Source organism: Pararge aegeria, chromosome 13 (assembly GCF_905163445.1).
Source record: "Pararge aegeria chromosome 13, ilParAegt1.1, whole genome shotgun sequence".
NCBI classification, from domain to species: domain Eukaryota; kingdom Metazoa; phylum Arthropoda; class Insecta; order Lepidoptera; family Nymphalidae; genus Pararge; species Pararge aegeria.
The window spans coordinates 5,008,093-5,486,126 of NC_053192.1; the positions used below are offsets into that span (position 1 = coordinate 5,008,093).

Here is a 478,034-nt window from a genome sequence, read left to right on the forward strand (position 1 = left end):
AATTCAGAAATTATAAATTCCCAAATTGCCCCTGCTGGTAATCCTACCCGGGACCTCCTACTTAAATTCACACCGCTCACGGTTGCGCCAGGGAGGTCGTGAAAATTTTATTATAAAATGCATTTAATATAAAATGCATTGCATTCATAACTCGGTGGTAAATTTTGCGCATGGCTTATAGTTATCGCATGTTGTTCGAGTTGTTTGTTAATTGAAATGCGTGTAAATAGTTGTGGCGTTCACAAGGGGTTATGAAACAGGCATTGCGGACTTGTTGTCGCACGTGACTCTCTCTGACAGATTTAGGATCTATGTTTTATGCATGTTATGTCCGATCAGTATAAATTAATATTCCCATGTCAATGATACTGGTAGAGAGTTAGTTAGCACTATGTAATTAGATGTATTTTAATATTTATAGGTATAATTTATAGTTTTAATGTTCATATATTAATATATATAGGTCTTTACTTTGTGCACCATCCACTGTCCGATTTAATATCATCTGAAAAATTATTACTTATCTACGTTATTAGATATGTACTAGTACTTTAACATTTATAGGTATAATTTATAGTTTTAATATTCATATATGTTATATATGTTATATATTTTATTTGTATTTATATGTAATATATTTATATATATATATTATAGTTATATTTATATATATATATATATATATATATATATATATATATATTATTTATATTTATATATTTGTATAATTTTTAAATCTTATTTATTGCACCACCTACCTCTTTTCTATGTTTTTTCCTTTTACGCCATTGGTTGCCTGGAAGAAATCGCTATGTAGCGATAAGGCCACAAAATTGTACTCTCTTGATTGTATTTATATCTTTGTAACTACTTTTTGTTTCTTTGGTGTAAGTAAAAAGAAAGTACCTTATTATAAATACACAATCAGTCTTAGAAAATAATAGCTACATGGTTTACTGGGATAGAACTATAGTAACAGATAAAACTATACACAACAACAGACCAGACATAACAATTTTAGATAAAGAAAATAAATCAGTTTATTTGATAGACATTACAATCTGTAACACCCATAATTTAACCACCACCTACATCGATAAAATCTCAAAATACACAGATCTAGCCATAGAAATAAAAACACAGGGGAAAATCAATAGCTCCAAAACTATCCCTATAATTATTTCATCCACAGGAGTTATACCTCACACTCTCCACGTAGGGCTTTAAACGTTAAATATACACCAGTCTGCATATACACTCCTACAAAAAGCCGTTATATTAAACACATGTCGCCTGGTGCGAAAGTTTTTGACATGATTCCCCTGATTTTGCAGTTGGCTCCGGCCCGTGCTCTGTTAGTTATACCTTCGTAAAGAAGAGATTTGAATTTAATACAAAAAATATAATAATAATAATAATAATCTTTATTTCGGACATTTGTCCATATCGTGTTAGTAATACAATGTAGTTCAACCTATGTCAGTACTAAACAACTAAAAAAAAATAAAACAACCTTATTCTATACACAAAATTCCTTATAGTATAACTGAGCCCCCCCTATAGCGCGTGTGCACACCATCCCAGCACCCCCAGAGAGTGCTGTCCAGCCTGCATGCCAGTGTACTGAGGAGGGTGTTGGTGCTGCTCACGAGCCTGCTCATCATTTACGCAGCACGCTTGCGGATGATCGCGTAGAAATCATCTACCCGCGCATCCGCAAACATCTCAACACTTTAAAAAAAAACACTTGTTCTGATTACTGTTCGGTAATAATAACAAATTACCGATTGAAATCTATGATATGTCTCTCAATAAGTTCAAAGTTTATATAAAACGTAAGCTTACAGAAAAATTCTATTTTTATGTAAAGGATAACTAAAACGATAAAAAAGCTTGGGTATGAATTGCTCTAACTGCATAGCTTAGTATTAATTTACTGTGAGATGGTGATAACAAAAAAAAACACCAGAATAAGTTTGTTGAGGGCTCCTCTTAGACCGAGGTTGGCGAACGAAGTTATCACCATCCCCTTACAATAACGTAAACATATATGTATGAACGCTTGATAAGGCCTACATGAATAAAGAAATTTAGAATTTTAATTTGAATTCAATCCAACAAAATCCCTGTGAATTTAGTTCGTTATCACATATTTGAAATGTGGAGGAAACAAAAATAAATGACGAAACTGCAACAGTAGATAGATAGATAGAATATCTTTATTGCAAGAAATCACAAAGAAACAATACAAAAACAAATATATACGCATAGTGCTAGGGTGCAAAGGCGGCCTTATCACTTTAAGCGATTTTTTAAAGGCAATCTAAGCGTTAGAAGCTGTCGATGGTGCACAAAGGAAAGACTTTTGTAGGAGTGTATATGCAGACTGGTGTATGGAGAGTGTGAGGTATAACTCCTGTGGATGAAATAATTATAGGGATAGTTTTGGAGCTATTGATTTTCCACTGTGTTTTTATTTCTATGGCTAAATCTGTGTATTTTGAGATTTTATCGATGTAGGTGGTGGTTAAATTATGGGTGTTACAGATTGTAATGTCTATCAAATAAACTGATTTATTTTCTTTATCTAAAATTGTTATGTCTGGTCTGTTGTTGTGTATAGTTTTATCTGTTACTATAGTTCAATCCCAGTAAACCATGTAGCTATTATTTTCTAAGACTGATTGTGTATTTATAATAAGGTACTTTCTCTGATATTAATTTATATTGAAAAGCTAAATTCTGATGAATTATTGCAGCCAATTGATCATGGCGGTGCTTGTAGTCTTATTATTATTAACGTAAGGACACTTTCACTGAGTGACTGTTAGTTGATAACTTTTTAGTATAAGTAGAGCTTTTTTAAGACAGAGCTCGACCGGGGAATTTCTGGCGCTATTCCTATTTCTGTCGACGAGCAGTATTGCGTCTACCATCGAACTGCGAGGTACCGAAAGAATCTGCACCGTTACGTTGTTGAAATACCATCAACACGTACGAAGCGTTTTGCTTCTTCCTTTCTGATCCGCACAGCAAAGTCCTGGAATGCCCTCCCATCTTCCGTCTTCCCCGATACCTATAATTTGTGTACCTGCAAATCCAGAGTGAATGAAGCGCGCTTGCCTTGAAGATGCCTTCAAGGCAAGCGCGCTTCATCTTAGGCTGCATCATCACTGACCATCGGGTGTGATTATGAAGCACTTGTCTATATATAAAAAAAAAAACATGAAGTCAAAAATCTACGCTTCAGGTTGATGGACACAGGGCGGCATTTGATAAGACGTCTTTCTTATAACCCCTGCGACATGTTGCTCTGTTCAGAGACGATGGTTTTTATACATTTTAGATACTAGTGAGACTAAGTGTAACAAAAAAAATAATTAAAAACGTGTGTGTACTTATGTACACGCGTTAGAAGTTATAGAATATATATATATTCATTGTATTAAGGTAAAAATCTTTTTAAAATTTTTATTTTCCGCCTTAGAATACGTTTGTAAAAAAAACGACGGTATAAATAGAAAAAAGGTATTTAATACATTGCAAGTTTTATTATCACGCATTATCTAGTTATCGCATTATCGGACAACCGAGATACACTTAACATTAAAATTTCAGATTTTTGTACAATTGTAATCAATTAAATCACCGGAATGGGCCCGCAGACTTTAATAATTGGAAGTGTACACTGTCAAACCTTTTTTTGAAAAAAGGTTGACTTTAGCTAACTACATACCTTTTTTAAAAGAGTTCCTACATTTTCTGCGAGATTGCCAGGGGAGGCAACTTCCCTGTGCTCCTCTGGGTAAGCCCATGTCAAAGCTCTTATACCTGTCTCCCGTGAGACCTGTGTCTATAAGGCCTATTCCAGCAGTGGACAATAAATAGGCTAAGAATGATGATTAAGGTTAAAAAAACCCTTTGTCATTGATTTTATAGACAAACTAAAAGCTGATTGACATAATGTAACACTCATTAATGTATATTATAATTATTATCTGTTGACTAATAAATTATGTGGCAATAGATGAAATAGAGATGTAGGGAGTTTAAAAAAGTATCGATAATTTTTAATTGATATCAATTTCCATGTATCGAAACAATTTAGCGATATATAGCCCATATATCGATTCCGAAGATATGTTGTGGTTATCTGCAATTTTCTGTAAATTTAAAGATATATCGATAGCATGCTATTTTACAGCTGTAAGTGCAATCGACTTAGGTGAGTGGTATCTAACAACGGTTTTGCTACTAGAAAAATTTCGTGATATAAAATAATTTGAATGTATCGCAAAAATATCAATCATAATCATCGAAACTTTTTCAATATGCATGTTTAATACCCAGTTTAAACATCTCTAAACATAAAATAATGTATAATCAGATCTTGTCACGTAACCTGTTTCTTTTTACTATAGTTTTTTTAAAGGTAAGTATTATTTAATGGCGTCGACCTGTCAACAATGCAACGAATGGTGTCCAAACTAAAAACGTCAAAGCTGAACAAAAGAGACCCAATCAGCCACGGATTGCTTCGTATGGCCGATAATCAATCTAGTTTTACATCTGATTAGGTGCAAAATACAATACAAATAGATCGGTCACGACTAGTTTTCAACACATTACAAAACAACCGTAATATCAGATAGGGCCATTCAAAAACTGTTTTTAAATTCATCACATTAAAGTTACTTTTATTTCAGTATGCGTTCGAGCTAGGACGTTTATATATAAAACACACGGTTTCCGTAAAAGGTTCTACAGACTTGTTATCGGTTAGATGAATAAGGCCTTTAATATAGCGACAGGTGGGTTTAACATATTAAATGTTTTTATTGGCTTTTACGACGTTCTAGTTTAGAGTGCGGAATGACAAAGTCTTTGCACTTACGTCAAGGTGACATGGGATGTTAATACCTATTGTATTGGTGCTAAAAATCCGTGACCTTACACCGTATAAAGTTCACTAATGTGCAGATGGCACGATCTCACCCACACATGTGGAATAATGAGTGTGTTTATATGACGACTGTGGGTTGAAGCCGGAAAATTTGTATCGATTGCGTAATAGAGTTTTCAGTTTTTTTTTTTACAGTTTAGTGATGTACTGTGTTACTAATGCATTTATTTAACGTGTGTACATAATGTCGTATTACGTAACGTAGATACATACATTATGTTGCTACCGTAATCTACCATCCCTTCTTCACTACTTAGATCTTCTTTTACGCAGCAAAGGCTCAACGGATTACTTTGTTATCTTGCATAGATATTTTTCATGGACCGGAGAGTGTCATCTGCTTTTACTTTTATCCCTGTTAATTGCACGGTTCCCATAGGGATAAATCGGAATCGGAATCGCAATATTGTTATAACGTCTTTACGCGACTCTAAACATCCATTTGGCTAGACAAATTTAGATAACAACTTTATTTAGCCTCCTAAAATACCTACTGATAATATAAATGCGACACAGAGTTTTTTGGTTGTCCTGCTATCACGTAGTAGTAATAGAGAAATAGTAGTACAGTACAGTATAAAAACTAGAGATATACGCAAATATAGTACATTTACTCTGATAAATCTTGATTGCGCGTGGATCTAGTGATACCTACTACATTTAAATATTGATATTATAAGTTAGACTATTATTCTGGTTGAAAATAAAATAATTTGTAAAACAAAAAAATTTAAGTCACATAAAACAACGTATTTTTACCTAATCGAAATTATAACTAACTAGCACTAACTAGCTGTTGCCCGCGACTTCGTCTGCGTTTGATTTTGTTTTTTGATGTGGCATTAAATTTAGTTGTAGTTCTAAAAAAATTAAAGTATTCAGTATCGCTAAGCCTTACATGAGGGGTTTGCTGCTGTCCGCTGAGGAGTTCTGTTCTCTATCTCCAACAACAGTTTGGTCAAAATTAATCACATATTATAACCTCTATAGTACAAAAATAATTATTTAAATATGTTATAATTTGTCGGAGTTATGGCGTAAACACTTTCAACCCCAAAGAAACCGAGCTTAATGTCGGGATAAAAAGTATCCTATATTACTTCTAACACTTTCAAGAATATGTGTACAAAGTTTCATGAGGATCGGTTAAGTAGTTTTTGCGTGAAAGCGTAACAAACAAACTTACATTGACATTTATAATATTAGTAGGGATGTAATATTAGTCTGGTCTCGTCGTTGAATTTCAGTTTTCCCGCCTAACTAAAACATTATTCATAGATATAAGAGTACTATTTTAATCAACCCAGGTTATAATCTACCTGTAAGTCATTAATTTTTTTTCAACGGTTTATGTTAATTTATATAAACGTTTATATATATAACTATGCATCCACATGCGGGAAGCGGTGATAGTCCAATCGTTAAGACTTCAACTTCAAATTCGGGGGGCCGAGTTCGAATCCCAGCACGCACCTCTTACTTTTCCAAGTTATGTGTGTGTTTAAACCTGAGTGCCTGTGAGGGGAGACCTGTGCCCCATAATCCAAAATGCTCGTCTTCGGAACAGCTGATTCTTTATCTGGCTGAAATGTAATGGGACAGGACTTATGTAGGCATATTTAGTTAGTTTTAGTTAGTAGAGTTATGTGCGTGTGTGTATGCAATTAGGTTATTAAATACCACTTGCTTTAAGGGTGAAGAAAACATCGTAAGGTATACTGTATGCCTGTGAGTTCTCCATAATGTTCTCAAAGGTATATGGATTCCACCACTGGGCCAATGTGTGGTGTAATACTAATTGTTGGAGGAGAACTAGGCCGGTAATTTGTTGATATGATGATTTAATTGAAATTTCTTACATTATCCGATGTGGCATAATCCAAACTATGCTCGTGAATCTGATTCTTCATCTGGCTGAAATGTTATGGGACCGGCATAATTCAGGTATATTATAGTTAGTTTACGTTTACTGGCATGAACCACTAACTTCTTAGACTTATGTGCGTACGTATATGCTATGCGTTACTTTGCGGAAATCCGCAAAAATTTGCGGAAAATGAAAATTAAGCTTAATATGCTATAGTCCGCGAAAAGCAGGAGAATCTGTATGGTGTAATTTATAGTTACTTCAATCCGGAAGGATTTATACTCCTTTTTACAGAGGCAACCTCTTATAGAAAAGTTCGAGTTTAAAATAGCTAATTTATATTAATTAACGCTTAAAACTCCTACAAGTATCACATAGGTATCTATTGTTTGAATGCTGGCAAGAGCGTTGTTACTCTTAGGACGTTCCATTTTGTACATCTTGTTTACAGTCACCGCAACGACTACCGAACAAAACAATAACAAGCGAAATGTATGTATTTCAGGCTCATAAGATAAAGCGCTCCTCACACAACCCTAAAGGAACAAAAACATAATAAGTGGCGGGGGCACAACAGGTAGGCACACACGCGCGTCTGACTTGTGACCGTATTAATACAAAAGAGATCACCTGTAAATATCACAAACACACGCAAGCACCTAATAAATCTAAGGCGTACCACACGAGCATAATGGTTCACGCAAACATGCCCGAGTCACCTCCGCACGGGGTCGGCTACGAGTGACACCGCAGTCCACACTGTTGCATTCTCACCTGTTGAATGCTAGATGTGAGTGTGGATTGTGGATGTGAGTCAGCCACTCAGCCCCGGTTCAGTCGCGTTGACTATTTGGCGCGTTGAGGTCGTATGGTCCCGCTTTGCCGTGTAGCACGTGTGATAAGTGGCTGGAACATTGCGACGATAACGCGTGTGACGTTTGTGTGTAAACTGTGTTTTGGTGACATTCGAACAGTGTTTTCGGTATCTCGCACGCTGTATCTAAGGGAGAAACTGAATATTCCGGCGCCGGAGTACATTTGGAAACACCTGAAAGGTAGGCTTGTTGGTTTTTCCGCGGAATTCGGTCCAAGTTTCCACTCAAATGGTACGTGCGTCGATAATTGTAATAAGATCGGACGGCTGTAATACATAGGAATTGTAGTTATGTTCTACAATTCATTGAAGTACGTTCTCGCACAAAAATAAACACAACAGCGATAAAATGTCGAATTTTTTGTCGTTTTGTTAAAACAAATTTGTTTAGCAGGTGTTAATTATACAGCAGGTTATAAAACAATTTCATCATAACTTACGACATATTCATTAATTCACACTTGATTAGCTAGATTATACTACACAATATATTTTATTTACAAATATATGTTATGACACTTTAGATTTATAGATCATTAAATGGTCATAAACTCTGCTAAATTATTTTTAAGACGTTAGCAAACCCTCAAAATATAAGTAAGAATAGGAGTTGGGTTAATTACGAATATAAATTTTGAGATAGATAGTCGGATTGTTTTCATTTTTTTCAGTATAAGAACGTCGTGAAAGCGTTTAAGACGTTCTTACTGCAAACATGTAATTTACTGTGAAAATACTTAATATTTATTTTTAAAACTTACTTATTTTTACAAGAAAAACCAATGTTTTTGTATATTTTTGAATGACAAATATACTTAGTGCGATTTTTAATATTGATTTTACATACCTTTTAAGAATGTACCTACGGCTATTTTCACTGATACGTTTTATTACGACCATTGGAGGAGGTGGGTAAGTACTGTTTCGTGCTATTCGCAAACCTTAATGTACTTACCTTCCTCCATATCTCCGCACCGGACGAAGCACCTGTTGGCTAAATTTTTGAACCTCGTTTGGCATGTTGAAGCTTTGATTTATGTTTTGCTCTAAAAGCAAAATACGTCACTATTCTTAACTCAATCCAAGACCACAGAATTATGAACATACACAACCCTCATTCAGCCATTATTGTATGCCGTGATGGTCTGTCCAAAAAACGTTGCGGAATGATGCTAGCTCACAAACTTTTACCATTTTCCCCATTTTATGGTAAACGCTTAGCACATTAGAGGTAAAATAATTACCGTCAAGTGGTTTTTGATGCTTTAATATTTGTCGTGTACACGATTTCTGTATGTTGTGTATTCATTACCAAAGACTCGTTTTTTTGTAAAAAAAAATCCCAGTACCAACCTGAAGTTAGGAATATGCATATACAACCCCATGTCAATTTAACCCGCCCCAGTTATTATAACTAAAATGTGGTTGTTATTTTTAAAGCTAGCCAATTCTCATAAAAGCAGCGTGGTGGCTTTAAAACCCTCTATCCTCTGAGTTAAGGCCTGGCTAATGACGAACTCATCACTGGCACCAGCACTGCTCATTTATTTTTCGAATTTAGTTGCTTCTGAGTGACTCTGGCACTACCTTATCCTTAGCTCTGGCTTCTGGCACACTCCATCTTCGAAACGGTATTCATTTGGTCTTGAGTTACAATAACATCTTATTACAAGCAACTGCTATAGCAGGTAAACAAAAGTAGTACCTATTTGGAATAAATTTCACGCTAAAATGGACAAAATGACTACTTGAAGCTACTCGATACCTGTTACATCTGTAATAGTTTGTAATTGGGTGTTAGTGTCATGTGTTAGATAAATCGAACCCCATTAGTAATATAATTACAATTATATTTCCTAAATACAATTATTCAGTAAAATAACAGCGTTCATATAATTAAATTCCTTCACCAAATTAAATCAATTTGTCTATTCTTCTTTCAATTTTTCCATATATCCGAGAAACGTTCTGATTGGCTAAAGGGAAAGCGCGGGAAATGCAGAAATTTTGCATTGACCAATCGGATACGAGTCGGTATTGCTTCTATTATAGGTTAAAATTTATGCTTACGTCGTGCCACAGATTAAAATGATAGAAATTCATGACAAAGGTACGTGTGTTGCGTTAACACCTGTAATTATAGCTATCTACCTACTTATCTGCACTAATAATACAAAGTTAAAGATTTCGCAATGATGAATGAAGACGAGTTGGGCAATTGTAATGTCTTCACGGGGTTTTTTTTGCTAAATAAATAAATAAAATAATCTTCGGAGGTTTTTCTCGACTACTCTAGCGCAGTGGTCTTATACATGAGAGGTTCCGTGTTCGATCCCCGATAGAGGAATAATCTCTGGTCTGGTCTGGCGGAGGCTTCGGACGCGTCTCAGTCTCTCAGTCATACAGGTTTCCTCACTTTTATTTTCCGTCACCGTTGAAGTTATTTATATTTTAAAAGTAAATAACTCGCACAAAGTTAATGCCAACTGAGAATTTATTGAATCAGAAATTAATAATTATTGACTATCGGCACTTATGATTGTTATTAATTTTGAGTATTATTTAACATTTTTCGAATTATCTTAGAAGGCAAGTAATTGAAAATTGAAATACTTATGTTGGGCCGTACCTTCGGGTTATGGAGTGTCTTGAGTATTTCTAGGAGATAAAAGGCTCGCTCGTTTTTTGCTTAAAGCATCAGTCTGGAGTCAAGCCAGCATTCTTGGCAACATTCCACGCAAGTAAGACTTGTACAGTTATTAATTAAGTTAGCTGGCTTTTATTGTATCGGATCGTATCTGAAAATGAAGGGGCATGCTTTAACAATGGTCTCTTTGAATCCATTGGAAATAACTAAATAAGTTTTCTCTATTAGTTTTAGATTTTAGTTAGAAGTATAATAATTCGTTACCATCAAAACATTAGCTATCCGCTGAAAGGAACAGGGTCTCATAAAATTTAGAGAGAACATCCTCAACGGTACTCCAATGTATGTTGGAAGGCTTAGATAATTCATATCACAATATGTTAAAGATACATACAGCTCTGGATGAAACAACATCAATTGACTCACATCGGGTTGATGCTCAGTATTCTTTTGCCAACTTGCTTCTTGTAACTTTTAGCGCTATGTCAGAATCAAATCCTGGCCCTCGGCGTCTAAAGCCGAATATATTATCTGGCATTCAGGCAGTTAAAATGTATATTCCATCATATAAGTAAATAGCTATAAATTAAAAAAAATGTCTTTTAATATAGTGTACATTAGGTTAACAAGGAATATACATAGAAAGAATATAGTGTAGTGTACATTATTCTACTAATCAAGCCCTTTTATTTGATACCCATGTGTTGTGATAAAAAAGTAGGTAATTCACCATTTTATGTTCGCAGCCATCTTGTATTTGTCATAGTGTATATATAGTGTATTTCTATTAGCAAGCCCTTTAACTTGGTACCCATTTTGAGTGAGTTTCGATAAAATATGTAATTCGCCATTTTGTGGTGGCGGCCATCTTGCACCGACTATCTTCAAACATAGTTAAAAACACTTCCGACTCATTTACCATACCACGTGTTAACATACACACACACACACACGGACACGCATACGCATACACACACGCACACGCACACGCACACGCACACGCACACGCACACGCACACGCACACACACATACACCATCATACAACTAATGATGGCGTATCCAAAAAGTTATTCTTTGTTTACATAATTAAGTATAAAATGTATGCGTAATATTACCTACACACTCATCGACCTGTGCTTTCGAAGAGTGTCGGGTTACCGCGGTTGCTTGCTCCTAGCATTGCTACAAATTTTGATATTGATCAAGATTTTGCGAGTTTTATGCCTAGCACCTCAAACTTTGGGGTTTATAAGCGATTAAATATCACTTATAACGCCCCGTCGTTTTTGCGTCAGGGTTAATAAAATAATGTATACAAATGTAGTGTGGCAGAGTGCAAGCCATGTCGCCTAAGGTTATGCGGATGCCCGCGTCTGCACGTGCGTGGACTGACGAGTGGGTCCCCGAGGTCGCGTCTACGTCCTCCGCACCGCACCGTGGAATGTACCTCACTACCTACCTACCTTTACCGACAATCGTGGGTCCTCATACATAGAACTAAGTATATAAAGCTTATTGTAAGCGCTGATAGCCTAGTGGTTAAAACTTCAGCTTCCCTTTCGGAGTGACCGAGTGCGATCCCCGGCACGTGACTCTAACTTTTCCGAGTTACGTCATACGTGCGTTCTTAATTTAAAATATCTTATTGCAATGTAGACGAAAACATAAGAACTTCTTTACGTCGTCGTGCGGTCAAATAAAGTGTAGAGATTATTAAAATAAGGTAGTGTAGTTGACCAAGTAATATTGTGATATTATAATAATCTTGAGAGCGGCTTAAAGGAAACAGTTATTTTCTTAACCTCAAGTGACACGTCTTGCACTCTGCACAAAGTTACATTGTATAGCTTACTTTGTATTTAAATTAATAACAATCAAGATTTTAATGCCCTTTGACTGTGAATGTTTGGTCAAAGGTCGTTCATGTACTAAAACGGCCTAGGTCTTGGATAGGAAACCTACATTGAGATATTCTGTCTTCTTTACTTTGTTGGTATATATTTAGTATTCATAGCTAAATATTAATTGACTGTGAGATGGTGATACCAAAAAAAATATCTGGCATAGTTTGTTGTGGGCTCTTCTTAGACCAGGGCGCATTTGAAGCCTCGTAGTTTTAGGTTTAAGTTGGCGAACGTAGTTATAACAATTATGTAAACATGTATGTATGAACGCACCATAAGTGCCGGTGATAGGTCTACAAGATACATATAATACTAGCTATTGCCCGCGACTTCGTCTGCGTTTGATTTTGTTTTTTGATGTGGCATTCAATTTAGTTGTAGTTTAAAAAAAAATTTAAGTGTTCAGTATCGCTATGCTTAAATGAGGGGTTTGCTGCTGTCCGCTGAGGAGTTCTGTCCTCTATCTACAACAGTCTACACAGTTTGGACCAAATTAAAAACATATTATAACTTCTATAGTACAAAAATAATTATTTAAATCGTCAAATATTTTCATCCCCTCTCCCAAAGGAACCGAGCTTAATGTCGGGATAAAAAGTATCCTATATTACTTTTAACCCTTCCAAGAATATGTGTACAAAGTTTCATGAGGATCGGTTAAGAAATTTTTGCGTGAAAGCGTAACAAACAAACTTACATTCACATTTATAATATTAGTAGGGATAGGGATTTGAATAATATATTTGTTGTTTGCAACGAGTACAAAACTATTATCTATTATTATTATTTTCCCTAAACATTTTCTATCTATGTAATATTAAAAAAACCTTGCAATACGTGAACGTTGTAAAAACAATACAACATTGAAAATGGTTGGACAAATTTGAGTTTTTTTTTCGTCAACAAAGGGGGTACAGAGAAAAATCTTTTGTTTGAAAATTGCCCGACGAAGCAATTGAACTACCTAGTGGTAAATAAAAAATCGCCTTCGCCTTTACGTCTAAAGCCTGAAACAATCTACTGCTCGACAAAATTACTTGCAAAATTCTTCACACATTATAAAAGAAACCCCAATCCAATTGAAAAGCAAACATTTTCTTACTCTGTAAACCGAATAAAGCAACTCTAACTCGGTATCAATTAATCAAGTACTCGAATATTTGACGTAATTTTTTTTTGTTAATAGTTACTCCATTGATAAATTAAGGTTAATGCCTTTTACAGACGTTGATACGATTTGACAAGTTATAATTCTATATTTAACCGTTCAATTCGTTGGTTTTTTCTACGTAATACGACAGTAATTATATAGAATGAACATTGTATGAAATGAATGATTATTTACTCTCAATTCGCATGCAAAAAAAAAAAAACACACACACTAAAGAAAAATAGTTGAGCTTTACGAAAATGCATTATAATCTTAATATATATAAATCTCCTGTCACGATGTTTGTCCGCGACGGACTCCTAATCTACTTAACCGATTTTAAAATAAATTGGCATACCGTCAGCAGTCTGGTCCAACTTAAGAGATAGGATAGCTTAGATCTTTAATTATAGTCGCAATTTTATTTTATTGCAAATTATTTGTCTTTAATTAATTGACAGTCACATGTTATACATATATATATTACTATACTCATTTAAGGCTTAACGATACTGAATACTTTAAAAACAAAATCAAACGCAGACGAAGTCGCGGGCAACAGCTAGTTATCCATATATTTTTTTTATTATAAAATAAATATATGACAGCGATGCAGTGCGGTAACGGAAAATAGAACACAGTTGTCACCACCCCTCCTCTGTCCGCGGGTGTCGTACGAGGCGATTAAGGGAATATAACGGTGGCAGCGTCCTCTGTGCCACTACTACTCTACTATCTACTATTATCTATTATATATTATAGCAAAAATAAACTTGCAGTGCAGTACACTAGACTACACAAAATAAGCAATTCATTTAAAGGAAATTGTATACAATTTTACAATAAATTACCGGTTGATATCTTGGGGATGTCACTAAAGAAGTTCAAAGTTTGTATTAAACGAAAGCTTATAGAAAAGTCCTATTATAGTATAAAGGATTACGTAAACGATAAAAAAGCTTGGGTGTAAACAATTGCTCTAACCAGGTTGCTTCTTAAATATTTTCTAATGACAATGTGAGATGGTGATAACAAAAAGAACACCCGGCTAAGTTTGTTGTGGGCTTCTTCTTAGACCAGGGCGCGATTGGAACCCTCGTAGCTTTAGTTTTAAGTTACCGCCATCACACTCACTGCTATGTATACATTTTGTATATAATAACGCATCAAAAGTGCCATCTATGTGCCTATTTGAATAAAGAAATATTTGACTTTGACTTTGACTTTGACACAACACCGCCAAGGTGCACCAAGGTCTACCCTCCGCGGTGATTATGTGCAAACCCTCCTTTTGTAGGGTATTGATGATATTACAGTTTATTCCTACGTCGACGTTAAAACTTTGCTTTGAAGCTCTACGAAGTAGACCTGTAAGTAAGCAATATCACTAGTAAAAAGAAAAAAACTTTGACATTTGACACCATTAAAAAATAAAACTTTTTAATGGTGTCAACATGCTCGACAAAATCAACTCGACCGAATCACATCTTCTCTGTCCGCAAAGAGAGATAAGATGGTCGAACCGACGACTTCATGATCCAACCATTAGACCGATTGAACGAAACGAAACATAAACTAGGGTTTTAATTATTTGGTCTGGTTGGTGGCTTCGGCTGTCGCTGGTTACCACCCAACCGAAGAAGACTTAGACTTGGCATTAGCCAAGCGATAAAGCGTTCCAGCACGATATTCCTCAGAAATCAATTAGTACCCCTAACAGGTTAACCCATGGTTATCTTAGACTGCATCATTTGACGGCCGATATGCGCAGTTTGCAGCGACCCTGCTTTCTGAGTCCAAGGCCGTGGGTTCGATTCCCACAACTGGAAAATGTTTGTGTGAGGAGCATGCATGTTTTTCAGTGTCTGGGTGTTTATATGTATATTCTAAGTATTTATGTATATTATTCATAAAAATATTCAGTCATCTTAGTACTCATAACACAAGCTACGCTTTTTTTGGGGCTAGATGGCGATGTGTGCGTTGTGGTAATATATTTATTTATATATATTTATTTACACCAGGTGAGATTCAGTGGCGAGCATAGAGGGTATGCACAGGGTATGCAGATGATATAAAATGAAGAAAATCTTCAGTAAGAGTTATAATAAACTTTATAAAAACACCTACACTCAAGAATATCTCGAGATTTTCTGCATTTTATATCTACATACCCTGTGCATACCCTCTATGCACGCCGCTGGTAAGATTGCAGTCAAGGGCTAATTTAGTGGTATTAAAGCTTTTTGTGACAGCGCTAGTCCGGGAAAGTACTTCCACCGTGCTTATTTCAATGCTTATTTTGCAATGCTGTGTTCCGGTGCTGGGCACGTTGCAGGACGTGTTCCCCGCATGCCCTGGGAAATGCTGCTCTGTTTATGCGATGGTTTCCCACATACCATATGCTTGGTCAGCGAATTATAACTATATAAAATTAAAAAAATATCAATATACTATCAGGCAAAACGATCTCCAGTAGTAATTACGTAGCAATCCGAACAGGCAACAATCCATTCGTAGTTCGAACCTCACAGCTTGTTAGCATCTATCGCGCCATTACAAGACCTTGCTCATTAGGCAGCTTGAACCGGGAAGCCGTCAGCGACGTCTGTTCCCAGCAGTTTGTCACGTAGTGCGGTCTCCGTGGTCGCCACAGCCCGGTCGCGACCCTGCCTCGTCGCGTGGAACGACCAGTAAAAAAGGCGGTCAAGAAGAACTCGCTTCCTTACAGGGTTCCGTAACATATGAGATCTTCAATTACCAGCCTTTTATTTAAGTATAAGCTTTTCATATAATATAAATACAAGAGATTGGAAATTAATGAATATACGTCAATCTGCACTACATTAAGTTTTCAAGATATATTGGTCCCCTTTCTAACAATAAATGCAATATTCTAATTAATTGCAAACTATACTTTACGATGACAAGGAGAAAATTCTGGAAGTTCAATTGTAACTTATACTTGTTTATTTTATTATTCTTTACATATTATTTTTATTTATCTTGTTTTGACATTTTCCTTGCGAGAGGGGATCTATATTGACGAGATACAGTTGCTTAGGCTTGGTTAGGCTAGGCTTGGCTAGTTTAATAAATTTGTCTCCGTTATATTTAATATTTAAAGTAATATTTCTTCACTCTTTTTGATACAATAAATTGAAACGTAATTGTTGAGACAATTGGAAATCAAGAACTCCATAGTGTTTATTGACCAATCGGCAATTGGGACTTTGCTTTTTATTTTACAAACACAATTGAATAGGAAAAGAGTAGTTCTAAAAGTATTTTCCAAAAAAAGTAACGTGTTATCTTGCTTTTGAAACAAGTGAAGACGCCAGGGGGTACCTTCGCTGCCTGAGTCTCAACAGATATATATCCAAAGTGCACCTGTATTCGTACCCAAATACCCACCCGGACCGTATCACGTCATTAACTCTCGTAGAGGCAAATAATTAACCGTTTAAAGAAAATTACTTACATAACAAATGCATTTAGATTAAACGAAACTATTACTAAAAACAAACGAAATTGGAAATTAAATTTTTCGTTATTTGTTAGTGAAGTTACATGTGAAGATTCCGTTTACCATAACGAGGTACAGAACCCTAAAAAGCCATTCGTGATCTCAAATTACCGAGAGAGGGCTTTTATTTTTGTACCAACTGACCGTCATCGGGCTCATTGCTTTTTACCGATCTTATAGATTCAAGGCATCGGTTTTTCGATGACGACAAACAAAAAGCAAAACGGTTCTATTTTCATTCATCGTTTTTACTATTTATAAATTTTTACCTTGAGTTTGTTAAAGGGTTTTTAATCTAGACCGATACTTTACATAAGTATAATTATTATAAATGCAATTATATATGCACAATATTTAATTGTAATATATAAGTAGGTACATAATAAAAATTACAAACGAATATTAATATTTACAAAAAAAATATAAGCCGTCTAACTGTTTTTAGATCCGCAGGCGTTACTTTGCTTAAATCCATGATATATAATCCGCGAAAAGCAGGTGAATCTGCATGGTGTAATTTATAATTTCTTCAATAATCATACCAAGCCATTACCGGCCCACTACAGGGCACGAGTCTCCTCACACAATAAGAATGGGTTAAGGCCGTAGTCCAATCTTTATTTTAGGGATGTCAATATTATAAATGCGGAAGTGTGTTTGTTTTTTTTATTACTCATGTTTGCCTCAACCACTATTCCGACCTTGACGAAATTTTGCATACACATAGTTTGCATCCCAGAGACGTAGGATATTTTCTATCGCGCACGTAACGGTTCTCGAGGGAGCTTTAGCAATCGCGGCCGAACAGTGGGCATTCCTAGTATCATACAAAACTGTTTTTATAAAATAATACTGCTTTTAGTTATGGTAGTAAACCCTTTACGAACACTGCTTTAACGTTGACTTTGAAGTAAAGAGTTTTTTCAAGACACTTAATAACACGAATTAAAATTAAAATAAATATTATCAATCAAAGGCGTTCTGATTTAAAATTATGTTTACGAAAAAAAGGAAGGCCGACACGTCAGGCGATAAAGGTAAGGCCATGTTTTGAGCTCTATATGTTAGGCTGTCTACAGATATACCAACAATCTCAGCCAGTAAAATCTTCTTCTTAGTCGGTGCGCTCTTGTCATAGCGATCGTTTTCGGCAATCAATGGTGTGTCTATCCGTCGTCACTCTTACTTGACAGCTGACTTCCTTCTAAACTCAATTAAAGAACTGCTACTGCAGGCATTCTTGGGTACGTCAATCTTACCTCTGCCACGTGCTTTGGTACCCTGACGACGACGTACGACTGTTCCGTGAATAATTAGACGTTTGATGAAAACATTATCCGCCACTATTCCCAATAAAAAATATGGCATTTAACTAAATTAGGCCTAATTTTGATGTTGTACTTACTAAGATTTTGAACGAGGTTATTATAGAGGCGGGTAGAAAAATAGTTTTTGATTATTCATCAAAACCTTAGTTTGTAAAGAAGCAAAAATTAAAATATTCGTATCAATGTATTGTATGAAACGTACAACAGAGTGGTATCCAAAAATCGTAAGAGAAATAGGAAAAGACCATTACACAAGTTGGCAGATGATCTACGAGCTGCAAGAGGACAGAGAAGAATTAGAACTCATGATCGCGAAGCATAGAAGTACCTGGGGAAGCCAATGTTAAAAAACAAGACGATCTGGCGAAACTGACGGATATATATTCAATACTACTAAGTTAAAATGTAAGATTGTTGTAAACGCTATAAATAAATGGGACAGTTCATTAATGTTTAACGTAGAGACTTGAATTTCGGTGGCAAGACGTTGGCATATCTGTAGGTGCCTTATCTCGTGCGATCTACATGTTATAAGATTTTGAATTTTTGACAGCTGCACCACATTATTTATGTATTTATCAAGTGGATGCAAAGCACGGCGTCGGAGTCACGTCGCGCATAAAATTGACAGTGATCGCGATCTCGCATTACCATTGAGATGTGTCCGTTAAGCGCAAAGCTGACAGCTGTGCATTTCTGATGCTGTATTACCATGCCGTGGCGCGGCGTGTGATGGCGACATCTCTTCGGGGCTCTATGAATAACGTAAGAAGTTAATACTTGAGCATTGTTGGCATAATTATAAGAAGTTCCCGAGGCTTCAACTGCGATTGTATTGGTGTTTTGCGGGAACATTTGAATTTCCTGAAATAAGAAGTATTCTATGTCCCAATCCATGTAGCTCTGCGAGAAATTTAATCAAAAACGGTGCAGTTCACCAGTGCATCAGGGAGATCGTCAAATGTGTTATTTTCGTTGATAATATTAACATTCATTAGAAATGTATTAATAGAAATCAGCAGCTAGTCTTGATCTGAAAAAAACGTATCAATTCCAAATTCACGCCTTTTGATAAATCTACGGATTGTGACAGATTCACGCCGGCGCGACTAATCGAGCACGTCCAGATTAAGATTTACACGATTGAATGGTTTTTACTCACATTTTTCCATCGCGACAGGTGTGGGTCACGATCACCTGTCACGTACTTTGGTGTCATGATTGTCGAACAAGTGCATCGCCGGGATGGCCTCATGAAGTCCAAGGCCAGGATGACATTCTTTGTGAAGGAATTATCTGTGAAATTGAGATGTAAATGGAGTATTTTTATAGATATAGATTTAACCGATGGACGTTCACTGCTGGTCATGGTCTTTTGTAAGAATTTTAGCACCGTTTCGGTGGTCCCTTTTGGATGCCTCACCACTTATGTTACGATGTCCATCTAAGGCCACCACGAAATGGACGAACGAAATCGCAAATAAAAACAGGGTAGGGTAGTGGGATTTCTATGCACTTTGGGTGCCCAATGTCCCAATGGTCTTTCGAAATAGGTATCCCTAATCGTAAGTTCTTCTCATTACCTAATTATATTTATTAACTATACTAGTAATAAGAAATATTCTATAATACTATTATATAAATAATACTTTATTTTCAATATGTATTGATTATCAGTTCTTAGAGGTTAAACTCAATTTGCAACCGTGACAATTTCATTGACTAACTTATGTTCATGATATCAACTTCCTTTACGAACGTATCAATGCAAACCAGCTGGTGTCCAAAGAAAAAACATAATATTAAGTTAAAATTCACGCTTTTCGATTAATCTACGGCTTGTGACAGATGACAGAGTTGGTGACAACGCGACACCCAGATTACAATTTACACGATTGGTTGGTTTTCACTCACATTTTTTCATCGTGACAGGTCACGATCACTTCACACGTACTCTAGGTTCCTGATAATTTAAACAAGTGCATCGCCGGACTGACCTTATAAGGATTCTTAAGAAATTGAGATGTCAATGCAATATTGAATTTATTTTGTGTTATTGTATCAAATGAAAAATGAAATAGACATGTGATGTTTTCAGACATGGCATCACTGACACATTGTCAAGAATATTGCCCTTAGAGTTTAACATTCAAGTTGGTAGCTTAGTTTTGAAAATGGATTGGATTTTTGGTCACATCGTTTAATGTTAAAGTTAATAAAGAATACCCTTGATAATTTCATAGTGCTAAAGCCAGCATTGGGAGAAGTAAACCACTTTAAACTATTATTACTGTAACCGGGTATAAAATCTTGTTGAATTCAAAATTGCTCAAATTGATGTTGAATAAGTATTTCTATTGGCTCTTGCAATAACTAGATTCCAAATGCTAGTAAGTACATGAAACTGTCTATTTAAATATAGGGTATTGGATTAATTATCTCCTAAACTGACTTATTGTGAAGCGTTGTTTAGTTTCAAATGCTTACGGGCATTATTAAAATTCACTTTCCGTTTAAGTTGACTCGAAGGCTCTGGTTAGGCGTAACTCTTGAACTTTATCTTTTATCGACATCGATAACAGACCATTATTATGGTTGGGTAATATAGGGCTCTTGTTGTGACTAGCATTCAGAGATTTGGTTTAAGCAGGCGTGCTGAGTAGAAGGGACGTGACTGAGACACTTTTTTTCTTTATTTGTGTGTTGTGACGTGTTTCATCACCCTATCGTATATAACTAACATCATACACGGTCTAAAGTTAACTTGTTCAACATATCTGGAAATTGTAATATTTGTAATTAATAATAGGTTTAAAGGGAGTAATGTGTCTATTATCTTTGTTGTTTACCGATAGCTTCCCAATGAGTATACAAACATTACGTCATCATGTCGCTGCCGATCCGTGGCATCATATTGGGTCCCTACTGAAAATCAGCGCTGCAGTATTCCATTGCCATGGTGCTGCAACACAGAGTTGAGTAGGTGACCCATTAACCACAAGGACGCAACGTAGATTTTAACTGTTTCCTTTTTCCTCTTCTTTTCCGTAATTTTTTGTATGTTTATAATTGTGTTTGTTATTAATGAAGTATAGAATTATTATAATCGTTGTGAAAGTATTTGTAATGATCTGGTCTACCTCGTCCTTTAATTTTTTAGATCGTGTTCCTGGTAGAATCATTGGAAAGGGGCGTTTTGCATTCACTTTAATTGGTTGCTACTTTTGCATGATGAAAAATGGTCAGCCTATCGTGTTGGTCGTCAGCTTCTTAGTCTTTCACCTTAGTATTGCCTGTAAAGCTTTCTATATTCCTCTTAATTACGTGAATTAAATAATTTTTAGCGTTTTTAAAGTATTGACTCAGACTTTTACTTGAGAGTGCAGTTGGATTTTCGCCAGGTCACTGAATCAACAAATGACTGGACGAATACCCTTTTATTGCACACCAAAGAAAAGTACAGAAAAATAGGAACACAGCGTATAAACTTTAGCGGCTTCATCGCTACATACCGATCTCATTTAGGCAACCAATGGCGTAGAAATTACAAGTAAAGAAAAGAGATAGGATAGGAAAAAGTTCTTCCTTGTGTTTTTATCTTCTCTTAGTTTAAATTCTCTTAGCTAACAAGTGTACGTCACGTAAAAACAGGACCTTTTCAAGCGACATTCGTCTCAAACCGTTGTCCCGAGCGTAAAATTGTTTTCGGCTACAGGTGGACAGCAAGTGTTTAAAGTCCGTAAGTCACGAGCGTTAACTGAACTGTTGAAGGATAAAAACCTTTTTTTAGGAGTCAGATCTGCTCTCTAATCCACGACAAGATGTTCTGAGATTTTGCTTTGCGATACCAAACAAGAAATTAGAAGGCCCGTCGAAGGACCAGAGACACTGACATATCTCAACGATTTGCGAAGGTGACGTCGCAATGGGTGAGATAGCTCGGAAAACTGATGGACGTTGGGATCCTACGGTGCTTTAGCGGTGACCCTGCATCGGAAAACGCGGCGTTGGTAGTGGCTTTTTTTCTACTACAACTTTACTGCAATGCCGCCTGGTAAGTGATGATGCAGTCCAAGATGGTAAAGGGCTAAGCTGTTAGGGGTAAAGAAGTTGTGCAATGCTATTTTCCGGTCTGAACGGCGTGGTTTCCGGTGTAATTACAGGTACATGTGGCTTAACACGTACGCCTCAAATCGATGGACACAGCGCGGCATGTTGCAGGACGTGCTCCTTGCATGCCTAGCGAAGATTTGCTCTGTTTATTAGCGATAGTTTGCCGTCTGGTTGGTCCGTCACTTATTACTATAGTGAAAAACGTCTCATTGCATTCATATTTGAATAAAAAAATATACATAAATTTATTTAGATATATAATCTTTTCGAATGAAGTCAGAAAGCAATGGAGCAAATTTTTAATCGCAAATTTGTAATCGACACTTAAATATGCCGCCAAACAAAAATTACTCCAATTAAATCCATTATTATAAAAATGACATAAATTTTTAAAGGTACAGTAAAAAGAAATTCTTTTATATAATTTTAAGACACTTGAAATTGAAATATCCTTGGTAAAGTAAGTATAACGTAAATTTTGACCAATAATCGGTAGCGGTTTTATAAAAGCATAATAATTTAAGCTTAAAAGTATATTAAGGAAAGCTTGATATAAAAAGAGTATAAAAAAACATATTGATAAAGTAAAGAAAAAAATGATTTCCTGCATGTTACCCTTAGAATGAAATTGCACAACTCGAAAGAGTTGATGGTTTTCGAGTATCGAGGCAGTAAAATATCAAAGTAAGGATCCTCTTGTTTCTCGTTTCCAACTCATAGGTAATATCCGCACCAACGATATTTGCTTTATCTATTGCTTTGTTTATTGTGTAACAACTTTGCCTGTTAGCTTAGTTCCATGTTTGACATTTGTTCTGTTGGTTAAGCAGTTCCATATATACCGTACTAATATTTTACTTCATTAGGTAATGATTCCTATTATACTTATCAACATCATCATCATCATTTTCAACCCATTAACGGCCCACTATAGGGCGCGGATCTAAGTTCAGAATATCAGGATAGGATTTTTGGCCGTAGCCCACGGATTGGTAGACTTCACACCTTTGATAACGTTATGGACCACTCTCAGGCCTGCAGGTTTCCTTACGATGTTTTCCTTCAACGTTAAAGGATTTTAAAATATCATCTATATTTTAAAATCCTTATTTTAAATAATAAACTTGTTGATAACTTAAGTTAATCTATTTTTCGTCTCGTTATCGACCGCATTTTCATTGTTGACTCCGTTACCAGTTAAGTTTAAAGTGTATTGTTAATCTAAAACTACATGAATGTTAACGAGATGTAATCACGTGCTAAGGGTACAAGTTTTGTCACTCGATACGTACACCAAGTTGTGATGGGTGAAGCCTTCGTTACAATCACTCTTGACCGCCATGTTTTATTTTTTTTACACAACACTGCTCGAATTTCGTGTGCTCTTTGAACTGGTTTAATTAAAAATGCATAAGGCTCTGACCACACTAATTTCACTTCCGTTTCTTAAGCTGCACTTATAAGAACAACTCTAATCAAAATCTTACCTAATCTAAATGGATGATAAAGTAACAAAGCGTTATTGTAATGGAATTCATTTGTTTGAAACTTTTAGTGTAAACGCATCATCTAGTGTCAACGATCTTGGATTTTGGAACTCCCTACAAAAGGCGGACGACGCAGTGGACGTCAATCGGTTAAAGTCATGAAGGGATGTTTCATTCGTTTTCGCGGGATACCATATTGGGTCATGTAGGTTATGTTATGCCACACACGTGGAATCCCATTTGTCAGCGATATGTTTTTTGACAATATTAAAACATCTTTTATGCACTTATTTCTATCGTTATAATTTTTTCTGTCTTTTTATATTGCAATGATTTAATAAAAAAAATTGCTTTGTTTTTTTGCTTTGTAAAACCAAAGCAAAAAACAAAGCAATTCAATATAGTCACTTATATAGTATGCATTATTGCATGAAATTGTTCCGGAGTTTAAGGTTTACGTGATAGTTAACAGGGCACAGGTTGGCGATCAAAAGTTACAGATTAGAATAATTTTTTGTGAACTTTCTTAAAAAAAATACTGTCTTGAGATGGTTTTTGCAGCTTAGTTGATAACTTTATAAGCGCAAATATTCCGCTTGCATAGAATCCGGGCAAAGAGCGACCGTACTTCGTGTAGTCCGAGCCTTAATGGGAACGCGAACGGTGTAAAAAAACAGTCAGACATACCTACAGATCGCGTGTTCCGGATCAGTGCTTTATGCTCTATTTTATTTTATTACTTTTCGAATTCTTCGAGTACTCAAAGGCGTTAAATTTGGTAATGGTGGTTTAAAAAAGAAAAAAAAAAACAACTAATCTGCTTGTTAACTGTCTCTTATTTCACCGTTGCAATAACTTCAAAGTATTTCGGCAGACTGCTGTAATGTGTCCTTTTAGTCTTTACTCTATGCCTGGGTCATAGAGTAATGGTTCAAAAGGTACCGAGAGATGAGTGTTAATTGTATGGCGAAGAAGACACTAATAGACGCATGATTTTTAAATTTACTGGTTACACAGATCTGAGATCTGTGGTCCAGGGGACGATGATCTGGTGGACGCACTAGTTCTGGCAACTTTATGCTGTTATAAGGAGAGAGAAAAGAGAAAGAACAGCAAATAATAATATAGAGAGCGAACACTAAGGATAGCATGAAGTAATGCGAAACGAAAATTTCTTATTACATACACAATGCATGAAAGTAAATAAAGTGCCCAACAAAAAAAGGCAGTAAAAAAAACAAGTATAACGCATCGGTATTCTTAACTTAGGAAAGCAATAAATTTGTTTTAATAGATCACAAATATTTGTGCTAACATTAATTTTGTTTGCATTTCTTGTTCTCGACATAATTTATGAAGACCATGTCCTGTTATGTTTTATCAGTGATTTGTATAAATTTATACCACTTGATGCTGGCGACTTTACCTGCGTTGAAGAGTTAACTTTTACACGGATCATTAGGTAGCATACAAACGATACTTATTAAAGAAGCTAACCATATCGTGATCCCTAACGGACATTGAGTGATGACAGAAAGTCTATGTATTACTTTTCCAAATTAGGCCCTCAAATGCAAAAAAAAGAATTTTTTAAATGCCATTCGTAGTTTCAGACATTAGCGACTAAAAAAACAAACTGTGCTGAATTTGTTTTTTTAAAGATTAATGTATTTAAATTGCAACCCTCTGTCTGTCAGTAAGTCATTCAGTCTCTTAAATATAAAAAAAAAGATTTTTATAAATGATAAAATATGCTAATGCTTGGTGGTGCAAACCACTCCCGCAACAAATGGCCTCTGACCATACGCAGGTAGGATCACCATCATTCATCATATCAACCCATCATCGGCCCACTACAGGGCGAGAGTCTCCGCCAACAATGAGAAGGGGTTAAGGCCGTAGTCCACTACGCTGGCCCAGTGCGGATTGGTGGACTCCACACACCTTAGAAAACATTATGCTGACTCTTAGGCATGCAGGTTTCATCACGATGTTTTCCTTCACCGTTGAAGCAAGTGATATTTAAGTACTTAAAACGTAGTAATTAAAATATGACTTGCTAGCTAACTGAGAAAAAGTAGATGTGCGTTCTGGGACCCACTAGGCTATCAATGCTTCATCACCATCTTTAAAATAATGTTATTTCGTCTAATTTTACTTTAATTAATTTACGATTCTAATTTATTTACTCTCCAATCCGAATGTGCCAATTATTTTGCATGGAATTTCTAAACAACTAAATTGACTAATCTAAAAATAGTTCTGACCTTTAACATTGTCAATACTGAAGTTTACCCAAAAATATAAAAAATAAAATCTAAAAAATTATAGTCTGTAAGGCTAATTACATGATTAAAACTACATATCATTAACTTTAGCATACTACCATTATATCATACAATAATTAGCCCCTTTAAAGTCAAGCCAAGTTTAACATGTTATTAAAATAATTTAGACCATAAATGTCCATTAAATCATGGTCTTCCTAGTCCACTCACACGTAAGTCATTTTGCTTATAAGTCGGCGATGACCTAGGGTCATGAAAAACTGGAGCGAAAGTAAAAATCTCGAGTGACTGGCGGAACTGAGATATAAATCGAAGGTTGTAAACATCCAAAAATGGATGGAAACTCGCATTACGACTTCTGGAGCGGAGTTGCGTCAGTTCAGACAACCGTTCCAACGGCCAAGGCCCCATAACAAAATAATTATGCTTAAATGTATAATTTAATGCATGATCCAATTAATTTAAACTGGAGCACTGCGTTCGGTTCGTATTTTTTGCAAAATTATCGCCGCCATTTTCGGTTTCGAAGTTTCCGATTTGTAATGAGTTGTGTGGTGTTTTTACAATATGCAATACGATAAGTGCATCGGTTTTCACTAAAACAAAATTCTAAAAATTATAATTTTTAATTTTTGACTTCACGTTAAATCTGACCGTTTTAGGTCTCTGATCTAATTTCTGGTTCAATTTTGGAATTTGTATCAATTCCTGTGAAAGCTCAGTAATTTTCGTTGATAGTTTTGTTCATATTCGCATTATTGTTCACACAAACGTTATTAAGCAAGCATTTGATTTTCATCTTGCAAACTCTCTAATAGAAAATATGTGGTACCTAAGACGATTTGTTACTATTTGTTCACTGCTCATAAACAATTTTAGAATTACGAGCGTCAAATCTTAAACTTCCGAAATCATTTAGACATTATAGATGTCAACGCGTGATTTATACGCAATTCAATAAACCATTGTATTTCGCTCACACGAATTCATTATGTACGTGAAGAAAGTAATAAAATTATTTACACATGTAGCGATTATCTCCCATCTAACTGCACACATGTCGTATCGGGCATGTCGGATCGCAGAATGAAAAGACACCCTATTGTCGATGTTTTATTTACATTGATACAGTTTTTAAAAGGCTTTATATAGGTCTCGTTATTTCGAATCATGGAGGTTTTTGTGCAAATGTCAACGTATGTAATTGTCATGTTACGATCTTGGTTAAAGAGGTAAATACTGGGTGGGCCTTGATAACTTTATCAATAGATCGACTTTTCTTTAATTCGAGACATATGAGTCTTAACATCTACGCTTTAGTTGATTAGGGCGTGTTCCTTGCATGGCTTTCCTAGTTTTGCTTTGTTTATAGGCGATGGTTACTAACTATAAAAAAATCGAACATTCATGTGGTGTCTGTTTTTACTTTGGAACTAAAATTAATACGAGTTTGTTTTGATTTACTATTAAATTCAAATTCAAATTAAAACTTCTTTATTCATGTAGGCCTATCACATTGAAGCGTTCATACAGGTATGTTTACATAATTGTAAGGGGATGGTGATAACTTCGTTCGCCAACTTAAACCTAAAGGTAAGAGGTTTCCAAACGCGCCCTGGTCTAAGAAGACCCCATAACAAACTTAGCCGAATATTTATTTTTTATTGTTGACCATTTCACAGTAAATTTATATTAAGCTATGAAGCTAGAGCAATTCACACCCAAGCTTTTTTTATCGTTTAAGTAATCCTTAATATTATAAAAGGATTTTTCTTTTTAATCAGACAAGGTAACGCCTGTTTCTATCCCATGCAAGTACCACGCCTGTTTCTATCACGTGCGACTGATCGTAATTTGAAGTAATATGTTTTACCAATATCGGAGCAATGTAATGGTTGACTTCAAAATACGTAATCAACCGAATCGAAAACAACCGATGTACGTACATAACAACTCGTAAAATGTGGTCGCCCTTTAAAAATAGGTTTGTTTTTTGGGCTTTTAGCACAACAAGTTTGCTCCATTATTTGAAGCAAAGTTTTTTTAATCATTCAAGAAATTTCATAGAATCTATTCAAAAAAATCTTCTTTTGTGTCAAAATGTTAAAAAAGTATCAAAACACGCCGATATTCTAATGCATTTTAGTGGCCCGTACAAACATAAATGATTATTTTGTTGAATTTAGGTATTATTCACAAGTATATCGCCTTAAATAAACTAAAATATATTACATATATATAGTATATTTTAGTGAAGGCGAAATAGTCTTGTAAAAATTAGCATTTTCTATATTACTTGCTTTATTTATGTGCTATTAAGTAATAATTCAACTTAACATTAACATAAATATTTTCAACTTAAATTCATCCATTATTTTCTATTTAAAGTTTGCATTCATTAATTATTATGAATAAAAAAGACTCGAGACTTTTCAACTACCTCAAATGATAGGAATACGAAATTTGGATTAATTTCAACAAGTTTTCTTTAATTTTTTGGATGGATACTTACCGATAACCACCTGAGGGGTTGCTACGGCATCACCGGGGGAGTGGGGAGAGCGCGAGAGCTCGCCATGAGAAGAGCCCCAACACGGCTAGAAAATAATATCCAAATAATATACAGTCAAACCTGGATAAGCGAGAGTTAAAGGGAGCACAATCTCATTCTCGCTTATAGAGGTTTCTCACTAACCCGAGTTTCTCGCTAATGCAGGTACATGGGTAGCATTTCTCTCTTATACAGGTACGCAGCAATAACAAGACATATATTCATGCACTATGTAATTTTATTTTATTTAGAACTTATTTACATTTAAAAAAATCCGGGAATTTCGTTTGGGTTTCTGTTTTTGTATTTTGAATGTTTTTCTCTAACTCATAAATTTTGTCAAATATTGATTGCTCGACTGTCGTTTATAGAGGTATAGATAAGTAGCAGTCTCACTTATGGAGGTCCGTGAGGGAAAAACGTCTCTCTCTTACAAAGGTTTCTGTTTCTCGCTAATAGAGGTTTTGGGAGCTTAAAATGACGGGTCCTGGCTATTACTCTCACTTATAGAGTTTTCTCACTTATCCAGTTCTCACTTACCCAGGTTTGACTGTATATGTGTTTAAATAAACGAGGGTAAACTTCTCCCATTCCATGTTCCCGTGATAGCAGGCGGACACGTTAATTGTATCCCTTGACGGGGATATAATCGGGGTAAATAATTTTTTCTTCTGCCTGTGCTAGCCCTGCAGGGTTCGCCGACAACAGGGGGGAAATTGTTTTTAATTATTGTGAACTTACACATAACTCTCAAAAATGACAATTTTCTTAAACATATATTTTGAAGACTGTTGTGTACGAATGTTCGTACCGTTTAAGCCCGGCCGATTAAAAAATACGTGGTCAAAAATTCTGGCTGGTTCACCTTTCTTTCACGACGTGTTAAAAGGTAGATAAATACTATGTCAGCGACAATGCTCGCAACTTTACACTAAAGTGTACAAAAGAAACAGCTCCAGTGAGTCAGTATTGCTTCTAGAGTAGGTACCAGCTGACATCAATAGTGTCATCAAACTGCCTAAACTGTTTAATCTATGAGATGCGAGTCTGAATTTTTTAGCCTAGATTGGTGAAAGTTTCTTAAATCTTACTCCAATATAGCACAAGTAAATAAAAGTGGAAAACATTTAAATGCTCTATTTCTTTTAGTAAAGACCGTCCGCTTTTGAAAACCGCAAAACAATCTTTCAGCAAAACAATGAATTGCCATTTTACTTTTAAAACTGTTTGATAAACAGTTATTGAATCATATTTTAGTATTTTTTATAATTTTTAAAAGTTTTTGCACTACATTATTTGTAACTAATTAAACCATTAAATATTTGGGTATATTAAGAACCTGTTTCAAAACCTCCAGATGGGCACTGATGGACTAGCTTGGCGTTTTGGCAGTTTTTGTTAAGGAAATGTTTATTAGGCGATTTTAAATAAGTAATTAGTAAGAGATAAAGTTGCTATTTATATATTGGCTACACTCGAAAGGAAACTAAACCTACCAGGTCCTAATTACTACTCCAGCGCCCACTAAGGGTCGGAATCTTTGCTCTAGAGGAAATAACATCTCACCGGTATGGTCATTGAGAATGTCTGCTGACCGGAGCAAGGTTAAGTGTGCACCCAATTGAATTGAGTAAACAGATTATATTCAAACATTCGTGTCTCTCATGGTCACTCGAGTGGGCATTCCACGAGCCCTTATGCTACAATTACGCTAGCTATTTTTGGTTAAAAGCTGCTTGTATTAAAGACAACTTCCCTGAGCGCTGTGAAATAAAGTATCTAGCGGGTCCTGGGTTCGATGCCCGACAGGAGAAATTTGGGATTTTATAATTTCTGATTTTTCTCTGATCTGGCTTAGGGGTCTTTGTTTGTAGGGCCACACAAAATCGGGGGCTTTGCAAACCCCCGATTTTGTGTGGCCCTACAAACAAAGGCGTGCCGCTAAGCGATTTAGTGTTCCGTTGCGTTGTCACGTAGAAACCTATTAGGAGTATGACTACCATACTCCCTAACAGTTTACACCGCTACCATCTTAGACTCAGTGGCGTGCACAGGGTTTTTGACCAGGGTGTGCATAAAGAAGGATGATGGCATAAAATGAAAAAAAAACAATACCCTTTATGAGACACACATAAATTCTAGGGTAAGCAGTGCTTTTGTGCTTGTATGAAGTGCACGCCACTGCTTAGACTGTATGATCAAGTCAAGTCAAAGTCAGGTAAAATATTTCTTTTCAAATAGGCACATACATGGCTCTTTTGATGCGTTGATTATAAACAAAATGTGTTCATAGCAGTGAGTAGTGATGGCTATAACTACATTCGTAAACTTTAAACTAAAGCTACGAGGGTTCCAAACGCGCTCTGGTCTCCACACAAGAAGAATCCACTTACCACTAGGTCATATTGCAGTCAAGGGCTAACTTGTAGTAGAATAACAAAAAAAAATGCAAAAGTTTTTCCCCTAGTTATAATTAACGAACTGAGCAGATGCGTCTCCCAAAAGCCACCGCTCAGAGACAGGGCAACACTTTGCAGGGCATGTGAGGAACAAGTCCTACAAAAGGCCACCATGTGCACTCTAAAAAAAAATTGGTTATTCCTAACAAGATAGTGATTGTTGTGATCAAGCATCTGGATTCCATACGAGCCTAACAAGAACATAATTACATCAAATAAGATGATAATGATTGTTTATCATAATTCAATGGACTGGGCAACTGTATTGCTCCTATTATTGTTACTTAACTAAGGCATATTCTTAACTGATTCAATTTACGTACTTGTTTAAGCTAAATAATTAAAAATGATCTAATCATACAAAGAAGTAAATAATAATAGAAACAACGAATTTATTTGTTAGAATCAATGAACATACCTACATTGTTAGCTCAATCTATAATGAACTTGCTGCTATAACTAATCAGCTTTTTTTGTTATGTTTATTATCATAATTGTTATAATTTATATAACGTCAACTAAGAGAAAATCTCTCTTAGTTGGCTTTCTTTTTTTAGAGTGTGTAATTCAACCTGAAGCTTAGGTGTTAAGTCTTATGTGCCTGTTATTACAACAGCAGCCAAGTCCTTCAGGCTTTACGGAACAATTCTGCTAGGCGGTAAAATATAAAGTGCTTCACTTCCCTGGCCGAGCTCAGCAGGGCTAGCACGGGCAGGAGACAAAAATTATATCCCCGATTATATCCCCTTGCAAGGGATGTAACTAACGTGTCCACCTGCTTAAGCACGGGAACATGGAATAGGAGAAGTTTTGGATAGGAGCAGGCGTTACTTTGCGGAAATCCATAATATAGTATGGAAATTAAACTTATTTTGCTATACCCCGCGGACAGCAGGAGTATTTGTATGGTGTAAGTTATAAGTTTTTCAATCAATATACTCCACACCAAACAAATCCTTGGCAATGTACCCTCCCTCGGCAGTGTACCCTCTAGGCAAGTTTCGCTCCGAAACCGGTGCATCCTCAGGAGATGTTGACTTTACAATGTTATATTATCTTACAATGATTGTTAAGAAAGTAGAAGTTATTTGGATTTCATTTTATTTGGATTTTATTTCCACTTGTGCGCCAGTGTTCTGAGAGTTGATAAAGCTATGGGAGAAGATTAATTATTATCATTTCCCCGGGGTTATAATTGTCTCCTGTCCATGCTAGCCGTACTGGTGCAAAAATTTCGGCTACTTCGTCTGCACTATTATATACCAGCAATTAGTCAGATAATTTTATCAGTGTGTGCTTTTCCTTCATAAGCTTGTTCGCGTGACGCGACACAAAGGTAATAGGTACTACTTTATACAACAGATGTTCAAAGCTACTTAACAAAAACGTACTGCGTGAACTCAAGTGGCGGGCAATAGAAAGTATTAAAAAGTGCAATTTTCCGGAGGCCCGCGCCGCCGCCCAATTCTATTGTAGCCCGTAATGGCCGGCAATTATCCAAGTGCGCATGTCCGCACTGCTAGATATAACCTGTGAGTTGGTTACAATGTCGGTACTCGGTATACCCTATTTTTACACGCTTTATATTAGCTTCACTTTGTATGTTTGTAACAGACTTCTTTGGACGCTATTTTGACCCACTTTAAACGGTCAGATTTCGTTCACACATTGTAGACATATGTAGGACCGATGACAATACACTAATTTGAGAAGATTATTATTATTGAACTAGGAAAACTTACAGCTGATATATAATATGTCACTATAAGTCATTAGGCGATGGAGAGAGCTGTGTTAACTGGCGTGCACTGGGTTCTGACCAGGGTATGCATACAGCAGGAAAATTGCATAAAACGGCAAAAATCCTCCTCCGAGTTACATATCAATTTTAGGGTAGGCAGTGCTTTCGTGCATGTATGAAGTGCACACCACTGTTGTTAGGAGTATCTCTACGTGATCAGAAATGAGGAATTCCGTAGAAGAAGTAGAGTTATCGACATAGCTCAGCGAGTCGCGAAGCTGAAGTGGCAATAGGCTGGGCACTTAGCTCGGAGAACCAATGGACGTTGGGGTCTTAAGGTGCTGGAATGGCGACCCCGCGCCGGTAAACTCAGCGTACATCGGCCCCCAACTATGTGGACAGATGACATCAGGCGAGTCGCTGGGAGCCGCTGGAGGCAAGACCTATGTCCAGCAGTCGATGAGGTGATGATGATGATAAGACGTTTCGAGTAAATGATGATTTTTGTTTTAGTCTTAAGTTATTGCTCGGTAATATTTGTGTAACGACCCACTCATAAGAACATTTTCTCTTTAGCTGCATTTATTAAACTCTTTATTTGTATTTCCACGTACCACAACATTAACATTTATATAAAATAAAACAAAAACAGAAACATATCGAAAGAAGTTGTAATACAAAAGGCGGCCTTATCGCTTAATAGCGATCTCTGCCCGGCAACTTCTGAACTAGGAAAAAAAAAGAAGAGGAGAATAGACTGCTGGTGGAACAAATATTAAAATACATACATGCGAATATATTCAGTTCGTATAATTTAGTTAATGCTAATAGATAATTTAGTTTATAGATTAATATCTACCTTCTATAGTGTAGGATCACAACATGTTATTGTGGACCAATCTCCCATCTGGTGTGTTTCTTCAAAAATACAATCTAGGTTTATTCAAGGGTCCAAATTCCTTAAAAGCCGACAACGCATCGGTGGCTCCTCTGGCGGTGATCACTAAACATTAGGTAACCCACTTGGTTGTTTGCCCGCTATTAATATATATTAAAAAAATGTGACAGTTTTGAGTTTAATGTTGTCTCTACTAAGCGAATTATTGTAATTCTTCAGAGTAAATAAAGATCTTAAACCATTATATCACACTTTTTTATTGTTATAATAGCGGATGGCCCTTTTAATGGTAAATGGAAGAAGCATTGCTTTTATTAAGCTAAATATGCTTTGCAAAACTGACCCTTATTCGCACATTCCTAATTCAACAACTGCAAATCAAACATATAGTCCCAGATAAGATAAATTGCACCTTATAATATATTCTTTGTTATCTGACAGATAGTCGGCATAATATCGGTCGTTGACTCGGCAGGTCACATCGAGGTCGCGCGTGTCACCGTCCCAACTGATCAGAATGCTTAACTAATCATTTGCTTGCGTTGCACAAAAATTCGTGTTTTCAGGTCGGTGAACTGTACCTACACGCAATTTCCCATAGAGTCTATGCATTAAACATAACATGACCTTAGGGTCGATCAACCTGCGCTCAAAGGACGTGCATTTTAAACGATGTATTATATTGTTATATATATGTTTATTGTTCAAATTAAAAAAATATCTTTATTCAAATATATGTGGCACTTTCTTACATAAGAATGGCTTTTATTCGCAAGTTTTGACAGTCTCGAAGTGGGTCTACAATATTACATTAATATGTTTTTCCATTTTTTTGTTAGGAGTGTTTGTATTGTAACCTGTTGATTGTTCATTAAATAAATAAAATAAAAATACAAATAGAATTACACGGTAGTGAGATGATGGTGATGACCATATTCGTAAACATAAAACTAAAGCTATGAGGGTTCCAAAGACGTCCTGGTCTAAGAAGAAGCCCACAACAAACTTAGCCCGGTGTTTTTTTTTGTTTTTACCAGGGTTGTACAGGCTTAAATCTCAAGAGCAGCTAAAGTTAATCGAAAACTATACATTATATGTTAGGCTTCAAACCGATGACTTCAACGGCATTGCCATGCTTGGCCCATGCCCTGTTTTCCATAGAAGCGAAGGGATTTTTGGTAGAATATAATATTATCAAAATTAAGCTTAATTTGCTATGCTCCGCGAATGAATCATTGTAAAGTCAACATCTCCTGATGATGCTCCGGTTTCGGAGCGAAACGTGCGTAGAGGGTGTATTGCCGAGGATCTGTTTGGTGTGTAGTATAAGGATTGAAGAAATTATAAATTACACCACACAGATTCTCCTGCTATTCGCGGAGTATAGCAAATTAAGCTTAATTCTGATAATATATCATGGATTTCCGCAAAGTAACGCCTACTTCTATACAAGTAGAATATAATATTATTATATTATCTACGGGATATCTCATTACATAATTGATTACAAAAACAGTTACGGTATTTCTAAGTCGATACTAATTTCCATGATCAGATGTAATCATCACGAGTAGGTACATGGAAATAAAGCGTTCAATATAGTAAGTGTTAAAAAACAAGTGTTGATCAATAACACTCGTGTCATCGGTGGCATTAATACACCGCATAAATCACAGTAAATAAGACACTGACGCCTCATTTACTTACGTCAAACGTCACCGTCGGGTCCGAGTTGAGGCCATTATGTCGGGCAACGAAACCGGACCCGACGGCCCGGTCCGATTCGGCCCGGTCCTGTTATTTGTTGAGGCCGTGCGACAATGCGTCTAATTGACGTTTAATCGCGATGAAGCTAACGAACAGTCCGCTCTGCATGCTTATTCTTGAAAATCTTTTCTTCTGAAATTGCGTCGTATAGTAACAAAGCGTTAAAAAATGTGCTTCTGAAAACTTAAATTTTTATGGTAAAATAAAGATATTTGTTCATTTCCAACGCATACGCTATCATAGGTGACACACTATTTACAGACTATAATATATCTATAAAGTAGTGAGATTTCGGGATTTACTCGAGCTTCGTGGGACCTATTCGATTGTCAAGGTTACATGCTACTAAGAAAAAAAGTTTATATAAAAGTTTATCTGATACAGTTTTGCGATCGATTTTTTTTTACTCATCTGATCGACTACCCTAGATGTTTGACTCTATGTACAGGGCTCAGGTATGATGGCAATACTTCACAAGGTGCATGGGTTGCACCTTTATTTTATTCAGACGAGCTTGTCAGGCCATCATATTCATTGTTCCTATAATAAATTGGAGCGCTCATAGCTTCTACAGAAACGCTCTTATAAAGGGGGTATAACAAACTTTAAATGTTTACGAAGCTAATAGCAAGTTAAGACAACTTAACGAAACTCATAACGAATGAATGTATATACTTTTACTGTGCTCTAGTTAAAAATACATAAAAAGGAATACAGACAAGTCAACACAAAGCAGACAACTTGTCGTTAAAAATTCAAAATTCGAAATTCAAATACGTGTAAACGTGGATATCGGTATTTAGGAATTTTATCATTTCCATTTCTGTGTATTAAACATGGAATTGACAAAATATGGAACACCAAATGTTGTCCACGGCTTCGTACGTGGTTTTTTGGTTTTTCATGAATCCTGTGGGAACCGTAGATTTTCCCGGGATAAAAAGGCGCCTATGTGTTAATCCAGCATAAAATCTATGTCCATTCCAAAATTCATTCAAAAGAGTTACTCTTCCATCCGTCCATCCTTACAAACTTTCGCATTTAATATTAGTAGGATGAAATGGAATGGCATAGAACATACTCGTATATTCTAAAGCTGAAATCTTCTTATTTTTTAGCTTCTATCATTTCATACTTCGTCACATGGAAATTATTATTGACATTGAAACGAAATCGTAATCGGTATTCAAGAGTAAGCTCTGCACTGAGCGGTCATCGGATGTGAAGCAATCGGCAACGCTATGCAAATATGTGAACAGTAGCTCAACTTTCATTTATCAATCGAGATCGGATTATAAAATGACATTTCTGTAACAGGGGCTCCGGGATAATTGTCATACGTCAATCGGGATTGAGGTTACGTGGGTACTTGGTATGGAATTTGTTCGCCGTGATTGTTACGACTGGCCAATTGTTATATTATGTTGATACCTATATTCTAAAACCAAATAATTCATCTGCTGAACATCAGCAGTAGCTTATTAACCTTATCCATATGTCAAGTTTTAAGTACATTAAAGGTTTTTGCAACGGGTTTTGTTATTTACATTGTGCGTCGTGCGCTGAATATGCTCCGGTATCGAAACGAAACATACCTAAAGAGCGTATTTTTTAGGATGTTGTGTTGTGTTTCAAAATATTGAAAAAATATAACTACACAAGCACTGCCATCATGCACTAATAACAATAGACTGTAGCATGTGACGCTGTAAAACTGTTTGTTTAGTCTTGATACTATTATACATAATATCTAAAAGTACATTTAGAATCTTAAACCGGACGGTCTGGTCTGGTGGGAGGCTTCGGCCGTGGCTGGTTACCACAATACCGACAAAGACGTGGCGCGAAGCGATTTTGCGTTAGGATGCGATATGGCGTAGAAACCGATCAGGGTTCAATATAACTTTTGACGGCCGATTGGCGCAGTTTGCAGCTGCCCTGCTTTCTGAGTCCAAGGCCGTGGGTTCGATTCCCACAACTGGAAAATGTTTGCGTGATGAGCATGAATGTTTTTCAGTGTCTGGGTGTTTATATTGTATATTCTAAGTATTTATGTATATTATTTATAAAAATATTCAACAGTCATCTTAGTGCCCATAACACAAGCTACGCTTACTTTGGGGCTAGATGGCGGTGTGTGCGTTGTTGTTGTCATTTATTTATTATTATTATAACTGTTTAGAGATACCTAACAGGTTAGCCCGTTACCATCTTAGACTGCATCGTCACTTCCCAGCAGGTGAGATTACATTCAAGGGTTAACTTGTAGTGGAATTTTAAAAAACACGTTGGAATTCACCATGTAATGTTGGTACTCTGTCATTGGTTCAAGTAGAAGGTTTAATACAATTCTCACGACTCAATTTCGACAACGCATTTACTCAAAAGCATGCATTCCTCATTTTGCAATACATAATCTGATGCCACGTGGTTTGGTTTGACGCACCGACTGGCCACGTCGCGTCGGTCGGCATACCGATTTCCCAATGTTTGATGCAAAATTCTAATCGCCTCGTTGGTCTAATAAAACATGGATGCCGTTCCCAAAAAGTTTCACAAAAATAATATTTTGTAAAGGTATATCTTATAATGCTAATCATTGAAACCGCTTATTGGGTTTTCTGTAACCTATATTTAGTTATCGATGTTTGTAAAAATAACTCATAGTAAAAAAGTATTATATACTTATGTTGAAATCTGTAAGCTTCGAAATGAATCTTATTGTTAAAATAAGGAAAATTTAAATTGAAACCTTGTAAATAAAACCGTTTTACACTGACATATAATAAAAAATTCCGACATGCATGTTTAACATAATATTCACTCGATAAACATTGACTCTATAGGTGGTAAAGATATATGGATCTTTTCCTACTTCGCAGTTTGTTTCGATATTGATTTTAGCGTAATTTCATACATTTATACATTAAGGCCTCACCTTCGCTCTAGGTAGCGCTAAAGTTTATTATATTACTAGTAATTGAAACTATTAATTTATGTTGAGGTGCTCTCTTCCCGTGTTTTTCTTTATTGCTTCGTAAATACTACTCGAGTATCGACATAGATGCATAGAATTATATAACTTCAGTATCGTCTGAGCAGGATATTATAGAAATCATCTGAATAAGCGCGCTTATTAATTAATCGCATCGTACAGATTTATGTAGTTGTCGCGAAGTGTAGTAAATTAACTGTTCTTCGTGGTTTCACCCGTGTTTACTAAAGAAATGATGATTAAGAGTAAGGTATTACTTAAAGACGTAAACTCCCTCTCCCGATTGTTTAAAATTTTTATTATCTAGTAAAGTATACGTCCGAATAACATACTATAAAGTTCAAATTTCTTAATTAAAATGCCACTTGCTTCGACGGTGTAGGAAAACATCGTGGGGAAACCTGCATGCCAGAGAGTTACCTATATTGCTTTAAAATGCGTGTGGAGTCCACTAATCCGCACTGGGCCAGCGTCTAACCCACTACCGCCTAAACCCTTCTCATTGTGGAAGACCCGTGCCATGTATTGGGCTGGTGGTAGTAAGTATCAGATCAACCCATGATTTGATGATGATGATGATTTTAAATATTTTTTTTATTAGAGGTAAAATAGGGGTAAAAAAGGCCTGTTTTATTCAAGTTACATCGATAAAAGTTGGTAGCTAGGTGAATGAGGTATCTAGGTAGGGACCACCACAGCTCGTATCTACTACTGAAAAATATCCAACCAGAATTTCTCGACAAACGTAAGATGGAAGCACAAAACTACTTACTGCATCTCATACCATAGTGCGGCTGGCATGGGCAGGAGACAGTTATATCTCCTGGGAAAGGATAAAAAATTATCTTCTCCGGAGGTGTCTCCAATTCCGTGTTCCCGTGCTTTAGCAGGTGGACACGTTAATTATATCCCTTGTCTGGGTTTATAATCGGGGGATATATTTTTTGTCTCCTGTCTGTGCTGGCCCTGCTGCGCGTCATTTAAACAGAAGGTCTTCAGTGAGAGCGTCGCTATTTCGTAGCTTCGTGCCATTGACGTGATTATACGCTTTTGGGACCACCATGGATGGCTTTTACCAATAAAGGTACTACTAACTAACTAGGAAATTTTTAAAAAGGTAGGATATGGAAACAGCATTAAAGTCACTGTATCTCAAACATAATACTGCGCGTCATTTCAACAGAAGTGTCCAGTGTAGCGATAAGCGGTGCGAGTTCCCGCTAAGGTCACAAAGGCTGGCAGACTGTTTGGTAAACACCACACGCGCCGAGATGCCTGCGACCCGAGGAATGTGACGTTTTCACTTCACAATATGCGATGCGTGGAGCATGTTGCCCGTAGATGTCCGTTTGCAAACATCTTCGCATATAGGTACCTGTTGCTGTAGGTACATGATGTTTATTTATTTGAGCTATTTATGTGCTAGATAACTTCCTTGCTTGTCAAGTGGTAAGCATATTCGATTGCGGATTCTGAGGAGTCTGGTTTCGCTAAAATATTAGGTATAAGCTCATTCTGCTAAGACGTTATATGCAGTGGCTCGCATTTCATACATGCGCAAAAGCACTGCATACCCAAAGTATTTTATATAAGTCGTATTGGAGGGGAAAATTTCCATTTTATGCCATGTACCTGCTTTATATACTCATACTGCATTCTTTATATACTGCATACTCTGGTCAAAAATTCTGTGCACGCCACTGGTTATCTGTACCGGACCTGAAGAAATTTGAGCTATCCACACTAGTACCCTGGAACGCGTTATACCGTTGTTGTTGGTTATTTCGTTTCCACTACAAGTTAACTTGACTGCAATCTCACCTGGTGTTAAGTTATAATACAGTCTAAGAAAGAAATGGGCTAACCTGTTAGGGGTATGGCACTTATGTTAGATCTATTACCCTCATACCCGATCTCGTTTCTACCCGATTTCGTACCGGAAAGTTCAATCGCTTGGCAACATATCTTTATCAGTAGGGTGGTAAGTTGTCCACCATATTGTTGTACCGACCAGGGAAAATTCAGGAATTTTAAATTCCCAAGTATGCCATCCGTCGCTTTGCTTAAAGGCACCGTTTCCCACTGACCATGAACTTAAAAAGAAGGCCTATTTAAAAATAAATGAATTAAGAATTTTTTCATCCGCTTTGGTCTAATGTAGAGAGTCCAAGCTTACATTTCTTCTGACTTCTCTAATTGAAGAGTGCTGATATCTGCTACATCATATTTAATAATAAGACCAAGTATATGCCAATTCCGTAGCTTGCGCAGAGCGTAGGCACGTAGATCTACCGTCATAAAGCTATAATCGCACCTTTCCAACATTTCACTCAAATTAAAATTCCTATAGAAAGCGCTCCAATCAACGGCAGGATATTAGCTATTACACTGTCAATTCCAATGCGCTATATCTCCGTTTAATTACCACCGCGGCGCATACTTATTTATGTCATCGGTTGTTAGGATTGCCAGCTTGGAAATAATACTTTTCAGGACAAAGAATATAGTAAGACATAAGTGTACAAACAAGTCTTAAGTGAAAGCTCAATAAGGTCCGTTTTCACCAATGACGAACAAGGCAATTCCTAGGCCTACTTTTACCTTTCACTACGCAACTCATATAACCTAACTTGTCTATGAATCTTGCCACAAGGATTGGTTTTTTGAGTTTGTATTATCTTATTTTTCATTTCTCGAATAGATTTAAGGTAATAAAAAAAAGTATTTTATAGTTTTTTCATGTGTCAAGTGTCAGTTAACGAGTTCTCCGGACTTTACACGCCGCACATCGGCGATGTAACTTTAGATTGTGCCTTACGCCGTAGTCATCATCTAAGAGTTGGTGAAACGTTTTATTGTCTTCTCATTTCCCGTAGTTTCGTTTCGTAGTGTAGTGTTTGTATCTATTAAATAGATTCACATACATTGTCTCACGTACCTACATAAGCAGAGGGGGCAGCTGTCAATCGAGTAATCTTGTGACGGACAAAGTACGGATTGGAAGTGTGCCTGCACTCGTAACTGTGTTGTAGTTAGCCGGTGGATTGCAAAAACTTCCAGGCGTGTACCGGCATTACACCTAGGTTTAGTGAAGATGAGTGGCTATATATACCTACACTGCCGTTCGTCCATAAAGGAAACACGATAAATGATTTCTTACTATACTTTTCTTTATTACACACTTGTACAATATCTGGTTTTGAACTTACTTTTCATAAATCGACATGAAGTCGACATGGGTACTTTTATTCGGGGAAGAACACAACGATAGCGCGATCCCAGAAGGTGATCACGCCATCTGTCAGCAGAGAAGGTAAACTGCGCGAACAATGAGCATACAATGCATTTCACAGAAATCCTATAAGAGTGGTCGACCACTCAGGCAACTTTAAAAGTTTTCTTTATTATCTGTCCTTTTGTATTTTCTTATTTTAGCCCATGACTTTAATACAACCTGATTGTAAAAGATGATGCAGTCTGAGCTGCTAACGTGTTAACTGTTGGGGGTGTGGCAGTTTTATAAAACCCATTGTTATGAAACCTATATTGGTTTCTATAAACTTCTACTTACCGGAACGCTAAATTGTCTGTCGGAACATCCTTATCCGTAGGGCGGTAACTAGCCGCGACAAAGCCACCTGACAAATAACCAAAGCGACCGAACACGGGACCTCGACTCATAAGTCCACAGGAGTTCTTCAAAAGTCTCGGGAATTAAGAGACGTGTGGTAACCGTCCCATCAGGTGTATACCGACAGGTAATTATCAGTAGTTATGGCTGTAGTTACACTAGTACGTCGCCATGACAAATGACGCTGGCACCTTTGTATTTTGACCTTGTCCGACCGACCCCGCTCCGTGTGACTACTAAGTCGGGTCAGACCTGTATATTTATTATAGCTCGTAAAACAAACGACCGGCGACTGTTATCTGTGCCGCACGTGAAAAAATACTAAGTATGTAAATGTTGCTTAAACTACTTTTTAAAAGTAGGAGTCGCAATTGTAAAATTACTCTAATGCCCGTTTTCACTAAACCTAAGCATCGCCTTAATCGAATGCCTAATCAATTAGCCCCTGCCAGGAATCGAACCCTAAGTACACCTTTTTTTTTTTTGTTATCGGGGGGGAAATCTTCAAAGATACCCGACCTCAGGGGAATATCGGATTATGTGGGATTTTTACCCACTGAAACCCCCTCGGTGGCCATCCTCGGCACATATTTGGGAGGCTCCGGGATCTCTTAAGTACGCACCGGTGCCTCCCTCGTACAGCGCATGTAGAGCTCGTCCCGGGAGAAAATATTCCCCCGACCTCATTTGGCTCGCTATGGGCTAAGGCAAGAAGCTGTCCTACCCGGGTCGTGTAAATTGATGTTAAACGGCAAGAGCCCCAGCTTTTTTTTAAATGCTAATTTTTCTAATTAATTTATTTGGTCTCATTATTTTTTCGCGTCCTAGTAACGTCAAAAACATAGCTGTATACACACACCGATATAATTTAAGTTCTTCTTGAAATATTAGGTCTCTACTTGAAGACCGAAGTAATACAAAGTAAAAGTATATACAGCTGTGCAGAATAAACAGTAACGCATTTTCAGTCATTAGCTGAAGCTGCTGTAAGTAGGTATTCAAACATTTTTTTTTTTAATCTTTGAATTGCCAGACTACGATCGCACTGAACGTTATAAAGAAAATAATAATTATGATCATCTGATAATGATTTTTGGTACACCAATTTTAAGAGAAAATGGATAAAAAAATGTCGAATATCGTAAATGGTAATGCATATATATATATATATGGAAATTATTTATGTAAACTAACTTTTCGTCGCATACTTTAAGTTACTTTTTAACTACTAATTTCAAACCCCTATATTGTCCTTTTAGGAGATGAACTTTCAATAATTATTTCTCATTGATTGCAGTGGCGTTCACTTCATACATGCACGAAACAACTGCATACCCTAAAATTTATATATAACTCGTATAGTAGGTTTTTTTTTTTTTAAATATACTGCTGATTTACTGCTGTATGCATACCCTGGTAAGAAACCTAGTGCACGCCACTGATTGATTGATAGGTCAGTAAGTCAGTACCTTTTCCTTCTGTTTAAATAGATAATATATGTTGTTCTGTGGTTACTTTTAATAGATCCTTTTTGTTATTGTAAGTTAATAAACAATGTAAAATCAGTTAATGACGAGGCTAAGTCATAGAAGAAATGAATAATGTTACATTATATTTCAACATTCGTCGATCTCGGATTACAAAGTGTCAAATGTTCTCGTGACCTCCGCCGGACTCCACTGACCTTAATCTGACACGAAACGATCTTGAAGTCTTTGTTGTGCCGAAATTAATATTAATTTTTCACATACCTACTTATCTTACCAAATGATTTACGTAGGTATGTAGGTAATATGTTGACTTCTCATCATCTACATCGTCATCTGCTTATTTTAAGTCCGAAACGCATGACGTCTGTTGCCAACACATTGATTCAATGCATTATTAGTTCATATAGATTAAGTAATATTGCATCTTCAGGGCTGAAATGCATGTCATAATATAAAAAAGGTAAGGTTTATTTTATTACAAGTTAGCCATTGACTACAATCATACCTGATGGTAAGTTATGATGCAGTCTAAGATGGTAATGGGCTACGGGGAAGTTAAACAGTTAAGCGGCACGTCAACCTCGGTCGGGCATTAAATCAGCATCGATTTTTTGGGTTTAATATAACTGCCATACCCCAAGCCCATTTATTACCTTATACTACTTATGCATCTTCATTTACCAGCAGGTGAGGTTGCAGTCAAGGGCTAACTTGTAGTAGAAAAAAAAACCCTGCCAGAAATAATTAATTTCCAAATTTCCTCTGGTCGGGTTCAAACCCTCGACCTTCACTTATAAGACCACACAGCTCTCTCCACTGCGCCAGGGCGGTCGTCACAATCACTACTAAGTATGCTTGGTTGTATGGTTTGCTACTAAGTATCCTTTCCGAGTAAATGTACATACATTTGCGCCGAAAGGACAGACATTAGACGCATACTCATTATGAGCGTACTTAGTTTTAATATGTTTGAGATACACATACTAATAGTAAATGCGAATAAAAAACAATGTATTACAATTCAGAATGGTACCTTTTTATCAAACGTGCTAACTGTGTGCAACTAAATTGCAACTTCCCAAAATTAGCATGCTTTCGTGCATAATATGTTTTTCAGCCTTTACTCGCAGTAATAAGTGAGATGACTTTTTTACCGCTATGTACTGAAACTGAACTCTACGTTCACAGGAAACACTTGGCAATAATTGAGACCACCCAGAGAAATTCTAGCATTAGACTACGATTTTTTTTAAAAGGACTTTGTTAACATGTAAAAAAGCAAGAAATAAATATTTTCTGCAACATATACCTTGTATATTGTTCTCTTTTATATAGAAGCATAGTAAAATACTATATTTTTGAGTAGAAACCGATTTTAAAATGTTGAAGAAAAAAAAACTTGCTTTTTGTAAAAAAATCTGGGAATTTTTAACATCTAAAAAAGGTAAGAATTAAATATTTTCTGCAACATATACCTTGTAAATAGTTCTCTTTTATATAGTAGTCAGAAAAGTACCAAGTAATTTACTACATTTTCATAGGCACCAAATTTAAAATGTCGTAGAGAAAATGTATTTCTTGCTTTTGAGTTGTTTAACGAAGTCGTTTATTTTGTAAAAAAAAAAACTGTCAATCGAGTATTAGTGTACCCATTTTCCAAAAGACCTTGTGTACATCTGTGCAGAATAAACAGTCTCGCATTGTGTAAATAAACCAAATTAGTTAAAGCACCACGCAGTTGTCATGCAGAAGAATGATCCTTTCAAATAAGTACTACGCTCTTACTTTCCGTTATTTTTACGAGTCACACTTAACATTTATTTTATAGGATATGACTAAAAAGAGATGATGGTAAACATATAGAAATGGCTAATATGCGGACGGCTAATGGAAGTGAGAAGAGGAGAAGGTAATATATGTTGTGCTGATACTACTATAATTAAGTGTCTTGTTATTCTTTCATATTTTATGTGCCGTGTAGACACTGTGCCGTACAATATACTATACTTGTATATTTCTTAATTAAAAAAAAAAACTATTCAGTTATACTTGAAGAAAAAACTTTCTACCCCTTTTTACGAAAATTGTGCGGACGTACGTAATTTACTCACTTAAAGTTTATGTAAAGGAGGAGAATACTAATAATTTTCTTAAATTATGGATAATCAATACTAAAATAATAAAATAATTTTATGGATTATAATTTGTTTGAAAAAAAAAATTGGCTTATTCTGTAATTATAGAAGTATAGACTTTGACAATGGTTCCTTAATTAATAATGTTCAAACTTATTAGTTAAATTAATAATGGTCAAATTTTGACCACTGGGCGACCACAAGTATTAACAAAAACGCAACAAATTGTCTTAAAGAAACTTTCTTTAACTTTAATTATAATACAGCGTACAAGGCAAAAAGAAGATGACTTCTTTTTAAATCTAGTTTTATCATTTGTTTATGCAACTGGTGACACAACAACTTATATTATTAACAAGTGAAGAGTTAGCTCTATATTCCGACCTTGCGCCTACACTGAAGGCTGAGCACGCCTTAGCGGTCTTAAGAACCATACACATATCATTTTATCATAAAAAAACACACCTGTATAACGATATACATTCCGCGTGAATCCATATGGGGCGATAGACCACATACCAAACTTATGTTTAATTAATCGACCCCTAATGATATTTTATTATGGCAATATTTAGAGCATTTAAAACAACACTATTGACAGTGGTTATTTCTACTTTTGACTTTTAACTTTATATTACGTAGGTTGACTATGACTGACTGAAAACTTCATACATTTTTGCAATTTAAATAAAATGAAAAACACCCAATAATTGCCCTAATCGTACTTTTATTATATGTTTTAAATAATAATTTGATGCTGTTTAAAATAATATTGATTAAAATTAACAATTGATCAATTTAAATAAAACTGCTACACCACACTAGGCTAGCCTGTATAGTGGCTGCCTATTCAAGTTGTGTTCACTTTTCGCTGGGTTATCGTCAGTCTTTTTAAAATTAACGGCCGACGACTCGCGCAGTTTACAGCGACCCCGCGGTTCGATTCCCACTACTGGAAAATGTTTGTGTGATGAGTATGAATGTTTTTCAGTGTTTATACATGTATATCCTAAGTATTTATGTATATTATACATAAATACTTAGGATATTCATCATAAAAATATTCATCAGTCATCTCAGTACCTATAACACAAGCTACCCTTACTTTGAGGCTAGATGGCGATGGCGAAAATACAGTCGTAGTATATAATTAGTATATTTATTTATATTATTATTATTATTTATTAATTAACAATAATTGAGTGCTGATTTAAAACGATATTTTTTGCAACAACCAACCGATATCGTACTATTTATTGCACTTAATATTTGAATGTTAGTATATTTTTTCTCTTATTCGTAGTTATTATTATGGCATTTAACGACGCTGAGACAAAAAATATTGTAATACATTAATATTAATATGATTGTAATAAAATTATTGTAACAGAAGAGTTGCGGTTCAGACAAATGTACAAGCTCTCCTAGTCAAAACTCGTCTATGGAATGCAAACACATTCGCGCGTTTAAGACATAAGAACGAGTGGGTACGTGTTTTTATGTGTGGTATCTTACTAATCACTAGCTGTTACACCTGACTTACGTCCGTTTTCTATGTTCAATTTATCTGTAGTCTGTTGATAAGTTGCTAAGCCACGTTGTTATTTATTAAAAATTGCATAGATATTTTTTGACAATAAGAACGTTGCTACGTTAAAAATCTATAGATTACGGATAGATGGGATATAGAAAATGCCCATAAGTCCGCATCTACGCCAGGACTTACCGTTTATTTTATCGTATGTCTGGCCCCGGAATGCAAGCTTTTCCATTTTTTGTATACATTAAATTACTGCTACTTTTTATTATGCAGCAACCTTGACTCTTACTGGGTGTAATGTCTTTGTTTCATGTCTCCCTTCCTTTCATACCCGTTGGAATCCTGAAGATATAGAGCTGAAATAAGAGTTAAAGTAAAATTTCTTGTGTCCACTTTTTTTATTCAATGGATACATTGAATATAAACATTGACACAAAATATCGATACAATTTTCAACAAAATATAACAACTTTGCTTTGCAACTTATCAACTGATTGGAGATAGATTGAATATAGAAAACGGTACGTTAGTTAGTAACTAGGATGGAAGATATCACCATCTCTTTCATACCCGTTGGAATCCTGAAGATATAGAGCTGAAATAAGAGTTAAAGTAAAATTTCTTGTGTCCACTTTTTTTATTCAATGGATACATTGAATATAAACATTGACACAAAATATCGATACAATTTTCAACAAAATATAACAACTTTGCTTTGCAACTTATCAACTGATTGGAGATAGATTGAATATAGAAAACGGTACGTTAGTTAGTAACTAGGATGGAAGATATCACCATCTGTGCCAATTTGCATGAATGTGCAAAACGGCAAAATACTGTATAATGAGCAAAAAATAATGTGAAGGAATTCTTACGTCGTATTTTTATTCCACTAAAAGATAGCCCTTGACTCCAATCTCACCTGGTGGTAAGTGATGATGCAGTTTAAGATGTAACAGGCTAACTGTGTAACTTTGAGAGAGTATGTCCGTTATATTAAACCAATACCCCTTATCGGTGTCTACACGACATAATACCGGAATATATTATGAAAATTAAGCTTAATTTTAACTTTCAAAATTCATTGTTAAGTCAACATCTCCTGAGGATGCTCCGGTTTCGGAGCAAAACGTGCGTACATTGCCGAAGATCTATTTAGTGTGAAGTATAAGGATTGAAGAAATTATAAATTACACCATACAGATTCTCCTGCTTTTTGTGGAGTATAACAAATTAAGCTACATTTTTATAATATATCATGGATTTCCGCAAAGTAACGCCTGCTTCTATCCGATATCATACCGGAACGCTAAATCACTAAGCGACACTTCTTTATAAGATGTGGTAACAAGCGACAGCCACGCAGAAAATTTAAAAAATATAAATATATTCCCAAATTGACCCTGCCGGGGATAGAACCCGGGGCCTCCCACTTAAAAGCACACTCACCGCTGCGCTAGGGAGGTCCTCAAATATGTAAGCATTGTTATCTCTTGTCCTATGAGCGCTAATTGTCATTGCGGTGAGGCCAATGTCTGTGTGACCTTCGTCTAATGACCGCATCAAACCGGCTCGGATCTGAAAAATGGGTAACATAAATTTTCGCGAGTTTTCCATATGGATAAACATGACGTACGGTACGTCGGGTAAAGGTCACAAGATGTTTTGTATCACTCTTATTGTTCGCCCGCTCATTTTAATTGTACCTACCGGTATTAATGCGTGGGTTATTTCGGTTCGGTGTATCTTTTGGATTACATTTTTTTTTATGATATTTTACTTACGTACATTATTATTCAAAATAATAATATTACGACATATTCAGCTGCTTAAATAATAGCTACTGTTATACTAGATATGTTAATAATAACAAAATAAGCCGATGAAAATCGTCTGTCCTGGTAGTTATGTACCTACTGGGATATCTACAGGTTTGCGGCTGTGTGTGTGGTGTGTGTGTGTGTGTGTGTGTGTGTGTGTGTGTGTGTGTAGGTACGTGTGTGTAAGTATGAAGAGTAATATAACAAGTGTAATAATATTATAGTATAATTAATTGCGTCGTTGATCTAGTCGTTGACATGTTATACTACAGCTCACGAGGTTTCGATCCAACGACTTGGGTTTGTCCAAGAATTGTTAGGTATTGGATTATTCTTTTAAAAATTCTTAGTACCAGGCCCTAGTCAAGAAACCGGTCCATCTAAAGACAATATACGAGTAGTTCTCAGGCGTCTATTGAGGTAGCCAACGTTGGTTTTTATCACTATCATATTGTGGGTATACTCTCTAAGAACCGAGACAGGAGAGTACTTTTATAATTAATATATTTATCTGTAAAAATAACAGAAGCTTGTCAACTAAGTGTAACAATGTAATTGGAGCTAAACACGTTTTAAAAAAAGAACAGAAATTCTAAACGTTAAAATAACACTATAACCACGTGACCTCCGTTCAAAAACGATCCTCTTATCAAATGACCTCTTTACTAACCTTCGATTGGTTTAAAAATGTCATATTTATGAAACGTGTTTCAGAAAATTCAAGCCATATTTTCATTGACGGAAAGATTATTTTCCTTTGCCTACATGGCGTACAATACTTTGCGTTCTTATCATTTGGTTACGTTTAAAAACACCTCGACACGCGTTCGGTGAGTAAAATTTTAAAGGTTTCTATTTATATTTTCATGTTTTGTACGCTATGGTGAGGAGAACTATAATCTTTCAACGGACTTCATAAAAGGAGGAGGTTTTCAATTATTTGGACGTTTTTTACAATCTCAATAAAGTTACAGATGAATTCCTAAGTATGTACATACTTTGTATTACGTTTTCTTTTATATATCTAGTAGTGAAAGATACGATGATGAAGATATGATGATCAAGATATGATGATGATGATGATTATATTAAGTTAGCAAAGTAAACAAAGTTTTACCAATATTTGCAGGTGATATAGGTATGTATATCCTTCCTTCTAATATTATAAATGTGAATGAAAGTTTGTTTGTTACGCTTCCGCGCGAAAACTACTTAACCGATCATCATGAAACTTAGTAGTAGTACCTAATATAGGATACTTATTATTATAATAAAAAAATAAACATTTTTTACGTAAGATAAATTTTTTTTGTCGAAAATCTCATGTATGACTATAAGTGTAGACTATGTACGCTGCGTCCGGAAATTTACGCGGGCGAAGCCGCAGGGAATATCTAGTAAAGAATAAAAACATTACGCATATCCACCCAATAAACATAGGAGACTGAGATATAGTTCCTACATTTATAAAACACATTAAAGACTCTGTCTTGTTTGTCAGTCAGTTAAAATAAAACAACAGTCCGTACTCATAAACTACATTTAGCTGTTGGCACTCGTTTGTCACGGCCGTTACATTCAATATCTCTAAATAACACCTAAGTAAGTCCATTTAGATAGAAGACTCAAGTTTATTATTCAAATAGCTTAATTTTCTCCGCCACCAGCACAATACATTGGATCGGAATTTATTGTACCTAATAAATTTTATCATTTTAGTATAAAATAAAGATAGCGTAAGCTGTTCTAGAAGATTGTCTTAAATTTATTTAACACAAGTGAACATATCAATAAAATAATGGGATTTCGAAGAAGTAGAGCTTTTCTGCCGCCAAGCAGCAAGCGCCAAGTGCTTGCAATAATCATAGCACATGAGACTTAATAATAATAATAATAAAAATCCTTTATTGCCATACACCATTGTTAATACAAGATTATTAAATAAATGACTATCAATTAATATTAACAATATGGCAAATGGCCGCAAACTCAGCCTTATGCTGCAACAATGCTCAGCGCTGATTTTCAGTCTGAACCAGTATCAGACTGAGCAAACTACCGCGACGCCCGTTGCGTTATTACTATATAATTAAGAGTCAATTTTAATAAAAAAATTAAATAAAAAAATCCAAATAAACTGTAAAAGAGAACAAATAAAACTAAAACTAACACAAACAGTACATATTTTACAGTTTGAAGTAAACAAGTAAGTAAATATAATTGTAGAAAAAAATAAAAATAAAATAAAAAAAAGGTTAAAAAATAAACAAAACAACAAATATATTAATACTAATATATACTAATATACTTAACAAACCTTTTATTTATTTTTTCACTTTTTGGTCTGATTGGACACCGCGTGATCCGTTGCAAAACATATTAAACACTAGATCAACGAGACTGTAGCATAGGGACCCTTTAATATGAGGCAATTCCGTGGCACGAGCCTTGCGTGGGGCATAGTGGGCGTACAAATAAACATGTCGGGTTAACGAGTGGAGCCCGTAAACTGACCAGCCATTCGGCCGCGTGTTCATTGTTTGCCCACTTGATGTTGCAAGGTATAGTATTGAGTGTAAGTACAGCCTACAGGTAGGAATGTTTAAAAAAAAAAACTAATATCTCAAAGCAATGTCTGTTTCCACGATGCAAGCTATCATAATCATCATATCAACTTATGACTGGCCCACTACAGGGCACGGATCTCATTCCACATGAGTAGGGTTTATGTAGCCCACCACGCTAGCCCAGTGCGGAGTGGTGGTCTCCACACACCGTTGAGAACATTATTGAGAACTCTCAGGCATGCAGGTTTCCTCACGATGTTTTCTTTCACCGTTGAAGCAAGTCATATTTTAATAACCTAAAACGCACATAGCTTAGAAAAGTTAGAGGTGCGTGCTGGGATTCCAACTCGGCCCCGCGAAAGTAAAATCGAGCTACCACTGGGTCCGGCACAATATAGCATTTATAGTTAACTAGCTATTTCCTGCGTTCTTCGTCCGCGTTAATTACGGTTTTTTTACAAATCCTGTGGGAACCGTTTATTTTCCTGCGATTAAAAGTAGTACATGTTACTCTCCGTCCTTTCAACTAACTCTATGCCAAAAATCTAGTTGATTGGTAGCTTGGGAGGGGCGTAAGGGGAGGAAAAACAAACAAACACACTATCGCATTTATATTATTAGTATAGAAGTACTAAATCCATTGACGCCCTAAACGAAAGCACTCGCGAAGATTGCCATGTGATTCATTACACATAACTCTCCCGATCAAATACCGCAAGACAATACTTCTCTTGGTCACTTTAGCCTAGAACAATAGTTGACCTGCCGGATTGACCGATAATCACCATCCGATAGCAAGGACTAATGTCTGACGCATTCAATAAATCTAGCTCCAGCCGAGTACCTGTTATAGTAAACCGAGAGCTAGTGGTAAATTTCGAGGGGATGCTTGACAAACGCAGAAAAAAATATTCATAAAAGTACTTTGCAGAATAATTAAGAACAGCCAGCTAGTCAGTGGTGGATTTCTAATATTTCTTCCCGGAGTTATTCCGGTAAGTAGGGAAACCTTTGCCAGGAGGACACCAGCTATGAATATAGAACAGTGCACAATTTAAGGAGCTTGTGTAAACAACGTTGTGCGTACCCTTAACCTGTGTTACTCTCCGTCTCTTCAACTCTATGCAAAAATTCAAGTAGATTGGTCGCTTTTTTAAGGCGTGCAGGAAGGACAAATAAAAAACAAACATTTATAATATAAGTTAGGATTATCAAAATGAAACAAGCACTTTAACGTTTAAGATTGTATCATGTCACAAAGAGCTCATGAAAAGGAAACAAAATATGATTTCGTTATAACTGTTATAGTTTTTCTTGGTTGCTGATATTTATGTGCTTAAGGTTTTTGTATTTGTATACCTTAGGTGGCGAGTCTTTTAAATTCTACACTCTGGTATGAGAACCACTTTCCAAGTAAAAGTATAAATACAATCATACGGACCAACGTGACGCTTGAACTTCATACTAAGGTAAAGTATAAACATTTAGCTTTTTCCAAGCACCTCTAATATAAGTGCCCACCTACTTTCTGACTAAGAAGGAGATAGCTTATCTAACTTTAGTTATTGCCCATATAAAACGATCAGAGCTCTAGAAAGTGAGGAAAATGGTATCGCAATAAGGAAATGCTGTGGTACAGATTAGAGTGACCCATTAATGTCACAGCCACTGTCAGCGGAGGACTGCCTCCTTATCTTATTCTGCTGATCTCCTTGACTCCAACACGTTGTAATGGAAAGACAAATTATACTGTATTGACTGTAACTATTGGATAGAACCAGTCCTTACCATGCGAAAGTTCATGTCTTATGATGAAAATCAAGCTTAATTTGCGATTAACAAACCTCTTATTCCGTCAATCTAACCTACTTTTATGTGTGAGAAGGTTCTTGCCCAGCAGTGTGACACTATTAGGCTGGGATACTGAAACTATTGTGATCTATAAATAACGATACTTTAGTTATATTTATGCCCTAGTTAAAGTACGCGACCTTTAACTGGGGCATAAATATAACTCCAATCGAATTATTCAATTAGTTGAGTAGAAGATCACGGATTTTAATAAGGATTTAAAATTTCCAACATATCTATTCTAGTAATTGCTACAGCTACTTTCTACAGGTTTCAGTCAAATCTTATGGGATATAAATTAACTAGCTTCTAAGAAACTGAGAGCATAAAACTATCAAAGCACAGTTGAAGGACACTCAAGGTAATAAAGTGTGGTGGCAAACGATCAATAAATAAGGCGTTAGAAGTCATAACGGGTTAAGGTTACGATAGATTCAATGTCTTTGACACAATTACTTTATTACATAAAGGTGACACCGGTGTTCAGTCGGTGCATCAAGACTTTAATTATCGGGTGTCAATTTATAGGCGATTGTGTTACAATGTAATAGAATAATGAATGTGTTTGTTTGTGTTTTTTAAGTTACAATGACTGTTAAAGAAATTGTTAAAAATAGCACTGCAGGCAGTCGTGATCCAAGGTCTGACCAAGTATGACGTCTTTGCGGTTTGTTGCTGTCTGACGTCTCAGCAAGTAGGACCTTTGTCTAGTAATCGGAGTTAGAAGTTCCTAGGAATTTTGTATTAAGGATCTGTCTCTTGCTCTCTCTTTCTTTACAGAGCTCTGTTTGCTCTGTTTACAGGCGATTGCTTTCCATTTACCATAAGGGTGGCCATCTGCTTGGTCCATCAATTAAAACTATAAAAAAAAGCATGAACGAGCGCCTTAGAAGTCATCAGCTTATGTCTTAGAACCGTTCTCGTAACACGGCGAGCTGAGGATCGACCTTCGTCTGCAGGTCGCGGTGGGTCACGCGTGGGGCTGCACTCTTGTTTACAAATGCATAACTTCTTGGCGAAGCATACCTGCAGTATAGTTATTAAATGTTTCTGAAAAAAAAACAATTCATTTTAATATTGATAAAGGTTTTTTTTTCTGGTTATTGAATAAGACTAGTTGTATTGTCTTATTTATTTTTAAGCACAACATACAAAAACTGTTTTTACAAGAGACTTTTTAAAATAGGATGCTAAGCTGAGAAAAAGGAATGCACATGATATGCAATGAATCAAAAACTAAAGATGCATGGGTTTTTATTGAGATTACCGAGTGTTTGCATACTCATTGGTATTTCTCACTGCGTTCATCGAAATAAAATCATTAACTTTATACGCTACAACTGTGTTAAAATATTGGAAACAATAATATAGATGTTATAAATAATAACTACTTAAACACTTATTGGCGCACATTTACTTATGTATTTCAGTCCTTTTTCAAATTTAGTTTACATGGTGTTATGTGTAATTGTTGTGTGCGTTTTACCATCCAATAAGCCAATACTCAAAATGTTAACGGGCTAAACTGTTAGAGTGATGGCAGGTTGTTCGTTATATATAGGCTCTATTCGGTTTCTAAGCTAAAGGTATACCACCTTTAGCTTAGAAACCGAAACTTAGAAACCGGTGGTCCTAAAAAGTCACTTAGAAACAGACAAATATATAAGAATTAATAAGTTTACACATAAGCTAGTAGTTTTATATGGTTTTGTATAAAACCGAAATTAATACTTTTTTTCGGAAAAAAAATGCAAGAACAAACATTTTTCCATGTCTCAGTAGGTATGTATCCATTATTATCTTTCTGCAAGAAATTTGGAATGGACGAATACTCGTAAAGTTTTGCATGATAAGGGCGGCCGATTTAGGATGGGCGGCTAAAATTCCGCTCTAACCTATACAAGGGAGTTCAAATGAAAAGCTATAAAAATACTCTAATTTTATCGCTTTTCATTTAAACTCCTCGTAGTTTGATTAACGTAATTTAACCGCTACTTCATTTTATGTGACATAAAGTAAATTTCTGAAAACTTACGACAGTTTGGTCTTGAATGATTTAAACATAAGGTGGGCTAAGGGTGATAAAACAGAATTCAAAACGAATAATGACGATGATTTAAGGTCGAAATTAAAAATTTACCTAATAGAGTAGGTACAATAATCTACGCATAAACAAATTGTGAAACCAATGTGCATCAGCATTTCCTATTGAAAAAAAACCGCTTATATTTGCTGAATTTCAGTATTGGGCGGATACACAGATGTCTTAAAAGGCGGCAACACTTTAGGATGATTTTGATGCTTATAACATTTATAGGTTTGCCCGCTGTCCTAACTAATATTATAGATGCGAAAGTGTGTTTGTTTGTTTTTATGTCTTCCTTTCACGCCTTAAGTGAGCAATCAATCAACTTAATTTTTAGCGTGTACTTAGTTTAATGACCGATAAGTAACACTACTACTTTTTGTCCCAGGAATACTAACAATGCCTAGGTGATTTTTAAAAACCGTAATAAACGCGGTCAACATATAAAAATGCATGAGGCATTTTAGACGCCCTCGAATGTCGCACGTCAAGTAGTGTTTACTCGCCGCTTTGTCCGTATGCTAATGAGCGGTGGGCGGTCACCGCGGCGACCTGCCGGGAGCGAAGGTCGCTTGTAGGACGCGGTGTGTTGCGAGGCGAGCGGTACATTCGCGAGAATATTGCCTCAACGTTATTGTGGCTCCATCAGTTGAGGTAAAACACGCGTTCTGCACACATGCTTAGCGTGTTTCACCACCGATGGATCCACTGCTGGAAACGTCCATCCTTCAAGCAGCGGCGTGAATAGAGGGTATGCACAGGGTATATTAAATTTCAAAAAATCTCCATTATGAGTTATAAAAACCTTAAGGATAGGCTTTGTAAGAGTTAAATAAAGCCTACCCTTAAGTTTTTATAACTCGTACTGGACATGTCTTCATTTTATATCATCCGCATACCCTGTGTATACCCTCTATGCACGCCACTGCCTCCAAGGTTGTACTATAGTGGGAATCCACATACTAGACTGCCTTGTGCCGCTTGTGTCCAGCTTATGCTTGCGACTCGCTTGATGTTGTTTGCCAACTTGGTGGAGAGTCCCTGCTAGATGTAATCGCACCACCTACATTACTAGATTGAGTTAACCCTAACTGGAAGTAGTAACCAACCCTGCACTTTCCAATTTCGGGTCTTTCCTCTTTGCTATTGAAGTATAATGTAGCCTCTACATTATAGTGGCTCCATCGGTTGCGGTGAAACAAGCGTTCAGCACACGTTTAGTGTGTTTGTGTTTACCTTAAACAATGGATCCACTGCTGGATACATCCGCCTCTCGTGGTTGGTCTATAGCGGGAATTCACACACTCCACCTTCTTGGTGCGCTTGTGTCCAGCGCTTGCGAGTAGCTTGATAACAGTGGCGTGCATTTAGGGTATGCACAGGGTATGCAGATGATATAAAATGAAATAAACTTTTTTTTCATTATATATCATGTTATAAGTTTTGCCAACTGTCTATTATATCGTGTTATAACTCTTATCCTATAAGTTTTTTATAACTCGTATTGGAGATTTTTTTTTATTTTATATTATATGCCCGCTTAGTGTATACCCTGTGCATACCCTGTATGCTCGCCACTGCTTGATGATGTGCCAACGTGGGGGACACCCCCTACTAGGTGAAACCCCACCAACTATACTTCTTCTCACTTTCGGACCTTTGGTAAAACTAAAGTAAATCTTTGCAAATACAACGCTACTTATATTGACAGAATTCAATTCTGAACTCTTCCATTCATGAAAAACCGTGTGGTGACTGCAGATCAGAATAATGTTGTCACCGACCCTGCTCTTCATATGCGGGTGTCGTACGACTTTGACTTTGACCATCAACTGCGATCACACCCGCCTGCTCAGCGTGGTGATTATGGGTAAACCCCTCCCGTAGAGAGAGGCCTTTAATCCAGCAGGATCATGCATGAAAAGCCCACATTAAAGTCATGACCTACTTAAATGAGATCCACTATTGTTGACGACTTACATCTTACGGACCCCGAAATATTTATGCGCTGATTTCTATACACTACTTCGGATATCATTGCTATATGGCCTCGAAAAGACCATGACCAACAACTGACAATAAATGTATTTTGTGACAACATTTTTGACAACGCGGACTGTAATATTATGAGTCACAAACTCTGGTTAAGAGTGTGCTACGTTGAGAATGTAATAGAGAATCGGGGCCCTGGATAAGCTTTTAACTTCACACCTGTGGCCTTAGAGATGTACTTACATAACAAAGCTCGAAAACATTGATCGCGCTAAGTGCACTGTAGCCCATTGTAGAGTCACGTATTAAATAATTTTTAGTCGCGGACGTATGCCTAATATGCAGTGTTAACAGCAAATGCACACACATACACGTAACCAAACACATTAACGTCATTAGCACCTCGCTCGCAACAAATGTTACTAGGGTTGTCACCTCGAAAAAGATTAAGTAAAAAAAAGTTTAGCATATGTTGTTTGAGTTTTATTGTTACTTCGGTACTTGTATTAATATTCGTTAAAACCCACCAACCTGCATTGAACATAACATTCTTGCAAATAATTGATGCAGGCTTGCTTGTTGACGTTAATAGGCTAATATGATAAGGCTAGATCGACGTGAAAGTGTATGTATATAAGCGATCCTTTTTATTATTGAACGGTGACAGCGACCAATATTTTTTTCTCTAACCTTAGAGCTCTTCAGCCTCAAGCACAGCACAAGTAATTATTGAAAAAAAAGTCTTTCTCAGTGACGCTATTCTAGGCTAGTGTAATCATGACAATAAAACATGTGAGGCTATCCTCAATGCAATGGAGGTGTTGACTTAGCCGTCTCTACGTTGTTCTCCTATAGAAACTAGACCATCTTCAACTTGTTTTAGGCAATTCAATTTAATTGTATGCATAGTTTTTGCTACGGGAAGTTTGTCCATATGTTGGCAGTGCCTTATTTTTTTTTCATGGAAAATATAACAATTAGCGTGTGGCAGCCCTATATCATATCTGACCCCTGAGAACAGAGGTCAGGTATAAAGGTAGCTTTGCTTCGATTGATTTATGTCTTTGTCGGATTTATTTTGTTCGCATTTAGAAGCAGTTTTATATGACTCATTATTATCATTTATAACTCGTATTAAGTTATATTTTATTTTTAAGCAATTCATGTTGATTGACACATTTTCTACAGTTTACCTGTAAGTGTATTTATTATGTTTAAATTTAATTTTCTTGCATTCTATTTCTAATATGTAAACTGAATAAAACGCTCGAGTCAGTTATTATATAGACATATGCAGACTTCTGTTTGCTAGTTTATCCTTTTTATATTGTTTATATTTCTACCTATGCATAATAATATATTCTATGGATGTCAAATAACTTTACCCTCGCTACGCTCAATGTAATTTTTGTTCTAGTTCCTATATATTGGGTAAATTGAAAAAAAAATGTTTGTTGACACGTCGCAGGTACATTTATCCTCAAGAACATGTGTCAAAATATGTAAATATAAATAATGTAGCAAATGTAACCACTCCAATACAATGTAGGTGTAACTTTCTAAACTCATATAGATTCCCGTAAAGCTGAATCTATATGTTTGTAAGACGAGCATCATGCCTAAATACAGATAATTAAACTTAAATAAAAAACCACACCGTCAGTGATATAGTAAGCATCTTTACATTTTAGTTTAGTCAGTGCTGCTATTTCTAGACATATCAGAAAAGAAAACTTTAGATACAGTCATAAGTACTTCACCATCGGACTGCATCAGAGCCTTGGGCAAACTCTCTCCGGAGTGCAACGCTTAAATATTGCTGTATATACAGTGGCATGCATAGATGGTTTGCACAGGGTATGCAGAAGATATGAAATGAAGAAAATCACCAGTACGAGTTATAAAAATCTTAAGGATAGGCATTGTAAGAATTATAAAAAGCCTACTCCTAATTATAACTCATACTGGAGATTTTATTCAATTTTATAACATCTGCACACCCTGTGCGGTGTGCACGCCACTGTGTATAGATAAGATAAACCCTTAACTGAAATAATTTTTAACGCTGTTGGATAACTAATAAATAAATAAATAAATAAGTATTGACTGAATGACATCACAAAGTCATTAATTCTATATTTTCAAGGATAAACTAGAACTATCGTGCGCTAGTACTACAATCATTCTACAATACCTACTAGGAATTCAATAGTTCATAGCTAATTGCACGAGATGTAGACCTGTCATAACCTAGTTAGAGAACAAAAGGCATCACCCGGCGTCGAACCTTGGCCCGACCTCAACGCATCCTCGCTCCACATACACCATTGTTCCGGCGAAGATGAGTTAAACAAGTACTTAGTAAGTTGATCGTTATGTTGTTTAGGTTAAAAGTACTTGTGTTAAAGAAATAATAAGCAAATAAAATAAAGTTAAATACATATTTTTACTAAAGCGGTGATAGCCAATTGGTTAGGACTCCGGCCACCCTTTCTGGGAGACTGAGTTCCATCTCCGGCTCGCACCTCTTACTTTTGGAAATTGTGTGCGTTTTGAGAAATGAAATATCAAGCTTTGCCACTTTGACGCTGAAGGATTCAAGATCGTATTTTTAGTTTGCAGTTTTAATATAACTCGTTTTTGATAAATAACGTTCCCTTCCTCGTATCGTATCCTTCGACGCAAAAAAAAAATGTTTCCACCAGTGCTTACGAGTAAGCTAAGCTATAAAAATTTGAGGTTCTTATTTGTAGGACTAGCACTAGCTTAGCGCATTTCTGGTGCAAAAACTTATGTGAGTAAGTAACGTGGGCTATTTTTCCACTATTAACTTAGGTATATTTTATTATCCAAACCATTTTTTGCGTACAAGAGTTTTTTGTGATAGAGCTAGCAGCATTGTCACAATGCTATGACGTTCCAGTCTAGAGAGTATGGTTGCAGGTGTAATTACAAGCATAGAAGGATTAACACCTACGCCTTAGGTTGAGGGCACAGGATGGTGATTTGCAGGAATAAAGCAGGCGTCATTTTGCGGAAGTCCATGATAAATTATGACAATTAAGCCGAATTTGCTGTACATCGCGAAAAGCAGAAGAATATGCATTCTGTATGGTGTAATTGCAGAATGATGTGATAGCTCATTGGGTAGAAGCTAGACTTCACTTTCGGAGAGCCGACTTCGAATCCCAGCACGCACCTCCAACTTTTCTAAGTTTATTATCAAAATTAAGCTTAATTTGCTATACTCCGCGAAAAGCAGGAGAATCTGTGTGGTGAAATTTATAATTTCTTCAATCCTTATACCCCACACCAAACAGATCTTCGGCAATATACCCTCTACGCACTTTCGCTCCGAAAACGGAGCATCATCAGGAGATGTTGACTTTACAATGAATAATTGTTAAGTGAAGTGTCTATCCAATATTTTCTAAGTTTAGTGCGTTTTTAGTAATTAAAATATCACTTGCTTCAACGGTGACGGAAAACATCGTAAAGAAACCTGAGACTTTTACAAAGGTGTGTGGAGTACTGGGCTATCACTGCTTTAATTAATTTTCATACTAACTATAACTATAAAAATACAATGCCATCCTTACAAGTGTTTCTAAAACTCTTTGTTGCGTTATCTGAATAAATTGCTTATCTACTTTCGGCGAGCTACCCGTTTTTCACCTACCGATAACCATCTGACCTATGTGTTCTCTGAAGTGCAAAACAATAACACATTAGGTAACATAAATCAAGTAGCTGAGATTGAAATGATTAGAGTAACATGCTCACTTGAAGGTATATCTGATAATATCACTATAGAATAGCCAAAGTTAAGAAGACATTGAATTTTAACCGATCATGATCTTTGGTATAGATTCTTCGGCGTTCACAATGTATTTGTAAACAGATGTGACATTGGGGATCCTAGAAGAAGTACCTAAAGATTATACAACAGATTAAACAACAAATAGTACAACTTCTGTGTTACAAACATTAGGTAGGTACAGTGGCGTGCACAGGGTTCTCGACCAGGGTATGCATAAAGCCGTTACATGGCATGAAAAGGAAAAATTCCCCTCCAATACGAGTTAGATAAAATAATTTGGGTATGCAGTGCTTTCGTGCATGTATGAAGTGCACGCCACTGGGTAGGTATTGTTATTAATCTCGAGTTGTCAGTACTTTGTACCGAAAATCTCAAATTATAGTGATAATAGTGTGGCATTATATTATCGCTTGTATAAAGCGGTTATAGCCCAGTGTGTAGGACTCCGATATCAATTTCGGGGGGCCGAGTTCGAATCGATGCACGCCTCCAACTTTTCTAAGTCTTGTGCGTTCCAAGTAATAAAAATATCACTTGCTTCAACGGTGAAGGAAACGGTGAGGAAACCAGAATGCTTGAGAGTTTTCCGTAATGTTCTCAAAGGTTTATGAAGTCTACCAATTCGCATTTCGCATAGGATGCTGTTTCCTGTTCTCAGTTAGTGTCCTCTTACAACAGCTGCAGGAAGAGACGATTTCATTCCGTCCGTCGTCACCACTCGTCAATATATAATTTACTAAATATAATTTAATATATAAAAATGTTTAAAATATAATACACAACACCACTCAGATTTGTCTGTTTGTCATGGGATCTACAGAACAAATATAAATTCCCAGTATAACAAGCGTCAGACAGTACATGCCTAGTTAAACAAAACCCGGGAAAGTAATTATAGTCTTGCAGTGCAGGTGCTCGCGACCTTTGCCTTATCAGATTCTCAGTTGCATGTGTAGGCGCAGTATATAATAATAATCCTTATACTTAATATAAATTGCGAAAGTGTGTTTGTTTATTTATTTGTTTTTCCATGCTATAGGCATTAAATAAGCAACCATTCAAATTGATTTTGGCATTGATTTACTTGAAAAGACGTGGAGTAACATATGCTACTTTTTATCCCATGAAAACAAACGGGATTTCCACGGGATAGAGCACGGGTCTCGCACAATGAGATGGGCTGTAGTCCACCACGCTGGCCCAGTGTGGATTGGTGGACTCCACATACCTATGAGAACATTATGTAAAACTCTCAGGCATGCAGGTTTCCTCACGATGTTTTCCTTAAGAGCTTAAAGCAAGTGATATTTAATATGCTTATATAAAAAAATAGAGTTTTGTTAATATATTAAATCGATTTTCAAAACCATTATATTTATTTATTTAAGATTTTAAACTTTCTCACTACAGTTCACATTAATTGCGCTATCGTAATTCATTAAATACGAACTCCGACGAAAATTAGCAACGCATTTGTACTTTTGATGCGTACATTACATGTAAAATCCCTAATATCATCTAATATTATAAATGACAATGTAAGCTTGTTTGTTAGGCTTTCACGCAAAAACTTCTTAACCGATCCTCATGAAACTTTGTACACATATTCTTGGAAGTATTACAAGTAATAAAGGATACTTTTTATCCAGACATTAAGCTCAGTTTCTTTGGGAGAGGGGATGAGTGTTTGACGATTTTACAACATAAGTCCGACCAATTATAAACGATATAAATAATTATTTTTGTTCTATAGAGATTATGTGTTTAATTTTGCCCAAACTGTGGTTGGAGATAGAGGACAGAACTCTCCAGTGGACAGCAGCAATCCTATTTAAGGCTTAGCGTTACTTGACTTTTTAGAACTACAACTAAATTTAATGCCACATCAAAAACACACGCAGACGATGTCGCGGGCAACAGCTAGTATGACATAAAAGTGAGTTGATGGCGATAACTAAATTCGTCAACTTAAAACTAAAGCTACGAGGGTTCCAAGCTCTGGTCTAAGAAGAAGCTCACAACAAACTTAGCCGATTGTTTTTTTTTTTGTTATCTCCATCTCACATTGTCATTTAAAACTATTAAAGAAGCAAGCAACATGGTAGATATTAGTATTTATTCTACGGGAACGAATTTCCAAGCGAAACCTAGTTAGGTATAGCAAACATTAAATATAATAGATTTGTAAATTTACTATTAGTTAAGTATCATTACCTATCTAGTCTAGTAGAAAGTTGGTACTATAATGCTTAACGCAACTCATTACTATGCTATGTGAGGGGAGGCTTGAGAAAAGCCATAAATTCTAATGTTTACTGCTACAACTCAATTTCCAATCATTCCCAATAATTAATGATCTCGGATACGATCTTACTACATCGGATCGCAGGCACAAACGAAATAAACACGTGATTACTGATTACATAAATGATGAAGACGTTGGCGCTCTCGTAATTAAACATTAAGTGTAAAGTGTTAAGGGGAATCGCAATGACATAAAATCGAATTTTTCATCATCCCCCTATGAACATATTTATATCCCACTGCTGGTGGCTTTCTGGCTATAGGTACTGTGTTATCATGATAAGAGTCGTATTTCAAAAATTCAAAATTCATTTATTTCAAGTAGGCCCAGAAACGTCAAGTTAGTCTGTTTGAAGTGACTCTACCACCGGTTCGGAAGGCAGATTCCACCGAGAAGAGCCGGCAAGAAACTCAGCAGATTGCTCTTTTTCAACATCATTTTACAGTCTTTTAAATTTTGTGAGAGATGAGAGCGGAGCCTGCTTTCGAGCAACCTTGTCGTTACTAGAATGATTGGTTGATACGAAATTGAAATTGTACGAGGCGACTAATAGAATATAGCGGAGACCGGGCAGCAGTGTTCTCTATCACCAGATACAGCGATCACCAATCCGTTTGCCCAGCGTGGACGTTATGGGCTATCCCATTGGGAGAAGCCTTTAGACCAGCAATATAACGGTATTGGCTATTGACAACGAATTATTTGCATCCAACTTTTCAGTACTCCACAGGTGGGCATTTTCCCATATCATAAGAGAGATCCCATTAAGAGCTTGCCAGCCAAAATATAGACGAGCGTAGTTGTTCTATGTTAGACAGATACTAGCTGACCCGTGCAACTTCGTCTGCACCAAATCGGTTATTACCGGAAAACACAAATAAAATGACATTTTCTACAAATGAATCCTAGCAAGATCGATTTATTGCCCCCGAAAGCCCCTGTATACTAAATTTCATGAAAATCGTTGGAGCTGATTCTGAGATTCCAATTAAATACATAAAAGAATTGCTTCTTTAAAGATATAAGATAACTATGCCTGAATGCAATGGCTTACCGAGCTCTCCAATGCTCTACCCCCTTCTCTCAGGGAGCACGTTAAGTTATCGATTTTTACTGTGATACTAATGGGCGTAAGGAAGGCGTTAGAAGGGCATGAAGGCGTATGTAAGTATGCAGGTATGTATGTATCCTAAAGCGTGATTGTAGCAAGATATTATTGACGGATCGGAAAGTTTTGACTGCAAAGTTTTAGTAGCTGCAACTCAATCACTTATGAAAGTGGTTATAAAACCCATGCAGAATCTGTGCGCTAAGAAATATCGCGGCTTCTTGCACTTAAGATACTGCTCATCAACATTAAAAGCAATTGGGAGTTTAGAAAGTATCGCTACAGAACCCTAAGCTCCATTTTTATTAGTCGACAACGAAAATATAACAGACAACAATATAAAGTCCATTACACATTTCGCGCCTCTCAATCATTCCTAGGCGATTAAAAGCATGAGCGATGATGACATTAACAAAATTAATGATAGCTTATTTGATATCATTATTAATTACTTGAATAGTTGTAAGAAACTTTCGTTATTCCTATAAAAATTGCATAAGAGAGAGCATAGCGTTTTACATAAGTTATAATTGTTGCTTGATTTTGTATGCACGATTCAATTTTAACAATAAGATTGTTTAGTAGCGTGTTTTTAAACCTATGCCAATTTCGTTTAAGTATATACTTTATAGGTGATGTGAAAAAAAGCATCTTCAACCTCTTATGAATGATTCACTTAATATTTGTTAAATCGTTTAAAACAATTGAATGTCACTTGCTTTAACTGTGAAGGTAAACACCGAGAAAACCTGAATGCCTGAAAGTTATCCACAATGTTCTCAAAGGCGTCTGAAGTCCACCAATCCGCACTAGGCCAGCGTGGTGGACTGGGACCTAAACCCTCATCATTCCAGAGAAGACCTGTGCCCAGTAGTGGACAGGTGATTGATGTTGCTTAAAAATGCAGCAGGAGCAAAGAAAGTGCCACAAGGGTCTACAAATCATCCTAATAGAGACCATTCTAAACATGACAGTACATCAAAGCATGGAAAAGCATGGAATCGGAACATTTTATACATTTAAAGACATTAAATCTATCGATACTACATCGTGAGGTCGCCGCAAAGTAAATAGATGAATGTGAATCATTCGCCTCCCGTTCCCGTCACACTGGGACTAATAAATCATATCATTAACGGTCCTGGGACCACCACTTTGATCTACCGCTTACCTTCGACCCTATCATTAATACTGAACATGCAACGGACAACGCTAATGAATTGCTTGTAAGCGATTTTGTGTAACGCGTGCGTGTACTAAATGTACGTGTACTTGTACAGTTGACTTTTGTTAAGCTTTTGATAGTGTTCGCTATTGTTTTATCGATGATACGTTTGGCATTGATTATTATATAGTTGGAGTCCAATCCGTTAATTATGTCTGTTTATTAATAAACGTTATATAAAAATAAAAAATCATAATTGTAATATTTTATTTCCTGAAATTTCAAAACCTCTAATATCTCGCAATGTTGCGTGCTTTGGCCTCGCGGGTTAGCCTCTAGCTCCTTTGGTTAGCGGGACATGAGGGTTTTAAATCGGACTATACGTTTCTTTGGAAATGATTAATTGTATTACCCCGACTGATAATATCATTAGATATGTTTTACTGCTGTGACTGCAATACTGCACTGTACACAAACAGTTTTTTTGTTCACATTTTTCTGACAATTATACATGCATTTGGATTACATGTCTAGTATACATGGAATTCAAATTGTACATCTCTGACACGATAGAAAAATGAATGTTAAAATGTAAATAGTTGATGTTGGAACTGCCAAGTTTCTTGCCGGCCTCTTCTCGGTAGAATCTGCCTTCTGAACCGGTTGTAGTTTCACTACAAACATACAGACTTAAGGTTTCAAAAATGGTTATAGTAGGCCTACTTGAAATTTACTGGCTTCTTCTCGGTAGAATCTGCATTCCGAACCGGTAGTAGAGTCAATACAAACAGACAGACTTGACGTTTAAAAAGTACACTATTAGGCCTACTTGAAATAAATGAATTTTGAATTTGAATTATACAACCAAAAGGTACTGATAATACTGATAATTTTTTTCTAATTTAATCTATCATAGCCATTAAAAAAGGAAAAGGCTACTATGTATTTAATTATTTCTACAAGTGATTATCTACACGGGAGGTTCGTTAGTAAAGTGATATCGATGATATATGCAAATGCCTTTCAATAAATTATTGACACATTCACATTAATATTTGTTTGCGTGAATTGATGCCTTCGAATGTATGATGCTATAACGCCAGTAATTATGTTTACGAAGCGCCCTGACCGGTGTCAGAGGTGAATGTTTATTTTAAGTGGCCATTACTTGTGATAATTTGTATTCTTTGGCTACTTCTGGTTGAGAGATTTAACTTTACGTACATTTAGTAACCTTACATACAAAAAGGAATAGATCTTAAACTATATTTATCGATAACATAAAAAACTTTCAAATCTAGAGAGTTCTTAGTAATCAACTCGTACGTTAGAGAGACATGAAAGTGTGAATGAATGTATTTATGTATGTGTGTACATATAGCCTCCTTCGTCCTCTTCTCACGTATTTTCCCCATGTATATCTCTGAAAAATTCATCTATTTATATATGTATTATTTATTTATGTATGTATGTTTTTATTTTATATATAAAAACATACATACATAAATAAATATATATATTTATACATACGTACATATATAAATAAATACGAACATGTAAACGCTTTCTTGTAAATAACAGACAATAACATAAACTTAAAAAAAGGAAGGTACAAATAGGCGGACTTATCGCTTAAGAGCTATCTTTGCCAGGCAACGTTCAGGCTAGGGAGATATTTAAAAAATGTTTTTTTCAGAAATATATATGAGGAAAATGGGTGGAAAGAGGACCAAGAATGTAGTAGGTACATAAAGAGAGGTAAAAGAGACTAGAAAGGTTGGAGATGTCGTACAAGAGCATTAGCTCTACAGTTAACATAAAAAACACGTTCGTAAGTTTGTAACTCTTAGCCCCAATGGTATCTCCAACTTTGCCGAGGGTAACGAGCGTTGGGACCTTTGCTTGGGTTAAATACTAATGCTAAATTGATGAGGCTTCATTTTACCCCTAATACACAATTTAATATAATTTGACAGCCGGTTGCGCAGTTGGCAGCGACCCTGCTTTCTGAGTCCAAGGCCGTAAGTTTGATTCCCACAACTGGAAAGTGTTTGTGTGATGAACATGAATCTGTGTCAGTGTCTGGGTGGTTTTCTGTATATTATAAGTATTTATGTGTATTACATTCATAAAAATATTAATCAGCTATCTTAGTACCCATAACACAAGCTTCGCTTACTTTGGGGCTAGATGCCGATGTGTATTGCCGTAGTATATTTATTTTATTTATTTATAATAACATTTAGATTTGGACCCTTATTAAAACTACAGTGAAAAAAGGTCTTTTGGTAAGGCAAATGGAGCTAAAAGAACTCTTATCTTTAATCTCAAAGTGCTGGCCACGGGACATTTGCGTCACGCGAATTATCCTGCGAAGCGTCTAATAATAAAGATTAAATAAATAAATAAATATACTACGACAATACACACATCGCCATCTAGTCCCAAAGAAAGCGTAGCTTGTGTTATGGGTACTAAGATAACTGATGAATATTTTTTATAAATAATATACATAAATACTTATAACATATAGATAAACACCCAGGCACTGAAAAAGATCCAGTTTGACGGCCGATTGGCGCAGTTTGCAGCGACACTGCTTTCTGAGTCCAAGGCCGTGGGTTCGATTCCCACAACTGGAAAATGTTTGTGTGATGAGCATGAATGTTTTTCAGTGTCTGGATGTTTATATGTATATAATAAGTATTTATGTATTATGTTCATAAAAATATTCAACAGCTATCCTTAGTACCCATAACACAAGCTACGCTTACTTTGGGGCTAGATGGCGATATGTGTATTGTCGTAGTATATTTATTTATTTATTTATTTATTTATTTTCATCACACAAACACTAATGGCTGTAATAAATGGATGGAAATGTACCTAGCATGCCACAGGTTTGTAAACATCGCGCCAAAAAATTCTTGCTATGCGTTTTTTCCCGTGGACAGCACGTAAGGGCTACAGATCTAGAGATTTCAGCAATACAATGCTTTATGACATTTTTATAGTATTAATTGGCGGAGCAAGCAGATGGTCCTCATGGTAAGTGTAAACCATCGCCTATAAACACAGCCATATTGAGCAGGGTATGCCAGAAAAAATCCTGTAACGTGCTGCCTTGTGTCAATCTACGCGAGGAATAGGTGTTACACCGCATGTGCCTATAATCCCCTCAAGAACCACGCTCTTCAGACCGGAACACTGCATTCAACAATGCTGCTTTACGCCAGAAATAAACATGGTGGTGTAATACTTTTCCGCCTAGCTCTGTCACAAAAAGCTTTACCACTAGGTACTACTGAAGGTCTTGTGACCATCAAAATCTATAAACGTTTCCAATGGCACATTAAAAGTAAGTTGCTAGTTCAATAAGTATATTATTGGACTGTAAAGCAATTTTGTTTTATAACTCAATCCACCTCCGTGAAAATATCCGTACGGTCCGAAGTAACTGTAGGAACATGGCTTTATCTCCAATAGCGGCTATTTCCGTGATATATAATAGCATAAACTTCTATCGACTATCGATACCCTATTGTTTCGCTTCACTAATCATTTAAAATGTTAGGGGCACCTACCGCGGTCTCTGCACCATTCATAAATTTCAAGCCGGAGTCTGACCGTTACGTCACAGTTTACGTATCGTACAGTAGGCCATGAGGGGCTTGTGGTGCTTTTTTTATAGTTATTGATGGACCAGGGAAATTGCCTACCTTATTAACATTGCGTTGTGTTCCAAAACGAAGTTGAGTGGAATGTAATGAAGAATTTTCGAAATATGCCAAAAAGAATAATAGGAGTATAAATGAGACCATGAGGTGGAATTGTTCGTAAGTTTAATGAAATCTATTTTATGAAATCTATTGTTTCAAAAATTAAAATAGGTACGCAACTGTAAAGAATCATGAAGCACCATTCGTAGTTGATATTCCATTATATTATACAAAGCACTACATTATCTATTCTAAAACGCATCGCAACGATTCAAAACACCTTTTTCAGTTTCCATGTTTAAAAGATTCCAAAATTGAATAGTGACCTTATTGGCATGCACAATCCGTCAAAGGCTGCAGTATCACTGATTAGGTACTGCAATGAGCTAGTAGATATATATTTATGACTTTTTTTAATCTGTCGATGCTTTAAACTGAGTTAATATAGTCTGCCATTCGATCTTCGCAAACTCAGATCTCCAGTTAGCATTCTGCGTTTGCTCTATGGAAGTACATTAGCCGCCTAACTGAATGCTAGCTTATCTGTGGTTACGTCTGCAACCGTTATCGATGATCTTACGTCTATATCGAATTAATATAGATAATATCGAATTGCATTTGGTGCATCGAGAGCGGTGTCTCTAGTAATTACAACGCAAATAAACGGTTGCAATCGTAAGTTATTTTTCCACAATTTGTCATTATAAAAAAAACCTCTCAAAAAGTCTTTTTTTTTCTTTATCTCGCTTGCATTCGAATTTTGTTATTGTATTGCTGCGGGTGTATATTTTTTGTACTGTGGTTGTATTTCGGTTGATTAACTTAAAATCGTGACAAGACCGCATTTGATTTCAATATGCACCATTGCTATTTGCAATTTTCGATTCATAATAAGAATCGTTCAATAAAAACGACCAAAACTAGAACTAGAAACCTAAAAACTAGAAACCCTACAGAGAGTTTTACAACAATGTCTACTACTCTAAGTATTTATTATTAAATATAAACAGTTAAGTAGTTAAAAGACGTTAAAATCTCTTGCGTATTTTTTTTCTTAGCATGCTTATTTCTGCCGCAAAGCAGCATTGTTGCAATGCTGTTTTCTGGTCTGAAGGGCGTGGTTGCCGGTATAATTACAGATACATGAGGCTTAACCTACGCCTCAGCTTGATGGACACATGACGACTTCCTTGCATGCCCTACTTAGTATTGCTTATATACATAGCCGCTGGTTTTTCTCTTACCAACAGTTGGGCTATCGGGTTGGTCCGTCAACTATAACTATATTAGAAAAACAAACGTGCGTGTACTTATGTAGACGTGTTAGAAGTTATACTTTAGCGTAACAAGATAAAAATCTTTTCAAAAATTTTACCTTTCGCCTTATTCTGCGTTTGTAAAATAAACGACACTTACAATAGAAAAAAGATATTTCATACATTGAAAGTTTGTTATCACCATCTATTTAAATAAAGTATATTTTAATATCACAAAAAAAATTGTACATAGTTGAACAAATGGACATAATAAACAATTAAATTTGGAACGGTTAACGGAAAACCAAGTTCTACTCAATATTAAAATTTGAGATTTTTGAACAATTGACTTTGACAATTCAAAGTACACTGTCAAACCTTATAGCTAACTTCAGGTTTTTTGTGACGGTGTGCGAGCGCATCGTAAAAATTTACTCTCATAATTTTTCCCTAACGCGCCAAAATAAGTATTACCTCAAAAACTATTCTTCTAGAAGATAAATCTTAAATGTATTAAAGTTGTTTTGATAGGTACAACAACCTTACTAGTAAAAGTTCACCGCGAACTACTTGACACTCGCAAATTGAATACTTAATTTAGCACAGAGCAAGCCTTTAGAAAAGTTGTAAAACGGTACTAACGTGGTCTCCGCCTTTTGGGGAGATGCTATAAATGAAAATCAAGGTAATGGACCGCCGGATCCAAGAGTGCGTGCGTTATATCTTCCTATTTTCTATGTGTCGTTACTTTGGGATGGGGAATTATATTGTATCCCTATCAAGGAAAGTGCTGTTCTTTAATAGCTGGCTTTAACAGTGTATTCATTACCTAAAGGAAACATGTAAATGTTTCATAAGTGCCTATAAGGTCTAAACAACAGTAAGTAAGGGCAGAAAAATGATGAATTTTAAATTAAAAATTCAATGAAGAACATTTTTTTTGCATAGCCAGTTTTTTTTTTTTAAATATACAAGTCTTCTCTTATGCGTGTAACTCAGTGCGCTATACGGACTGCATTCTAAATGTCTATATAAATCGATCTAGAAAGTTTTATTTATTTTCATTAGTATTTTCTAAGGAATTTCATTACGGACTTTTTTCTTTGAAATCAGAACTACCTAAGTGGCTATTAATTATCTCTACAAATTATTGTCATTTTCTCGATAGCCGGTTTAAAATTATAAATTATATAGTTTTATAGTGTAAGAGTGGCAAGGAAACATAAAAAACTGGAAAATGTTTGTGTGATGAATGTTTTTCATGGATGCTTTTCAGTGCTGGGTGTTTATATGTATAATAGGTATTTATGGATATTGTTCATAAAAATATTCATTAGTCATCTTAGTACCCATAACACAAGCTACGCTTACTTTGGGGCTAGATGGCAATGTGTGTAGTATATTTATTTCTTATTATTTATTATATATTTATTAAAATTATTCCTTTACGCACTTAAATTTTCTTTACAAGTAACTATATTAGTATTTTTACTTATCGAGAAAATGTCAATTAATGGCTTAAGCCAACCATTTAGACAGAAATATGTTCAAGAGTGACATATATTTTTGTCGCTGTTAAGAACTACATAGATTAGTTATTGAGAGTTTATAATATGATTTCAACGTCATTTAATTTCATTTCACTTTCCCGCTATCCGTAGCATGATTTGATTTTTAAACATTATTGACGGTCGATTGGCACAGTGGGCAGTGATCCTGCTTTCTGAGTCCAAGGCCGTGGGTACTATTTAGTCAACTTTTTAGTGGCTGGGTGTTTATCTGTATATTATTAGTATTATTATTTATTTATTTTTATTTATACTCTTTATTTGTACACCACTCAGAAAAACAAGATAAAACAAAATAACAAACACATAAAGAATGAAGCAGGATACAAAAGATCTTAAAAAATATCTTATTAACTATTTTATAAATTAAAATTGGCCAAACAAATCTCCTAATTAAGGTAAATACCCCTTTGAGTATTTGCTGTATGAGTGTGTGTGTACCAACCCAGTGCTCCATAAAGCGATTTTCCCATTTATTACTTAATATTTAAAAAAAAAAAAAAAAAAACGTGTGTACTTATGTACACGCGTTAGAAGTTATAACTCTTTGGATAAAATTAAAAATAAAAAATTCTTCCTTTTCAAAAATTTCATCTTTCGCCTATAGAAAAAAGGTATTTAATACATCGAAAGTTTTATTATAACGCATTGTATAGTTATCTCATGATCCGTCAATTATTAATAAGAAAAAAGCTAAACAACAATTGTATTCAATAAGGTAGAGTGAGGTTATTATATAACAAAAATAATTTATTTACAATAATGTAGGTACCTACATTGAGATTTTGTATTATACCAGTCTGTGTATATTTCACATTATAAAAAATGTTATAATGTAATATTATAATATCTTTGTTTTTTTTTTTTATTTTAGCCTTATCGCTAAGTAGCGATCTCTGCCAGGCAACCTTAGGATAAGGAAAACTAAAAAGAAAACAAATAGGTGGGGTGTACTGTTTAATACATACATAGGAATATCTACATATTAATACATAAACCAGACTACACAAATACAAAAATACTATTGATAAATATAAAAAATAAATATACTAATATGTACATATCTTAACATACCGTAAATACTTAAATATGAGTTTGATTAGATAAATAAATAATAATAGTCGTCTTTACTGAGCGAGATAATGCGCCTTAACAGCATGTTTAAATATGCCCAATGACTTCGACTGTCTTATGTTCAATGGGAGTGCATTCCACAATTCAGTAGCTTATATAATTATAAGTAGATTTAGTTTTTTGAGTCCAAGGCCGTGGGTTCGATTCCCAAAACTGGAAAATGTTTGTGTAATGAACATGGAAGTTTTTCAGTGCTTGGGTGTTTATCAATATTTAATAAGTATTTATGTGTATTATATTCATAAAAATATTATCAGCTAGTACCCATAACACAAGCTTCGTTCACTACCTATATTAATCATAAAAATTCATCATTCATTTTAGTACCAACAACTACGCTTACTTTGCGGCTAGATGACCATGGTGTGAAATTGTATACAATTTTACAATAAATTACCGGTTGATATCTTGGGGATGTCACTAAAGAAGTTCAAAGTTTGTATTAAGCGAAAGCTTATAGAAAAGTCCTATTATAGTATAAAGGATTACGTAAATGATAAAAAAGCTTGGGTGTAAACAATTGCTCTAACCAGGTTGCTTCTTAAATTTTTTCTAATGACAATGTGAGATGGTGATAACAAAAAGAACACCCGGCTAAGTTTGTTGTGGGCTTCTTCTTAGACCAGGGCGCGATTGGAACCCTCGTAGCTTTAGTTTTAAGTTTACGATTGTAGTTATCGCCATCACTACTCACTGCTATGTACACATTTTGTATACAATAACGCATCAAAAGTGCCATCTATGTGCCTATTTGAATAAAGGAATATTTGACTTTGACTTTGACTTTGGTGTTCTGTCGAAAATGTATGTATTCATTGGTAGCTAGAAGTTCTTTAACGTAAGCAAATTTACGTTTAATAATCGTCGCTAGTCTATCGCATTAGTTAAGGCTAAATCATCCCAATTGTATCTAATCGCACGGCGGAGTTAGTTGAAGTCATCTGATTAGATGTGGAGCACGATTTCCAACCGCGGGCGGTGACTGCGCGGCGAGGTGGTCCGGTACTAGGTAGCGCGTAATTGGCACCGCTTTCTACACATCGCGGTCCGGCGTGATGCCGCTTTTTTTTATCCCGCTTTTAAATATTGGATTCTGCGGTATCCGAGCGAGACGTGCGTAGAGAGCTATTTTTCGGAGGATCTGCGAGGTGGAAGTCTAAAACAACATGCGGGGCAGTCTTTGAGGACTGCCGCTACAAGTGAAAACTAAATCTATTTACATTGTTTTCCTTGTTCATTGTAAAGTCAACATCTCTCAGCAGTGGCGTGCACTTCATTCGTAGCACTGCCTACCTTATAATTGATACATAAAGTGTATAGAAAGAAAACTTTTGCCCTTTTAATGCAATTGACCTGAATGCATACTCTGGTAAGCAACCCGATGCACGCCACTGTCTCTCAGGATGCTCCGGTGTCGCAGAGACTCGTGCGTGGGGAGTACTTTGCGGAAGTTCTATTTGGTGTCGAGTATAGATTGAAGAAATTGTAAATACACCGTAAGATTCTAGTGCTTTTCGCGGAGTAACTTGCGAAATTCCCCAAAGTAGCGTCTGCCTCTATCGATATTTAAATCTTACCTTTAAATTAAACTGAATTGCATAGCGACTTCTTAAACAGTATCACTCTATCAATTAACGTTTATATATATTGACTAGCGGACTACACAGTAAACATAGCATAGCTCATGGAAATGGTATAACATAGTATAGCTCATGGAAATGGTTCGGTGACGATAATATACAACGGTAATATACAACGTGTAACGGAATCACGAAATACCGTTGAAGCGAACATATATATATTTCACAAGGAATCACCCTGCGAAAATATTAAATGAAAAGAACCATATTTATTTTTCCATACAAACTAATTCAAAACATTCTCAGTATTTACTTATGACAACCCTATTGAAGATAAATGACCGACACGCGCATAGTAATAAAGTGACAGGAGCCACTTGATTTTACTTTTGCATGTAATTTTAGAGTTTCATCTGATTTCTTTCAGTAAAAACGTGGTGCCGTGGCCGTTTAAAAAATACTAATATAATTTATTTTTATAATTAGTCTGCAAACTGACAAATTAGACGGACGTAGCTAAGCTGAACTGAAAGGATTCAACCAATCCATTTCCTATATTATGTTCGTTGAACTTAATTTTGGAATTGTCAGTTAGGTTCTGGTAAATTAACTGAGCGGCCCCATTTGAGAGCGTACGTATTATAATCGTAGAAACTAAAAAGCCAATTTGGCGGTCGCCGTCGTGACTATCGTGACAACATAACTGTGGGCCAAATTAAAAACACACTGTTGAAGTGTTCACTACATCGCCTCGCGTGCTCACTGTTCTCTAATGGAGGTTCAGAAAAAGTTGAATTGCCTGCGATTGATAGCTCAGGAGGCGATGGTTATAAATGCATAGCAAAGAAGACGCGATAGCTCGCGGCCGACGCGTTTAAGGTAACAGCCTACCATCTCGCATTTGTATAAGCTAAATACTACCAAGCTTCTTTCTGTCGCACAGCGTTGCAATAATTCTGGGTTTTGGTCTGAAGTGCGTGGTTGTCAGTGTTATTACTGGCACATGAGGCTTAACGTCCGTTATATATCACTATTAAAAAAAACTCAGTAGCTCTGAGGTGGCTAATTTTTTTCATTTCCAGGAAGCAATAGTTGAAGAAGGGTATTTATTCTGAATCTCGCGAGAAAGTTTCTCCGCTGGTTTTCTGGTATTTAAAAAAAAATATCCTTTATCCGTCTCGAGGGCCATATATTCGACAAGTATACGTTACATGTACGTTATAAATTTTTTGCTAACTCCATCTTACAGTCAATTAATACTTATCTATGAAGTTAGAGCAATACTTACCTTAGCATTTTTTTAGTTTATGTAATATTTCAATATAGGATTTTTCTATTATATAAAAACTTTTAACCTATTGAGAGGTAATATAAGTAAGGTTAGGCAAATGGGAATAAGGCTCAGCGCAAACTGCGGTATCGAAGCCGATGTAGGACCACCAGCTCCTAGACTATGAAGAGTGCAGCCGAGTTTAGCGGATGTCATGCGCACGACCGCGGCACCTGGCGTTCGCGGGGAAAACGTCCGTAGCCCGCGGGCGTGAACGCGCGTGGCATAGCGGGGAAACTAGAACGTTCTAGGCAAAGAGCGGGTCATTGTTTTTTACTATAGATGTAGAAATAGCTTGCTTTTACCCGCGGCTCCGCTCGCTGGGTCATTTAAAAAACTTTGGTGAATGGTTGGTGTCTAAAGGATGCTTGTGTATACACTGTTGTGTGTCTTTCCATTAACCACCAAGCCACACTTATAGCTACGTAAGATCTGCAAACCACAGTCATTTAGAAATGATAAAGTGCTGATAGTAATGATGACCGTTTTAGAACCAAAATATAATCAAAAAAAAATCATATATGCTACGACAAAGGATTTCACAAAACAAAAGCAGAGCCAAGGTTTCAAACTTGATTGATTCATCACGTGCTATTTTTTTGCTCAAGGGAGCCCCCTCCCTTGAGCAAAAAAATAGCCATTGTCCCCTACTTTAAGGATGAGTTTGTCTGTTCGACTGTTTTTTTTTTTAAATATTTACTTCGTCCATTAATAACCGATTTTGATGATTTTATTTCTGCCAATAACGTTACTTAACTGCATCAAATAAATATTTAAAAACTTAGAGTAGTAGGTAAATTTAGAATTGATTCCCAAATCATGTTTTTTTCAAATAAAATTAAAATCCTGGTTTTTCTTTTCTATTAAATTAAAATTTAAAAATAAAACATTTTTCATACCTTATTACAGGCACTTATGAAGCGTTCATACATTTAACATGTAATATCAATGTTAGCGATGGTGATAACTGCATTAGTGATTAAAGTACAATTTAACAAGAGATTTATACAATAACTTGTTACTACGAATAATGCATTGTTTCTTAGTGTATAACATTTGAACAATGTCCCGGAATGCGGACATGAATTCGTAATACGCAATGATTTGAAACATTTGCTCCGGGCCTATTCTTATTTTAAATTTTTAATTTGTATTGATTGAAAGCTTGTCCACACATTTTATTTCATTTATATTGTTACTTGAGATCTGTGCTACTGGCTTCGGCTTCCTTTATAGAGGTACCAAGTCGATCCCTGGCAAGCAGCTCAAAGATTTCGCAGTTTTATGTATTTTGAGCAATTTAATATCACTGGTTTTGACGTTAAAAACCATCGTTAGACAACATCCTTTTTATTCAGTTAATCAAGGGCATTACTTTGAAAATTTAAGTAATCTAATACTAGCTGTACCCTGCGGCTACGCCCACGTCAATTACGGGACGCAGCGTACTGCTGCATAGACCTAAGATTTTGACAACCCCTCAAAAAAAACATTTCAATTTATTTTCAATCTACAGAACTGGACTCGTTACAGTTTTATATATAGATATTATAATTAGAGTTCAGAAGCTCACAATATAAGTTTTTAAATATGCCTACCGAGATAAGTACCATAAAAAGGATGTTAAATGGGAAAGAATTTATTCACGTTTCAAGATTTCCAGAAGTAGGTTTCTAATAATAACACAATATAGTGTAATAACCTCTGAAAACTCACCGCATCTGATCTGAACCGTAAATTATCGATTGTTACGCCTCGACCGCAGCTCCGATTATCCGCACCCACAACCTGTCGTCTCGACGAAAAACCGAGATATTACTCGTATTTTGAGATGGTGAAAAAAAAAACATTTTGAATCAATAGTTTTTCTCGCTCGGTAATCGAGTGACACGTCTAGGAATAGGTTTTGGCGACCTCTCCTTTTTTAATCTATGCAATTAAACATCACTTGCTTAAACGATGTGGTTTGTCGTTCACGAGGAAACCTGTATGTCTGAGAGTTCTCCATACAGTTGTCCGCACTTGGTCAGCGTGGTGGACTACGTGTTAAACCCTTCTTATTCTGTGAGGAGACTGTTGTTGCCCGGCAAAGGTTGATAACGATCATAATGGTAATGAACCTGTAGTTGATAGTGCTGTACCTACCTCGGGTTTAAAGCAGGAGCCAATTTAAGTAATTTATTTTAATATTAAAATGTAGTATCGTCTAGTGAGAGGCTGTAAACACGATGACACTTTAGCAGTAAAGCCGTACTACCAAATGTTTAAGCATACCGGTACCAAGATATTGACAAGCGACATGTGCTTAAACTTTTTCATACCTCTTTTACGTTAGCGCATTTCCATATTAACTTGCATCGGTCCTTAAATTTAATCGAAAGTACATTAATAAAGCAAGTGCTATATATGCATTTTAAAATACCAAATCTGAAATTACGAAATGAAATATGTATTTAATAAAATTAAATAACAGTATTTTATATGACCAGAAATTACTTACAATCCAAAAACATATCGTTTCACTACATTACCACACCCAATGAATGGGATATCCAATTGATTGTGGTACACTAACTACAAAAAAGTACGCAAATTTAAATTCTATTGATTAAATGCTTCAACAAAACATATCTTCTTATATTAAATTACACTTTATATATTTTTGGACCCATTGGGCTCATACTTTGGCAGAAAACGACGATGCCCTAAGAGTCTAAAATATATGTGGTAGGCCGTTTTGCTTTTGGCATTCGACATAGCAAGACTCGAATATTTCTGTGAAGATTTTTTTTTACTCTCGTCGCGGTTCAGTGGCTGTGCGCTTCGGAATTTGATTGAACTTGGACCGAATTCAGTGTAAGTAGATTTTGAGTTTTTGAGTTTTTATTTTGTGTTGCGTTATTTTCTTTTCCTGCCCCTTTATGCAGCTTGTGTTATAGAACCAGACTTTTAATTTTGAATGCGGTAAAAGGGTGTATTTGTAACGAAGGAATAATGTATGAACGACGACGTGCAGCAATACGCTTCTCTCTTACCAGTGAATATCTATCACATCTAGTTATTTTGTATTAACAATAGACTTGCTTGGTAGCAATAAAGTTTATTTCATCTTCTATATATCCTAATGAAAAAGAAAAATAATTAAGATATGGTGTTAAATTCTAAAATGTTGAAAGACCAACTGCTGAAAATCTTTTCGGCTCCCTCTCGATAGAATTTGCCTTTCGAACCGATGGTAGAGTCAGTACATCAGTTGCTATGAAGAGCGATAACAACCAAACGCTCGTCTATGCAGGGTTAAATAAAAATTACCAGAAAGCTCTCGGCCTGCAGTTGTTTACACTAAAACTAGTATTTATTTGGTTTCGCAGTGTAAGGTACTACAGAAATAACATGAGTAATCAATTTATTTGTATGAAATAAATTATTACTGAATTTAGAAAAGTCGTAGAACAAATGTTGTTAGCTTTAATGATAGGATCTACATGTTCCAGATATTTCTGGTATTTTTTATTTAACCGTGTATATATATACACGGTTAAAATAATTAAAAAAACACGAAAAGTTACATTAACACAACATTAACATTAACAAAACTAAAGAAAAACTATTTTATTTTAATTGAAATGCAGGTGTAAAATTTGTCTAGTGGGCGACTACTTAGTTGCGTTATGTTGGTCTCAGATCCTATTGACTGACGTAGTACTTCGTTTGTAGGGAAGGGCGATGTGAGCGCCCATGCTCCGAGGCTCTGATGCTGGCTTCACTGGCGCGACGAGACCTGGACGCCGAGACGCCGGTCGTTTGGCCCGCATGGTGTTACACAGGTATTGCATTCAATATCACTACGTTTAAACAGACAAATATAATTTCATTCAAGTAGGAATTTTTTCGCTTCTTTTTGGTAGAATCTGATTTCTTTAACGGCAGAGGGTCAATAAATTACTCAACCCCCTGGCGCAGTGGTTCCGGGTGATATCCATGGTATTAAAAACTAAGGAATTTCTCAGGAATGTGTGAAGATTTTCATATAAACCCGCTTTTATTTTTAACGTCATTGTCCTGCTTTATAACTGCTCTGATCAAAAGCACTGTGCAAACTAACTTTACAAGTGAATTAACCGATTACGCCGGTATGTACTAATGCGCGGGCAGCGCAACCTTAACGTACCGTCTAATTCGCATGCGCTTTATCTAACTTAATGTGTTAAATCAGCGTGCACGTCCAGCGCAGTGACAAACGTACAATCTGGAGAGTGGCTGGATCTAGAATTTTTATACTCATAAAAGGCATAAGTGCCCTAGACCGAACTAACCAAGTAATAACCTGATGTCGGTAAAATGTAATGCGCAGCTTTAACGTACCATCTAATTACCTTTATTTAGCTAGAGTGGGTTCAATCTGGATGCATGTCCTTTGCAGACAAAAACGTTCAATGCTGATAGCTATAGCATCGACAGTAAAATTCTAGGTCGATTCCAGATCTTACCTAAGCAAGTAATCAAACGATTACGCTGGTATGGAGAAAAGCGCGAGCAGCGAAACCTTAACGTAACGTCTAATTCGCATTCGCTTTATCTAGCTAAAGGGTGCTGAATCTGGGTGCACGTCCAGCGCAGTCACAAACGTTCAATCAAACGGTAGCGGGCGAAGAGTGCACGGGTGCACGTTAGTTACTCGTAAGTGCGCCCGTTTATCAGCGCAGTGGGTGGCGTGAGTGGCGTGAGTGGCGACTGGCAGGTGCATTTACATACTTCCGCGCTCGGAGCACGACTTTACGTTGACTGTTTTTTTGAGTTTGTAAGGGCGGCTTCCCACGGTATGACGTTCTAGGTCTTCTTACTTGGATCTTAAAACAGCCTAACTTTTAAATTCCCTTGTGATATGTTAATTATTGGTGCAAAATTTTATATGAACTAATGATGCTGTTAATTGCAGTATTGTCCAGATTTGACTGAAATATGAAAAACCATCGAAAATACCTGACGCATACTACTCCTTGGTATGCGTCAGGTATTTTCGGTGGTGTTGGCATTTTTCTGCATAAATATATAAATTTTAAATTTTAAAAACTTTCGGCTTATAATATAGACAGTATTCTACTTAACAAGCCCTTTCATTTGATACCCATACTGAGGGTGTTGTGTGTATCAAGTTTGTCATGGCAATTCCTAAAAGAGTAAACTGATACAGCAGAGCATTCTCAACTATCAATTTAGTCTAAAGATTTAAGTAAGAGTAGAAAACGAAGTCGCGAGGAACCGCTATTTACAAATGACTTTGCCCTAACAACTTTGACCGGTTGTAACTATCAAACTATCGCCAACAATGACAAGAGTAGGTACATTTCTGCGAAGACGTAAATTAAATTACTCGCTTTAGCCGTTCGCATTAATATTAAACAGATTTGCGAGACCCGTAAATCAAGGCAGGGATGACACGGCGGGATTTGTTCTGGAGTCAGCCAGACAGTCGAGCATGCACAATGCAAATAGGATTATGATGCTGTCACTTTTGTAATAGGCTTTATTGCTCAATGATTCTGCTATTCCTAAGGATTATGGGATTTAGTAAATAGCAATTAGCTTATTTATTGTTGAATATGTATGACTGGAGCAGTTGCTCGCGATTTCGTCCGCGTTTCTTTCAGTTTTTACACATTTCCGATTAATTATTTTCCCATGTTCATCATCGGAATGCAAGTCGTCGTCATAATAGGCTTATCAGTTAAAGCTTTAATAGGTAACTCAGTTATGTAATAAAGTTTAGTTTTTGAAGAGCCTGTGAGAGATGGGGTATCTTTTACTGGCACTACACAGTGCACAGGGTATGCACAGGGTATGAAGATAATATAAAATGAAGAAAATCTGCAGTACGAGTTATAAAAACTTAAGGGTAGGCATTTTATAATTTTCACAATACCAATCCTTATGTTTTTATGACTCGTACTGGAGATTTTTTTCATTGTATATCATCTATCTAAGTGCATACCTTTTGCATATCCTCAATGCACGCCACTGATATTACTTCCTCGGACGACCTTTGTCACAAAATGCTCTATTAGGTACTACGAAACTATGTAACCTATAACAGTAATAAAACGTAATAGGTTAGGTTATACTAGTAAATATTTTTACATAATGTACAGGAAACGCTACTTTATATATATAGTACCTATGTGTCATTAATGTTTTAATTATTATGGCGCCAAGTGACATTTACGCGTTACTCCAACCCGTTTCAAGAACGTATTGCATTATTATTACAGTTAAAAGATTTATTGAATTTAGAGTTTCTTGCTTGATTTAATTGCTCTAGTAAAGCGGTCGCGCCTCGCGTCTTTCATTCATTCTTTTTTTCTCTCTTTTATCTTTTATAGCAAATAAAATATAAAAAAAGAGAGACGGAAAGAATTGCTTGGTTAAGGAAGGTAAATTATGAAAATTTATATTTAAGTTTCTTAATCTATTTCTCCTACAAGCTAGCCATTTACTTTTTATATGCTGGTAAGTGATGATGCGGTCAAAGATGGTAACGGGTTACTGTTAGAGGTTTGGCAGTTATATTAAACCCACACCCTTAAGGTTTCTACGCGACATCGTACCGGAACGGTAAATCGCTTGGCGGCACATCATTATCAGTAGTGGCGTGCACAGGAATTTGGACCATGGTAAGCATAAAGAGGTGAACCGCCGAATCCAACTCGGATGGGCAGCGTTTGGGAAACTTCTAAACAACTCCTCGTCCTTCAGTGCCTGAAGACTAAAGTCTTCGAACAGTGCGTGTTGCCAGTGATAACTTACGGAACTGAGACCTGGTCGCTAACTATGGGCCTCATAAGAAGGCTCAGAGTCACTCAGCGGGCGATGGAGAGAGCTATGCTAAGAGTATCTCTACGTGATCAAATTAGAAATGAGGAGATCCGTAGAAGAGTTAGAGTTACCGACATAGCTCAGAGGGTCGCGAAGCTGAACTGGCAATGGGCAGGGCACATAGCTCGGAGAACCGATGGACGTTGGGGTCTTAAGGTGCTGGAATGGCGACCCCGCACTGGTAAGCGCATCGCAGGTCAGCCCCCAACGATGTGGACAGATGATATCAGGCGAGTCGCTGGGAGCCGCTGTAGGCAAGCGGCCCAAGACCGTGTATTGTGGAACTCCCTACAAAAAACCTATGTCCAGCAGTGGACGCCGATTGGTTGATATGATGATGATGATGAAGCATAAAGAAGTAGAACGGCATAAAATGACAAAACCCTCCTCCGTTGTCAGTTATGTGTAAATGTTAGGGTATGCAGTGCTTTTGTGCATGTGTGAAGTGCAAGCCACTGATCGGCGGTAATAACTAGCCACGGCCAAAGCCTCCCCCGAGACCAGACAAGAGACAATCCAGAAATAATATATTCCTAAAACCCTGCCTGCTGGGATTGAACCCGGGACATCCGACTTAAAAACCACTGCACCAAGAAGGTCTCCGAAAAATATTTCTGTCTCTCCTTTATTTCTTTCATTTGTTATGGAAAGTAAATTATTGAAGTTAAAACTACTTATAGTTTCTTTCAAACTATAAAAGCTATTTTTAAACGATTTTTGAATTCGTTCGAACGAAACCGAATGCACGGTAATGCAACTAAGGAAATTCTACGTCCATTTGTGAATATTACATAAATATTAAGTGATTTCGTGACTGAAGCTTAGCCGATCATTGGTTGTACGTTGACAAGTCGGTAACGGAAAATGGACCAATATTGTCACGACTCGATATTTACATATTGGACTCTCGTTATGCCAAATAGTAAGGTTGTGAATTAATCCAGAACCTATCTACATACACATAGTGGGCTAATTGACAGCCCGCTTTTCGATTTGATTTATTTTGCCAAAGGATAACAATTAATATGAGAGGCTCGTTAGATAAATGTATATAATCCACATGTACTTTACAAACGTGTGTTAAAAAAAGTAGGTACATAAATAGGTACCACTTTATTATCTCCAGAATGAAATCTCTCTCAACCGACTTTAAAAAAGGAGGAGGTTCTCAATTCGACTGTGTGTTTTCATTTATATATTTGTTACGTGATTCGCCAATACATACACCGACATCTATATTCACTTTTTTTTTAATTTTCTTCAAGTATGAGTATTAACAACTATAATACTTACACTGTTTCCTTATTATATGTTACTTTATTGGTACAATAAATAAATAATTAAAATCTACAGCATACCATGCTCGTTGAGGCATTGAGGTAAACAGCGCTAACTTCCTAAGTCCGAGTTTGTACTGACAATTTCCTAAAGAAAATCCTCAAATATACACCTCACAATTTATGACGCAATCTGGTAGTCGAACCACGTAGTCCAGAGTATCATTTTTCTCTATCTCTTCTCACATTTGAACTGAACACACCTTTCAAATGTCAGAGCGTGAAAAGCACTCCGTAACGATTCCGACCTTATGCCACGTTTATTACAGTCTTAGCGTGTCAAAACACTTTATACCTATTTCGACGTTATGCCACGTTTAATAATAAAACCTTAAAGGTTCTTTCCGGTATGCGAGAGTGCAGTAAATAATTGTTATTCATTGCACGTAAAATAAATTTTGTAACCAGCAAACCGAAGTTTCTAGTTATCCGATTTAATTATTAGTAAAACAATGTTTTCATGTTAATGTCTCGTACTTAGTTTAAATACCATGAGCCTAGTCTAATGAACTCTGGGCTAGGACGGGGCCGCATTAACATACGACCTTAGCGACTTATTAATACAGGCTGTCGGAAATAATGTAGCTGAAATCATTTACATAATAAAACGGTATTGTAGTGCAGATAACGAGCTGGTTGAAATTATTGTAAATGAATTCAATACGGAGATATTTTGTACTTTGCACTACTAGTTGTAGCGATTCTTTGAATTCTTGCAACGGAATTCACTCGTAGAATTTCGTGTTCTTATCAAATGAATTGGAATAAACCCTGTGTTTTTGGAGTGAAACCACTTGCGGTGAAACGATAGTTTTTTAATGTTAAACACACCTTCTTTATTATTAGGGACTAGCTATTTCCCGCGACGCATTTTCTTTTGGTTTTACGAAAGTCTCGCGGGAACGGGTTGTAGTCTATAATGTCTACGCCAAGATCCGTTTGACTGTGATGCCGTGCAAAGAAAGGTAACAGTCTAATAGAGGCTAGGTTTTGAAATCCCCCGGGGATGTTACTCTGGTATTTTTAAAAAGCAGGGTACATTTTAATTTATTGACATTGGGACCTATAGATTGTACAAAGTGCAGATGTACTTACAATGTACATGAAGAAAACTTTATACAAATATTCTCACCCTTATGCTGTCTGGTGACCCACTGCTGGGCAAATGCCTGCTCTCTCATAATAGAGACAGAGAGAGAGAGAGAGAGAGAGAATGAGAGGTTATTGTCGAGCCCACCACTAAAATAATGAAAACTTGTACTCTAGCGGTGCCTGGACAAACGACTGAATGACAGGTTTTCCGAAGTACGAGGTGGAAAACACCAATTTCCTAACTATGGAGAATTCATTGACAGAATTTCTCAGTACATATATGTATATTTTTCTGTAATCTTTACAAATACATAATGCATCATTATCATTATAATAAACCCACTATCTGCCCACTACAGGCAGGTCTCTTCTCAGAATGGGTCGTAGTCCGCCACGCTAGTGAAGTGATAACAATAATTGTTCCGAATTTCTCGTAATTCAACAATAGAAAAAATATTCTCAAAAAATTTTAAGATTATTGTATAATGTTTTTATTTGAATAAAGAAAATTTGGATTGTTAGGTATACTTTATATACATACGAGTTTATGCCTACGTTTTGTATTTTTAACAGAATTGTATTCAAAATCATATTAAAGGTATGTCGTTTGAATTTTTTTCACTCCGTTAGTACAGACAGCAATAAATCACACAGAGATTACCATAATAGTGATAATAGGAAGGCGTAAGTTAGTGTATCGGTATCAAGTTAGCCTGTGTAAATCCGTGTGCATTATACTTGCTAATGTGTGCGTGGGCTGCGCACGCGCCGCTCCTCTCGTCTTTTATCATAATATTATATTATGTCATCTATATGTAAGCTTAAGGCCGACCGCAGTTTGGGTGCGAATTAATGTCGTACATTAACGTATTCGAATACTTGTCGAACGAATTGAGTGCTTGAACCTTTCATAATTTAAAAGATATGTAGTCCCACAAAAAACTATGTTTTTTACTTCAATTCTGTTAATAGATTAAAATACAGTGATTTTACAAGAGGATATATATTATTATGCAACTCTACGTATGACATGTTCCTTGCATGCCTTTCGAAGTATCGCTCTGTATGTAGGCGAGGGTTTACACAAAAACTTGAAATCAAGAAATCACTAATCTAGTGTAACTTTTTTCTCGTTTATCGTCGTCTTTTTATATCATAACTATGTATTGTTATTCCTTTTCACGGGGAAACCAAATAATCCGTTTTGATTAATGATGTAGTGATACGAAATGTTTGATATAATATATCTCCGAATAAATTTGAAAACGGATATACTAACGGAACGGAACTATTGTTTGGCTTTTTTTATTGTTGTGGCAACTCTATCAGTCTTTTTGAAGTCTTAAGTTTTAAAAATTAATAATATCGTATACGGTGGCTGTGCTTAAGGTGACAATTTGTTTGTTTGTTTGTGTAAATCTTTCTCCATAGAATCTGATCATTATAATGTATTACGTAGGCATTATTTTATAGTAGATGGACAATCATATTTAGATGGGGAAAGACCACTTGTAACTTTAGCTGCTGTATATATATTTCTTTAAGTGATTTCTTGACCAGCGTTGTGCTCGTAAAAGCATCTGTAATATAATTTAAGCAGATACGTATCTTTTATTAAATACTAGCTGAACCCGAATATCCCGGAACCTGATTAATAAAGCCACAAACAGGATCGTGTGGTGACACGCTCTCGAAAAATGCTATTTTCAACAGTGGACTCAGACAGGCTGCTGAATGATTAACGATTTATTATGAAAATTAAGCTCTGCGAAAGCAGGATAATCTGTATGGTGTAATTTATAGTTCTTCAATCTCTATACTCCACACAAAACGGATCTTCGGCAATGTCACCTACGCACGTTTCGCTCCGACACCAGAGCATCCTCAGGAGATGTTGACTTTACAATGAATAATTGCTGAGATTGCTGTGAATAGTTGTTACTTTAAAATTGTTCATTGCAAAGTCGGCATCTCCTGAGCATGCTTCGGTGTCGGAGCGAAACGTGCATAGAGAGTACACTATCGAAGATCTGTTTGGCATGGAGTATAAAGATTGAAGAAATTATTCTACCCAATGATTTAAAATTTCATTGCCATAAAGAATTAGAGTCTAGGTATACAAGGTTTCGACTACAGTTAGTAGCTACGCCATAGGAAAATGTACCATCAAGCGATATATAATTCAGTATGATGCCGCATAAGTCATTGGAACAGATTACGTCATTAAATTGAAAAAAATATATATGTATTTTTATTAATTACTTAGAGTTAATTCGCCTTTAATTGCCAGTTCGTAGTATGATTGGACACGCTGCAGTAACACTGTAACGAAAGGTCAAATTAGAAATCTTTGATCTATATTACATACAATATGCACAGATTACATTTTAATGTTATCTTTTAGATATACCGAAATTTATAAATCATCAATAAGAAACTCGACAGTATGAGAACAGATTGAAATGTGAATAGCAATTAAAGCTCTTTATTTAAATAATCTCTTTCCGTTAGTGGAAAGCAAGTTCTACTTCTGATCACCAAGACCTGGATTCGTGTCTCAGGTCAGGTTGAGATTCGTAAGGTAGTTTAAACTTGAGCTTAGGAAATTTGCATAGCGTACCCAAAACGTATTTTGGAGATCACTTCCTTGCCTGAACCGATTGACGTCCACTGCTGGACACGTCTACGACTACGTCTTTTATGGGGGGATCCAAAACCCATAACCCTGGGCCGCTTGTTTCCAGAAGCTCCCAGTGACTTTGATTGCGTCTATCCACCTCGTTGGGGATCCACCGAAGCTGCTTATACCAATGCAGTATCACCATTCCAGCATCTTTTATATAATAGAATTATTATATAAACCAAGACAAAGCACTCCAAAATTAAAACAGGGTATTTTGTTGCAGTTTATATTAGGTTTTGTATTTTTAATCCACCTTAGAATTAAAGCAAATAGGTTATAAATAGGTCACAGCTTTGTAAAAGTAAAGCTTTTTGTAACACAGCTCGTCCGGGGAAGTACTATTTAAGTTTGACGGCCGACTGGCGCGATGTGCAGCGACCCTGCTTTCTGAGTCCAAGGTTCGTTTCCCACTACTGGTAAATGTTTGTGTGATGAGCATGAATGTTTTTCAGTGTCTGGGTGTTTATATGTATATTCTAAGTGTTTGTGTATATTATTCATAAAAATATTCATCAGTCATCTTAGTACCTATAACACAAGCTACTCTTACTTTGGGGCTAGATGGCGATGTGTGTATTGTCGTAGTATATTTATTTATTATTATTATTTACTAAAGCTTTTTCTGCCGTGAAGTAGCAATGTTGGAATGCTGTGTTTTTAGTCTAAAGGGTGTGGTTGCCGGTGGAATTATTGGTACATGAGGCTAAACAAATACGCTTCAAATTGATGGACACAGACATTTTGCAGGGCGTACTCTTTGCATGCCCTGTGAAAAGTTGCTTTGTTTATAGGCGATGATTTTTCCTTACCATCTGTTTGTTCCGTCAATTACAACTAATAAAAAAAGTGTGTGCACTTATATACACGCGTCAGAAGTTATATTTCTTTGGCGGAACAAGATAAAAATGTTTTCAAAAATTGTATCTAACGCCTTATTCTACGTTTATAGAGAAAACTACGCTAACAATAGAAAAAAGGTATTGTTCGAAGTACTGAAACTGTCAAACCTTTTTTTAGAAAAACTAAAATGTTGACTGTAGCTAACTTCGTGGTGTCTGTTTTTTGTGACGGAGTGCGCGCGCATCTTAATTTTTTTTCCCTAACGCGCCAAAAGAAGTATAACTTCAAAAAATCCTTTTATTAACATATTGCACATATATTACTTACGTCAAAACAGTTTAAGAAGTTCTTTTATGATAAGAAACACATGATTCGTGTTGCAGGTATCCGAATGTCTCTACAATCCAGTGGGATAAATTAACCGCGAATCGGTATTAAACATTACGACATTGATATTTAAAACAGTTGCTCTTAAAATGTTAATGCTTTGATACAGTTTGTTTCGATATGTTATCAGTGTAAGTGACCATTTTATAAATGTTTATTGCTACTGTATGAGGGTTAGGTATACAAAAATGTTATTAGTAAATTTTATTATTATAAGAACACTACTGACTTGGTTCATCTGAAGGTAGTGCAAAATTCTAAACACCATAATTTTATTCGAACACTGTTTTATTAAAAATCTATAAATAGTTATTCTAAGATTGAGAAAGTGTATGTCAGTTTGTTGGGCTCAACTGTCAATTATTAACCTGGCACCTTGGAGATGGATGGATGGGTGCAAAAGTTACCCGATGCACTAAATAAAATAGCATTTGCTATGTTAAAATTTTCATGGTGAAAGTTGCATAGTTCTACAATATATTTTAACTTGGAGAAGTGAAGAATTCCTGCGGGATTTTTTAAAACCCAAAATACACACGAGCAACAGCTATTTGTTTGTTCTGCTATACAATTCAGTATTCTTGTGTAAGAGTATTACGATATTGTTTATCGAAATATCGCTTTGATAAATTAGATCAGTCGATCTTATTTATATGACCTGACTAGACTACCGTGGTGTGGAAGTTACACACTGATACTCGAAGTTATATGACCTAATCTATAGTTAAGCTTTTTATTTCGCGGAACCGGTATCCTTCGTCCACCTCCAGGATGCAAGCTGTACACAAATGGCAAATTTGATCAAGCTCAGTAATCATATCATATTCGTATGGATAGGTATCCTGCGGAACCTATAGACGTAACATAAAGTTCACTTAAGCTGGTGATTATTATTTTGATACGCGGTAAAACCAGTCAAAAGTAACCCTAATGACCTCGGTCGAACTCGTTCACGGAATATGTCTCGATGTTTTTGCAAAAAAGTCGGTCTCAACAAAGTGATGACTTTGTTTGCTCTTTTTACGAGCGACGCATAAATTCAATATATTTACGATATAAAATTTAAAAACACTGCATTCGCGCGTTTTTCGATTATAACGTATTTGGAGTCTATGTCAACTTCCTTACTTTCTATTTTTCTTTACTTTCCAAAGTCGAAGCGAAACTCAAATAGCCATTCAAAGTACTAGCGCACATGAAATCTGAAAAAAAGTTGCAGGACATGCAAATAGGTCCAGTCAGCATTTCAACTAGATTCTATTTAAAAATGGGTCAACACTTGGACTGGTTTTTTTAAAAGTCTTATTTTCCTGACAACTTTGATATCAGAGTTTAGCACCCTATCTCTTTTTAGCTCTCTATTCCACACTCTTGTTCTCCTATTCACCTAACCTATGCGTTGTAAAGCCATCCGTCCATCGAATCTTTGGCCGATAAGTACTTCATTACTTAGGTAAGTAACTGGTCTAAATGAGTAACAGAGAAATAAAAAAAATCAGGTCACCCATAACCTTTAAAGTTCAGAAAACATAAGTGTAATGTCAAATAGTAACATTTGCAGTAGGTTAAGTGGTAATAATTTAATGAAACTTTTTGTTTAGTATTTATGGTCTTCTAATGCATACTTACTATTTCGTATGCTACGATCAATTATGTGGGATACACTTCAATTGTATGTTTATTATGTTAACATAAGTAACTCGCTATATAAATGCAAATTTAAATAAGCCGTTAAGCCGTGCGAAGTTCTTTTTTTTAAATAATAATTGACGGACAAAGCAAATGGATGACCTGAAGGTAAATGAAAATATGAACAAAGCAACACTTCGCAATTACTGCTACCCTGTGATATATATATATCGAATAACACCGGCGGACACGCCCCTTTATATAGGAACAACATCGCTATAGTACGTCCCCGACAAGCTCAACTGCTACTAAACACAAAGGCTATTGGGAATATAATCCTCGACTATACAAAGGCGGAATAAAAAGTATCCTATGTCTACCTCCAGAACTATATATCTTTATATATATAATTCTTCTGTGCGTGTGTATGTCACTGAACTCCTCCTAAACGGCTGGACCGATTTGAATGATTTTTTTTGTATGCGTTTGGGTGGCATCCTGGATGGTTTAGATTCACAAATCAGCCCGAAAGATGGCGCTGCCGTCGGTATCTAGGTTATTTACCTATACTGCAACTAAACGGCTGATTTATTCAGGTACGAGTCTGATTTGATAAACTCTTTCAGTGTTGGATAGCTGATCTATCGAGGAAGGCTATAGAGTATATACCATCACGCCAAGACTAAAAGGAGCATAGGACCAATGAAGAATGTTTCAAAATCGGCCACTTAGCTTACGCCACGTGCGCTGCGTAAACAGTTAAAGTTTCGATAAAATCACGCATAAAAAAGTTTCTCCCTTTATAAGTTCGAAAAAAGCCTGGTACAGGCGACAGCATGTCTATCTTTTAAGGTTGACTTTTACGCGGACGACGTCGCGAGGGACCACTAGTGCTATATATAAAGAAGACCGGAGTAGTGACTGAGCTGAAACAGACTTATAACCAACAAAAAACAGTAGAGTTAAGGTATTGATAGATGTAAAAAGTTAATAAAAAAGTGGAAGTTGTTGAAGATGACAATAAATTACAGATTCACAACTTAATTTATCTATTTTGGAGACGTTAAAGAATATTTTAAAGGTAGTCCTTTGACTATAAAATAATACATTAAGTAATGGTATATTTTTAATCGTTGTCAAAACACTGAACATATTATTGTTTCGATTGTACTGACACTAATGTTATAAAATGTCAAACTAAAGTTATCTGCAAGCATTGGCTTCGAAAATAATACTATCCAAAAAAGTCTTATTAGGTTTTAGTACAAAAATATTAAAACAATATATAAAATAGAAGAAAAATATTAATATTCGTTTAATATAGTCGGTATTCTTATAAACTTGTATAAAATATAGTAAACGCTAACTCTGTCAAGTGGTCCCCCGTGGCAACTTCTATCCTACGCAATATACTCCGATCCACCGACTCTTCTCGCCTTCCTGCGCTCCTTAAGAATTGGGATATTAAACACAAAAAAAAATATTCAAATCTGACTAGTAGTTTCAGAGATTAGCGCGTTCAAACAGTTTTAGTATAAGAAATAATAGATTAAAATATATAATTGTTGCTTTAATATTAGTATAACTGGATTAGCATATATAATTGTTTGCTCTGAAAGATATTAAGTATGTATCCGATAATAACATTAAAATTCTCATTATTTTGTATACTTTCTCTGCGCCTCAAAGTGTATTGATATGTAATTAGATTCATTAATAAATTTATGAGATAACGTAATTATGATCCTATGATAAACTATATATTTTCGGCTTCTGAGTCTATTAATTTCTCACTAGGCCATTATAACCTGGTTTTGTAACGAAAATTAATTGAATACAAATAAAACAAACTTATGTCTTAATGACTAATATCTCAATCTACATTACATTACTTAGGTATTATTTGTGTATGAAAAAGAGTTAATTATTCAACTAGAAGATACCAATAGATTTATACACCATTAAAAATCTAGTTTCTAAAATCTATTTCGTAGAGCGGTGATGGCCCAGTGGGTAAGACTTCGCCTTTAGTTTGGGGGGCCGAGTTCGAATCCCAGCACCTCTAACTTGTCTCAGTTATGCGTTTTAACCAATTAAATGTCACTTGCTTCAACGGTAAAGGAAAAGATCATGAGTGCCTGAGAGTTAATTTTCTCAAAGTTGTGAGTCCATAAATCCGCACTGGACCAGCGTGGTGGACTATGGCCTTGTATTGGGCCGGTAATGTGTTGATAAGATGATGATTATAATGATGATGATAAACAATCTATTGTTTTCTTAAGGGCTGATTTTCATCAAACATACTTAAGTACCCTCCAAACACTCTTATCTTTTCAAACACACACACACACAAACACACACACACACACACACACACACACACACACACACACACACACACACATAAACACACACAGACTCACGCGCGCGCGCGCACACAAACTCTAATTACTCCGAAACGTTAGAGGGGAATGCCGTTCTGCTAAATTCGTATTAAAACTCTAGATATATATATATATATATACCTAAGGTAAACCTTTCCCTTATATAATACTAGCTGTTGCTCCCGTTCTTCCGTTTCTTTTCCTGGAATTAAAGTAGCCTATGTAACTCTCCGTCCTTACAACTAACTCTATGCCAAAAATCAAGTCGAAAATTTGCTTAGTTAGGGCGTAAAGTAAGGACAAGCAAACAAATAAACGAACCCACTTTCGCATTTATAATACTAATATGTTTGTAAGGATAAATGAGAAGCCCGTTTCTAAGACCTGTGATTTATTTGGGTGATTTATTATTCAATTACACGTTAATAAAAATCTAATATCTAAATAATTTCGATATCCATACCATTAAACGGGACAGTAAACGACAAAATCGTAATTTATCATCGGTAAATAACGAACCAGATTTCGGTAATTACCCAAACACGACCCGGCTACTTTTATGCAAGAATTAAATAAAATAGGTCCAGACCGAGTTTAGCTCCCATTGTGAGGGTTCCGTACTAAAGAAGTGCATTATTTTGTCTATTTAATTATATAATTATCATCACTTCAACTGATTGAAGTACACTGCTGAACAAAGGTCTTTTGTAGAGAGTTCCAAAATCCACCGTCCTGGGCCGCTTGTTTCCAGCGGCTCCCAGCGACTCGTTTCATGTAGTCTGTCCACCTCGTAGGGGCCGACTAACACTGCATATAACTATGCGGGGTCGCCATTCCAACACCTCGGAACCTCAACGTCCATCGGTTTTCCGAGCTATGTGCCCCGCCCATTTCCACTTCAGCATTGCAACTCGCTGAGCTATGTCGGTAACTCTGGTTCTTCTACGGATCTCCTCGTTTCTGATTTGATCACGTAGAGATACTCCCAACATTGCTCTTTCCATCGCCCGCTGAGTGATTCTGAGCCTTCTTATGAGGCCCATTTAATTATATATGATAACAATGATTTCGACAGTAAATGTGAGTAATGATGAAGAGTTTATTTTCTCCATGTGCTTATGGGTTGGTGGGTTTTCCCACTACTATTACTATTTTATGTTATCTGTTCAGCACATTGAGCCATCGGTCCCAGTAATTGTCACATTACGTGGTCGGCGTAACGTGCTTAAAGCACGAATATTGCTGGACCTACAACGAGGGTTCCAGTAATTGTCGCATTATGTGGTTGGCGTAACGTGCTTAAAGCACGAATATTGCTGGACCTACAACGAGCATTAAGATCTTAGTCTTTGCTGCTTACAAACTGCTTCCATGCGGCTTTATGGTTACCACCTTATTGAACAGTTGATATTAAAATATCGATTTCATTTGATGAGTAGATCTCAACGGGCTATGTTCGAGTCATGCAAGGCTACCTACGTGCCTCCTCTGACTAATATTGGCAATCATCCAGAGAGTTTCACCAGAAATCTGGACACAGCAGCTTTGTACAGTGACCACCTGTATGAGATTTTCTACGTTATCTACGTGTAAAGTCAAAAATAACTTTATTCAGGTAGGTAGGTATACGTGGCACTTTTGATGAACACATTACATGAGAATTACACTGTAGTGAGATGATGGCGATAACCATGTTCGTAAACTTAAAAATAAAGTTACGATGTATTATCAAGCGGTGATAGTGTTTAGCACTTCTGCTTCGATTTCAGGGTTCTGATTTCGAATCCCAAATCCCCCATTTCTAACTTTTCTAAGTTATGTGCGTTCTATATATAAGTTATGTGCACTCAATATATCACTTGCTTTAACTGTGAAGGAAAACATCGTCACGTAACCTGCACGCTTGAGAGTTCTCCATAATGTTTTCAAAGACATGTGAAACCCAGCAATCCGCAGTGTATTGGACTGAGACCTAAAACCCTTCTCATTGTGGTAGGAGACCCTTGTTCTGTAGTGTACCGGTAAGATGATGATGAGGTGTAGTGTTGTCACTAGATAGCGCTCTCTCAATGCCATAAAAATCTTGGTTAACTGTCACGCGAGCGTAGAAAATCTCACTCTATGCACTCTGGTGATGTTATTAAACCATTAGCTCATGTTCTGCGTAACCCTAATATTTCAAAACTGGTTCACAGTTCGCGAGGTCTTGTTGGCGTATGAAAATAAAGAAATTATCGCGGCGGGTAACGAGCTGCGGAGTGTATCGATAAAAACATATCGACTTTTATGTCGGTGCCTAACGGTGGACGTAAATTCTACGTATTACGGCGTCCACTTCGCGTATGGCTTTATTACTGGACCGAGAGCCCACGATCCGGCATATGCTACTCAATGTATTATATACTAGGAAGTTTACACTCAATAGTATCAACATGTCACCTGCTTATTAGCAGGGGTAGTCTTTAGGTCGCCGAATGGTTAAAACTCGACTGCTTACACGTGAACAGAACGACGTTCTTTAGTCTACTCTGACCATGTTATTGAACCTTACCCATTCTCCGCATTGCAGAGAATGGGTAAGGTTGCATCATTGCAGAGGTACCCTTAACAATTAAAAGAAGAAAGTTACAATATTTTGGTCATGTGATGGGGAACACCAAAAAATATGAATTTTTTCAGCTTATCATACAAGGTAAAGTGGCAGGAAGAAGAAGGCCTGGCCGGAATAGAAAATCATGGCCAAAAATCTACGACAATGGTTTGGAAAGAGCACCAAATCATGATAGCCCTAATGATTGCCAACCTTCGTAAGGAGACGTCACCCTAAGAAGAAGAAGACCATTGGAAAAAAATTGAATTCAACATTATATATACAAGTATTTCGGTCAATGATTTATGAAAATATCCCAAATACGCCAGACGGAACTGATCAACTCATATTGAGGTGGCATAACGCTGGTCGATTACGTAACGATCTTAACGCGATAAGGAACTTCATTAAAAAAAAACACTCACTGTTTCCAAATAACACTATTGTAAAGCGATGGTGATTAATTACATTTATTACTTTAACTGAAGCTACGAGGACCCTAACGCGATTTATATGTATCATCATCATCATAAGTCTGATTAAAGTTTCTGCTAGGCTCAGACTTTAAAAAAGCTTAGATCCACCAATGTGGACCAATGCAGTTACATTTTTCATTATGTTATCAGGTACGAGCTGACCTGACGACGACCGATTTTGTACGACTGGTACCACATACAGAACGCCATGTAGTAAAAGTAATTTAACTTATTAAAGTTTTAGTTATAGTGGTCTGAGTCCTGTAGCATCCTGTAGCACTTAATGATTAGATAAAAGCACTGCTTACCCTTTTCTAGACCCATAACACAATGGATAAGAAAAATTCCTTTTTATATTATCTGCTCATTAAATGACCACCCTTTTTGCATCAATGATAATAATATTTAGGATTAATTATATAAAATTTCGTATATCTAATGTTTTAAATAGTAATGAAATAAATTTTAAAATTATTATGCGCTTGCGGGCTCTTGGTCTACCATCTTAGTGCCCCGGTATTGAACAGTTTGAGCACCTCAGATAACGTTTGTGATGGTATAGTAATTGTACTACGAGAGACGCTATCATCGTAAATTAAGTATAACGGACGCGTGCCTCACTCTTGTCACATGACAGAAGCTTTACTACAAGATTTGCTTGTACGTAATCGAGAAGGCCTCTTCGAGGATTAAACTCTGTATCTTCAAAGAAAAATGGACCTAATGTAATTTCTTTTAGAGTCGCAAATCCTATTCTTCTGGTTTTTGTTTTACAAACGTTACGTCAAAAGGCCGTGCTAAAGAATTGTAGACAAATTTATTTGTAAAAAAAAAAAACTCAAAACGACTCTTCGATCGCAAACTAGAAAATCTTGTATAAAGGCTCGGTCCGAATTCCGACGTCCAACGCAGCTGAGGTCCGGGTCTCGCAGGGCACGCCCCTGGGTGGACGTCAGCCCGATCTTCCTCGAGCCCTAGGGCTCAAAACCTTTTTATCGGGCAACGATAGGCCTTCGCTCCGACCGAACCCCGCGGTGACGCTGGTGAATCCCATAAGGTTATCAGCCGCTTACATTTCGAATCCATACAGTGAGTCGGTCAGTTTCACTCGCAGCTCTTATTTTGACATGCTCACTTAGAATAATAACCGTTTTACAACTTAATTTATAACACTTTTGTGAGGTAAGTGGGTACTTTAATAAATATTTTTTAATCGGCCTCATTTTCTAATTTGAAGTTAATTTATTATTTACCGTTTAAATAATATGTCCGTGTGAGAACATATCACAAAAATAGATAAAGGATTATTTTTATCTAAGGACAAGATTTATCAGAAAGACTTTGTACGATTTAATTTGCATGATTGAAATGGGTAAAAAATCCATGTTTCAATTAATTATGGCACAATAGTATTTCATATTCATGTAAATATATTTGCTTCCTTCTAAAGAGATATACGATTCTATATAAAAATTTATAACATAACCAAACAATCTATCTACGCCATTTCTTAAGCCAATCAGACTAAACTAATTATCCTCTACATTACATAATAGCTAAATCATCATCATCATCTTCATATGAACACATTTTACGTATCAACACATTTTACATATCAACACATTTTACATATCAACACATTTTACATATCAACACATTTTTTTTTGTTAAATTTTTTACTTATAATTTGTTATGTTTATGTGGTGTTCAATAAAAGTGTATTCATTCATTCATTCATTCATTCATTTTACCCGCCCTCTACAGGGCACGGGTCTCCACCAACAATGAGAAGGTGTTAGTCCGTACTCCACCACGCTGGACAAGTGCGGATTGGTGGACTACTATTAAATAAAATTAACGGTTTTTTAAAGTCCAGTAAGTAATACGTATGTTAATTTGCTCCACATAAGAGTATTTGACATTTTAACTCGTATTAATCTGTTGTCATGCATTTAATGGGCGTAATTATTTAGTAGATTATTTCCGGATTTCTTGCTATTTATAGTTTATACAACATCTAGATTGTTATCTTATTTGCTATTTTTTTATTGTGTACCTGTTCTGCTTATTGAACCATATCAATATAATATGGACATAATCTATGTTAAGTCTATTTTTATTACGTTACGTTACTTTTGAGTGCAAAGTTCATTAGAGATGAAAATTAAAAAAATTGAATGCCACAAAAATAAAGAAAATCTTTTTATTTTTATTTAGTACATCACACTTGTTTTTTTTTTATATTCTTAAAACATACTTTACATACATCCTCATCATCATATAAACCCATCACCGGCCAAATACAGGGCACGGGTGCCCGGGGTACCACTATGAGAAGGGGTTAAGGCTGTAGTCGACCACGCTGGCCCAGTGCGGATTTCTGGTAATTTATGGCAAACGTGCGGTGACGATGACGCGAGTTTCACGTTTTTTGTTCACTTAAAAAAAAAAACATATATACACAGTATACATCTCGTGGAAAGTTATCGGTTATGATGACGTGAGTTTAACGTTTTTTGTTCATTCAAAAATGGAGTACGATGAAGTGAGTTCCATGATTTTTGTTCAAAGTGAACCACGCCTAAGAAGTTTCACTTTAATAAATAGGTATACACAAAGGTTAAAACCTTATTGTCCTCTCCAATCGTGCAGTTAAGGTAATAGCGAATTATCAAAGATAATGTCTTCAGCGTCAATAACTTGCAACACATTATGGATGGTAACAACGGTCACATCGTGTGTGGAAGACACGCGTGTCCAAATTTTGATTATCTAGCATTATAAATGTCACACTTAAAACACAAAATGTGGCAGAGGATTATAATCTTAAAACACATCGTTGTAAACTATATATTTCTTTGTAACAAAATCTTAGATTAAATAAGTGATTATCGTACCATTATAATAATCGAATGTAAGCTGCAATTTGGTCCATTTTATTCGAAACTATGTGTCCCGCCAAGGCTTCGCTTAGTTGGCGCTAAAATTATCTTTTGATTAGATGGAAAATGTTGATATGACTTAGGTATTATATGAACAAAGTTTGACTTGTTTGTCGATGTTTGCATCGCCTCCTTGCCAGTGTTACAGTAAATTTATTAAGTGGGTAAATAATTAAACTTTTTATAACTATAAATTCATATTTGCCAGATATTTATGTTCATGACATTGAGTTGGTGGGTATTTTGATATAAATACGACTGCGTTATCGATGCACCGTAGTCCTACATGGACTCGAACGATGCAAAGATACCTCCCGGTGTCTTAGTCGTTTATCACAACTTAAGCCTTCAGTTTCAGTTTTTACAAATACTAAGACCTCGCCTGATCATCATAATCTCCATTACAGTCCGGGTGCTCCTCTCAGGATAAGAACCTTCTTAGGTTTAAGCGTACTAAGTCCACCACGCTGGCCAAGTGCTGATTGGTAGACTTCACATGCCTTTGAGAACATTATGGAAAACTCTCAGGCATACGAGTTCGCTCGCGGTAGTTTCCTTCATCGTCAAAGCAAGTGAAATTCAGTTCCTTAAAACGCACACTGTATGAAGTAAGAGATCCGTGCCGTGAAACAATCTCGGATAAATTTAGGTACTACATACGTAAATTCGAATACTACACGTCTTATTATATAATATAAGTATAGATAACTTTCAGATTCAGGCATGCAGGTTTCATTACGATGTTAACCCTCACTGTTAAAGTAAGGGATATTTCACTTGAAAACGTAAACAGAAACGTACTTGCCCCGCGATATGGCCCTACAGAGCCCTTTTTCTTAATTTATTAATTATTATATAATATAAGCATCATTATCGTTGTCTGCTTTTGTCTGTGTTGTCTTAGTGATGCATTAAATACGTTTTTATATTGTTTTAATTAAAAGTTGCTTCTTTTCTTAAGTATTGTTCAACGGGTAAGTATAGTTCACGATAATATTTTGGATTTGTCGATATTTCGACCCAGTTGCATCAGTTGCAGTCGTGGTCACGACGGGACTGCGTAGGTACGAGATGTCAAGTTGGATGTCACGGGCAGAATCTGACTACCCGCTTTCGTGTTCTTTTTTGTCGGTATTTCACGAACTGTTCAACACACTACACTGACAACGTCACTTTTAAATTTAGAAGCTGTACGATGCTTTCTTCTCAATTTAATGTAAAAGATATTTAATAAAATGGTATACATATTTCTATAATGCGTTCTATAATGTTACATAGATAAAAAACGGTTCAAACAAACTCTGAACATGCGTATACATACAGCATATACATTATGCAAAAGACGAAAAATCAAAGCGGAGTTATGCTAGTGTTTACGAGGGAATCCAGGCCGCGGTGGCGGAGCAGCTGCGAACAATTGCGCTGGCTAATGTGGAAAATTGTTGCACGTAATGGACGGTTATTAGAGGAGAGAGCTTAATGCAATTGTCAAAAATAACCAACACCGAATTACGTGGAACGTTCGTGGAGATTAGGTGACTTTCTTTAAGAAAATCCTAACTTATATTCTAAATGCGAAAGTGTGTTTGTTTGATTGTCCTTTATTTACTCCCTAACTGAGCAAACAATAAATAAAATAAATAAATATAAGATTAATGAATATACTACGACAGTCCACACATCGCCGTCTAGCCCCAGCTTCGCTTACTTTGGGTACTAAGATAGCTGATGAATAGTTTTATGAATATAATACACAAAAATACATATAATATGTATTTCTGTGTATTATATATACTACATATACAGATATGTTTATCTGTATATATAAGCCTTAAATGAAACGCCTCAGGGCGAAGTAACGCCGCATGAGTCATGTTTTTTCGTTGCTACTGCCGGCTCCACCGATTTATAAGATGTTGTCACGTCAAAACAATAAAAAAAAACGCTTGCAGGACGCAAATATTAACGCGACTAAGGAGTAGGTTTGACGCGGCGAAATAAACCTCGCTTTAGCCCTCTGTTCAAAACACACGTTTTAAATATACTGTAGCAATTGTTTAGTGTCACCTCATTACGTGCTGCATACATTGGAGCACTAAAGGCGCGTTCACATTAATGTGCCGCGGACGATGACGCCTCCGCTATACCTCGTTATGTGAATTAGCCACGCCTAATGCCGCGACGCATGCGTTGGAAATGCTTCAGATGATTTGATTATAAATAGCATTGAGACTTATAACCATTGCAGTCAAGTATACTGTTTTTGCTAAATATTCTATTAATAGGTAGTTAAATAATGCGCAGCAACACGAAACGAATTCTGAAGGAAATATAAATATCTATCGTTTAAACTATAAAAGGAATGATATTGATAGGTCTACTTGGGTTATACACGCCCTTGGTTACAGATAAAAGGCCAATAAATTGTATAAGCTGTCTTTATTGTTATTCAATTAGTAAATCTGTATTTTTAGTTTTGTGTGCAATTAAAATGTATAGATTATTTAATTCATTCATTAAAAATGAAATTAAACACCAAATCACTCAACATTTTTCATAAACGCATGTACATTGAGTCAAATAGTGAATCTGACATGGCGATTAAAGTTATTTGCTGACGATATGACATCTCATCGCTGATATTTTCAAAAACAGAGTGTAAGTTTCTAGAACTTATATTATAAAATGAAACATCGGTCTTTTTATGTAATAATTGCCCAAGCGGATGACCCGCATGATAGCAAGTGGGAAGCCATCGCCTCTATACAGAGCATCACGTCGCAGGGCGTGCAAGAAACATGGCGTAAAAAGTGCCGTCCTTCTGTGTACATTAATCTACGATGTAGGTGTTTAGAGTCTGGCACACCTGGCACGCTGCCAAAGCTGCCCTTCGACCACAACACAGCCATGCTGCTTGGCGGCCTAAGTAGCATGGTGGTAGTACTTCCACTGGTCTCAAAAAGCTCTATTACTATTCTCATCTTCTTTCATTTATACTACTACTGAATTTGTTTAATGCAATGATCTAACAAGCTCACAAGTTCTCTGTGTTTACAACATTTTTATCGATTGATAATATGGTGGGAGATTATATGCTTCTGAATCAAAACATGTTATTATTTATTTTGGATAGATAATATTTTTTAATCGCCTCTTTAAAGCAAAATACATCGGCGCAATAAAGGCGCGTCTACATTAATGTGCCGGGGGCGACGCCTCCACTGTACCTCGTTATGTGAATTAGCCACGCCTAATCGCACAGGGCATGCGCTGCTAATGCTTTAGATAATAATAAATAACATTTATGATGGCCTGGTCACTAGTGGTTAATAAGCGTGTTTCTTTTTCGTCGAGTAGGAATGTTGTCTAATTTTGCTAGAATAGGTTCACGAACATTAACGGGAGAGACACGGGACGGAGTTTGGAAATTCCTGCAAAATTCACTCATTTCTAGCACTGGACGCCCATCAAAAAAGTTGACAAGGAATGAAATCAAGATAAAATAAAGACTTAAATAATCTCTACGGACTATTTAAATATTGAATATTATTGAATATTATTGCCTATATTAAAAATAATTGTGATATTTTTAGGAGTGCTCGTTCCAAGTTGATAAAAAGAAGGTCATTAAATATAACAACTTACGACTTTTTTTATATAAACTGCTATCACGTTAAGTCGCGTGCGCGTCGGCTAATCGCGCGTGTCGAACCGCTAAACAAATCACTACGTTACTTGTTATTTGCGTGCGCCGAGTTTTTGTCTAGTGCTGTTAGTGATGGTAAATAAGGGAATATTATGATGATGAGTCGTGATATTGACATTAAAATTCTACAGTAAATGTAATTTAACGTACATTTTTTTTCGTTTAGTTATTTTTATGTGACAGAATCCTCTTCAGATTTCCTTTAGTCTGCGCAAGCCTTTATAATGAAAATCTAAAAATTTTGCATATATGAAGGTGAAGTGATAAAGTTTATTCCAAAAAAAAATCTCTTATCCTTTGTTTCTTCGTGATAATTTAGTTTTCTATTGTTAAAAATATTGTTAAAATCTGTTTAATAGTTAAACAAAATAAAAAAAAACTTTCCTCTTAACAATATTAGTATAGAAGTACCTATAAAAGTATAGACTACTAGTAGATATCATAGAGAGTGCTCGTGATGAAGTAATATGAGGTGTGTAACATTTCGTGGTGTTAATAAACTCAGTTGATGATCATTGCATACAAAAGCTAGAAAGTTTTTTAATTAAAGTTGCGAAAGCGGCCGTATACGTGTATATACGAGATATAAATCAATGTGTTGTATATTTAATTTCCATCGTAAAGTGCACTCGTAATTTTATTAATACATCTACTTCCATTTAAATGCTCGTATGATTTATGCTTGCCTTGCTTTGTGAGTTCATTCATTAGTATTGTTAACAACTCTACTAACTCTATCTACTAACTCTCTAGTAAAGATAGTATTTGGCCAACCTCCATAGTGTCATCATCATCATCGTCTCAACCAATTGACGTCCAGTGCCCGAATCCTGATAGGTCCTTTGTAGGGAGATCCACGGTCCTGGGACGCTTGCCTCCAGCGGCTCCCAGCGACTCGCCTGATGCCCAACGACTCGCCTGGTTCCCAGCGACACGCCTGATGAATCAATTTCAGGCTCGGCTTAGTTTTTTACTCGCATGATGCCCAGGGACTCGCCTGATGACTCAATTTTAGGCTCGGCTCAGTTTTTTAATTAATAATTTTATTATTTACCACTCTACCAGCATAGAGTTAGGGAATTTGTGTGGCCAGTATTTTTACCTTGTCGGATGTTACGTTCACTAATATGGGATGAGATATCATACGTTAAAGTCCGTTTTCCCACATCGAAGCAACCTTGAGGGTAGTAAGATGCAAACACAAAACTGCAAATAGGTGCGATTCGTATTACTGCGATGCAATTTTGTGCGGCAAGGTGTCCTGCAAGGTGCGGGTCTCATTCTCTTGAAGATCGTAAACCGGAGTGAACGTATTTGGTGGTGGTGATATATATATTGAGATACATTGCTCACTGCTTTTTCAAGATATAGGAGAATGGGAACAAAAAGATTTTGAGTGTATCTATTAGTTCCAATTATGTATACTGATGGGAATTATTTTGGTCTAAAAATTAACAGTCTAATAGTGGACCCAAAATGGCGTCAACAAGTTTTTCGTGAATCGTAAGAGCGCGGTACCCGATTCAATTCGCATGTCCCTGCGTCGTGCGAGCTCGTACAATTATTTCTACGATGCGATGCGACGTACCAGTTTTGTGTTGCGCCCTAAGCTGTCTCTTATAGACAAGAGGATCCATATGCTCAGCGGAGGGATACTAATAGGCAGAGGTTACTTCAATGTTAAAAATTACCCGTTGAAGGTTTCTCGGGAAAAATATATTGTTATGTTTAATTTCACATATTTTATTTATCTTTTTCAGGTAAAACAACGCAACCCACTGATATCGCAGTTAGTAAGTAAGTAATGTTTAGAATCATACAAAGATGCGGAAAATTTGACACCTTATTTTGCTGTTCACCATTATGGCTAAGGCAGGATTATTTGGGGTATGGTAGGTATATTCGTATATAGCGAACACTAAATAATGGACAGTTTTAATTCAGCCCCATTATATTAATGGGTACTAAATAAAAGGCTGGTTACTAAAAAACCGTTTTTTAAATGTTTTTTTTTGTAAATAAATGCTGATGATACCGCAGCTCTAAGCTTGTTGTAGATTTTATGATCTGTTTTATTTATAAACTGTCATAATTCCATAAAATGCACCCGCGACCGCCTTATTGCATATGACAAATATATGCGTCTTTAGTACGCATATTTTATGGCACAGTTGTAAATCAGTAAAGCTAATTTACATTTTAATATGTGAACGCGTAAAATTAAAATACACTCACTAAATACAAACCAGTAAACCACGCTAAAATAGGATCTATTCTACGAAATATCTTAGACATATAAACAAATCCATTGATAAGCTAATAATGGTGTGTGTGATCGGTACAAAATATCTAACATATGAGAGGCTTCAATTCTTTCAATCAGTTACTCATGTTGTAATGCACTACCCTAAAAGAGGGTCTGTCCGCCGAAAGATGTTTGACATAAAAATAAATCCTCGACTTCTTTAATAGAGATATCTAGAAACACCGCCAAAAAAACATGGCGTTTAAAAATAGTAGGTAGATTATACTAGTAAATGAATAATGCTAATTAATTGTTGACAAAGTGTGGTGTGGAGTGTAGAATGATTTGCATTTTATCTGCGCACCAATTAATTTTACACCATATTGCTATTAATTGCATCCGTTTTATGCATGACTTGATTTTCCACTTTAATTAAAGGCCTGTTTTAAGCTATTTTTTATTTGAACTATCTCTGTTAGCATAAGTACCGTTCGTTAAAGTTATACCACTAGGTTAACGTCAACTTTTAATCAGTGATCATGATGCAATTTAATTCAAAGCTTTTGCTTACATCACTTGTGATTAAATCATGTTTTACTATTTTAAGGGCCATTAAGCTGTCAAATGTATGCGCTTTTATTACACAATCGACTCTCCGGTTTAGCATCAACTAATTCATACAAAAGTGGCTAAGTTTTCCACTTTAATTATAGGCCTGTTTTACGCTATTTTTTATTTGAACTATCTCTGTTAGCATAAGTACCGTTCGTTAAAGTTATACCACTAGGTTAAAGTCAACTTTTAATCAGTGATCATGATGCAATTTAATTCAAAGCTTTTGCTTACTTCACTTGTGATTAAAACATGTTTTACTATTTTTTGGGCCATTAAGCTGTCTAATGTATACGTTTTTATTACACAATCGACTGTCCGGTTTAGCATCAACTAATTCATACTAAAGTGGCTAAGGTATGGTGTATCGTGTATCCACCTTTATAATTTTTATTTTTACAATTTTATGCTACTCGTGTATATTATAATACTATTTTATATATGACGGCCGATTGGCGCAGTGGGCAGCGACCCTGCCTGCTGAATCCAAGACCGATTCCCACAACTGGAAAATGTTTGTGTGATGAACATGAATGTTTTTCAGTGACTGGGTGTTTATCTATGCATTGCTAGCTGTCCCGGCGAACTTCGAAACCGCGGAACTTTTTTTTTATGATGAATGTTACATTTTATTACTTATTATCTTATTCCGGACTAAGAGATAAAAAAAAATCAAATAACATAAAAATTGGTCCAGCCGTTCTTGAGTTTTAAATGGTATAAGGTAGTGGTATAGGAAATTGTGTTAGATAAGTTTGTATGTACATTATTCATAAAAATATTTATCAGTCATCTTAGTACCCATAACACAAGCTACGCTTACTTTGTGGCTATCTATCTATCTTGTAATGAGGCCCGCTTCAGCGGATGCACTTCGACCCTCCAGGATCTTTTGTGCTCTACTTTGGGGCTAGATGGCGATGTGTATATGGTTTTAGTACATTTATTTTTTTAAATATTCTGGGAGTGTATTATGTTATAGAGGATATTATTTATGAATAGCCTATAAAAGTCTGCTGGACTAAAGTCCTCTCACAGCCAGTGGCGTGCACAGGGTTTTTCTACAATGTATAGAGCAGGAATAATACACGAACGGGAAAATCCTCCTAATATTTGAGTTATATAAAAAAAAGTGCCTTGTGGTGACGGCAGATCGGAATACAGTTGTCACCACCTCTCTTCTTCCCGCGGGTTTCGTACGAGGCGACTTAAGGAATATAACGGAGAGCGGGCAGCAGCATCCTCTGTACTACTACTACTATCTACTGCGATCACCTACCCGCCTGCCCAGCGTGGTGATTATGGGCAAGTCCTCCAGTCGGGAGAGTCCAGCAGTGGACTGCAACAGGCTGTTGATGATGATGATGATAAAAAAAATAGGGTAGGCAGTACTTTTGTGCATGTTTGAAGTGCACGCCACTGCTCACAGCGGAAGGGTTCACCCGTAAACACCAATAGATGATAGTAATAGCTGTAGTGGACGCTGCCCAGTCGTTCGGCTGAAGCCGTTAAATGTCTTGATTACAACTTTCTTTACAACTTAATCATAACAATGTTATGTCTTTTAATGTACATTAAAATTCTTAATGCATTCCTTAATTTACATTTTATTATCTATTCTAATAATTAATTATTATTAAAGAGGTTGGCGACAATGAAAAGGTATAATTTTATTGTTGTGGGTGAACATTAATTTTGTCGTTAAACAATTTTATAACCAGATTACCTATCCAGATAAGTTTCTCGAGTCGAAAGGGTTGCGCAGTGAGATACTGTAGTAATAACCTTCCGTTGCATTACCACCTGCTAGGATTCCGTCATAAACGTATGCCTTTATGTGGTATGGAAGTAATCTCAGGTGTTGTAAGAGCCAGTGATTACAAATCCCACCTTGCTTAAACAAACTTTATTTAGTAAGGCTGAAGGAGGTGCGTACATTCAGAGGAGCCAGCAGCGTTATGTGAAGGGGTAAACTTTAATTTGTGTTCGTAGCTCGAGTGTGGCGATTTTGAGAAATCTAAAACGGAGACATTGGGCACCATTTTTTTTTTTTAAACTACATTTGATATTAGGTATGCCCACCTAATTTGATAAATACGAAAGGGGTAATTATACCCCTTTCGTATTTATCACATTAGGTTATCTGCAGCACTTATTAGTGCTGCAGATTTCTCTCAGCTTGCGTAATGTCTTGACGATGATGACGCACACCATCGTCAAGACATTACCGGCCCACTACAGAGCATGGGTCTCCTCTCAGAATGACAAGGGTATAGGTCGTAGTCTACAACGCTGGCCAAGTGTGGATTGGACTTAGTTACTTATTGTTTACTTATTGTACTTGATAAATACTCGCCAAAATATTGGAGCAGCATGTTCGACTTAAGTTCCAAAAAATGAGACTGTCCCATGAAACTGAAGTGAGCTGTCGGTGCTTGTGTGTGAAAACAATGACTCTTATACTATAATGCTTCGGACATTGTACTAGAACAGAATAGAATAATACCAAGCACCTACTCGCCGCATAGTAAAATTAATTTCACTTTAATCTTTCGGTATGTATGAACGACCCACGCTAATGGCGCCATAACAGTTTGCACATAGTTACGCATATAATTAAAACGCTTATTTTATTCTTGCAGTGTCAGTACAAACTGCGTTTTATTGGACTTTGTTTAGAAATATGCTAAACATTATATATCTAATAGTTTTTTTTTGTACTTTTGAAGCGATACATCTTATGGCGGATAAGATCAGCTGTTTGTGTAGCGAGGCACAGTGTGCGTAAAATCGATACTTCTTATGTTATAATATGTGTAGATAAAATAAAAAGGAAAGAAGAAAGAGATTCATTTCTAGTTTCTTCTTTTTAACACCATATTTTTTTTTATTAGATATAAATTAAAAAAGGTAAAGGTGTTGCATGCAGTATGTATGTCTTAATAGATTTGATATTTTGTTAATATGTACTATTATGGATTGATTTCTTAAATTTTTTTTGCAATATTATTAAGTTTATCTAGCTATCTACCTATCTATTTAACCAGTTATTTTTCTAGAACGTGAACAGTTCAACGGAAGGAAAGGTAGTTGTTTCCAAGCGCATAAAACTAAACACTTGCGTCCGATTGCCGGCAATTTCCTCGTTTCTTGACATAGACTGGTTCAGTTCAGAATGGCAGGAAACCATTCAATTGATTGCCTCCTGGCTACGAAGTTTTTGTCTGTGGCATAGATTTTTGAAGGCTTAATGTCACAGAGTATGTAAGTGTACTTCCTCTATAATAACTGGGAAATATTAAACAAAGACTTTGTTAGGCATTAGTTTTCACTTAATTCACGTTTTCATCGAAGCAAAATTCCTATACAGCCTGTAACGGAATTACGAAATACTGTTTAAGGGTGCATAAGTATATTTCATAGGGAATAAAACCCTGTAAAAATAATAAATCAAAAATAGCATATCTTTCCATATAAACCAATTCAAAACATTCTAAGATAAAAGACCGTCACATGCATAGTGCCTACGCTAGGCGATGCGTGCCTAATAAAGAGACAGGGTCACACTTTGCACTGTAAGAAATCGGATACAGCCCCAACATCAGTTAGTGCTGTATCTGATTAGTTTCAGTAAAAATATGTCAATGGTTTACTCCAAAACTATTACCGTTTTGCTTTTACAGATACAGAGCCAGTAAATAATGTACCTCTAAAGCCTCTGAAGTACCATTTCGTTTTTCATTACACTTTGTATATTCATAAATGAATTAGGTGTGGAAGAATGAAATAACTGGTTGGCTTGATCGCTCGATACGAAGTGAAGGCATATATAAGCCAAATTAACTTATTATACAAGGAAGGTAATACGCCAGTGTCCTAGCACAATTGAAACATTACCGGAAGCAGATGGCGCTGTTTTATATATATTTTATATCTATAAAACATTATTTATATTAATTCCATTCCATTATATACATAAAATGAGATTAGTTTTTGTAATTAAATGTAACGTAATCCAACATATCATGACAATTATACTATATATTACAAACAGCGCCATCTCCTTCCGGCCATGTTTCAACTTTGCTAGGAGACTGACGTATAACCTTCCTTGTATAATAAGTTAATTAGGAATTCTAATAGTAGCGCTTGCTTCCATCCAAAAATAATAAACATAAATTACAAGGAGGCCTATTCGTATAACGAAATATTTGACTTTGACTTTGACTTTTATACAGCTAACCAGTAACCTGTAAACGCAGGCCATCGCACCTGCGGTAGCGGCCGTGTGATACTACATTAACGCGGCTTCTTTTATTTTTAAACCGATCGCCTCGAGCTAAAGGTTATGTACAGAGACGGACTCAGAGGTTGAGGTCGATTTATTCATTTATTTACTAAGCCACTTTCAGAATATACTTAATAATCATCATCATTTCAACCGATTGACATCCACTGCTGGGTATAGGTGTTTTATAAAGAATTCCGAATACCACAGTCTAGTGCCGCTTGTGTCTAGCGGCACCCTGCTAGTCGCCAGATGTCACCCATCCTCCTCATCGGGGGGTCTACGAACGCTGCGTTTACCGGTGCGAGGTTGCCATTTCAGCACCTTGGCACCCCAATATCTATCGGTTTTCTGATCTATGTGCACCGTCCCCACTTCAGCTTTGCAACTCGTTGAGCTATCGGGAGCTCATTGATATATTTGGGTTGTTATACGGATATCCTCATTCCCGATTTGATTACGTGGAAATACTCCTAACATTGCTCTCTCAACGCCCGCTGTGTGACTCTGAGCCTTTTCATGAGACCCATAGTCATCGACTACGTTTCGGAGCGATAAATTAATAATATCATGATGGTAGGTATAAACTTTATTATTATTTTAAATATTAAAGTATCATCATCATTATCAGGGTCTCCTCTCAGATTGATAAGGGTTTAGGCCGTAGTCCACCACGCTGGCCAAGTGCGTATTGGTAGACCTCACATGCCTTCGAGGTCATAATAGAGAACTTTCAGGCATGCAGGTTTCCTCACAAGTTTTACCTTCACAATTAAACTAAGTGATATTAATTTGCTTAAATTAAAAACGCAGAAAATTCGGTCTAATATATCGGTCTTCGATAATATTTTGATCTTGAAAAATTCCGAAAAGATAGTAGAGGTGAGTGCCCGGGATCGAACTCAATCCGAATGGAAAGCCGAGTACTATTTTATTCATTACATTTAAAAAAACAAAGTCGCAGGCAACAGTGACAAACAATAATTATTGTTATCGGTATTTATTCTGACGAATCCGCGCCTGTCTGACATCTTTCGGCATCTGGCCGGTCGGAGGCTGCGATCACAAGATAGCGGGGTCACTGTCCCCACACACACTACCCCGCCTGAATGGGGCGGCTCGACTTGTAAACTATCTCTCATATTGGTAGCTTTTTTAGTCCTTTTTATTTTTAGTCGCTTTAATTGTTAAATTAGCCTAGCTATTTGGCCATCGACTATAATCAAGTATATTTTATCCAAATCACTTGGGTTTGTACGTACAGCACGGCTAGCGTGGGTTGCACGAGGAAAGGATAAAAATGTATCTTCTACCACAGCTTAATCAACTCTCAGAGCACTGGTGCACAAGTGTTATTAATATCCAAGTAATGTTTCTATCATAATAAACGGGGGTAAACTTCTCCGACTCCCTGTTCCCCTGCTTTAGCAGGTAGACACGTTAATTATATACCCTGTACGGGGATATAATCGGGGTATATAAAGTTTGCCTCCTGCCTATGCTAGCCCTGCAGGAGCACAGCCAATTAAAATCCCGGACAAAAGATGAAAAAAAATATCTTCTCCCACAGCTTTATCAACTCTCAGAGCACTGGCCTACAAATGGAAATAATATCCAGATAATATATATGAGTAATAATAAATGGGGGTAAACTTCTCCAATTCCATGTTCACGTGCTTTAGCAAGTGGACACGTTGATTATATCTCTTGTTAGGGGTAAATCGGGGGATTTCATTTTTATCTCCTGCCCGTGCTAGCCCTTGCTGTTCGTGAACAGCAGCGGTGAGCAATGAGTACGGGGATGCCATCCCAGTACTTGCAAAACCAACACTCATACTGAAAAACGCAGTTTTGGTAGACAACTTGACACACAGACGTGACGTCTTAAAGGGAGTCGTAGGGAGCCGCTAGCCACATGCTAGCAGTTAAAATTATGATGATGTTGCGCCGCGACGGTCATCGTGTGCGCTAACCTTAAACTTGGGTGTATTGTGAGTACAAAGCGTGGGTGTATTGTACCTACGCTATGACAAAAACCAACTGACAGATTTAAAATTCGAGCAACAATGTATTATGACCGTAATATTTTGAATGTAATGCGAACAGAAGCTATAGCTGTCATAACTTGTGATAATGTTCATACGTTACTTGTTAAAATGTGAGTATCGAATTTTACAGATACGGCTACCGTATTATTTAAGTAATACATATAATAATAATATTATAATTCAATTATATCACCGGATGCACTATCCCGTTTTCCCTAACCTAATTCTCTACCATAAAGGGTTGTCTGGAGGAGATCGCTTAAAGCGATAAGACCGCCTTTGCGCATCTTATATATATATATATATATATATATATATTTATTGCTTTTGTTATTTCTTGTTTCCACTTTTAATTTGTGGAATAAAGACTTTATCTGTCTATCTATCTATCTATTATTTACTATTTTCTTCATTCTTTTGGTTCTCTTAAATATATATCGGTCTTCGATAATATTTTGATCTTGATTGATTACTTAAACTTAACACAAAGTAACTCCGTGCTACTACGAAAAACTCAACACCTAACAATTCTTGGGCCGACCCGGGAAACGAATAGTGGAACTCGTGTCACTTAAACTGGCTAACCAAAAGATTAACAAGGCAGCAAAATAAACAATACAGACTTACCTAAACTTATCTTCAAATCGCGGGTTTTTAACTCATTATCCTCTAACGTCCTACTGTTTCGTTTTGACCTTTAGAATGAGTAATTAAAAAGCAATATTTAGCAAAGATAACATCGGAACTAAAAAATCTATAAGAAAACAAAAGTCAAATGGCAGCGCGTTATATTGTAATTAATGATGACCTTTATGACCTTTTTCCTTTTTTGTGTGTTTTTCTTTTAGATGATTGTGTTACTTGTGAGTGTGTGAATAAACGAAGTTTTAACCACACCCACGCGTATATGTCGGAAGGATCATAGCTCCATCTTAAGATTACCGTTGGATGGTTACTAAATCAATCCTGTTGAAAGACTGCTCTGGCTGACACTGACAGAATGCAGCCAAAATGGCTGAACGTAGTTTCAAAATTGAAGAAATACATAAATTCTACTATCTTCTTTCCTAGATACGGGAATAGGCAACGCGGGAAAATTTCTCAATGTCATTGGATACCACAAATTGCTAGCATCCGCTAGTACATCGTTATAATCATCAACATAAACGGACCATTACAGAGCACGAGTCTCACCTAAAAATGAGAGCCGTCCACACTGGCCAAGTTCGGATTGGTAGACTACAGAAGCTTTTCGAGACCGTTATGAAGAATTGGCATGCAGGTTTCCTTCACCGTTAAAGCAATTGATATTTTGACGCCAATACATAAATAGAATTAATCTAGAGTCTAAATCTAAACGCATTGAGTTTTGACTTAAGATTGCACTAAGCCCTTCCATCTCCAACGAGGAAGGCTTTTTCTAATTAAATCACGACACGCTATATGACATTCACGACGTGTATTAAATCATTAAGGACAGGTTTCGATATCCATCACGAGCCAGCCCAGTTCAGGTATGCATTGACAGCCCACACCTTCTCTTATAAATAATTAGACAAGCCTGCAGAATGTCAAATGTCGAATAAATGTCAACGGTTGATACGATCGCCTATTCTTTAACTTCCTTATTTGTTCTTCATCGACACAGAAGGTAAGAGAATTTCCCTTCTGGAACGTCTGTTAGAATTCTATAAAGTGATGAACAGAATATTTCAGAATATTTCAGCCGGTTGACGCAGTGGGCAGCGACCCAGCCTTCTGCGTGGGTTCGATTCCCACAACTGGGAAATGTTTGTGTGATAAACATGAATGTTTTTCAGTGTCTGGGTGTTCATCTGTATATTATAAGTTTTTATGTGTGTATTATATTCATAAAAATATTCATCAGTCATCTTAGTACCCATAACACAACCTACGCTTACTTTTGGGCTAGATGGCGCTATGTGTATTGTCGTAGTATAAGTTAAGTCTTATATCTAGCTACAAAGCAAAGCACTCTTATATGCTTCATTGAGTTATAATAATAGAGAATACAGAACTCGTCACTCCTGTGTTTTTTCTACTGTTAGATACTTTGTTGCATGCTAGCTAGGTCTTCAGCGTGCGAGAACTTGTGATTGTTTAAAACGATAAAATGTTTAACATTATCATCTCTCCTCTCCAGTCTCCACGCTGATCAAGTGGGGCTTGGTAAACTTCATACGTCTTTGAAAACATTATAGCATTCAGGTCCTTACGTTTTTTTATTCATCGTTAATGCAAGTAATACTATATTAATTGGTGTGTGCCGGTTTTCAAGCTATATGACTACTAGGCTATCCAGGTTATAAGAGATAAAAACCACCACCTTCATTTTTATCCCGTGGTGTATATTACGGTATTGTTTTACCTTAAAAAAAACACGTACATCCCGCGGGTTATTCGCAGCCCCTGTGCAACCCCATATTATCTTTGGATTATCGCTTCTATATTTAAAATTTATTGACTTGATTAGTACAGCGTCTATTCTAACGAAGATAGCGGATCATTCTGGCAATCATAACTTTGTTAAGCATTAAGACTAACTAGGTGCTTTTATGTCTACTGGCGCATCCTTTTTGACACGATATTCTTCTCTTTTCAAACACTCGTTTACCTTGTACCGCAAATGAGCAACATCAAGCATTATTTCATTAAATCGCGATACACAATACGTCATTTGCATTGAGTAGTTAATCACTACGACAGGTTTCGATATCCATCAAGAGGCAGTACCCGGTTCAGGTATGCACTGACAGCCCGCACCCACGATAATAATTAGATGTATGACCACAGAATGTCAAATGTCGCGCAAATGTCAACAGTTGTTATGGTCGCCTACTCTTTTACTTCCGCGCTTTTTCTTACCCAACTGCTCAGACTAAGGAAAAAACCTGGAGTTGATTGAAAATTATAAAAGAGCCGCACGTTGCAAGAGGTACAAGATTGATAATTTTTTCGAAGTACTTACTATCATGCCTGATTTAAATCACAGCAGGAGTTGGAAACTACGTTCATTCTAATTTTACTGTACTGAAAAAAAAATTGCTTGTGTCACTTACAATATTCTGCTTATGAAACGAGCTAACAGTAGTCACTCAATGAAACGACCCCGTTGTAGTAATACTAAGTCTATGCGAATATGCGCGAAACTATCAAATTTGACTAAATATTTTATCGTAAGGTTAGGCTGTTTATTAATAAAGGCTATAATACAATCACACTAAGAACCACAGTTAACTCGGTCGGGCATGTGTGGCAACCGTTCCGTTTACCTGTTTCATTTAGTCTGTGATCAGTTATAGGATTGGTATTACTGATAAAAAAAACTCGATTGTGTCTTTATCTAAGTATGAATAATAGAACCTCGGCTATAACTACATATATGTATAAATTGTTATGCGAAAAATTAATTGTATGCTGTCAATGGATCACGGATTGTAGCAAAAAAAACTACTTGATATTATATTTTCTTAGAAGGAGTTTAAAAATGTGTAAAACCTCTCGCATATTGTAACTTAGACTAGACTGTATCATCAATTCGTAATCAAAAAAACTGCTAGCCAGGTAAAGAAGGTTGTGCATCTTTAATGCCTAGGAGAGAACAGCCGGTCTAGGTTAAAATAACGTGAGACCTCATTTATGAGGCCACCCTGTTGAACATTGATAGGATGAGGATCATAGGAAAACACTAACTTAGAAAAAAAACTGAGCAACCAAATAATTTATATTAAGAATACGATATAACCTTGAACAAAGCCTACAGTAATATCAGTCACATAGGCCATTCTGATATAGTTCAATTGCACCGAATAAAGGATCATTACAAGGGTATTACTAGGGCTGTCAACTTGTTACTTAAGTATTTTTTATGTTTACGGTAATATTCGGAACGTCTAAAAAATGCGATCATAAAAGTGTGTAAAAAAATTGCATCAATTTTGTAAATAAAACCAACACTCAATAATTAAAATATCGAAAAACTGACAGTGAGGCATTAAAATGTCAACCTGTATTTGGGTTAAAGATATTATCATCATTTAATCATAATATTATAAATTTAATGAAGTTACAGACAGACAGATTAAATATATTTGTTATATTGATCAATTGATAAAGTTCTTAACAAAACTGTTGAAGAAAAAAAAATAACCATAGTATAGTAGATAACTTAAAACATGCAATTAATTTGGCGGGCCGTGGCTTTAGTTTTAAGTTATCAAATTCTGAAAATCATCATCTTGGAACACTACAATGGAAACTATTGTATTAACGCATAAAAATCTTCTTTAGGTGACACTTGATTTCAGAAAACACGTTAATTTTCGTAATCGTGACAACCCTAACGATTCTGATCTGCTCTCGGCGGCGTTCGAGCAGGAAGTGACGCCGGTCGATTTCTCCGCAAGCGAGGCGATAAATAACTGCGGGTAGGTCTAATTCCGCCATATTTACGTGCCGGGTCGCGTCGATGCGTAGGCGGCATCGACGCCGTAGACCAGGGGTACTCAAACGTTCAAGCTTAATATAATATGGAAAAAACGACAGAATACTAAGGCATGAAATTAATCTAAATAAATAAACAGAGATAGGTATATCGCCCTCATATCATCCAAACAATCCAGCAAATTAAAAAAATAGTACAATATACGAGTGTTTGATTTGATTTTGATTGAAAATTTAATGATTGATGAATGATTGGTTATAAAAAACCGTCGTATGTAACATTTGGCGCTACAAATGTGACTTTCTTTATAGAAAAACAGACTTTTTTATTTATAAGCTTATTAACAAATTAGTTGCTGGTCTCTAAGTTAAAAAAAATTCTATTTATAAACAGCCAGTCCAGTGTGTTAATAAAAGAGGTTCGTGAAATAAGAAAACTCTTGTCGTATCGCATTCTTATTATTTTACATTGGATTACCGTTTTTACAAGTTTGACTACCCCTGACGGCAATCAAATAGTAGTCCTAACCTGATATCGCCTATTGAACCCTTTTACTGCCAATCTGTATCGCTATCCCTTCCGACTTGGTGCTACGCTCGCGTGACATTATCTCGCAACCGGTCTAAATGACCGCAATCACGCAAGTCTAAATTTTTAATTGCGGCATTTATTAACGCGTTTGTTTAAATATCGAAGTGATTTTGTTTAATCTGTGAGCGGACTTTTGTTGGTCAATCAGCATGGAGTACCTATTGAAAGTTTCCTTTGCAATATTAGGATTAAGAAAAAAAATTAAATCAACTGCTTCGCATGATCTAGAAAATATTGAAGTGTTTATTCTTTTATTACTCTTGCAATTATAGCACTTATTGTAATCGTTTTACTTTTCTTTAGTCATTCTTAACAGATCTGTTAATATTGAACTAAAAAAAAACGCCTTTTTATTCTTGCTTGTCCTCAGTAACTTTTTAAGCTGTGTTACTCATTTGGTGAAGGGCTGCCAAATTTGTTGCGCAAAGGATCAGTGCGTTATAGCAGTCAGTATTTGCCACTATTATACGCGGGCATGATTCTTACAGTAATTACTTTTGTAGATTAATAAATATAACAAATTATCAACATTTCACTAAAGTATATATTTTTAATCACCCTAATATTATAGAGGCGAAAGTTTGTATGTGTGTATGTTTGGTGTAACTACACCCCGCAATTCATGAATTTATTTGACTGAAATTCTAAATGTAGATATATTATACCCTGGATTAAGATATAGGCTACTTTTTACCCCGGAAAAGTTCATGCTTTCCGGGATATTTGCGAAAAACTATAGCTAGCTTAACATAAAAAAAATATAGCTAGCTTATTCACCGCGCGGCGCAGCAGGTTATATTTATTCACAACAAAATAATTAAATCGAATTCATACTCTTAGGAGTGCGTTAAATAATTTTCTTAATTTCCAGTTTTCTACAGTTGACAAGTAGGCGATGACAGTTAAGTATAAATTCATAATCGCCCCTTCCTGTGTAATATAATCCAACGTCCCGTTCCTGGGATACCTTTATCTATCAGACAGGACCAGCTATTGTGGACCCGAGTGCTAAATTACAATTGAAACGGGCAATGCTGATACGTCAATAGTAATTTGCGTTCTATAAAGCTGAGTTCACATCAATAACTATTAAAACTATCTTTGCTAGTAATATTTAGAGGAAAGATTTGATTGGTTTATGGTTTTATTTGTAAGTTTATATGTGCATACTTATCATTGTGTAGTCCCAGTGGGCATCCGTGGTCTTCATCATCAGTTTGACTCGAATAAATAGTACTTTTTGAAAGCAATTCTCAAGTTACTTTCAAAAATACTCAAATCTCTATTGGTGTCCCTATAATATTTGAAGAGTTCCCTCGATTTCTCCAAGATTCCTCAAATAGATCTAAACCAAATGAATATGGGATCACCTCTGAGGTCAGAACATACCAAACAAAAAATAATCATCAAAATCGGTTTATAATTTGCAGAGTAATCACGTAGCAAATATACAAAAAAAACATACAGTCGAGTTGAGATCCTGCTCCTTTTTTAAGTTGCTTCAAAACTGCTTGACTGATTTTAAAATTATTTCACCAATAGACACCTACGTTATTAGTGAGTAGCATAGGCATTTGTAGAGCAAGCCAGAACAAAAAGTTTTAACAAGCTTGTAAATACTGTGTTCTGTTAAACATCGGCCTCTAGTCAATCAAAACAAGAATTGCGGAGCAATATATGTATATCGCTCCGCATAAGTAACGAGCCTAGTTATAACATGTAAAGCAAATAAACAACTTTAAAGCCTACCCTAACCAACTTAAAATTATCTTCAGTAGAAAACGGAGCATGTTTTGTTAACTTTGTAGTTACAACAGTTTGTAACCTGGCGTGGCTTGGCTCGGTTTCATGATGTAGACCCGGCTTAAGTATCAGATACGCGGGTCATTTCTACTTTCGAGTTTCATTTGTGCGTAGGGTTCAGATAATAATCTTCACAGGTATTAATAGAATTAATACTTGTATCAGAAATCCGAAATGTCGACGGTATTCGCCGCGTGCAAATTATGTTTTCTTGTTATTACCGGCTGATACCCGCGGGACTCTTTCGAAATTCTATCGATGCGAACTTTCTAAATTGGTCTAATAGGTAGCTGCTCGTAGAGGTGGCAATTTCAATGTGTGATTATATCTTCGTTGGGGACTTTTCATCAAAAACCTATAACAGTCCACTGGTGGACTAAAGGCCTCTCCCAGGCAACGCGGTGGTTTGCCTGTAATCACCAGGCTGGGCAGACGGGTTGGTATTCGCAGTAAATGGCACAGAAGAACGGCTGCCGGGGGAGGCGGGGTGGCAACCTTATATTGATCTGCCGTCACCATATGTCATAGGGTGATTATTTGTATTGTGTAATTGATACAAGCAAAAAAAACTCTTATGTAAGATTTTCCATTTTATATCATACCTACCTTATGTAGGTACGCCTCTAAATTTTAGTTTTGACGACCTCCCTAGCAAAACGGTGGGTGCTGTGAATTTAAGTAGCAGGTCCCGGGCAATTGTGGAATTTATAATTTCTGAATTTCCTCTGGTATGGTTTGCGTGGAGGCTTTGGCCGTTGCTAGTTACCACCCTACTGACAAAGACGTGCCGGTAAGCGATTTAGTGTTCCGGTGCAATGTCGCGTAGAAACCTATTAGGGTATGACTACATACCCTAATAGGTATACATAGGGTATGCATAGAGCAGGAAAATTGCATAAAATGTAAAAAATCCTCCTCTTATACGGGCTATATTTCAATTTTAGGGTATGCAGTGCTTTTGTGCATGTATGAAGTGCACGCCACTGCATACTCCCTAATAGGTTAGCCCGCTACCATCTTAGACTGCATCATCACTTACTACCAGGTGAGATTGACGTCATGGGCTAACTTGTTGTGGAACAAAAAAAAACAAATATTTAACAACATTATTAGCATTTTTACTTCTTTTGCGAGGCACAGCCTGCTTTGTAGGAAAGAGAGATTCGGGGCATCGACCCGCAACGCTGCTCCATTGTGGGTCGGCGATCTTTACAGATTATTATCACATATAAGTCAGAATAACCAGGACACACAACTTGCTCTCCGACAAGCCACGGAGAAAAAAATTATGCCCTATTCAAACAATTTAGCTCTAAGCTGGTACTAGGTTTTTTTATAGAAACCGTACTACATTTTTTTACTTCGTGATGCATATTTGAATTTGCTAATTACTATACTGCAAAAAAACAATACCACGTATGTTCTGACACAACCCCGTAATAAAGCTAGTAATCCGTGATAACTAATCGAGCAATATGAAGCAGTTCAGTACACTATCAGTATCATATCAATACATTGAAACAGTACTCACTAAGTAGGTAAGCACTGTTCGGCCGGTAGAGCGTGTGTAGGCGTGTGCGGACAGGGTGATTTATTAGCCTCACAGTCCTCAATGAAACGTACTGTATACCTACATAACTCGCATGCATATCGGTTCATTGACAGATTGTATGAAAGAGTAAGGCAGTTTGAATAATCTTTTAAAACTTTTTGCGTTTAAAAACATTTATTCCCATAAAAAGACCTAAGTCACTTACATGGGAAACTTAATTTTCTATAATAAATTAATAAGTACACTTCGCCATTAGACTAAACTAAATTAAATTTAACTATTATCTACTAATTCAATGTATTCGTATTTAAATTTATGGGTATTACCTTATATATAAGAAGCTAAATATAAGTTGAAGGAGCCTATATCTCTTAGCACGTGCCCCAGATATGCAACTTTTCTGATCTTGATGGTGTGCAAAAGTTCACGCCGTTGGTTGTTAACTGTCAACTGCTAATTGAAGGAAGTGACAGGCCAGGCATTCGAGAAATACTACTAAAGTGGAGTGGTTCAAGAAGCCTCAATATTACTGGTGTACACGGTTTCTGTAGTTTCTTAATCATGTGGTTACATTGATATTTTAGCACTACAATCAATAAATAAACAAAGTGAGCAGTACTCACCAAAGTTTATTAATAAAAGCAATACGAAACTCATTATCACCTTTACCTTTTCGATTCAACTAAATATTAATAGGTGGGTACGTAGTTAATTAGATTATGAATATTTAAACTCGTCGCACTTTACATAATTGTGATGACCGCGGGCGTTTTATGCGCATACGTGGGTGCCGTATACTCAAATGGCGTCCCTTCTCGTGGTCACACACCTGCACGGCATGGGCAGGAGACCATTATCTCCCCGGGGAAAGGATGAACATTTATCTTCTCCACAGCTTTATGAACACTCAGAGCACTGGCGCACAAGTGGAAATAATATCCAAACAATAAATGTGTAGTAATAAACGGGGGTAAACTTCTCCATATTCCATGTTCCCGTGCTTATACGTGCCAGGATATATTGGGGTTTTTGTCACCTGCCTGTGTTAGCCCTTCTGTAAGGAAGTGTACAATATGTCCAAGCATAATGGAATTAATTATTTAATTATTTATTAAAGGTTCTCGAATTACTATTACAGATCCAAGCACTATGTTTATTAATTGGTTACTATTATTTTTGACTAGCGGTCCCTCGCGACTTCGTCCGCATATAAGTTAACCTTAAGGCATATACAGTGGAAAAGTATCCTAGAACGTAAATCCGTAACATCTATTGGTTAGCTATTTTAATACGCATATGGTCGAGAGTGGCTAGTTTTTTTTTTATTTTTTTTTATTTATCATAGGTAGGTAGGTACATGTACAAGTAAAGTAACGTAAAGTAATTATAATAATTATACAAACAAATGCGTTCCTCACAACTTATATTGGTGTGTATATAATAAAAATATGTATTTTATTGGATGTTGTTCTTATTAATAAAATATAATAAAAATACTACGACATTACACACATCGCCTCCTAGACCCAAAGTAAGCGTAGCTTGTGTTATGGGTACTAAGATAGCTGATGAATATTTCTATGAATATGATACTTTACTACTATTACTTATAATATACAGATAAACACCCAGACACTGAAAACATTAATGTTCCTCACACAAACATTTTCCAGTTGTGGGAATCGAACCCACGGCCAAGACTCAGAAAGCAGGTTCGCTGCCCACTGCGCCAGTCGGCTGTCTTATGTTTATGTTATGTAAATTAAATAAAAAGAAGAGCAACTTCTATCTAGGGAAGTACTACTGCCATACAGAACTGCTGCGTTCCTGTCTGAAAGACGTGGTTGCCGATGTTATATTTATAGGCACGTGGGGTTCATAGACATAGGGCGAAACTTTGAGAACGCGTCCCTTGCAGCCCCGCAAAGTGTGTATATATTCAATGGTTCTCCTCAAAAACAATTGCTAATAAATATCTTCATAATTTAACGATATAAACAGCGTTGAGAGATAGGAAAGCAATCGACCGATAGCATCGTTCGCCTTTCACCGCTTTGATCCAAATAAGTGAATGTGTTGAACTTTAATTATGGAGTGCACTCGAGTGAAGCACTTAGCAATTAAATATTAAAAAATACAAATCGACATTCCTTCTCACTACCATAAGCTCGCATGTCTTGCGGAAAAGTAGGTATTTTTTATACGTAACTATGAATTAAATGTACTCTCCTGGTAATAATCAAAATTATGAAAAGGTCCTTTTTGGAGTCAGGTTAGACAGTGACCTACTCTTCACAGATTCTGTTTTGGGAGTTGTGGTGTGCTAGCTACGTGTCAAGCCGATTTCAGTGATGAAACTTTTGTGTCACAAAGTCCCTTTTTTCCACCATAAGTTGGCCCTCGACTGCAATCCCACCTGCTGGTAAAAGAAGCTAAGATGATAACGTGCTAACCTGGTAGGGGGAATGGCAGTTATATTAAACCTAAACTCCTTATCGGTTTCTTCGCGACATCGTACCGGAACAATTAATTAATAAAACTGCAACTACATATCTTAATATATATAAATCTCCTGTCACTTAAGGCTTAGCGATACTGAATACTTTAAAAACAAAATCAAACGCAGACGAAGTCGCGGGCAACAGCTAGTATTTTATAAGAAACACCTACGTAATTAATGTGTGTTGCCAAAAAAAACATATATGCTTGTGCCAATGTCGAGGATTTTACGAATTCAGAACGGTTGAATAGTTTCGCAACTATTTTGCAACAAGGTGAAAAATTTATTTCATTTCTGTTCTGCTAAACTGCTAAACTGTCAAAACGATCTTATGGAACGATTAGACAAAGATCGGATATCGCTGACCCTTGCACAATGACATCTGGTCTAACTTTAAGTTACAATTACAAGCGAATTTCGTTCGCTACCGAAACTAGATTTTAAAACAAAGTTTGAAAAAAAATTTTAGTTCAATAGAAAATGGAAATTTAAAATTGCCCCTTTGGATGGCCAACGAATTAGTTTGGCCATCCAAAGGGGCAATGCTGCCAGCATCTTGGGAGCTGTGCCTCGCTGCGGTGGTTTCGAGGACGTTTTAGATTTTATTTAGTTTTTAAATAGTTTATTTTAGGTTATAGTTATGTATTAATAAAAATTATACTTCAATAGTGAATTTATTTAAAAACATGGAATAATATTTTAATGTAGGCCTCCTAGTGAATAACAAAATCAAACACAGTTAGGGTCCTACAATTTTGTTTAGCCTAATTGCATTTATTTTGAAATCTTTATATATAATACGGCAAATATTGAATAACCATAACTATTTTAATATAAACACCTTGAAAACTTTTTTTGCCCTATGTCCGTTTCCTGGGTGGCTTCTGTATATGTGTCAAATTTCATTATAATCGGTGCAGTGGTAGAGCCGAAAAAAGTTAACAAATAAACAAATTGACATATATACAATTTAAATATGGATCCGTATATTCTGTAGATAAGCGAATTAAAATTCAACCTCCTTTATTACTACACATTTAAGTCACTTAAAAGTAATTTTTAAAGCACATGCAATAATAATATGTTACGCCAATAATACCACTATATATAACGGCAAAAATCAAAACATCGGCTTGCATTGAACTTTATACTATCTGTAATATTTATGTCGTGCCAGCTACCAGAAAATAAAATATCTAATTGGTCCGATGCTATCTACGGTTTCATAACCGCCGAAATGTCGTCCAGAAATAAAAATGTCACAGCCATTGACATTTGGATCTTAATCCGAAGTGCGACGGGAAAGTGATCGGCTTTGGTCGAGACCTTCCCATTGTAGTTTGCCGACTTACGTGACACGCGGGGGCTGGCTACACTTTTTCGTGTTGAAATGGCTGTAAGGTTATGCGAGTCTGTACGAAATAGCTTACTTGTTAGAGAAAGAAATTGAAAGACTACTAAAAACAAAGACAAGGATTGAGTGGCAGGAACCATGGCTTTCAATACCAATCACTACTGCAAGCAACTGGTGTCTACTCCTGGCTACTTCTCCCAAAAAAATAAACTTAATTAAAATCGCAAACAAACGCTTGATCTCATTTTGTGATGCAACCCTACTTTATAAACCCGTTTGTGTTTTACGTCTTTGTAATTTTATTTAATGCACAAATCCTTACTAATATATATATCCCTATAAATGTTAAAGTCTTTGTCTGTTTGTTTGTTTGTCGTTTGTCGAGGACAGAGAGTAACATATGCTACTGCTTTTTATGCCGGGAAAACATACTGTTTTTAAATTTGGAATTTGTAATAAAACTGTAAAAAATATGGAAGAAGAATGCGGGCAACAGCTAGTACGATATTAATGGCATACTAAAGAAAATCAGGGCACTAAAAAAGTAAGAAAAATAATTTATTTGTTGTATTTCTGACTTAAATATTGCTGACTTTCGTTGTTTAGAATTACTCGTATATAAGTGAATAAAAACAGGTAAATTTTTAGATTATTATCCTATTCTAATTTAGATGTGTGCAAACAGTTGTGACGAGACCCCTAAGTGACATTTTGAGGTTAATCAGATCACTGTGTTTACAATTATGATCTCTCTCTCAAAGGTTGCTTTAAAGTAAGATAAAAGTCAGAGTTGATTTCAAATAGCATTTTTATATGTTTTAATAGATAGTTAAATTTTATTTCTATTTCCTGATAAATTAAAAGCCTTTCTTTAAATGTCACAAGTCCAAATAATTCATACGAGTCGATATATAATTTTCAGATTAAGAAATAAATATGAAAGTTACTTTTTTAATTCTACGTTTTTTTAATTGCGGTAACCTTGTCAGTAGTAAATGATGTTTTTATCCATTATATATTGAATATACTATTTTGCGGTTATACGAAGGTTTTTCCGCGTAAAATTTCTTAAACTAATATAAAATTTTCGTAAGCAAACTTTCATTTACTGTATCATTATATTATTATATCATTTAAAGCTTTTTGCAAATTTTTTCAGCCCACTCAGGGTAAAATCTCTTCAAAATTGTTTCAGGCGTTCTATAGATTACGTTATTTCATAATCACGGACAAACAATTTTATACATTTTTATAGAAACATATTTAACATTTTATCCTATATTTCAGCAATAATTAATTGTACAAGTGGTGATAGCCCAGTAACTTAGAAAGAAACAATCTTGTAGTAACTGCATACCCAAGAGTTCTAAGTAATGATTTCAAAGGACTATGAAGTCTACCAATCTGCATTTGGCAAGCCTGGTCGACTAGGGCCTAAAACTTTACCATTCTGCCCTTCAGTGGATTCTCCTTATTGTTTTCAAAGGCGTGGGAAGTCTACCAATCGGCACTTGGCCAGCGTGGTGGACTAGGGCCTAAACCCTTCTCATTCTCACCCGTGCCCTTCAGTGGATTTTCCTTATTGTTTTCAAAGGCGTGTCAAATTCACCAATCTGTACTTGGCCAGCGTGGTGGACTAGGGCCTAAACACCGCACAGGACCGCTTTCGTTATGGGGTAGCAGTTAACATTAACTCACAATCCACCTTCCAATCATAAGTAAACACTATTTGGAACATCAAAACTCACATGTAACACCCGTAGGCGTCGCTGACCTATTACAACACAATTTGTCAGCGCATTTCCTCACGAAAGACCAGGGTCACCACCCACGCCTGTTTAGGTCACTAGACCGCTCCCATGATGATTGAAACCGATACAAATGATGTATGGACTGCCGATATCGCGATTATTGTGACGGTAATTTATACCGGGCGATTTGCTCAACCGGTCTAAGTATGACGGCCGTGTCGCAAAGCTGTGTATGTTCTACCCCCTTTGTGCTTAACGATGGCTATCACTCGACTGGCTTTTATAGGCGCTTTGCAAACGTATTCAATTACTAATCGAAGGCCACGTCACGCATCCAACCTGCCACCAGTCACAGGTCTTGCTCAGACGGCACTGCCTTGTGATTGGTCGAACGAAAGACGCAAACATGAACGCCACAGTGTAGGCAAGTTAGTCTCTGAGGTTACCATTATCACCACCAAAGATTTCAATCCATTCTATTTACACAGTAAATCTATACCTAGCCCTCAACAATAAAGAAAATATAATTGACCGTAAAGATGAAAGGTTAAAGAGGGCAAGGTAAGATAAGATTTAAGGCTATCAGAAAAGTCAAAGAAAATAAAAGTTCAGTCTGCCACAAGTTCTCGTGCATTTTTTTTACCATGATTTTTGTACACTTCTTATACATATTAAAAAACCGAACTGCGTTACCGAAACCGAACCGAAAGAAATATCACGCACACACCCATACAACCGTTTTGTGTTGGATAAAAAGCATAGAAACACACTTACATGCTACAACTCATTACCATTATCTAGCCACATCAAGTACGTCTGAAATTCAACGCAGGCCATTGCGTAAAGTATATCAGACGCATTGAATCGGACCGTATAAAATACGTCAATCCCGCCGATAAGGAGAGCGCTCTATCCACTACAACATCTCCAACCTCACTCAACTGGTCTAAAAGAGGCACCGGGGATTAGTGGCGTGGGAAGAATAATGAAGACATTTTGTCGTGTGCTCGTAGATTAAGAGCTGGGGCTAAATTTGGGGCTTCGCTGTGACAGCCGTACCGTGAATCAAAGGCATGCAAAGCGCGCCGTACTCATTAATATGCGGCTAGCGAATTAATGCAGATGAGTTTTGACATACTTTGTGTGCGCTAGATGAGAAAAAACAATTCTAAAAACTTCTGACTTCACACCAGCGGAATGTTCCTTGCTTACATACTTTTAATCATTTTCATATTTTAGGTAGGTAAAATAATTACTGTCAACTGCTAAATGGAATGAAAAGACTAACCGCCTGTTCGAGAAACACTACTAAAGTGGAGTGGTTTTTAATGCTTCAATATTAGTCGTGTACACGATTTCTGTATTCTTAATTAATAAATAATAAATAAATAATTATACGACAATACACACATCGCCATCTAGCCCCAAAGTAAGCGTAGCTTGTGTTATGGCTACCAAGATAGCTGATGAATATTATTTTTTTATGAATATAATACACAAAATACTTATAATATAGAGATAAACACCCAGACGCTCAAAAACATCCATGTTCATCACACAAACATTTTCCAGTTATGGGAATCCAACCGCAGCCTTGGACTCAGAAAGCAGGGTCGCTGACAACCGGCTGTCAAATTCTATGTGAACTCTCTGTAATTGACACCAAGGACTACAATAAAATCCATGTAATTTTAGTAAAAGAATATTCTAGGGTTTCAATTGTTATGTAATGCGTATAACTTAAGAGACTTTAACACTAACGCGCTCTCAGACTAGTCTAAATTATCGGAATACAATGCAGCATACCTTGCCCTATCCCACATTTAAATCAGTGACGTTAATGGCATTTTTAGACCCAGCAGATGCGTTAATCTTATGTTTATTGATCTTTAGTAACGCATTAAAGCTATAAAGTATTGAAACTTATGCTCTTGCTCTGTTCTAGATCGTTTTACGGGTTCATATTGCATATTATGTAACCGGTCCCATTCATAAATAAAGGTTGACATAGATTATCTCAAAACTTAATGCTTTCCTATCATTATTTATCTTTTATTTTTATAACAGCTTTACACTAAATTTCTAGAAAAGCTGATGGCTAGTTAAATTCATGTATTTTAGATTACTCTTCAAGTGAACGCATTAATACTAACATATTAAAACTAGGGATCACGAGAACCTAGATTTGATAACCGAATCTTACCAATACTTTTAGGTAGATATTGACCTTTCAGAAGAAATTCTCAGTACTAGTTCGCAGTTAGAAAATAGGCGCTGTTCATCCTCGTTTATCGAGAGCACGTTAAGCCCTCGGTCCTGTATCATCTAATCATGTTATAATATTAGCTAAAGCATGCATCGGTAAAGCTTTGACAGCCTAACTATAAACTTTAAATTCCTATTAGAGCCCATTATAACCTCGAATTCAAAAAACAGCGGCCCTGGCCTGCCTGTCTGAACGCTTCATGACAGACCCTGGATAGGTTAGAAAACATAGTAGCAAGTAAAGACCAAAGACACATCAGTAAAACCAAACTACATCTTAATAAGGATCCAAAATGTTTATCCAGCAGCTGTTGTCATCTATTGTTGCATCACATCATTTTGTTTGTTATTTTACATATGGTCGCGTGTTTTGGCATCTCTTGACCACAGCAGTTATGTAAATATCATCGTCAAATCCAAACATCTCCGTGTTTACTCACAAGATGCCTGCCTCCGTTACTAGATTACTAGGGGAGCAGAATGTGACAGCATATTATCTCCAGCGGAATTTCATGATTCAATAGTCAATAACTTGCTATGCAATTTAACGGAGCATTTTCGGAATAATAAATACCGTAAAAACTGAAGTCCTCATCATCACAATCCCCAATCGTGTTTTCGATGTTCTATTTAACTTAAATAATGATATGCAATACTTCAAGAAGTGCTTGTTTAAAGTATAAAATTGCACATTTTTTAGATTAGACAATTTTTAGACAAACTAATAAATCAATTTTTAGAATACTTTTTAGACATTTTTCAGAACCAACGCCATTTAGATACTTAAATAAATTAGTCCTACTTTATCATAACTTTTGGGAACCCTACAGCCTACAGAAGCTTAGCGCTAAATCCTGGTCGTAGCAATCTAGCGTGTGTTATGCAAAGAGAATGATTTATTGCAAGTTTATTGAATACACATGTTTATAATAGATAATGCATCATTGAAGGTGGAATAGAAATTTTCTATAGTTTGTTATGAGGAGTGCTGTAATTAAGACTATTTAAATCAAGATTATTTTAAGAATGATATATAAGATTGTACCCTTCTTATAACACCGTACTGTAGGCAATTTTAAAAGAACCGTTAAACAAGATAAGCACTTTCTCGCCATTGTAGTTATTTCATCTTCATCATTACATTAGCTGATGGCGTCCACTGCTGGACATGGGTGTTTTATAGGAATTTCCAAATTTTACGGTCTTAGGTCGATTGTCTATCCGGCTCCCCGCGACTGTTATCTGTCCGACTCGTGGGGGTTTAATCAACTCCGCTGTCGCCATTCTAGCACCTTGGGAACCCAAAGTCCATCGGTTCTCAGAACGATTGCCCACCCATTGCCACTTCAGCTTTGCGATTCATATGTAGGGATACCTTTTTACTTCTAAGAAACTGAATAACTTCATCATATGAACCCGTTACCAGCCCACTACAGGGCACTGTTCCATCCCATAATGAGAAGGGTTTCGGGCCGTAATCCACCACGCTGGCCCAGTGCAGATTGGTGGGCATAACTTAGTATTTAATATTCTTCTAACTTTTAATTATCTAATGTTACAAATTTTCTTTGTGACACAATTTATAACTTCTGTGTGATTGTAATGTAACGATTACTGGCAATCGAGCAAAAAGCTGCAAAAGAGCTCTCTCATTTTGCCTCAAACATTCATCTATTTTGACTATATATAATTTGTACTGTGTGATGACAGCAGACAAGAATACGGATATCACCACCCCTCCGTTTCCCACAGGTGTCGTACGAGGCGATCTCCAACCCGTCTGCCTAGCATGGTGGTTGTTTATTTATGTAGGAAAGCCAACAGCTACTAGATATTGTCTTGTCTAAGTTTCTGCGGTGTGAGCTAAGTCAATATTCAACTTATTAGAGGTCTCCACAACGTTTGCAAATAATTTCTAAATATTATAGGCAAACCGTTTGAAGAGGTTAGTCCAGCATTGGACTGTTATAGACTGTAAATGATGGATAATGATAAATTAATTACAAATTAAACATTGCCATCTATATATTAGGAGAATCATTATTTAAATGTTACGAATTTATAATTTATTAATTAGTCAAACTACACGAGTGCATCCTATTTATTGGTCGATGACGTTATTCTATTTCTAATTAGGTTTAATTATATTATGATAATTGCTTTCATGTATGTTATAATTTATTAAATTAATTAATAGTAAGGCGGAGTTCAAATTGGATATCAGACCCATAAATCATAATAAATAAGTTTATTAATACAAATATCAAGTGATCGACTTCTTTTGATCACTTATTAGCTGGTTTTGTGCAGTTTGTAAAATGTCCTCTAGGTCAGCTGTGTGCTTTATGTATAAAAATGCTGCAAATAGACATTAATACCCCATTTGAATTTATTTATTTGTAAATTCATAGAGGATTTTTATCTTCAAAATACGGGATTTTCATATTATAATTTTTCTCTTTTTTTATTCTTATGATAACTACTAAAACCTCAGTAAGGCTAGCAACCACACCACGAGATAATTATCGGTACTGTCTACTCGTATTTTTTATATAGAGATAGACGAGATAGTGGGTAGACATAACTCTCTCGTGGTGCGCATATGAGGTATCTTTGCATCGTCTGAGTCTAAATACAAAACTAAATAATTAATGTACCAGTATTTATATCAAAGTGCCCACCGACACAATGTTATGAACATTCTTTGAGAATCAAATATACTTTTAACTTATTTACTGTAAGTGATCCTTAATTCAAAAAAAAAGGTCTATATAACTTCGTGATCATTTGCCTACTGCTAAATGGTTACAACTTACAGTAGTTCCGTCCAGTAGTTTCAGATATTATTGGGTGCAAACAAACCAATAAAATCTTTCCTTTTTATTATATGTAGTATTGATATAGATTGTATCAAGTAAGTATGTAAGTTACAGCCTTCCCGCTATCGCAACCGCCTTCGCAATGTCGGTTAATATTCAAATTGTAATGGCTGAGATAAACTAAAAACTGGTTCACCTTTATAAACAAAGTTCATTGCGTTATTTCCTAAATAATTTTAATGGCAATTTACTATCAAGTACCTACAATCTACGTGTATATTAAGTACGTATTATTAGCATACATATATGTAATATGTTACATTTTTGTGTATTTATAAATAATATAAGTATTTAATAAAACATTAACTCTTAACTGCTTAAACCTGTATTTAGAATTGCTTTAGATAAAAACTTAAAAAGTAATCCCAATTTATCTACTGAGTCAGGAATCGATCTCAGTGCTTTGTAATCCCTAGTATGACATGCTAACCACCAAAGACGGATTTTTTTTTACTGCAATAGCCCAACTACCAATTAGCCCTTGACTGCAATCTCGCCTGGTAGTTAGTGATGATGCAGTAAACGGCTAGCCTGTAAGGGGTATAAAAGTTATATTACAGTCATACCCCTAATCGTGACATTCTATCGGGATTCACAATCGCTTAACAAGTACGTTTTTGTTGGGAATTAGCTACGGCCGTTCAGAAATTATTAATATTGCCCTTTTTTTTTACTGTACAAACTACTAAAATTATTATTCTTCGCATCCTGAAACTCACCTGAGTTTATTTGAACGCTGCACATTGATTTATACTTGATAGAATTGCGCTTGACAACTATCATGCCCGATGTAAAGCAATGTTGCGGTCGAAGTTGGGGCGCGCTTGTCTAGAAAATGCCTATTCACTCTTGCCTTGAAGGCATTCAAGTATGAATCAGGAAACACCGAAGCCGGAACAGCGTTCCAAACTTAAGGCCCCTAGCCGCGAATCAAACCTGCACCTCTATTCATAAGACCGCAGGAGGTACTCACCACTGCGCAAGGCAAGTCTTCAGCTACAACTGAGTTACTGTTCCAGTCTTTTTTTTAAGACCCTGTATCCTTAGTAATGACCTTATGCACAAACGTGCCTAGATAAATGAAAAAATAAACTGGCCAAGTGCGAATCGGGCCACGTGCAGATTATGGTTCCGTAATAAATAAATAAATATACTACGACGATTCACACATTGCCTTCTAGCCCCAAAGTAAGCGTGGCTTGTGTTATGGGTACTAAGATGCCTGATGAATATTTTTTTGAATAAATTAATGTCATCTGCATATTGTCTACGAAAGGTACAAGAGTCATTTGTGGGATTGAGTATACGCTTTTATAATATGATTCCTAAAGTGATTTTGGACCTACCAATGTTAAATGGTACCTACCATATGTTTAAATAACAGAATATGTCAAAACACATTTATTACAGCGAGTTTACGATACAATTGATGAATTTCTTAATGACAAGGTTGCTTGGAAGCAGGCCCCGCTTTCATCTCTAACAAGATAGAAAAATTAATGTTAAAATGTAAAATGTAAATTGTTGATGTTGGAAAAGAGCAACTGCTGAGTTTCTTGCCGGTTTCTTCTCGGTAGAATCTGCCTTCCGAACCGGTGGTAGAGTCACTACAAACAGACAGACTTGATGTTACAAAAGTACTTATATTAGGCCTACTTGAAATAAATGAATTTTGAATTTTATTTATTACTGATGCTTTTGCGTGATCCCTAAAGCACGGGTGTTGACTAAGGAACTCTAAAAATAAACAAGTAGCCATATCTATGTTCTGCTATCAATACTCGTACCGGTCTTTCCATTTCGAAAGTTGTTCCCAGCCCTGAATAAGTGACCAAAACAAAACCCCACCACGACCACGCCGGGGTCGGTGACCACATGACATTTGACATGCGAATGTCAAGGCGCATGTTTGTCGGTACGCGTCACCTCACGAACATATTCCACGCATCTTCGGTAAGGTCGGGCGTGCAGTTGAAGCTATTCTATAAGATCTGTAGAGAAAAGAGCAACTACTGAGTTTCTTGCCGGCTCTTCTCGGTAGAATCTGCTTTCCGAACCGGTGCTAGAGTTACTAAAAACACATGTACTTAACATTTCAAAAGTGCTTATAAAGGAGGCCTACTTGAAATTAGAAGAAGAACAAGAAGAAGAAGCACTTTGTTGCACGTATAACATACAGGAACAAAAACAGTAAGGAGTATACAGTACACAATGTAGACATCCAAAGGCGGCCTTATTGCTGCAAGCAATCTCTTACAGGCAACCTTTGTAGATAAGACTAAGAAAACGGGATAGTGCCAAGAGTTTTGATAGATATACATAAATACTAAAATGTAAAGATACAAATACATATATAATTTAAATAAAAATACGTAATATATAAATATAAAATATAAATAATGTATATAAATACTAGCTATTGCCGGCGACTTCGTCTGCGTTTGATTTAGTTTTTTGATTTGGCATTAAATTTAGTTGTAGTTGTAAAAAAATTTAAAGTACTCAGTATTACTAAGCCTTGAATGAGGGGTTTACTGCTGTCCGCTGAGGAGTTTTGTCCTCTATCTCCAACCACATATTATAACCTCTATAAATCCTCATAAAATAATTATTTAAATCGGTTATAATTTGTCGGAGTTATGGTATAAATCGTCAAACACTTTCATCCCCTCTCCCAAGGGAACCGAGCTTAATGTCGGGATAAAATGTATTCTATATTACTTCTAACACTTCCAAGAATATGTTTGTACACATATTCTTGTTTCATGAGGCTCGGTTAAGTAGTTTTTGCGTGAAAGCGTAACAAACAAACCTACATTCACATTTATAATATTAGTAGGGATATAACAAACACAATATATATAAGTAAATTTTAAAAGAAAGAAATATAAAGAATCTGCTTCAAATTCCATCACTCAAAGAGAAGTAGTGGTCCTTGAGATGACTCTTAAATATCGGAAGGGGACTACTTCCACGGATGTCAGCAGGCAGATTGATGAATTTTGTTTTTTTATTAAAATTAAGCTCTTTTATTTTAATAGTTTTAATTGGCGGACCAACTGGTAGGTCCACCTGATGTTTAGTAGAACACACTCGCCTATAAACAGAGCAACACTTAACAGGTCATACCAGGGACACATCCTGCAAATTGCCGACCTGTGTCAATCAACCTGTTCTGTGTAAATCAACCAAAGACAATTTTTAAGCCTCATGTGCCTGGTATTTTACCGGCAAACACGCCCTTGAGACCGGAACACAGCATTGCAATAATGCCTCTTCGCGGCAGAAATAAGCATTGCGCCAGTACTTCCCCGGACGAGCTCTGTCACAATAAGCTTTACAACTGCGGCTGGCTTCTCTTAGATTCGATATTTTATTATTGAAATTGTAAAAAAATTGGATGTCTGTAAAGTCAGCTTACTGACGATAGTTGAACGTGACAACGTCGTAAGAAAATACTGATGGAATGGTTGCATTTTTCAAAAGAAAATTTTAATTTTATTTGTTTGTTAGATATTATCGTTGCTATAAACAATTGACACCACATTCACTTTTCACTGCACTTCATCCTTGCCGAAAACATGTAAATGTATTATTGTTTAGAAGCTGTCCACGCGGACGCATCGCTCACTCAAGTAGGAGAGAGACAGATGTAGAACGCGGAGGCCGACTGTGCCTCTTTGTCGCTCGTTCCGCGCTCTCGCTTGCACTTCATGCCTTGAATGGAACGCCTCAGAGCGAGGTAACGCCGCATACGTCATGTTTTTTCGTGCGTGCAGCCGGCTCCATCGAATTATAAGACGTTGTCACGTCAAAAATTACAGCAAAAATGCATTGAGTACACAATAATAACATGTTTATGAGGATCTACGTGAATGGACACAGGGCGGATCTTTACAGGACTAGTTCCTTGCCCTGCATATAGCTACTATGTTAATAGGCGAAGGTTTTAAATTTACTATCAGGTGGGCTTGCTTTCTCCGTCAATTATTACGATAAAAAATATATAGAAAAGTAAAATCGTACCTTAATTAAGTATATATATATATATATATATATATATTTTATCTTTATGTTTATGTATGTCTATTTATTTTCGAATATATTTCTCTCTCTCTCTTTAGTCGGTCCCTCATGACTGAGGATCGTGATGGCGAGTATAGTATCTTGTCTTATATGATCTCTCTCCATCGGGAGAATTCGAATATATATGTATATATAATTGCACTATCCCGCTCTCTTGCAGCTTTCTACTACCAGAGGTTGCCTGTAAGAGATTGCTTGCTATTGTTCTTTTGTTTATTTTTTATTTTATATATATTTTGATATTTGTGTGCAATAAAGTATTCCGTCTTCTTCTTTTACTTTAGTATATCCGTAGCTGAGCTTACTTTGTAGAGTTCAACCTTTATTTGATTGAGGCAAAATATACCTTTGCATTTCAACATTAATTTATCATCGACATAAAATAAACCGAACCACATTCGCGTACAGAATAAAGGCGTACTACTTATACCAGTAAGCAGTTATACTTGTAAATCACCTATGTAGCTGTCGAACTCAAATGTCAAACAAACCAACTTCCGTGTTTACGCCCGTGGGCCGAAGATATGCAAGGGCAGAAATAAGAGCAAAACAACGAAAAAGGTCATAATAATATTATTAAACATCGTTCCCAACGAGGTGACGTCAACAAACAATTTTGACGTCACCTAAATAATGTGTCCGGTATTATTACGGCAATTCAAATCATAGATATTATTAAATTTTATTATATATTATTTGGTAATAATAGTAAATAGGTGCACAAAAAAGGGGTACAAGGAAATAATTATTTAAACAACGTCACATCTACTTTAGCTTTAATCTGTAATTGTTTATGGAGTGTCAAAATTTGACATCTGCGTACAAATATAACGAACTAACTTCACTCCAAAGTTAAGTTTATAAACTTGATACGTAGCAATAAAGGCTCATTCAGTAACCCTTTTGAGGTCGAAAGGAAAGAAAAGTATTTTTTAACACCAATAAATATATTGTAGGAATTTGCTAAATGCTTAAACGTACTTGTTTTATAGCAAGAAATGTTATTGTACATTTTAGTACTTTAGATAAGTAAACTGTAGTCTATTTGTAATAATTTAAATTTTTTTTATCAACACATTATGTACCAGATTTGTTTGATGTTTTTCATTATTAACGTGAACTACATTTTCCAAGAGATTTTACTGAGGAAAAGATTTATATTTGCACTTCCTATAAATATAACCCAGAATGCTTTCGACTGCATATTGAAATTCTCCAAGAAATTCTAAACGCGTTTGGATATTTTTTGCGATACGAGAATACAAACTTGAGAGGCATAGATAAAAGGGCTCTAAGATCTTTAGTAAGGATCATCTCCAATATTTACAAACTCAGTTTTAACCAGTGTTGGTAGTGATGAAAATAAATGAATAAAAGATGATCAGCTGGGATAGCAAAGTGGGTAGGAGCTCGACTTCACTTTCGGGGGGCTGAGTTCGAATCCCAGCACGCACCTCTAACTTTAATTATGTACGTTTTAAGTACCTAATTAGAAGCATCACTTGCTTCTACGGTGTAGGAAAACAACGTGATGAACATTCATGACTGAGAGTTCTACATAATGTTCTCAAAGGAGTGTGGAGTACTAAACTGGACCAGCGCGGTGGACTACGGCCTTAACCCCTTTTTTACTGTGGGAGGAGACCTGTGCCCTGTAGTGGGCCGGTAATGGGTCGATATGCTGATGATCATGAAAAGATATTTCGCATTAATTTATACAAAAAAAATGTTGCTAGGCGTTCGCAAAATATCTTGGCCTATTATTAAAACTGATATTACTTCTGTCGTAAATTATTCCTACATAAAACACGTTTACCTTGGTTTTCCCGGCCTTTGACATTATTTTCTTTTTATTTGATCCAATACTGATAATTATCCTTAAAGCGGTTGCTTATAGAAACGAAGACAAGGTTATTTTATATTATCATAATTAAATTGAAGAAAGGAGTGATAAATAAATTTATTGTTTTCATTGAATTTTAAATATCTGTTGTCGTAACTAAATGTTATAGTACAGCAATAATGACGATTGAAAACCCACTATTTTTTTTTACAATGTACGACATAAAATACGTTTGTGTAGCTTATTTAATCGATATAGCGCAACGGCGTTTTTTATAGATATCAACTAAAATAATGAGCGTCGAATTATTATTAATAATAATTTATTGTATGCGCTTTGTTTTGTAAAGTTCCTATAAAATATACGATTTCAAAAAGGGTTGATTATGGCAAAATACTTAAGCGACCCCGGGAAAATATAATATCACAGGAAATTAGAAATTTCACGAGCGACGTTGAGGGCTACCGTTAGTAAATAGAGATAGTCGCTTCACAGCTTGGGTGAGCTTAGTTCACCCACGCATTGAATTAGAAGCTACTTGCTTGTTACTGCCGCTTTTCAGGACGTTTTCGAGATGCCTTACAGTCGAGGTGACATAAAAAAAAGTACCTGTATTGCTGGTTAATCAAAAACAAATGCCGAGCAAAGAAAGAAAAAAAATAATAGTCGGTACTCGGACCGGGGTCTTCTGGTTTCGGGACCGCCTGATTTCCCACATCTTTGTAGAAGGTGGCGCAAATAATTACCTTCGTATTCTAATAATTTTGTTGCAGTTTCTCATTGGCTCACAACACTGATAAAACGACGTTTTCTAAAAGTGAATCCTATATCGATTTATTGCTCCCTACATACTAAATTTCATGAAAATCGTTGAAACCGTTTCCGAGATTCAGATTATATAATATATACATGCGCAGATATATATATATATGATTTTATCAGTTATTTTGCATACTCTATTTTAATTAATACAATCAAAAGCTTTACTGATTGTTTAAAACTTTTTTTTTTTTTTTGAATATGATCTAGACATAGAGTCAGTCGGGAATAAAATATTTTTAATTCTTTATGAATACATACTTGATTATTGCTCGTTTAATGTTATTAGATAGATATAAGTCTGCCCTAACGCGTTCGTCGTTCGTTACTATACGCAACGCCGGGTTAACGTCATGTCTAGGTAATGTCCATGTCTGTCATAATGAGCTTATTGCGCCCACGTATTCAGCTCGCTGCGACATGGCGACTCGCCTATACCGATGTATATTCAATATACGGCATATTCATTTTGACGCATTAGATATCTGAGGTTGACAAACCTTGTTCTTCTTTATTTTTGACTTGGTGATAAAATCATCATCAGCCTAGTTTCGTCCCACGGTTGGGCACAGGTCTTCTCTCTCACGAGGGGGAATCAGATAATTGAGCAACCACGATAAACCAATAAGGGTCCCAAGGTGTTGGAGTGGTGTTGGGTGGAAAATGCGAATGCAGTGTTGGTAGATTTTTTTTCATTTCTCTACAGGTTAGAACTTGACTGCAATCTCACCTGCTGGTGGTGATGATGCAGTCTAAGATGGTAACGGCCAAACCTGTAAGGGGTAAAAACCAGTTCAGCAGTGGGCATTTTTCAGTAAAGTTGATGACTTCACGAAGATGTTTTCTAATTTGTATCATATGACTATCCTGTTCGACCACCCAATGTACTCCACGAATATCATAGAAACGAATAAATGAATATAAAATCTGTTCAAATTTTTTTTTGCCATACACTAAATCCAGCCAGTCTTTTCGATTTTCGGTTTAGATGTAGCTTATAGCCTACTGTCATAGTGTTTCATTGACTGCCCTTATTTGTTTTTAATTTTTTTTTTATTATTTATTTAACACACAAGACCGATCATGACATAACATACACATAAGAACAACAACCAGAGAGTTGTGAAAAAATATATAATGCGCATTTTTTTTTGGCCGCGGCCATCTTGGACCAATTTTCATTTAACATAGCTAAAAACACTTCCTACTACCGAACAAAAACAAGTCATACACTCACACACAAACACACCCACACACACACACATACATACGCACAGACAACTCAAACTTATAACACCCCGTCGTTTATGTCGGGGGTTAAAAATGCGAACAAAGTCGTCGGTCGGACGAAGCATGGTAATTAATACAACAAAGTTAGAGCAAGAATAACCTACGAGGTTAAATTTTAATAATGTAAAATTAACCCGGACAAATCAATGGTTAAAATCTTTTGACGGAGCTTGTTAAGTGTACCCACTTTAGGTATTTTGAACCCACGGAAAATAGGCTTGCTGATTCACTGAGTGACGTCACAGCGCAGGGCAAATGTCGCGTCCCACGTGCGCATGACACGCGCCAACTAACATTCCAAATACGAACACCGTGTAGGATTTCAACATGGAGATTTCGGTTATATATTCTCAGGATTACGTGTGGTAATATTATCCTTAAGGATACAAAGTATCTTCGAAGCAGACAAATAACAAACAATAAAACATTAAACTTAATTTGCAATAAATCACTTCAAGCAGACAAATCTGCACGATGACATTTATAATTTTTTTATTCTTATCACGGTTTTCGACGGATCTTTTAAAATACATACGATCGTTACACACGTCTTGCTCCAACGCCGGAGCATCCTAAGGAGTTCCTAGCTATATAAAACGCGATACATCCAGAGCTTCATCACACTACTTCATAATTCAAGAGTACTGAAAAAGGATGATTATACAATACTCTTATCCCATAATATTAGAGTGGGATTATGGGCTTAAATTAAATAATATCATTTATTTCAAGTAAGCTAGGTTCTACGGAGAATAAGTCGATATAAAACTTCGTAATATACAACTCTTTTCAAACATAATTTAACTTACTGTTTAACTTACTGTTCTTTGTCTTGGAAAGATGATAGCCAAGCGTCCGGTTTCCATGCAATCTGGCCATTAAACCCACCGGCTACTTTAATGCGGCTTGGCGGGCGTGGAGAATAGTTGCAGTTTATAAGAAAAACATACCTCTAGTCCATACCGTTTTGTCGCTTTGAGGTAGGTTAGCTCCGTCCGACAGTATACTACGGGTAGCCCGGGCATCTAGCAAAGATAACAACTGCGACATACATTGCTGGTTTTTAATTAGGATATAACCCTTTTATATTTCCTATGCCCTAAAGACGAGGCCTGTGGCCATTAGTAGAACATTAATATGCTGCGGATGATAGTAATGATGTTACCCACTTTAAAGAAGGGGGAGTCACACGTTACTGCCATTATTTCTCCGACATTATTGAGGTCACAGGTCTTCTTAGCCGGGTGGTTATCTCAATTCGTTTAATGCTCGGCCAATTATACGGTTCATCATATTCCACTGAAAGGTGGTTTTGCTTTAGTTTATTTAGAGCACTATTAACCGATTTAAGCGTAATACTGCAATCGTAAACAGCGTGTTAATAGTAATAATCCATAGGATATATGGCAGCTGCTTTCGTTACAGGCACGGAGAGCGTAATTTTACGGCTAATAAAACAGCAAATGGATGGTGCTGTCTTAGCTAAACGCTAAATTCCTAATGAGGATGAGTTAAATCCAGAAGTAGAATAGCTATTTTCTTAACTAATATTTTAAACAATATATTTTACTTAATATTTCAACTGACTTCCAAAAGGAGTTATTAAATTCAACGTTGATGACAAGAAGGTAACTACTTCATATTTTCGATATTAATTTAATCTCTTATTTCACTAATAAACTTACTGTTTCGTATGGTTTATCGAATCAAATCAAAAATACTTTATTGCACACAAGAAAAAACAAAAAATAATAGAGACAAAAACAACAAAGGTACAATTAAATATGTGTAACAAAGGCGGCGGTTTATTTACATATTATTCAGGTTGACTCTTCAGTGATCTTACGCAATCATTCAAAGGCAAAGTCAATATTTATTTATTCAAATCGGCACATAGATAAATAATAATAATAAATAAATATACTACGACAATACAGTCATCGCCAACTAGTCCCAAAGTAAGCGTTGCTTGTGTTATGGGTACTAAGATTAGTGATGAATATTTTTTATGAATAATATACATAAATACTTTTAATATATAGATAAACACCCAGACACTGAAAAACATTCATGTTCATCACACAAATATTGTCCAGTTGTGGGAATCGAACCCACGGCCTTGGACCTAGAAAGCAGGGTCGCTGCCCACTGCGCCAATCGGCCGTAAAATGATTGCACTTTTGATGCGTAAATTACATGTAAAATATTACATAGAAGTCAGTGAGATTCGTGGTTAGGATAGTAGTATTTTCTTATTATTTTCCCTCATTTAGCAAATACTATCTGTTTCTTTTCATCCGCATTTAATTTAATTGTTTTCTCGGGCTCTTAAGTATTCTCTTATGTTCTTCATGATATCATTTATTTCATACACTTCATTGTACACCGACGATGTAATCTATGTCCGCACCAAATTTTATTTAAATCTGATGTCGTGTAAGTTAGAAGTGAAAAAGTCAATAACAAAATTAGTTAATTTAGAATCTGGTTCCCGCGTTTTTCGTCCGCGTTTATTACGGTTTCTAATCAAAACCGTGGGTTTTCCAGGAATAAAAAGTAGCCCATGTTACTTCCTTATCAACTAACTCTTGGTTAACATTTCGTTGTTTAGTAACACAATTTCGCATTGATAATATTAGTAAGTATTATGCATATTATTCATTTAGGAAAAGTTGAGTTGAACTTTTTGATGCTTTGTCAATGCTATGTGCACTTGTAATTGACGTGAATATCAGTCCATGTTTGTGTGTGTGTGCTATATCTAAAAATGTGTAATATGCAAAGTATTAGTGCTCTTAATAAATAAATAAATAAATATTATCGTTAACAGATATTATTATACAATCGTAAGTAAAAATACAGATATACCTTTTCTTGTATATTAACATCGTGGATAATTCTACTGTTATGCGAACTTGGCTGGTAGTAAGCAATAATTGCCAAGTCACTGTAAGCATACAAATTACATGAAGTGTATCCGCACTTTGCCATTGGTATACGAACGCAAGCCTACACGGCGGGGTCCATTAGCGGCGAGATAATCAAAGGTCAGGTTTGGAGACCGACGGACGGTCAGTGGTATGTGACCTTTAGCTTACGGTTAAGTGCTTCTGTTGTTAGCTTCGACTCTTGCATCCAGATATAAAGATATCAAATTTGACGTCCGATTGGCGCAGTGGGCTGCGACCCTGCTTTCTGGGCTTAAGGCCGTGAGCTCGATTCCCACAACTGGAAAACGTCTGTGTATAAGTATTTATGTATATTATTCATAAAAATATTGATCAGTCATCTTAGTACCCATAATACAAGCTACGCTTTCTTTGGGGCTTGATGGCGATGTGTGTATTGCCTTAGTATATTTATTTATTTATATCAAAACACTCACCATAAATAAGCTGGTGGTAATATCTGTTTTTTTTATTATATCTCAACCGTAGTAATATGTAGTAGTACAGCTTTTTAGACAAACTCGTGAGCGACCGAATTCTGACCACACTTGCTACAGCAAAAACTGACGACCACTGAGGCATTCGCGAGGAAAACTGCATGACTGAGAGTTCTCCATAATGTTCTCAAAGGTGTATGGAGTCCCTTTTCATTGTGAGGGGACACCCGTGCCTTGTAGCGGGCCGTTGATGGGTTGATATGATGAACTAGACAAGTAGTGCAAATTGGTATTCATGATGAATACCAATTTGCACTACTTGTCCAGTTTCCCAATTCCCAATCCCCATGTCCCAATACGAAAGAATTATTTAAAAAACATTACTTCAGTTCAAATTAATGCTAAACGTAGCTATTTCACGATAGCCATTTTTACGGTTTTTTAATTAATACATTTTAGTTACCTATAACACTTTTAGGATATCCTTATTATTGGGTGTCCATTCCGAACGTGAGACAGTGGTTATAATATATCCGGGCTTACAAAATCCCGCGTAGTTTTTAATCAAACTCGCCTTGTGATAGTAACCTAGTCTTATATCCCCTTGCGAGATGTTGTGATATTGGCCGGCAAAGTAAAGGTCAACGTTACTGTAATATGGGAGCCTTTATACTACGTCATTAAATTAGTAGAAATTTATAATTTTTATCACATCAACTAAGTAATTACCACTTTATTATTTAACAATATGGCAATTTGCCGCAAACTCAGCCTTACGCTGTCCATTGGCAACAATGCTCAGCGCTGATTTTCATTCTGCTCCAGCATCAAACAATGAAAATAACCGCGTATTTTTATAATAATAAGAGTTAGAAATTTTAATAAAAAATTGTAAAAAAAAGGTAACAAAAAAAAGAACAAAAAAAACTAAAACAATTCGTACATATTTAACAGTAAAAAGTTGTGAAAGTAATTGTAGAATAAAAATATATAAAGCAAATAAATTTAGAAACTGAATTTATGAAATATACCAACTTATTATTTTATTTTATTATTACTATTATTTATTATTATTTTTTAATTACCAATTAATTATTTAAAACAAAACTTATTTGGCATAGCTACTAAAACTAGCTGCATCGATTTGTAAGCTAAGGTAGAATGTTTATAATTTTCACCTATTTGCAATAAGTTAAGGTTGTTTAGTTTTGCTTTATATTGCTTTCGTAATAAAAACCATAAATTTTCGAAACAAAATACGATCGTGTCGTCGTATATAATGGATGGACTATTTGAGCGGACAAACAATATCAATTTATAGAATTATATTTAGTAACTCGCGAATAATCTATCGTTAATTATAGTGATGTATTTAATTACATATTATTTATTGCACTATAAGAGATGTATTAAACACAATTTTTATTAAGAATCGCGAGCATTTATAAAATGTTATATTCGTAAAAATCCGTAGAAAAAGTTTAGGTACACTCGTAATAACTGTTTTAAGTACCTAAAATTAGCATGTTTTAATTGCAAAAATATGATATCAGTACACCGTTTATAGTTCAGGAAACGGTCGCCGGGGACCGGATTCTTAACCTTTATAATAATTTAATTACCAAATTGATTCTAACAAAGGAAACGAATAATTACACGCGTTTCTAATAGACCAATGTAACGAATCGATAAATGTGAAGTCATATTTGGTGTATGCTTTGTTTTTAGATAATCATATAGAAAATAAATATACGATTCTTTCTTTTATATGTATTTTTTTTCTTATCCTACTCGTAGCTTACAGTCTATGAGGTAACAGCGAGTCTGACATATGTTATTATCTAGCCACAAAAAAAAACGTGTTGACGTTTTTAGATGGGTACTAGAGTTTTATTGGGTTATGAATTCTATTTTATTTATGAATTTAATTTTATTAATTACTAGAAACTTTAAAATAATTTTAATATTATTTTATTTTATGAATCGTCGTTAACATTTTCAAAACTCTTGTATCATCATCATTATAATTAAAATTATTACAATTTAAAATAGAAACTATCGGTTCATGGCTACTGAAATAGGCAATAAGCAATTTTGATTTGAAGTTATTTAAATATCTCGTGAATAACGCATCAATTGTAAGTTTACTTTTATATCTCGTTGTGCTAATATTGCGTTAATTATCAATCGAGAAGAGGTTATAAATAAGATGTATTTGTTTTGTGGAACAAATTTGTAATGCTTTATCTTTTCATTACGCAATATCGGATTCCTGTCGTAATCTGTTCATATAACTTATACAAAACAATTTCGATGTTTCACATCTGCCAGTTTGTTATTAGGCTTATACTATACTTATATACATGCAGTATATAACCTATGTTCATTTCAATCTAATGTTGTATTTTGTTGTTTCAGGTAAACCTAAGCAAAGTCATCTAATCTACGGTGATTATAGTAAAGAAACGTCTTACTTCGGTATATCACTCAAATAAGTAATTATACGAGAACATGCCAGCTGATTTTAAAAGATTACTAATGCTTTAAATCCGAAACCTTAAGGGACTTAGTAAAAATGGCATTACGTCGGAATAGATTTGTCACACTCCAACTGGCAAACAGGCTGCCATTGGAAAAAGTGGCAAATGGCAGAGCGTGCAAAAACATTGCATAAATTGCAACGTTATGTCACGTTTTTTATAAAGGCCCCCGTAGCGCCAATTGCTTGCCCTTTATATATACACACCAGTGGCGTCCACAGAATTTTTGACTAGGGTATGCATAAAGCAGGTACATGGCATAAAATGGAAATTTCCCTCTCCAATGCGTCTTATATAAAATACTTTGGGTATGCAGTGCTTTTGCGCATGTATGATATGCACGCCACTGATACACACAAGTACTGCCTAACCATATATATATATAGTATAGAGATGAACGTAGTAGACCTTTGTGTCTACTTCGCACGCCACCAAGTTTACTGCGCCACCACGTCAGATATTCCAGTCGAATAAAAACTAATAAACTAGGTATTTTAATAGGGTAGCTAATAAATTATTGCATGGTCTGAAACGGGTGCTGATGAGCCACTAGTCTCGCATACCTATATAAGTTATGAGGCGGGCCGAGACCATTTTTCTTCCGCCATGCAATCGGGAGGAAGCCAGGGGCCAGTTTGACGGGTTTACATCGCCTTCACTTATATAGAGATACTGAGCTCTATATAGCAGTTTAAATTCCTCTAATTTGTATTAATGACGTCCGATAAGAACGACTCTCAATGTTCACGTTGGTTCTGCATCAGAAAAATGTATGCTCACTTTCTTAGTTTACATAATCTTTGTGGTTTCAGCGTTTCATAATTGAAAAAAAAATGACAATAAAACCGACTTTTTGAAACAACTAAAAAGCAAGAAATAAATATTTTCTACAACCCTTTTATATGGTATTAGTTCACTTTTATATAGTATTAATGAAAGTATCTAGTTATCTTCCACACTTTACCTGGTAATGACTTGAAAATGTTGTAGATAATGTCTTTATTTCTGGCTTTTTAGTTGTTTTAGAAAGTTTTTTTTTTTTGTCACAAATAATTTTTCCATACTTTAGTGGATAATTTTGCAATTATCTCAACCAAATGCCATAGTAGCCAAATGTCAACTGCTCATAAACTTTTACAAAATATTGCATTAAATTAAACTTTTGTATTAAAATCGGATGAAAAACATTAGCTTTCATTCTTTTATATATGACCTACGCCCACGCCGATTTAATTTTATCACAATCGGGCAATATATCGGAATGTAATAAAATTGGTAACACGGTAGCATTTATTTGTTATTCACGAATTATTCAAAACGATTTGATGATTGTCTCCGAATTGATTGATATACTTTGATTAGTGATTTTCTAATGTTATCTTGACATTTCAATAAAATTTAAATTAAATACCTATAATATACAGATAATACATTCATTAGTTCCTTGCATGTCTTTGATTTCCAACCTACCCGGTCATTTGTTAAACAAACCTTTACGCAGTATCGTATTAACTTTAAAACAGTAACAGTTTTTGGCTATTTTTTTCCCTAAGTAACTAATAGTGTCATATTTCGCAAGAGTGTTCTATATTTATTTATTTATTAAGAGCATTAACAACATCGAAGCGGTGATAGCTCAGTGGGTAGAACTTCGACTTCCCTTTAGGGGGGCCGAGTTCGAATCCCAGCTCGCTCGTCTAACTTTTCTAAGTAATGTGCGTTCTAAGCAATCATAATACCACTCGCTTCAACGGTGAAGGAAAACATCGTAAGAAAACCTGAGAGTCCTCCATACTGTTATTAAAGGTGTGTGGAGTTTTCCAATCCGCACTGGACCAGCACGGTGGATTACGGCCTTAACCCCTCCTTATTGTAGAAAGAGACAAGTGCCTTGTAGAGGGCCGCTAATGGGTTGATATGATGATGACAAACAACATGCTTTTAAATATAGCACACACACAATAACACGTCAATTACAAGTGCACAGAAGATTGACAAAGCGTCATATTGTAATTGTAATTTGGCATAAAATCGTTGGAAAAAAAAACAAAAAAAATAACACATAACGAAATTATAAGTATAATATCCTTAAAAGTTCCGCTACAGAATTATAAACTGTACAGAACATTTGCTAGATAAAATGTTCTCGCATCGCTCATGGCATCCCCAAAAGCAAGCAGGTCCCGCGGCGAAACTAAATAAAATTAAAATGATTATTAATAGAACAGTCGGCCTCTGCCCTACGGTGGGCATAAATAGCAATCGTATGCTAACTAAATTAACACTGATCAGTTACTTTTAACTAAAATGTTATTAGGCTCAACCATTTTCAAATACACCACGAAATATTCTAAAGAACATTATATGACATTTATTGAATTACTCTTTAAGTAAATGACGAGCTTTATACCTGTGTTACCGAAGTATAAAGGTGAACGAATGAGGTTCCGTAGAAATTAATGTTACCTATACAATATACGCTGCGGTAAACGCAGCGTAGGTCGCCCCCCAACGCGGTGGGCAGATGACATCAGTCGAGTCGCTGGGCGCCGCTGGAGGCAAGCGGCTCAGGACCGTGGATTGTGGAACTCCCTACAAAAGACAATTGGTTGAAATGATGAAGCAATAGTTTATTGTGTACCACAGAATATAGTTGTAAAAGAACAGATTAAAAAGAAGGAAAGTGACTGACATAGCCCTTAGGGTCATGTTTGTCGGAGGACCGATGGACGATGGAGTCGAAAGGTCCAAGGTCCAAAGACCGCGTATCGGTAAACGGAGTGTCGCACGTCTTCCAACTAGGTGAAGCGAAGCGACTAGGTGGATGCACTTGAGCTGATGGTGATGATAAGTAGGGATTTAAACGTGGCGGACGGATATTAGTTGTTTATTTATTTAAAAAACTTTATTACATAATAAAGGAAACACACACAGGAACACTTAATTTAACATAAATTATTATTACTATTATTAAATTCTTTATTGCACTCACAAAAACAAAGGTGTGCAAAGGCGGTTTTATCGCTAAAGCGATCTCTCCCAGACAACCTTTGGCGATTTGGCTTTGGGTTGGTGCGGCAATAAAAATTTCTACCTACATAAAAATATTGCAAACTAAACTACATACATGGTAAAAATTCTAATACTAAACAAATTATGTGCAAAAGGCACTATAATATCAAATGAAAAAAAACATGTGAAATTATAGTTGTCAACTATAATTCTCCCACGGATCCCCAAAAAACACTCCCCAGCCACCAGGTGGTCGCGTGAATAACAAAATGTATTTTTCAAAATTATTGGATAGCGCGTTGTAAGTAAATAGGTAAGGCTGAGTCCAAAAGAGTTAAAAGGTTTTTAAAGCGTTCTTATCATATTGAAATCTTCATAATGCTCGTGTACTACACAGGCTAGATACACTTTTATTTTGCTAGGAAATCTACGGGTGATAAGATCTAAAGCAAGCCATCACTCAAATCTTTAATTTCTTGTTTTCAATTAACCTTAGCACTTTTGCTTGCCACTGATGTACATCATTTTCTAGACAAACCTTTTTTATGAATTTAGGTAAAAAAAACGTCACAAGTTTCGTCAACCGATTTTTTATTATTATACATTATTATTTAGTGGAAAAAACTTACGACAAGAGGAATTTACGACAACATTACTGCGTCTTTTTCACGTTCTGTGACGGCTGACAAAATAACATACAGATATGTTTATAGGAATTGTTATCGTAATTATCAATATATTGTTAATATGTAAATGAATTGGTTACAATAATTCAAATCTCGATAAATAATTATACATGTAAATAAATATAAAATACTCAAAAGAAAAAATAACATCAAAACCACCTGTAGCCAAAAGCTTTAAATTTCTTTTTTTCAACACAAACTGCAAGTTGGTGTTATAATTTTGCTAACCGTTTTTGTATAGAAATCATCAACCTTAGAAATCGTTATAAATCTATTGTAAATAAACAGAATCAAACACAAGCAGCACGTTAAATATTTATTCTTGTAAATATAAGATATTTGACTTGCGTACTTTCACCGTCGTAAAATACGGCCCTTAATTGGCGTGATTTTGATAACTGTCACAAGACTCGTGCAAATATATTACAGGTTATAGCTTAATCCCGATACTCTGAATTGATTGATGACTATTAATTCATCGTAGGATAGATAGTTATAACTATTCAATAAACTATCTGGAAAGAACCCGAAAAAACTGTTGGAATATAGAAGAATTGCATTGAACTTATACAGGTGAGTTAGTTATAACACAGACATAAAGATAACCTCGCGTATGTGAACTAAACCTTATCCTGAGTGACCTCAGTTACCCCGTCGCGTGATAATTGATTGGAAACGACAACATCCAGCCAATGATAATTACTGACATGCAATAATCATTGAATATTTTAATTTAATTCCAACGAGCGCTCAATTGGGCCGTTATAACTGTTTAATACTTCGCATGAATATTGATCGCGACTGTTATTTTAATTTAATTTTCTTTAATAAGCATTCAGGAAAAGGAAATGCTTGGGCAGGTTATATTTTTACAACACCTACAATGAACTATTCGAAACCATGCAAAAAGTACGTCCTTACTGACACAAATTGTCGGGCTGAAAAAGTATTTACTGTTAACATGTTCTTATTATGTTTTTTTTTAATGTCAGTTTAGTAAAATAACTCGTAGTTTTACTACGACATCCAAAGTTTATAATTAATATACAAAAAAGAAAGCAAAATTATATCCACCCACTTGCAGTCTCTTTTTAAAACTAAACAAGAGCTTTTGGCTACAGATGATTTGATGTTTTTTATTTTTCTTGTTTATTTTATATTTTAAAAAAATAACTAATCTCCTCTCATATTTCGTACATGTATAATTATTTTCCTTTATTCTATTAAAGAAGATAGGTATTTATGAAGTACAGGAAACATTTGTTTCAGACGCATACTTCTACCATTTTTTAAGCTTATTTGAAAGGGCATAAAAGAGTTGAATGGAGTTATTTATCAATTACCAGATGTAATTGTTAAATCGCCCATAATTTTTTTTTCCAAAAATTAAGGCTACTGATGCAGTAAATAGTCTTTACATACGAGTAGGTATTACATTCTTGACTAAAACAATTCATATAGGTACTGTATTTGAAATACCATCCCACGATCTCATGTCATGCAACAACATTCTATAATCACCTGATCAAATCTCAATTCTTAATGGTATGCCTAATTATGGCAACTGATATAATATATATTCTATGATATTATCAAACTTTAAATTCCTAACTGTGAACACGATGCCCAAAGTTCACAAAAATACCACGTGTCGATGCAATATTACTAAAAAAAACATCCAAAATGACACCTCAAAGGTCCCAAGCAATCCCAAACATAATGAATATCAATTCGCCGGGAGGCAGCGTTAAGTCGCTCACTACCTGAAGTTTTTGTACTCTGTGATAACTCAGGTCGGCAGTGCGCCGGCGCAGCTTGCCACGGCCGCGCGTGTTTACTGTGTGGAAATTACACCTTACGGGTTATGTACCATGTGTATCGAGTTTACACTTTGAACCCGCGCGTTTGTCACTTTGTCGTGTCCTTTGCACCACTCGTGTTTTCCTAGTACGGTCACGTGTTTGTGTTTGGTTGTTGAAACAAATGTAGAACTATTTTTCGTTTATGTTTGCCTAGTGCTCCAATTAAAAGTGCATCTGACTCTGAAACTGTTTTTCTTAACTAACAAATGCCCTTACTGCATTTACTTTTTGTGTGTTAGTATTTAAAATAAACTTTAAAAACAAAGGATTTATCTGTGAACTTCTTAGTATACATTGATTTTTGTGGTGGAATTTATGTGGTTTTTAGACGCTGTTAAAAATAATATGTCTACTTTAGAATTTAATAAAATTGAACTCTGAAATATGAGATATTTTAAAGTTGAACTGTTAGTTGCTTAAAAGTGACAATATTAGATTATAGTTTTGTATGCGAAAGCATAACTTGAACAGTTTGGTTGAATATTGTGCAAAGTATTAGTGATGTACTTGAAGATGTATATAAAATCGGAGCGATTCTATCAGCAGCCTGACAACCAGCCGCTTAAAGAGGAGGACAGGTGTTTCTCGGATTATGACGAGGAGTTAGACGACCGTAAGTTAAACGTAATCTTTTTATTTATGTAATACAGTATATACAAAAATACGAGTAGCTTATCTATAGTTTGCCCAACAACCCTGATATACCTGCCACTTCACTTACGGTCTTTAAACCTATGTACTTGTTTACCGTAATAAAAATCATTAAGGCATCGATTGTGTACTTGGAACAATTATAGAAAAGATGAAAAAATTAAAAATCTCTTAAAGCCTTATACGGTTATAAATTTGATTTCACTTACTTTCAACGCATAAAATTTTTTCTTAGTTAATCAAGACGTTTTGATAGATATTTTTTTGTACTCAGGATGGATGAGAAGACAATTACAATTTTCTTTAGGTATGCCAGTTATCGAAAGTAAATTAAGGATACATTTAGGTAAAATCAATTTTAATTGAGTAAAAATATCTGTTCATATAATGCAGAAAACAATTATACACTGCACGCACTATTCGCATTTTACGCGTTGATGTCTTTAGTAGCGAGTGAGCTATGGGTTAAATGCTTTCTTTCGATAAACGTAATTTAATAAAACTAAATTAATCTGTCTAGTTTGTATAGTGGTTGGCATATCCAACGGTGGCTCATGTGGTCTTAGGTTCGATTCCGGGGTCGGCCAAAAATAAAACGTATTGGGTTTTTTTTTTTTGTTAAAATTCACCGTACCAGCCTAAAGCTGAGCCCGACCCCGTTTGCTTAGTATTTGGTTTTTGACATATAGCATGCTTTTAATAGCACACTATTCTGACTTTTGAAACTGCTTTTTATATCTTATCTTAAGATAGGTTTTACTCACGTTGGTTACCTACAATTTTCTTCGTTATGTAAAGACAGGCAAGATAGTTGAGCAAAATTATCAGGAAAATAATGCGAGTGTCAATTTCTATTATCGTTAAAAAAGATTTATCTTATATCTGTTAAATCTTTACCATTATGGGACTATTAGGCTGCGGGAGTACTAAAGAAGTTTATGAGTGGCAAATTTGAAGGGCATGGAGGCCAAGAACTATATAGGAGTTGGTGGAGGTACAGAGTTGAAAGAAAAATAAGGGTTTTCGAAGTTTGTACAAGAAGGAAGCTGCAGCCGACCGCCTCCGATTGAGAAATTTGAACGACCAATCTTAGGCCAACCCAGAGCTGTAGAACTTGTATGGTTATAACCAGAATATTAGAATTAGACGATCTTCCTGGCACAGTGGTGAGCGCTGTGATTATAAGTGCATACTCCCGAGTTCTATCCTCGCCAGGGAAAATTTATTATTTCAATAGTTTCCCTGTTCCGGTTTAGAGAGAGGCTCCAGCCATGGCTAGAAACTATCATAATATAATAACTACCATGATACCCCATATTGGTAACTCGCTACCGTCTCAACTCGCTACGTCGGTATCATCACTTTAAGAATGTAGTTAAGTACTATCTGGTAGTTAAATAATAATAAAAAATAAAAAAATTAGAGTGCCAGTGTTGTTTTGGACAATTAGTGTTATTTATTCATTAACAGTTTGACTGCCCATCAACAGTTCAGTTCATCCACAGTTGTCACAGTTGTCACAGGCGGTCAAACTGTTAATGAATAAATAACACCAGGGCGATCAAGCGAATACGCTCAGCATCAGTTGGGTCGCAGAAGTAATAAATAAGTGAAATCCGTTTCGATCAAGTAATCTCTTCGGTGAATTAAATGCAGGAAAACTATTTTTTTAGCGCATGCGCGGTTAGCACGCGATGCGTTGATGTCTTTTATACGGCGGTGCGACGGCCGGCGCACGCCACGCTTTCTTTAATACATTAACATTTGATATTGAAAAGTTATTGCTCGATTATAGTTACTTTAACTGTTACTACCTAGTGAATTTAGCAGCATGCTTCTGGGTTCGATACCCGGACAGGGGTGAAAATAAATAGTGTTTTGTCAATCAAGTCAATTGATTTTCTGAGAAAAGTCTTGTTTTTATTATTTCAGCTGGTGCGGATACCAGCTTAAAGTAAAAAATAGTTTTTCCTCCAGCTCTTCTCGGACCGTACATCAAGCTATGATATATCCGATTTATTATTACCAACGTGTCATGATGCGTAATTAACCTCAGCTTATTAACATAGCACTGCTGCATCGGCTTTTTATCTCATAGGATATCTCATTTAGATCATTTAGAGCTCAGACCCATCACGCTGCTCCAATGCGTGTTGGCGGTTTTTAACCACTAACAAACAGAAATAAGACTTAGCTTTTCGGGGCACGAAGGTGGACACAACCAATTTCTACAGAGTTTTTTTTACAGAAAACTCCAATACGAATTTTTGACCAATTATGTGAATCCTAGAATCCAAGACCTCGTAATCCATAGTTAATCATGCTAACAACTACCCGAGGCAACAGTTGATAAATAGCTATAATTATTAATAAGTTCTATACATATTATATCGTAAAGAAACCTTTTAAATGCTATCAATATACCTGTCTCACTTTAATCCGGATTTCAGTATACTGGAAATTTTCAGCTATAATTTAATGACATCAAAACTTTGGTATTACTGTTACATATTTCTCTTAACACAACATACCGTACCAAAACAACATTCATTATGAAAAGACCGGTTATTTAAACTGGTACATAAAAAAATATTACGAAAGCGTTTATTCAAAGAGGAACATAAAGAAAAAAATTAAAAAAAAGGTAAAACTAAGCTCAACAAAATTAAATATTGCCTGCGCCACTACTTTCACAATTTTACCCAAAACCAGGTAACCTTAAGACCTTCAACAATGGCTTACCCTCGACGGCAAAAAGGTAAATACTTAGTGGTGCCAATTAATGGCAAACAAAAACTGTTCGGTCGGATCAAAGACTTTTTGGGAAAAAGTGCCAGATTTGGGAGAGTTCTGTTAAGCGTTTATATTTTTATATTCCCCTTAAAATAGTCCAGATTATTTTCTATTGTTTTTGACTCTTGTCCTTTGTATTTTTATAGTCCGATTTAAATAGTCAAAATTGTTTTTATTGTTTTGGGCGCTTACATGTGTTTCAGGTCAGGTTAGGGAGAATGTTACACTTCGCCAGCTAACATTTCGTGGTTATTACATACAAACCAAACCAAGTTTGGATTGGTAGCCATCACACTTTGAGAACACATGGGGAAGTTTCATGCATGCAGGTTTAATCACAATGTTTCTCTTCACCATTAAGGCAATTTACTATCACTTTATATGCTTCAATTAAAAACGCACGTAACTCCGAAATGGCTAGAGGGGTGTGCCGGGGATCAAGCTAAGTCCCTATGAAAGTGGGCCAAAATATTAAGCACTAGGCTAACAAAACAGTAGGCTGAAATATTAACGGCTAGGCTAACAATATATATATGCCTTTGGTTAAACGTGCGAAACTGAGAGAGTCAGCTGTTTTTTTTTTATGTAACCACTTACATCAATGCACATTACCCTGCAAGTAGTTATTAAACCAGACGTATCATTTAATTAAACAAACAAAACAAAACTGCAAACCTTTTGTTGCATGAATAAGGCAATTAGGTACACTTTCACCTAATTTTCTTTCTTATTAAATCATCATGAAGCCGCCAAAGCCATAGACTGTCTTATATAAAACTTATAAGTGATGCAAGTCGATTGTAAGTATGTTAATTTAACATTTATACTACATTATTACATTTCAATACGTGAAGTAATTACATCCAATTTTAATGTAATATGTAGCAACCATCTAGCGAAGTTTGATTAGTACGTATAGCGGGTGCCACGTTAAATGAGCGCTTATGTGCAGGCATTTTTTTCATTCACTTTTCTAGGGAAACAAACTGTACTTTTTATTATAACAGTTGTTTTTATCGTATACACCAAGAAAGTTTCCTCACCTTCGTTATACAAAACATTAACCTTAATGTTCTGATTAAAGGCAACTCAATAATTAAAAACTCAAAAGTGATTATCATATATTTCAGTAGTTATTAATAGTTGTATGTATAATTAATAATACAATCTATTATATGTTCTTGGCCACCGAATAGTATAGTAATAAATATTAGTTACAATCAGGATGTTTTCTAGGCATAAATACAAGTTCACTATACATACTTCATTTTGCATCAAAAACAAATCCTATTTAAATTTAAACTATTATCGTTCACCACGATCACGGCATTTAAAAGTCAAATCAAGTATAAATGATCCAATCCGAAATTAAGTCATAGTTTTTGTCATGCGGTTTCTGACATCGAGACTGTAGATAACGCAAAATCGTAACACAAAACGCAGTGTGTAAACGAAGCTGTTAGAAGTCGTGCAATATTGAATTCATTAGCAGCTTTACTAAACTATCAGTTAATATGTTGGATATAAGTTACTTTGTAAAAAGTTTCGTGTAGGTAAGTCATCTATAAAATGATTATGATATTATAGGTACATTTTTTTATATTTATCGTTGGCTATGGTTGGCTTTATATATAAAAATACAATTTTAACTAGCTTGAAAATGATCAGATAATCATAGGTAGCTGTAATCGGGTAATAAAGAAATGTTATGTTCGAGAGGAGGAGGAAGCTCCAGCTTTTTGAAAGGATTTGATGACAATGACCGTTTCCTCAAGAATTCTTGAAATTTCTGGGCCCCCCAATTGTGACCTACGAAATCAAAAAAGTTTCACTCGGTAAGAGGACTTAGTAGAATAAGTCTTAATAATTTCATTAGCTCTAGTTGAGTATTTTTAAAGTAGCTTTAATGAAAAAAAAAAAAGAATTTTTGCTTTGTATTTAACAACCAAGCAAAGTATTTTTTTGCTCTAAAAAATCAGTTAAAAAAACCTTTTAAAGTAACTTAATATAGTTTTACGCTTTATTAAGTCATATTATAAGAGTAGGTAGTTTACGTAGATCCTTATAACATTTTTCGTCTTCATTTCTATTTTGCTACACATAAAAAGACCTAATGAAGCCTATGAAGGTTACCAATTTTTAAATAAGTATTTACAACTCATTGAACATTAAAAAACCCCCAACCGAATACACTTCCCACAGAATTGCAACAAAAAGGTATTTTTTTTCAAAATCACCCTTATTTCTCTCATTTCGCCCGTTTCACCCCCGTACATGTCCCGACTTGACAGTACTGAGTTTCTAACACCGAAACCAAATTTCAACTGACCAAGCACACAACTAGAGCACAAACAATAATCAACCTTAATCCATTGAATTAAGGATTCTCAACTATTCCACGGTCACGCAGTTTAATTTTGCAATGAGCTATAAAGCATCCCTTATTTCTCAGAAAGGACAATCGCCCCCATTATACCTACCTGACCGTTAGTGAGGGAAAAAACGTGCAGGTAAAATTGACCTGTAGGTTTTCTTAATTTTTTCAATGGGCAGGAAATCGCGACAATGCCACTTCGGTCACGGTGTAGGGTGTCGTCAGGTACGGAGTAAATAGGCTTTGCATGCGCACAATGCAGTAGTAAGTAGGATGCACTTATTGTTATTTGTGCTGAGGATTAAAATGTCCTAAAGCCATGCATTCTTTGGTACTTAAAAACTAAGAAATCTACAGAATTGTATCGCTTTTCGCTTCAATCAGCGTATGTTTGATCCCACTTTCCTAACTAAAACCAACCTACGGCGAAGATTAGTACTAGTTGTCTGAAGGCTGTTATTAAGCTGTTCTTTGCTTAAAATCCCAGCGGCTTTTCGCTACCTAACAGACCTAAAACGAAGTTCTTACTTTCGGTATTAGTATATCCGGATAAGTTCTTCTGACTTTAACGAATGTAGTCATCGACGTTACTTTCGTGTCGAAAAATACATATGAACGCTTCAAAAACCGAACTACAATCGGCCCAGTATTTTTTCCGAATATCTAATGGTAATATTAAAATAAATCACATAAATACGAAAACAACGTATCTATCGGTGTCTCTTGTTTTAATATTAATAATAGGTATTCGGTAAAATACTGGAACACCAATCCGCATTTGGTCAGCGTGGTGGTACCATATAGAAGTGGGTGCACTGGGTTTCTTACCAGAGTTGCATATCCTGGTAAGAAACCCAGTGCAGCAGGAAATTGCATATAATGCCAAAAATCCTCCTCTTATACGAGCTATATCTAAATGATAGGGTAGGCAGTGCTTTTGTGCATGTATTAATTGCACGCCACTATATACAGTACATTCGGTTAGGCAATACGTTGTGGATAACAATTATGTTACAGGTAAGTTCTAAAAGGTAAGAAAACTGAGTTCACAATCCCCAGTGTCAGTTAAACTTTAAAACAACAAATCGGTGCGTGGGACCCGTGATACGAATTAAAAGAAAAACCGGTATTGTACCATTTGCATGAAACACCGATAATTTTCCCCGGTCATTATAACTAATTTGTTATTCAGTTGATACGCGAGTGCATTATCGAATAAATTTCGACGGGCAAGGTCGGGGTCGGGGCCTAGGTTTAGGTCGCCGGGGTGAGAGAGGTCACCGGAGATCGTGGGAGGGGCGGTGCTGATGTTGACTCATCCGAGGTTCGATACCTCCGACATTTGAGCCTCGAGCTCGACCGTATCGCGAGTTGTTGCTTTTTTTTACGATACGACTTTGGTTAACAGCTTATAAGAAGGTCGGTGAATTTCTTACATTATATGAAAAATTATGAAAACTAAGCTTAATTTGCTATGCAACGACTTAACAAATTATTCATTGTAAAGTCAACATCTCCTGAGGATACTTCGGTTTCGGAGCGAAACGTGCGTACATTGGCCAAAGATCTGTTTGGTGTGGAGTATTACAATGAAGGAATTATAAATGACACCATACAGATTCTCCTGCTTTTCGCGGAGTATGTCAAATTAAGCCCAAATTTCACAATACATTATGGAATTCTGCAAAGTTCTATCCAATTATACGAAAAACTGTTTTGCGTTATGTACCTAATAAAATTTATAATTAAATTGTAGACTAGATGTGTCATCGTCTTCATCGGAAGCCTATTATCATCCCACTGCTGGGAGAGGTGGTTTTAGAGCATAGACCCACCACACTGCTCTAGTTGGTAGGCCTTAGACACCGCAAATTTCTTGATTCAGGGCTTTTTTTAGAATTCATAAACAGAAAATACACAATACCCTATAATTTTTGGCCCGACCCGGGATTCGAACTCAAAACTTCGTAATCCGTAGTTAGTCCGTACCAAGACAACCACTAGCCCGACAAGGCAATCGTGATTTCAAACTATTCATACTACATATATATTTTATTATTTATTTGTACATACACATGTAGTAAATATCAAATTCTTTCAGTCAGTCAGTCATAGAGGGCTGATAAAAAACATAAAATGTCAGCGTCTGTGATATGAGAACCGTGGTTTAGTAAGTAAAGTACTCAGGCGCGATGCCGGAGTACATCCTGCGAATTCCAAAACTGTTATATGCATTTCAAATATATAAATTGGTCTATTAACTTAGTAGCAGGGACAATTATAATTTTAAGAGCAAAAGAACTAAATTCCAGTAAATACAGATTTTCTATTTTATTTTATTTGTATGAAACATATTCCACGCGGTAACTACAAGATTTAAAACACTTTGTAACGTGTTGTTTGAGCAATACAAACCAGTACTGTTTCATTAGTAGGTATTTAAGTGAACTACCCACATATAATATTGGGTTTGGTATGATTTATTATAAAATTCTTCATTCTATAAATTAAGATAAGAAGGCAATCCTCATGAACGTAGCGAAGGTTTTGCTGTATTTATTGCATTTTAATATTACAGTCCTGGTAGCATAACATAACTGATTTTGTACATAATATTATGAGAAAAACTTGGTAATTTAAATTGTGGGCTTTCGAGTTCAAGGCCGTGGGTTCGATTCCCACAACTGGAAAATGATTGTGTGATGAACATTAATGTTTTTCAGTGTCTGGATGTTTATCTGTATATTATAAGTATTTATGAGTATTCATAAAGATATTCATCAGCTATCTTAGTATCCATTACACAAGCTACGCTTACTTTGGGGCTAGATGGTGAGGTGTGTATTGTCGTAGTATGTTTATTTATTTATTATTTAATTTATTTATAGTAGCTAAAGTAGTATTATAAATACCCGCTTTTTAATGAGTATTTATTATTTATAGCAAGGAAACCTTTTTTTTACCTTTTTTATTACGTTCTTCTGTCGTTACACGTTACAACTGCAGACTGCAATGTAGGCATCTGTTTTAATTATTGAACATTACAAATACAGACAGATAGATAAACATATAATGAACCAGTTACGATTAAAGGTAAGTAGCGAATACCTGTGTCTCATAAGGTAACTTGCTTTCCAAATTTCACAATAAGTAACTATTAGTTTATGGTATTTGAACCGACAATGACGAGTTAGTGAGTCAGGATATTTACTAAAACGAGATTACTTTATTCTATAAATACATATAATACGTGCAGTGCGGTGACGGTAGACAGCGTGATGATCCAAATTCTTAAAGAATATCCTTAAGAGGTCTTAACTTACCATGGAAATTTGGAGCGAGATCGATTCGATCTCCAGCAGATTCACCTTAAAACTTTACGTGAAATATGAAATAATTTTCATATTTTGTACCCCGTGTGTGCCCCGCCCATTGTTAGCCCTAAGTACTTTCCTCTACACGACTCCTGGTTTCATCACGTAGAAATAATCCGAGTAAAGCTCTCTCCATCCCCACCCTACCTACCGCGTGCTTGCTTAATTATTTTAAATTTTACTTATAAAGATCCTTGATCACACCTTGATGGTGATAAGAACTTGATGGTGATAAACATATTAAACATTTACTTTATTCAAACACATTCAACCTTTGACCTGTAATCTTAGCACAAGATTTGCCCGCTCACAGTCGAAGAGTCGTTTTCGAGTATGGAAATAGTTGAACATCGGTGTAAAGTGGATCTTATTTGTATAATGTTAAAACTCAAATTTTCCTACAATTCTCAAGCTTGGGCTTTTGACATAACGTTTTTTAAACAAAAATCATAAGTACAAGATTTGCGACTTTAAAACCAGTGAGATAAGATCCGTTTTACTTTGACGATAAAGAGTTAAATACTCGAAAACGGCTCCTCGATTACGAGCTAGCAAATCTCGTACTAAGATTACAGACACAAGATTTTAATGCCCATATTACCTGCATATACCTCGTAACTTAAGCTTTTATTATGAGCATGCTAGAAAGTTAGAATGTCACCAGCGCGATTCCCATGTTAGTGATATTTATGACTATATTATTCCCTCTTATCTCGAAATAACATATTTTTAAAGCGTATAATATACACCGCTTAGTGCGCACATAAAGTTGTACACAAAAGGTTTTATTGCCTTTAAATCTGTCGATATCTTAATCAGGTGTTATCTGGACTTCAAACATAATATAAAATTATGTTTAATGCATAAAACATACATAGTGTGAAGGCGAGTTTGAATTTGACCCGTATGAAAAAGTCATACTCACACACAGGCCCGCTACCGTGTGTTTTGTTCCTTAAGACTTAAACCTGATCTGACATAGCCGTGATAGATTCACAAGAAGATCATAAATGCATACCTATACTAGTCTTATAAGTTACTAGCAGTTGCCCGCGACTCCATCCGCGATGAAACTTTGTTTTGCGTGGAAATTAAAAAAAAATCGCGGGACCGCCGACGCCTATTTCCAGCACCTCAAAATCTATTCTATTATTTATTTATTATTAGGTCAGACAGAAATACATACTATCCACAACTCTGTATATGATAATATTAAATCTTTATAAAAGCGTCTTTTCTGAATAAAAATAAAAAACATATTATTATTATTATCATAATCAGCTTATTATTTTCCAATGCTGAAATGACCTCCTTTCTCAAAAAAAACTAAAAATACCAACCATTTTTAGTTTAGACCTTTAGCTTTATAACGCTTCTACAAAGCGTTACTGAAACCTAAACCTACTCGCCAATACTCGGGATGTTAATTTTCTAACTCCGGACTGTACTGGGAACTTCTTAACATAAAAGCTCAATACTCAAAAAATTTTACCCGAACCGGGAATCACACCCAGGACCTCGTGTTACGTTGTTATACATTATAAGCACAGGCACTAAACCAATGACACAGTTACTTAGTATATAGTTGGAGATAAAAGCTCAAGTTTCTCTAAAATATATAATTATAAAAATTAAATTGGACGTAATATTTTATGACAGTACGCATAAATGTAAATAAAGTCTTCGCCCTCATTTAAAAAAAAAAGTAGACATTAAAATTGTTTCATTTAATATGCAAAGGAAGCTTTATGCTTCTTATAACCACTGGGGTCATTTGAATACTATTAATTTGTACTTAAAATAAAGCGTCGATGTAACTGTTAAACGCGGTGTACATTTTTACAGGTTCAGTTAATTAAATATTTAACATAAATAATAATGTTAAATTTTAATTGTTTTGATTTAAGTATTTTGCCAACAATCATTAAAATTAAAAAGAGGTTAATTTGTATGTTCACAGTAGTCAATATCTTTTGCTGATTTGTCAGAAGCAATCTAGAGCAATACAGTTTCTTTATCGATGTACAATAACATCTCAGAAGTGTTCATATCCATGTCGGATGAGCACCATACGTAATCTTCGTGACTTGATAAAAATACTTCAGAGCCAAAATTTTTATGTCTTCGCGTTTTGCCATTGGCTCTTATGACTCCGAAGCGTTTTCGCTATCGATCTCATAAGAAAGCTGACAAATATTCTGTGGAGAGAGGTGTACTGGGAGTATGTCCACGTGATAGAACCAGGAAATAGATGTACCGATATAACTCAAGGAGTCGGTGGATTAGGCTCACATAGCTCGCAGAACCGATGGACGTTGGGATCCCAAGATGTTGAAATCGCGATCAGAAAACCTAGCGTTGGTAACCCCCCGAGTAGGTGGACAGATGACATCAAACTGGTCTCTTAGACCACAAGACCTTAGAATTTAGAACTCCCTACAAAAGACCTCTGTAGAAGTGGATATTCATTGATTGACATGATGAATACGATATAAATTGCCAAGAGTTGATAGGCATTTTATAGGCAAGGGCGCTTAAACCTTTTCACCAAATGTAACTACGGTCAAGCGCTGCATGGCAAACATGGGCAGGAGCCAATTTTCTCCCCGAAAAAAATGAAATAAATTCAACTACTCCCACAACTTTATCAACTCTCAGAGCATTGGCGTAAAAGTGAGAATCCCTACTAATATTATAAATGTCAATGTAAGTTTGTTTGTTACGCTTTCACGCAAAAACTACTTAACCGATCCTCATATAACTTTGTACACAAATATTCTTGGAAGCGTTAGAAGTAATATAGGATGCTTTTTATCCCGACATTAAGCTCGGTTCCTTTGGAAAAGGGGATGAAAGTGTATGAAATTATAACCGATTTAAATAATTATTTTTGTACTATAGAGGCTATAATATGTGTTTAATTTCGCCTAAACTTTGTGTAGATCTGATGAATGTGGTTGGAGATAGAAGACAGAACTCCTCAGCGGACAGCAAACCCCTCATTTAAGGCTTAGCGATACTGAATACTTTATTTTTTTAGAACTACAACTTCATGGAATACAACATCAAAACACAAAATCAAACGCAGACGAAGTCGCGGGCAACAGCTAGTATAATATAAATGTGTAATATTAAACATGGATAAACTTTTCCTATTCCATTGTCCCGTACTTTAGCAGGTGGACACGTTAATTATATCCTTTTTCAGGAGATATGATCAGGGGATATTATTTTTGTCTCCTACCTGTGCTAGCCCTGCTGGTGTAAAAGTTATATAAAAAAATGGGAGAAAACTTTTGAAAGTCCCGACATGCATCTAGAAATTTAGAAAACACTATAAAACTGGTATGTTTTGTTGCGCCGCAATTGAAAGACTAAAATCTTTACAAGGTAATCAGTAAGTTGTGGGGTCGTAAAACGACCATAACTCGCGAGCGGGTCAAATGGACAGGCGGGTCATAGCTTAATGTTCATATCACTATTAACTACATAATGGCTGATTCTGACGGACAACTGTATTCATTGAGGCGTTCACTGGAAGACGGTACTAGTAGCACGGAGGACGTTGCTGCCCGTCATACGTAATATTCCCTTAGTCGCCTCTTACGACACCCGCGGGTGAAGGGGTGGTGACAACTGTATTCTGAACTGCTGTTACCACACGGCAAGTGTGTGTACTCCGACGAAATCTCAATGAATACAAAGAATAAAAATCGCTATTAATCCACATGAACCATTGTTGCCGTTGTTACCAAAAAAAAACAATATTCTAAGGTAGACCTATAAGCAGTTAAAGACAGCAAGTCTGTCTGAACAATCACTACCAACCGATTTGCCGATACCACTGGTTTGGAAGGCAGATTTTACGTATTATTACAACACAAACTTAGGTTTTGAACTTGGGTTTTGAAATATAAGGTAATAATACAAAATCCAAAAAAGCTCCGTGCCACATCGCCGTCATCGCTGGTGAGTTTGCAGTTTTTTTGCTAGTTGCTACCTAAATTTTTTCTAATTTAAACATCTACAAAATGTTATATTAGAAAAATGGTCACGGAGATATTTAATTTACGAATTTAAAAGTCAATTAAAGAGCATCGAACTCAAATAAAGTCGGCATTAAGCGATATTTCCAAAATGCCCCAACAGGTTTTCCGATCTCGCCTCACCTGTCCGTGTTGACTCTGCCGGGCGGTCCACTGCACAAACACGCTGTGTTTATATTTGCTTACCAACCACCTGCGAGGGGATAAAGCTGTCCGCTCACGGGAGGAATCCTAAAGCTACCTCTCCATCAGAGGTGTGCACGTCATTAGCACTGCCTACCCAACATCTATACTAATATTATAAATGGAAAGTTAATTTTTCTTTCCTCCACGCCCTAACTAAGCAACAAATCGACATTCATATTTGCGTATAGTTAGTTGAAAGGAAAGGTAAAAGGAGTATATAGGCTACTTTTGGTCCTGGGAAATCTAATTACCAATGTGGGTTAAAACGAACATTCGAATTTTAACACCAAATATCGTTCAACCTTGTGACTTACGATGTTTTAAACTAAATTCTGGTAATTCGAAAATTCGAAATAGCAGATCATTTCTACCGCGCACTTGCAAATTATGGAAAAATCTCCTATCTGATATGTTTCCTCGAAAATACAATCTAGGGTTATTCAAGGGGGATAAACAAATCCCTTAAAAGCCGGCAACGCATCGGTGGCTCCTCTGGTACTGCAGATGTTTATGGGCGGCGGTGATCACATAACATCAGGTGAGCCACTTGCTCGGTTGCCCGCTATTAATATATAAAAAATAAAAAAAATATATTGTACTAAACTGGTAAGTTAATATAATACAGATCGTCTGCTATCTATTCAATCGGTATTTAACAAATCACCCTTTTTAATAAGCATGTTTATATTCACACCAACAAAACATTATATTGTCAGTCAAATTCAAAATAAGGCTTCCACGCGCCCAATGTCCACTCAAATCAATTTAGTATGTATGTCCTCAACTTAAACCGGAAAGCCGATAGTCATCGTTGTCGTCCGGTCGAGAGGTCGTCAACGGGTCACCTCGACCAAAACCAAAACTAATATTTGCCCTCGGAGTACCTCGGAGTACCGAGTTTTGTTTAAATCCACCTGTACTAGTCGGTACCCCTCGTGAGCTTTTAACGGTTAACTTTTAAGGGGCTAGCTTTGTAGACAATTATGAAAAGACCTTAGTCACAAGCGAAAATTCACTCGCACGATCTTTATATGGCTCTTTAAGATGTTTACGCATGTTTCACGTACATTATATTTTGATTTTTTTTCGAGAAGATAGTATCATTACTATTCAGGTTAAACTATTGTAAAGTTTATTGAATTGTTGTAATTATGTTTTTGTTTCTGTTTTTATTTTTGTATTTTCTTTTTTTTTGTTCTCGTTTTAATCTGCCATGTATTTAATTAGTGTAATTAGTGTTAACCGTACTAATTGAATAATAATTTTATTTTTAAATAAATAAATCAAATAAATAATTCTAAAATTTCATTAATGAATTGCTAAAAATATATCTGCATAGCCACTAGTGAATTAATCCTGATCGCCCAACTTAGATCGCGCGTACAGTGCTAATCATAGCCCATCAATCTCCTCTCAGAATGATGAGTATTCAGGCCATAGACTACCATGCTGGCAGATCGGTAAACTTCACACACCTTTGAGAACGTTATGGAGAACTCTAAGGCTTGCTGTTTTCACACGATTTTTTTCCTTCACCGTTTCAGCAAGCGTATGGAGACTACGGCCTAAACTTGTAGTGGACCGGTAATGTTTTAATGATGATATATTAAACCATATATTTAACCGTTTGAAATACATGAAATATCATTGATATCACCGAGAGTTAAACAAACGCTTAAACTGATTTCCTTAATTCTTGAAGCTGGTTAAATAATAACATAAATACTTTCGGCGGGCCCTTAAAACGGTTAACTTTTGGGCAGGTGTAATGTTTGGTGTTGGTATCAATATTTATGAGGTAGGTATACCTATGTTTGAAATGTTAAAGTTATGTAACATTACAGCTTTAATGCGACGCGTTTTAAGACTTAACATTTTTTTTGATTTTATAACGACTTTAATTATATTAATGGTGTGATGTTTTACTCGTTACCGAAACTAGTAGTTACTCGTAGATTTATTAGTTTTAGTTAGTATTTGTTAAAAAGAAACAAGAAATAAATAAACTGTACTTTAAACGTATTTTCATCGACGAACGAATTTGTACGCTCGGCCGTTTGTACGAAACCCAATGATTTATTTATTATTTTATGTACACTCTTTATTTGCACACAAAAAGTACAGAAGAAGAAAAATAACACAGACAGAAGCTGTATACAAAGGGCGGCCTTATAGCTTAGTATAGATAATCTACTTTGGAAAGAGAAAAAGTATTTTTTGCCTGAAAAAATATCCAGATTTAAGTTAAAACACCTCAACTTGATCACTTAGTTACCATTTTATACTAACTATGTTGTTAACCATCAATAGATATTCTTGTCTAACTCAGTAGCGGTTTTTCTACTTTGCTAGATAATATTGCTAGTGGATAGTCAGAGGAAAGAATCTCTTGTTGAGTCCAATGGTATAAAGGTCCATTACGCATTCTACATGTAGAAGCTGCTGGTAAAAAGTGGTTTGTAGGGTTCCGTATCAGATAATGGAAAACGGAGCCCTTATCTATTTTCCCCGTGTCAATTTGCTTTGAATCTTTTGAAATTTGAAAACGTTAAAATTAGCTTAAGAGACTATAGTTAGATAATTCAATAAAAAACGTTTAGCGTACGTATCGTAAATAAATACTGATTTGGGTTTCTTTAGGTAGCAATTTAGAAATAAAACAAAAGTGCTCATTATGAGGTATGGAAATGTATTTTCTTTTTATAATTATACTAGCTCAACTCTGCCATTCTTTACTAATTTATAAAGTAATCCCTACAATGCTTTATTAAGTCAGCCCATTCACTGTTTCTTGAGTTTTACAGTAACATACAGAAGCTGACTTTTCATATTTATGAAAATTGCTCTTAAGAGGTAAATAAATATATAAACTTATAAATCTCTTTTATTAATACGAAAGTATCCGCCATAATATATGTAAAAGAAACTAAATCTATCTCTTCCTTAATTAACAGGAAAAAAAGTCTGTAAATTCCTACGGGTTATATAAATACTTTGATTTCTAGTACGGAACCCTGTCCACGCGAGTGTAAATCAAACTTCACCGGTTTTTAAACATGTTTGTGTCGATCCGTGCCCACACTGCCCCTGTCGTCCTTGATCTCGAGGGAGGTCAAATCATGCTGACCGCTTACGCAACCTGTGTATTGATGAACCGAGAATCCAATTTTATGTCGTTTTTTCCGTGCATTTTTAGGCATTAATATTTATGGCAATACCATCCATTCCGTCGAGGGAATTCCAAACAAGAATTTTACTTGTTAATGACATCTGTATTTTGTAATTTTTCTAGATGGCAATACTGACACATCCATTGGCGTGAGTTTGTGCATTGGAAATGTCATCTTTCGGGATAACGGGTTCCCCGAACATCTAGCAGGGCAGTCCCACAAAAAGTCACAAAGTCAGTTATACAAAGTTTCTGTCCTGCAAAAAAGGGTTAAAATTGTCACGATACAAATTTAAATAAATATATATTCAAATTAGCAATTTTAAATATTTATTGCACGTTAAAATAATATGATTATAAGTATGATTTGATCCGGTACCTAACTAAAACAAACAAAGAACGAAAATAAAACATATCTATCATATTCGGACAACGATTGAGTGATTGCTGAATCTGTGTACATACCTACTCCTAAGAACAGTTAGGAGTTCATTTTCCTCAAAAAAAGCATCAACACACGAATGACTGACTTTATTTTAGAACCAATATTACCCACATTCGTTAGCCCTTGACAAGCTTTTCATCTGTTAAGGTATATGTGGTCATAGTATATATTGACCAGTCGTTTGAATAGGCTGTAAACTTTGGTCCAACGTACTAGGCCAGCATGATAGTCCCTGTTTGTACTTGGCGGTATCTTAGTTGGCAACAAAGCAACCGAATATTGTCGGGTTTCGTACAAACATCAAAGAATGTTCGCGCTCTCCACAAACAGTGTTCTTATTATTCTTCAACAAAGACTTAGAAAGAGACTAGAAATTTATACCGAGAGGACAAGCAACAAGGTTATACAAATTCTAGAAATGTTTCCACATGCATCTTTAACGAAGCGCCAATGCAGAATGATTAGTACGGCAATGTGTAAACAGCTTTTGGGATCTGTTATTTTGGCACAGCATGCTTTCCTAGTACCTTGGTCCAATGTGTACAGCCGCCTTGAGCCCTTAAAAAACTATTCATATGTCCAGGTCATGGTATACATTGGCTAGTCATGCGCATGCACTGGGCTAACATGCAAGTACAAAAATAACGCCAAGTGGTTCCAAATACGTTGCCCCAAGTGCATTGGAATAACATGTTGGCGCAACGTGCACTAGGGCCTAGTATGGATGGTTTAACTGTACCACCTACGTGCTGTCGCGTGGCGGTGGGCAAACATTACGATGATGTTGATTTTTCTATTAAGTCCCTCGCGTCATCCCTTACTTTAAAAGAGCCATTGAACGGTAGCACCTGCTATAGGCGGTTATATCAGTATTTTCCAGCTTTTCTATAGCCCAGTCGTATTTAATGTTACTTTGCCACTCACTGACGGCTTACTGCCATCGCTATATCAGTGCTATTTTAATATTGTTTGTTTTTACTTAAGCGTTCAACACACAACAGCAAAAAATTCTCTATCGTTTTTTTTAAGATAATTAGTATCATTCACATATATGGAATAAAATATTAACCTTGTCCATGTTACGAGGTGAATATTTTATTCGATTACGCGTTTTTTGGCTTTTAGGTGTGACAAATCGGCACGAACGATATAGATAATGTAGAGCACATTTTTATTTTTTATCTATAGTAATAGGATGCTAAGTGGAAAATCGTCGGAAAACGTCCTAAAAAGTGCCACCCTGTGTCCATTAGTCTGAGGCGTAAGTGTTGAGCCTTATGTAAAAAAAACCGGCAACCACGCCCTTCAGACTTTGGTCTGGTCTGGTCTAGCTTATTTCTGGCAGAAATAAGCATGGCGGTAATACTTTCCCGGACAAGCTTTGTCACAAAAAGCTCTGCTAATATTTAAGTTAGTCTTATATTTATACTAGCTATTGCCCGCGACTTCGTCTGCGTTTGATTTTGTTTTTTGATGTGGCATTCAATTAAGTTGTAGTTCCTGCCAGGCAATATGATCAAATTTAAATATATATATATAATATATATTATATATATATATATATTTAAATTTGATCATATTGCCTGTAATGACAGGCAAAATGTTTGATAGAAGCAGGCGTAACTTTGCGGAAATCCTTAATATATTATGAACATACAGGCAAAATGATCTAATCCCTATCCCTATCCCTACTTAGTATTATAAATGTCAATGTAAGTTTGTTTGTTACGCTTTCACGCAGAAACTACATATATATATATATGTACAGACAGCCACACCCTTCAGACCGGAACGCAGCAATGGCAGAAATAAGTATATCAGTAGCACTTAGGAGGTAGGACGGAACCATCTCTACTGCTACTTAAGTTAGTCTTATACAATATGAATTTGATTATATATAGAGTTATCAACACAATTTATTCATAATTCGAGAGATAGCAGTTATCTTTCTGGCTCTTTTTATGAGAAGTGTAGAGCTCAAAAGTTCTTTATAACGCGGGAGGTTACGCGGCCCACGCGTCGCGTGGCAGTGGACAAACATAAATAATGTGTTGATTTTTCTATTAAACCTCAAGTGGCATTGGATGGGGACACTTTGCGGTGGTCGATTTGATTGCACGCTCTCGAGCCGACGCTATGCCGGAAGTCGAGTACGTATCCAAGGCAAACAATAAAGTGCTTAGGAAATTTTAAAATTGTTTCGAAATATTACGTAGTTTTATGATCACTTCTGCGTGTTTTGAAAGGAAAAAGTATCATATCAAAAAAAATCTGCATTGCACTGCATGTTGGGTAAGCCGTGGAAGATGTGGCTAGCACGCTACGATGTGGGTAAACACCACGCTAGTGAGAAAAATGCAGGTTCGATCCAAAAAAATATATTAGTACAGATAGATCCTTGAGCTAAATCTACCGCGTTGGTCTAGTGGTGAGCATGTCCGACTGCAGATCACAAGATCCTGGCCCAACGAATAGTAGGGTAATAATAGATAGAGTTTTTCTAACAAGAAATTCTTAGTTCCAGCCCGGAGTTCGGGAATTGGCAGTGATCAACCCCCGTGTCTCAGAGTTGCACTGTATAAGATTTTCTACCGATCGAATATGTTAACATATAAGGAGATTAGGAGATTTATTATGACAAAATAAGTACTATAGCCTTAAAGTTTTTGTTTGTCATTTTTGTTTTACTTAAATTATTATTATTTTTCTTTTTTTGTATATTACAAGCAATTAGGTGGTTAATGTTATCGTATTATATGTATAACCAAGTTGTGGAACCTTCATTGGTTTATGTGATACAAAAATACGGCATTACTTTTATGTGTAATAGTACTGTTTGTTTCCCTTGAAAAGCTAATAAACAAATAAATAAATAACATATTCGATCGCGCCAAAGTTACGATTAATATGGTACAAAAAGAGCGCCATCTAGTGACAGTACGATTTCAAAGTATTGTAACTAGATGGCTCCTTCGATACCATATATGTAAATCATAGTTAGCTTTGAACGATCGAATAAGTAAACATAGGTAGAAAATCTCACACTTGGCCCTCTGTTCTCTTTCCAGTTGTGTCGAATCTGATCTCCTATCATTATTGCACTGGATTTGCACTATATGTGCGGATATGGACTATTATATATCCCGCGTCATAGGAAAATCTCTACGGCGATGGACAACCGTTGCTGTAAATAAGTCAAGGAAGCCACTACACTACACTACACTTGTCACGTAACACTAAGTGATACGTGACATTGGCACGTGGAAATGGCGGTCACCTTAGCTTGGGCCATCACTGCCAAGTGCCGCGACCTATCAACTGTCAAACATCGTTGACCGTGCTTCGGAACTGTGTACACAGAGTCAAACATATTTAACGAGCCACATACGTCATGACTGTAAGAAAAGGTTGAGGTGGCAGTTCAATTTTAATAATATTGACAAAGCAATATTGATGCAATATTAACTTACCTATCAGTCGCCGTGTTTGTGTAAGCTATACACCTCTTATGCTATAGCTTTATTTTTGACAAACTACTCAACGACACGACTATTTGTTATAGAGACCAAGTTATTGGAAATTAGTTTGTTAAATTCGTATTATTAGAAAGAAAACAGTATCAGGGACGGAGAAATGATCCCATATGACAAAAACATTTACTAAATTAGAGTAATGAGATTCTTGACAAAGAATAAATACATTACAATATTGGGTTTAATAACTGCCAGAGATGACCCCACCTAAAAATTGACAAAATTGGCGAGATGTCGCCAACATAGCAGTTTGTTATTTTAGTTGCAGCTCTATTTTGATTTTTACTTGACATAAAGATTATTCTATGAGTTAAAGAAGTTAGTTCTTCCAACCTTATATTCGAGTGATTACATTTGTTACTCTATTTCTATTAAAACACAAATAAGAGACTCCTGCGACTCTTCCTTGTCTGATGATGCAAAAACGCAAAATTAAATAACGTATATTCACAAAATTGTATCGAATTTATAACCTGCTAGATACATTTTAGTGGTCGAATAGCAAAAGTTACATAATTTAGTAGCAGCTTAAGTACATTAATAAATAACATTGACTTAAACATGAACACCAGCAATTTCAACCATGTCAGAATTCAATATTAAGCAAGTAATTTATATTTCAGTGGGCGACTAATACCTACTTGGCATTTAATTGTTCAAGATATCAACACGCACGTACACTACCTATTTGGATCGTGTTACTAGAAAATTAATGTAAGATTTAGGATATTTGGCGTGACTGCAAGATTTATATTTCAAATTTAATAAAATATATAAGGAATTAATTTTGCTGTTACTCCAAGTTTTAACGACATTGATTTCACCGCTGTAAATAGCAATTATTTAATAACTACTAAAACTCTTTTCTTATTGGTCTATAACTTTTTCTAGCTATTTCTAGTAAGCGTTCGTTGTTACATGAATCAAATGTTTTCCTTGCAAAGGTTTTAGTTGCTTCGCGCTTTATTCTTTAGATTATAATATATTATTGGAATTGGTTGTATTCTGTATCTTACCATATTTCAAGGTCATTGAGACAAACGGATAACACCATCTCGCGTTTTAATATTCGCGTGACTGCCAGAGAAACGAAGTGACGCTTGTAGTTTGACAGTTGACAGTTCGAAGTTGGCACTATGCTGCCGACTATATTTGCGTTTCGTTCACTCGTTATTCATGTGATTATGTCACATCACTAAATGATAATTTACAGAGTTGCGTGTCGTTCTGCGTAGTATTTTGTTATTTTTTTTAATTCATCAATATGCATTTCCGGCAGCTAATTTAGTTCCAATGGTTTAAGCTAAACTCCAACGATACCCCTTAACTCAAAACGTAACTAACATTGAATACCTAATGATTGATGTCTATAGCCAAACCCTAGGGTTTATTTTGCATGTAGCGGTACGGGTGATCGGCTCAGCTGCAATATGTCATCTTCATTAGACCGGCCCATGTATTAAAACGATGCCGTATCCATTAACACTTGCTTACACCAGTCACGTAACATCTCGAAGCCCGCACGTTGTATTTGTAAACGGTACCGATCACTAAGGCAGTCTGTTTGGCGTGCGCCGCCATTCGGGTCAGGTGTTGCCAACGGTACCTTGTTAGTTGTTTGATGACGCTGCTGACCCTACCACGTGCGGTCAATGTCAACGTTACAAGCGAAAAGGAATCCTATAATGGTTACCAGTGGAAAGTAAATATATTTGACTTTACATTTGTTATTTCTTGTTGAGGTACCTACTCATGCTAAATAAACATTAGCTAATTTACTTAGGCTAATTTGTTTTATTATCTTTTGACAGTGTTGATTTAATTGAATTCAATGAGTGTATTATTTTACTCATATGATATTTGAATAGATTTATATAGAGGTATATAATAAACATTTTGTTATGTTATTAATTAGCTGAAAAAATAAAAAAAAGTGACTAAAGTGTTAAAAAGTATACTAACACTTTAGCCACGTTTGCTAAAATACTAATAGGGCCAAATAAACCATAATCCAATTGTCTTTAATATTGAAATGAATGTTATGTTTAGATCGTTGTATACAAAAAGATACTACCAAAATTAAAACTTCAGTTGGTACCACATAATACACACAAATATTGAAAAACATTCATAAACATAGAATCATTGGTGCAATAACGTTAAGAAAAACAGCACCATGCAAGCACTACAGTTTCTCTTATACTAATGATTGGCAGCTGGGTTTTATTAAAAGTACAACAAGCAATCCTTAAACGGTTTTAAGAGGTTATACTTAATGATAAAATCACAACAAATTTAATTCATGACCCGTGTTAGTTCATCAGTATTCAAAGAGATGGCGCTTATTTATTCGTAAAGTCTTAAAAAAAAAAAATTAGTTACAAAACAGATTTTTTTTTTACAAAATAAAAACCGGCTTCTTAAATGAATGTTATTCGCAATTAAAAGTATTTTATGTTTTATAAATTAAGCTTGAATTTTATGTGATAGAACTAGCTTACAGCGCCCCGATATACTGAATATATTTCCGTAACCTTTTCAAGGGTACAGGCGTAAAGCTAAGTTTTCCCGGCTAGGTTTGATGTGAACTTCTTCTTAGACCAGGATGCTTTTGGAACCCTCGTAGCCTTAGTTTTAAGTTTACGAATATGGTTATCGCCATCATCTCACTACCATGTACAAATTTCTCATGTAATGTACGCATCAAAAGTGCCATCTATGAGGCCTTCTTGAATAAAGATATTTTTGACTTTGACTTTGACTTTTCAATGTTGTGTGATAGCGTAAACACCGCATATTAATTAATCGATATCAGCAATCGCGGTTGATTTGATGTGATTTCTTTAAGAGTTCCGTTGTCTGTCTCCGGAACTTCTCGACGTTTCGAACAAAAAAACGAATTTTGCAAATCCGTCTATAAATAAGAAGTTTTGCTCGAACATAACAAAAAGCCTCCGACTTGATAAACTCAATGAAGTCGATTTAAAAAGAACATAGTATCAATTCATTAACATGGATGGATCTTTGTCATCAAATAGTTTTATAACATAATATTCTATTTCACATAAACGGTAAGCTGGCGAGCTATAACCTAAACAATGTGTACGCAATTCTGTTTGTTGAACTACAGGTTAATTGAGCGGCTGCGAGGCGTGAAATGCTTTATTGCTGCCACTAAGGTCGGCAACTTAAACCCGTCATGTCCATGTATGTCGCTTTGTCACTAAATGATTGACGGCTACAATAAAGCAATGCGAAATTTCTAAACTGTTATTATATGGGTAAACTAACTGCCAATTTGTGTATTATAGCTATACTGCAATAGGTCGATAGTCTCATACCGGTTAAATAACATTATTAAATAACACGTAAGTACACTTATACCTAATGTGCATATAATAGAATAATACTAAGAAAGCCCTTTATTTCTCAAAAACACAAAATTTTTAAAAACACATATTCAAACTAATGTTACAGTAAATGTATAAAGTGGAGTGGATGCTAGATATATATCTATCATTTGAATGAAATCTATACAACATGTAATGGAATTAAGAAATACTGTTGAAGGGTGTACAAGTATATTTCATAAGAAATCACCTGTAAAAATATTAAATCAAAAGAAGAATATTTATTTTTCCATACAAACTAATTGAAAACATTCAAAGTGTTTTCTTATGACAACCCTACAGAAGATACACGACCGACACGTGCATAGTACCTAAGCTACGCGACGCGTACCTAACAAAGGGACAGGAGTCTTAAGGACTTTTGCATGTGATGTTAGGGCTGTAACTGATGTCTTTCAGTAAAGACTATGGCAATGGTTCACTCGGTTTCATAAATAAATCTCGGAGACAGTATATAATGAAGCTCTAAAGCCTTCGAAGTATAATTCGGTTTGTATTTACGCGTTGTATCAGCCACTTGGACCTTCTTGATTGGCGGTGATCTACCGCTGTGCCCTCTTTCCGGTCGTGTCGGAGCTTTAAGTCTGCTATTATATATCTAGCGTTAATGGAAAAAATTCTATGACTTCTTCTCTCATACGAAAGAGATTTAACAATAGCGACAGAAAAAAGAAATACAACTAAATATATTTGAACTCTGATATAAAATTACATAATATGACCTAACCGGAAATCGAACAGACAACCTTCTCGCGTGACATTCGAACTACTGTAACGGAGATGTCGTAAAAATCCTTGAACTGAACAACGTATGGTTATAATCAACTTGTTATATCTAATCAGAGTATTTTAGTATAAGAGCAAGCAACATTTTTTAATAATAATACATTTATAGACTCTTATCGGCTTCTAGAAAATTTACTTTATTTTAATAGTGGATAATAATCATTACAGCCTGCCAAACCAATTTGAGAGTATAACCTCTAAATTCCTCTTCTCTCCTGGTACATTCAAGGTAGAAAATTATAATAGTTGCAGGGCATAACCTAAACTTATAATAAAACTGTAACTGGAAAATTTCTGTACATTTAATATTTCAACCGATTTGGATAACTCTTTTTTCATTTGAAAGTGTTTATAGTATACAGGCATATTGTCTACTTTTTATGAAGATCTGATTAATATTTTCGGAGATAAAAGGCATAACTCTTCACAAATAAGTCAAGTCGCAAGGCATATGGGACAACGATCGAATGCATGCGTACCATCCTTCTAATATTTTAAATGCGAAAGTTTGTGAGGATGGATGTATGGATGGATGTATGTATGTATGTATGTATCAACTAAAATGATGACAACTTACCAACTCAGTATACCACTTAAAATAACAGTAGGTACATAGGTAGCCACGATGATTATGATGTTAGCATCAGATATATTCTAGCTTCTAGATTGGCTTATACGCGAACGAAGTCGCAAGGGTCCGCTAGAAATTAAAATAACCAGTAGCGTTTTCGGCCGCGGTGGTCAATCTCCAGAGATTTTTTTCCAACTACGCTAGATATATAATAGCAAACTTAATTCTCCGACACGACCGGAAAGAGAGCACATGATCAAGGTACAGGGGTCAATCACCGCCAATCACTAAACTTCGGGCCGGTACTAAGAATTTCTTCATAAAAAAAATAGTTCAAAAAACTAAAAAACACGCTCGATATGAAAAACCAAACTCATTTCTATCTTTTAGTTTAGTTTAGTTCTTAGAGCGTGATTTTTGCTAAATTAAATTAATCGGTCACCATAAATTTTTTTAATACTAGAGAAAGTTGGCAAAGATACCTAAAGGTTGGAAATTGAAATTAACATAATTCATGCCTTAGACTATACAGTATACATGCAAACTATAGAAGAAAATGATATAAATCATCTCGTCAAATTAGTGTTTTGCCATCGGTCCTCGATATATCTACAAAGGCCAAAATCAAGTCCTAGAAGCCTGTTGCAAACATACAAACAAACATACAGCAAATAAAAAGCGTGTAAAACCCCAATATTTATTCAATGGCCCGACCCGGGGATCAAACCTCGTGATCTACAATTGATCATACTCACCACCAGACAGACGTTGTATAATAGTAATAGGTGCAACAGTTCACGTAGCTCTTAGACTGTTGTCATTGCAACATAACGGTGACCGTTTCCGTCAGTATAATGCGACTTGACAGGTGACCTGACAAGTTTGGCGGCGGAAAACATCGCTCATCGTACGCCATGACACTTTTTCGATCACTTCCTGTCGATAGATATTTCTCACAAAATCCGAAAGGAAACTGCAGATTTGAATCACCTCAAGAAAACGACAGAATACAAACCTTTATTAATACGAAACTGAATTAATTCAGATTTGTTAAATGCTCTTTCCGTTTTTGGCTAATGCAGTGTATGTAATTTGCTTAGTCGAAAAAACATTGGTTTTATAAATTCTTATATAACTAAGGCGTTTTATACAGATATTTTTATCAGAATGGCACATAGAAATGTATCCATCAGTAGCTCTAAGACTTCATAATAACTAAAAAAGCAGATAAAGACTCGTGTCTACGTAAAATATTGTACCTATTTATGATTTTTGGTCAAACTAATATTATGTAGTCTTCGCAGATTAGATCTATTATTAAAAAAACTGTCCAAAAAGTGCGTTGGAGTCATTTGATTTAAATTTAGAGGAACGAGCCTAACTACGTCTGTGGTCCAACATTTTCCTTACCGTCTACGCAACGCTTTGTGTCAATTACCTAATATAGACGTTATTATACTTTAATAAAACAGATAAAAATAGATAAAATCATAGTGAATTATGGGGACAATGTACACACCAGATAGCGTCCATTGTAATAAGATACGTAACGTCTCCACAAAGCGCGTCAATTTGAAATAATTTTCCCATAACACGGAGTAGCTTATGGCATTGGCTACTCGGACCCCATTGTGGGCCATATCGGTCGATATGAATAGGAATTATTAATAGATGGAGTCGTCCAGTGAATAAATGATACGGCCTGTTATTTCTAGATAGCGTAGGATATTACATTGTAAGATGTTTTTGCTTGCCCACTTTTTTAAAATTCCTATTTACCTATTATATCAAACTTTAACGTTGTATACATTAAAATAGAAATCTCTATAGAAATATAGACGAGAAAATAAGTAAATAAATATACTACGACAAAACACAAATCGCCATCTAGCCCTTAAGAAAGCTTAGCTTGTGTTATGGGTACAGTGATGACTATAGAATATTTTTATGAATAATATTAATAAATACTCATAATATACAGGTAAACACCTATCATGTTCATCACAAAAATATTTTCCAACTGTGGGAATCGAACCCGTGGCCTTGGACTCAGAAAGCAGGGTCGCTGTCCACTGCGCCAATCGGCCGACAAAGTCAAAGTAAAGGACGGTGCATACACTTACTAACAAATACTTTTATCTCTTGCCGGCATTAGCTACAAGCTAAAAATAAGGAATATAGGGCCAACTATATTACTCATAAATTGCAGAAAAAAAAACCAACAACAAAAATAAAATACCGACCTTCTACCGAACTACTTAGATCGCCCCGACCAGATGTTTTTTACCATTCGTTCTAATTTCATAATTAAGAATTAAATAGTCAAAGAGTTTACAGTTTACATCTAATGTTCACACTATAATGATTTAATCGCTCGGATAAATCACCCAATTTAGGCTCGCCGAGCGACAAGTACGGTTTCGCACTATTCATCACATATGATTTATGTGAGAACCTGCTTTTATGGCAACGGCGACAATTGCGTAAGTCTACGCGCGTTTTGTCCGGCGGAATGAGATCTTGAAAAGTAGGCCTTGTGAAGAAATTTTGAGCAATGTGTTTGTTTAGTTCATTCCAACATTTATGCGTGAAATCTTAACTGATTTTAATCTATGCGTGAATTTTTTACGGTGAAAGGTTAATCAAGATGTTCGAATATGGAGGATGGAACTTCCCAACATACGGAGAAGTAAATAACTTAAATTTAGTGTAAAGTATTCTTAGTGTAAAGCATGTTTTAGATTTTAAAAAAACAAGTGTGAAAAATAAATAAAAGCAAACAAAATATAAAGAGACATTCTACATGTAAGTGTTTTTTAAATTATTTTCTTAACAATTTTTAAAATAAACTTTACACTAAAATGTAACAAGGTTGTTATATTATAAGACAGGTTAGAAAATATAGACTTTAGTAAACACTGTCCACCCTGTATATGTACAGGAAGTGAATATTAAATCTGTGTATAACAATATCTCCTTAAATGTTCTTTCTAAAAAAGTTTGGCGATCATTCTGGTAACCTAAACTGCGCAAGCGCAGCATTTCTGAAAGTATCTATCAATAATAATACATTATAATGATCACTAAAATCCACCAACTATTATTGGTGCAGCGTGGTGGGTCCTATACTCCAAATACCTATCTGCCATGACAAGTAAAGCATATGCCCAAGTAGATAAGGTTCTTGTAAAACTACCATTAACTGTACCACAGTCTAGATGTATGGACCTGTACAAAACGCTCATACGAGTTTCATGCTACGCTGCGTCAACATCATCACTTACGATGCGACATGACATCGATGTATTTATTTAAAAAATAAGAAACCTAACCACAGCTTACGGAGCATTCTGCTCAATCATGTCACCATCGTTCCACCTGACATTGGTACTTGTACGCTCATTAATTTTCCGAGATCGCACGTACAGATACGTAGAAAGTGTATCGCGTCCACTCGACCTGAGATGCGACTTCAAACGGGCCGAGATGTGTATCAAAGGCTGCCGAGATTCCGCAGAGGTCACAGAGAGTTTGCTGTGGCTCTTTTTTTTGTTGCTTAATCCCGTTTCGCGTAACGCAGCAACCAGTTTGCCGCTCGTATTTTTGGGCAAAATCGCGTTTTGTGTTGCGCTATAATAAAGCCAGACGAGGATAATCGGGACCCGTGTAAGTGAGAAGTCACATACTGGAATATAAAAGGTTATATATAAGTTAACGATCTTTCGCTGTAGGTATTTTACGCAAGCAAGTTTTGTGGCATACATCCGTTGTTTTAATTTCGGTAGAACCTTTTACACCGGCGAGCCGGATATGATATTTATTTGTACTCCCATGTTTGCATTACCATGACGTGGGATTTTCAAACAAATAAACGACAACTTGTTGCGCGTAATCGTTGCACAACAGATATTCGGATGTCAACGAAAAGATTTTTAATATTTTTTTGCTAAAAAAATAAATAAATGAAGTGTGCTGCAATAATACGTGTTCTCATATTATCAACATCTAGATACTATTTAATACAATTCAAATTTAATTTACAATTTCAGTCCAGAGAATTGCTGGAGTTTTGTTAGTTTTTTTACGACCACCCTGGCGCAGCGGTAAGCATTGTGGTTTTAAGTGTGAGTTCCCGGGAACAACCGGGCCAATATGGGAATTAATAATTTTAGAAAATTTATTTATAGCTAGCCGTGGCTAGTTACCACCGACAAAGACGTTTAATATAACTGGTTAGTCCGTAACTATCTTAGACTGTTTCTTCAGTTAAAAGCTGGTAAAAATACAGTCGAGGGCTTACTTCTAAAGATTGCCGCTTACGCCAGAAAAGACAATCTACTAGATAGGTTAAAAGCAAGAAATCGCGACCCCAAATTACTTTTAACAAATTAGGTATTAGAGACGGAATTGCTTGAGTTTGACAAAATTAGGGTCCAGCACCAAACTCAAACGCTTTACCGTTTTAACGTAATAGAGAAAGAATTTCTCGATTGTAAAAATGTAAACTTCAAATTAGTTTCGCTATGATAAAGTTGTAGGCTATGCTATAATAAAATATAAGAATTATTCATAAAATAAGTAGGCTGCATAATATTATAACTAACATCCGTTAACACTCACTCGAAAAATTTGAATTTGTTGAAGATCAACTTTACCTAGCGTGTAAATTATTAAACAAGGTTTCAATACGGGTATAGGTCATGTGATAAGCCACGTAAACATCTCTCAAACATATTTTTCCGCACCTTTATTTACCCCACTGCTGTTACCCACGTTTTTTGCCAACGTTTATTACCCTTTTTTACAAATCCCGTGAGGGCCTTTCGTCTTCATAGACCTTTATACTTAAATCTTAATAACAAGACTCTTTTATTAAGATTTCTATGGTGCTCCTGTAATTACGGTGCCTTTGTTATTCTTCATCCCTTCAGCTAATTCTGCGCTAAAAATCAAGTTGATTCACTTTCTTATTAATGTAATATTAGTAGGTATGGATATCATCATCATTACAAGGCACAGGTCTTTTCCCACAATGAGAAGGGGTTAAGGCCGTAGTGAACATTAAGTAGAACTCAGGCTTGCAGGTTTCCTCACGTAGTTTTCCTTCACCGTTGACACAAGTGATATTTAAAATTGCTTAAAACGCACATAAATTAGTAAAGATAGAGGAGGCACCTCCACTTTTTCTAAGTTATGTGCGTTTTAAGCAATACAAATATTCAAAAAGCCTGCAAGCCGGAGGGTTCCCCATAGTGTTCTGAAAAGCCGTGTGGAGTCCACCAATCCGCACTGAAGTAGCGTGGCGGACTTTGCCGAAAACCCTTGTCATTCTGGGAGGAGATCGAGCCAGTAATGGGATGATATGATGATGTGTTTGTTAAGGCACGTTCTAACGTTGTTGTTTACCGCTTGTTCCAGGTGAAGGCGGTGGGGGAGGCGCGCGACGGTGCGCACGCGATGCGGCGTCGCCTGCGCAAGCGCACGCGCCGGCGTCCGCGCCGCCCGCCCCCCACGCTGGCGTCAAGAGCGAGCGCCTCAGCCCACACGACTCCACCGCTTCCAGGTATATTTGTTATATTTTTTTAGCGCTTAACTACTTGACTATGACTCTGACTTTCCAAATGATCTAAAGTGCCCATCACTAACGGCTACTTCCCTAAAAAAGGTCCGCCTATATCATTGAATTATGTATGTATATAAAAACGCTATTCCAAACAAAATGTCGTGCATGTTATCTTCGTTAGTAAACCGCGGGATGCACTTGTTAAAACTATCTTTCTACTCGTACGTAATAGAACTTCTTGTGGTACCTACCTACGCTACCATCAAGGTGCTCGGATCAAGCGTTACCTCAATAAATGATTGTAAACTAACGCAAGACCTCACACGGATACTGTGCATTACTCTCTTGTTGTTGCAAAACAGTAACCATCCCGAAGGAATCTAGTTGAATTAAAAGGTATATCGTTGTATTATTTTTATAATCTAAATCTACTGCATATACTTTGTAAGATTACCATTATTTGCATTATATTTGACACTTCCCGGGACCCGGACCTCGCAGTCACTTGGGTCGAACCGTAGATAAAGTACTTGCTCTTGGCCCGGGTTTCCCCTTTTTTCGGGGCCGCGTTCTTGTTTCCTTGCATAACTTTCATCCCTATGAAACTGTCTGTGAAACACTCTCCCCATTCTGGGATAGGCTAAGTCCGCATTTGGAACTACTGAAACGTTACATTGACACGTAGTTTGTCTTGTTTAGATCTCGCAGCGTGACACCGTCGACTTCGTCGTACCCGGGCACGCCGCCGGAGCGCGGAAGCCCGCACGCGCCCCCCGCGCCCGTGCACCCTCCCCGCAACTACTCGGACATCATGCGCTCGCTCGCCGCGCGCTATAATACACACCCCACTAACGAGTGAGTACGCGCCTTAATGTGTTCCTTCTATAAGCAAGGCTCGGGAAAGTAGTGTTAGTATTAGAACGCAAACGACCGCGAGGTATCATCCAACCCAGTAGCAGGTCATTTATATCACATTTTATTTATTTATACTAGCTACGCCCTGCGATGTTACCCGCGGTGAATAAATCATTTGATTGCACTGTTAGGAAGATACGTGAAATCAGGACGTTCAAGTGAAAGAAGGACGATATTAGGTGAAAAAATACGAGTATTCCTGTAAGGTAGCTTAGGAATTTGATGTTTTTTCAGGAACAAAAGTAACAAATACACTTTCGTGCTTATATAAGTATGGACTAGCATATATTTAAGCAATTATAGTATCTCATGCATGTTTGAGATATTTCCATGATATTCTCAAAGGGCAATCGGCATTTGGTTAGCGTGGCTAAACCCTTCTTATTCCGAGAAGAGACCTGCGCCTTTAAGTGGGCTGGTAATGGCTTGACTATGATGACCAGATGACCCAGTGAACTTTTACCCACTTTCCACTCTCCCACAATATTCCATCCCAGTATTAAAAAAAAAATTAACAATCAAATAAATATACTACGACAATACAAACATCGCCATCTAGCCCCAAAGAAAGCGTAGCTTTTGTTATCGGTGTTAAGATTACTGATTTATATATATATTTTTTATGAATAGTATACATAGATACTTATAAAATACATAGACACTCAAAAATATTCTTATTCATCACACAAACATTTTTCAGTGGGAATTGAACCCACGGCCTTGGACTCAGAAAGCAAGGTCTGCACCAACCGACCGGTGTTAAATGGGTCTAGTAATTCTCGAATTTGTGGGACACGACAATTTTATTATACTTAGACATAAACATTTGTATGTAAAATACAGATACATAGGTAAGACACAGATGTATAGGTAAACTAGCGGACCCTCGCGACTTCGTTCGCGTATAAGTCAACTTTAAAGGGGAACTGGGACTCAAGGTAGAGGGGAACAACTTTGTCATAGATGATCTTATCGAAACTCAGCGCTCGCAGGAAAAGCTCACAAAAGGAAAATAACACCCCGATTTCGAAACATTCTTAATTGGTGCTGTGCTCCTATTGGTCTTAGCGTGATGATAAAAAACCTGTAGCCTTCCTCGATAAAAAAGCTATCCAACACAGAAAAAAAAATTCAAATCGGACCAGTAGTTCCTGAGATCGTCGCGTTCAAGTAAACAAATAAACAAACTCTGCTTTATATATTCATCATCATCACATCAACCGATAGACGTCCACTGCTGGATATAGGTATTTGGTAGGGAGTTCCAAATCCCACGGTTCTGAGCCGCTTGGCTCCAGCGGCTACCTGCGACGCGCTTAATGTCGTCTGTCAACCACGTTGGGGGTCGACCAACGCTGCGCTTACCAGTTCGGGGTTGCCATTCCAGCACCTTGGGACCCCAACGTCCATTCTTTCTCCGAACTATGTGCCCGGCCCATCGCCACTTCAGCTTCGCGACTCGTTGAGCTATGTCGGTAACTCTGGTTCTTCTACGAATCTCCACATTTCTGATTCGATCGCGTAGAGATACTCCGAGCATAGCTCTCTGCATCGCCCGCTGAATGACTCTGAGCCTTCTTATGAGGTCTTTATATATTAGTATAAGATAATATGTACATATAGAATATATTATCACAAGAACGTAGGCAAGTATTGTGAAGTTCTTGATAGCTTCCCGCACAGCGCTGTTATTACCTCACATAAGCCTATAAATATCGAGCCTTTCTTTGTGTGCAGCTCATTAGCGATCGACTGCTAAGGAATATGATAATGAGTACTAAAGATTATACGCACTCCTGATGCCCGTACACATAATAATTATCATTACTTTTACTCTTTGTTTTTACTCGTCAAATAAACGCCAGCTATGTTTTGTAACCATTCAAAACTTCGCACATTTGTTTTTGTGCGTGTAGAACGGTAAATAACTCTACTCTATACTTTTTGCTGGTAGTAACTTATAAATTGCTGGTGATATTATTCAATAATTTGATATTATCCATACCGTTCTAAATTTACGGAGTTTTCTCTCCCTTTACTTTTTTTTAAATAATGTAAGCCCCCTCATGACAAACTGCTGATGATATATTGTTATTTATGGTTCTATGTCATCTTTTTTAATGGATATTATACATTAACTAAATATTTGAAACGCTGAAACGATCTTCATAAAATTTTGGGGGTATAGTACTCGGGCAAAAGGTTTATTTAATTCTAGCTTTTTATTTCATTCCAATACAAGTAAGCCCTTGACTGCAATCTCACCTGATAGTAAGTGATGATGCTAAGTTTTTAACCTTTTAGGGAGTATGGTAGACATACCCCTAATCGGTATCCTCGCACGGGAACACTTAATCGCTTGGCGGCACGTCTTTGTCAGTTATATCCCCCGATTATATTTCCTGATAAGGGATATAACTAAAGTGTCCACCTGCTAAAGCACGGGAACAGGGAATAGGAGAAGTTTACCTTCGTACACATATATTATTTGGATATTATATCCACTTGTGCACCAATGCTCGGAGAGTTGAGATAACTGTGGGTGAAGATACATTTTTATTTATTTATTTATTTTATTTATACTCTTTATTTGTACACCACTCAGAAAAACGAGACAAAAAAAGAACAAACACATGAAGAATGAAGCAGGATACAAAAGGCGGCCTTATCGCTAAGGCCGCCTAGTAGCGATCTCTGCCAGGCAACCTTAGGATTTTTATACTTTCCACGGGGAGAAAATTGTCTCATGCCTTGCAGAGGTGTTAAGCCTCATGCGTCTGTAATTACACTGACAACAACGCCCAGATCGGAACAAAGCATTGCAACAATATTGATATGCGGCAGAAATAATAATGGCAGTAGTACTTCCCCGGACTAGCTCTGTCGCAAAAGGCTCAACTACTGCGAAATATATATATGTATAGCCCTGCGTTCCTAAAGATTCCTTCTGCAAATTAAACTCTTGTATTTTAATTACACTAAAATGTCCATGAAATTATAGAACTGCAAGTCGTTACTCGTAAATACGTAGGAATCGTTAACCCAATGATTTGCAATCGTGTAATTGTATCGGCCAAGTATTCGCAATAGATACGTCCAACGACCGTCCTTGCACAACATTCACGATATAATTACAGCACGCATAATGGGCTTGATTAGTGCTCTGGGCGATGTGATTTTTTTTTAAATACAAATTGCAGGATGCACGTGAATTTTCTGCTTGATTGGGTTGGAACTTTTGTAACTGATTAGCGGTTTGTTTTGATACGTATTATTACGCCAAGGTGTTACGCGATCGTCTGGCGAGGTTTTGTAGATTATTGGTTTTTTAAAGTAATGATATTGAAGTCGGGTAGTAACATTATCTACTAGCTTTTGCCCTCGCTCTTTTTCCGCGTTTATTACGGTTTTTTTTTTTAAACATGTAGAAACCGTTTGTCGTAGGGATAAAAGTAACCTAGTTCACTCTCCGTTTTTTCAAAAGCCAAGTTTATTGGTTAATCATAGCTTGATTGGGTTGGAACTTTTGTAACTGATTAGCGGTTTGTTTTGATCGTATTATTACGCCAAGGTGTTACGCGATCGTCTGGCGAGGTTTTGTAGATTATTGGTTTTTTAAAGTAATGCTACTGAAGTCGGGTATTAACATTATCTACTAGCTTTTGCCCTCGCTCCTTTTCCGCGTTTATTACGGTTTTTTTTAAACATGTGGAAACCGTTTGTCTTAGGGATAAAACCAACCTAGTTTAATCTCCGTTTTTTCTAAAGCCAAGTTTATTCTTAATCAGATAGGGCGTGAAGGAAGGACAAACAAACAAACACACTCTCGCATTTTTAATACTAGTAAGGATTAAATTATCTATCTTAATGTGGCTGGAAAAGATCTCTCATAGACATATATCCTTTCTATACATTATGCATAAGTGCAGTTAGTGCAGTTCTGGAACACGATTTTGATAAAAAAATATAAATGCGAGTGTGTTTCTGCTTAGTAGTTTTTTTTGTAAAGCCTTTTTAAATTAGCGGGTACACAAACAGACAGACCAAAATACCAAAGACCAAGACACTTATATTGATTGATTTAATATTTTACTACCATTTGTATACATATAAAGCGCTGCCTATGCACAAGTGACGTTAGTATGACCAGAAGTGACGTCAAAGGACACTGTCATACGTCGAAAGCTTTGGAGAATAGGCCCACAAAGTATCTCTACTATTTACCATTTATGTTTAAACAGTGCTTAAGAACGCTTAAAAACATTTCATCATTCGTTTCATTTCGGCTATCTATCCAGGCCAATGCTGTAATTGAACCGTTGAGAATTTCATTACATATTCATGCGAACACTTGAATGCAGATTAAAAAGTATTTAAACTCTTGTCTTTGACCGGCTCAATACCAACATCAATGACGTTTCAAATAAAAAGAGACAAATAGATTACATTAACGTTAATTAGTGATGTATAACAGCGCGAACCGTAGCATGTAAGGACGTACAATCTGAACGTCCTCGTCACGTCTGAACTGTTGTAAATATGCGTTTGATTCTTTGTGAATGAGAAATAGCTGAGCCGATTTGGATGGGGTTTTGGTGATGTACTAAGATAACCTTGCGTCTAAAGTATTTATGCGTTTATCCAATTTTAGGCACAGAAACACTAACTCACCGTCTTAAAATGTGAAAAGAGTATAAATACCATTCTGCTAAGAGCGAAAAATAATGTATTGTATATATTCCAAAGTTAAATCCACTATGAGAGACAACAGTTCATGTTTTTATTAGCCAAGTTTTGAGTGGCAAATCACTAAGCTGAACTAAATTGACAGATCCAAAGCCATCCTTTTCATTATGTTGTTGTAGAAATGTTTAAAATATTAGGTATTATTAAATTATTAATTTTTAATAGCTTTATGTACAATGGATTGAGCACCATTATTTAAGCGAATACAGTCTATGCACTCTTATGACTTAGAACATAATAATTGAACACCGTAGTGTCTACCGCAACGTCAGTTGGAGAATCGATAATTATTGACACAGGTCACCGACCGATCTCCGTGAGATGAGCAATTCATTAATATAACATAAGTTCACGCGGACAGCCACGGTTCTCACGAATCATGTAAATTCGTCGACTTAACGTAAGTTATCGAATCGATTAATATGCAAATCAATTTGGGCATCACTAGGCGGTCGCTGAACTGCGACTCGCATGATACTGTGAACGCTGTGACACTGGCCGTGTGAAAAATGTTTGTTGTGATTCGATGTTTGAATATCGATTATAATTAATTAAGATGGTAATTTGACTTGGCTCTATTTGTTCTGTCCGGGAAAAATATTATGATATTATTTTCAATACTTCATAAATCTACCCAAATAAAAACAGAGAGAGAGAGACAAGTTAGCCCTTAAATCTCACCTGGTGAAGATTACGGGCTAACCTGTTAGGGATAAACCCATATCCCTAATCGGTTACTAGGTCACATCGTACCGGAACGCCAAACGCATTCGTATATTACACCCATCACATCTTAGTAGGTACGTAGTGGACTAGGGCCTTAACCCCTTCACATTGGAGGAGACTCGTACCCTGTAGTGGGCTGGTAATAGGTTGATATGCGGATGATGATGATGATGTTTGATCAGAGCCAAGAAGATAGTAGACTTCTGCAGGTAAAGAATTAAGAACATACAGAAACCCGTGTACAAGACTTACATTCTAGTATCAAAAACTACACAAAGTCATCTGCTGCGTTCACCATAAAATGTGAAAATGGGAAAATGTTTGCGAGCTAGCAACATTCCGCGCGTGTAAATTGAGACGTACGCGGGGCGTTTCCACTGTTTTCGGTGCAATGCTTACAATAATGGCTGAATGAGGATGGTATGTTATTCATTCAACGACTGCAGGTATCAACTCGAAGGAAATAAATCATTAAAGTACCTATAGCTGGTACGCGTATATACAATCGCTACTGTACGGTGTATCAATGGATGGCTGAAATATAAGGTAAAAGGCGCACGGAAATGAATCTAGGTCCATTTAAACTCGTTGTCAGCTGTTAAAGTGCTAATGGCAAGGTGCATAATGCTAACCCGCTGTGCGGATTCAAATGGGAATCTGTAAGGAAATAACCCGTATATATTATTCCGTTTATGTCTCTCAAGCACATAGCTCGCTCTTTAATGTCTTGTAACATATATACGGACATCTTATGCGTACTAATTACTAGCAATCTGGTCGGTATCGGAGTAACTTTTATCGGGCGTACAGAATTGTTTTATTCTCGAGCTCTGTTCTGCAAACTTTTTTGTAGACTTCTTCTTCTTCTTCTTTGTCGTAACACTCTTGCCAGAGTGGTCGTGGTCATCACGGTGGGACATTGTTTGTGGCAGTTGTTACTCGCCTCACGATCATTCGCCACTTCTCCCTGTTTGCAGATAGTCTGGTACACTCATGCAAGGGACCTGAATATTTGATTTGATCGGTCCATCGCATGGGTGACCTACCGCGTGCTCTAGTGCCTTCTACCTTGCCCTGCACAATAAGGCGTTCTATGGAGTTGCTGTCTTTCCGAGAGACGTGACCGAAGAATTTTAATATGCGGCTATGCACTAATGTTGAGAGACGTTGCTTGATGTCCAGTTCTCGGATAATGGAAATATTGGTGCGAAATTCATTCCATGACACTCCAAGCATACGTCTCCAACACCACATCTCTAAAGCATCAATTTTCCTCTTCTCGAGCTCTCGCAAAGTCCACGTCTCCGCGGCGTATAAAAATATGGGGAAAACAAGTGTTTGTACAAGCCGGATCTTAGTGAGTGAGTTTTGTAGACTGGTCCACTATAAAGTAACTTGCTTAGTCATATTAATATTATAAATGAGCCTTTATTCATAAAGAGCCAAGCCGCAATCAGACAGCTTTGAAATTTGGTACCCATGCTATGGAAAATGGCATGTACTTTCTAATACCCGATCTCTTACAGTTTCCTGTGGTGAGATTAAAAATTGTTAGCGAGCGCACGGGAATAAATACCTTAATCCACGCGAAGTCTCGGGTATTAGCTAGTATACTAATACAAGTAGATTTACGTGTCCCTTCATTAATTTGGATATAAAGTTTTTGTAATTCTCTTCAACATGGATTATTGTTGCAGCTATTTCCACCGAATCAATGGCTTCGCGGTAGAGCAGCGGGCCCCGGCGCAAACACAGGTGGATGCCAACGACGTGCCAGTTGGTGGACTGTTTGCAAAGCTGGCCAAGCAACAGGGTGGCCCGCCACGGCTGCCCGCCTTTCCAGTCATGCTTGACATGAGCTCAACCAAGGTAAGACTACTGAATTCGCGAAACTATACTATAATAAAAATCGGTTGAACATAATATTAGTGAAGTGTAAGGGTATAAATGTGGTATAATACCATATTTATACCTTATGATTAACATTTATGATAAGACACCGAAAGGCAACAAAATACCAACTCACTCAATTCATGAACATTGGTTGTGAATCTCTTATCAATTATCTATTTATTAATTAAATAATAATAATTAGCGCATATATGAATTTATTATTATCAAAATTTTAATTATTTATCCAGTTTAAAAAATTACTGTAACAATAACTTATTTTTTATCAGTCACAGGTTTATTATTAAAAAGTATTTTTTTATAGAATATAGACAATAAATACACTACGACAATACACACATCGCCGTGTAACCCCAAAGTAAGCTCAGCTTGTGTTACGGGTGCTATGATGACTGATTAATATTTTTTTTATAAATAAAATATATAAATACTTATAAAATACATATAAACATCCAGACACTGAAAAACATTCCCGTTAACACAAACATTTTTCATTTGTGGGAATCAAACCCACTGCCTTTGACTCAGAAAGCAGGATCGCTGCCCACTGCGCCAATCGGCCGTCAAATAATGCTAACATGTTTAATACGCCGAAGGGATGTCGAGTATTAAAGTTAAATGTATTAAGCGACTTAGTTGCTCTTATGATGAAATCATAATATTAGCCCGAGCCTCTTAAAAACATTAAGATTTAAAACGTTGTTTAACAATATCCGTTCGTTACCCGTGTACATTACTAAGTTTAATCAGGTGTGCTCAACATTTTTAGCCACAAAAATTCAAAGATTAAGAGTATAAAAAAATGGGACAGCACTCAGCAAAAGCGAAATTCACAGCGCAATTCAAGCATCATTCATAATATGTCAATGATCGCTCAATTTTTGAATTCTATGCCCAATCCAATTTGCTTGTTTCCTTGCGACTAGCTTGATATCGTCTGTCCGCCATGTAACCTATTAGGTAATGCAGAATTTTCTATGAGGAATCATCAACTCTAATCAATTTCCACATTGGGACAATAGCAATTGATAAAAAAAAAACCCATACCATCATCAAAGCAGCGTAACGGGTCTACGCTCTTATCTCATCGTATATGCAACGGATGGTTAAATATGTTCAGTAGTGGGAAACAGGCTGAGTATAATGTCGATATATATATAAATCGAATGGGAACACAAGACAAAACTATACTAAGAAAAAAAAAGTGTTGCGCACATCTGATTCCAAGCAATGCCACTGCCCCTATGAAATCATTTACGGTCAGCTGCCTCCTCATTTCATAAGCTCGCCTTTTAAAATTCATTAATATTATTTTTAAATGCATTATTTATTCAGTGCTCACTGACCTTCCCGCTTTAATTATACACCGGTGGCCCGTTTCATAGTTCACGGCGGTGATTAAAATGTCTTGGGCATCGTACAATTCTAGTCCGCTATCTCCGTAAGGGATCTTCAAGCTACACATTTATTAGGGTACCGCGTAATATTTTTATGAAGCGGCGATAGCGCATTGGGTAGACAAGTTCGACTCACTTTCGGGAGACCGAGTTCGAATCCCAGCACGCAACTCTAACTTTTTTGAGTTATGGGCGTTTTAAGTAATTAAAATATCACTGGTTTCAACGGTGAAGGAAAACATCGTGAGGTAACCTGCATGAGGATTTTCCCATAATGTTTTGAAAGGCGTGTGATCGCCAGCACGCTACGCAATCAGAAGCTACGCACTGGGCCAGTGTGGTGGACTATGGCCTTAACTCCATCTCAATATGGGAGGAGACCCGTGACCTGTAGTAGGTCGGTAATGGGTTGATATGACGAATTTTACTTTGAAGTTACAGACAGACATACTACGCATGCAAAGTGCCTGTGACTTGGATTTTAAAAAGTTGACTTGACTTTATTTAAAAGTTTCAGAACAAAACAAACTCCGATGTTACCGCTAAAACTTGTACTTGACCACTTTCGGAATATTTATTGCCCCCTTTCAGAATCATAACGCGCGATGAGCACGCTTCCCCCACAGCAATAATTGCGGCAATTAAATCTGATAACCGCACGCGACCTTTACACTTCCACCGCACATCGCCAGCTAAAGCACAGATAAGATGGAGAGAGTGTTAATTGGCCGGCGTTCGTTACCGTCGGTGCGCGCGCACAATCGGCTGGGTAATAGTGGTACTCCGCCCCCGACCACCGAACCGTCTCTACAAGTGGCACCAAGTGTAACGCACTTTTAGAGACTTTCCGTTCCGTGGTTTTTTTTCTTTTTAAGCTCCACTACAAATTACACCTTGACTGCAGTCTTACCTGTTGGTAAGTTACGATGCTGTGTAAGATAGTAATGTGCTAATATGTAAGGAATATGGCATACCACCAAACCGTCTCTTAAGTGGCACCGTGTGTAACGCACTTTTAGAGACTTTCCGTTCCGTCTTATGTATTTTCTTTTTAAGCTCCACTACAAATTAGTCCTTGACTGCAATCTCACCTAACGGTAAGAGATGTTGCTAACTTAGATGGTAACGGGCTAACCTGGTAGGAGTGTGGCAGTTATAGTAAACCCATACCACCGAACCGTCTCTACAAGTGGCACCAAGTGTGACGCACTTTTAGAGACTTTCCGAGACGACTTTGGAGTTAAATTAATGTATTTTAGACGGTACGTTTAAAATACATTAATTTAACTCTACTAGTAATTAGTCCTGCAATCTTACCTTTTGGTAAGGGATGATGCTGTCTAAGATGATAACAGGCTTTTAGGTTAGGAGTATGGCAGTTGCAGTAAAAGCATTCCCCTAGTCGGTTTCTACGCGACATAATATGACATGCAGGGTGATAACCGTACCGTACATCTGGTGCATTCAATGTATTCCATAAAAAATTATGAGCCTGGCAACACTAATACGGAGTCTCAGCTAAACGAACTGGAGCTGCACTAATTGGCGTAGGCACGCGCCGCGCATGCGCCCGCGACACGCCACTCGCCACTCGCCACTCGCCATTGGTGGCGTGTGAAATCGAACCACGTTTTTTTTAAATCTGCATAAATTGAATCTAGAGCTACACGCGAATATCGACATATAAACTTTTTTGACGTATGAAAATATAAAAAGCTTTCTTAGTTAAAGAAACTTTTATTATTTTATTATTTACAATGCGTCTTTCTTCCTATCGTAGCCGTAGTACTTTATAAATTAAGCCAACTGAATCTAGACGTACACGCGAATATCGACATATAAACTTGTATGACGAATGAAATAAAAAGCTTTCTAAGTAAAAGGAACTTTTTTTATTAATTATGTACATTGCGTCTCTCTTGCCATCGTAGCCATAGTAAAAGCCGCGGTTCTTCCCCACCGATGTTTTGATATCGAGATGTGCAATGATTTTTGCCAGTCTGCATTATCATGTACGACTTGTAATCCAGAGTCTATAACAGTACACCGATGGACTAAAATCCTCTCCCGATGAGAGGGTTGGCCCATAATCACAACTGTGGGAGCCAGAAGTGCAGGGCTAGCGGCAACTGTATTCTAATCTGTCACAAAGCACAGAATTACGAACTTACAGAATCCTTACTCAGCCATTATTGTATGCAGTGCATTGTGTCCAAGAACAGTGGAATCATCCCGCACACGTCTCACTTTACACCCGCGGAATGTTGCTAGCTCACAAACTTTTTCTCATATTCCCATTTTATTGTTAACGTTTAGAACATTAGAGGTAAAATAATTACGTTCAACTGCTTAATGTTATGAAGTGACTAAACGTTTGTTCGAGAAACTACTCTAAAGTGGAGTGATTTTCGATGCTTCAATATTAGTCGTGAACACGGAATTTCTATGTTCTTAATTATGTACGTTCCAACCAACCAAAAAAATCCTAGACGTATATATCGATCAAAGTAAATAAATTGCTAAAAATGTCCTGTATAGCGAATAAAACAGGTATTACAGTACCTATCAGACCCTACCAAAGAACTTAGGTATATTTCATGCGTGCGCGCAGCGTCCATTAATCTCAAGCTTCTACAGTTCCGTGCGCGCTCCCGTTCCACTCCAACAGGTGAAAATAAATTTAAACCGACTATTTATAGTGTAACGCCACAAAGAGAAATGTAACAAATCATGTTAATATCGCGAACAAGTGTCAGATCCGAGTGCGATAGGCCCTTTAGAAAGTAAACAGTATTGTAGTGCACTGATAGATCACGCTCTAAATTAAACAGATGGTAACCACAAGTAGGTATAATCTATACTCATAATCCCTACTAATATTATAAATGTGAATGTAAGTTTGTTTGTTACGCTTTCACGCGAAAACTACCTAACCGATCTTCATGAAACTCTTTATACATATTCCTAGATGTATTAGAAATAATATAGTATACTTATCATTGAAAAAAAAATGTTCTTGTGAATAAATCTAAAAATCTCATATGTGTATACTATGTGCTACATAGTAGTACGCTGCCTCACAAAATTAGGCGGGCGAAGCCGCAGGGCACATCTAGTTACTAATGTAATAAACTTGAAAGTGTGTTTCTTCGTTTGTCGTTCCTTACCGCCCAAACTGAGTAACCAATCAACTTGATTTATGGCATAACTTTTGTCGAATAATAAAAAAATGAAAAGTAGTGTCGGATAAAACGTGTTTTATCCCAGGAAATGAAACGGTTTCTATGGGATTTGGAAAAAACTGTAATTAAAACGCGAAGCAGATATATTATAAATGCGCAAGTTTTTACGATCTTCCTGGCGCTATGGCTTCATAAGACCGAGGTCGCGGGTTCGGTACCCTGCGGAGGCAATTTGGAATTTTATAATTTATGATTTTACTCTGGTTTCGTCTGGTGGTTTCGGTCGTGGTTAACTACCACCCTAACAACGGCGTGCAACAGCGACAAATTTACGGCGATTTAGCCGATTATGCCGCTACCATCTTGGACTGCGTCATACCATCAGGTTAGATTTCAGTCAAGGGCTAACTTGTACAGGAATTAAAAAAACAATTTACCTACTGCAAATGTTCTCTTAAAATTACCAACTACGTTTAGCCGTATGGGTTGTCTGTGAGTCAGGAAAAAGCCTTTTAGAGATAAAGAAAAGAGGTTTTTCTTTTTTATGACCACAATGTTGCTTTCAAGCTTATTAGCCCCTACATTGTAACGTCACGTGCGGCACACGTACGGGATCAGTATAAATTGCTCGACTTACTTTATTGCGGGCAATTAAAAAGATAGATTGCAATTTGACCCGCGCGCAACCGTGTCGGCTTGGAACGTTATTATGATGAACATCGAGAAGCACGCGTCGGAGACGACTCCTTGCTTCTGAAAGAACATGTTTTGAGGTACAAATATCATTCATTGATTATTTCGTTCATTCATTCATTCATTCATTCATTCATATAAGACTTCCAGTAACAAACACGACGCCAGAATAACGTTTATTTGTCAGTTTACTGTGTGATCAGTATCTTAAATAATGATCATGAGTTTTCCTTTTGCTTCGAAATCACGTTAGTTACCTAACTTTTCAAATGATGATAACAAGTTACCTATAGGCTTTAAAACACTAACCTACACTGATAAATTGATTATCCAATGCTTACCAGCATTCTTCATGAAGAGAAAATTTAAATATACGTCAATAGAAAACAGTCAGGAATACTTGTAGTAGACATTATAAATAACTTCAGCGTAAGTATTTTGGAATATAAATCGCATGGTATAAATCTAGCACAGATAGATGATACATATAGCTCAGCTAACTTAAGGTTAACGTACATAATAGATAATAGAAAAAAATTACAATTCATGCATACGTCTGTACCTATAACACAATTAATATTATGCTTCGAAAAACGTTTGAAAAACATTGGAAAATCGCAATCGTGTTGTGATGAAAGTTTTTCTTAAACTGTGGTAATTTCAACTTTATCGCAAAATATTTATGTATCTTGGACCCGATGGTCCGGTGTTTATGCGTTGTAGAAAGTTTGATATAACTTCTCCCCTCAAGGGGAACCTGGTTATTCGCCTCAGAACGCTATTATGATGAATGTACGCGACTTGTGAGTGCTCTCGATCAGATAATAAGCCCTGTTTGCTTTTTGCCGCATAAAAAGCAATAGGCTTTAATCAGAAGTTACTCTCTTAGAGCCCCCGCAAACTGTCAGACTTTCAGACACCCAGTACGGCTAGTATGGCCAGGAGACAATTATATCCCCGGGAAAAGGATAAAAAAATTATCTTCTCCCACAGCTTTATCAACTCTCAGAACACTGGCACACAAGTGGAAATAATATCCAAATAATATATGTGTAATAATAAACGGGGGTAAACTTCTCCTATTCCCTGTTCTCGTACTTTAGAAGATGGACACGTAAATTAATTAAACCTGTTAGTTGAACCAGTGAGAGCGGCATAGCATGCAACTCGACCGGACAGAAAATCCGTAGTTTGCGGGAGCGCTTACCGTTCTCAAGGCTTCTTGGGAATACTTCAAAATTTGCTTGTGAGCTATGATTGTTTCCAAATGATGGCTTTATCGAAAAATGACTATACATAATACAAAATGAATAATCAAATAACCTTTTTATATGCAGTGAAGCAGTCCACGTCGATAATAATAAATAGTAAATTTATCGATACATACAAAGTTAATCTAGAACAATGCGTTTGTAATATATAAAAATAAATAAATTTCAATATTTATAGTGACGAAACTATAGAATTCTAGTAAATGCACATAAAAAAACAAAAATACGTTTTGTAATTTTATTTTCTGTTTATCGGGCAGGTAAAATAATAACACATGAGGATTTTGAAAAGGTTGTTTGTAAAGGTCTCATATATTTATAGACATTTTGACATGGGTGAAATGTGGTTGAAAGACTCCATGTGATTCTAGTGACCATGTCCTAGTCAAAAACTATATGTTCAAAAAACTGCTCATATGGATAGGCGCGTTTATTGAACAGAACCTGATGATAAACTGAAAATTTAAGTTTACCTATGTTAAAACGTTCGATATTAAAGTCAAAGTCAAATATTTCTTTACTCAAATAGTCCTATAGAAATCACTTTGTGAGTTTTTTTCCAAAATTTGTACACGGTAGTGAAATGATGGTGTATGTTAAACTTAAAACAAAAGCTACCACGGTTGCAGCCGCGCTAAGAGGAAGCCAATATCTAACCTAGCCGGTTCTTCTCTATTATTACACTATATATATGTATTGATAGTCCTGCTTTTTTAGTATTATTATTACAAAGAGGTCGTTACCTATTAACCCGCATTTTGTCCATAGACATTGCTGGCGATATCCAGAGTCGGCCGCGGAGGACGATCGCGACGCAAACGTGTCACAGGCACTACAACAGAACACTCTCCGTTAGATCTCTCTGCAGCAGGAGAGAGTGCAGCCAAACGCGCCAGACTCTCTGCCAGTCCAAGCACGAGGAGTGATGGCGATGAAAGGGCCTCTAATGAAGGTAGGTTGCTTGAAAAGGTCTCATATATTTACATGCATTTTAAAATATTTTTAAAGGTGTATTTTTTCTCTAGATTTAAAATTAGTTTGATGACTTAGCGCAGTGACGAGCGAAATGATGTCATAAGTGGAAAGTCGTGGCTAAAGGAAATTATGTATATTCATAAGTTTTTAAATTTCCCTGGCCTTTCTTGGCGGGACTTTACCGACAAAGACTCGCTGCCAATCGATTTAGCGTACAATCCAATTTGGGATATTTGATTTAACATATATTACATACTCCTGACATCTTAACTGCATCATCACCCCACCCATAGATACTGCAAGTTAAAGGGTAATTTTTAGTGGAATAAAAAAAAGCTTCACATACACGTCGATTGTCGATTGATACAGAAACCTCTCCGTTAGATCTTTCCGCAGTAACCTTCTGCGGGTCTTGAAGACGGTATTAAAATTAATAAGTATACGATATTAAATCTTATTTATTTATAATGACAAGAAAACACTGCGCTATATATTGTCAATAAGTAACTTATAATAAACTTTGTTATTACTTAAATAAATACCTATTCAGTAAAACACAGAACAACAATTACAATTTCGTAAGAATTAATTAAAAATAATTTTCGTAATTAATAATTTCTAGAAGAAAATGCAATACGCAGTTGCCTAAGTAATAATAAAAAAATAATAATTGTTACAGTATCATAATTGGAATCAGTCGGTGTGCCGTTAATTCTTACCGTTCAAGCTTACGTTCATTAAATTTTGTAAAATATCTGCTTGTTGCGCGAGATGAGTGGATACGGTATAATATAACAGTAACTCAACGTTAGCTGTTTCACCCCCGTCTGTAGGTACAAGTCATATACAAAGAACTTAAACAAACACAGATGACTTTCATTCATTACCTTAGGAGCCTAGCAAACGAAGTGACGTCGGACGCGGTGGGTCGGGGTAAACTTTGTAGAATATCGTATGCAGATTACATAAAAATCTCCAGATAGGCATTGTAAGAGTTGTAAAAAGCCTACCCTTAAGTTTTTATAACTTTTTTACACTGGATTAATAAAACTCATTTTATATCATCTGCATACCATCTATTCACGCCACTGCTACTATTTTACTAATCAGACTACAATCGCTTATAACAGTGTTATTGTTGACGTTTTTTGTCAGAATTATAATACATACTTATTTTTAGGTCGCTAAGATATGTCACATAAATAGTGATTTAAAAGTAGTATTTTCGAACTATATCGAGTGTCTAAACAAAACGTGATATGGCATTATATAATACAACTGTAATATTTTCACACGATTAAATAAAAGTCCACAAAGTAATAAAGAACCATAAACTTCAATAAAATCTAGTGAGATGAATAAAACCAAAAGCCGAAAAACCTTTTGAATTGAATTAAATTTAATTAATTTGAATGCATTGATATACTCTTTTTTTTTTCTTTTTGAACATTTACATAAATATACTTCCTAAAAAAAATAAGAAATTAATTGGTTGAAATTTTAGTAATTGGAACTAAATAATAAACCTGTTTTCCAGACCGAAGTGAGAATCGCGAGTGTCTATGCGCGGAAGCACGGGCAAGACTCTCCGCATGGTGTGTGGACGAAGTTTGCGATTTCGTCAGCTCCATAGACATCTGTGCCGAGTACGCGTCGGTAAGTTGAAAGTTCTATTAATTTCTCCCGATCTTTTGCTTAGACTTACACTGGAATTCATAGTCAAGATAGGGGCTCCCTTAGGGGATGATTCAGGCACCATGTGGCAAATTGACCTTTATTAATTTAATCGACGAAAGGAACCTACATTTTGCCATAATATGGTTGATGCTGAAAGCTGGCTGCCCAAATTTGGACAAACAAGTTCTCAAACATTCTCTTACCTAGACCTTTCCTTGAAATATATAATTTTATGTGTGTATGAAATTATTAAGTTAAATGATTCTCTAGCGATTGTCTCTGATAAACAAGGAAAATTCTACATTACAAATATATAGCTTCTACATAAATGTGGAATGTTACATTTTGGGAGACTGTTCACCTCTTTTCTACGAATACTAGTGTTAGATTGATCAATAAACTGATATTAGATACAGCATCTAAAAATAAACTATCTCTAATAGCTACTTAGTACGCTAGCTGATATCCTCCTTTGTGATTGTAACAGCCTCACTGAAGGGGTGTACAAGCCCAGGTCTCGGGAACACCTGCACGGCTAGCATGGATAAAAATGATTTCTTCCGATTATATACCCTGAATAGAGATCAAAATCAACTTGTCCACCTGACAAAGAACGCCATTGAATAGCAAAAGTTTATCCCCGTTTATTTCACGTACCAATATTATTTGTATTTTATTTCCTCAGTTAATATAGCTAAGAGGAGTAAAATGTCTGCTGCCCATTCTAGCCTTGCTGCCTATGCAAGCCGAGATAGGGGACGGGGGATAAAAGCTACATAGATAATTTATTATATCGGCACAACAACCGTTTCACTAAACCTACTACAAAACTTTAACTGTCACTTCAGGCTTTGTGCAGACGTTGTACTTATGATTCATTTACGCACATTTTTCTCTTGCCGTTTATGATAGTGTTGTATCTAAGTATGATTTGATCGATGCTTATACATCTATTGGACAGCCATTTTGGTTTTGTGTTCACATTTCTTGCGGCGGGTAATCAACTAAAAGGTACGAAAATATTTAACTGTTAATAAATCACGCAACATTAATTGAGTCTTAATGTTAAGTTACCTAAAACATGGCTCATAAATATAATGAGCAACTAATAAATAGTATCGGCGATTTAGCAGTCGTGGTATATCGCACAAATCAAATTAACTTAATAGCTTGCGATCAGAGAAACAGATCTTCGGGAATGTACCCTCTACGCAAGTTTCGCTCAAACTTTACAATGAATAATTGTTAACATTATTAAGTTGAGGTATATCGTCAACCTATGCCAAACCTACGATAAAATCGAACTCTGGGCCTCATGCTAAAAGATCACATACACCGCTACGCTGTTAAGGTCACCATATCGTAAATAACACTGACTCAAAAAATTAAGAAATTCATTCAATTCTGATGCAACTATAATTAAAATTTAATCTACGCTCCTCGGTTGAAGTGATTAACAAATTACATATTATTATTACCGTTATTAATTGTTAACACATCCGCACTGAGGATTTGAGTCGAAGTGAAAGGATTGCGGCGCGTGCGCAACAAACAATCATCAAGTACTTATTAAATTACTTGTGCTTTAATTTAATTAAGTTAATTAACTAACAACTCGACGCTTCCGTTACGCAAACTAAAAGGTTTACATTCTCGCATGGATATCTAACGATCACCCGGGCAGCAGCGTCCTATGTTCTACTACTACCATTTACTGCGAGCACCAATCCGTCTGCCCAGCGTGGTGATTATTGGCAAACCCTCCCGTTAAGACGCTACTGAAAACAAGCGCCCTCTATATGCAATATTCCAGAGATCCACAACGCATCGCTAATTAGTTGGCTTTAAAGCGTCATAGCTCAAATTTGTGGAGTTACGCGCTCTTCATCGCCACGCATCGTACAACTAACTCGTCTTGCTTAGTTAGGTATCTTCGCGCGCAAGGTGCAACACATGTTTACTAATCTATTATTTTTCATATCTATAGTCAATGTTATGATCTCAAGAAAATGCTTACAAAGTTTATAAGGTTGCCTTTTTGTGTTTAGCCTGGCTCCACTGCTAGGGCAGCATTTGCCTAAATACCAATTTTTTTGGTTTTTGAAGCTATACATCTTTTGGCGCGTTAGGGAAAAATGGTGAGAGTAAATTTTTACGATGCGCGCGCACACCGTCACAAAATATCGACACCATGAAGTTAGCTATAGTCAACATTTTAGTTTTTCTAAAAAAGTTTTGACGGTTGACTTTCAATAATTTTAACAATAACTTTTTTTCTATTTTTAGTGTCGTTTTTTCTACAAACGTAGAATAAGACAAAAGATAAAATTTTTGTCTTGTTACGCTAAAGTATAACTTCTAACTCGTGTACATAACACACACAGACGTTTTTTTTCTTTTATAGCTCTAAGTAGGATGTTGATTCTTCTCTCATACAGATTCACACACGCATCTACGGGTCAATAGCAGATATACTTTCAGATAATCTGCAGATTAAATTATTTTATTGCATGGATAGCAAAACTAGTTGAAAAGGAAACAGCGAATGCAATAATAAAACGTATTAGGATCGTTCCGTACAGCCTCTTCAGAGGTCTTCAAGCTATTTTATTTGACGTCTGACCCCACTTACATTAGCTTAACGTCGTGTATATTAGGCTGGGGCTGCATGAATCTGTTCCCAAAGCTCTGGTTTTTTTTCCGTAAGGTTATGTGATCACGGATGATGCAGTGTAAGATGGAAACGGGCTCACCTGTTAGGGGTATGGTAGTTATATCAAACCCATACACGCGCAGTGGCGTGCATTGAGGGTATACACAGGGTAAGCGGATGATATAATATGAAGAAAATCTCCAGTATGAGTTATAAAAAACTTTATGATAGGCCTTGTACGAGTTATAAAAGCCTACCCTTAAGTATTTAAAACTCGTACTGGAGATTTCCTTTATTTAATATCATCTGCATACCCTGTGCATACCCTCTATGCACGCCGCTGCCTCTAATCTGCTTTACGCAGCATTGTTACAAAACGCTTAATTGCTTGGCGGCACGTCTTTTTCGGTCGTGGGGTAATTAGCCTTGGCCGAAGCCTTCCAGACAGACTTGAACTAATCCGGTTATGTGGAATGGTTGTAAACTGCATGCGGTTGCTCGCAACTTGTTCTTTGGGTGTTTCGTTGTTCATATAAAATGTATGGTAAAACCTTAACAGCGAAATTTGTATGTATCAGAAAGTAAACAATCTAGATTCTGGAATGAGTGGGGTAAACCAAAATCCCATCGGTTCCTACACTGTATCTTACTGGATGGCTCAATCGCTTGACGATACGATTTTACCGGTTGTAACTCGGATCGGAATAGAAACGGCTCAGTACAGTCCATACCTTATGATCCTTATAAAACCGATCGAACGGTAGCAAAGAGTTAGCTTAGTTATATATTTATTATTAACACTTATATTTTATGGCCTATTCAGAAACGTCTATGAATATGTAGAAGGACTATACTTTAATTACTACTGGACCGAACTATCCGCTCACTAATTATTAAACAATATTATAACATGAACATTTATAGGATTATCCAATTTGGATGGGTATAATAATACTATATTAGTTTTCTTTATAAATTATGAAAGAATATAAAGTTAAAATTCACCTCCAAACAATATCAATCAGTTCTTGATCACAGTTTCCTTAAATGAATTTCATCGAAATTATATTAAAATCGGTGCAGTGCTTGATCTGAACATAGAAAACCTGTAGTAAGTAATTTTCTTAACCTAACCTTGTTTTTCGTGGGGATACCCTGTGGCCACGGGAAGTCATGGTGGACTCCACACACCTTTGAGAATATTATAAAAATTTGAGAATATTATAAAAATGAATAAATAAAAAATTATGTAGAACTCTCAAGCAAGTAGATTTCCTCACGGTGTTTTTCTTGACCGTAACGCACATAACTTAGAAAAGTTAGACTGGGCTATCACCGCTTGCAATTGAATATAGGATTATATTAATCCCGGGTAAACCAAACAGTTTTTACCGTTACGGGATTTAGAAGCCACCGACAAATGCGGATGGCGTAGTGGACGACAGCTAGATAACAAAAAAGTGAGCCGACCACTAAACTGAAATATTCAAAACAATTCGTTTTTTTTCGTAGACGATCTACGCACTATAAATTGTTTTGAATATTATGTTTGTAACTATGAAATCGCGAACAGAGCTAGTCTCGCAATATAGGTCTTACAACGATTTGATATGCACACAATAATTGGCAGGTGCCCTAAATAAACATAAGCGAGCTTAGAACTACAGGGGTTAAGCAACACACTTTCAGCACAATAACAAGGCACAACGTGATAGCCGCCACCATAATAGTGCCTTAATACTACATTACACAACCGCCATAGCGTCGCATACATTACAAGTAGAAGTGAAGCGTGGGAATCGGATGGGGATTTTAAATATCCATAATATTTGTATAGAACTAACAAGCTAATCACAACTATTTATTTCTTGATACATATTCTTAATTAAATTTTCATTCGTTTCAACGATCAATCTCCTTCGTGCCTTCTCCATCTACAAGACATTGGCGAAGTACGTTGTGCCCAGTTTACACAGACAAAAGCCATAAACAAGAATTGAACTTGAATATTTGTACACCAAAATTGCACAATGAACGGTCTAAGATCGTGTCGTGCCCTGACACTGAATATGCCTTTACGCAAGACGAAATTTTATAAACACTCATACACTGAAAGGCCTTCTAATTGTGGAATGTGTATCCTTTGAGCATACGGCCGTCGAAATCACTGGCGATATTTAAAACCGACCAACTGAAGACGATGTTTAATAGTATTTATTTACTCGTCCCTAAGTATTTATAATATGGTAAAGTATGTATTATTTTTTTTTTTTTCTAAATATTTATTACATATTATATGCACCGGGCATATTAGTATTTGTTTATTCATATTTATGTATTTCATATAATCGCTACTAAGCGATACGCATTTTGAATTCTTCTTCTATTTTTATCACAAATAAAGAGATATAAGAGATGAACAAGTAATAATAATAATAAATTTCATCCACCTCACACTCTCCACGTAGGTCTAGAAACACTAAATATAAATAAGTCTGCACATACACTCCTTCAGAAAGCCGTAATATTAAACACAATATGTCGCCTGTTGCGAAAGTTTTTAACATGACTTCCCGGATTATGCAATTGGCTCCGGCCCGTGCTTTGTTAATTGAACCTTCGCAAAAAATAAAATTAAATTAATACCCCAACACTTAGAACTATCACTGTTTTCCTAGTGTTTTTCTTATTTTGTTGCGTTGCAATAAAGTTTTTCTATTCTATTCTATTCTATTCTATTCTGTTAACTACAAAAATAAGTGATAATGAAGTAACTCAAAACTTGATCTTTAAGCCCCTGAAGCTTAGATGTGTTACACATGGATGGTTCTGGAAAAAATCCAATCCAAGTCTTTTTTTTTAATAACAATTGACTTATCAAGTAAATGGCCTGGTTAGTGGTAATCCATTGCCTATAAACAGAGTCACACTTGGATAAAAGCGGAAATCCAAAATATATTATGAAAATTAAGCTTTATTTGCTATACTCCGCGAACAACAGGAGAATCTGTATGTTGTCTGTCTTAAGTCAATATTGATATAATTTTTAATTTTAACAATTATTCATTGTAAAGTCGACATCTCCTGAGGATGCTCCGGTTTCGGAGCGAAACGTGCGTAGAGGGTACATTGCCGAGGATCTGTTTGGTGTGGAGTATACGGATTGAAGTAATTATAAATTACACCATACAGATATGTTATTTCATTATGAAAATTAAGCTTAATATGCTATACTCTGCGAACAGCGGGAGAATCTGTATGGTGTCTGTCTTAATTTTAACAATTATTCATTGTAAAGTCGACATCTCCTGAAGATGCTCCGGTTTCGGCGTTAAACTACACAAACTAGATAGAAGAATATCCAGTGTAAAATAATAAATAAATAAATAAATATACTACGATAATACACACATCGCCATCTAGCCCCAAAGTAAGCGTAGCTTGTGTTATGGATACTAAGATGACTAATGAATAATTATATGATTAATATACGTAAATACTTATAATATATAGATAAACAACCAGACACTGGAAAACATTCATGTTCATCACACAAACATTGTCCAGTTGTGGGAATCGAACCCACGGCCTTGGCTTAGAAAGCAGGGTCGCTGCCTACTGCGTCAATCGGCCGACGTATAATGTGTTTTTTTTATTTATTTTTTATATTAATAGCGGGCAAACGAGTAAGTGGGTCACCTGATGTTAAGTGATCACCGCCGTCCACAAACATCTGCAGCACCAAAGGAGCCACCAATGCGTTGCCGGTTTTTAAGAAATTTGTTTATAGGCCCCTTGAATAACCCTAGATTGTATGTTTGAGAAAACACATCAGATGGGAGATTGTTCCATAATTTGCAAGTGCGCGGTAGAAATGATCTGGTATTTCGAATAGTAGAAGAATACCAGGCATCCAGATGATGAGGGTGGAATTTTAAATCATTCAGCCCATCAAAACTATTTGAAAGATGCAGTACTGCTATTTTATGTTACCATAAAAAGCTTACATTAGTTATTAGATGGTACAATAAGTATATGTAACATAGCATAGTTACCATAATAAATTTAAGAAAAAAGCTTGGCGTTAGTACTTCGCCGGACGAGCTCTGTCACAAAAAGCTCGATATCATTAAAGGTAAAAATGTATGTGACTAAAATGTAATCTGAGGGCTTAGATTCAACTTCTTCTTAGTCGTTTCAGTCTTGACAGACTGGTCGTGGTCATCATCTGGGTTTTGTGGCTCGCTTGACAATACTTCGCCACTCTTCTCTAACGGTTTCCTTTCTTGCGCATTCATGTAGAGGAGCCTCGATTGTGGCCTTCACTTGGTCCATCCATCTCATCGGTGATCTTCCGCGTTCTCTGGTACCTTCTACTTTACCTTGAACCACAAGTCGCTCAATGGACACGTCATTACGCCTGGACACGTGACCGAAGATTCAACTACATGAGTGGAATATCTTTCGTGTAGTCTAAGTCTGAGTAAGGGAGGTGTTTGTTTTTTTTATTCTACTACAAGTTAGCACTGACTGCGATCACACCTTGGTAAGTGATGATACATCATGCAGACTAAGATTGTAACGGGCTAACATGTTCGGAAACGGGATATGGGAGTTATATTAAGCCCATGCGGTCCACTTCTATCGGTTTCAATGTGAAATCGTACCGGAACGTTAAATCAGTTAGTGGCACGTCGTTGTCGGTAAGGTGTGGTTTTATACGTTCCAGGTCCTAGGTTCGATCCCCATCAAGGGCAATTTCGGATTTAATTAGATCTGTTCTGCTTGAAAGCTTCGGCCGTTTGTTTCTGCCTAAAACCACAAAATAGATATCTACGTACTATTAAAAAAGTAAAATCAGGGGAAAATAACCCAATAAACTTAAATTATAGAGATTTGAGCTTTAGCAAATTTTGGAATAAAATTACATAACTTTTTTTTTAGTTATAACAGAAAACCATAGCCACCCATTTTTATTTCGTAATACTGTACCCAAGATGGAGCATTAGGTTTTTCGCTGTGCAGCATGACGTAAGTATGTACCTTACTAACTGTTTTGTAATGATCCAATTAAATGTAATTTTTTACTGCCCACCACGTCGTAATTCTTGCTGCACTCAAATTATTATCGTCTGTGTTATTTGTTTTCTTATATACGGTTCGGAAATAATTCGAAGTAGACATATTATTTTAGTTTCAAACCTTAAATTGCAATTTAATACGTATTCTGAGAGCGGTGATAACCTAGTGGGTAGGACGTCGACTTCACTTTCGAGGGGCCGTGTTCGAATCCCAGCACTCACGTATCAATAATGTGCATTTTAAGCAATTAAAAAATGTATTTGCCTCAAAGGTGAAGAAAAACATCGTGAGTAACCCTGCATGCCTGAGATTTCTCCATAATGTTCTGGGCCAGCGTGGTGGACTACGGCCTTAACCTTATCATTGTTGGAGGTGACCCGTGCCGGTAGTGGCCCGATAATGGGGTGATATGTTTATGATCATGCTGTGGTTGTCACTGCGTAATTTTGCTGCAGATATTTCTCAAAACGTATTTATTGATCAAAGGAAAAAGTTGTTGAACAATATTTCTTCGCGGAGCGTGATATATCGAGTCTTAGTACCCCTTTCCAGTATGCTTTGAATATAGGTAATTTTTAAGAGATAAGTGGGTATACATTATGAATTACCGCACAGATTGCTATTAATTATAGCCTAGAGTTTACGGTAATCTGATTTAAAAGCGGAGTGGCGGTACATTAATCTTCAGCGGTAGTTGGGTTAAATTATTAACCACTATTAATTAACGAGTAGGCACGGGAACGATATAACACCATCAACGTGAGTATCATTATTATTACTCTTTATTACACCAGATGAAGTAAAAGATATATGCAAAGATATATATACAAGAAAATAGAAACATACAAATAGAAGCAGAATACAAAAGGCGGCCATATGCTTAGTAGTGATCTCTGCCAGGCAACCTTAGAATTAGAATAAAAAGTAGTAAACTGCAGGTGGTACAAAATATAAAATACATACATACAAATCTACACATATGCATCTAACATATAATAAATAAAAAAAATAACATAAATTTACTTTACCATATATCTAATAAATACTAAGATAAGAGAGGTTATAAAGAGTAACTTTTCAAAATTACGCTGTGACAACCATAACATGATCATTATCATTATCAACCAATTATCGGCGAACTACCTGAGTTATTCAACTCCAACGATTTCCCCATTTCTGATAAGTTCATGCAGGGATACTTAGAGCTTAGCTTTCTACATTCAAGTTTTTGAGTGGTATTCAGAACAGCTAATATGAATGTTTTTAAAAGTACCCTAATTATGTTTACTAAAATACTAAGTGAGCGAATATAATCCATCCTATCCTTTCTAACCTTTTTTTTTGTAACGTAGGGAAATATGGATAACACCGGACACTAAAAGACTAAAATCCCACAGTTTTCCAAGTCGAACCTGACCTTGGTTCAACTACACTTTTGGAAAACTTTATTTATCGCTTCAGATAGTCCTACTACTCAGTTTTTCTTAAATTCGTCCGCTTGTATTTTTAGCAAAACAAATTAAATCCTGCTCTGTAGAACAGTATCTGATAAGAGATTTCATTATCTATATATTTTTTATTTGCTCGATTTGTAATATCCTTTTGTTTATTAATTGAGAACGCTAAAACTTCGAAAACGTGAATACGAAATTACTCCCACGTGCATAGGAATAATTCAGATTTGCGAGTTCATTTTTCACCGAAACTCGTGATTTCGTCTGACCCCGCCATAAATCGATACCAAGCACCATCCATCCAAGTCGGTACTGCGTCAAATCCTACGCCGATTGCGCAAAAGATCGTGCGACTCGCGCAAACGTAGTCTATTGTCGGCCAACATTTAATTCACATCCGACGTCAATACACTCATAAATCTTGATTAATTGCCCTAACGATTTAAACTGTATTACTCAAATTGATTGTTTAATTTATTAAAATTAAATAATACTTTTTTTTATTGTTATTACACACACGTTAATCGGGTTAAAAGCTTCTGTAGTAAAACCTTTTGAGGATCAAAGTTTTTAAAGTTTTATCATTATTAGGGATCCTAGGACTACATTTGTATGTCTAGATTTAACTAGTCTTACGGGACATTTTCTCTAGAAGTATATATAATATATATCTATGGTTCAAGATATAGTTAACACCGCGGATAAAATATAAACTAACCTTACTCAACGTGAATTTGGAATGACCAAAAGTTGGCTGATCCAGACACCAACTCAAACACATTTCTCGAACACTACAGGTGACTGTTACAGAAAACATGTCAATGTTATATGATTATACATCTGATAGAAGTGAATTTATTATTAACCTAGTAATAAATGTAGAGCAATTAAAGTTAAAGGAAAAGACAATAACAACGCACATAAATTGTTGGTTAATACAATAGACACACGGTCGATAAATTTGCGCAAACATTAGCCATAACAAGGGACAGGTGCGTTGATTACGTCATATTGCGTCACCACAACATAATAAAATAAGTGCCCTGGATCAAAGCAATATTTAGACCGTTAGTAACATTATCCAACAGATTCAATTTATTTCATATGAGTATCAAATGTACCGAGATAATACACTCTCTGCCGACGAAGTTAAAAAAAAGATACTAAAATTACTTTTTGATAAACACGTGCCTTAAAGTCGTGATCATGACATGAGAAATTTTGAACAATTCCATATTTATTTAACGTAGTTGGTAATGCATAAACTAAGTGTTACTTTTCTGGTGAATAAAAGTCACGTCAGCTTGATCTTTTACCCAACATTTTTCCGGATAACCACAAGTCAAAATTTACTATATTTACTCCGGCATTGAGTTTGCTATCTTGAAAAATTTCCAACTATTTATCTGGGGCACTGCATAAAGTAGCAACCATATAACTACTTTATGCAGTGCCTAGATACGCGTATCTCTCATGACGTGTCGGTTATTTGTCAACTGTGTAAGCACTGGGACTGTATGCGCCGAGAGGTCGTGAGTCGTGCGCGGCGCAGGCCTTACCTTTACTCTGCTAATTGTAACGCATTTGACGATGACACCGCACTCGGTATTGGGTATTATTAAGCGCAAAAGCATTAGGCTTTCAGATAAAGTACTTTTTCATATTGCCACCGAATAACATTTGATAAGACAAACATATGTACATATATTCATATACACATATTTGTCTTCTTTCGTTACTTTTTAACGGGTTCTAGGCAAACCTGTAAAGCGCATGTTCGAAAGGAGCCATAATATTGCTTTTTATGCTCTTAAGCTTATTAAATTTAGTTAGTATATAGGTGCAGTCTATTAATTTTCCAAGAAAAATCCTCATATGCTTACATTGAATAAATCTCCGAATCACGCAACCTTTTCCTTAGAATAATATGAATAGCATTAGTCGGTAATCAACCGCATTTTATACATATTTACAGTTGCATGTTTTATGCACTTCTGGTGCTATCAACTAAGTTTTCATTATATTTTTATAGCATGGAAGTAGTAAATTGGGGACGTCATACAGTAGCGTATATCTTATGCATTTTTCTGCCTTACTTATAAATAGCAGATTATATGCATCCAATTTATTTACGGCATTTTAAACTTATGTTTATTCGTTTACGTCGTAAGCATTTGCCTCACGACTGTACCAATATGTCACCGTGTAATATCGCTGGCCAATTTATGCGCTTTATATCGGGCACACATTGGGGTAATGCATAAATCGCAAGTTGCGCAAGCGCAGCGATCACGAGCGCACGAGCATCGGAAGACACACTATACCATAGCTGAATGACACTGAGTTTAAGTTCAACTGTCATTCATAAACTGTGAGGTAATAATTATGAACCAAATGTTTATTCTTCGAGGCAGACTAATGTGCAAAATGAAGGGATACTATGAGCAAAGCTCACTCGATCGCGTTCTGTGACTGAGTTTTCTTAAGTTAACAAATTAAGAATAGAATAAAATAGAAAAACTTTATTGCAACACAACACAATAGGAAAAAAACAAGAAACACAGTAATAGTACTTAATGCTAGGGTGCAAAGGCGGCCTTATCACTAAAAGTGATCTTTTAAAGGCAACCTGAGCGTGTGAAGCCGAAAATAATGGCAGAACTATGAATTAAGGAATACACTTTTCTTGTACACCACCTTATAGCTACATAGCGATCTCTTCCAGGCAACCGATGGCGTAAAACACAGCTCAAGACGAGAGGAGTTTATATGCACCACCTACCTACATATTCAGCTATATTCTGAATCGGCCAACTTTTTAATTTGCGTTGTTAAGTCAGTATTAATTTCAGTAATATTTTTGATCACTTATTTCGTTTTTTGTCTATTCTGTTGTAATATTTTATGTAGGTAAAATAGGTAGTGTTAAAATAAAATCAAGAGAATCTTTGATTTCTTAACCAGCTTAAACACTAGCATCAAAAGGTATTAAAAAATTAAGGTTAATTGATTATACGTAATCTACAACCGTCATAAAAACAACAATCCATCAATCGACTAATCGGACCCAAGTCACGCTTGGCACCAATTGAAATGCCACACACGCCAAGGAAGCAGCACCTATAATTTGGTCTACCCATCCGACTCGAAATATCACCTCAATGTAATCAGACAAACCAACTTTGTTGGCCCTGACAGCCTGACCAAAAATAAGTAAACGGTTTTCAAGATCTGACTGTCATGTAATTTTACCACAATATTAAAAAGTTATAAGCCAGCTATGTTTTCACCTAAAAACTATAATTAAGAGAGGTACAATCTTTTAAATTAATAACTTGAAAGCCAGCTATAGTAAGGTTGATGCCTAGAGAAGCTATAAATATCTTAATTACTTATGTCCAAATGTTAGCCACAAGCGCCCCGTCACAAAGATGACAAGTATAGAAAAACCTATATTACATCCAAATACAAATAATTAATTCAAGAAAATAAGATTTCATAGAAAGGAAAGATACCGTAAGAAAGAAAGATATCATAGGGGGAAGAAGCTAAGACCAACCAGGCCATGCTGCTCCGATTTACGAGTCTTAGGTGTTGATAATACATTATGTCTATGAGCAGCAGTTATCACTTAAAATAAGGTGAGCCTGATTGTTTGTCTGGTTGCTACTAGTGCAAAAAATGTCTTTGTTGATTTGTTGACGTTTAGGAAGTTGGATCGTCTGTAGACAACTAAAGCCAAAACAAACAATGCACACGTCATCACCCGGAGCCAAACACGACGATGGAAAGCTCAACTATTGTTAAACTTTAGCAAACAAAACATTTCATACAAACCTAAACCAATCAGAAACAACCTTATTGCTAGTCAACATAGGGGATAACATAGATGCAAATTAAACTGTCTCATTAATAATAATTATGATGATGATTTTATTATAATGCAATGCAAAAAAGGGTAAACCAACAAAAACATTTTCGCATACATAATATTAGTAAGATTACCTCGATGGTAATGTAAATTCTGGCTATGAAAATATTAAACCTCGCCATTTTGCGGATAGAAATGGAAATATTTTTTTTTCTATAACCTTCATCATCATTACCATCATCATCTGGGCACAGGTCTCAGAATAAGAAGGGTTAAGGCCCTAGTCTAACACGCTGGCCAAGTGCGGATTTGTAGACTTCACGCCGTTGAGAACATTATGGAGAATTCTCATCCATGCAGGTTTCTTCACAATGTTTTCCTTCACCGTGTAAGCAAGTGATAATTAAAGTGCTTAAATTAAATGTCACTGAGAATGTACACTTACACAGTCAGTATTGCCATGCGAGTGTCGCGTCCCCAGAAATGATTTTTATTTCCCTAGCCAGGGTTTTAGTCGGTGCTTTAGCTACGAAATCAAATCGCTTATCAGTAGGAATCTGTGTTAAACTATACTATCGCTCTTAATTCCGCTTTCCCCAATTTTTGGTTTTATTTCACGTCTCGCTCGCTCGCTTCTTGTCACGCTCTTGCAGCTAGGTATTCCGAAAACACATAATAGTCCACTTTCTTTGCAATTATCTTAGTGTTGTAATTAGCAGCGCTAGCAACTATGCAATTCGAAATAAATTGAATTGTCTTAAATCATTAGTATGATTCAATAAATTTAAATGCTCATAATCTTTGGAATAGACAATACTGTCAGTTCTGTTTTACACAAATCTATGAACGAAATTGCCAGGTTTCAGGAAAAATGGTACTGTCCTATTTTAGGCCCATAGTTAGCGACCACGTCTCAGATCCGTAAGTACTGGCAACCCGCACTGTTCGGAGACTTTGGTCTTCAGGCACTGAGGGATTTTGGACGAAAATACGTCACGAAGTTTCCCGAAAGCTGCCTATCCAAGTTGGATTCGGCGGTTCACCTCATTGTTGAAATTGGACCTACCTAACTGGAATGTGTGTCCTAGGTATATTTACTCGTCTAGAATTAGTCCTAGTCCTCGTCTAGTTTCTAACAATCACATAAAGCGTTATTTTTTTAAACACGATTTTTTTTTTAACAATATCCGGACCCCTTGCAGACCTTTGCTCTAAACTTCTAGGAGAAGTGGGCATTTAATCATCAATTAAGTAGATGATGTAGATTTCGATGATTTCGGTAATTTCGATGATGATTATAACTCAGTCGCAGTCCCTGTGTTTCCGATGCCTAATGAGCTTATAGCACGTCGTGTTGGTACATTGTAACACGCTTTATAACGCTTACGTTTAGCACGCCTGTTTATCATTACACTGCTTATGGAGCTTTCCACTTAACGCCCGAGTCGTGAGGACTAAATAGGTGCTATTTATAACATTTAATATTAATATTAAATGTATTCGTAGACTCCAACGTAATACATAAGCATTGATACGTTTAAGGTTCTGACTGCTGCTTAATAAGATTGTAAGAACTAAAACTATTAAAAAACTATAAAGTTCTTCAGAGCGATAAAAATATTTGTTATTTTTGACCACATTTTGGACTACATAGTTGTCCATTGTTACACTATTTACTAAAATATGATAGAAAAAAAAAACAATGAACTAACGAAGATTGGAAGTAAGTTTTCCTTAGTTATTAATGACTTATACGTCATATAATATAATGTCACCTAACTTTAGCACAGCGCCGATCTTGATGAAATTTAGCTCGTATGTTATAACTTGTACACTGGATATGAACATAGTAGGTAACATAATAGAACATAGGATATTTGGCTGTTGCTTTGCGGCTTTAGCCTAGCCTTAATAGTGGAAGGTAAATATTTACAGTATCATCAAAATATTTATTACATCTTATACCAGTTTCAACGTTTACAAGTAGAAAAGACAAGTTTATTTTATACAGCTATAAAACCGAGATTGGATTATTGAAATGCTATGTGCCGTCAACGTATAAATTCAAAGTGATTTGTGTTGTAGTTTAAGAGACAGCGGCAAGAATCCGCCGGAGCAAGCACATACACATTTTTCACCGTTACTTTACCCGACACGTAGCAAAAGCAACTTAAAAGACTGTTTTCTTAGAAATAAGACTACTTTTCTTCCCTAACGAAAAAAACTTAATAGAATCGGATCAGCTATTTCGAATATGAATGAAAAATTAATTAATATGAGCTAGATAAAAAACAGCTAACTGAAAATTACAGAAGTGTCTACTTGGTTTCATTTTTATGTAAGGATGTAACGAAGTTTTTTATTCTACACATTATATTTCGTCCCATTACCAGCCCAAGGCACGGGTCTCCTCCAACAATGAGAAGGGATTAAGGCCGTAGTCAACCACGCTGGCTAAGTGCGGATTGGTTTATTCTACTAACAAAGCATACATTCAAATGTAAGTGCATGTACCTACTTAGAGAAATAATTTGATATTACTTCTAATTATTATTTAAATTCCTGTAATAATCAAATTCCGACGTTGCTATTAACATTTTATTTATACTCATTAAATAAACCCTTGTATTTTATAATTTTACAGAAAAACAACAATAATGGTAATAAAGTTCATTCCGCTTTACTAATGATAATTTCAATGTTTTAAACCCATATAAAACATTACGGTCGTCACTTTGACTATTAGTTACGTCTAATTTGGTCTGACGTCGCCGCTCGTGTGTTCCTAATGATGTTATAGATTTATTACTGCAAGCTCATTTGATGTAAAAACGGGACCGTAAAACTAAGTCAATAAGAAAATCACACTTTTGCTTTAGAAATCCGCAATTCTAATTGTTTATGTAGCTAAGCGCTAACTATGTATGTCTTTACTGATGCTGTTGATTATGAAAATGATGTAAGGAATGTAAAATATTATGCTTTTACTGATTAAGGAATTATCTTGACGGCCGATTGGCGCAGTGGTCAGCGACCCTGCTTTCTGAGTCCAAGGCCGTGGGTTCGAGTCCCACAGAAGAAGGGATAAAAATTTAACTTCTCCCACAGCTTCATAAATTCTCAGAGCACTGCCGCACAAGTGGAAATAATCCAAATGTGTCATAATAAACGGGGGTAAACTTCCTCAATTCCATGTTCCCCTGGTGCAGGGCTAGCACAGGCAGTAGACAAAAATTATATCCCTCGATTATATCCCCTGACAGGGGATATAATTAACATGTCCACCTGCTAAAGCAGGGGAACATGGAATAGGAGAAGTCTACCCCCGTTTATAATTACACATATAATATTTGGATATTTTTTCCACTGCTCTGAGAGTTGATAAAGCTGTGGGAGAAGATACATTTTTATCCTTTCCCCGGGGATATAATTTTCTCCTGGCCATGCTAGCCGTGCCGATGGTAGTAAGTAGTAATGTCGTAGTCTTAGATGGTAGCGAGCGTTATATTAGCGCAATGGAAATTGCATTAAGCCCATATACCTGATCGGTTTCTACAAGGTATCGTATCGCTAAGTCGCTGTGCGACACGCCATTTTTTGAAGGGTGGTTACTAGCTCCAGTAGCCTACGAGAAGAAAACTAGCGTAGGTACATTTATGGGTTGCTTTTCAACAGAACCATTTACATCCTCAAAGGAGTTCTCACTTTGGCATTAAGAGAATTAAATCCAAACGGCTTTCTCCGACCGGACAACTTTAGCCGCCCATCGCAATTGTGAAACTGGACCGATCGCCGATTTAAGCAGATTATTAACCAGTAACTGAACTCACAGCTCGCCAATCGACGAGTATGTTAATCATGCAGCTAATAAATAACGTTGATTACTAATTATTACGACTAATGTAAATATTCAGTTTCTTGTCCGTTTATTTATCTTTAAAAAGTTTGTTTACGTCGTCCGATACGATGTAGAGACATTAGCAGCTCAAAGAATTGGTTTGAAGACTCGTTTTCTAGAGCTTATACACGGTTGCGAGAAAACGAGTGCTGTAGTTTTGTATGCCAAAATATATCTTAAATGCTACCTTATATTAAGGTAGCATTTAAGATATATATTTTTTAGTAAAATGCATAGGTAGCATTGAGAATATGTCGTACAAATACCAATCAATTGTTTATTTTATTCAAAACAAACCAACCTCCTTTTGCCTATGACAGGGGAATCCCCGTGGCAATTTTAAGGTTCTTTTTTCAACAATATAAAATTATTCTATTTATGAAGGGCTTCAATCTAAAGGGTATATCCAGGGTTGGAAAGTACTCTTTGTCTGTCTCACATAGTTTGCATAGATACAATAGGTGGTTGCAGAGTTGAAAAAAATGTTTCCGTTTCTTATACATTTTACAATATCGTTGTACAAAATCCTCCTTTATTCTCGTTGATCAAAGTGAATATCGAGATACTCATATAGCTCAAGTACAACTATTCATTGCAAGCGATTCAATATCGTCAGCTAAGTAGATCCCTGATGTAGACCTTTGTGGAACCTTCGCGAACCGAGTTAACCCACTAGTATTGATAAATGAATGCCTTATAGAGAGCACAATACATCATAAAGTATTTTGCATATGACACCTGTCAACCACAGATAAAAGATTAATATTTTAATGCCATAAACCACCTGTGAGCTTAGACAAGTTATCAGAGCGTGTGGTAGCATAGACAAGTTTTTTAAACAATCGGATATTTCCAGTACCTACTTGACTTCTTTTAAGAGAACATGATTATTTAAAAGCGAGTACTTAGAACCTGTATTACTCGTATTTTGCTATCGCTGACAGTTATGCTTTTAACACATGAGGGTAGGTTATGAAATTCTCTGATAAAGATAGAAACCGCCTCGTCTTCAGCCTATTAATGTCCCAACGTTGGGCACAAAACTCCTCAGTTATAGGGAAGTTAGAGCACTAATCAACCGCGCTGTTCCAATTTTGATTTGCTGGCCTTAATGATTTTATCCCATGTGAATGTTTAGGCGAGTCGCTGGGAGCAACTAGAGGCAAGCGGCCCAGGACCGTGTATTGTGGAACTCCCTACAAAAGACCTTTGTCCAACATTGGACGACGATTGGTTGAGAAGATGATGAATGTTAGAAACCAGGACCGTAGCGTAAAGTGCTGGTACCCGATAACTTTGCGTGGGTACTGAATTTCCTTAACAGAAAACTGATGAACTAGTTCGGACCTCCTAATACGTAGTTAAACATTTTGCTGCTGCTGAATTTATATATATATATATATATATTCCATTAAAGGTTATTTAAATTGTTCCTTAAAAATAATAGCTTGGGTATGAATCTACGAATTCATAATTCGTTTAAAAGAAATTGCATGCAATTCTACAATAAACAACCCATTGACATCTTGGAGATGTCTCTTAAAAAGTTTGAAGTTTGTATTAAACGTAAGCTTATTGAAAAGTCCTATTTATAGTATAAAGGACTACGTAATCGACAAAAAAGCTTGGGTGTGAATTATTGCTCTAACCAGATTGCTCTTCTAATAATTTTAAATGACAATGTGAGATGGTGATAGCAAAAAAAAAACACCCGGCTAAGTTTGTTGTGGACTTCTTCTTAGACCAGGACGCGTTAAGAACCGTCGCAGCTTTAGTTTTAAGTTTACGACTATGGTTATCGCCATCATCTCACTACCGTGTAATTCTCATGTACGCATCAAAAGTGCCACTTGAATAAAGATATTTTTGACATTGACTTTACTAAGTTAGGGCTTTCATTCGACACGACAATCGACATGCGGAACGCAAACGAAAACCTTAGTTAGTAATATCAAAATAGTCGGAATAAAGGCGACGTTACAGCGGCTAACCAGTAGATACAAATATACATGAATGTTTATATTTTATACGACTGTCTATACATCACCCTTGCCTAGATTTTCTGTTAACAGATAAAAAAACTAGTAACCAATGTCACATGACATTCAACTTTTCTAATATACCAATATTTTGTAACAGGCCTACAAAAAGCACACCACTATCTTTGCTACTCATAAAACATGTAAACGCAAACGATTTTAATTGGGTAAAATAACTACTGACTAGGGTCAGGGTTGTCACCTCTACAGGAAAAATATAGGATGTTTTGAAAAATGGTAAAGAAATTAATTTTTTTTGTTTGACTTATGGATGGTAATTATTATTGATTTTGTTTTTTCTTTGAAACGAGTTGCTATTTATTTTGTTTTAGGTCAGTTAGCTAAATAGATAATAATTTGTATATGTTTTATGAAAAAACAAGGGGAGGGTAGGCTAAGCTATCTCGTCCTGAAGAAGTAAGACGGAACCTTATAGTTTAAGCTCCGCTTGGAGCTCGATTAGAGCTAATAACATGTATATAACCTATGACATTTTGGGACTTAATGATCATATATATGAAAAAACCATAGTAAGCATTGCACGCGCTAAATTAATATTTATAATAAAAATAAAAGATTATTCTTAAAAAATTGTTGGTTACGAAGATTTGAATGCTCTTCCCTCTGCGGTAGGAAATCCTGTGCTGTATCGGGTAGTTTTTAATTTCTGGCAAGATTATTTAATTCGGTTGGCAACCCTACCTGGCTGGGACGTCTTAAATCAATAGCGGTTTATTGCCGGCATTATTCCTAACAAGGCCGGTATCTGGTACTAACTAAGTCTGTCCGTCTGTCCGCGAGTCGTTAACCAAATGGTTATATAGACGTATCACGAGCAGTTCCGCCGCAGCGTACGACCTATGCCCTTAGCGGCAAAACGCACTGGCAACTTATGCTTCTCGCACATTACAGCCTAGAAGTGCCGCGTGTAATGAAGCTTTAAATCTGAATTCCATATTCGAATTCGTTAAAGAAATGCTGATTACGTTATCAGCACGCGTTTTCAAAAGAAATCGTAATATAAGAAATGCTTAAATCTATTATACACTTAGGTAGATAAATTGTTTAGGTTTAAAATAGTTGCATTCCTTACCCAATGCCTCATAAGGAAACGGACATCATGGAAGTAGTTGCTAGGCATAATAAAAACGTTTCCCATAAACACCTGAAATTACTGTTAACACATAAAACAATATATTGTTATATTGTTTTTTTTATAAAACGTTAAGTTATATCGGTTAATATTGTTTTCATAAAGCAAGCAATTGCTCTGTATTGTATTAAAACAAAAAAAAATGTGCGCACTTTTTATTACGTAATCTAAAATAAGTCACTTTAATATAGTTTAAAAAATGTACGCAACAATACGTAAAATAATTACAATAAAAATTATTCTTAATGAAGACTAACATAATGCTATGATACATCTGGGCGCATTTTATTCTGAAAAGTTCAGTCTCTTAATTTTCTTATCGCACCTTAAAATATAAAATTTCTAAAACATACATTTTTAAATATTATTAGATGTAAACTAAAATTTTATTTATTTTTTTTAATGTCGCGTGAATTGCCTAGCAGTCATCGTTGCACGGTATAGTAAATTTGAAAAGAGAATGCAATCGAACGTTCAGAAACATGCAATTCCACGGACGGATCGCGGAGCGTTCAGGAACGTGTGTGTCCGCGACGATGCAAGATGGATAAGCGAGCTAATAGGTTCGCTTCGGACCACCAGGTTTAACCGCCACTTTAATGTAAGTCTTTTGAAGTTTACTTTATAGGGATTCCGATAGCGTCTATTTACTTATTAATAGTTCTTCCATTTAAGTAACTTTAAAAGTCTGACAAGGTTAAGCATTTAATTAGGATCTGGTCATCGAATTTTGAAGGGATTGTCACAGTCTATTACCTCTTGCAGCTCGTGTACAGCGACTCCCTGTAACTCTCTTGATGTTTTCTACGGATTGCCTTATCACTAATTTGATCTCATAGGGATACTAAGAGCACAGCTTTCTTTATACAATCCTGAGTAATTCTGATCAATTATACATTATTGACAATAACGAATATATATCATAGGAAAATATGAATTTAAATTTAGAATGGGAATGGGCGTAATTAAATTGTTTTATAAAGACAGCATAGGTAGAACTATTTAAGTAATTCTGAGGTTTTTTTTTTATCATAATCTAAATAAAAAATTACTGTCATAAAAGCGAAAGTGTGATTGTCGGTTTTGCCCTTTTCACGCTGTACTAAATCGAAGTTGTTTTTCGTTGCGAAATTTATCCTACGAACCAAAAGACCAAAAGTAAAGAAGGCGATATTAAAATAAGGTAAATGCCCGAAATTGTCCTAGTCACCCACTGACCTGTACCGCGGCCACACGTCACTATCCAGGAAGTCCGCTTAAGCGTTTCTTAGCCCTTAACCTTTTTATCTATCTAGGGAAAACTACCTATGTATACATGTTACACAAACAACCAATACGGACCACAACCAAGATTAGCATACGAACAATTCCTACACACCGGCATAATTGAGTAGCCAACGCATCGACCATATAAAGTCGCCTACCGACATCGCCTGCCAATTTATATCCCAAATAGGTGGGGTTTAATTTTGCATCGGAGCATTTAATTTAGTTCAATAGGGACTGGAGGCGTGTATTTAAATAGAGATGTCTAGATGACCAGATAGTAGGGAGCAGGTTCCGGAGATCCTATCGCAGACCCAACGCTCGTTTGTTTGGCTGTATGGCCGATAGCCAGGGCTGTCAGCATTGAAAAAACTTTGGTTAGCTTAGAATCTGTAATATTACTATCGTAAAATCTATAATATTGTAATCTAGCGACCCGCCCCGGCTTCGCACGGGTGCAATAGATACTAATGGTGTCAGTTTGGAGCGATTAATAATAAATTTGGAACAAATGTAGCGTGCATCCTGGAAATGGACATAGGATAGTATTATTTATACCAGAAAAGCTGCTTATAAAAATTTGGATTTAAAACAAAAGTATTTGTTACCTAAAAAATTTTGGATAGAAATAGTTTTTATCCCATTTTATCCTAGCAACTAAAAATACTTTGTCTTTTTTTATAAAATAAGTACCTCATGTATGTAAAACTTGGTATGCATTTTGTGCTCCTTGTATGTGCTTACTTTAAAATGAAATTAAGAATGATACTTTCATGCAACAAAACATGATTGTTCATGAATGAAGAAAATGTAGTTTTGTAAATTACAGTACAAAAACTTTGTTTTAATTCATTATTATTGGTTGACAGCCCTAAATAGTGTATGCATTCGTGCGCATCTATGCTCGTTAGTGGGCTTATCTTTACCTTTGACAGTTTAATTTTTTTTAATAGAATGGTTAAAGACACGTTATTAATTTATTTAATATCAGAATATAAATAAATAAATATATACTACGACAATACACACATCGCCACCTAGCCCCAAAGTAAGCGTAGCTTGTGTTATGGGTACTAAGATGACTGATGAATATTTTTATTATATATACATAAATACTTAGAAAATACATATAAACACCCAGACACTGAAAAACACTTAATGCTCATCACACAAACATTTTCCAGTTGTGGGAATCGAACCCACGGCCTTGGACTCAGAAAGCAGGGTCGCTGCCCACTGCGCCAGTCGGCCGTCAATATATGTCGGCCGTAAATATAAAATGAATGAACATCAGAACGTTGAAGAAAAGTTCGTTGATTCAAGCATCACCAGAAACAAAGTTAGCAAAGAGAGTTTAAGCTCTCGTTAGATGAATAACATAAAATCTTTGCTTTCCCTTAAGTTTTTAAACAACTCACTTTGGATAATATTTTTTTTAAATACCATTTTAAGTTTAAAAATTAAAAATAATTATCAACCTAAAAATGTTGTTTTTGTATTTTTTTTTTGTTTGAGTTATTTAATTTCTAGAACACACGTATTACATACATTGAGGTAGATACTCTATTAGAAGATCTTTAGAAGAATACCTACACGAATGTAGGTACTTATACTTTACGTGCCTCTGTTTCAGTCTAGGTATTCAAATTGAACTCAAAGGACTGGCTACGTGATCAATAGGTACCGGGTATTCTAAGAGACGATCATGGAGAACACTTTACTGATTTTAGTAATCGCGTCTGAGTGTCCGTAAAATTACTTCGAAATCGACTCCTACGTGTTCCAATCGTCATGATAGGACCTACATACTTAAGAGCGTGACATGACCGGATCCGAACGTTGCAAACTAATAATAATAATATTAAACTAAAATAATCAGTAATCCGTAGTTTTTAATACATAGTTTTTTTTTTTTTTTTTTTATTCCAAAACTGTAGTACTGGTAGTTGCTTTGTTGTTTCTTTGTTCATTGGCGCGATTAAACGAAACAAATTAAGCGAACAAATTCTTCACAAGTTTAGATTAATTCATATCGATTTAATACTCTGACATTGGCTAATCTCTGTAAAGCCAATAGAGAAAAGAAAATAGATTTAATAGACCTTCGGGCTCGATTTCATATGTGAATTTTTAATTTAAACTATTAAAATATCACTTTGTTTGTTTGAAATCTTTATTGCACACACACATTTTATAAAAAGTAAACACATATACAGAAGAAACTTAGAATAGAAAATAGAGCGTGCAAAGGCGGTCTTATCACTAAAGCGATCTCTTCCAGACAACCTTTGACGTTAGGAAAAACGAAGGAACGGGCTTGTGTAGCAATTGAAGTTTAAAATATATATGTATTTATACGCAAAATAATTTTAATAAAATACTTACTCATAAATTCTAATAATCTTTGCATTAACTTAGGAAAACATCATGAGTGAAAACAAACAAACAAACATCATGAAAACCCGGCTTGCAAGAGAAGGTGATAGATTGAGATGATATATTTCAGATTTTGAAAATATTTCAATATATTTGAATTCCAATAAAGCAGCGGTGATAGCCCAGTGGGTAAGGTATCGGCTTCCCTTTCGTAAGGACTGTGTTCGAGCCGCGGAACCCAACACTGACTTTTCGGAGTTATGTGCGTTTTAAATTTAAGCCATTTAAATATCACTGGCTTTAAACAGGGAAGAAAAACATCGTGTGGCAACCTAGATACCTGAGAGTTCTCCATAACATTTTCAACGGCGTGTGAAGTCCACCAATTCGCACTTGGCCAGCGTGATAGACTACGGCCTAAACCCTTCTCATTTTGAGAGGAGACCTGGCCCTCTAGTGGGCCGATAACGGGTTAATGATGACGAGGATATTGCAGCTATGGTAAAAGTGCTTCGTAATAAAAGCGACTTCAGCTCATAGATATTCATTGTTTTACAGCAGACAGTTAAGTTATATAGGCATATAATTCACTCATAAATGACGATCTCGAAAGGAAAGTAACAAATTATGGCACTTTCATTTTCTTTCAAGTGAAAACGTCACACGTTCTCATAATATCGCTATCGGATCGCAATTGAACGCAAAATCTATTAGAGCACCACGAATATATAAACCTTTGGCCGCATTTCCATGGTCTTGAACATAGACGTCTGAGTGAGTATTTTGTAGAGAGTTCCACCAGACAGCATCGTCCAACGGCTCTGTGCTACACTTTTGATGTCATATGTGAAGCTAGTGGATTGCCACTCCCTAGAACTTTAACTTCCGTTGATCATCATGTCACCATATCGACGTCCACTGTCGGACATAGGCCTTTTGTAGGGAGTTCCACAATACATGGTCCCGGGCCGCTTGCCTCCAGCGGCTCCCAGCTACTCGCCTGATGTCATCTGTCCACCTCGTTGAGTGCCGACCGACGCTGCGTTTACCGGTGCGGGGTCGCCATTCCAGCACCTTAAGACCCCAACGTCCATCGGTTCTCCGAGCTATGTGCCCTGCCCATTGCCACTTCAGCTTCGCGACTCACTGAGCTATGTCGGTAATTCTAGTTCTTCTACGGATCTCCTCATTTCTGATTTGATCACGTAGAGATACTCCTAGCATAGCTCTCTCCATCGCCCGCTGAGAGACTCTGAGCCTTCTTATGAGGCCCATAGTGGCCATGTCTCAGTTCCGTAAGTCATCACTTTGAACACGCACTGTTCGAAGACTTAAGTCTTCAGGCACTGAGGGATTTCGGACGAGAAGATGTCACGAAGTTCCGAGTTGCCGAACGCTGCCCATCCGAGTTGCCGAACGCTGCCAATCCGAGTTGATCAGGGCAGCTATATACCACGCCTATCATATATATCCACTACCTGCCCACTACAGTCTCTTAGAATGAGAAAGCTAAGAACATAGCCCACCACGCTGTTCAAGTGCGGATCGGTAGTCTTAACACACCTTTTAGAACGTTATAAACAACTCTTATGCATGAAGTATTCTCACGATGTTTTTAGATAGTCAATTAATTCAATTCAACACAACACTTAGGTATTTACTCGTACATGCTACAATTTCCTAGACCACACATAAGCTTGCTTACATTCTTTTACTGGCCTTGCTTTAATTCCATTACTGTAGCCATTCGTTCAACATTAAAAGACAACTACAATAAAAAGCAAGCACTGCGCAATGCATCTCTATTATCCGAGTGGGTAAATTACACAAGTTAGATTTACTCGCACCCAAGGAAACGGTCGCGTGCCGGATAATGGATGCCAATCACCAGCAGATGGCGGGCAATCCACCGCCGTCCACCGTAATGATCGTAATGTCGGACCAGTTTGCGACCTTTCAATCTATGACAAGAGATAGCGGGAGGAATTTGAAGGGGCGCTTGATAAAATCTATGACAGTTTTTGGTCGTTATGTCGCAGCTAATTTATGTACAAGCTGAGCTCTAGAAGACGATGGGCTGTGCAGTAGTAAAACTTTCATAGGGCTTAGGATGATGATGATCAACTTATCACTTTATAACTAAACGTTGCTTTTCCTGAAGATTATCTCTCGCAAAATAGAAAAATGATTGTAAATGTTAATGTTGGAAAAGGACAACTTCTGACTTTCTTGCCGAGAATCTGCTTTCCGAACCGGTGGTAGAGTCACGACAGACATTCTTGACGTTTCAAAAGTGCTTATAAAGTAGGCCTGCTTGAAATAAATGATTTTTTAATTTTAAATCTTTATTTTGATGAAAGATATTTTTTTCACATATATAATATCAAAAACGTTTCGAACGTTATTCTCGCATTGTAAGACCAATTGCTTACTTAAGACGGATGTGTAAGCCCATGAAAATATCTTAAATCATATTTTTAATTCATTTATTCAGCATTATTTCTTATACGTAGGTACATGAAACTCCGTTTGGGTAACGCTTTAACTTTAAAAGTAATGGAACTAATATCATTCAACATTTAAATTACATAAAATAATGAAAAACTACTTTATTAGATAAATAAATATTAAAATGCATTTATTTCAAGTAGGCTTACTGTACAAGCTATTTAAACGCCAAATAGAAAAAATAAAGTTTCATAAAAAAACCGAAATTCAAGCAGCGCAAAATGCCGAAATATCAGACAGTCAAATTAAATAAATTTTATAAATCACCACTCCACACAGGCTAGATGCTATTTAAAGTAGACTTATTATATTACCGCCTTTCATTTTGTCCACCAGCTCTTAGACCACTAGGAATGTCATCGAAAGTACCGCAAACTTTTCTGCAATCTGACCAATCCTTAATACCTAGGCCGTAAGTTTAATATTCGCGCAACTTTAAAAATAGATCAGATGCAATAATGATCGCGGGCTTTGTGCAGCGTTTCCTGATTCAGTTTTTTATTACACAGTTTATCGACTATAAGATGCTGTTGTGTTTGCAATGATTGTGATTTTAATGCGAGTTAATGTCAAGTCGGGCTGTTTCGCCTGAATTGTATACAAGTGCTCTATATAACTGGTGCAAGACTCTATGGTTGTTGGAACCAATTTTATTGCAAAATGTTTCATTATATCTATCAATGCCGTCTGTAATACGTATTCCATATGTAAATGACTTCCTAGATATTACCTGTAACAAGTAAAACAGTAGGTATAATGTGTTAAAATACAGTTACATGGAAACTCCATAGTGTGGTTAAATAATTATATATCTCTACTGATATCATAATCGTTATATCAACCCATTACCGGCTCACTACAGGGCATGGTTTTTATCTCACAATGAGAAAGGTTGAGGCCGTAGTCCACCACGCTGGCCCAGTGTGTTATTGGTGGACTCACAACTTTGAGAACATTATGGAGAACTCTCAGGTTTCCTCATGATGTTTTCCTTCACCGTTGAAGCAAGTGATATTTGAATTTCTTGAAACGCACATAACTTAGAAAAGTCAGAGGTGCGTTCTGGGATTCGAACTTGAGCCCCTCAAGTCTTACCCACTGGGCTATCACTGTTTCCGCTCTGCTGATAAAGTGTAAAATATTTTGGGAATGAGCAACTGCTAAGTTTCTTGCCCACTTCGCGGTAGTATATTTTTTCCGAAATGGTAGTACAAACCGAGATCACATTTAGCCCTCAAAAGTGCAATTGATAAACAACATAAATTACTTTTTCGTCTTTGAATAGAGTTACATTTGAAAAAATAGAACTGAATTTAATTTTGAATCAACTTCGTGTAATTTCTTCCTCGTGGGGCTGATGTAGTCCTACGGGTCCTACAACTTCGTAGTATTAGAGTTGTTGTTATGTTTAAACCTATAGCATGGTTAATCTATGTACCAAATTTCATTGAAAGATTTGTGAAGCACACATCTTCACAAACTTCACATTAATTAGTGTATCTAACGCACTATTGACTTCACAGAAAATGCAAATCCCAACATTCTCCTAATTCCAAACATTACGAAACACCTGATAAGATCAGCTGTAACCAGGTCAAGTTTTATAGCCTGATGAGCTACGTGTTAAGCCATAAAAATATTTCAAGCTAAGACAACGCTAATTTTTATGTGCTCCGAGGCATGTTGCATCCTGAAACACCAGACCCTAAAGAGAAATAGCGATAATTTCTCTGAAGATATAACACTTATGCGCGAAGAAACCCGTTGAAACTCCAAGTTTATATTTAACTCCAACTGGAGTTCCACGAAAATACAACGGACCGTTAGTTTTTAGCAATTGTGTCATCCTTAAACATCCTTCACGTAGTAGTCAAGTTGTAAAAGAGTGCGTTTACTTTTTTTATTATGCCTATTTGATGTATATTTATAAATTTTACTTGTCTCTCAGAAAACAACAACAATTCTTAAGAATCTTTTACGTTTAAAAAACGAGGATTGTTTAAGGTTAGAATATTATATACTTCATTTGTTAAATTTTTATGATGCCTTTATTATATATAAGTTATATAAAATAACAGAGGGTGATGGTTAATAACCTATCTAACTATAAAGCAGAACAGTTTGATGATACCCCAATTTCTGAGAAAGGCCATACATTTTTTTTTTTTTTGATAGCCATATCTTGAGTACAGCTTGCTGGCGTGGTACGTGGGGTATATTGTTAACGATAAAGGAAGAAAAATCGTATGGAAAACGTATCTGAAGTACCTAGTTTGCGGACGAAGTTGCTGAAGATGTTTAATATTTGGCGCCTAATATTAAATATTAAGCGGTCTCTAACAAAGCTAATCTAAACTAGCTTTTACCCGCGGCTTCTCTCGCATGGTTATTTGAACCATATTGGCTAGGAGGACTAAGACACCGACCATGTATAACAGTGCACTATTTTGAGACGCTTGTGTAAACAATGAATACAACATTGTTGTTCGAAACACTAACGGTGTCTTACATCCTGTCCAATATTGTTCAAATAACCATGCGAGCGAAGCTACGGGTAAAAGGTAGTTTAGAATTACTTTGTTAGAGACTGCTTTGATGTGTCCAAGAATTAATATCTTCAGTAACTTCGTATTATTCGTCCGCAATCTACTTCAGATACGTTTTCCATACGAATTTTCATTCACAAACTACTTAAGATGCGTTTTCCATACGAATTTTCTTCCGCAAACTACTTCAGATACGTTTTCCGTACGAATTTTCTTCCGCTATCCTTGGCAATATACCCCACTTACCACGACGACTCGCCTGCCAGTTGTTCTCAAGATTTGGTTATCAAAACAAAAGTTGCATAACCTAAGGCTTTTTTGATTGATGATGCGTCCAGTATATTCCAATATATCCAATACATTTGTTTTACTCTCCGTCCTTTCAACCAACCCTATGCGAAAAATTTCAATCGATTGGTTGCTCGGTTAAGGAAGGACAAACAAAAATCACGCTTTCGCATTTATTATGCTTGTAAAGTTACATACTCACATACACCTTCGCCTGTGGCGTGCATAGAGGGTATGAACAGGGTATGCAGATGATATAGAATGAAGAAAATCACCAGTACGAGTTATAAAAAACTTAAGGATAGGCATTGTAAGAGTTCTAAAACGCCTACCCATAGGTAGGCTAGATAGATAGATATATAATATTTTATGAACGCCAAATCATTCCACAATCATACACCGCACTCGATCAGACCATATTGGGTACAACGATTTCGAATATCATATTAACTTAGGGATATATATAGCGTAAACAGGCCCAACTGAGCGTATGATAATCCTAATACGAGAACAGGAATTCTCGACACCGCTATCATTTGTCCGTCTCGACTCACGCTGACGTGTGTCGCCCGCAACGAGTTTATCTCGAATGCACTCATTATTCAAAGCTTGTATCGGTCGCTATCGGCTCTATTCTACGACTAGTTTGAACTTTTCAAGACATAATGCCTAGTTATTATATTGAATTGCATATTAGTTTACTGCTAACTAAAGATGATATGCTTTTTTACTGTTATTTTTGTTTATCAAACTGCATATAATACTCGTAAGTAAAAAATATTGTTTTTTATTTTGAGGCTTAAATATTTACTCCAAGATGCTATTTCTATACTAAATTTCGCTGAAATCAATCTAACTTTTAAACGATGCGTAGGTAATAAAACTGTTGTTTTAACTTTTATTCTTTATTCGGGGTAAAAAGTATTCTGTTACGACCTACATGATACAAACTATATGTGTGCAAACTAATCTAAATCAATACAGTTGTTGAATTGTACCAGTAGACGTTAGTTAAGGGCGTGTACCTTGTAGAGCCCACTAAGCCGTCTCAATCTGGTATTATCTATAGGTAATATCGGATCTGAAGCGGTGATAGCGCAGTGGGTAGTAGCTCGACTTTACTTTCGGGGTTCAAGGTCGAATCCCAGCACTCACCTGTAAAAAAACCACTTACTTCGACGATGAAGAAAAACATCGTGAGGAAATCAGCATGCCTGAGAGTTCTACATAATGTTCTCAAAGATATGTTGAGTTCACCAATGGGCCAGCGTGGTGGACTGCGGCCTTAACCCCTTCTCACTGTGGGAGGAGAACCGTGTTCTTTAGTGGGCCGGTAATGGATCGATATGATGACGATAATGAATATTGTATCATTTATTCGTTAAAGCCAACCCGCTAAGTCGGGCTACACTCTAAAAACCCTCCCTCCTAAGGTAAAAGGACTGCAGTGTAAAGTTCTTGAGCTGATGATGATAGGTAAATGTAAAAGAAAACCTCATCGACTTTAATTAAACGTACCTATTCATTTAGCGTTAAGCTTGTCACGATAACCTTTCTTGACAATGACCTAATAGCCTATCGCGCTGCAACTTGAGCAGATTACTTAATTAAGGCTTACAGCTTCTGATATTTAATTAAGCTCCCTCGATAACAGATTCCCGTATGTAAATTAACAACTGGAACGTTTATCATGGAGGTCGTGTCCGTTTATATTAAAATAAACTGCATCGATGTTGAAGCTATGGAGTATAAAAATACCTTTTTTTTATCTATCTATCTATCTATCTATAAAAAAAGGTTTAGTCAGTCCAAAGCGGCTGAACGTAGGAACTTGAACATTTTTTTTTTTTTTTAATTCTACCAAGGAGGAAAACTGAGACTGGTTTTTTGCTTTGTCTGTAGCCTACGTTGGGAGATGGGCACCGCAGGAAACATCGTTATGTCACGGGGTATTAAAAAGTTAACTCATAAGAAGTTTCTGGAATCCACTAATAGTTAGTATGTACAAATATGTTAGCAATGGCAATAAGCAGCAAAAGAAATGTCAAAAATATTTTTGTTTACTCCGAATCATAAAGTCTTAATGAAAACCCTAGACGGGAACGGTACGGAACAGTAGTTCCGAAGTGTCACATATCTTGCATATCGAGCGGTGGAAGAATACCTGCTGCACTTCATATTTTACTATAGAGAAATATTATCAGTATAGAGAGAGAATGATGTTTGAATTTGGTTTCATCTGCTTGCCCTATATTACAAAACATTCCACGCCCCTGTCCAGGAAGTTTTCGATCGAAGCATCATACGTTCACCTTTATTCATTAGCGCCCGAAGTTAATTAAATTAACCTAATCCATAATCTTCAGATTACATATGAAACTCTATCTGCCATCCGAAGATTTAAGATTAGCATAAATGTCCAGCTTTAGTCAAAATATCACCACATATCTTCTTTCACTGATTTGCAACTAAAAGTGAAAATTATACAATCGTAAAACAATAGTTGCGCAAGTAATTTACATTTCGATAACACAAAACATTGTTTTGTTAAAAACAATTGAACACAGTCGTCGTTGAATTCACCGTTGTAGCTTTATTTTATTGTAAGGCATATTGGTATCAACGTTGAAAGCAAGGTTGAATGTGTATAGAATAGCAAAACTTGTCGTCATTTGGATTCAGTTCATGTTCGCAAGCGAGCCGCCTGTACTCGCAGCGTTCAATTATTTCGGATTGCTGCCTGTCACGGCGAATGCAAAGCAATTGATATAATAATCTAGATTGCATATGCGCACATAAATTTTGTACATATCACGATTTCATATAGGTATTCATGCAAATTTTGTTGTGGTCCTTACTAAATTCGATTGTATAAATAAATGAATAAATATACTACGACAATACACACATCGCCATCTAACCCCAAATTAAACGTAGCTTGTGTTAAAGGTACTAAGATGATTGATGAATATTTTTATGATTAATATACATAAATACTTATAATATACACATGAACACCCAGACACTGAAAAACATTCATATACATCACACAAAAATTTACTCAGAAAGCAGGGTCGCTGTTCATAATATCATAAAGATATTTATTTTGTTCTACGCATTATCGGCTCACTACAGGGCACGGGTCTCCCACAATGCGATGGGTTTAAAGCCGTAGCCCACCACGCTGACACGGCGTATTGGTGGACTCCACACACCTTTGAGAACATTGAATGAATTAATATACTTTTATTGCACACCACAAAAAGTAAATAAAAAAACAAAATTATAACAAAATAACGTTCACAATTTGGAACATTATGGAGGGGTGTTCTCCATGGGCATGCAAAAAACGCAAATAACTTAGAAAAGTTAAAGGTGCGTTCTAGGATTTTAACTCGGCCCCCCGAAAGTGAAATCGAAGACCTACCTACGAGTACCTACTTGGCTATTAAAAATTATATGAATCTTATTTTTTTATATTTATTTTATATTTGATTGTAAGTTTATTATATGTATATATTATATTTTTAAATATAGGTATATATATGCATGTTTATTTAAATGCACCACCTACCTCTCTTCTTGAGCTGTTTCACGCCTTTGGTTGCCTGGAAGAGATCACTATGTAGCGATATGGCCCCCAAATTGTATACTTTTTGTTAATTTTTTTTTATAATTTTACTAAATGTTTATGTGGTGTACAATAAAAGTGTATTCATTCATTCATTCATTCATACCTAACCGAGATCGCCCGGTATAAAATCAGCTTGCTTACAATTGTAAATGCTGTTCGTGTAATCCATTACATCAACTGCATCTGCTTTGAGAAACATGTGTAGGACATACAAACGTAATAACATGTGCTGTTGAATAACATTAGAATAAGTTGAAATCCAATTTTCCATACCGACGCGCCTGCCCGCGCCGTGGGTGGCTGCTCTCTGTACCTGACTTATTATATACCTGAGTAATCGATATTCGCTTTCAATAAAGCCTTGCGAGGGCATTTCACTTTAGATACGTCTATTACGATAACACATATTATAATATATATTTATTTATATTTAAATATGTGATAAAAACAAAGTTTTCGGTGTAACGAATAACAATCTTTTCAGAAGCTTTATCTTTCGCCTTATTCTAAGTTTGTAGAAAAACGACACTAACAATGGAGTACCGACAGTAACTATTTAATACATTGAAGCTTTTATAACAACGCATCTAGTTATGTCATTATCGGACAATCCAGTTTCACTCAAAATTAAAATTTGAGATTTTTGTACAATTGAACTAATTAAATCACCGGATTGAGCCCTTGGGCTTTGATAATTGAAAGTGTACACTGTCAAAACTTTTTTCGGAAAATTTAAAGGTTGGCTATAGCTTATAACTAAGAAGCACCTAACTTAATGGTATGGTGTTTTTTGTGACGGTGTGCGCGCGCATCGTAAAAATTTACACTCATCCTTTTTCCCTAACGCGCCAAAAGAAGTATAACTTCAAAAACAAAACTAAAAAAACAAAACTACCTTAATTCACACTACTCTTATAAATTTGAAAGTGTGTCTGTTTGTTTGTTGCCTATATTTGGCTCAAGCGTTAAACCTCACTTGATGAAATATAGCACAAATGTTTGGTGTGGAGTATAAATATTTAAGAAATTTTAATTACTACTAGCAGATTCTCCTGCTTTTCGCGAAACATAGTGGACTAAGATTATTGTTCGTTTTATATCATGGAATTCCGCAAAGTAACACCTGTTTCTATCCAAGTCTGAATATGTTTAAAATATTGGCTTTTTTTAATACTAAAGTTTCAATCTTCACCCTCTTTGTAATATCTAGAACGAAATGCGATACCTTTCACTTAAGGTTTGCAATAAACGGTGGTACCCGGTCGGACGCCACAAATCCTAGGCCGCGTAACTTGTACAAATGACAGTCATTGGCGGCTGACACTCTGCAATCTGAGACTACACCGAGATATTCCACTGAAAGTTATTACGATACTATGCACTTACCATTGTAATATACTAGTTTCTGACTTATTTCGTGTAGATTTGTTTTCTTGGATAAAAGTGTTAAAACTTTTTTTTAGCTCCGTCTTCACTATTTATCTCGCAATTTTTACCGTATATTTACAATATAATTCCTACTAGATGCTGATCCCAACAATTTAGGATTTCCCGTTAAACTAAAATTACCTGGACTAATAAGGCATAAATTCTTTTCGAGTTAATAAAGTCTTAGACTGATAAATATAATAATTCTATAATACTTAATTCCTTATACTTCAGGATGAGAATAACCACATTCTTCAATATTAGGAGTTAATATTAAAAAAAAAAGCCGAATCATATTTGGTTATTACTATTTGTAAATTCTGAAGTGAAATAATACTTAAATTCTTCGTTTTTACTTTCACTGACACATTTTCTACTAAACTATTCTTATAATACTCCTGCACTGATGTCCAAATTTTATACTCTGTCTGCAGTCAGCCATCTGTACCTATCAAATAAACCTCATTTTATACCTCACTAAATAAAACGCTTTGTACAGTAAAAACTGAGTACCTTATAATAAAGTTTAGTATAGTAATAGTAAATACTATGAAGTATGCTCTGGACTTGTCTCTATAGCTATCATTACGCTTAGTGGGTGGTTCTTACTGGACCGACTTAATGATGACTAGGGACTTCGTGCTGCAATTTCATTAAAACTGATCATAGTAAAGATAAACGATATCATTATTAAAATAAGTTAAAATTTATATAAATAAATTGTGTTTGTGTAGAAAAGCGTTAGCGCAACGAAAAGCTAGATGTAAGGATATAAAACAATGTACTTTATTTAAAAAAAAATTCATACATGGAACGACTGGGAAAAAAAGGAACGTGTCTATCAAAACAAGAATTCGTTTCCGCGTACTTGAATTCCCTTTATTTATGAATGCAGCTGAGACGAGGATAATTTAAGTAAATAATGTAATCGTATAAATGGTTTTGAGAACTGCTATTGGAGATTCCTACGAATCTTCACAGAACCAACTCAACCATACTGCACTAGCTTAAATTTTAAAAAAAGGATATGAAAAACGAGAGACTACCTAAAGTGAGAAAAGGCAGGAGGTTAGGGATTCAAGAATACTTGGGCCAGAAGAAAGAAAGATAATCTTCAGAAGATAGTGGTTAATGGCAAAATGGAAGGAGAGAGTTACTCTTTACAAATTCGAGTCGTTTTCGAGAATTGAAATACTTGAAAATCGGAGTAAAGTGTGTCTTATTTACAATGAATTAAAGATCAAATATGCCTACAATTCTTTAGCTCGGGCTTTTGACAGAACGTTCGAAAATAAAAATCAGAAGTACAGGATACAACTTAAAGTACAACTACCAGTGAAGTTCGATCATTTTTTTTTTGACGATACAGAGTTTGATATGCGAAAACGACCCCTCGAGAAAATCATGTACTAAGACTTCAGAGCAGTGAAGGTACAGTGAAGTGTATACGATGAGCGACGACCTTAGCAGGCAATAAAGCGTGCCGTTATAGGTTGCAGCCGGGCACGTTTATTGGCTCTAATCTGACATCGGCGCGTGCGCCCGCCGGCGGTGAGCTCGCCGCGGACCCAACAGATGCAATTGTTAAACAAACTCCACTTGTGTTCCGATGCACACAAGTTCTTTTAGTGGAAACTGCAACCTCCATGGCGCAGCGGTGAGCGCTATGGTTTTGAATTGGAGTACCCGGGTTCGATTCGCGGGGACAAATTCGAAATGTATAATTTCTGTTTTTTCTCCGGTCTGGCCTGGCTTAGGCTGCGACACAACGACGTGCTGCTAATCGATTTAGGGTTCCTATGCGACGTGGTACGTCGCGTAGAAACCTATAAGGTTATGGCAGGAATATAACTGGCATACCCCTAACAGGTTAGCCCTTGACAATTTTAAATCGTCACTTACAGTTGAGATTGCAGTCAAGGGCTACCTTTGTAGCGAAAATAAATTAATTGTGCCGTATGGTGACGCCAGACCAGAATAAAGTTGTCATCACAACGGAATACAACGGAGAGCGGGCATCAGCTTACTATGTTCTACTACTGTGGAACATAGGACGCTGATGGCCGCCCGAGTAGATGGTAGTAACCATCTACTGCAAGCACCAACTCTCTGCCCAGCGTAGTGATTATGGGGTAACCCTCCGTCCAGGTCTTTAGTCCAGCAGTGGATCATTTTCAGCAGCCTATAACATTGGCTGCTGAAAATGATACGGAATATCTGCCCCTGCTGTCTCGTTTGTCAAGTAGCTAGCATGATCAGGAGGTTCGAATACCAAGTCGGGCCAAAACTTTTAGGTTTTGAGTTTTTCTGTTAAAGGATTCTCAGTACCAGCCTAGAGTCGTCGATCCTCAATCTGTCGAAACCCAAAACTGTTGTAATCAAAAAAATCTAATACACTGAAAATCTTCCCTATTGTTTTTTCATCTACTGTAAATGTATCTTTTCATTCAAATAAACAATAAGGATTCAAAGAAGCGGAGTACTTTCAAAGGTTTTGCCTTTCTATTTTCCAGTGGCTAAAAATACAGCCAACTAATGACACCGGCTCGAACTAATGGATAGCTTTCTACCCCCTGGCAATGACTTTGCCGGATAATTTATAGCCTGAGACTTCCGATGATAATAAATCTAGTGTCACCGACGTTAATATTTTTAATTTTCTAACTTAATTTACGCGAAGGAAATTAGCTGCACACACACAGCTCATTATATGCAAAGACTTTCGAATTGCTTCCTGAGTTTTTGCTTTGACTCCACTTAGTTCTTGCAGTAGGTAATAATAGGCTTATACTGCCTTGTATAATGCTAGTAATTTATCAGTCAATTATTATCAAAGCTAGCGATATGTTGTGGTACCTGGCGTTTGTTGGGATAAATCCTAAGAAGAAGATTATATAATGTTCTTAATGAAAAAAATATTTTAATAGCTGAATTAGTAACTGAGTAAGTTTTTAAGTTTATGTGTTTATATCTTAATATCATAAAGATATATATGTTGTACCACCTACAAAGCTTCTACATAGTATTTTCTTTTACGCATTTGTTTGCCTGGAAGGGATCGCTATATAGCGATAAGGCCGCCAAATTGTACCATCTACCTTAACGTTCTATTATATTTTTATTTTGTAACTTGTATGGTGTACTATAAAAGTGTATTCATTCAATCATTCATTCATAAGTCCTTATTAATCATCCTAATCTATAAGACCTAGTTATTAAAAGATTTTGTCCATAGAACCTAAATTCCATTTTCTAATGATTTTGCAGACCCTATCTCTGTCGTCTGATCAGCTTAATTGTGTGTTAGCTATTTTTGGTTCTACCGGTCATAATAAAATTTGGAACACATGTGGAGATAGAAAATACTATTATTAATAATATATATCCCGGAAAAGCTGCTGTTAATAGATATGAGATTAAAACAATCAACTTACCGGATTAAATAACGGGATGAATAGTACCTAAGACTTTACCAGGTCTTGTCGATTAAGACTGCGTCTGCATTCAAGGGCAGTGGGATTTTCTTGAACTTTGAAACAGACAAGACCAGATAAAGATGGTCGATTGGAAATGCAACAGGTAAGAAATATGTAGTTGACTTTAAGCAAAAAATGTCCTTTTATAAACTATGTTAATACATATCGAATTGCAATTACAATTTGCAATTACTTTACTACTAATATTAAAAACGTCAAAGTGTGGATGTTTGTTCCTCAATCACGCAAAAACGGCTGAACGGATTTGGATGAAATTTGGCATGAATGTAGCCTTTACATAGAAAATAATATAGGTCATCTTTTATCTCGATTCCTTAAGCAGTTCCCGAGGGAAAATTGAAAATTGTTTACGAGCTAAGCCGCCGCCTATGCTATGGAAAAGAATATGTACTTTCTATATACCGATCTCTCGAATAGTTGCCGTGGTAGAATTAAAAAATTGTCAACGAGAAAAGCTTTAGACCCAATTCTGAAGTCCACGCAGCAAGTCGCGGGCAGAAGCTACTAAGAAAGAATTTATCAAATTTTGTTATTTGCAACAATATTGTACCTTCAGGATATTCTACAGTTACTCCAATGTCATCTATTCAACAATTAACATCCCGAACCTATTGCAACCTCAGAAAATACCTCAGAGTAAAGTAAATTACATATGCCCCATTCAAGTTACACGTAAAGCAATTTAACTGACACGTTTGTAGCTCAAATAAAGCCATCACATTATCAAATAATGTGAAATCTTGTGGTGCCATTAAACGATCATTTTCCTTAACTACGCGCTAAACTGTTTATGACAGCTTTGTTTTTTTCGAGGAGTTTATTCAGTTTTAACTCGATTTGAAAGGTAAAAAAAATAAAAATAAATGGAATAAATAAATGGAATTGTGTGTGACTATTTTTTTGACACTTTTCCTTTGAACTGCCATGGAATTAAACCCATTTATAAACATATTTAATTGATCTGAAGTTAAGCATCGCATTATTTCCTGATACCTCTTAAGATTTAAATAGTTGCATTATCACTTAATTTTTTATTGGTTGGCAACCCTAATTTAAACAAAATATACCATTAAACTGCGTCTTCAATCTATAGTACACTGAACTTATTAAACAAACGTATCGTTAACTTTGTATGCCGTTCAATACAACAAATATACAAATGTAAAACCTTTAGTAAAAATTTACTAGAAATACAAACTATAAAAGATTTTTATTTTTTATTTAAACATCTTCACTGCGTAGTATAGCACAAATTAAGAATAATCATAGAAAAATTAGTGGCGACCTTATCACTAAAACTGATCTCTTCCATGATACCTAAATTATAAGAATACACATGAGAGACGGGAAATCGCAATTAATTAAAACAATACATAAATTACGTTCTAAAGTACATAGTATTAATAACTACTTAATATGATTAATAAGATAATATATAACTTAGAAATCATTTTATTCCCCCTCGAATTTAATCAATACATAAATTATTTTTGCATTCAACTCCAATAAAGTTTAATATATATTATTTATTGGCGTTATGCTATTACCAATATAAAGGATGTGAATGTATTACCATAAATAACGAAACAACTATCAAAGGTCCAAGTACCACGCAAAGATAGTACCAACTTTATAGTCCACATATCAGGTGCCCATACAAAATGAATTGATTACTTTAAAAACTCGAACGACAACAAAAAACGTTGCAACAATAATGTAAGGAATAAATACCAGATCTAGTTTAGCCGGTGCGTGGGTGAAACGTGGGTCGGACTCGAACCCGATATAATGCGGTGAATAATAATTCATCGTAGGAGTCAGACCCGAAATAGACGAAAGGTCGATCGGGCTAAATGTCGAAAGGAAATATGCGAGGTCGCTCTTTGCCCCCCGGCGGCCATTCGTAGATCAATGCGTACCATAGATAAACAATCCGCAAATTATAGTCTGTTACGGTTTTCGCGCCTCTAGGCTGTTTGAAATGCAATGCGACCGCGTGTAGCGTATAGATTTGTTTGATACTAACTCATGGAAAATGCGAGACTAGTTGTCTGAACTGCGCCGGCGCATCATTAATTTATATTGGGGAAAGTTATTTATGAAGTAAAATTTGTCTTCGCTGTTTTCACCCAAGCAATAGAATTTTGATTTAATCAAACTAGATAGATAGGCTTTCTATACCTCCAAATATAAAATCGAAAACGTTAACGATTGCAAATGGGTCATTCATTTAAAATAATACTAATTTAAGTGTCGAGTTTGTAGAAGATCAAATAATGTGTGAATAAATCGCCGTAGCAACCGAAAAAAAAGAAATTTTCCTTTTTAAGATTTTCAAATATATATTTAGGTACAAATTAAATTTAAATTTAACATTGTTTCTATTAAATAGCACATTTATCTGTAACAATATTATAAAAAGAATCCTCGTTTGACGGTAATGGGTCGAAGAGACGGGTTGAAGATACACTTATGTATAAATACATAGGTTCATGTATTTATACAAACTTTGTGTACTGTCACACGCGAATTCGATTATGTCGCCATAAGATAACTCGAAGTCGAAAGTATAATAATGGCCTCATCACGCCGACAGCAGTCTGCAGAGCAAACGCCTGACGACACTACACGTCTATTAGATGTGTTTTGTAATCTGTGAAATTGGATTACAATGTAATACGCTCCTTAATATAATTCATTTGTCGTTTGAATTAATCCACTGTTTGGATTTTATTGCCCAATGGCCTATTAATTGAAATACTATAATCATATTTTGAAGTTACATGAGCTTACGAGTTTTTTGTTTACGGTAAATTATCGTCTAATGTTCAGATGGCCGTAGAATCTCATCACACGTGCCTATTTAAGGCGGTTGACATCGGGGTCTTTTGCATTTGATTGACTTTTTATACTAGCATAACTGCCTCAATGGTCTAGTGGTTAGCATGTCCTATGGATCACGAGGTCCTGGGTTCGAATCCCGGTTCGGCCCAAAAATTAATGCCAAGGTGTTTTCTATTTAAAATAATTGTCAATACCAGCCGAGGGTTAAGAAATTGGCGCTGTCAACCCCAGTGCCTCGGAGAGCAACTAAAGCCGTCGTAGTTACTACATGTGTTAATAAATGAGCAAAAGCCCAGCAGCGTGGTGGGCTTATGCTCTAAAACCGCCTCTCCTATGAGAGGCGAGACCAATGACCAGTATAGAGCTGCAGAAGATGATCTACTAGCATGCAAGATTTGAAATAAAATTTTATTTATTCAAAAATTATGTATGGCGATTTGTGTATTATAAAAATATACATCTCTTATAATTGCTTTCCACCAAGCATAATATAATTGTCGTAGGTAAAGTAAAAGTGCGGTTTAAAAAAAGCAAAATCTGTCAAATATTTGCGACAGATGATACAAATTACAGTAATAACGTGAAGTGCGTATAGACTGTGGTTAGCAAAGTGTGGTTTGAGGACGCGTGCGGTTGCTTGGCACTTCCGCTAGAACTACTATCATTAGGTAGGAATTAAGTTTTTTTTTGTTACCTTTGCAAAAAGGCAAGGCAGTGGGAACACGTGCTATGGAAAAAAATGCCATTCGAGACTAATCGATATGAGTGGCATTTTTAATACTTTTCTCTAAAGAGCTTTTCAACTTTTGGGAAGCTTCGGCTGTAGTTAGTTACCACCCTACTGATATTGACGCCAAGCCATTTAGGGTTCCAGTACCACGTGGAAACCGATTAAGAATTTAGGTTTGATATAAGTGCTACGTCCATTATCCCGCTGCCATTTTGGACTGTATCTTAACTTCTTAAACACTAGTTCAATTCAATTCAATTCTTGTTTTTATCGATTGTTCGTGTCACCACTAACTGAGATTGCATTTAAGGGTTAGAAAAAAAACTTTTAGTTTAAAAAAAAACGTAAAGTCAATGGAGTCAAAAGAGCTTAAGCAAACCTGATTATAATAATCATTAAAATAGAGAGCGGCCTTACTTTAAGGTGAGTTGATGCAAAATATCAATAAAGGAAAAACTTTTGAATATAGCAATATCTAAAACCTTGTTTTCGTTCACCCACACCGCTTGTAAACGTAATCCAAATATTTATTCAACCTCAACGACGGACGAATCATTAGACCTTAATAGAAACGTAAAAACGGCGACCTCAAATATGACCAGCGAGTACACAAATGTCCAAAAAGTTCGAAGAAAAAAAGCAATCATCCGCGTTCCAGCTATAATGACCGCGGGCGGTTCGAAAATCGAAAAAAGAATTCGATATAGCAGATATGAAAGGGGCTATTCATAAAGCGGCAGCTCTGTATCGTATAAAGATAATCTATTTTATGTAACCTCACGACCTCCGCCGATCGACATAACAATATAATTAAAGAGAGATCTCGGCTGCGATGGATAGTTGGCCTACTCGATTCCGTTTACTGGCCGGATGTCGAACGATCGCTTTAAAAGGAAACGGTCATGATTGGCCACCACGTGCATTAGGGTTGTAACCTGTGTGTGATAGATATGAGACAATGAACATGTCAAGGTTACAATAAATGTTGAAAACCCTATTCGAACTGCATTATTGCAAATTATATCAATATAAATTCCGATTATATCCCTTTACCAGTGATAAAGTTAACGTGTCCACCTGTAAAAGCACGGCAACAGAGAATCATCATATCAACCGATTACCGACCACAAGGCACGGGTTACTCCCACAATGACTAGGAATGAAAGCCGTAGTCCACCACTCTGGTCTAGTGAATATTGGTGAACTCCACACACCTTTGAGAAGAAGATTATGGAAAAATGTCTGACATGATATGTATAACATAAGAAGATAAAATTTTATCCTTTCCCCAGAATGAAAACTGTGTACTGCCCATACTAGCCAGGTTGCCTGCCTTACTTATCTAGTGCTTAGCGTGTTGAACTACTGATCATAAGATCCTGGTTCCGATTCCCTGATCGGGCCAGGAATGGAAAAGCATAGATAATGATTTTCCGTCAAGAAATTCACCAAAACTAACTGGCGGAGTCAGGAAATTGGTTTTGTCCATCTCTGAGAACACGTTAAGCCGCCTCGTTCGTCCGTGCAACTTGTATATGAGCAGAGAGGATAAATCATCCTTGCTCTCTAGAGCATCTGATAGAGATTAAGAGCAAGGATGGTAACGAGGGAATGCTCGGGGCATTAATAGATTCAGGAGAAGACAAATGTTAAAAGCGCACTTGCGTAGCAAGAAGATTCCATTATTATCTTTTTTTTATACTTAGTAATAATTTCCGAAGCGCTTCTAACACGCACCGAGAAGATCAGGAGTCCGTCCAGCTTCCGTTTTATCATCTTCTAGGCAAGCAAGTTTCCGCCTTAGGCTGCACTACCGGCAGGCGTGATTCTAACCAAGCATATATATAGCGACATAGCTCAGCGAGTCGCGAAGCTGAAGTGGCAATAGGCGGGGCACATAGCTCTTAGAACCGATGGACGTTGGGGTCTTATGGTGCTAGAATGGCGACCCCGCACCGGTAAACGCAGCGTAGGTCGGCCCCAAACGAGGTGGACAGACGAGCGAGTAGCTGGGAGCCGCTGGATGCAAGCGGCCCAGGACCGTGTATTGTGGAACTCCCTACAAAAGACCTAAGTCCAGCAGTGGACGTCAATTGGTTGAGGTGATGATGATGTTGATATATTCTTAAATTACATAAAATAAAAATATAGAACAATGTTGCAACCCTACATATAATAATGGGTATCATTATTTGCCCGCGATTGTGTGTGTTTGTCTTTGATTCGAAATTGTTTAGCCACAATTGTGTCGTACAGTGCGGTTGCGTCCATTCTTATGACTATAATCATCTTCGTTGTTTGATTGAGATCGCTGCAGTTTGGTTTTCATTTATATAGTAGGTAGGTATGTGTTAGAAGATAAACTAACATAGTTTCAAGTTCAACATCTAGTTTTTTACTATTTCTTTACAAAAAGTAACGAATATTTTTACAAGCAGGATATAAGTTTCGAGTCGTTTAGTAATACAAGCTCTGTCGTACGCGACCTATGACGAAATATCTACGACAGAAATGACTTATTATGAACTGTGCTGACATATAATGAACTCTAAGACGACAAGGCAGTTTGCTTATTTAATTTCAAGCAGAAATAATGAAGTAAAATTAGTATAGGCAATATTATAAATATTATAAGAATAATATACATAAATACTATAAAGAAAAACAATAAGTCCTAGAACTGCATTTGAATTCCTAAACTTGCAATATATACCAAAAGAATGCTAGGCAATGTAGCGATAAGGCGGCCAATATGTATGCATTGTCTAAACTTCTTATTTTCAATACTCATTCATTCATACCTACATAATATGTGAGGTAATGCTTAAAAAACTTCAATATCAGTGAATACTTATAGAATCTAATAGCTACAGGAAACCATAGGACGAGTAAAAGACGTATATACTAACTGACTGGTATAATACAGTCTATTCAACCGGTGTCCTTAGTGACGTTCAAGTTTGCGTCCTGCGTGCGACTAATCAAAAAACACGACCTTTTGAGCAGGAGTGTTGTCATTGGTCGCACGCTGCATGCAAACTTAAATACCGCAAAAGCCGCGGTTTGACCTTGCTTTAGGGTAAATCAATATTACGGCGGATTAGGTCTTCGATCTGTCGTAGGTTACAGAACAGATTAATACTAAATTTATTTTATTTATTTATTTATATATATGTATCAAAACAAGGTTTACTATGACCCACAAATTTGAATATATTTAGGTAAAAGTCATAATTTGGCCCTGGTGTGGGTGAGTATCTGACTCCTAACTAGTTATAACTGTATTTAGGATATCACATATTCTACCGCGGACTAGTGGCGTGTACAGGATTCATATTTTTAATACTGTAATGTAATGTAACGTACTTATAAAGTGCACTGTTAAAACACATCACTTATTTCTTAGAACTAAATATCAAAACATGATTAAATAATAGGTCTATAAACTTACTTAAATATACTACGACAATACACACATCGCCATCTAGCCCCAAAGTAAGCGTAGCTTGAGTTATGGGTACTATGATGACTGATCAATATTTTTGTGGATAATATACATAAACACTTATAACATACAGAAAAACACCCAGACACTGAAAAACATTTAGTTCATCACACATTTTTCAGTTGTAGGAATCGAACGCTCAGCCTTTGACTGAAAGCAGGGTTTTGACGACCTTTCTGGCGCAACGGTAAGCGTTGTGACTTTAACCGGGAGGTCCTGGGTTCATTTCTGGGCAGAGGCAATTCGAGAATTTCAATTTCTGAATTTTCTCTGTTCTGGTGTAGTGGGAGGCTTTGGCCGTGGCTGGTTACCGACAAAGACGTGCCGCTAAGCGATTTAGTGCCCCGGTGCGATGTCGCGTAGAAACTGATTAGGGCATGACTACCATACTCCCTACCATCAACAGCTTAACTCGCTACCATATTAGACTGCATTATCACTTACTACCAAGTGATATTGCAGTTAAGGGCTAACTTGTAAGTGAATAAAAAAAAAGTCGCTGCCCACTGCACCCTTCAGCCATCCACTAAAACATTCAACCAATTAGCCAGTCCACTGCCTGAAGGGTGTGTCGATAATGGCCACGCTGGGCATACGGATTGATGATCACAGTAGATGGTATTAGTAGAACAGAGGACGCGACGTGACTCGCGGGAAAAGGGGCATGTATGCTTTTCTGCCATCACCACATCAGGAATATTAATTTTACACAAACCGGATAAATCCTCCTCCTTATCGAGTTATATAAAGAAAATAGGGTAGGCAGTACTTTTGTGCATGTATGATGTGCACGCCACTGGGCACAACACTAAATAACATTTACTTTCTCGTGTTTGCTTTAAAAGTTCGATTCAACTGAAGCCTTTGACCCGACATCCAAGCAATCTACCTTCACCGTAATTTGAAATTGTAAAACGATACAATTATCAGTGCCCCACAATCAAACCGGCCGGCTACACCTCATTTACTGACTGCGACACCACAATGAGACCAATGTCGCGATAGCATCACCACAGACCGTGCGAGACTAAGTTTCTTATTATAATAACAATACGGTTCATTATTACTTAGGAGCGCAGTTAAAGAACACTTACACACTAACGTTTTAGGAGCGTGTTAAACGCAAATAACAAAACCGTTAGAAACAGTTTAGTTTTCTGTCAAATTTTATGTAATTAGCTAAAATTTTGGGTTTTGCCAAAGTATATAATTATTTATCACAGCTCCACTTTAAAACTGGCTAGCTGCTGACTTCGTCGCTATAATGAGTCTAATGTCGCGTTAGCATCACTACAGACCGCCCTAGACTAAAGTCCGAGAGTAAATATTTCTTAGTAGTGCTAATAAAGAACACTTGAATACTAACGTTATAAGAACGTGTTAAATGCAAATATATTAGTTGCTAATTTTGAAGACTATCACAACTATTTCCGAACTGACTGAACTTTCGGGCTCAACCTTATTTGAAATTGTCAAACGATCGGTACGGTATAACTTGCCAGTTATACCGGATTCACCGACTGTAACACCACTATAAATAAAATTTAAAAAAATATACTATTACGATACACAAATCGCCATCTACTCCCAAAGTAAGTAGTAGTTTATGAATAATATACATAAATACTTATAATATTCATATAAACACCCAGACACACAATCATGTTCATCACACAAACATATTTCCAGTTGTGGCAATTGAACCCACGGCCTTGGACTCAGAAAGAAGGGTCGCTGCCAACTGCGCCAATCGGCCGTCCTATGGGTCTTACTATGGGTCCAATGCCGCGATAGCATCCTTACAGACCGATCAAGAATAAGTTTCTCATAATCGTTACAATAAGAGTCATTATTTATGAAAAGTGCATTGAAAGAGCACTCACACACTAACGTTTTAGGAGCGTGATAAACGCAAATGTTTCATTCGTATAAGACACAGCACAGACCACTGCGTTGAGGAAGACTTGAAAAACGCTCAAATTCATGTAACCTAATGTTGCGTATATTAAGATATGTACCCACTACACGAAAAAAAAACCGGGTGCCGTTCACAACATTAGGTTTGGAATAGCGCTTCTGTATATACAATTCAATGGCCCCGGCCGCCATTATGCGAGACTAAATATCATAAACGAAGCACACGGCCATTTGTCAGCGAGGTCTTATCGAAATGACCACGAAAGCTATCAGATGAAAGTTGGAACAATAGCGCCGGCGGAGCCAACAGTGAGCAGCAACACTATCGCGGAATTTATAAGCGAATTTAGATAAAGGGCTTATCTTTATTAAGAGCAGCGTAAGTAAGGCGGTAAATTAGCCTCCGGTATTGATAATAGCCGATGATACAGTCCCAACAGAAATATCACCGCTCCGTCTCGTTTAAACAAAAAAGCGCCTTAAATTTTAGGAGGCGTTGAAAACTGATTACCGCAATATACATTGTAGAAATTTGACAGACAACAATGCCGACTTTGATGACAAAGTTGCTCGGAAGCATCCGGCTCCGCTTTTATATCTCACAAGATAAAAGTCAAATCCAAAAATCCTTTATTAATGAAGACCAAGTGGTCTGCGTGATGCGTTCATATATATAATCATCATCATCACATAAACCCATCACCGGTCCACTACAGAGCACGGGTCTCCTCCCACAAAATAAGGCCGTAGCATGGTGGACCACGCTGGCCTAGTGCAGATTGGTGGATTCCACACAACTTTGAGAACGGCATGCAGTTTTCCTCACGATTTTTTCCTTCGCCGTTGAAGCAAGTGATATGGACACTGAAGCGTAGGTGAGCTTATGGAGGTTTTTTCAGGAAGACCTTAAAAACCTCCATAACTTCAAAAACACCGCTTATAAATGATGCCTTTTTCTAAAAAAACAAAAAAGAAGGATATTTAAGATATGAATTCCGTTCTATACTTTTGTATATCAATAAAATGGTTATCTTTATTAAGAGTATACGGTAAGTAAGACAATAAATTAGCCCTAGGTACTACCTAGGTACAGATTGCATTATAAGCTAGGTTATTGGCGACCGCTTTCCAGCGATAAGTGGTGCGGTGGCAGAATGGAGACCCTTATACGGTACCCGGATACGAGTCTGCGGCGGCCGTAATGATAAGGGCGATATTTTGTTATCGAGAGAAGTTAATAGTTACCAACTTTTAGTAGTTTTAAATACTAGCAGGTGGCGGAATTAGTTCGAGTGGCAAATATATATATATGCCTGTATCCATTGGCTTGGTCGTACGATGTTGTGAACGCTTAAATATTGTTTCCCTGTATTGAAACTGGATAACTCTCTTTAGATTCCGTACAAATCGTAGAGCGATTTTCTAACTAATTCTACTTTACTAGTTATAGTTAAGTTAAGTAAGTAGACTTAGTCACAAAATCTCACACTTCTCCCTGAAGAAGTAAGTTTTTTTAGTCCTTGGCACAGTGGTGAGCGCTGTGGTCTTATATAATATTAATAACAGGTACCGGGTTCGAACCTTGGCCAATGTGTTCATTTGTAGTTTCTGAATTTTCCCTAGGGTAAAAATAAATTAGGTGTATGAGTTTAATATACCTGTCATTACACCCCCCTAAAAGGTTAACCTGTTTCAGTTATCGCGGTAATAACTGAAAAAGGTAACGAATACGTAGTGATTTTTAGGCAGCCGGTATTCTATACTGTTATTTAATAGTTTAAGTGAATTTGAACATATATTCATAAACAAAAAGAACCTTAAAGAATCTTTGTAACAAAAATAAATTTAAATAAAATCGAAAACGTTTTCAAACCAACGGTGCGGCAAAGTGCCTAAGATGCTGGCAGCTTTTGCGTTTTGAATGTCCAAACTATTTTTTTCCCCTAATTCCCTACATATTTGTATAAAAGTATTTATTTCCATAAAAGATACCCGTCACCAGTGGCGTGCATAGAGCGTATGCACATTGTATGCGGATGGTATAAAAAGAAGAAAATCACCAGTACAAGTTACAAAATCTCAAGCGTAGGCTTTTTATAACACTTATAATGCCTATACTTTAGCTTTTTATAACTCGTACTGGAGTTTTTCTCAATATATATAATCTGCCCGTTTAGTGTGCATATCTTTTATGAACGCCACTGCCTATCACTTATATAATAATAGGTAGGTAATATTTTATTTTTATCCATAATCGATCGCAACTAATCGTATGCCAATATACCTAGAACAAAGACAAAATCTAAAGCAATCGCCAACAAGATCAGCTAAGTACACAATGAGTTAGTACCTAATTTACCTTTTACGCACATACGCAACTCTCAAGCACCACAGCCTATAGCGGAGCGTATAATAGCTAGAGCTTAGTTTATAGACCCGACTTGTTACTTGTAAGGTAGTGTTCTACCACAGAGACCCGATATTCCCATTAGCGAACGAATGTTATACATTAACGGGGTAGGTAACACTGATAGCGTTTTAGTAAATAGTTTTCTCTCAGATCTTTAGCTTCGTGCTTTCAGACTCTGGCACTTGGTTTATATAAAAAAAAAAAACATAATATTAGTTACACGGTTCAAGGGCATTTCTTAAAAATTAACAATAAACTACCGCGACATCTTGGAGCTGTCTCTTAAAAAGTTCACGTAGTTTGTATTAAACGGTAAGCTTATTGAAAAGTTAGATTTAAGTAAATCAAATTATTACATCAATTCCTTTACCAGAAAAAGTTTAATATATTGACGCGAGCGCAGTAGGTACCTGGAGATTCTTAGTCAAAATGACTACGTTGGTGTAGTAGTAAAATTTTTAAGCTTTTACTTGTCCACAAATTTTGATCTAAATTTTTAATGTATCCGTTATTTCGGAACAAAATAATTAAATAAAACAATTTTCTTAAAAGAAAACCCCTAATCTAACTATTTATATATAAGAATGTATATTTTTTATAAAAATATTCAGCAGTCATCATAGTATTACCCATTACACAAGCTGGGCCTATTTTGGGGTTAGATGGCGATGTGTGAATTGTCGTAGTATATTTATTTATTTATTTTTGTCCCTACCCAAGAATCTGGCAAAACTTAGTCGAATGGTAACAAAACCAAAGAGTCAAAGCTGAAAACATAGCCTAGCAATTATAACAGTCTTCCTATAAGTGCAGGGCTGTGTAGCGACAAGGTATCTACGTACGTTCGTTCGTACGTTTGTTCCTTCGTACACACTGAATATGCATGAGTCGCGAAGTTATCGCGACTCTTGTCTTACGCGATATCAGCGCTTACATTGTGTTATGACATCGGGTTTATTTGTCTTTGCATTCGATTTAACTTCTAAACATGAGATCTTATACTCACTACGAGTTTGCGAGTTACCGACCTTGTTGAATAACACAGATAGTTGAAACTTGTTAAGATAAGATGAAATTCACTAAGTATATTTTAGGCAAGCGCTTCTTATTTTACGTATTTTTTCAATATTCAATTTATCCGATATCCATAGTTTTATTTCTTAGCAACTTTGTTGTTGTCAACAAAAATCCATACATTATTTAAAAAATAACAACTTTGCTAAGCAATTTATTAACAGATTAAAGATAGATTGGATTTAGAAAACGGACGCTAGCTTGCGCTTACTTACAATCAGTTGAATGCTAGTCAAAATATTAAAATCATATTATTAAAATTATATTCCGTTTACGTTTTAACAAGATGTGGGTAATGTATTCGACAATCTATACATGTTCGGGTCCAAAATAGTTAGGGATATACGGGATTTTTTCTTTAACTAAATGACTACACTAATAATTATAACAATCATCATCTGGGAAAGTGCTACCACCATACATATTCCGCCGTCAAGCATAGCTATGCTGTGTTCCGTTCTGAAGGACATAGTTCCAGTGTTATTACAGGCACTTGGAGGATTGAGGCTTAACACATACGCCTCAGGTTGCATGCATATAATGTAAGAAATAGTAAATATAGGATTTAACACCCATTTAATAAAATATAATTTTTATTAATACATAACTATAACCTAAAATAAACTATTTAAAAACTAAATAAAATCTAAAACGTCCTCGAAACCACCGCAGCGAGGCACAGTTCCCAAGATGCTGGCAGCATTGCCCATTTGGATGGCCAAACTAATTCGTTGGCCAAGGTAACTGCCCGCTCTAGGATCACCGGTAGACTCGATAACCCTTTTCGATAATTCTTTAATTAATTTAAATTTAAATTTAATTAAGTCAGTAATTTAATCAATGTGGCAGAAAACACTGGCCATTAAAACAGGTCTTTCTAGCTTTTTGAATTTTACCAACAGAGATTTTGCTATTTCTATTTCTACATCAATTATTTAGAGACACGTACTAAAAACTACAGTACTGAAAACAACTTAGATATAATGGTATATAGGTTCCACAGATACACTTACTAAGTCACGGGTATCTGCCAGATAATTTATGAACTTGTTCCTCTTGACCTTTAGAGATTCAAAGAGGAATATCGATTATCTACAAAAAGCTTAATATCGATAAAATGATTGTAGCGCCTACATTTGTATCAGCATGGTTTTGAAACGAGTATAAACGGGAATTTATGTACGTATCATCATCTGTATAGATATTATCGAGGCTCGTGCCGCTTGTAACTTAGCTCGTAGTGATGTGATAAGGCGTTACCTATCTTGCAACTGGTTTTTTATAGATAAAATAGATATAAATTAAACTGTGAAATAGTTTGCGATATTATTTTTATAGTCGCATAATTCTTACTCTATTATTTATATGTGTCTGACAGAGTGTATCAAGGCAAGCATTATCTAGACCTACAGAGTTAAAAAAATCTTACTATTCATTTTCCTAAATAAGATTGAGTGGTATTTCTAAATTTTTTTAGCTTAGATGGAAAAGGATATCATGAGGGTTTTATTATTATTAATTCGTATTAATTTTAAAAGTACTGTATAAGCCTATAAATACTATAAATTTTTAGGTGTTATTTGCATTGTTATTGGTGTTGATGTTTAAAACTTAACAGAACAGCCCTACCACAATCACTAAAGTATTATTTTAATATTAGGTTGTCAAGAAACTTGGTAACATTCAAAATAAATTTATTTCAAGTAGGCTTTTCTATGAGCATTTTTGAAACATCAAGGCAGATTATACCGAGAAGAAACAGAAAAGAATATCTTTCCATCATCAACAATTTACATTCGCATTCAAAAAGTTTACAACTACGCTACTTTAGTAGTGTAGTAGTAAAATTTTTAGCGTTTACTTGTCCACATATTTTGTTCTAGATTTCTAATATATCCCTCATTAGTCAACTTATCGATAAATATCGTCGCATCACTAGTGAGGTAGCTGCGGTCGCGTGCGCGCACACTGGATATCGCGCGGCACGAACGATCATTATCGTGCCTCAACTTTGCCATATTTCTTCCTTCTGGCCGCACTGCGCTACCAATCACACTTTGTTACATTTACTAACGTTTCGTTTGAAGGTGTAGCACGAATTGATAGTACTTTTACTCGTCTGTTTTATTGATTTTCTTATTTTAATTACGCATGCGTTAAACCATTTAAGATGACTGCCTCTTTAGTCTAGTTATAAGCATACTGTTACAGTGTTACCTTTACTCGACATTTTTTTTTTATTATCAGTGACTTAATTATGTTATGATAAGCAGGTTCTACTAATGCCACTTCGTTACGTTTGCTTTGAAAGTGTATCACGAATCGATCGTACTTTTACTCGTCTGTTTTCATATTTTAATTACGCATGCGTTAAACCATTTAGGATGGCTGCCTCTTTAGTGCAATATGCTTATAACTAGACAGTTATAAGCCTGTTGGACTACTGTCACAGTGTTACCTTTACTAGTCTATTTTTTTTATTATTAGTGACTTACTTATATATAATTAGCAGGTTCTACTATTGCCACTTTGTTACATTTACTAACGTTTCGTTTGAAGGTTTAGCAGGAATCGATCGTACTTTTACTCGTCTGTTTTATTAATTTTTCTTATTTTAATTACCATGCACGATGACTGTTTCTTTAGTCAAATTATAATCATATTCTAATGCAGGCCTAATTTATAAGCACTTTTGAAACAGTATGCTAACCACTATAAACGAAGCGGAAGTGGGGTGCGCATGCGCAATTTAAATTTCGATAACCACACCCACAAGTTATTAAGCCACCACCGTTAACCGCATAATGAACGGCTAACTGAAACATATTTTATAGATTGCCCATTACGACCTTGTGCCATGAACAAACTAACCTATGCGAGAATAACCGAAGTAATTAACTGCGGACATTAAACCGCGCCCGCCGACCCCGCGGTTAATTCGTACTCGGATAAATCAATTATGAGCGCACCAATCTGAATAAATAAGCGACTCTATCCCGAGAATTGTTAATAGCGGATCTATGGGTACTAGTAGCAAAGGGTTTTCGATAGGCAGTAACTAATCAAGCGAAATGATTCGTATTTTTTTAATTTTTTATGACTAGTATTACCTACACTTGGAGGAATAATAAATTTACAAAATTCGAAATAGTTTGTATTGTAAAATAAATTCAAATTCAAAATTCATTTATTTCAAGTAGGCCTAACATAAGCACTTTTGAAACGTCAAGTCTGTCTGTTTGTAGTGATTCTACCACCGGTTCGGAAGGCAGATTCTACCGAGAAGAAGCCGGCAAGAAACTCAGCAGTTGCTCTTTTCCAACATCAACAATTTACATTTTGCATTTTAACATGAGAGCTGAATGCGGAGCCGGATGCTTCCAAGCAACCTTGTCATTAAAAAATTCATCAATTGTATAGTAACCTCGCTGTAATAAATGTGTTTTAACAAATTCTTTAAACTTGTGTATTGGCAGGTCCAAAATTACCTTAGGAATCATATTATAAAAGCGTATACTCAATCCCACAAATGATCCCTGTACAAATAAATACATAGTAAATGTCTAACTACATTGCATTACAAAATTGATTGTTATTAATAATTGAGGCGATGCACCTCCTAATGGTACCATCGTCTATAATAGAACTACACTTCGCAGGCTATACAAGGAATGTCCCACAAGGTACACCCTGGCTCCATCAACCTGAGACCTAGATTTTAGGATCATGTGCCTGAGATTACATCCGCGACCAAGACCTTCAGACCGGAATACAGCAATACTTCTTGGCGGCTAAAATAAAAACAGCATTTGTGACAGAGCTTTTCCGAAGAAAAGCTTTGTAACAAAAAGTTTTCCGAAGAACACAAAAAGCTCACAAAAAGCTTAACTTACAAAATTAGTGTAGTAAGCCAATGCCATTCTGTATGATATATATAATAAGGATTTCTATGATCTTCCATACTCCATTTGTATTAAAAGGTATTTAAAAGTTACGCAAGAATAAATAAACACACATTACATTACACTGAGGTCTTACTACAGTCGCTTAAATCAATATTATTTTAATATTTGGGACGCTCTTTTTTAATATTATTTTAATTGTGATGTTATAATGGTCCCTATTTTAGACACGTCGACGTCAACACAATATTAAACGGTAACTCTCTAATAATTTAGCAGTAATAATTTTAGTGGGTACGACAATAAACCGTCATGTTCTTCAATAACTTAATTTTTAGGAAAACCTCTACAAAATGGATGCTTCAAATTTGAATTGCTCTATAAGAATTATATGGGTTCAAGAAGATAAAGGAAAATCGTGCGATCGAATCAAACAACATCAACGCGCGTACAGCTGGGCGTACTCAGTACGTGTAATCGGGTGCTTTCGGTCTCGTTCGGATATAGAAGCCACGCCCGCCTGCGCGCGCGCCTGTTTACATCTCTTTTATTCGCGCCAATTTTCCCTCAGTCCGTCTCCGAACGCCGCGGGGAATGGACGCCACACCCACTAAGTAGCGCTAGGCTATTTTCCAATTACGTACAAGCTTTTTGCAGCTACTCAATTCCCGAGATAAGCTTTCTATTTTAAATAGAATAAGGTTAAGGTACACGTTGGGACACAATGACTGTGTTTAAATGTTATATTTTGAAACAATAAAAATCGAACGTAATCGAGTAGTCCATCGAGAATGCAGACATAAAATAAATTGAATGTTTATTCGATAATGATCGATCTTGTAATCGAATATATCTCGAGTCAAACGTTTGTCAGATAGAGTCCACTATATAAATAAGACATTAAGGCTAGGTTTTGATATAATCGCTCGATACGTAAACGTCACTTTGGCGTTAGCGTTAATTTGTTATTATATTTAGACGACTAAACTCTCATCATGAACTTATCTACAACGTAGCTAAATTTTTGAGGTTCCCGTGGCGCAACGGTGACAGCGATGGTATTTTAGGTAGGTCCCGAGTTTGATTTCCGGCAGAGGTAATTTGGGAATTTTCTCTGGGCTGGTGTTGTGAAAGGCTTCGGCTGGTGCTAGTTCTCTGACACATCTTACTGACAAATATGTCCCGCCAACTGAGTCCAGCCAAAGGTTAATTTTTAGTAGAATCAAATAAAAATAAGTTTTATAATTACTAATGTAGTTATCGCCATCATCTCAATATACTTACTATGTTAACTTTTTTTTACGCTACGTCATCAGTGATACGTAGATAGCCATATTGGAAATATTTGACTTTGACTTTGACTAATGTGACTACTACTAGAGATACAGTGCAGTAGTAATATTAGAAGGGAAGTACTTACCTACTGCTTATTTCTGCCGCCCAGAAATTATTATGGGCACATTAGGTTTTGCGCCTACTCAGGTTGATTGTCCTAGGGCGGCACTTTTCAGAACGTGTTCTTTGCATTCCCTATGAAGTGTTGTTCTGAACATAGGACATAGTTTTTCACTTACTATCAATCGTACAGATTTGCCAGGGACCGTCAATTACTTACTAGATACTATAAAATCATCAAAGGGTAGGTATACTGCCTCTAACGCAAACATTTTTTTTTCTTCGTCCCATCATTACTCAGCACATTCGAAAAACACATACTTCTCGGGTAATGGGTAATTCGATTTAATAGCTTATCGCCTTTAATCAGTAGCATACACCGATAGACGCCCGATATAATGGAACCTCGCGAGTAAAAGTTAGAAAGCGGCGGCAAAATCACAAAACAACTGCTGTTCAAAAAAAGACTATGCTCCCATACCAGGGTTACCATGAGTTTAAAATATATAAATAAGTAAATAAATAAATAAATATACTATGACAATACACACATCGCCATCCAGCCCCAAAGTAAGCGTAGCTTGTGTTATGGGTACTAAGACGACTGATGAATATTTTTATGAATAATATACATAAATACTTAGAATATACATATAAACACCCAGACACTGGAAAACATTCATGCTCATCACACAAACATTTTCCAGTTGTGGGAATCGATCCCACGGCATTGGACTCAGAAAGCAGGGTCGCTGCAAACTGCACCAATCGGCCGTCGGTTGATTTATTCGGTGACAATTCCACTTAATTAAGTAGCAGGAAGAGCTATTTGTGAAGTAGCCAAGCCAAGTAGTATTGCTTTATTCTGAAGGGTGTGGTTGCCGATGTAATTACAGTCCAATGGCGTGCACTGCATATATGCACAAAAGCGCTGCCTACCCTAACATTTTCACATAACTGTCAACGGAGGAGGATTTTACCATTTTAAGTTTCCTCTTGTGTTTTTTCATTGTTTTTTTCTTTTTGTGGTGTATAAATAAAAAAAAAAATCTTTGTTCAATAGAAAGTCCGTTAAATTTCCCACAGAAAACACATGTTTGGTAACCCTATTCCCGTCCCGTGACCCCTTGGCTCTAAAAATAAAAAGGTGTATGAAGTATGGCGACCATCTTGGATATAATTATATCGAAAGAGTGCAACCGCTAACCGTCAGCTCTAAATATAACGCAGCCGTGCTTTAGAGATAATAGCAATCTTTATAATAATGCCGGGGCACTAGTGATGCGTATTTGTAATTATCGATGTCGATGACCATTATTTTAATTGTTACCTTTCCCGTCGTAAACTGTAATTAGTTTTCGCCTTACAGTGACTTGTGCAGGCATATAGGCCGATGTTATAATTACTTTTTGGGGCTATTACCATCACAATAGATAAGGTACCTAATGTTATAAAACTATTAAGTTTTAATAATAGAGTACATGTCGTGTGGTGATGGCAGATCAAATTACAGTTGTCACTACCACCCTCTTCCCACGGCTGTCATACGAGGCGACTTAAGGAATAAAACGGAGAATGGGTAGCAGCATCCTCTCTGCTACTAATACCAACTACTGCAAACATCAACCCGTCTGCCAAGCGTGGTGACTATGAGCAAACTTTCCTATTGAGAGAGACCTTTAGTCCAGCAGCGTACTGTTACAGCTATTCATGAATAGAGTAAACTTCCTATGGACTTCCATAAAGCATTTCAGAATTAATATAATAAAATAAATTAATTATTAAAAATTTATTAAAGAAATCGATTCAACGTCATCATCTTATCTCTTTCGATAAGATGATGTTTACGATTCGCATCTTAAATATCGTTATGAAAGTATAATTTAAAAACTTCACACTTTTAATTGTTTCAAAACAAACATTTTGTGATAACGCTATGAAAAGCTCCATGAATCTGTTAGTTTCAAATATTTTACTAAAGGCCGTAGCATTAATATTTATTTGTGTGATTTAATTAAATTGAAATATTCATTTACACATTATAAGCACGTAGCAACGTTGCCATGCAAATTGAAAATTCCACAGGCTAGGTCAACAGTATTAACCCATAGCACGAGTTTATACATACTCGATATCGTCGATGGTTTTGATTACTTGAGATACCATTAAATATGAAGAAAGTTAACATGTTAATTAAAAAGATCCATCGAGTTCCTTATCTACAGCACAGCTACGAGTATATTATAAAATTAGTACTTAATTCATTTATAGGTATATTATACTGGATACTCTTTTATAGTAAACAATCAAATTACACCTTAGACGTGCGTCTTTTTAAGTTCAAAGTGTTTATTAAGCATAAGCTTTACGTTAGGATAGCATAAACGATAAAAGGTACCTATTTGTTATAGATCTAAGTAGCTCTAATTGTGTTTTAGTGGAACTGCGAGAAGGTGGCAACAAAGAAATACGCGACAATTTCTATTGTGTCCATCTTCTTAGACAAGGTATCGCATATAACATCATCACCTTGTAGCTTTAGTTACTCGTAGATAACGAATAGGTATACGACATCGATTCATTAGCAAACGGAATATATAAATGGTTTCGCGGTTTTTAAAGGCAAATTTGAACAAACAACTTTTAAGCTTGAGTTTTAAGACAACAAAACGAATAAAATACTAGCATTCAGAGCATAATGCATCGTCGGGTAATGGTTAGCATGTTCAACTACGCATCACGAAGTCCTGGGTTAGAATCCCTGGTCAATTATATAAGATGCTGTGAATTTTCTATTAATTTTATATTAAAGAATCTTCGTCACCAGCTCGGAAAAAGTTAGCGGTATCAGCCCCAGTGCCTCAGGGAGCACGTAAAGCCGTAGGTCCCGGTTATTATCACCTAATTTTGGTAATCATCTTTAAAGCTGTCTGTCCTGTGAGAGACGAGGCATATGCCCAGCAGTGGAGCGTTACTAGGCTGCGGATGAATATGATGACGATTCAGAGCATTAAGCTCAAAGTCAAAGTTAAAGTCAAAAATATCTTTATGAAAGTAGGCCCATAGGTGGCACTTTTGACGCGTACTTTACACGAGAAGTACACGGTAGTGAGATGATGGCGATAACCATATTCGTAAACTTAAACTTAGCTCTAACGTTGAAGTATTGTTAAATAACGATTAACACCGTCGAGACGTGAAATCTTGTACTAAGTGTACCTACAGATAACTTATTAAAATTTATCAGCGATGGTACATTAACCAGCGCATCTGCGCAAAAACGAGCTTGTAGTATGCCTGAAGCTGATTTAGCAGAAAAAGCTAACTTACTGAATTATAGTTTCACTGATCTACTACTTACGTATAATTTTACTTAAAGTAAAAAGAATTTAAAGCTATTTTTCATGTACAAATACCATTTAAATAATACAGCTTAATTTAAAACCAGTAACTTTATTTGTAGTTACTAAAATTTACAAGTCATGATGCCATAGATTTTGCTCTTAAGCACTAGGTATATATTAATTGTTGTGATACGTGTTTAAAAGTTCAGTATATTTCAAGTTCAATAATGCTTATTGAACCGTACTCGACTCAACTGAAGATGATTTTGACTACCTCCCTAGTGAAGTGATGTGTACATTTACGAGTATAAATGCCTGACTTATAGTCTATAAGTTTTCTTAATAAGTCTAAAAATCTTATTGATCTATTTTGGCATCGGGTAAGTTAATACGAGTAGAATGGAGGGTAGCATAGGCTACTTTTTATTCCAGGAAAACAAACGGATTCCACGGGATTTGTAAAAAACCGTACAACCAACCACTAATAGCTAATATAAATTATATATTACTTACTTATATTATATACTATAGGGGGTGGATTTTTCTACTTTTTCCCAGTTATTTGCTTTATGCACACACCCTGTCCAAGCCACTGATCATAAGTTACCATCAGGCGGGATTAAAGAACTTGTTATAGAAATAAAAACAGACGACGAACGAGTGGGGGCACATTAAAATAGCCACTGTGACGTTATCCTTGAAAGGTTCGCCATTCCTGTCCTAGAGCATCGTAAATTATCTCGCGGCGCATCACTAGCCGGGAGCAAAGGTTCTAGCGAGGGCGCAGGCATCAATTTGCGCGGTAGCAGCCGCGGGCGCCGCGCCCCTGTCATTACCCCCCGCGCCCCCCGCCCCTCCCCGCGCCGCACCGCCCCGCACCCCTTCCGACCTCCAGGGGAACATACTTTAACCTTTTTTGCTCCCTCGCAACCTGTTCACGGGATGCGGCTGCTGTGGCAATTTAAACATCGGTTCATGGCCACGGGCGATACGTATCTGCTAACTATACGGCCTTCGTAAGTGCAGGCTGCCTGCATTTTAACTTATGGCCCGCCGTTAGGGTTGCGAATGGCCGAGGCGGTAATTATTTATATCATACTGGGAAATGGCGGGTGACATTTATGGATTAGATGCTGTTTACTTGCGTGCTTAAGTATCGAGTTAATGTAGCGACGTTTAAAACGGTCTGGACCACGTACGTGCCTATATAATTATCTGCGCTGAGACAATATAGGCAGTGGCGTGCATAGAGGGTATGCACAGGCTATGCAGATGATATAAAATGAAGAAATCTGCAGTCCAAAGTATAAAAAACTTAAGGATAGGCATTGTAAGAGTTATTAAAAGCCTACCCCTTAATTATTTATTTCTCGTACTGGAGTTTTTATTGTAATTTATATAATCCGCATACCCGGTGTATACCCTCTTTGCACGCCACTGAATATAGGTACCTACTTACAATTACTTGCAACGTGTGGACAGCCCTTTGGGCTTCCTTACTTTCTGTCTGTTGTATAACTATTCCTGATTAGTTGATTGTTCCTGTCAGATATGTAACTTTCCTGATTTGTTGATTGTTCATGTCAGATAAATAACTATTACTGATTGGTTGAGTTCTAGTTATAATATAGAAATAGCTATGTAACTAACAGGATATATAACCCATTGATTAGGTAATGCCTTGAATACAAACAAGTGCAAACACATTTACTAGACAAGCACCCCTCATCTATGGTTTTGTCAAGCACGATTTTATTTATTTAGAGATAAACAAACAAAAAAAATGTTATACTATGTAGCGAAGAGCTATATATAAATAAAACCAGCATCGTCTAATGAATCCCATTGTACCAACTTATTGTACCAACTTCGTATACGTACTTTACCTAACCGCCGCTTATTGGATTGCTTGAGCCGCAATACTTACGCAATACTTACGTACCTAACATTTTCATTTTTTTAAATTTTAATTATTATTATTTCTTTCTTATTATAATATTAAGTGAATATTTATAGTATAATAAAATATATAAATAAAAAATAAAATAGTAATAAAAGTGAATAGTTATAAATAATAGTTATTCTTATTAAAATATCAAGTAAGTTGTTAGTGAAAAATAAGATACGAGTATGTTAGCGACACTTATTCGGTACATGGGGTGTTGTATCGAATAGCGATACCCGCATGTTTTAAAATTCAATGTGTTACAAAAATAAAAATTTTAGTCCATTAAGAATATAGCAGCGAAACTAATCCAATTAAAAAAAAAAAAAAACACCAAAACCAAAAGAAATAAAACAAACTTGGCATCGCTCTTTCGTTCCACGGAAACAAAGAAAAAAATGTAGACCATGATAATTCCTGGAACCGACAATTTGATCTCCAATTAAACAATTTTCTCCGATATCATTCCGGTCCGCTCAGCCGAACGCGGGTCACTTGACCCGAGGGCACGGGCATTAGAGACCCGAAACGATTTTACGACTCCGTAACCCCCATTAAACTTAAATATGCCCCTAAACCTCGTCCGTACCGTTCGTACGCTTTCAAGGTTAGTCAAGAGGCTTCTCGTATCTCGTATATTTTAACGAAATAACACATATTATTAAGTTGAAAGTGGCTATGTTCTAGTTCTACTTAGTTCTTTCATGATACATTGGAGATGTCTTCCGAAATTGCTTCTCTTCTTTTTTTTAATCAAAAATAATAAATAAGCTCTACTTGCGACTTGACCATCTTATCTCGTATCCCACTAAAGAAAGAAACAAAAATCGACTTTATTATCACACATTCGTTTAGAATTTTACATTTGTATCGTAAATTTGTTCAAATTAAAAATGTGTGACACAGGAGCTGGCTCAGTATAGCTGCATATTATTTTTAGTAGGTATGAACTTTGCACTTTTGTGCAGCACTGGTTTTCAGCCAGCCCCTTATTATCGCCGTCGACGAATCCTCGCGGCTAAACAATAACAAAACAATCATAAAAAGGTACAGTACAATACAGAATATAATATAAAAAGAAACGAAATAGATTTACATTAACACAAAACTTAATTACCTATTAATTAACTTAATTACACACTATTTTTACTATATTACTCGCATTTATCATACCTATTACTAGAATTTTTGGCATAAAACGTTTACTTAATTGTAAAATTTACTATAAACCTTTATAATAAATTTCATCTCCTTCCAACCATTTAAATTTTGTGACAGAGGGTCTGTCCGGGAATTAGTTCTCCCCATGCTTATTTCTGCCGCTAAGCAGCATTGTTACAATGCTGTGTTCCGGTCTAAAGGGCGTTGTTGCGTTGGCTTAATACCTACAACTCAAATTGATGGATGGGTGGCATGGTGCAGGACAATCTCCTTGCATGAAAAAATAACGAAATTGATATTTAGCTCTATCCCATAGGAACAGTGCGTTATTTCGGAAATAATGGCCTTTATCACTCTATCTCTATGCAAAACTGTTTGTCAATCGTTGCTGCGTGAAATACAACTGACCAACAAGCACACCTTCGCTATTTTAAAATTACAGTAGGGGGTTACTTTGGACTGAAATTCGTAGTCGCAATCAAATAAGGAATAGAACTCAGCCATTTTTAAAATAAATTCTCAAGATCTCAGGGCTTCAGCGGATGCGAAGGGAGCAAAATGAGTCTAGCAAATTGACCTGTCCTTCATCGCAACCGGGCGGCGGGCGCCGGAGCTGTCGCGACCGCTAAATAATTCCGTTCCCATGCTAGCTACTAGCTATCTCACTTTAATTATTCATAGACTTTTTTATACGCCATCGCTTTTTACCGCTCGACGGCTGCCCGCTTATTTCTCTTGGCTATAATATAAAATTAAAAAAATAAAATAATCGAGCACCGGCGCAATTTAAAAAAGGAATACGTCGGATGACACGGATCGAACTCCGGGCAAATGTCGCGCGGTAAAAAGTGGTCGAGCGTGAAGACGTCAGCGGGGCCCGCGGGGGGGAGGTGTGCAGGACGTCACGTAGGCGGCTCGCTTTTTGTCAACGTTCCCGCAGAGATGACAGGTCGGTGGACGCTGCGCCCGCGACCTGAGACTGCAGTATCGAATCTTTTTGATACTTGCGCTCCGCGTTACGGCTTTGTCACAAGAACTGTAAAGTGTAATTCCATGAAATCTCTTAATAGTCTATCACAACGTAAACAGATCAAACGTTCCGGTTAGAGTTCGGTTGTAAAGTTCTGTTAAAAATAATTACTAGTAAAATCTACCGTTGTGATTGAACCAGCGTTCCTTACTTCTCTTAAACTATGTTACACTAATAACGCGTACAAAAATGTTACAAAATCCATTGCTCTTTACAACACAAGCTTTTAATCATCAGCCTCGTTGTCGTAAGTATAAAATGTCGTAAGTATTATAAGTATAAAACTTACAAGTAATTCGGGAGTGTCCACCTATTCCCTCACCATCTGAATAACTATTAATTTACCTCGCCAATATCTCGTAGCTGAAAACACAAGGTTATTTTTAACCCGTTTAAAGTTAGATTCGTCTAAATAAAAGAGTAAGGTATGTTTTACCAAATAACCTATGAAAACATAATATATACAATAACATACAGATTTTATGTTGATAAGGGAATATAATATTGATAATTTAGGCCTAATATGTATTTAACTCTAACCTAATTGACACCACTATGATAGGAAGGAGGATGCTAGGAACGCGGTCTTAAATTACAAATGGAATGGGTGGGAATACTCAACCGAAATGAAAAAAAAAACACTCATGCTTTATCAGTCGCGGTACAGGAGCTGCGTGACACGCCGACAGGTGCACCCGCTTCAACCGGTCACTAATAAACTCTTAAACTCCGGCTTCCCACAACCTGCCGAACGAACTCGCTCGTTTTTATCAGCGGCCATTTGCTTTGCAAATTACTGTACGAAAACATTCGCCGAAGACATTGTCGATAAAATAATACATTTTTTTTGCGTGTTTGTGTACTCTTTAGCCGCAAAAATGTGAACTCTTATCCAATATGGCCGCCTGATTGAGAATTTAACACAATGGGTCGTTGTTTGTCAATCTTTACTTGAATGTGAATGTGAATGTTTAACATTCGCGAATTTGTTGCCAATTCTGAGACCATGTTTTCTTATAAAGCTGTTGAGTTTTAATTGCCAACAAGCATCATTTAAAGATACTATGTATACATTAAATATATGTATAAACTTGTTAAATTGTAGTAATTTAAGTCATGCAATACTTTTGTGTAATAAATGAGGAATATACAGGAAGGACGATCCTAAGATACTAGAGTCATAATATGGCTTGAGCGTGTCCATTCGGTATTAAAGTATTACCATTTCCTGAGTAAATAAGAGTCTACACCGGCTAAAGTGTTTTGTTGAAATTGTCTATTTCATTGTTGAATAGAATTTTAAAAGCAGCTAGCTAAAATACAAATTGCCGTATGTTAAAGTAAATTTATAAAGTGGGTAAATAACTAAACTTTTGATAACTATAACTTCATATTTGCCATGATTCGTTAATGTTGCTGGGTATTTTGATATAAATACGACTTCATAATCGATGCACCTCAGTCCTACATGGACTCGAACGATGTAAAGATACCTCCCGGTGTCTTAGTCGTTTTTCACGTAATTGAGAGATATTCCTTCCGAACCAACTAGTGGTAGACAAACTAAAACATACATACTTGACGTTTCAAAAATACTTCTTAAGTAAGCCTACTTGAAGAATACTCTTTAAATAATTTATCATCGTCATATCAACCCATTACCGGCCCACTACAGCACACTGATCTCCTCCGACAGTGAGAAGGGTTTAAGCTGTAGTACACAACGTTGGCCTTCACATGCTTTTGAGAAAATGGAGCACTTTCGGGGATGCAGGTTTCCCAACGATGCTTTTCCTTCACCGTTATGCAAGTGATATTTTATTTGAAACCAAAGTCCCCTTTTTTATAAATAATTGCTTAAAGGAAAATTTCTTTTTATTTACAGAATTTCCGCGAACAGAGAATCGACGGCGCAGGGCTGCCACTACTAACTGAAGAGCACCTCACAGTCATGCTGCAAATGAAGTTAGGGCCTGCACTAAAACTACGCGCCGTACTCGCCCGAAGATTGGAACCCTGCACCCAGTGCCAAGCCGCAGCGGCTGCAGCAAACACAACCCCCACAAACACGCCCAAGATAAATGGCACATCACTGAAATCAGAACCCAGAAGCAACACTACGAGCCCCAGTTAGAGTTCCCCCCTAAATTGATCTTACAGACGAAAAGTTTGGATAACATTTATGCCAAGTCTACATTTGGTCAGTTGCTGACTCGAAGCTCGACTTCATATCAAGTCAGTCAGCCTGGCTGCTTCCTCTTTGGTGGTCTTACCGCAGAGAATGAAAAATGCATTTCGTAGTATCAATTTTACATCTTTTTCATTCAAGCATTGACACCATTGTCATTACAAATTTTCGTTATTATCTAGGGTTTTGAATAACATTTATTAGGGTGCTTACTGTATACAGTTATCTGAGGTCCTATTTTTTTAAATGTAGAATATCATTTGGAGATTCAAAACAACTCAAAATAATTACCAGAATATTTTAGCGTTCTAATATTTTACTTCGCAATTAATTTCAATAATATAAGTAGTGTATTAGTTCTGATGCATTGTGTTATGTTTCTAGTCACAAACTGACCTAATGTAGATCCGGCTTAACGTATATTAATAGCGAAAGGTTGTATTTTTCTAACTTAACTTTTATTGTACTCGAGGCATTGCACTCGGGAGTTCTTTTGATAAAATTTGTTTTGGACTGCGATAGTTTTTTGTTGTATAAAATACGGCGCTCGCTTTTTTAGCATCTCTGTTTTGTACCAATCCAAAATTAGCTTTGGGAATTCTCGTATTTTATATAAAATTAGACTACTGCGATGATACTGTCTTTTTACTTATCTTTAAAAACAAATTTATTTTGTTAGAAGAACTGTATATTTTAAATATATAACGGTTTTATAATACATAGACGACTAAACCAAACTTCAAAATTGTATTAAGGCGACTATGTTTTAATATTGCTATTAAAAAGAAAATGAAGACGTTTATCGGAAGGTCAGTAATTTTAATTATCACATTGGCCCATCGCTTTAGTATCAATAAATTCATACTATAAGTATTGCAGTGAGATGTTATTACACAAACCGAACTGTCCGTAAAATGGTTTCCATTAAACCAGGTTTATTCAATGTTCGGTATGAAGGTATTAAACCACAATGACGTAACTTGCGGTAATGTCACATGAGAAAACGGTTATTAATTGTACTTATTTGGTTGTATACAATCTTATAGAAAGGTCTAAATAGTTATCGCAAAAAATTATAGCACTTTCAGAATATATTTTAGTATGTTACTAAGAAGTTATATTTGCTATTGTTGCGTCTTTAGAAGGGCACGTGTTTTTTTATTTGTATCCTTCTAAATGTTATTTCTCATCTCACTGAGAAGTTGGGTCTAAATCGTCTGGATAATAGATAATATAATATTTATGCCAGTTTATTCTACACTTATATAGTTTCCTAATTCCCTATTTTAGTTTTTATGCCGTAACTAAACTTTAGTCAATCAGTTCACTTTTAGTCTTCCTGTTAAAAAAAAATTGCATTTAGTTACGATTTAAGTTGGTTAGTGTAGTTATCTTAGCGGCTAAGGATGTAAATAATGTGTTGCCGTCCAAATGTGTTGTGTTATTTTATTAATATGTGTTACGAGAAAAAAGTTTTTGTAGGCACTTATAAAGAAAATAATATTAGAGAAGGTGTAGGTAATATAACAAAGACCGTAATGTAAAATAAAAATCACTGTATTTTTTGAAGCATGCAAAAACTTTTTTCGCAGTTAAAAGTAAACTTTCGGTGCTAAAAGACCCTGATAGGAATTTTTTGAAAAATGTTTATGTAATAATTGTTTTGTATATAACGGCCTGTTTGTAAAAATATCTAAATTTGAGGCTAAGTATACCTTAACTATCATACAGGGTCAATGTTACACTTTGTAATTTGTATATATTATATAAACATTTAATGTTATATATTGTATTGTAATGTTGCGTCGAGAATAGCATTTATTTACACCACACCTGAAGAAAGCTCATTATAAAGTTTACAGAAAATGTAATTTCAATTTGAAATTACTATTATGTTTGTAGTTACACTTTAGTTATGTTAAAACTGAATTAAATATTTCATATATTATCGCATAATACAATTTATTAAATTCCTATTATTAAATACGTAAGTAAATCTGTAAATATGGCCGTACGATACAATATTTTTTATCCGTAATAGATATAGATTATTGCAACAATTATTCTGTAGTGGAATGTTTATAAACTGTGGTAATCTCCTTAATTGCCAAAATAGTATATTGATGGATATTATACATATTTCAAAATGTAACTTGAAATTGTGCTCATGGAAAAACTGTGATATTTTTTTCAACAATTGATATGGATGGACTTGAGACTTCAATTTATATAATCATTTTAAAGAAAATGGTTTACCCCGTATGGAAGAGACCTTTCCATCCAGTACATTCCATTTCTGGGGGTTTTCTAAAAAACACAACATCTTTTATGACTCGTAGCCATATCGAAAAATACCTTTAGGGAAGTTTAATTAAATGAATTGAATTTTACGATTCTGAAACAAAATATCCAGCTTTTCCAAAGCCTCATACTATTATAGTATAATAACTATAAAATATAACATATCAATAATAAAGGTGCTAACTGTTACGAACGCGTCAGAAGAGACTAATAAAATTATGTGCCTTGTTTCATGTCTTCCTGGTATTTTGTATAATTGTCAAATATATAATATTTTATATCATTAACTGTAATGGACGTGGTCAGAAATGCAACAAGAAGCATTCCTTTTATAGAACAGGACATCTGTTTTTTCTCTTTTGTTTGGTATGAATTCTAGCTCTAAGATATTTACTGACTACGCCCATGTTAACTGTTTGGAAAGTATTACGGTTGTACGCTTTAAATCTGACGATAATAATACAATAATAATAGAATATAAGAATATTACGAATTTGTTAATAGCTGATTTATTAATAAATATTATTTTATAATGTAGATTTCGATTTCGCAGCTTATAATTTTTAACGTATCTACTTTTAATATGGACCAGTGACTTACATGTTTGTATATTTTTTTTAATGTACCTTAAAATGTTGAATGTTTTGTTCGGGTGAATGATGGTTTAAGAAAATGTACCACACACTGAATTATAAATTAGGAGGCAAATAAAATAAATTTCAAGACACCTTGTTAAATTAACGATTTCATTTTGACTTTCAAATTAATTCCATTTTGTCTGAAAAATGTCCCATACGTTTTTTCTATATGTCTATAAGCTATGTTTATGTATATAGCGGCAAAAAATTTCCCAATTTGTAACGATGTAAAACAGTAATATAAATGGGTACCCCGTAAGGCAACGTACTAAATTAAGAATCAAAATAAGAACATGCAAAAGGCAGGCTCCAATCCTTGCCATATAGCTTATCCATTTTTATTACTTGGAAAATTTATAGTACCACTAAATTTTCAGATTCAACAGGAAAAATATGGCTACTATTTTCATAATATTGGCACCAATATCATATGCGATGCAATACATAAAATATATCCATTTAATACTTATTCAGACAGCTTAGCTATATTAAAGTACATTTTATAGCATACCACGTGTAAAGGTCAGAAAAGTTAAGGCGTTACGTTTTGTTTCAGTCCAGTTTCAAGTCAAAAGCCGTTACTAAAAAGGTGACCTTAACACTAAAGTATTGCTTTGATAATAACTCATGCGTAAGTTTGATGAAAGTATTTTTTTTTTCAAAAGAAAAATATTGTTAAAATTTGTTACTTTATAATAGCCTAGAAAGATCCAAGGCTTCAAGGCAAGGATATAGTGTTTTCAAGATACTTTTCCAGTGACGCTTTTTGGTTGTGTGTACATTTTCATTTGATGAAAGTCTATGGTGTGTTCGATTTGTGAATTATTTTGTCTGTAACAAGGTTTAGTCACTTGTTAACTTCCTTAAATACACAATAAGTACTTAGTTTACGTTATTCTTGTTTAGATATAATTTCGGATTTTGAGTGAAATCTGATCTTAATTATTTATGTGAAAGAGAATAAAACAATGATTTATTCCAACATTTGGTTTTCTTTTATATAACCTTACAAAATAAACAAGGTATTATAAACTTGTAAAAAACATTAGTTAATTAACATAAAAATAATATACTAGCTTAAACATCATTATCAGAGATGAATTACATATTCTTTATTATAAGATAAATGAGACAGTTTCTAAAGAAGAAAAACTAAATCAGTAAATCATAATAATAAAATAATTACATTGAATTGACCACAAAAATTTGGAATGGATGAATAAATAAGTATATTTATTAAAAAGGTAAATTTTTAGTTATTATTTAAAAAATAGAGTTGGAGAACTAGTAACTAGTAGGTTGGAAAATTAAGTATTGGCTTTTGTACCATGACATCGCTGCGCCGACCATCGACTAGCTTTTGCGCGCGACTTGTATGACGCTAATTTAAGAGTACAAAAATAATCATAAATACATAGGTAACAAAGTCTATTTTTAAATATATCTGGAGACGTTTCCTATGCCCATCTCCTGTAGGTATGCACATTGCACGCTATATGCTAACCTTCATCAAGAGCGGTGCGTTTTTTGCGACTTTTTTTTTATTACAATAATTGATGCTGCTTAGCGGCAGAAATAAGCATAGCGATAGTACATCTCCGGACGAGCTCTGTCACAAAAAGCTCTCATCACAATCGTCATCATATAAACCGTCACTGCTGGACATAGGTCTTTTGTAGGGAGTTCCAAATTCCACGATTTTGTGCTGCTTGCATCCAGCGGCTACCTGCTACGCGCTTAATGTCGTCTGTCCACCTCGTTAGGGATCGACCAACGCCGCGCTTACCAGTGCGGGGTGGCATTCCAGCACCTTGGGACCATCCTTTCTCCGAACTCTGTGCCCCGCCCATTGCCACTGCTTCGCGACTCGTTGAGCTATGTCGGTAACTCTGGTTCTTCTACCGATCTCCACATTTCTCATTTGATAACGTAGAGATACTCCGAGCATAGCTCTCTCCATCGCCCGCTAAGTCTTCTTATGAGGCCCATAGTTAGCGACATATTTCTGAAGGGTAAAAAAGTTCTACTAGAAAAGCATACATACATAACAGAGATAAGAATCGATGGTACATCGTATACCATAGAATAAACGGACACCACCCCATGAAAACGGATGAGTAGATATCATTTAGTACTTAGGAGCTATTTCATATTTTATTCCTGTTCATTTTTCTCTGCCACCAATTCGAAGTTCCTTTCTTGATGGTGACTACGTTTGGCGCGGTACTCCATCACTTCTATTGTGGTGTATCCTGAGAAACCTAGGATTAGCAGACCTAGAAGGATGTGCAACCTGAAATAAGAAAAAAAATCTTATGCCGGTATTCGGTCAAGGAACGCCTAAATCGGATGCCTAGTGATTTAGGTGATTCCTAGAGAATTCGACTCATCAACTCTTACGTGATGACTCACGACCTCAGGTACCGTATACAGTTACGAAACCGACTCGGATTTAATGTTTGGAAAACCCAGTGACACTTGACAGTTTAAAAACAATGAAATCGGTTTATTGAATAACCTTAAATCCATACGAAAAATTAAACTTTAATGATAATACAAACACAATTTCCACCTTATGGCAAGAATCATAGATTAAAGAAATTAGGTTAGGTGAGTTCCACAGTGAAGAACGATTGGTTGAAAGGTAAATGTATGCCTAGAAATCTGCTTATATTAGGCGTTACGTAGGAATTGCCTTGAACGATGTTATTGAAAACGGGCATTGGTGTAGCACATTAATAGGTCCTAGGAGCTTATTAGCATCGCTTAAAGCAGTAGGTATTATAATTTCCAATTTCAGATTTCGTTCTTGTTTCAGAATTATAATTCTTATTTTAATGACTTCAAAGCATATCATGTAACTGACATTCTAAAACATTTGAATGCGTTAAAGTTATGGTTTTATGCTCCTGATTGTTAGCGATATTCAATTTGTAGTATAATCGTAATTGCTATTCAAGACCAAGGAATTCCTTATACATTATTAATGAATAAGGAACTTGACCACTTAAATACCCCCATCTGGAACATCGCTAGACACAGCCGAAGCCTTCCACAGAAGAAAAAATTGAGAAAGTATAAAATCCCAAGTGTTGAACCTGGGACCCACATAGTCTTCTTCGCAATCCGCGTTATCACCACTACGCCATAGAAGTCGTGGAATATACTCGTACAAAGGTAATTGATATCGTAACGATTAAACAAACAAAAAATTATACAAAAACGGTCGAATTTGACAATAATAAAAATTAAATTATAATTTATACAATTTATGAATTTCTTAATGACAATGTTGCTTACAAGCATCCGACTCCGCTTTCATCTCTCACAAGATAGAAAAGATGTATGATTTATGTATGATTTATGTAAGAATGGAAGTTGCTGAGGTTGGAAAAGAGCAACTGCTGAGTTCCTTGCCAGCTTCTCGGTAGAATATGCTTTCCAAACTGGTCGTAGAGTCACTACAAACAGACATACTTGACGTTTCAGAAGAGCTTATAAGTAAGACTACGTAAAATAAACAATTTTTTTTTTTTGAATTTTATATAGAAAACAGACCGCAAATAATAGTTGGTTGTTACCATACCGCCTCTTCATCAGCACTCAACTAACTTTCTAATATTAAAACGTTCTAAAAGAAGATGGTATGAACCTCACCTGGTCCTAACGCAAAGATATGGTGCAGAAGCGTAAGACAAAACGCTGCCTGTTGATTCCCACAACCGAAAGTTAGAATAAGCTGCCTCCTCGTTTCCTGGAAACAGGATCCCGGATAGAGCTGGAATATAAAGAATTGCAATAGAACAACGGACTTTAATACGCTGAGAGTGTAAAAAATAAACTACGACACTACACACATCGCCATCGTAGTATGTGTTAAGAGTACTAAGATGACTGATTAATATTTTTACAAATAATATAAATAAATACTTTCTTTATGTATTTTTTTTATAGAATTGCGATTTCCCGTCTCTCATTGCCTTATTCCATTAGTTAAGGTAGCCTGGAAGAGATAACTTTTAGTGACAAGGCCGCCTTTTGCACATAATTTATAAATAAGTGTTCTTGTGTGTGTTTCCTTTATTATGCAATAAAGTTGTTTAAATATATATAACAATTGATGTATATATTTATTTTTAACTAGCTGACCCGCGCAACTTCGTCTGCATCAAATCGGTTATTATCTGATTTAATATCTTTTGGCATTTTTATACCCGTAGTAACGTCTAAAAGATAGGTCCAATTTGAATAACTTAAAGAGAAATTATTATTTATTTGGATCTGATAGGAACGACGCCATCTTAAGATTGTACCCGTGTTTTGATTGACAAATTATAACAAAAAACGGTTTATGTGTCCTAACAATTAGGCATTTAGCCTCCCAGACTTTTTTGTAAGTAATAATGATTACTTTAAACATGTCAATCCATTCATCCATACATCCATACATCCTTACTCACAAACTTTCGCATTTATAATATAAGTAGGATGGTACGCATGTATTCGATCGCTGTGTTATATGCTTTGCGACTCGCTATTATCTGTGAATAGTTAACTCCTTTATCTCCGACAATATTTATCCGATATTCATTAAAATTACACAATACATGCTTGATACTATCAAGTTTCAAATAAAAAAGAATTATTAAAATCGGTTCAAATTTAACATAATTTAAGTCAAAAGTTTCTAAATATATGAAATGTTCAGAAATCTTCCAGTTACAGTTTTATTATACTCGTAAGTATAGATTTGGTAACTGCTTCTTGTGTACAACCTAACCCTTAAGTCTGTGTTTTTTTTCCCTTTCCTTCCTTTGTTGAGTTGCCTGGCAGTTTTCGCTTTTTAGCGATAAGGCCGCCCATTGTACCCGTGTTTTATTGTGTTGTTTTTGTTTATAATTTAATTTCTGTGAGGTATACAATAAAGTGTAATTTCATTTCATTTCCAAACAATTCGCTGGGAGCTGCTGGAAACAATCGCATCTAACTCGCATCGAAGGGAGCAAAGTAGCTTAAAGGCTATATCCCTTCCTCCTCAGAAAGGCGATTCTTGTGATTCTACAGGCCAACCTAAGGCCAATAAAGATGGTTAAAGAAGCAGTCATACCATTTACTTGTACAAGCCATACGGCATCAGCGGTCCCCCAAATTGCAGCTAGAACGAAGAATATGAGCCACTGCTCGGGATCTGGCCTCCACAGAAGCAATGCCGTTAGAAGACATAGATTTAGGACCTGAAAGTAAATGCAAATAATATACAATTCAAGTCGTGTTCAATTCAAAGCTTTTTGTATTAAGTAGAAAATGTTAAAATCGCTATGTAGCGATAAGAAATCCAAATTGTACTCTCTTGGTTGTATTTATATCTTTGTAATTACTTTTTGTTTCTTTGGTGTACAATAAAAGTGTATTCATTCATTCATTCATTCAATGTATAGTATTAGCTCATAGGTTGCGTTCTAGACATTATCCATCTAATAAGTTCGCATTTCTAATGAAGAAAGTTAGTTCTGCCAACTGCGATATTTGCGGTACGATGGATGATGTCCAGCATGTACTGGTGGAATGTAGCTGATACAATTTGGAGCGACTAGATGTTATGCGGCGGTACAAAATCAACAGATTTGTCGTGGGTGCTCTAACGAGCCTTCTCTCTCAACCGACCACGGAAGGTTTCAGGTCTGTTGTTGAGATATTTGTGCATAGGCAGCAATAACAGATTGTATCTGTTACATTTCCCTTATATTAATATAATTATTAGGTTTTTTGTTTACTAGTTACTTAAGGGATGATGGGGCTGGCATATCCGTGTTGGATAAAAGTCCCAAATAAATAAAGATTAAAAAAAAAAAAATGCTTTTTGGGACAGCTCGTCCAGGCACCATCGCATTTCTGGCACCACGTAACATTGTTGTAATGCTGCGTTCAAACCTCATGTGTCTGTAGACAAATGAGGATTACACCGATATGATATTTTTTATTCTTCTTGTATTTATGTTTCAATTTATATTATCTGTATCCCTTAATTGTGTGCAATAAAGAACTTATCTATCTATGATATTTACATTACAAGTTATCCCTTTGTCTGCAATCTCGCCTGTTGGTAAGTGATGATGCAGTCTAAGAGGGTAGCGGGCTAACCTGTTAGAGAGTATGGTAGTCATACACCTAATAGGTTTCTATGTGAAAACGAAATCGCTTAGCAGCACGTCTTTTGTCGGTAGGGTGGTAACTAGCCACGGCCGAAGCCTGCCACAAGATCAGACCTGAGAAAATTAAGAAATTATAAATTCCCAAATTGCCTCTGTCGGGAATCGAACCCGGGAACTCCTTCTTAAAATCACAGCGCTCACCGCTGCGCCAGGGAGATCTTCAAAAATCCGCCTTTTAGAGGAAAAAAAAGAGAGGAAAAACGCAGAGTTATTGAATCCTTTTGGCGTATATGCTTACCAAAGCTGTAACCATGACAGGAAACCGCCCAGTTAGTTTGACGACTCCGCCAGCCACAGGGGCGGCGAGTGCGTTGAACACACCGAAGCAGATCATCACGAAGCCGATGTTGTTGATACCGTAAGCGCAACCAACGAACGCCTAGAAACCGAGTATTTTCTTTAAATCATTAGTATATTCTTTACATAATACCTGTACCTGTTCTGTACATATAACTGTACTTTTTCGGCAATGTTTAGTCTACCTTATAAGATTGTTATTATATATGTATTAAGTTACTTCCATGTATTGACTGTTATTGCCAAAAAAAAAAAAAATTTTTATATATGTATATTATGAACGCAAGTGTAAAATAATATTTTCTTTAAATTATTAGTTTATATTAGAAGCAGTGATAACGCATTGGGTGTCAAAGTCAAATATTTCTTTATTCGAACAGGCACATAGATGACACTTTTGATGCGTACATTAAATAAATATGATATAGAAGTGAGTTGATGGCGAGAAATAAATTCGTCAACTTAAAACTAAAGCTACGAGGTTCCAAACGCACCCTGGCCTAAGCCCACAACAAACTTAGCCGATTGTTTTTTTTTTGATATCACCATCACACATTGTCATTTAAAATTATAAGAAGAGCAACCTGGTTAAAGCAATAATGCACACTTAAGCTTTTTATCAATTACATATTCCTGTATACAATATAAGCTTACGTTTAATACAAACTTCTGTCTATTTAGTACCTGTGGTCTACATTCCTAGTACTTTTCCGCAGTTGGATATTAATTCCTTGAATTGGCGATTCTCGTCGTCCACAACTTGTTATTGATAAAACTAAGTACAATGCTATATTAAAAGGCCCACAGTACAATATAGTGAAAGGTTGTCAAGCAAACACGGGCATCAGAGTGACCTTCAACTCGTAATTAGCCTAACCACAATTGGCGAGCAGGAAGCTTTTTAAAATAGTCACGACAACAAGTTTCGTTTACGCAAAAACATCGTTAAGGATATCATTGTTTCGTTATCATTGATTTCGGAAAACAATCCATTAAAAGATTCGGTATCAATTAATTGGTTGTTGTAGCCGTGATAGATCAGTGGCAGTGATGTGCTCTTCATACATGCACAAAAGTACTGCCTACCCTGTGTGTATAACTCGTAAAGGGGATGGATTTTATGCCATCTTCGTTCTTTATGAATACCCCGATCAAAAACCCTGTGCTAAGTGATCAGTCGGTAGGAATTCGGTTTTACTTTCGGTGGGTCCAGTCTCAATCCCAGCACTCACCTCTTACTTTTCTAAGTTATGTGCGTTCTAAGCAATTAAAATATCACTTGCTACAACGGTGAAGGAAAACATCGTGAGGAAACCAGCATGCCTGAGAGTTCTCCATAATGTTCTTAAAGGCGTGTGGAAACCACCAATCCGTACTGGGCCAGCGTGGTGTACTATGGTCCTTCTCATTGTGCACCCGTGTACTGTAGTGGGCCGGTTATTGGTTTATATGATGATGAATAAACTATTGTGAGTAATAACCAATCAAAAAACACTCTTCACTGAAGTCTTGATTAATAACAAAGTCAAAAGTGTGGGTAACTTACAAAGCGAAAGTGCATTAGGCGTTGATAGCTTAGTAGTTAGGACTTCGGTTTCTGTTTCGAGGGGACCGAGTACGATCGCCGGCATGCGCATCTAACTTCGCAGAGTTAGGTACGTTTTTAGTTTAAGAAATTTAAACATCATTTACTTTAACGGTAACAGTAAACATGTAGAGTAAACCTGCACGCCTGAGAGTTCTTGATAGCGTTCACAAAGGCTGGTTAAGTCTATCAGTGGCTCTTGCCATTCTGAGACGAGACCTGTGCCCTGTAGTGACCCAGTATTAACTTTTACTCACTTGTACCCTTTACCCATCTAAGTATCTTTGTTCAGTAATTATTAAATTACAGTTTTGTCATAATTACCAATATTCATTGAGCAAAGAAAATAAAAAAAATGCATGGATAACCTCCTTCATTTTGACTATCTTATTTTTAATAAGCGGAAACTTTATTAATAGGATACTGTTGGCACCCGTCGTCGGGTACTCTCAAAATTTACAATTGTTAAAAAATAAGTAAGTATATTTCAGTGTAGTAATTCAACACCATACTTGAATGAATGAATGAATGAATACACTTTTATTGTACACCAAAGAAAAAAAAAAGTAGTTACAAAGATATAAATACATATCAAGAGAGTACAATTTGGTGGCCTTATCGGTACTTAGCGATTTCTTCCAGGCAACCAATGGCGTAAAAGGAAAAAACATAGAAAATACATACTTATGACGTATTCGGGAAATTAGTGGTTTCCTTTGCCTTAATTAGTAATGGCTGCTCGACAATGATAAAGTACATTAGACAGGGTCATTCAAAAGTACATGCAATATTTTATTCCAATATTTAACCAGTACTTAAGTGTCGTGTACCAGTAGGTACTGTGTGTTGACGGCAGATCAGAACACAGTTGTCACCACAATTCCTCTTCCCGAGGGTATCGTACGAGGCGACCAAGGAAATATAACAGAACGTGCAGCAGCGTCCTTTGTGTTACCTACTTCCATCTACTGCGATCAACAACCCATCTGGGCAGTCTGGGATAATAGAACAACCAGCCCCTTTGGAGAGGTCTTTAGCAGTGGACTGTCAAGCTATTGACTTGACATATGAACCACCGGGGAATCATTTGTATGTACGAGAAAGTTTATTCGTAACTAGAATATTCATTATTTTTATTCCCAGCGGATATTACGACTTCACTTCAATTTCTAATGACACAACTAATAAAAGCATAGAATACTATTTGAATGAAATTAAGTAAAATTTTGTATTTTTGCTTTATGTTTACTATTTTCCTATTTATTTCAAATACCTAGATAAATTAATTGAATTAAGTAATCTACCGTAGGGTTTCGATTATGAATGTACAAATATTAAGAAAATTAAATTATTAATTAGTATATCATGGAATTCCGCAAAGCAGCACCTATTTCTAGCCAATGTTTACAAATATAACTATCGATGTTTATATGTAAATAAATAAATAATTATACTAAGACAATACACACATCGCCATCTAGCCCTAAAGTGGGCGTAGCTTGCGTTATGGGTACTAAGATGACTGAATAATTATTTTTTTGGAAAATATACATAAAAACTTGTTATGTGCATATAAACACCCACCCACTGAAAAACATTCATGTTCATCACACAAACATTTACCAGTTGTAGGAATCGAACCCACGGCCTTATACTCAGAAAGCAGGGTCGCTGCCCACTGGGCCAAAAGTCATAAATTCATTTATTTTAATATTTTAAGTAGGTATATTAGCACATATGAAACGTGAAGTATGTCTGTTTGTAGTGACTACCAACGGTTCGGAAGGCAGATTCTACCGAGACGGCTTCTTCTCGGTAGAATCTGACAAGAAACTCAGCAGTTGCTCTTTTCCATCATCATTTTACAATTAAACAATAATTGTTCTATCTTGTGTGAGATGAAAGCGGAGCTTGCTTCCAGGCAACCTTGTCATTAAGCAATTCATCAATAGAATAGTCAGTGCCTGATAAAGCAAGCGCGGGGCCTGCAGCAAAATCTTTAAAAGAGCCTTTGATATGCTATGGGTTCCTAAGTATAAAGTGGTAAAAATACAATTCAATACTAAATACGTATCTTAAATATAAGTATTTGCTATCTATAGGTTACTGTAACTATTTTGTGGGTAATTAATAGTTTAGTAAATTACTATAGGCGATGTCTGTGTGCGTGTGCGTTTGCGTGTCTGTCTATCAGTCAGCCGGTATTAAATATGCGGGACCCCCTTTCGCGCGGGGCCCGTGGCCATTGCTACTTTTGCTACGTGGTTAATCCGGCGCTGAGTAAGAATACCTCGATGTATTAAATGTATTTTTAAACATTATTGGAGTTTACTCCTTAAGAATCGATTTTCATATATATGGCGCGCGGTTTGAGAAAAATGTGAAGAGTTAAAATCTACTGATGAATGACCTCATTACGTTTTCGCTTTTCGTTTAATTAACTTATTTTTCCTATTTAAGTTACCAAGGAAACCGAATATTATCTAGGTATAGAAACAAACACATAAATATATGGGACAGAGTGAGATAGAAAACATTATACATTTTTTTTCCTATTCTTGTTACCATGGAAACTAAATAATAAAAATTACATTTATCCTAACAGTTCTGATACTCTACATCCACCTCAATCTCCCATAGGCTACTTTTAAGAAGTTACACTTCCGCCGTGTGTACGAATAAACTGCAAAGGATTTTAAATTTAACCTTTCGTATGGTATTAATCTTTATTCAGCTAAATAAACTCTTTTTGTGTATGTTTCGACAATCGTACTTAAGGAGTAAACTCCAGTCGTGCTTCGGAGCTGACACACACTTTTTTTAAACTTATGTAATGGTAAATATAAGAATACCTTCGGTATAATGTTATACAAGCATATACACAGCCCCACAAAGGTTTTTTGCACTTTCCTAAGACGATATGCTGACATCACTAATTTATGACCGTTTCTATTAAGGCCATCATATGCGTACACAGTAACAGATTTTATGAGCAGGTTAAAAGTCGAAAAGACAATAAGCGAATCAAAAACCTGAGTAAAGTCAGCCGCCATGAAGGCCTGCTCAGCGCCGATATACCCGATGACCGGTAGTAACAGTAACTGGTACTTGTGACGAAGTTGTCTAAGCGTCACGGAAAGCAGCTGGAGTCCTGATTTACCTTGGGCCATCGGTTGGCGCCCGGCATTGTATCTGAACACAACGAGAAAATACTGGTGGTAAAAAAAAAATAATAATATAAAACACAAAATATCATAGTCATTTATCGAATCGGAATGCTAGGTAATATGTTTTGGGCTAAGTGATTATTTACCTATGTCTTGTCTGTTGTACCATTTTCCGGAAAACTCCTCTACTAATTAAGGTTGAGTTGAACAGCATCATTTGTATTGAGGTTATAAACTTAGACCGTGTATATATATATACACGGTCTAAGTTTACGGTCTAAGACAATTTAGACCGGTCTAAATTGTTACGAGATTATATAATAAGTACATACGTCCATATATACGTACATAACCACTTAGCCAAAAACGCATTATCAGGCATTCCGATTCCATAGATGACTACGATATTTTGGGTTTTATATATATATATTTTTTTTTTCTTATAAGATAGAGTATTCTGGAGCACAGACCTGCAATGCTGCACAAATATGGGTTTGCAGGCAACTGCTCTTATTTTCACGATGATAATAATTGGGGCCTTCGAGGCACGGGTACTTCAATGCATGTAAATGCTTACCTTTTTTTTATTTCACTATAAGTTAGCCATTGATTGAAATCACACCTGGTGGTAAGTGGTGATGTTCGGTTTCTACGCGACATCGAACCGGAGCACTAAATCGCTTAGCGGCACGTCTTTGTCGGTAGGGTGGTAATGAGCCACGCCTGGAGCATCCCACCAGACCAGAACGTAGGAAGTTCAGAAATTATAAATCCCCAAATTGCCCCTGGCGGGAATCGAACTCGGGACTACCTACTTAAGTTCACAGCGCTCATCGTTGCGCCATAGAGGTCGTCAAAACCTCGTAGGTCTGAACGAACGAGGCAGTTCGAAAGGTGATGAGAGGTTTACTCAGCAAAATTAATCATTTTACCTGGTCAAGGAGTCCACACCAATAGCGACAAGGAAGACAGCGAAAGCCATACAAGCCAGGTATACTCCCGCTATTACTTGAATTTTTAGGGGCGAAGGAGGTTCCAAGTTTGTATTCTCCTGAAAACAAAAAGTTAAACCTTTTTAATCTTTGTAAGTTAAAGACACCAACCTCACACTCCGTCATCAGACTCTTGTTCTTTTTTCAAAGGAGTCCAAAAATACTAATTTCAAAATAGCTTATATCCGAAATATAGATAAGTCAAGTTCACCCTTTACTGCAACCTCCAGTATGATACAATCTAAAAACGGTAGCTGGCAAAGCTATTTGCGTGAAACCCTATTTGCGTGTAGCAGTTAAATTAAACCTACATACCAGGTAATCATCATCATACCGGAGGGAACGCGTAATCTTTTAATATCACGTCATTGTCAACACCTGAAGCCTCCAAACAAGACCACAGATGACAGAAATCTCTTACACTATACACTGTTTGTGTTTTCTGTATTGTTTCTTTGTTGTTTTGTTGTACTAAAGTTTGTCTTTCCATCCATAATACCACATCGCTCACCCAAAACTATAAACTAGACCTTACTGCTTCCCCCGAAGAAGTTTCGGCCTTGAGGCCCGTCTTGAGGCCATTGTAACCAGGGCATTCAAAAATAAATACTTACATGAGCATCGCTTCCGCTGCAGAAGTTAACCCCACAAGTGCCTCCGTAGTCCGGTGTCGGAGCGGTGAAATTGCTGACCAAAGCTGCTGCTTTTGGTGTTAAGCTTTCGTTCAGGTAACTCGTTGACTCTCCCAGCGTTGATGAGAGGACTAAATATGGAAAGAAAACATATCTTCGTACCAAAACTTTAATCATCGTCAAAAGTTGTACAGTCGACTTTTTTGTTTTTTTCCATTCCATACAAGTTAGCCCTTGACTGCAATCTCTCCGTGGTATATGATGATGCATTCTAAAATGGTAGCGGAGGTTAAGACTTTTGAGAAAATTCAGAAATTATCAATATACTACGACAACATTACACACATCGCCACCTAGCCCCAAAGTAAGCGTAGCTTGTGTTATGGGTACTAAGATAGCTGCTGAATATTTCTATGAATATAATACACAGAATTACTTATAATATACAGATAAACACCCAGACACTGAAAAACATTCATGTTCATCACACGAACATTTTCCAGTTGTGGGAATCGAACCCACGGCCACGACTCAGAAAGCAGGTTCGCTGCCCACTGCGCCAGTCGGCCGTCATTATAAATGCCCAAATTGCTTCCGCCAGGGCTCCAACCCGGGACTTCCTGCTTAAATTCGTAGCGCTCACCATTGCGCCAGGAAGGTTGTCAGAAACCACTGCTGGAATGAAGGCCTCTCCCATCGGGAGGGTTCGCCCATAATCACCATACTGGGCGAACTGGCTGGCGGCTGGCGATCACCAATCCGTCTGGTTGGGGATCGCAGTAGAAGGTAGTAGTAACACGGAAGATGTTGCTGCCCGTCGTCCATTATATTTCCTTAGTCGCCTCGTACTGTTATAACGGGAATTAACTTTATCTTTTTAAAAAAGGATAATTAATTATACTGAAAATAAAAGAAAGATATTCTAGGTAGAATGTTTATGTACTTGTTACACACACACTTGACTTTTGGCAACCGAATAACAACCCTGTCGCGGTTGTGGTCAATGAAGGACTGACGATGATTCCCGTCGCAGTCTTAGCTTAGATGGAATGTGCTGATGTGTTACTTCGCATCAGCCCTTTCCTATGCAGACAAAAGGTTGTTATACCTTTGTACGACACCGGCGGAAAGAGAAGGGGTGTTGACAACTATTCTGATCAGCCGTCACCAAATATGGTTTACTGCTATCGGAGTCCCTAATGTCAAATTATTCATGCTGGTGAAGTTAGCAGATCATTTGGCAGCAGAAATAAAATAAAAGAGAGTTTCCATCGCATGCAGCTGAGTTATAGAACTTCTGATACTATTTAACGAATAATTTTGGCGTTTTTACCTAGAAAAAATGGGTGTCAAAAATGACCTGCTAACTTCCGATAGCATATCATTTTCGGTTTGAGAAGGATTCCGGCCGGAGTCTACCACGCTGGCCAAGTGCGGATTGGTAGATTTCAAACGCTGTTGAAAACATTATGGAAAACTCCCAGGCACGCAGGTTTCCTTAAGTTTTTCCTTCACTGTTTAAAGCAATTAACATTTGAATGGCTTTAATTAAAAATACACACAACACTCCAAAAAGTCAGCGGTGCGTGCCGGGGCAAGAAATCAGTCTCCAAGAGAGGAAAGCGGAAGCCACGGGGCTATCACCGCTTTCAGCCTCTTTTTCAAAAAAATACTTTATTTGATGCGGCTTAATACATTTCGCAAAGCATCTGACTAGGTGGCGCGTTACGAACACGTCCTTCTTCTTATTTTATTATAATTTTTTTTTTATTTTACTATTCGAGCACTTACTAGTCGAGGAAACAAGATTGCCCCAAATCTGCGCCATCTGGTAGAACATGAAGAAAAGGCCGAAGAATCGTACTACCAACACCTCCACGGCAACTCCTGACAATTTCGCATATGGTTCCGCTACCTGCGGACATCGGACAGTGTAAAGCATTGCTGCTTATCGATCAATGTATTGTACATATACTAGTTAAACTTTCTGAAGGGTAACAAAGCTGGTTTCACCAAGACAAACGATTGTTTTATAATAATAACGGGCTTAAAGGAATAAACAATGTTTTTGATGTAAAACTTTTTTATGCACGCTTGACTTGGGAGTAAACTTATGAGCGTGCTAAAAAAAAATAGGAAATGGAAAGCCCAGGTATTCAGATATTCACTTCAATACCCACAATGTTCAGGATGGCACTTAGATCTTTCATTAATTAACAGTATTGTTGAAGCTAAATACCTAGTTTCTTATATTAAAGTATTCATTTTATAAAAGACATCATTAAAGCCCACCAACCTGCTTTAGAGCAGTGTTGTGGGTCTGTACTCTATAAACCTGACTTCCCAAGGAGTGAAATAAAACAACTGGACTGACTCTAATACTGTATATTAAGCTTCTCTATAATTCATATTACTTGTTACCTTCAAATGACTCTACTACCAGTTCGGAATGCTGTCTTCGGCAGAGAAGACCACTGGCAAGAAACTCTACCGTTGCTCTTTTATTCAATCAATTAAAACAACTTATAAACACAATTACAACATCATCATTACAACGTCATATGTAATAACGCTAGGCCCTTTGATACAAGACATATTTTAAGACAGGTCAAACATAACTACTATTATCACTTATAACATCAGGACTTTTGGAACAAGTTGTTTGTATAGAGCAACCTCTGCTACATAAACTGTCGGTATAAAGTTATGCTAGGGCTCCATATATGATACCTAAATAAACCAAGGGATGAGATATACTTATCTGATGTAACATCAGGTACACCCATAGTACCAACAACTTTTAACGACTCCATCACCAGTACATACGACTTGTTTCGCCACAACAATATTTCGTTAAGTGTATCGTTTCCATTATAAATCATCTCAACCCAATTTGTAACGTTCTATCCACAATACTTTACTTAATCTCCTTCTCTTAATTAATTCATTTTTAAATCCGTCCTCACTTTTCTTTGCCGCCAATCTAACTTGTCAAACCCGCGTCTCCCGCCATAGATCCTATACTTTTATTTGACAGTTTACTAAAGTCCATTATTCTATTTTCAATACATTATCAATGAGTATACAAACTATTATTTGTTGATATATTTAATATAATCATCGGGTTTATCATAGATAAAGTGCTGTAATTCCCTATTTCCTAACACGGCCATTCTGACAAGTACTTCGTTCTCGAAGTACATAGGGTTATTCTTTTTAGGTATATGTATTGTATCATAAGTCTTTAGGTTCAAAGAACATCCTTATAAATACATCATCTTATGTACACCTCTATAAAATTAGTTCATGGTATATAAGCATAAAAAATCATCAAATCAGTTACATTCTGTATACACTTTTATCAATAAACTGTAAACAATATTTTATCAAAAGATAGGCATAATCATAACATTTTATAATTAAAGTGAAAGAGACCAAAAAAAAATTATTTCATTAAAATTCCACACCATTTTACATATTACAACAATATAATACTTCTAATAAAGTAAAATGATTAATTTTCAACAATGTAAATCAAAAATACTCATTTTCATTTATCTTGTACATTTTAACATGTACAATCACAATCCAAATATTTCCATCTCAATATAAATCTCAAACAATTTATCCTTTTGCCTCTAGTCCAACTTTATCAAAATATCCACACAGGTAATTGTATTTCCCATAAATTCTGTCATTAACATTGTTAGTCTCATTTAGTCACAGATGCAATCGGTACAGTCTAATAGTCAATCCAATATATACCAAAACACCAACACCCACTGGTGATATCAACAACATCATCACTCTCAAGTGATATCAATAACGTCATCACCCACTGGTGATATCAACAACATCATCACTCTCAAGTGATATCAATAACATCATCACCCACTGGTGATATCAACAACATCATCACTCTCAAGTGATATCAATAACATCATCACCCACTGGTGATATTCATATTTTTTCCACTGTCCAAGTCAAGTAATATATAAGATAAATATAAATAAATTAATATAAAAACGCTAAGATGGAATTATTTCTATTAGTTTACATCTTTTTTTTTATCATCTCATCATAAAAGCCAAGGTTTATGTTTAATTGTTATTTCTATTATTCAAAGATTATTTCAATCTAAACATCAATTAAACCACCTGTTTAACAGAATATAATCTAATTATTTATAATGCAACTAATATATTTTCCTTTGCAGCAGCAACATTATTTTGTTTATACATAATTGTATTTTATTTATATCATTTTTAAGAACTTCTCTCAACATCATACTGAAAGATCTCTAACCTAACCTAACCCACAACATTTAAGCTGACTCCTAATACTTTTCTTCACACAACCCAACATATAAACTATTTCATTTAGCTATTCAGTAGTAATTTTCCCTATATGTATTGTTCTGATACATAATCATATTCTATTCTATTCTACCAACAAAATTTTTTTTTTTTTTGTTTTGTTTTGTTTTGTTTTATTTTATGTGTATTCTTTTATATGTTCTGAATAATTTACATAATCTCTCCTATCTCGGCTTTCCTGACAAGTACTTCGATCTCGAAGTACATAGAAAAGTTCCTAAATAAATGTTAACAGCTCGGCTAACCTGACTAGTTGCTCAATATAAACTTGAAATCTTGTATGTAATAAATAAGAATTAAAAGAAAAATCTATTACACATTCCGTTCGGCTAACCTGACCAGTTAATTTATTTTAGCCTGGACAGACTAATAAAATAAAACCTAACACAAATTCCATTTGGTTAACCTGACTAGTTAAATAAAACTTGAAATTTCAAATTTATCAAACTTATCACACATTTTGTTTGGCTAACTTGACTAGTTGGTTTATAACAAACTAAACAAATATAAATCAATTCTATTTTTGACTCCAAGTAAAAAAGAGCCACTAGGCCATACCAGTTTCAAATAATAAGTACTATCTTTGCAAAGTAGAAACAACAAAAATAAAAAATAAAAATATCACATAAATTGGTTCCCCGGACCACATATCCTTATATAGATTTTCAACAAGCATGGTGCTTTGTCTCCAGAGTGTTTCTGTTTCAGCACATAGTAGCAAAAAGTTGAGGCATCATCATAAACATCAAACTCTTTACTATGTCCACATTTGACGGGATGGTTCTAAAAAAAGTAAATCTGCATTAGAGAAAGGCATAAATTGGACATGAATAGGATCCAACTTCTGATGCTAAAAAAATATAGAGAAAGGAAGGCCCAGGTATTCACTTATTCACTATAATACCCACAATGTTCAGGATGGCACTTAGATCTTTCATTAATTAACAGTATTGTTGAAGCTAAATACCTAGTTTCTTATATTAAAGTATTCATTTTATAAAAGACATCATTAAAGCCCACCAACCTGCTTTAGAGCAGTGTTGTGGGTCTGTACTCTATAAACCTGACTTCCCAAGGAGTGAAATAAAACAACTGGACTGACTCTAATACTGTATATTAAGCTTCTCTATAATTCATATTACTTGTTACCTTCAAATGACTCTACTACCAGTTCGGAATGCTGTCTTCGGCAGAGAAGACCACTGGCAAGAAACTCTACCGTTGCTCTTTTATTCAATCAATTAAAACAACTTATAAACACAATTACAACATCATCATTACAACGTCATATGTAATAACGCTAGGCCCTTTGATACAAGACATATTTTAAGACAGGTCAAACATAACTACTATTATCACTTATAACATCAGGACTTTTGGAACAAGTTGTTTGTATAGAGCAACCTCTGCTACATAAACTGTCGGTATAAAGTTATGCTAGGGCTCCATATATGATACCTAAATAAACCAAGGGATGAGATATACTTATCTGATGTAACATCAGGTACACCCATAGTACCAACAACTTTTAACGACTCCATCACCAGTACATACGACTTGTTTCGCCACAACAATATTTCGTTAAGTGTATCGTTTCCATTATAAATCATCTCAACCCAATTTGTAACGTTCTATCCACAATACTTTACTTAATCTCCTTCTCTTAATTAATTCATTTTTAAATCCGTCCTCACTTTTCTTTGCCGCCAATCTAACTTGTCAAACCCGCGTCTCCCGCCATAGATCCTATACTTTTATTTGACAGTTTACTAAAGTCCATTATTCTATTTTCAATACATTATCAATGAGTATACAAACTATTATTTGTTGATATATTTAATATAATCATCGGGTTTATCATAGATAAAGTGCTGTAATTCCCTATTTCCTAACAAGCGCGTGACGACAAAAAGAGTGATTGAAAAGAGATAGTTAAGTTAGTGCAGAGCGAGAGATTTTTTTATGTTGTTAGGGCGATCGCTTGTGGCCCGCCCTGCGCCAGATTCTGCAATTTGCATTTTCACAAAGGAAACACTTGGGTTTCTGCTGAGAAATTATCTTAGTACTAGATCTTTAAAATTAAATTTTAAGAGCTTTTGAAAATTTTCCTTAAGTACTTAAATACATTTTATTCATTTAAAATACATATTTAAATAATAATATTGTGCATATATAATGCCACTTTTAGCAAAATTCACGGTGCTTCTTTCTAAAGACCAGTGGCGTGGCCTTGGGTTCCTTACCAGGGTATGCATACTGCAGGAAAATTGAATATAACGGCTAAAATTCTCCTCCTATACGGGTTATCTATCAATTTTAGGGTATGCAGTGCTTTTGTGCATGTATGAAGTGCACGCCACTGCTAAAGACCCTTTAAACCGGTGTTCGGTGATCAAAGCTATAGATTTTATTAAACCTATCCATCACGAAGTCTATAGGGTATTTATATTTAAGAAATAACTTAAATGTTAGGATGTTACATTGATACGTGTTATAATGAATTCATCCTTTATTTTTAGAATCAACATCTATAGACACATATAAATAGCCGGATTTGCTATCAATTTACATAATAAGTACTTACCTACGTGCTGTTCCGTTTGTGTATATAATGATGCTTATATTTTATGACGATATAAACGAATGGATATAACTAAACTGGCTTATGTCGTATTCCAATCATGCATTATCAACGCTTAAGAATTCACGGGCAAGAGTCCTTCACCTAAAAAATCCTTAGCTCTGGAGCACATAGCCTTCGTTTTTATAATACGTGTTTAATAAGATTGGGGCCTCAAAAAATTTTATTACATTTTTTTATTTTTTTATTTATCATAGGTAGGTACATATACAAGTAAAGTAACGTAAAGTAATTATAATAATGATACAAACAAATGCGTACCTCACAACTTATATTGGTGTGTGTGTAATAAATGTATGTAATGGTGCAATTTAAAATCTACTGTCCCTGATTTAGGTAAAAACCGTGTAGGTGTATTACAGGCGACAGTGCTCTCCTTAAATTGTTGTCTCGATGATTGAGTTTATGATTGTGCGTGTGTACTTGTACTCGCGTATATGTTTGCTTATACAAGATAATTATTATATTAAATTAAAGAATAGAAATAGAATAGAAAAACTTTATTGCAACACAACAAAAAAAAAAGGAAAATACAAGGAAAACAGTAATAGTACTTAGTGCTAGGGTGCAAAGACGGCCTTATCACTAAAAGTGATCTTTTAAAGGCAACCTGAGCGTACGAAGCCGATAAAAGAGTGGAAAATGGATGGTGCATAAAGTAAGTTACAAAAAAAAAAACAAAAAAAAAAAGAAATTATATATACATATATAAATTTGTTTTGCAGGTGTGTGTGTGTTTGTATGTATGTATGTATATGTGTGTGTGTTTATATGTTAACATTACATTGTTAACTTTGTGAACAAGGAGTTCCTACAGAAGTAGCAGAGATTTTTGTGACAGAGGCTGTATAAGAAAGTACTATCGCCAAGCTTATTCCTGCCGCTAAGAAGCGATGCTGTGTTCCGATTTGAAAGGCGTGGTTGTCGGTTAAAATACAGGTTCATGAGGTTAAGTGGATATTGCCATCGCTTATTATCAGATCAGCACTTCGCAGGGTGTGAAAAATTCAAATTCAAATTCATTTATTTCAAGTAGGCCTACTTTATAAGCACTTTTGAAACGTCAAGTATGTATGTTTGTGTGACTCTACCACCGGTTCGGAAAGCAGATTCTACCGAGAAGAGCCGCCAAGGAACTCAGTAGTTGCTTCTGTTGCAAGAAACACATCCTAAAAAGTGCATTCCAGTGTCCACCAACCTGAGCTATAGGTATAGTATAGGTAAGTATCGTGTGCCTGTAACAGCCACACCCTTTAATTGAGTATGGGGTATAAGGAGGAGGTCCCGGGTCCGATTCCCAGCAGCGGAAATTTGGGAATTTATAATTTCTGGATTTTCTCTTGTCTGGTCTTTTTGGGGGCTTTGGCCGTGGCTGGTTACCACCCTACCGACAAAGACGTGCTTCCAAGCGATTTAGTGTTCTGGTGCGATGTCGCCTAGAACGCGATTATGACTATCATACTCCCTAAACGGTTGGCCCGCCACCATCGGTTGCATCATCGGTTACCAGGTTAGATTGCAGTCAAGGCCTTATTTGTAGAGGAATAAAAAAAAAATTTAATATATCAAGACACTTACCACAGACAAATAAGTACATTTAGCACACCAAAGTGGCCCGCCCCCGAAGCCGACCATCATTCCAGCTGGCACCAGTGTGTGGAGGTACGGGTAGAACTGCGCACCTATGAACGGCATGTACGCTATGAATGACAATGCGATAGTCCATTTGCAGCCCAGCCATCTGTGGTAAAAAAGAAGACATAAAATCTATACTTAAATATTTTTTTAATAAATGAATAGCGAGCGTAAAATGTTGGAAAAGAGCAACAGGTGAGTTTCTTGCCGGCTTCTTCTCGATAGAATCTGCCTTCCGAACCGGTGGTAGAGTCACTACAAACAGACATACTTGACGTTTCAAAAGTGTATATTTAAGGCCTTCTTGAAATATATGAATTTCGAGCATGCGGGTCACCAGAGGAACCACCAATATGTTGCCGGCCTTTCAGATACTTGTTTATCCCTCCCCCCCCTAAATAGCCAAATATTGAAATAATATGGAAGCGTCGCTAATATTATAAAGCTACAGAATTTCCTTGGTTGATAGCTAATCTCATTAACTACTACTGAACTACTGATTTTTATTGTACAACTCTTTTGTGTTGGATCATCCATACGAGTATATCAAGGAAGTCTATATAATTATAACATTACGCTACAACCAATACGAGCGGATTGTCAATAAAAAATGTAATAAAATCGGGAAATAATATTCCTTCGTGAGCTTCCATTGCGTATGATGCATAAACGGCTAAAATTACGCCAATAGTTGTATGTATTCCCCTTTAAAGATTCTAAAAAAAGTACGTGTCAGCATATGCCTTTTTTTAAGGTTGACATGCAGACTCGCGGGAGAACGCTATTCAAAAAGGCCAGCCTATCAATGCCTTATTTCTAGGCAACTAGGTCCTTTTGGAAATTTTCCTCTGGGAAAATAATACACATTGGCTGGCAGGCTTTTGAACACATCATGGCTTCAACCTTCTTCTGGGGCACTGCTGAGTGCTGTCGTCTTATACACTGATAGAAGGGGTTCCATCAGTTTATAATTTCTGAATTTGGTCTGGTCTGGTCTAGTCGACAGACAGACATATTATATATAGATAATACTATGCGCTGCTACAAAAAAATATACGCAAGGCAAGGTAAACGATAACGGATATTAAAACAAACGCTGTTTGTTAGTACTGCTAACAATGGAGTATTGTACGGTCGGCAGAAATCGGTAATACTCACGATTGATTAATTTACCGTCAGTCCATTTAACATTGACCCACTGTTTCAATAAATGACCACTCGACCTCTTAGACAATCGACACGCACCTTGCAATTTTTTTTTATGAAATGACGTAATCTACTTTTAGTTAATTTGACATAAACCGCGACACGACGCGATTTTTTACCTATGTTTACTTATTCGATCGCGTGACAGTTAACAACAATTTGTAGGGAAATGAAAAAGCGCCACCTAATCACAACAGGGAAAAAATCTCACACTAAACACTCTATCTCTACGCACGTTATGCTCCAAAACCGGATCATCCTACGGATATTTGAGAGATAATGGAGCTTTACAACGCACAATTGCTTGAGTGGTCTGGTGCAATAATGATCGGATGCAAATAAGTGCTAATTTTTTAATCTTTCGCAAATTAACGCTTATAACCCAATTCTATTCATCTTAGCAAAACATTTAACACTGACTAACGGATAAATAAAGAGGATCTTGATGGGCAGAAGTTCAGAAAGCTAAGGAAAGATAATCAATATATAACAAAGAAAATTTTACTTCAATAAATAAAGCACTGTCTATCATCAACATTTCCCACAGTTTTTTGGCTTTGACTTTGACTTGACTTGACTTGACCTACTTTGACTCGACTTGACTGACTTTGACTCAATTAAAGAATAAGTCAATTACAACTAATCAAAAAAAAAAATAACTGTAAAAACCATAAAGTGAACTACGCAGCAAGCCTAGATACAACTGAATACGTAGGTACACTTCGAGGAAAAAACCTTTATGGTACAATCATATAATTCTTATTACCAACCGCTATAAATTCACCGCGACACTATTTTTTTTCTCTAATTATATATCAATCATATTGCAATAAAGTAAATCTACACTAATTGAACGAATTAAACTTACAAGCTCCATGTTTGTGCTAATTCTGTGTTAATGGAGTCTAGAATATTGACCATTTCAATGACGGTTTTTCTACCTATCATAAAACGATACATAAACATGTACATTAATTTTTAATTTCAAATTACTTAAATCTTAATCAAGACAAGTAAAGTAGTCTGTTTGTATTGATTCTACCAACATCGGTTCGCAATGAAAGAAGCCGCTAAAAAACTCATTAGATGCTCGTTTCTAAAAACAGCATTTTCACAATTCTGCATGCTGCATAATATTCTGGATGCTTCTAAGCAGCCTTTTCGTTAAGAAATTAATTAATTTTATAGTACCCAGCCTCAGTGTAAATATTTTTTTAAACACTATTGTTTATATGTATTGATAGATCCAAGATCATATCATCACTTGATCATGTCAACCCATTACCGACCCACTACAAGGGTCTCCTCCCACAATGAGAAGAGTTAAGGCCGTAGTCCACCACGCTGGCCCATTGCGGATAGGTGGACTCCCCACACCTTTGAGAACATTACGGAAAACTCTCAGGTATGCAGGTTTCTTCACGATTTTTTCCTTCACCGTTGAAGCATGTGGCATTTTATTATTAAAACGCACATAACTTAAAAAAAAGAGATAGATAGAAAGTCTTCAATGCACATACAAGAAAAAAACACAAATTAACAAAATAAAAGGTAAATAAATAGATATGCTCATCGCTTGAAGGGATCTCCACCAGAGAACCTTTGGTTTATGAAGCAGGTACAGGTGCAAGATTCAATTTAAAAAGAAATAACTACATGTTTGTTAATGTTTACATACTAATATTACATAATATAAAGATAAATCATATATATGAGTATATATGTATGTATAAATCATTAATTATTAGATAGGAAATCGTCTTTTACGCGCGTTTTATAGAGGTGCGTGCTGGGATTCGAACTCGGCCTCCAGTAGTTAAGCCGAAGTCCTACCCACTGGGCTATCACCGCTTAAAGCAGTAGGTATTATTTTAAAAAGACGTCCTCAAAATAAGGCTTTAAGCGTTGGTAGTAAGCACTCTATACTACGCGTATACTTACTTTATCACCATAGCCGGTAGGAAGACATTGGAGAGAATGAGCGAGAAGTATATAGCGGCCAGAGTGAAGGTACCCGCAGCTTCATCAGTGTTAACCGAGCTTTGCAGGTTCGCCGCCCCGTGGAAGGCTGTGAACTGCACCATGAACGCGAAGCCCAAGATGAAGATGTTTCTGTTTATGCGCCATTTCTCGTTGGAGCCGAATGGTATGGATGTCGGCATTGTGAACTTTCTGGAATACAGTAAGTTGGTCAGTAGTTATAAAAGAAAATAAAGGGGTTTGACCTAATTGTGAGCTTAAAAGTTCATCTATAACTTCGCAAATATAGAACAATCCAGTAATTGTGTAGATCCGAATTACCGTCATGGTTTTTTATAACTAATTATTACACGAGAGCCGATTGGCGTAGTGGGCAGCTACTCTACTTTATTTATTTAAACTCTTTATTTGTACACCATTATACAGTAAGGAAAATAAAGGAAGTATATAGAGAAACACAAAGAGTGGAGTAGAATACAAAAGGCGGCCTTATCGCTTAGAAGCGATCTCTGCAAGGCAACCTTAGGATTAGGATAACACTACTGCTTTCCGAGTCCCAGGCTGTGGGTTCGATTCCCATAACTGGGAAGAATTCGTGTGATGAACATAAATGTTTTTCAGTATCTGGGTGTGTATCTGTATATTATAAAGTATTTATGTACATAATTCATTAAAATATTCATCAGTCATCTCAGTACCCATAACACAAGCTACGCTTATTTGGGGCTTGATTGCGATGTGTGTATTGTCATAGTATATTTATTAATCACCGACGAACCAGATGGCTCGTAGTTAACGTGCTTTAAATGGCTGCCCTGCGTTTAGAAACCCGAGGTGTAGGTGTTAAACCTCATGTGCAAGACCGGAACACAGGAATGAGCACGGCAGAAATAAGCATGGCGGATGTACTTCCCGGAAGAGCTCAGAAAAGGCTCTGCTACTACTACTATGCTGATGCTTCATTTAATAAATTGAAATATGCACCACGCATTTGTATAGTGGTCGCAGGTAGCAAATCTTTATGTATTAAATTCTACTGTACGTGTGTAAGTCACTGAACTCCTCCTAAACGGCTGGACCGATTTTAATGATTGATTGATTAAAATAATTCACAAATCAGCCCGACAGATGGCGCTGCAGTCAGTATCTAAACGGTTAATTTATTTAGGTACGAGTCTGATTTGGAAAATTCTTTGAGTGTTGGATAGCCCATGTATCAGAATAAGGCTATAGAGTATATATCATCATTCTAAGACTAAAAGGAGCATAGCACCAATGAAAAATGATTCAAAATGTGAGGTTTTTTTCCTTTTGAGAGCTTACGCTACGTGCGCTGCGTAAAAGATTAAAGGTTCGATAAAATCACGTATGAAAAAGTTGTTCCCCTTTAAATGTTCTAAACAAAGCCTGGGACAGCATATACCTTTTAAGGTTGACTTTTACGCGGATGAAGTCGCGTAAAACCTCTAGTATAATTAGTATAATGTAGATTGTGTAAACGCTTACAAAGAAATCCTTGACAGTAAATAAAATAGTTAATTTCAACAGGAACAAACCATTTTATTATTAAAATATTATTAATAAAATGGTTTGAATCGAAAGGATTTAAAAGGTAATAAAGATTTACAATAGATATAAATAAATATGTAGGTCATATAGATTTCCTGCGTAACTTGACCTCGTTTATTTCTTATTGTGTCTAAAGAACTAGATCAGATCTACGTATCTATTTAATTATTGTTTTATTTATAAAGCTTGAACTTGTGTCTGTTTATTGAATAAAGTTTTTAAAAGTAGTAGTAGTAATTTATTACTTTCAAAAAGACAGAGCTGTTGATTCGGAACATTTACATTAGGGAGCCCAATAATAAAATACATAATACATAATTTATATAACATAACCAATAAATTATCACCTTTATTTAGTACGGCAGGCCCACTTACAGTACCTAGATAGAACTAGATAAGTTATGGACATTATAAAAGAAATTATATTAATATGGTATACTATAGTGATACTTTAGTTCTATCTATTTATTTGACTTATATATTTGACGGGTGACTGGCGCAGTAGGCAGAAACACTGCTTTCTGAGTCGAAGGCTGTGGGTTGGAATACCACAACTTGAAAATATGAATGCGAGGAACATGAAATTTCTTCAAAAAAATCTTATCTTATATTATAAGTATTTATGTTTCGGTATTATTCAAAAAAATATTCATCGGTCATCTTATTAACCATAACACAAGCTACGCTTACTTTAAGACTATGTGGCGATTTGTGTGTAGTACATTTTTTTTATTATATCTTTTTTTTGCCGAGTAGTTTCAGAGGCTTCAATAAATTAAGCAGAGTAAATTATTTGAACAAATTAAGTGCATTTTAATCTATGGCGTCAAACTACACAAGGGGATCTGTGGGCAAACTTCTCTCATCGCTTAAAGCACTACACACTATTTTAATATTGTTGACGCTCTTATATCAGAATTATAATTTTTATTTTAGGGACGTCAAGGTATGTTATATAAAACACTATAGTTAATTTAAAAATAATATTGCTTTAAGCGTTGTTAGTAACAAAAAAATCTGCCAAACTAGTATTTTTTTTTACATCACGTTTTCTTGACTACGTATTATGCGTATAACCCAGGATATATTCGATTATGAGACGCCAATTGAAATAAATTAATTTTAAATTTCGAATTTTGAAACCGTACAAATCCGAGCCCAACTTTAGTAGAAGATCCATTTTAAAGAAAATAATGATTTAATTGCCATAGTAATAAATTGAAACTTAAAGCCGCAGACAAATGCCCACTACTATACTTCTAACATGATAAATAATCCAGTTAGACCATATATAGAGCTGAAATTAATTTTATTTCCTAACAAGTCTCTAAATAATAAATGTCCAGTTTAAGGTTACATACTGTGACAACTAGCTCTGTAATTTTACGAGACTGATTATGTCTATTTGATTGTTTTCACCTTCAAGCACCATCTATTAACTTTTCCTTCATAAAAACTTTTGATTAGGCTCAGTATTTATATTTCTTGGTCGGCCGATTGGCGTAGTGCAAAATGACACTGCTGTCTGAGTCAAAGGCTGGATTTTCACAACTGGAAAATGTTTGAGTGATGAACAAGCATGTGTTTCAATGTCTAGGTGTTTTATATTATGAGTTTTTATGTATATTAGTTCTCATAACACAAGCTACACTTACTTTGGGCTATGTGCGATATGTGTATAGATATATATTTTTATAATTGAAATTAGTAACATTAACCTTAAAGTGTTTTATTACGATTTTGTTAATGTAAATTTTCTGCAAACTATATATAATATAATATAACATTTTCTGCAAACTTGAAGACAGTCCAGTTTTGGAATATTTTTTACGACCAAGACTGTCGTAAAGCCTGTTTCAAACCCACTTAAAATAAGTGCCAGAAATGGATATAGCGCTGAAATATTTTTTATAGTATATAAACCGCCTCTTTCTGACGGCCTCCTGGCGCAGTGGTGAGGGCTGTCAAAGTAAGTGGAAGGTCCCAAGTTCTCTTTTTTCTGGTCTACTTTAGAGGAAAGCTTCGGCCGTGGCTAGTTACTACCCTACCGAGAAAAACATCAGGAAACACGGAACTTGGAAGGGTGTTCCAAACGCCTAGCTACTCGTATAAAATGAAACATATGATGAGTAACATTAAAATTATCACACTATGCTAATGCTAATGAATAACGAAGCATAAAAAGCGACATGCGCTAAATCATGGGCGCTAATACGGCTGTCAAATTAGCGGAAGCAAAAAAAAAAAAAAAGAATTATTTAATCGTAATTATATCACTCCGTCCTCTAAATCCTAATCTAAATCTATAAATACTCAGATAAGTATATTATAATTCACACATAATAAAGATATGTACCAACGAGACAATGTGTCACGAAAATTGCCTACATTCGTGACAATTTAGATGTCACGACACGACGCTTGAGATACTGGTACTCTAAGGTCAATCTTAAGCTCGCTATACATAGACTTCAATCATTTGTGTAGTTTTTATTTTTGTTATCTTAATCCATTTCTTCATCAAATCTGAATTAATTTCGATGATATTTTATGCTCACAGTTTATTATGTCAGTGATCACGGTAAATAAATAAATAAATCAATCAATACACAGATCGCCATCTAGCCCCAAATAAATTTTTTTATAAATAATATACATAAATACTTATAATATACAGATAAACACTCAGACACAGAAAAACATTCTTGTTAATCACACAAACATTCTCCAGATGTGAGAATCGTTACCACAGCCTTGGACTCAGACAGCAGAGTCACTGCCCACGGCGCCAATCTGCTGTAAAACAAAAGTTTATCCTATTAAATAATTAAATAGGGAACGGAACTCCTCAACGGTTAACAGCTGATCACAATTAGTGCAAAATTTTAATAGCCATTATAATTTCATTAATAGTTTAGAACACATTTGTTTTTAAGTGTCGTCAATAACTGAATTGATAATCACTGCACACTGAATCATCAGTTATGCAACCATCTAACCAAGATATGGCAAAAACCCGGAAAATCAGCTACTAAATTTACAAGATCAGTCGCGACGAGTAAAAAAAACGATGGTAGCCTGCTTAATAATACCTTAGTATTGAGACGAGTCGCAAGCGCAAGTGTAAAACGCAAACGCTATCCCAATTAACATGGGCGTCTTTTCACATTGAATAATAGCGTAACAGTGGAGTGTTACGATATTTGAATACATGTGTTATGAATTTTATATAGCCCCAGTGAAAATGTTACGCCTTTAAATGCATATCCAATAATAAATCTAGTAATACTATTCGTTTGTATCACGAAAGTCGCAAATGTGTTTTAGACCTTACCGGCACACAATAAGAGTCCTTGCCGCCAATTCTTAAATTATGCCTCAAAACACTTTCGAAAAAACTTAGCCTAGCCGCTGGCGAACACTGTGTTACGTGGCCTTACAAGTGGGTGGTCTTTGGGTTAACGTTAATCAATTTGGGATTTATGTTTTCTGAATTAGCATAGGCCTAAACAAGTATTTAGCGGTGAACAGATAAGTAAGAGACAGAAAATGCCTTCTTTCAGACAATCGCACGTTTTATTACGCACTCTACTTTATTATATTTTATTGAACTGGGAAACTCAAGATCTGTAGTCGAACATAGTGGCACCGAACAATGAGCTATTAGGTGAATTCTGGAATAAAAATAACAATCATTATTTGTCGAAAAAAGCTGTTTTTAAAAATCTTTTATTTTATTTCCCTAAACGACGATTATTTAGTAGGTAAAATTATAAATGCGACGGAGTCAATGAAGAGTAAGCACTACATAGGGATCCTATCTCGAGTTTTCATCTACATAAGATCGTCTTGATAATAAACTCCTTTTTGTAAGGATCAATAATTTATACCTCAATATTACCATTAAAAATCACTAATTTACTGTCAACATTATTTTTATTCTAATCAACATAGGTATTTTTTCTCCAAGTTACGCTCATCGTAATAGTACAAAATAACTTTAAAAAGGCACACATAAAAAATCTCCATTTAGTTTATAATGCAAAGCCAATTTTTCAGCACATTATATAATATGTGTCTTTTTTTCCCATTGACATGAAAATAAATTAACATTTTTATTTAAATCTAAATTCAATACAGTCTTTTATCTTGTTTTATAAATAAAACCTAAAATAAACTATGTAAAACTAAATTTAATATAAATAAAACGTCTTCGATAAAAGTAAATATTATTCTATATCATTGGCCATGTATATACGTTACTATATTTATTATAAAATTACTATATTTATTGTTGGTAGAATTCACGCACGAAAACGAACCGAAACGTAATAGTATAGAGGATAGATAAAGCAAACATTTAAGATCGTTTCTTTAGACACGCCTGTTCAAAAGAGTCGTTGTATTGTAACAATTAACACTAATTAGGCACCAACAACCGTTTAACCCTGACCCGATAACAATTTTACGGTTGCAAAATGTTAACAATAACATATTAAAAACCTATTCAATGTTAAAAATTCGTGAACGTTCGCGACACAAGAACAAGAAGAAGAAACACTTTATTGCACGTATAACATACAGGAAAAGAAACATTAAGGAAAAGCGGCCTTATTGCTGTAAGCAATCTCTTACAGGCAACCTTTGTAGAAAGGACTTAGAGCAAGAGAACGGGATATATACATAAATACCAAAATGTATAGATACAAATACATAGATAATTTAAATAAATATACGTAATATATAAATATAAAATATGCATAATATGTATATAAATATACAACATACATAATATATATTTCTTGTGTGCGTGTATGTCACTGAACTCCTCCGAACTGAACAAATGGCGCTGGGGTCCGCTAGTAATATATAAAAGTAGACAAGAATTAATTTCAGTTATATAAATATCCATCATTTCGCACTGGGGTCCACCAATCCGCACTGAGGCAGCGTGGTGGACTACGGCCTTAATCCCTTCTCATTGTTGGTGGAGACCCGTCCCCTGTAGTGGACCGGTAATGGGTTGACGTGATGATGATAATGATGTAAATATCAAACTATAACAACTTAATATAATAGATACTAAAAGGAGACCTTGGGGCCATAGAGTCTACGTGCAAAAAAAACATTCAAGATATTACATCGCATAAAAATTGCCTCATTGGTGATAGAAATGATCGGCCGTTCAGCTCGGAAGAAAGAAGGTACATTAAATAAATTACATGAGCACACTCACCTAATATGAAAATGAGCAAAATAATTTACTGAAATTGAATAACAACTAAGGTACCTGCACTTAAAAAAATAACTAAGTATTCAAAATTAATTTTGCGTGACTTCTGTTATGTTTATTTTTAAGTCAAAGTAACTCCAATCGCACTTCATTGCAGAATTAAAATGTTTGCTATGTTTTACATTCTAAAGTACAAATTAACTTTTAAAGTTTTAGGGTATTGGATAATAAGCAGTGGCGTGCATAGAGGGTATGCACAGGGTATGCAGATGATTTAAAATGAAGAAAATCTCCAGTACGAGTAATGAAAAACTTAAGGATAGGCTTTGTAAGAGTTATAAAAAGCCTACATTTGAATATTTATAACTCGTATTGGAGATTTTCTTCATTTTATATCATCTGCATACCCAGTGCATACCCTCTATGCACGCCACTGATAATAAGTATACTACGATAATATACAGATCGCCATCTAGCCCCAAGGTAAGCGTAGCTTGTGTTATGGGTACAAAGATGACTGGTGAATATTTTATGAATAATATACGTAAATACTTATAATATATAGATAAACACCCAGACACTGGAAAACATTCATGTTCATCACACAAACATTGTCCTTACGGCCATTGAACCTACGGCCTTAGCTCAGAAAGCAGGGTCGCTGCCGACTGCGCCAATTGGCCGTCCAAATAATAATAATTATTAAGAAATAATAATAGTTAATAATTAATAAGAAACAAAACTTGGATGTATCGTGGTATTAATTCTTCATATACTTAAGTAATTTTATTAATGAGCCGATTGCCGTGAATCTTGAGCTGTTACGGCTTACCGATATTCCGGAACCGAAACTTACGAGGGTGAAACCGCAGGGCGCAGCCAGTCTAGTATACATTAAGACCCTCAGCAAAAGCAAATGAATAATTTTATTCTGTTCGCGAACTTGACTCACGAAAAGAAGCTCATTAAAATTATGTCACCCGAAATCGGAAGTGCACGCGCCAAATTAAATCGAGATAAGTAGAAATGGCGTATAAAGAAAGGCTAAACGTCCGCGCTTTTCGAAAAAATAAACGCAAGCAAAAAACACGTTAAGATCAAGGTCAGATTTAATTGCTCGAACGTGGGTGCATGTACCTACCTACAATTCATATTTTCCTTAATATATTTATCGATTGTCAACGGTTGGTTATTATACATTATGTTACGCGGAAACGTTTTTAATTTTGCATAGGTACTTTGATTAGACATAGCTATATTTATAGTCACATCGAGCTTAAAAGTTCAGGAACATTCTATTAAAATCCGACAGTCCAGAAATCATTTGTGGGATTGAGTATACGCTTTTATAACATGATTCCTAAAGTAATTTTGGACCTACCAATGCATAAGTTTAGAGAATGTGTTAAAACACATTTATTACAGCAAGGTTATTATACAATTGATGAATTTCTTAATGACAAGGTTGCTTGGAAGCATCCGTCTCCGCTTTCATCTCTCACAAGACAGAAAACTGAATTTTAAAATGTAAATTGTTGATGTTGGAAAAGAGCAACTGCTGAGTTTCTTGCCGGCTTCTTCTCGGTATCTGTTTTCCGAACCGGTGGTAGAGCCACTACACACAGACAGACTTGACGTTTCAAAAGTGCTTATATTAGGCCTTCTTGAAATAAATGAATTTTGAATTTTTGAACCGTTGGATATTATATACTATACGCCGCAAAAAGCAGGAGAATCTGTGTGGTGTAATTTTTAAGTATTACTGTCACATTCGATTATAGCCCTTAATTAACGTGCTCTCTAAAGCACAGAGGTAAATAATGCAAATTCAACTCGAGTCAAGTACTGAGAATTTATTGATAAGTATAACCGATCCCAACTTTTTTTGGTCATCCTTCCAATCACACCCTAGCTCCTCGTGATGAAAAACCATGCTGAACAACGAGCCAGTCAGAATTAAAATCTATCATCCATACTAAAGTCATAAATGCGAGAATCTTCCTATTTCTTTGATTGTTTGTTCGGCTGAACGGTTGAGCCGATCTTCTGCTAATATGATAAGCAATTCTACACACTATACCTACAGTGTCACATCGCCCCCAACTCCATTCATTTATTTTTTCAGTTCTTAAAAGTCCAAAATTAAATAGCCTATAACCATGGAAGGTATTTAACTTCCTTACACGATTTTTAATAACTTGGTATAATAATGCATAGTATATATACTCTGTCATCCTGAAATTAAAATTATAATGATAATATTATGACCTATCAGACCGAAAATGTTTATTCAAATACGTCCATCTAGTAGTTAAATTCCTACTTGATTTATTATATTACCTGTAAGTAGATTTACATTTTGTCTTCATACAGTATAAGCTAGTTTTAATTGTTTTTTTGAAATGTAAAGCTGTTGGTAAACCAAATAAAGAACAAAAAAAAAAAAAAAAATATCAATCGTATCACAGATCACATCTTCACAATCTACAATTGAAGTGTTTACATAGTTGAATGCTTAATAACTGCCTCTAATTAAGCTCATATGATTATTTCAATTCAATGAACCCAAACCAATACTAGGTTACAAAGTGTTTAACCTGTCTGTTTGTCCAGGCTAATCTGAGAACCGCTAACACGATTTTGAAGGGATTTTTGTAATTAATCTCTCGCTCGGCCAATCATCATCAAAAATAAATAAAAAACAACAACTATAAAAAATAACTATAAATAATTTGAAACAACTAAATGAATAAAAAAACTTTGACCCGGAAAACCTTACAAATCGAAGTTTTAACTTCTTTTCTGATATGCAAAAAAATAATTAATCTAAAAAGATAAGTAGTTTATAATCATTTAGAAATAATCCACTATTCAAAATGCATGTTCGATTTCAAGTAAATAGAGGGCATACTTACAGCCGGAACTTATATACTATAGGTAATAAGGATTGTGCGATCATCACAGATAAGATAAACAAATACTTATTTAAAAACCGCATGACAAACCGGTACTTTTTTTAAACAAAAGAACACCTACCTTAATATTTAAATGCTAAAAGAACCCTTCACAAACAGAACTAAACTATTTTTAATCAAAAAATATACACTATTGCCACCGATTTTTATTTATAACTTTGTATTTTATAATATTTAACCAAAATATTTTTTTTTTAATTTTTAACTGAACAAGTACCGAACTATGAGCTAATAGGACCCTAACTAAATCACTGCAAACCCGTGCCCGAGACCCGTAAGGCTCCGTACATTTCCATTGTACACCTTTCGAAAACCTTATATTAAAAAAAATATTCAATTTCTGTCAACCATTAGTAATATTTAGTACTATTAGAGCTCTTTGAGGCAGAACTCTTCAAAATTCATTTATTTCAAGTAGGTCTAATAATATAAGCACTTTTGAAGTTGTAGTGACTCTACCACCGGTTCGGAAGGCAGATTCTACCGAGAAGAAGCCGGCAAGAAACTCAGCAGTTGCTCTTTTCCAACGTCAACAATTTACATTTTACATTTTAGCATTCATCCATCCATTCGCTATGCTTATTTTTGCTGTTTTACGGTCTGAAGGGCTTGGGCCGGTGTAATTTGGCGACCAATGCTCGCTGGGAGATCTATATAGCGGCGTCACAATAGATCGTAGCCGATCGACGTGACACCAGGGACCAGGCGAACCTGAGCCGCAAGCAGAAGAAGAAGAAGAATTACAGGCACATGACGCTTAACAACCTAACCCTGGCTAAGATATAGTGCGGCAATTTGTAGGACGTGTTTCTTGCATGCCCTGCGAAGATTGTTATGTTTACTAGCGATGGTTTCTATTTGCTTGCTAGCTTGCTTAAAAAAATATCCTATTATGCACTATTTATGGCATTCAATCTGATGTTTTAGACGTATGGTAAAATCCGACTGCTAAAATTCAGTACAACTAAAACTGTATTCAAGGGTCTTATTTTTTTGTTAAAAGATTTTTTAATTTAATTGTATTAATTTTTAACGTATCAATTTTATATTAACACAATTACACTTTACATTTTTCTAATTTCTTTTTACCAAATTTGCCATGCTGGTGATATTGAACTTAACACATTTAAAAATATTTTTAGTGTAAAAAATATCTGTTGCACTTTTTTACAGAGGACCTCAAAGATTCGGTGGATATAGATCAGCGCAGGAGCGAAGAGCATATAACCGGACATGTTGGCCCGCAGGTTTGCCCGGTGTAGTAAAAAATTTGAGATAGCGCTCTTCAAGAGCGCAGACGAGCTCGCTAGAGGCACTTCTCTAAGATCCAAGTCCGTGTATAATGACAAAAGTAATTCATTTTTATTTTATAACACTATTTACTAATATAGTTCTTTTAAGTCACTACTAATTTAGACGGCCGATTGGCGCAGTTTGCAGCGACCCTGCTTTCTGAGTCCAAGGCCGTGGGTTCGATTCCCACTACTGGAAAATGTTTGTGTGATGAGCATGAATGTTTTTCAGTGTCTGGGTGTTTGTATGTATATTGCTATTATTTATGTATATTATTCATAAAAATATTAATCAGTCATCTTAGTACCCATAACACAAGCTACGCTTACTTTGGGGCTAGATGGCGATGTGTGTATTGTCGCAGTATATTTATTTATTTATTTATTATTTAATTTGAGTGTATTCTTGCATTTAAAGTTAGACTAAGTTTCTAAATGATGGCTATTATTATATGTAACTCACCTAAAATACAACTTAAACATATTAACTAATTCATAATTTGTATTTATTACAATACGATTCCCTAGAGGATTATGCATTTTGCTTAACCATTCGGTTAAATGTAGGTACGAGTACATGTAGCTTCAACAAAATGCTTTTCAGTGACACCCAGTCACTGAAAAGCATTTATGTTTATCACATATATTTTCCAGTCGTGGGAATCGAGCCCACGGCCAGTCGGCCGTCGGCAAATCTCTGTGAGAAATAAATATCTACTTACCCGATTCAGCCAAATAAACCGAGGCTCCAAGTCTTGATGTCTGAGTGAAAGCAAGTTACGTTCTACTCTCACATTCTACAAAACGTAGGTACAATATTTCATTTAAATACGATAATTTGCCGTACCGTATAAGATAACGAACACGCACGGTTATTATTGTAGTATTAACCGAGAATGCCACTCGTTTGTGCTCAAGAGCAATTGTTAGTACGCGATTAAGCTATGCCACAACTTAACACCTATCATTTTGAGGATTAAATTAAGTTCAGTATCCTTTACATGGAATGGCATAGCATCGTAGACCGTAATTAAAACTAATTATCGAGCTATATAAGTAAATATAATCTCTACATAATATAAAACATTATGAGATGCTGGAGTGCACGGGCGTGACAGAGCAACGCGAGATCTACCTGGGATCACCAGCCACTATCCCAGAAGCCCTCAGCAACCTGGGCGGTATGCTGGGATTCTGGAATGAGCTTGGATGGTTGGATTAGCGAGCAACAGCGGGAAATTTCTAAGTACAACGAGTGAAGCGCTTATGTGCGGAAACTGCCCAGAGAGGAGGAGAAGAAGAAGAATATAAAACAAATTCGCCCTCGCTGTTTGTACGTTGTGTTAAAATTACGTTACAGATTTTAATGCTGTTTTCAGTAACAGATTGAGCAAGGATCTGTTGGAAATCATTTCAAATTAAATACACATATGCCGTGTGGTGACGGCAAATGAGAATACAGTAGTAACCGAGTTTCGTCGACTAAGGTAACGGGCAGCAGCGTGCTCAGTGTTACTACTACCATATACTGCGGTCACCAACCAGTGTACCCGGCGTGGTGATTATGGCCCTTTAGCCGAGCAGTGGACTGCTTTAGACTGTGAAAGGTGATATTGGACAAAAAAATTCAAAATTCATTTATTTCAAGTAGGCCTAATACAAGCACTTTTGAAACGTCAAGTCTGTCCGTGTGTAGTGACTCTATCACCGGTTCGGAAGGCAGATTCTACCGAGAAGAAGCCAGCAAGAAACTCAGCAGTTGCTCTTTTCCAACATCAACAATTTACATTTTAAAATTCAGTTTTCTATCTTGTGAGAGATGAAAGCGGAGCCGGATGCTTCCAAGCAACCTTGTCATTAAGAAACTCATCAAATGTATAATAACCTCGCTGTAATAAATGTGTTTTAACACATTCTTTAAACTTATGCATTGGTAGGTCCAAAATTACCTTAGGAATCATAGGACAAAAGCAGGCGTTGCTTTGCAGAAATCCGTAATATATTATGAAAATTAAGCTTAATTTACTATACTCCGCGAACAGCAGGAGAATCTGTATGAATGAATGAATGAATGAATGAATACACTTTTATTGTACACCAAAGAAAAAAAAGTAGTTACAGAGATATAAATACATATCAAGAGAGTACAATTTGGTGGCCTTATCGCTACATAGCGATTTCTTCCAGGCAACCAATGGCGTAAAAGGAAAAAAACATAGAAACATGGTGCAATAAATAAGAATTAAAATTACAAATATATAAATAATATATATATATATATATCTGTATATATATGTATATATTATCTGTATGGTGTAATTTATAATTTCTTCGATCCGTATACTCCACACCAAACAATGTACCCTCTACGCACGTTTCACACCGAAACCGGAGCATCCTCAGGAGATGTTTGGTGTGGAGTATACGGATTGAAGAAATTATAAATTACACCATACACATAGCAAATTAAGCTTAATTTTCATAATATGTTGAAGGTGATGTTTTTTGTATTCCACTACAAATAAGCCCTTGACTGCAATCTCACCTGGTGGTAAGTGATGATGCAGTCTAAGATGGTAGCTAGCTTACCTGTTAGGGAGTATGGTAGTCATAACCCTAATCGGTTTCCACGCGACATCGCACCGGAACACTAAATCGCTGAGCGGCACGTCTTTGTCTGTAGGATGCTAACTAGCCACGGCCAAAGCCTCCCACCAGACAAAACCAAAAACCTCCCGCATATTCGGTAACAGAATACCTACCCGATGCATTGTTTTAATTTATTATTTATTATACTATCGTATGATGAATAAGATTCAGGGGGCTAAGGTACTCATCGCTTAAACCATTATTAGGTAAAGTAGGCACTTTAAAAATCTTGACGTCCCTAAAATAAGGCTTATAATTTTGAAACAGGACTATCAGTCGTCATATCAACCCATTACCGGCCCACTACAGGGCACGGGTCTCCTCCCAAAACGAAGGGTTAGAAGGGTTAAGGCGAAAAGGACAAAAACAAAAAGCTTAAGGCCGTTGTCCACCACGCTGGCACAGTGCGTATTGGTGGATTTCACACACCTATTTATCGAGAACTCTCAGGCATGCAGGTTCCCTCACGATGTTTTCTTTTACCGTTGAAGCGAGTGATGTTTAATTACGTAAAATGCACATAACTTGGAAAAGTTAGATGTGCGTGATGGGCCGAACTCGGCCCCCGAAAGTGAAGTCGATACTATAAGACTGTCAGTAATATTAAATGCCCCGTTTTTAATTATATGTATAGCTAAAGCTAGGATCTTTAGCTAATGACATCAAAAGATACATATTTTGATGTCATTAGCAATATATAAATAAATATACTACGTCAATGCACACATCGCCATCAAGCCCCAAACTAAGCGTAGCTTGTGTTATGGTTACTAAGATGACTGATGAGTATTTTTTTATATATAGGTAACTAGCTGTTGCCCGCGACTTCGTCTGCGTTTGATTTTGTTTTTTGATGTGGCATTAAATTTAGTTGTAGATCTAAAAAGTCAGTATCGCTAAGCCTTAAATGAGGGGATTGCTGCTGTCCGCTGAGAAGTTCTGTCCTTTATCTCCAACCACAATTTGGGCAAAATTAAACACATATTATAACCTCTATAGTACAAAAAGTATTATTTAAATCGGTTATAATTTGTCGGAGTTATGGTGTAAAATCGTCAAACACTCATCCCGAAACTCATCCCAAAGGAACCGAGCTTAATGTCGAGATAAAAATGATCCTATATTACTTCTACCACTTCCAAGAATATGTGTACAAAGTTTCATGAGGAACGGTTAAGTAGTTTTAGCGTGAAAGTGTTACAAACAAACTTACATTCACATTTATAATATTAGTAGGGATAGGGATATACATAAATACTTATAATATAAATATAAACACCCAGACACTGCAAAAAATTCACGTTCATCAGACAAACATTTTCCAGTTGTGGGATTGGAACCTACTGCATCGGACTCAGAGAGCAGGGTCGCTGCCCACTGCGCCAATCGGACGTGTGTCCTTTGTGTCGACAAATTACAAACACTTCAAACCACATTCTTGCTATTGCTTTGCTTCAGGAGTAACTATAGTTAACCAAAGAATATTATAACAAGATTACTGCAGGAGTATTACTTATGTTGTCTATTATAATTATATTCCTCAATAAAGGTTTTGATGCTTTAATATTAGTCGTGTACACGGTTTCTGGATGTTCATAATTCTATGCCTACTTATAAGCACCTTCATTTTCATAGCTTAGCTAAGCTAACCAATGATGAAAACTTACTCAACTAAGTAACGTTTCTTGTATAGAAAGTTGTGTGATAAGGAGCTAAACGGCCCCGTCCGGCAATCCGTTGCAGCGATCAATTACAGCGTCTTCGCCAGCGAAGACGAGGTCCCCGAATTCTGACGTCATCCGGACGTGGGCTCGCACCACGTTCTCGGAAGCGTGCGGACTAGTCACTGTCCGTAACCCTTTCACTCCAATCGTGGCCTGAGCCGAGGTCCGGCCTCACATGAGGCGCCCTCAAGACGGCGATCCCTTCGCTTCTTCGAGCCCTAGGGTTCAAACTCTTCCTGGCAGAGCCCCATTCCGAGGCTCGCCAACAAGCCGGCGTTAAGCTGGTAAAATCATTAGGGTTAATCAGATACACACAACCAGAAATAAAAAAAGGATCAATTGCGCGGAGAACTTAGCGATCCATCGCTTCAAAACTGTCGTTCAATCTGTTGCTCGGTCGATCGCTATGCCACGTTAATTGTCACGTTTTTCACACATATAGAATAATTGTAAATAAAAACTAATATTTAAAAACTAAATAATTTATAAAGAGAGAAATATGGAATTATTATTTTAGCGGGATAACGTATATTTTATATTAATTTATTATAAATGTATATTTCTAGTTGTATTGTAGTTTTCTTTTTTTTTTGCGTGATTAAGTTTTATTGTTTGCATTGTCCCGCTTTTATGTTAGTCAAATACTTTCGCCAAGGGTTGTCTGTAAGAGATTGCTTTTGCATTAAGACCGCCTTTGCACGCAACTGTATATATATATTGTGTTTCTTATTGTATGCATCTTGTATTTTTTCCATGTAGGTATGTACTATACATGGAAAAAATACAAGATGCATACAAGAAATAAATGAATGAAGTTTATAAGCAAAATTTTGCTACTATGGGTTACATTATTGCAATTTTCTATGTTACTTCGTAATAATTATATTTTCTATTGGTAAAAAAATGTTTGAAATCGATCCAGTGGTCTTGGAGAAAATTAGTTATAAATAAACAAACAACCTAGTAGTAAAATAAAGGTATAGAAGTATAGATGTATGTAAATGAAACTCATTTAATAGAAACACTTAAATATGTATTCGTATTATTTCTTGCGTTTCATAAACAATTATATTCTTCGTAAAACTTAAAACTAACAGATCATTAATATTAGATAATAAATTATACATCAAAAATAATGTCTAATTTGTATAATACATATTAAATAATTATGGACGTCAAAAATAAAAAATAAATATAGGCATCAACATTTTAAAATATATCGTGAATAGTATGAAATCCTTTAATAAATCATATGTACATATACACCTACGCTTAGATATTGGGACGGGAAGTGTATGTTACCTTACATTGTACCCAATGATTACATTATACATATATATTGCTTTTGTGTAGTTATAACTGATCATACTTTTTATCTAAATAGGAAGATTTTTTTTTCCATACTATATAACTTAACATTTTAAAATTATTTATTAAAATTAATTAACACTTTAAAATACTGCAAGACATTCACAAAATCCGACGAGCGTTGCTTCATCTTTGTCATTAAATCGCAAATAACTTCGGTGTAACATTGTCACTTTAGCAAAAAAAAAACTACTGCTAATTTCAAGAGAAGCATTGACCTAGGCTGCTTTAATGTCATTTCCTATTTTTGAAATCAAAATACAGTCTATAGTTTAGAAATAATATTAATAAGTAGGTATTTTTTCATGTCTTGATTGTGAATTTTAAGGCCGTAGAATTTTTGTGCGGTCGTCGAGCATTGGCTGCTTTATTTGTTCACGCAAACACGTTCATGAGAAATGTAAATTTTATTAGATATCTAATTCTATTTTCAATTTAATTGTAATTTTTCTTTTTTTATTGGTTAAACTATTACCAGACGAAGGGATATATATCCTAAATATATCTTTAAAGGAAGAAAATGATCGGTTTTGCTGAGCACTGTTATTACTAACGTAAATAATGATAAGTATAAATAATAGATCATGAAAATTTTAGTATTCACATGTGCTACGGAGCAGCAGGCAAGGTTTCGGCTCGAAAGTGTTCACGAAAGTACATTCAATCTTGAACCTAATTTTTAGATACAATTCACAGTAATCTAAATATTAAAAGATAAATAAACTTTATAGGACTTAAAAGAAAATGCTCCCGTTAGTCTAGTAGTAGGACCATATGTTACGAAGTAGTCGATTAGATTCCCGGGTCGGTTAAACCGTCGGTCACGGTAAATATCACATGAATCTGGTATGCCCAACAACCCGCATTGGAACAGGTTAGTGGGAATTTGCTCTATAACCCACTCTCCCATTACAGAGGAAACTTGTGCCCAGAAGTAATAGAAATTGAAAATAAGACAGATTAAGACGATATGGGGCTAACCGTTTAGGCATTATGGGAGATTGGTTTGTGGACATAAAGGTATAACAACATTTTTTAAACTTAGAATCTAGATGTCTGTGTTGCAATTAATTCTATATCACTTATCATATAAAATATAATCGATTATTTATTGGTTCGATATTACTCAGCGTGATTATACGCTGTATTTTCAAGTCCACCGACATATTTGTCAACAGGCGATATCTCCAGTATTTTTTTGGATTTCCTATCTCTATATTCCACTATGAAGTAGAACGTGACCCCAACAACCATGCTGGATATTAAGACGTAAGTCTTGGCGCTCGTTCGCAGGTATGGGGAGATGATATATGCTATGATGTAGCCGACCGACTCCCACAGTCTGAAGTTGGAGAAGGCTGCTTCCTCCCTGCCCGGAAACAGGATGCCGTAGTAAGCTGGAAAATATGCAATCAAACTTATTATAGCTAAAGTAATGGCGTGCATAGAGGGTATGCACAGGCTATGCAGATGATATAAAATAAAAAAAAATCGCCAGTTCGAGTTATAAATACTTGAGGGCAGGCTTTTTATAACTCTTAAAAAGCCTACGTTAAAGCTAAGTTTTTTATAACTAGTACCGGTGATTTTCTTCATTTTGTATCATCTGCGTACCCTGTGCATACCCTCTATGCACGTCACTGAGCTATAGACACGGAATTAAGAACATACAGAAACCGTCTACACGACTAATATTGAAGCATCAAAAACCACTTCACTTTGGAATGGTTTCTCGAACAAACGGTTTGTCACTTTATAACATTTAGCAGATGACAGTAATTACTTAACCTCTAATCTGCTTAGCGTTCACCATGTGAAAATGGGCTAAAGTTTGTGAGGTAGAACATTCCGTGTAAAGTGAGACGTGCGCGGGAAGTTTTCACTATTTTTGGACACAATCCACTGCACACAACAATAGCTGAATCAGTATTCTGTGTGTTCTTAATTCAATGGCTATAGACCTACATTATCACTGTGCTAAAGAATCTAAATATATATATATTTCTTGTGTGCGTGTATATGTCACTGAACTTCTAAACGGCTTCACTGATTTGAATGAATTTTTTGGTATGCGTTTGGGTGGCACCCTGGATGGTTTAGATTCACTAATCAGCCCGACAGATGGCGATGGGGTCCGCTAGTTTATATATATATAAATGAATTGCTGATCGTTAGTGTTACTAAAACTCGTCTATCATTCTTGAGGTGAAACCTCTAAAATCCCACTAGGAGACAAATGCCGTTATGTTCAGCAATAAAACCATCTTAATTACCATTGATCTGCACAAGCCAGATGGAATCGCACAGCCCCCATATGATAGCAATGATGAACATCACGTGGCTCTGGTCCGCTTCTGGTCTCCACGTCAGCAGGCACACGAACAGGCCCAAGTGGGCCACTGTGGCGACGATCATCAGGGGCAGACGACCCGTCATCTGGGAATGTTAAAACATCAATGACCAATGGCCATTAACGGTCCACTGTGGCAGCGGCGTGCACTTCATACATGCACAAAAGCACTGCGTACCCTAAAATTTATATATAACTCTTATAGTTAGCCAATTTTTGCTCTATGCAAATTTCCTGCTGTATTCATGCATTTGTAAGAAACCCAGTGCACGCCAATGACTGCTGGACTAAAGGCCTATTCTGATAGGATAATTTGTCCGTAATCACCAAGCTCAGCAAGTTGGTGTTAGCAGTATATGGTAGTGGTAGCACAGAGGATGCTGCTGCTCGTGCCCTTAGTCACCTCGTACGACACCCGCGGGAAGAGGAGATATTGTGCACGAGCTCTGCCACAAAAAGTTCTTCTACTACTAAAAATGTTCTAGTACTACGCAGAGCTTTTTGTGACTGAGCTCGTCCGGGGAAATCCCGCCGTGTTTATTTTTGCCGCCAAGCAGATTCTGCTGTGTTCCAGTCTGAAGGCCGCGGTGGCCGGTTATATATATATACTTATGCCTCAGGTTCATGGATACAATTCAGGGTTTTCTAGGACGTGTTCGCGGTTATACAACCACAATTTTTTTGTAATAAAAATGTTAGATTCTTAGTAATATTAGAAAAAGATCAAAATTTAAAAATTCATTTATTCCAAGTAGGCCTATTTTATAAGCATTTTTGAAACGACACATCATTGTTTTTTTTTCCATTCTACCGAGAAGAGCTGGCAAGAAAATAAAGAATACGGATTGATCTTTTTCAGCTGCATTTTACAGAAAAAATTAAAATTTTTAAGATTTTCTATCTTGAGATGGAAGATGAAAGTTGGGCGGCCTGCTTCCAAGCAGAATGATAAAGGTGCGAATGCTAAGAAATAAGGCTACGAAAAACATTTTTATTTTTATATACGCTTCGAACAATGCGTGTTGCCAGTGATGACCTATGGCTCTGAAACATGGTCGTTAACTATGGGCCTCATAAGAAGGCTCAGAGTCACTCAGCGGGCGATGGAGACAGCTATTCTCGGAGTATCTCTACGCGATTAATGTGGAGATTCGTAGAAGAACCAGAGTTACCGACATAGCTCAACGAGTCGCGAAGCTGAAGTGGCAATGGGCCGGGCACATAGTTCGGAGAAAGGATGGACGTTGGGGTCCCAAGGTGCTGGAATGGCAGCCCCGAACTGGTAAGCGCAGTGTTGGTCGGCCCCCAACGAGGTGGACAGACGACATTAAGCGCGTCGCAGGTAGCCGCTGGATTCAAGCGGCTCAGAACCGTGGAACTTAGAACTCCCTACAAAAGACCTATGTCCAGCAGTGGACGTCTATCGGTTGATGTGCTGATGATGATGATGATGATGATGATACGCCTGATATTTAACGCATCGCAACGTGGTTGCAAGAAGAAAATGTTATGAAACAACTCAAGTAGTTTATTCTGTTTTTTTTTAAATATATATATCTTAGAGTGATCACATAATATTATGTTTTGCAGCATCATTTTACAGAATAAAATATTTGAGATTTTCTATCTTGAGATAGAAGATGAAATGTTGAGCGGCCTTCTTCCAAGCAGCCTTGTCGTTAAGAAATTATTCAATGCTATAGTAACCACGATTTAGTATTCATAAATAATAGTTATTAACAATGTTCACGATTGGAATCATCATTATCAATGATTGTCAAACCAGCCCACAAGGCAAAAAAAAGGTTGTTACTGCAAAAATATTTTTTCAAGCTACGAAGACATAAGTTTTAAACTAACCTTAGCCAAGTATCCGGTGACAATACAGCCGATAGCATCTGACATTCCGTAGGTCATCATCACGAATCCCACTGTTCCTGTACCGATTGCGCACGAAACAAACGCCTGCAATTAAATTAAAATATATTTAACTAACTTCAGCCCACGTCTTCGTCCGCGTTTACTTTTGTTTTTTAACATATTTTAACTAGTAAAGGTTCCTTGTAAGGAACTGTTTCTATTAAGTGTAGCTCTAAAGACAAAGTTATGTTTAGGTGTAGTCCTAAGATTTTTTATCGGACATTTGAATGACGACCGATAAGCACAGTGGGCAGCGACCCTGCTTTCTGAGTCCAAGGCCGTGGGTTTAATTCTCACAATTTGAAAATGTTTGTGTGATGAGCATGAATTCTTTTCAGTGTCTGAATGTTTATATGCAGTTTATAATTATTTATTTATATTAATTATTCATAAAAATATTCATCTGTCATCTCAGTACCCATACCAAAAGCTATGCTTACTTTGGGGCTAGATGGCGATGTGTGCGTTGTCGTAGTATATCCCTACCCTACTAATATGAATCCTACTTTCACGCAAAAACTACTAAACCAATCATCATAACTTTGTACACATATTTCTGAAGGTATTAGAATTAATATAAGATGCTTTTTATCCCGAAATTAAGCTCAGTTCTTACGGGAGAGGGGTAGAAGGTGTTTGACGATTTTACACCATAACGCCGTCAAATGATAACCGATTTAAATAATTACTTATGTACCTACTTTAGAGGTTATAATGCCTGTGTAATAAATGTCGTGTAGATCTGATGAATGTGATTGGAGATAGAGGACACAACTCCTCAGCGGACGGCAGTCATTTAAGGCCTCGCTATCCTAAATACGAATTCTTATGTATTCGTATTTAGGAGTGTGTAGAATTACACCTAAATCGAATGCCACATTTCTTTCGAAAAACAATAGCAAACGCAGACGAAGTCGCGGGCACCAGCTAGTATATAAATATATATATATAACTATTATTAATGCACTTGAGAGTAAAAATATGATTACCGCAGTGAAATCCGCACCAAAGAAGGCCTGCTGCATTCCCACGAAGATGTTGATGATGACCAACATGAGTTGGTTAGGTTCGATTAACAGCTTCAGTGTCACCACCAATAGAGCCATCCCTGATAATCCCGAACCAGTGGCACTGCGGCCAGTCTTGTATCTGAAAATAAAATAACGATAACATATAACAAAGACTAAAATATAGTTTAGACCAGACTATATCTATCAATGAATACACTTTTATTGTACACCAAAGAAAAAAGTAGTTACAGAGACTTATAGAGCAAGAGAGTACAATTTGGAGGCCTCATCGCTATAAGCGATTTCTTCCAGGCAAAAGGCGCAAAAATAAAAAAAAACATAGAAATGCGGTTGGTGGTGCAATAAATAACAAATAAACATTACATATCTTATATATTTAAACGAGCAATTCTTGTATATAATAATTGGAATCACGGAATCGGCACCAACGATTTTCATAAAATTTAGTATACAGGGGGTTTCTGGGGCGATAAATCGATCTAGCTAGGATTAATTTTTTGAAAATGTCATTTTATTTGTTTTTTCCTGTAATAACCGATTTGGTGCAACGAAGTTGCACGGGTTTGTTGGTCAGCTAGTATATATTATATCTTATTTATTGCACCACCTACCTCTTTTCTATGTTTTTTACTTGTATATATATATATATATATATATAAATATATCACATCGTATATACATCGTATCATATAGTAATCGTGCTATATAGCTAAAGTAAAACGTTTATAAACCTATCCAATTATGTTAATGAATGTATTTCACTGAAACTAGTTCAGTAAAAGCACTATGCTCACAGGAATGAAAGAGAAAGGAATAATCTCCACCGCTCCGCAGTCACGGACACAGTCAACAGATAGACTGAGCAACAGTCATATCCTAAATAAGAGTGAAAAGATGATAAAAACAAAAATGCCAATGCCAACTACCTTGTCATTGAATCCACGCCCACAGCTACTATGATAGCTGCACCGGCCATGCAAGCCAAGTAAATACCTGTAATTAACGTACAATATTATGACTCCATACTAACATTATAAATACGAAAGTGTGTTTGTTTGTTTGTTCTTACTGTACGACCTAGGTAAGCAACAGATCAACTTGATTTTTGGAATAGAGTTAGTTGAAAGGACGGAGAGTAACAAATGTCTTATTGTATCTTAGGAAAACAAACGGTTCCCACGGGATTCTTAACAAACCGTAATAAACGGGGACGAAGCCAGCGGGCAACAGCTGTTAAGAAAATAATTCATGGTCATACTTAAAAGCATTGTATAAAACAGTTAGTAGATATATAAAAACAGAGATTGCTCAACACCTTAAATAATGTTACTCTAACTACTCGTGTGAAATATGTCATCTTATTTAATAAGTGTGCGAACTGTAGGCTTGAACCTTTTGTTTATTGAGGATGACTTATTGTTTGCATTTGCTACAAGATAACACTTGGTAGACCAATGAACCTCGCTAGTCTAAAGGTGCTATGATCTTCATAACAAGGCTCAGAGGCACTCAGCGATCGATGGAGAAAGAGCTCTGCGAATGCACGATGGTGCTTCAGGACCTTCTTTTCTTACCCTTTGAACGCTTCTAATGATTGATAGAAATCATAGCCTACCAGCAATCATTTGAATCTTCTCAGGTGGTTGCGGCTTCAAGGCTTCCCCAGCATCAGTACTGGGCAGAAAGTTGGCACCACAAAGCTTAGGGATCATAGATGCATTCACCGCAGTCACTGCAGCTAAGTTGTCGCCCGATGAGATGACTAGAACAATGCAATCAAAATCAAAATTGTTATACAGATTATGCAATGAATTAAATGTGTGAGGAAAATTTGGTGGGTAGTCTTAATTATTTATGACTAACTGTGATCTTATTATTTAGAAGTGTCGAAATCTCTAGCGCAGTTTTCAGCACTGTTGTCTCGTGAGTTGAACTTTCCTGGTTTGATCTCCGGCAGAGGCAATTTGGGAATTTATATTTTCTATATTTACTCTGGACTGGATTGGCTGGGGGCTTGTGGGATAAATATACTACAACAATACACATATCTACTGGCTGGCCAGTTTGTCGAGAAATTAAATATAAGGACACTTGTGCATCTAAGTACGAATATTATAAATAAAAATCGCCACCTATTTATGAATAATATACATAAAAAAATATAATATTCAAATAAACATCCAGACACTGAAAAACATTCATGTTCATCACACAAACATTTTCCAATTGTGGGTATCGAATCAACGGCATGGAGTCAGAAAGACCAGGACTAGGGACCCAATGCGTCAATCCGTCAAAATCCGTCAAAAATCGTTGCTATACCACCTATCATACCTCTAAACGGTTACCTCTCTAGTCGCCAGCATCATTATTTAACACTTTATGTGATTGCAGTGATGGACTAACTTGTGAAAGAATAAAGAAAGCTTTGACTTCTACGTTCACCACAGAGTGAAGTTGTGAATGGATACGGGCACAGAAATGATGTAGAATTGGAAGGTTCGGAAGGTTTTGCAATGTTACGTAGTTGTTATCACTTCGGCAAACACGAAACGCTTCGCTTCCTCTTTTAGAAGACATCGCAAAGATATGGAATGCCCATTCAGATTCCGTTTACTCCAGAATCCAAAGTAAGAAGACATTTTCTGGCCAAGCGCGCTCATATGCCACAAAACCACGGATCGATCCCAGATCTTGGTCAAACATCATCATACGCAATCTGTTAACATCTCTCTGGCCTCGTCTCTCATAGGAAAGAGGGTCTAACATGCGCACCACGAAATGATGGGATGTTAACATTTCCTCGTCCTATTGGTAGAGATAAGACAACATAGTGAGTAGACATAATAATCTTTGCCCTAAGGAGTAAATTTATATAAGTAATTAGCACAATTACTCTAATAAAAGAGTATTGAAAAATCAGTGAGGAAGTAAAGGTTAAAGTTTACCTAATGAAGAAATGAGATTTCCCCAAACTTGATTGAGTTGAAATATCATGAAGAATAATCCGAGGAAGCGCACTAACAAGGCCTCCGCTGAAACATTGGATATTTTGCTGTGCGCATCGGATACCTGAAATCAAAAGAAATCAAGAAATTTGATATTTGGTGTAAGTTGAAATGTGACAAAACACTGCATACCCTACCTAAAATAACACGGTAACTTAAACATTATTTCACATTTAAAAATATTCTTTCTTGCAAGCTTAACTTAAAAAGCACATAGGTAACATAATTTTTTTTACTTTGTTCTATACGTGGAATGAAATTTAATATATGGAATCGTCATACACTATAAGTACATCTCGAAAACAAAAGGGCTCCTTCAGGAACGAAGATGTAATTATTCTGTTGAAGTTAGCCCATAACCTCGCGAAATACTAGCCGATTGTGCCTTTCATTTGTCTTTCGAAAGGTTTTACAATTTGATTGAAATACGATTATAAATACGATTGCAGATATTGCAAAATGAAAAGATACAGCATTAATAACCACTCCTTTTTGTAAATCGGTTAATAATGATTGTTTCATTACAAAATTAATATTCATTTTTATTGTTACATACGAAATACAAAAATTCAATCAAATAGCGTGGCGATGCATGCGTCGCCACGGCCTGTGTCGCCACGCCAAAAATCAGGTTTACCCTCCGCCTATAGATGTTTCACTTCAAAATATGAGTAGTGATATGTATCTACGTCGTGGTGCGCATGCTAGCCCTACTGGCCGAAATGGTGCTAATTGGTGCTAATTTCTAGGGCTGATTTTATTACCGGAAACATAAGTAAACTCACAATAGACAAATAGGTACACTTAGCGCACCACAGTGGCCCTCCACCTAGTCCTACGATCAGACCAGCCGGTATCAGGGTGTAGAAGCGTGGGTACAGTTGTGCAGCGATGTACGGCATGTACGTTATAAAGGACAAAGACATAGCCCACTTCGTGCCCAGCCATCTGGAAAATGATAAATAAATATTAAGAAAAGAACAGCAAAGTTCTTGCAGTTTTTTCAACGAAATCAGTGACTTTTAAAATTATTATTATTATTTATTTCTTTATTTTTACACCACTATGAAGAAAAATAAAATAAGAATACAAATACAAATACAAAGATGGAAGTAGAATACAAAAGGCGGCCTTATCGCTTAGTAGCTATCTCTGTCAGGCAACCTTAGGTTTAGGAAAACAAAAACGAGAACGACAAACAGGTGGTGTAAAACTATTATAAACCTATATTCGAATAGCTAAATACAAGTACATAAACAAAATTGCACAAATAAGAATTATATAATAAATAGGTAAATATAAAGTTATGAGTAGGAGGCGTGTGAAGTCTACCAGACTCCTCATTTAGCCAGTGTGGTGGACTACGACCTAACTTCTAGGGCTGATACTGGGTTGATAATGTTAAAAAATCATTGTTATTTGACAAACTTTCGGATAGGCTTTATTATCATATCAATATGAGTACCTAAATGACATTGTAATAATTATAGACAATTATCAATTCTCTGTATTTTCTTTTTTTATTTAATTTAATCTGTGATTTTCATTTCGATATTCCCTTTTTTTTGTTTTTAAATTCTTCTCCTATGTATATTTAATGTTGAAAATTGTTAAAATGATCAACGACAAATTTTTGCACGCCAATCTTGGCAGGATATGTGACACTTATAAAAATTAATTAACACCTATGTAAACATGTTGCGTAAGCGGTGATAGCCCAGTGGGGAGGAGATCGACTTCACTTTGGGGGGCCGAGTTCGAATCCCAGCACCTCCAACTTTTCTAAGTTATGTGCGTTTCTAAGTAATTAAAATATCACTTGCTTCATCGGTGAAGGTAAACATCGTGAGGAAATCTACATGCCTGAGAGTTCTACATAATGTTGTCAAAGGTGCGTGGAATTCACCAATCCGCACTATGCGTGCGTGGTGCACTACGGCCTTAACCCCATTGTGGGAGGAGACCAGTGCCCGTTAGTGGGCCGGTAATCGGTTGATATGATGAAACATGTTGCATATACCATATTTCAGCAAAAAAAAAATTGATTGATTGATATAAGTTGGAAACCTTTAGACTAAATGACAACCACACTGAGTAACTTACCGTCTTTTGCAATAAAAGAGCTGGCCCGACAAACGCACCATCACAAAACGTAAACACGTTTCGGTACGCTGATAGTATCCGGCTGGCTTAAAGTTTGCAACGCAGCGATAAGGTATTTTTAACGCCAGTCGAATTACCTGAGGTTATTGACCGCATTAATAACACGTGCGTATAAACAATTACACAACCGTTTGTGCCGTACGCTAAACCATGACAGAAAGTCCCACTGGACCCTTCACGTCTTGCACTATCCTTTTTTTATAGTATTTTTTGGCGGAACCAAGCACTGTAAACAAGATTGAAGAACAACAACGGACAAGATTTAAGAAATTATGAATTACACCATACAGATTCTCCTGCTTTTCGCGTAGTATATTAATAATTCATTTATTGCATAAACTGTGTACATATAATTATCTTATGATCTAAAAAGGGCTTGTTGGCAGTTTGCCAAATAATATTGCACATCTCACATTTAAAGTTACATATTTTAAAAAAAATCGTATTAAAGCATGTCACATTTTAACTAAAACATAGCTAAAATATAACATGTTCGCACATGTCGAATTTTATTAGCAAATTAAGTTTCTAGCAAAATTGGAGATAATAATTCTCATGTTTTGTCCTTTAGATATATAGATAAAATTCTCATATGCCCTAAATAAGTCATTGAAATACATTTAATATTCTGACTTATTTCATTAGCTAGCTTTAACCTGCTGACCTCCCCGCATTACTTATTCACCAAGGCTACGTGGTATACCTTACTACGGTTTTGCACCTAATGATTTATTAACAGGAGATTGTATAATAACTTGTGACACATATGCACAATATTAACATACGTATGCAGCTTTAAGCTATAAACCATTCATATATAAAATTTCGATTTAATCTTTGATAACATTCCCTGCCAATAGTTAATTTTGTTTAGCATTTATGAGAAAGAACACAGCATTAGGAATTTTGAATCTATCTTTTCTACGACAGTCTGTAAATTCTAACTTTAAATTTTTTTATGCGCATTTTGCATCGACCCAGCTGTCTGATTCCAAGGCCGTGGGTTCGATTCCCACTACTGGAAAATGTGTGTATGATGTGCATGAATGTTTTTCAGTGTTAGGTTGTTAGTGAATAACATAGATTTCAAAGCACATATTCTATGTAATGTCCACAGAATTAAGAACACAAAGGAGACCGTGCACACGACAAATATGGAAGCATCAAAAACCACTCGTCTTTAGAATGGTTTCTCGAAATAACTGTTAGTCACTTCAAACAATTTAGCAGTTGACTGTAATTATTTTACCTCTAATGTTTCAAGCGTTCACCATGAAATGGGAAAATGGGCAAAAATTTGTGCATTAGCAACATTCCGGGGGAAATTATAAAGTGAGACGTGCGCGGGGCGTTTTCACTTTTATTGGACACAATGCACTGCAAACAATGAATGAGGATTCTGTTTGTTCTTAATTCAATGGTAATTTCAATAACCTTAATCGAATTGTCTTCGTTATATGCTTATATAATAATTTTTTAATAAGAACATAATACGTGTTTTTCACTTTTTTATAATTCTTCTATTTTATTAATGTTGTGCTGTACACTCACCTCGTATGTACTTATAACATAATTAGCACCGATTTCCCAAACGCAAAATAATCTTTATGATTTGATCACGTAATTCTACCAAGCATAGTTACTTCTCTTAATACATAATTGCTCGCTGAGAGAACGTGTTGTTGTTTTTGTGTTGAATCAAATCTTTAACAATTCCTCAAATAAACTTTAATATGAGTTACCATGCAAAACCTATATTAGTTATTTAAAATTTTAACCGAGTTATTTATAATTTTTCCTGTACTTTTATGTGGTGTATAATAAATGTGTATTCATTCATTCAATCAAAACCTGCCAACAGTGGCGTGCACTGAGTTTCTTACCAGGGTATGTATACAGCAGGAAAAAATCATAGAACGGCAACAATCCTGCTCTTATACGAGTTATATGTTAATTTTAGGGTAGGCAGTGCTTTTGTGCATGTATGAAGTGCATGCCACTGCCTGCCAAAATAACAACGTAATTAAGAAATATTTCATTGGCTAATAAATCGGCCCTTTACCTCAACTGAAACTTTACACAACCATTTGCCTATAAAATTTACTTTGACTATAAAACACAGTGTTTGTCATCATCATCATCATCAACCCATCACCGGTCTGGTCTCCAGGAGGACCACACGTCCGCAGAGTGAAGATTGATACACGTGCAGGCTTCACACGCCTTTAAGAACATTGATAAAAACACCATGTCACGCTGGTGCCCTTCACCGACAAAGCAAGTGATATGAAATTGCGTCATCATATCAACCGGCTCACTACAGGGCACGGGTCTCATCCAACAGTGAGAAGGAATTAAGGTCATAGTCCATCACACTGGTCCAGTGCGGATTGGTGGACTCCACATACCTTTGAGAACATTATGTAGAACTCTCAGGCATGCAGATTTCCTAACGATGTTTTCTTTCACCGTTGAAGCAAGTGATATTTAATTACTTAAAACGCACATAGTTTAGACAAGTTAGAGGTGTGTGCTGGGATTTGAACTCGCCCGAAAGTAAAGCCGAGCTCCTACCCACTGCGCTATCACCGTTTCGAACTTGATTGCTGGAAAACTATGTACCTAGAAAAGTTAGGGCAGCGTGCCTCGAACTCGTTAGAAGGTCACTAGATTAGTAGTAGTAGATTGTCACTACAGAGGTCACTGTATATCGATATCCGCGCTTTTATAGCAAGCAACAGTAATTATATTATATTTAATTAAAGTTGCGACATTTTGTTTAATAGGTAATTTTCTGTCTTTCGCTAATCTGAAAAGTTGTGCTACGTTGACTATCCCAGTCCATACACGGTTGTTGCTAAGCCAGGACTTTCTTCTTGTATCGTCCCTTCTCTTTCTCTCATTTAGCCCTCTTTGATGGGCTGAAGGAGACGGAACCTGTAATTTCGGACCATTTATTAAATTTAAAAAAAAACTCACTTGATTACAACAACAGGGAGGAATATATTGGAGAAGATCAGGCCCGCATACACAGCTGCTAAAGATACTGTTCCTAGACCCGATTCAGCGTTGATGGAGCTCTGAAGGTTTGCAGCCCCCTAGAAGCAAAAAAAAACGCTTAGTGCGAGTTGAACTCACTAAGGGTACCGTACCACGGTGCGAAATGAAACCCTACACAATATAAGCATTAAAATAGTATTAATTTTCAACATGCTCTATTCAATTTCAACTCTGTATCTAAATAAAAAAATAAAAAAAATTTGGCAAGGCCATATCTCATGATCCGAGATATGGCCTGCCGAAATATTAATTTTTATTCCTCCAAAAGTTAGCTCTTAAATGTAATCCCATCCCAGGCGGTGAGTCTAAAGTGCGGTTTTATCCGAGGACTAAATATAGACAACAAATGTCGGCTCGTTCATTTAGTGAAGGAGTGCCTTATCAATATTTTACTGTTTTGCTATTTTTTTTTTTTTTTAATTTTAGTCTTCTATAAAAATTAAAAATATATTTGTTGTTTATCCCTAAAATACTAAAATAACCTAACCTAATCTAAAATTATCACGACCTGTCATTTGTTTATATACAGTGGTCCGAGCATAAATTGGTCGCACTTAAGATGGTAGCAGGCTAATCTATTAAGGAAACAGCCGTTTTATAAAACTTCCTCCTCTCAGTAGAGTGCACAGAGGGTATGCAGATGATATAAAATGAGTTATATTAATCTTATAAATTTCTTCAAAATATCCAGTACGAGTCAAAAACACTTATTGTAGGCTTAATATAACTCTTAAAATGCCTACGTTAAGTTTTTATAACTTGTACTTGATATTTTTATAATTTTATATAATCTGCATACCCTGTGCATGCCCTCTATGCACGCCACTGCCCCTCTCATAGTCTACCTCTTTTGCCGTAACCGGATCGGTTTCGCGGCATCGTATCATAGTAACAAGCCACTACCGAAGCCCACTCTAGGAATGTTTATTTCAATTACTTTTTAATATCTTTCAAACATACTTTACACATAACAAGTATTGCAAAGATCGATAAAAAACGATAGTAAAATATTAAATCAATGTGGAAAAATGTAAACTGCCTTAAAAATAAACGTGGGATTACGTATGAGTTCAGTGTTTTGTCACGTTTCAACCGAGGGAACCTATCAAATATCAGAGCGTGACAAAACACTTAACGACTATATCGCCGTCATTGTTATCAACGTTTATTTTTAAGAATGCCCATTGAGTAGACCAACTTACACTATACGCAGTGAATTGCACCATAAAAGCAATACTGATAATCACAACATTCTTCACAATCCGCCACGTCTCCTTCGGTTTGAAGTCTGCCTCTTTTGTCTCTTTTACTTTTAAATCAAAATTCTTCATTTCTTTCGGTTTAAAGTCTAGCTCTGTGAGTTCCTTTGTCATTTTCACTTTTTATTTTTTCTTCGGGTACTGACGATAAGTTTCACTTGATATTTTCACAATATTTTTCAATTATCACCAAAAGTAATAATCGTTAAAGCTCACTGAACGTATCGTTTAACGTTCACAATAATCGTTCAATGCATGTTTTAATTGTTCTTTAATTTAGGTCAGTAATAAAGTATCTTTATTTTATTACAACTTACGAAAGAACTGTAAATAAGTGATTAAGAATAATAAATTAGACTGCCTGCATATTGGACGCATAACTTAGGTATCATTTAAGCGTGTTAAATTTACTTTTAACTATTATAAAAACCTTAGTTTTATCAGCTAAAACGGATCGAAAATAAAAACTACGAAATAAATTTTCCATGATAAACTTCTTTTTTATCCCATTTTAGCTTTAGTATTAACTCGTAAATAATAATTTGTGATTCACGTAATTAGTAGATTAGTTAACTAAACACAGATTGAGACATGATAACGTTAGGACCTACCTGACATAGATAGAACTTGATTTAATACTAGTGGTTCCGTAGTTACTTAACACGGACTTCTCCTCAACTTATTGATTGAATTGAATTGACCCTCCATGCTTTTCTTATGAACCCTCATAAGAAAAGCATGGAGGGTCAATTCTATAGCGGTTAAGGTAACGTGCAACGATTCGAGGATTTTGCATAAAAAAACTTGATAACTATGGTGAGACTTTAACCAGCTTTTCAGTCAGTTTTAATCGGATTTTATGTCGTGCATAAACATAGTCGTCACAAACGTATCATCTATATTATATTCTCAAGTGAAAGGTCACTGACTCACTAAACACGAACTCTCGAAAACAAGTTGAAGCTAAAATTTGACAAACAGGTAGTTTATATAGCTGATGTCAGGTTATATTAAATACTATGTTTTCAAGTGAGAGACACTAAAATGGGTATTTAGGCGTGGGAAATTATGAATAAAACTTTCTGTATAAGCTTTTATTAAACCTTTTAGAGAATGAAATAGAGGATGGAAGTTATAGCTGGAATATTTTTAGTATGTTTGTATAATGCACATGAATGTTTTGCATTGTCTGGGTATTTATCTGTATATTATAAGTACTTACATATTTATATTTTTCATAAAAAAATTCATCAGCTATATATTGGTACCCATAATACAAGCTACACTTACTTTGGGGCTAGATGGCGGTGTGTGTATTTTCGTAGTATATTTATTTGTTTATTACAGGTCTCTCAGAATGAGAAGGGTTTAGGCGCTAGTACACAACGCTCGCTGGCCAAGTGCAAGATCGTAGACTTCCTACGCCTTTGAGGACATAATGAAGAACAGGCATGCAGGTTTCCTCATGATGTTTTCCTTTACCGCTAAAGCATATATAACTCCTAATAGTCAGAGGTGCGTGCCGGAAATCGCAATCGTCCCGCGGATTAATTATTACGGAACCCTAATTGTTCACATTGATTAATAGCACAGCGGACATACTATTCACGAAGCTCCCAAACAATTTTCAAGTTTAAATAACAAAGTTCAGTTTCAAAAGAGATAAACATCGCTGCTGGATAAAAACCTTTTTTGCTACCATTTGTACTAAGATGGGATTCACACGATTCTTTTTGAAGTTCACTGTTACAGCACTCATCAGCTCTTAATTACCAGGATGTATCTTCGAAAATCTTTAAAAAAAAATAATCATTGAAAAATTTGATATGTCAGTTGAAAACCGCAAAACTCTGACCTCTATTTGAAACGTAACTTTATAATTAATGTAACTATAATAGGATTTTTTCATAAAACCGACTTCATTGCAAGTAGGTACTGCAATATATTCGTCTATACAAATAAACAAAATAAATAAGATTGTAGTTTCGGCTATGATTTATTGATATATGATTACTTGAACAAAAGTTTTTGCCCTAGCTTTAATTTATTCCAAGACACCTGCTTTGTGTGAACAAAAAAAAATTTAAGAAGCTTTATTTATAAAAATAAGACAATTTGTAGCAAAAAAAAAACAAGACATTATGTTACGTATACTTTTGTAAATTGCCAAAAATATAGGATTATCTACGGAAATTGGCGCCTATTTTGATCTCAATTATTTTGTCGGTGAATTTAACAACCACGCAAAAAGTTAACATGTGACTTGGCTCTCCTTTTAAAATTTGTTTTTGATGGGGTTTATTACTATGGAACCCTAATTGTCCACAAAGACAAATAGCAAAGCGGACATACAGTATTTACGAAGCTCCTAAACAATGATCAAGTTTAAATAACAAAGTTCAGTTTCAATAGAGATAAGCATCGCTACTTGATAAAAACCTTTTTTGCTATCATTTGTATTGAGGTTTGGATTCACACGATTCTTTTTAAAGTCAACTATTAGGTACAGCTGATGAGTGCTGTTCTTAATTACCAGGATGTATTTATACCTTTTAAAAAAAGATAAATCAAATTGAAGTTTCTGTCAGTGATTTTGGAAGCTCCCAAACAATTTTCAAGTTTAAATAACAAAGTTGAGTTTCAATAGAGATAAGCATCGCTACTTGATAAAAACCTTTTTTGCTATTATTTGTTTTGAGGTTTGGATTCACACGATTCTTTTTAAAGTTCACTGTTACAGCACTCATCAGCTCTTAATCACCAGGATGTATTGATATCTTAAAAAAAAAAAAGATTCATTGAAGAAAATATAAATCAAATTGAAGTTACGGTCAGTGATTTTGGAAGAGTTGCATCCAATGTAATAAGACAAATAGTTTTATTACCGCATAAATATCATTTAAAACTTAAAACCTAAAATGACATTTTATTTCCCATTTATAAATCCACAGGATGCATATGTATTCTTTGGGTTTTTAAAATTAATAAATGTTTGTTTTAAGCAAATGGCGTTCCCACAAACTAAAAAAAACACATAGATATATGAATAAAACCTTTAAACATTTACTCTACTAATAAAAAAATTGGAGATATCCATTTTTTTAGTAAGTTGACTTTTTGATGACTATTTTTTACGTTATTGCAGCCACATTTATTTATGTACGAAATACGTATATTATTTTGGATCTATTAAAGACAAGTGTGAGTGTGTTAGTAATACTAACATGGCCATATATGACAGTTCTTCAAATCAACCGGGTTTTTTTAATCCAGACTAAATAAAATCTATAAGGCCTTTTGTATCCTACATTCTTTAAGTGATTATTTTTTTTTTTTTGTTTTTCTGAATGTTGTGGTGTACAAATAAAGAGTATAAATAAATTTTCTAGCAGTGGCGTGCACTTCATACATGCAAAAAACCCTGCCTACCCTAAAATTATAGATATATAATTCGTATAGAAGAAGGATTTTTGCCGTTTTATGCAATTTTCCTGCTGTATGCATAACCTGGTAAGAAACCTAGTGCACGCCACTGTCTTCTAGGCAAGCGGTGTGGCCACTTACAACGCATAATTTCTTGCTATCAGTTATGTTACATTTCGTCTGCTAAATACATTTAAAGTGATTTTATTGACTCACATCCAGTAAAAGTAGTTGCTGTACTATTTAACCCATCTCAGAGGCCTGTGAAGCCTAATACGCCGATAATAACAGAAAATTGCGAGTAGGTTATGTTAAACTGCGCTATTACACTAAGCATCGTCACAATCAGCTAAAAACGTGACAGAAACTGTAAAATCGATTTTTAACGTTTCTTTTATTGTTAAAATAAGATGTAAATGTTTAAGAATATCTACAATGAACCAATACTCCATACTTAGTTGAGAACAAAGAGTTATGACCAACGACTTCATTTATTACATTCGATGGTTGTCGCCATTTGGTAAAGTTACGAGCCATAATGACCTTTAACAAAATACTTAGAATTAATAACATACAGAACCCTCATTCTGCCATGATTGCATGCATGTGTGCATAGAGGGTATGCACAGGGTATGAAGATGATATAAAATAAACAATATCTTCAGTAATAGTTTAAAAAAACTTAAGGATAGGCATTGTCAGAGTTATAAAAAGCCTACCCTTAATTATTTATAACTCGTGCTGGAGATTTTCAATTGTATATATAGTGGCGTGCACAGAGGGTATGCACAGAGTATACAGATGATCCCTACTAATATTATAAATGTGAATGTTAGTTGGTTTGTTACGCTTTCACGCAAAAACTACTGAACCGATTGTAATGAAACTTGTTATACATATTCTTGGAGGTATTAGAAATAATATAGTATACTTTTCAATGAAAAAAAAAATACGTAAGATAAAAAATGTTTGTGAAAGAATCTCAAAATCTCATATATGACTATATGTGAAGACTATGTAGCAGTACGCTGCCTCCCGAAATTACGCGGGCAAAGCCGCAGGGCACATCTCATTATCATCAGCCTATCTCAGTCCACTGCTGGACTAAGGCCTCTTCATTTGCACGCCATCTCTGTCTATTGCTAGCTGCATCCAGTTCTTCCCTACTGCCTTTACAATATCATCTCTCCATCGAGCTGGTGGTCGGCCGATGCTTCTGTGTCCAGTGCGCGGTTTCTCTATCATCATCATCTATTATTAGATAAATGAAAATCTCCAGTAAGAGTTATAGCAACTTAAGGGTAGGCTTCTTAAAAGTCTTACAATGCCTATCCCTAAGTTTTTATATAACTCGTACTGGAGATTTCCTTCATTTTATATCATCTGCAGACCCTGTGCATACCCTCGATGCACGCCACTGCAAGGGCTAACTTGTAGTGAAAAAAAAACCAACTTCCAACCTGCTACCGTCTTGGTCTGCATCATCTCTTACAGGATAGACATTGTACAAGACTAATATTGAAGCATCAAAAACCACTCCACTTTAGTAAGGTTTCTCGAACAAACAACAACAATGAGGATTCTGTATGATCTTTTATTCAATGGCATAAACTACCTACTTTACTTTGAAATTGTTTGGTCGTAATGATGAAGAGTTTTTTATTACTTCTTCTGTTTAATTCCTACACGGCCAGTGGCGTGCATAGAGGGTATGCACATGGTATGCAGATGATATAAAATGAAGAAAATGTCCAGTACTAGTTATAAATACTTAAGGGTAGGCATTTTATAACTCTTACAAAGCCTATCCTTAAGTTTTTTATAACTCGTACTGGAGATTTTCTTCATATTAAATCATCTGCGTACCCTGTGCATACCCTCTATGCACGCCACTGCGGCTACACCTTCCGCTTATATTGTACCAATTGCCTTATATCCTAAGGTTGTCTGGAGGAGTCCGCTCATTTACCACATATTGTCCTGATGCGCAATTTCCTTAGTGTACTTTTAATTACAGGTTATTGTTTTTACCACATTTTTAAGAATTCGCTTTGTTGTTAATCACAAGGTTACTTGGAAGCACCCCGCTCCGCTCTCATCTCTCACAAGATAGGAAAATGAATGTTAAAATGTACAATGTAAATAATTGATATAGGTATAATAGCAACTGCTGAGTTTCTTTCCGGCATCTTCTCAGTAGAATTTGCCTTCCGAACAGTAGCTAGTAAATAGATAAAATGGATGCAGTTTTATTGCACTGCAAAAGAACAGACTGTATGTTTCGATGCAAAGTGTAAACACGAGTAGGTAAAATTTCGTTGGATCAATTTTCCTCTAATCAACCTTTACCATCTTTCTTATTTCCTGATGATAAGGAAAGTCGCCCGCAACCGTGAATTTATAATTGAACCGGATATATTTAACTACCAAACGTGATTTACCTTTTTTTTTCGTGTTGAAAATGCTTATAACATTTGTATTATTTATAAAGAAGCAGGCGTCACTTTGCGAAAGACCACGATATAATTTTTCTTTCGTACAAGAAGCCTGGTGTTCCGTGATGGTGCGGTTTCAAATGGTACCGGGTTTTTAGTGAAATGATGATGATGATTTTTTTTTATAGTAATAATTACCGGACCAAGCAGATGGCCCACCTGATGTTAAGTGGTAAACCAATGTCTATAAAAAGAGCAACACTTCACAGGACATGCTGTGAGCAAGTCCTACAACATTCCGCCCTGTGTCCATCAATTTGAAGCATAAGTGTTAAGCTTAATGTGACTGTAATAACACCGGCAACCTCGCCCTTTAGACGAGAAAATAGCATTGAAACGATGCTGCTTAGCGGCAGAAATAAGCATGGCGATGATGATGGTGAAGTGCTGGGAACTCTTCAACCATTAACACACCGGCCTCGGGAATAGCAATATCTTGTAATGGGGTATGAGGTTACTAAAAAGCAAGAAAGAAATACTTTCTACAACATTTTTAAGTCGGTGCCAAAATACTAAGTATAGGTAAAATTTGTATACGGTTTCCTATTTTATAGTACCAAACATGAAAAGTACCTCGTAATTCCCTACATTGCTTAAAGAATTACGAGGTAATATTTTTTCGCAGCCATACACCATAATCGAAGCTCAACCCGTTTGATACTAATGTGGCCATCCATAGTGTTCAACATCAGTTCCACCTGACAATATGGTGCTTTTCGTAAGAAGATGCACAAGTTCCTTAATAAAAATACTCAAATTGCTATAGGTGTGCATATAACAGTTCCCTCGATTTCTCGAGAATCCCTCCCATAAATCTTCACGAATTTAACATGGGACCACTTCTTAGGTATAATGTACCAAACAAAAAAAGAATCATAAAAATCGATTTATAATTTTTGGAGTAATCGAGTAGCAACTTTACAAAAAAAAACTAACAGTTGAATTAAGAACTTCCTCCTTTTTTAAATAAAATATATTCATCATCATCTAGTCTAGTATTGTCACGCATTAGAAAAACAATTGAATTCCTCTGTCCTATGAGAGAGATGGGTCTAAATATACTAATGTCCAATTTTAGAGTATAGGTATAGGAAGAGCCATTTTAGTTTTTTACTAATTCCTAAATATGCAAAATTGGAACGCAAATAAAGCTTTTTTTAGTTATTGAAAAAGTCAAGGACAAGATGACAAGTTTTCCTGCATAAATAAGATCCTCTGGCATTTAGGGAAATTAATGGCTACCGATATTAACACAATTAATCAATAGCTTGTACATATGCCCACATTCAAATAACCACGACATGTTTTCGCAATCACCGGATCCATTTGCCATTTAATTGTATTAAAATGATAGGTATAGTTGATATACCTATTCTACTGATAATAAAAGAGTGAAGTGCGAGGAGTCTTAGATGGTTCCGTGGGTAACATTACAGCTACGAGAATATAGCGATAAGGCCGCCATCTTGTATCATCAACCTTAAAATTCAAAAATTCAAAATTCATTTGTTTCAAGTAGGCCTAGTTTATAAGCACTTTTGAAACACCAAGTCATTCTGTAGTGACTCTACCACCGGTTCGGAAGGCAGATTCCACTGAGATAAGCCGGCAAGAAACTCAACAGATTGCTCTATTCCAACATCATTTTATAGTTTAACAATCTTTAGAATTTTTCTGTTTTGTGAGAGATTAGAGCGGAGTGGCCTGCTTCTGTTGATTGGTTAAATGTTGTTAAATTCTCTATTCTCTATTCTGTATTTGTATCTATGTGCATTTTCTCTGTGGTTTTACAATAAAGTGTATTCATTCATTCATTCATTCATACAGCATACTAAACTATTCAGCTAAGCATGCTGTGATAAATCGTAGAATCGTAGAAACAAACAGAAAGCCGTAAATATTGTGTTTGTGATTTGTGTATGATTACTTTTTTTTTAATCCACTACAAGTTAGCCCTTGACTATCACACTTGATTTCTATTCAACATCGTACCGGAACGTTAAATCGCTATGCAACACGTCGGTAGGGTGGTAACTAGCAACGGCAGAAGCCTCCGACCTGACATTACTATTGCTTTCCATACGTCACCACCTAAAATTGCATCTTGCTATTAATTATTCGAATCATCTTCATTACCCTTATTTTTATATACGAGTATATAATAAATTATATTCCACATTTACTTTCTGTACCGTTAACATTATTAGGTATATATAGTTTTAGTATTATTTATTTTACCATATAGTTTATTTTATTTATTTTATATATGTACTGTTTTTGTAATTATTTATTTTTATGTATATTCTTAGAGTTTTGCGTTTCGCTATAAAGACTCATATTTAAGCCAATTCCTCATAATGGTTGCCTGGAAGAGATCACTATAAGGCCGCCTTTGTTACACAAATTTAAATGACTTGCACCTTTGTTCTCTTTTATTTTTTTCTTGTTTGCAATAAAGTATTTTTGATCGATTGATTGATTGGTTGATATAAATAATATTATTAAATTAAAGTCTCAGTCCCGTGCTGTGTTGTGACTGCAGATCAGAATACAGCTTTCACCACACCACAGAATACAGTTTCCTCTCCCCGCGGTTGTCGTACGAGGCGACCAAGGGAATTTAACGGAAAACGGACAGCATTCTCTTTGCTACTAAAACCATCTACTGCGATCATCAACTGCGTGGTGATTATTTGCAAAGCCCCTCGTTAGAGAGGCCTTTACTCTAGAGCTGGACTGTTAAAGTCTTTTGATACAGAAATGTGCTTTATTAGTAACTAGCGGACCCTCGCGACTTCGCCTGCATATGAGTCAATCGAGAAGCTAGAATAGATCAGATGCTAACATAATAATCATCGTGGCTAGCTAAGTGCCCATTATTATTTTACGTGGTATACTGAGTTAGTAGGTAAGTTGTCATTATATTAGTTGATACAAACATACATACATCCATCCATACATCCATCCTCACAAACTTTTACGCATATATATTATTAGTAAGACGGTATGTACTCGTATGCATGCATTCATCGTTTTCCCATATGACTTGCGACTTACTGTTATTTGTGAAGAGTTATGTCCTTTATCTCCGACAATATTTATCAGATCTTCATTAGACAACACATGCTTGATGGGTGTATACCATCAAATATCAAATAAAAAAAGACTTATTAAAATCGGAGCTGTGAAGTAAAATTGATAAAAATTAGCATCCCGTTTCCTGGAGGAAACTTACTGTTTAATGGGATAAAACTTACTGTTTAACCCGAAATTACAGCAACACCTATACCAATTTGTATTTAAATCCGTTCAGTAGTTTTAACGTGATGCCTGGACAGACAGTCAGACAGACACAAATTAAATTAAAATCTGTTTTGGACTCAGCATCGATTATAAAGCATCCCCCTGTCAAATTTTTTGATATATTTAATGTACAGAAATCTTCCAGTTACAGTTTTATTATAGGTATAGATAATTCCACATGAGATTTTAAATTAAAATTTGCGAATTTGCATTTATTCATTGTCCCGGTTAGATTTGGTAAGCTCACCTTTTACTTGCTAGCTACCCTAAATTTACCATCACCTAGAATTGTCTGGTACCAGGACTAATTTAGGGTAGGTAGCTTTTACACTTGTATGAAGCTGAGTGACTGAACTACTTCGGTGAGATATTTTGCGCATAAGATAAGCTATGATATGTTTATGTGATGCATTACAAAACTTGATGGTTTCCATTCGTGCCCTAAATAAGACTAGATGAGTCCATGCGCTCAGTACTGACTACCCAAACATTTATTCGCTGTTCGTATTGGAATTTTTGCAAAGTACCTACCTATCTATTTTATATTACCTGATATACCACTGTCATAATTTTTTGTTTCCGTAGATTACTCAGAAACTGGATTTTTTACAAACATAATTGTTATATTACAAAAACATAAATTTTAAGCATCTCGAAACTGGAAATTTCGGTCGAAAACCGGATAACGTACCTACTCTTAGGTAATTTTATATTCTTGTCTCCAAATAGATGTCGCTTTACCTATACGGCAATTCTAATCTCAAAACAGTCATATAAGAACTAAATAGCAGAATGAGAAGCGTTTAGGCCATAGTCCACTACATTACGAAGAATACCCATTCATGCATATTCCTCACGATGTTTTCCTTTTACCGTGAAAGCATTGAATAAGTAAATTAAAAACGCAGATAACTCCGAAAAGTTAGAGGTGCCGAGGATCGAAGTCCTAAGTCGTTCCCCCAAAGTTTTATTAATAGCGAGAAAACGAGCAAGTGTGTCACCGGATGTAAAATGATAACCTCCGCCCATAAACATCAGCACCAGAGGAGCCCGATGTTTATCCGCCCCTTGAATAACCCTACAATGTTTTTATAATTTTTCAATTGGTGTTTTTACCTACACTTGGAGGAATTATCAATTTTATAAATTTAAAATGCATATAAAAATTTTCGGAACCGACAGGATTTGAACCTGCGACTCTCGGGCAATCGCGGCCTGAGTGCTTTCTCCAATTAAGCTACGGCTACTAACCACTACGCTATCACCGATATCTATACTTATAATAAAACTGTAACTGGAATATTTCTGTACTTTTAATAAATTTTGAATATGTTGACCGGGGGATGTTTTATAATCGATACTGATTTTTATTTAATTTTTGTCTGTCTGTTTGTCTGTCCGGGCACCACGTGAAACATTTGGTGTAGTAGTAGTTGATATTCCGGGTCAACATATAGGATACTTTGTATCCCGATAAACCGAAAGTTTTCTCCGGGAAATGGAATGAAAATTTTTATCAATTATACTTCATAGCTCCGTTAAATTGAAACCGATTTTAATAACTCTTTTTTTTACTTAAAAGTGTATACTATCAAGCATGTATGGTCTTATTTTAAAAAGGATCTGATAAATATTGTCGGAGATAAAGAACATAGCTCTTCACAAAGAACTGTCAGTCGCAAGACATATGGGACAACGATCGAATGCATGCGTACCATCCTACTAATATCATAAATGCGAAAGTTTGTGAGGATGGATGTATGGATGGATGTATGTATGTTTGTAACACGTAAAATAATAGTAGTTACATAGCCACGATGATTATCATGGCATCAGATATATTCTAGCTTCTCGATTGACTCATACGCGGACGAAGTCGCGGGCGTCCGCTAGTCCTATATAAAAAGAATAATTATAAATGTAAAGAAAACCTCTTTTCTCGAGTTCGTATATCGAACCTTTTTTTGTTATAAGAGTTTGCCTTAACAAGAATTTATTTTATTTAAAGACCTAAGGTAAAGGCTTTTAATGTTGTTTCTTGTATTTTCACAGGTTAGCGAATATAATGTTTAACCATATCATTATTGTAATTGGTAGAATACTTCGTAAATAAATCTTGTATTTTCACAGAAACGCAATTTCGACTTAATTTCAACTACACTTTGAAGGGAATATTATAAATATTATTATATGAATAGTAACATTTGAAACAAAAATAAGTGTCTCAAAAATTGGTCTTGACGTCTGGCGACCCAAGAGCTGGCGCTTATTTAGCCCAACGGCTAAGTCTAGCAATGCAAAGGGGTAATAGCGCCAGCATTTTATGATGAGCATGATACCATACCCATATGTCAACAGTTAGATGGCTTATATTTACTGTGAATATTAATTTTAGTTTGTAATTATTATTACTTAGTCTGATTTTGAATAAAGAATTTTTATCTTAAAAAAAAATAAGTGTCTTAAAAAATTAGAAGGATATCCTATTGTTTTAACAAAAACTGTTTTGGTGCAGCTCTGTCGCGTGTGTAGTCGGTAAAGTAGTTAGTATGACTACATTGTTGCTCCTAGGTGTCAGCTGACAGCTCTCGTTTACCTACAATTCTTATTTCAAATTTTTTACGGTTTTTTTTCAAAATCAGTCCATGTTATAACTTTTTTTATGACATTAATCGTATAAATTTATGATGGCAAGTAAGTTTAGAAGTTGCATTAACGATTCTGATATGTTTTGATACACATGCGGAGAGTTTATAATGAAAGATCAACGGAAACCGTTTAATGACATGGTATCGCTTGTATTGTGCAGTCTTTGGTATTGAAATTGGCAATCAAGATAAAGTGTTGGATATAAAAACAATGGAGCACAGATACCAAGGCAGATGGGATGTTCATATGATTGCTGATTATTGTTGGGGAATTATGCATAATTGTCCAGGACAATCTCACTCAAGAAAATCACTCAAAAAATATTTTCTTAATGTATAATTACCAATTTTTTTTTTTAAATATGTATTTTTCTTCTTTCTCATAAACAAGGGCTGATATAGATAAAAATGGGACTAGTTTTCTTGCAACAGCTCACAAAATATACCGATAATCGGGTCTAAAATCTTAGGCACCAAAATGAGTGTAGGCCAGTTCTTGAAACTGAGTTTAATTGAAAATTTCTGCTTAACAATGGTTCTCTATCTATAACAAGCTAAATTATCTTCTTAATAAGGTTGCTCAAAGTAAATATTAATAAATACCGGACTCTGTATCGCATAGATTACGAGATATTCGAAAGCAAATGCAAGGTTTTCTTAATCCCCGTATTATCCTCATTCGTATGGGAAACAATGCATGCTTCAGCAAATACATAAATGTCGCGTGTCCTTACTCAAGGCGTGTTCTTGTTTGAGAAAGATGAATTTTTATTACATTTCCACTATCACTAGGTCATATTTGAGACGTGCAAACTGCAGTAGGTTGTACATTTACAATTCACACTACACTGAAAACGGTGAAAGAGGACTTATTAACACAATTATTTCACTAGAGCCATGAAATACCTGTTTTTTTTTTAATTCCACTACAAGTTTAGCTCTTGACTGCAATCTCACCGGGTAGTATCTACGTTAGTATAATTATCCTCAGTCCGTTTGTCTGGTGGGAGGCTTCGGCCGTGGCTAGTTACCACCCTTCCGACAAAGAAGTGCCGCCAAACTAGCACACTAGATTTACACGCCAGACTAGTGTCACCCCCTTACAGGTTAGCCCGCTACCATCTTAGACTGCATCATTGCCACCAGGTGGGATTACAGTCATGGTCTAACTTGTGGTGTAATAAAAAAATATGTCCGTTGCCCAGCGTTATTAAAAAGTATGTAGCTAAGAAAACGCTATTAAAAGTCAGTAGAGGAGTTGATAGGTTTTGAACGCTAAGAAATAATTTGTACCAAATGCAAAACATTTAAACAACAATAAATGATTTGCAAAGTAATGAGCTAAACGATCAATAAAACGGAAGTTATCAATGCCTTTGCGGTGAAGAATCGATTCCCAAAAAAAAAAACTAATTCATCTAATAAATGCAGAGGGGACAAAAAAATCCTTTATTCCGAATATTTATTGGAAACTCGGTGCTTGGAAGTACTAGGTACTTAGTAGACATTAAATAATGTTTTATTTAAAAGGCCGTCCATTTAAACTAAATAATAATAAATAAATAAATATACTACCTACGACAATACACACATCGCCATCTAGTCCCAAAGTAAGCGTAGCTTGTGTTATGGGCAATCAGATGACTGATGAAGTATACACATAAACACTCTTAATATACATATAAACACCCCGAAACGAAAATTATTTATGTTCATTGCACAAACATTTTCCAGTGGGAATCGAACCCACGGCCTTGGACTCAGAGAGCAGGGTCACTGCCCACTGCGCCAATCGGCTGTCAAAAAAAATTAAAGGTCTGTTATTTCACATTAGTGAGCATAGTTTCTAAAAACGATTTTTAAATGCCTAAAATGTGTTTCCATTTAAGTATTAATTGACGAGCCATGGTCGTTACTATTAAGGTACTTGAGTGAAGAAACATTTATTATCTATCTACGCATTTAACTTTTAAGCACTTAAAGCAAATTATCAGCACTCTCTAGTATGCAAAATTGTAACCTTCAAAGATTTAACTAACAATAGGATATTTATCTTCCTTCACACTGGGCTTAGGCCCCCTACCACGGTAAGCTCCCATAAATAAATAAATATACGTATTGTATTTAAGATACGTTTATACGTATTTAAGATACGTATTGAGTATTGAATTGTATTTTACCACTTTATACTTAAGAACCCAGAAATCCTCAAAAAATATCATTAAAATTTAGAAGAAGTATCTTATTGGGGTACTGTTATTTGAAAAGTGAAAGAAAAGTGGTAAATGGGGATAGGAAGTCCGTTTGAAGTAAGGGTTTTAAAATCTGCAGTTAACAAAATACCTCTTTAATTGTTTCCTCTCAAATAGAATAGGGGACAAAAGTATGTTCAAGAAAATTGTACCTATTACTAATTTTATGCGGACGCAGTCGCGGGCAACAGGTAGTTTTATATGATATGTTTAAATGAAGTTCAAGAACCTAAGTTTGGATATAAATAAAAAAAGAGGACTGGCTTTTTCGAAGATGCGATCGAGTTTTCGTAAAACACAGCTTTATGGACTGGTACGTTTTTTTATTTGCTCTTTTTTCTACAACATGATGGTCAAAAAACGTTTTACGGCTGGTAAGGTGAATAACGACGTTTAAAAAATATCGTGAATGTGTTTTAAGAAACTTAGCCACGTTACACATAGGTGTATGGCTTATGATTAACATTTTAGGCAAATTGACGATATTTTAATGTAAAACGATTATAAAATCTTTAAAATATCATTAGTATCTACTTATTACAGTGTCATCGGTTGCGAACAATAAAGTTATAATCAACACATAGCCCGGAGAACAGATGTACGTTGGGGTCCCAGGGTGCTGGAATGGCGATCCCAGACCGGTATACGCATTTCTGGTGGACCCCCTGCCGAGGTGGATAGATGACATCCAACGAGTAGTCGCAAAGAGCCACTGGACTAAAACGGCACAAGACCTTAGTATTTTGAATCTCCTACAAAAGACCTATGTCCAGCAGTGGATGTTCATTGGACGACTTAATTATGACGATGATGATGAACAGTTTTTCCCAAAATAATGTCCATAACTCAAATTCAAATTCTCAAAATTCATTTATTTCAAATAGGCCTACATTATAAGGACTTTAGAAAACATCAAGTCAGTGGGTTTCTAGTGGCAACCACGGTTCGGAAGACAAATTCTTCCGAGAAGCCGGCAAGAAACTCAGCTTGATTGCTCTCTTCCAACATTACTTAACAGTTTAACAGTATTTTTTCTAACTTGTTTCTACAACCACAGCGATAAGGCCGCCTTTGCGCATATATTTTGTATTATCGTTTTTTTAACCTAGCTTTCTTTTTGTATGTGCAATAAAGACTTTATTTCTTTCTTATATCTAACCATCAAAATCGATTCGGACTAGAGGAGATTATATTTATTGACATACTTAAGCAAAAAAACTACAACACTGTAAACTAAAAAACTGTATGTAACATATGTAGTTTTGTAGCTGTAAGGAAAAATCTATGGAACTGGTTTCCAAAAAAAATTATATAAATATTTCGCTTTCTCTATGTATATAGCAAGCAATATCTTTAAATATCTATTATAAACTAGCTTCTTCCCGTGACTTCATCTGCGTGGACTTCAGTATTGTTTCTTATGCTTCGTTCGTTAACAATTTTTAATCCTACCACGGGAACTATTTGAGTGATCGGTATAGAAAGTGCATGTCCTTTTCTATAGCATTGGGTGGCAGGTGACATGCATACTAAATTTCAAAGCTCACTGCCCGCGTCTTAGCTCGCTCTTAAACAATGATCAATTTTCCTTCGGGAACTAATAAAAAAATTAATATAAGGTAGTAGGCCTATGTTCTTTTCCATGTCATGGCTACATGCCAAATTTCGTCCAAATCCGGTCAGCCGTTTTTGCGTGATCGAGTAACAAACATCCACACTTTCACATTTATAATATTAGTAGGATAACATTTTACATAAACAGCTAGTTTTAAATAAGCACTGAGTTCCAACGCAATGGCAAGCCTTCATAGCTAAGTATCGTGTTTTTGATAAGACCCATTTCTCACCTATCCTCAGTTTCTAAGTAACAAGTATATTTGAATCAGAAATAAGAAGAATCTAGATTAAAATCTATGTAGGTCTGTAACAGAGTAACTGGTGAGCTGTAAATCATTACGAAATACATTCATGCACTACAGCGTGGAAACCAATTTTAAATATCAATAAACTCATTGAGAATTCAGCTTCAATGGCGCAATGGTTTGAATACGAAACACAGTACCAAGTTTGATTCCGGATCGGATAGTCTTTCGTATACAATTACGTAGAACGTACAATTTCGTTCTATTCTTTTTCTAACGTACCTAACTAAAGTAATTTATTTATAACCATCCTAACCTTCGATTACCTATTCAGTTTTACAATAACTATAAAAACACACTAAGAAATAGAATTATAAAACTAAACGAAATTTATAAAGCGTAAGTTTTGAAATATAACTTCATAATGAAAACGTCATTTCATTATTCGATATCAAATAGAAAAATTCTTTTCGAAATCGCGTACCAAAAACTAATTTTGAAACAGAACTTACTAAGAAAGATATTTTATACAGATACATATATACACGTTTGAAAAATAAATAATTAAGATATAGTGAGATGTAGATATTTTCTTTATTATAATATACAGAAATAATTAAAAGTTTAATAAATTACTTTATATTTATGAATGTTGTTTTAAATACTACTGCTTTATGTTGGTAGTGACTCCTTCTTATCTATACTATCATCATTTGTACCTACTTAAAAAAAAAAATTAAATTACGTTCGTATATAAAAATTACTTAAACCAATTTATTTATTTAAAAACTATCCTACCTTTTGATTATTTTAAATTATTTATTAGATCAAATTAACTATAATAATAATCACTCAATAACTCCTCAGATCGTTATGATGCTGCACTCTGCAGCAGGTCGATAATTACACAAACAAAACCTCGCTTATCGTAGAAACAGTGAAACGGGCAAAGCGCGATTGAGCGATGCGCGCGCGCTTCTTTGCGTGTACCGGCAGACTGGTCGGTGACACAACGTTTTAGCTTCTACGCGCACTACGGATGTTTGTAGATTGTTAAAAAAAATTGGCAGTCAAGTACTATTAGGGCCTTAACACAATTCCGTCATCATTCATCATTAACAATTCATTACCGGCGCATTACAGGGCATGACTTTCGTTTCAGAATGACTAGGGTGTAAGATGTAGGGTCTCCCCGGTGAAAGGATAAAAATGTCTCTTGATAAAGCTGTAGAAACAGCTTTATCAACTCTCACATCACTGGCGCACAAGTGAAAATATTATCCAATTAATATATGTGTAATATAAAACGGGGGTAAACTTCTTCTGTTCCCTGTTCCCGTGCTTCAGCAGGGGGACACGTTAGTTATATCCCTTAGCAGGGGATATAATCGGGGTATATAATTTTTGTCTCCTGCCTGTGCTAGCCCTTCTGGCCAAGTTCGGATTAGTAGTAGTTAGTAGATTTTACACACCTTTGTTACTACTACCCTCTGTGCTACTTCTACCATCTCCTGGGATCAGCAATGCATCTGCCCAGTGTGGTGATTTTGGGGCAAACCCTCTCATTGGGAGAGGCACTGCTGGCAGTGGACTGTTATAGGTTGTTGATGAGGACACACCTTTGAGAACATTACGGAGAACTCGTAGGCATGCAGGTTCCTCACGATGTGTTCCTTTACAGTTAATGCAAGTGATATTTTAATTCCTAAAATAAAAATAAAAAAAAACCTGTGTGTACTTATGTACACGCGATAGACGTTATACTTCTTTGACGTAACAGGATAAAAATCTTTTCAAAAATTTAATCTTTCTTTCATTTGTAGAAAAAACTACTCTAACAATAGAAAAAGGTATTTAATACATCGACAGATTTATTATAACGCATTATCTAGTTATATCATTGGAATGAGCCCACAGACTTTGACAATTCAAAGTGTACAGTATCAAACCTTTTATTGAAAAACAGAATTGTTAAGTATAGCTTATATAGCATACTTCAGGGTGTTGGTTTTTCGTGACGGTGTGCACGGGCATCGTAAAAATTTACTCTCATAATTTTTCCCTAACGTGCCAAAAGTAGTATAACTTCAAAAACGCACATAATTTCGACAAGTTGGATGCGTGCCGGGGATCAAACTGGGTCCCCCGAGAGTAAGGCCGAAACTCTAACCTATCATCATGATGATGAGGCCGTCGTCATAATCCGCAACACCAACAGATGGACATTCACTGCTGGACATCTCTAGGGATTTATGACGCCTGAGTTATTTGACTCCTTCTGACTTCTTCTTTTTTCTTAAATTTGATGTCTGTCCAACTATCTGAAATCAGCACAATGCTGAGCTGTTACCTTTTTTCTAAGTTGTGTCACACATAACATACGTGGTGTCGTTAATATTGTAATGTGTGGCGCAATGTAAAAAAATAATTGTTATTTCTTTCTAAATCTCACGCTGCGTTTACCAATTTGGGGTCGGCACTCCAGCAGCTTGGGGTGAACACCTTGTGGAATCACAGCGTCCATCTGTTCTTCCAAGCTATTTACCCTTCTATTAACTATACATTTCTTTAACTATATAGATTACATTGCTTCTCTTATGGATCTCATCATTTCTCATTCATCATCCATATGTTCCGTCACTCCGTCGCCGTTGAGTGACTCTGATATCTCTTATCAGAGATCCCAAAGTTAATGACCATACATGTAATAATAATAATCAAACATATTTTTCAAATAGGTTCATCTAAGTTTAGAGCGATAATTCTAGATACTTTACTTCATGACCCTGTTGAAACATAGCGGTTGTGCCAAATCCTGTGGCGGCAAAATCCAAAAGTGCCACCCACATGTGGTCTTGACTTGACCCCGTTGTACCTTTCACAGCCATTGCTATACATATTATGTTTTCTCTTATAAGGTATTGTATAGTCGAACAGACTAAACAGTGCCATACACAAAGTGTGTGTGTGTGTAGAGTGAGATTTTTTTTTGTATTTCACGATCACAATAAAACATTGAGATGCTTAATGGGATTTTTAACATAAACTGCAGTGTGGTTATACCTTTAATCTCATAACATCCTTCGAGTTTATTGCCCACTCGTGGATTGGGTACCTACTTCTAATAAACAGTTATCACTCTCCTAACATATGAATACACATATGCCCATTTTCACTAACCCTAGGTATCGCCTTAATCGAATGCCCAATGATTGAGGCGATGTCTATGAAAAACTTTTCAACAGCTCTTAGGTGACAACTATTGGTAAACGGTTTAAATGGTTATGACGGAAATGAACTTACGTTAGGCGTTATTTATTTAGGCATTAACTTCTTCGTCGTAGGTGAAAACGGGCATTAGATTAAGTACGACAAATATAGAATACTTTCTAAAAGGAAAGCCTTACCTACTTACTTGTATGCCTACCTGATGTCCTAGTATGTACTACAAACTAGAAGATCCAAAAGGATATAAGGTCAAAGGTTAAGAAATAGCATGATAAAGGATGTCGAAACATTAAACTTCGATTAAAGTGCAATGTGAAATAGCAATTTAGAATTGCTTCAGGGTTTTCTAACCTGGGCACTTCTGGCTTTAACAGTCGACTGCTGGATTAGAGGTTTGCCCATAATCACCACGCTGTAGGTGATCGCAGTAGATGGTATGGTTGTAGGATAGAGAACACTCCTGCCCATTCTCCGTTATGGTGTGATACCCACGGGAAGAGCAGTTGTGACAAATGTATTCAAATATGCCGTGCAGCTTTAACAACTACCCTAGCTCTGCGCTCTAAATTCCCCTCTCCTATGTTATAGGCGTTAATGTCAATGAAAGCCTTTCCCTTAGGATAGAGGCCCTCTGGCCAGCAATGGGATATGTAAACTTAGGTACCTACCTAAGTACTAATAATCCTTTTAACTACTACCACTTGAAACACTTCGAGCCAATTGGCAAGTCTCAACAATTTCCATTATTCACTTTACTGTGAGAATTTATTGAACGCATGCATATAAGTTATATGAAATATATACTCCTATCTTTACAATATGAGTATCATCGTCATCATCAGCTTATTAACGGGCTTCTGGGCACAGCCTGTCATGTATCATGCGGGTTGGTGGGTTGTAACGATTATTATTACATGTTAAGACAAGCACAATGGCAATTAACGTTTAAGGTAATCTTAAAATACTTGATACTAGAGTCCAAAGTGTATTTACTATCCGAGAAAGTGTTTATTTACTCGTTCTTATAAATGTTTGTATTATTGTATCCACAACACAATTCTTCACCTCTTCTTTACTTATAATAAAACTTCATTGCCTCTGTACATTGAAAAAATTAAAAAAAAATCTTTTGAAGGGCCAGAAGAACCAACATCTCTGATTAAAAAACTCTACGTCAAGTATCTAAGTTATTGGGACTATTTACCAGTAGGTACTCTGTCGTCTGCGTCGCGTAATTTGCGTGAGCGAAGCCGCGGGGCACAGCTAATTAATAATAAACTTCATAAACCTACCTTCTTATTCTTGACGTTTCTGTTTAAATTAAAAAAACCTTTCTGCTTACACATATACGCATTATGCTGGATGAGAACAGTTCTGGATTCGAAACCGGCTTAGTTGAGAGATTGATAATTTCCAAATTGGTTCAGACCTGTTCAAGTAGAAAGCCTCTGCTGCGACTATTCAGCACCTTGCGGGCTGGACACCAATTGGGTAGGCATGAATTTCATAAACTGCTGCCAACTTAGGCTAAGTTTAAAAGTTACCGCATCATCTAATGGTCCCAGTAAAGCAGGCGACAAAGGTCATCTGCTGTCGACTGCAATCTCAAAGGCAGGAGATAAAAATTATATCCCCTGACGGTATATAATGAACGTGTCCACCTGCTAAAGCACGGGAACATGGAAAAGCAGAAATTTAGCCCCGTTTGTTATAACACATATATTATTCGGAAATTAGTTGATAAAGCTGTGGGAGAGCTAGCCGTGGTGGTGGTAAATAATGATGCAATCAAAGATGGTTGCGGGCTAACTCGTTAAGGAGTATGGTAGCTATACTAGATCCACATCCCTAATCGGTTAACACAACGTCGTACCGGAAAGCTAAATCGCTTAGACTTTCGGTACGGTCAGTCTTTAGAAACAAAGTTAAAATAAGGTATGACTTTAGTCACTTTAGTAACATCAGCAAATCTGGTGTAGCCACTTGATCCGCTTGAAACCAGTGGCCTTAATGCAAGTTTAGCTCGCTCGCTAGATTTTGGTTTACGAAATCGAAGAGTCTCTTTCTCATACCAAAATCTGTATCTTCAAAGTAAAAAGGACTTAATGTCGTTTTAGTATCTCAAATTCTGTACTTCTGATTTTTGTTTGACGGTTGCCAAAAGCTAGACTAAACGATTATATGCAAATTTGAGCTTTAAACTAATGTAAGAAAGATTAATTGTACTCCGATGTTCACGTATTTTTAAACGACTCCTCGAGTGCAAGTCAGCAAATCTTATACTAAGGCTACAGTTCGTAAGTATGATCGATTTCTTGAGTCAATTATTCAGTTTAAATCCTGGCCGCTTTGCTATTACATATACGAGTAGCTAAGCGTCCAGGATAGCTTAGCTACACGGATTTAACTCTTTGACCAAAGCGCTCTGAATAGTGACATGATAGGTAGGTTTATCTAGGTCGACCTATAGGTCTAGATAATTGTCCAAGGTAGGAAATAACACCACACCACTAGAGTGGTAATAAGAATGTAATATTTGACATGCCTTTTTTTATGTCCTCTACGAAATGTTTCGATTACTTAACCGCAATAACTGGAACAAAATATTACTTCATTCAAGTACAACTTTTTGCGTAGGTATCGTAAAAACAATGCCAAGGTTTAATCTCTTGGCTATTTTCTCTTATAGGTATGCAAAATGTATATTATGCATATTTATTAAACTGCCTTTTTGATTTAGCGGTCAGTATGCTAGAGTTCTGGGTTCTATTACCGGATAGGGAGAGTATCGAACAGATTCGATATCGAATAGCTATTAGCTACCCAATATTTCTATTAGGAGTTAGGCAATAGGCGTTGTCGACACACACGTATCTCAGAGAACTCTTTGAGTAGTTAGTCCCCAGATTACTATCACTTAAAATGATATCAGCAAAGATCACGCCAAACCGCAACCGGAGTACCAAAGGGGCCCTATGAACAACCACTTTTCCTTGAGAACTGATCTTATGAGATACCGGAACACCCAGCACGCCTCCTCAGCCTTTTAACGCCGTACCCAGTAGTGTACGAACACCTCTCTTACTGTAGAGCGTTTTACACTTACATCCAATCTCAGGGTTGATACTGAGAATTCATTCACAGAAAACCGTTAATACCGGCCATCCCTTGATTCGATCCCAGGACCTCGTGATTCGTAGTAATAGGTCCGTCGTAAATCCGGCAGCCGTAACATGGACTTACGGCTCATCATCATCCGGCCCACTACATGGTACGGGTGCCAAAATGAGAAGTCCATGTAAACCTATCCTACAGAAAGTAGAGTAGGTATGCCAGTGTAGTGTTTGTATCTATTAAATATATACACATACATTGTCTCACGTACCCAAGCAGAGGGGGCAGCTGTCAATAGTTTTTTTTTTTTTACAATACACACATCGCCATCTGGCCCCAAAGTAAGCGTTGCTTGTGTTATGGGTACTAAGATGACTGTTGAATAATTATATGAATAATATACGTAAATACTTATAATATATAAATAAACACCCACTGAAAAACATTCATCGGCCGTCAAGGATTAAATAAAATGTACGTGATTATATATGTGTCTGGCAGGTACCAGCTTTGGTACATTGGATTCGATGGATTGCTGTGCTAGAACACTCATCTGCGGCCTGGCAAGTAAAATTCGCTTACTCCTTGTCGTGCCACCAACTCGTTCCACCAGTAGCTCGAGAAGGAATTGTTGGAGCATCACCACAAGTTTGGCTGTTTGAGATAACATTAACAAAAGAAGTCCCATAGTCCCCGTTATCTATCACGTTTTATCATTTGCTAACTGTTCCCGCAACTCAGCAGTCGTCCGCGATGAAATTTTGATTTGCCCTGTAATTAAAAGAAATTCCGGTATCACCTACTCCTATCTCCTGAAAAGTGGCGGCCCAAGCTCTTTGCTGGAGGAGTAATGGGCCGGTAATGGGTAAATAATAAAGATCAGGAACCTATCCCGTCGGGGTTCAGAAAACGAAACCTTGTGAATAGGAATAAATAAAAATACAATGTAGATCTGTAATAATAATTGTTTTATTAAATTGCGTCCCGCGATACAACCAAAGACGGGCACAATATATCGTGTATTTGGTACGTCACTAACCATCTGTAAGGCATTCCTATTGTTTGTTTAAACTCATACAATGCCACATGTAAATATTTCGTTAAACTAAAATATTTATCGTGATACCCGAACACTTTAAATTCAATACGTAACGAATTTAAAGGCTGATTTACATGTAACTTTATGTACGCCGTGTGGTGATGGCAGATAAGAATACAGTTGTCACCAGCCTTCGGCGTTTGTCTTACGAGGCGACTAGGGAAATATAACGGAGAACTGGCACCAGCAACCTCCATGTTACTATTACCATCTAAAGCAATCACCAACCAGTCTGCCCGGCGTGGTGATTATGGGCAAACCCCTTCCATTGAGAAACAGGCTATTGATGCACTTAACGTTAAGTTACTTGCGAGGATTCTAGAAATCGACTCAAATTTAAATGAGTAAATATTTTGGCTTCTTTTTTCCCTACAGTTCGGTATACACCATATTGTGAGAACTAAAGATTTCATTCGTATTAAGTTATAAAAACGTTTGAGGATTTTGATTTAATTGGAAATAATATTCATGACAGTTAATGATTACGTGTAAATCAGCCTTTAGGGCTCGTACAAATTGGAGAACATGCGAATGTGTTGTTTGTGTAAAACTTAACGTTATTAGGGTGAATTGATGGTACTCGACTATAATTACGTATTTTCAAAAGTCAGATAGTTTTAGCCAATCAAACAGCATTGCGATGGCAATATAATAGCTGTAATTTACTAAAATCGACCCCCCACCTGCACTCGTTCATCCCGAAAGCTGCATGGAACAAGCATGTTCGCTAATGTGTACGGGCATTAAAGCAAATATACGCAAAGTAATACAGCGTGCGGTACGAAAGTTAAAAATCTACAAATTACATCGAACAGACAATTTAACCTGCATTTGCGTTTTTGTTGTATTTCTGTGTTGTGTAAAATAAAAGTGTATATAGCCCGAGCCATGAAAGAATAGATTTATAAAAGGCAGCTGATGTCGTGCTATCTCTGTCACGCATATTTTGGGAATGAAATAACTCGACATTGGCCACTTTTTGTAAATCGGTTCCTTAATTGTACAGGTTATCCCTAGCAAGAACTTCATATCGCAGTCTGAACACGCGAATATAAATAGTTCAAATTTTGATAATTCTTAAACTTATCAATTTATTTAATATAAATTAAGAGTATTCGACGAAATGAAACCAATTCTGTTGCACATAAATCTGGTAAGCTAAACTGGCAGGCCCAAAAATAGTCCTTTCCCGGCAAACATTGAAAAAAGATAAGCACAACTTTTAGAACTGTCAGTTAAGTTCAAAGATTTATGTACCTTTTGGAATATTGACAACAATATTCGTCTTATTACTAAATAATAAGCACCCCGATTCTCTAGTGCATTGAAAACTTACTGTGCAAAATGACGTACATTTTGACATATCATATGAGGCTGTTATTTTTCATGTCAAAACCGTGGTTATCTTTATATATTTTTTTTTTGTGTGCGTACACACGCAATGAACTTCTCCTAAACGGCTAGACCGATTTGAATGATTTTTTTGGTATGCGTTTGGGTGGCACCCTGGATAGTTTAGATTCACAAATCAGCCCGACAGATGGCGCTGGGGTCCGCTAGTTTAAATGTAAAGATTAAAATGTAATAGAGAATCCGGTCTGTATTGTGACAAAATAAAATACTAACGCGTTACCAACTATTTTGGTATATTAAAAAATATGGACATAATCATAATTGACTACAAATACATTCACAAATCGAAATAAATATAAGGTTAAAAATTTCATCAACATATTGGAGTTATTATCATCAAACGGTGATAGCCTAGTCACTTGGCTATCACTAGGTGGCTAGGGCCCTTTCGAGGGTGCGAGTTTGATTCCGTCTAAACACCCCAAGTTATATGCGTTAATAATTAAAGAAATTAAAATATCACTTGCTTTAACGGTAAAGGAAACCCACAGAATTAAGAAAATACAGAAACCGTGTACACGACTTATATTGAAGCATCAAAAACTATTCAACTTTAGTAGTGTTTTACGAACAGGCGTGGGTTAGGTACTTCGTTCCATATATCATTTGACAATAATTATTTTATCTCTAAAGTTCTACACACCATAAAGTGGAGAAAATGGGATATTGTGAGCAAGCAGCATCATTCCACGGGTGTGAAGTGTGACGTGCACTGCATGCAATAATGGCGAACGAGGGTTCTGCACGTTCTTAATTCTGTGAGAAAAACATCTTGAGAAACATTGCATGCTTGAGAGTAACGTAACATAACGTTCTTAAAGGCGTGAAGTCTACCTATTGCACTTGGCCAACGTGGTGACTGCCCTAACCCTTCTCATTCTGAGTGGAGATCCTGTAGAGGGTCACTAATCGGTCGATAAGACTGTTGATGATGAATCAACAACATGTAAACAACAATTTTAGAATATCTCTCACATGCTCGGAAATATCCAAACAATCTGTGTTTAAGATGTATTAAATATACAATGGACAAAACAGGCATCTATAATAACATTTTCAAGTATAAACGCTATGATAAAAGTGCAATGAAACTGGTGGTGTCCATTCGTGACGTAGAGCACATTTCAAAGTAGTTTCTGCTTATTATCACTGAAGCCCACAAAACGTGTTATAGCCTCCCATGAGAGAGGAAACCTGTGCCCATAAGTGGGAAGTTAATACGTTGACGATAATAATACAAATCTTGTGAGCAAAAGCATAGTTTCGTAATTTTCTCTCGTGTTACATTATATACGAGTGAGAACAAAGAAACTCAGTGCTCGTGGTGTAATTTGTAAGTTTTGAACGACCCAGGCTCTGATTCTCTATTCAATTTCTTATGGTGATCACAACTTCTGACGTAATTGACAGTGTGACAGCTGTCATAATATACGTCACAAAAAGGATTACATGCTCATTCAATATATATAGCTATAGAGTAATCTGAGTCCAGGGGGGCTTACTAGCGTCGCTTAAGGCAGGAACATCAAGGTATATAAAATAAATTGACATTTCAAAATAATACTGCTATAAGCGATTGTAGTAACTCACTTAGCCCATTCAACGCTAATATCTATACTATTGCTAAACCTATTTAAATAAACCTTCACTATCTATTTATTTTGAGGCCTCTTTGTTATATTAATTGATTTAGCTATTTTTAATCTTGCCACTATTGGCTATTCCATACAAATTTCCCATCGGACTAATAACTCGCAAATTAATGTATAAACTAAAATTAATAAAAGTAATATTTCTTTGATATTTCACATTAAATAATAGTTAAATATATTTTCATTTAATACATTGAAAAAAGTTACAAGTGTAAGAATAGTAACAGAAAAGAAAGGTTACAATTTTTGGAATCTTGATTGTGATTCGTTTATGATTTCGGTGCAATTAAATTAGAGCAATAATATTAAATAAATAAAGTTTTATATAATAATAGATATATATATAAACTATAGATAGGTAATAAATATATAAACTATAAGGAGTAGTCAAAATTAGTATGGAATTATGATTACAATTTCGATTTAAAAATTCTGTATATGCTGCACCCTTAGTATAAGTTTATATGCAAACTAATCTCACATCCACTCTTGGGTAAATCTGTCATTTTATATGGAATACCAAACGTCTCGTATATAAACTTGGGATGATTATCTCATCCCAAGTTTACATATACACAAGCGCAATAAGCTAATATATACACTACTAATGATATTGTGTAGTAAGCGAAGTGTTGCGCGAGACAATCGCTCTTCAACTTATCTTGTAGAATCGTGTGCCAAGATGTTCGTCCAAACAAAATTATCTTCTGGTCGAGATGCCGTCGAAGGCTCACAATAACACTAAGTAATTAGTTATCCCTACTAAATAATAAAGCTGAATTTTCCGCTTGTTTGTTTGAACGCATTAATCTCAGGAACTGCTGGTAGGCTTAAAAAAATACAATATCACCAATTTTTGCGGAAGGCTATCAACTAATATAACATTTTTAAAAGTGGTTAAATGGAGCATGAAAGTTTTATTTGCTATAACGCGCTAACTCAGGAAATATCAGTCTGATTTAAATAAATATTTAGTCATCAGAGGCGACGGAGTATATTAAATAGCGGAAGAAAGTTCGTATGGGAAACTTGTCAGAAGTATGCGAAACTTTTCAGAAGTATGCGGACGAAGTCGCGGGGGACCGCTAGTAGGTAATATCAGGTAGGTACAAAAGAATCAATCATCGTAATCCGCATTACACTAATTTGTGGATCAATTTAAGAACAAATACCATATAATAAATTATGCAAAGTCAACACGAAAAGGTAGTAATTAGACAATAGGATGAAAATGTGTAACTGATACTTGATTCAGAGAAATGATAAATTGTATTTGCAAGTAAAGTATATTTCTGTATGCATATAGAAGTAACTTAAAAGGAATAGTCAACCCTAGCTAATTGTATCAACATATTACATTTTGTTTTAATAATAATGCCAATTTCCATAGTAACTCGTGACCATATTTGACCTTAAATGTAAAAACAGCTGATATAATAGTTGTCACCGCGTAATTTGCTTAAGAAAATGTTGTACAATTATTGATATCAGCCAAAAGATATGAAACAAAAATTTTTTATGATGACCCCTTTACCAGCTGGCCTTGTATATCTTGAAAAATTCATACAGAATCAGCAATCTTGCCGAATTATTATGTATGAATCCTGCCGGTTCAAACAAGAAGCGGTATCATATCTTTCATCCAAGTAAGGATAAAACGTACATAGCACTGTCCTACAAAGCAAGTGTAGAGCTTCGTATAGTACAAAAATAAAAACATTTCCTCAATGGCGTCAGGCCTCGGCTTAGTTTTCGTCGTAAAGCGGAGTAGCATCGCCGAGAGACATAGAGCGGGGTGACGTGTTCGTGTGGGGGGTCGAACGGACCGAGTGGGAACGAGACGATCGACCGGAACTGTGACCGTGAGGGGTGCTCCTCCCGTCGTGGCGGGGGGTTCGCATGTCGTGTCGGGGGGTCGATCGCATGTCGTGTCGGGGGGTTGACCGCGAGTCCATTCGCGGCGTCCGCGATGAGTCCCTAGGCGTAGACATACCATCACTTCTGGGCGTAGCCGGTGTGTCACGAACGGTTCTATTGTGACGCACCCAATCTTCAGCAGCCTTTTGCCAGTCCGAAGGCTCGGTGTAAACAGGCATTTGGACTACTTGTTTGTGACGAGGCACAGCAGGCGTGAGGAAGTCCGGTTGTCTGGGCGTTGTCGCAAACGGTGTCATGTACGGAGTTTGAGCTGAAGGAGTGTATGGAGTATTGATGTACGCAGGGCCGGGTGTGTGTGCGGGCGTGTGGAACGCAGGTGTGTGCGCCGCCGGCGTATGATACATTGTCGACGTCATCCCACCGTGCGGAGTACGTAACGCGGGAGTCCTTTGAACTGGTGTATTCGAAGGCGGCGGTTCCCGGAAGTGCTCCTTGAACCATTTCAGTAGACCACCTAATGAGTCGAACATTCTTTGCCTAAATTTGTACCCATCTGGAGTCACCGATACGTACTCGTGCGTGCATCTCGATCTAGGTAGATACGATAGGAGGAACCTGCCCGGGTGGTTCTTTGCTGCGGATATGACGTAGTGGATCTTGTTCGCATTCTTCGCTTTCTCCTCTTTGAGTATTTCCTCGGCCTTGTCTCGCATGCCTCCGAGTGGTTTGTAGTATTTGTAGGAGATAAGATCGCGCGCGTGACCCGCCATTGGAGTGACGTGCCGTGCGATGATTTCATCCAGGTCTTCGAACTCTGAGCCTTGTATCCAGAGACTTCGACCTAATAAAATAAAATGGTTTTAACAATTTTTGTTTGTTTTTGTAGCAGTTATTAATCAGCGCTTTTGTTTAGCATAAGTTACGACAGTGACCTTGAAGTATAAGTATAATTTTTAAAATCCCTCGACCGAATCTGTGGCATGATGATGGCATAGCGCATAAATCCGTGGCACTTATATCCAAGTAGAAGCACATTTCCAAAATTGATTAGCCCCCTTATTCTTATAGTCATTGTGATAGCGATGGAGTAGTAACGCTGTGTACGCTACGCTTAATCATTTGAAAAGAACTGTTGGTTGAAGTGTGACAAAACACTCCGAAACTATTATTAAGTCGTATTTGTTAATAACGGGTCAGATGTTTAATAAGATGGTATGGTAGAAAGACAAGGATATAAAATCTTATCAACGTTAGTCTGGACATTCTCTTAGTCAACACAATGCGTAACAAATGAAGCGCTCTTACAAAAATCGCATTGAACTGATGCCACATTGAACGCATAATATAATAGAAGCTATCTACAAACCTAAAGAGAACGCGTTCTCTTTCCCTTCTTCTCGCACGTCAATGTGCTGGCAGATACCATCTGCCACCTTCCACGTCACCGTCAGGTGATCAGAGCCCTGTAATATTTAGGGGTTTTACGTCAAAACAGAAAAAAAAGAGCTAAAAAAAACCATTGAACAGCAGAATTTAAAAAAGCCCATGCAAACCTTCTACTAATTAAAAAAATAATTGACACCATAAAGACCAAGTATTAAGGTCTAAGTTTTCTATTTATGATATTTGAAAGATATCCTATTCTTCAAATTTTCATAAGTACAAAACAAGCCTCATTTATTTAGCGGAAGATTTGTGAATAATAATTGGTAGTACCAAATGTACGCAGTACGACCTTAATATTTATATATATCAATATTTTTTGACCAAATCTTCGTCTAATAAAACTGCCAAAAATGGGCTAATTTAGTCATGTTTGAAAGTTCGTAACAGTATTCTACAGTGAGTGTGACTCCTAGCGGGATGCTTTATCAAAAAAAATAAGTAAAACTGTATGAATGAATTAATAAAGAGGTGCATTTTTGGGCGCAAACACAAAAGAGCTGCGCGACATAGAATCTTAAAATCTACGAACTTCATAATGAAGATGTTTTAATTCACGTATACGAGTCTAGATGAGAGGATGTCTGGATATCATAAGAGTTTGTGTATTAATCTTGTATGACTTGCATTAATGACAAACCGTGTATCTTCAAAGCTATTTATTCAAAAAGGATTGAATGAAACGAAAAACATAAACTCAACCAACCTTACTACTAGGCCTTATGATAACTTCTCCTTGTGCCATGTTTTCCATAAACTTCTCAGCCTCTGCAAAGCTAATATTGTGGAAAGCGGGGTGCACAATAACTCGCTTAACGTATTGCAAGCGTTCTTTAGTTTGTTTGGCTTCTGTGTCTTTACGTACATCTTTATCTTCTGCTTCCTGATCGTAGTATGGGTCTTTAGGAGGTCTAAAAGTACAAAGTCAAATGATTTAGGGTTCTAGCATTATAGCGCGTAGAAAATAATAAAGGCCTCTTAAATAATTAGCCTGCAACAATCATACAACATGTAAATGAAAACCGAAATAATACTTCACAGGCTTTAGAGGTATATTATGTACTGTTTCTGAGGCTTATCTGTAAAACCGAAAATCTAACAGTTTTTGAGTAAATCACTGCTATAGTTTTTACTGCAAGAAATCAGATACATTTTGACGAACTCCCTGGGGCAGAGGTGAGCGCTGTAAATTGATTGCCAGCAGAGGCAATTAGGGAATTTATAACTTCTGAATTTTCTCTGATCTGGTTTGGTGGGCGGCTTTGGCCGTGGCTAGTAACCACCCTACCGACAAAGAAGTGCCGCTAAGCGATTAAGTGTTCCTGTGCGATATCGCGTAGAAACCTATTGGGTATCGCTACCGTACTCCCTAACTTAGATTGCATCAACACACTGCATTAACACACTAGGTGAGATTGCAGTCAAGGGGTAACTTTTAGAAGAATAAAATAATACATCAATAACATCCCATACAAAAGTAAAATCATGTGACTCCTGTGGCTTTATTAGGTACGCGTCGCCTTACGTAGGTACTTTGCGCGTGTCGGTCTTTTATCTTCAATAGGGTCATAAGTAAACGATTAGAATGTTTTGAATTCGTTGAAATAAAAATATACTCCTTTTGATTTAATATTTTTACAGGGTGATCCTTTTGAAATATACTTATGTATCATTCAATATTTTTTCGTTATCTGTTACACGTTATATAAAATTCACCAGATATCGTCAAAATGAGAACCACGTAGAATGATAAAGGTTTCACACATCTGGCTGTCTTGGCCTTGATGCAAGACATACATTTAGTATGTCTTGTATCTATAACTGAAACATCAGAAGTGGGATCACGGTGGGCAATACAACGGATGAATATTGTAAGAATATTGTAATATTTTAGGATATTCTTGATATAAAAGATTGATAACTAAAATTATACTAAAAAACAAATTATCCTTACCTCCACTCATTGTTTTTGTCCAACAAATCGGAAGATTTCGAGGAACAGTCTACAGAGAATCGTTCAACGTCTATCTTTAAAATCCTACAGTGTATTGTTTGGCCTATCCGGACTCTTTCCGTAGGGTCCGTAACATGTCTATCCGAGAGATTTTTTATATGAATATAGCCGGACAGGCCGTTGTCTAGTCGTATCCGAACCCCTGTCGCTTGTCCAGGACACGAACCCGCGTCGAAGTGATTCCATACCTAAAAAAGTGCCAACCATTAGAACTTTTATCGCTAGTTAGTTCAGTAAGTTGTTTGCTCGATTTAAAGACCGAGTGGAAGCGCGCTAATTCATCTATTTATAATCTACCCGATTCTCAAATTATTTAACGTGAGGGTAACTAACTCATTTAATTCTAAATCAGTTAATTAAATTTAATTGATCAGATACTTAATCACAGTTCAAAGACATACTTTTAAAAGAAAGGACGGCTAGTCCGAACTATTAACTAATTTTTGGGAGTCGATTATTTTGTTACCTAAGTTTAATCGAGCCATTTGGATCACTCCGAATTTGTAATGTACTAAAGTTTCGATAAGGCAGATTATCATATAACAGATGAGACGATTTGAATTGAATTACCTCTGAAAGCTCAGGAAAGTCATTTTTTCGGCAAAATGGACACTCCCAGAGACCTGTTTCAGCATTTCTCACAGGATTCGCCTGGTCTAATTTCTCCCTCTCTGGTCTCCTATGAGTGATGCCAATTACTGTAGCCAAAACCATTTTGCCTACGTGGAAACTTTCTGGAGACTCTTTTGTTAAAATGTCGAACATTTCTTCAGCGGTTGGCGATCGATAAGCAACACGAAGGTCTTTATACCTAGAATTTAATTCTGCTCGTATATCGTACAAAGTTATGCTCTTATTGCCGAAGCCTTGTCTCTCTAACTCTTCAGCGAAAGCATCAAGATCCAAGTCCTTGAGTCTCTCAGGTGCCTCGAGGATCTCTTCTAAAGCTCCCGCGGGATTTGCGTCCTCGTCCTCATATTCCAAAGCGTCAACTGCCATTTTTCGCGCCCACTCGTACGTTTCCGGATGGACTCGGGATCCATCTAGAACTTCAATATAAGCCTCAGTACTATCCCCTAAACTGCTTGTATCTATTCTAATAAACCCAGAACAGTTAATGAAGACCTTCGGTCCCATATGACAAACTGTTACTAATTGTGTTCTATTTTCTAATTTCTGATTTGTTTGTTTGAAAAGTTTTATAAGCGCTTGGGCTTTTCTCGGACCTAAGCCACATACAAACTGTAATAATTCTGTCCCTCGACCTGTTAAGACTGCTTCGTTAACGTCAACCCCTACTTCGTTAACGCGATTTACAAATTCCAATTCAATGCCTTCAAGTAAATCTTCTTTAGCTATATGATCTTGTAACGGATGATATCTGAGGCACAATATTTCTTCGTCTGGTCCACATAATTGAGAAATCTCCATAAGTGGGTCTTGAAGTAGGCGACCTTGGCATATCGCCTGTCGCAGTGTATCTGGATATTCTCTGAAGTCATTCTGTAACAAAGCGTCAAGATGTGAACCGAGCAGCCTAACAAGATTATGAGGGCTATGATGGGGTGAGATGACACAAATTCTATCATGGATTGATGGAATTGTATGACGCAAGGACAAAATGTTTCAAACCTGAATACGATAGAATGAATGGGTGCAATTTCAGATAACATCAATTTAATGCCCGTTTGGAGCATTAAATACCGTCAGCTTCAAAATCATGCTACGAGGAAGATATGCAAATCAAATTATAAACCCTAACTGTAAGGAATTAGTTGGATTAAACATATATTTTAGTTGTCACCACATTCACCATATACAAACTTACCTTGCCTCTAATGCTGTTGCTATAAATCTTGCTAATAGTATCATCTGCTATTTCCACAGGGATCCGCGGGAACTGTTCGTCTTCGACCAATTGCTGCACGCATTCTGCCACGTCTGCCTTGACGCTCAACGCCTCTCGCGATTCACCACTTATTACAATCACATGTGGTTTCTTTCGCATAATAAAACTGAAAAAAAATACTATACTATGAGCATACCCACTACACTTCAAAATCCTACCATATACAATCAAGTAGTCATTACTCCTTCCGACTTACGAAGTGTAAGAGGTAATGCCAGACTAGGTATATTTTGTAACCTCATTGAATACACGCCGACACAAATGAAAGGGACGATTTTATACAACAGGCCAATATAGCCGTTATACCACAGACTTTTATTATTTTTTATTTTTTAATCGCTAGATTATTCGAATTTTGAAAGTAGGTAGAAATACTTACCGACGTAGTGCGGTCATGTCTTCTTCCTTGCTGCGTCGCTCGAGCGCGTCCCACGCGTTGCGTCGGTACATTATGTGCGGCAGTCGCAAGTGGTCCACAACTTCACCTGCCGCTGCAATAACGCACGCGAACGAACTATGCGTACGATCCGGTACGTACGCGATCGATAGCACGCGGAGACCTGTATTAATAATTTGCACAAAATTAAACGGTATAATAAACAATAAACATTGTTGTAAAAGTCTGCCTTTTTGAAAAACTAGCTTAAGTGTCGAAGAAAACTAGGAAGCAAATTGTTTTCGGTCTACAAAATCGTGCCAGTGTACCTTAAACTTAATGGGTTAGTAAATTATGAATATTAATTTATTGGAACTTACCATTAGTCGTGTCCCATTCATCGTCATCATCGTCCGATACCCTAGACTCGTAGGGTGACACCTTTAACCAGTCGTATAGGCGTCGACGGCAGCATCTACATACAAAAACTACTGCTTAGCGAACGTTAAAAAGGTATTTTTAACATAACCAAACTGTGAAAACAATACGCACTTCAAAATTTTGATTTTATTTATTGTTACTCTTATTATGTTGAAAGTGGAAAAATATGAAAAGTGGACAGTCCTGAAGGCAGATTCGGCAGAGGAGAAGAGAAGAAGGCAGGGAACGAGGCTTGCTTGCCTTCTTGGTATTGAATTGAACTAAGGTAAATTTTAACTTTACAGTCTTATAGTTTCTACATAAACAGATGTGCCATATGTATAGTTGGACATACTTTATTACACTTAAAAGAAATTTAAAGATTGTGTACTTAATAAGACAAGTTAGAATAAATCTATACTAATATTTTAAGGAGGTAACGTTTGTGAGTTTGTGAGGTTGTGAGTTTGTTGGTTGTGAGTTTGTGATATTGTAAGGAGTAATCACTGGATCTACGGAACCGATTTTCATAATTATTTCACGAGAAAGCTACATTATTGTGGAGTGTTGTTGTAACCTGGTAAAATAGCCAAATTGACATGAGATTATATGCGCACATATTTAGTAAAAATATAACCCTTATATTCCTTTTGAGAGTACAGAATAAATCATAGTACTCAGTATTAACCAAACCACAATCATAATTTGAACACAAGTAAAAATGTAAAACACCCAACAAAGTGGGCACGGGACAGCTATAATATTATAAAGCTTTTGAATTTGTTTGGTTATCCAAAAGCGCTAATCTCAGGAACTGAGGTTTCGAATTGTTTTTTTTTTTGTGTTGGTAATATCGGCTACGTAACATCACACTAAGACCAATAGCAACCTCCACCACGATCCTCAATGACGGAATTAAGTCCGAATTGTTTCTTTAAAGTTCTAAAAACAGTCCGCGACAATATACGACTATTTTTTAATGTTGACTCATACGCGAACGAAGACGCGAGGGTCCGCTAGTAGTGTATATAAATATTGGATAGCATTTCTCTTCTCAAGGTCAACTGTCATCATCTTACTTGAGAACATATTCCTTTGCCTCTTGCAGCAGAACAGCTTGCAGTTCCCGCCTGAGTTCGGGCATTACAATCTTCGTGAGTGCCAGTGTCACCGCTTCAGCTCTTAGTTCGTTCCACGCTTGGACCGTGGCCGCAAATTCATCCTGTGACAGGAAAATGAGATATTAATTCGACTGTACCATCATTGGAACTTATTTACTTGAGATAGGCACTGTTTTTCCCGCCTGTATACATCTCCGTCTCTTTCTAACCACACCACCAACGTAAGTGGACAGTGTTTCGCTGAAGCGAAAAAAGCATTTACAAGTGCTACCTTGAAATTTGGTTGCTTCCCTAAAAATCTTAAATACCAAGAAAATACATTCAAAATTCAACAGTAAATTAGTTTACCTTTTGGTACAATTGCTTCAACTCTTCTAGATAATTCGAACTCGTGTTCCCCTCGATCTGTTCACTGATGGTGATCTCCAGTAACTTGTCTTCAGCCGTTATAGCCAACTTGAGGAACTGGTCACCCGTCAAATCGCGAACAGGTTTTTTCTTTAGATATTTCATGCTGCAAAAAAGGTTTATTATTAAACAGGTGTGTACCGCGGTGTCCCCATCATGGGTCCGCAGAATAATTCTATATTGCCTTCCTAAATAAATGTGTGCGAATGATGTATTCGCGCACTTCTTTTTTTTTTATAATAGATGCTTTAATTCCTCACCAACTGTTAGATGTTATCTTACCCTTAACATGAACCCTTAAATCACGTCAACATTGGAAATCGCAAATGAACTCATTAAATTTTTATTTTTTGTCAGAAATAAGTACATACTTTTCATTCCCTTTCATAGATGACGATAAATTCTGTCAGAAATACATGAAGCAACCAAAATCAGTTAACAGGTTTTTAGAGCGGTTTTTGTGTAAACATTGATTGGGTTGATTGACCGCTCGATTTCGATATGCATTTGATTACCTAAAACACGAGTGGCTCTCGTCAATCTCCTTCAAACCGCGGGCCGTGGGTCGTACAGAGACAGTGGCCCGCTCTCTGAGGGCGTCTCGCAGTGTGGCCCGCAATAACGGCTCCCTGGCTATTTGCACTCCGCACATGTACACCGCGCGGCGCAGAACCTCCGTCGCTGAGCCGCCTGCTGTTGTCTATAACCCAAAAAATAATAAAAACACATAACCTTGTACTGGAATAGCACGCTTGAAATCTTGAAATAGTTTTCAAGTATCTAAACGCGAATACCGTCGAAGTGAAATGAGCCTGATGTATAGGTTTCCGACGCAAAATTCTGAAATGCAGACTTTATTTTACCAACATGCAACTAAGATCGCGGGTTTCAGAAGTTTGGACGAATATGAGCTTTAAATCAATGATGAAACGTTCAATTTTCCTGTGGCACTACAGTGGTTTTTCGATAAGACGGTTATGAGCAGAAATTGTACGCTCATAATAGTAATCGAAATTCTAAGGGTGATACTAACATAATTTTACCTCATAAGCACATTATCACATACAAGAACCTACTCACATAAGCCTCAGCAGCTTCTAAGGGTGGTTCAGGAGGCTGTTCCACTTCATGCCTCTGGTAGTTGTCCCGTACGTTCTCTGCGAATTGTTCTGGACTCAACCCGAACTGCTTCACGAGGGGAACTGGGGACAAACAAATCATATTTTAAAAACAAACAAATCACGATGCAACCTCAACCTCACACCAACTATACGATTCCATTTTTAAAAAAGCTGGTAGTTCATGTACCTAATTGCATTCATATTTATCACAATAATATTAGTATTTAAAAAATATGGACCTACAAATTTCATCTCAGGAGCAAATTATATGTCATTGTAACAACTTAAAATTTTGCCTGGCAGAGATCGCTTCTAAGCCATAAGGCCGCCTTTTGTATTCTACTCGACTTTTTGTTTCTCTCTATTCGTCCTTTATTTTCCTAACTGTGTAGTGGTGTACAAATTAAGAGTTTCAATAAATTAATAAATAAAATAAAAAATAGAATCCGTTCGAATGCTTCGTTTGAATAGTATATTCGTGAACAGATGAAGTAACCACGGGAGTAACACCATGCTTGAGATCCTCTCCATTTGTGACAGGATCTCAGTTCACTCTCACTCTCTCCTCTCCTCTTCTTGTTTAATAGCAATTGAACTCACCAATACCAGCTTTCCTGCACAACTCATAAGGCCCAGAGCGCACTGCACTCTTAACTTCAGTGGTTTCTTCCTCATCAGGCTGTGCGGCTACCACGGCAGCCACAGCCTCCTCGGGATCTTCTCCATTTTTCTCAGCTTCTTCTCTAGCTAATCTCCTGTGATACAGTGATTATGTTTATGATATGATTGATTATCACTTCTACTTTAATATTATTAACTGTGAACTGCATTCTTAAGGGAAGTTAGCATTAACATGCACTTAGTTTAAAAGTTAACGAGAATTAACTTGTATCCAATCATAACTCAATACTAATATGTATGAAATGTTCCTCACTTTTTCTCTTCAAACTCCTTTTTCCTCTCCTTGGCCCGTTGTACTTTTTGCATCTCAGGCAAATCATTTGAATAGTAAAGGAGAAAATGTGTGTGTACGTCACGCAGCTCTTCTGATGTTTGTACGTTCTTCATTCTGTACAGAAATATTGCGAAATTAATTTAAATTTATGATTATCATTTAGTCGAAATCGTTAGGATTTCACATATCTCAAGCTATATAATTAGTATGCGTATAATTTTTTTTTGAGGGGGCAAATACAAACAACATAAGGTAAAGTTCACCTGTCTATATCTTCGTCCCGGATGAGTCTCATGTTCTCCGGTATGGGCGCATCAGGGTCGGCCATCAATTTGTCAAGTTGGTAGTTCCGCATATTCTCCACCAATCGCAGCAGGTTTTCCTTGCGCTGCTTCAGTTGGCACCACTGAACAATTCGGGTGTCGTATTAGTTAAAAAAAAATAGCGAGTCATCACTTCCGACTTAGCCTTAGTATGTGTTTTACAAATATTTTTGCAAATAAATGAGCTATTCAATTTATTCAACAGATAATTTTAAATTATAACGAACAATATAGTTTTTACGTAACAGAATAAATTGTATACAAGGGCGTAACACAATTTACAAGTCAAAGATAAAATGGGTTTTTATGACAGTTACAAAATCTGCTTTTCACTTCAAATGCGACGAAATTTGTTCGAAATAAAGTTGAAGGCCGGGTCAGAGGAAAAGTTAATATTTACCAAAACTATAAAATGGGTTTAATGACCGAGTTTAGCACTGCTTCTTATTTAGATTGCGAAGAAATAAAATAATCATCATACTAGTACAATACAATGTTTGATTATATTTATAATATTAAATACTTACTAGTCGAAGGATTAAAAAGTCACGTTGTATCAACATACATTTCAGCACTATTGGGCAAAATACTGATGAAACTTGTAAATAAACAACTTAAAAAGTGGCTACTAACTGAAATACCTTGGCATCATACTTGTACACTTTCCACAGGTCGTTGATACTGAGCTCCGGCTGGACGTACTCCTTGCGGTAGAATGCGATGAATGGAACCTCCAACGTCTGGTTCCGCATGAAGTCTAGAGCTTGGCGGATTTTGATAACAGTGCTGCCACCCCTGTGTGTAAATAAAATAAAATGTATGGCCAATTATAAGCGTTTTTAAATGTTGGTAAGTTGTTACTGTTATGTTTCTTGAAGGCTAACAGTGGCGTGCATAAAAGGTATGCACCAAGCGGGCAGATAATGTAAATTGAAAAAACACAAGAGTTATAAAAAATTTAAGTATAGGCATTGTAAGAGTTATAAAAAGCCTATACTTAAGTTTTTATAAATCGTACTAGAGATTTTCTTCATTTTATATCATCTGCATACCCTGCGCATGCCCTCTGTGCACGCCACTGTATAGTTTAAAATAAAACCTACAAAAGTTTTGTGCATAGAAATGGTTATAAAAATGTGTATAGAAAATTTTTAACAATCCATAGTCTATGCCTTTTTGTTTTTTATTTGAAGTTATCATGTGTGGTATCCTAATTGATTTTGTCAACAGCGTATAACATTCCACGTCTGGACTAATGGCCTCTCTCAACGGTAGGGTTTGCCCATAATCATCACGCTGAGCAGACAGGTTGGTGATCTCAGTAGCACAGATAATGCTGCTTCCGGTTCTAAATTTTATTGACTTGGTCACTCTATACGACACCCACGGGAAGATGAGTGGTGGCGACAACTGTGTTCTGTTATGTCGTCACCAAACAGCACATTGAATTGATTTTACAATGACGTAACTACGCCATATTACTCTCAGATTCAACCAAAATCAAACCGTTTAGCTATATGCAATATTACTCAATAGCTTACCGTCTTGATCTGTCTCTAGCGTCCTGGGCATCGGCCTTTGACACTGGAGGTTTGAGGAAGGCCTGCTTGTAAATCCACTCCGCCTCATCTTCGAGTTCAGAACTTCCCTCTTCCACCGGAGTGATCGGCACTTCGCGTATTTGCATACGTTCCGGCACGTCCGTTTTACGTATCTAAAAAATCCAAGTGGAACATTCTGAGATATCGAATTCTTAAAGCTAAAACAACTGAACTTATTTACATTTTATTAGTTTTATGGTTGCTGTTTACTAGTATGTAGTTATACTTTTTTACGCTTTGACTTATATATAAAGACTCGTGTTTTACCTTCCTCGAAAATGAAACAGTACTTGATAAAAAAATCTTATTTAATCTATAAAAAACCAAAAAATAAAAACTTGAAAAAAAATAAGTACAGATATAAAAAATGAAACGTCGAATTAGAGTTACCGACAAATAAAATTTATTCCAAAGGAAGCTTTATTTTTATACCAATAAAACCTAATTGATTAATCGGATACGCTAATTTTTTGTTTTTATTTAGCTTTTATTTTCTCTTTTTTTTATTGTTTAAGATAAGCTTTACAATCACGATAAACGTATATTGTGCATTGTATTGTACATTACACAATTTACTATAATCATAAATTGATGATGTGCTTACCTCATTATCCAAATCAGTGAAATGGCTCCTCTTTAACTCACTTGGCTCATATATCTCAAATATAGACTTCTTGCTAGGCCGCTTAGGTTTGCCCTTTTTAGTTCTTCTTCTTTCACCTTAGACAAAAAGAGAAAGATAATAGTTTAGGATGAAATTGAAAAAAAATCAAAATTTCTTTATTCATGTAGCCCTATCACAGGCACTTATGAAGCGTTCATACATATATGTTTACGTAATTTCAAGGGATGGTGATAACTTCGTTCGACAACTTAAACCTAAAGCTACGAGGGTTCCAAACGCGCCCTGGTCTAAGAGCCCACAACAAACTTAACCAAGTAATTTTTTTTTGTTACCACCATCTCACATTGAATTTATATTAGGCTATGAAGCTAGAGCAATTTAGACCCAAGCTTTTTTATCGTTTAAGTAATCCTTAATATTATAATAGGATTTTTCTGTAAGCTTACGTTTTATATAAACTTTGAACATATTGAGAGACATCTCAAAGATTTCATTTGGAAATAATAGATGTTCCATTCTAACGATCAACAATTGGTTCTAATGATCAAAACTCTTTAAAACATTCTTTTAAATCATCATCACAATCTCGTCAACTGAACTGATTGACTTCTGCAGCTGGACATAGGACTCTTGATCTCCTCATTTCTCAATTAATCACAAAGAGGTCCCCTCGGAGGATGGAGGAGCTACCTATACTCCCAGTATAGCTAGCTCCTCCGTCCGCTGATTAACTGAGCCTTCTGATGAGAACCATAACAAGCGACCACGCTTCAGAACCATAAGTCATCACTGGCAACACGCACTGTTCGAAGACTTTAGTCTTCAGGTACTGTGGGATTTTCGTCGAAAAGATGTCACGGAGTTTCCCGAACGCTGCCCATCCGAGTAACATTCGGCAGTGTACTTCTTTCTCAAAATCCAACCTACCTAACTGAATCATGTCCTAGGTGTATGTACTTGTTTACAATTACCTGTAGAACCTGTCTCGGAGTCATCCAGCGGGCGTCGGAGAGAGAAATGAGGAGATCCGTAGAAGGACCAGAGTTACCAGCGAGTCGCAAAGCTGAAGTGGAAATGTTCGGGGCCAAATTCTATGTAAACATTAACAACATTATATAACTTACCATCCTCATCTTCATCCTCAATATATTCATCGAGGTCTTCATCTTCTTCATCCTCATAATCTTCTTCTCCGTACTTATCAAACTCGTCATAATCGAAGTCCACGCCGAAAATGTCTTGGCCCTCTTGCAGTGTACTGCAATAATATTAAACATTATTTACAACTGCACTTTTAGCAGAGATAAGCAACTCTGGAAGAGCCCAGACATGTCAATGTTATTCTTGATAACCAAACTAATTAAACTTTTAAGGCAACTGATAATTGTTAATCCTACTTCCTATTAATGTTACAGATGCGCAAGTTTGTGGACGGAAGAATAGATGGATGTATGTTTGTTACTCTTTCACGCAAAAACTTCTAAACTAATTGAATTGAATTTTGGAATGGAGATAGATTATACCGTGAATTAACATATAGGCTGCTTTTTATTCCGTGAAAACGTACGGTTCCCGCAGGATTCATGAAAAACTAAAAAACCGAGAATGATGCAGGAGGCAATCGCTGGTAATAAAATAATTTTCCTATTTTTTTCTTTCATGTGGAACATCTGTTGACGCGCCTGAACTCATATAAAACCCTTTCGCATTCCACCGTTGTAATTTCATTCTACATTGGTTATCAAAATATGTCTTAATCGTGTTCAAGTTATCAGACTTAATATATAAACGCACGCATCAGTGAATATATGCTTCCGTTTCTTTTTCCTCTCGGCTATTGGTCTACCGTCATCATCAACTATGAAGTCATCAGCATCGGACTCCATATCCTCATTAACATCGTCATATTCTTCTCGTGGTATGGCTGGTTCTGAACGATTTTCATCCTCCTGAAACAAAAAGTATTCACATGAAACAGGTATTCAAACAATATATTGTTAATAAAAACAGTCTTTGCATACATGAGTAGCATTTCTTATTATTTATGTTGCTGCTCTATACCAAAAACTGCAAAAAATATCCTTTTGAGAAATCTGATGCGTGCGATGCGTGAACGGTAAACGTTACGCCAAACGACGGAAGTATGCAGAGAGTATATCGGAATTATCGGAATTGTTGTTTCTTTAAAGTTCTACAAAACAGTCCGCGACAACATACGACTATTTTTTGAAGTCGCCTCATTCGCGGACGAGGTCCGCGGGTCCGCTAGTATTTAATATAATAAAATTGTATAAATATTTTTAACTGCTGCAGAACTAAGTCTGTTCTTTAAATTTATCATAGTGGGCCCCATATTAATTTAGCATCTAACGTTATTCCTAAAAAGAGTGTTGTATTCACCAGATCCAATTCCTCATTATTAAATTGTACAATGGTTTTACTTGTATGACATTTGGTAACATGAATTCTATTGAATCTCTTGAATTTTTCCACTAAGAGCTAAGTTATTAGCCTCAAACCTCTAGTAAAATACTAGACATAGGTTTACATATTCAAGATTTGTTTTACAAATTCATTTTATCATATGCCCACCTAATGTATGACAACAGTACAGTGTTTTGGTTTCACATTTATCTACATTTATATAAAGTTTTAATTTTAGAATACGAGAATAATGGGTATGCACCCCATAGGTTTTTTATATCTTCTTGCATGCTAAAGTACTAAACTAATTTTGTTGGCACAGGTCCAATTCAAAATACTTACATCATCAGAGCCACCCACAAAAAGTTTCTCAGCAATGACCTCTCTCTCCAACTCTGGATCATCTTGTCCCTCATTATCACTATCATCATCCTCTAAACGCCTCAGTCTCTTAAACTTATTCTGCAAAAATAGCATACAAAAAGCACAGTAGTACAAAGGTGTTACGTAGAAGCACAATACATTGTAGCCGGTCAATGTGACACCAGGGACCAGGCAAACCTGAGCCATAAGCAGAAGAAGAAGGTGTAACATATTACTATTAACTGCATTATAATCTAATTTTAGGTAACTGACTCTATCACAACACAAAGGCTGTATATTGGCTGATGGTATAAAGATCATAAATCTGAATTTTGGGAGCATAAAATCAATAAGCAAAAGATATAGCATAGAATCACTAGATAAAGCTGTAGTAATGCAGTTTACAAATTAATTATTTAACTCCAACAATCAATACAATTTTATATATATATTTTTCTATGATATAAAAAAATTACTGTTCAAATTTATGGGATCCTAGGCAAAGCCTTTTGAAATATTGTTTCGCAAACATATTAAGACCTATAAAGGGTTTATATGTGGGTACATTAGGGGTAGGGCTGCCAACTGCCAACTGCCAGGGTATAGCAGTTATAAGCCATCTTAGACTGAATCATAACTTTCCATCATGTGAGATTACAGTCTTGTTTGCTCGTGGAGTAAAAACTTACCCTAGCAACTTTAACTCCCAAATTCTCCTCAATCAAGTCATAATCTTCATCCTCGAGTCTGTCATCAAGTTCATCATCACTTTTCTTTCTTTTCTTTGGACCTGCACTAGCATCAGAGTCCTCCCCATCACTACCTGACTCTTCTATAGGAGCATCATCTATTAAATCTTTTAGCTCTTCACGTAAACGTTCTTCATCATCTAAAACATATCAAGCTTTGATTAGATCTTATGACACACTTTAAAAAAATATATATAAAGCTGGAGAATTTGTATGTTTGAATAGCTAATCTAAGGAACTGGTAAATTAAGATTTCTTCTTTTAAATTGTTAGTGGTTTAAAGACAGATAAGAAAATATGTTTTCCATTTGGTGGCGGGGGTAATGTAGTATCTCCAATAAGAGAATGCTGCAGAACAGAGATTTGGTTGGGTTTAACTTTGGTTTTCTTTAATTTTATAATTGCATAATGCAGGAACATGACAATCTATATGAATTGATTGTGAATCTTGGTACTGTCACATTGAGAATATTGAAATAGTAGTTAAAGACTAAATATGATGATTCAGTCATTAAAATTGTGGAATAGTGCAACTGGAAGGCATTGGGATTGGGTGGGATTACCACCAAATTCAACATTTATTTCTTTGAAGTTGCCTTTATAACTCTAACTCAATAATCTTCCTACACTGGACACTTGCCTACTCTGCCATAGGAGAAAACTCTTGTTATCTTGGAGCACACCCACCACAGATCACTTAATGATGGGCAATGGAGCGTATGAACACACATATAATAGGTTGTTAATTCGAAAAATTCGTAACATTATGAATAACTTTGGCCAGTTAACTTAGAATGACATAAATAAAGAAAATTATGACTAATGAATCAAATTAAGCTATAAAGTCAATGATGTTGGTAGGAAAACGGATCGCTTCAAGGTTTCGGACGAGATTTTTCAGTTAAGCGATTTAATGGAACATATACCTTCTTCTTCTTCATCTTCGTCCTCGCTTTGTACGGCGGCTTTTCGTTTAGGCTTCTTGCGTTCAGCTGGCTGTTCGTCCTCAGAGTCTACCTAGAGATGCAAATAAGGCGACCGTAGTTAAAATAAAAAGCACTATAACCACTATGTGTCGTCGTAATCAAACTCGAAACACAAGCATTGTTTGCCATCATACTAACCTCGCTTTCTTCAGCTTCGGATTCCAAGAAATCAGCCATTTTCACTTATATGCTAAGGGAGATTGTTTTCTGAATTAAATTATTAAATTAAAACGAGTGATAATACTACCAAACCTAAACTAAAAAAGAAAGCCTGCGAAAAGAATTAGAAATCACTAAAAGTCGTTCACCATAGACTAAATATAAATCAGAGATCTGTCTGTGCCACAGAATATACATGTCATTAATGTTTCCCTCAATTATCTATGGTTAATAAGAAGATTGTTTGTCGGTCGATCAAATGGGCACTTTTCACTAAAACAGGACCTAGCACTTTCGACCAACTTACACAATCGTAAAATCTCATATTTCCATTGCGTCAAAAGATTTATTGTTTATTTGTACCGACTAGGTAACTACTGGTCCAATTTGGTAACGGTGTGCGCTGAGAAAATTAATAAAGATATAAAAGAATTGTGTACCACACTAGGTGTTGCCTACGACATCGTTTCCGTGTTTTTATTTTTTAAATCCAATGAGAAACGTTAGTGTTATCGGAATAAATATTATTCATGATATAACATTACGTTACGAACTTCATTTAACGTGGGATTTAGCCCGCATCTGCATAGGGCATGAAAGTGTGCAGCTGTAAAAAGGTAGAGTGCGCTACTTTGCTTGCTCACCAACTTGCGTTTGTACTACATGTGAAAATATCTAGAAGAGTAATAGGGAGTCGCGTATTTTTTTTTCTACACTTTGTCTACTTTAGGATGATACTTTGGGAAGCTGCACGCCCATAAAGTTTTGAGGTAATGTCGTACTTCATTGATGGTACCGCTCAGTTAGTAAATGCCACACATAAAGAACAACTATACGATAAGACTGTCGAAATGGGTTTTGAAATAAATTAAATCGAACATTCAATCTACACATATATATAAAAAGTTTTATTATAACGCATTATCTACTTATCTCATTATCGGACAACCAAGTCGCACCAAAAAATTTACTCTCATAATTTTTTCCTAACTCTTTTTTCCTAAATGTAGTCTGTGATTATTCTCTTTACCATCCAACTTTGTTTATCATACCTAGTTCTTTTTTTTTTTTTTTTTTTTTTCCTTTTCTGTGGTTATTTGCTTACTGCCAGTGCACAGTGCCAGTGTCACTTTTGATTATGGTCATCTCAGACCAGTAAATAAATAGTGGGTTCTGGGGCGGGAAACTTCGTACATGGCGGACGCGGTTTTTTCAAATTTTTCTTTGATTTTATTGTAAACTCGTCTTGAAAAGGATTTGGTGTTGTTTATATTGAACTGTAACTTGGCCTGTCAATTTGTGCACACGTGTTAGTGAGATTCCGGTGTAATTTCGGTGTTTTATGTGAATTTACACAGCAGCAGAAATAGTTGTCATTGGTGATATTCGTATAAATCTAACCGTATTTAGTGTTGGTTAAATATTTATTATGTGTCTGTAGTTATAGTGTTTCCAGTAAAATGGATCTAGATACACCTCCTGAGCCGCCCGACCCGGGGGCATCAGCCTCGTCTCGCAAGCGACAAGGAGAGGATACCAACGTATATACGGCCAAAAAAACTATAACTGATCCTACTCAGGTAAACCCATCCGTTCAAAGCCTTTACATACATCCTTCCTTCACCGAAGGCGCCAAGTCATACTCTGACGATGATAATGGGCCTTTTATCGTCCAAGTCTCACGGGAAGTGGAGGACCCATCCTCTGGAGCGTCATTACGGGCTATAAATTTCGGTCAATTCTTGCACAAACACAAAATTGGTTCAATTATCCACGACGGCGTCAAAAATATAGGCCGCAACAAAATTACTGTAGAGTTTACTTCTGCCCAAGCTGCCAACAACTTTCTGGTTAGTCCAGTTTTGAAGTTATGCAAATATAGAGCTATAATTCCCACATACAACATAACCAGAATGGGGCTGGTGAAAGGAGTTCCCGTGGACTGGTCGATGGACGAGCTTGTTGATTCGCTAGAGCTCCCGCCTGGCTGTGGTGAGGTTCTGAAATCAAGGCGACTGAACAGAAAATCTGTCACAGAGGGTGTCATCACTTGGGTGCCTACCCAATCTGTTGTCCTAACCTTCAGGGGGCAAATGCTTCCTGCTAAGGTATATTCATACCACACCTCACTGCCAGTTGAAACATATAAACTTCCAACAATACAGTGCCAGAACTGCTGCCGTTTTGGCCACATTAAAACAATCTGCAGATCTAAGCCCAGATGCTACAGATGTGCTCAGCCCCATACAGGTGACTCATGTTTGGTCATCAAGGAATTATCTACATGTTTACACTGCTCTGGTAGTCATTTTGCTACTGATAAAGACTGCCCAGAATTCTCCAGGCAGCAATCTATTAAAATGGTCATGTCTCAGAATAATAAATCTTACATTGAAGCATCATCTCAGTTTCCTCCTGTCCGCAGGTCCTATGCTGAGATAACAAAAGAAATGTTTACTCCTACTAATGTAACTTCCACCAAAACCTCCTACCGGCAAACAGTTTTCCGCTCTCCTCGTCCCCGAGCTCCTCTAGCAAAGGGCTACGATAAAAAAGCTGTTCAGACTATTGTCGGTGATTACTCCTCATCCCTTCCTAATGGATGCGCTCTCAACAACAATGTTGAGAACCCTCCCTCCCAAGGTAAAATGCTTGAGTTTATCTCCGAATTTCTACTTAGTATTGTCGCTCCATGTAGTGAAATTCCCTTACCGCCCAACGTTGCCAAAAACTTAAGCCAACTTTTTAAACTACTCCAAAATGGGCCCAATAACCCTGCTACAGTGGAACTGTAAAAGTTTACGTCCCAAGAAACATGAGTTAATCTCTCTGATTAACCTTCATAATCCCACCATTCTTGCCATCTCAGAGACATGGTTGAGGCCTGGTTCACGATTACGGGTGCCGGGCTTCTCCTGTTTGAGGGATGACAGGAGTGATGGGTATGCAGGCAGTGCTGTATTTCTACGGCACTCCCTCCCCTACACCCAAATCGCTCTTCCTTCCCACAGTCAACAGATCAATGCTGTTGCTGTCCGTACCCTAGACATATCTTTTGTATCTCTGTATATTCCTCATCCCTCATCTTCTATTATTCCCGAATTACAAGCAATCTTGTCGTCCCTTCCCAGCCCTATCATAGCCATGGGTGATTTTAACACCCACCACACGATGTGGGGGTGCCATGCTAGTGACGGGTTTTCTCCATTGCTGATTGATTTACTTGATGATGTCAGTCTTTGCATCCTCAATGACGGTTCTCCTACTCGAAGGGTATACCCCAATCAGAACCCTAAATCAGCGGTTGATCTCACCCTATGTTCGGCTGACCTAGCATCGCGCCTGACTTGGAACGTGCTACAGTCAACCTGTGGCAGTGATCATTTTCCTATAATTGTTACATTAAATAATAAATCCTTACCTACCCCTAACTATGATCCCCTTTTAAAGTATAAACTTAAAAAAGCAAATTGGGAAGATTATGCCCTATCCGTTGATTGCATTGTAGACACTCTGCCCGATTTGGAAAGTGATGGAAACATTCTGGTATGCTATGATCTCTTTTTAAAATCTCTTATATCTTCGGCCGATTCCCATATTCCAAAAAAACACCCTGTGAAAAATCCGCTGCTTTCCTCTCCTTGGTGGGATGATGAATGCAGCGATTTATTTGGTAAAAGATCTGCTGCAGAAGAATTATACTCAGCCTGCATGACTCAGGATAACTTTAATAGTTACCAAAAACTAGATGCTAAAATTAAAAGATTAGTCTTCAAAAAGAAAAGAGCAAGTTGGACGCAGTTCTGTGAATCGCTTAGCCCTCGTTCACCCTCCACCATTGTGTGGGAAAATATGAGGAGATTCCGTCGCTCCCTGAGCCACGTTGATCCTTCCTCAAATAATCCTTCTGACTGGCTTAACAACTTTGCAGACAAATTAGCTCCACCTTATGTTCCCTATGTTGACTCATTTCTAACTACTACGCCAGCTCCAGCTACGGATGAAATGGATGCCCCCTTTTCCTTTTCTGAGCTTCAAATTGCTCTCAATGGTCTAAAAGATACAGCTCCAGGGGAAGATGGCGTTCCATATTCTTTCCTGGCTAACTTAAATGACAAAGCTAAAATTTATTACCTTAAAATAATCAATAAATGTTTGGAAACTGGTTCTATCCCAAACTCCTGGAAATCTCAAATTGTTATTCCTATCCTTAAACCTTATAAAAATCCCCTTAATTCAAATTCATATAGACCCATAGCTTTGTCATCTACTTTAGCTAAAGTTACAGAACATCTCCTTAAAAACCGACTGGAATGGTTAATGGAAAGTAGAAATATTCTCCCCTCCTCCCAATTTGGGTTTCGGAAGGGTATGAGTACAACAGACAGTCTCAGTGTATTAACAACAGATATTAGATTAGCCTTTACAAAAGGAGAGTACCTTGTGGGTGCTTTTCTTGATATTGCTTCTGCATATGATAATGTCCTACTTCCGGTGCTCAGGCAGAAACTACTTAAGCTGAGTGTTCCCACGAGGATGGTTCATTTCATATGTAATCTGCTGTTTTGCAGATATGTTCTGGTAAAGCATCAGAATAATTCGCTTCCCCCCAGATTAATCTGGAAAGGCCTCCCTCAAGGCTCTGTTCTCAGTCCTCTGCTCTATAGCATATATACCCACGACCTCGAATTGTCTGTTTCTAGTTTTTGTACCATTTTACAATATGCTGATGATATTGTCCTCTATCACAGCTCAGGCAGTATAGAGGAAGTATCCTGTCGTATCAATTCTGCTTTGTATTATCTAGGCCAGTGGCTGTCTGACCATGGCTTGTCCCTATCAGTGGGCAAATGTCAGGCAGTGGTATTTACAAGGAAGAGATACCTCCCGAACCTCAACATCTCATTTGAAGGTCAAGCAATCAACCTTGCAGTTAAAGCTAAATTTTTAGGTGTTTATTTAGACACACGACTGAATGGAATTGCTCATTCTGAACACATTATCAAAAAATGTGAAAAAGGCATCAATGTACTACGAGCAATAGCGGGAGTTTGGTGGGGTGCTCACCCCTATACTTTAAAATTATTATATAATGCCTTAGTACGTAGCCACATGGATTACTGTATGTTTGTTTTAGAGCCTTTTAATAAATCAGCTGCTGAAAAGTTAAATAAAATTCAGTATAGATGCCTTAGAATTATTCTAGGTGCAATGAAATCCTCCCCCACTAATGCTTTGCAGGTAGAATGCGTTGACCCTCCTCTATCCATCCGTCGACAATATCTATGTGACCGCTTTATCAGCAAGATGTTACAGCTGTCATCCCATCCTCTTTGGCACCGACTAAGCCAACTATCACACGCACCTTGCTCCCGTAACTCGTCTTCCTACTTGCTAGATAGTTTCCTAAAGTATACCAGCCTTCCTAATCCCCTGACATCTTTCACAATCAACCCACTATATTCAACCCCATTTAAAGCATTAATATACAACCCTTCCATCATCACAGATCTAGGTCTGAGTAAAGGATCCCCAGATACCAATATCAAACTACAAAAGCATATTAGTCAAAATTGGTCAAATCATCTTATTATATATACTGATGCTTCCAAGCTGTCTCCAGAAGGTTGTGTCGGTGCTGCATGTTGGGTTCCTGTTTACAGAATTGTTTTAAAATTTAAATGCCCTCCCGAGTCTTCTGTGTTTACCGGAGAGGCCATTGCTCTTTTGGAAGCAATCCTGTTTGCACTGTCCCATAACGTACAACAGACGGTTATTCTGACTGACTCTTTAAGCTGTTTAATGTCTATTAAAGAAAACCCCTTTCGCAGCAAATCACGATTTCCCATTATCTTAAAAATCCGGAAGGCTCTGCTCTCTTGCAATCAAAAAGGACTATTCATCTTACTGGTTTGGATTCCAAGCCACTCAGGTATTCCAGGAAACGAGACTGCTGACTCATGTGCCAAAACAGCTGTTGAGTCAGGTTCTCTAGATCATTTTAAAAATTCATCGCAGGACCTATGTACTCTTGCCAAAACATATATGGAAACAGCCTGGAAAATTTTCTGGAATGATTCCAAATTGGTTAAGGGTAAGTTTTACGCTACCATCCAACAAAACATACCAAGACAACCCTGGTTTTGTCACTCTCGGAGTACAAATCGCTGGACTTCATCCACAATTTCCCGATTGCGTCTTGGTCATGCTAGCACACCTGTACATCTGGCCAAACTCCGGATAAGGGACAACTCCATCTGTGAGTGTGGCTTGGATGAGGGCACTATAACTCATATTATTTTTAACTGTCCCAAACTTACCTATCCCCTCTATGACGTTCTTCCTCCCAAAGTCCCCCGTCCTTTGAGTGTTAAATGTTTTTTAATGTTTGTTTTCAGTCCTTATTGTAGATTTTTATGTAAATATATAGTAAGTAATAAAATTAAAGTATAATGTACAAAAAATATCCGTGTTAGATATATATGCATGTGTTGTCTGTGCTGCCTTAGGTTAAAGAGCTAACTAGCTAATAACAACTATTTCTTGGTACAAATTCAAAATTAACTTTTCATTAGTTTCACCGATCAATCTCCTTCGTGCCTTCTTCATCTACAAGACATTGGCGAAATACCTTGTGCCCAGTTGGCACAGACAAAAGCCATAAACAAGAATTGAATTGAATTGAAATAAATAGTGGTCATATATTTTGTTATTGTGTGTGCTTAAATAATTCACAAAAAATACCTACAATTAAATAAAGAACAAAAACCTTTTGCGATTTATTTTTAAAATACTCTATAGCGATGAGCAATACTCCAATAAAAAAGAATATAATTAGTGCAGGGCAAAAATATGTGCCCATCTCCAATGGAAGCAAGGTGATATTTAAATACCTGAAAATAAAAAATATTTAAAAGCTTTTTTGAATTAACAGTAAAAAATATTATTTTTAGGTACATTTTCATTTTCAAACATGGAAACTAGGAAATGAAAGAATTTTGTTAGATGACAGCAGAGAAATTGGCAAAAGAGAACCAATGGTACTTATAATAGGGCACAAGTTCAAACTAGAAGTTTGGGAGAGTATTGTTAAAATGATGGCTGTCGGAGAAATAGCCAGTTTTCATGTGAAGAAAGAGGTATGTACTTAGAAGCCCTAACTATGTTTACCTCTTTTGCCCATTAGTGTTGTTCTGTTTATTGTACAACTGCACCAATTTATAAATTTATTGATATTTTTTTGTAACAATTTTATTTATTTACACAAATCCAAGCACTAAAGAGAGAGTATGTCTATGTGAAAAAATCGGAAAATCTAAAGATTATTATTTATGTGCCATATTGTGTTGGATGGTGCACATAATGACTCAAAAAACTGGCGCATATGCTTAATTCGTGATTGCACTGCAATAGCCTTTGTATACCATATCTACAACACTTGCCTTTTTAATAAACATGGAGCAGTAGAATTGTGCTGTCAGTTGAAGCATGGCAAAACACTACATTACTATTCCGACAAAAGGGGGTTAGTGTTGTTTGAAGTGACAATGTCAACAGCTGGACCTCTATGTCTTCCATCCTGTGAAAAATATTGTATATATTGCTTGATGTCAAGTAACATAAAGTTAAAATTCCAATTCTCGAGTTGAAATGGTGTTGCAAAGGCCAAAAAACTAGGATTTCATCTCTCTTTAGGTGAACAGAGTACACCTGCCAACTCCCAGTAAATAGCTAGAAATGACCTAATGCAGAGGAGGAAGTCCATTGGTTGAGATTTGTTCATGTAAACTTTTATTACAGCTGGTATACAGTTATCCTTTTGTATCAAAAACACTCCGCGAGTTGGGAAGCGAGCATAGAAACAGACATACGTGTACAATGACATTACAAACAGAAGGCATCGGATTTAGCGACTTGGACAACTTGATCAACAAGCCATGTGATCTGGAATTCATTATAGGTAAGGCAAAAGTAAGAGATTATAAGATTACTATTTCAATTGTTTGCCTTAATTTAAAGAAAAATACATAATTTATTTCCAATTTTATTTCATAAATATTTATTTATTATTATTTAACTTTTTATTGCAGAACTATTAAAAATAGAGAGTTCTAATGAATATGAGAAAGAGTTATGGCAATATTCCGGACAAGAGAGGCTGAACCTAGTGCCCAAGCTGAAAGAAAGAGGCAACATTTTGTATGGGCAAAAGCTATATGATGAAGCTGAGGATGTATATTGCCAGGCCATTGGTATTTGCGAGCAGTTTATGAATAGGTATGGTCAGTGATCTTGTATTCATATCTTTACATGAACTCTTTACAATCTGTGCCTCAACAATTCACACAAGTCAACTATTAGTCGTAACATCATTTAATATAAAATTAATAAAAAAAAGTTTATTACTTCTGGTCCACTAGTAGTGTGGTGCTGCAGCAGTTATGACAAAATGGTGCTGGAAGAGCTGTGAAACAGGCTTTAAACAATTGATCAAAGATACAGCTTGCAAGTTGTTAATAAAACAACTAGTCATAAATGCCTCGTACAATTTTAATTCAAAAGTATTTTCACTCTTTCCAGGGAACGAAAATGTGACGAGGAATGGATTACTTTGAACAAGATGAAACTTCCAGTTCTTCTCAACTATGCTCAATGCAAACTAGTCAAAGGAGATTATTATGCTGTTATAGAACATTGCAATACTATTTTGGAGTATGAACAAGGTATATATTTGATTAGACTGTATGCAACTTGCAGAATCACAATTGTAAAGTAATTTCCAATAATGTTGTAGAAGTAGTAATAGTATATTTTATATCTATTTTACTATGAGTATTTTGTCGTTTTTTTTCTATGTTTTGCCTGTTCACAAAAACAAATCTACTATTTCAGATAACGAAAAAGCTTTATACAGGAGGGCGAAAGCTCATGTTGGAGCATGGAATCCGGACTCAGCTAAAGATGACTTTCAACGATTAAAATTCATTAATCCTTCTTTAAGTTCTATAGTTGACAAAGAATTAGAGAATCTTAGAAATATGAGGAAACAAAAAGAAGAGCAAGACAAGAAAGCCCTAGAAAAGCTGTTTATTAAAGAAAGAGAGACACAACAGTAACTTATATCATTAATGATAATTTTTGACTGGACACACCTCATCATGTCATGGCCTTTATGTGCTACTGCCGCTAAATTCAGTTGTACATAAATGTTCAAACAAGTTTAGCTAGTCTAATAATACAGCTGTATTTTCCACAGATAATTAGGGGAAGGATAGGTGATACTTTTAGTCTTGGGTTCTAAGTTTCAACTTTGACAAATTAACCCCAAGAGTTATCATTCATTATTAATATGGGGTTGATGATGTGAACAACCTCCACTGGAATAGCTTTTCTTCAAAGCTCTTTCCAGAAGCCTAATAATTAGCAAAGGATTTATTGTAATATAATTTTTGACCAATTTGATAATTTGATAATTTATCCCCAATTAGTTTAAGCCACGTCCTCACCGCTGCACCAGGGGTTCTTGATAAATTTTGCCCCACTTTTTGCTTCCTCAGTATTCAGATAAGGAGTTGTTTATTTGTTATTTCATGGTTCAGATTAGGTCCATTGCGATGACCCATCGTGTATCGGAGTGTAAAATTAAAGAATTGCGCCTACGTCGATTTCACGTTTGTTAACTTGACCAATTACACTGGATGTAATACCTCGAAAGTGCCACTTAGAGAAATTTATTGGAAGGTCACAAAAAAAAAGTTTATATAAAAAGTAATATGTGTACCAATATTGGATAGAAACAGGCATTACTTTGCGGAATTCCCCTATATAATATGATGAACATTAAGCCCGATTTGTATTTCCCCGCGAAAAGCAGAAGAATCTATACGGTGCAATTCATTATTTCTTTAATAATTATACTCCACACCAAACAGATCGTTCGCAGTGTACTCTCACCGCACGTTTCACTCCGACACTGGAGCATCCTAGGAGATGTTAACTTTTTTTTTTTAAGTAAAAAAAAATCGAATACTATGGTCTCGTGTGAAATACCTTTAATTAAAAATGTTTTTTAAATAACTTGTATTAACTTGGACATTGCATATTGGATTGGACGTTTCTTTGCGAATGATATATTATGAAAATTAAGCTTAATTTGCTAAACTCCGCGTATGGTTAAATTTATACAATGTGTCCAGCCTTTGTCGAAATCCTGCCTAAATTTTGATGGTATTTTGACTTAAAAAATCGTTTTAAAGTGTTTAAAATATAGCTAGTTCATGTCCGGACACAATGTATAAACTCCTTCTTTTTTTTTAACAATAATTCACACGAAGTCAACATCTCCTGAGGATGCTCCGGTGTCGGTGCGAAACGGCTTAATGAGTTCATAACCGAAGATCTGTTTGGTGTGGAGTATAAGGGTTAAATAGTTTATAAATTACACCATGCAGTCTCCTGCGTTCGTGATGTATAGCAAATTAAGCTTTATTTCCATAACATAATTACTATTTTGAAGCTTAGCTGTGAGTGTTCAAAATTATTATAAAGGTCGAAGTACCCCCTTAAAAATAAAGCAAATTAATCATTACTTTCAAAAAGCTTCAAACATAAAGTTAATGTTAATTATGTGATAACAGACCTACAGGTTTTTTAGGAATCCTTAAAATATATTTTTATTTTCTTTAATCGCTACATAGTAACTTTTAAAGGTAAAGGTTACTATTTTGAGGGTAAAATATTAGTTTATACATTTCCTTAGTAGATTTAAACATGTACATAGATAATTACGTAATCTTTGTAAAAGTATTCAATTTTATCTTTTCAAAGTATATTTAATAATAAATATATGACCTAAAATGGATTTTCAATAATGATCCTTGTTTTTTTGTCTGTTTTCTCACAGCTTAAGGCGCAGATTCGCAGAAGTAAAAAGTGCATTTCCGGCTTATATGAAAACTCCATCCATAAATTTTATAAATTTAAAAGCCATATAACAATTTTTGGAACCGACAGGATTTGAACGTGCGACTCTCTGGCAATTGCGGCCTGAGCGCTTTTTCCAATTAAGCTACTACGGCTCTTCTACCATCGATGCCGAAATTAGTATATGCCTTTTTACATCAGTAGCGACTAAACGCCATTTATCACATATATTTATATAAAAGAAGATAGATCATCGGCTGTTATCCAAAGTTCCCAAATAAATATTAGGTATGATTTGGCAGTTATTGGCTGGTAACTTTAAACTAAATTTTGTCGCCACTCTTGGATAGGGATGCAGTGATTGTCGGTGGCAACTAGGAAAAAAACATGAAATTCGTCTGATGCGCACTGAAACTACATTTCACTGTCCAATACATTTTGGCTCGGCAATAAATATTTTGCTGGGAGAATAAGCAATTAGATATAGTTATAAGATAATTTCATTAATTTTAGATTTGTTTTCAACAGAATTGGTACCATTATCGATATTGTGTAAACGCGGCATAAATTTGTGTCTTTGACGATTGACATTAAATGTCATTTGTCAATATCAAAACATAACCTAAAATTTGGAAAGTAGACGTGGGTTAAAGCGTTGTGAATCTTTTTAACTGGGTGTAAAGTAAACAAATAGTTGCTATTCATTGCAGCTAAAAACAAATGCTTATAAATAAAGTTATTTATGTAAATATAATTGACGATGTCTGAACAAACTGAACCGGTATCTCAGATTGAAACAGATAAAACAGAAGGCCAGGAAAATACAAATGTTAGCGAAGAGTATGCTTATTTGGATCGGGGTGGATTCTCTTCAGAGAATTTCAAAATTGAACTCCGAGGCTTGCCAAAGTTCTATGGAATAGCTGTTAGTAACTCTAAATCACAAGTTTCATTCAAATAATTACACAGAAATTACATGAAAATTTTGTGGATTTATCAACAATTAAATCTATGTATCGCAGCATATTATTATTATGAAAGTAATTTTATAAAGTATACATTTTAAACCAAATGTAAAAAGTATACCTATAGATAAATTTTATCAGTGCAAACATAGTATAAACTCGATTCCCATTCTCAACCACCTATTAATTTAAGTCATTATCTCTGAAAGTCTTCCCTCATGAAATGTTATTTTATTCAACTTTCAGGAATTAAAAAAATTAATGAATAATAAACTAGGCTTGAACACAAGTAAGATAAAAAGGCCTAAAAATGGAAGTCACTGGTTGTATGCATGTTTCCAAAATGATGAAGAGCGCACCAAAGCTATTGCTGCATTGAATGGATATTATTGGAAAGGTATAACAAACTTTTAAAATAAATCATAAAGCAATTAGACCAATTGTTTTACAATTGGTCTGATTACTTTAATAGCTTCTGGATAGCCCAATATTAACAGATTGCAAGGCATTTGCTGTTAAGTTTGATTCCTGGATAAACCTTATACCATCAATGCCAACTATGGGCCCACTTGAATAAAGATTTTTTTGACTTTGACTTTGATATTATTATGTAGATAGACAGATAGAAAGTCTATATTGCACATACAGAAAAAAAAACAAATAGAACAAAACAAAAGGTAAATATATATGTGCAAAGGCGGCCTTATTGCTTGAAGCAATCTCCTCCAGACAATAGGATAGTGCAACATTAAATTTAAATGTATTTGGAGTCTAAATATTTTTAGGTCAGCGTTAGATGATTAGTATTTTTTAACTTTGCTTTTAATATTTCTAAAGATTATTTTTAGACATTGGTCTAGCTCATTAATAATGAGCTAGACCAATGTATAGCATGATAAGAATTGCTAAGGCTGACCAAGCTTCATTGGAGCAGCATGGTAGGCAAAAGGGTTATCAAAATAGAATCCTGTTGACAACTTTCAGATACAACAACAACCATAAACAGGAAACCTAAATTCTTCTTTTATAATTCTACCAAATTACATCTATTTATAGGAAAGACACTAATTGCTGAAGCTGCAAAACCAGCACCTGACCCACTTGTGAGAAAGAGAAAACAAGAAGAAGATGGAACTCAGAACAAAAAGCAGAAAGAAGGTGAGAATAAGAGTCAAGAAGAGAGATTGAAAGATGCAGTTACGCCATACTGGGACATGCCCTATGAAGACCAGGTAAAATATTAAAACTCATTTGTTTTTATAGTACAACATTTATGTTGATTGTACAAGATATAAAAATAAGAATAAGATTCTGATGTTGTATTATTAAAATTAATTATTATTATATTTACATCTCTTGACTCATAATTTGTTACCAAATTGAAGGAGCTATCTTTGATAGTTTAATTTAGTTCATAGTTTAACAGTAAGTTTTCAGTTGGTTCTATTTTAAAATTAATTATGTTTGTAGTTAAAAGTTAAAGAACACGAAATCAAGAATCTGCTTATGAAATTTGACAATGACGTTTGGAAGATTCATAAAGAAAAGAGGGGGGAAATTGAGTCCAATCGTAAAATATACAATGGTTTAAGTTTTGAGTTAAAGCCCATAGAGAAGAGTCCAATAACTGAAGGGTATAGGAATAAGTGTGAATTCACTGTTGGGATTGATGATGAGACAGAACAGCCCACAGTGGGGTTCCGTTTGGGCAGTTATGCCACTGGTACAGTGGCTGTAGCTCCTGTAAGCAGCTTAAACCATATATCTGAGAAAATGAAGAAGGCTGTATTGGTAAGTGTTTGCTACTAGTCCAAACAATGTCTCATCCCCTATATTTGCTATTATAGAAGTTCTCATCTCACCTTTATAGGTATTCCAAGACTTTGTCCGTCAATCAAACATGGCACCATTCTCACCCGCAGACTATTCTGGATATTGGCGATACCTTACTGTCCGGGAGTCTAAAAGTTCTGGCGATCTCATGCTTATCATTGCCATGTATCAACAGGTAACTATTTAATATATAGGTCCATTTTATCCTGAAAACTTTATATCAACATGTCATTCACATTAATGTAACGGAAATCATAAACACAGTTAAAATCACCCTTCTATAATATATATACAGGAGGATCCTCGAAGATGTTGACTTAACATTACAATTGCCAAATTTTGTTGTGCATTGTAAACATCGTAAACATCTCTGGTTCTTTGGATTAAAGCAAATTAAGCTTAATTGTGTATCATGGAATTCCACAAAGTAAGGGAACGAATCTGCTATCTATGCTATTTGAACACCTTTATGGTTTTAAGGTGTGTAAACTTGTATTTAGAACAGTGTAACAAATAAGTGATTATTATAAATATAGTATTAATATAAATTATTGTTTTACTACATTATCACTTTTCACAAAACAATTTACACCTCATTTAAGGATCTAACAACAGAGAAAATGGAAGAATTAAAAAAACAGTTAATAGAACACTTTGGTACTGAGGAATCGGTTGCTTGCAACATCAAATCTGTATACATTGAGCTTATCACTAAAAGGTAAGAGGCCTGTAATTCGTAAGTGTTTTGAATATTACTTGACTGCTCCTTTTGAAACAAATGTAACATGAAACTAAGCAAACAAATGGGAATTCATATCAAATATTTACAATGATTTTATTCTAAAGCCTGAACGGTTATTATGTGCCCCAGTAGAGTAAAGATTTATTATTAGGATGATATACAGAGCCACACTAAGAAAAATATGATTTGATTGTATATAAGTATATAAATTTCATTTCATTTATTCAGAATATTGGTAAGGGTACAGAATTGACACAATAAACATGGTGCCACGATAACTGTTGCAGTAGTATAAACTGTGTCGCAACAATTAACGCCCACCTCCAACAATAAGACAAAAGTAGAACACAGTAGTATATGTTTATGTTTAGTATATACTATGTTTTATGTTTTTTTTTTTTTTTTTTTATTTTTTTTTTTTATGTTAATTTAGTTTTAAATCCTAATATTTAATTTTGTTTGTTGTACCACCTACTTATTTCTTATAACATTTTCTTGTATGCCTTTGGTTGCCTGGAAGAGATCGCTATTTAGCGATAAGGCCGCCAAATTGTACGTTCTACCTTATTGTGCTGTTGTATTTATATCTCTGTAAATTTTCTCTGTGGTGTACAATAAAAGTGTATTCATTCATTCAACACAGTAAATGCCAATAAAAAAAAAAGAGAATAAGAGTCAATTAAAATAATAAAAACATGCAGCGACTTATTTAGTGCTGGTGTGTGTGTGTGTGTGTGTGCAATTGTGTGTGAGTGTGTGTTTGTGTGTGTATATGCATGTGTGTTATGTGTATGTCTATATTTTGGGCCTTTTTTTTAAAAATCTGTTGAAGTAGGAAGAATCATTTTATTATCTTTTCTACATCACTGTAGGATAGATTCCTAAGCCAATGTATAATAGCACTTCTACATTTATGGACAGTTAAAGGATAATATATATTTAATGTAAAATTAATTTTGTTATAAAGGGTACAGCTAGCATTGTGAAATTGTCTTTTAGCAAGCAAAGTGCGGCATGGTTTAATCTGACAGACGCGATCAGATCTTCTCTTTTCCGTATAAACACTTGGATTAAAATGCAATTCACGGTGTTTCCTTAAAATGACATGAAGGATATATATTTTCCTGACTGAAAGTACTTCAGTAATATTGTATAGTTCGACCGATGGGAACCTAACCGGCTTACCTAACATAACTTTTAGAACAGCTTTCTGTGTTCTTTCTAGTCTCAGCAGTAAGGTTTTGCTACAATTACCCCACGAAGTGATACAGTAAGATAAGATTGATTGGGCCAGAGAAAAGTACACCATTTTTAGAGTTTTGTAATCAAGAATTGAACGCAGATTCCTAAAAACGAAGATCAATTTTCTGACTTGACCAACGAGTGATTCTATTTGTGGCATCCAAGAAAGTGTACTATCTATTTTAACTCCTAAATACTTTATGACATCAACACGATCCAGGATACAACACCCGCAAGCAATGTTATTAACAGACCCACATGAGTAATAATATATATCAATAAAAAAATAAATAAACTATAACAATACACACATCTAGCCCCAAAGTAAGCGTAGCGTAGTTATGAGAACTAAGATGACGTATATAATTATTTATTATTAATAGTATACATAAATACTTATAATATAGATATAAACACCCAGACACTAAAAAACATTCATGTTCATCACACAAATATTTTCCAGTAGTGCGAATCGAAACCACCGCCTTGTACTCAGAAAGCAGGGTTCCTACGATTATCGCAGTGGACACTGCGCCAATTTATAGATAAAGTACACTATACTTTTAATTTTTCAACTACACTGATAAATTCATATTTTAGGCGAGCCGGCGAAGATGGATCAAAGCCTTTTCATTTGACAGGATCAACTCATATAATAGATACGATATTGGGACGACAATTCAGGATATCGCCACAAGCTTTCTTTCAGGTAGTATAAAGTTGCCTAACATTAGCTTTTGAAGCATATTACATTTAAATTTCTAAATTTTCACTGGTCTGATCTGGTGGGAGGCTTTGGCCGTGTCTAGTTACCACCTTACTGACAAAGACGTGCCGCTAAACGATTGAGTGTTCCGGTGCGATTTCGCTTAGAAACCGATAGGGATATGACTACCATTCTCCCTAACAGGTTAGCCCGCTACCATCTTAGACTGCATCATTACTTACCACCAGGTGAGCAGTGGCGTGCTCAGGAGTTTGGACCAAGGTAAACATGCAGAAGTAAAATGACATAAAATGCCAAAATCCTCCTCCGATGCGAATTATATGTAAATGTTAGAGTAGGCAGCGCTTATGTGCATGTATGAAGTGCACGCCACTGCTGGTGAGATTGCAGTCAAGGGCTAACTTGTAGTGGAATCTATGACCCATCACTACGCACTACACTATAACATAAATAGAATAATTAAAAACTATACTAAATAAAAAATAAAAAACTTACATTAAATATTAATATGCAATATAAAAAAAAAAAAGTTACAAATTAAAATTTCTGCGTCCAGGCAGCCCTACGTGGAGTTTAATATACAATTTTTAAATTGGAGAGTCGTATCGATCTATTTGGAGAGTCGTGCTTTCAGAATGCCGTTACTGCTTACCCGCGTTCTTTTCATCAAGGATGCTATTAAAAAAAAAACGAAAAAAGAAATTAGTCTTATGAAGCATTTACAAAGACGGATGGTCATTAAAATTTAATTTATTTATTCAGACAAACACCGCCGGCGCTAACATTCTCTACCAGAGCGCGATAGATATGAGCCAAGTAAAAAGTGATACTACCGTCGTGGACATATGCTGTGGTACGGGCACTATTGGACTTTGTTTTGCTAAGGTAAGCGGTCAACAGCTATAAAATAAAAATACAATCTAGTATTAATCAAGGGGCGGATAAACAAATTCCTTAAAAGCCGGCAACGAATTGGTGCTGCAGATGTTTATGGGCACTTACCATCACTTGCTCGTTTGCCCGCTATTAATATACAAAAAAAAAACAGACAGTTTCGTCTGAGTGGGAGGCTTCGGCAGTGGCTAGTTACCACCTTACCGATGTCGCGTAGAAACTGATTAGCAATATGGGTTTAATATTACTGCCATACTCCCATTTCAACCCGCTACCATCTTGGACTGCATCATCACTTACCATGAGGTGAGATTGCAGTCAAGGGCTAGCTTGTAGTGGCATATTAAAAAATAAAACAGTTTTTTTGTCAGAAGCAATTTCCTTCCAACTATTATTGATGTGAAACATGGCGACACAGGCCGTGGCGACGCATCGCCACGCTATATAATTGAATTTTTGTATTTCGTATGTAACGTATTTAAAAATGTATATTAATTTTGTAATAAAACAGTCATTATTAACCGACTTACAAAAGGAGTGGTTATCCATTTGGCTGCATTTTTTTTTATTTGTGGAACAAATTTGTAATGCTTTATCTTTTCATTATACAATATCTGCAATAACTTACAGAAAACAATTTCGATGTTTCACATCTGCCAGGCGTGCCGTGACGGCTCACACTTTTTTTTTTATTTATTATTTAACAGCATTGCGACAAAGTTCTCGGCTTGGAGTTGGTCGCGGAAGCAGTCATGGATGCGAAGGCGAATGCCGAACTGAACGGCATTAAGAATTGCGAATTCTTTACGGGGAAAGCGGAAAGCATACTGCCGTCGGTACTGGCGCGGGTGACCGGAAACGATGTCATAGCGATTGTGGACCCGCCGCGCGCTGGCTTACGTGAGTTATTTCTTTCTTCTCAGAATGTTAGGATATACTCCACGAACCTGGATAAGTGCGGATTTGTAGACTTTAAACGCCCCTGAGCACACGATAGAGTCGTTAATGTAAGTGAAACTTATATTATGAAAATTCAGCTTAATCCCTATCCCTACTAATATTATAAATGTGAATGTAAGTTTGTTTGTTACGCTTTCACGCAAAAACTACTGAACCGATCCTCATGAAACTTTGTACACATATTTTTGGAAGTGTTAGAAGTAATATAGGATACTTTTTATCCGACATTAAGCTCGGTACCTTTGGGAGAGGGGATGAAAGTGTCTGACGATTTTACACCATAACTCCGACAAATTATAAACGATTTAAATAATTAATTTTGTACTATAGAGGTTATAATATGTGTTTAATTTCGTCCGAACTGTGGTTGGAGATAGAGGACAGAACTCCTCAGCGGACAGCAGCAAACCCCTCATTCAAGGCTTAGCGATACTGAATACTTTAAAGTTTTAAAGAACTACAACTGAATTTAATGCCACATCAAAGAAACAAAATCAAACGCAGACGAAGTCGCGGGCAACAGCTAGTTTGCTATAAATTTGAGCTTCATTTTCGCGAGAAGCAGGAGAATTTATTTATTTTATTTATACACTTTATTTGTACACCACAAATAGTCAAAAAAACAATGGACACAACAAAAATAAACTTAAAAAGTAGGATACAAAGGGCGGCCTTATCGCTTAGTAGCGATCTCTTCCAGGCAACCTTAGGATTAGGAAAACCAAGGGAAACCAATTGGTGGGGTGTATTATTATTATATACATACTTACGAACAATTACACACTAATACTTATCAAGAATCTGTATGGTGTAATTAACAATTTCTTCCATCCTCATACTCCACACCGAAGATCTGTTTGGTGTGGAGTATTAAGATAGTAAGGCGCAAAGTAACGCCTGCTTCTATCCGTAAGTGAAATTTAATCCATCATCAACAGTCAACCCGTTACCGGCCTACTACATGGCACGGGTCTCCTCCCACAGTTCGTACGCCAACACGCTGCCCCAGTGCGGAATGGCGGACTCCACACACTTTTGAGAACATTATGTAGAACTCTCAGGCATGCAGGTTTCCTCACGATTTTTTTCTTCACCGTTGAAGCAAGTGATATTTTAAACGCACATGACTTTGAAAAGTTAGAGGTGCGTGCTGGGACTCGAACTCGCCCCCCCGAAAGTGAAGTCGAAGTGTACCACTCAGCACTCATTTTCCCTTCCCAAGACCCATGCCCTATAGTGGGATGGTAATGTCAAAGTCAAATATTTCTTTATTCAAATAGGCACATAGATGGCACTTTTGATGCGTTGATTATATACAAAATGTGTACATAGCAGTGAGTAGTGATGGCGATAACTACAATCGTTAACTTAAAACTAAAGCTACGAGGGTTCCAAACGCGCCCTGGTCTAAGAAGAAGCCCACAACAGACTAAGCCGGGTGTTCTTTTTGTTATCACCATCGCACATTGACATTAGAAAATATTTAAGAAGCAACCTGGTTAGAGCAATTGTTCACACCCAAGCTTTTTTATCGTTAACGTAATCCTTTATACTATAATAGGGATTTCGTTGCTGACGGCGTGTAACTGTTTGTTTTATAAGTTGTTGCTTCATGTTTTCCCTGTTGAACAGTTCTGTCCTTTCTAATTCTTAAAAATCAGATCCATTGTAATTCTAAATTCAAATCTATTGAAAGTTTAAGTTGAAATTCTCTATACATAGACATGCGGGCAGTGACGCAACTGCGGAACACAAAGAAGGTTAAACGGCTGGTATACATATCGTGCAGCCCGGCGTCTGTTATAAAAAACCTCGTGGATTTATCCCGACCTTCCTCCAAGACGTTATGGGGTGCGCCCTTCGTGCCCGTACGAGCGATCCCTGTTGATATGTTCCCGTACACGAGGCACGTGGAACTGGCTGTACTGTTTGAAAGAGAGGTAAGTCTATAAATGTTAAAACATCCCTACTTAATATTATAAATGTCAATGTAAGTTTGTTTGTTAAGCTTTCACGTAAAAACTACTCAACCGATCCTCATGAAACTTTGTACACATATTCTTGGAAGTATTAGAAGTAATATAGGATACTTTTTATCACGACATTAAGGTCGGTCCCTTTGGGAGAGGGGATGAAAGTGTTTGAAGATTTTACACCATAACTCCGACAAATTATAACCGATTTAAATTTTTTTTTTGTACTATAGAGGTATATAGAGATATGTGTTTAATTTTGCCCACACTTTGTGTAGATCTGAATGTGGTTGGAGATAGAGGACAGAACCCCTCAGTGGACAGCAGCAAACCCCTCATTTCAGGCTTAGCGATACTGAATACTTTAAATTTTTTTAGAACTAAGTACAACTAAATTGAATGCCACATCAAAAAACAAAATCAAACGCAGACGAAGTCGCGGGCTACAGCTAGTATAAGTATATTTGACGAATCCCAAGTAAAACTGTTCGGTTAATGGCAATGACGTATTATTTATTTATTTATTTGTCGGGAATACAAAAAAAGTGTGTGCGACACGCACCGCCTTTACGCGCGATTGAAGTAAAACTTTTAGTATTATTTATTGATGAAAGAGTAAAATGTTCCTGGGACTCATTTCATTAGTATTATATTGTGTATATACAAATAAGTATATTGTATATTTAGAGATTTAAAAAAATTTCGCTCTTCTTTTTAAACTGTTGAATTTTTATTCACTTTGCTATTTACAATTGATCCGTTTTAAAATATTGGAAATAAATAATCCTTATTGATTATGATATTTGCCACAAGCTGGCGTATAAGTCAAGAAGCGTGGAGTATAAGACATATACTTACGATCAATCCAAATTATTATTTTTAAATAGCGGAACTTACACAGACAAAAAAATCTGAGCTACTACTCCCTAGTCGCGCCTAAAGAAGTTTTACTTCAAAAATTAACATGCATTCATCTGTTTCCGGCGTACAAAATTTGAATACATATAAAATATAGCAGTTTTTTAGAATTACTAAAATTATTGTCAGATTACTACTTACACAATATATTATGTCATTAGGTGGGTGTAAATTGTGTCAAAAAAAACAATCCAATATTATCTATACCTAAAATTTCTGTAATGTTAAATCTTAAAATCAAATACTTAATAATAATGAGAACAGCTATTTTTTCATTTTATACGCAAGGAATACTTTTATCGTATCAAAAGAATTATTTCAGTCACTTTTCCAAAACAGGCTTTTAACTTTTTGAGACATTAAGTAGATATCTTCACACAGAATGAAATATTCTTCCTGAGCCGGGGTTCGGTCTCACATGAGGCACCGTCAGGCCGACAATCATATATTTTACCCGAGCCCAAAGTTTCAAACTCTTCCTAGCTTCCGCGGGCTTCACCCGAGGCACGCCAACAAGCCCACGCTACGCTGTTAAAATCATTAGGGTTAATCTAAAACTTGGGCTGCATTATCAATCTCCGCCTAGAATAAAAAACATTAACTCTAATTAAGTAGTTCTAAGATGGATACAGACATAACCGTAAACTATTCTTGCAGAAAACAAATGAACAAGACGATGAAGAACCAGTTCCAGAAGATATTATTGGGGACAATGAAATGAAAGAAGTTGATTCAACTAATGGAGAAATAATGGAAGATATCGTTTTAAGAAAAAATGATGATATACAGATTTAATATACATGTATTTTATAACGATAAATAAACGTTTTAATAGTTGCAAGGTTGTTTAATTATGACAAACAATCCTTCAAGTTGTCATATCAATTTAAATAATCCTAGTGTGTGTGTTTGTCATCTGACTCACCTAACACATCATTTTCTCTATTCTGATCTGGTGGAAAGGTGCCCACGCAAAGACGTGCCCGAAAGCGATTTAGCGTAGCCTAGTAACGGCGTGGAAAAATTCAGAAATTATGAATTCCCAAATAGCCTTTGCCGGAATCAAACCCGGGACCTCCCACTTAAAACCGCAACGCTCACCGACGCGCCAGGGAGGTCGGCATTACCCTTTACTAATGGTTGTGGTGTGAATTTCAAAGTCATTATCGAAGTTAAAGCGGTTGCCGGCATGCCGCTCGGGGCGGCGAAGTAATTCAGCTGGAATTTAATAAAGGGAAGACGGAGCGACGCCGCATTCCGGGATGTGCACCGACGGTACAAATATAATACTTAGCTGAAAATACTTCCACGTAGGTACTCGGATTGCGTATAAAATATTAAGTACAGTCGCCACTAGAAACGTATTCAATTAATTGGTACTTATTGTCAAAACTTTATTCTTTCAAATAGACCTATAGAAGGCATTTACGCTTAGAATTTTCATTAGTTTTCGTTACAGTGAGATGATGGAAATGACTACTTACATTCGTTAACATTAAACTAGGACTCCAAAGACGCTCTGTAGAGCTAAGATGCGCGCCACGAGATGAAATCTACAATTTTCTCGTCCTTTTTCTATGAAATAAGACGAGAAAGACTAATGGCCTGTACTTCATACAGCCACAAAAGTCTGCCTACCGTAACATTTTAACATAACCCTTATATGTAAAGGATTTTCCATTTTATTTCATCTTTCTTATAAAAACTCTAGTGCAAGCCGCTGAAAAAGTGTAAACATATTTATATCTCGGTGCACATGATAGCCTTACTGGTGGTAGTCTAGATACAAGACTACTAATCCGACTTATAATGTCCTAGCATTGTAAATAAATCCTTAATTTCTTTAAAATAGTGCTACGGATAATATAATGGGATTTGTTTATATTTTTGTGGAGGTATGAGATGTCAAGTTGGATGTCACGGGCCGAAAAACCTAAATAACAAAACGGTCATCAGACCCGTCATGTTCATTAGAATATTGAGTTGTAAAAGGGACGCATGAAAAGTAGAGTAAGTACACGCAAACGAAATGCGAATCTTAATAAAATAAGATATTAATATATTATCTGCGTTGAATGACTATACCATACCAGAAAGTTTGGCATGGTATAGTTATTTAATGCGGAGGAAGAATGTTAATTGTTTATGTAGAACACCAAAGAAAAGATGCAAGGATTGTGCAAAAAAGGATACCCCTGTAAAAGAAGCAGATAGTTAGTTGCCCTAATGTAAAAGGGAGTAGAAAAAGCAGACATGTTTTTCCGACACCACGTAGCGTGGAATAATGGCAAGAAGCATTAAGTATTCCAAGAAACCTGAGATCGATGACAGACACAGGTTTTGTTCCTCAGACATGCTAAATAAGTTCTTTCAAATAGCTTCAAGTCGCACATACATTTTGGCATCACTATTGTTAATTTGAGCATCGCCAAATTAATAAGTGCATAAAACTTTATTTTATGAAACCGTATTTAAACTTTTCTTGCCGACTGTACCTACCCTACAGCCCCTATAGTCCATTATATTCTAACCCTACATATTTCGTAGCGCCTACGAGAGGAGGCACCTTCATTTTCATCTCGCCTGTTGCCTACGATCCATTAATACTCCGACTTTCAAAGGATGAAGATCCCTACAAACAACCTAACCTAAACAAAACGTACGTGTTGTTTAAAAAAAAAAAAAAAAGAAACGATGAAGTGCGTAGTTACTGTATTTTTAACGTTAATTTATTATCACTATTCCTTTACAATTAACAAATCGGGTAAGTGTATTTGAAATTTTGCTTCTTATTTTTACTTATTCTCAAACTAGCTGTCGTCCGCGACTTCGTCCGTGTCTGTTTTTCCTGTAGGAACAGTTTATTTGAGAGTTTTTTTGGCAGAAACAGTAACATAAAATAGTCGATTGCGCTGCGTAAGCCATGTTAACTGGAGTCAGTAAATGGATATGACCAGGTTCGATGGAGAATTTGGTGTACGTCGGTTTTAGCTTCAATTACTAACGACAAATAATAACCGCTAAGTTGAGAGAGAATATATTAAAATACGTACCTACCTAGTTCTAGTTCAGCTCTAAAATAACTGTTTTGTTGAGGTGTAGTCCAAAATTTTAATACTTTCGTTTGCATTATTGCAATTTTCTTAAGAATCTCCATTTTTTTTGTATAAATGATAGCCTATGTTACTTCCTTATAATAAAGTATCTTTTTGTTAAAATCGGTCCAGTATTTTCGGAGCCTATTGGGAAATAACAAACAAACATAACAAGCTTTTCTCTCTAAAATATTAGGTAGGTACAGAGATTCTTAATATTTTCATGTAGATGGTTCAGTTAATTAAAATAAACTTTGGTTTATCAAGCTTTGTGTGAGTTGATTTTAAAATCTATGACACACATTTTTTAGCAAATAGGTAGATTAAATATACTAAATATACCTACTACTATGTACGGCACACAACTCCTTCTAGGCCAAATAAATAATAAATACTTATAATATACAGCTAAACACCCAGACGCTGAAAAAAAATTCATGGTCATCACATAAACATTGTTTATTTCTTTATTTGAATTGTTCATATTTATTAAGTTTTGCGTAGCGAGCACGTAACGCGAGTAATTCACGGCGATTTTTCTTAATATAAAAATTACAACAAATTCCCTTAAATTGAAAACTTGGAATTAATAAAAGTTATTTTAATAATATATTGTTATAATTTTCAAAGGAACAGATCACTTGATAGCGGGAAGCGAATCAGTGCTGGATCCTAAAGGAGAGATTACGCTAAAATGGAGGGTGGACTACGCAGCTCGCAAAATACGTTTTTGTCTGGAATTTTCCAATAAAGCCTCCACCATTAATTGGTTTGCAATTGGATTTTCTGACCGCGGTGACTTGAAGAACTCAGATGTATGCTTGGTTTGGACTGATTATATGGGACGCGATCATTTTGAGGTAAGTAAAATAATAAAATAAAAGTATAAATTTTAAATGCATAAAAAAAAAATTCACACAGGATTTGAACCTGCGCCTCTCGGGCAATCGCGGCCTGAGCGCTTTTTCCAATTAAGCTACGGCTCTCCTACCGTCGATGCCGAAATTAGTATATGCCTTTCATATCAGTCTTATAGCGACTGTAGCTTCATCTAGTAGAAAACGTTGCAGTTTCGATCCACTTTTTAAAAGGTCCATATTGCAATGAGACATGTTTTGAAACAATAGATGACACATTGCTTTTTTTATATAAAAAAATTAAATAAAAAATAAAGCTTTGTTTCTACCGAGCCATTTACCCATTTTAGTCTTAATTTCTTCAACGGCGCGAACGACTGATTTGCGATGACTAAACCTGGCCAAGAAGAGGATATGTAGTCCATACATCTTTATAAATTATTAAATAATATACTAGCTAAGTGGGTAGGACTTTGACTTCACTTTCGGTGTTTGAAACCAAGCACGTTCCTCTTACTTTTCAAGTTATGTGCGTTTTAATTAATTAAAATATCACTTGCTTCAATGGTAACTGAAAACATCGTGAGGAAACCTGCATCCATGAGAATTCTCCATAATGTTCTCAAAGGTGTGTGAATTTCACCAATGATCACCGCTGACACTGATCTGACAAAGTGACAATTTGTTAAATTAAATTTCAAGCCGGTTTTTTAACCGAGACCGGAGATTAGGATATAAATTAATATTATAACTGATTTTTTAAAGAATATTGATCGTCTAATAAATAAATAAAAACTTTTAATTTTAGGATATGCACGCAGATAATAATGGTAGACTGTTAAGAGACGCTCACCAAAACTGCGAAGGGTTTTACATCGATTTAAAAAGTAGGAGTGTTGTGTTTGAACGTGACTTCGACACCTGCGATCCTGATGACTACTTGATTGAGGTATTACAAATGTAGTAATTTGACATAGTTTTAGTTTCAATGGATATGCTCGTCTTAATACATATCTAGGTATAAACACATGTTCTAAATCCACGCCGTTTTTGCCAGGGAATTCTTGCTGGTAACATGCGCGCTAAGAGATAATTATGTCTACAAATTTCTCTTCCTATTTGATGAGATAATGGGTCGATATGATTATTCCACTGCGCTCAGTCCATGGAAGCTCGCAAACCCAGTTCACGCTATAAATAAGTACGCTATAGTCACGATAAAGAAGGTTGACTATTCTAAGATACTGCTTGAGCTTGATGACATAAAACTAAATTAATATAACTGACTATAGGATTTCGTAGGCATAAATGGCATGCCAGGAACACGATCTGCGACGTGCTGCCCTGTGTCCATCAATCAAAGGCGTCAAAATTCTAAATTGATTTATTTCAAGTAGGCCTACTTTATAAGCACTTTTGGAACTTCAAGTAAGTATATCTGTTTGTAGTGACTCTGCTACCGGATCGGAAAGCAGATTCTACCGAGAAGAGCCGGCCAGAAACTCAGTAGTTGCTCTTTGGTCCCTTTAATTACACCGGCAACCAAGCCCGCCAGACTGGCACAAATCATTGCAACAGTGGCAGAAATTAAAAATAACATTGTGGTAGTACTACTAGCTCTGTCGTGAAAAGCTCTGCTACTACTAATAGCCATAGTTTAGCGGCCCTTACGCAGTATACAAACATGGTGGTAGTATTTTTATCGTCGACTGTGCAGATGCGAATCCTCAAGTTCTTTAGAAACTGTTAGAAACATTGGGTTAGGCTCTCATAAATAAAATACAGTGCACATATTTAAGTTATTTATTTACTTTGTACTTCGAGATTTATTTTAGTTACCTACTAGGTAAACATTTTTCATACTAATACTTTGCTTTCGCTTTATTTAAAGCAGGTATCTACTTATAATTTATCATAGTACCTGCCGACTTAATAGGTTTGAATAGTTTTATAAAGTTTAATTATCATGCCTAAACTATATCCGATTTTTATTTTGTCACAATGGTGCTTATAACGGCTTCTAGCAACTAGGTTTAATGTAAATGTGTTAATACTCATCTCCAATCTCGTCAGCAACTTGTGGTTTGTAAGAAAGTACGTTTCAATGACTCGCAATTAAAGTGGTTGTTCGTTTTACTTTCCTTTATTAACAATTACTTCTTCTCATAATTAGGTGTAAGAGAACAGAATGACCTTTTAAACTTCTACCAACTGTACTTTTTAGTTTCAACCATGCCTGCTTTTCCACCATCACCGGTTAATTCCCCCTTTTTTCCCACTGACATTGACCGCCTACCAAGACCTACAGTTTTCGTTCAGGAATCGGGATTCCTAACTGATTCTTAGTGCTGTTTATTACAATTTGTTTGTTTGGATGTTTTATTTACTTTTATTTATTCCAAATGTTAGTCCATATTATATTAAAACATAACTAGGAATAAACAATCCATGGAACGACTTGTTTTCCAGGGGAAAGGGGAAGGCAAATGGTCTCGCGGTCGATCACCCACTCGTTGGACAGACATAATAAAAGCTGCAACACAAACCTCCATAGTCCAATGTTCCCGACACGCTGAAGATCGTAACAACTGGAGCCGCATCGCAGGGGCTGCTGTAGCCATAGAAATATATCATCGTCAACCACGACCACTCTGTCAAGAGTGAACGACTGAGGAGGAGAGATTTTTCCGGACGAGCTCTGTGACAAAAAACTGTTCAATAATAACGGCCATAATTTAGGAACCCTCAGAAAAGTCACTGAACAAGCAAGTTGTATAGTGTCTGCATAATTTTCAGGACGGCACTGTGCACGTGATCTGGGCCCGTGGAATCGACAAGCTATTCTCCTCCAAAGGTCTATGCGTATCGTGCACATTGCCCCACGATCACGGCTTCATCCGAGTGCGATTACTAACTCCGCCGGGCACGCCACAACAGCCGGGTCAGATGTTACGCGTCACCAACAAAGACCTGAAGGTGCCTGGAGGTGACACCACGTACTGGTGTAATGTTGTGAAACTGCCGGAGTACGTCACTGAGAGCGAACACCATATTATAAAGGTAAACATAAAATATACGTAAAGGGCTGGTTGGTTATCGTCCTCATAACTTTTCTGACAGTTGTTGTGTTGTTATGTTGTTATATATAGGTTATATACCTCTTAACAACTGTCAAAATATCAATTTGTTTGTTTACACAAGACAAGCTGGCAATTGGTTAGAAAAGTTATACTGAATTAGCTATTATGTACCGAATAGCATTCGATGACCCCACAAGGATAGAAACATAAATCAACTATGCTATTGCATATGCCTAAAACATTAGATCCATATGATGAGTTTGATAGCTTACATCAGGTTTCCGTAGCTTGAGGTCGCAAAACTCGTAAAATAGTAAGTATCTAGTGCTTAGCTTTTTTTGAATGTATATATTACGGTGAACCCCAATCGATTTCTACGCGGCATCGTACTGGAACGCTAAATCGTTTGGCGGCACATCTTTTTCGTTAATGCGGTAACTAGCCACGGCCAAAGCCTCCCACCGCACGGAAAAAAACGTGAATTTGTTATAGGTATAAAATTTATGCCTACGGGATCAAGAATTCATATCAGACTTAGTCATTAGAAGGCCGGATATAGTTTGTGTAAAAGTAACAATAAAATCTTAGACACTTTTTAACATTTAATACTTATTTTGTATGTCAATTCTTTAGACTGTAAGTAGGCTTATAGGTATATTCATTTCACTATTCCACCATTCTAGATCAAACTTTTTTTTTGTTCCAGTTTGAGTCGACCATAACGAAAGGTAACGAAGGTTTGGTACATCATATGGAAGTATTCTATTGCGATGCAGACCCTAATCAGGATATTCCATTTTACGAAGGCAATTGTTTCTCTGATAAACGACCGGAGTCTACAAAATCGTGCTCTAAAGTGAGATTTATTTTAAAATACAAAATAAAACCTACACGGTTATGCGCAAAAGCGTCCATGATGAACACACTTGCGTGTAGCACTAACGCCCTCAGCTCGTAGACTAGACAGTCCTCTCTGGAGAACTTTGAATGATGCTCATGCTAGCTTTAGGAGGCGCAAGTTTTTTAAGATAGTTCTAAGTTTAATATTGTTACTAACAAAATATGGAATTTTATTCTGCATTAAAAAGTATTATTATTAAAACGCCACTTATCGGTTGCCAGAGCCTTAATTCCCAGAAGAAATCCAGTACCAGACTGCATCTGGGCTAGCAAAAGAGGTTTCATAATTTAAAATTTTTATGGTTTGATTTTTAACATTATTTTCTAACTGCCGACATACTGAATGAGCCTGCCACTTATTCTACTTATTTTACACTAATCGTTTGCTAGGTGAAAGCGGCCTGGGCGATGGGAGCGCCACCGTTCGCGTACCCAGATGAAGCTGGGTTACCGCTGGGTGGTCCCAAAGCGAACAAATATGTTATGCTCGAAGTACATTATAACAACCCTGAATTACGGAATGGTACGTTATACCTTGAGCTACGATTTTTACACGCTTTTTATTAGCTTCACCTGTATGTTTGTATATGTAACCGACTCCTTTGGACTTTATTTTGACCCTCTTCGAACGTTCTCATTTCGTTCAAACTTTGTACATATATCCAAGACCGATGACAATACACTAATTTGATAAGACTCTTCCATTTTTCAATAAAATACAACTTTTTTTAATTTTTATAATTTTCATCTTGGAATATATCCATGGGACCGATTAATTTAGCTCTGATTAAAAATGGTTAAAAAAACACAACTTTAGAAACAAACTAAACTGAAAGGTAGAAATTAGTTTGGTTTTTCATACCAAGCGTGTTTTTTAGTATTTTTGAACTTTGTAGTTTTTTTTATTCCACTACAACTTAGCCTATGACTACAATCCCCTGGTGGTAAGGAATCATGTAACCTAAGAAGATAGCGGGCTTTACTAAACGTAACGTCTCTTCTCTTTCCATATTGTTTCTACGTGGTATAACATCGGAACGCTCAATCGCATGGTGACACGTCTAAAAGTTCTTTCAAACCTCCAGATGAGAATGCAGTCAAAGCCTTAAAATAATTTGCAATTACACCGTGGTTTATTGTCTCATCTGGTGACTGAAGAGCTTGCTTATTCTTTGCCCAAACGATCGGCCTGGCTGCTCAGAGCAGTAATGGAGCCAGAATTCTAGCCACCATTCCATGACCTTCACAGTAATTGGTTTAGTTTAGTAAAAGCTATACTTATTTTGGCGCGGTAGGGAAAAATGGTGAGAGTAAATTTTTACGGTGCGCGTGAACACCGTCACAAAAAACCGACACAATGAAGTTAGCTATAGTCAACATTTTAGTTTTTCTAAAAAACGTTTGACGGTTGACTTAACGGTAACTTCAATAATTCAAACAATACTTTTTTTCTATTGTTAGTGTAATTTTTACTGCAAACGTAGAATAAGGCCAGTTACGCCAAATAAGTATAACTTCTAACGCGTGTACAAGAGTACACACACGTTTTTTTTTTTGTCTGGAAGCGTTGACAAGTCGTTCAAAGAATAAACAAGGTCTTGTATTTCTAACAGATTGGGTAGACAGCTCGGGTATCATCCTGCATATAACAGCGAACAAGCGTAAATACGACGCGGCTATAATGGAGCTAGGACTCGAGTACACCGACAAGATGGCTATCCCGGGCGGACAGGAAGCGTTCCCTCTCACTGGATATTGCATTCCACAATGCACGGGCGTGGTAATACTATACTTCAGCCTTTTTACTGTTGCACTATTAATGACATATGCCTCGCCTTTCATTTAAATAGTAGGAGAGCCACAGAATTTAGAATATACAGAATCCTAATTTATGCCTACAGTATTATTATTGCATGCAGTGCTTTGTGTCCAAAAACAGAGAACCCGAGCACGTTTTTACCTATTTTCCCCACTTTATTGTAAACGTTAGAGGTAGTTTAATTACTGTTACTGTGAACATTAGAGGTAGTTTAATTACTGTTGCCCATTTTCTATATTCAAGCTATCAGTAATCTACAGATTGATTACTTAGCAATCTTGTGATTGTGAAGCGCACGCTAATATTCAATATTCATCAAAGATTCAGAAAAGTCCTACAGCATTTGAAAGATATTTTTGAAAAAGCGTAAAAACGAAACTAACCCAGAAATCCCTTAAAATCAGTTTTTAGCCACTCCTCTCGTTTTTCAGAAACGTTCAAAGAGTTGACTGGTATTTTGAAAATGCTTTAGCATGCTATCTTTTGTATCCATTAACGGCTGCGCAATGAATCTGGACACGTTATTTCAGGGTCTTCCGGAGGAAGGTATCATAGTGTTCGGCAGTCAGCTACACACGCATTTGACGGGTGTCGCAGTTTGGACGCGACACTCCCGCCGCGGCGTTGAACTTCCTATGCTCAATCGAGACTTCCATTACTCCACACACTTTCAGGAAATCCGGATCTTACATCGGCCTGTCAAAGTTTTGCCGGTAAGATTCCTATATGACATTTATTTATCTATATCAAATATACATTCAATATCATGTTTCAGGATGCCCGGCAGAAGTATAAAATTGAAGTTAAGTTAATATAAGAATGAATAAAACCAATAATGACAGTATGAAGTTAAATATATCTTCCGTAACGGAAGTAATATTTGACTTCATACTGTCATACACACAAAAAAGAGTCGATTTGGTAGCATGACGGCATAAGTTAGTGTCATAAGATTTGCCGTGCGGGTTGCCTTGACTGAAAAGACGCACCAATTGATGTTTCACATCAATAAGTTATCATGTAATCTAGTATAGGATCCTGATATTACGACCTTCACCAAGATGTATATTTCCCTGGTTTTTTTGTTTGCCTGTTCATACCTGGCTACCCGAGAGTTGTGACCGGAGAAGAATAGGCAACTTAACGTTTGCATATTCTATGGGCTGCATACTTTATTTTTTATTTTTAAAAAAACCTTTTTTTTTATTTGTATTACAACCCATAAGCAATATATTTATTGACATATTGAATGAAATATAAAAAAAGTTTCATTAAATTTTAGGGCGACTATTTGGAGACGACCTGCATTTACAATACCAAAGACAAGGAAAACGCGACCATAGGCGGCCACGCAATAACTGATGAGATGTGCGTCAACTACATGCACTACTACCCCGCCACCGAGCTCGAGGTATGCAAAAGCGCTGTGTCCAATACTGCGCTTCAGGAATACTTCGAGTTTGAGAAACGGTAAGTGCGAAAAGTTTATTTTTGTCTAAACAGGGACTTGTACTTTTTTACAGGTTGGGTTGACAGCTCTAGCATCATTCTGCATATAACATCGAACAAGCGTAAATACGACGCGGCTATAATGGATGGTCTTGTTTAAGTGCAGATTACTCGACTATTGCCCGTTTTCACTAATGTGGAACAAGTCAATGCCTAAGTTAGTAACGTCTCATCAAAAAAGATTCTTAGGCATACATTTACCTTTCACCATTTGATGTTCACTAGGCAACTCATATATGATATATCCTAACTTGTCTATGGTTTTTGCCACAAGGTGTGGTATTTTTTGTTTGTATTATCATATTTTTAATTTGTCGTATGGACTTAAAGTAATAAAAAAAACCAAATTTATTACTAAAGGTTTCTCCCAACGGGAGGGTTTGCGCATAATCATGCTGGGCAGACGGGTTAGTGATTGCAGTGGATGGTAGTAGTAGAAGAGAGGACGCTGCTGCCCATTTTCCGTCCGTTTAGTGACTACTGAATTCTGGCCTGCCTTCAACACGGCACTTTTTTTTGTAATATTGACGGACCAAGTCGATTGTGCACCTGGTGGTAAGTGGAAAACCATCCCCTCTAAGCAGAGCAACACTTCACAGGACATGCAAGGAGCACGTCACGCAACATGCCGCGTCCACCATGCCGCAGTCCATCATTTGATTCTTTTATTTGCGTTGAAATTATTAACTTGAACGAATGCTAAATACGGAATATTCAAAATGAACCTTATTAATGTTATTTCAGTTGGGACAACATATCAATAGATTTCAAAGCGACGCCACGAACCAACTACCTGTCGATCAGGCCTTGGACTCCGCTGCGAGCCAAGGCTCTACACACGCTGTATACAGAGTCTCCCATATCCATGCAGTGCAATAAGTCCGATGGAAACAGGTTTCAGGTATTATGATTTCGATATCGATATTCCACCATTAAAGTTTTTTTTTAATCCCACGACAAAAGCTAACTTTGTCAGCTTAGAAATGAAACATCCTGTGAAACGTTTTTCGTTTCGTTTATAAGTGGATAAAAAATTCGCCAAATGTGTCGCGTTTTATACCTTACTTACCCCCGCCTTATCTATCTAGGTGGGAGGGCCTTAGATAAATTATTTATTATATATTATTATAGTATAAGGATTCATGAAATTATAAATTACACCATACAGATTCTCCTGCTTTTCGCAGAGTATTATACAAAATTAAGCTTCATTTTCATAACTATAAATGGGCCTTATGACAGACGTGGTCTGATAATGATTCCTTTGCCGTTGTTCCAGGGTGATTGGGAAGGTATCCGTGTGCCGAAAATTAAACTACGCCTGCCTGAGGAGCCAAGAATGTGTATTGAAACTTACCATACTATTTGAAATACAAATGAATTGTGTCATTTAAATAAGAATACAGCAAAAGAAATAGTAAAAACTTAATAAAAATGTTAAAGAGTTGAACCGTTTAATAAATATACCTAGCTTATATTGTGATAATCTTTGTTGAGTATTAGAAACAAAATGTAAATAAACGTAATATATATGACTCAACTTTCAACTTTTATTTATTTACCACTGATGTCTTTGGAACAAAGTTTCATAACGGGGCCTCTAAACATGGTAGGAGTTGAGAGAAATGATCACGCAAGAGAAAAGCGTTATCGCGCCCACCATCTTCGTATCATTCCATCGGGCGTAGCGCCTGGCCGACATACGCTATTTACATTATGTGTTAGGTACATGTGATTTTTTTGCCATAGTTACAGAACAGTACATGGGGTTATTACCATCGCTTAAAACAGTGTTATTTTAAAATAACGGTTTATAATATAGCATAATACCTACAAATATGACTTATAATTAGCCTTCGAGTTTTTAAAAATAAGGATTATCATTCAGAAACAAAACGTCCTATTCCTGACTCCCTCACATTACGAACAGGGAACTCTTCTTGTTTCGCTGTTTGTCTGTCCAACCGTCCTTATGTTTGTAAAAGATTTAACCTCTGAAGCGCGCCATCAGCGAACGAAAAAAGCATAGAAGACGCGTTTCTAAGAAATTGTCTTTCGAAACTAGTACCAATTAGTAAATAAACGCACGCCCTTTAAAAGAAGGAACTTGAGTCGCAAAGAGCTCTTAATAGGTTCTTCTATTTGTCGTACGACACGGGACCAAGCGTGATTGGCCGGTAGTTACGTAGTGCCGCGGCTGCGCAGGACCAATCGGCAGTCTCTGGAATCGTTGGATGATTTTATGCAATAAGGAAAGCAAAATAAATTAGATTAAAATAGCGTCATAATAAACGCCGATTTACTCCAAACTAAATGCACTCTATTAACAACATTCTATTATTATGAATGTGAAAGTGTGTCTGTTTGTTTGTTACCTATGTTCGGCTCAACCACTGCACCGATCTTGATGAAGGAAGGCCTTTATAGCTTGTACCCTGGAGATTATACACATTTCATCAAACGTTGCCGCGTTTAAATTTACAAAACTGACTACAAACACTTTAAAAGTATAAAATAATTTTAGTTGGTACACGTTTGTACACGAATTCCGGCCAGTGTACCGCATCGGTTTCATTGTTTCTATTTAGGCCCGCCCGACTTCAACATACGTGTACAAGCTATAATTATTTTATATTTTGATTCGAATTCATATTGAGCATTTTATAAATATAATCCAAAGAAGTTTGACCTATTTCACCTATGTGCAACGGTACAGATAAACATTTGTAATTAATCATTGTAAAATATATCTATAACATTTCTTAAAATAATCTACCTTTTATTTACATAAACATTTATTAGATTATTTATAATACTTGTAGAAGAATAAAATTAAAAACCAAATTATTTAAGGCGCCATCTAGTGGCGGTAGTTTTGTAAATGTTGAAGAGAAGGTTAACAAAGAATAGTTAAGTAGGTTAGGTAGTTTATTGGTACCGCTGGCCGCACCGATAAGGTTTATTCAAGACGATAAGAAAAAATAGGGATGCGGATGCATCGTTTTGTACTTCTGTCGGTATAATGGAATGCAAACCAATATTTATAAAATAAATTATCGACGATACCGATACCAGTGAAAATAGTGCAGACGAACTCAGGTGTACAAATATTAAAAAATATACAAATAGACATCAAGCTTATGTTGCGGAAACCTTTATTGCAGAAAAACATTTATAACATAAATCTACACTCATGTATAATGAGTAGATAACTCACAAAACAACGAATTTTAAGTAGGTATATTGTCTAATATATAATAAAACGTTATTGCGTTAACGTTTAACTAATATTTAATAAGCAGCCAACGTTTTAACTACATATGGCATAACACCATCCATATCATCATCATCATCATCACATCAACCGATAGACGTCCACTGCTGGACATAGGTCTTTTGTAGGGAGTTCCAAGTTCCACGATTCTGAGCCGCTTGGATCCAACGGCTACCTGCGACGCGCTTAATGTCGTCTGTCCACCTCGTTGGGGGTCGACCAACGCTGCGCTTACCAGTACGGGGCTGCCATTCCAGCACCTTGGGACCCCAACGTCCATCCTTTCTCCGAACTATGTGCCCGGCCCATTGCCACTTAAGCTTCGCGACTCGTTGAGCTATGTCGGTAACTTTGGTTCTTCTACGAATCTCCACATTTCTGATTCGATCGCGTAGAGATACTCCGAGCATAGCTCTCTCCATCGCCCGCTGAGTGACTCTAAGCCTTCTTATGAGGCCCATAGTTAACGACCATGTTTCAGAGCCATAGGTCATCACTGGCAACACGCACTGTTCGAAGACTTTCTTGTTATTATACTTTCTTCTTTATGTTATTGTGTATTGGTTGAGCCATCCATATGGATAATACGTAATTGTAATTATTTAGATTTTAGTATAGTTATCGGTGTACTTACACGTGAAAAGTTATTCCACTATCCTTGTGGTGATGATCGCTATGATTTCGACAGCATTTCACAACACATGAAGGCATTTTGAATTATTAAAATCTAGTTTTACGCAATTCGTTTAGCCGCCACTACGCACGAATGTCGCGAGTCAACTAGATTCGTTTGCGGTACAGTTTATAAGCCCCTCCCACCACGGGATAGTTTCCGTTACGCTATTTTTGAGTACGAGAAATGCTTCTATGCTTTTTCGTTCGCTGCGCGCCATCCATCCTCAAAAATCTAAATGTCAAACTAAATCTAAATCTAAATCGCCTCGTTTTACCTATTATATTAGTTTTAATACTACTTGTGTTCCGTTAAACTTTTAAAACTAAAATAATAGATTATTTTTAGAAATAAATTCACTCTATTATCGAATTGGTTAACGTAAAACATGCATGACAACTATGTTGACAAATCTACTACATTCTACTACTTATAACATAAGGTACTAGTATGAGACTAGTGATTGCGGAATGATTTTTGTAATGCATTACTCTGCCATACCTACAGTCATTTCTAGCCTATTTTTAGGAATTATGTACTAAGATTGTAGTACTCGTAAGCTAAACGCGCTATCGCAACGAATAGCATAACGCTTCTCATATAATAACATTTGGGGTTGACGTTGTTGACGTCAACGTTGGAGTCAAATGCCACATTACGCTATACACTATCTCATTCGAAGTGAACGGCGAAAAAGAGAGATCGTCCACCGTGAATGAGATAGCGATAAGCAGGCATTTGACTGAAACTCAAATATAAATGCTGCTCGCTCCATTCTTAACCTACAGCTTCTTGACCGTGCCATATAAAAGGTGATAATGCCATGAACATAATATATATGACGTGTGATTTCATGGCTGTGCGGCGATATACCTCTACCTTTTCCCTATGGGAAAGACTGAAGAAAAAATATGATAGGCTGAGGCATGTCAGGTGTCAAATGTCACTGTCACTTATCTTCTACTGTCATCGCATGTCGGTAGTTGGTACCTACGATCTACTCTCGCAGTATTTACTCTAAAGTTTATATTTTAATTCTTGGTGAATTTAGACGTCAGATTTTGCCGCTCTTGTTTAATCCACATTTTTCAGTTGCCTATTTTCAATCAGCAGGACGCAAGTAATTAGTGACACAAAAATGTCTAGCGACAACGGGTTTAACAACGACGATTCCCCAAACAAAACACACGCACATCTCCAATTGCCCAGCCCGATCATCACACGAAGGAATCGTACTGCTTCTACGTGAGTATTTCAATTAATTACTCTAGGATTTCTAGATCTTTTATAAGTTAATAGCGCTTCCATCTTAGAATGCATTTTTCATCAGTGAGTGCAGTCAAGCGCTTGTCATACCAAAAATACCATGATGCACATGATACAAGACATTGTCGAACCAACAAACAGGCAATCTGTAATCTGTGCCTATTGCCTATGTTTTGCATTGCAGTTTGTAGAAACTTTATCAAATTTCAATTAGAGAATGCCTAACAGCCTCCTCCAGGCAGAAACTTTGTATAATGTCAATTTGAGAATGTTATAGCCTACTCATTGGAGGAAACCTGTGTGATCTTGTGGTATCCTTACTACTAGCAGACCTACAATTAATGGCCTAATTTCTATTCATCATCATCATCATTGTATCAACCCATCACTAGCCCACTTCAGGGCACGGGTCTCTTCCCAAAATGAGGCTGCATTCCACCATGCTGGCCCAGGGCAGATTGGTCAACTTCACAAACCTTTGAAAACATTATGGAGAACTTTCATGCAGGTTTCCTCACAATGTATTTCCTTTACCTTTTAAGCAAGTGATATTTTTTTTACTTGAAACTATAAGTTTCAAGTAAAAAAAATATCACTAGAAACTAACTTAGAAAAATCCTAGCCACTGGGCTGTATTTTAGTAAAGCATATGGATTGTAAACTAATTAAATGCTCATATCAGAATTTTCTTCTATGAAAATGCAAGTATCTGGAAAACTTCTATGCAACAAGTTCCAATTCAGCTCACTCAACTGTCTTTGCTAAAGCTTTATTAGTTTTGCTGACCCATAGCTCCCTATGAAAAAGGATAGATTTAGACCTGTATTTAAGTTTTGTTTTGATATCTATACATAGAAAATACAATGGAATTAGTTCCAATTATTGATGTAGGCCTTTATTGCAATTAATATTCTTGTTTCTTGCAATTCACAGATCTGAAAGAGCACTACAAAACCCACTCGAACACGGCAAGATAAAGTCATTCTGTCGTGAAAAGGGTCACGGATTTGTAACTCCTAAGAATGGCGGTGAAGATATTTTCTTACACATTTCTGAGTAAGATATTTACAATAGTTATCAAACAAAGTTATAAGTTAATGTTTCAATAAGTATTAATAGGAGATTTTTTGATTATAAAGTTTACCATATGTATGAATGAAATAATTATTGATGATAATAAATAGTTCAATATCTTCTGTTTAATTTTTGGGGTAGGAGACATTAACTGGTATAAATGTAGAGAACAGAAGTTTATTCTGACGGGGGACCCCAATCACGCACCCTTTTTTAATCTTGTAACCATTTTATATTTAATTTTTGCAGTATTGAAGGAGAATACGTGCCCTTACCGGGTGATGAAGTTACTTACAGGCACTGTCCAATACCACCAAAGTTTGAGAAGTACCAAGCAGTCCACGTCAAAATTGTCCAACTAGTTCAGGAAAAACATGTTAAGTGGCATGAACCTCCGCTGTAAACTTAATCGACCAACAAGTTTAATCAAGCCAACTTCTTATATTTTCTATATTCTTCATCTTTTGCTGTCCCTCCTCTTCATATTTTTAACTAAGAGGCCTAAATATTATATGTTTTAATTAGGGCATAAGAACAATTATATACTTTTAGCATTAGTAAATGGCATAACAACTCTGAGCATACAAACACTGAACAAAAACTTACAGTTTTCTGTGTGACTGTGTTAATCTGTATTTGATCCTGGTATATAAACAGCATGTTTTAGCAACTATGTGATAGACCCTGAAGCCAGAATCTTTTTTTTTTGTAGTTATAGGCTTAGTTTTCAGTAGTCCCCAGTAAAGCAATACAAATTACTATCAAGGAACGGCTGTGACATTTTGCTTTCTGAGATTACACTGTTTCCAAGGACGTGCTATGCTTGTTACAGGGCAGTGACATGATATGCAGTGGTGTTCTATTGTCTCTTGGCAAAGTCTGCATAATATATTGTAAAACATTATTGAACATTCACTTACATCTTGCTACATGTTGCTATGTTTAAAAATATGAAAGTATTTGTTACACATGGCGATCCTTTAGGTTGTCACCGAATCAACAATAGGTTTTATAGAGTTAGCTGCTTTGTACCTAGAGAATCAGAAGTCGACCTTATTATGTTGTATAAGGTTCATATCAAAGTTATTAGACAACTGATTATATAATTTATTTATGTTACCCAATTAAGTTAAGTTTGTACCACACTGCAAGGTATATATGGAGATTGACCATTCTCAACTTACTGGTTTATACAGTAATTCCTACAAACAGTTTTTAAGTGGCTTAAAATAGTACGCGTTTACTTAAATGAAAATATATTTTGGACCTTCTTAATCATGATAAAATAACGTTTAATTTGATCAAATTATTTACATTAAATTCCCTTTATTACCTTTTGAATATAGGCTCTATCCAGTAAACAATGCTGGTTGTATTTCGGTTTGCCTTGGCGTGCGACAAAAGCCATTCACGCCAATTTCCGTAATTAATATTTTCGCTTTGTGGTGTATTACGAATAATTAAGAAAATTCCAGTATGAAATGTACATTAAGAAACCACAGCGCGATTAATTCGCCGATCGCTGATGCTAAAAGTAAAATGGTTCTACACCCCTTAACATACTTTGCACAAATACCTCTATCGGTTGCAATGTTGTGTATGAATAAATATTGTATTATATGATAGTAAACAGTATTTTAAAAAGTGAGAATGTTGAAGTGGTGCTAAATTTTTGAAGGATTTTACCATCTTGTAAGAATTTTGATAACAATAACTTTTTTAGTTACTGGTAAATGGCTTCTTGCACAAAGTATATACATATAAATATAGATGTATGAAATGCCACAAGTGTATTATAAAAAAAATTCTTTGGAAGGCCTAGTTTCTATATGTAAGTTATTATTATGTACTTATTTCTTAGACGTTAATATAAGTTGATGCATTTAAGATTATTCCGAAAACTTGTTTTAAAAGCTAGTATTTGTGCTTTGCATAACTATCTGGTGATAACAAAAAAATATTATTTTAATCACTTTATTCCTTTTTTTAGTACATAATGAAAAATAATAAAAACTATAACCGTAATTGAATTATTTTTTTATAAATGTGTATTATATTACATACCACTTTGATAGTATAGTGTAGTGTGTGACATTATGCCATGCTTGTCTTGTTTATTTAACAATTGTAGTTGTACAATAAATATATTATGTATGATATATAATATGATCGTTTTCTATTCACTCTCAATGCCTTCCTAAAACCATTGACCTGCCTTGTCAATATTACTATCACTTGAAAAATATATTAGTTTAGACTATAAACAGCAACACTTCACAGGGCATGCAAGAAACACGTCAAATAAAATACTGTCCATCAAATTGAGTTGTAGGAGTTAAGCCTTTTGTGCCAGTAAAATTAGGAATATAATAGGAAGACAGCAAAATTGGCGACACAAATAAGTTGGAGAGGGATTATAGAGCTTTGACCCACCACTCTCTTTTATGAGCCTTGTAACACAATGCATAGAGAAAGTTGAGACCAAAGGTCTCACCAACGCTATAATAATAAAAATAATAAACTTTTATTTCAAGTAACAAAGACTCATCTGTTAGTTTGTTTACATACTTATAAACATGTTAGTAGGTAGGTACTAACTCCTTTTATTATATACTTTATTTCATTTATTTAATTAATATAAGCAAGGCATTGCTTAGCCATTCTATTCGAAATAGCGCGGCTGTGACTCGCATATGTGCAGTGCAATCTGCGTGCAACCAATTTCAGGATGCTGTTTTTACTGCCTGGTAGTCTACGTACCAGGGATCCATAATCTTCTTCGCATAATGGCATACAAGCTATCCACTTGCGCCTTTGCTAACATCCCTGATGCACTACAAACCCAGGCAGCCCTGACACCACCCTAAGAGCATTCTTGTATTGCACTCGGAGAGAGTTGTAAGATTTTTGTGAGTAATTAGTTCACAGTGAAGAAGCATGTGCAATACGCTCTAAACGCTTATTTTAACGCTGTTAGCTCTTATAGACCACGCCCTCCGTTCGAGGTCGATGTCAGTGTCGTCTTTTAGGTCGGGGGTAACCCAAACTAGTAGAATTATCTCGGGCATACGTTAAATGTCCAAGATAAATCTATTTGTTTGAGTTGGTAGATTTTATTTGTTATATGGAAAATGACGTCATCACAATTTTGTTTCTAGTGCCAAAGAAGTACTGAAAGAAATGTTGATAGCCTAGTCTGTATGGCTTCTTTTCCCGGGAAACCTATATCCCCGGCAGGCAACTCTGAATATTACTTGCATTTACGGTGTAGGAAAACATCTTGAGGAAACCTGCATGCCTGAGAGTTGTCCATATTGTGTCATGAGCGTTTGAAGTCTACCACTTGGCCAGCGTGGCTAACTCCGTAGTTAGCCAAGCTCTACCCTTCTCATTCTCAGAGGAGACCCGTGCTCTGTAATGGGTTGATAATGTTTATGACCTTGAGAAAGACTTTAATTACGAGAAAGTCTTTAATGAAATACTTTTAAAATATTTGTTGACCAAATAAGAATCTGAAAAGAAAAGAAATTGCGAAATAAAAGACTGCAATTGTTTAGATATTTTATTAGTAAACCCAATAATGTATCATTTATACAAATATAATAAATCACTTACGGAAATATAAAATAATTCCTTTATAGTCAATCAACTATCACTCGATAATACAACTACGGGTAAAAATATAGAATAGGTACATTGATATTAGTGATGTTTATTAATTTACTGTTTAAATATTATTATAACGATTCTGCAATACAAAAATCCAATTATGTGTAGAGTTTACGATAATAATATAGTAATTATACCGATTGGTTTAAATAAGGGGTCCAACCACATTCAAATTTGCATAATATAAAACCATGGAGGATTTAATTGTACACTTCAGTACAGTATTTGCAATTAACTTGTAGGTGCAGTACAAAACTTGATCGTAAAATCCTCTCAAATATCATCCAAATTGAACTTGGGACTTTTTCGTGTTCAGACTTAACCCTTAGGGATCACTCACACACATCAGTCACGTATCCATATGTTGCCGGTCAGTCTTAAATTGTAGGGTATAGACTGAGTCACGCCCGCCAATATTTTACTGAGTGTGCAACACAACAATACAACTTATTATATGAAGTATTTATATGACTCCACTTAACCGACGAGTGGCTAATATGTATGAATGAACCTTTGATCTTAAGTTAATAAGAATAAATTATAACCTATACACGAAGTTGCAGGCCGCGCTATGTAAAAAGAGCGCTGTCGGACTAACTGGACAGAGGGCTATTTGTACAATACTAGCTAAGTAAATGTCGAATTGATTCTCGCACACTTAAGTCTTATAATTAAAGCTTAATGTCTGTCAATGACCACAGCTGATACAAAATAAGGACTAAAATCGATTACTTATTGTATATGATTAACTTTAATTGAATTGACATCATGAAAGTCTATACAGGTCAAATTTAAGGTTTTGTCACTCGGACCATAGGGGTGCCGGATATGTTTGGAAACTTCCTGATTCCAAGTTCTTGTAAGAATGTTTAATTTTTTTCTTTTTTTTTTTTCCTTAAATATAATTTGCAAAGGCCTAATTGATTTTCCGCACCTTGTTTTAAAGCTCAAAATCGTCCACACGTCTATAACAGGCGCAGTAGTAATATAAAAACATTGCGGCCCTAAAACGTGAATCATTAGGTCCATTTTACTAAGACCTTCAGTGAATTGATACTCGAAAACGACTTCATGATTGTGAGCAAGCTTTCAGCTGTATTCCATCCACGCCATCGTACAAACATTATACGTTAAAAAAAATATTTATTTAATTTTATTTAGTAATTTATCGGTGTAATTCTTCAGTCAGAATACTATATGTATTCATTAGTCATCTGGAATAGAATATTAAACATTTACTTACCTAAAAATCATCTGTGTAAACTCCATTACATTGGCGTATATAACCGTCGTAAAATAAATGAAAACAGTTGCAGTGTGAAATCAAATGCAAATATTGGATAGAAGCAGTCGTTACTCATTACCTTACGGAATTCCATGATATACGATGAAAATTAAGCTTAATTTTCCATACTCCGCCAAAAGCAAGAGAATCTGTAAGGTGTGATTTATAATTTCTTTAATTTTTATACTCAACACCAAACAGATCTTCACCAACGTACTCTCTACGCACGTTTCGCTCCGACACCGGAGAATCCTCAGGAGATGTTGATTTTACAATGAACAATTTGAAGTGTCATTCTTCAATTTGGCAAAATTGAGCTTAATTTTCATTGTTAATCAACTTTACAATGAATAATTGTTAGAATTTAAATAAATAATAATAATTTAATAAATTGTCAAGTCAACATCTCCTGAAGATCCTTGGGTTTCGGAACGAAACGTGCGTAGTGTACATTGCCGAAGATCTGTTTGGTGTAGTATAAGGATTGAAGAAATTATAAATTATAATTATACAGATTCTCCTGCTTTTCGTGGAGTATAGCAAATTAAGCTTAATTTTCATAATATATTATGGATTTCCGCAAAGTAACGCCTGCTTCTATCCAATAACATAATTTTGTAAGCCCCTACTTCTAATTCACTTTACATGATATGGTATGGGAACGCGAAATCGCCAGGCGTTGGCTATACCAGTAGGGTGGTAACTAGCCACGAAACTCTCATAGATTAAGACGCAGTTAATTTCTCGTGTTATTTTTTTAATTATCATGCAATATTTTTAGTCATAAATCATCTAACTTTCTACTTCGAACCTAGCTGAAATTTCATGGAACTTTTCTCGTTTAGTGGATACAAAGGGAGCAATTCTGATATATTATCATTTATTTATAACTTTAAAAAAAAAGTTCGTTGTATGAAGTTTAAATGCAAATTAAGAATGATCGTTGCGTAAATATTGATTATTATAGTTGCTACCACACCTTCCTAGCCAACATTGAGACTGTATATCCAAGGTATTATGTCGAAATTATTCAGGGCATACTTACCAACTTACAACTGAATGTTGAACTTATGTTTATTTTCTATATATCAAACCTATCTTCCATCTGTCAAGGCAATAGGAAGGCCGAGTGACCTGAGAACCGCGAATGAGCAAGCGTAAGGTGGGACGCCTTCCAGCACCATGGAGAAGACTGAGAACCAGGTATTGTGGTACTTTTTGGAAGTGAAGTTTCCCTTGACGTGCGCGGCGTCAAACGAAGATGATTATTAATAATACATACATTAAAAATGCATGTATGTTATTTTTAATGTATTAATTTTAGATTAGATTATTAAAAACATACATGACAGTTTAATTTTATTTAGATTACAGAATATGTTAATTAATACGAAAGAGTACTTGCGTCCCGGTCAGAGACAACACGTCGCGATCCGTACTTCAAAATAGAGAGATATATTATGTGTACATTAAATATTTTAACTTGACGCCAGTTGGTCGAACAGTTGGGAAGGTGTGGTGCAGCTTAAGAGACAGCTATTTAAGATAAAGAAATAGTGCATAGTGACTCACATTGCGTTTGCGTATCACAAAGTTAACTTCGCTCCGTCCAATTTGAAGTTTATTGACTCCGACAATCTATTGAACCTAGCTGAGTATCTCATTTACATGCGGTCTAAGTTGGCCGGAATAAAGTCATTACTAAAGCACATATCTTTAGGAATTAAATTGTAAAGTCTATTTTTCTTACCTGTCTTAAAATGTAAACCATCTTTTTGTTACTTTTTAGTGTAAAGTTTATTTTAAATGGTTACGAATATATTTAAAAAAACACACATCAGAAATTCTCCTTTTATTTTGTTTGTTTAAATTTTTTTTCACACTTGATTTTTTTATATTTTTAAAACATACTTTACACTAAAAAGTAATGAAAACATCGTTTACATTATAAGACAAGTTAGTGGAGTATACACACGCGCGAACGTCTCCGAGAGCGAAGATCGGGTCGGTTAAATATAATCGTGCGATATGCACATTCATTTCGCTGTTATTGCGTTTTGCGTCCTCTACTGAGGCTCTGATGCAATATCATCTACACAGTTGAGGATGATAAAGTAAATATTTGTCATGTATAAAACGAATGTATAACATATAACAGTTTTTTAGCTTTTCATTTTCTGATTCACTCCTTCCCATTAGTCATATTGCCATTCTGTAACAAAAATTAATATAAGTTACTAAAATGCTATATATTAAAATTTAAAAATATGATAAAAGATTTAGTAATTTTTTTAATAAAAAAATGAAACCGATTATTAAACATTTAATTATTAGTTTATAAAGTTTTATCGTTTTTATTTTGGTGATTTGTAGTCTTTTCAGTACCCAGGTAGGTATTTTCACATTAATCACAAGTAAACAAAACAAAATGTACGTACAAAGCGACGTTTCCTAACAGTTATGAAGTAATAATAACAATAAAAGATTGTTAAAAATCCCGTTCCGGTTTTTTAGTAATCAAGATAATGATTTAAGTCGCATCGCGAGGAGGTTCGATGTTTATTGTGTAGAATAGCGGATGAAAGTTTGAATAGTAAAAAAAAAAAAAAATTTGACTTGACTTGAAAAATTTGACTAAATACAGTGGAGACGGTACTGAATGAATGTTTTAAATATAAAAATAACTTTACAGGGTGATTCCTTATGAAATATACTTCTACATCCTTTAATATTATTTCGTAATTCTGTTTCGTCTCCTAGCTTGACGCCATTTCGGAGCTGTACTCTGACGCTGTTAATCTCCAAAAAAACTAAAGTAGGAATTACTAAATTTCATTTTTAGTTCCAGAGTCACTCGTATGTCACACTTGACGCTTAAAATGGCGGAAAAATTTAAGATATCGATAATTTGAGTTATAAATGGAGGTCTGTGGCTAATCATCTGCATAACCTAAGTTTCACGGCCCTTGGATCTACGTTACCTCTTGAACCTGCGCTAGGTGGTAGTGGCGTTTCCTCAGAGCCGCTAACTTCGCACGCTCTGCTTCGAGTGCGCTCTCCAGCTCCAGAGCTCGCACCTTGCTGTCCATCTCGAGGCGTCTCGTGGCTGTCAGCGACAGCGCAGACGTGTCCAGAGCTTCTGTTTCATACATTACTAGCTTAGCGGACGATTCACGGTACTAAGTCTACGGGAATGTTTTATGTACAGAGATTCAAGGTCAGCTAATGGATCATATTAAATTACAATTATCTTTTATACAATTTATTAAATACAATTTATTATGACCGATAAGAATATTTAAGATCGTTTTGGGAAAATTAAGTTTAAATAAAAAAATTTAAAATGGGATTGATGATTATCGCTTTCAACTATTTTCAATCCAATACATTTTAGGTGGTACAGAGTTTAGAAAACAATAAGCTACCTGGATATACTGCTTATGCTTGCTAATGATAGCCAAATGGTATATATTATCTGTACAGGTGAAATTTTCACGGTATGTGCATTTCTATAAAAAAGAAACGAAAGTCGAAAATTTAACAGATACAAATAAACGCGTTTTCGATGATAATCGGGTAAGCGGATATATAGTACACAATACAAATATACACAGCACATAAACTACACGGTCAAGTGGGAACTAAGAAAATTTGAAAGAAGAATTCCGGGCCCGTTAACGACCACGGAAGACGTTTCCACAGGTCAGCACTTCCGGGTCTTAACTTTCTTGTAGGGTTTTCCAGCTTCGCAGATTGCAGGCGTAAAAATATCTTCAAATTATAAGTATAGAACCATTTGCGGCTGTTTGGTGTACTGTGTATGACAAAACAGCCATATGGTGTATGACATGTCCAATGACACTTACGTCCATTATCAATATTCAATCTATCCGTAATCCATACATTTATTACTTAGCAACGTTGTTATTGTCAAAAAATATCTATACTTTTTTTAACAAATAACAAATTTGCTAAGCACTTATCAACAGATTACAGATAGATTGAATATAGAAAATGGACTTTAGCCGGATATACTTTTACAACTGTTTGTTCATATAATCAACTTTTTTTTAACTGGACTGTTCACTTCAAGTGCGATGAGCGGACTACAAGCACGTAAACACACATACACATTACTCTATTAAAAGGTGTACTGACCTTGGCTCGTAATAAGCGCTGAGAAGCACCCATAGTGGCAAAACAACGGGTATTTGTGGTATATTTTACAAGTGCGGCAGACAGACAGTCTCGTGCATCGATTTCGACCACCGCGACACCCACATATTACTTACCAATTAAAAGGTAACTGACCTTGATGATAAGCACTGATTTCGCACCAATAGCGGCAAAAATACGGGGGCGGTTGTGATGAATCGTACTAGCAAAAGTTCGGCAGACTAGCGACGTCCGCCTCTACGCGGTTCATGTGCGGATATCGCTTTAGTTTTGAGACTACTGTACGAGAGAAGAAGTCCTCAGAGGCCCTGGAGTGGGTTTCGGGTTAACTGGTAAGGGCAATGACCCTTTGGTGTCACCGCCTTCAGCAACTTACTTGTGACTTACCGCGGTGACTTTCACCGCGGCAGTGCGGTCACTTCTGATATGAACTTGGACGGCAACTATGGTGATGCCTTCAGCCATAACAATATGAAGATCTTCCTCCGAGCTGGTGTCGTGCTCGGGGAACGATGTCAAACCGTTCATCTTTGGTTATATAATACTATGCACCTCATTTGCGAAAACTTCGAAAGCGCGATCTAGTTAGGTAACGTGGAGTCATAAGTTCGCGGATCTGGATGCTCCGTGTTTTGCTTGCGGCCAGCTAAGTCGAGTTCGCCAGTGTACAAATAACAGTACACTTAGTACAATATTTGCCCTCTCGCAATCAAGGAGTCGTTTTCGGGTATCGAAAGACCTTGACATCAAAAATGGATCTTCTTCAAATCTCAAAGCTCAAATTTGCTTTTTTAGTTGTTCAGCTAGGACTTTCGGCAAAACGCTTGTACTATAAAAAAAATCAGAAGTTCGGGATTTGCGACTATAATTAAGAGTTAAATAAACCCCATTTTACTTACTACTAAGGTATAGAGTTTGAATACTCGATAGAGAGGGAGCAAAACTTGTACTAAGGCTGCACAGTATCAGAAGTCACTCACCCTGATCCCTCACGAGCGCAGAGGCTCCTCGCACCGTGGCCACGACCGCACCGGTGGCGGCGGCTACCGCGCGCGACGCGGCGGTGAGCCTCGCCAGTGAGGGCGCGGACGGCGGCGCACGCGCACGTGACGCGGCTACCAGTTGCGCCGTACTACCCGCAACCTCATGCGCGGCCGCCGATACCCCCTCCACACGACCCGCCGCACCCACCGCCTCGTCAGCTGATGAACTGTACAACAAGCATAGGTACAATCATCGAATCGATCCATAAAAGACGAGTCTCCTCTCAGAATAAGAAGGGTTTAGGCCGTGGGGCACCACGTCGGCCAAGTGCAGATTTTTAAACTTCAAACGAACACGACTTTATGAGAACATTATAGAGAAACTCTAAGACATGCAGGTTTGTTGTCATGATGTTTTCTCTTACTGGCAAAGCAAGTGCCAATTGCTTAAAAGCGGTAAAGTTTAAATTACTAAAAAAAAGCTTGAGGTTCCTGCAAGGCATCGAACTCGGTCAACCAGTAAGGAAAATTTAAACTCAGACCACAAGGCTATCACCATGCACTGTCATACATTTGCTGTCTTAATTTTTGTCTGGAGTGCCTTCGTCCGTTAGCATTTCGGTATTATGCCGCATAGAAAACGATTAGGAATATAATTCAAAATTCATTTACTTGAAGTAGGCCCAATATAAGCACTTTTAAAATTTCAAGTATGTCTGTTTCTAGTGACTCTAAAAACGGTTCTGAAGGCAGATTCTACCGAGAAGAAGCCGCCAAAAAACTCGGCAGTTGCTCTTTTCCAACATCATTCTACAATCATTGTTCTATCTTGTGTTCACAAAGGTTTTCTGCACTTTCTAAGATGATATGCTGATATCACCAAAATTTATGTCAGTCGATTGTTTATTATTATTTATCCACTTTATTTTATAATATAAAGACTTTGTTTTCAAAGATTAAATTATTATAAATATATTGCTAGTAGCTACTGTAAGTACATCTTTTTTATTCTTTATTTTTTTCACGTAGAGACTCGCGTAATCTAAGTTTGTATATTGATCGGATAGCTCTTATTTGTAATATTAATAAATTATTCATATTAACTGCTTTGCCCCCTAGCATATTGGTTAAATATAACTGACATAATATTAACAGGTGGGCACGCTGCTATCTTAGCATGAGGTTAGATATCAAGCTAACTTGTAATGAAATAAAGAATAGAAATACTAATTTTCGATGTTTTAACATATACAACGTGTAAATGAATACCGAAATAATACTTCACAGGTTTTACAGGTACATTGTGTAGTTATGTTTTGAATCCATTTGTATGGAAAAATAAATAGGCGTCTCTCGATTTAATATTCTTACAGGGTTTTATGAAATATACTTATGCATCCTTCAATATTATTCCATAATTCTGTTACACGTTGTATATATTTAACATATATATATCTCCATTTAGGGGAGAGTAAGAAGGTTTAAAAAAAAACTTAAAATTATGTTCATATTCTCGCGTTGACAAAAACTTACACCAACAACTTAGCCGCGAACACTACAGCTTTAGACGCCGATATCAATCCCTCCGACCACTGTGGATTTCGCCGGTACATCTTATGGCGGGTCTTGGGGTCTCCGAGTTCGTTCTGCAGTTTCCTCGACTCCTGGACCAAAACCTTGACTGCGCCCATCAGCGTAGTGCAAGCGTCCAGAATCTTCTCATTCACTTCTAGTTTAACACCGGAATCACCTGCCCGACTGGCTGCTAACATTTCCTGCAGACAAACAGATGGTATAGGACTGAGAGCAACTTATTTCATAAAATTTCCGTTTCAGTTTTGTGTTTATATTTACGGAATAGGGCTGCAATTGGGAAGATTACTGAAAATTTTTAGGCTACATTTATTGTAAGGAGATTGTTAGTTTGGCGACCTCTAAGCGAAACTCACAGCGGCAACGCACTTTTTTGTACTGGAATTAAAAATATACGCCTTTTAAAATGTTTGATATAAGGCTTTATCACCATTTAAAAGCGCCATTAAAGAATAGATTTATAAAATGCGGTCGATTTCGTGCTATCTCTTTCTCAAATTATACGGGCGCATTTCCTTTATCGGCGCGAGTTAAAATCAGAAGTGGGATAGTCAATGGATAGTGAAAAAGGCCATCATACCTCGATCTGATTGGCTGCGTCTTCGATAGCGCTGTCCATATCGGCAAGCTCGTCGTCCACACTGCGTGTTCCGCGAGCTAGGCGGTCTGCAGCCGCCGCGGTCCTCGCAACGCTTTGCACGTTCACGCGCGCTTCCATACAGGACGCGCGGTCTAAACTACCACCAGTAATTGTCTCAAGGCATTGCTTAGTTGATGTGAGCATACTTCGGCATTCGTTGTTCAATTCTGCAATAGTTCTTATGTTTAATTTTTAAACTTAGAATATGTTTTCTAGTTGGGACTTGGGTGGCCTGGCTTATGAAAACGATGAACGCCAGCTCGCACAGAAAACCATGACTCATTGTCACGTTCCGCCTGAGCCGAGCGCGAAACCAGCGATAAAGAAGTGAGATCGGCCTAAGAATTCGGCTTGTGACATATTTATCTCTCTTCTACCCTGGCACACGTTATTACGTAAAACTGTTGTCCGTAAACCGACTTACAACCATTTTTTTCAGGAAATCCTCATTGTAGGGATAGTTTTCCAACTCGTCGCCTGGTGGCTGAGTCACCAACCAGAAGTATATCTGGCCTGCATTTCCTGACCTAAGAACCATGCTAAGTGCCACTTTAAAAGCTAGCTGAGCTATTAAGACGTGATTTCGTCTGTAACCAAGAAAGTTAACACTTGATTCTCAAAGCTGAAAGTGAGTATATTTCAGGGATGACATAAGTCTCATTTTCAACAGCTGGCGTCTAACAGTTGATATAACGATGATAATAATATTATTTTACACATAAAAAAACAAGAGGAAACATAAATAATATTTGTTATATTATTTTGGAAATACGAAAAAGAACTTTGTACAGGGGCCTTTTGTAACATAGATTTCATCTTAAAAACATGTTGAACATGTTAATCAAAGTAATAATAATCGAAGAGGAAGAATAAAAGTTTTACTTACTATCCGAGAGTTCAAGGTCGGTGGAAATATTGGAGATATCTGCAACATACGCGGACAGCTGTGCCGCATTATGAGCAGCGAATATTGAAGATTTTGCTACTAGTTCCTCATTACCCTCGATCTGGAATAACGAACCTATTATTATTTATGATCATCATCAGTAACCCATTAAAAGTCCATTCCTGGACTACAGGCCTCTCCCAACGGGAGGGTTTCGCGCTCATCATCACGCAGATGGGCAGACCGGTTGGTGTTCGCAGTATATGGTAGAATTGGGACCAAAAACACTAATGCCCGTTCTCCATTAAATTTCCTTAGTCGCCTAGTATGACGCCCGCGGGAAGAGGGGTGGTGACAATTGTATTCTGGTCGGCCGTACGGCCGTACCAGCACGTCACGTTATATATAAAGAGAAAACATAATTGGTGTCCTCAAATGAATAACTAACAGAATTCTTGTCTCGAATTTAAACAAAATTAGCAAATTTATCAATACAGATTATTCAAAAGAGTTTTTTTTTTATTATCAACTCCCTTCTGTATAAACAGGAAGCGAAACTACTAATAAAAGTTTTGTCTTATTTTATGTAACGAAGTAGACAATATAGGTTAGTAACTTGAATTCTAAAATTCTACGCGGGATCTAAAAAGACGTAGTAAGAAAAACGACGTTGGCGAGCAAACAGCAAAACTAAGCATTTGTTTTGTGCCTTTAAAAATTTTAGTTCAGTAATTTGGGCTGGGCTATATTTTTTTTTGTCTTGTCTTAAGTAACAGTTCATCACTTGAAACGGTATTTTAAAATGACCGTTTATTTGATAGCATACCTTGAACTCCAACCGAAGAAAATCGTCTAGAATATTATAATTATACTGCTTTAAGCGATTGTAGTAAAGCCCCTGATCTTTTGCGGCTTAAACTTTTTATCCTTTTTGTCATTAATTTTGTTTCGGTCTCTTTTACCTGACTTTTTCTTGCAAGCTCCTCAAATGCTTTGGCAGCGAGTTCAGCTGCCAGTTTGTTAGCATCTTGCGCGTTTGAATTCTCGAAAGCGGCCAGCGCTCCGTTTAATACTTCCAATGCACTTTCACCAGCACATGCCACCAATCTCGATGATTCTGGATACCGAGCATAAACATATATCTAAGGTTATTATATGATTTAACCAATTAAAAATATATTATAATAATTCAACTGCATTGTGGAATTAAACCCAAATACCAATCTATAAATTATTTTTTAATATTAGTTTCCTATGCCTAGCTTTTTGCGAGTTGAGAGGCATAAAAATATTCCATTATAGGTTAAGATTTAATTATATTTTATTAAAATTTGGCTCTTACTTTACACAAGTATTATGTTTTCAATTGTTAATAATTCAAGATCCAAACGAATACTTTATATGTTGTATCTGATTATTTGTTTGTACGTTTGTTACCTATATTCGACTCAACCGTTGAACCAATCTTGATGAAATTAGACACACATATTGCATCCTAGTTATGGACATAGGATAATATTTATCAAGAAAAATCTTTTGGTAAAAGTTACTCTCTGGAAATGTTGCATCGATATAGTTTGCATCTATAGGGCACATTTTATTCCGGGAAAATAAAGGTCCCTTTGGGATTTTTATTTTTTTTTTAAATCGTTGGCAACAGCTAGTTTCTAATCCGTTGAAGTATGATTTGCATTTTGGAATGAAAACTTACGTTTTTTGATGAGAGCATTCGCTTCGTCCAACTGTATTTTGAGCGACGCCATATCAGCCTCAAGGACTGTGTTTTGTTGCAATAAGTCCTGTAATTCACACTCTGCTGTCAATCGTTCAGTCTCCGTATGCTCTAATCTAGCTTCAGTTAACTGTTATTTTTCCAATAAGGTACTTAACGTAACGCCATTGAAGTTGACAGTCCAAAGCGAAAGGTAAGACGCCCAGACGAGTTTCACATGCAGAATATTGCAGAAGTAAAGGCAGAGCGCAGTTGAAAAGTTAAACATGCCGTTAGAGTCACATGCAAATAAGATAAGAAAAAAAATTAGAAATTAAATGTCATACTTCATCAACAATACAAGAACATATCAAAACATAACTAAAAAGACCAGACAATCTAATCATAATTTTTACAAACAGAAACAAGTAGCCCCTTATTAATAAAGCTCGAGACAAACTGAACCCACGTATGTAACGTATTAAGCGAGAGACAGACTGGTCCCGTGTATGCAACGCAGGTTACGTGGCAATTACACGATACTGGAATATTTCTAAATTTGTTAATGACGTGCTACGTGTAAGTTCTTGAAATTCAACGCTGACACAATAAAGTACCCAAGTTAAACATACGAGTAACGAAGTAGATATGAAACACTGGTATTTCATTATCGATATTACAGCCAAGCTAGATCTGAAGTTTTTGTAAACAAAGCATAAATCATCATGTGTATACACTTATAGTATTGAAAATGTAAAATTTATCAAGATTGTAACTAATCAAAATTTTACTTTATTACTAAGAACATAACTAGTTTAAATTCTTATTTTGACCTTACACACATAATACATAACACATTTATAGCGAATGAGCTTAAAATCAATATTATTATTTTTTATTACTACTACTTATCTCAAATTTGAACCCTATATTTTAGCAGGAACTGATGAAAAAATATCCGTGATTTTCATTACCAAAACATTTGTATGTTACATAATCAAGCAATAATTAAATTATAACAAATCCATTTTTATAATGAATGTTGCTTTATTCAAAATATTTATTACAGGGATACTGTAGACAAGCAAAGTTGATCCCTTTGTAGAAAAAAATCTACTGTGTATATATTTAAGAATATAATTTTCCTAAATTTAGGTTATTAGCCTGTCATTGTTAGTTACTCAACTCAATATTTTGACCCATATAAACACAATTAAAATATAATATTATTTTGTAACAATGCTTTATAATGAACAGAATACATATTTTAAATACGTAAGTAAAATATATGTATAGTAACTTTTTTATAATTTAATAGTAGGTCACGATTTTTAAGTTTCATGTAAATCTAAGGCAATGGGTCAAATAATAGTATCAACTCTATGGCAATTTCAAGTTTGGAGAGGAATATTTGTAGGATCAATAATCATCGATGTAGAAAACTAGTTTAAACTTAAACCTAAGACATCACATTCGCCTTTCACATACAATTTGGCAGCTTTCTTGTTAACACAGAGGTTCTTTTTTACACTCCATACACCTAGAATCATAATACATTAAGCACCAGTACCACTTCCATTTTAATTGACAATAAGACAACAACCAGCCACCATTGTTAGTCTAACCTGAAATTCTCTATCTTTCGAAGTGATAGCTACAACTAAGTTGTCAGTCTCTTGAGCCTTTATTAATTCTAGTTCGGTAATTTGAGCTTTTAGATTGTCAATAGTCTCTTGTCCTTTATTAAGAGCCTCATCTTTATCTAGAATAATACTTTCTATTTTATCTGTAAATGTTTTCCTTTCATTTTCTTTTTCAATGTGTAATTGCGCGTATTCGGCTTTCAGATTTTCAATTTCAAGTTTTAATCTGTTTTCGATCTCGCTTTTCTCTTTGCAAACATTATCTAATTCAACAGTTAAATTAATTTCTTTACTTTGCAGCTCCGTCAGAGAATTTTCAAGAACCTGATGAATTATTAAAAGAAGTCATAACTTGTTAACACGAAATACTCAATTTCATAAAATAAGTCATCTACGTTTAACACAAACCTGCTTATTTACAATCAAAGCATCATATTCCATTGCTTTTTCAGAAAGTAAAGTCTCTAATCTTAATTTGCTTTTATTTTCTTGTTCTAACTGTGCGTTAAGCTCTTTCATTTTATTTAAGTTGTCTGATATAAGAACTTCAGACTGTTCTTTCATTTTCAGAAAATCATTTATATTTAGCTTAAGCTTATTTATTTCATTAGACTGTTCATCTATGACTTTATCATTATTTTTCTTAACATAATCTATTTCATTTTGGATTAAATTGAGTTTATCAAAAGCTTCCTTTATTTCAATATCTTTTTCATTCAAAATATTTTCAAACTCTTGATTTTTGGTCGACAATTCTTCTTTCAATTCCCGACATTGTAATTCAAAATCATTTTGTGTATCAATCAGTTTAGTTTGAAAAACTTCCAAATCACGTTTTAAAATATTAGTGTAACTACTTGTTTCCTAACAAAAATAAACTGTTAGTCAATACTGTGAAGTTTAACCTTCGCTAATGTTAGAATGTTATTCTATTGATGTATGGCAAAATTAATTATGTAATGAGTTGATAAAATGAACAGTACAACAAATAATAAATACATATAAGTCACAAAAGAGTTATCTAATCTTACCATGGCCACGTTGGCACCCCTAATCAAATATTCTAATATATACACATGCTGCTGTTATTTTTTGCATAACATGCATTTATAAGTTTCTTAAATTAATTACTCACCTCCTTATCTTGTGCGTACCGCTGTTTCAATTCAGATAATTGATTTAGTGCATCTTCTTTCTCCTCTATAGCCTTCTTGTACTCATCGCCACTTTTCGCTCTAAGGCCTATTAACTCCTCCTTTACTTTATTTAACTCAGTATCTTTATCCGTGATGTCTATTTTTAATTTTTCGATATTTTCTTTGGCTTCTTTTAAATCGCTAGATAAAACTGTAAGTTTCTCTTGTTGTTCAGTGGTAGCTGTCTTATGTTCTATTTCTAAGGTTTCCATTGACGCTTTTAGAGATTCCAACTCTGCTTCTTTCAGTATGGATTTTTCTAAATCACTTCGAAGATGAGTTATTTCATTCTTGTATGCTTCTATTTCTTCACTTGACGATGCACTTTGTTGGAGGAGTTCGACATCCCTAGATAAATAATAATACAATAGCATACAACGAAGCAGAATAAAAATAAATAAACTAATACTAAACTAATAATAGTATTATTTCTTTTTCTACGATTTATTTCAGAGACTAGTGTATTTGCAGATAAATTTATTTTAAATTAAAATCCAGCGTAAGTTGCAGAAGTCAATGATACACGATACACTGGGATCAATACAATTTTTGCTAAAAGTCAGTAGAATGTTTGCGAAGATAGCGACAGGGATGCATGGCAAGGCAATGCCAATAAAATAATCTTAGAAGATAGAACAAGAAGGTAGATTCTCTAAATATGTACGTTGAACTTATTTTTAAATCTTGGTTGCACTCTACAGTTGATTGCAGCAAATAAAGTTTTCATTGTTTTCATTTCTTAGTCTAAGTTCACTTACTTCATGCGATCGTTCAGTTGCTGTTGTAACGCTGTTTTAGCACTTTCGTGATGGGCCGTAGCCGCTCGTAAACTTGCCGCCATTTTGTCGACTTCCGCTTTCTAAATTAAATTGAAAACTTATATATACGAAAGAGTTATAATTGTTCTATTAATAGCAATAATAATAATTCTTTATTTGGTAAAGGTTTAGGATTTCTACATTATTATATAACAGAATGAAAAACCATGACGAACGCAATCACTAAAAGCTCTACTACTACTCAAAAGTATATGCCCTTCTTCTGATCAGACCATTTTTTTTTTTTATTTTACTATACTAAACTATTAAAAAAAATATCTAACCTGTCTTATCAATGCTATATGTTCTTCCCTCAATTGCGTGTAAGCTCCTTTTAATTTTTGGAATTTTTCGTCAAGCACTTTGGACTTCTCTTCGGTGTCCGTCAGTTTTTCTGCAAAGGTAAAATTAATACTTATGTTCTACTCATTATTGTTAAATTATCGGCAGGTTTGGCCGTAGTCCACGACGCTGGCTAAGTGAGTATCGATAGACTGTACACGCCTTTGAACACATTACTTTCTCAAAGAATACTCCGGCATTCCTTAAACTAGCATGATAGCAAGTGATGTTATAATTGCTTAAATTAAAAATGCACGAGACCCCAAAAAGTTACAGAACGCTTTATTATTGTACGAAGTTAATCATAAAATTTAAAAATTACTAGATGTCCCGGCTACCTTCGTACCGCCAAACAATTGTTTTTATAAATACTATTCCGACTAAGAATAATCCAATCCAATCCAATAAATGGTGTAACATAACTTTCTTTTATATATATATAGATATAAAAAGTATTAAAATTTTGTACAACTTACTTTTGATTTGTGGGGTCTCAACCAACAATATTTCAGCCTTTTGTTTTTCCTCTTCAAGTTCAGTCTACAAATAAAAAACAATATATATAGACGGCCGAGTGGCGCAGTGGGCAGCGAACCTGCTTTCTGAGTCCAAGTACGTGGGTTCGATTCCCACCACTGGAAAATGTTAGTGTGATGAACTTTTTTCAGGGTCTGGGTGTTTATCTGTATATTATTTATGATTAGACAAAGAAAGGTAAAATCACATTTTACATATGTTGTTTTTGCTTTAGGCTATTTCTTAATGCGTGTTTTAAGAATGTTGGCACAAAAAAGGTTTGCATTTAATACATTTTAAGCTAGGGTTAATACATCGGGTTTAAGTATACACGAAATATTTTTTACCTTAGTGGCACGAAGTTGTGATTCCATACGCGTGCAATGTTCCCTCATCGATCCGAGCATGGTGTTTCTTTCTTGAATTATTTGCGAGACCTCTGACCTAAATTTAAAAAAAAAAATAGTTATAAACTACATAAAAATATTTATCATTGAGCATAATGCATATATCATATCCCATTGAGTGTTATAATATATGCATATATCATAATACTCAATGGGATCAATTCCATAACGGGTGAGTAAATTTTTGAGGTGATCTGAGAATATTGAATGACCTTTACTTCAATATTCGCAGAGTATCACTATAACGTTTAATGTCATCTTTCATTCATTTGTCTTATTTGTCTTTTTATCCATAATTTATGTAGTTCTATCTAGTCAGTGTAAGTGGCCCTGCCGTAGATGTAAAATAAATAAATAAATAAATATAACCGTTCTGTAGCACAAATAATAATCAATTGGTGCTACAGAACGATGCAACTAAAACACGACCTAAAATGCTACTTGCACTTTTCCATTACCACTTTTTTTTGCAATTTTTAGTAGCCTACATTAAATTATTCATAACCAAAATAACCAGTAGTCGATTTAAGTTTTTTTTTTATCATTTTATCATAATAATTTAATCGGGCACTGCGGACAACAATTTAGTAACATATTTTATTTGCTATTAAGAACTTCATAGATGTAATAGTGATATAAAATGTCATTTTACTCTTTTTGGATTACTCAGCTACTTAAAAAGATTGAGAAGGAAATCTTACCGCATTCGCTTGAGTTCGTTTTGAAGATGCTCTATGAGTCGGTCGCGCTCAATAATGGGGTCGGGGATCGGAGAAGGCGTGGCGCGGGTGTCAACCGTATCCGTGTTGTCTGGGGTCGTCGCCTAAAAATATTATACATCATCATCTTCATCATATTAACCCATTACCGGCCCACTACAGGGCACGGGCATCCTCCCACAATTAGGAGGGGTTAAGGCCTGAGTCAACCATGCTGGCCCAGTGCGAATTGGTGGGCTCCCTTTGAGTTTAAGAACTATTTGTAAAATAGTGTGAACATCATAACTATAAGAACAGCACGCGAAGGATAGTACGCAGCAATACGTACGTACGTACGTAACAATTATTCAAATAATTTATTTATATTTATTATAAACTACTTGTTGCCCGCGACTTCGTCTGCGTTTGAATTTGTTTTTTGATGTGGCATTCAAATTGGTTGTAGTTCTAAAAAAATTTAAAGCATTCAGTATTGCTAAGCCTTAAATGAGGGGTTTGCTGCTGTCCGCTGAGGAGTTCTGTCCTCTATCTCCAACCACAGTTCGGACAAAATTAAACACATATTATAACCTCTATAGTACAAAAATAATTATTTAAATCGGTTATAATTTGTCGCAGTTATGGTGTAAAATCGTCAAACACTTTCACCCCCCTCTCCCAAAGGAACCGATCTTAATGTCGGGATAATAAGTATCCTATATTACTTCTAACACTTTCAAGAATATGTGTACAAAGTTACATGAGGATCGGTTAAGTAGTTTTTGCGTGAAAGCGTAACAAACAAACTTACATTAACATTTATAATATTAGTACGGATAAATAATTATAGAAAATAATAATTGTAAAGGCAACCGGAGCATTCTCCGGGGGATGAGAATGCTCCGGTTTCGGGGCGAAACGTGCGTAGTGGGTACATTGCCGAAGATCTGTTTAGTGTGGAGTATAACCATTGAAGAAATTATAAATTACACCTTACAGATTCTCCTGCTTTTCGCGGAGTATAGCAAATTAAGCATAATTTTCATAATATCTCAGAAAGCAGGGCATTGGCCCGGGCGTCGGTCAAATTAATTCAATACCTGGCTAATAGTATCTGAAGTGTCAATCAGAGAGCCCACTGTGTCGATTTCGTCTGGAGGCTGATCCGGGATGGAGACGACCGGCGCCACATACGTGCCAAAGTCGCTCTGAAAAAAAAAAAGTTTTTTTTTAAATTTTTTTTTTTTTATATTTTGCAAAACGACGCGTTTTTAATAATAAGTAATTTTGCTACGGTGCCAGCAACACATACTGTTAAAATATATTTTTACAAATTTCTATGTACCTGGAGTAAGAAATTAGGCGGGTTTGTAGGTAGAACTGGAAGCGTTAACAGGTTCCTGTAGTATTGCAGGCTGCTTGCGTGTTTATAGAAAGAACTTAGTTTCTTGAACTGCTGCCGAAACCTACAAAAACACATATTTTAGCAATATTAAATTAAGTCGGTACTAAAAAGTATAAAAATACCATTTGGAGCATCAAACTTGGCAAGCGTGCTACAACCTAGACCTCATCATTGCTTTCTAACGGGCATGATGGTCGTCAAGCGCTGGCCTATCATTTATATATTATATTAAAAAAGAAAAAAAAAACCGCTTGTATAAAGATGAAAGCCTAGAAGCACCCTCTAGTACATATGACGTAATTCAAGAAGTAGAAAAAAAAATCATAAATATAATTGTCTACTGTTAAATATGCAATAATTAGCAATTAGCAACTCATTCAAAGGGGCCATAACGCCAGCATTTTGGGTACCATGCCCACAAGTGAACAGTTAGACGGCTTATATTTATTGTGAATATTAATTTTAGTTTGTAATATTATAAATATATATATTTCGCGTTGGTTTATTAATAAAGAAATAAAAATTTAAAAAATAAAAATATAATAATGCTCATTTTTTAGGACCCAACAAGCGAAAACGTTAGATACCTTTTTTTTGTGTAAGATAATCTGTAATTAATTAATAAAATTTCTGCAACGTTTAATAAATAAATATTGTATAACTATCTTTGTGTATATTAGTCGGACTAAATGCACAAACCTCTCGCGATGACCGGCAAGAACATCCGGCGGTAAGGAAGCGTGAAGTCTGAATAGAAGGCGCACATTGCAGTCGTAGATGTGCGAGGAATCCTGCGCGCAAGGAATCAGGGCTGCCAGCCGACACTGGCCGCTAGCTGTCATTGAGTTTGCTCTGGCGTTGCCCAGACTGTCGAATACTGAAAGCGAAGTTGCCTTGATAATAATCTGTCAACCGACCGCTATTTCTAGTGGGATTAAAAATACTGAAACAAACGCGGACAAAGTCGAGGGCATAAGCAAGTTTTATTAAAATTAATAATTATGTTCCACGGAAGTTGAAGAATTTGCCGTTTCTTCGTTCGTACTTACATATATAAATAAATAAATAAATATACTACGACAATACACACGTCGCCATCTAACCCCAAAGTAATCGTAGCTTGTGTTATGGGTACTAAGATGACTGATGAATAATTTAATGAATAATATACATAAATACTTATAAAATACAGATAAACACCCAGACACTGAAAGACATTCGTGTTCATCACAGAAACATTTTCCAGTTGTGGGAATCGAACCCACGGCCTTGGACTCAGAAAGCAGGGTCGCTGCCCACTGCGCCAATCGGCCGTCAAATGGTGAGTAAGTACTCAAAATTACTGAGGAAAATTGTAGTCAGAATTGTATGCAATAACAAATTGACAATGATGTAATCAGTTCTAAAAGTTAAATGTTTTAATGCATAATTAAAAGTACGAACCTGCAGCTTGCAAAGTGAGAATATCGTCCATATAGTCAAATAACTCCACGCAAATCTGAAAACTGTTAGACATTTGAATTGCGTAAATAAACATTTCAATACTTCTATTTTATTGTAGTTAATATTTACGTTGTAATTCGGTTGTTCATCAGTCCTTAAATAAAAAAGATAATGAATAATGATTTTATTTTGAGGTTTAAAAAATAACGGTTTACTAAACGATTGCATAAATTGCGCGTGATTTGCTGTCTGCGAATTTAAATCTTTGAAGCCCTAACCAGGATGCTTCTTAAATAGTCTTAAATGACAAAGTGCGATGGTGATAACAAAAAATAAATTAAGCTATCGCCACCAACTCACACTATGTCTGTATGTATTATTTTACATGTAATATACGCACAAGTGTCATCTATGTGCCTATGATATGATTTGAACCAAACAGTTAACATTGACGTTATATCATCAATATCGCCCCATCACCGGCCCATTACAGGGCACGAGTCTTTTTGCAGAATGGGAAGAGTTCAGGCCGCAGTAGGTACATCACTAAATATGTCCACCGTGAAATGAAGGATTTCAGTTCATTTAATTAAGTTAGTAGTAAATAGGAATTATTAAGTAAGTGCTCCACAAAAGCGAAAGATATATTCTAAAATTCTGTATCCTGCAGGTCTATAACAGGCACTTATTTTATTTTAACACATATAAGTTAAGAAATCACTATCAGTGATAAGGCCGCCTTTGTTACACAAAAACCAATTGACTTGTACCTTTGTTGTTTTTGTCTCTTTTATTTATTTTTTGATAAGATTGATTGATAAGTTTCCATTATTACGATGTGGCGGTGATAACTACATTCGTTAACTAATAACTAAAGCTACGAGAGTTCCAAAACGCACCCTGGTCTAAGAAGAGCCCACAGCAAAATGTGTGCGGCGGAACAAGCCGCCGTATCACTAAACAGCATATATTACGATTATATTTGAAGACATTAATGGCATCCTTAAAAAGCAAGCTTTGCAAGTATCTATACCTACTTGCAAAGCCCAGCACGGCCAGCATGGGCAGGAGACAATTATATCCCCGGGGAAAGGATATAAATTAATCTGCTCCCACAGCTTTATCAACTCTCAGAGCACTGGCGCACAAGTGGAAATAATATCCAAATAATATATGAGTATTAATAAACGGGGGTGAACTTCTCCTATTCCATGTTCCAGTGATTTAGCAGGTGGGCACATTAATTATATCCCTTGTCAGGGTATATAATCGGGGATATCATTTTTATATCCCGCCCGTGTTAGCCCTGCTGGAAAAGGATAAAAATTTATCTTCTCCCACACTTTTATAAACCCTCAGAGCACTGGCGCACAAGTGGAAATAATATTCAAAAAATATACATGTAATCATAAACGGGGGTAACCTTCTCCTATTCCATGCTCACGTACTTTATTAGGTGGGCACGTTAATTATATTCTTCCCTGTCAGGGGATATAATCGGGGGATATAACTATTCCCTGCCTGTACTAGCACTGCTGGTGGAAATGTGCCCTCCACTTACTAATTGTTGACGTCATTTTCGGCGATGGCATCAAGCTCTTCGGCGGTCAACAGCATATTTCCGGGAAAGCGAGGATTACGCGCGTGGAACTTCAACTTGGTCACCAGCAGATTGCAATACAAATTAATTAATCTACCGTAGCCCTCTCGAAGGTGTACCTATAATAGAATCGTATATGTAGTGCCATAAACATTGTCATTATAATGTTAGGAAGTTTACTGACTTAGTTAGAAATCTTTATTTCAATAATCGTTATTTCTTTTGTGCGTGTGAACTGAACTCCTCCTAAGCGACTGGACCGATTTGAATTAATTTTTTGGTATGCGTTTGGGTGGCACCCTGGATGGTTTAGATTCACAAATCAACCCGACAGATGGCGCTGGGGTCAGCTAGTCTTATATATATAAATAAAAGAAAATTTGTATTAGTTACACCATTTATAACTCAAGACCGGCTGGACCAATTTTTATATTAGATTTTTGGATTTCTCTTAGACCGGGATAGTATAATAAGTATTAAAATATAACATTCATAAAGTAAAAAAATGATCCGCGGTACGAAGTTCGCCGGGACAGCTAGTAAGTAGCCTTACCCACTAGGCCATCACCGCTTCCGCTGTTCGCTTTTGTTTCCAATAAAAAAAAAATAGAGTTTTGTCTTCAAAATAAATAAATAATAATAATAAATAAAATAAAAAAAATATTTTTAAGCATTGTTTATAATTTAATAAAAAAAAGAAAAATAATAAATGATAGTGATAAATAAATATACTACGACAATACACACATCGCCACCTAGCCCCAAAGTAAGCGTAGCTTGTGTTAAGGGTACTAAGATAGCTTTTGAATATTTTTATGAATATAATACATAATACATATAAACACCCAGACACTGAAAAACATTCATGCTCATCACACAAACATTTTCCAGTTGAGGGAATCGTAACCACGGCCTTGGACTCAGAAAGCAGGGTCGCTGCAAACTGCGCCAAAACTCGGCCGTCAAAATGTTAAAAGAATCTACCATAACAGTAAATTATATCGACGGAGGAGCTCACCCATAGCTTTCCAAGGTTTTCTATCATATTTATGTGACGTTGGGAGTCATCGAGGCAGGCGGGGTGGCCCTCGCGTAGCAGCTTGTGGGTCACGTTACAAAACTTCCACGCCACGATACGGTTGTCCTGCAGCGGCTGCCGGATTGCCACCATCTACGGGATCATGGCATATCATAAATCATTTTTGTCATTACAAACTTCTGTTGCATTCTAGCACCTGTAGTATATTCACCGTACTATATAATAGAAAACTCTTAAAAAAAGATTTTTTTAAATTCCATTACCGGTGAGCCCTTTACAGCAATGTAACCTGGTGGTGCAATCTAACATGATGCAGTCTATAATGTTAGGGGGCTAACCGATTAGGGGGTAGGTACGACTATCATACTCCCTATGATAGTCGTACCTACCCCCTAATCGGTTTCTACACGACATCGCACCGAAACACTAAATTGCTTAGCGGCACAGCTTTGTCGGTAGGGTGGTAACTAGCCACAGCCTAAGCCTCCCAACAGAGCAAACCAGAAAAAAATCAGAAATAATAAATTCTGAAGAGAATCTAACCCGGGACCTCGTACTTAAGTTCACAGCGCTCACCGTTGCGCCAGAGGTAGTTAATACCACAGAAAGATACTGCTGCGAGCCAAGTTCCATCTAGCAATTCCCACTGCCTTTTATTAAGCAATCTATCAGAGTCACACATACAAGATTTCTATTAAAAGCAAAGCAACCTGGAATTCAAGTTAATCAGTCCTTCGGCGAAGAAGGCGAGGAAAAAATATTAAAGGCTTAAACAAATGTTTATAGAGTACTCAATAAGCGTTTTACGTTTCAACTCCGAAAATCTTACATCCTAACGCCGTATCATAAAATTGGTTAACTTCTTTTAAAACAGTTCTCTGAGTGCTCACCAAAGCCGACCCGCAGAAATAGCCCGACGGCTTTTTATTGGCTTCATCTCATTACAAGTTTCGAAACTTTGTCAGAGACACGAAATCAGCAAATTGCCAAGCATGTACGTGGCTTTGTTTATACAATACTTAAATGTGATATTAAATGAGGAATAAATGAGTGCTTTATGAATAAAAGATACATGAGTGGATGATTTTTCAACGTCTCCATAATCGGGCAGGAAAACGAAACTACTAAAAGAAACGTAAAATGCATTAATTAAACTAATTATAGCCCTTTGAAAGTTTAAGTTTATGTAGAACAATATTGATGTTTGCACTTCAGAATACGCTGTAACAGTATTTCCTTACCCAATATGTGAATGCACTTTGCTCTTGAAACGTGCCGATGATCGTACTTCGGACATGTTTCTCTTTTACTGGTGTCTCTATTGTGTTTATTGCTTTCTGGATGGCTAATGTCTGAAAAAAAAAATAAAAGTTACTAAAACCAGAGACACAGATAGTTAAAAAAACACAAGTCAAACGATAATTTATTTTACTTTGCTTTATAGTAAGTACTAAGTTTTGTCTAGAATAGTACTATTCTGCAATGGGTACATCTACATTAAAACAAGAAACAGATGGTTAAAAAAACACGAGTCAAACATTAATTTATTTTACTTTGCTTTATAGTAAGTACTAAGTTTTGTCTAGAATAGTACTATTCTGCAATGGGTACATCTACATTAAAACAAGAAACAGATGGTTAAAAAAACACGAATCAAACTTTAATTTATTTTACTTTATAGTAAGTACTATGTTTTGTCTACAACAGTACTATTCTGCAATGGGTACATCTACATTAAAACAAGAAACAGATGGTTAAAAAAACACGAGTCAAATATTAATTTATTTTACTTTATTTATTTTGCTTTATAGTAAGTACTAAGTTTTGTCTAGAATAGTGCTATTCTGTGATAGTACCATGGGTATTAATTATTTTGTAACGAAACTAGCCTAAATAATTAGGTAAGGGTATAATTTTTTTTTATTATTTGATGCGACGGATTTTCATACAAACTTCCAACTCGTATTTCACCCCCTTACCTGTCCTTAGCACACCAAAAGAGTTCCGTTAATGAATACCAGTTATACAATAAACTTAGTACAATAATTTAGCATTTCTCATTAAATAATTATTTCAAAACAAAACATCAAATTGGCTTTGTTAACGACTATCCAGCGATTGAAATATCATCCTTAACAGCAATCTGTGGTCGTTTATATTTAGTATAGGGGTTGATATAAATATACCCAGCACACACGTCTCACGTACCTTCGCGTTGATCTCGTTCAGTATAATTAGTGGCATGTTTGTAAACACGGACCGTGTCAACAGCCTCGATTAAACGGATGAGTAAGATTCAACATACTCTTATCTTTGGATGTTTGCCTACCGATGGTTTAGTTTACACTTAAAATGGCCGGAAAATAAATGGTTTCACCATACAACTAAACCACTGCTACAGCATAACGCTGAGGCGATATTCTGTTTGGGAAAAACAGCACCACAGATATGTCACTGCCAACATAGAATTATATTTGTTCGTTTTAAGCTTATTTAATTTTTATTTAGTTACCTAATTTTAAGATCCTTTTTTTAAGTTCTTATTGATATGTTTTTGTGTAGCGTATACTCTATATATTAATTCCTATGCGTTGTTTTTTTCCAATTAAAAGATTTATGTTTATTATTTAATTATTAAATTTATTTAATAAGTGCAAAAGTTTGCATATTTTAATATTTTGCGTACGCTGTGAAAATTATTGATGAAACAAAAAAATATGTACATGATTAATAGATTGCGAAGAAATGTGACACCAATATTGCTGTTACTTTTTGTTCAAGGCGAGGCGCAAATAGTACAGCATAAAAGATATTTTTTTATTTAACACTAAAAATCTAACGAAGTGTACGAAAATTACTTCAAATAAGAAATGCAAGTACGTAAGTAAGTAAGCCACATTGTGCTTAAATGGACATAAACACGGAAGGAAAACTATATATAAGTTTTAGGTAGGTACACTCATTTATTACCCTGACCCAGTAAGGAATTTTCTACGTGTGTAACAAACAGTGTATGTTATGAGTAACTTAAGTATGCGAATGACGTCAGACTCACGTGTTCAAGAATACCTAACGAATACAGAGCACGCTAACTTAGAAGGACCTACATAATAGAGTAGGTTAGCTACAAGGCGTCCCACGTAAGTTCAGATTCATACTTCGCGTATTACGCGGCCTATTTTGATTTGCTTTTTTTTTATTCTACAACAAGTTACAACTTTAAAGCAATCTCACGGTTCGTAATGGTCCGTACCATTACCGACACGGTAAGTGATGATGCAGTATAAGGGTTAACCTGTTAAATGTACGTGAATTTTTTTAAACCCATACTCCCTTTCGGTTTCTGCGCGACATCTTACCGGAAAGCTAAATCGCTAGGCGGCATAACATGGTCAGCTAGGTGGCATCTAGGCGAAGCCTTGAACCACCCGGAAATTAAATTCTCAAATTACCCCTGCTGTGGATTCGGCGCTCAGATCGTCAGAAATTTAATACTATAAAAAGCTGGGATCCACTCCGTAGGCGATGGAACGAGCTACTCTTTATTTGTACACCACTCGAAAAAACGAAAAAAATAAAAGAACACATGAAAAATTAAGCAGTATACAAAAGGCGACCTTATCGCTAAGTAGCGATCTCTGCCAGGCAAACTTAGGATTAGGAAAATTAAAAAGGAAAACGAGTAGGTGGGGTACAGTACATTACATACGAAGCTATGCTCGGAGGCGGAGTATTTTTACGTGAGTAATCAAATTAAAAATGAACGATACGTAGAAGAACCAGAGTTACCGAAATAGCTCCGAACGAGTCGCAAAGTTGAATTTGGTGGGGCACATAGCTCTTAGAACCGTTCAACTCCCCGAGAGTCCCAAGGTGCTGACCAGTATACGGAGCGTTGTTAAATCTCAAACTAGGTGGACAGCTGGCGTTAATCGGATAAGAGGGCGCCGCTGGACACAAGCGGCCCAAATCTGTGGGATTTAGAACTGTCTACAAAAGACATATCCACGCCGGTCCACTGATGTAATCTTCTTCTTCTTCTACTTTACCAGGGCTTGTCTCTGTACTTGGCCTGAACCTGCCGTTGTACCTAATGCCACTGGACGGCTCCGCGCTTGGTCACTCCAGCCAGCCGAGCTCAATCCAGAAGCTTAGCTTACCACTGACGTAATATGATGATATAACGACGAAGACTGAAGTATTTTCAGCTGCAACAGCCAAGTGATTATATAGTGTCGCAGATATCAAGCTATACGCGGCGGAGGATACGGACAGTGTGTTTCGGCACTAAGCGTTTTAAAGTTGAAACACTGCTCGATATAATTGTTCCGTGCCACATGCAAAGTAACATGTTCTTATTTAACTGGACTGAGACGGTTTATTATGCGTATGCCGTTAGAGTCAGTGCTTTATGTGTACGAGAAGGTACGCTGCAATCCAGTTTATTTTTATTTTGCATAGCTTTTTGTCCGCGACTTCGTCCGCGTTAATTACGGTTTAATACAATCTTGAAGCGTTAAAAGCCCAGTGGGTAGGAGCTCTAATTCACTTGCGGGGGCAGAGTTCGAATCTCAGCACGCACCTCTAATTAATATATCACTTCAATGGTGAAGAAAATCTTCGTTAGGAAACCTGCTTGCCTGAGAGTTCTACATAATGTGGACTACGGCCTTAGCCACTTTTCAAAGTGGAGGACACCCGCTCCCTGTAGTGGGCCTGTATTGGGTTGATATGATGATGATGACAATCTTGGGATCCCTGAGACTTCCCGGAAGTTTAAAATGGATAACAATAGGTATTCCAATCATAAAAAACATAACTTTTATGCGACATTAATAGTTTTCTCAGCGCACGCCAAATAATAAATTTAATAACGTTGCAAAATGTGGTTACTTTAGGTTACATTATTGCAATTTTCTTAAGGATCTAGAATAATTTTGAAAAAAAATATAGCATATGTTACTTCGTGATACTTTAGCTTTCTATTAGTCAAAACATTGTGAAAATCGATTCAGTCGTTTTCGAGCCTATTGGGTAGACACACACAAAATAAACCCTCTTTATAATATTTGTATAAAATATAGTGGGCCGATATTAAAGAAGTTTTTTTCACCACTCCGAGTCAGTTTAAGGTTATAGGCCACCAGTGGAGCAGAAGTTATTTAGGTCGCGGGTTTTCTTTATCGGTAGAATTATAGAAATGGCCACAAAATCAATGACATATTGTGAACCAGAAGAAAAGTGAATTGAAAGCATTTAAAACATGTCACAATGATTATAAATTTAAAAAAAAAAATCGTTGAAGTTTATCAATAAAATGTTTATATCGGGGGAATCTGAAGTCGGTCTGAATCTTTATAAGCTGTCCTTGGCATTTTAATAATGAGTTTTATTTTATTTTGTTACTAAATAAATAGCAAAAAGTCACACACGATAAAAATCATCACAATCATATCATACTTACATAAGGTGTTTTATTCAATTGCATCTTCTTATATTTATTAGCATGCACAAAAGAAAATTATTAAATTCTATATACAAAAATATAATTAAGTTTATTTTTAATTCCATCATCACCCACTGGTGGGTGCAGCCGGTGGGTGCACGGGTGCACGGTTAGTGCCACGCTATTCGAGACGGGAGCTTGTTCGAATTTTATTCTATCTCCCTCTTGTGTAACACTAATTCCATTATTCTACTATTAGTCTCACTGTTGGTTACGGGTCATGGAGCATAGGATAGAATAATAAATTATAATAAATACCCACTAATAAATAATAATACCCAGGACCGAGAGCCAGAAAGATTATTAGGATGCTCTCTAAAGCACAAGACTGCATAAGGCCAATTTAATTGATCGTCACTATCGTAAAAGAACGCCGGACCTATTTATAGATAACCCTACCCCTTACCCTTTTAAATAAGTTCCAAAGTTATATAATATAAATAATAACAGTTCTGTTTTTTAATTACGTTAAAATGCAATAAAAAAGCAAAACCCGTCACTTCTTTACGATCATGACAAGATATCACAGTCCCAGTGGCGTGCATAGAGGGCATGCAGATGATATAAAATAAAGAAAATGTCCAGTACGAGTTATAAATACTTAAGGGTACGCTTTATATAACTCTTACAATGCCTATCCTTAGAATTTTTTTAAAACTCTTACTGCAGATTATCTTCATTTCAAATCATCTGCATACTTTGTGCATACCCTCTATGCACGCCACTGCACAGTCTCTATCCGAAGAAGGCGCGAGAATCGAACCCACTACCTTGTTATCGTTTGCGCTTGCGTTACTTTCTCGTTGGATTACCAACGAGAAAGTAACTATAAGTCTGATATACTCATAAATGTGATTGTTTCTTTTTTACAATCAAAAGTGTTACAATAAAACTTATAACTTACTTAAAATATAAAATTAACTGAGTAATATACAAGTCATGCTTGCATGGCATTGGGCTAAGAAAACAGGCTGCATTCCATAGCTGAACAGCCAGACTGATCCTTTTCGCAAAAAATGACAGCCCTTTTCTCTTATGCCCGAAGTTATGATAAACAATCTTATCCAAAATCAGTAAATAAAAACATCTTGTTTCAGCGCTTATACTTTACTTGCTTCAACGGTGAAGGAAAGCATCTCGAAGAAAACTCAGAGTTCTCCTTAATCTTCTCAAAGCTGCCTAAACCCTCATCCTGACAGAGGAGACCAGTATCCTATACCAGTACCCTTGTAATGGTTTGATGATGGAATTTATCATATCTTCAGATAGCAGAAGATCTGAAGATAGCAGATTTAATCCAGTAGAGCTATTCCTACTACATTGAATTTAGCAGTACTATTTAATACTATCTGCTACATGCAGATTCATCATCAAGCCCAATATAGGGCACGGGTCTCCCTCTCTCAGAATGAGAAGGGTTTAGTCCGCCTTGAGGAGATTAAGGAAACTCTTGAGGTTTCAATGAGGAAAATAAGGAAGATGTTTTCCTTCAGTGTAAAAGTGAGAAATATTTAAGTGCTTCAAATAACTTAACATAAGATTGGTTGAATTAATTTCGGGCATTTGGTTATGGTCACTGGAGTTGCTCTATGCTACCGATATGATGAAAACGTTTGGCTGAAACTGAGTTAAATACTTTTCCTGCGTCTTTAAAACGCTTGCGTATCTTAGGTGCTTTTTTGTATTCGGAAACCAAACCGGAAACACAGGAAAAGCGAGTCGAATTTAAATTGAAAATTCTTTATTCATCATGTAGGCCTATCGCAGACAATTAAGAAGAATTCATACATAGTATATGGTTTCATTATAGTGAGATGATTTCATTTATTAACTTAAAATTAAGCTACGCACTTTGGGCCTAAGAGCCGACACGAACTTAACTTAACTTAACCGTATTTTTTTGTTATCACCATCGCACAGTCAATTAATATTAACTATAAAGAGCAATTTATACACAAGCTTTCCTATCGTTTATGTTATCCTTAATATTATAATAGGATTTTTCGATAAGCTTACGTTCTAAATAAACTAAGAACTTATTGAGACAAATCTCAAAGATTTCTACCGATTATTTGTTGTAAAATAATAAATTCAAATTCAAATTTTCTTCATTCATATAGGGCTATCACAGGCACTTATGAAGCGTTCTTACATAAATGTTTACTTAATGGTAAGGGGATGGTGATACCTTCGTTCGCCAACTAAAACCTAAAGCTACGAGGTCCCAAACGGGCCCTGGTTTAAGAAGAGCTCACAACAAACTATATATAATAATAACTTATATACAATTTCCCTTCAATTGATTAAAAATTTGTATGTAGCCTAGCCTAGTGAAGTGCACAAGTTTATGTTACTTGTAATATTAGAGTAAGATACGTAGGTAGAGCCAAAACTCAGTTAGTCAAATTTTTTCATTAACACGACAGAGTAGATAAAGTGTTTATGAAATACAGTGAAAGTGCACTCACCAGCTGGTGGAAGCGTTTGTCTGCAGGGTTCGCCATAGTAACGTGTTAGTGAACAGCCGTGTCAGCATGCATTAGTAAGAGTTACGACGCTGAAATGAAACGTAGCAGGCGGCTTAGTAAGTTAGTTCTTGAACATAGTAAGAGTTACTCTGAAATAAAACGTGGCAGGCGTTTTAGTAACAGTAGCCTTAATACAAAATTTGCTGGCGATCGAGGATTCGTTTTCGAGTATTAAACTCTGTAACGTCAAAGTAAAATGGAACTTATATTGCTAGATTTAGAGTCGTGCGTCATAAAAAGCGGAAATCCTGTACATGTCTTTTAGTCAAATGCTCGAGGTAAAGAATTGTAGGCAAACTCGAGCTTTAACACAAATGCAAATAAGATCTATTTTACTACGATTATAAAGTATTTTCATAATCGTTAAACACCGGGCAAATCTTGTACTAAGGCTACAGTTGGTTCATGTACAAATAGATTAGAAATGAGAGTATAGAGTAGGCCTATATTTGTTATGGATGGCAAGCTGATCGGACATCTGAAAATGCATGCTTATGACATTAATTGTACGGCGAATATAATAAATTTTAATTCGATTTTCTAATACCGTCTTTAGATGGAAAGACTAAATCGATTCGCAAGGATTCGCTGTACAAAAATGACAGTAATAGTACTCCATCGGTTAACATGTTGATAATTTAAACATACACCTTCAAAGACGACACGTTTAATTATTCCTAATAGTAACACACAGAACAAGAAAATTATCATTTTCTTTGCAATTATTAATTAAACTAAGTCTCACAATAGGTACATCCAAACCTATAGTGTTGGTTCTAACAATTTGAATTTTCTAAAAGGCGTGTTTTTGTTTATTTTTCAAAAATAACTCAATAAATACGATTGCAAAAATATGCGAATACGGTTAGCCTTTGTAGTTTTGCAAATGAGGTGAAAAACATGCATAAACCCTGTGTAACGTAAAATACGTGTGTCGTGCCTACGTATTTTCCAAATACAAACTTTATTTCTTACAAATATTATTAATGCTAAAGTATGACTTGTTTTGATACTTATCTATGTTCGCCGCACCGATCTTAAAAAATTTGGACCATTAAAATATACCTTTTAGGATACAGATGAATGAAGATGGTTATTTGATACTTTTTAGCCCAGAAAACTATATTGTTTAATAATTGTACCTAATTGCACCTAATTTACCCAACCAATTAATAAATCTATTCTGGTTTAGATGTTGTTAGACGAATTTCGCATTCAGCGATCAGCGCTCTTTTTGCGTGCCGCTGCAGAGTTCACATCCCTGTGTTTAGTGACAAATGTGAAGTGCCTTTAGGCCATTCCATAGTTCGTTACCTTGTGTCAGATGTATGGGCTTTGACTAAGATGAAAAGATTACCTGCAACAAAATAATGGGATTTAATAAAAAATATTTATGTGAGTAGACTGCAAGGTGTTTGCTTGTCTAGTAAGTAATGGTTCCATCCTCCGCTTTCAAAGATCGTAAAATTTTCACAATTTTTTTTTTTATTTGGTTTACCAACAGCTTTAAATTTCAAAAAAACAGTTAGCTTATACTGTATGAAGACAAAATGTAAATCTACTTACAGGTAAACACCGCATGCAATAAATAGTGTTAAACTGTTGCAATAACTGTTCTGTAAACTCGATAGAATAAAAAACCATGGTACCTTGGTACTTTTAACAAACAGGATTGTGTTTAATTTGCCATGTTTTTATCATAAGCAATACTTAAAGTTCTACAATATATAAAACCATTCTTTCAATTGGCATTTTTAGAAAGTATAACAGATACACACACGCTCTCAACATAAGAATTCCTTATTACAAATTCGTTATGGAACTCTAAAAATTAGAAATGTTTTAAATTGAGACTACCAGTATTACAGGGCTCGTGTTGATAATATTAATGAGTTACTAACATGTTCCTATCTATTGTTTCGACGATACCTAAAACAAATAACAAATGAATGCAAATAAATTAAACTCATGATTAGCAAGTATACGCGGGTGTACGGTACGTAGTGTATGAATAAATAACTCTCAATAAACGTTGCGATCCGTATGATAATCACAACTATTTCATTATGTAGCATTGTATTAATTGACATTGTTTATATGGCAAGGTAAACTATACGGTTAGCATTAGCGTCTGATTTATTTTGCGTAGGTTCCTGTGTTTAATCAACACAGGAAAACGCAGATGAGCGAATGCCAGACAGCGGCTTCCAAGTTTTGTACGTACTGGCGTCCAAAATTGCGTACAGCGTGCGACCAATCACAATAAATGCACGTTCTAGCAACAGTCTTGTGATAAGTTTTCCTAGGACGCAAACATGTTTTTTTTTTATAGGAATTAATAACGGACCTAGTATAGACCTAGACCATAGAACGCACTATTTAGTGCCGCGGGCCGCCCTGTGTTCATCGACCTGAGGCGAAGGTTGTGCCTGTATTTAAACCGGCGACCACGCCACGTTGGAACTCAACAATACCGCTTGGCTGCAGAAATAAGCATGGCGATACTTCCCCGGAAGTGTTGTAATTGGCCGCAAGCTGGACTAACTTGAAGGCTACTAAGGACGCATAAGATGAAGGCTGCAGTTCGGCATTGCGTTTAGTCAACCCGCATTAGTGGACAAATTGCATTAAAAAAGTCACTGGACTGTAGTGTGGCTAAAGTGTTGGTACAAAAGCCAAATGTCCAGCGTCCATTGGTTCAGATGACACCAGATTTCAATCCACGTGGAAAACACTGAACTGCCACCCAGTTTTTTATTGTTCAAATCATCTTATTGCGATATCAATTCCATTATGATTTATTATTTCCTTCGACACCACATTCCTTATTGTTTGTCATTTAATAAATTTGACGTGATGATGATTTATGAGGTCAAATAACTAAGGGTTTAAAATGGTAATAATACGCAGACGATAATAAAAACACCGGCAGCCGCGAGTTAATCCGGAAACAACACTTTAGGAGCTCTCATCTGCACCGGCCCGTATCCCATTGGAGTTAAATGACAGGAAAAGTGTGTGTTCGGGTCACGCATGCATGATATATTTTTTTGTCACTACTAGTTGGCAAATTTTTTACTGTCACGAGAAGTAGACTGCTTTCTCACGGGATAGTAAATGATGCGTTCTAACCACTTAGTGGTTTTCACGCAGTATCGTAACGGTTAAAGTTGACTATCCTTAATTTTTAATATTAGTGAGGATTTGTTAAATGTCTTTTGTTGTAATTGACAATGCCGTTTTCACAACAGCGACGGTTCGTGCCATTGTTTTAGCTCTTTATGCAATGTCCATTGTATTTTGAATGGAAACCATATAAAAGTATATTGTTATTGTACTGGTGTTTACTTTGCATTATTTTCGTTATCTTGCTATGGGAAATGTCGACGTCAATACAAGTTTTTAAAAATTTAGTTTTAATGAAGTTTATCTTTGATCAAAAGTTTCATGAAAGAAAGAAACAAATAATTGTGCAATATCCATTGTATTTTGAATGGAAACCATATAAGTACCTAACCATAACAGTAAATTGTTACTATATTTGTGTTTACTTTCAATATTTTGCTATGGGAAAAAACTACGTCAATACAAAGTTTTGTGAATTTAGTTTTAGTGAAGTTTATCTCCGATTCAAAGTTTCATGAAAGAAAGAAACATATTATTACGCCACGTCCACTGTATTTTTAATGGAAACCAAATAAAAAGAATTTTTTTGAGGGTGGTATTTACTTTGCATTATGTTGCTTTGGAAAAACGCGACGTCAATTTAAAGTTTCGTGACATTAGTTTTAATTTATTATTTGATTAAAACATTCATGAAAGAAGAAAAGAGAGAAACAAATCTTGTTGGACTGTCCAATGTATTTAAATTGAGACTACATACCATTGCAGTATAATATATACCAGTAAAATGTTCTGATACTTCTGTATACTGGTGTCTGGAAACCATTTAAAAGGAACTTGTTGTTACACTGGTAATGACTTTGCAATATCTTACTTCAGGAAAAGGCGACGTCAAATTCAAGTTTCGTGAATACAATTTTAATTAAGGTTTATATTTGATTAAAAGGATGATGCAAGAAAGAAACAAGTCACGCAATCAACATGGTATTGTTCATAGCAATTGTCTGTTCTTCTTGGATTCCGGAAATGATAGTTTTTACTTGCTCGCCTGTTCAAGTAACGCTTCGAAAACATTGTTTACTCAATTGTCTTGAGTTGGGCATTATATTACAAGTCTCTTGATAGATATTGTTTAAATATTATGCATGTTATAGCTACTCAACTATTCTGAGGTTTCAAGTAGTAGTAGACCAGTGGCGTGCTCTCTATGGGTATGCACAGGGTATGTAGATGATAATAATAAATATACAATGCCTATCCTTAGTATTTTTTCTTATAACTCGTAGGGGTGATTTTTTCATTTTATTTCATCTGCCCGGTTAGTGCTTAACCTGTGCATACCCTGTATGCAGTGGCGTGCATAGAGAGTATGCACAGGGTATGCAGATGATGTAAAATGACAGAAATCTCCAGTACGAGTTATAAAAAACTTAAGAATAGGTATTGTAAGAGTTATAAAAAGCGTACCTTTAAGTATTTATAAATCGCACTGGAGATTTTATTAATTTTATATCATCTGCATACCCTGTGCATACCCTCTATGCACGCCACTGAGTAGACAGACGACGTCCCCGACTTCCGGACGTGGGCTCGCACCACGTTCTCGGAAGCGTGCGGACTTATCACCGTCCGTAACCCTTACACTCCAATCGTCGCCTGAGCCGAGGTTCGGCCTCACATGAGGTGCCCTCAGGCCGACGATCCCTTCGCTTCTTCGAGCCCTAGGGTTCAAACTCTTCGCGGCAGAGCCCCATTCCGAGGCTCGCTAACAAGCCCGCGTTGCGCTGTTAAAATCATTAGGGTTAATAAGCTACACACAATCCGAAAAAAAAAAAAACTGAGTAGACCTTTCTGTAACAGAGCTCGTCCGGGAAAGTACCACCGACATGCTTATTTCTGCCGCTAAGCAGCATTGATGTGTTCCGGTCTGAAGGGCTTGGTTACCGGTTTAATTACAGGCACTTCAAGCTGACCATCTACGCTTCAGATTGATCCTTATCGCTACCTTTGTATTTCTAGTGTTTTTTTTTTCCTAACTCCATAGTGGTGTACAAATAAAGAGTTAAATATATAATAATAATAAAAAATTGATGGGCACAAGTCGGCAATTTGTAGGACGTGTTTCTCGCAAGCCCTGGGAAGTGCCGCTCTGTTTATAAACTCTATTATAATAGCGCAGGCGAGTGTCTCAACGCGTTTGGTATGATAAAAGTTTGTATCTGAAATTAATCAAAAGTTGCACGCAGACTATATCACGGGGAACAGCTATTTTATTACAATTAAATAACCTCATGTACGGTTAACTGTACTAACATGTACTCAAACGTTGTTTCAAAATCTTTGGGAACGCATTTGCATAATATACGTATAAGAAAATCGTGAATTCACAATGACCGCATTGGTCAGGCTGTAGGTATACCGTACGTGTGCGACCGTTATCAGCGTTGCGATACGCATAATTTGCGGCATTCCCTCACAGTACAATGCGCACGAGTTGCTTGCAAGTATGACCACAGCTTAGCTATCACACAGCTGAGAAGAAAGGTTGCATTGATATCACGAATTAAAAAGCCTATTTGGTCATTAAATAATACCGTACCTACTAGAGACCGTTATCAGCCCATTCATTCTGTTGATAGACTAAGAAGGTGATCCAAAAAAGGTATTCACTTATCATGAATGCTATGTCTGTTGAATTCGGCATTTTTTTCAAGAGACTTTCAAAGGGGTGATAACGGTTAGGAATACAATAACTTCTGAAGAAAATTTTTAACGTCTCTCTATCACTTCGATATTTGCAAGGCTATTTCGTCAAGTTGGTCACATTTGAAATATATGTGACCCTCGGAGATAGAGGGCTAAACTTTTTTTTTACTACCACAATACACACATCGCCATCTAGCCCCAAAGTAACTTGAAATGAAATGAAAATGAAAATACACTTTATTGCACACCTAACAGGAATGAAATTATAAACAAAAACAACACTAAATAACTTCATAACAGATAGTCGCAAATACCCGTAATCTGTTTAATACTCGAGTGAACACTATACTTATACTAAGTTAGTGTCTGTTAGTAAATAGACTTGGTTTAGTAGTGTTTTTTTTTTTATCCCATTATTCGACCAAAGTGGTCCGTTACTCGCGAAGTGTTCTTATTCAACGAACTGTATAGTCGATAAACTGAGTATAGAACGTAATACTTATAATATCTGACGAAGAATCAGCGCATGACCGACTAATTTTCAGTCCGTTGTACTCGTAACGTGCAGTTGCATCTTGCTTCAGTTTGCGTGTAAGGAATTTTAGTCAAGGTAGACGAAACGGAAAGCAAAAACTCTTTTTTTTTTAATTGTTAAGAGTGTTTATAAACACCTATTAGGTAATAGAACTGAATCACATTCTCTTTATTTTCATAACAGATTAGGATAACTACTAAACAAAACACTGCTATTCTTTTGACAACGTATCCGCTCTGTGGATTAGGTTGATGGCAATATTTTAGAGCTGTCAACGTAACGTACCTAACCCAGTACTGAAAATACAGAATTAAACTAATTCTTTCATTTTCAGTTCGAGGTTGCCACTCCAGTACCGTAAAACCTCTTCTCTATTCTATAATTCTGTATGTCTATATTTTACATCGCTCGAAAAATGTTTAAAATGGCACAATGCTTTCATTATTCAAACTACCTACAAAAAACACTCAAAGCTCAGAAATAAGATTCTGACTTAAGTAATTATATTACATACATTTCTTGTCCACGAAAAAAATCATATATCATATTTCACTCTATACAAAGCCTTTACAAACTCCGTTTCGTCTATGACAAGTTTTTTTGAGACTTCGCCATTTTGGGTGTGACTGTATATTTTTTATGCATAACTGCGACTACACAAGATGTTAAGCCAACACGCAATCTAACCAGTCCCCTATTCAGCAACCTGTCCGTTACTAAATTGTTGTGACTTGCCATCTGCATACAAAATGTCCTGCCGCTATCGCTTGACAAATCGTGCGTTTTATGTCAAGGCGACTGATTGGCAAAGTAACTGCATCGAACTGGTAAGGATATTATTACTTTTTTATTTGTCAACGCCACGTCTTTGCCGATAAAGTGAGCCCTCCCACACAATAGAAAGCCACAAAATACCGCTGGTCAGCGGCCACTAGCGAGGTCGACAAATATATTGATATTCGTAACGTTTCTGATGTTTAATGTCCTACTCGCACAACGGGATGCTCTGAAAAGAACGGGAGCGGTGATTGCCCCTCGTACAATTTCCTACGTCCCGCGAGGATTGTTTTATCTCCATGGAACTGCTCCCTCTACCATAAATATTATGGCTAACCTATATATTAAAACTAAATGCACTTTGATTAACATCCTAGAAGGTATTCAAATCTGTTGTACACAAATCTTTAACTCCGATTATATTTTTATTAGACTTAGCACCTTCATCTGGAATCTCTAAACTGAAATATTGACAGATCTAAAAATAGCGTCATCCATTTCAAAATGGTAACCGCGGAACAGAATATTTTCAAACTTCTAAAGTACTTTATCATATCATTCATTTTGGACAAAGTGAACGCGCGTTGTCCACCTACTCCTCTTTATAAAAATCGATGATTAGAAAATTGATATAATAATTAAAAAACCTTTTACATTTAGAAACAATTGGCGTTTATTTCGACATGCAGTTTGATAATGGCAAAGAAGATAACGAAACTGCGGTACCGTAAGAATAATTAAATCACAGCAGTAATTAGGGTGTTTCGACTAACGATTATTTGTGAGTTATCTGATATTTATCAGCTCGCGATCGACAGGAGTAGATGGTTGTTTATGGGAAGGGTGCAGAATCCATGATATACCGCATGGTGCGATGTTCTTGCAGTGAGGAGAGTGAAGAGGCAAATCTGTGTCGCGACTGCGTTAGTGATCTTCAGTTTTTGCAGTAAATTCGGTCGAAGTTGCCGCTCACGAACTGGTCTGTGTAGTCACAGGAGAAAATGTCTCTGAGACAATAATTGAATCGTCTAGCATAAACGCTAAGTCCTGAATGAATTATACATCTTATCTTCTAGACCAGAGCAAACGTGCGGTAATAGAGAGGCGATGAAGGACTCTTTCTGGCATATGTCGGCATAAGAGTGTCCTGCTGTTTAACGTGACGGCATACAGATTTTACAATAAAATACCTCTATAGGCGTTTTTCTATACATAAAATTATTATTGGAAACTTATGAAAAGCTGTTTTCACAAAATAAATGTAAAATTGTTCAGTTGCAAAGGATCATTGAGTCAAAAGAAGTACTCCAAATTTTGTTTCCGTTTTTAGTATGCACCGAAGAGACCTGTTTATGAATAGTTCGAGTGTACGCGGACTAAGTTACGGGCAACACCTTGTATAATGTAACAAAACAAGATGCGAAAGCTGATACGTTTTGACGAGAAAACTATTTATAAGACTCGTAGCGGAGAAAATGTGATCTAATAGATACGTACTTTCTTTTTAACGTGGGAATAGATCCAACGGCCGAAGGACGGAAACCTTATACGAGAGATGGTAAACCACTTAACGCATTCATTATGTCTAATGTTTATACTATAGTTTTTAATATATTTTAATCTGTTAAAAGTAATTCAATGAAGTAAAATATTTGGACATAACTTAGCTATTCGCCGGTTAGCACCAAAAGAACCTGGTTTTTTCTACTTTTCCGTGCTACGGGCACAACCATATCGAACTCAACTCAAATAAGAGAAAATTAAAAAAAATAAACCGACTACGATAATGTATGTTATACCAACTATGAATTTGACTTTTTTGTTTGTATAATTGGTGAAGTTAATAGATCAAACAGCACAAAGCACTATCCCAAATAAACAAATATAGGTGTTCCTACTGTATGTATATGAAGAGAGAACGAAAACAAATACTGGGGTGTGTGTGTCTGTGTGTGTGTGTGTGTGTGAGTGTGTGTGTGTGTGTGTAAGTGTGTGTGTGGCATCATGATTCACGAACGGATTAACGATTGTAATTTTGTTGTAGGTACCGCAATAAATGGCAATTTCTACATTTCCCTCAATATGGTAATCAGTTGACTAGTACAATATGTTATGTACACGATATTGAAAGTCGGGGGTTTTAAAAATATAAAATATATATATTACTAACCTATTAATATTATTACTAACTAATAATACAACACTCAACTTAACGAAGTTTAGCTGAAAACCTACACGTAACTGCATTCTTAGCAAAACCACTGAAAAAATTCATTGATCATGAACGGGTATTGTGCAACGCAAACTACTTGTAATATTGAAAGAAATAATACTAACAATGATGACATTGATCAAGTTATGCAAATAACTGTGACTAGGTGACAAGGTCAAGGAAATAACTGTATTGTATACCAACTAATAGCAATTATGTATATCAAACAGAAGTAGATACTCTGAATAAAATGCGCTTGTGAGTGAGTCTTGTGACTCATGAGTAACGAGACCATACACCCTACTTTGGCGGGCCAGTCCCGCTTTAGGGCTATCCGAGCTGCAGTCCCGAACACGAACAAAAACGTCTCGCTTTTTCAAACACATCAATCCTTACTTATATTGTAAATGCAGATGTGTTTGTTTGCCCTTCCTTCACGCCCTAACTAAACAACCAGACAACTCGTGAAGGCCTCAGTTGAAAGGACGAAGAGTAAGTAAAATTACTACTTTACATCTCAAGAAAACAAACGGTTCCCACGGGGTTTGTAACGTGGACGAAGAAAGCTCGCAACAGCTAGAAGTCTATAACAATCCACTGCTGGACTGAAGGGCCTTCAAGAGAGTTGGTCCATAATCACCACGGTTGGCAGAAAGGTTGACAGGACTACTGCGATCACCATCGCAGTAGATGGCGGTAATAGCACAGTCCACGCTGCTGTATTCCCTGAATCGCCTTCTCTGACACCAGCGGGGAGGTAAAGGGTGGTGACAACTGTATTCTGATCTGCCATCACGTGAAGCGTATCTCTCTACGTCGTGTTCCTCATCGCTGAGGGTCGTGACTCCTTCCACTTTAACCTTTCGGACGATTTTGTGCCATTTGACTCGGCTTTTAGCAACGTGTAAAGCAATATGCACTTTGGTGTCGAGAGCAGTGTGAATTTGATCCAACCAACGAATCAGGCTACGTCCACGAGATCTCTTTCCTTCCACTTTGCCAGTGACCACTATCTTTTCAAGATTGTCTCCATCTCTTCTGGCAATGTGACCGAAGTACTCGAAAATCTTCTAAAGACAGGTGGTTGATAGCCTTCTTGTAATTTTAAGCTGTCCGGTGAAACGTATACAAACCAGAAAATAATTTAAATTAGGTAGGTACTTACTACTTATTTTTAACTCCATTAATGAACCCACCGACAACTACAAAACAATTGCTTCGATCTTTGAATGTAATTCACTGAGACCTAGTAACTCTAAATATTAATGGTCACGTTATATCATGAATCATGTCCCAGGCAAGGAGACCGCTGTTTCTTACGTCACATGGTATTTTCTATAATCTAGTTTCGCAGTCGCTATCATCATCATAATCATAATAATAAGTTTATAATTATTTTCGTTGTAATTCGTGTAGGAGGCGGAATATGCCACTGCTAATGCTACAAGAGAGAAGTGAATATTGGTCGTCAGGAAAATTCATTACCTCACAATAATTACTTGCCCGGATCGGAATCGGAATAGGTACTACGACTCGTATTTTTTTTTTATAATATATTTCTTTAATACATAACATTGATATGTTACAATTATTGTGTGGTGATGGTGATCACTACATTCGTTAACTTTTACGTTAACTCAAGGTACCTAGGATGGTTCCAAACGCGCACTGCACGGCTAGCATTTTTCTCCCCAGGGAAAGGGCAAAACCTTATCTTCTCGATAGATTCTCGGAGCAAAACTGGAAATAATATCCAATGGATATACGTGCTTTGATAGGCGGACACGTTTATTATAATAAACGTGTCTCTTGTCATAGGATATAATTTTCTAAGGAAGTCCACAACAAACTTTCTGCTAGTTTCTATTTACGATGCGTTAGTCGAACACGCTTCAGTATAAAGTAAGAGTACAAAGGCGGAAATCATCATGCACATAAACTCATTGAATATGAAAACGTAACGGAACCAGATATAAACGATCGTGCAGAGGCGGATGCTAACGATCTGTTGTCTAAGTAAAACCGGATCGTATATTCAATGGTGCTAATCTACAGAGTATGATAAACAGGAAAGTATTTGTGTATTTTTTTATATAAACTTTGAGAATACTGAACCGATTTTAATAACTCATTCAACATTAGAAAGCTATTTTATATGAGATGTAATAATATAGGCTATATTGCATTTCCGCCATTATAAGATTTCAGTCTAAAATAATCATATTTGTAGCCCAAGCAGAAATAGAAGAAAACACAAGGCAGCTACGGGAAGGCCGGCGTTGCGACACGGTAGGTATCACGAAAGTTTTTATAGGACAAAACTAATTATCAGGAGTTGTTCGCGGACAAATTCGCCGTATTCGATAACGATGATACATGATTCATATCAAATCTTGTGTTAACATTGACAAATAAGGTAATTTTCGATAAGTAGGTATTACACGTAATGAGGAAGTAGGTATCTACAAGCATTTATTTATAAAAAGAAAACTTCTATGTGATTATACTAATATATGTGATTGTGATAACTTTATACTTAGGTATACCTTGGTACTTACTCGTAAATGAACGAATGTGCAATTTTGCAACGCTGTGGGAAGTTTTCTGAAGTTGCTTTAACATACTTTATTGCGAAAGAGTTTAATGAACTATGTAAACCCTTTCGACTGGACTATGGAGGGTAGAGGTAAGGAGAGTCATCTTATATGGGAGAAAAGTTGAAAAAGTGTCCAGTGTATGCGCTAAATAACAGTTCAAAAATCCTCCACAATGGCGCTGGTGGATGCACAGGGTATGGTATGAATGTAGCAATCGTAGATGAATTGAAGTATGCCGAGTTAAAAAATTTAATGTCATTATCGACTAAAGTAGTTAATTATTGAGAATTTCAACAACTTACGTTGTACAAAATATTGTGGTAAATATAACCTTACTTCCTTGTTTATTTTTCAAGCCTACTCTAACAATATTTATATTTGGCGCGTCTTTTAAGAGTTACCCTGATGCAAATGTGGCGCCATCCTAATTTAATACATTTTGCCGACACTTTTTCATATACACAGATGACTCTCCTTACCTCTACCCTCCATAGACTGGACGAAGCAACAGAATTCAGCACTATAAAACTACATTAGGTATCTATGATGTTTTTTTTAATATCTTGCTTTAAAATCCATTAATTAAATCGATTTTCCAGTTAGTTTTAACACTTTTTCGTTAGTGGATAGAAAAAAATCTAAATAAGTAAGGTATTCAGTTTTCGATCAAAGTAAAATAATTATTTGATAGGTAGTTGCAAAAAAATTGGCACCAAATTCAACTAAAATAATATACCTACCTGTTTAATAATTTTACTAAAGATTATTCTGTCTGAATGGGATTCTCCGGATGCTATTTTCCGACAGATGTATCGACCAATGTTCAGAATATTTGCCTAAAAAATTAACCAAAAAAAAAAAAAACTAGGTAAGTGACTTAGCTAAGTTGGAATCCGATTATAGCATATTCACATAACGAGATTTTAGCAAGATACGCTTTACAACTTAGAAACAATCTAACTACACGTAAATAAATCAACGTTATGTGCCCCCAAGGCAAACGTTGCAAATGCCAGGTAGGGGTACTAGGTAGGTAGAGGTCACACGGTTAAATAAGTCAGTATCGCAGAGCATTGTAATTTATTGAGATGCCTACCTACATTATAGGATTTAAAAAACCCTGTGCCAACCAACTACTAACTACAAACTTCGAACGTGTTATTTTAATAAAAAGATCTTGATGAAATTTGGCACACATATAACTTGCATCCTGGACGTAGAATAATATTTGTCCCGGAAAAGATCCAGGAAAAGCTGCTGGTATAAATCATGCGCGGGATTTAAAAAAAGTACAGGTATTTAGTTACCTAAAACCGCTTTTCTCTTCGTGATTTTTTGAATTCAAATAGTTCGTTCTGTGGGATTTTTTAAAACCCAAAAAACGCGGACGTAATCAGAACAGCTAGTACTAAATAGTTACTAATTACCTACTTAGAATTACGTAATTAATATCCTCTCAAAAGAATAGCTAAGTATAGGCAGTTACGATCGTTGTTGAGTTTACGTTACGGTTCATTCAACTATTGCCTGTTTTAACGACACCGCATATGTTTCATAAGTATGTACCTATCATGTAGAACTTTATCAAGTATTGAATATCTACTCACCTAATATTGTATCCAGAGGAAGTCTCCACAATGTAAATATTCCTTTTGTTTTTGCAACAGTTCAATGTAGTATAGAGGCTACACGGGTAGTGTCGAAGTGATAACTGATAAGATATGGGACGCGTTAAGTTTCCACAACAATCGCCATTATCTAGCAACGATAAGCCGATCCTTCGAAAAATACGCAGCTGTAAAAGTCGTTTTTGAGTGATTTTGACAACTTTGCAGTTTTAGCTTACCTAAATGGAACTACCTATTTAGGGCCACGGGAACTTCATCTAACGCAGAGAGACGATCCAGTTCTTTATATCAGTTGGTCTTTAGCCTGGTACATGCACACTTTATCTACTCGCAAAGATAAATGTATCGTTGGTCTCAGTTGCGTACACTTCACATATGCACAAATGCACTGCCTACCCTAAAAATTTCATTGATCTTGTATAGAAGGAGAATTTATCAAATTTATGCGATCTTCCAGCTTTATGCCTAACCTGGTTAAAACCCTTATGGGCGCCACTGATTGGTCTACCACAGACAGATGATATAAAACAAGTCACAGTGAGCTGCGGCACAAGACAATACAGTATCTACTGCCTACAGTATTCAGCAATAATCCTTCGTTAGTTGGTATGACATTGATGATACACTCTGAGATGTGTCTCAGGTTGTTAACATTTTTTTTATTCCACACCAATAGGCACTGACTGCAGTATCAACTTATAGTAAGTGATGATGCAGTCTAAGACGGTAGCAGGCTAACCTGTTAGGGGCATGGCAGTCATAAGCCATATCCCTAATCAGATTCAACCAGAACATTAAATCTCTCGCAATCACGACTTTGTACGACATAAGGTGGTAATGCAAGAGACTACCACCGGGCCAGAGGTGAGAAAATTCAGAAATCAAAATTCCCAAATTGTCCCTGCTGGGCATTGAACCTGGAACTTTCCACAGCAGCAAGACCACAGCGCTCACGACTGCCCCCGGGGGGGGATTTCAAATGTAGACATGTTAATAAACCAATCCCTGGCTATGGACCAGTTGGAATACTAATAGATTGTAAGTCAAAAGTATCCTCAGAACTTGTATTTAATAAGTTTATGCTGTAAGTGACTGTAAACTATAGTTTACTATCAACAACAACACATTTGCATAATCAGCAAGGCTGGAAGTAGGTTTATGTAACTCAGACTTGCAACATAGTAGTTATGTGGAATCATAAAACTAATTTGCATCCTGTTATAGAAAGAGATGGAATAATCAGTTTGATGAAATACTTTTTAAAACCGTAGCTGGAAGCAAGAATTAAGGTAGATGAGGAAAGGCAGCTCTTGAAAGTACTATTTCCAGCATAATGATGCACACTTGTGGACACTTGTGGGCTCATAATGATGTGAACACTCCTCATAATATGACAGGTTAAATTAATTCCATCAAACAAAGCTTTAAAAATTCCAACTATTATTTTACCAGAAAATATCACCTCAATTGCACGATTGGTTCTCTTTTAATGATGCACTTTGATCAATAATGTACTAGAAATGCAGTACATGCGCTAAAACCGTCTCTCTCATATTAGAGAGAGATTAATAAGCTACGGATGATAAAGTTGATGCACATAAAATGAATAAACTGACAATTCTTTGTCTGTTTATTCATTTTAGGTGCATCAACTTTATCAGTCTGTTATTCTTAACAGCAGGTGTTATAATAGAGACTTTTGACACCTTAAACATTGGGGTATGCTTTGAGGGATTTAAGGATGAGGTCCCTTACTGTTAAAAATTTAGTTAGGTACTATCTATAAATATAAGACTAATAATAGGATGGGGTTTATTAAAGTATTCTTTGCATGTCTGACTTAAGAATTTAAATTTATTTCCCATAATATCTATAGTATACTGTTAGTAGCATATTAACACACTAATAATGCTGGTGTAGCCCAAGATGGTGCAATTAAAACCCTCATAGCTTTACCTTTTAAATAACAAAGTTAGTTATTTTCTATTTAGTCACTTGCAAAAAAAAATGTATAGACATTTGACTATTTGTGTAAAACTTTTGAATGAATTTCAATGCTAAATTAGAGTAGTTGTTCATATATTTAAGTGTAGGTATTGCAGGTAAAAGTAGTCACAGTTTAGTTAACCACAGTGTAAGTAGCTTTATCATCATCATATTAATCAATGGTCATCCACTGCTGAACATAAGTCTTTTGCTGCTGGGGTTTAGCAGCTCCATGTAGCTCACTTGACGACATCCGCCCATCTCATGGAGGTCTACCAATGCTGCCTTTACCAGTGCAAGGTTGCCATTCCAGCACCCTTGAAACCCAATATCCATAGGTTCTCCAAAATATGTGACCGCGCTCTACCACTTTAGCTTTCTTAAGCTAATCACCAACTCAACGAGTTGGTGATTCGGTGGTTACTTAGTTTTATTAGCATAAGCACACTAAAATGTTAATGAAGAAAATGAAAAGAATATCTTATGCAGTAGAAAACCAGATATACAGCCATGGTAAGTATAACATAACAGAAAAACTCCCACCTTCACTGTGAATACTAATTTATATTATGGAAAGAATGTTATATATGAGAACTGGTATGTTACTGTGGGCTGCAATATTATAATCAAGGCCTTATAACTACTTTGATAATAATATTGTGGATGTTCACGATTATCGGTGTTATAAAACATACCTGAAACTTCTCAAACTGCTCACGTTCAGCATCCAAGCTGTTCTTCTTTAGTTGAAGAACACGGGGTAAGGATAATGACGCCATAGGATTTACACATACGATGACAAAACTTCACAAGTTCTACAAAATAGTAAGGATCAAGGATCAAACTTCAAGGTTTACCGGATTAATTGCTAATCGGTTTATATGCTAAATTTAAAAGAAATTGCCAACTGCCTACCACCTTATTAATACTAACACTGGTTATCGAAATAATTTAATATATAATAAACTCGGTTATTTCATAAAAATCGCAGCATACAACACACAATACGTCAAATCACGAAAGTGAGAAAAAATAACTGTATGAACCACAGACAAATAGCTATAGCAGCCTGTCTATGTAAACCGAACAGAATGAACAAGAGAATGAATCTTTCAAATTCCGATAATAATCCTAAGGCTGCCCTAACGTCAATATTATTGACAATATTCTCGGCATATTGTCAATAACGTTGACCGTGTGCGAGGCGCTCAGACACTGGTGACTGGACCTAGCGAGGCACATTGAAGAATTGAAGTATCGGAAAAAAATACTGTCCATATTTATATGGTCAGTTATACGAATCGTAGGCGTCGTATTGTTGTAATATGCTCATTGAATTCGATGAAAATTGTGTCATCAACTTTTAGATACTTTTAAAGAAGTTAGTTGGTCAGATTCTTCGGATATCTGTTCACATTGTAGACTTCAATGAAAATTATACAAAAAGAGTAGCAATTTGTATTATTGTTTGGTCCTTTATTTAGTAAATATCTGTGGTTTGTATTATTTTAAGCTAGGTACAAAGATAAACAATATATTTTTTAGGTTATTTATCTGTGGTTAAGCATTAGCGCCAGCGGCGTGTGCATGTGACAGCAAATTATTTTATTCAAATTTTAAAAACTTGTTTTAAATATAATTGAAAGTGCCTAATAATGGAGTTCTTAGAGTATAATAATGTCTCGGCTGAGATCAAAGGTGCCATGGTAAGTAAGACGCTATGAGTATGAAAGTACATTGATTTAGTTTTTATGATGAGCCAATTTCCTAACGAATGAATATAAAACTTAAAGACTTTAAGAGTTTATTCTTAAAACACTCATTGAGGAATATTTTACTCAGGTGCCAGGCAAGATAAAAATGACAGACCAGAACATAATATTCAAAAACAACAAGACTGGTAAAGTTGAACAGATTTCAGCCAATGATATTGAGCTTGTAAATTTCCAAAAGTTCATTGGATCTTGGGGCTTAAGGGTGTTTATGAAAAATGGCACTCTCCATAGATATGGTGGATTTAAAGACGGTGTAAGTATAATGTTCAAGTTACTATTACTTATTATTCTAATAAGTTCAATAGAAATGATCAGTTTCTGAACATCCTGTCAAGAATGTCTTAGCTGTTTCCATCAATAGCCTATAGCAGTCAATTGATGGCCTCCTCTAATGGGAGGGTTTGCCCTAAACCATACTGGACAGATAGGTTAGGGATAGCCATCAATGGGAGTAGTAGAACAGAGAATGCTGCTGTCCAGTATCCATAATACTCATACTCACTATGTTTAAACATACTCTAATTAACTGTTTAATATGATGTAATTGCAGTCAAAAGTTTGGCCTCTATATAAAATGAAAGCTGGATTAACAAAAAAAGAAAAAAAAATCTAATGTGTTCATCAAATTTATAAAGCCCAGATAATATAAAATATATAATAAAATAAGATTATCTTATTTTAAGTATGTTTGTATTTACACATATTTTCAAAAAACACACTTTAACCCTAAAATCATTTTTACAGGAACAAGAAAAAGTTGCAAAATTCTTCAAAAGCAACTACAACAAGGATATGTTAGAAAAGGAGCTATCTTTGAAAGGCTGGAACTGGGGGACGGCTAAGTTTAACGGAGCAGTACTTAGTTATAATGTAGGCACAAACACAGCTTTCGAGATACCTTTACATTATGTGTCTCAGTGCAATACTGGAAAAAATGAAGTCACACTAGAGTTTCATCAGGTAATCTACATATAATATACCTTTGCAATGAGAGTATTAAACAGAGGTGCATTAATTTTGCTTTAAATATTTAGCATTATTTTAAGCTGTTTCAAAAAAAACTACTGACCAAGTCATGCAAGTAAAACTTACAAATCCTAAATCCAAAAGTTTGTAATGCATAAGCTTTCAGAGTTGAGTTATTGTGAAGTCAAAAGTTACATCTCTTGTTTAAGGTGGAGAGTTTTGAATATGTAAATTTGTAAGCGGGAGCTTGTTAAACATCTTTATATGATGTTAATTTATTGACAAACCAATCTTAACAAAGTCTAACAATGATTGAAATGTTTTTTGTAGCCAATAGAAAATACAACTTGACCTTAGGCAATAGTTTTACATGAAAATAACTTCTTTATTATAGAATGATGACACACCTGTATCACTGATGGAGATGCGGTTTCACATACCAACAAATGAGTTGGCAGGTGACCTTGACGCGGTAGATGCTTTCCACCAGCAGGTCATGAACAAGGCGAGCGTCATCTCGGTATCTGGAGATGCTATTGCTATCTTCAGGGAGCTCCAATGTCTTACTCCTCGGTACCTAATTATTATCATTGACTAGGTAGCTATTATTATACATAAGGTATTTAAATACAACCACTACAGGTTACTGTAGCAGAGTAGCCACAATATATATAAACGGGCATACATATTGTATATGCCAATTTATATTTTAGATGCTATTATGTCGACAAATCTCTTACTACCTAAAAGTAACATACATTGTATGTTACTGAGTGTAAAAAAAAAGTATTTATTGTCATTTCTTTGGTGACAACCAGTCTTTACTTTTATTATTATTATTTATAATTATGTTTATTATTACAACATAGTATTAGTATTAATTTTAAGAATAAACTATTGATATTGATAGGTGGGGTGGCAGCAACATGTATACTTATCCTGTGTGATTTTTTTATTCCAGTGGTCGCTACGACATCAAAGTATTCCAGACTTTCTTCCAACTCCACGGTAAAACATTTGATTACAAGATACCAATGTCAACTGTATTACGATTGTTTCTTCTACCGCACAAAGATACCCGGCAAATGTTCTTTGTTGTGTCACTTGACCCGCCGATCAAACAAGGCCAAACCAGATACCACTATTTGGTACTCTTGTTTGGTATTGAGGAGGAAACTAGTTTGGAACTGCCATTCACAGAGTAAGTTTCCATTATCAATATCTTTTATTAAAAAAAGTAATATCTTTTATTAAAAAAAGTAATAAGTAGTATCGTTTCCTCACGATGTTTTCCTTCAACATTGAAGCTTAACTTAGAAAAGTTAGAGGTGCGTACTGGGATTCGAACTCGGCCCCCCGAAAGTGAACTGGGCTATCACCGCTTCCACAGATTTAATTTCAGTTTATTATTAATAAACAATAGGAAAAAACCAAATACAAAAATTACTTTTACTAATACATATTATAAATGCGAAAGTTTGTTAGGATGGATGGATGTTTGTGACTCTATTACGCAAAAACTACTGAACCAATTTGACTGAAATTTGGAATGGACATAGATTATGCTGCTTTTTTTCCGGGATAATGTACGTTTCCCGCAGGATTCGTGAAAAACCAAAAAACCGCGTACGAAGCCACAAGCAACACCTGGTACAATATATAATGTGAAATTAACTACAATACATTGTGCATTCTAATATTTTCCATTTGTTGCAGGGAAGAACTGAAAGAGAAATACGAAGATAAAATAACAAAAGAGCTATCCGGACCGACCTATGAAGTGCTAGCCAAAATAATGAAGGTAATCATTAACAGGAGAGTAACTGGACCTGGAAACTTTTTGGGGTAATTATATTCTTTATGAAAATTATTATTGTAAACCAATATAAACATTGGTGACGGCAGTCCAGAATACATTTTTCACCATCCCCTCACCTAGGGTGTCGTACGAGGCGACTAAGGGCTATATAACGACGGAACGATTGGTGCAGTGTGCAGTGACCCTTCTTTCTGAGTCCGAGGCTGTGGATTTAGATTCCTACAGCTGGAAAATGTTTGTGTGATGAACATGAATGGTTTTCAGTGTCTGGTTGTTTATGTTTTACAATGTGTAACCAAATTATGAAATACTGTTGAAGGGTGCATAAGAAAATTTCATAAGGAATCGCCCTGTTTAAATATTAAAACAAAAGAACCATATTTATGTTTCCATACAAACTAATTCTAAACATTCTTAAATGTTTACTTATGACAACCCTATTGAAGATAAAGTACCGACCCAGGCACAGTACCTACGCTACGCGACGCGTACCTAACAATATTTAGATAAGTGACAGGAGTCACTTGACTTTAATTTTGCATGTAGATGTGTACATCAAATCAGCGTAATAGGTATAACTAATGTTATTCTTAAAAATTACGTGGATATACAGAAATCCACTATCCCTAAGTTAGGTAAGAACCTGTGTTTTGGGCAACAGTGCTCTCCTTATAAATGACTCGTATAAACAAAACCAAAATGTAATTGGTTAGTTCGTACATGTTCCGTGTGGAATGAGAAATTACTATTTTTGTACAACATTTAAAAAAGTGTTAAATTTTTTAGAAAAAATAGATTCCACGTGTCTACAAAACAGGAAATGAAAAAGTTACTGGCATGCTATGAGGAAAGTTTACGTTAGAAGAAGAAAATTTTAACTAATCAGGCAAAATTGTTAGAATTTATGAAGCCTTCAACATCAAAATAGCTTTCGTTCATGCACTATTTCTATTGTACCTAATAAAGTGACAGAAGTCACTTGATTTTACTTTTGCATGTGATGTTAGGGCTATATCTGATTTCTTTCAGTAATAACTTTGGCAGTGGTTTATCCAAAAACTATTCGCTGTTTGGTTTCACAGATAAGTCTCAGAGACAGTAAATAATATACCTCTAAAGCCGGTGAAGTAATATTTCAGTTGGTGAGCCATAAGCATCGGTGCATTCAAGGGCTGACTTGTAATAGAATAATAAAATATCAACGACAGCATTATTTGGCTTAGTTTAAATACCTTTTAATATTTCAGACATCACAAGACACCGGCGATCGCGTGTTCGTACAAAGCGGCAGCTGGTTATTTGTACCCTCTGGAGAAAGGCTTCATCTATGTACACAAACCGCCTGTTCACATTCGCTTTGAGGAAATAGCTTCCGTCAACTTCGCTCGAGGCGGAGCTTCGTCTACCAAGTAAGCCATTGCTCACTCCTAACTTCTAGATCGTCAAAACCTAACCTAACCTAACTTCTAGATCGTCAAAAAAACGGAACACCTGATAATTTTTGCCCCGACCCGGGAATCGAATCTAGCATCAGTAGTTGTGCGATAGCTCCCGTTAACTTCGCTCGAGGCGGGGCTTCGTCTACCTAAAATTGCTTGTTCTCCTATCCGGTACAAACAAACAAACCGAACTATATATACATTATTTGGACACATTCTGAAGTTTTATCTATATACAAAAAGATACGAGAAACGGTTAGAGATAATAGAGCGGTGATAGCCCAGTGGGTAGGAGCTCGACTCATTTTCGAGGGGCCGACTTCGAATCCCAGCACGCATCTCCAATTTTTCTAAGTCATGTGCGTTTGAAATAATTAAAATATCACTTGCTTCAACGGTGAAGCAAAACATCGTGAGGAAACTGGCATGCCTGAGAGTTCTACATAATGTTCTCAAAGGTATGTGGAGTCCACCAATCCGCACTGGGCCAGCGTGGTGGACTATGGCCTTCCCCTTATCATTGTGGGAGGAGGCCTGTAGTGGGCCAATAATAGGTTGATATGATGATGGTGATAACTACAATCTACTTCGATCACCGACCCGTCTGTCCAGCGTGATTATAGGCAAAGGCTCTAGTTGGGACCTCTCCCTTGTCCAGAAATGGTTAGAGGCTATTGATAAATGATTCCTACTTTATAGGTCTTTCGACTTCGAAATAGAGCTAAAGCAAGGCAGCGTACACACATTCAGCAGCATAGAGAAGGGAGAATACGACAAGCTGTTCGACTACATCACGTCCAAGAAGTTGCATGTCAAGAATACAGGCAAAAATGTAAGTACAAAGACAATCTGGATACACTGCGAGGCAAAATTAGGATCTGCACCGTTAAACAACGTGTAAATGGAAACCGAAATAATACTTTACAGGCTTTAGAGGTACATTATGTACTGTCTCTGAGGCTTATCTGTGAAGCCGAAAACCTAATAGTTTTTGTGTATATCACTGCAATAGTTTTTACAGAAAGAAATCAAATACAGCCCTAACATCACATGGAAAATGAAAATCAAGTGACTCCTGCCATTTTATTAGGTACGCGTCGCGTAGGTACTATGCACGTGTCGGTCTTTTATCTTTAATAGGGTTGGCATAAGTACACACTTGGAATGTTTTGTATTCGTTTTGTATGGAAAAATAAATATGCTTTTTTTGATTTAATATTTTTACAGGGTGATCCCTTATGAAGTATACTTTTGCATCCTTTAACATTATTTCGTAATTCGGTTACACGTTGGGTATAGCTCGAGCGTGCCCTTCTTCTTTAACTTAAGAATATAAGCTCTTTTCGGTGTAGCCTTTTCTAACCTTCTATCCATGGCACTCTCCGCCGTTTTATAAGCCCCCATCGCAACCTTTCGTTTTTTTGTCCCACAAAAGCCAGTCTTAGTCGTCCTTTTACGCCCTTTCTCTGCACTTTTCCCTTAATTATAGTTTTTAATAGTAGGTGGCCAATCATTTTTTCTCTTGTGATTTCTATAGTCACAGAATTAAGAACATACAGAACCCTCGATCAGAGTTCCTCATTATTGCATGCAGTGCATTGTGTCCAAAAACAGTGAAAATTACCCGCGAAGTCTCCTTTTTGACTCATTTTCTCATTTTATGTCAAACGTTTCAAACGAATGTCTAATAATCCTTCCTTCAACTGCTAAATGGTATGAAGTGACTAACTGCCTGTTCGAGATAAACTCTCCTGAAGTGGAGTTGTTTTTGATGCTTCAATATTTGTCGTGTACACGGATTCTGTATGTTCTTATGTCTGTTTTTTTTTAAATTATTATTATTTTTCGACGGCCGACTGGCGCAGTGGGCAGCGACCCTGCTTTCTGAGTCCAAGGCCGTGGGTTCGATTCCCACAACTGGAAAATGTTTGTGTGATGAGCATTAAGTGTTTTTCAGTGTCTGGGTGTTTATATGTATTTTCTAAGTATTTATGTATATATAATTCATAAAAATATTCATCAGTCATCTTAGTACCCATAACACAAGCTACGCTTACTTTGGGGCTAGGTGGCGATGTGTGTATTGTCGTAGTATATTTATTTATTTATTTATTTATTTATTATTAACTCGCGTGTTCTCTGAATTCGCGTAAGGACAGTGGCGTGCATAGAAGGTATACTAAGCGTATGCAGATTGTATAAAATGAACAAAATCTCCAGTACGACTTATAAATACTTAAGGGTAGCTATAAGGGTACTTAAGGTATATTTGTCGCTCAGCGTGCTATGGAAAGAGCTATGCTTGGTGTTTCTTTGAGGGATAAGATCCGTAACGAAGTGATTAGCCAAAGAACTAAAGTAACTGACATAGCCTTTCGTGTTAGCATACTAAAGTTGCAGCGGGCTGGTCACGTTTGTCGGAGGACCGATGGACGTTGGAGTCGAAAGGTCCTCGAGTGGAGACCGCGTATCGTAAACGGAGTGTCGGACGCCCCCCCAACTAGATGGAGCGACGACCTCCGTAAAGTGGCAGGCATCGACTGGATGGAGAGAGTCGTGAATAGGAAAAGTAGGTTGCTTGAAAGAGGCCGCACTATGGCTGATGAAGATGATAAGGCTAATTATAACTCAAAAAATGCCTACCCTTAAGTTTTTCATAACTCTTTCCTTCATTTTAAATCATCTGCATACCCTCAGCATACCTTCTATGCATGACACTGAGTAGACAGACGAGGTCCCCGACTTCTAACGTCATCCGGACGTGAGCTCGCATCACGTTCTCGGAAGCGTGCGGACTAAAACACTAAAACACGCAATTAGTAAAACTGTATTGATATTAGTATTGGTGGTTACAGGACAAAGCGTTATATGACGATGACTTCGGAGATTCCGACACTGAGAAGGAACCGGACGCATACTTGGAGCGGGTGAAGGCCGAAGCAAAGGAGCGGGAATCTGATGACAGCGACAGCGAGAGCACCGATGAAGACTTCAACCCTGACAAGGCCAAAGAGAGCGACGTCGCTGAAGAGTGAGTAAAACGGCCTAAGATTGAGATTTTAGTAGCAGTATAGCTTTTTGTGACGGAGCCCGTCCGGGGAAGTACTGTTGCCATGAATGAATGAATGAATGAATGAATGAATGAATACACTTTTATTGTACACCAAAGAAAAAAAAGTAGTTACAAAGATATAAATACATATCAAGAGAGTACAATTTTTATGTCTGCCGCCAAAAAGCATTGATGTGTTTGCCCCTCAGATTGACTTAGGGGGCCGTATTCCTTAGATGTCCACAGTACTCCACTGTGCACAGGGTTTTTGACCAGGGTATGAATAGAGGAGGTGCATGGCATAAAATGGAAATTTTCCCCTCCAATACGACTTACATAAAATAATTTGGGTATGCAGTGCTTTTGTGCATGTATGGAGTGCACGCCACTGGATGTCCAATGAAGTGTTTCTCTGGTTATAGTTTAAATTCAAATTCAAATTCATTTATTTCAAGTAGGCCTACTTTATAAGCACTTTTGAAACGTCAAGTATGCATGTTTGTGTGACTCTACCAATCTAATCTTGTGAATCTAATCTTGTGGTTTCCACGACACAGGGAATCCTAGTGTGCAAATCATAGACTTTATCTGTATTCTTTGGCATACTTTTAATGTGTTTGTTTGAAATAAATAAATAAATAAAAATAAATAAATATTCTATGGAACTATAGCCTAAAGATGAAGAATTATTATTATTATAAGAGGTCCGTCAATTCTAGCTATAAAGAGTAGCTATATGTTTACGCTTCTTCCCCAATGGAGAGCAATGATGTGTTCTAGATAAATTATTTACATAAAAATTACGGAACATATCGTGATTTTGGGGCATGCAAAGGTGGCCTTATTTTCTGCAAGTATTAGTAACAGAAGCGGTTATAGCCCAGTGGGTAGGAGCTCGACTTCACTATCGGGGGGCCGAGTTCGAATCCTAGCACGCAACTCTAACTTTTCTAAGTAATGTGCGTTTTAAGTAATCAAAATATTACTTGCTGCAACGGTGAAGAAAACCTGCGTGCCTGAGAGTTCTCCATAATGTTCTCAAAGGTGTATGGAGTCCACCAATCCGCACTGGGCCAGCGTGGTGGACTACGACCATAACCCCTTCTCATTGTGGGAAGAGACCCGTGCCCTGTAGCGTGCACCTTAGATTATTTGCATTATCACTTCGCATCTGGTGTGATTGCAGGCAAGCACTAAGGGACTTACTACAATCGTAACAAGCAGTATTATTTTAACATTGTTGCCGTGTTATTATAATGCCGAAACAAACGCGTCAACAATGCTAAAAAATAGGAGTTATTAGTGAACCCCTAGATTATTATTAAACATAGACAAAAACTCAGAAAAAAAAAAAAAAAGCGTTGCTCGCCTCTCCTTTCTTCGGTAGGGCGTTTAACCGAGGATTCAATTCCAGAGACACTATAATACAAAAATGGATATTTCTTTGTCATCGCCAAAATTCGTCGTTAAATCGACGACTCGTGAAGTAGTTATTATAACTATATTTCTCTTACTCAGGTATGACACCAACCCATCTTCCTCTGAAGACTCCGACGCGTCAGCTGCTTCGGGCGATAGCAAGAAAGAGAAGAAGAAAGAAAAGAAGCCGAAAAAGACCATCACTATTGTAAGTATCTTTTAATGTTATCTATGTCATACTTAATCTTACCGAAGATTTTGCATTTTTGAGCTGTTCAACAGGTGATAATAACTTACATACTGACTAAACTGAAACTGGTGGTATCCCCTTTACATTAAATGGTGGTATCCCCTTTACGTAAATGAAGTAGTTACAGAGATAAGATACAGAGCATAAGACTACAATTTGGTGGCCTTATCGCTACATAGCGATTTCTTCCAGAAAACCAAAGGCGTAAAATGAAAAACCATACAAAAGAGCTAGGTGGTGCAATCAATAAGATTTAAAAATTATACAAATATATATATATACATATATATATATATATATATATATATATATATATTTATTTATATATTTATTTTATTTATATATTTGTATAATATAGTAATAGTAACAACTAACATCACTGAGTTTCTTGGCTCTTCTCGGTAGAATCAGCTTTCTGAACTGGTGGTAGAGTCACTTCAAACTCTACTTACTACTATATACTTGACGTTTCAATAGTGCTTATAAAGCCTACTTGAAATAAATGAAATTTGAATTGTTAATAAGTGATTCGTTTAAAACCGATCCTACCGGTTGTTAATAATAAAAACATATGTAATACTTACTTATGTTTTTATCATAAATACCAAAAGTTATGCCAATAAAGTTTCTTTTGTTTATTTATTCCACTACAAGTTAGCCGTTGACTGCTTTCTGTTTCGTTCTGCTTTGACTCCTTGATGATAAGTGATGACACAGTCTAAGATGGTAGCGAGCTAACCTGTTCATAAACTATTATCAGTTATATTAGCACCAATAACAGACTAGATGGCGATGTGTGTATTTTCGTAATTTATATTTATTCATTTATAAGTAACGTGGACAAATAATGAAATCATTCACTCATTCATTCATTGATTACAGTCAGAAGCTCCGCGCAAACGCAAAGACAAGTCGAAGAAACGCGAGAAAGACGTCAACGCGCCCAAACGGCCGGCCACCGCGTTCATGTTGTGGCTGAACGAGAACCGCAAGAATATCATCGAAGAGAACCCCGGCCTCAAGGTCACCGAAGTCGCCAAGAAGGGCGGCGAGCTGTGGCGAGACCTCAAGGACAAACCTGTAAGTTTTCCATTTATTTTTCAGTTCAAAGAAACTTCAAGTACCTACTTGTTACGTCATCAACCCCGAAAAGATCAACGGAGATAACTCCAGTCTCAAAGTCATCACGGATGATGATTATATTTATAAAAAAAAAAAAATATATATACCGAAAGATCAAAGCTAAAGCTGTCTTATTACTGTATCTCTTCTTTTAAGCCATGCCAATAATAGTTAATTTCTGGTTATTTTATTTATTTAAACGTTTACCGCAGGACTGGGAAGAGAAAGCCGGCAAAGCGAAAGAGGAGTACAACCAAGCCATGAAGAAATACCAAGAGAGTGGTGCGGCAGACGAGTTCAAACAGAAGAAGAAGCAAGCGGACAAGGAGCGTAAAGCCGCGGATAAGAAGAGCAAGGCCCCGGCGCCGGCGAGTAAGAAAGCGAAAAACACCAGCGCTGGTTCCGGCTCTGGGAAGTTCACCAGCAAAGAGTACATTGAAGACGACAGCTCTTCCGACTCCGATGAAGATAAGAAAAACAAGAAGGACAAAAAAGACAGAAAGGAAAAGAAGGAGAGTAAAGATGTAAGTATTTATTAATACTCTTTATCCATTTTATTTATTTACTTTATTCATTACTTAAATATAGTTCAACGGGTACATACCACGATAATATTTTTGTATTTGTCGATATTTCGACTCAATGTCGATTAACCACGAAAATCTTAGTTTAAAATCTTTATTCATTTCCTTTTCTAATAGTTAAAAATAAGAAAGTACCCAGAAGATATTAATTGTCTAACACACAGTTTTTAATATTTTCCAACTGACATTTCACCCCTTTAGTACATAGGGTACACATATATTTCAGAAATCAAAAGAAGTCTAATGCTGCTTACTCCCTGCAATAATAATGTTTAATTCACATAAAAATCTTATCAACTATATTATGTAAATAATAAATAATTAGGAATCTCATAACGTAAGTACCCTCTTGAGCACTGGTGTGTGAGTGTGTACCAACCCAGTGCTCCGTAAGGGGCTTTTACCCATTTATTGCTTTATATTTTCAAAATAAACCTGTGTAAACCTCCACCTTCCGTAAATCAATTTAGCCATTAAAAATAAACAGACAGTCAAAGTTAATTAAACATAGTCATTTTGAAATGACAGACATACACTACAATAATTTTAGACGGCCGACTGGCGCAGTGGGCAGCGACCCTGATTTCTAAATCAAAGGCCGTGGGTTCGATTCCCGCTACTGGAAAATATTTGTGTGATGAACATGAATGTTTTTAGTGGGTGTTTATGAATGAATGAATGAATATACTTTTATTGCACACCACAAAAAGTACATAAAAAAACAAAACAACGTTTACAATTTTGCGGCCTATAAGGCCGCAAAATTATAAGTGTTTATGTAATTTTCCATAAAAATATTCATCGGTCATCTTAGTATGAATAACACAAGCTACGCTTACTTTGGGGCTAGATGGCGATGTGTGTGTGTATTGTCGTAGTATATTTATTAATTATTATAAAAATATATGGTTAACAAGTATTTAAAAACAATCTATTAGAAAAACAAAGTAAATATAGTATTTTTTATTTGTTTCAGAGTAAAGAATCAAAGAAGGCGAAATCATCGTCAGAGGCGGAAGCTTCTTCAGATGTCGGCGACGAAAGTGGCAGTGGGAGCGATTAGCGTGTTTTTATTGTGTATTAATATTATATAAAATAAAATGTTTAGGAATAAAATCTCGTGATATTATGTTAGAATTAAGTTACTTAAATTAAAGTTAATTAAATAATAAGGATTTAATAAAAATAAAATGGTTAAATGTTGAGCGTGTTGTTGTTCTGACTGAATCTCTATAGTTCTTGAGTAGATTCGATTTCCGGATGGAGTTAAAAATAAAATAAAATAAAAACTATTATCATATACAAAAGCTTAGAACAAAAGAAAAGAACAATAATAATTTAAATAATATAAAAATAAAATTATAATCTAACCTGCGAATTATTCCGCATTGTTTTGAGTTTTATTTTGGTACCGACCGTCCGCCGGAAAGATACTACTGCTGTGATTATACAAATTAGTAGATTGCTTTTAACAATCATTCGTAGTAGTCGGAATTTCTTGAGGATGCTCCGGTGTCGGATTGAAACGTGCGTAGGAAGTACATAATACATTGCCCAAGATTTGTTTCGTTTGGAGTATAAAGATTGAAGAAATTATAAATTACACTACAGATTCCCCTGCTTTTTGCGTATAGAAAATTTAGCTTGGTTTTTATTGTATATCATGGAATTCCGCAAAGTAACGCTTACTTCTAGCAACACACAGCTGTAATTTTTTAAACCAAACTACATTGATAAGTGCAAAAGTATTGCTTTTCTTTCACAATGTTTCTGTTAGATAGCCGTACTATTAGGCGTATTTAGCTAAGGTGGAAGATTTAGTAGTAGCAGAGCTTTTCATGACAGCTCGTTCAGGGAAGTGCTACCACTATTTATAAAGCTCGTTTTGACCGTTAAACAATATTGCCGTGTGCCGGTCCGACGGGCAATATACGCACAAGATGCTTCAGATTGACGGACACTGGGCGACACTATGTAGTTCGTGTTGCTTGCACTGCGAAGTGTTGTTATGTTTATAGGTGACGATTTTTAGTAACCATTAGCACGGCTAATTATCTCCTGTCTGATATAAATGTATCTTTTCCCACAGCTTTATCAACTCTCAGAGCACTGGCGCACAAGTGGAAATAATATATGTGTAATAATAAACAGGGGTAAACTTCTCCTATTCCAGGTTCCCGTGCTTTAGCAGGTGAACACGGTAATTATATCGCCTGTCAGGGGATATAATTTTTGTCGCCAGCCTAGTGCAAGCCCTGCAGTTAGGCCATGCAAAAAATGGCTGAATGAATTTTGGAGAAATTTATTTGTTTTACCCCAAACACTTAAATCCAAAGTCTACCGCGTGAGTTCGTGAATTTTCCTTCCAGCTACAGAGACTTCCTCATTTATAACAAAGTAAAGAAGTGCGAATACAGTGCAAACAACAAGTGCGAGCGTACAATGACGCGAGCAGTGCTAAGTTACTGAGACAGTAAGTTTTTAAAGACGGCGGAAATAGCAGACTGAAGTGTGAACATTGACTAAACAAAAACTAAATATCAAAAAATAGCTTCAAGGGCATTGACCACTCCACAAAATATGACAGCTTCCATTTTGTCAGCTTTTGAGGCGCCAAATGTGACAGAGTGTATCTGTATCTATTATAGTGCTTATTAAACTTTTAGAAAACAAAGTTAGCAATTCTAACAGTTGGCGGGTACGGTATATATTAAGATGTAGACGCTCGCAAACGTGGAGTTGCTTTCGCGTATCGATATTCTCAGAGCAAAATGGAACGAATGCCAATGAGTGAAGAGTTTTAAAATCTGTGCTATAGGTTTTTGTTATCCGTGCTTGGTGACAAAAACACTAGTTGTGGAATTGTGGACAATATAAGCTCTATTTTACTCAGGTTCGTTTTGATGTCCGAAAACGACTACGATTGCCAGCGTACACATCGTGCACTTTGTACAGATTAGCTCTACCAAAATTTCAGGGGGGGGCGAGTTTCACTACCAGCAAGACCTCCTACTTTTTCTTTTCAAAAATTATCAGTTGCTTCAAGGGTGAAGGAAAACATCGTGAGAAAACCTGCATGCCTGAGTTCGTCAAAACTTTTTCAAAGGTGTGTGGAGTCCACCAATCCGCACTGGGCCAGCGTGGACTACAGACTTAACCCATTCTCATTGTAAGAGGAGACCCTGTAGTGGGCCGGTAATGGGTTGATATCATGATGATGATTATATAAACTTATTGCCTAGAGAAAATAAGCCACTTTTAGTAACAAGGCGGGAGGAAAAAGTGAAGTTATGTACCGGTATTCCGTTCGTTTGAAAATATTATTATTATTATTATTAAATTCTTTATTGCACACACAAAAACAAAGAAACACACTTACAAATAAAGTATAATAATAAAATGTTTTAGTCATTGAAAAAAAACTAGAGACATTTCTTATGTGATCATTGACTCTACTTACTTTCTTATCAAGATTAGTACATTGTGTAGGTTCTAAAACTAATAAAAAGTAGGTATCTTATAGGCAAGCTCGCTCTACCCACTTAACATTGTGATAGAGATAGTGCTTTACACGTGGTTTAACTTATTAAAGCCCATTCAGTAGTAAGTTACCGTTGAAGTAACAAAAAAGTCTTTTAACAATTTTAATAGTGTGATTTCTTTTTAGCTAACGGTCGTACGGTGCAAAAGGCGCGAAATATTCTAAACTCAACTATAAAGTGATCGCGCTTTTGCCCTACAGTAAAAGCGCTCTTTTTTCCCTCGAAGGGCTTGCGATATATAATTACTCACAATAGCACAATAGTAAACTATTATTATAATGCGACGCATTTAACGCGAGACAGTTATGCTAACAAAAAATGCAGTTAAGGCGCGCAGGGACCCGGGTACCGAAGGGCGTAGCTAGGACTTGTTTCAGAGGGGTCAAAGCCAGGTAAAATAAATAAAAGTATGCCTACTTACTTGTTCAGATTAAAACTTATTTAATTGATCCAACAGAGAGATCTTAAAATAGTTCTTTACTTATTTGAGCAAGAGGTCTTCCAAAATCTGTCAAAAATTTATTCGATATTAGCTAGGAACACTTTTTATGCAATCTCATATTTCGTTTGTTGTCGGCCGTATTATTTGATTCTGTTCTACTACAGGTAAGCCCTGGGCTGAAATCTCACCTGGCGGTAAATGATGTTGCAAGCTCTGATGGCAGCGGGCTAACCTGTTCGTGATACGATGCATCGTAATCCCGCACCTCCCACTTATAAGACACAGCGCTCAGCACTGCATGAGAAAGTCGTCAAATATGTCGTATATTTTATAACATAGATACATTATAATTACATTAGTTCATATTAAGTAGTTCTCAACGGCATGGCGCGGCGTGTGAAGAAATCCGCACTTGACCAGCGTGGTAGACTACAGCCTAAACCCATCTCACTCTGAGATGAAACCTGTAGTGGGGTAATGAGTTGATGATGATGATGATGTTAATATTATATAAAAAGTATGGTTGCCAGCTAGGGTGGGCTAACGCCCCCCCTGTCACTACGGCCTTCGCGACGTAATACATTTTTTACGCTCCACATGGACTTTACGTACAAACCGAAGAGGCTGGGAACGAAATGGCTTCCGCTTTTTTTTAGTGTCTCTCTGATTCTATTCCTTTTGTTTATAGGATTTGTTGTAGCCAAACCAGTTTCACAAATCTAAACTGTAACCATTGAGTTTTTATGAACTAGAGCGGTGATATAGACCATGAGTAAAAAAATAACGCGTATGCCTATGGCCACGTTGCATGCGTTGATCACAATCCATACTTAATCCTTAACAACATTAGTAATTCGAAAGTGTGATTGTTTTTTTGTTTGTTTGTTTTTCCTTACTTTACGCCCTAACTACGCAACCAATCGACTTGTTTTTTGGCATACAGTAAGTTGAAAGAACGGCGAGTAACATAGACTACTTTTATCCCAGGAAAACAACGTTATTACGTTTCGTTACGCTATTTACGTTATTTGTTACAAACCGTTAATAAACGCAGGCAATAGCTAGATGAATATTTATTTATTTATATATTTCCAAACTTGCATCGTGGCATGTAATGACATCGTCATACGTTATCATGTCATGAGAGGACAAATTTGCCTAACACAACAATGTAGCACGTTATGTAAATTTTACAACAATATATATAACCATAACGTATTATACTTGTGCGTTTTTGAGTTGTGATTCGATTACTTGTGTACTATTCGTGGCATTCAAGTAATTCTTTGCCCCTTATATAAAAACCTTACCTATTTTTATTTTTATATTTGTTCGATGTGACGTTGAAAAAAAAAACAATCACAGATGCTCTGATAAATGTGTAATAAAAGGCAGCCTGGGTTTGATAATGATGTCACTTGCAGCCAAGTAGGCCATAAAAGATAGCGCAATATCTTTACGTGTCGTCGTCTCTAGTACGTAGTATTATATTATTACCCAAAGGGTTTATCATCATATCAACACATTCCCGGCCCTAACAGCCGTTAGCCGTAGCAGTTTAGGGTAGTCCACCACGCTGCGCTGGCCCAGTTCGGCTTGGTGGACTCCACACGTCTTTGAGAACATTATGGAGAACTCTCAGGCATGCAGGTATCCTTACAATGTTATGTTTTCCTTCCACATTGAAGCAAGTGATATTTTAATGGCTTAAAACGACCATAACTATATTAAAGTTAGAGGTGCGTGCCGGAACAGCGACTCTGATTTCTGAGTCCAATTAAGGCTGTGGGTTCGATTCCCGCAACTGGAAAATGTTTGTGTGATGAACATGAATGTTTGTATATATCTGGGTGTTTATTAGTAGCAGTACGTATTTATGTAAATTATTCATAAAAATAATCATCTCAGTATCCAAAACACAAGCTACGCTTACTTTGGGGCTAGATAGCGAAATGTGTGTCGTATTATATTTATTTTTCATGTGCATCGGTATCCTCTTAATCGTCACTGTGGGTTTAGCAGTATATGCCGAATCTTTGAAATAGCCGACGCAGACGCCATTTCAGCATGAGCCGGTGGCAACTTCCAAAACACGCAAACCATCAAGGAATTCATTGGCGCAAAATATTCGAGCGACGTACTTTACTGTTATTATTCTGGGGTACTGCATAAATGAGTAGGTAATATTTTTTTCTACTTACTTACATAATCCAGCGAACCGCTGCCTATGTAAGTATGTATCTAAGCATTAAGTACAAACACAAATGCAGTTTCGCCGGTAAGGTATGATTTTGACGCGACGCCTTCGTGTCGAATCTTTGAAATAACCGACGCTTAAATACCGCGCGGTGTTTCTGCAAAGCGCGCCAACTATTTCACCGAACGAACTGTACTGTTATCATTCTGGTAGATACTGCATAATGTGTCAATATTTATTTCTGCCTGCTTAGCTAGCGGTTCTAAGCATTTTTTCATGTTTAGGAATTTAAAGCGAACCCTACCTAAATAGCTTGGTGAGTACTAAGTAAAACACAAAGGGAAGTTTCGCCGAAAAGGTACTGTCGATGTGAAGCTACGTGTCCGTGGTAAAGTTTATGATATAAGTACCTTACTATGATTAGTTAAGAATAATATTGTACATAGTTTTCGACACGAAAAACTGTTTTTTTTTATATATTGGGAAAGGAATAGGTTAATTTATTGTGTCTTTAGTACTCATAGAATTGCAGCAGTTTTGCGGAAAGGGCGCAAACGTCTGTACTCTGTAGTAGTTCTGGAATACAAATAAGAAGGTTGTGTGGTTACCTTAAACGACTGAGCTATGCCTATATTATAGTAGCGCTATGCCAAACATTCCAATGTTGTACACACTGTAGTGTGGGGCTTTCGAGTTTCCCGCGGGTGCTGTCCTGTGTCCATAAACCTGAACCTGTAGGTGTTAAGCCTTCCTCCTCAGTCGTTCACTCTTGACAGAGTGGTCGTGGTTGACGATGATGCATTTTCTTTGGCTACAGCCGCTCCCGCGATGCGGCTCGAGGTGTTACAGTCTTCAGCGTGTCGGGAACCTTGGACTATGGAGGTTTGTGTTGCAGTTTTTATTATGTCTGTCCAACGCGTGGGTGATCGACCGCGTGACCGTTTGCCTTCCACTTTCCCCTGAACAACGAGTCGTTCCATGGAGTGTTAGTCCTAGTTTAAGAGCTTGAGGATTCTTATCTGCACAGTCGACGACTCTTTGATGACTCTTTGACTTTTAGTTCCTCCAGTTTCGACACGTTAGTCCGAAAAGCTGTCCAAGGGATCCGCAACAGTCGCCGCCTGCACCACATTTCTAGTGCCTGTAATAAAACCCGCAACCCTGCCTTCAGAGTTCAGATCGGAACACAAATTTTTGGTGGCAGAAATAAGCATGGCGGCAGTACTTCCCCGTATGAGCTCTGTCACAAGCAGCTCGACTACTACTGCTACTACGCCTTAGTATATACGAACTAAGTATATAGTTATTTGAACGGAATTATGTTAAGAAACTTCAAACTTCACAAAGCTTTAAGTTTTTTTTATCTCGCACCTTACTCTTAATAAAATTTATTTCATACTTATGTTTGATAAGACGTAAAACCTG

General features: G+C 36.1%; 9 protein-coding genes across 14 annotated transcripts; 6 read left to right on the forward strand and 3 right to left on the reverse strand.

The window, feature by feature from the left end:
• The first annotated feature begins 7,687 nt into the window (after positions 1–7,687).
• LOC120628729 lies at positions 7,688–268,924 on the forward strand. Of its 3 annotated transcripts, XM_039897314.1 has the most exons (8): positions 7,766–7,885; positions 80,374–80,483; positions 182,228–182,372; positions 183,072–183,227; positions 190,457–190,628; positions 197,982–198,165; positions 199,726–199,844; positions 264,701–268,924. In XM_039897314.1, the coding sequence occupies exons 2-8, from the start codon at positions 80,411–80,413 to the stop codon at positions 264,947–264,949; spliced, it is 1,098 nt and encodes a 365-aa protein (XP_039753248.1). In that variant the 5' UTR covers positions 7,766–7,885; positions 80,374–80,410; the 3' UTR covers positions 264,950–268,924. The 3 variants fall into 3 exon arrangements, with proteins under 3 accessions (XP_039753244.1, XP_039753248.1, XP_039753247.1); XM_039897310.1 differs by lacking the exon at positions 80,374–80,483 and having other exon boundaries at positions 7,688–7,885; XM_039897313.1 differs by lacking the exons at positions 7,766–7,885; positions 80,374–80,483 and adding an exon at positions 151,425–152,084.
• Positions 268,925–269,913: 989 nt separating this feature from the next.
• Positions 269,914–341,228, reverse strand: LOC120628781. Its single transcript, XM_039897400.1, has 22 exons — positions 341,102–341,228; positions 324,210–324,590; positions 322,927–323,045; positions 318,570–318,732; positions 317,725–317,848; positions 316,392–316,538; positions 315,703–315,769; positions 314,735–314,894; positions 313,686–313,790; positions 311,749–311,911; positions 310,601–310,872; positions 294,089–294,180; positions 292,627–292,857; positions 289,423–289,585; positions 282,619–282,742; positions 280,810–280,958; positions 280,136–280,254; positions 279,069–279,228; positions 274,393–274,533; positions 273,050–273,176; positions 271,600–271,720; positions 269,914–270,235 (listed from the first exon to the last, which is right to left on the reverse strand). Exons 2-22 carry the CDS (start codon positions 324,378–324,380, stop codon positions 270,097–270,099), a joined length of 3,057 nt encoding a protein of 1,018 aa, XP_039753334.1. The 5' UTR covers positions 324,381–324,590; positions 341,102–341,228; the 3' UTR covers positions 269,914–270,096.
• A 6,310-nt stretch (positions 341,229–347,538) lies between these two features.
• LOC120628964 (transcription elongation factor SPT6) lies at positions 347,539–369,907 on the reverse strand. Its single transcript, XM_039897669.1, has 24 exons — positions 369,610–369,907; positions 369,412–369,502; positions 368,426–368,625; positions 367,716–367,835; positions 366,744–366,898; positions 366,074–366,207; positions 364,929–365,044; positions 364,265–364,437; positions 363,365–363,518; positions 362,664–362,806; positions 362,380–362,514; positions 362,046–362,200; positions 361,405–361,526; positions 360,840–361,024; positions 360,265–360,430; positions 359,875–360,017; positions 358,756–358,850; positions 358,379–358,559; positions 357,919–358,105; positions 356,661–357,593; positions 356,031–356,278; positions 354,783–354,987; positions 354,000–354,096; positions 347,539–353,474 (listed from the first exon to the last, which is right to left on the reverse strand). Exons 1-24 carry the CDS (start codon positions 369,646–369,648, stop codon positions 352,501–352,503), a joined length of 5,151 nt encoding a protein of 1,716 aa, XP_039753603.1. The 5' UTR covers positions 369,649–369,907; the 3' UTR covers positions 347,539–352,500.
• A 6,420-nt stretch (positions 369,908–376,327) lies between these two features.
• Positions 376,328–380,407, forward strand: LOC120628936 (AH receptor-interacting protein). Its single transcript, XM_039897619.1, has 6 exons — positions 376,328–376,508; positions 376,584–376,769; positions 377,431–377,590; positions 377,721–377,907; positions 378,211–378,353; positions 378,523–380,407. The coding sequence occupies exons 1-6, from the start codon at positions 376,434–376,436 to the stop codon at positions 378,744–378,746; spliced, it is 975 nt and encodes a 324-aa protein (XP_039753553.1). The 5' UTR covers positions 376,328–376,433; the 3' UTR covers positions 378,747–380,407.
• A 757-nt stretch (positions 380,408–381,164) lies between these two features.
• LOC120628937 (tRNA (uracil-5-)-methyltransferase homolog A) lies at positions 381,165–391,645 on the forward strand. Its single transcript, XM_039897621.1, has 11 exons — positions 381,165–381,478; positions 381,765–381,915; positions 382,575–382,750; positions 382,989–383,309; positions 383,389–383,526; positions 383,954–384,069; positions 385,936–386,044; positions 386,825–386,947; positions 387,664–387,856; positions 389,639–389,856; positions 391,465–391,645. The coding sequence occupies exons 1-11, from the start codon at positions 381,314–381,316 to the stop codon at positions 391,600–391,602; spliced, it is 1,848 nt and encodes a 615-aa protein (XP_039753555.1). The 5' UTR covers positions 381,165–381,313; the 3' UTR covers positions 391,603–391,645.
• Positions 391,646–393,730: 2,085 nt separating this feature from the next.
• LOC120628782 (tyramine beta-hydroxylase) lies at positions 393,731–403,510 on the forward strand. The gene is made up of 11 exons (XM_039897401.1): positions 393,731–393,746; positions 394,533–394,762; positions 395,568–395,708; positions 397,556–397,819; positions 398,546–398,695; positions 399,130–399,262; positions 400,353–400,519; positions 401,089–401,271; positions 401,841–402,028; positions 402,812–402,968; positions 403,347–403,510. Exons 1-11 carry the CDS (start codon positions 393,731–393,733, stop codon positions 403,434–403,436), a joined length of 1,719 nt encoding a protein of 572 aa, XP_039753335.1. The 3' UTR covers positions 403,437–403,510.
• Positions 403,511–406,983: 3,473 nt separating this feature from the next.
• Positions 406,984–410,361, forward strand: LOC120628946 (cold shock domain-containing protein CG9705). The gene is made up of 3 exons (XM_039897633.1): positions 406,984–407,259; positions 408,214–408,336; positions 408,604–410,361. Exons 1-3 carry the CDS (start codon positions 407,153–407,155, stop codon positions 408,755–408,757), a joined length of 384 nt encoding a protein of 127 aa, XP_039753567.1. The 5' UTR covers positions 406,984–407,152; the 3' UTR covers positions 408,758–410,361.
• Positions 410,362–415,474: 5,113 nt separating this feature from the next.
• On the reverse strand, positions 415,475–459,028 carry LOC120628560 (huntingtin-interacting protein 1). 4 transcript variants are annotated; one of them, XM_039896985.1, is made up of 24 exons: positions 458,936–459,028; positions 458,698–458,817; positions 442,379–442,467; positions 435,646–435,756; positions 434,384–434,536; positions 433,327–433,484; positions 431,766–431,827; positions 431,022–431,199; positions 430,263–430,383; positions 430,018–430,125; positions 428,921–429,042; positions 428,160–428,256; positions 427,773–427,836; positions 427,239–427,348; positions 426,895–426,995; positions 426,076–426,484; positions 423,298–423,448; positions 422,549–422,703; positions 421,587–421,707; positions 420,641–420,867; positions 420,001–420,242; positions 418,465–418,694; positions 416,290–416,447; positions 415,475–415,520 (listed from the first exon to the last, which is right to left on the reverse strand). In XM_039896985.1, exons 3-24 carry the CDS (start codon positions 442,412–442,414, stop codon positions 415,491–415,493), a joined length of 3,144 nt encoding a protein of 1,047 aa, XP_039752919.1. In that variant the 5' UTR covers positions 442,415–442,467; positions 458,698–458,817; positions 458,936–459,028; the 3' UTR covers positions 415,475–415,490. The 4 variants fall into 4 exon arrangements, with proteins under 4 accessions (XP_039752919.1, XP_039752917.1, XP_039752920.1 ...); XM_039896983.1 differs by lacking the exon at positions 442,379–442,467 and adding exons at positions 424,923–425,264; positions 425,349–425,804 and having other exon boundaries at positions 458,698–459,028; XM_039896986.1 differs by lacking the exon at positions 442,379–442,467 and having other exon boundaries at positions 423,298–423,385; positions 458,698–459,028.
• A 525-nt stretch (positions 459,029–459,553) lies between these two features.
• LOC120628908 (FACT complex subunit Ssrp1) lies at positions 459,554–471,631 on the forward strand. Its single transcript, XM_039897575.1, has 13 exons — positions 459,554–459,708; positions 459,845–460,030; positions 460,522–460,737; positions 461,138–461,316; positions 461,705–461,944; positions 462,460–462,588; positions 463,810–463,971; positions 464,701–464,833; positions 466,857–467,032; positions 468,572–468,680; positions 469,605–469,802; positions 470,057–470,368; positions 471,405–471,631. Exons 1-13 carry the CDS (start codon positions 459,658–459,660, stop codon positions 471,489–471,491), a joined length of 2,178 nt encoding a protein of 725 aa, XP_039753509.1. The 5' UTR covers positions 459,554–459,657; the 3' UTR covers positions 471,492–471,631.
• Positions 471,632–478,034: the final 6,403 nt, after the last annotated feature.

Bases quoted from the DNA above. Each gene is read 5' to 3' on its own strand.
- LOC120628560 (XM_039896983.1), bottom strand. From the start codon at position 458,781: ATGGCGTCATTATCCTTACCCCGTGTTCTTCAACTAAAGAAGAACAGC. The intron at 431,200-431,765 runs GTTCGTACTTTT...CTTCGCTTTCAG, and splicing joins TCTCACTTTGCAAGCTGCAG to TATTCGACAGTCTGGGCAAC. The intron at 422,704-423,297 runs GTAAGTTTTCAT...CTCGGTATCCAG, and splicing joins GAATGCTCTCATCAAAAAAC to AATCATCGAGATTGGTGGCA.
- LOC120628781 (XM_039897400.1), bottom strand. From the start codon at position 324,380: ATGACAAAGGAACTCACAGAGCTAGACTTTAAACCGAAAGAAATGAAG. The intron at 323,046-324,209 runs GTAAGTTGGTCT...TTTTGCTTCTAG, and splicing joins TGCAATTCACTGCGTATAGT to GGGGCTGCAAACCTTCAGAG. The intron at 310,873-311,748 runs GTAATTAAGATG...CATATTTTCCAG, and splicing joins CTGGCTTGTGCAGATCAATG to CTTACTACGGCATCCTGTTT.
- LOC120628908 (XM_039897575.1), top strand. From the start codon at position 459,658: ATGGAGTTCTTAGAGTATAATAATGTCTCGGCTGAGATCAAAGGTGCC. The intron at 459,709-459,844 runs GTAAGTAAGACG...TATTTTACTCAG, and splicing joins CTGAGATCAAAGGTGCCATG to GTGCCAGGCAAGATAAAAAT. The intron at 467,033-468,571 runs GTGAGTAAAACG...TCTCTTACTCAG, and splicing joins GAGAGCGACGTCGCTGAAGA to GTATGACACCAACCCATCTT.
- LOC120628729 (XM_039897310.1), top strand. From the start codon at position 7,699: ATGGTCCCGCTTTGCCGTGTAGCACGTGTGATAAGTGGCTGGAACATT. The intron at 183,228-190,456 runs GTGAGTACGCGC...TTATTGTTGCAG, and splicing joins AATACACACCCCACTAACGA to CTATTTCCACCGAATCAATG. The intron at 199,845-264,700 runs GTAAGTTGAAAG...TTTTATTTACAG, and splicing joins TCTGTGCCGAGTACGCGTCG to AATTTCCGCGAACAGAGAAT.
- LOC120628937 (XM_039897621.1), top strand. From the start codon at position 381,314: ATGTCTGAACAAACTGAACCGGTATCTCAGATTGAAACAGATAAAACA. The intron at 381,479-381,764 runs GTTAGTAACTCT...TTCAACTTTCAG, and splicing joins CAAAGTTCTATGGAATAGCT to GAATTAAAAAAATTAATGAA. The intron at 384,070-385,935 runs GTAAGAGGCCTG...TTCATATTTTAG, and splicing joins ATTGAGCTTATCACTAAAAG to GCGAGCCGGCGAAGATGGAT.
- LOC120628964 (XM_039897669.1), bottom strand. From the start codon at position 369,648: ATGGCTGATTTCTTGGAATCCGAAGCTGAAGAAAGCGAG. The intron at 363,519-364,264 runs GTAAGCTATTGA...ATTTACACACAG, and splicing joins GCTAGAGACAGATCAAGACG to GGGTGGCAGCACTGTTATCA. The intron at 358,851-359,874 runs GTAAGATGATGA...TTTTGTATGTAG, and splicing joins GCAAAGGAATATGTTCTCAA to ATGCTGCCGTCGACGCCTAT.
- LOC120628936 (XM_039897619.1), top strand. From the start codon at position 376,434: ATGAGCAATACTCCAATAAAAAAGAATATAATTAGTGCAGGGCAAAAA. The intron at 377,908-378,210 runs GTATGGTCAGTG...CACTCTTTCCAG, and splicing joins TGCGAGCAGTTTATGAATAG to GGAACGAAAATGTGACGAGG. The intron at 378,354-378,522 runs GTATATATTTGA...CTACTATTTCAG, and splicing joins TATTTTGGAGTATGAACAAG to ATAACGAAAAAGCTTTATAC.
- LOC120628946 (XM_039897633.1), top strand. From the start codon at position 407,153: ATGTCTAGCGACAACGGGTTTAACAACGACGATTCCCCAAACAAAACA. The intron at 407,260-408,213 runs GTGAGTATTTCA...TGCAATTCACAG, and splicing joins AGGAATCGTACTGCTTCTAC to ATCTGAAAGAGCACTACAAA. The intron at 408,337-408,603 runs GTAAGATATTTA...TAATTTTTGCAG, and splicing joins ATTTTCTTACACATTTCTGA to TATTGAAGGAGAATACGTGC.
- LOC120628782 (XM_039897401.1), top strand. The intron at 394,763-395,567 runs GTAAGTAAAATA...TTTTAATTTTAG, and splicing joins TGGGACGCGATCATTTTGAG to GATATGCACGCAGATAATAA. The intron at 397,820-398,545 runs GTAAACATAAAA...TTTTTGTTCCAG, and splicing joins GCGAACACCATATTATAAAG to TTTGAGTCGACCATAACGAA.